Below are 576,716 nucleotides of genomic sequence, written 5' to 3' on the forward strand. Positions count from 1 at the left end.
GGGCAGTGGGGCCGCTGGGCGGAGCCTGAGCCAGCCCCGCCCCTCCCGGGGTAACAGGTGCCGCGGCGTCCAGAATCCCACCCCACCCGGGAGAGACCAGCTCTCCCACCAAGGCCGGCTTTGTGCCCGCAGAGAGAAGCAGCACATTATCATTCCCCTGTCGTCCTGCGAGTCGCTGAGCCTTGAAAGCTGCGACCCCAGCAGCTTGCGGGAGCTAGGCTGCAGGGGCAGCTCCCCGTTTAATTGCTTCCCCCGCGGCTCCTGGTTTATGGAGCCTTCACTCTATTTACCACGGCAGCCAGAGACGGCCGAGCACCCCTGGAGAGCCTGGGGTCCTCTGCACAGTTTCCTAACGGTTGGGGGAAGATGCCGTCTCATTGGGTAAATTGTATCTTGCCTTTCCAGCCCAGCGGTAATTAGTGTTTGTTCTCATTCAATGGGCAGATTCAAAGAAATACAGCTCTCATTAGCTCTTGCTCAATTAAGAGAAACGCTCATCTGCCCCCAGGACTCCAAGGCAGCTACCAAGCTGGAACTGCCTGGATTCCACGCCGGAAGGACCCAGGGAGGGGGTTTTGGGGGAGGGGCGTTTGGGAGGGGTTGGTCTCTCGAGTCGTCTCTGGTCCAGTCCCAGGGATTCCCAACTCCTCCAAGTCCCTGTGGTTCTCCCCACCCCCAGCCACCTGTGCCACACCTCCGAAAGCACCAGAATATTCCTTGAGAGCTCACTAGGTACCAGGCACGGTGCAAAGTAATGCACAGGACTCAACTCAAAAGTCAACTATGTAGATGAATTACCTCAGACACGGTCACAAATGTCTGCCCCTGAGGGTTGCAGCAAGTGAGGAAATAAACAAAAACTCGAATGACAGTTCAAGGGGTGCTCCTGACACCTAAGAACCATGTGACCTTGGGCAAGTCACCAAAAGGAGACCAGTACTCTGGTACTGCAAATATCACTTACTAGATGAGGCTTATTAGATGATATCACTTACTAGATGAGGCTCTGGGCTGGCCGTCTTCATTGGTGAGTAGACTTTACTTGGTTCCCTTTCTTTAAACCACAGCCTTGGCCACAGGGGAATGAGAGAAAAGGAGAGAATGGATCAGCCAATGTAATACCTTGGTACCACACGTGTGATATGAAAACATCTCCCGTGATACCGTGATGATACATTTGTAAGTTGGAGCTGAAAATGACCAGTTGTAGGTTAACTGGCATGTTAACCAGAAAAAGGATAATTTGCTAATATGTCAATATTCCAAATACACATGCCCTTGACCTAGTAATTCTATCTCTAGGAATTTTTCTTAAAGAAAGCTGGGAGGGGGCTGAGCCTGGGGGGCTCAGCCGGTTAAGCTTCTGACTCTTGATTTTGGCTCACGATCTTAGGGTCGTGAGATTGAGCCCTACATTGGGCTTCTCGCTCAGCACAGAGTTGGCTTGAGATTCTCTCTCTCCCGCTGCCCCTCCCCCCACTCACTCACACTTTCTCAATAAATACATAAATAAACAAATAAATAAGTAAATAAAACCCTTTAAAAGAAAGAAAGGCAGGGGAAATGTGTGTACACGGATATTTACACCCGGAGTCTTCACTACCTAGGACTGGAAACAATCTAGATGAGGGACTAAGTAAATTATGGTATATTTGTACAACAGAATATTCTACGGCCAAACATAAGGCAGCTTCAACTTAATTCAACTGATTTCAAATCTCTCTTTCTTTTACCTGAAAGAAAGCAATGAGCTATTATTGGTATACTTTTAAAAAACATCTACACTCATTTGCTCACATACACGTAGACCATCTCTACAAGGAAATCAAGAGTCTGGGTATAGGTACTGCCTCTGGGGAAGGACTTAAGGTGGCTCAAAGTCCAGAGTGAGGGGAGTATTTACTTTCACTATATACCCTTTTGAATCTTGAGTTTGTGTCACGGGAATGAGTTAGGTGAGGCTCACTCAATCAGTTGAAGGCTGTAAGAGACAAAGATTGAGATGTCCCAAGGAAGAGGAAACTCTGCCTCAGAACTGCCTTCAGATTAGAGACTCTTCCATAGGTCTCCAGCTTACCTGTCCCCAGCTGCCCACAACTGCATGGGCTAATTCCTTAAAATGAGAGAGAGAGAGAGAGAGAGAGAGAGAGATGCTGTTGGTGGTGTTCCTCTGGAGAACCCTGACTGATACACTGTCCACAGGGACAGCTCCCTGTCATCACATATCACACATTACACTGGAAACGTCCTCTGTTAATCTCTTATTTACTGGGATGTGTATATATGGTCCAGCAGTGAGGCTGTAGTAGCACTGTCATGCTACAGAGAACCCACACCAGGAACAATGTTCATTAAAGATGTGCTGTTGAATGAAGCAGCCCTTTTAGGGACAAGAGTCCTGATGATAAATGCTTGGGTTCAGCTCATCTATAAATCAGCAGCCAGATCTGTTCATCACTGGGGAGAAATAAGAAAGGAAAGGGGAAAAAAACAAATAAAACAAAACAAAACCTTACCAGTTGTCTGCAATTACCAGGACTTTATTTTATGTGTTGCTTTTTACACAGCCACCTGAAGATGTACCAGAGGAAATTCATTGTTCAGAATTGATCGGGCAGGCCACCCTTGTCGAGTTTCCACAATGGAGGACATAGCCTCCACTCTTTCAAACCTAAACTTTGCAATAAGATATATTTAAATAGAAGAAAAAGAGGAAGAAAAACGTTATCTGTGATTATCACCCTCCCTTAGACCCCAAATGTCTATAAAATGTCACTGCACATTTTAGAAGAGGAAATTAGGACCCTTGACTCCAACATCAAAATCTCATTCCTGAAAATCAGATTGAATCCTAGATTGGAAACTTCTGCAGATACCTTCCACAGAAGTTGTTATTATTTGTCATAGTTTTAAAGGATTACAGATGGATTCATGTTTTACAAGTCAACCTGAATCAGTCTGAATCCTCAGGTGAACAAAAAACCGACTGGTTTAGGTTTCTGATCAATAAGACTATTTTCAGTGAGTGCCCATACCAACCATTCTGTCTGAGGAAAATTGATTTATAAGCATGTCAAATGGAGATTTGCGTTTACTTCCTGTTTTTACTGCTCTGCCTTCGGCTGCCAATCCAGAAATTAGAGGCTCTCCCCTGGGAGCAAGAAGGCAAAATAGTGTGAGGCCTTCAGAGGTCATCCTTGAAAGCAGGAAACACTCAGCTTTGACCCAGTCTATTGAAATCAATACGACATGGCATAGAGAAAGGAAGCAGATGGCAGAGTATAGTTACATCAATATTTTTCTTTATTATACAATTTGCATTAAATTCTGTTAAAGGACAAGTAGATTAAATTGACCGTGAGAGATATAAAAAGAGTATGCAATGAATCACATCCCAGATGAATTTTAATCAAGACTATAGGATTTGCGGTAGAAGCTTATTTTTCTTTGAATAAAGTTATCTTATTTCTTCCCATTCTAGGTTATGTGGGAAAGTATAGGATGAGGCATAAAGAAGCGACGAGGCATAAAGAAGCGACTCTTGACCTGGAGTCTCACCATCAAAAGATACCACCATTCCACATTAGCATACCTGATCCCAGTGGTTTCTCTCTGCATTGTGTATAGAAGTGTGAATCCTGCCTTTTCCACTTAACATTATGACAAAATAATTTCCTAGATTATTTTAACTGCCTCCTTACAGAGGCTCTCTTATCCTCATTTTGTGAGATAAAGCCTTTATAAGAGTCCAGAACTAGTAAGCAATGGAGCTAGGACTCTAACCTTGACCTACCCAGCTCCAAAGCCCGTACTCTTCCCACTATGTCAAAACACCTTCAAAATAGTGAACTCCTGGGGTGCCTTGGTGGTGTAGTCAGTTGAGTAGCCATCTCTTGGTTTTGGCTCAGGTCGTCATCTCAGGGTCCTGAGACCGAGCTCTGTGTCAGGATCTGCGCTCTGCCTGGAGTCTGCAGATTCTCTCTCCTTCCGCCCCTCCTTCTCGTTCTTTCTCTTTCTCTCTCTCTCTCTAAAATAAATAAATATTTTTTAAAAGTAGTTAACTCCTCTCACCCCAGTAAATCACCTTTTGGGATCTATATGGAATCTGAAATGTACAAAATAAGCTTGGGACATCTTGAAATGCAGAAAAGCAAGAAACTATCAAAAACCAAATGGGTCACGTCAAAAGAAAGCTAACTTCAACGGGATTCCATGAACCAGAATGACCCCCTATGACTATCAAAAAGAAAAATCATGTTCAATTAAAATACTAAATACAGAGACTATGGACTCTGAAAAACAATCCGAGGGTTTTGAAGGGACGGGGGGTGGGAGGTTGGGGAACCAGGTGGTGGGTATTATAGAGGGCACGGATTGCATGGAGCACTGGGTGTGGTGCAAAAACAATGAATACTGTTACGCTGAAAAAAAAAAATACTAAATACATAGAAATTCATGAGTTCATAGTGATAATTTCTAAAAGACTTACTCATTGCCATTGGAGGCTATGAGGGCCCTGGTTCATTACTCTGCTAATGGATAAATACACAGAAAGAATCAAGAATTTGTCCAGCCTTTCTTGTACACACTGTATTTCAGGACAGCCAAGTAATTGATGAGAGGACATCCTTCTGTATAGAAGAACTGCGTCTCACTAATGCAGGAGGTATGGCAGTAAGAAAATTACCATTTTAAGCCTTAATGAAACACTGGCAATGGTAGCTGGTAAATGCTAAGCCACCAGTGAACAGTTGGACACAGGCTGGTGGAGGACGGAGTGTGCTGACGTCATCTGGACTGAGGACAGGCATTACTGACCAGGAGACCACTGGGCATCCTGAGTTCATGCTGTGATCCCATGGGAAGTTCACAGAGTAAGGAATATTACAGCCTAAAAAAAAAAAAAAAAATTGAACTTTAATTGAATCAAGTCTTGGGTAGAATTACCAGTTTATAGGAAGTATAGAGACAGGAACAAGTTAAAAACATCACAGAGAAACAATTGCGCAATTCTAGAATATGGAACATAAAGGATCAGTCATTTGATTTTTCTAAGAAATGCAAAGACCTGAGTGGGGAGATGGGATTATGCAGACTAAACCCTTAGGAAAGATGGTGATTGTGCAGTTTATGGACTTTATTGTTTCTTAGTATTTGAATAGGCCACCGTAAGAGAATGACTTTGAGACAGTTGGGGAAATTTGAATACGGTTTGGGTATTGGGATATTTAGGATGTTGGTTATAGTGGAGTATGACCATACTCAGGTGGTTCTTTTTTAAATAAGCCTTACTGTTTAAATACCTATAAAGTACTGTATGAGGAAAATGACAAAATGTTTGGTGTTTCTTCAAGTACTCAGGAAGAAATTGTGTGTGTGTGTGTGTGTGTGTGTGTGTGTGTGCCCACACACGCACGTTTGCCTGTCCAGGGATGGCGCAGAAGTAGACAGACACAGGTAAACAAAATGAGATTTATGACCTGTTGATAATTGTTGAAGCTGAGCAAAAGGTAAATTAAAGTTCATTAAACAGTAAACAATGCTTGGTACCATTGTATAAGTTTGGAAAATTCCCTACCGATAAAATTTAACCATTTTAAAAATGATGGTTAAGAGGATGATCAAAACATGTAGAAATGAAGAGATTAATCACTTTCCATGTTCTTTCGGCACATAACACTATCACTAATTTAAATAGAAAGAACATCAAAACTCTTCAGCTTAAGAAAGAAATTCAGTGAATTAAAAGATCTATGATATATTCAGTGAACATGTCTTCCTTTTTGCAAAAAAATAATTTGGAGATGGAAAGAGAATGTACATTCTGTAGACCAGTTGTCGGTGATCCTCTCTAAAGAGGTTTAAGTAATGCTTTGTTTGTTTCAAAGATCTGATGCTAGGGATCACAAAGTGGAGCAAAATGCATTTTGAGGAGGAGGAAAAGATCACACCTAATGACCCTTCTTTCCCTGGACACAGTTAAGCAAGCTAATAGCATTCAGGGGTTAAAAATAAGTCCATTCACCATCTGCCCACATGCATTCCGTATAATGACAGATGGAGATCTAATTTTAAAAACATAGTACATTTTCAAAATACTTCAGAAACATCTATCCAAACAATGGATTATAACCTGATTAAAAATAATTGAAACACCAAAATGTCACTGAAGGAAAGATTCTATGCAGAGATGCCTTCTTGTAGAAACAAAGCCCTTTGTGTTCAGCGAAGTGTTTTTCACAGAATGAAACTACTAAATATTTTAATTTTCAATTTGTAAGGGAAAAATTATTTACTTTAATCACCGGTGTGATTTTTTTTTCTGAAAAAATCACCTTATTAATGACATATTTTGTCAAATTGTTATGCGTGACTATTTCATTTTAGTGTACCTTGATTGAAAGGATAATTGATTAGTAGCTTTTAAAAATTGAAGTATAATTAACATACAGTGTTATATTAGTTTCAGGTGTACGACATAATAATTCAACACTTCCATACAATTACTCGGAGCTCACCACCATAAGTGTAGTGACCTTCTGTCACCAGACAATGTTATTACGATCTTACTGACTATATTCCCTATGCTATAGTTTTCATCTCTATGACTTATTTATTTTGTATAACCGGAATTTTGTACCTCTTAATCCCCTTTATCTATTTCACACCCCCGGCCCTCCCTTTACCTCCCCTCTGGCAACCACCCGTTTGTTCTCTGTATTTAAGCATCTCGTTTTTTGTAATTGTGGTTTGTCTCTTTCTATCTTTGCTTGTTTATTCATTTTGATTTTTAGATTCCATACATGAGTAAAATCTTGTGGTATTTGTCTTCTTTTGTCTGACTTATTTCACTTAGCATCATACCCCTAGGCCCATCATTGTTGTTGCAAATAGCACGATCTCATACTTTTTATGCTTTAGTAATATTCCTTTGTATATGTATCACATATTCTTTATCCTTCATCTGTTGATGGACACTTAGATTGTTTCCATAGCTTGGCTATTGGAAATAATGCTGCAGTAAAGATAAAGGTGCATGTATCTTCTTGAATAAGTGTTTTCATTTTCTTTGGGTAAATACCCAGTAGTGGAATTACTAGATTATAAGGTATTCCTGTTTTTAATTTTTTGAGAAACCTCCATAGTGTTTTCCACAGTGGGTGCACCAACTTGCATTTCCACTAACAGTGCACTACATTCTCACCAATACTTGTTATTTCTCATCTTTGATTCTAACCACTCTGACAGGTGTAAAGAGATATCTCACTGAAGTTTTAATTTGCATTTCCCTGATGGTGAGTGATGTTGAGCATCTTTTCATGTGGTTGTTGGGTATCCATATGTCGTCTTTGTTTACTCAGGTCATCTGCCCAGTTTTTAATTAAACAAAATAGTATGGTACTGGCACAAAATCGACACATAGATCAGTAGAACCGAATATAGTGCCCAGAAATAAATCCATACTTATATTGTCAATTAACCTATGAGGTGATAATATATATAGGAAAAAGGGAGTCTCTTTAACAAATGGTGCTGGGAAAACTGGACAGCTACATGCAAAAGAGTGAAAATTGACCACTTTCTTCTACCATACCACACACAAAAACAAACTCAGAATTGATTAAAGATCTAAATGTGAAACCATAAAACTCCCAGAAGCAAATATGGGTGGTAATTTCTTTGACATCAGCCCATAGAAATATTTTTTCTAGATACATCCTCTCAGGCAAGCAAACAAAAGCAAAAATAAACTATTGGTAGCACATTAAATTATAAAGCTTTTGTATCAACAAAGGACATGGGCCCATCGTAGCTCTTCTTCTGCTATAAAATGGGATCTTGGCCCAGGGTAACATTATGTAAGACCTCATGTCAGTTTATCAGCTAATCTCATAAGCTGATAGATGGTGGTACTGGTGGAGTCCCTGTGGGTGGGAAAGGGAAAGTCATTTCTTGAGTATGTGCCCGTTCCCATCAAGATACATCATTGTCATTTCCTATTGGGCCTCAGTGTTGGTTTCTGTTGCTACAAGTTTTGATGTTCAGTAGTGGGAATTGATGCATTGGGTAATGAGTTGACTTTTGGATGGTCTACTCTCAACAACCAGGATCCCTTGTTTTGAACCAGGAAGAGTGGTGAACTAAATGAGGACATGATGGAGACCACTACTCTTGCAGTGTTAAAGATGTGATATTGTTTTTTATCTACTTTATTGATCATAGTGAGGAAGTTTCAAAGGCCTCCATGCGGCTTTCTTCTAGTGAACTGGCTTTCTTCACTACTCTATAAACCAAGGGACCAATAAGGAGATTCTCTCAATTACTAAAGACATTCATTTCTAAAACAAATTCAGAGATTAAACAATCACACAGGAGATCTATGGAGCCAAAGAACCCACTGCGAACTAGACTGGGCTTGGATTTCTTATTACTTACCTCCCAAAGTCCCCACTTTAGCAAGGGGACCTGATGAAATATAAAAATGCTTGAATATCACTGGAGGTTGCCATGCCCAAGGGTCCTTGAAATATCTGGAATTGCCTTTTCTCACCACCCCCCTGCCTTCCCACAATACTTACTCAAGGCAATGGGCACAGATTCTTCTGGGTGAAAGCTAGAGAAATTATTAACATAGGCACCTGCCGTGGTATAGAAGAATCCTTCCTTAAACCAGCCGTATCTTCAGACAACAGGTTCTGGGTCAAAGGACTAGCTCAGGTCTGGAAACTTGTCTTTACTTTTCAGCAGGGTGTTTATTAGCTTTACCCTTGTTAGCTACCCCTCTGTCTTGCCCCTAAGAACACCACATTCTATCCATCATCTCCATTGTATTCCATGGCCAAGAGCCTCTTGCCACGCATCACAATGGTGTCCTCCTTGCTCCTGATGTTCAAGTGTTGCCACCTGGGCTCTGTCAATCTGAGATCTTATCATCCCATTGCTTTTAGGGACCCTAGATCTATAATGCCATTTTTTAATCATTTCAGTCCTGCCCCACAGAGGACAGTCTCCACTGAGTTTCTCTATGACGCTTACCTCTCTCACCAGACCATTCCTTACAGCTCTGGTAAGTCATGTGTCCTCTGGATGACTCCATGAACATAGTGAACTGGTACATTTTCTAATTTTACAGAATATATCCCCTCTAGCATGCCCATTTCTTTGAGGCTTTTGATCTTTTTCTCCACTGTCTGCCAAAGCAGCACCACTTGGTGTGGTGCTGCCTCCCTAAGTTTCTAAGAGCCAACCAAGAGAGTGTTAAATCCTGTATCGCAGAGGAGAGTGTTCTCCTGCGGGTACACTGCCCATTATCTAACTATATATTCCATCCCCCTGAATCCTTAAATTCTTCAGAATTTATTCTCGTAAATACTCTTCCACTCTTGCTAGTGCTCATTGGCTAGGTTCCACATCTTATGTGATTTTCCCTTTTTCCCGTTATCAGGACAGGTCCCCTTCCTGCTAGGTCTTTCTGTGACTTGACTCCAGTTCAGAGGTTAGCAAACTATTCAGGTAAAGAGCCAATGAAAAATATTTGAGGTTTTGTGAGCCACACAGACTCTGTGACTACTTTTTCAACTCCCTCACTGTAGCACGAAAGCAGCCATAGACAATATGTAATGGAATGGGCATGGCTGTGTTTCAATAAAACTTTATTTACAACAGCAGATTGTGGGCTAGATCTGGCCTGTAGATTGTAGTTGCTCATCCTATTCTCGTTACTGATCTCATGTCCAGGGATGGTACGCCCTGAGGTGGGAGCAGCACACTGTCTTGCACAAGGCAGAGGCTCTGTGTCATCTTCAAGCAAGGGGGCGGCACCAGCTTTTCAGAGAAAGGAATGGCCTCAAAGGTTCAGGGGCATTTGGGGATCCGAGATTTTTAGTGCATGGACACAGATGTCTGTATTCCAAGTCTCAGCACTTCACCCCTTCCCAGCCAGAGCCCCAACCTTGACAAAGCAGACTTGCGGGGTTTGAGAATGCCATCTTCTCTGGAGCTGTGCTGGCCTAGTAATTAAGTCCTAGGCTTGGTCATGGCTTTTTTTCTGCCCCTGGCTGCGGGAGATGAGTCTTTATTGTGGAGGCCAAGAAAAACAAGGCTCTACCCACCTTGAGTCTAGCCCTGACATAAGTACAGCCATCTTGGCAAAGCGGAGGCTGGCACCTTGCACCCCCTCCCCACCCACTCCCCTCCCCTTGGTAGTATGTGTGACATTCCTCGGCCACCCCTGGCTGCCCTAAAAGAAGAACAAATGGTTGACTTGCAGAGATCACAATCCTGCAGGACAGGAGTCTCCCTTGGTTTACAAATGTCCTTGAGATTTACAACAAAGAAGCTATCTTTTCAATAGCCCAATTCCCAGAGACAAATAATTCACCCTCCCCTCCATAAACAAAACTGAAGGAGGCTGAGGTAGAAGGAAAAGTAAATAAAGTTAAATTTCTTCTAAACCCAAATATCACTAACAAGGACGCTTGATAGCAAGAATGTGACATTCCACCAGGAAACTCCCAATTGTCTTCATGCTAGTGCCTCATTAAAGGAAAAAACAGCCTTGGCTTGAGAGTAGCCAGGCCTTCAATATCTTGACAGTCTTCTTGACCCCGATAGCCCTTCTGAACACCCCCTTTGTCCTCACCCACCACCGAGTCCACCCCTACTCTGGTTTTAAAAACTCTGACTGTAATCTGGCTCGGGGTCCAAGTCCCTACTCCGCTGTGTCCGGTGTACGTGGGCCCAGGCTTAAGCTTGTCAAATAAACCCTCGTGTGATTGCATCGGTGCTTGGCTCCTTGGTGGTCTCTTGGATGCAAAAACTTGGGCATAACATTTATAAAATACAAAAGGCCCTTTGGCTCTCACCTGTAGCCTTAAATTGGCAATACATCACGCCAGCCATTTCTGCCTTTCTCTAATTTGCTTCCTTGCATGAGCAACCAACATCCAAGTCCAAGGTACTTGCAACTGCCCCTGCCCTTACACCTCTCAGATACCCAGATCCTGCGCCCCCGAGGCCTGCCCTCCCAACAGTCTGGGGAAAGTCAACTGTCACTGTCACAATGAGAGTTTCAATTGCAGGGCTGCCATGTGTCAGGTGCTCTCTGCACTCTTCCTGCCCCCTCCCCTCAGAGAAGGTTTCCTTACCAACAGGAGGCCAGCTGGTGACCCGGCGAAGAATCTCCTTCCTTGGGCCAATCCTGGTGCCAGTAGTTCGTTACACTTCTCTGGAACACAAACCCTGATGGAGATCTCCCTGCGAGACTTTCACTGAGGCATGCTCTCGGGATCTCTGCCTCTAAGGAAGTAAGAGAAAAGAGGGTCCAAGAAGGAAGAAGCTGACCTACAATACAGTAAAGTCCTCAAGCCATCCCATGGAGCATGCTGGGGCTGGGGAAGCCAGCAGAGTCATCCTCACCAAGCCAGAGGGGTCAGCCCCCGGGTGCACAGACGATGTGGCTATGGGCAGCGTCCTTCCCCTAAGGGCCATTCTTAGAGGCGACTTCTGGTGAGACCCCAAAGGACAGCACTCCTGGCAGCAGGACAGTGGGGGGCTCCATCCTGGGGCGAGGATCCGGGCTGCCCAGCAGGGCACCCAGCCCCAGCGCCTGCTGGCTCCTGCTTCCCTGGTACCGAGATCAAAGAGGCACCCTGGGCTCTGTTTTTACTATCACGCGCTAGTTATTAGGGATCTTGGAGAAGCCCTAGGTCCAGTTACTTGTTATGATTGTCATTGCTTTTCCTGAAGGAATTCTAGATAATGTAAGTGGAAAGTAGTAATGGTTTACTGTCTATAGAAACATTAAAATCCGCTTTTCACAGGTAAAACAACAGGAAGGAGGGAGGAAACAAAAGAGAAAGATCACATCTTCCTAAGCCACTACAGCAGTCATAGCGACTTAACTGAAGTCGGTATTACAAAAAGGCGATTTTTGTACTTCCCTGTCTTTGACATTTGCTGCTTTGTGGCCTGGTCAGGGAGGGGACATTTTAATAGCAAGATACTGAATTAATGACAGTGGCAAACTTAAAGACGTCTACTAGAATTTATAAATACATATGTATTTCAGTTGGAATCAACAAAATAAAGGCCTACGAATGTGTGCGTTATGGATGGATGTCCAAATAAATGTAAGACATTTCCCACTGAACTCCGAATACTTATACAGGTAGAGGCAGAAAAAAAAAAATCATGAACAAAAATTTTTTTTTTTTTATCTTTGAAGCCACAAATTATTATAAATCCCACAAAAGCCAGTGATGGAAATGGTTTCTCAAGATCCTCAAGTCTCATCATAAACTCGTGTAATTTCAAATTCTAGTAAATTCTTCAGAAGTTTACTGGCAGGTGATTCTCTGTGAGATTCTGTACATTGGAGGTGATGGACACAAAGAATCACTTTGGGGCCTTGTGTACAGATTTTCACATGTGACTGTATTTTCAGTTTCTAGCTCTATCAGTATAGCGGGTAATGGATTTTATTGATATCCAAAATGTATCATCTCATCTTATCTTTGTTCTTTAGATAGTTAGGTTCCTGGCTAGGGGGATTTTCAACAGACCAAACATAAACTTTCTGCACATTCACTAAGACATTTTTTTAAAAGAAATAAAGAAAACGAGACCTGTTGATGTTGATCTGCTCATTTTCAAACATACACACACACTTCACCCGTCTAACCCCCCTCGCCTCCACCCAAATATAACATCATTTGGCCATAGAATGTAAGAGGCCATTGCTCTAATCCTGGGATCCTGTAAAGCTGGTTGAAATGCAAAATGCATCAAAGATGTTTCTGGATCCTGAGATGTCTGTTTCCTGCCCATGAAACTCAGAGAATGAAGTGAAATTGCACAGACACAGTCGCAAGCTTGGTTAGGGTGCAGTAGCATTTGGTAAGGCCCCAAACCCCCTACCTGCAATCCCCAAATCCCTAGAGCTTTGAAAATGGAAAGATTTTTTTTTTAAGATTTTATTTATTTACTTAACAGATAGAGATCACAAGTAGGCAGAGAGGCAGGCAGGGGTGGGCAGGGGGTGGGGGGGGGAGCAGTCTCCCCACTGAGCAGAGAGCCCAATGCGGGGCTCAATCCCAGGACCCTGGGATCATGACCTAAGCCAAAGGCAGAGGCTTAACCCACAGAGCTACCTAGGTGCCTCCAAACGGAAAGATTAAAAAATTTTTTTTTTTTTTAATTTGAGAGAGAGAAGGAGAGACAGCATGCAAGTGTGAATGGGGAAAGGGGCAGAGGGAGAGGGAGAGAATCTCAGGCAGATTCTGTGCTGAGTTCAGAGTCAAACACAGGGCTTGATCTCATGACCCTGAGATCGGGACCTGAGCTGGAATCAAGAGTCAGATGCTTAACCAACTGAGCAAAAATGTAAAATAAGTCCACCATTTTCACTATGGCTCCTTTAACAAAGCACAGTTATTTTCCGTAAAAATGTGGTCATGTTAATATGCAATGATTTTATTATTTTAAAATAAATTAATAAACATTTGAAAGTCTATCTTAATTTCTAACACAGGACGTATCAATGGACGTAACCAACAAAACCAAAAGCACTACCGAGTTGTCAATACTTTGAAAAAGTATACATGGTTCTGAGACCAAAAGATTTAAGAACTGCCAGTGTAGTGATTAAGAGACCCTGGAGGCTTACAACCCGGATTAAATATGCCAATTTTGCCACTTAGTAGCCAGGGAAGACTTCTTTGTGCCTCAGTTTTCCACCAGGAAGATGGGGATATTTCCTGTATCAGAGACCACATTGTTGTGAGGACTAAGTAAATTAATATGACTTAAAGTCATACAACAAAACCTGGCACTTAGTAAGTTCCTCCTTCGTTTTTAGCTTTTATACCTACTGAATTTTTACATATTTTCATGTTTATTTCCAGGAAAAACTCCCCCAACTTTCATAAGATGACTAAAAGGACTATACCACCCAATTAACCAAATAAGTGTCACTCACTTCAATTGGAAATAGGAAATCCATTTTGTAAGGGAGCCATTTTGTATGTTTCAAGCACAAATGTCACAACAGTTACAAGTTTCCACTTACTGTCAATTTAATGTTTTCATCCTCTGGCACTAGGCGTTATAAAAGTCTTCAGAAAAACTGAAATCCCTCATTTTTATAATTAGAACCTATTTTCCAGATATGCAGACCTGAGGTTTAGAAAATGGGTAATCTGGGGCAGGGCAACTCGTCTGAGATGCATTACCCCAGGTGAAAAATGCTACCAGTACTGAATGTGGTGAGTAATAATAAAGCATGAGGAAAAATAAATTGTAACAAATGCCTTGAATCTAGGATTTAGAGGTCTTAGTCAATGCAACCAAAATTGTAGATTTCTTCAAGAAATACAGAGTTGATGTTTTAGGTATCATTTTAATACCTTTAATATAGTTTTAGGCACACATTAATACAGATTTATTCTTTTCCTCTTAGAAAATGCATCATGTTTACTCTGCAAATAGTTTGTATTAGAAGTTTTTTTCTTTTTAATATTATAAGGTATTCTGAAGCAGCTGATAAAGTTTGACTTGGCAGAGTAGTAAAGGGACCAACACACAATGTGCAGAAACGCGCTTTTCCATGTTCTTCCCATGACGAATGTGTACCACGGACGAGTCACCATTGGACTCTCCTGAGCAGCCAGGTTCTAGCCCATAAGGGGGAGGGGAGTTTACTGAAGTCAGTTCAGTGCGTCTCCAAAGTGTAAAATTCTATGATTCAAAACGACTTTCGTTTTTCAGCAGCAAAAACTGAGTGATTAATAGCAGCCTGACCTTGGGCTATCATGTGAGATTCTTCAGCTGTAAAATGGGACTAATCATTGTATTTACTTCTTCTTCTTTTTTTTTTTTTTTTTTTTAAGATTTTATTTATTTACTTGACAGAGATCACAAGTAGGCAGAGAGGCAGGCAGAGAGAGAGAGGAGGGAGCAGGCTCTCTGCTCAGCAGGGAGCCTGCTGAGCAGAGAGCCTGATGCGGGGATCCTAGGACCCTGGGATCATGACCTGAGCTGAAAGCAGAGGTTTTAACCCCCTGAGCCACCCAGGCGCCCCTGTATTTACTTCTTACAGGAGTTGTAAAGATTGGGTTATCCAGGGCGCCTGGGTGGCTCAGTGGGTTGAGCCACTGCCTTCGGCTCAGGTCATGATCTCAGGGTCCTAGGATCGAGTCCCGTATCGGGCTCTCTGCTCAGCGGGAAGTCTGCTTCCCTCTCTCTCTCTGCCTGCCTCTCCGTCTACTTGTGATTTCTCTCTGTCAAATAAATAAATAAAATCTTAAAAAAAAAAAAAAAAAAGATTGGGTTATCCAATGGGTATCATTAATTCCTTGCCCTTAAAGCCATACTGACAGGAAAACTGTCAGTGGTAAGGGGCTGTCCAAAGTCCTGTAGAACGTGTGATGGAGAGGCGCTCCACTTACCACTGCTGGGTCGACAGAGGGGTGCAAGACAATGATTTTCTTATGTGTATGGTTCCTGTGGGACACGGATTTGGGGAGGTCTTACCAAGGTAGGTCTGGCTTGGCATCTCCCAGATGGTTGCCGTCAGCTGTCCGTGGGTACTGCAGGGTCTGAAGACTCCACTGGACTGGGTGTGCTGGCTGGAGCCCTCGGACGCTGGCGGTTGGTGCTGGTGGCTGACTGGGACCTCAGCGGGGACCGTCAACCAGAGTGCAGACAGTGACTTCTCCATGCAGCCAGGGCTTTCCTAGAGTGTGACCTCCTGGAGAAGTCACAAATCTTAGATGGTCAGGTGTCCAAAGAAGCAAGGTGGGAGCTGGATTGCATTTTACCACGCTTCTCGGATGTCAGCAGTGTCACTCCTGCTGTATTTCTGTTGGTTATGAGCAAGTCACTAAGGCCAGCCCTGATTCAAGGACAGGGAAGGTAGACCCCACCTCCGCCTGGGAGGAGAGTCAAACAACTAGCAGGCATGTGGTCAAGCTGCCAACTAAACCATGTGTTTTCAGTCTGTACTGTCTCCAAAAGAGTATCAATCAACATATCAAAATAGCAATGAACAAAATTCCAAATGACCTTGAGGTGCCTTTTTCCTGTCTCCCAACCCAAGCGTGCATAAGAGAAGTTAGCGCACCTCAGGTTGAGAACAGAGAAGAAACGGCAACTGCTCGAGGTGCCTGGGTGGCTCAGTGAATCCTCTGCCTTTGGCTCAGGGCATGATCCCAGGTCCTGGAATCGAGTCCCACTTTGGGAATCCATGCTCAGCGGGGAGCCTGCTTCTCCCTTTCCCTCTGCCACTTTCCACCGCTCGTGTTCTGTCTCAAATAAATAAATAAAATCTTAAGAAAAAAATAAAAGAAAGAAAAGAAACAGGTACTGCTAATTGCAGCTTCGATGAATTTGCATCATGTCCCATGAGGTTAGAGTTATCATGGGGTCCGACTCTAGGATAAACTGGGCTCCTACCATAGAGACTCCCCAGCATAGGGCCTTGAAATTTCTTCCACCTAACGGTCCAGCCTGCATCGGTGTGCTGGGCAGGTCTTCTCCATGATGTCATTTTGTGACCCGGGTTTCTTTCCATACTGGCGGTCTGCCGTCCCCTAAGGTGTTAGCCTCTTCTGCATGGGAGACAGTGGCCAATCCCTCACTTCCAGCTGGTGAGAGGAAAAAGGGGCAGATTCTAAAAATGCAGCTTGCCTCTCGGTTGGGAGATGATCCGAACTTCACTCTCATCCATCCCCTCGGCTCACATCTGTTGGCCCAAATTCAGCCACACCACGCCTGGCCTCGCGGGAGGTTGGGAAGTAGTGTCTGGCTGGGAAGAAGGAAAACAGATTTGGGAATAACAGCCTGGTCCACAAATGATCAATAAATTATATTCTAAAGTTCAAATGTTTGCAGCATTAACAAGCTAATCAAATCTTCCTTAACTCCATCAATTTCAGTGTCATCGTTAATGTACCAATTGCAAATGAGTCTACATGAATAATGTGATTCTTCAAAGTACTTTACAATTTCACCGGGACTACCAGCAGTCCTCTTGCAAAAGTGTCTGCACACTTAGAGTTAGTAGACATCTCTTACTCGGTCTCCTCCAAATGAAATATTGTGAATTCCAAAAAATATCCAACTGGATCTTAACAGTTTAGAAAGAACGAAGTTGGACCAGAGCAGCTTAATTAAGAATCCACAAATAACCAAAATTGGTTGGGGGCAAAATTTGCTCACATTCTAGGAAAGAAAAGGTGGGATTTTCTTTCATGTGTGTCACGGTTATTTTTATTAATGCATGTATCGTATGTGTAACATTAAATTCTATGTATTTCTAGATTTAGAACAAGATTCTTTGCATGGCTTGCTGCAAGTTTAACACGTGCCTAAATGTTCATAGCCCCACAGAGTGTGCTCCCTAGGATGCGATGTGGCTGAGGATTCTGTCTGGGGCTGTTGCAATGTACTAAGAATGCTGCACCAGAAATCACCATCCCTGGTTTCCGTCTGGGTCTCCCCAACGCTACCTACGCCTCATAGCCAAGAAACAAAATGGTGCACGAAAGCACTTTCTTCTCCATGAAACACAAATTCACACTTGGCAAAGCAGAAAGAATACATCAAGCCCGTGGCTCGTTTGCAGAGAGGAAGTGCAGTCAGCAAAGCTGCCAAGGGTTTGGGTTACCCGCACAGAGAGAGAACAGGGTTATGCTCTCTCACTTTTGAATCCCAGTCTTGAGGTCTCAGGCTAAAGACCGACAAATCCACTCGGCGGGGACATCTGTTTCCCGGGAGAACTCTGGGGAGGAGAGCCCAGGTCCTGGCCAGCCAGCCACGGCAGCCAGTGCCACCTTCGTACTCATGAAGAGCTTTGATAGGATTATCCTGGTGCCCACTGTTCAGACAGCTGACTTAAAGGTAACGGGTGTTGAGGGGAAATCTACAGGAATTTGACTTAACGAAGATTTACTTTTGGGTACATTTGGTTTCATTCAGATTTAATCAAAAGGAAATGCGTGGGCAAAGGGGTCAAAGTAGAAACTTTGTTTTTTTGTTGTTGTTTTGTTTTTTAAAGATTTCATTTATTTATTTGACAGAGCGATCATAAGTAGGCAGAGAGGCAGGCAAAGAGAGAGGAGGAGGCAGGCTCCCTGCTGAGCAGAGAGCCCGTGGGGCTCGATCCCAGGACCCTGGGATCATGACCTGAGCCGAAGGCGGAGGCTTAACCCACTGAGCCACCCAGGCACCCCGAAACTTTCAGTTTTAAGTCATGGGAAAGTCATGGGATGAGACATACAGCATGGTGAATATAGTTCAAAATACTGTACCGCATATTTGAAAGTTGCTAAGAAAGTAAAAGTCCTCAGTATAGGGATGCCTGGGTGGCTCAGTTGGTTAAGCAGCTGCCTTTGGCTCAGGTCATGATACTAGGGTGCTGGAATTGAGTCCTGCTTTGGGCTCCTTGCTCTGTGGGGAACCTGCTTCTCTGCCTCTCTGCCTGCTTGTGTTCTCTCTCTCACTGACAAATAAATAAATGAAATCTTAAGGAAAAGAAATAAGTCCTCAGTGTAAAAAAAATTTTTTTGCAATTATGTATGGGTGATGTTTAAATTTATTTCTTTGCCCTCCTTCCCAATGGCAAATAAACTGTATTTTTATAAAATCATGATGTGGATAGAAGTGATACAGAATTGCTCCGCAAACCCAAAACAGATCTAAGAAGGTTATCTCCTGAAGTTTAGAAAGAAAGAAATAAAGGGAGAGTATTTTGTTGGTCTGCAAACATACTGTCCTCAGTACTCTCCAGAGGTCAAGCACTTCAAAGTTAAAAGGGTTTGTATACAAACAAGGTACACAGTGCTGGGCTGGTGGGGTAAACCGTGGGGGCTGGAGACCACGGGTGTGAGCAGTCATGATCTCAGCGTATCGTGGTGAGTGACAAAAATGCTGAACGAGAAACAAAACTGACAGAAGCTTTAGCACACAGTGTCACGCACACTCAGTGAGGCAGAACTTAAAAACCTACCCCCTGTGAACGCTGACATCTTTTTCCTGGGATAATAGATTCAAACACAAGAGAATGAGGGCCTGTGTAAGGAGAATGTCAGAAAACAGGCTAGAGGAGCAAAATTAAAACCAGGGAGTCCTCCCGTTAGTGAGAGTGAACCTGTGTCCTGAGAGAATAGAATCCAACTCTGCATCCGAAGTCTACAGAAAAAGACCTGTGTCTGCAAAGGCCCGTGTGTAGCCAGTGAGGGCAGTCACGTTCTCCCAGCGCCCACCCCGGAGAGACCACTGCTCCCACTAAAACGTCAGCCTTCCTCCAGGAGCAGGTGTTCTCTAGAAGGGAGAACTTGAACACTTACTTCGGCAGATTTGTTTAACCACCACAACACTCTGTGAGGTAACAAACATCTCATTTCACAGATTTAAGAAACCAAGTCACTTTTACAAAGTCACATAGTCAACGGGTTTAAGCTTCAGGTTTAAATGTCACACATACGACTGTCTCTCCTGCCCAAGCCACCTAAACGGAATGCTCTTCACGTTGGGCCCTGAGGTCAGTTTTTATTTCTAAAATGAGATCTAAGCATTTTACATTGATTTTCTTACTCAACTAACTGCTCAAGGAAAGGCAGCCCTGGATACGGAGTCGGAATGCACAGCGCTGTCGTGCTTTGTGTGGTCATGTTTAGAAATACAGAACCCTTCCAACAAGCCATCGGCATGCTGCCTACCTTTGCCTGACTTAGTGAAAGTGACTCGTGCCACCTCATGAGCCACAACACATTCAGATGAGTGACAGTCAACTTCCTCTGTAGCTTCCGACCCCCTCATGTAGGTCCTGGTGCCAGAGCAAGGTTCGACCAAGTTCAGGGTGGACAAGTCACGCCTGAGTTTCCCATGTGATTCTGACAGCCAGAAATCAGTCAGAAGCTGCAGCAATGACACACTTGCGGGGCGGCAGTTTGGGTCCCAGAGCCCAGCAGGCCCAGCACGGACATTGGGAAAACATAACCTTTAAACCCAGAAACGACACTGAAAAGCCACCGAGATTCTGACTTTTATTCTTAGGTCAGAACAGATAAAGTACAAGGAGAAGGAGCAGCGAAAAGGGTCTGTCCTACAATCCAGCTCCTGCTGGTCCTCAGGACACTGGGGCAAGAGGCGGGTCACGCAATCCTTGGCAGACCCTCAGAATCTCACTTGTGGCCGGAAGTGCATCTGCTTGGTGGCGTTGTTCTTCATCCCAGTCTTCAGCAGCCACTTGGATTTCATCCTCTGGACATACTGCATGTCCCGCTCGCGCGCAAGTGCCGCTCCTGTGGCGGTGAAAGGGACAAGCAGTGAGGCAAAGGTTTGTTATTTGTGATCAGGAAAAAATCCAATCTTTACAGAGAATCTCAAGGCTGGTTGGGGGGGGGAGGTGGTCTCTGGGTTCTTAGATTTAAAGAAGAGCTGCTAACCTGGGTGGGGTCTCCATGGCACGAGCGTGAGGGTCACGTGCCCCCGAAACTACGTACAACAACCCGTACTTGCACACATTCCTCGAGGAGAAGCCTCACCTGGACAGGTCTATAAACCCCAAAAGTAATTTTCCATTGATCAAAGGTGACAGAGAGAGGCAGAGACCATAAATAGAGTCAGACAATGTAGTCCCTGACGAGAGCAAGACAAAGTCAGTGTCCGCTAGATTTAAGTGGCTTCTCAGCTCCTAGGCAGCCAGAGAAGGCAGCCACGTGTTTATATATAAACACAGCGGCACTGAACATGGATTTTATCTGTCCAGGGCTTTCCATGACATCCTGAGGCAGCTCCTTTGTCTGCTTCCACTGTCCTCCAGTGGACCGACATTCTCCCTGAAGATCTTAGCATTGAGCTGCACAGAGCAGACACATCAGAATAGATTTAAATAATTTGATACTGATGAGGTTTCAGAGCTTAGCAATTTCAAGGGCCTCTTTTATTCCTCCAACTCTTATTACATTTTCTATGGGAAAACTACAAGGAGTGACAGCCTTTATTACATCCGTGTACTGGATCATACGTGCACTAGGACAGTCTACCCGCACAACTCTGCCAGGCGGGTCCTAGTATTTTCTCAATTTTATAAATGAGGAAACAGAGGCTTAGGTACCTTGAATTACTCACACTCGTCATTTAAGAACCACTTCATGTATCAAGTAAGTCATGTCTGACTCCATAGCTCAAGTTATTTGCCCCAAGGACACTAGTTAATTTCAACCTTTGTTGGGGACTTATTTCTGCAACTATTATCTCTATGCCGTTGTAGAAAATTACTGTGCCAGGAATATGAGGTTTGTAAGTAATGGAGCTTTGGGCTTATTGCCATAAATGTATCTAGTAGTCATGAAAGTCCCCAGGGCCCAGAAACTAAGTTTCCTCTAGGGAGGATCCCTAAGGACAACATAAATGGAAAGGACTTTGCCCAAAGCCCGTCTTGTAATACGAGTTCCTGGGCTGGTCCCCGGCTGCAGGTATCAACACACCTGTGCTGCCTGTCCATCCCAGGGCTCTGTACTGCTGGAGTATCCGGCCCACGGCCTTCCGATTCTTAGCAACGGCCACAGCTCTCGACAAGCCAAATCGCTGTTTGTAGTATCTCATCAAGGAACGGTGACCCAGTCTGGCACCTGTTTTTCAAAAAAGCAAGATGGAAACGCTGAATTGGATAGTTTTTCAAGCTACAGCTACAGAGCAAGGACTTTCCCAATCAGACTCTTAAGAGGATCTAGCTGGAAAATGGATATCTGCTAGAAGAAACAATACTCTACCTGCTGAAAAGAAAAAAAAAGATGAAGTAGCATAGTAAAAAATGAAAGACAGAAAATCAAAACGCAGAGGGATCTTTTAAAAAAGAGAATGGCAAGTCAATGTTACATGAAATACTCAGAATCTTGTACTTACTTATATCCAATATGCCTCTCTAGAAATTCACACAGCAACACCTACTAATGTGGATCACAGGCCCAAGGAAGGAGATATTACCTGTTTTTTTGTTTTTGTTTTAAACACAAAGATAAAGTACACAATAATCCTGATGCTTAAAATCTTAAAGTCATAGTCTGGGTCTAAGTAAAAAACCAATCCACCTTTCTTTTGCTTAAATTCTCTGTAGTGGTGGTTCTCAAACAGGGATCATTCTTTCCTCCAGGGACATTTGACACCGACTGGAGACATTTTTGGTATTACACCTGGAGGGGCACTACCAGCAACTGGTGGAGAGAGATCAAGGAATCACTAAACAGCCCACAATGCACAGGACAGTCCTCCACAACAAAGAATTACCTGGCCTAAAAGGTCACTACACTGAGAAACCCTGCCCTGCTGTCTTCTATAGGACAGAAGTCATTTGGTGAGTTAGAATTTTAAAGGATCGTCAAGCTGAATTCCCCCTACAGCTTTTGCTTATCTAGAATGATCTGGTAGAACTACACAAGTCAATCATGCTTTCAGAAATGAATTACTACAGACTACCCAGCCCCTTACAGGAAGAGTGTGCGGAGCCTCAGCTTTGCAGCAGGTGGAGGGGAAGCGGGCAGGTTTCAGTGACGACTAAATTCCACGCTCTGTCAGAGCAGCGGCTCTCACCAGGTGCTCCTGGAACACTGGTCTCAGCATTTCCCAAGAGTAATCGAAATACAACACTAAATATGATTCTCTCACAAGAATATCAATCAAATACCTTCCCAGACAGATGTAAACAATTCAACAACAGCCTCCATACACCAGGTGTGAAGCAGCTATTTCCACTGAGCCTGAGTACAGGAACTATGGCTAGACAGAACCACGTGTATGGCTTCTAGGAAGATTTTACACTTACATATATAAAACCATTTCTTTCAGAATCTTTTGTATAGAAAGACCATAAACTGGAGACTATAAATACTGCAGATCTATCTGCTTTTAGGATCTAGACCCTCCATTTATAAGAAAAAAATTCTGTAAGCAGGTTATTTGAAGACCTTAAACCTGGGGCAAGCTACCTAGGAAATAGTTTGCTTGCTACACAGACATGGGAAAGGAATTACTTTCAGTTGATTGGTTTTTGTGATAGGATGTAAGAGATGTCCCAAAAAACCCCTTTCAATTCAGGGATGATTTGGCTTTTGGATACAATACGGATGAAACCTGTTTCCTTGAATCTGATTCTCCTGGCAGCCTTTGAGTTAACAAAGCTCCAAGACCACAAGAAATGAGTAAAAAGCAGCTGACAGATACAGACTCAAACTTAAATGACGGCTGCCGTGGCAGGAGACCCTAGCATAGTTAGTATCATTTTCTATTTATAAGAAGAGGTCAGGATGCTCCAGGTGTGCAATGCTCAAAATCATTACATGATAATGCTGATCATGAGAACAAAGTAAACCGATGTACTTATAGTCTTAAGCAGCTTTGGACATATTGAGGAAAATCCTTGAAAAGGTTTCGTTACTCAATGCCAAGGTTTCTGCAGCCAGCCAGGGAACTGAAAACACACACTGCTGAGAGCTACCCCTGCCCCACCCTGTGTCAATGACAGTGAGCCCCTAACAGTGAGCCCTAAGAATAACATGCTTGCACAGCTCAACGTGAAGGCCCTCCTCAAGGAAAATTATTTGTAGAACACAATGTGACTGCCCAATAAGGAACACATGGGGTATGTCTTAGTTATGTAGAGCCACAATCTGTCCATCTACCTTTCAACATAGCAATAACCACATGTGAAATGTTGGCTCCTACTTAAAAACTGTCCACTCTTAACAAACAGCCTTATAATGGAAGCTATTATACAGTGGAAAAGCAAGGATCTCCAACTGTAATTTTCCGAAGACTATACATTCTCATAAATCCACCACCAGTTTCATCCGGCTACTCAGCGGCTAACCGGAAGTGTCTTTCACACTAATTTACTCCACAGGAGCTGCAGAGCACGGAACGTGAACTCAAGGAATGGAAGCTTCACAAGAAATGCTCACAGTGCCCTCTACCGGATATTCTTTGTCACTGGCTCTGGGATCACCTATTTGAAACTAGATTTAAAACCAGTTGAAAGCAGACCCTACTCAGTGTGGCTGATTAAATGACACCAAGCTCTCCACATGAGAATCCTTCTCAAATTAGCTTCATGCCGACAGTCAAGTGACTGAGTATAAGTGAAAAGGTGTCTGAAAGGTAAATTTGCTCAAAGCCGTCAGCGGGTGATTGAACACACCACTAACTGTTAAGACCGCTCCGTATTTACAGCGCTTATTCAGAGATCTCCCAAACTCCTGGTTCATTAGAAAACCTCCCAAACCAGTACTGAGACGTAAGAGAAAACCAATGACTAGAAACCATCATATCTCATCATAATCAAGATTGACCGAAGGATGACTAGTTTTTAAGATAAGATGATAGAAGTATGGGTGATATAAAAAAAGAGGGATCAGTATAGCTGGAAGAAATTTCAGAACACTAGCAGTCTTTGATTTACTGACAAAGCTATGTTTTGTCATTATTTAAACGGATTCTGTAAAGGTTTCCGCGATCATCTGTGAAGACCCATGAAGGTAGCGACTGGCGGCAGTGTACTAAGATATCATTAGTGGCTCTTAATCTTCTCCAGGTCAGAGGTGCTTTTGAAAAACTACAGCATTTCCCCCAGAAAAAATGTACTTACCCACACAGCACCCCCCCGCCCCGCAAAATAAAATAAAAAAAAATAAATAAAAATGCATGGGACACACGGGTGACTTTCAAGATTTATTTTTTCTTTTTGAGAGAGAGGGTGCATATGCACTCACAAGCAGGGGGAGGGCCAGAGGCAGAGGCAGAAGCAAACTCCCCGCTGAGTAGGGAGTCTGATTTGGGGCCCTCAATCCCAGGACCTGGAGACCATGATCTGAGCCAAAGGCACACACTGAACTGACTGAGCCACCCCACACAGCTGACCTTAATCACTATGGTCTCTCCCCAAGAAAATGCACATACTCACAGAAAAAAAAAAAAGCGTATGGTGTATGGTCTGGTTAAGAATCTGTGGGGAAAGGTAGTATGTGACTGCTGGTTAGGTCCTTCCTGAGTCTGTCTAAAAGTACAGGATTTCAGAGTAATACCAAACTACTTACCATTCTTCACTACTTCCAAATCTAATATAAAAGAGCTGTCCTGAGGTTTATTATCTAATATTTTAAAATAATGTGACTCAGTAGGTGGACCAGCAGCAGTTAGCAAGGAAACCCAGGCCTTAAAAACCATGGAAATTAAACCTTCCAATTAATCTCCTGCCACTTTCTCCCCCGACTGCATGAGAATGGAGAGACAAGCAAACTGCTCCCCAGTGCTTCGGGCCAATGATTCCAAGCCCCCGGGGCCCCTTCTTAGCTCACAGTGGTTTCTTCTGCTCTGCTTCTTCTAGTCTGTGGCAGGCCCAAGGGGATCAACCTTGCTTTCCTTTTAAAGTCACCTCCAACTTCTCAACCACTCGATCAACACACATTTATCTGGCTCTCGTGTGCCTGAGACCCTGTGCTGAGATGAAAGAAGCGATCTTTCCCTGAGAAGTAATGGGCGAAGACAGGCAAGCAAGCCAAGAACAAAGGGAAGGAGGAGAGGAACGGTACTACAGATATCCTGTATATCCTAGTATCCCGGGAGCAGGAGACTCTCCATACTCAGGGGGCAGGAGCTGAGTTGAAAAAGCTGATGCAAGAGTGAACCCAAGTCTTAAAGGAGGAGCAGCAGTAAGACAGAGAGGCACTAGCCATGCCAAGTCCCAGAAGGAAACTGCCAGGGGGTGGGTAAAGGAAGAGCAAGGTGGGCGCCCCCCGCCCTGCGGTGTGGGAAGACCCGCGGCAGATACGACTCTACCGGAAAAGCAATGGCTCCCCCTGGAGGAATTCCAGAGGAAAAAGAAAAGAGACCGGCATCTGTTTCAGGAACAATATCGAGTGATGGATGGAGTGGAAACCGGATTGGAGATGGACATATGTCGGTAATGGTGACACAGACAAGTGTTAAAGAGAAGACAAAAAAATATTCAAAAGCTGTTCAGGATTCGCACTTAGTAACTGTTTTGATGTGGGAGAGGAAGAGAGCATCCTAACAAGATGCCCATCTGGGGCCTTGGCTAATCTTAGAAAATTCAATAACCCTAGGAAATCCTAGGAAAATGTGTTTTCTACACACGCAAAAACAAACAAACAAAAACTCCTAAGTTACAAAAGTTTTATGTTTTGATGAAAATTTCTCCCCAGTACACTGCATTTCTTAAACAGGTTATGCTCACTATTGTTGTGCATATTTTAGTACAGAACACACTGAAGGCAATGCAAAGCTTTTTTTCTGCCATAATGTATTGGAATTTTCACCAGAGGAAGACTACAAGAGGTTTCCTGTGATAGATTTCGGCCTGTTTTGCTAATGTCTGGCACAGGTCACAATACTGGGCCTGCGACCTTTCTCATCACTGTCACTCCTTACAGTGTTACAGTGTAACTCCTTGTATCTTCAAGAGAGTTTCTGCTGCCCTTTCCTTCTACTGTCATACTTTAAAGCTGCCTTTAGCCTTAAAAGGTAATTATTCCAAGTTAAAGAGAGTTGTCTGTATCTAAGCAGTGATATTCTACATGAAAAGCAGTAATATAAGACAGCTTCCTCATCACAGTCATTTCCATGAGCAGGAGAGCTACTCCTGCCCCCAACATTGCTGCAAATCTCCCATGGCAAGGTAAGAAAGTAGAGAAAAAGGATTCACTGACTATGCTCTTGGGTCAATTATTCAACCCATCTAAGTTGCAACTGGCTCACAGGTCAAATAAGGACATGGAATCTAACTCACACGCTAGTAAAGATAGAACAGTATACCCAGCTACCATGCTAACTGCTCAGTAAATACCACTTACTATTAGGATCTTACTAGCTTTACTGTTCTATTCCCTTTCCTTCTCATAGGTGTCTTCCGCAGTTTCTCTCCTTCTTATTAGCTCACCATAACACTGTGAACAATATGGGGTGCTTCTCATATTCACGTTTTTCCCCCCACCTTATCATACCTGGGATAAATTTCCACATCCGTTAAATGTTCCCTAAAGTAGCAGGCATAATTCAAACTCCAAGCCTCCCAACCATAAGTAGAATACAAAGAGGCAACCGCATACTGTTAAGCAGATATTCCTGGGACACACTACCAGCTGGAAGTCTGAGCAACACGAGGAAACAGGAATCAGTGCGAAGAATAAGAGTAGGACCATGCAAGTGAACCCGAATGTTCACAGCAGCAAGGTCCACAACAGCCAAACTGTGGAACAAACCTAGATGTCCATCAAAAGATGAATGGATAAAGAAGATGTGGTACATATATACAAGGGAATACACTGCAGCTATCACAAGAAATGAAATCTTGCCATTTGTGACCATGTGGCTGAAACTAGAGGGTATTATGCTGAGTGAAATAAGTTAAGTCAATCAGAGAAAAACAAGTATCATATGATCTCTCTGATATGAGGAAGTTGAGAGGCAGGGCAGGGGTCCGTGGGGGGAGGGAGGAAAAAAATGAAACAAGATGGGATTGGGAGGGAGAAAAACCGTAAGAGACTCTTAAGCTCACAAAACAAACTGAGGGTTGCTGGGGGGCGGGGTAGGGGTAGGATGGTTGGGTTATGGACACTGGGGAGGGTATGTGCTAGGGTGAGTGCTGTGAAATGGGTAAGCCTGATGATTCACAGACCTGCACCCCTGGGGCAAATAATACATTTTATGTCAATAAAAATAATTAAGAAAAAAAAGAGTAGTGCCATGATTTATAAGAAAACCCGAAATGAGGCAATAATTCTAATAAAGAGCCAAATGGAAATATCTATATATTTGAAAGGAAATGACTGATACAGCATTTGGAATCCTAAGAGAAGTAAGCAAAGACACTGATTTAATTTCAACAGAACAGCTAACACAGAGCTAAGTGGCAACCTTCAGAGTTAACCGTGCATCTGGGAACACAAAATTTAAAGTTCAAGCGCCTCCCTCAGAATGGAAGAGGACTGATGGAACATGCCTCTCTAATCATCTCACCGCCACTGAGCTATTTATCTTTGACAAATACACTTACCAGAAGGTAGAATCAGCTCCATGGTTTCATCATCATAGCCTAACAGCCTTTCTGAGCACAACTCGGCTTCATCAGGGAACTCCCCTTCCTTGTAATCAGGATAGCTACTCCTGTAACAGTGGCACGAAGAATGGCATTAATAAAAAGACTAATACCTCAAATATAACTGAAGGACAAACTGTATTTGCAAAATGGCAAACCCACTAGTTACCAAAAAGCAGGAAGTAAACGGCCGCAGGGACGACAAGCTGAAGGGGTTAGAGAGAAACGAGCGCGGTGGCACGCTCTGTGAAAAACGAGCGTGGTGGCACGCTCTGTGATGAAAATAAGCAAGTGACCTCTAAACTCAGGATGGATCGGACCTACGTGTAAAATGCGAAACTAAAAGAATGTCTAGAATATAACATGGGAGAAAATCTAGATGACTTATGGGTTTGGTGAGGACTTTTTACATATACCACCAAAGGCACGATCCATGAAAGGAATAATCGATAAGCCGGACTTCATTAAAACGAAAAAACTTTTGCTCACTGCTTAAAATGAAAAAAACAGAAGCCATATCACTTCTCGGCCTTTGGCTAAGATCAAGTGTAAAACAGAAGCCATAAACTACGAAAAAATATTTGCAGAAGGCACATCTGATAAAGGACCATTGTTCAAAATACACAAAAAAATCTTAAAACTCAGTAAGAATATAAACCAGATCTTAAAATGGGGCAAAGACCTTACTGGGCACCTCGCTAAGATATACAGATTATAAATGAACATGAAAAAGATGCTTCCTCTCATGTCATCAGGGAAATGCAAAACCAAATGCGGTAACACCACACACTTCTTAAAATGGCCAATATGCATTTTGGTGGATGGTGCAGGCATTTTGCAAGACAGCTGGGCCACAAAACGGTGCAGGTGTTTTGCAAGACAGCTGGGCATCCTTGAAAACCAAACATACTCTTACCACAGGATACAGCAACTGGGTTGTTTGGTATTCATCCAAAGAAGCTGAAAACATGTCAACACAAAAACCTGCACACTGATGGTTATAGCAGCTTTATCCGTAACTGCCCACACCTGGAAGCCACCAAAACATCCTTCAGTAGGTGAGTGGGGTCAACTGTGGTGTATCTGGACAATGGAACAGAATTCCTACTCAAAAGAAATGAACCATCAAGCCATGATAAGACACGGAGAAAACTTTAATGCCTATTACTAAGTGAAAGAAGCCAGTCTGAAAAGACAAGGAGAGAAGAACAGGTGAACTCCATACAACTTTCAGGGCAGCGACACTACTCTGCATGAGACTGTAACGGTAGACACGTCATGACGCATTTGTCCAAACCTACTAAATGCACAACGCTAACAGTGAACCCTAATATAAACCATGCACTTGGTGATAATGGGGTGTTAATGTAAGCTCATCAATTCCAACAAATATACCACTCGGGAGGGATGTCCATAATGAGGGAGGTCATGCATGTATGGATGTGGGAGATACGAGAAATCTCTGTAACCTGCTCAAATTTGCTGTTAACATAAAATTGTGATTAAAAAAAGCAAAAAGACTGAGCAAATGACCTATAACTAAATCCTTTCACCTATTTGTTTCTCCCTAAGAGGGTTGCCAGGTAGGAAGAGGAGGAGAACGGGGAGCTGGAAATGCAGCACTCCTCAATTTAACCATTCTAAAAACAAGTTCTAGAACAGTGCCATCCAACAGAATTCTGTAATCATAGAAGCTTTCTATACTTGTGTGTCCAATATAGGAGCTACTAGTTATATGTACTTTTAAGCATTGAGCTCTGAAATCTAGGTAATACAACTAAAGCACTGAATTTCTAAATTTTAAATTTAATTTCTAATTAACTTACATGGCTGCATGAATACACCAACCATTTGCCAATTTGGACTGTGCAATTCCAGAAGAATTTCTATGTTCCCAGAAATGTTCTCAATGATACACCGACAATTACTGGAGAATTATACATGAAAATGTTAACAGTAAGACAGATAACCCAATCCCAATAAAGAAACAGACAAAAGACTTGATCAAACACTTCATAAGCGATATCCAAAAGACCAATTACGTAAAAGTGTTTTCAACTACATTAATTATCATGAGGGAAATGCAAATTAAAGCCACAATCCAGACACCAAAATGGCTGAAAAGAAAAACTTTTGCTCAATGCAGAAGAAGAATGAGAAATCAGGAGGAACATGCAAAAGGATGATTTAAAAGACTAGGACTTTTCTGAACACATGTATCTGGAGACCATGCATGCTTGACACAGTAATTACACACAATGCTTGTGTGCTATACAAATAGATACCTTTGACCTGTGCTAGGTCAAAGGTATTATGATACTATATTAGCTGTTCAAAAGTGCCTGGCACAGATTCCTTGCATCATGGACGAATTATCCAACTTTCTAGTTAAGGGTGAACCACCTATGGGATAATGTCACCATCAAATGCCTGGGACTGGCTGAGGTCAGCAACCACCTCCATTCCCTTGGGAGACAGCTTGTGATTCAAGGACTCTCAGGGAAACCAAGACATGAAATCTAATTTCCTCCCTCTGTTTACAAGGTTAGGCAAAGCTGAGCTCCTAACCATTTAAACCACAAAAAAAGAAACACAAGTTTTAAAGTCAGACAAACTTCAGTGTGGGCCTGAGATTGTCTCTTCATCCTATCTTTTATTAAATGTGTGTGCTCAACTCCCACAGTCTGTTTCTTATCCATAAAATGAGAGGGAACAACTACCCACACAGAAGCGTTACAAAAGTTATAAAGCATATATTGTACTGTGCTGGACCCGTGTCAGGCTGCGGGACATCTAGTAGCAATTCAATGCAAATGTGATGACCTCGCTTTGCTTCACATCACAAACTACAGACTTACCTAAAATCATAGAAGTCTGCAAATTCCAAAGCAGCATCGCCATCTGCGAAGAGCTTACAGTGGCTTTTGTCGTTCATGTGTGCCTGTACGGCTTCCGTGGAGTAGAACGACTTCCCTTTCTCGTTGCACCACAAGCAAATCTTCCCAACACCAACTTTCTCTCCTGAAAAAATAATTCGAGGACAACATGTAAGAGGACAAAAAGTAATCTGCAGCCAGATTAAAGCTCACAACTTATCGCCACAATTCAAAAAACATGCATTAAGTTTTTGATCTTTACAAAATAAGCACATAAATCAAAGATGGACGGGAAATGAAAAACGAATGTTCCCTTAAAACTTGTCCCCAATAATGTGGTATTTCCTCATTAAAAGGAAAACTATTGTACTTACCCAAATATCTAATCAGTCCCTTAAGATCTGAAAGATATTCTATATCAGGAATAAAGAAGCTGTGGACTTTAGTCATATGAGCCACATTCTTCACAAGAGAGCTTGAATGATGGGGACAAAATAAGCAGTCTGTTATGGGGATGGCACCAGCGAAGGGGCCTCTCCCAGCCTCCTCCCCCTCTGCATCCGGTTCCTCTGCTTCGTCCGTGGCGTCAGCGTCCTCATATTCCAACTCCTCTTCAGAATCCATATCTTCCCAGTCTTCAAGCCAGAGATTTGAAAAAACCGTTAGTTTAAGAAAGTGGTAACTGCAATTGAAGAAACTGCAAAGATTCACAAACATGAGATGGTACAGTCTTTCATCTGGGGGGACAGAATGCCAGTTACATCCAAGAACAAACCGTCTTTGAAGATATCAATTTTAGCTGGTCCGTTTACACAGAGTTTGTATCGCTCAAAGTTTCCTGATCTTTCTCTTCCTGCATACAGTAAAGTGGAGGGAGTCTTGTCCTTTCCTAAGCCTGTATGAACACAATCAGTGTAACTGGACGTAGGAAGAAGGTAGGAAAGACTAAATAGCTCATAAAATCAAGGAGGCTCAGTTGCTGGCCCCAGCTCCACATTTCAGGTTAGCTAGCTCCTGCTGAAGCCTTCCCTTTGTGTTTTAACCAACTACATTAAGTGCAAAGCCGTGGACACTAGAAACCCAGAATTACAAACCCTACATACGTCGGTGTGGGCAGTGACACGTCCTCTCCTATGCCTATGTCAAAGGCCTCCTCATTCAAAACAGAAACCACCGATCCATGCCATAACTCTAAGTAAGAACCTATTCCTGGGGGCCTGGGTGGCTCAGTGGGTTAAGCCGCTGCCTTCGTCTCAGGTCATGATCTCAGGGTCCTGGGATCGAGTCCCGCATCAGCCTCTCTGCTCAGCAGGGAGCCTGCTTCCCTATCTCTCTCTCTCTCTCTGGCTGCTTCTCCGTCTACCTGTGATCTCTCTCTGTCAAATTAATAAATAAAATCTTTAAAAAAAAAAAAAAAAAAAAAGAACCTATTCCTCCCCGCCCTCGCCCCCGGTTGGGCTCCAACAGTTACAACAGTTAACTCAGCAGACAAAATCCCCCGTCGGGACGATGGCCAGACGAGTCACTTCAGAAAGGACCGAAAACGGCCCGCTCTCGCCATTTCCACTTAAAAAGCGGGCGCCTCCTCGCCTCCGACTTCGAGGATACACCACACCCGGAACCCGGGGAGGTTCCAGACAGGGGACATCTGGACACGGGGAGGCCATTACCTTCTTCATCCAGGTCCTCCTCACTCTCCTCCTCCTCCTGCTGCTTTGTGAACTTCTTCGCCTGCTGCTCAAACCACTGGAGCCGGGGAGGCTTCTCGGCCGGGTCCCGCTCGTGAGCCGCACGACCCGCGCGGGCCAACGCCGCGGGGCTCCTGGGCGGCGACTCCTCCGGCGCCGCGGGGGCCTTCTTGGGCGACAGGGACGGCTGGGCCTTGATGGCCTGCTGGATGGCCGCGTTCATGGCATCCTTGTCCACGCCGTCCACGGCCAGCCCCTTCTCCAAGTTCTTTTCGTTCATCATCTCCACTTGGCGACTCACGGCGCGCACGGCCTTCTTCTCCAGCTCCACGTGCCGCCGGGACTTGAGGTGGTTTTCGTAGGCGTTGAACGAGGCAAACTTCTTGCTGCAGACGGTGCAGTAGGTGGCCGTGCCCTTGCTCTCCTGCTCCGTCACGGCCCGCTGCGCCCGCACGCGCTCCTGGAAACCCTCGGCCGTGACCGGGGCCATGTCGGCCACCTTGCGCTTCAGGTTGTAGCGGTGCCAATCCGTCTTGTAGTGCGCCCGCTGCACGTCCGCGTCGCCGAACGCCACCCGGCAGGTGATGCAAGTGTACGTCGCCATCGCCAGGGCCGAAATAAGAGGCGGCCGGGGCAGAGTTCTAGCGACGTCAGTCTTAACGCCACCAGACGCTCAAACCTCTACTCGCCTCAAAGCCCAACAAAAATCACACCGGACGCCGCCTTCCAGGCTGGATCTGTGAGAACTTCCGGCACACTAGGGAAGTTATGCTCAGCTGGATAGGAAGTCCCGCCTCTCGATCTGCAGCTGCGTTCCCCGCCCGTCCCGGAAGGCCAAGGAAGGCCTGGGACTAACCAGGCCCCGCCCAGTCGGTCTGCAGTGGAAGTTGACTGAGTTGTTCTGAGGTGGATGTTGATCAGAGGGGGCATGAGGTGGGCGTTGACTGGGCCAGCCCGAGGCGGGTGTTGATTGGGCCAGCCTGAGGTAGGTGTTGACCAGACCAGCCTGAGGTGGGTTGTGATTGGGCCAGCCTGAGGTAGGTGTTGACCAGACCAGCCTGAGGTGGGTTGTGATTGGGCCAGCCGGAGGAGGGTGTTGATTGGGTCCTTGGGGGAAGGTGTTGCTTACTCCGCGCAGCGCCGACCAGGTTACTGCCCCAAGTGGTTGTGCGGTGTGGGGTGACGCGCGGAAGGGGAGGCCAAGGGGCCGGCTCCGCGGAAGAAGGAGGAGGGGTCCGGTGACCAGGCGATGGTCGGGGCCTCTCCGAGAACCTAGCCCTGCGCTCCGGCAGCCTAGTGAACGGGTGTGGCGAAAGCCAGGCCCGCCCTTCAGCCCCGGATCGGACCACCCGAGTGCCCGCCGGGCCGGCCGGCGTCGCGGGGAACCGGGGCCTCGGGCAGGGCGCTGCGGGGATTCGCAGGAAGGCCGGCGAGGCCGGGCCAGAGCCTGGGTCTCTGCGGCGCAGCCCAGCGGGGGGCGCACGCGACCCGCTTGGATGAAAAGTGGGCGCTGGGAGCCCGGCCGCGCCGCTGGCCCGGGACAGGTAATCCGGGCCGCAGAGGTCCTGCTCAGTCGCGCCGCAGCCCCGTTTTCAAAAATGCAAAAAGAGGCAAGACACGGGTTTTACCTAACCCAACATCTGCAGATATGGTCATTTGAACGTATCCGTCCAGAAGATAATGAGACATTTTCGCCCGCGTGTTGGGACCTGATCCTGGGGCTTCGGTGTGTGTCGCGCGGGAAGCGCGCATTTCCGGTGCGCGGTGGGCTGCGTGGCTCGCGGGCGGCAGCGGGGGTGGAGGGGGCATGAGTGCCGGGTTTTAGGCAGCGCTGGGGCTCATCTGCGCGGCCTCGCCCAACCGGTCAGCCCTGGTCAGGAATCGAACTTGGCGTGCTCGGAATGCAGGCGGCCCGTGGCACCCAAGAGCACAGAGACGTGTTTTAATGTGTAGGTCAAGTCCCGTTGCTCTTGTTGTTCACCAGCCTCCAATGGCTCCCCCAGATTCCCCTTCTTTTGGTCTGAGTGTGTGTGTCTCCCCTGCCTTCAGTCATCTGTTGAAAACCTAATGCCCTCGTGAGGCGTGTGCGAGGCGGTTGGGACTGATGACGGGGATCCCGTGACGAGATTAGCGCTCTCCTAAAAGAGGGTGCCCCCGCCCAGTGGCGGTTATAATGAGTCTGTGCGTGGGAGGAGGGGCCCTCCCCGGAGCACGCTGGCACCCTGACCTTGGCCTTCCAGCCTCCAGAAGTGTGAGACCTTATTTTGTTGCTTTTAAGCCACCCGGTCTGTGGTATTTTGTTAAAGCAGCAGCAAGAGACTGAGATACGTGGTCTTTATTCTAGAAGGCTCTGTATGATCTGCCATCACCCCTACACCTACCTGTGATCTCCTGCCATACCCCCTTCCCCACTCTGCTCACCTCACTTCAGGCACATTTTTGTCACATGTCAGACCCTTTTGATGTTCCTTTAAATAAGGCCAAGGAAGCATCTGTCGTTGCTAGTTAAGTCTTAGAAATCCTTCGTCTGTTTGAAGAGTTCTTTTGCTGGCTTGCTCCTTTACTCTTAAGATTTCTGCCCAAATCCCTTTATAAGAACGGCCTATCCATACCCTCTTATCAAAAATACTGCCTACGTCCAACTCTTAAATCTTTACTAAGCATAACTTTGCTTAGTAATTACCCCCAAATCTAGCCACTTAAAACAAGAAGCGTGGAGTGTCTCACTTCTGGTAAGTCAGGAATTCGAGTGGCTCAGGGTCTCAAGAAGTTGCAGTAACATGAGGACCAGGACTCAAGTCGTGTGAAGGTTCCACTGGCTAGAGGGTCACTTGGAAGATGGTTCACTGACATGCTCATGGCAAAGAGATTTGGTTCCTCACGAAGTGGGCTGTTCCACAGAGCCACGTAATTGTCCTCATAACATGGCAGCTGGCTTTCCCAGAAGGAGCAAAGTGAAAGCCACCGTGTCTTTCATGACCTAGCCTTGGGAGTCACAGTCATTTCTACAATGTGCTATTATTTATAAGGGTCAGACCTATTTAACATGCGAGGGGACTGCATAGGGGCATGAGTGGGGTGTCTGAGGAACATTGTAGGAGATTGGCTACCACTGGCATTTGTTGTTTGTCACTGATGTCCCAGTTTTAACCCTTGAAGTCCTGTATCCCAGGAAACCCAACCATCCTGGGTAAACCAGGCTCCTTTCGTTGTTCTGTACTCCAGTGCCAGGACATTGCTGGCACATAAATTGTTCAGTATTTGAAAAGAATTTTTTACTGCAAAAGTTGTCTGATGGTGATTTTTATTCCAGAAAATTTAGTTTTGAGGGGACTAGAATCTTCTAAAATAGCTAAGCCCTCTGGAGAAATACCCACTTTAAGAAATGTACCTAATACTAGTCATCAGTGGGATAAGCAAAAACAATGTATATTTTTAAACTTCTCTAAAAAATAAAGCAAAAGATGGCTATATAAAGAAATTTTGGTTTTACTTTTTTCTTATTCTTATATGGTTCTTCCAGCATCTGTTCATTCTTCGTGGCTATTTCCTCCCTCCCCCCTTCAATCCATTTTCATGACCCTCCCATGTCGGCATCTTTGAAGCCTTCAGAGTTCAAAACTCTCTTTACTTTTCCTCTTCCCAGGGCCATTGTTTCCTCCATACTTTCCAGTGTACTGCTCTTCCTCTGCAGTCTTCTAGATAGCCTTCCTCTGTCTTCTTGGTCTGCACTACAGTATGTACAGATCATCAGGCTAATTTTCCTAAGCCATTTTTCCTCATATGTCACTCTTTATGTTCAAGAATGGTTGTCTGTTGCCCAGAGAATGCCAAGTTGAAAGTCTTTTGCCTGGCTTTCAGTGTCTCCCATTACCTCTTCCCCATACTACCAATCTCCAATATGTGTGTTCTTTCTACACCACCAAGCAATTCTCAGACACTAGCTAGGAGTCCTACAAGTCATCTCAAGTCTAACAGTGTACCTGGAGTCAGCGTCAGATCCCACAGATTAAGGGCTCTGTCCACAAGACTGACCCCACTTCAGATGCCAATAGTAGGTCCAGGCTGTTACCTGTGCTTCTGATCAACTGGCTATAAGCTGGTCAACCCTCTCTGGCTTCATTTATTTGCGAGAGTAGCTCATGGAACTCAGGAAAACAATTTACTTACTGGATTCCTGGTTTATTACAAAGGATATTAAAGGATACAGGTGAACAGCCAGATAAAGAGATACTAAGGTGAGGTCCAGAAGGGCCCTAAACACAGGAGCTTCTGTCCCTATGGAGTTTGGGGGTGCACCACCCACCTGGCACAGGGAATTGTTCTGATTGACTCACCTAAAAGCTCTCCAAATCCAATCCTTTTGAGGTTTTGTGGTAGTTTCATTACATAGGCATGATTGATTAAATCTTTGATGATTGAACTCAACTTCCAGCTCCTTTCTCCTCCCCAGAGGTGTGAGGGGGTAGGACTGAAAATTGCAACCCTCTAATCACATGGTTAGTTCCCATGGCAACCAGCTCTCATCAGTAGGTCATCTATGGGCTTTCCAAAAGTCACCTTATTAACATAACCCAAAACACTTTTACCCTCTCAACACTTCGTTTTTGTTTTTGTTTTGTTGTTGTTGTTTTGGTGAGCTCTGTGCCAGGAATTGACAAAGACCAAGTTTATTTTTATTACAAATTGCAATATCACACTATGCTTTAAAATATTCTACTAATTCTAAATTAAGGCATCCCTACCCTCAAGGAGTTTCTTATAATTTGATAGGGATGGTAAGAAATACACAACAAACACATTAAAGACTGGGTCATGTACAACAAAATATAAAGGCGTAGTGGGTATTTAGAATAGAGAAATATTATTCAAGTAGATAAAAATTTTCATTAAGGAGCTGGGTGGTGGTGAAAGAGGGAGAAGATGGCCGACTTTATCTGCAAGCGCAGGAGGGAGGTGGAAGGTAGAAGACATACGGGGGAGGGAGGGAACTAAGGGACATATTTAGGAAGAAAAGTCTAGTTTGTGTTGAAGCATAGGATACAAGTAAAGACGAAATAAGACTAGAGAGGATTAAGGTATTGGGTAAAGGGTTGAATTTTGTAGTTTGTTGTTCATTCTTCATTTGGTAAACAGTAGAAACTCAAGAAGAGTTTCAATTTATGTGGGCATAAGGAATAGAAGTGGTCCTTGAGATCCAGCAGCAATCTGGAATGGATAGCAAAAAAGGGAGCAGGTCTGTAGCCAATAGATCCTTGGTGAATGCAAGATGACTGACCAAGGGACCTTGTGTTAAACTTCTCTGCGTTATATTCAGAGTATTATATCAACGTGTCTGATCTCTGCTGACAATGCTATAAAAATTTTTTTCTAACCAAGTGAATCATTTTACTGAGGAATTGACATTGAGACTGTCCATGTAGAAAATTTAGATTTGAGAATATTAAAAATTGGTTTTTTTTCTGGATACTGTGACGTAGCCCTTAAGATAGTTCACATGATTTTCAAACTACTGAAGTTATGTTACACACTGTAAAAGTGATAGTCTCCATGAAGATATGGTTCCTTTTCAATCCTGAAAGATGTTGGGCTGTTGATTTTTGATTACCAGGAAATTTAAGAGGAAATGAGCTCATCTTCAAGTCAATTGAGAGACTGGTATTGATATATAGCAGTCTCTTGTGATAGGGCTTACTACTTTTTACATACCTGTATTGCAGTAGCAACTTGGTTTTTAAAAGGAAAACTTAAAAGGGTTGGTTGAGATTAACTTTTGGGTGGTAATAAAGGCTATAAAAACATTTATTAAATGGTTTACAACTTCTATGAATTCTGTGTTCATAAAAAAAGTCCAGTAAAGAATATGATTTTCAATAAACAATTTTAAAACATTTTACTAACTCTTGGTTTTTGGGCATCTAGATATACAGAGTTTTCTGTTCTTAAATTAAGAAAGAGTTGAGATATTCTTAAAGAATTGAGAAAACCCGGCTTCACAGCATTGAAAATAGAACAGATTGGCCTGTTTCTGGATTCTCTGAAAAAAGAAAAAATAAATAAATTCAGTCTTTAACATTTAGTAAAATTCTGAACTATTTAAAATTATGAACATTCTTAATGTATTTTAAAAGAAAAAAATATTAGATAATGTGACATACTGGAAAGAGAATAGGTTTTGCGGACAAGCTGGCTTTCCCCCTTACTCGCTATGTGACTGTGGATAATTTATTTAACCCTGCCCTTCTGAAAAACAGTCTTACTACTACTTAATTGTAGTAAGGGTCAGGAGAACACACATGATTCTAACTGTAACTGTTTTTGATGTATTAGACTAATGGTTGGCAAATTTTTCCTATAAAGAGCAAGATATTAAATATTTTAGGCCTTAAAGGCCTATGGTCTCCACAACCTTTCAACTTTTTGACATAAAAACAGCCATAGACAGTACATAAACGAGTGTGTCTGTGTTCTAACAAAACTTTCTTTATGGGTGAATTTTGAATTTCATACATTTTACACATGTCGTGAACTATTCTTCTGATTTTTTTCCAACTAGTTAAAAATTTTAAAAAATCGTTTAGCTGCTATTCCATACAAAAAGAGTGGCGAGCCAGATTTGGCCCCTAGGCCATAGTTTGCCAACTGCAGTCTTAGACGTTTCCTTACACACTACGAGGTGCAGGTGCTCTAACAACGTCACAGGTGAAGTACACAGGTCCAGATTTTATTGACTGACTTGCAGTCTTCCAGCCAGTGTTAGATCCATTAAAAATGGCTAGTGTGGAACTTCATACATGGCCCAGAGTCAACTAAAAAAATAGGCATTTTTGCAACACTTTTCATCTTTTTATTCCACATCATTATTGGGTTATGAAACCAATATAGTGCTAGTTCCACTGAAACAACTTTAGTGTTTTCTTATAAGCAGGTACTTTTTGACTGACTTTGTTTTAATGTTTGAAAAGATATCTTAGTTGAAACACAGATAGGGGGAAAGATCACTATCTTGGTTATTTATAGCCTTTTTTCTGCTGAAAGTGCTTCAGACACTTTTTTCCATTCACTCTAAAAACATCCCTGTGTGAGAGAATAATTAGCTTCCTAATTTTTATGTTTGGGGAAACTGAAGTGATAGGCTTGGGGATGTTATGTGACTTTAACATTGTATCTTAGGGGGCCATAATACTAAGCACTAGAACTCATTTTTATGACATCCCCCTAACTTAAATGCTGCAGTGGAAATGGAGGAATATACAAAAATAGAGTTCTGAGACTTTCTAACTTCATCATGATACAAATGACCTGGGACAACGGTCGTTTAAGAAGGGTTTTCAGAATAATTTCCTATCTTGTAATTAACATAGCTGGAGCAGTGCAAAGAACTACATCGACCTAAATTCTAAACAGAAAATGAAAATGCTTATTTTCTTCTTAAATACAAGAATTTGCTTACATTTGCTTCTTGCCTAAAATCAGCAGTATACTGGATTTTACTATTTTTTAGAGAAAAAAAGTTGCACTTTTTTCAAATATAAAAGATGTCTAAATATGCTGAGCATATTTGCCAATTGCAAAGCCTTATAAATACTTCTTTTCCTAATATTCTACTGCACGGGGGGTGGTTTTTTAAAAATCACTTTTGAAGATTTTTAGGGTAAGAAAAAAGCAATGATGATTCAGATGAGAACATAAACACCGTTTAAAGCCTGGATTGACCTTCCAAAGCAAGATTGAACTTCTTGAGCTCTGTTTTATTGTTCCAGGTCAAAATGCATGATCAGTATATGCTGTTCCCATTATCTTGTTTCGCTCAGCATTTTCTATAGGAAGAGAGCAAAATATTTTCTACACCTCCTTTACAATTAAAAAAAAAATCCATGTTTCACACTTTAATAAGTGCATAAATTCTCATGCTAAGGGATGAAGAGTCCCTTCTCTGTACTGGATAAGTCATTGGGGTATATTGTTACTATATCTTAAAATCAGAAATAGGTTTAAATACAGTACATCCACCAACACACATACACACACACACACACACCATCCTCAGCATCCCTGTTGGTCTGACTTGAGTACTGTTATTGCATAATGTAATTTGTAATGACGTATGTTCTTGAATAAATATTGAAGTACATGTATGGTTATAATGCTACTATCCATAGAGAGCTGTTATGTCTTCTCCACAGTGCAGTGACACATTTTCTACGCTAACAACCTTGCCATCCCCAAACCACTTTTAATTTGTAGTTTATATTACGTGATACTAGTTTTATTGTTCATACTACCAGTCCTTTTATCTTTTTGTAAGCTTGTCCAGTGAATTTTAACACATTCTTTAGTTACTTGGATCAACTTCTTGTTTTCCCCTCAATGAAAAGATTGAAATGACCTGTAAACTTTTTGACTTTATGGCCAAGAACATTTTTTAAATGCAGAAACATAAACACATTAAAAAAAAGAATCCTGGCGACAACCATTTTATAAATATGTGACTGTATTTTTCTTTATGTCCAGAAACTTGTATTGAAGAGGATTCGGGTATATTCCTCCCTAACCCACACAGTTCATAGATCTAACACCAGGTTTTTGTACCAAAATGGGCAAGATAATGAAGGCACAGGCTCACTTTGTATCAATAAAGGACATCAAACACAGTCATGAGGCACTAATGACATAGAAGCATAGTCAATCACAAAAAGCAAGTGTTCAAAGTCCTCAATAACTTTTCTCCCTTTAACATTTGGCAAAATTCAGTCTAGATATTTTAATACCTCAGAAAGAAAAAATAAATAAGAGATGCTACATTAAAACAGATTACCTATAGTCTTTAGAAATACAAGGAAAGGAATAAAATGAAGGGAAGGGACCACAGATTTCCTATATTCTTGGATTATCCTTCCTTTCTGAGGGTCTCAGATGTCTGCACGCATCTGTAGAAATGCCAGCTGTACCTGAAGATTGAAGGGATTGTTGGTAGTTGGCTGACATGGTCCCTCAACACTATTAAGTTTCTATCACAAAAACACAATTAGCTTGATTTCTGCTAAATCCTTTGTTAAAAGCCTAAGTCAAATTTGGTTATTTGAAAGTGATCTAAAAAGTTTAAAATAAAAGAAAAATACATTCTAAATTCCCAGTAGAAACAGATTACATATTTCAACTTCAGTAGCAAATAAATACACCTTAAAGCCAAGCAAATTTGTCTCCTGTAGGAGACTCTATACAGACTACGAAAACAGTTACTGTTTCTCTACTGCTGATGACAACACCACTCCTAGAACATACCAGGAACTAGTTTCACAACTTGAAGAGACTTTTTTATGACATAATATGAAAGACGAGGGTTTAACTTAGGTCTGAGCAAGCCGAAGAGATCCACACTTTGCAACATCTCTATTACAAATAGATGACAACTGAACAACAAAACACAGCCCAGTCTCTGTTTACATCAAAACCACTGTCTATTTGATATAGAATTACTTGCTTTCTGTGGGTTGATAACCACCCATTGCCAAGACCAGAGCTGGCAGTCGATGGAGCATGCCATTTACTACAGGTAAGCCTAAGTCTATAACTGCAGAAATAACATGGAAATGTATCAGCTTATCCAAAGTAGTTAAATATATTTTTAAAATTTTTCCTAGGAAATTCATTTTGATAATATTTCCCAAGTCCTTCAACTAAAGATATTTTGATAACTTGTGTTTTTTTTACATCAGAATCACCAACATTTTTTAACTGTTTCCAAGTATCAGTAACAAAGGAGCTGATACTGCTTATGTTCACAACTAATTGTTAATATTTCAGTGAGTTACAATAAACTGTTTTTGCATGCTTGAAAAATTAATTGTAAAGAAAAAATAAGAATACTTATAGGAGGATCGCAATAATTTGGTGTTTTTGCATTAAAAACCTCTAATATTCATCTCTGACAACACAGTATGTATATTTATGCATATAAAGTTCATTTCCATGCTTATTACATAAAAATAACTATAGGAAATATCAGTATCAGCTGATAGATATCCAATTAATTCACTGCAGAAGGGAAAATAAGAAAAAAACTGAAGTAATCTGTAAAGCGCACAGTTCAAAAATTTTTTTTCCTTTTCTTCTTCTTCTTCTTCTTTTTTTTTTTTTTTTGCTTGTTTAAAATTTTTTGGTAGTTTTATCTGTGCTGTGTTGAACAAGTTGATTCCCAGACTAATGGCCTCCAAGTAGATTTGAAAGGAAGCCAGAAGACTTCTTACTTTGCTGTGATTCTGCTTCTTGGTCTTGTGAAAGTCCCAATTCACTCTCAATTTGATCAAGCTCTGACTGGTCAAGTAGTTCAAAGTCATCACCTTCTTCAGTGTCTGTGTCGTCGCCCGGGCTGGGGGCAGCCTGAGAAAGTGCTTGCTGCGCGCCCTCTAACTGCTCTTTGATGGCTGCTGTCACCGCGGCCGTAATGGCGTCCCCAGCCAGGTTGCGCATCAAGTGAAAGGTTTGGTCACTGCTCAAAGGAAGGGTGAGACCAGCTGCTGACTGCCTCTCTCTGCTCGCTCTGAGACCGCTGTCCACCTGCTCCTTTTTTCTCCTTTGCTCAGTGGGCAAGCCAAGGCTGAACTCATCTTCATCATTTGTTCCCGTGCCGTTTTCTACAGATGGAAAGTCCGAAAGGTCTCGAGAAAATACTTCTTCGCTTGGTCGGTCAAGATCTGTGGAATGTGTAACACAAGTGCATGCTTGAGCACCACGATGAATTTGAAACAAAAGAACTATCTAAACAATAACCTGACTTTATTTTATTTTTATTTTTTAAAAGATTTTGTTTATTTGACACAGCACAAGCAGAGGGAGCACCAGAGGGAGAGGGAGAAGCAGGCTCCCGGCTGAGCAGGGATCCCAGTGTGGGGATCGCTTTACCAACTGAGTCACCCACACGCCCCAGCGATAATCTGATTTTAATCCAAACCCTCCAAGCAAACTTGACCTTCATCTAGCCTCCTGGTTCAGCTTAAATCAACTTAACCACATACCAGATCCCTTTCAAATCTGGGACACTACCGCTCTACAAATACACAAATACCGCATGTACCGGCTGCTTTAGTTTTAAGTACCAAAGTACCAAAGTACCAAAGACTTTCTGTAATGACTTAATATTCAACCTAACGTTAGCTTGAGGCTTGACTAAACTTCTGTTTTTAAGTTTTTATTTAAATCCTAGCAAATTAACATACAGTGTATTAATTTCAGGTATATAACAGAGTGAAAACAGTTTCATACAACACCGGTGCTCGTCACAAATGTTCTCCTTTTTTTTTTTTTTTTAAAGATTTTATTTATTTCTTTGACAGAGAGATCACAAGTAGGCAGAGAGGCAGGCAGAGAGAGAGGAGGAAGCAGGCTCCCCGCGGAGCAGAGAGCCCAATGTGGGGCTTGATCCCAGGACCTTGAGATCATGACCCGAGCCGAAGGCAGAGGTTTTAACCTACTGAGCCACCCAGGCTCCCCGAAAGGTCTCTCCTTAATCCCTATCACCTATTCTGACCCCAACCATCTCCCCTCCGGTAACTATGGGTCTGTCCGCTATTTTATTAAAGAGTCTGTTTCTTGGTTTGCCTCTCTCTTTTCCCTTTGCTTGTCTTGTTTCTTAAATTCCACATAGGAATGAAATCATATGGTATTTCTCTTTCTCTGACTTATTTTGCTTAGCCTAATACTCTCTAGTTCCCTCCACATCATTGCAAATGACAAGATTTCATTCCTTTTATGGCTGACTAATATTCCATTGTATAAGTGTACTGAAGTTTAAATGTTCAATATAAACAAAAGTTTCCTCCTCCCCAGGGAGGGTATTAACTTTGAGCCAATGTGGGTATGCATGATTAAAGAGTTAAAAAAAAATATTTCAGTTGGAGGTTTTCATGGATTGTGCTAAAACAAATGCTGAGTATTATCCTGCCTCAGCATTATTTATCCATGGAGATCTGTATGTCAGCATCCGTAACCTATGTTTGTTTAAAGCAGTGCACTAAAAGAAAGTATTGCTCCTTCTCCCCCATATTCAGCTTAAGAGCTTATGGAAACATTTGGCTTTCCCTAAATATCGCTGAAAATGGCCATCTCCTGTTTACCAAATTTGTGTCCAGGATACATGCTGGAACACATTTATTTATTTATTTATTTATTTATTTATTGTTTAAGATTTTATTTACTTGGGGCACCTGGGTGGCTCAGTGGGTTAAGCCGCTGCCTTCGGCTCAGGTCATGATCCCAGGGTCCTGGGATTGAGCCCCACATCGGGCTTTCTGCTCTGCAGGTAGCCTGCTTCCTCCTCTCTCTCTGCCTGCCTCTCTGCCTACTTGTGATCTCTGTCAGATAAATAAAGAAAAAATCTTAAAAAAATAAAATAAAATAAAATAAAAAAGAAAGAAAGAAAAGATTTTATTTACTTATTTGACAGAGGTCACAAGTAGGCAGAGAGGCAGGCAGTGGGGTGGGGGAAGCAGGCTCCCCACTGAGCAGAGAGTCCGATGCGGGGCTCCATCCCAGGACCCTGGGATCATGACCTGAGCTGAAGGCAGAGGCTTAACCATTGAGCCACCCAGGCACCCCAGTACAGGAACACTTTTAGATTTGGGACATTTGAAAACAATGTTAGGTTAGTAGGCAGGCAGTGATTTTATTGCTTCTCATTTTCCATAGAAAATTTTTCAGTCTAACAGTTAACTCTTTACAACAGTGACTTGAAGTCTTCAATTTAATTAAAGCCTTCTATGTGGGTTGGATTATTGTCTCCTCTTTTGTTGTGTAATGCTTAAGAACAAAGCGTTTGCTATCCTTATCCTGATGTTGGGCTTATACAGCTTGAGTGTTTTTTTGAAGTTAGGCTCCAAGCCCAGTGTGGGGCTTGAACTCACAACTCCATGATCAAGAGTCACATGCTCCACCAAAGGAGCCACCACGTTGCCCTGTGAATGTTCTTATACGCTTTAAGGGTGAGAAAATTGAGGTCCACAGAAATCATGTCAATGTTCAAGGTCACACAGTTATCTAATGACAAAAGCAAGACTACACTTGAGTGTCCCAATAGCCAAGCCTGTCTTTTTTCCTTACTTTTCTTTTTTTAAAGATTTATTTATTTGACAGAGAGATAGAAAGAGAGATCACAAGTAGGCAGAGAGGCAGGCAGAGAAAGAGGGGGAAGCAGGCTCCCTGCTGAGCAGAGAGTCTGATGCGGGGCTCGATCCCAGGACCCTGAGATCATGACCTCAGCTAAAGGCAGAGGCTTAACCCACTGAGCCACCCGGGTACCCCCAAGCCTGTCTTTTTTCAAACATTGCATAGCCTCTCTCCTTCCTCTAGGAAAAGAAAGTGTGTTCTTGCTTATAAAAACACATAAAAACAATTCATAATCTTCCATTATAATCTCGTATTTTCAGTATATGGCTAAAATGACTTGAAATAATCCAATGAGACTAGCAAACGTTAAGTTACTGTGCAAGACTGTCTATTTTAAATTATATTTATCCTAATTATGAAAAAAAGGAAGTTTTTTTTAAACTAACTTTGAAGAAAAATGTAAGTGGAGTCAGCTTTATTTTTTTATATATTTTTTAAAGATTTTGTTTATTTGACAGAGAGATCACAAGTGGACAGAGGCAAGCAGAGAGAGAGGGAGGAGGAAGCAGGCTCCCTGCGGAGCAGAGAGCCTGATGTGGGACTCGAACCCAGGACCCTGAGATCATGACCTAAGCTGAAGGCAGAGGCTTAACCCACTGAGCCACCCAGGTACCCCTGGAGTCAGCTTTAGACTTGAGGAGCCGGTCCTCCGCACTTCAATCGTTTTTCACAGGGACTAGCCCTGGGCGTGTGGAATGAGCATCTCTCTACTGTTCCTTCCATTGTTGCCAGAAGCAATGGATATTTGCCAGCAGACATTTCAGAAACTGTTTTCACTGTCAATTATTTGTCATTAAAACAAAGGCAGATTAGTACCTTGACTGGCTTAGATCTTTTTCTCATATTTCTAAAAAAGTAATAGCTTTTGAGATAGGATTCATATACCATAAAATTTGCCCTTTTAAAGTGTACGATTCAGTGGTTTTTAGGATACTCACAAAGCTTTACAGCCACCACCAATACGTAATTTCAGCATTACAAAAAACTCATACTAATGACCACTCACCACCATTCCTCTTCCCCCAGCCCCTAGCAGCCACTAATCTACTTTTGGTCCAAATGAATTTGCCTCTTCTGGGCATTTCATATAAATGGCCTGATACAATGTGTGGACTTGGGTATTTGGCTTCTTTCACTCAGCATAATGTTTTCAAGGTTCATCCAAGTCATGGCATGTATCTTTTCCATGTACCCAGAATACATATATCAAAAGAAGAGTATGTAGAAGTGTGAGCATACCGTCGGAAGTGTCTGTCTGTGGAGTGTATCCTTCTGACAGGTTGAAGGTTCCATTGTCAGTCCAGGAGACCTCGGATACGTCGGTGTCAGACACAGACAACTCTTTGGCCGCAACCGTGAGGCTGATCTGTGTAAACATAGAGAGCAGTGACACACTGGAAACTTCTGACAGAAATCTTTTTGAACACTCCATTTGAACCCCCAAAATATCAGGATAATAAAAACCAGATGAGTAATTCTGCTTTTGAAATTGTTCAGTCATCTTAAGAGAAATAAGAGAAGCCCATTAGGCAAATCATTTAGCCACAAGGCATGTGAGTAAATTTACAGTCAAACCACATGGGAACAAATGGAAAAACCAAACAAAAAAATACCTTAGGACAAAGAGCTGAAAGGTCTAATTCACTGTCATCTTTGTGACTTTTTTCTTTATCTGCTTCTGTTGAGAAAAAATTTAGAGGCCTTCAGTGTCCTGGCCAGCTTAGACATAGTGTATTTTATCCATTCCACAGTGAGATCCTGACCCCACAATCCTCAGTCTCCAGTGCTTCCATTTAATTCAACGTGTGCACACAACAAGCTTCACATATCTGCAAGTGTTTGATCTTCAAGGGAAATGGTCCGGATCAGTGATTCCCGTAGGGATGACCCAGCAGCAGCAGTGCCCGTGATTGGGAACTTTTTAGAAATGCAGATTGTCAGGCCTTACCCTACATCAACTGAGTCAGAAACTCTGGAGTGGGGCCCAGGACTCTCTACATTAATAATCCCTCCAGGAGACTCTGATGCTCACTATAGTTTGAGAACCCATAAGGTCATAGGCCAAGTTAAATAGTGAAAAGTGATCACTTTGGTTTTTCCTGTTTTCTTTTCCTCCCCTTGGTTCTCTCAATCCCCTCTTATGTGGCTCCCACACTCTTAGCTATAGCATGGTTTTTTTATTTGCAATTGTCCACCCCAAAATAAAATAACTGAAACAAAGGAAATCATAAATAGCAAACACAGAATTATTAAATCCTTTTCCCCTTTGGATTAAAAAGTCCATTTCTTATATGTTTGAGAAAAGCACAGATACCTAATAGGCAAAGGCTACATTCCTTTGGGGGCATTAGCTTCTGTAATAATATATAATAAAAAGCTAAAAGCACTTTGAGACATATTCAAAGTGATTTTGTAATAAACAGCCACCTGACGTCTCATTCCACACATGGAATCTAAAATTCAAACTTTACTTACCAGATCTCTTACGTTTCTTCTGATTAATATATTCTCCAATTCCAAAATCTAGCTTCAGCAGACCTGACTTGATTTTGCTGTATATTTTTTGTCCAATATCATTACACTTAAACAGGGGACACAAAAATGCACACAGCACTGAAACACAAGAAGGAAGAGCGTGTCCGTAAGATGACGGTCCTTTCAAAGGCTACCTCTGAGTATCACACGAAAATAGTTCCATCAGTAAGACAAATATAAGTGTTTTTCTTAGAGAATGCCTCTGTGAAATACGCTCATAATTTCTATTCTTCCTCCTGTAATGAAAACATCTTCCCCTACAAACACACACACACGTACACGCATGTACATAAGTGCGGACGCCAAGCTTATAGTCACTGTTTTTAGAGACTTGCTATTAAATCAACTTTCTTCCTTTCGTTCGTTCACCCTTAACCCTGAAAAAGATTAAGTGCTTTCTTGACAACAGTCTTGGGTTAAAAGCTGCCTTTCTACTAATTTGCTGAATAAGCCATTTCGCTATAGGAAAATTATTACGTATTATCCTCTCATCAGTAATACTGGGATGACAATATTATCTCTTGGGGTTTTGTGAAGAATAAATGGGGTGAGTGCAAACCTGGCCTATATCATCAGAGCATCCCCTGGCTCTCTTCTCCATTGCTTCCTAAACAAGGCAGATCAAGGGCTGATACTCTCCATGAGTTCCGTCTGGGAGAATGGGTTTGCGCTTGGATCAATGGCTGTGAGTGTTATGCATTTGGAATACAGAAAAGAAACGAAGACTGACCTCGTGAGTATATTGTATTCCCTAGTATTTACTTCTTTGATGCGGTTAGATGTGCCCATTTACCTTTTTTTTTAATTTATTTTTTATTTATTTTCAGCATAACAGTATTCATTATTTTTGCACCATGCCCATTTACCTTTTAAATAGGAGTTGCAAGCTCAAATACGGCTAGAAGCCACGGAAGTATATGTACATTGTAAAAGCTGGTCTAAGAGAAATGGGGGAATATAAGGGTCAGTTCAGTGGAGAGTGCCTGTCCCATCTCAAGGTGGCAGCACCAGACCATATTTTTCAGGAGAAGCTGGCAATGTATACTTTTTTTTTTTTAAACACAGATTTTGGGGTTATAGTTAACGTACAATAAATTGCACATAAAGTATACAATTTAAGTTCTGACATACGCATACAACTAAGAGACTATTACCACGATGAAGACAGTGAACATATCCATCACCCCCTAGATCTTCCCCATCTTCCTATTAATCGTGTCTCTTGTCTTTCCCTGCCCTACCCACCTCATCCCTAGGCAACCATTTGTGTGCTTTGCTATTAGCTAAAGATGAATTTGAATGATGTATATATGGAATCATACAGTATATGTTCTTTTTTTTACCTGGCTTTTCCTACTCAATCTACTTATTTGGAGTTTTATCCAGACTGTTGCATACATCAATTTTTTCATGCTGAGCAGTCACTGCATGGATATACCACAGTTTGTTGACCGGTACGTCTATGGATGGACAGATGGACTGTGTTCTGTTTTTGGCTGCTACAAATAAATTGCTGTGAAGATTTGCATACAAGTCTTTGTGTAGATATATACTTTCATTTCCCTTGGGTAAATATCTAGCTGTGAAATAGCTGGGTCATATATAGTTTTTAAGAAACTGCCAAACAGTTATCCAAAGTGTTTTTACCATTCTACCTACCCCCAACAGTATGTGAGAACTTCCAGTTGCTCTGTATCCTTGCTAATACTTGCTAGGGCATTTTTAATTTTAGCCATTCTGGTGGGGATGTAATGATATCACATTGTGGTTTTAATTATTTTTTGAGCCACAGAACATACACAAGGGCAAAAGGATTAGTGTGTTTGTGGGGGGCAGGAAATATAGCTTACTTATAGTTTTAATGACATAATTTAAAATCAAATCGTATCACTTCTAACCAACCCTGCCTTTTGGCAGCCATTCTTCCAACTTCAAAATATAAACATGTCTCTAGGAAAAGAAGAAACTTTGTACAGCAGGAAATTAAAGGATAATCAGTGTGCTTTATAGTTAAGGACTTACCCCTCCTCTTCTAAACTATGGAAGGGCTTGTTGATCATTAAATGATACCATATGCATCACATAAATTCGCCAAATGTTCTACCATACTCACGCAGTAGATAGCTGAGTATAACTCCAGGAATATAACTTCCCAAGATTGTAAAAAATGTGCACACACTGCAGACCAGGAGGCAAAACTAGAAATAATAGAAACAACATGTAACAGTTATACATAACTCCAAGACATTTTCGGGCACGGGATACAGAGACAATTATCTGTCTGTAGGTGGTCTATCACGTTATGGCAAATGTTTTTCAAACACTGTTCTTTTGTACTTGGGTTTGCCTAATGACTGCTATGTTCAGACAGCCTTAGTCCACTCTAACACTTAATAATAATCATTTTGAGGTTCCAGAAACTAATTTCTAGCACAGAGAACATTGCCCATAAATCGTGCCTGTGGCTATATTCCTGCCAGATGCAAGAGAACTGTAGACTAGTATGGCCGCAGAAACTTCTTTTACTCAGGATCAGTCACTGAAAAGAATGTAGCCTGGTTCATAAACCTGCAAGTTCAAACTACTTCTATAAACCCATCAAAATTCATAAACACAGCAAAGCAGAAATTAGAGGCTTTTATATAAACAGAATGGCAATTTGCACAGCTGATAAGCTCCTAGGATGAATCCATTGGCCGTTATCTTCCTCCTTTCTAACCATAGCGACCCCTCAAATTGACCCCACTTCTAGGTCACTTAGGAACCAATTGGGAATGAAATGAAATTTCTATAGTGAAATGTGTTTATTTTCCTTCTGTCAGTTATGCCCCCAAAAATCTTGGTTGTTTTAAGAAATTTAAACATCATGACAAAAAACTCCCATAAAATCTTCACTTGTTTTCCACACCCTAGCCTTTAAGATAAACTATCTTTCTTCTTTGGCTTTAAATTTAAATTATGGTATTGGCAAGCAAAGAAAATTCATTAAGGGAATTTCAAGAAGACATATGAGGATAAGAACCCATAACTCTGATCAGTAACTGATTAACACTGTCAGACTAACCTTGATTTGGCACAGGGTTAATAAGTTAACTAGTCGAAAGGAAAACAGAGGAACACAGAACAAAATTAAGAGCTGTTTCTGAAACAGCAGAGGCTCTTGAGAATATGCAGTTTGTACAGCAAAATGGAAGAGGAAAGATGAAGTGCGGGAAAGCATTACCATGTCCAGAACTCTGTTTCACAAAGCTTTCGTTTATCCACTAAACAAACTAACCCTAAACAAAGAAGTTCCAAGTTCAGAATCTTCTAAAAATGTACTTAATCATTTCACTAAAATAGGCATCAAAAATGCAACTCTCCTTCCCCACCATATGGATAGCCATGCTAAGAACTACGTTTGGGGATTAAAAAAAAAATCCACATGTATAAAAGGTCGCTACTTTAATATGCTCAAAATGTGTCCGAGCACAGTTCTGTTATTCAGTGCTACTGGAGGTAAGAGATCGCCTGTACGTGGTACAACTAGATCGGTTGTCAGTGTGGCCATTCCTAGGCTCTTCCAAATACAGGGGGAGGTTCAAGGAACTTGAGCGCAACACTGTAAGGGGAAGGGTCTGGTGGCGGCTCTGCCTTTACCCCCATGTTCTCACAATCACAGCCGAGGCCGCCTCTACCCATCCAAGTACTCCACAGGGTGCACCATGCAATCCCTTCCAAACCACTTGCGACCCTTCTCCTCGGGGGCTTTCCTCTTAACTGGAAAAATGCTCATTCCATTTTTATAAAGACAATGAGTGTCTTTGCCAAAGGTTTTCTTTACTAGATAGATCATGTAAGAATCTCTACCTTTTAGACGGACTCTCTTATCTCTGAAAACACCCTCGCAGGGCTGGATGTTCATCTCCCTCTGACGTCAGAACCAGCCTAAATAATAGAACTGAAATTCTTCTTTTTCTATTGAGTTGTAATTGACATACAATATTCTGAGTTTTCAGTGTCCAACACAGTGATTCAACACTTACATACATCATGGATAATGACACGTCTAGTACTATCTGTCACCTACATATTTAATATGGCATTGTGGATCCCATTCCCGACGCTGCACTTTACATCCCTATGACTTATTTGTTTAAACTGAAGTAGAGTTGACATGTAACACAGTATTAATTTCTGGTGCACAACATGGTGGTGACTTTCATAACTGGAAGTCTGTACCTCTGAATACCGTTCACCTGTTCTGCCCATTGCCCTGCCCCTCTTCTCTCTGGCCACCACCAGTTTGTTCTCTGCATTTATGTGTCTGTTTTTAAACTGAGATTCTTCATAAGGTATTTTTTTCTCCTTGGTCTGGCTGATATCAAGACCAGTCACCATTTTTGGTAATGAGTTACATAAGTGTGTATCAAATAGAAAACCAATCTGATCTTGAAATGCAAGTTTGAGGATTTTCCAGTGCTGACCAGACACTCACATTTCTTTCTTTTTTTAAAAGTTTTTATTTATTTATTTATTTCATAGGCAGAGATCACAAGCAGGCAGAGAGGCAGTGTGGGGAAGCAGTCTCCCTGCTGATAGACAGCCTGATGCGGGGCTCATTACCAGGACCCTGAGACCATGATCTGAGCCGGAGGCAGAGGCTTAACTCACTGAGCCACCCAGGTGCCCCAATACTCACATTTCTGAACCTCGCTAATATCAACTTTTATGGCATGTGCTCCTTGTATGTTATATCCAGGGTTGGAGAACCCTTAGAGGCTGATAAAACGGGTTTTAATTCATCCATTTCCAATTTGCTGCACATTATAAAACACATACAGTCATTCTCCCATGCTGGAAAACTTGCCTTGCCAGGGCTCTGCTGCTTAAAAAGAGACATTTCTTGAAGAAATATGCTGAAATTCATCCATGATTCTGCGATACAGTGGCTGAACCTGGATCTTTCATCTGGTTTGGAATTGATAACTTCCCAGCTAAAGAGAGAAAAAGAAAACAAAAAATTTTAGCTATACTTTTGATGATTCACTCAACGTTCATTTCTTCAGCAAGTGTTTACTGAGCACCTGCTCTTGGCCACACTCTCTGGAAAAGCCCTGTGGATTCAGAGGTGACCCAGGAAACAAACTGAGGGTTGCTGGGGAGTGGGAAGGAAGGGCTGGGGTGACTGGGCGAGGGACACTGGGGACGGTGTGTGCTATGGTGAGCGCTGTGACGTGTGTAAGACTGATGAGTCATGGACCTGTACCCCTGAAGCAAATAACACATTATATGTTAATAAAAAGAAAAAAATGAGGGGGGAGAATTCAGAGGTGAATAAGCCAGACACCTTCCTAATGAAGTTCACGTGCCAAGAGAAGAGAGACAAGCTAAACAGCTCGCCGCAAATTACAACGAAGGAAGAGTTGAGCATGAAGTATCGGGAGGGATTTTGAGACATCTCTGAAGAAGCTACTTTTATGCCAAAATCTGGATGAGCAGAGTCTATCCCAAGGGGTTGGAAGAGTCCCAAGTAGAGCAGTGTACAGCATATGCAGAGGGCCTGGAGCCAGAGGAGCTGCCAGCACTATTCTCCAGAGCCCCACACGTGGCTCCCGCAGAGACAACGTCAGGCAGACGAGCGATGCTACATGAAGCTCAGAAGGTGGGACAGGACCTAATCACACTGGGCCAGGGGGTGAAACCTTAAGGACAGAGAGACCGCAGTGCTTTTTGAGAAACTTTGGCACTGACCTTCTAATCCTCCTCCTCCTCATCAACGACAATGCCTTCTCAATATATTTTATAGTCCGTCAACTCAATAGGAAACTGTTAAATTCAATGGGGTCTCAAAATACCTTGTATTTTTCTACTGTACCTTCTCCCAAGCATCGTCCTAGATCATGTTGAGTGTGATGCCTGCGTCACGCGTGTGCGCTGTGTGCGCCGTGTGTGTGTGTGCTGTGTGCGTCGTGTGTGTGCGCTGTGTGCGTCGTGTATGTGCGCTGTGTGCGTCGTGTGTGTGCGCTGTGTGCATCGTGTGTGTGTGTGCTGTGTGCGTTGTGTGTGTGTGCTGTGTCCCGCCCTCGTTTTCCCACAGGAGCCTCCCTAAGCTAAAACCAGTAAGCCTCTCTCCAGGAAGAAGACATGCAAACACAGGGCATTCCCCTAAAATCACAGTGATCCTGAATTCAAACCCCACTCTTGCAATACCAATTCATCACAAAAATGTACCAGTTCAAACAAGATCTGTCAAGGGCCCTTAAATCCATTCATTTAATAGATAATTGTTAGTACCTACCATGTGGAAGGCACTGCCACAGAACCAAGGACACGGCAATAAATGAATGTTTCCGGTAGAAGACAAAGATCATTAGTTGAACTATCATCCAAGCTACAGTTGCAAGGGAATCAGAGTAAGATGATCTCTGGATTCAAATCCAGTCGTCCTAAGACAAATCAAAGCTTCTTTGGCCCTTAGATGCTCAACTCCCCAGAGACGGTGTGTATGTGGATTCTATTTTTTTAAGGATTTAAATATAACTTAAAATTATATTAAAAAAGGAAATTTAATTATCTAATCTACAAATTTTCATTGATCTGAGAGACCGTGTGGGGGTCGTGGGGAAGGGCAAAGGGAAAGGGAGAGAGAGAATCCGGAGCAGAGTCCACGCTGAGCAAGGAGTCTGTCGTGGGACTTGACATGGGGCTTGATCCCATGACCCTGAGATTACAACCTGAGCTGAAACCAAGTCGGATGCTTAACCGACTCCGCCACCCAGGTGCCGCTATTTCTTTTTAATATACCTTGAACACTAAGATAATTTGTAGATTAGATAATTCAATTTCCTTTTTTAAAATATAATTTTAAGTTGTATTTAAACGAATGCAATAGCATTAAAAAAAGAAAGAAAATTTCATTTTCCTTGGTCTTTATTCTGTCAGAGTCAAGTAAGGCTCTGCCAGAGAGTCTCTGAGCTACCATTTCTCCAGGCTGATCCAGTTCCGTGAGGTAGACGCTTGCTGAAAGATCTCCCATCCTTAAGAAATGAACTTTGGGGTTGTTTAGCTGTCAGGGAGTGGTTTATGTATCCATTAACTCTACCCCTCTCTTGAGTCACTGAGCCAGCCTGTTTTCATTGGTGACCAAATTTAGCATTAGCTTTGCATACTTTATGAACAATTCCAGACCTATTAAAGGAAACACTAAGCTCATGGATAGGAAGCCACTCTCTGTAACAAAATCTTGCCAATAGGTCTGCTTAATGGGAAAAGATTTTGTATAGGAGGGCAAAAACTGCAAGTGACAAAGGAAATAATAACATTATTAAACTGTGGCCTCCTTTTTAAAGATATTATTTATTTGAGAGAGAGAGAGGGAGTGAGAACTCAAGTGGGGGGGCAGAGGGAGAGGGATAAGCAGGCTCGCCACTGAGCAGGGAGCCCCACATGGGGCTCGATCCCAGGACCCCAGGACCATGACCTGAGCCAAAGGCAGACACTTAACCGACTGAGCCACCCAGGTGCCCTGTGGCCTCCTTACTGAGAACCATTTATTGCAAACTGGCTAGGACAGGACAGGCAACAGTTCCATTTACTGAGACCACACAGTTGACAATAATACAGATTTTAATTTCTGCTTTCTGTACATATTGAGTAGTATTAAAGATTTGGTTGAACGGTCTGGCAAACACAGTTCTGGCAAAAGTCAGTGAAAAACGTATTATGGAGTTGTCGATCATTCTTTTCACAATTCAAGGGGAATAAATGAACGTTTCGTATTTTGAAACAAACTTAAGAATATTTTCATCCAGATACCGAACAGATAAAGTGAGTCGTGTTCAGGCAATGAAGGATGAAATAACGGTGGAAATGAATGAACTCTGTGTTTGTATGTGAATCTCAGAATGATAATATTGAGAGAGAAAAAAAGCCACAGAATACATATACTACGATTTCCTTTTTATAAAGCTCAGCGTCATGCTAAGCCAACAGATTATTTAAGCAAGGAAATGATTTAAAACAACAACAATAACAACCCAAGATTCAGGGAAAGGGTGACCCTAAGGCAGGGACGGCATGGGGGTATGTAGGGAATGAGGCATGTCACAGTGAGGCTTCTCGAGTATTGGTCATGGTATAGTTCTTAACTTAGATGATGGATACATGCAAATTGACTTATTACTGTTCTTAAAGACACACACACACACACACACACACGGGCTTTATTTAAAAATTTGCTGAGGGGCACCTGAGTGGCTCAGCATCTGCCTTTGGCTCAGGCTCAGGTCATGATCCTGGGGCCCTGGGATTGAGACCCTCATGAGACTCCCTGCTCAGTGGTGAGCCTGCTTCTCCTTCTTTGTCTGCCCTTCCCCTGCTCATTCTTTCTCTTGCTGTCTCTCAAATAAATAAGATCTTTTTTAACAATTAAAAAATAAAAATTTCTCGATACTTAAATGTATAATCATGTTTTTTATTTAATAACATTCTCACATGAGTATATCGCAGTTCACATTCTATACACATATGTTACTTAAGTTTTTGCCTCAGTTTACTTGTGAAGCAAACAATATTTCTGCTAGCGAAGGCTATGAAACATAGTTTCTGAGTAAGACATACTTTATAGATGCTGAAACCTTGTTCTAATACTACCTTTAGGATCCCTAAATCTCAGATGTGACACATTTGTATACATATTTACTATTCTAGTGAGTAAAGACCCTAAAATCAGAAAGGAGCCTAGTCTAATACTAAATTATCTAAAATTACCTAAGTTATCTCTATAGAGATAATGTCATGGTGGAGTCTTCATGATTTAAGGTGCTTAATACATATCACAATGAATTAACTAAAAATTTTGTTTTACATTTAAGGATCTTACCTATTTCATAGTGGGATTCAAAGTGGATAAGAAGAAACCTCAGCACCCATCCATCCTTATTCATTTATTCAATAAAAATTTATCCAGCTCCCCCTTTGTGTCTCACATTATACTCAGTGTTTCCTGTTGTTATTTCCAACCGGCACAAACTGAAAACCTGTAGCATTGTCCCTCGTCTGCCCACAGATACCCACCTCTTGCTGGGAAGAAGAAACAAAAGAACATTCAACAGGAAATATTTCCATAGCCTGCAAGGACACTCTTATTTATATTAAATTCCTCCCCTTTGGAAAAGGCTGTCATATGATAGTACCTTAGGGCAAAAAATTCCGTGGTTACTTATATTAACACAATAACCCTAAGTAAGTCTAACTGATATTTGAATTATTGTTACAATCACAAACAGAAATGAGGACTCTATCATATAAAATGTGAAAATACTATCTAACCAGATGGGGGTTTTGGAAAGAATAGTAAATGTTGAAAAAACATAGTAAATGTTTGAGAAAAAAATATTTAGATTGTGCTGAACAAAATTTAAAGGAACTATATACAACTAAAAAAAAAAAAATCAAAATTCAAAACAAGAGATCCCGCTCTAACTTTAAATGAAACACGGATCTGGGGCCCCGGGTGAAAAAGTCAGTTAAGCATCGGATTCTTGGGTTTCAGCTCAGGTCATGATCTCAGGGTCATGAGTTCAACCCCCACGACAAACCCTGTGCTCAGCGTGAGTCAGCTTGAGGCTCTCTCTCTCTCTCTTTCTGCCCCCCCATCATTTGTCACATGTGTGTGCACGCATGCTCTCTCTCAAAGAAGTAAGTACATCTTTAAAAAAGTACATGAAACATGGATCTAGAAAAGTCACTCTCTGGGAGTTTCATAATAGTTTTAAACAGTTGAGCAAATAATTCTGAGCCCCACTGGAATATACATTGCTACAGTCTTCCATTGTATACCGTTTGCCATTAATGTATATCATGTCACCACATTTCTATTCAGGGAAAAAGGGTACATAACATATAATTGAATAATATCTAATATAGTTGAATAATTCAGAATGAAATAGGGCATTTGAAGTGAACTTTTTTGTTCATGAGTGAACTTTTTTGTGGATGAGGAAAGTGAAACCCAAGTTTTCTGAACTAGTTCAGGGCAGAGCCAAGACCCGAGGCCAAGACTCCTGGTTTCCAGTCGCTCTCTTTGTTTTAAGACAAAGAATGGATTCTTCAAAGAATGGATAAATTCGATGACCTCCTTTTGAAAGTCTACATATAATTTAGGACAAGGAAGAACACTCCATGTTCCCTCTCACTGCTTTCCAGAGTCCAGAGGGTTGAGCTGCGACTGACCAATACCAGCATGGCATCAGTGAGGACCCATCCTTTCCAGGCACGGAAGAGCTTGGCGGGCAGAATCCAAACACTCAGTGGAAACTAAGATTCTCGCTTGGTGGCGGGGAGATGTTTTAATACAGGTGACGCGCGCGCACACACACACACACACACACACACACAGTTGCTCCATCATGAAACTCTAGGTTTTCCTGGAGAGCCTTGTCCAGGGAACACATAACCAGAGAAAGGATCTCCTGTGAGTATCAGATGATGCTGGGGAGACAGATCTTTTACGCAGTGTGTGTGGCGGTCTTCCCACCATCCTTGGTGCTGATCAGCATGCAATGTAACGAGAAAAGGAGGCTTAAAAACAGTTTGAAGCTTTACTGAGTTCTTTTTTTTAAGATTTTACTTATTCATTTGACAGACACTGCGAGAGAGGGAACACAAGCAGGGGGAGTAGGAGAGGGAGAAGCAGGCTTCCCGCTGAGCAGGGAGCCCGATGTGGGGCTTGATCCCAGGACCCTGGGATCATGACCTGAGCCAAAGGCAGACGCTTAACGACTGAGCTACCCAGGGGCCCCGCTTTACTGAGTTCTTAACCAGAGTCTGAGTCTTCTGTGATTGAGGCTCATCTGAGGGAGCAAATTACCAATGGCTTCAGTATAATACCAAAGAAGGTTCATCTCTTTTCTCTTTAGTTTCAGAGAGAACATGCATTTCCCATTAAGGGTCTTTGTTCCCTGCCCCTCACCCCCTCCCTGGTTCCAGCTTTCTCTGTCACTCCTGCCCTCGTTAAGGAATGAAACTCCGCACACTCCAGCCACAAGATAAGGACCAGTTAAGAGACCCTCCCTCATTTCAGTTATCTCTAGCTTCCCACATTCTCAGTGAATCCAGTTCAAGTTCACAACTCCCTGGCCCCTCGGGGCTTTCACACAGGCCTTTGCCCAAGGATCTGCAGACACTGCAGTGCTTTCCAAAAAAGCTCCTGAAACTAGGGCCTTGGCAGATTTCATTTTGTCACCATCTTCTTCTGAACAAAAACTAAGGGACAGATTTTCAGCAAAGGACACTATTTACGGTCAAGGTAAGCAATTATTTACCAAAGAACCTTGAGCCCGATGAGGTGCTTTTTCAGCAGCTGTGGGATTTATGCTGCTACCTGCCTGTGACAGTCCAAGCAGAGTAAAAACAAGGAAGATGGCTCCTTAGACAAGCGCGCCCACTTCATCCAAGAAGGAGCTGCCACTTCCTAGTGGAACAGGAAACCAACATCCCTTCTTTCTGCCTCCATGTCCCCAGTCAAATACATTCAAGCCTATACATTAGGGGGTCTGGCCAAATGAATCCCTTTAGACACTTCCCAAATTGAGTGTGTGAACCCCCCAGGGCACTATTTAAACAGTGGCCTCCTGGACCTCAATCCAGAGATTTTGATGGAGCAGGCCTTGGGGAAAGCTCAGAAATCTGCATCTTTAATGACCATCCCAAGTGCTTCTGAGGCAAGTATTTCTTACCCAAAGAGCCACAGCAAGAAATACCCCATGAGGAAGTTACACAGAATTCCTGGTTCAAAAACAGAGACCAGAGGAGACTTGGCTTTAGGCAAGATGATACACGGGGGGTCCAACCTGCCTCCCATCTGAAACAACAGTGGAAGGAAGGAAGGAAGGAAGACAAGATACAGGAAACAACAATTTTCAGGATCCTGGACCCAAAGAAAAGATGTCGATCTCTGCAAGGTGGTGAGTCCTGTGATTGTCCTTGAGTTTCCAGGCCACAGAGTAGGGAAGGGCAACTCGGTGAATCCCAGGGATGGCCAGAGCTGAGGAGACAGAACTCGGGGTCCAAACTGAAGACCAAAGAGGTTAGAGATGACAGGACAGAGTGTGGGGCAGTCAGGCTTGCAGAGAGACCCGCTGCCACGTGCTGGGATCTGGGTCTTCAGCTGAGGGCCACGGTCAAGGTGCATGAGGGACCTGGAGGCCAAGAACAAGCCAGCAGAAGGGGTGACGGGGAGCAGAGTCCTGCGCTCACACAGGGCTGGGAATGATGTCCAGTCTCACCGACCAGAATGGAAAACCTCAGAATTCACAGACACTGGATAGAATTCTCAGAAGGGTTTTGCCTCGGTAGCAGAAAAATCAGTCCTCAACTAAATGCTGCTCTGATCATAAAAGCCTTATAAGCAAGCTTTGAAAGGATTAAACCAATTTAAAACAATCTCACTGTGTTATTGTGGGAACACAGAGTGGGGAGTTCTGTTAAGAACCAAGTAATGCACATGTTCAAACTGGGGTCTGAGTGATTTTTATGTTACTTTGTATCTGGCTTTTAAATGATTGTGTACTTTTTATTCCTTTAAAAAAAAACATATTCCTAAATCATATCTCAATTTTATATTTAAAGTCAAATTTGTCTCTGTGCAGTTTAGCGGCCACAGAGATTTAACCTGAGGCACTTTAGTTTCTGAAAGCAGCACACCGTCTCCTCCGTTAGAGGGTTCTGTAAGACTGAGAAATGGGGACACTCCCGTGCTCTTTAAAAATAGACTGTAATTCAGTAAGAGCCTGTGTCACAGCCTGCTTCATCTCTCTTGCCCAAAGTCTTTGAGCACCAGAAAATACCGGGCTGCACAAAGGCGTCTCGGCAGAGCACCCGTCACCTCTCTCTGTACCGTTTTCCTTCCGCTCGTCTCCACAAACCCGCGCTGAGTACAGAGAACCTGCCGTCAGGCTCCCTTCCTGGCTCCGCGCTTCCCACGGTGATTCCAGGAGTCCGTGAAAGTTTACATGTGACCCCAAATAATTGCACAGTCACACACCCTCGTGATACGTGAAATTCGCCTTTATAAAATGGCAGGTACTTGTGTCAATGGCCAATGGGGAACAAAGAGAACTAAAAGCTGGGGATTGGATGTGCAAGGAGAGCCCAAGACGTCCCTGACGTCATCCTGCGCTTTACAGGACAACCGATCTTTTTAGCCTAAACTCGGGAACTGAAGTCAAAAGGTTATTTAATAACAAATTAATTTTTCTAAACAAACAAAATATATAGATAGATAGATAGATAGATGGATTTTTAAAAATATATCCAAGCTCCAATCCTTTTGCCTACTTCTGGAGCTTTTGATGCCATCCATGGACACCCCTTCCTGGAAACCCACTCCCTTGTGCTTAAGCTGGTTTCAGTTTGGCTTTGGGCATTTCCAACCCAACCTAAAGTGCTCTATTTTTCAGTAGGGGGCAGTGGAGAAATAGAATATTTTTTTTTTTAAGATTTTATTTATTTATTTGACAGAGGAAGATCTCAGGTAGGCAGAGAGGCAGGCAGAGAGAGAGGGGGACGCAAGCTCCCTGCTGAGCAAAGAGCCCGATGTGGGGCTCGATCCCAGGACCCTGAGACCATGACCTGAGCTGAAGGCAGCGGCTTAACCCACTGAGCCACCCAGGTGCCCCTAGAATATGTTTTAAATTATAAGGCAGAAACAACTATTTAAAAAGAGCTATGGAATAAGATTATTGAGCTCAGTATGACAGTTTATTAGAGATTTTTGTTTTATTTTTGCAAGAGGGAAAGAGAGAGCGAGTGAGTGACACAAGCGGGGGGTGGGGGAGCAGAGGGAGATGCAGACTCCCCACTGAGCAGAGAGCCTGATGCAGGACTCGATCCCAGAACCCCGGGATCACCACCCAAGCTGAAGGTAGGCACTCTACCGACTGAGCCACCCAGGCATCCAAGTATGATAGTTTTATTCAGGATAAAATGTTTAGTAAAATGGAAAGAATGAATAATTCCTGTCAAGGCAGTAGATTAATAATTCATGTCACGGGGGTAACAGGAATGTGAAGTAGGAGTCATCGCTAACAGTCAGCAGGGGCGAGGCGCTGTTCCGCCTGCTGTAAACCTGTGGTCCTGTCCAGTCCCGACGGCCCACCTTGTGCGAGACGCTATTTATCAGGCTGTCTTCCCGGAGAGGCCTGAGCACACGAACTACCCGACTCAAGGTCACAGAACTCATCCCCGACGGACCAGGCTATGCCCCATGGGGCTGAGAACGCTCGGGACGTGCGGTGAGATGGGGAAGAAGACTGGGCTGGAACGTGGGGTCATGTCCGAGCCGAGCAGGGAAGCAGAGTGGAGCCGCAACAAGGGAAGGATTAGGGATCCCTACACGCCAAGCTACAGACACAGAAGTTCCAAAAAGCAGCTCTAGTTCCCGGGGGACACGGAGGACCGAGGAGCTCAGGAGCCTGTCCTCTGTCTCCGCGACCTCAACCCTTTCTAAGGCTCCACAAAGGGATGCCACAGCGTGTGGCAGTGACAGTCATGACCGTGGTTCCTGCGGGTTGAGCCTTCCGGCGCCGGACACTCCGGGCTTTTTCTCACCGAGCCCTCCCCGCCACCACCACCACCCCCCCCCGCCCGCTCCTGCCCCCATCAGCACCACACCTGCAAGGCAGGGACTGGAGTCCCTCCAGTTTGCCCAAGAGAAAGCAGGGTGAGGAGGAGTGTTGCTGCCAGCCAGGGCATCTCCTCGTTTCCTTTGGTAGCAATGATCAGTTGTGGTTAATTTACATCTGCCGAATTGACTTCCCCATTAAACTTCAAATTCCATAAAGGAATTCAAGGGCACGGCTCTGTCTCCAGCAGCTGACAGAGCCTGACATCTATGAGGCAATAAAACACTGAATAAGCATGAGCAATAAAGAATATTAAAGGAAGAAAATATCAGAAGGAGTTAGCTGTGGGTCTTCAGTGACCGTGCATTTTTGTCGACTTATCTGAATGTTTCTGTACATTCTAGATCAGCAATAATCAGTATGGATCCCTTTAGACATGTAAACACATACAAAATAATAGACAAAGGGCCCTGATAATTTGGAAACCTATTTTCATTTATATGGAATAGTTTCTACTTTTTTTTTTTTCTTGCAGAGAGTTAAACTGCCTTCAAAATTGGGTAAGTAGGGTAGATATGTCTCATTCATTCCAAGAAACATTCTGAATTGGAAATCTTATTTTGTGCGGAATTCCTCCTGGCAAAACTTGGGTCCCAATGTTTGACTTCTCCCTGGGTATCCCCGAACCTGCGAGCACCTTCTGCAGACATGACCCTCACAGGACGCGAGGGCATTTGTGACACCCACAGAGAACAGGACTGGGGCCCCATCTAGTTGAATGGGCCAGAATGCAAAGATCAACGCATATCCCACCTTCGCCTGGGACAGAGGAAAAGGAGTCCCTTTTTGTTTCTGTCGGGCAACCACAGTTCACTGGAAAACATTATCAGACACCATTTCCTCTCAAGTACCCAGACACACACGTGCACTCCCGCTTCTAATCACTTTTTAGACTTTCCGTATCTCCAGGAACCCATATTACAATACTCATTTCCAGAGATGTTCAGGAGTCCGTCACATTACCCCTACCCCCAGAAAATATAACTTAGGTCACACTATGGGTTTTCATTTTTATTTTTAGGAGTTGGAAATAGAAACGAAACAATGGTTTTCAGAAAGTTAACTATGTCCACATCCCCTACTTTGAAAAAAGGGATGGGTTATAACCTAAGCTGTCCCCTAGCAACCGTGACACACAGCTCCTTCAACCATCACCCCTATAAATACGCCTGGGCTTGGAGCCCTCTGCAGCTTTTCATTCTCAGCGAGTGACTAACGGTCTCATGCTCTCTGCCGGGAGAGAACATCTGTTGCTGTTCATTCCTGTCGAATTTTTCTTAGAAAGGTCAGTCAATATCTAGTTACAGATTTTAACATTTCTTAGTGCCATGTGTTAGAATTTTTCTTAATCCTGCGGATACATAAGGCGCGGCTCCGAGGGCACGCGTGTTTGCGTGAGGGTATGTCGGCAGAGAAACAAAATAAAAACAGAGATCTGTTTCTCTGCACCAACACTCACAGAATTAGAACCATGACAAAGCAAATAAGATGTGTCAGCCAGGGGATTAAATAAGCAAACACGAGATTAAGAAATTACATAGCACTCAACTTGAAACCTTCCCTTCCGCGGGCCGATGAGCCACGTGAGCACGTCCTCCTAAGGGCCCGAGACCAGGAGGCGCCCCCTGAGCTCAGGTCCCGCTGGCCTGAGAAGCGGAGCCTCGCCTTCCCCGGGACAACTTGGTGTTCTATTTGGGGCTCTCTTTTTATACCAAGTTTCAAAGGAATCAGGTATCTGTTGTTGCGTGAAACTATTCCTTTCCTCTTCCAGCTCAATCTGAGCGCTCTCTCTTCCCCTCTCTCTTCTCCGGGGTGGAGACCATCAGCGCGTCCAGTCCACCGAGAACATCCAGAAGGTTGGCCCTCAACTGCCATCACGCCACTTCTTGTGTTATTCGGATTTCCATGAACACACGCCAGTTAAACGTTAGTTTTCAGCGTCTTCAATTTTGTTAGCTTCTCAACCAGCAGACTTTCAGCAGCTCAGACATGAACAATTTAAATTCTGCTACTAGCTGGGAACAAGCACCTACTTGAGACAGGCAGGAGATTAAACGCCCTTTCTTTGGGAATGCCAAGATGGGCTTCCGTCATGATCCTTGAGGGCAGAAAAGGTTTCTACTTTATCCCTAAAGGACGAATCACATCTGAGAGTCAAGAAACATTTCACAAGGGAAACAGATGGTGACTGAGAGGCAAGTTTGCTAATTCGGATCTAAGCCTTCCTGTGCATTCTACTCAGGACTCACCATTTCCAACGAAATACAATCCAGGATTCGCTCTAGTTGGAGTCAAAAGCAAATGTCCCTTCCCTGTTCCTTTTGCCTGTGGCCTAGTTATAGGAAACCAAAATCTCTGGGACAATCCTAAAGAACATATTGCTTACCGTGCAAACATCTTTATTGACAATACAGTTCCTACTTTTACTTTCTAGAGACCTACCCATTGCACTGGGCCTGAATACACAGACACAGGCCAGACAGGCTGAATGACCAAGTTTCTCCCAAGTGCTCTTATTATGAAGGCCAGTTAAACTGAATTTTGCTTGGGGAATTTGTTCGGATAACAGGCATACCCTGGAGTGGGAAGCTGGAGTGTCTGTCACTGAGTTACTCACTCAAGGTGCTGGACTGTTAAATCATAGGCCACGTTCCCACCTCAGTCCTTTCAAAGAATACTTCTCTCCCACACACATATAAGCCAGTCACTGAAGGACATCAGTGGCTTTTAAAGGAACATCCCCTTACCAGGGGCATCTTTCTTATCAGTCATAGAAAATACAAGAATCTCATTATGATGTCCTTTTTTTTTCCCCCAAGATTTATTTATTTATTTGACAGAGAGAGACACAGTGAGAGAGGGAACACAGGCAGGGGGAGTGGGAGAGGGAGAAGCAGGCTCCCCGCTGAGCAGGGAGCCCGATGTGGGGCTCGATCCCAGGACCCTGGGATCATGACCCGAGCCAGAGGCAGAGGCTTAATGACTGAGGCACCCAGACACCCCTCATTATGATGTCTTAATACTTGTTAAAAAAAAAAAAAAAAAAAGCAGATTTTGAGACCCAGTTTTTGTATGACTACCACTCACAGTAAATGAGTATGACTCAGTCCTCCACAACAGCGCGCAAGGAAGACAGGCATGTATCTGGGGGTGTGGAGGGCACAAGCTAGGAGGACGGAGGAGCCTGGGTGGCTCAGTCAGTTAAGCATCTGACTCTTGATTCCAGCTCAGGTCATGATCTCAGGGTCCTGAGATCGAGCCCCACGTTACGCTCTGTGCTCAGCGAGGGCAGGGAGGTCTGCTTTGCTCTCTCTCTCCCCCTCTGCCCCTTCCCCCAACCGTGCTCTCTCTAAAATAAATAAATCTTTAAAGAAAGAAAGAAAGGAAGAGAATGATGTGGGTGACCTTCCTGACGTGCTGTGGGATCTGGAAAGAATACCCGTGAGGCGGAAGGGTGTGTGAGAGAGAAGCCAGAAGCGGATACGGTGCCTGAACTGTGCTTCTCCGGAGGTGTCTGCCTCGGAGGGCGGGCAGTGGCCGACAGTACGGAGTGAGGACCAAGGCCCACAAGTCAGATCTCCTGCTGAGAGGTGCTCTAGGGCAACAGAATTATGAACAGTCGTTAGATAATCATCTTCGTGTATTTTATGTAGAAAGATTTAAGGAGTTCCTCCAACACTTTGTTTTTGTGCACATTAATAATTTCCTCAGGAAACTTTATTTTTTATTTTTTAAAAGATTTTATTTATTTATTGGACAGAGAGATCACAAGTAGGCAGAGAGGCAGGCAGAGACAGAGGGAGAAGCAGGCTCCCCACTGAGCAGAGAGCCCGATGCGGGGCTCGATCCCAGGACTCTGAGATCATGACCTGAGCTGAAGGCAGAGGCTTTAACCCACTGAGCCACCCAGGTGAAACTTATTTTTTTAAAAATTAGCGTTCTCCCATGAAATGTAACCCGGTGCAAATAAACACGACGTGAGTGATCTGGGCTGAGCCTGGCGATGCCGGCAAGCGGCGCACCCATCTTCTCTGTCCTCCTCCAGTTGTACCTGGTGCAGACATCGCCCTCTGCCTCCCCAGTCCAGCCGCCGTCAGGGGTGTGCAGGAGAACCGACGGCTGCCACGTGCGCTTCCTGCGTGGCGTGGCGGCCAAGCCGCTGATCTCCCGATAGTCTCACCATTTCTAGGACGTCATCTTCACTCTGACAGTTGTCACGGCAAAGTGACGCATTGTTCACACCTAGCGCACGTCCCTCTGGCAGGACGTTCTATCCGTGCCCCTTACTCACTCCGGGTCCTTGTTCATGGATGTGCTGGTCAGCAAAGTGTGTTGCGTAGTTTATTATGATTTTGTGTTCATTTTAGTCATCGTCCATTTTCTGCTTGTACTTCCCACGTTAGGTTTGTGAAGCAGACTTGGTCAGATCCTTTAGCAAGATGAATAGCTCTTTGGTCAAGCTCAGGCATTTGCCGCTCCTACTGGAGAACTACCCAGACCACAAGGACCGAACTACCAGGAAATCGCATGTAACTGGGCCTGGACATTCCACAGGTTGTCTCCACCCAGCAAAGTGGATCAATTAAGTGGTGGCTAAACATTTCATCCTGACCTGCTTGGGAGCTCACAACCTTACGTGAGAGCCATAGACGTAATGAGTCCTCAGGGAACTGGCCACAGGAGCCCAAATAGAGCCAACAGAGCCAGGTGGCCCAAGAAAATCACCGGTTACTACGAACTACACAAACACTATTTTAAATAAACACACAATGGAAGACACAGACGGATATATAACCTTTAACCATTGCCTTGAAAGATAATCAATGCTTCCTATATTTTCATCAGAATCGAACCTATCGCACACGTTTCTTCTCTTTATTTTCTAGCTTGTGTTACCATGATGCATTTTCGAGAAATGGAAAAAATGGCTCATAAAAACGTTGGCCTCTATAAAAACGAGTTTTGTTTTTTTTAAGATTTTTTATTTATTTGACGCACAGAGAGAGATCACAAGTAGGCAGAGAGAGAGAAGGAAGCAGAGAGAGCTGAGCAGAGAGCCCAGGACCCTGGGATCGTGACCCGAGCTGAAGGCAGGGGCTTTAACCCACTTGGCCACCCAGGCGACCCCAAAACGAGTTGTTTTTAAAGAAAGATACATGCCATTATCACTTGTGTTATATACAAAAAAGGCCTTGTGCTTTTGAAACTATGTCATCTTTAACAAAATTATCCAGGTCCAGCACGGTCTGGGTAACCTGTCTACACAGCATAGCCAGCACACACCTCGGATGCTAAGTGTATGATTCAGTTCACCTAAAAATTAAGTTTACTTTGAATATACAGCTAGCAAGGCCAGGAATGAATCGACTCTGTGAATTCAGTTGAGAATCAATCACAAGAGCAAATGAAATTAACATTTTTTAAAAACAAATTATGGCAAAAGAATGGAGGGGTTATAATGACACACAGACCAGTGGCATGGTGAACCCAGAAGTCCCGGGGAGACTACTCGGAGGCCTGACTCCTTCACAGAAGGAGCTTGGGTTTCCTGGGATCCCTTGTGGGATCATGCTCAGCTTTGGAATAACTAGGAAATCAGAGGGTCTGTGAACACGAAGTGGAGTGCTCCTGGATGGGATGGATAGTCAACACCTTCTGCTCAAGGATTTTAAACTCCGCAAGCGGTCTGTCCATTCCCAGGTTACGCGCAAAGCTGACCCTGAGTAAGTCCTCTACTGCTGTTAAATAAATACTATTATGTTCTCCCGTCAAGAACATGCCGAGAAATTTGTACTAACTTGAGAGAGGGCTCTTTAAAGCTGGCGATATCCCTTAAAACACCCCTGGGGATATTGATGGGAAAGAGAATCTTTGACAGACAGTGGTTGACAGATAGTGGCTATTAGGAACACGTCTGGTACTCAAGTCCACGTGCCAGATCTCAGGCCAGAAGGCATTCCCAGCAAACAGGCCTCCTAATCAGCCGAGAAGGCCCAGTCTACTTCCACTTCTGAGGCGGGGAGGGTACGTGACACGCGTACGGTCTTACCATGGAGAAACTGAAAGCCATGTAAAGAATTCTGTCCTTCCTTTACAAGGGGTTGCTGATTTCTGGGCGTTCAGACGCCCCACCAGCCTGCGCTTCTGCAGGCTCCATCGTGTGCAGCCTTCACCAGCTGTTGTAGAGTCAGTAAAACACACAAGTAGAAATCCTGTGTTTGGTCCAAGGAGGAACCTATGATCCATTTCATCGGAAACATGTTGCTGGAGATCCCAAGGTGGGGAGAGAGGTAAAGGCACCGCTCCCCAGATCAGTGGGTGCTACTGTCAGGGCCTAATTACGTGGGAGTGCTTCAATCTTCCTTTCTCAGATTAGCATCATGGGCTTTAAAAGGGCTATCTTGGGGCACTGGGTCGCTCAGTCCGTTAAGCATCTGCCTTTGGCTCAGGTCACAATCTCGGGGTCCTGGGATTGAGTCCCGGCATCGGGCTCCCTGCAGAGGGCCTGCTTCTCCCTCTCCTTCCGCCTGATGCTCTGCCTGCTTATGCTCTATCTCTCTGTCAGATAAATCAATAAAATCTTTTAAAAAAATAAATAAAAGGGCTATCTTATCCCATCCTTGTGTATCACAACAACAGTGGTCACTTCTAGCTGCTCTTCAAGGATTAGGTAACATCTTCCTCCCCTTCTCTAGGATGGCATAAATTATCTGTTAATTCTAAACCATATTAATGAGAAGTTGGTATGACGGTTCTTAGACTCCGGGTACAACCCGAATGCTGGCTGGGGACACTCTTGGGGGCATTCCACACAATCCCGTAAATATGAGCTTGCCTATATGTGCTGGGCAGGCTACGGCATTGCTAAATAACTTCAGGTTTGGAACCCAGACTGGTGTTCTGGCATAAAACACACCCCTAATTACTAGCCATGATTTCTAGTTACACTTCTTGAAAGAGGAGCAAGAAATTAATGACAAATCAAACATCTCACATAGAGGACCGTTCTCAATTTTTATGTTCATCCCTCGCCAACCTAATCTCAAGTTGTTTGTCCACTTTTTTTCTAAAGCGCTATGAGCGACTTCCCTTGCTCTCTCCAATGCCTTGAACTTAGTTTTCACAGAGGTAAACAGCTGTCTCAGGATATAAGTTCACCTAGTTTACCGAATGTCAAAGTGACAGTGGTTTAAACGGGCAGTTCATTTCTCCTTCATGCACAGCACGGCCCAGGGCTGACATGGGATCTCCATAACGTAGTAGAACTAAGTTCTTTGTATTTTTTGGCTCAGATAGTCTCCACATCGCATTTCCCTGCATGGGCCAAGACAGTTACCGCTGCTCCTACCGCACCATCCATGTGATTATCCACATGGCAGGCAGCAGGAAGGGGAAAGGGAAGCAGAGAGCACTGCTTTCCCGAAGGTCATGCCCATGAGAGGCATGGAAGCTTCCATCCACCTCCTGCCAGCTGGAACAGACTCGGGCCATGCATAGCTGCAAGAGAGCCCAGGAAATGAACTTCAGTGACTGGCGGTCATCATCCGCCAGCGGGGATGCTGCTCCCAGAGGAAAAGAAACTGAGTGTCTCCGAACCACCAGCAGAATCTCCCACAAAGACACCCCTTTGACCTCTTATTTCATCCATTTACATAACTTGTCATTAGAATGGTGCCATTACCATAGCAACCACAATGCCGCCTGGAGAGACCAGAGGACACGCATGCTGACTTGGCGGGGACCGCAACCCGAATGGTGGAAGCAGATACCGGAGGAGACATCTTCTGTAAAGGGCCAGTAGCAACTCGTCCTTACAGCAGGGGCACAGCCAGAAGCAATATGCAAGTGCAAGAGCATGGCTGTGCTCTGAAAACGTCTGACCTACACAAACAGGCTGCAGAGGCGATGTGGCGTCTTAGCTGCACCGGTCTGCTGAGTTCTGGGCGTCCCGGGCCCGAGCCGTGTGGCTACGCGGCAGTGATGGGAACTACTGACTAACTCGGCCAGCTAAGTGGGAACCAGCCCAAGAACTTCTGCTATACGAACACCTGCACTGCCCGCCTCCCATCCCCGTGTATTGTGCATGTACCGAATGCTAGGAAATGCATCAGGAGTTTTACTACATTATCACTAATCCTCACTTCAATCTGACAAAGCAGGTAAACTGCTCCCATTTTCCAGATTAGAAAGTCGACTCAGCCAAGAGCTGGCAGCACCAGGATCAAAACCCAGGTCTTGCTGGCTCCAATCCACTGGACAGTAGTCAGATGAAAGACAGCCTTAGTGCTAATAAAACAGGAAATACAAGCACACAATTCCTTATCGTATGACCGGTGAAGCTGTTACATATGCCGGATTTGACTGAAAGTATTACAGTAAGAAAGTTTTCCTTCTGATCTCAAAATACACCTTGCTCTAGAAATTTATCCAGGTTTCGGCCAACAGGCATCTCCCCCTCAGATTTTTCCCAAGGAAAGTTGCTAAGGTCTCAAGCTTTAGAGCACCAATAACTAACAGAAAGGAAAAAGTCAAGGTGCCATCATTAGCCTTGAGGCTGTCTGAGTCTTTCCAAGTTTATCTAAGTTAATAAAGATTACTGCTGCGTTCCTACTCCCACCCTGCCCTGACATCCTCCGCATCACTCACACAGCCGCTCTGCCCTTCCCGAGCACGGCAGACCGCAATGATGTGTTGTAACACTCTTTCCAGAACCTTCTCGACAAGGACTCACAATCCTTCTCAGAGCTCCAGGCGCCGTTTCTGGTTTATTGGGGCTGGCACAAGAGAATAAAGCCATTTGCCATCAAACTCTCAACACTAGCCTCATGGAACACAACAGTGGCGCATTTTTCCCTCTGCTGTGCCCAAAATGGAATTACCAGTTCCTTCTCGTATTGTCGGTGCCAATGTTTGTTGTGTCTTAGTTTACTAAGCAGATCTCTTCTTGTTTCAGCAAGAGACTCATCCTAGGATTATCCTCTATCTACATGTATGTTCCTTGTATAACGAAATCTGCATCTCAAAGTCTTCCTTAGCACAAACAAATATGCTTCTGAAGGAAAGTTTTCAAAATATTTCAGAATGGGCAAACTATGACTATTTACAATTCATGTTCAGCTTAATTACTCTGGAAGGAAAGTTATCTGCCACTTAGGCTACAAACTACTCCGGAAACATTCTGTTCACTTTTTAGAAAAAGGAAGCCACGTTTAGACATACATATGCCACATAATCTGGGATTTCTGCGTAGGAATATATATGCTCTGGGAAGTAGACACGAGGAATTTCCAAAAAATATAACCTCATTTGCAATCCCCTCACCTTATTGAAAAGTGGAGTTTAGGGGTATAATTTTTTTTAAGATTTGAGAGTGTGTGCACACGAGAGAGAGAGAAAGAGAGAGAGAGGGAGAGAGAGGGAATGCACGAGTGGGGAGGGGGCGGAGACAGAGAGAGAAGCAGGCTCCCCGCTGAACAGGGAGCCCAATGGGAGGCTCAATCCCAGACCCTGGGATCATGACCTGAGCCAATGGCAGATGCTTCACCAATGGAGCCACCCAGGTGCCCCATAGGTATAATTTTTATAGGCATAATTTGAAGATGCTCCACTGATAGATGAGTTTGTTTTCTTAAAAAAAACAAAAACAAAAACAAAAGCATTCACGTACATGCCCACTGAAACACCAGCACGAGAGGTCACCTCCTGCGTGCTGGGGCAGGGTCCGCACACAGCTGCTTGCTCTGTTTACAGCTAGCCGGGAGGCCACCTCACACTGGCCATCACTATGTGCTACTCTTTAGGCACCACCAGTGTGGGTGGGGCCCAGATCGGAACACCAGTCTCCATGCTTGAGACACAGCAACCCTTCCCAAATCAGTTACCAGGGAGAAGGGATGTTGGGGGTTCGAGTTTTTGCCTAACCTCTCCCCCCACCAGGCACTTGCAACAGCAACCCCCTGCCCCTCCCCGTCCCCCACCCCAAGGCAAAGAATTCACAGTCTGGCAATTCCTCCCCAAAGACCGCTAACAGCCACAGAGCAACATCCTTCAGAGCCCTTGGTGGCTGGGCAGGCCCACCTTGCAAAAATGAGGCTGGAGGAGGGCAGAGAGTTTGGCTCCGCTTGGAAGGCTCCTAGGAGGCTCCTTCCAAGACTGTCACTCCATCTGTCTCCCTGCTGAGAGGATTAGCTCGCCCATGTGAGGCACAGCCACACACCTGTCCTCCTGACCGCCCCCAACGTGTGCTTTCTTCCAGGGACATCTGGGACACTCTTTACCCCACTGTTTCCCAACTTCGGCATCAGAACACTTTGTGACCTGGACGGATTGTCATGTGTCCCCACACCCAGGGACCCAGAGAGACAGCAGGCCTCTCACCCTGTGAAGGTCCCCGGGGAGCCCAGGGATTCGAGGGCGAGTGGAGGAGAAGTAGGAAACGTTCAGGGACAGGAAGAGCAGGGGTAGAATGTCGTGCCCGATTTTTTTTTTTTTAAAGATTTTATTCATTTATTCAACAGAGAGAGATCCCAAGTAGGCAGAGAGGCAGGCAGAGAGAGAGGAGGAAGCAGGCTCCCCACTGAGCAGAGAGCCCGATGTGGGGCTCGATCCCAGGACCCTGGGATCATGACCTGAGCCGAAAGCAGAGGCTTTAACCCACTGAACCACCCAGGCGCCCCGTCGTGCCCGATTTTATCTCACTCACAGAAGACATGGAATCAAGCAACATGACTCTGGCCAAAGAGCCAGAAGCCAATATGCCCCCATATTTTCCCATTCGCAGTTCACAGGGGGTTTCGCAAGAACAGCTGGGAAAAAGGAAACACGGCGCTCCTGCACATCTGCCTGGACGGCCTTCCTCCCGAGTGTGGGCTCGTTCCTGTTACACATTCTTACTGGGCTGCCAGTGCCCAGTCAGCCTCAGAAACAAACTGAAATCCCTGGATTTTAGTTGAAAGAGAAGTTTGCCGAAGAAAATTACTGTTTTTTCAAAGCAACCTCTCTTTAAGCCCTGCCAGCTGATGCCCTCTTTGCTCAGACACAAAACTGAGGCACTGGGTTTCCTTCACCCCGTCTCCCTCCCTTAACTGCCTCCTCTGGAAATGAAGAGCTTCTGCCTCCGGGTCCAAGTTAAAAGTGAGGTGGACGGAACCCTCGATGTTTGGTTTCTTCATGTATGTGTATCTGCCACCTGCGTTGGCAGGTGGCAGAGGCGACTCTCTTCATAACTGCTGTATCTCACTCTTGTGCAAAAAGGACTTGAGGTCATTTGTAAAAGTACACAGAAGGGGTGCTTCAGGGGCTCAGTTGGTTGAGCGTCTGACTCTTGATTTCAGCTCAGGTCATGATTTCACAGTGGTGAGATCGAGCCCCATGTCGGGCTCCACAATTAGTGTGAGTCTACTTGAGATTCTCTCTCCCTCTGCCCCTCCCCCCACTCCCATTTCCCACCCCCCCAATAGATAAATAAATAAATTCTGAAAATCTTTTTTTAAAAAAAAGTATAGCACCTGGGTGGCTCAGTAGTTAAGTGTCTGCCTTTGGCTCAGGTCATCATCCGGGGGTGCTGGGATCGAGTCCCGCTTTGGGCTCCCTGCTTGGTGGGAAGCCTGGTTCTCCCTCTCCTGTTCCCCCTGCTTATGTTCCTTCTCTCTCTCCCCCTCTCTCTCTGTCAAATAAATAAATTAAAAAAATCTTTTTTTTTTTTTAAGTACATAGAGAAATAAGAGATGCATTTGAACAAAATGGTGCACCTTCACCCAAGAAACGCATCCCCACACCAGGGCACACAGCTTGGGGGCTGAGCCAGGGACAGACTTCAGCTCCCCACAGATTCTCTCAGCTGGGTACCGTGGTACCAGCTGAGATGGGGACGGGAGGTGGCCCTCCAAGGGAATGGGGCTAAAAGACCCAGGGACAGAAGAACATATGGAAATGTTCCATATGGGCGTTCCAGAGGGCCCCAGATACTTGTTAGAGATGAGCTATAGTTTTACCTCCAATTGGCTAAATCAGAGATGGAAATATGATCACTTACAAGATTCACTGTGCTCATGGGACTAGAACAAGCCACTTGGACAAGAGATAGGTGCATGTCTTGAACCTGAACTTCCTCTTGTGGATACTCTGCTCACTGACAGAAGGGTTGGGCAGACATCCTCACTTCCCCAAAAGAGGTACATACTTTCACTCCACTCTGGTGTACAGAATAATACCTATGCTTGCTCAGGCCAAAGCAATCCCAAGAAGGGTCAGAACACTGTGACTCAAACACACAACCCCCATGGCCCTATTCCAAACAGGAAGAACACACACACCACCTAGACCTGACCAGCTGGGAAGGCAGTGGGCAATTCTGCATCTCCCCGGGCCAGGGCCACCACCTGGAGAGACCGGATGGCCCACTGCGTACCCTCCACACAGGTCACAACTGCAATCAGGATATTCACGAGGATTGGACCACACCTGCTCGAGGTGTTTTCACTCCAAAGTGAGAGTTTTGTGCTGCTCCAGGCAATGTTTAACTTACGTTAAGCTTTGTTGTTATTAACTATTTTCTGAAGACTTAACCGTGAGTGAGTCACTAAATATTTTACCATATCTGATCTATAAAACAAATCTATAAAGTAAATATTATCATCCCCATTTTACTGATAAAGTAAGAGGTTAAGAAACTTGCCCAAGGTCACCGAGCCAGTAAATGGTGAGGTTGGCACCAGTGGCCAGGACTGAAGAAAGCTTGGCAAAATTCCAAGACCTTGCCTGTAGTCACTCTACAGAACGGTTAAAATAGTGAAGTGTTTATGCCTAAAGACAGGAGCTTCGATTGGAAGATTATTCTATACAAGTAAGTGTACTCATCAAGAAACTACAGCATCGGAGTGTTCCTCTGTTAGGAAAAGATGCCATTGGTCTGTGATTGGTTAAGAGCAGGAATGGGAGTTAGGTTAAAAGTTTCACCATCGATATCTTCTCAAATGATAGTTGATAAACATTTTATAAAAACATAGATTAGGCAAACATTTTTTTCCTCTTTTTGGAAGTTTTAAAATAAGGCCCCCAAATTCTTTGATATTCTTCCCAAGAAAAAGGGAGGTCCATTTTCTTCTCTATTTAAATCTAGATTTCTTGGTGGCTTGACCAACAGAACATGGTGGAAATGATTCTGGGCCCAGTTCTCAGGAAACTGGAAGCTCATATTTCACACCCTTTGATCAATCATTCCCTAAATCAGAAAAACTAAAGCAGTATATCTCACATTTACACAGCAAAACAATGTTCAATTATATAGCAATAATAGATGTGGGAGAAATCCAAAGATGAGACTATTTTGAAGGCATTCAAAAATGCTTCCAAGGTGTTTATATGCCATTAAGAAAATGCTCATGAGCCTATATACATATATAGGCTATATATATATATATATACACAGATTTTCTTGGCAGAATTATAGTAACTGTATATGATATATATATACACAAAATTATATATATTATATATATACACACAAAATTGTATATATCATATACAGTTACTGTAATTCTGCCAAGAAAATCTGTCCAAAGCACTAGAAGATAAAACATAACAGGATTTTTCTTTTAAGGTCATAACATTACAGATGATCCTTTCTTCTTCACATTCCTTTCTTCCGTACTGTTTTCATTTCCCCAAATGAAAGTTGTAACATTTCATGGAAAACAACATTGCATATGAGATTTCCCCTCAGCAAGCCCTTTGCACTCAACATACCTTCGATGGGACCCAGATTTACACAGTGAAGAAAAGGAACAAGACAACCGAGCGGCCCTTGGCACAGACTCGCTCATGAGGGGACAAAAGCATAGGAGTAAGGGAAGCTGATGCAATGGGCTTGCCCTCTTGACACCTCTCTGTGTCCCACGACAGCGGCTGTCGCCCTCCTCTGACATTTGAAACCCGAGAGATGTCTGTCACATGTTAGCGATGGCAAAGATCTGTCACCCTGTCTTTACCAGGAGCTTGATTAGCGGAAGCTTTGGGGGGCCTGCGAGGTGTGGAGAAGCGTGCTGTTGGTTACCCGTGATTAAGGGATCTCCCACAAAACCAGCTCGCTTGCAACAAGGACAGACTGTATTGTTCTCTGTGTTCTTAATCAATTTCAAATATTAGCCCAGCTGGCTCAAAGCAGGATCTCAAAAGTGGTAAACATGTTCTGTGACCGACAGACATTTTCCGCGACTATGCCGGAGGGTGGAAGAGAAATGAATCACGAATTCCTTCCACAAACCTTTCCTGAAGGCCTGGCATGCCCTGGAGAATATGAATGAAGAGGCAACAGCACTATGAGAATCCACACTAACTCCTGCCTCCGACCACAGTCACTCTGCGTGCTAGCGTTGACTCCCGGCGTGTGAGAACCAATTCTGCGCATCCTTCCCCAGCTCCACTTTCGGAGACCTCACGTGGGTAGCCTGAAGAGGCATCAATGAATGATAAGGATCAGGGACGTCTGGATGGCGCCATCGGGTAACGGTCCGACTCTCAGTCTCACTCAGTTTCTGATCTCAGGGTCTGTGCGATCAAGCCCCACATCGGGCTCCACGCTCAGCTTGGAGTCTGCCTAAGACTCTTTCTTCCTCTCTCTCTGTTCCTCCCACCTCCTGCTCTCTCTCTCTCTCTCAAATAAATCTAAAAAGAAAAAAAGAGAAAAAGGCTAAAAATCAGAGCTTCCCTTCCCCTAGAGAGCTGGCTGTTAAACATTAACCATCACAGCAACTGCCAGCAAGAGCGGCTCCTTCCTCCTCCTCTCACGCACTCCCCGCTACTCTGTCCTTCCTCCTTGTGTGCCAAGCGTCCGGCCACCATCGGACTCTGGGTCTCACTGCACACTGTCCGCTGCCTGCCTTCAGAGAGCAGCTCCTTCACCTCATGGCTGTGTGGACCAGTCAAGAACAGGACAGTACAGTCCGTGAGTGAGCGAAACTGCTATGACGCTGAGACTTCTAGAGCCCCGGTGGCCGGCTTCAACCAAATTTTTTAAGTCTTCACTGCGTAGCATGACACGTCAAATAATAATGCTTTTCAGGGCATTATTATTTGACGTGTTTTTTTCTGAATCGCTAACAAGGCACACTGTTCTTCCGATGATACTCCATTCATCGGCGACGTGTTAGAGCTGGATAAAACATAAGCAGAGGATTCTGCACAATGTAAAACCACAGCTACCTGAAATTTGCAAGGTGGCATCCTGTCAGCGCCCTAAGTTAGCAAGACGCCAATCGCCCTTTCTCACTGGGGGTTTACGAGACACCTGTCCAGACAAAACGACAGCGGAGCCTGTCGCACACTCAGAGTGTGTCAGACTCTCTGCCAGAAGTCGCTGTCTTTCAGTGGGACGGAAGGCCCCCAACAGGAAGTCCAGGCACCTGGGACGGGTCTGTAGCACCACGTGGGGAGACCCCGTAATCTGTCACCTGACAGGGATCACAAGCTACTCTCTCATCAACAGTGCTGTCATTGGCTTCCAACATACCAACCCGCAGCCTTGGATTCTCTTGATGTCTAACTTAAAATGATTGCTGAAATACCTACCCAGCCCATTTCCACCTTATGAACTTGTTGCTGTGTACCAAAAGTTAGCATTTTTACACTTCAGAATCTATGCTCCCATGAGACGTTATAAATGGCTCTGAAGTTCTCAGGCCAATCCACAGAAGCGTATTACCTCATAATGCTCTGAAATACATGGGGGTCCTGTACCACTAGCCCCTTGCTTCAAACCCTCTAAGGAATTCTCACCTCTGAGTAACACCCAGCCTCCTACCCTGGACTCTAACTTTGGGAGCCTTAGTCTCCCTCCCGTGCACTGCCCTCCATCCCTGCCTCTCGGTTCCTGGGCATCACTGTGTGCCCCTCTCGGGGTCTATGCCCGTGCCGGGTCCACTTCCCCCACTGTGCTCTCCCCACACCCCCACGTGGTTGGCTCCCTCAAATCTCGGCCCAAGGACGCCTCCTCGGAGAGGCCTTCCTATCACACCTGCCACGCATTCCGCCTTACTAGTTTTAGCCCATATTATCTAAGATATTGGTGTTATATGCAACTCATGGATCATTGAACACATCAAAAAAAGATTTAAAAATAAAAAATAAATAAAATAATTATTTCCTTATTCTTCAACTTGTGAAGTATCTGTCTCCCCTGCTCGGACAGTAGGACCCGTGAAAGCAGGGGTACAGCCCATCACCCTGTCGCCTGGGGCACAGCACGTGGCTTCCCCTGCCACACTTGATAAACACATACGGAGGGACCCAGTGAGCGTGCGGACAGCGGGATCTCCTGCGGATGTGCTTGTACGACAGGACACGGTCCAAGCTTAGTCGTGGTAGCCTACGGTCCATCCCCTTCCTGGCAGCTGGTGGGGACTGAGGTGGGGCAGGGGACCATGCGGAGCCAGCTTCTGGCCCGTGGGTAATTTTCCTCACATTTCTTGATCCCGTCTCTCTCCTTGGTTACCGCCCCCATGTTTTTCCTTCTCCCCAGGCTCTCCCGGCTTCCTGCTTGGGTTTCTGCCTTCACGACCCCGCTGTAGAATGCCATCTTTCACACCCTCTCCCCTCAGCTCCTGACCTTGACAGAGGCACGGAGTTTGTGGAAGTTCTTCCCAAGGGCGTCTATTTCTGGCAACGACATAAACAGCGAGGAGGAGAAGGGTCTCTGCTCTGTCCGCTCCCCTCCCTGGCAGTCGTGCTCACTGTCGTCCATCTGGTGAGCATAACATGGTGCCTGGCAGCCCCTGGGCCTCCGGTGCCTACAGCTTCATAGCATTTGGTTTCTACTGATTTCCAAGACTAAATTGGGAGTGAGCTCCCTGTCTGTTTCAGAGCCATTCGGGTCACCAAATTGCCAAATGGGACTAAAGTAACATGGAGAAGCCTGAATGTGAAATTCAACCAGAACCTGCTAAATGTGAGCACCAAGACCAGTCTGGTCAGCAGACCCAAGCCTATAACTGGTTCTCTTTCAGACATGGCAGCAGAGAAGTTATCCGATGGCGTCCAATCTCAGATTTAGCAAGAATAAAATTCCCTCACAAGTGTAATGTTTTATTTCTGGTCTCACTCTAAATTTTCCTCTGTCTGGGGTGCCCTTTTTAACTTTCTGCACAGATAAGGGGGGGGAAAAAGAGGTAAAACAATGTATATTGTATAGAAAACCACCAACTGTTCAATGCTGGCATTTATCTCATCAAAATAAGAAGGGGGCAGGGGTCCACCACTTCAGAGGAGTGACAGGGAGGTTCCCATTTGCAGCAAATGTATTTTTAGTCCTTGGTAATAGCTATTATTAGATATATGTGTATTATATATACTTACAGTCTTCTTCTTGTCTGTTTATCCTTTGGAACCAGTAAAACATTCTGAGAAAAAGATCTTATGTTTGTTCACTTCACATCTAAAACAGTTAATTCAAAATATTTGTAATTATCAAAAATTGCTTACTATTTAATTTAACTGTGATAATGTTACATTTCATTAAAGTCATCTTTACTACATTTCTGGCAAATCTCTCTTTTCGGTTTCTAAGATGATTAGGCTCCCTAGATAGTTACTGCAGGTGTTAAAATGCTTTATAAATACATTCAACAAATATTTATTAAAAGTTCTTATCCTGTGTGAAATTCTATGCAGAGAGTTGGCAGGAATGCCAGAACACAGAGACACAAAGAGATAGTCCTGCTTTCAGAAGTGTTCTCGTGGAAACACAGTTTCAGTAGATCAATCCAACATCTCAAACCTAGACTGGCATCTGCATTTCTCTGAGAATGTTTTTGTAACTGGTCAGTCCATGTCGTCCCAAATCTAGATACTTTTATAAATGTCATCTTCAAGTATTTGACTTAATGTCTCATTTTATATAGAAAGGTGTTTCATTATTAAATCAAATGTCAACTGAGTGTCCCCTTTAATGTACGGGGAAGGAAGTCAGAAGAAATAAAGACTCAAAACCTACAAAGAATCCTTTAAGGAGAGGAGTGCAACTGATTATAGTCAACCACACACACACACTAATGGCTGAAAAGGGATGTGTATCTTTTTTTCTTTTTTGGAGGGAGTGTGATTGATATCAATGTTACAGTAGCTTCAGGTGTATGACACAGTGATTGTACAAGCCTATATGTTACAGGTGTAGCTTCCATCTGTCACCACACAACACTAGGACAATACCATTGATGATATTCCCTATGCTATGGCTTTAACAGATGCTTATCTTTAATAGAAGGACAATAAAATATTTGGACATTCCTGTTCCTTAAAAAATTAACAGTTTCTACTTTTTCTGACAGTAAGACTGTCATTTAACCCCTTTTCCTATTTTTTTTTTAAAGAAATCTTAAAAATTGATTTGAGAGCGTGAGCAAGCATGCGTGTGGGCTCATGGGAGTGGGGAGGGACAGAGTGAGAGACAGAGAATCCCAAGCAGACTCCCCACTGAGCATGGAGCCCCACAAGGGGCTCAATCCCAGGACCCCAAATCGTGACCTGAGCTGAAACCAAGAGCTGGACACTCAACCAACCTAGCCCAGGCACTGCTCCCCCCTTTTCCCACAGCTCTCTTTCTTCTTCATATCTGAATCTCAATGTCCCTACTTAGAATTCCAGTGAAGCTGATTCATACAAATTTTGTGCACACAGCCACGGGACCAGACATGGAGACTTTCCTGATGGGCACACACTAGGCCCATGTTAGCACTGCCTGCTTCTCTTCCTGGCTCTCTCCCCCTTCTTAGAGCTCAGTGTTATCAAAAACACTGATACAATTAATGTACCGCATGTGGGGGCCAATAGGTCCCCTTGCCAAAGATAAGGACTGTGGCAGAAAAAAAGGGTAGTTAGGTCAAAATTGATATACTGACCTCCTATTTAACCATTAGGAATGTTCTAACATTTTATAAAATAGTCACCAGCTTCGATTTCCAACAACTGCCAAGTTAAAAATCAAACACCACAAAATTCAAGTAAATTTCTGTGTGGTACAGAAGGGGAAACACGTCTGTAAAAATGCAGGCCACCCCCTTCCTTGTTCAAGAACAACACTTACTGGCTTATGTTTCTAAGTGTTTCTAAGTGAATTTTATGCTCCTCTCTTCGCGCTCCAGAAAACTCCATGTCCTGAGCATGAGGGATGGCATTCCTCTTCATTTTAATTTTAAACTACTTTCGAAATGAGTGATAATGTTTTTCAAAAAGACAACTAGCAAGTAAAATAGACTCAAGAAAAAGCAAATATATCTCAGAATTACCTTTGGCCTGGTCCAAAGTCGTCAGCTTCAGGCATTTCTGCCCTGTGAACACACTGACCGAGTGGCTGGCTGCAGACTCGTGAGCTAGGAAGTCTTTCTCTCCTGTCACCAGCAAGTATTGGGGGGAAGATTCCCCAGTCGTCAAGTCCCTTCCTCTTTGGAAAGAAGCTCGCCTCCCTTACTCAGAAAGTAGGTGTTTACAAACTTCCAAAGCACCTGCTCGCCTTGAATGAAGCTAAGTGCCGAGCTATGATGACTGTCCCCTTCTAAAAATAAACAGGTCACCTCTTACTCCCAGTACCGTGACAGCCGCTGGGAACAAGCATTATCTCTTGAGCAGTGTGAGAAGGTGTCACCGCCCAGCTATGAACCTTTACTGGGCTGACTTCACCTAGACCTGCCCACTCTTTCTCTTTCCTTTTTTTTTTTTTTTCTTTTTTTCCTGGCACGACGAGGCACCCATCGAAGGGCGGTGTGGCCGCGGGGGAGCCTCAAACTTCAGGCTGGGCTATCAGATCTCCAACTCACAGGAGGAGGCTGGGGGTGGAGAGTGAAATGGGCTGTGCCAGAGCTGAGAGCCTTGTTTGTTCTGAGAATGCTTAGGCACTCGGCGAAAGATCTTTTACTGAAAAGAAAAACACCACCAAGAAACAATCGTGTTTTGAGGGACACGCTGTTTTGCAAGAAAATCTTCCTTTGGGCCATCTAGATTTCTCAGCTCAGAATGTGTTTGTGCACGGAGGAGTCCATGCATGCCTTTGGGCAATAGGACTTCTCCCACAGACTTCCCTCTGTCATCGGGGAGCAGCCTGACATTGGCGCACGGCCGGGCTGTGTGCCTGAGATATTTTTATAGCCTGGCTCATCACCCTGTGGGAGTAATCAATCACCAAGGACCCTCACTGGCTACAGTTTCTACAGGACAAAAATGACCTCATGTTTTCTTGCTTCCAAAGAGGGTAGAAGAAAATGTTGGGGTGGCACCTGGGTGGCTCAGTCAGTTAGACGTCTGCCTTCTGCTCAGGTGTGATCCCAGGGTCCTGAGATCGAGCCCCACATTGGGGGAGTGTCTCTGCCCAGCAGGGAGTCTGCATCTCCCTCTGCCTCTCCCCCCATTTCTGCTCTCCCTTTCTCTCAAACAAATAAAAAAAAATCTTAAAAAAAAAAAAGAAGAGTTAGACCTGGTCGGTCAAAAGGTACAAACTTGCAGTTATAAAATAACTAAGTACAAGTTCCCCTCACAAAAAAAACAAAAACCTATAACTGTGCTGACCAATGTTAACTAGACTTATCGTGGTCATCCATTTCCTGCTACGTATGAATATCAAATCTTCCGTTGAAATATATTATGTCAATCATATCTCAGTAAAATAAATAAAGTATAGCTCCCTCCTCATTAAAAAAAAAAAAAAAATGGCTAGGAGAAATATTGACCCTAAAAGTTTTGTATGAAAAGTTGAAATCATTTGGGTTTTTTTTCCTGATTGGGAACATTAGATAAAGCAGTAAGCAGGATCTACTTATTAAGCAATAATAGGCTTTTCTTTTTAAAAATGCCTGCTTTCCATTGTCACTATATAGCAATACTATATACATTTTACATTTACATGTGTGATTTCTAGAACATCAAAGAATTGGGAAGTTGAAATGGGCAACACATAAACCGGCTCTCTTTTGGATACTCTGATATTTTGTGCCACAATTCTGACTATTCTTTAATCCCTCACACAAGATCTAAAGTTCTAGACTTCAAAGTCTAAGATTAAGTCGGTGCAGGTACTCAAACACATAACTCAAATACTGTTGACCTTGAAGGCAAACAGACCTAGCAATGTCCTGAAGATCGGGCTGTGCAGGTGCCTTTCAGACCCAAAGCGACGCACAACTTTGTGAGAAATTCCAGATTTAAGAATTGACAAGTTCAAACACTGAAAACACCATCAGTGAGACGATTTCAGTACTTTCATTCAAAGTTATCAACAACGAAAAGCACACCAGGATCTAACTCTCCATTTTAACAATTTGATCCCATTAATTTTACCTTTTGTTCCCCTAAACACCTGTTTTACTATTTTTTTTTTTTTTCTTAAATATCTGAGCTCAGCTGTTGCCAAACTGAAGTTGCTGTTTAGAAAAGAACTGCGTATGTTCCTGAAATCTGCCTCTGGGTGTTAGAGGACAGTTATGTCTTCAGTGTTGTAACAGATGAATTGCTCGTTACTACCATGAAATATTTATTAAAATACTTCCAATTAAGCACTCCTTCATGCATTTTTATTTATTTTGAAAAAAAGTTTTATTTATTTGACAGAAAGAGAGAGAGAGAGACAGTGAGAGGGAACACAAACAGGGCGAGTGGGAGAGGGAGAAGCAGGCTTCCCACTGAGCAGGGAGCCTGATGCGGGGCTCGATCCCAGGGCCCTGGCATCATGACCTGAGCTGAAGGCAGACCCTTAACTGACTGAGCAACACAGGCGCCCCTTCTTCATGAATTTTTAAATGACTTTTTCCAACCATGGATTCCCCCTTCAGGTATATTTGTGTTAATTTCTGAAATTCACAAAAACAAGGAAGGGAAACAGGATGGCACAGGTTACAGAAACCAGAGTGAAACTTCGTAGCTGACCCGGCAGGTGGCTTCTTGGCACTGGGCACACCTTCAGCTCTGTGGTGGTGAGGGAGAGTGAGGGGCTGTGTTGGAGTTACAAAGGTTCCCTGTCACTGCTGACCTGAAATCCACTGGACTTCCTGAATGTAAGGTTCACAGCACACACACATGGGAGAGACCTAGAAGGCCCCAGAAGCTTTCCAACATTCTCAGATACTGGAAAAGGGACCCCACAAAGTTAGGTGACCCACTCTGGAGAGGTTGGGACAGACTGTAGTACACAGTGTCCTTGTCACTCCTCCACATGAAGAAATAGCAGAGCCCACACATTCTGGCAAAAGTTCCCGTGGCCAGACACTTCCATAGTTCAAGTTTTCTTGTATCAATACTCTTCCAAAATATGCATGCATTTTTAGTAATATACATTAATTTTTATTTTTTTTGCAGTTTCATCATATAGTATGTGAGCTAAAAAAAAATCACTGCCATATCAAAGCTAATTGTCTACTTTTCCCGAGGGTCCTTTTTCACAAAATCATTGGTCTGAGTTTTTTCTCCCTACTCTTCTATGACAGCTTTGACTAAGGCTCTGGAACTTTCTATCAGAGATAATAGGAGGGACTCTCCCTCTCTTGGAGGTTACAGGGCAGTATTAGCATGAACGGCCAAGTTGTGGGTGTGGGTGCAGGAGTGGGGGAGTCCTCAATGGACAGAAAATCACTATGACAGGAAGGTTAATTGTTTGCTAACTTGGCCTAACAGAATTCTTGCTGAAGGCAGGCCAGGCTGATGGGCTATTACCTTGAGGTGTTGGGAGATGAGGAATTTGGTCAGAGATGAAGGATCATCAGATATCAAGGGGGAGGGATCCTTGTTAAAATGACCTGACAGGATTCTAGATAAAACGGTTCTTGAGGGGGTACCTGGCTTCTTGGTCAGAGAAACAGGTGACTATTGATCTCAGGGTTGAGAGGTCGAGTCCTGCATTGGGTATAGAGATTATTTAAATAAAAACTTAAGAAAATATAACAACAACAACAAAAAAACCCCAAAACTGGGTTGTTGAGAACATACCTAAGGATAAAGCCTAGCTGCAAAGAAGCTCAGAGGAGGCTGACTAGAATTTGATCAAAGACAGAGTCTGTGTCACCTCCTAAGAATAGGTACATTTTGATTTCTTTTCTCATCACTCAGTGCTACAAACACTGTGGACCCTCCAGAGCCACACCATCCAATATGGCAGCCACTGGGCCCTGGAAGTGTGGCTGGGGCACAGTCTGAAGACTCAGTAGAAAAAAAAAGAATGTAAAACATCTTGTTACTGATTTTCATATTGACTACAGTGTTGAAATGATAATATTGGGGAGCATATGAATAAAGTATTAAAATTAATTTCACTTATTTTTTATTTAACATGGCTTCTAGAAATCTTAATTCATATATGTAGCTTGCATTATATTTCTGGTGGTCCATACAGCTCCAGAGCTTAATTTTCTACTTCTCTGCCAAAATTGGTTTAAGTTAGACATAAAAGAAAAACTACTGTGAGAACACACTGGTTAACATAATCTTACCAACTGTTTCAGAAACATTTACAGAATTCTTTTGGGAGGGGGGAGGAGTGAGACAGAGAGACAGGGACAGAGAGACAGAATCTTACGCAGACTCTACACCCAGGGTGGAACCAGACAAGGGCTCAATCTCACGACCCTGAAATCAAAAGGGCTCAACCGACTAAGCCACCCGGGTGCCCCTAGAATTGCTTTTAATCAAAAAGGAGAAGGGTTAGGGATTTACAAAAGACAATGAAGAGGACAGTACTAGAGAAGTCCACAAAGCATTTAGTCTATATGCTAATATCTTCTCCATCCCTCCTCCCTCTAGCCTCTGAAAACAAGAATAAGATCCCTTAACTGACTTCTCCAAGGCCAGGCTGTGTCCCGAGTTATTGATCCCTCCCCTCCTTGCTTCTCCAATTTGTGCCACCAATTATCCCATCTCCTTTTTTTTTTTTTCTTTTTTTTTAAAGATTTTATATTTTATTTGGGAGAGAGAGAGAGCAGGGGGTGGAGCAGAGGGAAAGCAGCCTCCCCGATGAGCAGGGAGCGTGATGCTACGTGGGACTCAATCCCAGGACCCCAGGATCATGATCTGAGCCAAAGACAGATGCTTCACTAACTGAGCCACCCAGGTGCCCCATCCCATCTCCCTCTTACTGGTTCAGGACCCTCCAGAACTCTACCCTTTCCTTCAGCCACAAGCATATCAGGCCTCTTCCAGAAACTGCATCACTGAGCACATATCTCCTAGTTACTGAGCTCTGTCTTCTGTTCTTTCAGCTGAAGGTCCTAACCAGTGGTCTGTGGTCATCAGTCCTCACCAGTTACAATCTACCTTCTGCCCCTACCCTGACCTTGGCACTGCTGTCCCTCTGTCCTGGCGCTGTCCCCACGCTGGTCTCAAAGACTCCACTTTCTGTGCACAGCTCCAGCTTCTCTCAACATTCCTTCTTGGTCTCTCTCGGTGCCTCTCTTCTAAGGCTTCCAACACGGGGGATCTTGAGGGCAAGGCTTCCCCACCCTTGGCCACTCTAATTCTGCAGATCAGGGACAAGCCATGAATCTGCTCCCAGATGCTGCTGATGCTGCTGGCGGGGACCCATTCTTTGTGAACCCAGTCCTAGCGCTGCAACGCTGCCCACCCTCCCCTTCCATGCTATACGATACCCCTAGGAAATCTCTCTCTTCCCCAACTTTAACCCCCACCTCTATCCCCAAACCTACATCCCCTGCTGGACACACTCCAGAACTCCAGGTCATAGGTCCTACCACCCACTAGCTGAGGTGATGGGCGCTGCCTCTAACTAGCTCATGGCAACTCTTCCTATCTCCTCCCTCTCCTGTTCAGTGATACATAGTAGGTCGTTTCAGTCAGCCATGGTGGGAGCATTTACACCATGGGAATTGGCAAATGCTACAAATCAGCCACCTCACCCCTACCCAGTCTGAGCCACTTGTTCAAAATGTACTCCCACACCACTGAGTACTAACTATCTCAATTAACCCGTGCTGTGTGAAGCAAGGAGGCCATTGAGACTGAGAAGGTTCTCAGGCTTTAGCATTCTGCATTAGCAAACCAAAATGTAAGTCTATAAACGCCTCAAGGTTAACCTAAGGATGACCAATCACAAGCATCCAATAGGCTTTCCTAAATAAGGCAACCACTCGAGCTATAGCCAAGCAAATAATTGCCTTGCTTTGTTTCCACATAGTCTCTACCAAAGTCTTCTCCCAACTCCTGACAGAGAAGTGCTCCTAATCACTTGAGTGCCACTTGAGTCCAGCTGATTTTTGCACACACAAACTCTTAAAAATTTATATATAATGTCCCTTGGTTTATCTTTTAACTTCTGGAAGTCCCATACATATCTCCAAAGAACAAATCCAAAGAGGACTCACCTTCTCTGCAAACCGAAGATTTTCTGTTTCTTCTCCCATTTCTTTCTTTTTTTAGAAAAGTAATCCCTCGTATCATTCTCAACTCCACTATTCTGATGCATTTTCTCCATAAAATTTAGCAACATCTCATCCTACTATTTGTTTATCTATCTGCTATCAGAATCCCTCCCTCCCAGAGCGGGCAACAAACCTTCCTGTTCGTGACCATTTCTCAGTAAGAGTACAAAGTCTGGTAGAGCTAGCTCTTAGACCTGAACAAATTAGTATTTTTAGGTGATATTACTAGTGAATGTGAGTTACGTAAGTGAAGAATTGTTCCACGTGGACAACAGGGGCAGAGCAAGGGGAGCTGTATTCTCTCTTATGCACAGAGAAGACTCACCATCAGCTTGAACACACTGAGCTATGTTTGTAAGCCACCCTGACATTCTGTGCTCACTCTGTTTTTCGTCTTAGTGGTCTGGTCTCCTCTGCTGCCTAGGCTAAGGGTGACCAAATGCTTGTGATCAAATACTCCAAGCAACATAGGCCCTATAAATATATTGTGTGATTCTAAGTTACAAGAACCTATTTTACATTTTTTTTAAAAAGACTTATTTATTTTAGGGAGAGAGAGGGAGTATGTGCCACACAAGCTGAGGGAGAGCAACAATCCCAAACTGACAGCATGCTGAGCCCGGAGTCCAGCGTGGGGCTGGATCCCACAACCTCGAGGTTGTGACTGAAGCCAAAACCAAGAGTCCGACACCCAACCTAGAGAGCCACCTGAGCACCCTGAACTTGTATATTTTCAATGTCATGTCATGTTATTTGTAAATATTTTGTGTGCCTTATAAATCATACACAAATTTTAAATGTAGAGATGCTTATAACTAAAAAAAAAAAAAAAAAAAAAAAACCAACACCCTAGAGGCCTATCAATAAGGGATTAATTGAATTTTGGTGCAATGAGATTCCATGCTGCTGCTAAAAAGAATGGGAGTGTTATTAAAATCTTTCCACAATACGGTGAGCTGAAAAAGAGAGAACAGAAACAGAAAAAAAGAGAGAAACAGAAAAGTGTATAGGCCCATTTATGTAAAAACACACATTTATCTATTGATGAAAATACCTGGAAAGATATGTATGAAAAAAAGGGAAACTAAGAAGACAAGGAGGGGAGGCTAAGGAAGAAGAAGGAAAAAGATTTTAAAGGATCTACACTGAGGTGTTAATTGTGGTTTTCTTCCGTGGCTTAAGGAAATAATGAATGTCTTTCATTTTATTCTTTTTGCCCATCTGTGTTTTCTGTTTTTCAGTAACAAGTACATACAAGTTACTCTTACAAGAAAAGAATTGTTCTTAAATACAAAAAAGAAAAATTTGACTTTTAAATAGAAGGGGGTTATTTCTGTGGCTTCTATCACTGATGAAAAATATCTTTAAAAAAAAAAAAAACTAAAAAAAAAAAAAAAAATCCTTGCTTTTTCACCTGGGAAACAAGGCCTTCTGAAGTACATTCCAGCAGACCTTTCAGGCTTCAGGATTTTCTCTCAAGCCAGACCGGTAACAGTCTCTGTCTTGGAGCAGTTCGCTCTTTGGTAGCAGAGAGGTATTGGTTGAAAGGAGGAAGAAAAGAAAACCCATGTGAGTCTTCCGTTCAACCACTGACTCAGAAGTGTTAGAATTCCCTTTCCCTACTGGCCTCCAGTTTTGTCAACAGAGCATGTTTGCTGCTATCAAAGCCAGTATATTTTTGGAATAAAGCAAAAATCCAACATTTTTTCCCCTTAGATTAAAAAGAAGAAGAAGGGGAAAAAAAATCAAAGGCTCAAGTGACCCTATGTGTCTGTGATGTCAATCATACCACTCAGCAATGAACAATCACAAGTACACAGTCCCGAGAAAGACGGCACCCTCTCTCTTGCTTTCTGGTTGGTAGAATCATACTGAGACTTGTCCTAGATCGGTGACTTTCAGAGCAATAAGACCTTTTTTTTTCCCCCCCAATGCTATAAACTTTAGTATATAAAAGATATAACCACCCAAAAGAGTTACTCCGGTTTAAATGGGGGGGGGGGGGGACAGGGCACTGAAACTTGACCTTCATTCCCTCTCAAAGACAACCCTTGAATCGAGTCCTTGAAAATCCGGGGTTGCTCAAGATACAGTGGAAAAACTGTGACCTAGATCCTCTGGACAGCCCAGCCCAGAAGAGAAAGTGGGAACCTTTTTCCTCAGTCTCTTTTCATAATAATGAGAACAGAATCAACCCAGTTACCCATTTTATCTTTTTACTTTTTTTAAGCTTAGCACACAGAGTGGTTTCTTCAAATTTCTTTTCATCCAAAAATAGCCGGCTCTCCAAAACCAAGACATGGAGCCTCTGACGTCCCTGCCCTCCAGCTTTCTCCTTGACCTTCACCCTTTTCTGGGCTTATCACTGTCGTCAACTGATTTCCCAGCCTAGGACAGTCCACAGCTGCACCTCACATCCTGGTGTGATTAGTAACAGACCCCTTCATGCTCAGCATGAAGTCAACAGACCCCTGAATGGTACACCTGTTCAGGCCACCAACTGCAGGACCCAATACCTCACCATTTCTCACCCCTATTTGTCGGAACAACCATTTTGTTAATTTGTGCTGGATTGTCACATCATCTGTTCTGGTCTCAGTCGGAACCCCAGCAGGACCCAATGTTGCCACGGACACTCAGGTTGGCCAGCGAGTGCTGCTCACGCCTTCCCAACCCACCATCTGCTCCTGCCACGGATGGAATGGTGCCCCTCCCCAACGTGGTATGCTGAAGCAAAGCCATCTAGAAAGCACGATTTAGATGTGACAGAGTGCAGCTGCCCAAGGGATGCTAGAGAAGCCAGCCGCCTGGGGGAGCCGCAGAGGGCAGGAGTGGAAGGACAAGCCATCTGGGAGGAGTCAGCCAGTGGCGGGACGGGAAAGGGGGTCCAGGACTGGAGAGAAGCTGGGGGGCAGACAGGCTCATAGGGAGCAGCGTAAAGACACGAGAGCCTCCAGGAGCTGTGTCCCGTGCCAGCTGGATCTATGGGGGCGTGCTGATGTCCTAACTTTCTGATCAAATATGTTTCTTGACAAAAGTTCATTATACAGTTGACCCTTGAAAAACAGGGGTCCACTTATATGTGAATTTATTCCTGATAGAGTACAGGACTGTCAATGTATTTTCTGTTATGATTTCTTTTTTTTGGAGAGACAGTGCAAGTGGGGGGAGGGGCAGAGGGCAAGGGTGAGGGAGAATCTTACGCAGACTCCACGCTCAGCGCAGAGCCCGAAGCGGGGCTTCATCCCATGACCTGGAGATCACAACGTGCCCTGAAGCCAAGAGTCGGACACCTAACCACCTAGGCTACTCAGGCATCCCTTATGATTTTCTTAATAACATTTTCTTTTCTCTAGCACTCCATGGTAAGAATGGAGCATCTAATACATACAACATACAAGATACGTGTTAATCATAGGTGTTAATCGCCCATTCATGTTACAGGTAAGGCTTCTGTCAACGGTAGGCTGTGAGTAAGGTTTCTGAGGAGTTAAAAGTTATACCTGGAATTATCAACTATGTGGGGGATTGGCGCCCCTCACACTTAACGTTGTTCAAGACTTCTCTGTAGGTTGTTGATTTTCATACCGTGATATGTAGCAGTTAGTGACCACCGGGATCCAAGAAGCAAAGTGTGAACACGGCAAATAACCCTTTGAAGTAGTCAGCGGGTTCATAACAGGAAGGGTTCAAGGGCAGATGGGGGACAAGAGCAGGAAGTGGTGGGGCACCGAGTACAGGAGTAGCCTCGGGAAACACTGACAGGAGGAAGAAGAGGCGTCTGGCCACGGCTCAAGGAAGCCCCGAGAAGAAGACTCTGAAGCAGGCCAGGCGCTGGGACCTCCTGCATCACCTCAACCTTTGGCACCGGCTTGGTTCGGGGTTGTGTCCTGCGCCTCTCGACACCCGTTTCACTGCGCCACACACAGCCCCGGCAAACTTCGGCGTGGGATGCCCTCTCCGAGGGCCTCGCGGTCACCGGCCACTGCCTTCTCTCCTCCTCACTCCCCCGCTCGTCTCCTTACAACAGCTGACACATCCCGGTATCGAGCTGATTCCTTTCTCTCTGCTTCGTCCTGTCCATCCTCAACCTCCCTTACAGAAAAAAAAAAGAAAGAAGGAAGGAAAGGAAGGAGAGAAGGGAGGGAGGAAGAAAAGGGGAAAGGAAGAAAACGTTTCTAAAACTCTCGGAGGAAGATACACTCTGGTAAAAATTAAAGCCAAGTTTTCTCATTGGGTCAGGCGTCCCTCCGCAGAACACGGCGGTCCTGACTGCGTCTCGCTTCCTTTCCTCCCCAAAGCTCTCTTCGAAGCCTGCACGTGCATTGCAGGGGCGAAGGTCCTCCACAGAGAATCTCTGGTTCCAGGAAACTTAGAACAAATAGCCACGGAGAGAAAGAACCCTGGCAGGTTCCACTGCTCTTAGCAAACCTCAGGAAATGGAACATTTTTCAGGCTGCAAGTTGCAGAGCCAGAGAGGTCTGTGTGGGAGGCAAGGTTCGGAGGGATTCTCCCAGAGTGGCGCACGGCTCAAAACCGACATCCTCTCTTGAGCCTAAACACATAATGCTAGACCCAGCAACCATAACTATGGGTTGTGTACGACGTTTGTTAGATGTTATTTGTTATATCTTCCTTACCACATTTGGCTTATGTCAGTGTGAAAACTTATTTTTCACTCCTCAAATAGCAACCGATAAGAGGCTTCCTGGCTATACATTCACCCGGTATTTCATGGAGAAGCCAACCTGAAATGATGACTTCTCAGCAGAACAGTCCTCTAACAGTTAATCATTATTTCCAAATTGGCTTCGAGGTTATGGGCTGGGTGACCAGGAAGCCTCCTTGTCCCTCCTCACCATGTGCCATCTGGCACTCCTGGGGCCTTGGCTGGGGGAGTTCCAGCTGCTGACCCAGCCCGAGGGAAGAGCCGTCTCAGACACTGAAAGAACGTCTCCTCCAGGCAGTGGGTTGTGGGGAAATGGGCTCCTGGGCCAATATCCTACAGCCTTTAGGCATTCGTGAAGAGGAACCAGCTCTTCTAGAAGCAGATGCAGCAAGAAAGCTGAACATCTGCTGGTCTTGATAAGTGGGGGAGAGCAGGGCCCTAAGAGACCTCGCTACCATTTCTCGTGGAGGACAGACTGCTCCGATAACTCAACGGGACGGCGTCTTCGTCAGTGCCTCCACTGCTGTCTGAGTGAGGATAAGCTGGTCTCTTGGAAATGTGGCTTGACTCCTTCTGGCCACTGCCCGGTTCCAAATGATCTGTTCACAACAACTTTAAGGCATCCTGTAGTGACCTCATGTCTCTCAGGGCACAAGGAGAACCCTGTCTGTGACCAGCAAAGCAATGAGCTTTAAAAGCCGACAAATCCAAATGTGACTATACAGGACCTCGGAAGAGGAGTCGGGCCCAGTGAGGCTCTGATGGCGTTCATCCCCGACGTCCTGTCTCCAGGACTCCTCATGGGGGGTTTCTTCCAGCATCCAGAGCTTGTCTCCCATAAGCATACACGAACTTGTTTCATTTTAATACATTTTAAGTTCTGGAAGAATTTCAGATTCATAGAAGAGGGACAAAGATGGCACAGAGAGCGACCATACACTCTCTCCCACCAACTAGTTGCCCTGGGTGAACAACTTTTATGACCCCGGTACGTTTGTCACAACTAAACCCTAGCACTGCGACGTCACTAGGAACGGAACTCCAGACGTCATTGGAATCCCACCCATTCCCACCCCAGAGAAAGGTGAGGACAAATGACACACGTGGAGAGGAGGCCTGACATTGATTTCGATCCTGCAAGTTCCAGCTCCTTTTCCTCTTCCAGGATCCCCTCTGAGGCACCATGTTCCTTCCTGTCCTATCGTCTTAGCCTCCTGTGGTCTGAGACCTGCTCAGACTTGCCTTGGTTTCCCCACCTTCGCAGTTCTGAGGAGGATCTTGGAGGGACCAAGTGTTCCAGAGAACGGCCCTCAATTCAGATTTGTCCGATGCATTTCTCACAGTCAGACTGAGGTTGCAGAGTTTAGGGGAAAAGGTCACAGAGGTGAAGGCCCTTCTCCTCACAGCATGTCAGGGGTTCGTGACGTCCATATGACCTCTCCCTGGTAATGTGAACTTGCTCGCTTGGAAGAGGCAGGGTTTGCCAGGACTCTCCATTCTAAGGGTATTGTTTCTCTCTGGCACGCTGCCATCTGAAAGCAAGTCTGTGTCCGGCTCCCATTCACGGGGGAGGGAGTGACGCACAGGGACACAGCTCTACCTCCTGAATGGGGAAAGTAGTGACTATAGGATTTGGAATTCCTCCCTCAAGCAGATGAGGTCCCCTCCCCTATTCACTTATGTCTTCAATCATTTGTAGTGCTGGAGACTCAGCTGGCCCCATTAAGAACTTGTCATTTGGGTTACGGTCCAGCCTCATGTTACTGACCGCGTCGCTCTAGTCATTCTGGCTGCAAACTGGTGTCTGCCCACCTGCCCTTTCCAATGACTCCTCTTTCCGCCCCTTCGGACACCTGAAGAGGCCACCTCACTGCCCTCTTGGCACCGCTCCACCTGACCTGCCCCACCTTGGCCCGCACTCTCCTACCGAGCCCGGGGCCACCCACAGCGCGCCCGGGCCCCTGCAGGGTTATCTTGCCTCCTTCCCACTCCGCAGTGGCACCAGCCAAGAGGAGACACCAGGACTGAACCCAGCAGGCAGAGGGGCCCGACCCAGGGTAACACAAGCCTGGGCACCCACCTCCAGTGACATATTCAAGACAGGGCACTGTGAACGCTCCTTCTTGGCACAAGCGGCCTCCTGGAGGGGAGCTGGGCGCACGGGAGAGCTACTTCCACTGTGTTACTTTCACTGTCGTGAAAGCTGGGAACGACCTACCATTTTCTTCCCTTACGCTGGTAGAACTTCCAGGATCGAAATCAACATCAGGCTTCCTCTCCACGTGTGCCTTTGTCCTTACCTTCCATGTTTCTTTCCTATTTTGAGTACTAGAGGAAGTTCGCGGTTTAAAAATAGAAACAAGAGACTTGGCTTCTTCACCTGCACCTACTTTTAGCATCAAACCATGACAACGCCACACACACGGTCCACCATCCATTTCCACAGTGGATTCACACGGCCAGATGCTGCTTTCAATCTGCTTATTTATAACCAATGCGAATTGTTTATAGCAAACTTGGCTTCATGAGACAATGAAACCACGAGTCAGAGGGACACCGTGGAAGGTAGTGACTCGGGTAAGATTCCTCCTGATCCAGCTTCCGGGCCCATCACGAGCAAGTTAAAATTTAAAATCACCTCAAGTCCTAAATGCAAGTGAAGAGCACAGAACACACTGTGTCTGAAGCCGTAACAGAGGACAGGAAGCTCCGGCTGCGGAGAGATGTGCAAGAGGAGACATGATGTACATGTGTTTTCCAGGATGATGGGTCCCCTTTCCCCCATGAAAGCGCCACTGTCCCCAAGTGAGGAGCTGGACAGGGAGTCTCACCAAAATGAGAAACAGTTGTTCCCAGGCTCGTCACTGTTTATAAACCCTGAACACAAGAGTGAGGCTCCTCCTAGCAGGGGTATTAATCAGGGTTCATTCCCAAAGAGGGACCCGGCAGTACCCCTCAGGGTCCCCCACAGGGTCACAGTCATTCCTTTAAAACATGCTTTGCTTGGTTTTGCTTGAAACTATCCCTGAAAAAGAGGACGTGGCCACATGATAGTGCTCTAACTATAACTGTCATATACTAGGACTGTATATTCAATTTCTTTATTGTGAAGAGAAAAGTGCTCGGGGAAGAAGAATGGCAGAAATGACCTCCATCAGTGCTAGTTTGGGAAGCTTTTAGTTGTCACAGAGGTTACCCGATAGAATTGGTTAAAAAGAAAAAAAAGAAAAATGAAAAAAATACCAAGTAACAGTATAATCAAAGAGAAAGAAAAAGGCATTTATCAGGTTTCATAATTATTTGTGGGGGTGTGGCCTCACAATTGAAGGGCTAAATGTTCATGCAAATATGTCTTTCAGAAATTGATTTGGAAAGGGGTGGGGGATGGGTGAACTAGGTAACTAGGTGATGGGGATTTAAGAGGGCATTTAAGGCATTTAAGAGGGTGTCATACGGAAGTGTTGAATCACTATATTGTGCCCCTGCAACTAATCTCTAACACTGTATGTTAACTATACTGGAATTAAATTATTTCTAAAAAGAAATTTATTCAAAAAGTGATATAGTAACTAGTCTCATGGTAAAGACTGATGGACAGATGGGTGGTTGCCGGAGGCAGGAGGTGGAGAGATTGGGTGAAGGTAAGCCAATTTCCAGTCACAGGACAAATAAGTCCTGGGGACAGAATGCACAGCATAATGACTATAAAAACTTATGCAGAGAGGAGATTTTGAAAGTTTTCATCCCAGGGAAGAAAAATTCAAGAGGTGACAGGTACTAACTAATCTTCCTATGGTCATCATTTTGCAAAAATACATATATTTAACCATTATGTTGTCGTCTTCAACTTATACAATGTTATAGCTCAGTTCTAGCTCAGTAAGCCTGGAGGGGAGGGGCACCTGGGTGGCTCAGTTGTTTAAGTGTCTGCCTTCAGCTCAGGTCATGATCCCAGGGTCCTGGGATCGAGCCCCGCATTGAGCGCCCTGCTTGGTGGGAAGCCTGCTTCTCCCTCTCTCTCTGCCCCTGCTTGTGTTCCTTCTCTCACTGTGTCTCTCTCTGCCAAATTAAAAAAAAAAAGACCGGGAGGAAAAGGATAAAAGAAAAAGACTGATCCAAATAGTTGTTTATAGCTCGGTTGGTACGATTTCCAGTGACCGATTTTTTAATGTGCTCCATCACAACCTAGTAGTGACAACAACTTGTTCTGCAAACGCGTTACTCTGAAAGGGGCCCCAGTGTCAATAAAAGACATGAAGGGAGACCAGGAAAAGCAGCACTTTCAAGCTAACAGGAGATGTAAATAAGATGAGATTCTATATGATGAACATAACCAAATTAGCAAACAGTGATTTCACAGTGGTTACAATTAGTATGAGTAGAAAATTGGACCCTTTTCTAAGATTTTATTGACAGAGAGAGAACGCGTACGCACACACACGTGTGTGAGTAGGGGGAGGGGCGGGGAGAGGGAGAAGCAGACTCCCCGCTGAGCTGGGAGTCTGAAGTGGGGCTCCACCCCAGGACCCTGGGATCATGACCCGAGCCAAAGGCAGACATCCAACTGTCTGAGCCACCCAGAAGCCCCAAACTCGACCCTTTAAATCTATATGCCTGGAAGTTCATAACATCAGGCAGCCAAACACTTTTGTGGGATCCTGGCAGCGAGGCGGGCATCACACCCGAGGTCCCCCAGTGTTGGCACATGCTGCACTCTGGGTGGCACGGGAAGTCGCTGAAACAGCGAGCTCTGGCTGGTGTGTGCAGACCCGCTCTTCGGGATCGAGGGAGGAGAGGGGGCCTGTGAGAAACAAGAGCTGGTGCAAGTTCAAGGAGATGGGGGGGGTTAGAGGTGTCTAGGACACATCCTAGACATGGAGCCAAGTAGGTTTACCGATGGACTGAATGTGTCCATCAGGAATAAGGGACACGTGGAAACACGGAAAACTTCCATCTACTCACTGGAACACACAATTCTGAAGAACACCTAATGGCCACAGGGTGCCTGACACAGTACACGGGTTGAAAAACCTTTTTGTCATTGGCCAGATAGTTCATATTTTCGGGTTTGTGGGCCATATGGTCTCTTCAGAGCTACTCAACTCCCCTGTTGTAACACAGACAGACAGTACATGAGAATGAGTGCCAGCCATTGTCTGCCAACTCCTGCATTCTATACACAGGCACACCCCCACAAGTTATAAATGAATATGTATCTGTCCATAATCAATTAAAGAAAAACCATCTGGAAGGAACTACTACCCAGTATTACTAATGATTATCTCTAGGATTCTTCTTTTTGGTCTGCTTCCTTTCGTGTATTTTCAAAACTTCTCCCATGTATGCATTTCTTTTGTAATCAGATAAAATCTCCAATTTAAAAGAAATACAGTCTGAAATTCTGTTGTTGTTTTTTATTTTTAATTTTTTTTTAACGTACACAGAGCAAAGCAAAGGTTTCTGGGGTTCTGTGTTTTGGTGCCCTCTCACTGATCAGACTTTTAAAATGGTGATTATTTCAAATAAAAATACTTACTAAAAAGTCACCAGTAAATAGGTTTTGCATTGGGAGCTGACAAGAAGTAACCTGCGGTTGTATTTCCGAGAACCAGAGGGTGCCTGGGTGAGGAATGGAGAAAGTTGTTTTTTATTGCATTGGCTGAGTCCCTGGAAAAGATTGCATCTTGAATTAGCAGCTTGACTGTCTGCTGTCCGGATAAATATTGTGTTGCTATGACTGAGATCGTCCCCTGCCCCGTGGGTCACCCTGCTGTATAATTAGCCTCTTATCATACCAGGTGCAAATCAAACCAGCCGCCCTTGCTGTCAGTGTGGTAATTTAACAAACCAGAAACACTCCTTTCATGGATCAGCGTCTGATTGAATCACCTCGCCATCCCACCAAAGACACCTGAGGCTATCTGGCCACAATGTTGCTCAGCATGCCGGACCCAGGAGTTCCCCGCTATTGAGGCTACTTGAGCGAATTATTTTTCGTGCCCTTAACTGCATCGCAGCCCATTCTGTCGGTCCACGTGGAGGTGTCACCAGGTAGAGAGTGGAACTTAAGCTTAAGTGTCCTTCAGGGGCACAGGCACTGCCCTCAGGCTTCCCTGCTGGTGTTTATCCTGCGTGGTGGTCAAGTTCATCGTCAGCCTCTGTTTCAGCCACCCTCAGTCAAGTCCAAGCACAGCCTGAAGTAGCTCACGCTGCGTGCCGAGGGCCGTGCTGGGTACGCCCTCCCCGGCCCGGCCGTCACTTGAGATGGTCCTCCCAGCCCCAGAAGGCCAGGCCCCCTGGCCTCTCCACGCGCCCTCGGCCCCCTCCTCCTCGTCCTCCCTTCCCAGGTGATCCTCACAGACACGCCATCAGCTAATCTCCACCTCACAGACCTCTTCCAGGAAACCCACCCTGGCCAGAGCCCTTGGCTCTGTCTCTAAATCTCATCGACTTCATGAAAGGGGTTGGAATCCTTGCCCAGCAGTAAACCACTGAAGGACCGTCTCTGGCGTCTGACCCTCTGGCCCTCCTGGGCTCGGTGCACACGCTCTGAGGGGCACTTGGGCCGCGGGCCCCCTGGAGCCAGCCTGCCTGGGGCTGCGGCCGGCCCTACCCTGCTGACTGCGTGATCTCCGGCAAGTCACTTAACATCTCTGTGCCTGTCTCGTCATCTGGAAAGTGGGAGAACAGTAGCACTTCATGCAGTGGTGAGGACCGAATGCATATGCCGTGTTGTAAAGAGGACCGGATTCGGGACCGCAGACTGAATGAGAAAATAATCACATGAATGACACGGGGGAGAGTGCGGGCATTGTGACCGTCCCACTTCAGCGTGTGCTTTCAAACCCTACCCAAGAGATGAAGAGTTTCAGCCTCACATTTTCCACATTACTGTCTCCAGTCACAATAATCTTTCCTGGGTCTGACTTTCATCAGACTATTAACACAAGGAATGGATGGATGGATGGACGGATGGATGGATGGACGGACGGACGGATGGACGGACAGATGGATGAGATGATCTTTCAGATCTCCTGTTCCTTCATTGTGGGTTCCTCAGTCCCGCGAGCCAGCCCACCCTCGGCTGACCGATGACATTAACAGCATCTTAAGAAGTGTTTACTAGGTACCCAGTGCTTTCAGTTAACTGTTTCATATAATCCTCAGAATGTCCTCAGGAAGGTACAAGTTACCACAGTTACCGAGACTGAGATTGGGCGGCAAAGCGCCCTGCCCAGGCCCGCGGAGCTTGTCAACGGCCCAGCCAGGACCATTTTCCTTCCCTTGAACCACCCGTTGCCCATACCACAGTTCCAGACTCATCACAGATCTTATTAATTACACAGTTTGGTTAAATGACCGATTTCATTTACTAATGCCAACTGCAGGCCAACCACGAGGAGGGCAAAGATTAGAAATGGTCCCTACTGTCCCCAAGTGCAAGTCAGACCAACCAACAAGAGATTCCAGAGCAATGTGGTCAGTGTTTCTAGGACAGGAAAGTATGGGGCCATATGGACTCACACGTGAGCAGGAGGGACAGGCCTGGAGGGTGCGGCAAGCAGAACGGCTTTCCTGGAAAGTGTTGTCTCAGTGACAGCGGAGGCGGTGCTGGGATCGGGGTGAGAAGGGGAATTAATTCCAGGCAGAAACAAGACAACACGGGTGCAGCTGATGGCCACGGAGGAGGCATCGCCAGTGGGGACTGAAGGGGTTGTGGTTAGGAATTTCCGCCCACCAAACATGAAACAGGGTTTCTCTTAACAAATTAGGCAGTGGGCAGCTCTGAGTTGGGTCCCCCTTTCCCAACACATGCCGTGAGGAACATGATTAGGAAGGCCTCCCCCTGCTATAAGGCTGCTTTCCACCAAGAAAGTACCATTGGGCTAGGAGAGCGTCAGGGAACATGTCAGCCCTATTCCGGGATGTGGACTGCTAGACGGGAGGGAATGGAACCATGTCCTCCTCAACCTGGGAACTCTTCCTTAAAAAACAGAACAGGAAGGCACACACAGATCTGACAAGGTGCCTGGTAGCTGGTGGAGATCCAATGACGTTGAATGTCTCTGCTTGTCACTTGAGTCTCTGGGTACCAAGGTGATAATGCAATTTTCTAGAACATCAGAGGTTTCATCTCAATTTATTTATTAGTGTTCAAAGCGGTTTTTTTCCCCCTTTTGTTTCCTCATGCTGGGTCTCCATACTGATGATAAAGGAAAAGCTAAAGCAATTCCCTAGATACTACTTAACATTTTTTTCACAGGGGTGCCTGGGTGGCTCAGTTGGTTGAGCATCTCTGAGTCTTGGTTCCAACTCAGGTCATTATCTTGGGGTCATGAGATCAAGCCCCAGGTCAGGCTCTGAGCTCAGCATGAAGCCTGAGATTCTTTCCCCTTCTTCCTGCTCTGCTTCTCCTCTAATTTGCACCCTCACTCTCTCTCTCTCCAATAAATACATAAATTTTTTTTAATTTAAAAAATGTTACAAAGTGTACCTGTGTGATCTGCACGTTTCTCAAGAAACTCATGCAAATTGCCTGAACATGAGGGTAACTGCACGAATTCTCTTCATGCTGTTACAGGTGGAGTGACCACAGTTAAGTCAGCCTTGAGTAAGCAAGAGGGGTTCCCTGTTCGTCAGGGCCTTTGTTTAATAAAATATTCAAGCTCAAACAGCACAGCTCATGGCAAAGACTATGGTAAAATTTAAAACAAATTTAAATGTGTTTAAATGTAAATTTAAAATTTAAAACATCTATCGAAGATAGATAATTTAGAAACATTTCATCCCACAAAACTAACAGCAAATCCCAACAGAAACAGAAACATGAATGTATACAATATGTCATCTGAATTCATTGCATGTGGCACTTTGGCAAGATTTGGAAAAAGGTGAAGAAGTTTTAGAAAGACGCTCATCCTGGACGGAAGACTTTAGAGGTGAAGGGAATTTGCAAAAGCCTGAAATGCATACTTCAGCGGTTGACAAGATGAACCCCAGAAGTCCAAGATTCTCTTAACTATTCAACCCAAGAGTATGATCATTACCCCATTCCTCCCCAGCTCCCAGGACAAATGCCTAATTTCAACTGGGGAGGAACTAACTCAAAGGCAGGCCAACCTAGATGTCCCTAGGTCTAAGCCTTTCTTGACTGATGCTCAGGAAGGAAGGAAAACTATATGGCAACTGGCAGAGGTCCAACAGGGAGCCCCAAGGTGATTATGATGATATTTTGCACCCTCATAGGTCTAGAACATGAATGACCCATAAAATCATCCAGGGTTCCTGGTGGCAAGTAAGGCTGACTTACTCTCACTGGTTTGAACAGAGAAGGAATTCACAAAAGGGTAGCCCAGGGAGACTCTAGAAGGGCCAGAAAACCAGGTCACAAATGCTGCCGAAATCTCACCACAGAACTGCTCCATCAGAAATACCAGTGGATGCATCTGGGCAACGCACAGAACCCTGGACACTCTAGAACTCTCACCCCTGCAACCTTGCAGAAAGCTTGTATCGACTGCCACCCTCACCAGAATGGACTTCTTTAAGCCAGTTTTAACCAGTTTCATAATTCAAAATGGCATCCGTGAATCTGGCTGGTGGAACTGGGTGACACAGTTACCCCCTAGCTTCAAGGAAGCCTGAGAAAGCGAGCTCCAGCTTCCGCTGTGGGAAGGCAGGGTCTCCCGAGGCAGAAAATCCCCCCTGTAGGAAAGTCCTTCAAAAAGGTCTGGGCCGCCAACAAGAAGGACATAGTTTCCCTACACCTCCTGATTTGCAATAAAGAACATTTTATCGATAGCAACAGCAACAATAAGAAATGAGCATCAGAGTACATTCAGAGTAGCTGAAACTTTGATACCATGTGAGAACTACACTGTCTACACACACTTGAACTGAGACACCAGCTACCTGCTGGTTTGAAGCCATGAGGATCGATGCTCCTCAAGGTTATCATCTAGAGTGCAGGCCGCTCGATGCCAGGACAGCCCTGCTGGAGAGCGATGATGTATAGAATGGGTGGAGAGGAGAGATGACCCTGCTTATCCCAGCCGACCTTATCGAGGCCAACGCAATCATGTGATAATGTGTGAATGAATCAGAAGGGGTAGCCCGGGTATTTCTGTACTCAGAGCAGCATTCACACTTCAATTCCAGCCAGCTCTCCTTCCTTCTTCTGAGTTTTTACGAGTCACTTTTCACACAAGACTCAGACACTCCATCGTATTAACTCGCTAAGAGTAGAAGCCTCCCCTCTGAATTAAACTCCGTACCAGGGATGGCTACCCCTGCCCAATGTCCGAAAGGCAATGTCGTCTGCTATCATCTTTCTTCTGGAAATGATGGTCTCTTGCCCGAAGACAGATCACTCACTCATGAAACCAAGCATTTTTACTGAGCTCTTACTAAGGGCCAGGCATGGTGCTAGGCCCTGGGCACAGAGGAGTGGAAAAGGAGGCATGGTCTCTGCTTCATGGAGCTCCCAGGGTGTTAGAAAAGCTGGACATTAATCAAGAGAGGCTATAAAGACCCATTCTGTTAGAGGGTAGGAGAGGCTGAGTCCTAAGGAGGGAGCATTTAAACTAGAGAGCCCAGAGTGTTTGTTCTTTCTCGCTCTCTGCCTCAAATGCATGCAAATTTACAATCAGCGTCTGTCCTTACAAGATCTGAACACTCTCTGGGGCGCCTGGGTGGCTCCTTCGGCTCCGGTCATGATCCTAGGGTCCTGGGATCGAGCCCCACATCAGGCTCTCTGCTCTGTGGGGAGCCTGCTTCCTCCTCTCTCTCTCTGTCCGCCTCTCTGCCTGCTTGTGATCTCTGTCAAATAAATTAAAAAAAAAAAAAAAATCTTTAAAGAAATTAAAAAAAAAAAAAAAAAAGATCTGAATGCTCTGTTTGATCTCACAGATTTCGCCTGCAGAGAGGAAGCGCCCCGCCTGTCGTTTCTGAGCGTGCACAGCTGGGGTTGACGGAAGTGCTCGCTGCCATGTGTAACTGATTCAACACGTCACTGCGGCATTCAAGGGCGTCCTACAAATTCTCTTGGCTCCTCTGGAGCCCCCCATTCCCACCCACCCATTTCGCTTCTCTTGCTCGAAATGGACCATCCGAGTGCTGGGACGGAAGGACATGTGCTTTCAAGAAGAAACCAGTCTCTTCCCAGAGGTGGTCTTGACATCGGGGAGCCCCTCGTCCGCTCACAGACAGAAGCTCTCACAAAATGCCCAAACTGTCAGTGTTGATAGAACCCAGACTCACTCCTTTCGCCTGCAAACATGAAGACTCTGATTACTGACGGTGGTGACAAGAGTGACAAAGATAATGAGCCCAAGAGATCAACTCACAAAACCGAAAATCACCAAGCTGGTTCAGCCCCGGGACTGGGTTCCCCAACCCCCTGACACATTCAGCTTCTCTCCGGAGACGCCAACAAGATACCCAGGTCTCAGGACACACATGTCCCGTTTCACGTCCATTACCCCTCCTCCCCATGGGAAGCACGACCTCCACAGACGCGTCAGGGCACGCTGCGTGGAACACACGCCGACCGCCAAGGGGTCCGACAGCCATCTGCCAGAAGCCCGCAGATCCGTGCACAGCACGGAAGGTGCCAGACCAAAGAAGGACGCCGGAGACGGTGTTTTACACAAATACGAGTGGGACTCTCTTGTAACTACGGGCTTCTGAGATCATCTCAGACTCTTGTTTGGGGAGAGCATTCTGTCAGACGAAAAGGATATTTTCTTTTCTTTTCTTTTCTTTTTTTTTTAAAGATTTTATTTATTTATTTGACAGAAAGAAATCACAAGTAGGCAGAGAGGCAGGCAGAGAGAGAGAGAGGGAAGCAGGCTCCCTGCTGAGCAGAGAGGCTGATGTGGGACTCGATCCCAGGACCCTGAGATCATGACCTGAGCCGAAGGCAGCAGCTTAACCCACTGAGCCACCCAGGCGCCCTGATAATTTTTTTTTTTTTTAAGATTTTATGTATTTGAGAGACAGAGATCACAAGTAGGCAGAGAGGCAGGCACAGAGAGAGGAGGAAGCAGGCCCCCTGCGGAGCAGAGAGCTCAGTGCGGGGGGCTCAATCCAAGGATCCTGAGATCATGACCTGAGCTGAAGACAGAGGCTTTAACCCACTGAGCCACCCAGGTGCCCCTGAAAAGGATATTTTCTAAATAGGATTTGCCTGGGGGTCACCCAAGATGAGCCGTCGGAGCAGGGGAGAGAATATCCACGGTCCGAAAGGGGGCTCTTCTTTGTACCTCAGTTCACGGTAGTCCAAAGTGGCAAAAGGCCTGATCTCAACTGACTGCCCTTCTGGATCCTTCCCTACTCTTCACCTGACCAGCCCCATGCTCGTCTCACTCCACCTGTCTTGTTCCTTAGAACGTGAGGGTACACCCTGAGCAGGACTGACCGGCTGGCCTCAGACAGCCGGACACACACAAGACCCACTCTTCCTCCCCGAGCCCTTACCGAGGGGCCAGGCACCTGCAGGTCTTCCCGTATGTTAACCCTCACCATGACACCCAACTGAAATAGCACTTCCCACGTATTAAAAGGGAAAAAATGAGGGTTGGAGGTTTCGTGACTTGCCCAGGGCTGGGTATCTGCTAAAAGAGCTGGCTGAAGCCACAGGAAGTGAGCCTGGGAGCCTGTTCTGGAAATGCCTCTTCTCCTCTGCCTGAAGCTGCCAGGCTGGGGCGTCCGGGCCTCACCAGCAGAGCTGCCAGCTGCTAACATCTCCAGCAGCTACGAGGTGGGGCATAGGCATGGGTTGTGCATGGTGTGTGGTTAGGATCGCAGATCAAACAAAGGCTGCATTTCCTTAAGCAGAAAGGATGGTGCGAAGCATGGATGGGGGTGGGTGCGGGGAGCTGCAGAAGGGGCATTCGCATGGCCCTGCCTTTCACCTGCTCAGGCCAAGGAGAGGGGGCGCCCCTGCCTGGGAAGACTCGCTCAGACTGCAGGCAGGGTCCACTGCTTTTGGACCAAGCGTCAGGCTTTGGATAAAGCACAGGAATCTCCAGCCCTCAGCATATCCCCAGATATAGAGGAATTCAGCTCCCCAGTAGACGCCGGTATGTTCTCGGGAAAGAGCTCAGGATCAGCTCGTTCCCTCTGTTTTACTGATGTGTGCGAGGCCGGACACGGAGTGCAGGCAGGGCCCCAAATCAGGATCTGATGCCCACGCTGCGCAGCCCCCGGCCTTGGAGCAGACTCAGAAACTCCAGTAGAACCCCGCTTGTCTTACCTAAAACCCGGCAGATGGCACCTGGCTCCGACCCTGAAGACCAAACCACCAGCTCTGGGAAGCTGGGGGGTTAGTGGGCCTCCCCGCCCCCCAGGGAGTCCTGCTCTGGGCACACAAGTGGCTATGAATCAGAGTTCTTTCACTTCTCCCAGAAGATGAAGATAATTAGTGACAATGAGAGTGACAGCAGACGAACCACACAGGGGCCATTCTGGGCCAAATGCTGGACATCCATGTTCATTCAAGCCTCCCCAAGACTCTGTTTTACACCCATTTTACAGGTGAGCACAGTAAGGTAGATATAGGTATAACCTCCCCTCTGTCTAACCAGGGTGCCCTGCCTCTCAGCTCCTTACTCCAGAATTGAAAACGGAGCAAAAGCACCCTTCTCCAACGCAAAGCTGAGAACTATTTGTAAGAATCTGTTACAGGCTCATTTTGTACTCCAAGATTTTTCAGAGGTGACTGAAATCACCTCTTTAGGCAGAAAGCTTGAAATTCTACCACAAGGAGCCTCAGAGAATTCCACCGAAAGGTCACTGCTCTGGGAAGGGTCCCAGCATTTCACTTCCATGAGGCTGCGGACATTCATAAAGCGGGGACACCAGACCTGAAGGCTGGGTGTGTTAGGAGGAGCCCAGGGGAAATCAACAAGTTTCTTTGCTCCTGCATTCACGTGCTCTGACCCCAAGCCAGCCGGGAGAGTCCTCAGCGTTCAGTGACTAATCAGATGATGGGCCATGAAACATACCCCTGAATGTCATCAGAGGCCGGGCATCTGCACCAGGAATCCAGAAATAAGCTGTCACCAAAGAGATGTGTGCCCTCTGGAAATAATTTCCAGAACATGTTTCGTAATCTAGGGTGGGGACTTAGCGAGCCAGACAGGAAAGGTCAAAAGGCAGCCCCTGGTCCTACAGCCTTGCCTCCTCCTGCTCTCGGGTCCCCACATGAAGAGCCTCCTGCTTGCTGCCCTGTCCCCAGGCCCCCTGGTCCCCTCCCAACAACCATCAGAAAAAGCCACTCGTCCCAGTACCTGTGACCTGTTGTGTCCCTTCACTATCATTAAACGCGGGTCCCATCCATTCATTGCCTTGACTGTGTTTTGAGTAACTGTCAAAATTTAATGAGTATTTTGTTCACCAGACATTTAGATGTCAAGTAATTACTGGTACCAGATTCTGCACTTATCAAAGATGCCTGAACTGAATGGCATGTTTTAAAATAACTTTTCCTTTTAAAGTAATGTTTGCTCAGGGTAGAAAATGTGTAGGATACTTTTAAATGAACAGGTAAGAATTCTGCCCAAGGGAAGATTTTTTTAAGATGTTAAATGCATTATAATTTATATTCTTGACTGCTTCACTGGTTAGGACCGACATGCTGGGAGTAAATTTACAAAAATCAGTTCTTTGGGGCCCTTTTTAAATGGGGATCTAGGGCTCCAAAGTGAAGAGTTTCCTCAGTCGAGCCTGGATCTCCCAACTGAATTACCAACAGTTTCATTTCCTGTGACAACGATCCCTGTCTGACAGGGGCATTTCAGCACCTGTACATTTCTTAGGAGCAAGTCAATTACCTCATTATGCTTGTTTATTGAGCAGAGTCATTTACGAAGTCAATAATTGATCAAACTTGAGAGGACAGAGTGTACCTGCTTAACGGGGCAGAGCTGATGAGGCTTGGCTCGGAGCTCAGGATTAATGTTTCTGTCCCGCCGAAGCACAGGGCTAAACAGTGCATTCACTTCTACCACGAACTCAATTATTACAGAGAGGATCTTAAAAATTGAGAAGCTGAAACCCTTTGGTTCCAATCCTTCCGGGAAATTCACACACATACAGGTGAACAAGTCACTCCTTTGCTCTTGGGAGATCAGATCTGGGAAAGATTTAGGTTTGTTAGTAAATAGTTTGGACTAATTGATGATTATATGCAAAGTTTAGGGACAAGAGGGACGGCTGTCCACTGTTTTGGACAAGTCATGGGTACTGGTAAGCTATCAGCTCGTCCATATTCCACGGAACCAGAGAGGCCCCTGGGGACAGTGGGGGGAACCGGAGCAGAGGGTTGTCTAGCTCGGATGATTCACAACAAAGTGGGAGTGGGGGGACATCAGTTCAGTCAAGTCATAAGTAAATGAGTATTTATTATGTGGCATCAACGGGCTTGGGAGAGCCCAGGATAGACCACCACCCTGGTCCATGCCCTGCCCAGGCTCTAGCATGGTTGAAGGGATAGGACCAGTAATCGCACTCTTGTGTAGCTCATTGGCTAAAACAAACTGCCTCCATTTCACCTTGACTTTGCCCTTAGAAACACAGATACAAAGAAACAATATCCAAGTTTAAGGATAAAAACTAATCTATAGGTCTATGGCTGAGACAGCAACTATAAGGTATTATTCTTCCTTTCCTAAGAAGAGATGATTCAGGGAGGTAACAATAGGATTATTTTATTAAGATGTAATCGGGGTGGGTGTGTGCCAGGGCCACTAGTTTCTGAAACTGTGGGCGGGGAGCTGAAGGCAGAAATGTATGGAGTTTCTAAAATAACAACTTTATCGAGGTAATTTACAGAGAATAAACTGTATGCATTTTTAAAGCGCAAAATCCGATGAGTTTTAACAGCCCTTTACACCATGGAAACAACCATCAGAAGCAAGACACAGAACATTTCCAGTGCCCACCTGAAAACACCTACCGGCCCACCGACCCCAGCACTTTCTTTGAAATCTAACCCAGCCCAGGGCAATCACCACTCTGCTGTCACTACCGATTAGTAAGAGGTACCACGAAAACACAAAACAGAACACCCTACCGGACTCCTCCTACTTGAAAGCTTTCCAGTGGAGGGGGTTGGCACGGGGCATGGTGTTAAAGCACCTGCATATTTCGTTTTTGCTCCTCTCCATACACAATAGCACGTGACAGGGCTTGTGAAAGACAGAAAGCCGGCCTGGGGGTAGGAGACCTTCGTCTTAGAGTCAGTGGAACCTGTTGTCCTAAACACCCAGTCCTCTTTGGTTTCTGTTTTTATGACATACAAACAAGAAGGCCAAAAACCACCCCACAAAGAAACTCAGAAGTCAGATCCACACTTGTCCACCTTTGTACTGTGCCCCCCGAAGGCGTTTTTCTAAAATGAGCAATACAATATTCCTGAAAGTCAAAGGACCTTTTAATTATTTCAACTGAAGGAAAGACATGCGGCATAGCACACATGAAAGGAACAGATCAGTAACACAGAACGGTGTCAGAACAAGTTCTAGAATTATCTTGCAGAAAATAATGCAATTCCTGAGGGCTTCTTTTATTTATTTATTTTTTTTAAAGATTTTATTTATTTATTTGACAGAGATCACAAGTAAGCGGAGAGGCAGACAGAGAGAGGAGGAAGCAGTCTCCCTGCTGAACAGAGAGCTCCAGAAGAGGCTCAATTCCAGGACCCTGAGATCAGGACCTGAACTGAAAGCAGAGGTTTTAACCCACTGAGCCACCCAAGGTGCTCCTTCCTGCTGGCTTCTTAACAGAACAGCTCCCACCTCCATTTGTGTTCCCATTCAAGTATTACTGCTGATTGCTGTACCTGCTGGCTTTTTTTTTTTTTAAAGATCTTATTTATTTATTTGACAGAGTTCACCAGTAGGCAGAGAGAGAGGGAAAGACAGGCTCCCTGCTGGGAGCCTGATGAGGGCTCCATCCCAGGACCCTGGGATCAGGATCTGAGCCAAAGATAGAGGCTTTAACCCACTGAGCCACCCAGGCGCCCCCCCCCCCCCCGACCCTACTGGCTTTTAAATAGCTTTATTGATGTGTAGTTGACATAAAATCAACTGCATATTTAAAGTGTTTAATTTGATAACTTTTGCCATATGGATACACCCATGAAACCATCACCAAAATCACCATAATGAAGCATGCCATCAGGCTTCTCAAGTTTCCCCGGGCCCTTCTGAGCCCAGCCTTCCTGCCCTTCCCAGCACCAGCCGGTCCCTTCTAAGGCAGGGACTGATTTGTTTCCCTTAACAACCCAATCGTTTGCATTTTAAGATTTTTCTACAGATGGAGTCATACAGCATTCCTCTTTTTTGTACGGTTTCTTTAATTCTGCATAATTAATTTGAGATTCATCCAGGTTGTTTCACTTGCTAATATAGCAATAACCCAGAACAGTGATCCATTCTGTGGATACAGGACAATTTACTTAGCTATGCACCAGATGATGGGAGTTTTTAGCTCCTCCCAATAAAGCTCCAATGAAAATTCTTGCACAAGACTTTATATGGACACATGCTCTCCTTTCTCTAGGATAAATACCTAGGAGGAAATGGCCCAATCACATGGTGAGTGTAGGCTTACCTTTTCAAGAACCTGTGCCATCTGTTTTAGCAAACAGTTTAAAGCATGTGACATTCATTTCCACCCGCAAAATAGGAGAATTGATAGGGACATTTGCACAACACCTGGAATGGTCTTTTTAAATTTTGGCCATTCCAATAAGTGTAGTGGTATCTCATTGTGGCTGTAAGTTGCAATTCTAACAACGAATGATGGATGGGGGGCATCTTTTTATGTGTTTATCTTTGTTGGAAGTATCTGTTCAAATCCTTTTGACTTTTAAAACTTGGGATGCTTGTTTTCTTATTAAGTTTTAAGAGTTCTTTATATGCTCTGGATACAGATATTTTCAGATACGTGGTTTACAAGTATTTTCTTCCAATCTGTGCCTTGACTTTTCGTTCCCTCAGTATGATCTGCTATAGACCAAAGTCCAAGTCCAATTTGTTAAGTTTTTCTTTTATGGATGACGTCTATAGTCTGGTATTCCAGAAATCTTTCCTTAACTTGAGGTTATGAAGACTTTCTCCTGTGTTCTCTTCTAGAAGCTTTATATATTGTAAGTTTACATTGGAGTCTGTTTAAACGCCCTTGTAGTTAATTTTTATATATGACGCAAGGTATGCATGTAAGTTTATATTTTTGCATATAGATATTCAACTTTTCTACACTACCTGTTAAAAAGTCATTTCTTTGTGCTGAACTGCCTCTGAAATTTTGTTGAAAATTAGCTGTCACTTCTGTGTGAGTCTGATTTCTGGACTCGACTCTGTTCTCCTGAGTTATCACCAGCCTTGATTAGCCCAGCTGTAAAGCAAGCCTATTCACTTTGTTTAAGCCATTGAGGACACAGGCCTACAAGATGAGCTGGTGTGTTCCAAGTCCAATGTTTCTTCCACTGATGCCATATCCTCTTCTAAGACTTCATTCTTTTACATGTAAGGAGGAACTCAATGCCAGAGAAAAACATTAGTTGATATGACAGGGATGAACATTTTTTTTCATTAACATATAATGTATTATTAGCCCCAGGGGTACAGGTCTGTGAATCGCCAGGTTCACACACTTCACAGCACTCACCATAGCACATACCCTCCCCAATGTCCATAACCCAACCACCCTCTCCCTACATCCCTCCCCTGGCAACGCTCAGTTTGTTTTGTGAAATAAGAGTCTCTCTCTCTCTCTTTTTTTTAAGATTTTATTTATTTATTTATTTGACAGACACAGTTCACAAGTAGGCAGAGAGGCAGGCAGAGAGAGAGGAAGAAGCAGGCTCCCTGCTGAGCAGAGAGCCCAATGTGGAGCTCGATCCCAGGACTGAGCTCATGACCTGAGCCGGAAAGCAGAGGCTTTAACCCATTGAGCCACCCAGGCGCCCAATTAAGAGTCTCTTATGGTTTGTCTCCCTCCCCATCCCATCCTGTTTCATTTATTCTTTTTCTACCTCCCAACCCCCCCATGTTGCTTCTCGACTTCCTCATATCAGAGAGATCATATGATAGTTGTCTTTCTCTGATTGACTTATTTCACTAAGCATAAGACCCTCTAGTTCCATCCACATCATCACAAATGGCAAGATTTCATTTCTTTTGATGGCTGCATAGTATTCCATTGTGTATACATAGCACATCTTCTTTATCCATTCATCTGTTGATGGACATCTAGGTTCTTTCCATAGTTTGGCTAGTGTGGACATTGCTGCTATAAACATTGGGGTGCACATGCCCCTTTGGATCACTACATTTGTATCTTTAGGGTAAATACCCAGTAGTGCAATTGCTGGATCATAGTGTAGCTCTGTTTTCAACTTTTTGAGGAACCTCCATGCTGTTTTCCAGAGTGGCTGCACCAGCTTGCAGAGCAAAATACAGCTTCACTTTTGTGATGAAAGCTAGCTTTAGAGATATTAAAAGTAAACTTTTAAGAAGAGAAGAGAAACACCTTGCAGTCACAAAAGCACAGCTTGTCTCTCCAACATGGAGACCGTCCCCGCCATCACACTGAGTTAGGGCTCTGACCTCGTAGCCTTGCAGTGTGGGGACACCAAAGTCCCGTTTGCTTCCTCATTATGGGCACGTGATGAAACATTTAAAATTCTTACCTTAAATTCTAACTGTACCTCTCTTTGCCAATGTATTGTTTACAAGGTCATGTTCTAGAAAAGGAAATCAAAGCTGGTTGACAGAGGACAGAGTAGGATGTGGCGTTCAGCCTGGCTCTGGGGAGGGATGGGCATGGAATGTTTTCCTCCACCACTTTGGACAAGTAATTTACCCAGGGTTTGGTGTCCTTGTCTCGTAAATGGGGCTACGACTTCCCACCTCATCCACTGTTCTGAGGATAAATTAGGTAACACGGAAAGTGTCCAGCACTGTGCCCAGCAATACTGAGCACTAATAGATGATGGAGATTGAGACTAATAGCACCATCATCCAGGCTCCTCCCACTTCCTCAACTACCCTTCACCGCACTCCAAGCTTCTGTACTGCAAGCGGCTTCTGCTCCTGGTAACTTTCTAGCCTCTGCTTCCTTGCATTATTTGGTTCCAGTTTCCATGGGATACTCTGAGTCCAAAGAAGAACTCCTCCCTTATTAACGCTAGATGGAGGGGTTTCTGTTTGCCATGACCACTGAAGCTTCCTTGGAAAGACAGGTAAATTAGAGACTCGTGGTTTTCCCCACCCACAATGCCGCCCCAAGGTCATCTGAAGCACAGGCCCTGCAGGGGGCCAAGGCAAAGGTCCTGGACCAGATGCACTGCTGGGTTAGGACAAAACAGATCACATGCATGGGGCGCTGAAACCTGTATCCTGTCATGAGGGAAGCGAAACAATTCCAGTCTTCACAGGACATGGAAAACCCAGCTATGAGATTCAATGACCAAAATCCCAAGGCAAAACAAAACAAGAGACTACAAAGAAAATTTCCTTTGGTACTTCTGTTTTTTCATTGCACAAATCTCTCCTTCTACCCTCCCCCAACCCCCGTCTTCTCTAAAATAAATAAATCTTTTCTAAAAAAAAAGAAATACTCAACCTTTGAAAAGAGGTACATGTGTTAGGTGTAACACATTACCTCAAAGATCCTGCTATGATTGAAATACGAGACACCTATTATTACAGCTGATTGGAAAACATAGATGCTGATATACATGCAAACCGTAGACCCCAGTTTTGAAATATAATCGATGTGAGCACAAAAAATCTGGTGGCCTTCAAATATCCTGCCTCTGTTTCTTCCATTGTCTTAAGATTATCATTTCAATGAGCAAAACAGAATCAAACTAAATATAATCGAGGACTTCCTCCTCCTAAGGCACGATGCACCAATGAAAACACTTTCTGATGATGTAATACCCCCAGCTCTTTTTATCCTGCTGCCCGCAGGCTCTCTTTATGTAGAACAAACAGCTATGGAATCTCTTAGGAATCATTTGAAAAGTGAATTGACACAGCTTTGACTACGCCTGACAATGTACAAGCCTCTTATTATTTCTACCACCTCCCTGGCATTTGAGACCTTCTCCCTCGCTCCAACATCAAGGGAAATACAATGAAATCCCGACATAAATGGCGGTCCTGTGCTAGATGTCCAGCAGAGTGCCTTCCACGCAGCAGGCGTCTTGGAAGAATGGAGCCATTGACTCGTGCTCGAGACGCTGACAGGGAAAGGGACCCCAAAGTTTAAGCAGGGATCCAAAAAATCAAGGCTCTCTTAGAGATCTCACTACAGGGTGACCATGGGAAGTGTCACCTCCCTTTCTCTATTCACAGCCAAAAAACTGACATTGGTCAAGTGTTTCTTTCCTTTACAAATATCACAAGAAGTTCAAGTGAAACATTTCAGAGTCAGGCCCGGGATAAAAGATATTTTATCGCAAGAAAGCGTAGCTGGCTAACGAGCTCCTGACCAGGTCACGGGAATTTGGTTTCTTCCAAATACATAGACATTTTTAATACAGTCTACCTTCACTCTCTTCCGCTCACAGAGCTTAGCCCACAACCACTGCTCTCATTAACTTTGCTGAATAACCATGAGTGTGTTACTGACATGGGAACTTATGATCCCAAAACAGTAACTCCTGTTTTAGCAACATTAATTTCGGCTCCAGATAGGTGGATGATTTTGTTACAGAACATATCTGGTTCTTCTAAGTTCTCCTTTCAGCATGTGTAATGAGACCCTTCTGTAAATATAAAGATATATAATATGTTCAGTGGTCAGCCCTATAATTACAGTAGCTTTTAAAAAGCCCTTGAGCTCTAGGAGCATCTGGGTGGGTCAGTCGGTTAACTGTCCCACTGACCTGTTTCAGCTCAGGTCATGATCTCAGGGTTGTGAGACCGAGTCCCATGTCGCGTTCTGCACTGGGTGTGGAGACTGCTTAAGGTTCTCTCTCTTTTTCTCCCCTGTCCCTCCCCAACCCACTTACACATGGATGTGCTTGGTCGCTCTCTCTAAAATAAAACAAAAAAATCCCTTCAGCTCTGACTATATGATCACACACACATATGCACCACCACAATGTTAAATTTGCCAATAATTTCATATCCTCCAATTATTAGTGGGTAAAATGGTTCTGGTTTGGAAAGATAGAAGAGTAATAAGGAACTGAGTAAATTCCTTAAAATTTGTGCTGGGTAAAACTAACAATTATGGCAAAAATCCAAGAAGTTCCTATAAATACTGAGGGTTAAGAAAAGGTGGTTAAAGTAGCTATCTTCAGAAATAAATAGGGAAACCGGACTTAAAAGCTTTTATCCTATAAATGAAAAAAAAAAAATAACATCAAAAAATATTCGGAACATAGAATAAAAACCAATATAACCATATGAAAAATATCCTAACCTAATAATAAAAAACCCTAATACTAGACCAAATTATGAGTCGCAATTCTTCAAACCCTGTAGTAGTGTTACATGTCCACACCCTTGTCACAGCCTATAGAAAGGGGATGTATTTTCCCCTTTGACTTCCTTGATCAATGACTTCCTTTGGCCAACTGGAAATTAACAGGGAGTAGCCTGAAATGTGCATAAATGATTGGGTTTGCCCTGTGAGGTTCCTACAGTCTTTGTCCCTAAGAACAATTTGCCTTGGATAGCCTCTAATCCAACAAGGCCAAAAGGCTGAGGAGGAGGCCTAGATACACCCAAAGCTTGGAGCCACGTCCAGCCCAAACCAGATGAACCCCAGCTGGTCTACAGATACACAAGCAAGAAGCAAATGCTAACTGTGCGCCCCTGAGATCTCTATGCTTATTACACAGCGATACGTGACCATGATAGCTCCTTACTCCATAAAGAGAAAAGTATGGCAATCAGAGAATCATGACATATTTGTTATCAGTCCTGTTTCTGTTTAGCTTCATGTGGACTGCCGATTAAAATATATATATATATATATATATATATATATATATATATATATATACATACATATATATATTTAGAATATCTTGAGAGCACTGTATTATAGCCTTTTTGACCAACAATATTTTATATAGATCCACTTTTATATTTTGTCTGCATTTTCTAATTCTCTATAACATGGAAAAGGAGCCAGGGTCTATCAGACTGGAGGTCTGGGAGAGGGATTGATTAATGACTTTACTCCTGATACTGTCTTGATGTTAGGTGACCTAGCCATGTGAGTCCCACTTCTTCTCAGACCTTTCCACGATGTCAGACCCGTGGTAGTGGCTGTCAAGTTGTCTTCTAAACGTGTCAAAATAGGAGTGAAGGCAGCATGTGCCTGAAAACAGCTCACGACCCATGACTCCCGCCCAAGTATTCACAACATCCCTCGAAATAACGATGTAATTCAGGAGTTCCAGAACACAAAAAAGAACACGAAATGGAACATTTCTTCTTTGTATCTAAAAAGGAGGGTCATGAGGTGCTAGAACTATTTAACCAAAAGCTACTAGCAATAATCCCTCTGGACTGAGTACTTGGAGTGCTGGACAGCTTATCATTATGATTTTGTTTCAGAAAGATAACTTCCAGGCTTGGACTGCCTATAGCTACACCCTGCTCCCTAAATCCGCATTCGTATGAACCGTATCCATCAGTGAAATTCCCTCTATTTCCCCGCATTATTAAGTTTAAAAGGGCAAAATGAGGGACAGGGGCACAGAGAGAATCTTGGCCCAAGAGTTCACACAAAGTCTAGGTGGTGAGCTCAGACAAAGGCGTAGACACAGCATCGATGACAGTCTCAGCTCTGGTAAAAGGAACAGCGTCAACTTTTCCCTGCCTCTCTCTACTTCTCGAAAGCCGGGAACAGCTTTTCTTCTATTCCAGAAATCAGTTGGGAAGTACCAAAAGAAAGAATTTTCTTCAAGGTTTTAGCAAAATATCTTCTTGCTATTATCAATCTCATAGTCTAACCAGCATGAGAAAAGTTACCAGCCATATTGTCTTTCAATGTTGAGGACTCCTGTGCCTTGATCAAGGAACAAAGCCAACCTTCTAAGTCAGTCTCTAATTTATTTCCCATGTGTCCTCCACAAAGAGCACAAACAAATTCTTCAAACCAAGACCTCTTCCTCCCTTCCATTAGGCAAGTACAAATTGTCCAACTCAATCACCTAGCTATATGTAAGCAAGACTGTAGAGAAGAGCAGTCTTTTCTATTCCAGTTTCATGAGGACCTAGATTAGGAAACTCTTGTTTTGACCTCAAATCAGTTTCAGATCAATTTCTCAATTTAAAAATACAAGTTTCAGGGATCTTGAGTGGCTCAGTCAGTTAAGCGTCTGCCTTCGGCTCAGGTCATGATCCCACGGGTCCTGGGATCAAGTCCTACATTGGGCTCCCTGTTCAGTGGGAAGTCTGCTTCTCTCTCTGCCTCTGCCCTCTCTGTCTCTCATGAAAAATAAATAAAATCTCTTAAAAAAAGAAAATAAAACAAACAGAAACACAAGTTTCTTTTCTTTTAATTACTGAGTCTTCATTTAACAATTTTCTCAATTACTGAATCCTTACTTCACATTCCCAGCCTGCTGCAGTCATGAAAAGCCCTTTAAAGCAAGATGATTTCATTTGAATCTAGTCTCTGGGGGGAAAAAAAAAGTATTTAAATGTGCAATTTATTCAAAATACACATCCATTTCTGACTTGAGGATGTTCAGCTTAATAAGCTTTGGAATTCAGACAGTTTTCTCTCCATAGCAGATGACTCTTAAGTCATGACTGAAAATATCAGCACTCAGTTTAATAAAGATAATGACAACTGACCAAAAAAATTTAGGCAAACATCAAGAAAGAGATCGGGGGCGGGGGGGGGGCGGAGTGTATTTTCAGTGGAAGTAAAAATACTATTCACAATCTAAAACCTACAGATCAGGAGAAATGAATACTGGAAGCACTCCTTGTGTTTTAAAGTGACATTAGATGGCTCTGAAAGTTAGCGTTTAAAAATACTCTAAGAATACAAGCCAAATGACTACAGGATTATAAGTTCTCTCTCCCAGTTGTTCAGATATTAAAAACAGGCACAAGTAAGAATAGCCTTCAAAAAAACCTAATAAATAGCACTCAGGCAATGCAATCTACCCAATACGGATACCGTATCACACATTTTTGCCTCCTTTTACCAGATACCTCTAAATCAGAACATGCCTCCCCATTTCTCTCCTTCCTGCATGCCTTCTCCCCTTTAAAAAATAAATGAGAAAGGGAGCATGACTAAAATGACAAGTGAAGGGCACACTCTTCTGGCCTGTGCCCACTTTCCTAAAGCTACCTTCCAGTTTCCCATAGGATTCGTGGACGATGAGCAAAGCCCACCCCTTGCCCAGGTCCCCCTCTCTCCTCGGACAGGATCCTGCCCCCTCAGGACAGTGCGGACTGGCCCCCGGCAGCCAGGTGGTTGGTCCAAGGTGCCGTCTGCTGGACGGAAGCAGTCGTGCCTGGCTGCAGACCTCTCCTTCCCCCACAGGGCGTGCCTCCCTGTCCTGAAAACAAAACCCAACAGGAGAAACCAAGCTGCTCACCCGTCACCACAGTCCAGAGGCAGAACCAACCTAAATGTCCATCCACAGCTGACCAGAGAAGCGAAATGTGATCTATCCAAATAATGGAATATTTTTCAGCCCTAGAAAGGAATGAAGTGCTAATGCCCAATATGGAATAGATGAGCCTTAAAAACACGATGCTACGTGAGACTAGCCAGACACAAGAAGGCCGTGTATTGTATGATTTGTGGGAAATATCTAGAAGGCGGCAAATCCATGAAGATGGAAAGCAGATTCGTGGTTTGCCAGGAACTAGAGGGAAGGGAGATAGGGCCTCCTTTTCGGGGGAGAAAATATTCTGGAACCCAACAGTGGTGATGGCTGCCAGATACTGAGAAGGTACAAAAGGTCACTCATGGTAAATTATGGCTCTTCTAACCACAATCAAAAAAAAAATAAATAAATAAAAGAACAAAAAACAAACCGTGGCTTTCCCTCTTCACGGATTCATTTCTCTCCACGCACCCACTGCCAATATTTTCAAATGTGTGGTTCACACTACCCACCTCCATTTTCTCAGCCCTTGTTTTATCCATAAGCCCCTTAATTTGGTTTTTCACTCCAAAAAGTCTCTGCCTCCTGCACATGTATAAACAAAAGCTTGGGGAACTATTTATAAAGTTCTCCACAAACACTCATATTTTTATACGATCCAGTGGCCTTCCTTGGTGACCTTAGAGCACCATGCAGAGTCTCCTCCTTGAACACTCTTTGCCCCTGACCTCTAGGCCTGGTGTCTTCAAGACCCTTCTTGGCCATCTTGACCTCATGTGCCCTTTCCAAGCTCCTACTTGCCCAGTAGGAACATTCTGGGCTCCCTGTCCTGTATGGTGCCTCGTCCACTCGACCACTCTGGCTGGCACCTCAAGCTTCCTTATTTCCTCCCACAAATTGGGGTCACCTGCATTTCTTTAGTGGATGGAGATGTAAGCTGGCAAATGGACCCTCAATGTTTTCTAAACAAAGGTGGTTCTTTCACAAAGAAGGAACACGGTTTCCTATTGCCGCTGTAATGAATCACCAAATTTGGTGGAGGAAAACCACACATTTATCAGCCTCGAGTTCTGGTGATCAGACTCTAAAATGGGTCTGCTGGGCCACATTCTTTCTAGAAGCTCCGGGGGAGAATCTGTTTCCTGGCCTTTTCCACCTGCATTCCTTGACTCATGGACCTGGGCTCTGTCCTCAAAGTCAACAGCTTAACTTAATCATATCTGCAAAGTCCCCCCCTTGCTGTGTAAGGCACACAGCCACCGAAAAGTTCTGGGCATTAGGGGATGGACATCAATGCATTTCATGTCCAAGAGGGGAGAAAGTTCTAAGCCAAGTGAGGGAGGTTGAGACTCTGGAGAACACACAATAAAGATCATGCAGAAGACTTAGTGAGACGTCAGAAACACGTGGTAAGAGGGTGGTGAGCTCACAGTCACTGGGGCTGGTTCGTCTGTGAATGTCCTCCCCACCCAGTCTGTCCCCTCCCCAGGGAGGCATCTTTGTCACGACTCTACCCTTGTATTTTAACATAGGAGGAGCAGAAACCATGAACAAGTGTGTCCATCCACGGGTAAGGTGTACACAGACAGACATAACCTTTCACTGCATTTTCTTCCTGTAACTGGAGCAACACAAATGTTTGGAAACACAAATGTACTGGAAACATGGCAGCCACTCGGCCACGTTTCACCAGCAGCCCTGTTATTCCTAGCTTTCGGGACACAGGCCCGTCCCCACCCTCCCACGCCCTCTAGTGGCAGCCAGCGTGCCAACAGCGCCACGTGGCAAGAAACCCTTCTACACTGGGTCTGGGCCCCAGTGCTGGAGCAGATTTTACACGCTTGCAAACACGCAGCGTTCTTGCCTGAGAAACTATTCACTTTATGTGCTGAGAATTTATTTTTTTTTCTTTTTGTGATTTGTAGTAGTGCCGTGTAGTAAACTCAGAAACTCAAAGAAGCAGTGGACAGTCTGGTAAAAGAAAATGCCTGAAGTCCATGAAAAGACAACAAACTGTGGTGTAGTCCTCTGGTGGGCTATTATGCAGCAACAACCCAGAACGAACCACAGCTATACACAGCAACATGGATTATTCTGTTTAAAAAACATTTAGTGTTGACCTTAGTTCTAGAAGATGACATAAATATGGTACCAGTTTCATAGACTCCAAAAAAATCTAAGGAATAGGTGTCCATATAATTTCAGTATATATATATATACACACACACACACACACACAAACACACATACACACACATACACATATACATGATATATCACTTTTTTAAAGCAATGGAATGAAGACCACACAATTTGGGGTCATTCTTGCCTTTGGCATAAGGAGGCAGCAGAAGAGGAAGGGAAAGGAGAGACAGTAGCATCAATCCTGTCACAGGGAAAGGCTCCTGTGTATTCATTTTATTATAATATATAACAATATAATATTATATTGTTCAGAATATCAAATATTATCACTAAAGTATAATTATGGAATATGTGTAAGTTAGTAGATGGATAGATGAATAACTGATAGATGGACAGCCAGCCAGCCAGACCACCCACCCAGGGGTGGGTTGTTCGGAAGAGAAAACGAGGTCTTCTCAGCTCCATTCTTCTTTGAATTGCCTAAAGTCTGTAGTTTGGAGCATAAGGATAGAGCTATGAATCCTAGTCTGGGTGATATGATGAGTTTCCAAATTTTACTTAAGTGCAAACTCTTGGATCATACTTCAGACGTGAGAAGATGTAGTTAGTCCTGTCCCCTGCATGTGGAGGCCCAACCTTGGGCCTGTAGCAGGGCCTCAGAAAGGAAGAATTTAAGAATTTTATCCCAACCCTCAGACACCACCTGACCTTGGAAATGAATGATTTTCATGTATTACTTAATAAAGCATTCATACTTTTTTTTTTCCACCCCAATCCTAGGAGACTTAATGTCAAGAGGCACTTGGCCTAGTTCACCCCCACCCCATCCCCATAATGTCTCTGGCTGATTTCTGAGGCTCCATCCTTCCGCAGAGCCCAGCTGCTTCTCTGGACATCGGCCCTGACCTTTGTTTCCAAAGACAGGTCTGCCAGTCTCTCCCCTTGTAACCAGAGCCCGGTCTCTGGACGGCAGCTCCGGAGTCGGAGGCATCAGGCACTTGGAGCCACATTGCCCGCAGACTTCCGTGTGTCACCTCCAACAGCCACAGTCACACACCTCATTCCGCCTGTTGGGGAGCTCCCCTTTTCATGGTCTCTGTGCCTGAGAAAAGCTGCCATGTTCATTACAGAGAGAGAAATGCAATATGGGTAAACAAAACCAAGAAAATAAAAACCACCTGGAATCCCCTCGCTCGGCGGTATCACCTGTGTATCAGCATATAATTATAACGTCTTACATTGTACCTTCCGGACCTATTTAAACCTATAGTTTTGGGTTTTTTTTTTTTTTAAGACAATTAGCAATAAAGGGTAGATTGTCAGGTTGCTAAATACTCTTTTATAATACGATCCTAATAAACTGCATAATATTCCATTTATTCCAGTTACTATGGCAGCATTAAAAAAAAACTCAACTGGTATAAAAAACAATCACCCTCATATACAGCTCCTACCTCAGGACCTTTGCACTTGTTCCCTCTGCCCTAGGAGCTCTTTAACCAGACATGATTCACAACCTCCCCTCCTAGGCTTTGCTTAAAATCCCCAGTCAAGTCTTTGCTTGCCTGAATTATTACAACCTGGCCCTCCTGCCCACCCCTATACCCCCTCATCACCTCTTCTGCTTTAGTTTCCTTGAACATGGTTCACCATGTAACATTACGTGGGGTAGCAATTTATTTTCTGACTCACTCACTAGCACATGACAGAGTTTGCTGTGTTTTCTTCCACAAATGCCTAGAAATACTGGCAATAAAGGCACTCAGTAAATGTTCGTCGAAAGGATGGAGGATGAACAAACAGGCCTATATAATTTTATGAAAAGACTGGAACAAAACAAGCAAAACTGAAAGTGAGTTTAATTTATGGGTGATGGATTTATAAGGGATTTAGGTTTTCTTCTTTATATGTTTCCTATATTTTAAGTTTTCAATAGCATGTATTAATTTTAAAATCGGGGGCGGGGGATATTTTAAATACTACTAGCTGAAAAGACTATAGATACCCATGTTTGGGAACAGTAAAGAAAGAAATCGAAAAAAAGAAACAGAGACAAAGAGAGAGAGAAAAAAAAGACCAAAACTGAGAAGAGACAAAAAGAGAGGCAGAGAGAGATCAAGAGATAGAGACACAGAGGCAGGGAAAAAAAAAAAAAAGTAAAGAAACAAAGAGAAATAGAGGCAGACAGAAACTTCCAGCTCTCTTAGAAGTCCTAATTTATATATTTATATTCAAATAATCACAACATAGGCCAGTGAAAGTTATGAGGAATGCTACGCACTAATCATTCTTTCTCTGGTTGGTTTTTTTTTTTTTTTCCTAAATCTCATGAAGCAAGAATGCTATTAGGTAACATCAATTAGTCTAGCTTAGTTTAATACATGTATAAAGAAACCACATTTTCAAATCCTCAGTAACTCAGGATCTACGACCTAATCAAACCTAATGAGTGTGGGGTTAAGAGAAACTGAACCGTGGGTGAAAATGATCAGTCAGAGCTTTCATTTGTTATTAAGGGGCTGTAGGGACTCAAGGCTCTGCCATGGGAAATGGCAGTGAACACATACTTTTAATTATGCAAACATAAAGGAGCTCTCAATAATTTTTAAAATGGGGGTGATAGAACTCACGTTAAATGAGATTGTTATGGAGTCACACTAATTTAAAGGAATGTCAAAAACTATCAAATGCAAAAAATGATACATTATAGTAAAACATAATATTGAGTGCTTTTCACTTAAAGAGCCTTGAGTTTTAAGTCATGTAGGGCTCACCTAAGGGCTACTGTTCCCAAACCCAGACAGCCTGGCCCCTGGCTTTCCATCCATGTTTTGACTCAATAAATCTGCTTGGATGTAAGGAGACTATGTTACTCATGAAAGGAATATGCAGCCAGAAAGAGGTCTAACCATTGATTGTCCTTGTCAATGAAGCCAGTGGGCCAAGAAATGCACTTCCTCTTTGGTTTGATTTTTAATACTTCAGGAAATGTATCCTTGGGTTGAAAGAGCCATGTCGATTTCAAGGCGAGCTTTTTCTCTTGAATTCACATTCTGGACATGGGCTGCACTTCAGTGTGACAGACTCCCGAGACACAAAGACAGCCCCTAAATGTCTAGCAGGAGACATTTTCAAAAACCCATCAATAATTTTCTATGTAGGTGCACCACTCATGGCAAAAAGAGAAGCAGTAGGTTTCTCTGCATCACTGTGCACACCAGCTTTAAAAACTGCTTAGAGTCCTTTGCTCCATTCTTGTCTTCAAACTGGTCTGATTTTCAAGGCACAACTTTAAAAAATGAATACAACAGATTGGAATCTGGATGAAGAACTTAGAGAAACTTTCAGACCAAGTCTCAGCAGCTCTGGCTGCGAGCTCGCCATCGATCAGTCACTGAATGGGGCTGTTCTTTCCCAACAGAGAGGAAGAAAGGCGCTTTGACTCTCCATTGTGCAATACACGACTACAGAATAATGCTCAATTATTATTTTTGGGGGGGGGAGGAATAAAAGCCTGTTTGGATTTTTATTTTGGCAGAGTAGATATCTCAGTAGTGTTTCGCTCCCGGGCCAGCACAGACATCTTCAGCCAAAGACTTACTCAAGTTTAGATACGCTTATCCTAAAATTCAGCAAATTCTGATTTTAAGGGAATATTTTTTTCTAGAAATAAATCAATTTTCTTCCCATTTAATTCAAACAAAAGTATCCTTCACAGCAAGATTTTCTTTTTAAAAGTCAGGGAGATGTGGCTCCCCCTGTCTGTAAGTTCCGCCTGAAATTAAATTGGGGGAAAAAAAAAAATCCAGGTTTCAAATATAATGCCTTATGACAAAGGGACAAGAGCAAGGTTATTAAACACACGTCACAAGGTGACTTTAACACACATTCAAAAATGCTCAAACTGTAAAATGGACCCGTTTCATTGCACAAGTCAAAAATCATTGCTGTCTGTGCCTAGCAGCAAAGAAAGGATACTTTTTAAAGATACCATGTGAAGATGCAGGGCTTTTTACTTAGTAATTCACCAGGTCGATGTAATTTTGATGAGTAAGGATGAGTCATAAGTACTGAAAGCACAGTTTTTGCACTAAATTCTATTCCTCAGAGGAGACAATTTAGCAAATGCTAGATGACTTTTCACTTTTAACAGAGACATAATGTCATGCTCAAGGATTTAATTAATTACACAGCCCCTACTTAAATGCTCTGTTTGTTCTGGGCATACAAGCCAGGGCAAGCTCAGGACTTGGGTTTTACAACCAAAGATTCTTGGCTCCTTTTCCCCTGGAAAAAAATAGAACCAGCTAGAACGCTCTGACTGGCAGTTATCAGGAAGCTGACAAGGCAGAAGGGCATTTTATCCCACGAAGTGGGTCCACACAGCTATTTCTCCTGAGAGCAGGTGAACACCCCCGCCATTGGACCAAAATAGAGGCAAAAAGCTCACAACGCTTGCTAATCCCTGCTGGCTTTCTGTTCAAAACAGAAACGCTGACTGTTAATTCTCTGCTATGTCTCCGAAGTCAACTCCAGGTGAGGCAAAGTAGATGTGACGTCCTCCCAAATCACTGGGAAGCACTCCCCGATTCCCGTGAAGGGCCCTCTGCTAGAGACGTCGAGATCCCAAGGATACCTGTTCGAAAATCCCAGCACTCTCAGCCATAATTTCCAAACTCTTTTTGCTGCCAAGAAAAAAAACACTGACATTTTCTATAAATTGGCACTGAATGATAAAACAAGATTTTTAAAAAAAATGTATTTATTTACTTGACAGAGAGATCACAAGTAGGCAGAGAGGCAGGCAGTGAGAGAGGAAGAGGCAGGCTCCCCGCTGAGCAGAGAGCCCGATGCGGGACTCGATCCCAGGACCCTGAGATCATGACCTGAGCCGAAGGCAGAAGGCTTTAACCCACTGAGCCACCCAGATGCCCTGATAGAACAAGATTTTTGATGAGAATTTTGAGGAGACTAGCTCATCAGGTTATAACATACCTGACTATTAAAGAAGTCTGTAAAGAAATTTTGAATGATCAGGATAGATGCAAGTGAAGTTATTTCTGTCTAATTTATACTTAGGAAAACCTGGTCAAAATGAAAACAATTTTCTGTTTTTAAAAGGCAGTGTGCACAATGTCTCCTTTGTTAACACAGGATTTTACTCAGTCAGCTGCCAGAGTCACGTGCAGAAATAAAAAGCTCTTAGGACACTAAGGGTCAGACTGCATTTCAATAATCGGAATGAGCCCTAAGAGATGGTAATTTGGTTCAGTTGACAGACTGCGCTGGATACACCCTGTCCAGGTCGTAGAGTTAGTGACTTACTATTTATTAAAGAAATAGGTCAAGCATGAGCCCTTTTCAGAACTTATCCACTACAAACCACAGTTTCACAAAATCAACTTTCCACATACAAAAACCAATATGAGTAGGGTTTGATTAAAATTTACCCAACTTTGGGGCACCTGGGTGGCTCAGTGGGTTAAAGCCTCTGCCTTTGGCTCAGGTCATGGTCTCAGGGTCCTGGGATTGAGCCCTACATCGGGCTTTCTGCTCAGTAGGGAGCCGGCTTCCCCCTCTCTCTCTGCCTGCTTCTCTGCCTACTTGTGATCCCTGTCAAATAAATAAATAAAATCTTTTTTAAAAAATTACCCAACTTGTATTACTGACGACATCAGAAATTAGATGCTGGTTTTATTGTTATTTACCAGTAAAACCCATGTGAACTTTGCGAATAGCCTTTAAATGCCCGGAGAAATTACACACATAATGTACAGCACCGTCTTCACGCTAAATCTTGAGGGAAATACCTATATATCCATTTGTCCAACCTTCAGACACTTCAGCTCTTTCCATGTCTTGGCTGTTGTGAATAATTCTGCAGGACATCTGGGGCAAGCATCTGTTTGGGGCCGTGATGTCCTTTCCTTCAGCTGCATACCCAGCAGAGGGATTGCTGGATCATGGGGCAATTCTATTTTTAAGTTTTTAGCAACCTCCATCCCGTTTTGCATAGTGGCTACACCAATTTACATTCCCACCAACAGCGCACAAGGGTTCCCTTGGCAAGGAGCTCCTTTTTAATTTAAAAGCTTTACAGCGGCATTACGAAGACAGAATGGTCCATTATTTGCTTCACCTTTTTACAGTGAACGTAATGATCTTTAAATGAGGCAATTAAAGCCCCACCGAGAGAAGGCCTGGCTCGTTCTGAGATTGAGACAGGGCAAACCAGCCATGGAAGCGGAAAGACCCGAATCCCATAACGCTCACATGAGCAAAAGAGGACCTTTCTGCCTCAGAAGATCCTCTCCTACAGCACTGTATTTTGTCCTTCAAATAAAGTGGTTTTGAATTTTTTAATATGGAAAACACAAGCACTGCTCAGTACCAGACACCAAGAATCACCATAAGCAACACACCGAATCAAAGAAATTAGAGGAATAAATATTGTAATTTCGCAACTCTGTGATGTAGAGAGGACAGAATACAATTATGCAGGAGAAACTGCAGGAACTCAGCCATCAGAAAGAATGAAAACTTACCATTGGTGGTGACATGAATGGAGCCAGAGAGGATTATGTTAAGTGAAATAAGGCAATCAGAGAAAGACAGGTATCCTGATTTCATGCAAATGTGGGATTTAAGGAACAAAATAGATGAACATGGGAAGGGGGATTAAAAAAAAGAAAAAGGGAGGCAAACCATAAGAGACTCCTAACTATGGAATTAAGGGAGGTGGGTGGGGGATGGGCTAGATGGGTGATGGGTCTCTAGGGCACTGGTTTTGATGAGCACTTATATGCAAGTGAAAAATCACTACATTCTACTCCTGAAACCAATATCACACTAAATGTTAACTAGCTAGAATTTTTTTTTTTAAATCTGGGGGAAAAAAAAGCAGTGAGAGAATACCAAAAAGTATCCTTTCTACTGCAGATTAAATACCTTTTAAAGAGTCACTGGTCAAACAAAAATGTAACAAGACAATTAAAGGAAAGAAATGGGAATGATTCTTTGATCCCACGGCTAATCACTAGTTAGAAATTCTGATCCCAATTCCGACATGGGGCGGGGTGGGGCGGGGTGGGCAGGAGGGGGACTTTCTCTACACCACCTAGCTCTTCTAGGTCACCAGCTGAGCATTCTACAACTCAACTTGATTTTGACATTATCTGCCTGGACGAAGGTAGTGTCAGAGGCCCCAGGTTAAGTTTCTGGCACACAAGACTGTCCCCTCCCCCACTTCAGATGCCAAGTGCAACCCGGCTGTCAGCCGTGCTTCTGACCAACCTGCTATGGATCGGAGGTTCCAATAATCTCCTCCCTTGTGTTCCATTCATTGGCTCCAGCAGCTCCCAGAACTCAAACATTGTACTTACTAGATTACAGGTTTGTTACAAAAGAGCTAACTCAGAAACATCCAGCAAGAAGAGAAGCATAGGGCATGGTAAAGGGACACAGTGGGGAGTTTCCATGCCCTCCCTCAGCGTGCTGCTCCCACACAGATTGCGTGTCTACCCACCTGGAAGCTCTCCAAACTCTGTCCTTTTGGGTTTTTATGGAGGCTTCATTCCACAGGAACGATCGATTAAATTATTGGCCATTGGTGATCGATTCACCTCCAGCCCCTCTCCCTTCCCAAGAGAACGGGAGCAGGATTGAAAGTTCCAACCCTCCAACCACAAGGTGGGTTCCCCTGACAGCCAACCCCCGTCCTTTGTGCAGTAGAAAGGCCACCTCGTTAACATAAAAAAGACTTCTTTCTCACAACAATTAGGAAACTGCAAAAGTTTTAGTGACTCTGTAACTTGGGGACAAAGGCCACATCTATATTCTTATTATGAATCACAATATCTCAAACACACTAATACCTTGAATTGCATTACAGACTTTAGAGGGCTGGAGGGAATATTTAAAATGATTCTCTCTCTCACCTCCTCAGCGGATGAGAAGAACTGAGGCCAAGAGTGAAATGAACTTGGCGAGACCATCAGGTATGGGACAGGGACCAGGATGAACCTGAATACATATCTAGGTAATTGTGAAGTGAATGAGACCCTCCCTTAAAATGACAGGTTATTTCCAGGGCACCTGTGTGGCGCAGTTGGTTATGTAACCGACTCTTGTTTTGGGCTCAGGTCATAATCTTAGGGTTGTGAAACTGAACCCCGCACTAGGCTCCTTGCTCAGTGGGAGTCTGCTTGAGTTTTTCTCTCCCTCTCCTTCTGCCCCTCCCCCACCCCGTCTTGTGCTCGCTCTTTGCCCCTCTCTCTCACGGAGATAAATACGTCTTAAAGAAAAATAAAAAAGGTTATTTCCTTTATAATGCCTTCTCCAGAGGCACATGAGCACTTTACCAAAGTGGTGAAATATTATACATCTTAAAAAAGCCTTATTATACAGAGCTACTCACTCCCTGACCAAACCCAGGGTTGGCAAAGTGAGCTGCTAGGTCCTGCTCACTATTTTATTTTTTCCAAATGATTATCAAACACTCAAATAGCTTCTATACAGGCAACTTGTGTTAGAAGGGCTTGGACAGCAAGGGCTCTGGAAAAAGCAGGCAGTTGCTACCTTCACCAGCCAAAATAAGTACCAGTAAATCACAAAGTGCCTTTTAAAATTCCCTTGAAATTATACTAGATCCCTGGATTGTATCATCCCTCTAACCAAAATTAAGGAGCAAGCTCAATTTCTTCACTTGCCCAGGAAGCTTAGACGCACACCGAAGGAGATCTGGTGTGTCTGCGGTGGGCAGGACATGAACCCAAGCCCCATACTGCCAGCCAGGCCAGCCAGGGGTGGTTTGTGCCTAGAGGGGCCTACGTGCCACACGGGCATCATCGTTAGCCAATTTCAAATCATTCTCTCCGATTCTGTTCTTTTATTATTATTATTATTATGTTACATCAGTCACCATACAGTACATCATTAGTTATTGATATTGTGTTCCATAACCCACTGTTAGCATATAACACCCAGTGCTCCATGTAATCCGTGCCCTCCTTAATACCCACCACCGGGCTCATCCGTCCCCCCACCCTGCTCCCTCTGAAACCCCCAGTTTGATTCCCGGAATCCACAGTCTCCCATGGTTCATTTCCCATTCTGATCCCCCTCTTCATTTTCCCCTCCCTTCTCCTAAAGTCCTCCATGCTATTCCTTATGCTCCACATAGAAGTGAAACTATATGCTATTTGTCTTTCCCTGTTGGACTTATTTCACTCAGCATAATCTCCTCCAGTCCCATTCCTGTTGATACAAAAGTTGGGTATTCGTCCTTTCTGATGGAGGCATAATATTCCATTGTATATATGGACCAGATCTTCTTTATCCATTGGTCTGTTGAAGGGCATCTCAGCTCCCTCCACGGTCTGGTGATTGTGGCCACTGCTGCTATGAACATTGGGGTGCACATGGCCCTTCTTTTCACCACATCTGTATCTTTGGGGTAAATACCCAGTAGTGCAATCGTTGGGTCGTAGGGTAGCTCTATTTTTAACTTTTCTGATCCTGTACTTATCCACAGCCTTCTGGTCTTAATTTGATTTGCCAAGCAGATTCCCCTGCTTAAAATAACCAACTTGGTGAAACCTGACAAACATTACTCTGGCCCGGTGGTCAAGGTGAACACCATAAGTGATAAATTGCATCAATGGGAAGTACCCTTGATGACAACGCGCTCTACCCAAACCCATAACCACACACCGGATTCTCATAAAGGGACACCCTACAGTATATCTGACTAGTACTCCTCCAAACTGTCAAGGTCAACAAAAATAAGAAAACTCTGAGGAGCCCGAGAAGGTATGTCTACGAAATGCACTGTGGAATCCTGGATGGGGATCCTAGAACCAAAAAAGGACATCCGGCGAAAACTAGGGAAATCTGTACATAGCGTGGATTTTAGCTAATAAGAAAATATTGATTATGGGCTCATTAATGACGATGACGTATGGTGGTAATGTAACATTACTACGTGAAGAGAAGGTAAGGATTGTAGTCCTTGTATATGGAAATTCTGTCCTCTCTTCTCGATTTTTCTGAAAATCTCAACTGTTCTAAAACATAATGTCAATTTTAAAGGAGAGAACTAATTGATGGATTTGAATCCATTGGACATCTTGGAAGCTCAGTCACCTACCTTACTCTTAGGCGATAACATTGGAAAACAAAACAAAACCAAACAAACAAACAACCAAGTTCCTTACCTTTCGCTGAGGCTTCTCCACAACTGGGCACCTGTAACAAGGACAGGCCAAAAGCAAGACATTAACGGAGGCGTTTTTCTCTTGAGGCATTTCTCAACTTAGAAATATTCTGAGCTATTTAACATGAAATGCTTAGGGGTGCCTGGGTGGCTCAGTCGGTGAAATGCTTGCCCTCACCTCAGGTCATGATCCCAGGGTCCTGGGATTGAGTCCCACATGGGTCCTTTCCCTTTCCTTCTGCCTCTCCCCCAGTGTGTGTTTGTGCACACACACACTCTCTCTCTCTCAAATAAATAAAATCTAAAAAAAAAAAAAAAATGCAGAGCTATTTAAACGCTAGGAATTATCAGACCGTCCAGTGGATACTTTGGCACTACAGATAATGCAGTGATTAGTTCATGAATATTTGAGATCCTGTTACATGCAAAACACTCAGACAGGTGCTATGAGAGACAGGGCCCTACATCACCCCTGGTCCTGCTTCGGGGACTCGACTGTTCAGTAGGGCAGTCCTGGCAAACTCTCAAGTCCTTGTGAACTGGGGCACAAGCCCAAACCATGAGAGTTCAGGGAAGAGAGAAAATCAGGCTGCTCGGGGAAGTACCAATAACCAAGGCAGCATTTCAGGTGGGCTTTAAAACAGTACAGACAAAAGAACTAAGGCAGCTGCTACTTGAGAAAGGAGATTTTTATCTATTCATTCTTTAGGGATTTTGAGCTTATATCTAGGCTCAAATGAAATCAAGAGAAAAAATGTATACTTAGATAAAGCATCTGCTTTCTTGACTGGCTTGCTTTTTTCATCGCGCTGTATCTTAGTATTACAGCCCCTGCTACCTGCCTTAATGAGGTGCAGTTTTAGAAATGGCCTCGAGGTGGTTTCCGCATTTTTTCCACGAAATGAATGCCAACGATGGTATCCGTTTTGTTCTGCAGCATCCCCTATCAAAGATCTATGCAATAAATTCCTAAAGTTGATCCCAGGGAAAAAAAAAAAAAAGTGTTTCTCAAAATTGTTTGCATTCTTTCATCAGACTATTAGAAGAATTATTCAGTTGGTCTAGCTTCCCTTTTTTGCCTTGGCTGCCGGTAAGCCCGGGGGTGAATCTGTCACTCAGTTACAGTCACCATATTAGAATCCTGTTCCATCTACCACACCTTTTAAAAAGTCTGATTTTTTTATGATCCCTATAAGCTTTTGGGGTTAGATGGTATATATTTGGGGTTAGATGACATGTCAAACAAAGCACTAATCAATTCAAAAGAATCCAAGGAATTCTGAACTCCCGTGAGGCCTCGAGCTGACGTTGGGGAGTGGGATAAAGCCAAGCATGAACAACCCACCCCTCATAGGGCATTTCTCAGCTAACACTGGCTCCAAGAGTGAGAAAGCAGATAACACTGTGGGATGTTTGCTGGTTCCGTCTGTCATTAAAAGGGAGGAAAAGGGGTATGGTTGCTGGCTAAGGGGACAACGACATTGACAACGGCAAGGACAGAAGCACCTCAGTCACAGAGCACAGAGCAGGCTGAGGCCGTGCGGGACTGGGGGGCAGCGCAGGGGGAAGAGGCTGAGCCGGACAGCATTTGCACTGAAAGCTGCGAGCCGGCTCCCGGGGAGCAAGGGGCTGGCAGGACAAGGCTTAACCGGGCAGTGCGGGTTTCCCGGGAGGAGGGGATGAAGAGACAGAGGGGGAAACGCTCCACAGGTGGCCGCGTGGGGACCCGCTGAGCCCTCCTCCCGCCGCACAGGGTGGTACTGGAATAGGATATTAAAGGCAGCCAGGGGTGGAAGTTCTGCTCTTCTGTAATGAGAGAGAACGGGGAGGCGATTGAGGACCAGCCTAGGGCTGCAGAGAAGTTCCCCAGGGCGTGAAGGAAGAGGAAGCGAGCCCTCAAGGCAGGCACCAGGAAGCCACCGCAGCTGGAGGCCGCTCACGCTGCTTCTGGTAGGTTCCACAAAGACTAATGCACCCGAAAGGATCGCCACTCTTGGGCTCACCTATGTCCTAGGGAGCATCTAAGATGGCATCAAAGATAATGATGCGGGGGGCGCCTCGGGGGCTCGGTCGGTGAAGTGCCTGCCTTCAGCTCAGGTTGTGATCTCGGGGTCCTGGGATTCTGCACAGCGGGGCTCTGGGCTGGCAAGTCTGCAGACGCGGCTCTGGCCAGCTCCGTGCGGGGCTCAAATGGGCCTTTGCCTGCAACGACTCCACCGAAGGGGGCCTGGGAACCCCCTGTCCATTCGGCTCCAGGCTGGGGGGCGCTCAGAAAGCACAGCCCCAAGTCCCGGTTCTCCTGGTCTCTTGGGGCAGGAGCAATGCTGTCCTCAGAGCAAGGCCACCCCGTTAAAACCCTGACGGAAAGCTCGGCCCGGGCCACAGGACGGCCCTGCAGGATGGGGCATGAGCACTCCCTGGGCCAGGGAGGCCGGGGGTGGGTCCAGAAGGCACCAGAAGCTCTGCACTGAGGTGGGCTGGCACAGAAAGGCGCCCCACACAGAATGCCCGAGGAGTGCGCAAACCTGCATCACCCCCGTTGTTCAGGCTCTGCACCAGCGCTGAACCACACGGACAGTCACAGCGCCCGAGCTGCTTCTGTTCCTTGCTCTAGGGAGACCCTCACACAACTGTGTGGTTGTGGGGTGTCGGTCTCTGCCACTTCACGGGATAAGGTGACTGACTGTGGGCCTTTCTGCCCGGAACCCTGCAAAATCCTATTTTCTATGGGAAAAGGGAGGTACATGTGGGATTGAGTCAAGGATCAGGAGATGAGGTGACTGTCCTGGGTCGTGCAGGTGGGCCCCAAATGCGATCACAAGTGTCCCTGCAAGAGGGAGGCGGAGGCAGGTGTGGTGAGGACGGGAGAGGAGGGGGCCGTGAGCGCCGCGGCAGGGAGTGGACTGACGGGCTGTGACCACCCGAGGCTGGGAGAGGCAAGGAAAGCTTCCCCAGAGCCTCAGGAAGGGACGCAGCCCTGCCAGCGGCTTGGTTTTGGCCCCACGCTACTGATTCTGCACGACGGGCCTCCAGAAGAGCGAGAAACGAGACTTCCGTTGTTCCGAGCCACACGCTGATGAGGATTTGTTACTGTAGCCCCAGGACACTGACACAGCCACGACAGGTGCCCTCTGCGGCTGGGAAGTGGCGTGAATGAGCTCCAGGCTAGACCCTTCAGGCTCGTGTTCTCCTAACTCTCCCACCTTAGTCCGGTAAAGGACTGAACCTTTGTAAGCAGAGGGGTCCTGCCCTTTAGGAACGTGGACATCCCATGTTCCCAAGAACATCAAGCCAACGAGGCAAGGCTGAGAACGAACTCTGCGTGAGCGGCCAGGAGCGAGAATAGAGCAACTGCAAGGTTTTCCAGCTCTGTCCTGGAGTTTTCCAGCTCTGTCCTCACCTTCCATGCTTGCCTGCTCCTGGCAATGTGCGCCCGGAGGGGACCCAGTTTGATGCAGCCCGGGCACCACAAAGAGGCTCATCGGCAACAGCTGCTGGCAGAATTTTTAAGCCATCCTTTTCTTCTCGGATTCCCCTGAGGAAGGCCCCGGAGGAGGAAGACATTACGAAGTCTAGTGGAGAACAATGGGCTCTCCTCTATCCATTAGGATGGAACCAGGGCATCGCCACGCAGGGATTGGACTGGCTCCGGGCAAAACCCCACGGCATGAGAGGCTCCCCCTCCAGGCAGCCTTACTATATCTGGGGTGAACAGAAAATCGCAGGGCGGGTGCCCGAGAGAGTTAAGAGTAAGGGAGTGGGTGGGGCGCTGGGGTGGCTCAGTCCGTTAAGCATCTGACTCTTGATTTTGGCTCAAGTCATATCTCAGGGTTCTGGGATCGAGCCCCGCATTGGGATCCCCGCTCAGTGGGGAGGCTACTTGAGGATTTTCCCTCTCCCTCTGTCTCCCTCACAACCCACTTGCATTCGCTCTCTGACTCTCTTTCTCTCAAATAAATAGATCTTAAAAATAAAAGTTAGGGAGCTGGGTGACTGTTTTCTGAAACAGAAAATGGTGGGGCAGGGGAGGGGACAGAGGGAACAGCGCGTCCAAGAGCACGATCGTCATCGAGAGACTCATGAGAAGCAGTCACTGCACACAAGCGCCGCGGTGGGAGGTCTCCTAACCAAACCTCCCGTTTCGTGCTGCCCCCTTTCAGGAGATTGGCTTCCCCACATCAATTCTTCAAATTAACAAGTTTTTTGGTCACCTTCCCAAATCACTGGAATGAAGAAATTTCTTTCAAACCTTGAGACGCAGCAATGTAAAACCATCTTTCTTAAAAATTGTTTGCACATGGTTTGCTCTAAGAACTGGAAAGACTTAAAAGATAAACCAGAGCTCAAGCTCGCTGTAGAACATGAGGGTGGTAACTCAGTCACAGCTTCTGTCTGTGGCCTCAGGGTTGGCCTTAGGGAGAACAAGGTACCTCCCGCGGGACAGGCCCCGGGATCCCTGCCAGGGCAAGAACTTGGGGAAGACCCCTGTGGGCCGTGTGGAGGTTACACTTAATGAAATCAAATGTCTCACTGTAACCTCCTCCTCTTCTCTGTTTTTGATCGAATCTATCTTATCACATTTAGGTTCGTAAGGCTCAAATATTCCAAGGAGGCCATTTTGCTCATCCATGAAAACTGACTCAGACGTTGGTAGAAGAGGCCTCTCCAAGTGCAGAAAAGCTTGACTCTGATTTCTAATACAAATTACTCAGAAAACACCTGAAGCAAATTTCAAAAGTTATTCAATTTCTCACTTCTAAACAATGTTGAACATTAGTTCGTTTTTCATCACTGTGAACTCATTTGTTAAAATGTACATAACTATTACTTGTTCTTTGGTTTTTGTTTTTAAGTCATCTCTACCCCCAACATTGGGCTTGAACTCATGACCCTGAGATCAAGATTCATACCTCTACTGGCTGAGCCCCAACTAGTAGGCCCTGAATTGTTCTTTCTTCATTGAGGCAGAGAAAGTTTATACATAAACGCTCCATCTTCCAGTGGTCCAAGTTTCGTCGTGTGGGTTGTAATAAAGATTTCACCGTTAGCCTCGCTGCCGCCAGATATGATACTCACATATCAAAATGATATTTAAGGAGCGCTTAGAGCCAGAGAAACTAGCACACACAAGCCTTTTTGCCCAGGAGCAGTAGCCATGACTAGGGACAACATCAGGTAAGTAATTAATAAGCAATAAATATTTACCAAATAAATGAATATTCATTAAACAATAATATCAAAGTCAGTGCCTACATAACCTGTTACTTTGTTCCCTTTTAAAACTACCTGGCTAACATGCCTACACAAAGATCAGACACTCAGGGTCCAGAAAATTACAGCCTGTAAAAATGAATTCTCAGTTTTCTTACCTCTAGCTCTAGACAAAACCATATCCTTTATTATTTGCATAATAACACGCCCAAGAATCATGACAGAAATCAGGTGATACACTCTCCATGGCGTCAGTGCAAGGAACCTATAACAGCAAAAACAGACAAATTATTAGTTCAACTGGAGGATTTTTATCCTTTTTTAAAAATTAGGTTTACTTCAGGGGTGCCTGGGTGGCTCAGTCAGTTTTGCATCTGCCTTCGGCTGGGGTCCTGATGCCAGGCTCCTGGGATCATCCCTGCACATCTGGCCACCCAATGCCCCCCCACCTCCCCTCACACTTGCTACCACTACCACTCTCCCTCCTGGTCAGGCTCCCCACACGGCGGGGAGGCTGCGTCTCCCCTGCCCCTACAATGACTCTCCCATTCTCCTTCACACACCCTCTCTCAAATGAAGAAGAAAAAAAAAAAAAAAACAATTAGGTGTAGTTTCACCATAGAAACAACAATCCCAATTTCAGTTTTCAGAATCACTCCAATGAGACCACATCAAAGTGATCTCACGGGCATCTAAGTCAGCAAAACAAAAAGTGCTTGAGCCACATCGGCTTTTGTGTTAGGCTTTCTGCTCTAACCTCTAATTTGGGCAGAGGATTTGCTCCGCGGGGTGTGGCCCAGCCATCACTCTGCTAGCAGACGGAGGACGGAACTGACTTGCAACCGAATCATGAGGCCCCAGAAAGGCAGAGCCGCAGGGTTTTCCGACATGCGGAGAAGCTACTGCAGATGCCCCACACTGGCCGTCCTCTCTGCTCTGCTTTATGCCACATTCGTTTATTTAAGGACTACCCTTTTCCTCCAGGCTCTCAAAAGCAGCAATTAAGGATTCAAGGTGCTTGCCTCTTCCTTAAAATCACTATTGGTCTATCTGGCCCCAGAGGGAAACAAAGAATTCTTTATCAAGAACAGCACACAAACATGGCAGCACATTTTTATAATTGGGCCAATAAAGAAACGGAACGGCTACTCAGTCACAAGCTCTGAGGCTTCATGCAGAGGTGAAGCCTGTTCTATACAGGTTAATTGGTCAAACTGCCCATTAATATTAATTTTGATATAATCACAGAAACACTGACTTAACATGTTTGTCATTTAAAACTAGCTGCAAGGCACTGTAAGCTTTATAGAGAAAAACACATACTACAAAGAATCCTGATTTCCAGGAACTTACTTCCTCATCAGAGAGGAACACCTGCCAAGCTAACAAAATCCAAGACAATGAGTCTTAGGTTCTCTAATAAAACATGAGCAAAGAACAAAGAGAAGCAAAAAAAGGGGGAATCATTCACTCACTAATAGGGGAAGATTTTATGGACGTGGCCCTTGAACTTGGCCTGGCAGGATGGATGTAATTCGGAGGAAAACAGAGGCTGTTCCAGGTGGAGAATACAACATGTACAGAAGATCAGTGTCAGAGAAGGGGAAGGTGTGCCTGGGGCATGCAGAGCGCTCTGGGGTGCCCCAGCAGGAGGAGGTCAGGTGGGTCAAGGAGAGATTTGGGAGACTGGCAGAAAGAGAAGGTATGGAGGGGACAGGCCAGGAGCACACTGTGGCAGGCCACGAATGATATGCTAGGGCGTTTGGTCTCAATGTCACCAGCAATAGAGAGAAAGCCAAAGGTATAGGGTAGGAAAATGGAATGACGGGTGATTAAGAAAAACGCCAGAAGGCAACTGAGAGAATGAGGTGGGCAGTGAGGAAGCAGGGAGGTCAGGATCTATTAGAAGGTTGTGTGATATGTTTGGTGAGAAGTGGTCCATGGGAGACGCTGGTGGTAAGCCAGGTCCAGCTCTGGTTCTAATATTAGCGGTGTGTGACCTGGGTCAGGAAAATGCAGGTAGAATAAGCCCATGTTTCTTCAATCCTGGTGTGCCACAGCCACAGGCTGCTGCCTGGAAAGCTTGTTAAAATGCAAATTCCCAGACTCCACGTTCCTCCCCCCAGATCCTCTGAAACAGGTAGTCTAATTTTTAGTATTTACATTCAATAAATATTTCTTTGGAAAGTGTCTACATTGGGCCAGGCACTGAGCTACCAAAAGGAAATAAACAGTGAACAAGAAGCACAGAGGAAAGGAGCAGACACACCAGAAAACCCCTAATGTCAACATCTACACTTTTTATTAATAATAATTTGTCTTCTGCTCCAGGACTGCTACTGGCTCTATTCTTTGAGCTCATATAGGTTTGTATTAACCAAGGGTGTTTTGTGGTATTTGTTTTCTTCTTGCTCACCTCCTCCTATCAGGCTATGATCACTGCTTGCTGTTGTCCTTGGGTGCCAGGCTCGCTCAGTTCTCCCCAACTGACACTGACCCGGTAGTTTTCAAAATTTTTGATGGTGACCCACAGTCAGAAATTCATGCATACAAATGCATACAAATGAAACCAAAGTTTCAAAAATAATATTTATCATTTTTTTTTCAGACACAGAAAGAGCAGGGGCAGAAGGAGAGTGGGAGAGAGAATCTCAAGCAGACTCTGGGTTCCACATGGCATCCAATTCACGGCTTGATCTCACAATCCCAATATCATGACCAGAGCTGAAACCAAAAGTTGAATGCTTAACAAGCTGTGCCACCCCAAGCACCTCAATTTACCCCTTTTTAAAGATTTTTAAAGTAATCTCTATACCCAATGTGGGGCTTGAACTCACAGTCCTGCAGTCAAGAGTTGCACACTCTTACCAACTGAGCCAGCAGGCGCCCCCAAATAATATTACCTTTATCATTTGTAATGCCTTCTGATGTTTTCCAGTCAATTCTATTATATTTCTAAATGCCGACTATAATTCTAAGATGATTCAAGGTTCATAAATGAGTTGTGATTCACAGTTCCACTCACTGCATCAGAAAATATCTATAGATGTTCAGTTAGTATGGTTTTTAGAATAACCTGCTTTGCAGAGTCAGGCAAAGCCTTAGGAAAGTTCTCTCAAGTTTAAAGATCTCCACGCAGCCAGGAAACCAGTTAAATGTCTTTAAAAAAATAAAGAAATGCAAAACCAACCCAAGCAGTGAAGGTCATTAGTTATTTTCTTAGTGGAAGTTATGAACTTCTACAAATAGAAAAATGGCAAGATTTTAACCCTCAGCCCTGGCTGCTGGAAGACTCTACTTGGAGGGCATTGACTGCCATAGCAACTCAAGTTAGGGGTCCAGGGCAAGGGTCCGGGGGCATTTTGGCTAAGTGTCCATTGGTCATTAAGAATCCTCAATCATATAGACTGGACTGTTTAATCAATGATGCTTTGATCATTTGTAAACCATCTGGAAGAAAGGAAACTTGTATATCTATCTCCAAAAACACTGAGGTGAAAGAGAAAGAATAAAACTTTGCAACCAGTCAGCACATGTCCCCAAAGGGCCAGATAGAACAGTTTTTCAGCTTCATCGGTCCTATGGTCTGTCACGACTGTCAACTGTCACCATGTGAAAGCAGCATCATATTAGATAAAAGTGGTGGTAATGCAAGCTGGTGCAACCACTCTGGAAAACAGCTGAAAACAGAGCTACCCTATGACCCAGAAATCACACTACTGAGTATTTACCCTAAAGATACAAATGTAGTGATCCAAAGGGGCCCGTGCACCCAAATGGTTATAGCATCAAAGTCCACAATAGCCAAACTAAACTATGGAAAGAGCCTGTTGATGTCCATCAACAGAAGAATGGATAAAGAAGATGTGATACACACACACACACACACACACACACACACACACACACACAATGGAATACTATGCAGCCATCAAAAGAAATGACGTCTTGCCATTCAGAGTGACGTGGGTGAACTAGAGGGTATTATGCTAAGCAAAATAAGTCAGTCAGAAAAAGAAAATTATCATATGACCTCCCTGATATGAGGAATTTGAGAGGAAGGGAAGGGGGTTATGGGGGGCAGGGAGGGGAAAATGAAACAACATGGCACTGGGGAGGGAGACAAACCATAAGAGACTCTTAATCTCAGGAAACAAACTGAGGGTTGCTGGGGAGGGGGCGATAGGGTGGTTGGGTGATGGACACTGGGGAGGGTATGTGCTATGGTGAGTGCTGTGAAATGTGTAAGCCTGATGATTCATAGACCTGTACCCATGGAACAAATAATTCATTATATGTTAATAAAAAAAATTTTTTTAAAGATAAAAGAATGGGTTTGGTTGTGTTCCAATAAACTTCATTTACCAACACACACACACACACACACACACACACACACACACACACACACACACATCCTCGGTCAGGTGCAAAGGCGATCCCAACAAATTCTGGGGAAGGAATGCTGAAGCTGTATGGAATCCCATGATTGTCACCCTGGTCGGTGAACATTCTCGACTCCAAGACTGAAGTACAGAATTGTCTGCGAAACAAATTCCTAATAGTATCATTCATACCCAGAAAAACCTATGCATATTTGGTATTTTAATTATTTATACTGTTTAAGATGGTTCATCTCATGGTTCCAATTTAAAGTACGTGGCTGTACAGACTTGTGATTTGAAATGAAAATCTTAGAAACACATGAGTTTAATTTATTCATTTTCCAGGAATAGCCTAATATTTGGGAAAGCTTGGGTTGTTGCAGTTATCTCTTGAAAGTGTTAACTTTGGTAAATTTCATGCAGGTCAAGAGAAACCAAAGTATAATAAAGAAGTCGCAACAATGTTGCATCCATGGCCCCATTGTACATGCCCATAGAATACTCCCTGCCATCCCCAGCGCCCAAGATTACTTGAAGCAAATCGCAAATATCATATAATTACTGCAATATTGCAATATTTAGGGGCACCTGGGTAGCTCAGTGGGTTAGGCCTCTGCCTTGGGCTCAGGTCATGATCTCAGTGTCCTGGGATCAAGTCCCGCATCAGGTTCTCTGCTTAGCAGGGAGCCTGCTCCCCCCCCCCGCCCTCTGCCTGCTTCTCTGCCTACTTGTGATCTGTCAAATAAATAAATAAAACCTTTAAAAATATTGCAATATTTATTGGCAATTAAAATTTACAAATATGGCCACATATCTTCCCTATAAGAACTTTTTAGCCTAGCAATAAAAACACTATCTTTCTTTAAAAAATTGTTCTAATTCCTTAATACCATCAGATATTCCAACAGCTGCGTATTTACCCAGTCACCTTCTATACACACACGTGCACATACACACGTGGACCAAAACAAGATGGGAAGGAGTCATACACTGAAGTTGATGCTGTGAGTTTTGAGCTTCCTGGAATTTATAGGGCTCCTGCTCTCTCTCTCTCTCTCTTGCTTGAAGTTCTTTGTGGAAGAAACAGACTCATTTGTTCAGTAAAATTTTCCAGAGGTTGAGAATCTGTCATGGAATCCTGTGCTTTAGTTTAACATTTTCCTCCGTGCCTGGAGCAGACTATAAAAACCGGTAGGTAGATCTAGGGACTTGGCCGGGTTTAGGTTCAAAGTTCCAAGTACATGATAGGCGGTGGCGTGCATTTCTGTCAGGTGACACATACCGTCTGGGTGTCTGGCATCTCTTTCTGTGACATCAGCAGCCCCTGAGGACTACCTGACTCTCCGTTCCTCAGGAGACACACAAGCGTGAGCACCCTTCATTCCTGCTTCAGGTATTAGCTGGATCAGAGCTAAACAGAGGGGAGATCTTTAAAGATCTATAAAGAGGAACTTCCCCTGTTGATGTTTGGTACCCTGAGAGATGGATGTCACGAGAGGGGCGGGATTAATACTCGACTCTATTTGCCAGCAGTCAAGATAATGAGTAGTGCCTTAGAGTCTTTTAAAGGTAACTAAGTTGGTTTTCTTCATTCCTTTCTTCAGTCTTATTATGAACATACTTGACAGACTTCAGCACATGGCATTGTGATCCCTACTGACCCTCAAGTGTTGCCGTCTTGGCTGGTGGGAGCTTGTTTTGGCAGGATCCTGAGTCCTTTGGTACAAATTTTCTTTCCTTTCTTTTTTTTTTTTTTTTTTTTAAGATTTTATGTATTTATTTGAGAGAAAGAGAGCGAGCAAGCGAGCACAAGCAGGGGAAGGGGCAGAGGGAGAGGGAAAAGCAGACTCCACACTGAGCAGGGAGCTCCACGAAGGGCTCGTACCCAGAACCCCACGATCATGACCTGAGCCAAAGGCAGATACTTAACCCACTGGGAGCCACCCACGCACCCCAGTTCATTTCTTTTTATTACTGAATGATATTCTGTTGTTTGATGGACCACTGTTGATTCATTCACCTACTGAAGGACATCTTGGTTGCTTCCTACTTTTGGCAATAGTGATTAAATTGCTATTGTGGTCACAAGTTTTCAGTTCTTTGGGAACAAGCTTTTTTGTTGTTGTTGTTGTTGTTGTTGTTGTTTGTTTGTTTGTTTTGGACAAGTCCATCAGCATGCCAGCTTATTTTGGGTTTACAGGCAGTTAAAACCTCCATGGATTCTGTTTTTCAGATGCAACGTCTGACTCCAAACATGTCCTATTAGACTTGTTCTTGTTTGACACAGCCTTTCATTCAAACCTACGGACCGTAACGGCATCATCCATGCCATTTGTTCTCTTGTCCAGCTTCAGAGCTCACACATGTCTGCTACCTGCCGGTCACTGGTCCTCATCCACTCTACTGATTCAAGATACCAATGAGTGGTGTCCTGTCACTCTCTGTTAGTGACTGCTCCCCAAGGGACCTAGATTTATCAATCAGTACTTTATGAATATGAAAGAGCAGTCAGCTCCTACATTGTCGTCCACATTACTCTATCTTTTCCACAAAGACATAATTATAGATTTTCTTAAACACGCTGCTGAAACCTGACGCATTCCTAAAGCCTAAGTGTTGGTAAGTGTCGATCTGCTTGACTGATGCTGAGAATTACTTTGAGGTATGAAATGGTTCTCTTGCAGCACTAAAGACCACGAGAACCTGCCAAAGAGTATCACGGGGCACAGCTCAATCCGAGCCCCAGGGTGACCCCACTGCTCTGCCCATTCCCAGAATTCACACGTGGTCGCCACATCTCCCGTGGTGGAGTTTTAAGGTGTAGATCAGGGCGATCAGAGGATTTCTGAGTGTTCTGGGATAAGAATTAAGAGACGGGTTGTGGTCAAAATGCAGGATGTCCAAGAAATCATGAGAAGCAGAGTAACAGAGTCCAGACTTTGAAGTGGGAGGTCTGAGGATATACATCACCCTTACTCAGAGGGTATATCATTTGCCAGGTCCAGTGCAAGGTGAAAAGGCTGGGCATGGAGAAGTCAACACCCCCTTCCCACCAGTCCGTAACCCCAATCCATGAAAACTGGGTCCCCAAGATATTTCAACCTCCACTCCAGGGCATATTTGGGACCTGGATCTAGGGTGGGTGCAGTGCCCCTGACTGGTCACCCCGAATGGACTGTGGCATTCCCAGCTGGAGCAAGGGCAGTGACCACCTTATCCTGAGGCTGTGGAGTGCATGTTTGATGAGGACCCTCCTCACACTTGTGCTCGGGCCTCCCCATGAGGGGCAGATGGTCCCAGTGGAACACAAGCCTCGCCCTACTGATACAACCTGTCCACTTCCCTGGGCAGTTCTGCAGAGCAGGTGGGGAAGGGGGAGAGGCTGGGCAGGGTGGACGACAAGTGGCAGCAGAGGATGCTGAGGACCCTCACCACGGGCTGAAGCTGCACACCCCCAACGCTTGTTCCCCTCTCCGTTTGGACGTCACTTACAAAATACACATTCAAAGACCAAAGAATACAGAACTGCAAGGCAGCATTCCCCACGTGTGGGGCCTTCTGACACCACGCTCTGTGTGACTGTATGGGCCACTTGCCCATTTAACCATATCTTGGAGGGGGGGTCCCCAAAGCTGACCAATAAAGGCTTTGTTCTCCTTAAAATAATTTTAATTCAATAAAAAAGGCTACCAACACTTGCCTTTATCCAAATTAGCCTCAGGACCTGTGAGGACATCTGTGGATCCCAGAATAGAGAAATCACCACTGATCTCTAAGTCTCTGGCTATCAGAAACATCTTTCTATAGACGGATAGGCTTTTTTATATCTAATAAACAGGAAAAAACCCCCTAATCTTATTAAAATTAAAATATCGTGCCTGATGCAGGCATTTCTTTCAGCTGACATTCGATATAATTTCTATCTGATAAGGGATATTCTGGATTTTGGAAACCAAGGCAAGCAAACATTATATATGACAACTACAATAAACATAGACTTATCATAAGTAAACATTGCGAATGACAACTCCATACTATATATGTATACATATGTATGTGTATATATATATTATAAATTATAAATATTATAAAATATAAATATAAATTTATATATGTGAATATTATAAATATATACAATTGTATTGATATGATAATAATCCCATTCGGTTTTTTTTTTTTTTTTTAAGATTTTATTTATTTATTTGACAGATAAAGATCACAAGGAGGCAGAGAGGCAGGCGGAGAAGGGGGGAGGAGCAGGCTCCCTGCTGAGCAGGAAGTCCGATGCGGGGCTCTATGCCAGGACCCTGAGATCATGACTTGAGCCGAAGGCAGAGGCTTTAACCCCTGAGCCACCCAGGCGCCTCCCCATTCGGTTTTTTAAAAGATTTCATTTATTTATTTGACAGAGAGAGGGGGCACCAGCAAGGGGAGTGGCAGGCAGGGGGAGAGGGAGACGCAGGGACCCGATGTGGGCTTAGGACCCCAGGCCATGACCTTGGCCGAAGGCAGATGCTTAACCAATTAAGCTACCCAGGCGCCTCATACCCCATTTGTTTCATAAAGACGTATTATATGATTTAGCTGTTGTGGAAAGGTAAAGTGCATTTTTCCTTTAGCAAACTGTACCCGATTCCTACACCTCAGTGTGATGACAGCTTTACAGAAGCCCACACGGCCCTGTGACTCACGTTCAGCTTGTGACTGTCGGCACCCATGCAGGACTGGCGGCCAGGCTCACACAGCATCACCTCTGATTCATTTTTTGGTTGCCTACATTATTTTTCCTTGCTGTTTTCTTGCTACGTGCATTTTTCTTACTGTTTTCTAATTTTTCCTATACTTTCTGCCTTTTATTCTCTGATTTGGCAACATTATTTTAAATTTTCACCTGGTTATCAAATAACCTATTGCCACAGCCCACTTGGCCTTGGGGTGGTTTACTAGTTCTACTCGTAGGACTGGTCTCTACTTGGCTATCTGGGTCAGCTCAGAAATAAGAGTCAGTCCATACGTTCGGAGATCAAGGATCGTGGAAGGGTAATAGCTAGAGATCCAGAGAAAGCCTAGAAGACTGTAAGGGTCTACTGGTTAAAAAAAAAAAAAAAAGCTGAAGAGGCTGTGGGATCTCTAAATTATGCCTGCAATTTTTAAATAGAATATTTCCTATCAAATGATGGGCTTGGACTGCCGTCCAGTTAGTGCACACTCACTGCTCTTTGCCAGGTGACGGTCGTGCTCTCTGAGACTCTCAGGAAGCCCATCATTTTAGCTTTCTGCATGGATCGTTCCAGAACACCACTTTCCCTCGTCCCTTTATGGCCTGCAAGCAGCCCCCATGCACGCAGGACCCCACTCAGCTTCGGCAGGGGAGGAAATCCCAGCACGGCGGTCATGCTGGTAGAGGGCAGGACAGGCCCTGGAATCTGTGGACAGCGTGATGGGAAAGGAGGCAAAAGTATCAGAGCTACCTTCTGTGGGCAGTACTCGTGGCTAACTACAAATCTCTTAAAAAAAAAAAAATTTGTTTTACTAGTTGTTTATCCATTCGACAAGGAAAAGCTAACTGAATTTTCCATTTCTTCATGATGAGTGTTCAAGGCCAAATTAAAAGGCTCAACGAGCTAAATTGGTCATAAAGCAAATAAAAGGAAAACTCACAAAACAAACAAAAGTCTTCCCTGGCTCTGGGGCCACCTGGGTGGTGAGACTGGTTATGTGTCCGACTCGCGGTTTCAGCTCAGGACTGACCTGGGGTCATGAGACTGAACCCCGCCCAGGGCTCTGGGCTCAGTGGGGAGCTCGCTGGAGATTCTCTCTCCCTTGCCCTCTGCCCTCTCCTCTCTAAAACAAATAAGCCTCTAAAAAACACTTCTCTGGTTATGAACAAAAAGGATAATGTTCAGTGTGTCCCTCATGTGAAACTCTAACCCTCGCTTCCAGGCACAGCATAACCCATTTTGTCTTAGGAATGATGTCGACAGCAAAAATGCAAATTTTTTGTCTTCGAGGAAAGGAAATCTAGGGACAAAAGCACTGGAACTCTCCAAGGTTACAAGGTGGGAATTAATCTGTAGTAATATTTGCTTCAAAACTCTTTTGAGCTAGAGATCCAAAAGGCTAGTTCTGTTTTCGTTACTGAAATATATATAACCATAGACTTCGCCTAGAGAGAGTCCTTTATGTATGTTGGCTTTATGCAATATTATTGTAGCTCAAATCATCCAAGAAGGGCCTCATGAGGCATGATTTATCCAACATTATTCAAAGTCCAGATCATTCCATCTTGCTGGAAGATAACTCTGTCATCTTCTCCAGAGTGAGGCAATGCTGGTAACCGTCTTCCCTAATATTGCAAAGATTCTGAATCTCAACAAAACTTGGCTTTCATTTTTCCTGGCCTTTGATACAGATCATGGAAAAACAATGTCTGAAGATGCTTTAGGACCTTAAAGTATGCATCATTAAGAGAAAAAGAAAAAGCTGGCAAATAATCATGGTTCTCAGAATGGTCAGATGAAAATACATCTCAACTTCAGATCAGTTTAAACATGCGTGTATGCTGGGGAGAGGGAGATATGTTTCTTCAAAGTCAATAAAATATATAGTTTTAAATAATTTGGAAAGAAAGAGAGTAATCATGAAGTGAAATAATGACTCTATCAATGACAAATCAAAGACTAAATAAAACTCAGAAGCCTTTTCTCCTAGAGAAGTATTTCTTTAGTTGTGATGGCCAAAAAAGTGAATTAGAAGCCAGAGAGAAAAATGAAGGGAAAAAAAAAAAAGACATGAGAGACTTTCTACGGGGAGATGAGACATTCTGGAAGGCACCCATAGGCAGGGAAATGTTGGTTCACGGCCATCAGAGGAGCACAGGCAGTGGAGGAGGGAGCTAGGCTGCCTCTAGTAGAAAAGAGCGGTGATAATCCCACGAATTCAAGGAATGTGCTCCGGTCAGCAAGGCCTGGTGATGAAACACGAGGGCAGTGGCGTGGAGCAGCAGGGAGTTTGTGTTCTTGAGCCCAGGGAATGGGAGAAGCCAAAGGCACGGCTGGCGAGGAACCAAATTCATGTGAGGTCAAGGCAAAGTGAAATCAGGCCTGCTCTCCTCTGGCTTTGGGATTATGAAAAAAGCCATGAGCAAATCAAACAAGGAGCATCCCAAGGGTGGGGGTGGGGGGCGGGGTGTAGGGGAAGGAGGGGATGTGCAATGGGCTCTTTAGCTCCACCTAGTGTATAATACCTGCCAAGGCATCTTGCCTTGCACCTACCCCAGAAGCACGGTGGGTGAGTCAGTCTGTGCCGCCCACTCCAGCTGAGTTACCAGCAAGCTACATACTAACTACCAGATTCAGCCACGGGAAGGAGCTAGAAGAAGAAAAGAGAGATCCGACCAAAGTTATGCCCTGCAGTGTAGCACCGGAGGGTTAAAAGGAAAGAAGGGAAGATCTCTGGAGGTGTTTCCCATTCAAACACTCTGGAATCCACAAACTCTAAACATAGAGGCTGTCTGCATACTGATCCAAATCTCACACTGAAGTCTGGGGCTTCCTCCTCCTTAGATAAATAAATGCAGATGCTGGGTATAGGTATAGGGCACGTAGGTGCCGAAGATGCTTCTAAGAATAGCTCTTAAGTGAGTGGGACACACACTAACGAATTCAGTGAACCTTTCTGGGCGCACCTAAGAAATGAACTGATACGTAACGGGAACCTATCCGTGCTGGCTATTTTCACCTCTGCATATCGTTTTATGTTTTTCAACAACCCGATGAAGTAAGACACACGGCTATATATTCATAAGTAGAGGAGGCTGGAGTAATGTGTGCAAAACCATGCATCCCATAAGTGAAGGAACTGGGTCTTACTGACTCCTGTTCACAAATTCTATTTTACAAGCTACTTGTAAAGCCCCTTGGTATCTCACTTTAATCAACTGATCTAAAGCTCCAGAAGGTTCCAGAAAGCAGAGATGAAAGAACAATCATCATTTCAGCTCCTGCTTTTTAAATTCCCATTCAGCGGTGTCTGGCTGGCTCAGATGGAAGAACATAGGACTCTTGATCTTGGGGTCATGAGCTTGAACCCCATGTTGGGTATAAAGGTTACATATATACATACATACATACATAACCTTTTTTAAAAGAAACCAAATGTCCATTCAGTTATGGTCAACCACTCATCAGCTCATGTCCACATTCCATTCAAGGACCCACCCCAATGTACCTGAGCCTGTCCACAGTCCCAGAAGGAATCGAGGCACTCTGCAGTTCTACGACTGATGACATTACCACAGGTGCAATTGGTCCTTTTATTTCTCCATCTCCTTGACTCCAAAAACTCAAGGGCGCAAACAGTGGGACTTCAACCCCATGCCTCCCTGTGGCCTCCACCTGCCTTGGTTCTGCTCTGTAACTTAGCCTCGTGCTCCAGCACGTCCCTCGTCCCCTCTCCTCCCAGGCCTCACAGGAAGCCCTGCCGGGCTCTGCCTCCCTGGTTCCAACCAATCCCTTTTGAGGCAAATGAATCTTGATCAGACCCTACTAGCCTATTGTAAGAACGTAATACATCATCATTAGGGCACCCCCATAAGAGAAGACAACTAACACAGCGAACCTTTCCATAGCTTCTTAATGTGGAAAGAATCAATCAGAACAACACAGCAGGTGAGTAAAGTAAGTGGACATCACAGACGGCCATGCCAAGCCCACTTTGAGAGCCCAAATGCCACCATAATGAACCAAAGAGCAATAATGAACTGAACCACCCCCAACTGGTTAAAAGTGAGCTTTTGGGTATGTCTCTTTGTTTTTAATGCTTTTCACTCTTTACCAAAAGGGAGCTATAGAATAGGAAGAGCAAGAGGAACCGGGATGGGTGGGGTTCGAGGGGCCATCTCTCCTAACACACTCCGTTTAAAAACTCACACGGGTGACCTAGAAGGTGCTCTCTTTGCAGACTTGCCCATTCCCCGGCCCCTTGGTGTGCACACGTGGGCAGTACACAGTGGTAGAAACAACCCTAACAACTTTCTCTAATTAAACAAGAGAGACACACCCTCAGCACAGCCCTCACCAAGCTCTAATGGAAAACACATGTCTCTCCTGATAATTCTACCTGAGATTCCCAGGGCCATAGTAACTCTCCAAACAAGACAGCCGGTCCCGGTGAAAAACAATGCAGGGAAAAAGAATAAAACAATATGTGATAAGATGACAGTCTCTCATTAAGCTCCCCCCACTGAGAAACTCAGTGTCTGTGTCTGTAACACTTGATGTTAAACATGAGCAGTAACAGGAAACACCGCCGTCCAACCACAAACAGAGTCGGCAAGCCCATGACCCAGAGCAGAGCACGGTCTATGAGTCAACCATGAGCTTGCATTTCAGTCGGAGGAGCCCTGAATGGGAAGGGAAACTCTGTACAAGGACAGAGATGTCCTCTGTGAGTCAATAACCATCTTCATAAAACAACCCCCAACCGTGTGGTCGGCGACCTCAGAACTTCCAATCAGCCATGCCCCAGAGGACCTGGCTATCCTGATCCAGGAAGACACAAGTTCTTTAGCAAAAGGTGTTTGTTTTCAGAAGGCTGGCAAAGGCACAAGAATGAATCAAGGCATCACCGTGTGGACCGTGGTCCCATTCAGTCAAAATGATGCTGCAAAGTCAGTCATCTCCTTGGCAGCCTGCAGTCAAGTTAGTCCACTCCTGGCTCTTCCAGGCTAGCCTTTTCCGTTTGTAGTACTCATCTTGATTTCTGCTCGTGTGTTTACTTGCTTGTACATTTGTTTACCGTCTGCTCTTCCTGACACCAACCCGTAGGTCACATAAGAGAAGGGCCCGCCTCTTCCTCTAGCTGGTGGCGCTCTAGCACCAGATCATTACCTGGCTGACAGCAGGTACTCGGCATTTTTTTTTTTTTAAGATTTTATTTATTTATTTGTCAGAGAGAGAGGATCGAGAGTGAGCACAGGCAGACAGAGAAGCGGCCTCCCCGCCAAGCAGGGAGCCCAATGTGGGACTCGATCTCAGGACGCTGGGATCATGACCTGAGCTGAAGGCAGCTGCTCAACCAACTGAGCCACCCAGGTGTCCCGGTACTCAGCATTTTTCTTGCATTGTTGCTCATTCAATATTTGCTTAATAAATAAGCCAATGATCATAATTAAGCAATCAAGCATGTAATTAATGCAATCATTAAATTCCCAAGAGCACACTCTCCTGAAAATAACAACTAAAAAAAAAAAATGGTATGGGAAGCATCAAAATTTCTGGACAGTTTTTGAAGACTTTTGGGGGGAGCAACCAATCATATGGATAGCCCCTGGATCTCTGCTTAGATGAATTGTTATTTCTTTAAGGGAAGACCAACCAGACTTCTCAGAGCCTACTGGAAGTCAGTACGGCAGTCCTAACACGCCACTGTGCCCAGGCCTGTTGCAATGGTGTGGTTGTCAGGTCAAAGAGGACAAAGAGAACGGTGTCCCGGCCAACATCCTCACCTCCAGAACAGTGGGGGTGGTGGCAGATGTGCCTCCCTCCAGCCCAGGCAGACATACTTACAATGAAAGCCATACCAATGCCGATATAGGTCCGGGCTTCTTACCAGGCAGCTGGGAGTTCCAACTAGAAGCCAGAGACCAGCACTGACATTCCAGGGACTACAGCCCAAGAATGGTTCTTTCGCTAACAGCCATGCTCTTGAATGCCATAGGTATGTGTCAACCACAGGCTCATAAGACACGTACCTGCCTGCACCAGGTAAACCCCTGACATATCAGAGATTCATGGGCAGCAACAGAGCTGAGAGCCGGCACATATACAGAACCCAGGGTCTTAATCATACATGACATTAATATATAAATGTGGGGGCATCTGGGTGGCTCAGTCAGTTAAACGTCCGACTCTTGATTTTAGCTTAGGTCATGATCTCAGGGTCCTGGGATCAAGACCCACATCGAGTTCTGTGTTCAGCACAGAGTCTGCTTGAGATTTTCTCCCTCTCCCCCTCTCCCCACTTGTGCTTACTCTCTCTCTAAAATAAATAAATCTTAAAAAATTATACAACCATGTCAGCTTTTCAGCTATATTTAGTGATATTATTTAAAGTGAAAAATTTTAGTGGAAATGATCAATATCCATTTTGATACAGGAAAGCTAGTGTTCCTGATACTAGTGAATTTCAAAAAAGCTATTTTTAAATCATATTTTCCATTACCATTGGTTTATATTTTAATGTCTATCCTAATAAACAAAACTTGAGCTGAAGGCAGAACTTTGTTGTTAAAGATCTTCAACTAATTTTCAACTTTCTTAAAAATGATATCTTAATTAGCTATTAAGATATTAATATCTATTAATTAGCTATTAAGATATCATTTTTAAGAAAGTTGAAAATTTACTATACCACTTTGAAGTTCTGAAGACAGAACTTTGTTGTTAAAGATCTTCAACTAATTTTCAGCTTTCTTAAAAATGATATCTTAATAGCTAATTAAGATACCATTTTTAAGAGAGCTGAAAATTTACTACACCATTTTCTCATAAACTATGGTAATAAACTGTTGAAAGTCTCCCACTAAAACTTTTTGAAGTTACACACATCAGTGTTGTTTTGAATTTACTGTGAGTGCATATGGAAGTTAAATTCAAAAGGCAGTCCAAGAAAATAATGCATTCCTAAAAAGATGAATTTGTAGATGAAATAGGGCTTCCATCCTATAGTGTCCATTCAAGGTAGAGGAACTCGACTGCAGAAACAGTTTCTTATAACGTCCCTCCTTCCGCACACAAAGATAGATTTGGATTTTATGCACATATGAGCCCCAGAGCCCCAGATGAATGATCACTTTCTGACTCATGGTGGAATCTCACACTCCCTAAATCATGCTGTTCTTTTCTTCTTTAATGAGATTTTTTTAAAAAGATATTATTTATTTATTTGTCAGAGAGAGAGCCCATGCATGAGCGGGGGTGGGGGGGGCAGGCAGAGAGAGAAGCAGGCTCCCCACTTAGCAGGGAGCCCCATGAGGGAGTCAATCCCAGGATCCTGAGATCGTGACCTGAGCCGAAGGCAGCCACTTAACCCACTGAGCTACCAAGGCACCACTCCCCTCATGCTGTTCTAAAGGACAACATTGGTTTTTACTTTTACATTTTGCTTTTATTTCCCAAGAAACCTTTAGTTTTTTTAAGACACTGAGTGCGTGCCTGCTTTCTGTGAACGAACAGAAGAGCTTGAGGAGAAAAGGTCAGTAGTTCTTTTAGAGATTTTATTAGCAACAACAAAAGCCCTTAAGTTGTGTTTGATAACTATGATGTTGGTAACTATGAAAGCGACTCTTGTCTATTTTGACAGGTCTTGCTATTGTTCTAGTAAAAACAAGTATCCATTTGTAATTCAGGCACATGAAAATGTTTCTCCTTTGAATGGCAAATGAGTTTTTAAGGGACAAGAATTCTTACAAAAGGTTTTCCAGGATGGACTTGTCCTCATCATTTGAAAGAAGTTGGACGCTGGGCATCTTGTTTCAAGGAGAGGTAGTCAAATGCGAGCCATTATACAGAGAGCGGGAGAAAGTCTCCTTTGGTCAAGAGTGACTTTTCACTAACTCTGGTTCACTTGATGGTGGGGAGGAAGGGAGTGTGAAGTTTAAAGCCAATGCCCAAGGAGCACTGCTGCAAGCTTTTGAGGGTTCTGGCATATCTTGGGGAGGTTGGTCAATTCACTCATTCCACATTCGCAAGCCCCCAAAGATGTGGTTGGATCAAGAGAGTAAAATCTCCACCTGCAAACTACTGTCGGGGATTCCGGCAGTTGGGAACATTTTATTTTGGCTTCCTCGTTTCATGATGCTTACCTTTCAGCAGTCAGGGGCATGCGGTTTTGAGACAAAGGGGTCAGGGGGCTCTGATATGGGCCGTGCTGCCACCAGCTCACTGGGGAGCCTTGGGACTCAGTTTCTTCACCGGGACGACCAGGTGATTAAATTAGAGCAGAGATCCTCTACCTTTGGAAAGGTTCTATTTAGCAGCTAACAAAATACATGACATGGTTTCCTAGGTCAGAGCTAGCTCAGCATGATCACAGACAGAAGCAGCTTCTTTTAAATACTGAGCACGGGTTAGTACTTCCAAAGAACCGGGGAACTCAGGGTTCTGGATGATTCCAACAGATTTGCTCCACTCATTCTTTGGCTGAAATCTGTTTCCTGAACGCACGCTGCTTTCGGGGCTACACAGCCCAGCGAAACACAAGCAAAACGTGCCAGGGTGGCCTCTGGGAAGCTGGCAAGCAGAAATCGGCACCTACGTAGCATTAAGCTCCAACCCAAATCAAAAACACAGATAGCACCGGCGCTCTCTTCGACTCAGCGCATCCTGTCCGTGACAAGTTAAAGTATTTGCTTTGAGCACTGTGCTGACAAGGTCAAGGCATAAATTCGCTCTGCGTTTTGATTGCTTTCAGCGCATGTGCTCATGCAAAGCCAGGCCACGTGCCAGGCCTGACACCCAGCCCCCCAGGTTCGACTCAGCAAAGCCTACGGCATCCAGCCAGGAAAGCCTCCCTCAACAACTCTGGGGAGCCCCACTCATGCTGTTTCCTGAGTGAACACCCCTGGGATACACACAGAAGCCCTGTGTTCAACTCCACCCAGCTAGAGAACAGACTACGAAAGTCACACATAGCTTTTATGCTGCAAGCAAAGACTGGGTCCTTAAGGCATGAAAGCCAAAAGAAAAAAAGAAAAAAAAAAAAACTGCTTTAAGCTTGCACTGAAGACCTAAAGCATGAGTAATAATAACAGCAGCATGATCCAGTCCCTGCTTACCTAAACACCAGAAATCATAAATCCATAGCCAGACCAACTCTAGATCATCTAGAAGAGATGAGGCTTTGGAAAGTCATTCATCTGCTCAAAAGCAACACTGGACACAAGCAAGCAGACAGGGCAGGCCATGCTTCAAACTTTAAGGGGAAATTATTCCCAACCCAGAGCTCTAACCTGAGCCAAACTGGCAATTAGCTGGAAGGGTGGGTCAAGATGGCTTCTGCAGGCAAGTTCTCAAAACACGGGCTTCCTTTGTGCTCTCAAAGCTAGGGAATGTGCTCTCTCCGTGATGAAGAGTTCACTGAGAAAGAGTCTACTAGCAGAATGAAAACAAATGAAGAACTCAAATTAACATCAGAAAATCTTAAGCTACCATTGGGGCACCTGGGTGGCTCAGTTGTTAAGCATCTGCCTTCGGCTCAGGTCATGATCCCAGGGTCCTGGGATGGAGCCCTGCATCGGGCTCTTTGCTCAGTGGGGAATCTGCTTCTCCCTCTCCCTCTCCCCCTGCTTGTGCTCTCATGCTCTTTCTCCCACTCTCTGTCAAATAAATAAATAAAATCTTAAAAAAAAAAAAAAGAAAGAAAGAAAATCTTAAGTTACCATGAAAATTCTCAAGAAATGGGAGCTCCCCCATTCAGGTTGCTAAATTTCTCCTGAGCCCGTTTTCAACACAGGTCCAGTAATAGAGGTTCTACCGCAGACAAGGAGGAGTGGGCGACAGTGTGGATGTCGTATGGGGACAGGAGACCCAGGAGATGAGGAGAGGAGACTGGAACAGGAGGGTGGTGCTCCAGCAGGATGGCTCCAGGGCAGAGGTAAAAAGGACAGAGACTGACGGGTCAGCCTAACATGTCTGCCCTTTACCGAAGGGAGTTTTCTAGAAATGTTGGAGAGTTAAAAAGATCAAATAGAAAAAACATGCTAAGAGGGACAGCAAAATAAAGTTAGACCAGGAAGGAACTGCAAACGGGGCATTTTCCTTACCTCCTGTATGAACAATGCTTACAAGTCAGTGACTGGACCCCAAGTGATGATATCAGTACAGTGGATGGAAGGGGGAACGGTGCATACGTGGGCCAGGGTGGGAGGGAAAACACAGTATTTCAGATAGCTAAGTCAAGAAATGGCATAAAAAAAAAAACAAAAACAAAACTTGTAACTAAGTCTGGTGACAGACGGTCATTAGACATACTGTGGTGATTATTTTGAGATATATACCAATACAAAATCTTCATGTTGATTATCTGAAACTAATTGTTTGACATCATACGCCAATTATCCCTCAAAAAAATTTCAAGAAATTGTTTATAATTGTCCAAAAAAAGAAAAAAAAAAAAGGAATGGCATTGTAAGGATATTATTTAGAAAAGCCTAAAAATGGACCTAAAAAGCAGAAAAATAACAACAGTTGCTTTGAGAACCAAGACTGGGACCTGGGGAGAGGCAGGGCGAGAGACACTGTTTTTATTAAAAGCCTGGTGGAATTAATTGACCTGACAGAGAGCGCAAGCCCGTGTACACAAAGAAAGACAGCGATTGCATTTCACATGCACGATTCGCATTATCATTTACTACATATTGTAACTGTAGGGTTTTTTCTTCGACCCAGGTCGTAGTCAACAAAGCTCTCCTAAGTTTCTAAGAATCAGAACCCACACAGAGAGAAATAAAATTCCTTCAAATGGAGCAAGGCACGGTGGAAGATAGAGGCAGATGGACAACTGAAATTAACAGGAAGCCCCGAGGTAGGGGGACTCCAAGGGCCAGCCTCGAGCCCCAGAAGGCGTGGCCCTGGGGCCTCGAACAGCTGCAGAGCATGATGGCTTTGCACATGGGCCACAGGAGAAGCAGGGTGATCTGGGCTCTCCTGACCTCCTCTTGTGTCCCTTCCATAAAGGCACTGCCGCCGGTGTCAGCCCAACCCCAGCCGGGATACAGCAGAGTGCTCCTTAAAGATGTCATTTCCCAAACACTAAGCAAGATGTCCCATCCCAGAATACACAGGGGTGCAGCCGTCTGAGAACAGGCAGGAGTCCACTGGACAACTGACCTATGGAGAAAGAGCTACCCCTGAGTCAGGAGGGCCCACCCAAAGGGCACCTGAAAGAGGACCTAGCTGGACCATTTGACATCTCGGACCAGTGCACAAGCAGTCTGGGTCATTCATGCCTAAAATGGCAACACCGAGGTGGCAGAGTGGAGCTGAGGGTGAGGGCGGTGGTTGGTGCTGAAATTTTACTGGGAAAAATAAATTCACTTCTTTCCCTAAAGCAGACATACCCAGCTATGTGGGAGGCAGCTGATATTTTCATTGGAGAATTAACTTTGTCCTAGAAAACAGAGGCAATAAGCTGTATAAAATCATGTCTCGTTTTATACAGTAATCCTCCCTTGCGGAAGAGTCTTATTGAGGGAAGAACATACCAGAAGCCTGACTGGAATGGCGGCTCTGCCACATGCTTTCTTTCACCTTGGGGCAAGTCACTTAAAGGCCCTGAGCATCGGTATCCCTCTTGCAACAGGGGACTCTGGTCCCATGCTGGGTCAGAGGAGAATTCAGTAAGATAGTAAGTACACCCAGTGCCCAGCAGCGTCCGGTAAATGGTCGTTAAAATTGATGACCTCTGCAGGCACCATGATGTGAAATCATGCAAGGCTACAACAGCAGTCCTCCAGCTCTGTCTGGTGAAACCTGCCTTGTTACACAGTAGCCAGATCAGTTTATCTAGAAACCCAGTGAACCTGGGAGGCCACAGCAAGAGTGAGCTTTCTGCTTAACCTTTCATCGGGAAGCTTCAGTCAGCTGGCTGGCCCGTGGGTGGCTCCTGCTCTTCCCCTGGTTTTAAGATTCCTTCCATCTAGACCAGGCAAGTGGGCCCATAGTGCTCTACTCAGGCACTGTCCCCCTCATTCCCAGACAGAAAGATTTCCTTCCCAAATGCATGGAAATCTGCAGAGAACAAAAAGCACGCTAGAGAATGTTCTAGAAGGATCTTTGACAATAGTGAAGCATTGTATGCTTCTAAAAAGCATGTCTGTCATGATATACAGATACCATGGACACATCAGAGCTGATTCTTTAAGCAAATGGGAACTGCCCCTCAAAATACTGACTGTTAAACTAATACAGACTAAAGTGCACCTTGAAAAAAAAATGGGTCTGTGAGGGCAAAGATGAAAATACAGGAACCTGATAAACATGGATTCGCTGAAGAAAGAGCTAAACATAAATAAGCCAAGCAAACAACGTATTTGAGAATTTTCCCCCCAGTTATCTGCAACTTCCTGCTCTCCTTCTCCAAGAAGGCTGTAGCCAGACTCACTGGCCATCAGTGCCCTAAATAGATCTTCTCCGCCTTCCACCACCACACAGGGCTCCCGGCCACCTCCAGGACAGGCCCACCTGCCCCTGCCTTGACCTCACGTATCTGAGGAAGAGGAGTCCTTCTCAGCGCAGCCTCCTGCGTCCTGCCCCAGAATCCCTGCGTCACTTCTCCTGCCCCATGTCCTCAACCTTTCCTCCCCACCGCCTCCAGCCCCCCCTCCCAGGCCCCAGTGTCCTCGGGAGGACCCACCCGGAGGTCTCACAGCACCTGGACGACGGCATGGAGGGGACGGGGTAGGACTCTACCGGAAGGCAAATAGGAACAGCTTTAACACGCACCTTCTCACATTCAAGTAGGTTATCTCAATGGGCTACAGAGTATGAATTTTGGAAACTGCTCGAATTCTCTGGGCCAAGTCGGGAGCCAGCCAAATCGTGAAGTGGCCAGGAGGACGGAAGTGAGAAGCCGTCCCTTCTGCTGCGCCTCGACGGCCAGGCCCCAGCAGATGCTGCTCCCACCAGGGCCAGGAAGGAGCCCTTGCATGGGGAAGGCTCGCTGACGCCCTGGAGAGTTGGCGGACCTGGCTTCTTCCCGGCGCCTCCCTCTGGGGCCCACCGTGCTCCAGCGTTCCCGTGAACCGGGCTCTTTGGGGGCACCCATCTTGGTGACGAGTTTCCTCAACACCGTCCTCCAGGTGCTCCTGTTGTCAGCCAGTCAGTGCTCCCCCAGGATTTCCCGCCTGCCCACACCGGCACCCCCACCTACCCAACCCCGTACTGCAGCCATCTGTCCCCTGAGCACCAGCCCATGGAGCTGGGCCCGGAGGGATGTACTCGGACAGCTTCACGGCGCGGCCCACAGGCACGTCCAATTCCACCTCCCAAGACTGGACAGGTCACCCTTCTTCCCCGTGGTCTCAACCTGTTGCCCCTCAGGGACTCTCGTGCGGGTTAGTGGCAGCCCCTCCTTGTAGACCCCCCACCTCTTTCTTCCCACCCCCGACGTCACTCGGTACTCGCGGTTTTTCCTCCAGATTTTTCCTTCCCCCCTGAAGCCATGGCCTCTTCCCCACCCCCACTGCCTCAGTTCTCCACCCCGTGCCCCTGTGAGGCTCCTACCTGGTCTCCGGTCCCAGGCTCTCACCCCCTCCATCATCCAGGGGGGCCGAGGAAAGGCAAAAAGCAGAATACGGCCCAGCTGCTGTGTGGACTTCGGGCGAACCGCACGGTGTCTCCGCCTGGCTCACCCAGTCTGCAGCCGCGCACACCTCGCCATGCTGTTCACACCCAGGCCCACTGCACTCAGGGCCTCTGCACAGGCCGTCTCCTCGGGCACATTCCACCACAGAGGGAGCGGACGGGACCGCTGCCCAGCTCGTCCTTCGGGTGTCCGTTCAAGGTCACTCCCTGAGACGCCAGCAACGACCACTTCAGCAAAGTAGCGCCTCCTTGTCCCGCCCTGTCCCCTGTCCCTGCTTGTTTCCTCCAGAGCCTCCAGCTGCTTCTAGCCTTTTCTGTATTTGTTTGTCGTCTTTCTCTGGCCATTTCCACCACTGGAATGCGAGCTCCATGAAAAGAGAGAGCCTACCTACACGTTCCGTGTCCCCCGTGATATCTCCAGCGCCTAAACAGCGCCAGTAGAGTAGACACTCTGTAAATACTTGTTGATTTTTTGAATGGAGGTTTCAGAAGAAAGGGTCTAACATGATGCTATTTATATTAGGGGGATAGGTAGCAATTGCTTTGTGGATGTTGTCCCACTTCCTTGGCATGGCCCGATAGTAAGCCCTTCCTAAACCGGCCCCAGCATTTCTCTTTCCAACCTCACTTCTGTATTCCCCGGAGCGCATACACCAGCTCTCCCCTCCCCTCTTTTCGGGTCTCACCCTCTCCCCTCCTCTTTTCTTTCGGTTTCTTCGTCCGTCTGCAGAAGTGAGCACGCACGAGTGCTAGTGTTCAAGCTCCCAGGAATTAACGGAGTATCTAGTACACAACCACGACTCAACATGTATTAGCTCGCTTGGACTTTTCACATGCCGATCCTCCTGTCTCCTGCCCCGTCCCCAAAGTCCCCTGTTTGTTATCTAAGGAAATTCTGTTGCTTCTTCTGGGCCCATGTGTGATCATTTGGTGTGCACAGCATAACCCTGCATTAGAATTATTTGCTTACTAATCCCTTTCTCTCCCCAGGAGTCAGACTGTGTCTGAGTCATCACTGTACTCCCAGCTGCTAGTAATAATGATACACCTCATTTATTTGTACTCATTTGAATCCATCCAGCAATTTAGAAACAGTCATGCACAACAGGATAAAAGGGGGAAAAAAGGAGTAGAAAAAAGAAGCTGAGGTAAAGTTATTATCCAAATAGCATAATCATAAAATTGTGCAAAATCACTAAGGAAGAGCTTTGGAGTTACGAGAGAGGAAAAGCTGATGGTTTCAAGAAGGAGTATTCTTCGAGTAAAAACAGCCTGGTCTTTGAGGTCCTCAACTAGAAGTTCCTGGTGCTAAGATCCTGAGGTCTCAAAGACCAGCCTTCCATGAGAACTCATGAAAGAGCCATTGTGTCTAAGAATAGGCACATGAGACCACCGCTCAAGAAATGTCTGCTAAATGCTGAGTACAAAAAAAGTTCATGACTCTTTTCAATGAACTAAAGCCTTTCTGTCTGGCAAGTCTTTTCTGAACTACCCCCACCCTATTCAGGCTGAGGGAGTATCCTCAGGTCCAGCTCAGTTCACCAAACCTCTGGAATATCTTACAATGTTTCAGATCCAAGAATAATAACGTATATTCCACGTTTCCCAGAATGTACCCTCAGTGTGAGGCAGGTCTCCCCATGCTGGCAACAGCCAGTGCTTACCCCCCATTTATTTCTGGCTTTGTCCCTCTTCGTTAATCTTTACTTTTATAATTATATCTTCTCTTTTAGGTCTATATGATCAATAATCCACACAGAGCTTTCATTAACCACTCCAGCTCTCCTGATCTCCAGTATTCCAAAACTGTAAGGCTCTGGGGGCTGTGGCATACAATTCAGAATCGTGGTGTAGTGTTTCAATCAATTCACTGGACCAGCCATGCCTCCTAAACCAGAGTAGAAGTCCTCAGAGACAAACACAGACTAGGATTTCTGGTATACCCAGTAAGCCGGCACCACGTGGGTCTGGAGCAGACGTTCAACCACGTCAGATTGCCGAGCTGGAGCAGAGATAAGTGAGGAATATGGACTAGACTGGCTATCAAGTTAAAGAAAGAAAAAAAAAATTCCCTCCTAATGCAGAAACAGCATTCTTCCAACAGATCATTAAGTATAATACTGTAATGCTGCAAAATTTAAGCCCTAATCATTGGCTTCTGTAATATATCTTCTCTTTAGATGACACAGTAAAACAAAAAAACCAAAGCAACACTAAATTTGTGGGGAGAGGGCATGGCTTCATGACCCAGCCCTGTGACTATGGTCTAGGACTGTGCTTCTCAATATGGCAGCTGCTAGCCACATGTGGTTATTTAAATTTAACCATAAGTAAAATTTAAAATATAGTCTCTGAGTCAGACTAACCACATTTCATGTGCTTAATAGTCACAGAGGTTACCATGCAGTACAAATGTAGAGTATTTCCATCACTGCAAATATTCTGGTGAAGGGTACAGGTCAAAGTCACCCTTTGATAATTCAATTAAACTCCCACAAGCCTCAGTTTCCTCTTGCGTAAAAAGGGAACAATACCTGCCTTACCGAGTTGCTGTAAGATTTATATACAGTACTATGAATGTCCTTAGTAATTTTAGTATAGTTTGACAGATTATAATTTTATACACACACATACACAGATATATATATAGATAGATAGATAGATGGGCCCAGGCCTATGTATATACACACACACATATACACATATAGAGAGCTTTAAATATCTATAAAATAAGAGTCTAACAACTGTCAATAAACGCGGCTATCAAAGAGAGTGATTATCAAAACTCAGGTTATGTGAATGCTGTCTGGGGCCGGCGGGAGGAAAAACATCGGTCAGATCATCTCAGGAATGCTGCATTCAGGAAGAATACAGATTAAATGAAGCATGCCCGAAAGAGTCTGGAAATCAGTGAGGGAAGAAGCCCAGGAGTTCTCAGCTGGGAGAAAAGGACTCAGCAGGAGAAGAGAATGCATCTTGAAACAAAGGGTTGTCTAGGAAGGGGGGTGTGGATCTTGGGCAGCTGCAGAAATAATCAAGAGGTAGGCTTAACCCACTGTAAAGAAAATATTTGCTATTTAGTTGTCACCAATGGAAATGCTGCCTTATGGAGCAGAGGGCTTGTGATCCCAGAAAGTGGGATCAAACACAGTGGTTCTCAAACTTGTGGGTCAAGTCACCTAGGGAGCTGGAGAAAATTCAGATGCTTTGGTCCCACCTCCAAGGTTCCTGGTTCAGTAGGTGTGGAGTGGAGCCCATGATCTTTGTCTCTAACAAGTGCCCAGGGCGTATGCTTGACCATACTGGTCAGAGACCACTCTTTGAGGGCCACTACTCCAGTGCAAGCTGGAAGAACCCCTCAGTGACCATATACCGGGGGCTCTTGAAACCAAATGGGCATTGGACTTTGCAACCCTCCAAACCGAGTGCTGCAAGGACTCATGGTAGGTCCTGGGCAGGGCAGACCGCACAGATGCCCAGCCTGAGAATACACGGAAGGCAGATCCCACGGGTCCCTTGCCAGGTATACCCTTGCGTCGTCACCCCAAGCAAACCACTTTCTTGCGGTTTTCCTATTTACATAAATGGCGGGTAATGCGGTCAAGCAACACCGCCTGGCCTGAAGGAAACAGCCCGTGCAAAGACTGCTCTGTAGGCCGCGGTATCCAGCTGTGGGTTCAAAACTGGATCACACTGGGACACCTGGGTGGCTCAGTTGGTTAAGCGGCTGCCTTCGGCTCAGGTCATGATCCCAGCGTCCTGGGATCGAGTCCCACATCGGGCTCCTTGCTCGGCAGGGAGCCTGCTTCTCCCTCTGCCTCTAGCCTGCCACTCTGTCTGCCTGTGCTTGTGCTCTGTATCTCTCTCTCTCTAACAAATAAATAAAAATCTTAAAAAAAAAACAAAAACAAACAAACAAACAAAAAACTGGATCACACTGGGGTGGCTTTCCAGGCCGCAGGGGCAGTCAGACCCAAGAGGGTGAATGCCCCATAAGGCATTCACTCTCAGTACCCCGACCAGCGTGGGGACCAAGATGACCGGCATTTGGCTCCATCGCTCGCCTTATTGGAGGCAACGGCCACGTGGCCAGACGAAACACAGCTCAGAGCTTGCCCCTAGTCTCACCACAGACATTTCACACAGAGATCTGCGCCTCAAGTTCTTAGTTTTATTCATGATAGCCAACCCTGAAAAGAAGCACATCACCTAACAAATGGATAAATTGTGGCATATCCCTTAAATGGCATACTAGGCAACAATGAAAAGGAACAGATACTCTCACGGATATGAGGAATTTGAGAAACAAGGCAGAGGATCGTAGGGGAAGGGAGGGAAAAATGAAACAAGATGAAACCCGAGAGGAGACAAACCGTAAGAGACGCTCAATCTCAGGAAACATACGGAGGGTTGCTGGGGGAGTGAGGGCTGGGAGAGATGGGGTGGCTGGGGGATGGACACTGGGGCGGGTGTGTGCTGTGGGGAGTGCTGTGAAGTGTGTAAGACTGATGATTCACAGACTTGTACTCCCAAAACAAATAAATACATTAGATGTTAATTTTTTAAAAAGAACAAATAATGGATATACAAGCCAGGGAAGACTCTCAAAACTGCATGCTGGGGGCGCCTGGGTGGCTCAGGGAGTTAAGCCACTGCCTTCGGCTCAGGTCATGATCTCAGGGTCCTGAGATCGAGCCCCGCATCAGGCTCTCTGCTCAGTAGGGAGCCTGTTTCCCCCTCTCTCTCTGCCGGCCTCTCTCCATACTTGTGATCTCTCTGTCAAATAAATTTTAAAAATCTTAAAAAATAAAAAAATTCATGCTGAGTGAACAAAGCCAGACACCAAAGACAGTGTATGCTGTAATTTACATGAAACTTTAGGGAAGACGAATCTATAGAGATGTAGGGCAGACAATCCCCAGGGGTGGGGACTGACAGGGAAGGGACTTGAAGAAATCTTTAGGAGTGATGGGAATGTTCTAGATCTTGACTGTTGTATGGTTACACGAGCCTGTATATCTGGCAGTACACATGAAGTGTGTGCATTTTGTTGACCGTATACGCCAAGTTAATCCCTTAAAAACAAAAATAGTGTTTTCTGCTTCATTGGGTCCATCCTATTTTATGTTGTGCTTAAAAGTGGTGTCCCTGATTGCCTCTGAGAGGAAACAGGGTAGCCAGGGACAGGCGTGGGAAAGAGTTCTTCAAGCTGTTTACCCTTTTGTACTTTTAAACTTTTGAACTGTGAGGCGGTATTAGCAATTTCTTAAAATAAGCAAAATTTAAAAATAAGAAAAAGAATTTTAAAAACATGTTCTTTGTTGGTAAGATGAGAAAGACATAGTCCTAAGGCTGTTGGGTCATTGCTCAATCTATTTCAGGTTGTAGAAACCCTGCTTCTTGAGACAGGCACGATCTATGGTCTGTGCTTTATCAAACTCCTTGGACCTGTGAGTCAATGCCATTTTTTTAAGTATTATTTAGTATTCCAGCATTTTTCATAAAATATATCATAGATAAGAACACACACACACACACACACATACACACACACGCAGAGTTTTAAAATAATCAGAACTTGAATGTCATGTGACTACCACCAGAGCCAAAAAATAGAACACTGCTTACACCCCAGAACTTTCTATGTGCCTCTCTGTGGTCATACTTTCTCACTCCTCCCAGAGATAAATACTTCCTTGACCTTAGGGATAAGAAGGTCTTTCTAGGAGCACCTAGGTGGCTCAGTTGGTTAAGGATTCAACTCTTGATTTCAGCTCAGGTCATGATCTCAGGGGTGGGGACTGATCTCAGGGTCTTGGGACTGAGGTCCATGTGGGGCTATATACTGAACATGCAGATTGCTTAGGATTCTCTCTCTCCTTCTCCCTCTACTCCTCCCCCTGCGTATTTTGTCCTCTCTTAAAAAAAAAAAAAAAAAAGAAAGAAAGAAAGAAAGAAAAAAGAAGAGAGAAAGAAAAGACTGTGTTTCTAATCTCCTATGTGTATAGCCCTGATCAATACTGTTTAGTTTAATGCATGCGAAAACTTTTTAAAAACTGGATAATTCTACACATACTGTGTGCTTCTTTTGTCCAAAGTTATGTTTGTAAAATTCATCTACATTTGTAAAATTCGTTATTGCCTATAGTTGTTTATTTTCACTGTGATATCGTATTTTTTAAAAGATTTTATTTACTTGAGATAGAGGGAGAGACAGCACGAGCCAGGGGATGGGCAGAGGGAGAGAGACAGAGAGAAGCAGGCTCCCCACTTAGCAGACAGCCACATGAGCGGCTCAATCCCAGGACCCTGAGATTGTGACCTGAGCCAAAGGCAGACACTCGACTGACTGAGCCACCCAGGTGCCCTCACTGTGATACAGTATTTTAAGGTAGGGATGCATGTATTATAATTTACTTATCTGTTAAAAGATTCATGGACACTGACATTTTTTTGTTTCCATTGCCTATAAAAAGAACAAACCCAAACACACGGTCTGACATTCAAGATGACCACAATGCCCCCCAAAGATGTGTCTAAAATACCTGGCCAGTCTCACCTCCTCACTTTTCTCTACCAACCATCACCTAATTGCACCTGTTCAGTGTATCAGTCAAAATATAAGAGCAATGTCTTAGGGCTGGAATGCCGTTGACCTTATATGAAATCTACCCAAACCATTCCTGTCCCTCTGGGTCTTATTCAGTCAGTTATCTCAGGAAGACCGCACAATCTCCTCCAGCCACTATGCTGTCACTCCCCCAAAACTCCATCATCGAATGATGCTTTCTCTGTTTCTTCCACCACACCTGCTTCATGCAGCCTTGGATTATCCCATTTGTAATGACCGTGTCTCAGATTTGGGGCTTCTAGTGCATGGCCCTAAAATCTTGCAGATAAAAGACAGCTGAAAAATGTTAGAACTTTTGAACCCCAACTCAAAATCTTGAAAGCTACTGCCAGGATCGGGTACTAAATCATTCAAAAAAGGTTTAGAAAATTAATTTCCACAAAAATGCAATAATGCCAATTAAGGAAAAAAAATCATTTTTGCCCAAGACAAAATTTGGGTTTCTCATATTTCTAACACTGATCTTTTTTTCTCATAAAAAATACAGTTTTAGAGTCCCTAGGACGTGGACTGCTAGAGTATCACATAATTTAAGATCACTTGATAAGAAGCACACTATTTAAAGAAAATGATGACCTTGAAAATCATTTTAACCCCAAAAGCAAGAGAAGGAGATAGAACACCAACATTTTAATGAAATTAATAAATGGATCAGAAATTACAACTAATAAGTATTTCAGAATTTTAAAACTGGGCCTCATCTTTCTGTCAAAGAAAATACCTGCATGGAATATAGATACTGCAAAGAGGAGAAGAAATAAAACAGACAAGCAGAAAGCTATAACTGGACTGAATGCCTGATCATTGTTTGCCTCTCCATCAGACCAAAAAAAAAAAAAAAAAAAGGATGGGGGTGCCCTCCTGGCTCAGTCAGTAGAGCGTGTGACTCTTGATCTCAGGGTCATGAGTTCAAGCCCTACATGGGGAACAGAGCTTACTTAAAATAAAAAGAAAACAGTTTTATAAAGTGGATGGAAGACATCACCCCAAAATAATACCAAATATGCCTTTCAATTGCTTTATGCAAAAATCATTCTTTTTAATTGATGCTATTTAATATGTATCATAGAAAAATGATTTGTAATTTACATAATAGAAATTAGACTAACATTGTTAATATAGAGTTCCTACAAATAAACAGGAAAAGAGCCCACTGGCACAACTAAAAATATTGACAAAGTTATTTATAAACAGATAATGCAAAGAAAAGATAATTTGGGCAAAAATGCCCAAACCTAGAGAAATGCAAATTAAAACCAAATTGGGATGCCTTTTTTCGCCTACCTGACATGCAAGATCAGAAAGTTTGGTAAAACACTGTTGGCAAGGGTATAGAGAAATAGGCAGTCACATACATTGCCGGCTCTGGCTGGAGTATAAACTTATAGAACTCCACAGAAATTCTATAATGATATTCATCAAAACTACATGTGTACAGGGATACATGGGTGGCTCAGTCGGTTAAGCATCCAACTCTTGATTTCAGCTCAGGTCATGATCTCAGGGTCTTAGGATTGAGCTCTGAATGAAAGCTCCCTGCTCAGTGGGAAGTCTGCTTGGGGATTCTTTCTCTCCCTCTTCCTCTGCCCCTCCCCCTGCTCACATGAGCTCCATCTCTCTCTCAAATAAATAAATCTTAAAAAAAAAAAATACACATTCTTTTGGAGCCAATAATTCCACTTCTGGGAACCTATCCTATAGACATGCTTGCATATATGCAAAATAATGCATGTCCAAGGCCATCAGCTAGAACACTGAAAGAGCAGAAGTTTGGAAAATATCTTAATCCATCAGTAGGGAAAAGTTAAATAATCTGTGACATCTTTATGATAGAATTCTATGCAGGTGAAAAATAAGTGATTGCCAAAACATACAAAAAGAGGAATAGCTCAAATAGTATCCCACAGTTTGTACAGAATATTCCCTATTTTAAAAAATATGCACAGTTTGGAATGATACAGAGGAAACTGGTAAAATTGGTTGCCTCTGGGAGAAAACTGGGTGGCCAGAGACAGGCATGGAGGTAGATCTCTGAAATTGTATCATTTTTTTTAAACCTTTAAATGTTTGAACTCTAAGGCTATTAACTGTTTTTTAAGTAAATAAATACAATTTAAAATTAAGAGAATCTTAAAAACATGTCCCTCATCAATAAAATGAGGGAAACACAGTCCTCAGATTATTGGACTGTGGCTTGATCTAGCACAATGCAGTATATCCTCCTTATTTGAGGGCTCATGTAACTTCAGAACAGGATAAAGAAATTTGGAATAAACACGAGAAACAAGTACAGCTGAAATATCCAAAATAAATTCACATTCAGTGACCCTGATAAGATACAGCTCACTTTAAGAGAAATCACGACAAGCACAGATCAGCAGAAGATTTTTCAAGTTGCTCTAGGTAGCCTAGAAAATGGCATTCTGTGTATGTTCTGTGAACTTTCTTAATTCCTAACTTTAAGGTTAATAAGTCTATGTCCTGTAAAAAGGTAACTCCTGCCTGTCCCCTACTTATTCTGCACTGTGATCACGCTTATTACCAGGACACAGTTGCAAACAAAGAAGGCTTTTCTCCATCCTCCAACAGAAGACAGGGCACACGAACTTCCCTTCGGTGAAGGAGCCAGACACCTTCCCTGCCCTTACTGGTGAAGGGCGTCTTTTGGAGAGACAAACCTGTTGATCAGGGGCTTCTCAGAGAACATTCCTGTAGATTCTATTTTGTACTTCATTTGAAAGTGTGACTGTTTACAACACCGTGCACACACCTGGGGGAGGGGAGGCGGGGCAGCGGGGCCATGTACACTATCCACCTGTTTGCCTCTTGTTTTCTCATCAGGGAGTAAAGACTATAAACCCAGCCCTCCAGGGAATGGAAAAACAAATCATTCAGTGCCCATCTCAGGTGGCTGATGAAGGCGGTGCAGTCTTGAGCATGTACCCAAGCTGGTCCAGATGCCTGCTCGGGGTGCAAGAGCGATCACAAGTACAAGCACGTTTGCACTGGCATGATTTGGGCCAGCAGGACAAGACCTGTGAGTTTTCGAAAGCAAAAGCCAAAGCTTCCAACCACGCTGGGCACACCTGTATGTACAGGTGCATGCGGGTCAGCCGACCACCTCCCACGCCACGCTGGAGACGCACACGGAGGATGACAACTGTTTACTAGGAAGTGCTTCTGGAGGAAAGTTGAAGTGTGCGTCTACCTGTTCGAGAAAGGTGGCCCAGAAAGTGGGGCAGGGCAGACCCTTCCTCTGCGGGGTTCAGGATGCACCCCCCCCCCCCACAGCCGGCCCGGGGCGCGCCCTCCGCCCGCTCCTGAGCGCCCCAAGGTCACCCGCCCTCCTGGGCGTCCCCACCCACCCCGAGCTCTCACCAGAACAGCAGGTTGGCCGCGACGAAGCCGAGCAGGCTGCGCAGCGGCCTCTTCCAGCTCAGGAGCTCGTCCGCGCGGCAGCCCAGCCACAGCACGGGCTCCCCCAGCAGCCAGGTCACGGCGGCGGCCACCCCGCCGGCGGCCTCCTCCTCCACCTGCGGCCCCGCGCCGGTCGCCACCGCCCCTTCCTCCTGCGCTTCCTCGCCCTGCTCCTCGGGGGGAGTCCGGGGCGGCGGCCGCGGCCGCAGCGGCTGCTCCGCGACCGCCGGAGCCGGGCATCCCTCGGCGGCGTGCTCGGGAGGCGCCGGGCTCGCCATCTTCAGCCGCGCTTGCAGGCGGAGACGGGCACGCGCGCGGCGCGCCTGGGTGTCGGCGCCGAGAGGGCGGCGGGTCCTCGCGCGGGGCGCGCACCGCGGGGCGCTGGCGGCTGGGTGCCTTGTGACGTCAGCCCCGGCGGCGGCGGCGGCGGCGGCGGGGGCGCCTCCCGGGGGAAGTGGGTGCGGCCAAGTTCGCGCAGGGGCGGGGCGCCGGGCGCCGAGGGGCTGGGCGGCGTCCCGGGGAGCGCGCGCCCCCTCGATGGCCTCGCCCCGGCCCGGGCCGGGTCAACCGCGCATCTTCACTTTCCGCGGCCGGGGGCCCGGCTCGCGCGTCCGCCAGTAGCGGACGCCCCTCCCGCTGGCAGCGGATTTCGGGGGCCGCCTGGGCCACCGCAGCAGAGGTCTTCCGTCCTCTGCGAGTAACGTGATGCTCTAAACGCTGGATTGAGAAACGAAGGGAAAAAACGCTTGGGTCAATTAAGGAGCGTCAGGCCGCTGCGCTGGGGAGGGCGCTTCCCCTCGCCGACCTGCGGGCAGAGGCGGCCGCTCCCCGGTGCGCGCTGGGCTGCGGGAGGTGCAGGTGAGCGCGAGCCCAGGAGACCCGACGCGCTGCGCGTGGCGAGGAAGCGTTGGCAAGCCTTGACCATGGTTACTTCTGAGTCACTCTGGTCTCCGAGTCCCAACAGCCATCAGGACGTGGGTAAGGCGACCGTGTGGGGGTGGCAGGGAATCCTGAGCCCGCCCACACCGGGCCTCCCTGGCCCTCGTTTTTCTGGATGAGCGTGAGGGGGAGGGAAGAAGGATAATTGCTGTGCTCACTTTTCACTATTTGCATTAAAAAAAAAAAAATGTTCTAGCCTTTAATCCTGTTCTTAACTTTTCTCTAGAACAAAATGCCCCTGCCCCCACCCCGAGCATTCTACCTGCAATGAATTCGGGCTCCTGCAAGCCTCTTGGATTTCGTACTGGCAACCGGCCTGCTTTCGTCTTTCACGAGCTGGATGGGGCTCATTCCCAGAGCAATTAAAGCCTGTTGTTTCAAGGGAGCCTCTGGGGAATGCGCTGTAATGCTCACCTGGGTGGTCATTATGGGTTTATGCCTCTGTGTACACACATTTGAAAATTCATTGATGTGGGCATTGCAGACGTGTGCACTTGGCCGTATGGACTATGTTCCTAGAGTTCACTGGAAGGTTTCCTGCACACCTACTACGCGCCCAAATGCTTTGCTAAGCCCAGTGGATACGGCTTCCACCCACAGGAAGCTCACAGTCCAAGGAGGGGCTGATTACAACGTGATCACCGCTGTCATGGAAATAATTGGTCTGTTCCAAGAGTCTTAACTTAAATCACCCAAATTAGGGAAAGAGTGGAAGCGTCAGGTTTCAGAAGGCGTTTGGTAATGATGGCATCTGGCATGAATTTTGAGGAGGGAAGTAAAGTGGTGGTTTGGAGGAGCCGCCAATAATTTCTGTTGGGAGAGCAACGCGAGGGGTGTGGAGTTACACAACGGGCATGCGCAGCTCCTTGTGGGTATTTGCCGCAGACCTCCAAGGCCCTGAATGATCCACTAGTGGTAGTAAGTTCGGGGTTTGCGGGGCGGGGGGTCGGGGGATCCTGGAGGCAGAGCTGGGTCTCTAGCGTGTGCGATGTTCCCCTGAGGAGAATCTGACCACCTCATAGAAAGTGGCCAGGGAGGCATCGGAAAAGCACGTGGAAACAATACACGTTTGTTTTGTTTTGTTTTGTTTCTGTAAAATAAAGACTCTTTTCCCAGGTGTTGGTTCCTTCCCATGGCCCTACTGCAGAAGCTTCTGAAAGATCTAAGGGGCTTTACTGTGTCATCTGGACTTGGTTTAGGTTTGGAGACAGCCCCTAGCGGTGCAAAAGTCTACCATTTTCACTAGATTCTGCAGCTGGACTAGAGAATGCGGGCAGAGGCGGTGAGGAACCAGGTCCTTCCCATTGTCCACACCAGCGTGAATGTGCTTCTAGTGACATGTTTGCAAGATTCTTCATGTTCCTTCCTCTCCCCCTGAATTCTAATTATTATCGTCAGTGTCTATGGAAGTAGGAAAGTGTATAGACAAGAAGAACCATAAAAGCTAAACTTCAGTTGCCAAATACGGTTCGCAACACGTTATATCTCTACTTAAGAGAGATTATCTCTTGTCTTTATCCCTACCCATAGCTATGTGAGTCCGCTCACCTTTCTCTTCCAACAGTAGCTAGTAAGCTTGTAATAGGAGAGAAAAATGGCAAATAATTAAATCTCACTCCAGAAGGCAACATAGACAACATTGAGCTAAGCTTTAGAATGAGATGGAAATGCCCAGTAGTGCTTTTATTTTCCTTAAAAGGTTTTCTGTTAGAAGCCCACGGTAGGTCCGTGACTCCCACATGAGAGAGCCGTATACACACATTCGATTATTAGCCCCGCACGTAATGTTTTAGTGCTGATAATTTTGTCGGAGCCATTTTACCTTCTCATTCTCACCATATCCTCTATCCCTTATTTCTAATTTTCTTGCATCTCCTTACTGCTGAGCCAAGAGAACTAGATCGTTATCTCTAAGCCCAGATAAACGGGAACATCACACCACAGTAGCATCATGCAGGAAATGGAAAAGAAGCTCAGACCCAGTTTCCAAGGCCCTTCTCCCCTTGTAGAAGGAATTGGGTATCTCTCCTTTGGGCCAACTGTTGTGCTTTTAAGAATTGGAATGTCCAAACTAGAATCATCTCCATTTGACAAACATCCCGTCAGGGTGGTGCTTTCCCAAGATGAACAACCCCGCACCAAGATGGTGGCCATCCATACACCAGTTGGGGCACCTAGTTTAGGGATCGGCCCGGATATTACACAAAAGAGGTTTTTAAGGCTTCAGAATGGTTAAAGAGAACTGAGGTCATATGACAAGAGTATATCCTGAAAAGTTACTATTGACTTTTCATGACACACAATCAGCAAGGATGACTGCAGGAGATTATCTTCCAGCCCCTTCCCACTAGGCTGGCGGTCACACCCAAGTCCACACACCAGCTCTGGTCCTATGTTGGGGGAAATCATCGAGAGCACATGACTGCCGGTTGACCCTTAAGAGGGACCTGGACAACTGGAGGCTCCTTACCCCTTCCCCTGTTCTTGGAATGTCTGTTTTGTAGCTGTGGTTCCCACAGAGGGAGCAGTTTCAAGGATACAGTCTTGAGAGAGTAAAGTATTGTTGCTTATCGCCTCTATATAAACTTAAGATTCTAGCTAGCTGGTGTGGAGATCTTGCCCAAGACAAGCCCTGTCTGTAAGTTCCCTTGCTTATTCAGCTTGCTACCTACCACTCTGGAGTGGCCTGCCTCTTGGTCTCTCCTTGCCCTCTCTGTATGGGGGGATGGGGGAGGGAGGTGTTCAGATTTTACCTGGGAAGCTGCCAAAGTTGCGAACCCTCATCCTGGTCTGCAACCTCTTCTTGTATCCCCCACCCCACCCTCCTCCCCCACCCACCATGGTCCTGATTCTACCTTGTTGCAATTTTGTATCATGCGTTCCTTGTTTCTTCATTTATTGATCATTAAACATTCATTAAAGGCTGGTTGTGGGCTTACAGTAAGACAAACAAGGCTGCTTATTTCCCTCCTGGCTCTAGGTCATGGGCAAGGGAACCTGAAGAAGGTGATCAGGTGAAGGAGTGTGGGGGGTGTGGTATATGCACAGCCTGAAGGCAGAAGAGTAGCCAGCCTGCCCCGGTGGGGAAGCCATGAGCTGCTCTGAGCTTGAGCCCAGAGTGGGATGAGCTGGTAGTTGCTCAAAAGGACCTCCTCCTGGGTGCTGCTAAGCAGTCTGTGGTTTGGGGTCATTGGTGGGCTTTCAGCAGGAAGGTGAAATGGCTTGGTTTGTGGTTTTATTTATTTTTATTTCTTTATTAACATGTAATGTATTATTTGCCTCAGGGGTACCGGTCCCTGAATCATCAGGCTTACACACGTCACAGCACTCACCATAGCGCATACCCTGCCCGCGTCCCTCGCCCAGCCACCCCGCTCCCTCCCTTCCGCCCCCCCAGCAACCCTCAGTTTCTTTCCTGAGATTAAGAGTCTCTCATGGTTTGTCTCCCTCCCTGGTCCCATCTTGTTTCATTTTTTCCCTCCCTGCCCCCCCCACAGCCCCCCACGCTGCTTCTCAAATGATATCAGTGAGATCATATGATAATTGTCTTTTTCTGATTGACTTATTTTGCTTAGCATAATACTAGTTTTAGTATTATGCTAATTTTAGTTCTAGCCACATTGTTGCAAATGTCAAGATTTTGGTTTTTGTGATGTCTGCATAGTATTCCTTTGTATATATACACACACCACATCTTTATCCATTCATCTGTTGATGGACATCTAGGTTCTTTCCATTGTTTGACTATTGTGGACATTGCTGCTATAAACATTCGGGTACCGTGCCCCTTAGGATCACTACGTTTGTATCTTTAGGGTAAATACCCTGTACTGCAATTCCTGGGTCATAGGGCAGCTCTATTTTCAGCTTTTTGAGGAACCTCCATGCTGTTTTCCAGAGTAGCTGCACCAGCTTGCATTCCCACCAACAGTGTAGGAGGGTTCTCCTTTCTCCGCATCCTTGCCAACACCTGTTGTTTCCTGACCAGTTAATTTTAGCCATTCTGACTGGTGTGAGGTGGTATCTCACTGTGGTTTTAACTGGTATTTCCCTGATGCCGAGTGATGTGGAGCACTTTTTCATGTGTCTGTTGGCCATCTGGATGTCTTCTTTGCAGAAATGTCCGTTCATGTCTTCTGCCCATTTCTTGATTGGATTATTTGTTCTTTGGAAATTGAGTTTTATAAGTTCTTTATAGGTTTTAGATACTAACTCTTTATCTGTTATGTCATCTGCAAATGTCTTCTCTCATTCTTTCGGTTGTCTTTTGGTTTTGTTGACTGTTTCCTTAACTGTGCAAAAGCATTTTACCTTGAGGAAGTCCTAATAGTTCATTTTTGCCCTTGCTTCCCTTGCCTTTGGTGATGTTTCTAGGAAGAAGTTGCTGTGGCTGAGGTCAAAGAGGTTGCTGCCTGTGTTCTCCTCAAGGATTTTGATGGATTCCTGTCTCACAGTGAGGTCTTTCATCCATTTTGAGTCTATTGGTATAGGGAAACGGTCCAGTTTCATTCTTCTGCATATGGCTGTCCAATTTTCCCAATACCATTTGTTGAAGAGACTGTCTTTTTCCATTGGACATTCCTGCTTTCTCAAAGATTAGTTGACCATAGATGGTTTTGATGATATTGAGGTATGTGCCCTCTATTCCTACACTGTGAAGAGTTTTGATCAAGAAAGGATGCTGTACTTTGTCAAATGCTTTTTTAGCATCTATTGAGAGAATCATATGGTTATTGTGCTTTCTTTTATTAATGTATCACATTGATCACAGGAAAAATTTTAAAAATAGAGTAAGAAAAAAAATTTTTTTTAATTTAACTTTGGAAGACCAAGAATTGTGGGGAAAAAGCCATGAATTCTATGTGTTGCTTTCCCCTAGCTCTGGAGTTCCACAGTTCTTATTGATTGGTAAACTTGGTCTTGGCTGGATGTTCTTGCTGATTTTCGGGGGAGGGGGGCTGTTGTAGTGATTCACAAATGTCTTTGCATGAGTCGGGATTGTACTGCCCTTGCCAGGGCCTGGGCTAAGTAAGCTGCTCAGGTTCATTCTCGGGAGCTTTTGTTCCCTGAATGCTTTCTGTAGAGCTTTGGAGGACGGGAATGATGATGGCGGCCTCTCAATCTCTGGCCTGGAAGAGCCAAGAGCTCAAGGCCCCAATCCTCAGTGCACCCTCAGAGAAAAGCAGTCAGTCACTCCCATCTTCCTGGTCTCTGGCCGTGCTCCCCCCACCTGTGACCAAACGTTTCTATCTCTGGCACATGGGCCCAATTGGAGTCTCCAACCTCAGCAGATTCCTGCAGTCCACACCCATGCCACTCCTCCTGGAGGAGGAAGGAAGGGGTCTCCCTGGACCTGCCATTTGTGGGGTCCCGACCCTAAAAGCAGTGGCCCTGCTGTGCCTTGGATCATGGTTTAAGGTAAGCCTGAGCTGAGAGCCCCCTCCTTGGCTCTCTCTCTGCAGCCAGTCTCCCCTCTCCGATGCTTGGGAGCTCTGCCACACTCAGACCCCCCGGTCTTCCTGTGACCCCATGGGTGCTGAGACCACACTGTCCCCAGGAGGGCTTGACCCCCCGCCTAGCCTCTGGAGCGACGTCCCTCAGTGGAGCAGACTTGTAAAAGTTCCGATTTTGTGCTCTGCTGCTCCACGGCTTGCCAGGAGCCCGCCCCACCCCACCCCCCCGCCAGTTGTATCTTCCCTTCGCCTTGGATTCACGTCTCTGCACATTCTACCTTCCAGAAAGTGGTCGCTTTTCTTTTCCTAGAATTGCTGCTCTTCTGTCTCCTGTCGAGTTTGCAGGTGTTCAGAAGGGTTTGATAGCTGTCTAGTCGAACTCCTGGACCCGGTGATATTTAGGTCTCCTACTCCTCCACCATCTTGCTCCTCCCCCTTTGGTTTGTGTATTAAAAAGCTGTCTCTGGACAGTGGATTAAATAAATCCTGGCAGAACCACTGGAAGAAACTTCTTCCTTATCATTCACTAAGGTGAGGAGCAGAGGAGGAGGAGGAAAAAGAGGAGGAGGTTCATCTGGGCCAGGTAGGGCGCCAGCTACAGAGGTCTATAACTCAGGGAGCAGCAGGGGTCCTGACCAAGAGGTAGAGCCAGGCAGAGGGAATGATCAGCGGGAAAATAAAGTCCAAGAGGAGTTCAGAGGCACCTGCCCAGAGCGGGTCACCTGCATGGGACAGAGGATATGTTGAGACTTTTGGATAAACGGATCAGATGGAGGGGAGCTTTGAGGACCAGTTCTCCAAGTTTATGGGAAGTCCTGTGAGCAATGGAGAGTTCTGGAAGATCGTGGGTTTCTTTCTGTTGTTCTTACCAAGAAAATGGTAGACTCAAAACCCCAGTCCCCTGAGGTCCCAGCACACCAGCTCAAGGTCCATTATCAAAGCAAACCTGAGGAGTGATTGACTTTAAACCCAGGTCTGCAAATCAGGCCTGCAGTCCCCAGGGGTATTCTCTAAGCTAAAATTAGATTCGTGGAATGTAATAAAAGAGCTAGGAGAGTCACATCTTACAGACATCCCTTCAAAATGTGTTTTTGGCTTGTCACCTGTTACTAATTTTAGTTCATTAGAAATTGGGCACAAAACCTGGAGGCTGGGACAGTGGCCCAGGCTGCACTGAGAATACACAGGAGGCCCGTGTCACCTGTATCCTTTAGACCATGGAGAAGTGGGCACAGCTGGGCATTTACTGCATAGCCAGGGGTGTTTCTGGGGACCCTGAAGCTTTACGAGACTCATGTGCTTTCTGAACCATCAAAGGAGTCTAAGATTATATTTAATACAGTTCGGAGTTTAGTATATTTGCTTGCAGACCAGTTCATTGAAACTTGATGGTTTCTCCGTATCCCATTTGCACTCTCCTGCCCCCTTCCCTTGCCCTAAACCAGCACTACCCCCAAAATAGCTTTGGAGGCATACTCTGAATTGCCTGGACAAGGGTCTGGCTAGGACCAAAGGCATTTCTCCTTTCTCCAGGGAAAAGATACATGTCAACTCAGGGTCCCACAGACTCACTGGCCTCTGCTTCCAAAGCCAGCTTCCTATGGACCCTCAAATTCCCCTGGTGCTGGGCAGCTGGATTTCGCAAAGAACCTCTGTTCCTGCTAGCATCCAATGTACCTATAGACTGTTTGCTCTCCCGTGGATGAGGTGGTTCGTGGTCTTGCCCTAAAAGGAAGAAAGGTGACAGAATTGGAGGGGAGAGGCTCTTTTTTCAGGAATGTTCACCCCAGGGGTGCCTGCGTGGCTCAGTCAGTTAAGCATCTGTCTTTGGCTCATGATCCCAGGGTCCTAGAACTGAGCCCATGTCAGGCTTTCTGTTCAGAGGGGAGTCTGCTTCTCCCTCTGCTGCTTCCCCCAGCTTGTGCTGTCTTGCTCTCTCTCTCTCAAATTAAAAACAAAAACAAAAACAAGTAATGTCCACCCCAGTGGGTTCCAGAGAGCACCCTGGTCCCACGCCTTGTAACTTAAGTCTGTACCTTCACTGTGTCTGATTCCTCATAAGCCTTGTTGGGAAGGACAAGTAGAGCTCACAAAGACGGGCCCACCACCCACCTACCACCACTCTGGAACTGGAAATAGCACGTACAAATGCCTTGTTAACTGCAGTAAGCCACAGCCAGCCCCGAAGGCAGGAAATCCTAGAGTAAGTTTTGATTCCGGTCTTTTCCTTTATTCCCTCTGTTGAAATAACCATATGTCAGGTTAGCTCACGACCAGGCTGGTTTATGCCTGCTGACTAGCAAGGTTATTAATATCACTTTGCTTTCTTTCTCAAAAAGTGTCTTGATTTGGCTGAATCATTGTATGGACTCCCCATCCATCTCCAGCCTTTCAACAGTTGGCTGAGAACGCTTCTTCTTAAATGCTCCCCATGTCCATATACCTCGTTCTCCGGTCTCAGGGCTGCGACGCCTGCTCAAGCTCCATCACTGGGTGCCTGTCTGGACTAGAGCAGCCTTGTCCACCCTTCTCTTTCAAATCCAGATCGCCTAGAGCTGTGTTACTCGTATTAGAAACTGATGAGGCTTTTCAGTGAAAGCCAAAGAACAGAGAAGGGGAAGACCTGAATTGGATCTATCGGTAAATATGAGTTGATGATGTAATTTTCTAGCTATTCCACAGAAAGAGCCTAGAATCCATGACACCCCATGGCAGTGAGCTCACTTACAGACTAGGTGTTGTTTTGTACTTCCTGTCAGAAAAGAGCTGAGGCTCCTTAGAGAATGGGCTGATACTAGGTCTGAGTTAGGCACTACTGTGTGCCAGAAAGCAAGACGTATTCAAAGGCTATTTAAAAATCTATGTTAAAAGGACACAGAAGGCTGCTTTGAATGGGATCCCTCTTACCAAATCTGGGAAATTGAGGAACAAAAAATAAATCCTGCTAAATGATTATATTGAGTTAAAAAAAAATTCATGACTCTGTAATGATACTCAAAAAGGGTGGGTGGGAAGCTCTGCTCTGCAAGAGATGAGTTAATAAGTATAGACTCTAGATCTAGTCAAGTACCATTTTGTTAACTCTCAATCAGCGGTTAAAGCAATGGTCGTCATTGACCCACTGGGGAAAACCTAAAGGAGAAGGACGTACACGATCGACAGTTTAGTTATTAATTATAAAGCAGGTCTTTGCCTTGGAGAGATCACCACCGTATCGGCATCTCCTCACACTTGGCATCTCCAGGAGTGGGACCGTTTGACTTTATGGGTCCCCTGGCCTGATGCTGTGGGAGGAACACAACAGAACTTGCTGGAAGCATTTGGCCCAAATCAAATCCTAACAAAACTGTGTCTTACATTCTATAGGTCAGTTGCCGTGGATCTTAAAGTGTTTGATATCAAGAAGACAGGAGGGGCACCTGGGTGGCTCAGTGGGTTAAAGCCTCTGCCTTCGGCTCCGGTCATGATCCCAGGTCCTGGGATCAAGCCCTGCATCGGGCTCTCTGCTCAGCAGGGAGCCTGCTTCCTCCTCTCTCTCTGCCTGCCTCTCCACCTACTTGTGATCGCTGTCTGTCAAATAAATAAAGAAAATGTTAAAAAAAAAAAAAAAAGACAGGAACACTTTGAGGAGGAGAGATAATAACAGCCAAAGCAATGCGTGAAATTTGATGGGATTCTGGGTCAAAACAAAACAAAACACTATCAAGGACATTTGGAGGGAAAATTAGGGTAATTTGAGTCCAGAGTCTATGCTAAATGATTGGTTGAATTAATACTGTTCTTCTTAGCTATGATACTGGTGTTAGGACGATGTAAGAGAAGGTCTTCCTTCTGAGTGATGCCACATGCAGTGTTTAGGGGTGACATACCATGACAGCAGCCATTTGGTTTCAGCAAAAGGAAGTGTTGTGTGTATATATATAGAGAGAGGGGGAAACAGGTGTGGCAAGATGTTGGTGAGTCTGTGTGAGGGGGATCCGGCTGTTCGTCGTACTGCTCTTTCAACTTGTGGCTTTGAAAATTGTCAAAAGAAAAAAAAAATGTTTTTTTAGAAGACTGAGAAAACAAGAAATAGAGAAAGTTCTTATAGTTATTTTTAAAAAGGACAGTCCCCTTCTCTTTCTTTTTCCCCAAGACTGTGACCTTCAGTGATTTCTCCTTTCCACAAAGTCTTGCTTGACTTAAAATCTCTGTGATGAGCCCACGTGCGGGAATCCAGGGCTGAGGGACATAGTGTAGCAACAGGAAATGAAGTGTTTGTTGTCTCCAGAGAACTGAAGCTTTTCTTTAATTCAGTTTCATATTGCACAAAAGCCTATGTACTAGGTACTAAGTCTGTATACTATGTACACTGTACTGTGTACTTGGTCCTTGTACTGTGTACAGGATCCTATGAGAAGCACCAAGAATAATAGAAAGATGAACAATACGGTTTCTGCCTTCAAAGGGCTTAAAATCTAACACACAAAAATCGACGCAGCAAACATCTTTTGAGTGGCTCTTATGAACTAAACGGAAGACCAGGACAAGAATTCTAATTATTACTGTTACTATTACTATCGATAGTATCCATTATTATACACAGTCCCTCCCATCAAAGGCCTTCTTGTCTTTGAGAAATACAACACATACATTAATTTCAAGACAATAAGACTAATGAAAAAATCATTATCATTGTCTGAATATTATGACAAGCATCCAGGGACAGCTTAAGGACAAACAGTGTATCTAAGTTAGAACTTAAAGAGCAGGTTGGAATGTTTTCAAAACAAATTGGTAGGCATTCCAAGTAGATAGAATTCCGTGCGCAAATACAGGGCGCCTGGGTGGTTCAGTCAGTTAAGCATCTAATTCTTGCTTTCAGCTCTGGTCATGATCTCAGCTCTGGTCATGAGATCAAGCCCCATAAGATCTTACAAGTCTCAGGAGATCAAGCTCCACTCAGCAGGGGGCCTGCTTAAGATGCTCTCTCTCCTTCTCCCTCTGCCCCTTCACACACACACACACACACACACACACACACACATTCTCTCTCTCTCTCTCCCCCTAAATGAAAAGAAAACTTAAAATGTGCAAAAGCATGAAAATATGAACATGACACATTTGAGGATCCACAGGTGCTAAATATAACTGGAATTTAGTGGCTTTAGAGATGAGTGAGAGCTACAGAGCTGGGAACAGAACTTGAGCTTGTTGATAAAAAGCTTTCGTGTTACATTGAGGAGTTTGCACCGTATTCTGTAGGTGATTGGAGGCTCTGGAGGTGATGTCATGATTAGATTCTCAGACAGGTAACTCTGGCAGGCAAACAGCATGCTGATGGGAAGGAGATGAGGCAGATAGACCAGTTAGCAGGCTTTTATAATAGTCTGGGTGAGTGGTGCTGAGAGTCTAAACCAAGACAAGGACAAGGGACATGGGGGCAGATATAGGGTAGCCACAGGAGGCACTCCATACACTGTACCAGTCAGGCTTAGGTGACCAAATGGTTGTTGGGAAATGAGGGAGAAGAGATTGTCAAAGATAAGCCCAGTATAAGGGCTCTCCAGAGAAATAGAACCAATGATGTGTGCGTGTGTGTGTAGGCACGCGTGTGTGTTGTGTAGATGGGGAGGAGGGATTTAAAGAATTGGCTCCCACAATTGTGTGTACAGGCAAGTCCCAAACCTCCCCGGTAGGCTTGAGGCTGGAAATTCTGACAGGAGTTTATGTTGTAGTCTGGAATCTGCAGACAGTCTGGAGACAGAACTTTTTCCGGTCAAGGGACTTTGGTATTTTCTGTTAAACCCTTCAACTGATTGGGTGAGGCTCACCCATATTATGGAGAGTAATGTGCTTTTCTCAGTCTACTGATTAAATGTGAATCACATCTAAAAAATAACTTTACAGCAACATCTAGACAGGTGTTTGACAAATAAATAAATAAATGGGCACCATGCTGTAGCCAACTTGACACTAAAATTGTCATCACCATTGTGCCATTACTGAATTATGAAATAGAAGGGAAAAGCTGGGGACAAATTTGGAGAGGAAAAACCCTCCATGAATTTAGAAGATGCTGAATTTCCATTGGTGAGGGCTAGTGGTCAATTTGAAGACAGGAGATCAATCTTTTTTTTTTTTTTAAGATGTTATTTTTAATAATCTCTACACCCAGTGTGGGGTTTGAATTTACAACCCTGAGATCAAGAGTCATATGCTCTACCAGTGGAGCCAGCCAGGTGCCCCATGGAAACAGATCTTTCTCATGGGCCATATTTGGAGATGTTAGTGGAAGCCAGAGGACCAGATGCGGCTCCTCCTCAAGAGACTGCTCATTCAACAACACTTGTCCTCTGTGTGTCTCTGTGACTAGACTGTTCTAGGCTGGAGGACCACAGTGTACTCAAGGTAATGTTCCTATCATAGAGCTTACATTTTGGAAGGCTTGGCAGACAGCAAATAGGCTTATATACATAACATTCTAGGTTAGGATATGTATCATTGCTTGCTGGCCTAAAACAACTTTGATCTGCTCATGTTCCACGGACGGGCAGTTGGGGAAAGATCAGCTGGAACCGCGCGTCTCAGATCCACATGGCGCTGCTGGCTTCACTTAATGCATTTGCCACCAGTTAGAAGATGCTGGATGGCCATTGGCTGGGGCTGTCAGCAGATGTGTTTCAGTTGTCCTCCATGTGGCCTCTTGGGCAAGCAGGCTTCACACTAATTCACTTGGCAGCTGGAGTTCCATGAAGGCATCCCTTGACGTGCAAACCCTTAGCAAGCCTCTGTTTGGATCACATTTTCAAATGTCCTGGTGGCCAAAGCAAGGCACATGGCTAAGCCCAGAGTCACAGAAGAGGCAACAGCACGAGAGCATGAAGACCATTAACATAATAATCTAACACAGGGCACAGCACAGAAAAAGGGAACAGAATGAAAAGGGGAAGTGCTTTGCAAGAGACGGGGAGGTGAGAGAAGCGACTTTTGAGCAGACTTAAATGAAGGAAGGCTGCCAGTCATGTGGATTTCTGGAGGCAAGGACACGCCAGACAAAGGGGATGGCATGTGCTCATGAGGACCATGAAGCCAGAAGTAGCTGGACCCACCCACGGTACAAGAAGGCTAAGATGAGAAGAGCAGAGTGAGGGAGATCAGGTGAGAGAGGAGAGGAAGGCAGGGAGGCATCACGAAGGGCCCAGCAGGCCGTGCATGGTTGATATTTTGTTCTAAAAGGTGGTAGAAAATCAATGAAGATGTTGCGTGATGTTCGGTTTTCATCTCGTAAAGATCGGTCACTGGTGAAGAGACAAGCATGGAGCTAGGAGATCTATTAGCGATTACTGCCCTTGTCACAGAGATACTGACGGCGGTGGACTTGGTGAGAAATGATTGGATTTGGAATACATCTGGGACGTCCAGCCCACAGGGATTGCTAATTGATCAGATGTAAGCTGTTGGGACAGAGAAGAATTATAGATGGCATCTAACCCCTGTAGAGATAGGGAAGCTTTTGCGAGAGAAAATTCTCTCTAGGGAGAGGACTCGTTTCTTGGACATACTGTCCTTTATATGCCTAATACAGGTCCATGAGCAGACAAGGAGGAAACCAGATATAAAAACCATGAGCAGGGAGAGAAGGTCAGCTTCTAAATGACACAAAAACCAAAGGAACTCATGGGATCAATTGGGAAGATATGGTAGAAGCTGTGGTGTTTTCTGCTTCTCCTTGGGTTTTCACAATGAAATAAGAAGTTGGGGGGATGGGAAGAATAGTGATAGGAAGTTGAAAAAGAGAGGAATTTTGAGATAGTGGCCTTGGAACATGGGACAGTTTGCCAGGGAAGGGAGGATGTGAGAGGCCGGCCTCTGAAAAGCCTCCTAAGCTTAAAGTGAGAGTCAGCATGTTTGGGAGTTTCTCCAGCAACATTCAGCTGCTCAAATATAGACTTAGAGAATCGGGGTTATCGTGGATGAGGTTTTTCAGGACAGGTGGAGAAGAGGGAGATATGAGGGTGTCTGTAAGTGAATGATTTGAGTGATGGACCAGAGATGCTGAAGGCACGAGTGTAGTGACAGTATTGAAAGAAATGGTGGCCTCATGGTTGGGAGGGCCCAATGAGGTAACCATTGGAGAAGTAAGTGCTCCTCGCAGGAGAATGCTGAAAAGAGGTAGAAAGGAGTCAGTGAGGCTAGAGTATAGAAGGGGAAGAGAACATGAGGTCAAAGAAGCAAGAAGCCAGGGCCCTGGATGGATTGTTTATGTGGAGGAAGTCTGCAGAATAATGGTGCTGAGAAAATCAGTCGGACACTTGGAGGAGGAGGGAGTGTGGATGGTACGGTCCGATAGCATCGCCCTAAAGATCCTGAGGATGTCGTCAAGGAAGGAAGAGAAATGGTCTTTCCAGACCATTTCGAGACCAGTACCAAGGTCAGAGTTACTGCGTAGTAGGTCCAGTGGTACAGAGCTGGGGACCAAACAGTCCTCACTTGAGAGGGTTGCAGGGGACACTCCAGCTCTGAGTTAGAGCTGGACGGTGGAATGTAAAGAAGAGACGGATTATGGGTGGTTTGCAGATGACGGACTGTGAGCTGCAGAGAGCACAGGCTGGGGCTGGGGGAGAGGAAGGCACCTGTCTCGGCGGTGAAAGGGAAGGGAAGCTCCTCAGAGCATCTTCAAGCAGAAGCAGAGTCCGCACACCTCGCATGGACTTAGCCATTGCTACTTACTCACACGAAGCCACGTATTGCTTCTTTACAGATGTTTGGCCGTGTTCCGAGTTACTGAGTTTGCCAAATAAGTACTAAATGAATAATTTATTATTATAGGTAATATTTATGTAAGATTTATTTATTTATTTGAGAGAGAGAGAGCACGCATGTGTGTGAACATGAGCACGAGCAGGGGCAGGAGGAGGGACAGAGGGAGAGAAGGGGACAAGAAGCAGACTCCCAGCTGAATGGGGAGCCCAACGTGGGGCTCGATCTCAGGATCCTGAGATCGTGACTTATGCCGAAATCAAGAGTCAGACACTTAACCACCTGAGCCACCCAGACAGCCCTATTGTTATAGGTAATATTTATTAAGCTTTAATTATGTAACTCTCTTTGGAGAAATAAATCTCATTCTGCATATCCCGTATATCTTCAGACAAAATTGAACATTCTAATTTATGTTTACTTGAAATTAATGGAAAAAAAAATAGGATTCCAAGGAGGAATGAATGTGATGTGGTATAGAGCATGCGCTAAGACCAAGCTCTTCTGAACCAGTAACAAGATTGGATCTGGCATGGCAGCTGCAACTGGGACTAACTACTTGGTTGACTTTGCCGACACAGGAGTGACACTTGCCATTCCTCCCGGGATGTCATATCGGTTTTGATTCACTATCTTTTTTATTGAGGGGATTCATTTCAGAGCATTCTCCTCGATGTCTACACTACGGTATTCTTACCCTAAGCCAAGGAACCAAGGTGAGGTTGTTCAACTACCAAGCGTTTCTAGTTCCAGCATATATTTGCAGTCTAGGAAAATGACCTCCAGATGGGGCTACAGACCTAGTGGACCCATTGTGAGTTGATCTGGACCAGGCGTCCATTTATGACCTAGCCCCAATATTCCTGGACCCTAAAAGAGGGCCCTGATGATGATTAATGTCCCTAGGTGTTGAGGTCTACTAAGACCTGTTCAACAGTCATGAAAATGCTTGGGTATTTCTCAGAATTCAGTTACCCTTTGGTGAAGGACTGGGAGATCAGACCATGTATACTTGTGTGGTGTTGCAGGGGGCTGGAGACACGGTCTTGCCTTCAACCAGTGGACTTGGACACCAGGCAAGGACTTAGAGGTGGTGAGCCCTCAGTCTCCTGGTCATTGATCCTTGACCTCTTTCAGCTGTACAGATTGCACTGTCTCTTGTTGGCTACTCATCTGGTTTGCCCCCAGAAGTGCAGTAACTAACACGGTTTTGAGTTAATTCCCCTGAATGTTCTTTTTTGACTGGGAGAAGAGTCTTCCATGCTGGGGGGAAAGTGTCCATATGAATACTTCTTGGCCAAGGGACAGCCAGCGGTCCACTAGAGTTTCATTCTCCCCTTCCATAGTGCAGAGTGTAACGGAAAAGGTAGTTGTCCAGCCTGGAGCTGCATTTCCCAGCACCCGCGCCCCGCCCCCATAGAAGTGACGCCATGGGACATCACTTCCAGCTGAGGAGATTAAAAGGTGAACATTCTATCCAGTCAGCTGCTCCCTGTCTGCCACTTTGTTTGGGCATATGGCAACCTTGGAAGATAAATGTTGAAGAAGGCAGAGCCTCTGTCAGGACACCCATAGGAGCGGATCCGGCACCCTGCTAACGTTACACCCACCAGGAAGCGAAAAGTCATCTTTGATAATGGTGGGTAATTGAGGAGCAATTGAGGCTCAGTCGGTTAAGTATTTGACTCTAGATTTTGTCTCCAGTCATGATCTCAAGGTCATAAGCCTGAGTCCTGTGCTGGGCTGTGCTGAGCGTGGCGCCTGCTTGAGAGGCTCTTTCTCCCTCTGCCCCTCCCCACCACTCATGCGTGTTCTCTCTCTAAAACAATAAAATAAAATAATGGTAGGTAATTTGAAATGTAGGTATTTGCTAAGGCAGCTTTTACCCTAATACCTGCTGTGCTCTCTATCCCTTCTACATCAAATCTATATAAAATAGCTTCTGTATGAATGGATTTTTACCAGATTTGAAGCTGTGTGGTGGTCTGATTTGGAGTATAGGTTATGTGGCATATATAAAAGTCATCCGGGGGATGCCTGGGTGGCTCAGTTGGTTAAGCATCTGCCTTTGGTTCAGGTCATGATCTGAGGGTCCTGGGATCGAGCCCTGCCTTGGGCTTCATGCTCAGCGGGGAGCCTGCTTCTCCCTCTCCCTCTGCCCCTCCCCACCATTTGTGTGCTCTCTGTCTCTCTCAAATAAATAAATACAATCTTAAAAAAAAAAAAAGTCATCTATGAGGCGCAGGGATGTTTTTCAGAGCTGGGTAGTTATTCATAACTGAGAATGAAGTATAATAAAAGACAATGTTAATACAATCAACACATTTTCTCAGTCCTTAGCTTCTTAATATAAGTAGTCATAGAGGTCCTTGTATTGGGTACATCTTATGTACCTCAGGTTCTCTGGCCTTACTCATCTTGGGTGTGTGTGTGGGGGGGTCTCTCCACCCTCCCGCTACAGAGTTTAAGGAAATGTTCCCCTTGTCTTTGTGTGTGTATCCATTTCCTGTTGCTGCTGTAACAAGTTACCACTAACTCAGTAGTTTACAACAATGTAAGTTTATTTTCTTACAGTTCAGGAGGTCAGCAGTCTGAAGTGAGACTCACAGGGCTAAGACCAAGGCGTCAGCAGGGCTGGTTGCTCTGGAAGGTTCCAAGGGAGAATCCAGTCCATGCATCACCTGGCTCCTGGAGGTGGCCTGCATGCCTTGGCCTATGGCCCCTTCTCACTGCACTGCAACCACTGCAACCTCTGACTTCTGTCACATCTTCTACCACTGACTCCGATCGATCTCATGCCTCCATCTTACAAGGACTTATGATTACACTGGACCCACAGGGATAATCTCAAAACCCTCTGTGTAATCAAATCTGCAGAGTTTCTTTTGCCATACAAGGTAACACAGGTCCTGGCGATTAGGGTGTGACCATCTTTCAGCCTGCCACAGTGTCGGGTATGGCTTCCACGTGGCTTTGAAAGGCGCCAGATGACAGGGAAATGGGAGAGGACGGACTCCCCACATGGGGCAACAGGAGATAGGACCAACCCAGGAAATGCCTTTTCTTCCTTCTCTTGGAGGGCTGCTCTGAGGCAGGATTTCCCTCTACAACTGGTGCAGAGACATCCCTCGTGACCACACGCCTGCTGAGCAGCTGCAGGGTCTCCTGGTGGCTCGTGGGAAGCCGTGGCCCGCGTGGCAGGACGTGACTTTGCTTCCCATCCTTCTCTGCCTCGTTCCCTATCCTCTCTGCCCTGGCGCTGCACTTCCCACAGCTCTGGCGGTTAACCTCTGCCCTGGGCTCTCGTCTCTGGGGAGTCTCGCCTGGGGCAGCCCCCAAATTGAAAGTTACAATTTATATGCTTCCACCTGATTAAGAATTAATTGCTGAGGGGCGTCCGGTGGCTCAGTGGGTTAAGCATCTGACTCTTGGTTTTAGTTCAGGTCCTGATCTCTGGGTCCTGGGATCCAGTCTTGCATCGGGCTCCGTGCTCTGTGGGGAGTCTGCTTGAGGACCCCCCGCTCTAACCTCTGCCCCTCCCCGCACTTACACATGTTCTCTAAAATAAATCTTTAAAAAAGAAAGAATTACTATCTATCCACCATATTCAGACATGGTCTGGTTAAGAGTGACAAATACAAAAAGATCTGTTCTCACAGAGTCTAGTTTTTTTTTTTTTTTAGATTTTATGTTATTTATTTGTTTGTTTATTACACGAGTGGGGGGAGGGGAAGACAGAGAGAATCCCAAGGAGGCTCCACGCTCAGCATGGAGCCTGACATGGAGCTCGATCTTATGACCCTGAGATCATGATCTGAGCTGAAATCAAGAGTCAGATGTTTAACTGACTGAGCTACCCAGATGCCCCTGAGATTACCTCCCAATTGAGGAAGACCTACAATAGAAACTAGACAAGAAATATTATTGAGTGCTGCTTAGAACATGGTGACGCAGCAAAGACCAGCTATTTTACATTTGGTGGTGAGGAAAAGCCTTTCTGGAGAGGTGACATTTAAGCGGAGGCCTGGATGAGTCATTTGTGCGGACCCCGCGGAAGAAGAAGTGGCCTTAATGGCAGGCATTAGCTTGTGGTCACCGTGCTTCTCACATGGGTGATTCTAGGTAGCATGTTCTGGTTGAAGGGCCACAGAAATTTACTTTTAAAAAATTCCTGTTTCTCCCAAGCAGCAGAAAGGCCAGATGGTTAAAATACAGAATGAACCTTGCAAGCAGGAGCTCTCCGCTAACCAAGAAATGGAACTTTCACTTTGTCGTGGAGGGACGTATTTATTTTAGAAGATTTCTTCTGTGTTTTAAGTTCAGCTTCGTTTAAGAGAAAGGACCGTGAAACTGAAAGTTATGAGTCTTTTAGCTTCCTCACCTGTATGAGAAATAAACTGGGTCATAAGCCCATTTCCCTGTATCGCCAGCATGTTTTTGTTTTTAATGATTAGCTGATACTTGTATCCTTGTGCTTCCTGCTTCACCTTATTCCAGATGCTTTTGCAGATCAACTTACGTTTCAACTCGAAGTGTAGCGTAAAGGACATGTCCCGAGCTTTGGCATCAGAGGACACATTATTTCTTGATATTTTTCTCTTAGATATTAAATGTTTTTGGTAACATTGTAGGACATTATTTTTTGGCTGCTGTGGCTATATGGAAATGCATTTGCTTTTTATCTAGTGACCTTGATTCTAATCAAATAATTCTAATAGGAAATCCAACATGATCAGTTGTTAAACTAAGTGCTTCATCACATGACCTGGAAATAGTGATGGTTCTTCTTCTTAAAGATTTTATTTAGTTTATAGAGAGCGCGCATGAGCGAGAGCAAGCACGGGCGGGGGAGGGGAAGGAGGAGAAGCCGACCTTGTGGAGCAGGGAGCCTGATGCCATTAGGGCCACTGTCCCCTGAACAGAAGGCAGATGCGTCCGTGACTAAGCCACCGAGATGCCCCAATAGTGACAGGTTTAAATCTCATCCATTCCTCATACTTTTATTGGTTTTTCTGGCTCACTGGCTGGGCGGGAAGCTCAGGAGCTCTGTCCCCTTTGGTGTCAGCGAGTCGCCTTGCAGGCTGTGGGCTGGAATGAGCTGTAGGCTCACCATTCGATGTCTCATGGTGGACGTTGGAAAGACTCAAAGAGCTGGGGGTTGGCCCAGCTGAGACCCATCTGGCATCTGTCTCTACCTAGCTTCTCCATACAGTCTCTTGGGCACAGTGGCCACAGGGCTCCAAAAGCATGTCCTGAGAGCTTCGCAGATGCTCTGGTGTCCCCTGCATGACCTAGCTTGGGGAGCCCCATGGTCGCCCTCCCGTCACACTCTAGCTCTTCGGAGGGGAGGAGAATCAGACTCCACCTTTTCACGGGAGGACTGTCCACGAGATTTGTGGATATGTTTGAGCCAGTCGGTCCCCTGGCCCACATGATTTATGTCTGTCCCTCACACAGCTCTGAACTCCAGCTGAGCTGGGACTCCGTTCCACTAGCAGGGAATCCTTCCCCCTGGGTTCCTGAGTCAGCCTCCTTTTTCCACAAATGCCACAGACTTGTGACTGCTGCATCCCCCTCTGGTTTTCCCCTTTGTGAATGAGCTTCTCGGCAGCAGTTAGCTTCTGGAGGACAGGAAACTTCTCTCCCTAGCACACAGCTCTTCCAGTCCGTGTTAACGAGCTGTCCTTGAGGAACCATACCCAAGAGCCGCAGTCACACCAGAACTTAATCTACATAACAAGATCCTGGGCCTCAAGATGCCTGAACAAGGCTTTGATGGGTCTGGAGAGGGAGGAAGTGGATTTTGCATCATGCCAGTGGCTGGAGTAATCTGAAGACACACCCACATGTTGATGCTGAGAAGACAAACCAGTTGGGGGACTGTACCTGTGGGGCTTGGCTAGCTCGGTGTCATGGCCGCTCAGAGCTCCGAAGCTGTGTGTCCCAAGAGGAAGAGCAGGTGAAGAGGTGTCACCTTCTAGGACCTGGCCTTACAAACTCTGGGGGTATCCCCTCCACCACATTCTTTTTCTTAGAAGTGGAATCACTATGGCTGGCCCCGTTCATGGGGATGAGACTTCTTCACCTTTTTATCGGAGGGGTTATCAAGAAGTGGTAACTTTTAAAAAAGATTTTATCTGAGAGAGCGCACAAACAGGGGGAGCCGCAGCGGGAGAGGCAGAATCAGGCTCCCCACCAAGTAGGGAGCCTGACCCCTAGACCCTGGGATCACGACCTGAGCCAAAGGTAACGCTTCACCAATTGAGCCACTCAGGCGCTCCAGTTGTAACATTTTTTAAAAATCACCACACAAAGTTGCAGGGGAGGCTGGGGAATGGGTTCTGTAACCTGGCGCGCACCGCAAGCTTGGGTGGAAGGGGTTCTAGGATATAAGGCAAAAGGAAAGCAAGGACAAACCCGAAAAGGGCAGATCGCTAGGGCACGGGTACAAGTCTCTGCCACAGGCAGCTTTGCAGAGATGAAAATCGAAACCAGGTTGTTAGAGACGAAGAGAGATGAATGGGGAGAAAGATCACTTCTGGCAAGGATAGATTCTGAGGGGACACCTGGGAAAGGGACAAAGCTGGGCATCTGAGTCGGTTGGCGTTAGGAGTGTGCCATCAGAGGAGGCTGGCGATGGCGCGGTGGTAAGCCAGGGGTGTGGCCACGTAAAGGAAAATAGAGGAAGTGGTTGGATTCTAGGATAGCTTTATGAGACGAGCACAGTCTCACTCCAACGCGGGTCTGAATTCTCTGTCCACTGTAGTTTTGTCATTTTTCAGCCAAGCATGGTGAATCACAAAAAGGCCACAATTCTCCAACCTCTTGAGTCACTTTGCAGCAACTTCCATCAAGACATGGAGTCTTTTCCCCCCCACCTCTTGGCTCTGGTCTGGCATTGGTCTGGCTTTGGCCAGTAGAATATGGCGGACTTACCAATGTGACAGTTTTGAACCTGAGCCTTGAGAGGCCTTGCCTGTACCTACTAGTTTTTGCAAGACCTTGCCAAATGCTATGAATCAGCCAAGGCTAGTTAACTGGAGAACAAGAAATCACATGGAGCAGAGCTCAGCTGTCTCATCTGAGGCTCCAGACAGATGAGAAAGCCAAGGCAAGATCAACAAAGTTGACCTGGATACAGCTGAACTTAGTCGTGAATGAGATGCCCAGCTCCAACAGATCACCTATAGGATCATGACCTAAGTAAATACTTGGCTGTTTTAGCCACTGAATTCTGGAGTTACTTGTTAGACAGCAAAGCTATTAGAGCAAGTTAAATAATTTGCTTTCTAAATCTCAATATCCCTAATGTAAAAATGGGTTTGCTAGCACCTACTCCTTAGCTACTGGGAGAACACAAGGACACCTTGCACTAAGCCTGAAACATATGTTCTGAGCAAGTGGTAAGTAACACCACTGGTCACATCTGAGAGATGGTGATTCATCAGTTGCATATAATACCCGTGCTCATTGTGTCAAGTGCCCTCCTTAATGGTCATCCTCCACCCAACTCCCCTCTAGCAACCCTACCACATTCACCTTTGAAAACTCTTGCCCTTGCCCTTGCCCTCTTGTTTTCTGGACCCCTTCAACACATTTGCAGATGGCCCAATTCCTATTGCTGTTGCAGTGAACTGATTTCATATATTTCTCTCTTTTACCCCCAACTAGGCTCTAAGCAATTTAAGACGATTCTATTTCATTTGCAAATCCCACTGAGATAGTGTGTGTGTGTGTGTGTGTGTGTGTGTGTGTGTTTCAATCCAAACAAGAATTTAGTAAATTAAAGTCAACTAAATTACGTCATGGTTGATATTTATCATTGGGGCTATCTTATTTCTAATCAAGAGGCCTATTACATTTCCTCAATGTCAACTCAGTAAGTAAACTTATGATGGAGAACAGCTCCCCTGAGAGATCAGTTACCGGAATAACTCATTTTCTTTTGTGGTAGGTCATGAGGCAATGGTGACAACCCTGACCTGGCAGCTAATTCCCACCAAGCAAATGTCTGGATGCCTCAAGAGTAGGAGACCCTGTTAATGTCTCAAACTTTTAATCAACTGTAATACTGATATTACTTGGAAAAGAAATCTCTGGGAAAACTAAAGATAGGAGATTATATACTTTGCAAACGTCTTTACTTTTCCCACAGTAACTTTCCCCCACACAAGTGCTTAAAGCTTTCTAAGAATCTCTTTTACTTCCTTCAGACGTTTTCTATGAATAGGATACCAATTTCTTATTGAGAAATTGTTTATGGGTATGTCCTTTATGTGTGGTGTGCAGGACCAAACTTTCGGGAGCCAACCATGTTTTCCATTCAACTCCACATTCAGTGATGTCACCTTGGAGCTCGAAATTAGCCCTGGTGGAAACACGGACACCATGAAAATCAGCCAACACTACTACACAGCAGGACTACACTGCAGTGGCCTGTCTGGGTGCCCCTGGAGAGGCCACTGATAAACATTCATCAGCACATCCCCGCCAGAGCTCCAGGTACTGGGAATTACATCTCGTGTCTTCTTGAGGACAGACTCTAGGTCTCCCCAGGAAAACATCAGAGTCTGTTTTCTCACTGCTGGGCAGAACACCCTAAGTTGGGTGCTGGTAAAGTGGGGGACGGAACGACAGCCAGGATCTGGGCTGAGTGGGGCAGAGTGGCAGGAGACAAGGTTAGAGGGGTGCGGGGTGGAGGAACCGGTGCTGTGGTATAGGTCGTTGTTTTGGTTGAACAAAGAGGAGAGCTTTCTGCAGGAGGATATTGCTGGGTTTAGATTTTATAAAGATCCTTCCACGTGTCTGGCTTGTCAACAGCATATACGGGCGGGGGGGGGGGGGGTGCACCAGACGTGGTGAAGCAGAGGCCAAAGAGGCTAGGACAGGGGAGCCATAGAGTGAACTCTGACCTTTGCCCTAACACCTGTGCTCCTACCCTCCCAAGGAAAAAATCTGTTCCCCTCCGCCATATTGCAAGACCAGCTCGAGACCCACCCAGCCACCTCCCGGCCATCCCAGTCCCATCGCTGCTGCTGCTGCTTCGGACAGGCACGAGGCTGCATTGCCGGGGGGCGTGTAAAGGGAAGACAGTGTTTCTGACCTGGAGAGGCTTTCGTCAACATGCTGACTGGTCAAGAGAAGTGAGAGGTGATGCTGAGCCAATCTGCGTTGATGAGGAAATGCGGGGAGGGAAGGAAATCCAAGAGCTATTTCAAAACAGCAGACAAGAAATGCTTAAAGCAATGATCTCGAAACTGGGGACTCTAACATGGGGAAGCAAAATCGTAATTGCAATAGACAATTTGTGCTGTTCTATGGTTTTGCAAAATGTTACTGTAGGGGAAACCAGGTGAAGGGTATGAGGGTCTCCTTGTACATACTATTGCTCCTTCCTCTGAACCTATTTCTAAATAAAACATTAAAAGGGAACACAGTTGTGGGCACGTAAAGGTCATTGCGTAGAGAGACCAAGGTTTTGGCTTTGGTGCTGTTGTAACGCTTCAGGTGAAGCCCTGCGCCTCGCTTGACCTGCTGCTTCTTCTGTAACTGGGGGAGAGAGGCAGCCTTCTGGGGTACAGCAAGTCAGAGGGCATCCTGAGAGGTGGGCAGTGGAAGAGGCCCTTCTGCCAGCTTCCCTCTGAGCACCTCTGGCCACAGGTGCTCAGCTACCTTTAGGGTACTTCCAGTCCACTTGGAGGTGGCGGAGGGCAGCCCTCTGGTCACAAGCAGTGGTGGGATTCAGTGGGAAGAGAAAGGGACACCTGGGGGACTGGTGCTACTCATGTCGCAGGTCTGGCTGAGGGGACCAGTGGAGACCCCGTGTCCCAAGCTGGTTCTCTGGGTAAGTCAGTGGCTGGACAGCCTACCTGTGGATCCTCCCCAGTGAGCATGTTGGCAAGCAGGTGGCTGTAGCATCATGATTTCACGAGTAAGCAGGGTTTGGGGCTACAAGACCATTTGAAATAAATGCGTTATTTCCAGGCCTTAGAGTTTTGGATTTCATGGAATCCTTGCTTTTACCTTCTCTGCTTCCTTGGAGTCGTGCTGCTTGTCTAGAAGAGCAGTCCAGAGGTCTCCATGTCCACTTTAAGACCTGTTGGTCAACTTAGGAACACGCAGCTTAGGCACTAAGACCAAAAGCATTAAAACCAAACCAACAAGAAAACCCTGATCCCACAATGTATTTCAGGTCCCCCTGCTCAAGAAAACACACTCAGGATAGCTAATATCTTTTATTGTCAGACCTTCTTTGAGCCAACAAACAATTTCGCAGGGTTGTCCTGGAGAGGTAAGGCATTTTTTTTTTTTCTTTGTGGGCAGACTTAGTTGGCCTAAGTCTTTACAACTTTTCCATATAAAAATAAAAGTCCAGGACCAGATTATTTTTCTTCTGGTCATAAACACTGATTTATTTACAGGCACCTTGTCGGACTACCATTATAATCTGGGATAAAGTGTATTTTCTTAAAGCGTCAGTCACGGTCCTTTCAAGATTTGCTCTCGCATCACACCCCTGGGGAATGAAACTTCTTTCCGCCACACCCAACGTGGTCATACGGTCATACGGTCACTACCTGCAGCGATACAAACTCGCCCTCAAAGAAAATTTCTTTTTAACTTAAATCTTTTAGAAACTAAAGACTCCAAAATGCCTTCATATAGTTCTAAAAACAGCATCGGAGTCAGACTGATTTATAAAAACCATTATCTGTATGGGCTGCATATCTGTTTATAACACAGCAGACACAGCAGACTTTGCTACAAGTCATAAAACGAAACGGAGTCAACACATGGTTTCTGAAATACAGCAAAGACAGGAGAGTCCAGGATTCTGGTCTGTTAATAAAACCACCTCATAAAGTAACGACTGAAGACTAGAACTCTAAACTATTAAAATATACAGACAGACTGTTTACACCATTGCACATCCTTTTTTCCCTTTGCTTTTAATGCTCATGAGACAGTGATTAAAGTGATAAGTTTATGAACACAGGCATGCACAGGCAAGCTCAGACACTTGAAAGATGAAACAAAGAAGTTAATCCATGTCCGCGAAGAAGGCTGCCAGCAGCACTCCAGCTAAAATATCAATATCCTGTCCCCTTGGGCTCCCTCCGACCCCCTCCCGGCTCCCTCACCTTCCCTCCAAGTAGGGAAATCAGGCTGGGAGGTTAGTGCAGAATTGATGAATGAACGCCCCCTCCCCCGAGCTCCGCGAGTCTCCCCGAGGGGGCGGGGGCAGCTCCCTTCAGTAGCACAGTTAAGGTCAGTTAGTGTTGGGTCCACGCGTTAAGGCACTTCTGGCTGCTTTGGTAGGGGCCGGGGTGGGGGTGGGGGTCTCCTCTCTTTTTTAAGGCATGTGTCCTCTAAGAGTAGTAAAGCTTTCCAAACGGGGCCCACTGCTACGGTTGACAGCTTAGTACAGGGTCACGGAAGTGGAGAGGGCTGACGGCCCCTCGGAGACGCCTCCCTCCAGCCAGGGGCTTCCAGAAGGCGGGGGCAGCTCCGCCGGGGCTCTGCGTGGCACGGGCTCGGTCAAGGCCAGAGGGTCTCACGCACGGCTGCTCAAGACACGTCGGGTCCCTGGCGCCTTCACCTGGAGCTTCCCTGGCTGCTCACGGAGCGCGACGTGCTGTAGCGCTTCTTCACGATCATGCTGATGTAGGCCTTCATGAGCTTGGCCACGTCCACCACCTGCGGCCGAGGCACAGGGGACGTGCTCAGCGGGGGCGCGCGGAGGGCCGCCGGCTCATTCCCCCCGGGGCCCCCGCGCCAGTCTTGGCTCGGGTCCGGTCCCCAGCCGGACCTTCCGCGGCTTTCCCCTCCCCGCGGCCGGCAGGCAGGGGAAGCCTGGCTTTTCTGAACACGGTGGGTCGCACCGCGTGGTTCTTTCCCACGAAAACCACAATTCTGCCTGATGGACACTTGGCAGAGTTCACACATTCAAAACAAAAAACGCCACTCAAGGACACTGTGGGTGTCCTGAGGGCTGGGATGACCCCCCCTGATGAAAACACTGGCGATCGACCGCGCCCGCAGCCGGCTAGAAAGCCCCGGCTCACCACAGCGCCGTCGCCGCCCCCGGACACGGAGCGAGACGTGGTGGCTGGCCGTGACCTCGCATTAGCCCCTTCCCGGGACGCAGGCACGGCCGCCCCCCCTGGGCCTGTCCCTCAGGCTGGCCTGCACCCCCTCACGGCGTCCCCGCTGCCTTGTTACCTCATTGTCCCTCCCCTCGGCTGGCACCGTCACTCTCTCTACCAGAGTCACCCAAACCCGGCAGCGGGGGGCCTGGAACCCTCCGGTCAAAGGTCCTGCCTCTTCCGTGTCCCTGCTCCTCTCCCCTTAGCCTAGTCTGCCTCCTGCCCCAGAGCCTCCTCCGGCCTGCTGCTCCGGCCTCCGGGACGCCCCCTCGCCCGTGACCACACCAACAGCTAAGCCGGTGGGTCATTCATTTCCATTTTCCACCCTTGTGCGCTAGCAGCGTCCTACGTGGTGGCCTCAGCAGGCTTCTCCATTTATCACGACGAGGATGACATTTTAAGCTTTGGAGCAGATGGCACACACATTTAGAGGCTTTTTTTGGGGGGTGATTTTGGGAGCCAGAATTAGCTACGCCCAGGGCAGTCGTGGCCCTGGGTCCCTCCAGCTGTGAATCTTGCCGTCATCATCTGCTGATGGGCACAAGGCTTCCTCGCTCAACTATATATATTTTGGACATCTACATCATTTCCTTTCCTCCACGGGTAAGACCCGCCGGTAGAATGGAACCATATCTCTCGGCTGCAAAGGTACAGAAGAAATACGGGAGGGTTCAATTTTGGCCCTCAGAGAACCTACAGCTGGGGAGGTACAGCCATGCTGTATTTTCATATATTTTAAAGCAAAAGAGTTGAAATTATTCAAAGGCATCAGGAAATGGGGCATCGTTTCTCTCGTCAAGGTCACAAATGATATCCTTGGCTTGCCTCTTACCTCACTGGTTTCAAAGAGCAGCTCCCTCTCGTCGACCACGATTTTGTACGTGTTTGCCAGCGGCGCCCCGAAAGAGAGGATGTGCTCGTACTGGAACACTTCCAGCGGTCTTCCCTCCCCGCGCTTATAGACCGACACGGCATCAGCACTGACGCCCAACCACAGGTCCTGGGGGAAGCCGCCTTCCTTGCACTGTGGACGAGAGATCATCAAGTAGCAAAAACCGAGGACGCGGGAGAGGCTGAGTCAAGCATTCTGGGCAGAACATGGTAGGCATCCAAGACCAGTCTGTGCCCGGGCAACTGAAATAGGACATGTGGTCTCTCCTTGGAGGCCTGACTGGTTTCTGACCAGAAGATCCATGCTGGGTGTTCAGAAAACCACTCCGTGAATCCTGACGTTCTGCTCTGACCCCCCCCCCCCTCACATTGATAACCTTACTCTGCGGGGAGCCGACAGTGGCTCCCCCAGCAAACCCAGCAGCCTGGAGCCAGTCTCCTATCCCTAGCTCTGCCTGCAATCCTTTTTCAGATCACTCTTCCTCCAATGCAAAATCTAAGATCAGAGGGAAGTTTTCCAAATCACTCTGTGCTGAGCAGTTGTAAACTCTTGAAAAACTGGCTTTTAGACAAGAGGCAGCAGCAGCGACCTGCAGTGTGCCTGGAGCTAAAAGGAATGTCACTGGCTTGGTGACAGGCTTCCCTGCATGGATTGGTGTAGGGGGAACAAGAACCCCGAGTCGGGCATAAGAAGCCGGTAGGGACAGGAGGGATGTACACGAGTGACACCGAGAGGAGGAGGTGTCGTACGAAACATCCGATTTACACCTGAAGACAAACCCCACTGGACCAACCAAGCAAGGAAACACAGCGCACAATGAAAAGCCACGAGGAGATCTTGGAATACATAATCAATACTTAGATTTTTTTATACAGCCTTGCTTAAAAGTCATCAGATACCAAATATGCTGAATGGGATTGTGAGTAGAAAACTGTAAGTTTACCTAGGCCAGGGGGCTGGCAAACTTACCCGTGAAGGGACAGGGAGTCAATATTTTAGGTGCTGCGAGCCACAGGGTCTCTGCCACAGCTACCCAGTGTGGCCACGTTAGTGTGGAAGCAGCCAGGGGCAGAGGCAGGAAGGAATATTGCCGTGTTCCCGTACATCGTGTAAAAGAAGTGGCACAGAGATTGCCAGGCCTTGATCTACAGCACTGGAAGGATTTCCTTTCAGTAAATGGGTCACTTAAGGGGCACCTGGGCAGCTCAGTCTGTTCAGTGTCTGCCTTCAGCTCAGGTCATAGTCCCAGTCCTAGGGTCCTGGAATCGAGTTCTGCATTGGGATGCCTGCTCAGTGGGAGTCTGCTTCTCCCTCTGCCTATTGCTCCCCCTGCTGTTCTGATAGGTGACTAGATAAAATGTTCAACAATAAACAAATAAATGGTATACTTAAAAAAAAAAAAAGGGTATGAATCAGTATGGGTCACCGCTAATGGCTAAATTGCATTTGCGAAACAAATTCTTCCCTGCAAACAGATATTCATGTGGAAAAAAACCAAATGTAAAATCCTAGCTGACCCCTGACAACATGAGTTTGAACTGCACGGTCCACATACATGTGCATTTTTTTTTAAATACAGTAGTGGCTGTAATGTATTTTTTTTAGGATTTTCTCAATATTTTTTTTCTCTAGCTTTAGTGTGAGAATACAGTATGTATGTATGTATGTAATATCTAACGTGCAAAATATGTGTTAATCGACTCTGTTACTGGTCAGGCTTTCAGTCAATAGCAGACTATTCGTAGTTACATTTTAGGAAGTCAAAAGTTATTCACAGATTGTCAAACGTATTGTTCAAGGGTCAACTGTATCCAAAGTTTCTAATTTCATGTACATAATTCTAAACACTTTTTTAAAAATATTAAATGCTGGTTTTTACCAGCGCTTTTTGATTTAATCTATCTGTAGCTTCTGTAAGAAAGAACATAAGGTATTTAAGAAGAGGTGACCCCTTAATTTTCCATTCCCTGCTCACACTGAGAAAGCATTTACTACAAGGGAGGAAAACGGGTGAATGAGAGGGTGTGTTCATGGTGAAGTGTAGGGGAGACTTGCTCTAACAACAGGGGGCGAGAAAGCAGAGGCTCCACGCAGCCATGCTGGGAGCCAGCAAAGGCCCCCAGCCCCACGTCCTCGGCCACAGCCACACTCGTGTGTGCTTTCGGGCCAGGCAATCAGAGAAGCAGCCGTCAGTCCTCACCTCCACGTCGAAGAGCGTCGACCCGTAGCCTGGCCACTCCTTGATCAAGGCCATGTACTTGGCCATGGCCTGCTCCTGGCTCATTCCCTGCAGTTTCTTCCATTTGTCAATGATACTGGCCCGCGCCGAGGACATCTCCTCCTTGACCCACATGTCCAGCATCTGTTCCTCCTCCACCTTCTGCCGGACGACGGCCCCTGTCCGGAAGCTGCGCCTCAGCGTCCCCTCCAGGAAGCTCGTCCGCCTCTTCTCCAGCCGCTCACACGGGGTGAAGCTTCTGGTGGACTGGCTGATGCGGGCCTTCAGCCTCTGCAGGGAGTAGACGTCCTCGAGGGGGGGCACGGACGCGTGCAGTGAGTAGTCCCCCTGCAGGTACTGGAGCCGCAGGGCAGCGAGAACCTGCAGGTTCTCTTCGGGGGCTGGGTAGTGGCCACGGAGAACCGCTTCGTGCGCCTAAAGGAGGCAGGCGGCAGTGTTAGGGGTGCGTGACCTGAAATCTGTCACCATTTCCCTCCAATGTCACCTTCCCAGACAACTATACCCACCCCCCCTTCTGCTGCTTGAAATCTCTCCCTAGCACAGGCGGCATCTAACATGTATTTCATCCCCGAATGTCTCTCTCCTCCCAGCTAGAACAGATCTTAGCACAGGACCTCACACAGCACGCGTCGTGGTCTCATTCTAGAGACGCAGGAAGGAGCGGCCGCCCTGGGCATGCTGGGAAACCGCCAGGCCTCACGCCCCTCCAGACCAACCGCAGACTTAGGAAGAGTGTGACTGGCTTTCAGGTCTGCTCCCCCCTTCCCCCCCCGCAGAGGAACCTGTTTCTGAAAGTTCCTTCTACCTGTTCAAACATAAATGCGAATTCCACACTGTCTTTCGGCACGTTGTCTGTGTCCAGGAAGCAGTAAAGTTTGAAGTAGAATTTCCAGGGCAGGTCCCCCACCTCTGATGTGGCAGCCAGCCTACAGACAGAAGGCAGGGGAGGTTCAGAAAGCAAAAGGACAAATGGCCCTTTGGTGCCACGAGGGGTTGACTTTAGATGACTCATTCCCTAACAACTGTATTTAGCCAGAAGTGAAAATCATGCTTTCATTTTGGTCTCACTTTAAGACAACAAACGGGCAGCCTTCAATTACACTGTGCTAACAAGGATTTTCTGCGGGCCCCAAATTAGTACCGGTTCAACATTATGCTCAATCCATAGAAAAGAAACAAAGGTTCTATCTTCGTTCCCTTTACTACCCCTCAAATAAAGGACAATATTTACAAAAATTGATACAAATATTCCTGTTCAGTATAAACACAGCCTCCAGAGAAGCTTTTGAGCTACTTAAGGGTTAAGAAAGTCTTAGATCGAACATTACAGGTCTGAGAGATATAAAATGCAGTCTGAAAAATGTCCGAGTTTGCCTGTGGCTGCTGGCCTGTTTTGAAGCCAGTGACAAGTGAAAGGCCTACAATCTGCAAATTCCAAGACAGTGTGTAGAACAGGGGACTGAGAAAATGGGGTAAAAAAACAATGGTGAGCTGAACCTTATTTGAGACAGAGGCTTTATCTAGGAATCAAGATAAACAGGCAGCAGGGAGAGATGAGAAATTCAATGCGCTTCAACACAAGTAAAAGAACAGGAATTCAAAGGCACCCTGAGAGCTAAAAACCGAAGCCAAAAGCAATCCTCAACTTTGCTCTTAATTTATTCCATCTGCTGGCATCCCAGGGAGACGGAACTTACTTCTCGAACTTTGCTAACACATCTGCGACGATGGTTCGGCTTTCAATGGCTTTATCGACGCTTCCGTTGTACTCAAACAAGGCAAACATGTTCCTGCTGTCCTCCATGGCCAGGCCTCTGATCAGCTTCTCCACCACCTGCAAGATACACCCCGACGTCTTCAGCTTCCAGCATCTGGTTCTGGAATGTGGTTTCACATTCCCTGGGGCCCTTCACCGGAGCCCCGAGTGAGCCGCTGGCATGTGAGGGTCCAAGGAGCTCCCCCACTAACACTGTCATGTGTGGTCACCCAGAATTTCCGAAGTGCTCTTTTCCCACTGTTCTCCGCGTATCAGGTTTCTCTTGTCTTTGTAAAAAAAAAGAACACAGAGCATTTTGCCCACTGGTAGAGACAGATGCCGGACAAAGTTCCTGCAAACGCCCACTAGCAGGAGAGGCCCGCAAAAACTCAAGCCCTCTCTTTTGTCTGATACATTCATCAATTTCCAAGAAACAATGGGTTCCACTGATGTTTCTCCTTTCCACACCAGAAGCTTTTCTGGATATTATCCCCTACTTCTTTTAGCCCATGGTTTTAGAATGCTAAATTACAATTTTAAAAAAGGGGAAAAAAAAAGACAATATGCTCATCTGACTCATCACTGTAGATACTCGGTACAACAAACAGAGACCCCTCCTCACGGAGATGCTGCAGTCATCCCACGTCCTGGCAGGCACCCGAGTCAGCCACACACTCTCTACCAGATATGCACCTGCCTCATTTTTGTGTTTCTACTCATGTTTGATAACGTATTTTTCGCTCTTTATACGTGCGTTTGGTTGTAGGTTACACCTGCTGCGCTGTGCACAACACAGCCACGCGGGAGCCTGCCTAACCGTGATCAGCCCTCCTGACTTCTGTGCCCTGGCAGTGAGGCGCCAGGCAGGGGCTTCTCCCTCACCTCCCCGGCCGTGGTGTGGGAGGTGATGGTGATCTTGCAGGAGCCTCCCCCGTGGCAGTACACCGTGGACGTCATTTCCTGCCTATGGATCAGGGCGTCGATTTCATCCCGTGAAGGCACGAACTCCCTGCATTTGGTTTTCTTGAGAGATTCATAAATGAAGAGGGAGTATTTTTCCATCTCGGTTCCTGGAAACTGTTCCCGTATCCTAGGAGACAAACACTTCACTGTTAATTGCTAGACTGAGGCTGGCTGGCGTCTGGGCGCCGGGCTGCTTTCAGCACTCGGAGGGCAAAGGACCCCCCTGAGGGAACCCCACGTGGTGCAGAGCAAACACGGGCCACTTTCTGTGCAGGTTTTGTTTAAATTCAAGTAATGATAATAATAAAAAGTCCCAGAGAGCCAGCACTGGGCGGGGAGCAGCTCTGCTGCCAGCTCACCTCTGCCACGCTGCCCAGAGTCCTGTCTCATACTGTGGGATGAAAACCGTTTTTCCGTGTTTCATCAGAGTCCGAGTCAGACTCTCTCTACCTGTTTGATCCGAATCCCAGTACCCAGACCTGCCTCCTCCATTTACTCAGGTGGCAGTATTAAATGGACTCCACGCCTCGGACGTTAGGACACCACGCTGAAAGGGACCCGGTCCCTGCCGCAGCCTTGTGTGGCTTGTTCAAGGGACCCGAGCACAGGACCACACCAGGCGTCCTCCTCCGAGCCACAACCTGGCGCAGCCCCCGCACGACCGCACGGCCCAGCCGTCGCCTACCTCCTCAGATGGAAGCGGAGGTACTTGAGGATCCCCCGGCTGGGCAAGAAGGTGCAGCTCAGACACGTCAGGATCTGCCAGCTGCACAGGTTGCCCACGCTGCCCGGGTGGGGCACTTTGGTGGTCTGCTTGATGAGCTGGCAGTAGAGCTCGTCCCGCAGCGGGCGCAGGTCGTGCCCCGTCTGCAGGATGCCCTGGATTATGGGGATGGGGTCAGACATGGACTCCAGCTGCTGCAGGGAATTGAAGATCTTGATGGCTTCGTCCTGAAGGGTGGTGTAGCCCTTGTCTTTGAGCACTAGGAGAAGCAGAGCACACACAAGTTTTTACACAGGGGGTCTGGACACGCTGGAATCAGAGCAGCAAACACACACGCGCACACGCGCGCGCGCACACACACACACACACGGGGAAGGGATGGGGACAGACGGCGGCTTCGGGACACGGTGCTCGCCACGACCCTACACCTTCGAATCAGACAAACAATGCTGAACACAGAGGTGGGCAAGTGTTGCTGTTTTGTTCTATAACCGAACTCCTTCCCTCAACAAAACGCGCGCTTAAAAAGTTGGCCTATTGCCAAACAGGTTCCCGCTTTGTAACGCAAGACTTTCAGGATCTGGTTCTCTAGTAAATTCAGGCAACTCTGCGTCCACAGGGAGGGCGGGCATTTCCTGACCCCCTTGACCACTGTTCTTCTAGTCCAACAATGCTTACGTCACCACAAACAACACGTGCTGATGGGAAAGGAGCGGCCACGGAGGACAGAACGGTGTCGGCCGCAGAGCGCGGTGGGCCCCGGCACTCACGGTTCAGGTTGATGTCTCCGTAGGGCAGGGGCAACAGCGGCGAGTGCAGGGGGTGGTGCGTGTGGCGGAGGATGGGGTTCCGCTTGTAAATCTGCTCCACCACGTCGGAGTTCAGGCAGTTCTCCTTGAAAACAGAGAACCCGCTAAAGCCAGCAAGCTTACCCAAAACACACGTGTGTGCAAGAACAAAAGCCTCTGTATTCTTTTTTTTTTTTTTTTAAATTAAAATATTTTTTAGAGAGAACACGGGCAGGTGGGGAGGGTCAGAGGGAGAGACTCTCAAGCTGACTCCATGCCCAGAGAGGGGCCAACATTGGGGCTCGATCTCACGGCCTTGAGGATCATGATCTGAGCTGAGATCACGAGGGCAGGAGCTTAACCGATTGAGCTACCCAGGTGTCCTAGCAATCTGTGTTCTCCCACATGTGAACGTTTTCTAGAGTCTAAAGTGTCCAGGAGATGCTAGACAATCTAGCATTACTAATATCAAGCACGGGGGCACCGAGGTAGTTGGTTAAGCATCCTACTCTTGATCTCAGCTCAGGTCTCGATCTCGGGGACCTGAGTTCAAGCCTCGCATTGGGTTCAATGCTGGGCATGGAGCCTACTTGATAGTTTTAGGGCGCCCGGAGTGCTCGGTCAGTTAAGCATCCATCTCTTGGTTTCAGCTCAGGTCATGATCTCAGGATTGTGAGCCTGACCCCAGAGTATGGCTCCATATTCAGTGGGGAGTTTGCTTCTCCTACTCCCTCTGCCCGGGCACTCTCTGGCTCAAATAATATTTATTTATTTATTTTTTAAAAATTTTATTTATTTATTTATTTGACAGACAGAGATCACAAGTAGGCAGAGAGGCAAGCAGAGAGAGAGAGAGATGAGCAGAGAGCCCGATGCGGGGCTCAATTCTGGGACCCTGGGATCATGACCTGAGCCAAAGGCAAAGGCTTTAACCCACTGAGCCACCCAGGCGTCCCTCAAATAAATCTTAAAAAAAATATATATCAAGCATGAAGATACCCACAATCTGCATTTGAAGACAAATCACAAGTGTGCATTTTTGTAACAACTCATTCTCTTCATTTCAAGTGTATATATTTTCCCATATTACTGAAAATATTTTCCCCAGAGATTATGCATATTTCCGAAAAGTAAAGTTCTTTTGCTATTTAGCCATCAGACACTTAGCCAAAGCATGCATTTTTATCTACAATTCGCTTAAAGAATACATTGTTTTGGGGCACCTGGGTGGCTCAGTGGGTTAAAGCCTCTGCCTTCAGCTCAGGTCATGATCCCAGGGTCCTGGGATTGAGCTCGTAACTGGGCTCTCTGCTCGGCAGGGAGCCTGCTTCCCTTCCTCTCTCTCTGCCTGCCTCTCTGCCTACTTGTGATGTCTGCCTGTCAAATAAATAAAGTGTTTAAGAAAAAAAGAAAAACATTACTTTGCTCTTTAATTGGTCTTCTGTATTTTTTCTATACCTGAAAATGACACATGTTGATATGTTATTAGACGATTCTTCAACATGCCTGCCTTCTCTTTCTTGAAATTTAAGAGATCTTTTCATAGAAATTCATCCTGTACTTAGGTTCCTAAAATGTTAATTTGGGATTTTAAGAAGGCAAAGTTCCTTTAAGAACGTTAGATAAACAGAAAAGTTGGGAGGACAGGCAATGAATCATTCTATCGCAGTAATTTCCACTATGAAACTATTTTAATAACACCCAACTGAAAGCCAGGGGGAAAAAAAACTTCAATTATTTCAACAATTTTGTATGGACTTAATTAGGGCAACCTAATTTTTATTTATTTTATTTATTTATTAAGATTTTATTTATTTATTTGACACAGAGAGATCACAAGTAGGCAGAGAAGCAGGCAGAGAGAGAAGAAGGGAAGCAGGCTCCCCGCTCTCAGCAGGGAGCCCGATGCGGGACTCGATCCCAGGACCCTGAGATCATGACCTGAGCTGAAGGCAGCGGCTTAACCCACTGAGCCACCCAGGCGCCCCGGGGCAACCTAATTTTTAAAAGAGGGTTGTTTCATATTTGGAAAATTCTATTACTCTTTTTAATGACAACTTTCAAATTAGAGATATAAGAATAGGTAAGTCATAGCTTTGAAGAGAATGTTCAGCTGATGAGTTTTCACTCCTTTCTCAGAAAAAAAAAAAAAAAACTTCAGAAATAATTTTTTTAAATGCCAGAAATGAAATCGCTACCATTTAGCATCCTGGGTGTCATGGAGTTTGCAGAGTCTTGGAGAATAACGGACTTGGTGGAATTCAGCTCCAAACACCCAGAACATTACCTTGTGTGTGTGCCGTGACTTGAATTCAGTGGGAAATGATATCTTACAGACATATTAGACCCTCTCCCACCTCTACGAAGTCTGAGCTTGCCTCCTGGATTTGAGGAGCTCATTTCCTGTGATGCAGATCAACAAACACCTGTCTTATCATTCTCAAATCTTTTCTGTCACTGTTCCGGCTCTTTCTTTGGTATCAGAAATCTATCTGATGGATAACGTAGAGAAAGAGCAGTAAGAACAATCCCCTCGACCTGGTTCTGCATCACGGACTGACCAGCTGTGTGAACAACGCAGCCGGAATATTCCATGTCTCCGTTTCCATTCCTGAAAAATGAGCGCAGCAATCTCTGTGCATGGCTCCCATGTAATTACTCGTTCAGTGTATCCTCCCTGAGCGGTTCATCTTTATAAAAATGAAATTACAATTTAACAAGGTCAGTGTTGGTCCAGAGACTTGGAAGCTTCCCGTGAGTTTGGAGGTGCTTAATAAAGGTTCCAGAGGTTTTCTAGACCCATCCAGGCTGCTGGTGAATCCCCCGTGGGCTCCAGGAACTCTCAGTAAGAGAATTACTGTGTTGCTCCTAGAAGGTCCCTACCCCGGGGCTGAAGGGTGACCTGTGGCAGCAGGACATCCCCACACAGATCACGCCAGGTCCCTCAGATGGGGAACCCTACACCCCAAACCACAGACCATCCTCCCTCGGTATGCACAGCCCAGCACCCGGGTTTGCCTGGGCAGCCACACCTGCCACACTCCTGGACACAAAGTACTTTTAGGGTCAAATTTCACTTAAGTGCTCGTATTTAGATTTCTAAAAGCCACGATCTTCCAAAAGAAAATTAATTGCAAGTTAGTTCTGATGATGTAATAAAAATGGAGCTTGACCGACATCTTGATGTTCCAAGAGATGGGGGGGTGTCTGCGAGCGACGGTGACACACCCCGGCAAGCTCGGTGACACACCCCGGCAAGCTCGGTGGCCCCTTACCTTGATGTCCTGGATCAGTTGCTGGGTGGGCGTGTCGATCGGGGCCTTGGTGTCCGTCACATTCTGGATGGCGCTGGACCACCTGGTGGCCTCGTTGAGCAGCTTGGTGTAGAGCCGGTAGCAGTGCTTGCGTCCGTACACGGTGACGTTCCAGTAGCCTGCGGCCGAGCACGAGCACAGTGACGTCATTGCCCCCTACCCCGCCCCCAATGGAGGGCCCTTCCCCCACCGCCCAGCAACCCAGCAGCCCCCCGGTCAACCCAGCAGTCAATTCAGCAGCGCTCGCTGAGTTCCCCAGTGTGCCAGGCAACCCGTGCATCTGCCCACTGACTGGAGGAGCTTACGGTGGAGGGGAAGACAAACACAAACCAGTAAAACCCAGGATTAAATACATCAGTGGTAACAGAGGTGCCTGGACAGCTCCGTGGGTGAAGCCTCTGCCTTGGGCTCAGGTCCTGGGATCCAGCCCCATGTCAGGCTCTCTGCTCAGCAAGGAGCCTGCTTCTCCCTCCCCCTGCCGCCCCCTGCTTGTGCACTCGCTCTCTGTCTCAAATAAATTAAAATATAAATAAATAAGTGATAACATTTGCTCTGGGGGGAAAAACAAAACAAAACAAAACAAAACAAAAAAAAACCCACACAAAAAAAACAAGCGTAAACTAAGTTGCTTTCAAGGCTCTGGAACCAGAGTGAAAACGCTTCCTTCCCTTTCTGACACTCCTTATCCCTTCCTCTTTGTTTCCTTTCCTTAGACTCTGCCTTAAGAAAGCACTTTTGCTAAGCAAGGCGTCTGTGTGTCCAGAAACAAGCGATCCTTTGGAACAGAGGAACTGTATTAAAAACAAAAATCGGGGCGCCTGGGTGGTGTAGTCGGTTAAGAGTCTGCCTTGAGCTCAGGCATGATCTCAGGGTGCTGGGATCGAGTCCCACACTGGGCTCTCGCTCCACGGGAAACCTGCTTCTGTCTCTCCCTCTGTCCCTCCCCCTTGCTTATGTGCTCTCTTTTTCTATCAAATAAATTTTAAAAATCTTAAAAAAGCATAAAATCACAACTAGCAATAGAACCCAATCAAGAAAAATTTTCATAATACTGATGAGAACAAAACTAAGCTAGCATGGCTGCTTTTTAATCTACGAGGTTAATACGCTCAGGGACAGTTAGGATTTAGCCTTCCTGGGCTGCGTTAGGAGTCTCATGACACAGAGATAGAAAAGATGAAAAACACAGCACAGGAAAAGAGAGCTCACCACAGGGCAATCTTTGTTTTTGTGCAATTGTCCTAAGAACATTTGTGTAACTCAAGTAAGCAGGACCTCTTTACTATGTTTTTTGTTTGTTTGTTTTGTTTTTAAGTTTTTATTTATTCACCTGAAAGAGACAGTGAGAGAGGAAACACAAGCAGGAGGAGTGGGAGAGGGAGAAGCAGGCTTCCCACTGAGCAGGGAGCCTGATGTGGGACTTGATCCCAGGACACTGGGATCATGGCCTGAGCTGAAAGGCAGACGCTTACTGACTGAGCCACCCAGGCATCCCTTTACTATGGTTTCAATACTAGGTGTCCATGGAGCTAAGCCCAGCCGGCTTCAGCAGATCAACTCCCTCGGTCTGAGCAAAGCCAGGCTCGCCGCGGGCACGTGGCTGAGTTACCTGTCTCTTTGAAGATCTTCTCATCGGGAGGCACCACCGAGCAGAGGCTGTTAAGGACCAACGTGCCCAATTTCAGAGCGTTCTTCTCGGAGCTCTTGTAGTAATCCAAGGAATTGTGGGTGAGCACAAACCACCGTTTTTTGAGTTTCAGTGAAGACATCTTCGGACTGTTTTTTACTTCTTTGTGCAACCACCCTGAAAAGATGAAAATGTCAATTAAAAACTATCAAAAGAAACCCCCAATACTGGGTCCTAATCTGCAGGATGCTTCCAGATGGGTCCCATTTCTACTTATGGGCTGGAAAGGGTCACGACCATGACTTACAAGATTTTTTTTTTTTTAGTCATTTTCCTTATAAAGATTTTTTTTTTTTAAAGATTTTATTTATTTATTTGACAGACAGAGATCTCAAGTAGGCAGAGAGGCATTCGGAGGCAGAGAGAGAGGAAGGGAAGCAGGCTCCCTGCTGAGCAGAGAGCTGGATGCAGGACTCGATCCCAAACCCTAGGACCATGCCCCAAGCCGAATGCAGAGGCTTTAACCCACTGAGCCACCTAGGCGCCCCTATAAAGATTTTTATTTATTTATTCGATAGAGACAGCAAGAGTGGGAACACGAGCAGGGGGAGTGGGAGAGGGAGAAGCAGGCTTCCTGCTAAGCAGGGAGCCCAATGCGGGGCTCGATCCCAGGATCCTGGGATCATGGTCTGAACTGAAGGCAGATGCTTAACGACTGAACCACCCAAGCGCCCCTCTTACGTGATTTTTTTTAAAGCAACTTCAGAGTCAAAATTCCTCAGAAAAGCCGCCCCCGTGGGAAACGCAGCAGTACCTAGGCAAAGGGAGACAGAGGCCCCCCGACCAAGCAGAGCGGCGGTAGCAGTCACCTCTCACAATGAACTCCTGGCCCTCCACTCTGGTGTCCCCCTTGGATCTCTGCAGCAGCGTGATCCAGTGGTGCATCTCCTCTGGGGTATCCGCGTTACAGTGGAGCACCCGGTTGGCCGTGATGATCACAAACGAATTGGGTCTGAGCGACAGGGCAGGAAGGAAGCAGAGACTTAGCCCCACCGGCAGCATCACCTGTTTGAACCAAGACCAAATGCCTTTTTCCTGGCGGACGGTCACAGGATCGGAAACCGCAGCGCCGTTCGTCCTTTAGGCTAAGGTAACTCTTGCTCACTTCTGCAGGATTTATTTATGCCTCATTAACCTTTAAACTTGGAGCCACACATTCTGAAGGTCCGGGGAAAGGGAAAAATTGCTTCATGCAAAACTTTCCAGATGACACTCGGTTCGGAAAAAGCTAAATGAGGTGACGGTGGGGGAAATTTTTTTTTTTTTTTGATGCTTCTCCAAAGTAAATTTCTTTCTGCCCCTGGGTATTGCCTTGGATGATATTTCTGTGGGTCGGTAATGAAATGTCAGACACCAGTAATAAAAGAAGATCAGTAAATAGGTGTAAACAGAACATCTTCCATTATGCTGGCTACAAAAAGCCACCTGGGTCCATGTGTTCAAAGCAATTGAACTAAGCCTCATTTCTGTCAGGGATAACATAATAATGGAAATTTACTTTCTGCCTCATCTCTGTCTGGCAATGGCCCACGCCTCTCCGAGGCCCTTGCTCCTACTAATTCCTGCACCTAACCGCTTATGCTAGGGACTGAAAAATTTCTTGCAAGTTTTCAAATGTTTACAGTAGCTCTTTAAAAACAAAAGATTTTTCTAGAGTTGGGAAGGGAGAAAGGAGGGAACTTGATGGAGAGAAGGGCCTACAGCAATGGAAAGTTCTACGCACAGATCTTCACGTGCCCTGACTGCTGGAGCCTCCTTCAGAAGGAGACAGATGGAGACAAGGTGGGAACTTGACCATCAGAATAAAATCTGGGCTACTGACGGGACACACTTGGTAAAGTCCCCGAGCCAGGTGTAGGATGGTGTAGGGCGATCCTAGAGACAATGGGTCTGTGGTTCAGAAGAGCCTCTGTCAAGGGGCAGATGGAGACTCCAGGGAATGCTGCCCAGTGGGCAGCATTTTTGTCGTCAACTGGAGTACATTTCTGTTCACTTTCTAAAGCTTTGTTCCTAGACGCAGAAGCCGTTTTTGATTCCTACTCAGGATTCAAACAGACAGCAGCAAAGAAAAATAGATAAATACAGACAAAGGTCAATGGTACAGACTCCCAGGGGCGTCCACAAAGACGATGTGCCTTCAGAAAACAAAACCAAAACATGCTATCTTAAGGGCACAGATAAGGTGGAAATGTCAAGGAAAAATCTTTGTGGTTTAATTTATTAATGCTCTACACATAAACTGCAATCAAAGTCCTACTTGAGTTCATTATTAAGTTTAGAAAGGGGAAGACACCCTTCTCTGTGCTGGAATACTGGTTTGCTCAGCAGGCATTTTCTTCCTCTGGGAATCCTGGGTCAACCTCTGTATCTGAATGAAGAATATTCCTCGTGTGTGTGTGTGTTTAACTGAGTGTTTAAATTAGCTTCCATGGTCTCCTCCAGCATCCCAAGGATAACCCAGAGAGCAAGACTTCTGGATATAAACCTGGCCACGAAGAAGGCAGCCTGGGACTGAGCAGGTGCAACACGCAGCCCTGAATCATTTCATGGCCCAGGAAAGAGGACAGTGGCCCAGAAGCAGAGAGGGCTGGGGGAGCCTGCCGACTGCTCATTCCTTCTGCTGAGAGTCGCATCCCAACTTACCGATCGGGGCTGTCAGAGGCGCAGACGGAATCAATCAGCCCCACATCCAAAGTGCCCTGAAAAGGAGCAAAAATCGGGGGAAGAGAATCTATCAGTACAGCGCACATGACCATGACATCCTTTAGGTTATGGCTCTCTAAAGAACCAAATAAACACTTCTCCTTTCTATGTTAACTATAAAATAATAGTTATCTAAGAAAGGTCCCCCTTCTGGTGGTGAGTACCGCCTCTAGACAGGGCAGAATCTAGAGTTCTCTCATTTAAAAAAAAAAAAAAAATTATAAATTAATGTTGTCTGTTTTTAGAATACATTAGAAAGTATTTCAGACTTCTCTCTACAGTACAAATCTTCTGACTCACACTAGGATCCGTCCCTAAATTTAGACTCAGACCCCGCTAAGAGACTTCGATCTTACGGTCTTCTTAGGAGAAAAGAAAACTTGATTTCTAGAATACGACCGTATGGTTCTGTATGCGTCCAGGATAGAGTGAAGACCGGAAGAACACAAGTCAGAATTCCGAAGTCCTTTGGAGGGAGGTATGATACGCTTCTAGGATTTCATGTAATTCGGGATTTTCTTTTTGGTCCTTTTAATGGTTTAAAGCGGGAGGACTGGAATCTATTACTACTTGTGATCGTCTTCTACTAATTCTGTATTTCTGCATGATTTTTAAAACATTCCTTTAATTGTTACACTTTTAGTTAAGGTTGTCTAGGAATTCCAGGGCCCCTCGCCTCCCTGGGACACCTCCCTCCACCCCATGATGTTCACGCACCACGGCGTTTTGCGGGTTCGCCTGCTCGTCGTGCATCTCCCGGATCTCCTGGTCGGTGGATGCGTGGACCTGACTCAGCACACTGAACCACTGGCTGTGGGAAGGACAGAGAGACTGTCAAAGAGGGGCTAGCTGCTGGACAGGCACCGGGGTGACCGATGCCCTTCTCTGCATTCTCTGCGAAAGTGACATTTCCTCTAGCAATTTCGTTTTTAATCTGCCGACACTACTCATGGGGTAAATGTGGGTTTCATGCTACCAACAGGCAAAGGTTGAAGAAACAGGCAATGCCTTTCGCTATGGCTGCTGCAGTTTCAGATCAAGGGGAGACCCTCTCCTCCAGCTGCCCCAGGCTTCCGGACACTGAATAATGAGGATAATGAAATCCTCAGTTCCACCCCAAACACTTATACACCAAGGATCTTTATTGAAGGTATTATCTATAACCTACGAAATATTCAAGTGCCTTTTCTTTAAAAACAGGGATGCCTCCATGGCTCAGTCGGTTAAGTGACTGGCTCTGGCTGGGGTCATGACCCCAGGATCCTGAGATGGAGTCCGACATCTGGCTCTCTGCTCAGTGGTGAGTCTCTGTCTCCCTCTCCAAAGCTCTGTGATCTCCCCCATTTTCAATTTCTCTCAAATAAATAAATAAAATCTTAAAAAAAAAAAAAAGTAAATTCCAAGGTAAGAAGGCCGATGATGGTGGAGTGCCACCTCAGGATGCCCACTGAGGTCAGTCTTCCCTACTCACTCCCAGGATGGGGTTTCTGACCACCTGATAGCATTTCTACCTCAGTAAGAATAAAACCATAGGAGAACTGCAAACAGAAAACGATCGCTGGAAGTAGAAAGTGGAATGCTATTTTGACCGGAGAACTCTTCTATTCTCACCCAAAAAGAGTTTTCTCATTTGCAGCCTCATTAGAATCAGACAACAAAGGAAAACAGATCAACCCCAGAAAAGTCAAGCTGAACACAAGTCATGATGGAACTAGAAACACAATACAGGCTTGAGCAAAATGACCACAAATGGTCACATATCCATGTGTCCGTCTGTCCATCCATCCATCCATCCAATCCAACATTGATCAACCAACCATAAAACGTAGGAGGTGCCAAATGTGAGATGCTAGGGACAACCCCCTCCTGCAAGGGCTAATAAGACATACAGATACGCTCCTACTAAGTATGGCACAGGTCAAGTACTTGGTGTCTATGATGGGATACTTAAGCCAAAAATGTATACCTATATAGAAGCCCAAGTCATGTATCTATAGCAAAGGATCTAAGGATCTAAGGAATATCTTTTCAGATATTCCTAAAATCTGTCTCCAGTGTTTCCTAAAGGAGAAAAATGTGACCAAGAGCTTGAAAACACACAGTGTGTACAGAGTCCCAGGGAAACAGGGGAAACATCTCAATATAAATTTGCTTCATCAATTCTGATTGACTCAAAGTCAAGACTTAAGTCACTGCTTTATGAAGCTCAAAAATGTTTTCCGAATCCAACATTGAAAAACACATATTCAAGACGTAGGCCACATGGGATCACACACACCCACACACACGCACACAAATAAAATTTGCTGGGCTTTCATCCTATTCAGGTGACACCCTTAAATTGACAGATTTCTCCTCCTGAGTCAGATTTAACTCGATCTGAAAAGGAATTTTTAAAGACATGTTTTACTGGCCAAGGGAAGAAGTTCTCCGTTAAACTACTACAAATGTTGGGGTCCCTGGATGGCTCAGTCGGTTAAGCATCCAATACTTGATATCAGCTCAGGTCTTAATCTCAGGGTCAGGAGTCCAAACCCCGTACTGGCCTAGCGTGAAGCCTACTTGGAGAAAAAAAAAAAAAAAAGTCTTCAATGTTAAATTTAGCAAGTTCATTATGGCCTAAAACAGAGAGGATGGCTCTGGAACGCTGGGCCTGTAATTCAGCTGGAAAGCCGTGGGCATTCCACAGACCACAAACACCCACGGGCGGTCTCTAGGAGTCCCAGATGGAATGAAGGGGATGTAATTCCAGGTTTGCTTGTTTTTCCAGTCTGCGTCATAATTTATGGATCCAAGCATGGTTTTAGTTTGTTCCCATGGGAAGAATTATTTTCTTTGCCCTTAAAGCTGCTCCCATGGTGCTCTATGGACTGAGACATCCAAAGGGCAAAGGGGTTGCTGTGAAAGGCACTGAGAATTCATTACAAGATCTGAATGATTTCAGAGGTCAAAAATAAAGGATCTAGGCCAAAGATGCTCTCCGGCCTTGCTCAGAGGAGAGGACAGATACCTCCAACACAGTCCTGTGGCTCCTAAAGCAGCAGGAGAAAACAGATTCTTTGCTCTGTCTCATCCAGTGTGTGGCCGTGTGATCCATCACACCGGGGGCCAGACAGCAGCTCTCCTGTTTGTCCACATCTCCCACAAGGATGGGACCCCGCCTGGAGTCTAGAAACGTGAGACCATTCGATCCAGCCAATGGACACTGACCCCACTGTCCTTTGAGCTCAGTCAAAAAATAAAGCTCTTTAAGAAATGTAAGAATCGTAATGCTTCCGTTCAGTGAAACTGAGCTTTTGTGACTTTACCAATGATACTCCCCTTTGTCACATCTGAGTCTCCTATTCTGTAAAATGCGGGTCACAGTAATAATGGTAACAACGCTATTAACCTTGTAGGGCAGCCGTGAGAATTAAATGGGCTACTCTATGGGAAGCAAACACAAGCTATGCTCAGAAGCTTCCAGAGGGTGGGCTTTCGGCTCTGTGCTGTTGCATGATTTACATACACTGCTGGGGACAACAAAAGCCTAAGCCAAGATAACAAGGAGTCTGTCTAGTGGCATTCAAAGCTGGAAATCCTGGCCCTTGTTTCTTGGACACCTGAGCCCAGTGACAGGTTCCCCGGGGTACAAGTACGTCCATCTCATGACTTGGTTCTTCACCCGTCCTAACAGAAAAGCCCAACTAGACAGTCAGGTGCAGTCTCTTCAGAGCCGGTCGGGCAGCAGGCAGGCCTCAGCGGGAGCGAGGATGTCGTGTGCGGGCAGCCAACGGCCGTGCCTCACCTGGCATCTTCTGGGGACTCGGCGATCAGGTGGAAGGTCCTGTCGGCCATGATGATGTCGATCCCGTTCTCCTTGCTGGTGTTATCGATGATCTCTCTGCAAAGTAGCAACAGCAGCGAATACAAATCAGGACCACAGAATCCTTACGAGTAAGCAGGAAAAGCCACTTCACCCAACTGACGACAGGGTCGGAAACTGTAACCAAATGATCAAACACCAACTTTGGCCTTGCTTTTTTTTTTTTAATGATAAAGATCCCTGTGGCCTCAAGCTGGGGGTCGGCGGCGGAGGGAGGCGACTGGGCTCCTCTCTGCTTTCAGACAGAGGAAGGCTCAGGCCGGAGTAGGTGTTTCCAGACTACTGGAGGGAGAAGTCTCTCTCCGCGCTCCGCCCACCCGATGCCCGCCGGCGCTGGGGCCCTAGAAGGCTTGGGGCAGCCGCCTCCCACCTGGCCCCCACCCTCAGCTCCTCGGTGCGCTACAGTGGCAGAACCCCTACAAGGTGACGAGCATCGCTTGAGCTCTTCCCGGTTCCTCATGGCTTCTCACTACAGCTTAAGGCCTCGGCTGACACCTGTGACACTCTCTACCTCCTACGGACACATGATTCCCACTGGGGTGAAGGCAGGGTTTGGGTGTTTCTGGATCTCAACACCATTTTGCTCTCATCTCAACATACCCTAAACAACACTAGACGTGTAAAATCGGAGGCCCAGATTAATAAGATGAGGGTAAAACACAAGTAGATGTTGGCATGGAACCAGAGAGGGGTCAAATGGTTGATGAAGAAGGGTCTTGGGGAAAAGCCAGCTTGCTTTTTGCCAACTAAAGTACTGTAACTCTTCACACTTCAATATGCCTTTTATATCTACACAACTAAACAGTCTAACTAGTTAGAAAAATAAGTATCTTAGAGCTAGAATCACTAAGATGAGATAAAATATTTTTAAAACTCAAGATGGTGAGAATTCCTAGAGTAGTCCAGGACACCCTTTCTGAGCAGGAAGCAAGAGGTGACAGATGGGCAGGAATCAGCCAAGCTTCGGGTCATGGTGTTCCCTGAGCAGGACTCCAGGGAAACCGTTTGGACCATGTTACCCTGGACCGGCCACTCTGCCACTCTGGAACTCGGCGACCTTGTGTGTAAAATGAGAGGTGAGACGGTGATCTAGATGGACGCGGGGTGGGGGCTGGAGGCTGCTTCCTCCAGGGTGGGGGCCAGGGACTTGCACTTGTAAAAGGCTTCCCTGGAGAGGCAGTAATGGTATTGTCAGGATCACGATGCACAGAATTTGGAAACTCTGTAGGATAAATGCGGCGGCATCTTCAATGACAGCAAGTGCGTGAAGAAAATGATGGGGTTGTGTATTGTATAAATTACGAGAGATTCGGGAGATCTGTTGCTGGATGAGAAATTATAAGCCTTAACAAGAGCACCATCACAAGACAACTGGGGAAATTTGAGCAATGACTGGAGTTTGGATGATTGAGAAGTTCATGTTACTTCTGTAAATGCTGTCACCATAATGTGATTATATATTATATATTAATATATATATATATTATATATTAAGAGTCTTAAGCGCTAAGTGTATACTAAAATATTTAGAGACAAAATTGTCAGGACCTTGCTTTACAAAATACGGCCTGTAGGGGGAGCATGTGGGTGGGATTAGAGTTGAAACACCCGCCAAGGGGGGGGGGTAAATTGAAAGTGGCAGAATGAGTACATGGATTTCATTGTATTCTTCTGCCTACTTCTGCATAGGACTGAAATTTTCTGTAACAAAACATTTCAAAATAGAGTGGATGCTTTTAATTAATGTCAGTAAGAAATCTTAATGTGGTGAAACCCTTACAACTCCTGGCCCTCCCTCTGCAGAACAAGACAGAAATGGCCAAGTCAGAGCTAAGGTCTCCTTAAAACTGTAATTTTCACAAAGCACCTGGAGAATAGGGCTTTATATTAAGCAGCACAGAGCAAGGTGCACGAGGATTATATACTAATTTCCACCAGTGAAATTCCGTCTCTGCCCTCCTCCTACAAGCTTCCTGGCAGTTGTAGGGGAGCCTTCTACGGAGCGAGAGGCTGAAGCTGTGTCAAGCTGTGCAGATTTCTTGTAGGATTTAATCTCACGCCCCTCCCCCGCCACACCCGTGCAGGATGGAGCATGGGCTCCTGAGAAACCCAAGCGGCAGCCCGGAGGAGCCCGATACTCTGCTGTCTGCATCTCATTATTTGCCCTTAAAAATTAAATGCCTAGAACACCTTCTTTATCTAACCTCCCACACTTTCTAATAAATCATGTTCTACAGTTGCCGACGCTGATTAGAAACAACACTCCATTTTCAGGTCTCATGACTTCAGGAGTTCTTCTGTTTCAAAGCTTATTTTACCCATTTTCTAAATATGGTGATTGCTTGATTTTGAGTGGAGTCATGGCCACAGGTTATCCCCAAACTTTTAATGTGTAGTATCAAGTTACCCTGCTGCCGCTAAGTCCAACAATTTCCTGCAAACCTTAAATGTTTAACTCAAATAAAGGTCCTAAGTAGTCCAGTGCTTTGATTATATAAAAGGGGGTCAGAAAAAAGGGGTGTGTTGAATTCAAAGCCCGGTTCTGTTCCTCTCACTGCTGGGAACAACAATGGCTCGAATATCCCACGTGGGTAAAAAATAAAGGATTCCTTTCAAAAACCATCTCTAAGGTGTAGGGTACTCAAAAAGTTAAAAAACAAAATGAAGGTGGTCTAAAGTTACAACCTTCCAGTTACAAAATAAGTCCTGGAGCCACCATGTACTGCATGAGAGAATCAGTTAAGAATATAGTATCACCGATTTGGAAGGTGCTGAGAGTAGATCTTTAAAGCTCTCGTCACCAGAAAACACATGTGTTAACGTCTGTGGGGCCAGATGTTAATTAGACTCCCCGTGGTGATCATTCTGCGACGCACCCAAAGGCAGAGTCACTCCTCCGTCCATCTGAAACTCACGTGCTGTATGTCAGTAACACCTCAAAAGCTAAAGCAAAAAACCCAACACCTCCAGATGGGCAGTCTGGTTCCACCTTAGCCATCTGCTGTGGTGTGCTGACCAATAAGAGGAGAAATAGATTCTTAACCCACTGTTGAAGATTCGCACGGTCCCTGCACACAACCAATCGCACCCCCACCAGGACCAGCGGGCACCTTACTGAGAGCCAAGGGTCTGAATGCGACCTCGAGAAGCAAATGGTTCAAAGACCCTTCCCAGGTCCCGTAACAATTCGATTGTTTGAGTGAATGATTGGGATGCACTCAACACCTACTACAAGCCACTGCTTTGAAGACCGCAGGACAGGTGGCTTTGGAGGCGTCGAGATGAACGACTGAGCAGCCCCAGAGCACCACCCAATGGGCCACCTCCAGGGTCTGTCAACATACTTGGCCGTCCGGATTTCCAAGGTGCCTTTGAGCTTGTCCTCACTGTCGTTTTCAAAATACATGAGCTTGGACTGGCGGAGGACGAACCAGCGCTTCTTCCAGTTCCTCCGGGACAGCGTGGAGGAGCCGCCGCCTTTTTTGTGCAGCCAGCCTTGCTTGAGGGCCTCCTGCTTGGAGCGGAACCACAGGAAGGTCTCATCCTTGAGGACGCACCAGCGGCGCTTCCAGGAGTTCATTAAGCCACCTGTGCCCCGAGATCGGGGAGGGACGGGTTTGAGAAGTCAGTCACGCTGCGGGACCCCATCACTCGAGGGTCTTAAGGTTCAGGCTGTCGTCTTTACTTTGTCCCACCCCGGCCCCAGCCCCAGATACCCCTCGACAAAGCATGGCGCCTGCTGGCTTGTGTTCAGGGGCGTGGCGGGGAGATGCCACCCAGGCTTGGTTTGATTACACAGCAATGCTGTCCCTTCCTGATCTCCAAAGCAGCTCCTACTCAGCTGAGAAATCCTGGGGAAGCCCTGACAGAAACACAAATCCCGAGCCAACACTATAGACCTGGGATGATTCGAGAGCCACAGGGTGTGACCATTTCAGTGGGAATGGATCCTGCTTATCTCCAAATGCCCCAGAGATGAGACATTAGTTTACAACGGTGTCAAAGTTTATACACATTCCTTCTTCCTTATTTGGTTAATGGGTGGCGTGGGGGTGGGGGAGGTTACAAGACCTAAAACTTCCATAAGAAGATAAAATAGAGCTTTTGGGGGGGTAAATACATTTCCCCCCCAAAAAAAAGTATCATCTGAAAATTGTTTATGTCAAAAGTGTAATATTTAGAACATGAAACAACGAAATTGTGACTGGGCCTTAAAAATGAGAATTAACTGTAATTTATTTAGTAGAAAACTTTTTCAGAAAGAGAGGGAAAGCAAGGATATACATATATCTTTTATAAGATAAAAAATATTTCTAAGGGGGCACCTGGCTGGCTCAGTTAGTACAGCATGTGACTCCTGATCTCGGGGTTGGGTGTAGAGGTCCCATGTTGGGTGTACAGATTACTTCAAAACAAAATCTTTAAAAATTCTTCTAACATTTTTCTGGCAGATAACTTTATCTTAGGATTCTAGATTTCCCAAGGTCGGTCAAAGAGGTCATTATAACCACCATCAATCAAAAAATCTCTTAACGAATCCACTAAAGCACAAGGAATTTACTTCAGTAACTTATTATAAAGAGATGAGTTACTTTTTTTGATCAGCCAGTCCTAAAAATAAGGCACAGGTGAACATGGATCCCAAAAGAATAAAGAAAACGCTCTCTTTCCCAGACTAGAGATAACTTGAAGACAGACCTTCTCGGATTAATTTCTTCAATGACTGCTTCAGTGACTAGAGAGCTAAACCTCACACTGAAACACATGAGGCAATGACAACACTATTTGGGGTCTGGCGTGCAAAGGCACTTGCTTTCATTGGACACACCAATGCCCTTTCTTTCTCTGGGAGGGAGAGAGAGTGCAGGGGGAGAGGGCGAGGGAGAAAACAGATTCCCCACTGAGCAGGGAGCCGGATGGGGGGGCTTGAGCCTAGGACCTGGGATCATGAAGGCAGACATCTAACTGACTGAGCCATCCAGATGCTGTCCCCCCCCACCACCTTGCCCCTTCTTAAACCTAAATAAAGCACTGTTTGCTCTCTTGGCTGAGAAGTCCCGGACCACGCAACACTCCAGGGAGGTTTCCTAACAAACTACAAACTTGCCAAGGGCTACCATTATTAATCTGGGTTTCTCAAAAACAAGCCCAGAGGAAACTGCAGTACAAAGTCATTTATGATCTTACTGTCTCAGGTAATAAAGGTTAATGCCATTGTATGAGGCTTCTGGTGGTGGGCACCGAGCGCCGTGCGCAAGTACTAATTCATGATGTCGTACACTTGAAACTAAGATAACACTGCATGTTAGTTCTGTGTTGATTAAAAACACGGTTTTAAATGATCAAGGCTATTCACGGTTGTTTTGAAGATACAGATTATACCCGTCATCGCCATAGTCATCACCTGGAGATTTTTCACTGTTGCTCTTAAGTTAAGAATAAGACTCACCCCGCTATCTGTCTCCAGTTCTGGGTGCTCCCTTCATACATCATCATTTAGAGAATTTGATCAAAGTTATTAATTTCCTAACTGCAAACCCTTTAAGGAAACTATTAAGCTGCTGAAAATGCATTTATGCTCATAGAATATAATCTGGTGGTTATATTTTATCATTGGTTTCTCTGGCATGTTTGGTCACAACTTTATAAATACTTTATTAAAGAGTAAATGATGATGTGTCAAAGATTTGAAGGTGATACATGCATACAGCCACTTGTTTCATTCAGAGGAGTTTGCCCAAAACTCACCTGTTTACCTCCTTGGGCTCCGCATGCTTCAATCTTAAGATTTTAATGCTTTGAATATATATTTTTTTCTAATCTTACTTGTTTTAATCAGACAATTATGTAATAAATCAATGCCATTATCGGAGTGACTTATAGGGACTTCTAAAGCTAACTGAGGGAACTAGAATTAAGTTTGGGGTGGGGGAAATACTACTAATAAAAAGCTTAGGGGTGCCTGGGTGGCTCAGTGGGTTAAAGCCTCTGCCTTCGGCTCAGGTCATGATCTCAGGGTCCTGGGATCGAGCCCCACATTGGGCTCTCTGCTCCGCAGGGAGCCTGCTTCCTCCTCTCTCTCTCTATGCCTGCCTCTCTGCCTACCTGTGATCTCTGTCAAATAAATAAATAAAATCTTTAAAAAAAAATCTTATATATTTATTCTGAGACATGCATGACAAAAATTTTAAAATGCTTTGATTGGATGGTTCTTAGGTCAAGTTACGATTTGTGACTAAATTTTTGCTTTTATTGAGTAGTCTAGTGGACCCTCCTACCAAAACCTGGTGACGACAGTGGCTTTCCATGGTCCTTGTTACCGATTTAGAAGTCAGAGTTGAGGGGCGCCTAGGAGGCTGAGTCAGTTAAAGTGTCCAACTCTTGATTTGGGCTCAGGTCATGATCTCGGGGTCGTGAGACGGAGCCCCGCATGGGGCTCTGTGCTGAGCGTGGAGCCTGCTTAAGACCTTTCGCTCTGCTCCTCCCACCCCCACCCAGCCCAATAAAAAACCTTAAAAAATAAAATAGAAGTCAGAATTGAGGACACAAATGAGGCAGGACCAAAAGGTCTTAATTAAGTTCCTTTCTAAAAGGAGCATGCTTTGAAGCCCTTAAATATTAAGAGCCAATAAAAGACAAAGGTTCACAGCTGTCGAAATACACAACCGAAATCCTCGTCAGGAAGTGCGGGGTAGACAGCAGGTGTCAGAAGCAGCCAAGGCAAGGTGCATCCCTGTCTCCGATCTTTACTTTTCTCCCGTGTAGAGGAAACCTTCTAGGTTCTCTAACGCTCCTGTGGGAGGGAGCCAGGCAGCCGACCATCATTACAGGCTACAGCGACTGTAGCAGAAGCATGTGTGTGAGAGAGAGAAAGGAAAGGAAAAGTGTGCTTGGCGGAGGGGAGGAGAAGGTGTAGGAAGAAGGAAAAGAGCACAGAGAAGCGACAGGGCCTGAAGATGTTGACAGGGGCTATATCCTCTGCCCTAATGCTGAGAGTCTGAGCAGCGTTCTGCCTGATATGATCTTCTCAGCCATGGCGTCCCTCATTCACCGCAGAGGAACTAACACCAGGTGAGCCATGGGGAGGGTCCTTCCTGGTCTCCCTCAGTCAGCTTCAGTGAACACCAAACCTCAGCGGTCCATTACTCTACCTCCCCCCGCCAGGGGCCCTGGGGGCACGGGTCCTACCTCTCATGTAGAGAAAGCTGTGGAAGTAAGGCAGGGTGACACAGCTGTACACGGAGTCCCGCCGGTAAGAAAGTTCATCGTCTGTATCAAACCTAGAATCAAAGTCCTCTTCGCTGTCTTCAAACTGGACAAGAAGGAGAGAGCCAACCGTGAGCCAAACAGAAAAAGCAAAAACAATGCCCAGCATCTGTCAACATTGAAAAAAATAAATCTGACAGAAGCAACACGAGAATTCACACCATTCACAACACAGGGTGGTCAAGAATTACAAAATACTGACCCGTAAGGTCAAATGACCCATTGAATGGATACCCCGTGAGACACACTTATTTATCCAAAGGCTGTGCTAAAAACATGACTGTTCAAGGGTAGAATTTTTATCAAACCATACAAGAGTTAATTCCCTTTAAGTCACTATGATAAAAAATACCTTCAGAAAATCAAGGGGATATTTAATGCACAGCCAATGGAAAAAATCAAAGTGAACTATAAATAAGCCCATGGACCGGAGAGCGTGTCTGGTAAGGCATCAGGGAGAGCAGACGCAGGTAGAAGAGGCTGGGAGCAGACCGTGAGGCCTCCGGAACGCTGGTTCTCCTTCTCCGGTGTGCCCTTGGCCCTTCCAGTTCTAATTTAGGGCGGGCCTTAATTCCCCACCTGCTGGGAAGCTATGACAGACAGGGCTTGAGTTTCCATTTATAGTGCCTGTTTTCTTGGGCGATTCTGGGCTCTGTGTGCATATCAAGGCTCCATTTACTAACGCGATTGCTTTTGGCCAGAAAATGGGTGTCGGATCCTCTTCAAGACCGAACTCTGAAATCTCGGCGGCCCCGGGGCACGGATCACAGACAAGGTCCGTCCCCCCTGCCCCCCCCACCCTCTGCTCCCCCCCCCCCCCGCCCCACGCGGGGCGCACTCACGGAGGACTGCGCCCCTTCCGAGCTGAAGCGGTACGCCCCGGAGCTGTTGTAGGTCCCCACGGAGCAGCGGTAGTCCGGGGACCACTGGCTGCCGTACGAGTTGGAGAAGGTCACGCTGCTGCCCGAGGTGATGGCGCCGTCCTCGTAGTCGTCCTGGTCGTAGTCGTAGTCGCCGTCCGGGGAGGGGAGGCCGCCGGCGCCGCCGCTGCCCTGGGGCATGCAGTAGGTGGGCTCCCCGGGGGACGAGCCGTGCTCCGACGGGGCCAGCAGCACCGTGCTGTCCGCGCTGGGGCTCGTGGGCACCACCGTGTCGTTCATGTAGGGGTCCTCCTCCGACGACTCGTCGCTCGTGCGGATGCCGCTCGTTCGCTGGTCCGAGTGGCCGTGCTCGCTGGGGTTGGGCGAATCCTTGAAGGCGTCGTCGTCGGCCTCGAAGCCCTCGTCGACCTCCTCCTCCGGGTAGGGCTGGCTGAAGTTGAAGCTGGGCTTCTCGGCGCCCGCGCCCTCCGCCGGCTCCTCGAGCTCCGCCGACACCCCGCTGCCCACCGACAGCGCGCGCTCCCCACTGCCCACCGACAGCGCGCGCTCCCCGCTGCCCACCGACAGCGCGCGCTCGATGTTGCGGACGCACTCGTCGATCTCGTCGAAGTTGAGCGACTCCAGGAACTCCTGCGCCGCCCGGCACGCCTCGTCCTCCAGCCTCCTGAGCTCCTCGTCCCGCAGCCGCTGCAGCTTCTGCAGCGACGCCTCGGTCAGGGACAGCTCCTGCCGCTCCTTCATGCGCTGCAGGTCCTCGATCTCCTTCTCCAGGCGGAGGATCTCCTCCACCTGCTTGTTTTCCTTCTGCTTCTCCAGGTCCCGGCGCAGTTCCGCTTCCCGCTGACTCTTCTGCAAGGCTTCCAGCTCTTGCTGCTTCCTGGCGGCTTCCTCCTGGGCAGGAGAGGAAGGGAGGGGTCAGCAAGGGTCGCCAGCACCAGGACGAGCATCGCTGCTTCTTCGCAATGAAGAATTGCGCGGAGATGGGCTCTCTATGGGCTGAACGGTGTGCCCCGTCCACCGAACCGATACTGAAGCCCCGGTGTCCCAGAACACTGAATGTGTTATTTGGAGACAGGGCTCTTAAAGAAGGGATTATGTTAGAGTAAGACCACGAGGTGGGCTGGAACCCCATCTGCCCGGAGTCCTGGCAGATGGAGGAGATCCGGACACACACAGACACACCAGGGAGGCACGCACACAAAGGCAAGACCACAGGAGTACACAGTGAGAAGGTGGCCACGTCCAAGCTAAGGAGAGAGGCCTGGAGAGAAAGTGAATCAGCTGACACCTTCACCCTGGAGCAGGGCGGCGGGGGTGGGGGGGGATAGGGGGGGTGGGGAGTGTCTCTAGCCTCCAGAATCGTGAAACAACACTTTTTTGTTTAATCCCGGCAGGCTGAGTGGTACTATGTTAGGGCAGGCGAACTAACACAGCGGTTAGGCGGCTTCACAGAGATGCTGCTGTCCGGGTTCACATTTAAACCTTACACATTCACAAAGTTTTACTCAGTGGTAACGAGCTGCATCAGCAACATCGCCTTTAAAATCTTTCTTCTTGTATCTTTACACTTTGTTTTCCCTTTGAATCCTTTCACCCGGGTGTTTGAAGTGGGAAGGAAGGGAAGGGGGCACACGAGATAGCACGGGGTCAAGGGCATGCTTACCTGTTGGGCGCGGAGCTCAGCCTCTCTTCGTGCCCTCTCTCTTTCTCTAAAAGTGTAAAGGAAAAAGGAGGTGAAAATAACCATAAGCAATGACACACACACATACACACACACACACACACAACCGCGAAAGCACATTTCCAAGGGAGAGCTACATTTTTAAAGAAAACTTTGCTAAACACAACAAGGTTAGAGACTTCTGGTCAATTATGCATTCTGTGCATGCATTAAATGCACAGAACTCGGAATTTTATATCCAAGGAATTTTATGTCCAAGCCACCAAGAGGTAATGTTTCAAACAGCAGGTTCTGCAGCATCCACTGGGGATTCTTGCTGCAAGAATGGAAATTGACCTTGTAACTCACAAGGTGTCCTTCTGCCTCATCCGAGCAGGAAAGCTAGTGTACCTCTCCTCTTCCTCTCGTTTCCTCTTTTCTTCCTCCTCCCGTTTCTCCGCCAGCAGCTGTCTGTAAATTCTCCGAGCAATCTGACCTCGGAGTCGCTTCTGGAAAACCACGGCGGCTTTCTTCAGGTGCAGAAATCTCCTCCTCAGAAGGAATGCTCTGTAGTTCTTCTGTATGATCACCACGCAGTCCAGGACCTTTCTGTATTGCTTTCTGAAAATGAAAACAAAAGCAGAACAGGATAGTTTTTGAGGGAATGAGGCTCTGAGCTCTTCAATGAGTTTCCATTAATGCTGTAAGACAAAAGAAAAGGGCCAGGTTTTGAACGTCTCATTATAGCGGCAGGAGCGGACAGGAGGTCCCTGTGGACAAAACAAAACGGAAGGAAAACAAAAGCATAAGAACACACAAAACTAAAGCAAGAACCTTATCATTATCTTGGCTGAAACTAAATAAGTCCATAACCCTTAATGCTGACTTGGAAGAGTCCTGGGAGGGGCTGGACTGTAAACAGCACCAAAAAAGATTTGTTGCAGTCTCCCGTCCTCATGAGGGGGAAGAAAAAAAGGCCACAGCACCATGGTCCTGTACTTCAGAAAATGGAACAATTTCTTGCAGCAGGTGGGTCCGCAGAGACGGACAGAGCTCCAGCTCACAAGGCGAGAAGCCACCTCGCTGAGCAAACACGGGAGAGGGGAGCCCTCTGTGGACCCAACAGGCCAAGAGCCAAGTCAACAGCCAGGCTGCCCGGCTTCAATACATGACACAGAGGAACTGGGTCAACAACTTAAGTATCTCTGCCCTGTCCCCTCCTGTCACTGGTCTACTGGAGACATCAGGAGACCCTTGCCTACATTCCTCCCGGGTCAAGCCCACTGGGCATCTGGCATCGCTAGTTAGGAGTGCTGCCCTGAGACTCTCCACAGCCTGGTCCTGACCTCCGTCCAGGTCTGATGGAGGTCTCCCCTCGGTGTGCTTCTTACCGTGCCAAGTAGCCCAAGATGTGGGCCCGGATCACCATGGCCGCCCTCGTAACTTCCTCCTCCCGCTGCTTCTCCAGTTTCTGCTCCAGGGACTCTCGAAGGAAGACCTGGCCGGGGGAAAAGGAGGCATCAGAAGCCAAGAACGTGGCTGGTAACAGGAGGTTCTCTGAGTCCGAGACAGCTTCTGGAGGCCATGCCTCTCTCTCCGCAAATGTGCTCCAAACACATTTCCAAGGACAACAGTGGTTCTCCAGCTCCCTGTGGGGGAGGGCTGCTTTGTTTTTTTTAAACTTTCCATCTGTCATGTCCTAAGATATTTGAAAAATACAGTAAAAATATATTGCTAGGAATAAAAAGCAAAGATATAGAAAATACAAGTTCCCCCTGCCTTTTTGGGGGGGTGGTATTAGCTCCAACAGGCACAGAGGACCATGAAGTTGCCATCAAAGTTTATAGTCACTTAAGTGGGACAAATAGTTTACGGACCAGCACCAGTCCCACATAAAGTGTGAGTCACAAGGAACAGAGAGATGCCCTATGTTACAGAAGGAAAGAAGGAAAGGGAAGGAGGAGGAAAAATATTCAGGAACTTTGGATTTTATGTTACTTTAATAGCGCATGGAAACTCTCTCTGCATGACTGAGAAGTCATTACGATCACGGTGTCTTGGCCTCAAAAACTTTAATGCACATTAAAAAAAAAATTGACATTCAGAATGTAATCCTGAGGGCACCTGTGACTCAGTGAGTGAAGTGTCTGCCTCCGGCTGAGGTCGTGATCCCTGGGATGGAGCTCAGCAGATGTGGCAGGCTTTCCTGCTCAGAGGGGAGTCTGCTTTTCCCTCTTTCTCTGTCTCCTACCACCCCAGCCCCTGCACCCCCTCCCCAGCTCATGCTCTCTAATAAAGAAATCTTAAAAAAAAAAAAAAAAAGTATCTCTGAAAACCAAGTTTAAAATGAGAATTGAACCATTTTTGCTTCATCTCAGTTTGACCCTCACAAGAATGCCAGAATTGGGACAAAACAGATCATAGCCATTTGCTGGCCTATTTCTGGTACCAGGCGCCTCAATCCTAGGCTTACTAAATAAGGAAACTGTCTTTGCTAATTGGCACTCTGTATCAGAATTCCTAGTATTTGAAAGGATGTGAAAACATTAAGACCTTCCCTCAATCAAGCCAGCTTTTAATTTTATAATTTCAGATTTACTGCCTGCATGAGAAATTCTGAATGATTTCCTAGAAAAACTAGTGCCAAAATATTTTCGTGCTTTTCCATGAATGGTCAGCCTGGATGCATTTCGGAGGTGGTGGGCGGGAAGCTAATGGACGCTCTCGCTCACTCATGATGCTCTGATTTATGCTTCTGTCAGTCATTCTGGCCAATCATGATGCATTCTGTTTTCTTAGTAGCACAGTTTCCCAAACACTCTGCTCTGTCTCTTCCAAGACATTTGGGCAAAAAAAGCAAATAAAGAATCCTACCAGCAGGTGACTCACAGAAGGTTTACCTCCTTGTGCTCTGGGTTCCTGAGCACTTGCAAACTCTACCACAAATAATTCCCCTAGAAAAGTTTCTCATACAACCCTTTTCCTATAGTTGCAATTACAGGCTCTATTGATGCATGATGCCTCTTTGGCCAAAATAAATAAATAATTTTTAAAAAGGCAAGTATAAAGCTTATTTATTTGAAAATAATAAAAAGTTTCAGAACTAGGAATCTCTGAAGCAGTTTTCATCAAGATTAGACTTACAAGAAGTATTTAAACTTCTTTGAGGTTTTTTTCAGCATTAAAGATCTTACTCTAATGCTGTAGCTCTGGTGAGTATTTAAAAGGACAAAAGTCACATCTTGGGGAAGCATGATGGCGGTGGGGCTTTCACAAAACAAAATACCAGTTCTCACAAGCAAATAGCTTTATGAAGGGAAGAGTGTGTCTCACCTTTCTAGAAGTCTACAGAATGTCTCCATTTGAATCGGAATCAGAGAAATACCTGCTTTAGTATTAAGTTTCATGCCCATCCCAAAGAGTTCTCTGCCCTGCCTAGTAAATTTACTGCCCCATCATCCTCTAGATATTCTTCCACTAACCCAAGGGGCAAACAAATAGAGCAGAATACTCTTAGAGACCCATCTCTGCTTAAGAACATCCACCCTGAATTCATGCAAGGACACACGGAAAGCCATGTCAGTTCTCCCAGCCGAGCAGTGAGCAGTGGCCATAACCCATCTTCCTGGGACGTGGCCAAGATGGAGCCTGCGCGACCCAGCAACTGACTGTGACGGCAAGTGCTGCCCTGAGTGGGTGCCTTCGAGTGGCTCAGCAAAGGGCAGTGCCCACTCAAGGGACTACCCTGGGGAACTCAACTCAACATACAGTATGAACAATTTCATCTGGCCTTTTTTTATCTTTATCCCAATAGCTCAAGAGCCCAAGGATTATTCCAGGAAGATATCTTTATAAGCAGTACCTCTTGCAGGCTTTGTGGCCACAGAACAGAGGGAAAAAGGTCTGGCAACAGAGTCCACTTGGTCAGAAAAATGAAATGTATCAGAGTCACAGAGAAGTGGGAAGAGTCAAAACCAGGTCACCCTCAACTCAACCTCACAGCGGGGACACACAGGGGAATGTTCTGGACGGGCTGTTCACCGGAGGTTCAGCCAGGATTTCTGGCTTCTTTAGGAATGCTTCCCCAGAAGATACGAGTTCTTGCCTTCCAAGAACTAAATGTGTTTTTATGTGAGCCAACTAATTCAGATGCGTTTAACTCATTGACTACAACACTGTCGACGTTTCCTTGTCGTGTGTGGTGGGAATTTCTCTACCAAAAGATTCGGATGTTCATTAGTTGTCAAGGCTTTAAATGCAAAGACCTTCTGGCAGCAACATGACCAAAACACACACTCGTGTATGATTAAGTCAAACAGTGGTCAAGGTCAAAGCTATTTAGCGGACACGACTCAAACGCTCTGATGCTTACATTTTCTTCCCAATGTTTCTGTCAACTCTCAAGTTTCCGTCCTACTTCTATCTCCAACTGGTCACCAATTAAAGTTTAATTCCTCTTTAAAGATGTCCTCATCTTGAATGCTTCCCTGAAATTTCAGTCCACAGTGAGGTCTCTCTTAGAGAAGCAATGTTTTTATTCCTAGAGATGACACCATATGATTTACTGGCGGCACGTGGAGGTCTTCTCTCCCAGGAACATAGTAAACTGAAGGGCAATGTCATCATGTCTCTGTGTCCCCTGTGCTATGCCTGGGTTCAAGCCTTGCTTGGACCTCATTTCCATAATGTAACTGTAATTGTATGTGAAGTTGGATTGGTTCCTGAGAGCTCAAAGAAGAGACCATTACTGTCTGAGACATCACGATATTTGGTGTTACTCCACTGTATAAGGCAGCGGGATAGGAGGAGGGTATCCACTGAGAAAGAACACAGTATCTTTTTGATTACAAAGTCAGAGCAGGTGACATTGTATTGTCAAGTGTTCCATTTGAACTGTCTTTAGAAAGTTTCCCCGAGGGACTAAATGGGTGATACCCTTGTTCCATCCCTTACAATTTTCCAGCACTCACCAGACATTGCCTGAGCTCCTACTCTGTACACTGTGTAGAAGAATGAACAATTTATTCTGTCCCCTGGGTGATGTAGAAAGTCAACAAGCAACACCAAGATGGCACAAGACAATGGCCGAATGTCACAACGGGACTGATGTATAGGACAGAGGGGGGCTTGGCTCAGTTTGGGAGTGTACTTCTCGTGCAGGGTGCAATGGAGAGTGTCAAAAGAGATTCCGGCCCAAGTCCATGTCTAAGCGGAGACTGGAAGGATGAGTCAGATAAACAGGGGGTTAAGTGGGCACCGGAGGAAGGAGAATTCCAGGGAGAAAGACCTATACACCTGTGAGGACACATCCTGAGGTGACCCCCAATAACTTACACCCCAGTTTAATGTGGGTGGAAATGGACTTCCTTCTAGCAAACAGGATACGAGAAAGTGATGGGATCTCGCTTCTGGGAACACATGAATTATAAAGACTCCGGCTGAGGAGACCACAGCCAGACTCTCCTGCCGGCCTTAATGACGTGAGCCGCCATGTTGTTGGATGGATCACGTGGTCAGAAACTGCTGGGGCCTCTGGGAACTCAGAGCAGCCTGGGTGGCAGCCAGCAAGAGAACAGGGACCTCAGTCCTACAGCTGCAAAGAACCAGCTGCTGGCACCGCATAAGCCTGGAAGACGACCCCAAGCTCCAAAAGGGAACGCAACTGCAGCTGACCCCGACTGCAGTTTGGGAGACCCTGACAGAGGCCCTGGTGAGGCCGTGCCTGGAGCCCTGACCCATGATAGCGTGGGGGGATTAAAACGTGTGCTGTTAGAGCAGGTACGTCCGTGGTAGCTTCTTACACTGCAACAGGTAACTAACCCAACCCCTTTGCATGCTGTCGTTACCCTGTTGGATATTTGGATCTTAAATCCCTGCCAGGGTGAAACTGCTCAAGAGGAGAAGAGCCTGGGCTGCCCGGGTGGCTCAGACGGAGGAGCACGCGACTCTCGATTTCAGCTCAGGTCATGATCTCAGGGTCCTGAGATCAAGATTGAGCTCCACGTCAGTAGGGAGTCTGCTTGAGGGAGTCTCTCTCTCTCTCTCTTTCTCTGCCCCTCCTTCCAACTCTTTCTCTCTAAAGTAAAGAAATCTTAAAAATAATAATAATAATAATAAAGTTAAGAGTAGAAGAATAGGTCCATTCTACACTTTCCTTTGCTGAGGGTCCCCACGCGAACCCGCATCCTCGTCACTGATGTGATGGACGGAATGTCTGTGCCCTCTCCATGCCCGATTCGGACGCAGAGCCTCTAGGAAGTAATTAGGTTTGGATGATGTCGGGAGGGTTGGGCTCCCTGATGGAATTCATGCCCTCTAAGAGGAGGGAGAGGAGCCAGAGCTCACCACCGTGTGAGGACCCTGCTTGCAGACTTGCAGCCTCCCGAACTCTGAGAAATGAACATCCAGTTCTTTAGTCACCCAGTTGGTGCTGTGCTGTTAGAGCAGTGCGAACGGACTGAGCCAGTCAGCGAGTCTCCTTCCTCGCCCTCCCGTCCCCCCCTTTTTTGAGAGCAAGAGAGTGAACTGGAGTAGGGAGGGACAAAGGGAGAAAAAAAATATATATTTTTTTTAAAGAATTTATTTGCCAGAGAGAGACAGCGAGAGAGAGAACACAAGTAGGGCAGTGGGACAGGGAGAAGCAGGCCTCCCACAGGGCGGGGAGCCCGATGCGGGGCTCGATCCCAGGACCCCGGGATCAGGAGACATTAAACAGCCTCCACACTCAGGGCTGAGCCCAACATGAGGCTCAAGCATGACCCTGAGATGATGACCTGAGCCAAAATCAAGAGCTGGACAGTCAACTGCCTAAGCCACCCAGGGATTCCCTTTGTCCCCCATTTTTTAAACAATTTTTTTTTAGATTTTATTTATTTACTTGACAGAGAGAGATCACAAGTAGGCAGAGAGGCAGGCAGAGGGAGAGAGAGGAGAAGCAGGCTCCCTGCAGAGGAGGGAGCCCGATATAGGGCTTGATTCCAGGACCCCGGGACCATGACCTGAGCTGGAGGCAGAGGCTTCAACCCATTGAGCCACCCAGGCGCCCCTCCCTCATGTTTTAAAGAAAGAAATTCTCTGGTTAAAAACAATGTAATAGGAGTGGAAACGAAAATACTTTTTGGGTTCTGCACTGCTACTGGGAAGACCAGGAGGATGAGGCATAAGGAATGCCTCTTACTTTCGAGTCCCTCCAAACACTCAACAGTCAACCCCTCAGCTGCCTGCCTTTCCGTGACAAGTGCCATTTCTGTCTTCCTGTGTGACGAGGCCCAGAGTGGAGGGAAGAAAACGAGTGAACGGCAAAGGAAGATTCTGGCAGTTCCTTGATACAAGGAGGACAGCTCACACGACCAATGTGACAGCTAACTTTTGCTGTTGAGGCCAAACTGCCCCCCCCCCCGCCCCGCTCCTGTCTGGAATAAACAGGATCCAGGCCTCATCTCAGCCACACCAGCATGTTCCAAACATGACCTTCGCTTGGTCTACTAGACTGGCTTTTTGTCAGCCTACGAGATCTCTGAGTGTTGGCCAGTTCCTTGCATGACAGCTCCCAGCGGGGCAGGGACAGCAGGCAGCATTCAGAGTACCAACAGTCAGAAGGGTCTGGGCTCTCGCTTCTCTGAAGTCGGAGGCTGCCCGGCACTTCCTGGAACTGAACTGCCCATCAGCCCAAATGTGCCGACTGCCTGAAGGAAAACACACACACACACACACACACACATACACACACACACACACACACACGCACGCACGCACGCACACTCCGGGCCCCAGGTTTCAGAAAACCGAGTTCCTGACAAGTCAAGGACTTCAGATATAACACTAACTGTCTTGAGGACAAAAGACTATGGTGGGCATGGCACCGTATCGTCCCCCACGTTCAAAAGTCATAAAAATCATTTGTTAGCAGTCACACAGGACACCTGTCCCAACATCGCCCAGGAGTTTGATGGGATGAATATTTTTTTTTTCCTTTAAGATTTTATTTATTTATTTGAGAGAGACAGAGAATGAGTGGGTGGGGAGGGGCAGGCAGGGGGAGAGGGAGAAGCAGGCTCCCCACTGAGCAGGGGTCCTGCCATTGGGGCTCCATCCTAGGGCCCCAGGATTGTGACCTGAGCAGAAGGCAGACGCTCTACCACCGAGCCCCCAGGTGCCCCCACCAGGCGAACGCCCTGTCCGTAACCTTACCTTGGTCTTGCCCAGCTGCCACTCGCTGTGGGAGGCGTCGTAGAGCTGCAGCAGGGCCGTGCACTTGCCCCTGATGTCCTCGGGCACAGCTGCGTTCCGCATCAGCACCTTATACCTGCCGCGGAAAGACGCCCCACGTCACCTTTCGCTACAATCCCTTTTCCCCAGCTGCTCTGAAAAGAAAGCGGACCTATGCAGCCCCGCCTTGCCTTTTGTAGAAATCCTGGAAGGGTCTCCGGACCGCGTAGCCTGCCTTCCGGATCCTCACCGTCTCCAGCATCCCGGAATACCGCAGCTGATTCAGCACGACTGCCTGGTCGAACTGCTCTGGCATCTGGAACGTTAGAAATGGTGAAATGATAAAGGGAACAAGGTCACCCCGCACCCCCCACGCCCCGATTCGCCCCCTGGAACCCATCACTGGGCTTCAGCAGCCACCCCTGAGCCCTTCCATTTTCCTGCAGTCCCAGACTTCACAACATCTCATCAGTAAATACTATCGATACCATTTCTTGATACAACCACAACGCCATTGTCAGATCTTAAAAAAAGACCAATAATTCCTAGTATTAATCTCCATGTTCCCATTTCTGACTGTTTTAATGAGGATCATAAACATACTGCCATTTTTAACAGTGTTTCAAAGAACCTAAAAAGTGTCATCTGAGGTCACTTTATTTCCTTTTTTGAACTTCCATTTCCAGGAACTGAAAGGCATGTTTCTAGTCAAAGAATAGAGGGACCCAGTGAGGGGTGGAGGGCGGGGTGGGAAGTGGGGGGGAGAGAAAGCACACCAGTGGAGGAAAAAAGACAAAAATAGAGGTCTCGTTTTCTCAGTATCTAGTCAAATCTTCTGTGTGCTGAAAGCTCTACACGGTGACCCCTAGGTAAATGAATCCCAGAAAATCCAAACCAAAGACACACCAAAAAAAAAAAAAAAAAAAAAATTATTAAACCCAAACTTCATGTCCTGAAATGCGTTCTCTTATCCACGCCATTGCCAAACAATCTGGCAGTGTGAACAGGACAATGGTCTTTCAGGGGAAAGCCCAAAAGTAGGCCGCTTACCACTTGCGGCTTTTTGGGCAATGATTTGTTTTTTAATCCAAAGAGCCATTCCCTTGAACTAATTTGTACTTTATCCTACACAACTGTGAATAAAATGACTGAAAAGGGGCAGAAGAGAATAGAAGGTCACCGTTAAACAGTGGGGGAAAAAAAAATGGCTTAAATTTGCAGTCCTTAAAAGCGCGGTCATTAACACAAATTTAGGCTTAAAGCCACGTTCTCCCGCAGGCTCCCCAAACTAGCAAAGAATAAATTTGAAGAATGTTCTGCCAATCTCTCCTACAGCTTGTGATGGAACAGCCTGAATATCATCTCCTGCAGGCTGACCTCTCTTATATTTAATTTAATTCCTTCTACAAACAATGTGGTCAACTTGTCTTTACTCAGCAGTATTCTACCCAAGGACAGCCAATACATTAGGGCAAATGTCCAAAAAAGTGTGGCGCCCTGGTTTTTAGTCTTGATTATTTAAATATCCCTGGAAAAGTAAGAAAAACATAAAAATAAGAAATAATCAGCCTCAGTTACTCTTATGCCTTATCTTTATGTTATAAAAAATGGAGAGAGGCAACGGTTCTAGAGGTATTCGGTTAACATGCTTCCGTTCTATTATCTGGACTCTAATCTGGGCAGCAGCCATCCACAAAGACTATCACAGAGCGAACGTGAAACACACAGAGAATAAAGCATCAGGCTTACTCGACTTGTTAATTTCATCATCAGACACCAACTAATTTAATATTCCATCACCGGACGCTCAAAGACTTTTCTTAATCTCTCCCCATACCTGAACCACCCAGTTTTTCCGTGCGTCTTTTCTTCCAATCCCTATTTAACAACGTCACCACGATTCCTTAGTTTGGCACCAGTTCCTAGAACGTCCTAAAAAATATTACAAAAGGGACCCCCACTCCATCCAAAAAAAGTTCAGCTGCACTCACCATCCTCAGCCTCTCCAAGGAACATTCCACCTTCGGCTTGGCTCTGGGGCCAAAATTCATATGGAAAACGCCTGCCACACTGACCTTTCTGCCACAGCTAAAGACACTGAACAATAATGAACACCATTCCTGTGCTTTAAAAAGTGCTCGGTTGCCATGACAACCCCTTCCATTCTCGGGCTAATTAGGGTGGTGTGGTTGTAGGATTTCATACAGCCCAGGGAGGGAGGCAGGGCGGGAGGGAGCCACCAGGAGTGGCCGCTCCTTCCAAGCTCGCACTGCGATTGTGTTTCTGGCCCTTCCTAGTAATTTAACCAGGAAGGGGGGATCTAGAGGCAGATTGTCGCCATGGGCAACCCGCACAGCACTCAAGAGGTTGGGGAGGGGGGTAAGCCTGTATTTCCATCAGTGCTTCTCTTTTTAATTTCTACTTCCTCCTCTGGTGAATTTAATGTTCAAAGATGACCCAGCTGGGGGATGGCCACATCACAGCTTACAGGCATTTTCCTTCCCAAACTTCCCCCGCGTACACGTCTTCCCTGCGAATTAGTCTTCCGGGGCTGGAGTTTGCTCTGACGGTGGCTGCTTCAAGTTTTGATGGCAGCAGATAATACGGATTTTGCAAGAAACAGCTATAAAACAGTCTGGGCTTTAAACACCTACTATGTGCAAGGGTCCATGGTTCATGCTTGAAGACTAAAAAAAAGTGGGGGGGGGCGCTAGATTTTTTTTTTTCCCTTTAATCAACAAGCCCCGCCAGGGCGCTGCATTTATTACAACTGATGAACCCACAACGGCCCACCACCAGCACCCGGAGCCCACACTTATCAGGGCTCGCTGTTGTGCAGCGAAGGGTTCTGATGCACAAGGACATACATCCACCATTAGAGGAGTTAAAGGGTCCTACAGAGTAGTTCCACTGCCCTAAAAATCCTCTGGGCTCCGCCTACTCATTTCTACCTCCCCCAACTCCTGGGCAAGCACTAATCTTTTCAGGCTCCCCTTAATTGCTTTTTTAACATTTAATTTTTAATTTTTTTAAGATTTTTAAATTTATTTGAGAGAGAGAGAGACAGAGAGAGAGAGCACGATCAGAGGGCGGGGGAAGGCAGGGTAGAGAGAGAAGCAGACTCCCCGCTAAGCCGGGAGCCCAACATTTAATTCTTTAAAGAGTAGTTTGAGGCTCCCAGGGATACTGAGAGGAAGATGCAGAGATTTCCGTGTGGCCCCTGCCCCCACATGCGCTCCTGCCCCCACATGCGTAGCCCCCACAGGCGGCGGCCTTCTGTTTCCCAGAACCCTTCCATTTAGAAGGGTGGCAGGTATACCAACCCTCATTCCTTACATAGCAGAAAGCCGCATAGAAAACCATATCAAACATTAAAATTAAGCTCCTCAGGAATGCAGAAGAAAGTCAAGTATGAGGACGTAGGGGAGACACATAATTTGAACCCTGGTCTGACCCAGCATCTGGGCTCTACCACCGGTTCGCAGCTGCAGGGGAACAACCATTCTACGGAGAACGCAGCTCAGACAACAGCCACGAGGCCGAACGAGAACCCAGCGTGTCCCGTGGCTAGTCTGGGACAGAGCGGGGCGCGGGGGACCTGGGCGGCCGTGCTTCTTGTGTCCAGCTTTGATGGCAACTGTTTTCCAGATAAGGAGCCAACTGAGGCTTAGGGTGAGAGATAAATGCAGCCAGACCTGAGGTATACAAAGATCCCTTTGTTGGCAGCACCAAAACGGGAAACAAGACCCAACGAGTGGCCGGGGGTATTCTGATAATCGGGCACATCACGAAATACTATGCAGCCATTAAGACCAAGACCATGTGAAAGCCGCACCAGTAGACTCCGGGCCTTTGGCAAGCTGAGAAAAGATGCAGGAAAGTATGCATAACAGTCTCATTTTTGTAAAACAAGGACCTCAGCAAAAAACCCCAAAGGAACAACAACAACAACAAACAACAAACCACCAAAAACCAAAAAAAAAAAAAAACCCGTCCTATTTATTATACGTGCATGAAGATACAGGCATATGTCGTTTTATCATGTTCACAGACCCTGTGTTTCTCACAAATTGAAGGTTTGTGGCAAAGCCGTGTCCAGTCTGCCAGCACCATCTTCCCAACAGCATTTGCTCCCTTGTGTCACATTTGGGTGATTCTTGGAATATCTCAAACTTTTTCATTGTAACCAGTGATTATGACTTGCTGTAAGCTCAGATTAAATTAAGTATTATACTTTTTTAAAGACCTAATGCTACTGCACACTTAAAGGACTACAGAATAACGTAAATCTAATGTTAGAGGTCGTGGGAAACCAAAATAGTCATCTGGCTTGCTTTTTGTGATATTCACTTCACTGCAGAGGTCTGCAACCAAACCCGCAGTATCTCTGAGGTCCTCCTGTCTAAGTCTCGGTACACATGTGCAGAAAAGTGCAGGAATACTCATGCTCGCCCCTTTCTGGGACAAGAGGGTATTGTTGTGGACGCTGGGAAGAAAGGTTGCTAGGAATAAAAGGGAATGAAATATCAGGCTGCACTGAACGAAGAAAATAATCATGTATACACAATATGATTATTCTTCTACTTGACTATATATCTTTGAAGATATTTAATAAATAACATTTTTTTAAACAAGGTAAAAACCCAGATATCGAGTGGATTCTAATGGCCCTGTATGGAACAGAGGGAAGGGAAAGAGAAGGAGGAAGATCAAGTGTGAAGCTACGAGAAAGATACTTAAAAGTAGAAATTAGCTATACGGCCACCAACAAATGAGGGCTTACGGGTGCCCAGCTGGCTCAGTCGGGAGCACATGTGACTCTTGATCTCGGGGTCGTGAGTTTGAGTCCCACAATGGGTGTAGATTACTTTAAAAAAAATAAAACCAAAACAAAAAACCCAAAGGAATGGATAAATAAAATACCTATCTATTCACACAATGGAGTATTATTTGGTCTGAAAAGGAACAAAACACTAAAACATGCCACATGAACCCTTAGAACATTATACTAAGTGGAAGAAGCCCGTCACAAAAAATCATGTGCGTATTACAGGATTCCATCCATATGAAAGGTCCAGAAAGGGAACTGGGCAGACACTGAGTCGTGGCCGCCTAGGGCTGGTGGAAGCAGTGGGGGTAGGTATGTGTCGGTGGAGTGGGGTGGGGTGGGGGGGCAGGCCAACAGTAGGTTTCTTTGTGAGCTGATGAGAATAAGTTCTAAAATGGCCAGTGGTGATGGGAACACATTATTCATGAATATATAAAAACCCACCAAACTGTACACTTCAGAGGGGTCAACTGCAGGTATGTGAATTCTATCTCAACAAAGCCAGTTTTTTAAAGCCACACAAGACATGGAGGCATTTAAAATGGATAAGCTGGGGGGCGCCCGGGTGGCAGTCGGTTAAGCGTCCCACTCTTGGTTTCAGGTTAGGTCTTATTTCGGGTCCTGGGATCCAGCCCTGGGTCGGGCTCTGTGCTCAGCACGGAGTCTGCTTGAGATTCTCTCTCCCTCTCTCTCTGCCCCTCCTGCATGTGCTCACTCCCTCTAAAATACATATGTAAATCTTAAAACATAAATAAATAAAAATTTGAAAAATAAAATGGACAAGCAGCAATGGATGTGAAGGGAGTCTTCCTGGAGACAGGATGGAATGTATTTGTTTCAGGTAAGTCAGTTCTACAAATAATGATGATGATGATGATGACGACGATGATAATAATATTAATTGGGAAGACTATTTTTCCCTACCACCTTAAAAAGTAAGATTTCAGAATGTCTAGACGCAAATGACTGATTAGCAGGACATGCTAAGACCTACCCCCAAATCCAGTTATAATCCAGCCCTATCTTCTGCGGCTTCAAATCTAAATAAAGGGCAAGAGAAGTGCCGATACACAGGGACCCAGGACAAGGGAGGCTCTTCACAACCGGAGACAGAAATAAACGCATTTATGCATTAATGAATCTAATTACCCTGAACACTACCTAGCCTTTTATAATTTCATATATACTGCATAAAAAGATAATAAGGATGTCAGCGATTCTGGAAATCGCCCCCTATCTACAGTACGAGGACATTCAATCCGTGCTTACAGAAGAAAACAGCGAGTTCATTACCGACAGACCCTCAAAGTTCTTGTGCTTCTCAGCATTTGAGAGATGTCTCAGGAACCAGGGGAGGAGTCCTGAGAACTCAAAAAGACTGGGAACCTGGCTGGCCATGCAGAGGCCCATTGGGTATAAGGGGGCAGTCAGGACTTCAGGGAGAAGGCATTTCTCTACTCTGATCTGGGGGTGTGGGCAGGTTAGGACAGAGGATTCCATCTTATAGACAAGGAAACTCCAAGTTTCTCCCCTAGACTGAGAGCAACCTTCCAGGTAACAGCATGAAATGCCCCTGCCCCTGTCTGGACCCAACAAACATTTGGGTCCAGATTGGAGACTGGCTCTACTCTGCTTAGAAAATAATATGGTAGCAAAGCATAGGCTAAAACCAAACATGGGATCTGAGCAGTATACCAACAAGTGCCTTCCTTACTGTCCTTAGTAGCTCAATAGAAAAAAAAAAATTCACTTTCTATCTTATAAGACTTAATTTCCCACCCCTCTGGTAGACTTTATCAAAGTGAGTAGTGTAACATTCTAAAATTAAAGAGTTCTATTTTTTCCTGTTTTGCTTTTTTTTTTTTTTTTTTTTTTTTTTTTAATGGATCCTGACCTAGTTTCTCTATGTGAAATATCTTTGCCTTTATTTACACACATATTAGGCCTGCAACTGAGGAACTTATCTCATAGCCCACATGATGTTGGATTAGTCCTTGCCATCCTAAGGAATAGAAAATAACCTATTTAGTAAAAAGAACCCTTATATGATTCTTTATTTTGGTAAGTAAATACTACAGAGTAGGGAAAAGGCCCAACTAACCTTAAACAGAGAGGATTTACCATCTTAGGTGTATTTGTATTACCATTACTGGATATACTTTTACTCTATTCACCTTTAAACATTAACCTCACCTCTGATAACCCTTCTTCAACTGCAGGAAAATCCAAGGTTCCAGAAAGGCTTATCCGAAGTCAATTACGTTATACTAATAAACTATCATTCCCAGCCCTGTAAATGACTGAGAAAGTCTTACAATGGGACGCCTGTCCTCACCTTACTAATTAACCAAAAAATTAATTAAAAAAAAAAAGATGCAAGGCCTCTCCATCTTTATTTGCTGTGTTTGCTACATCAAACTATCAAAAGCGGTCCATAAATATTGAACCCAAGTTTATCGTGCTTTGAAGAGCTTTCAAAAGTGGGGTTACTAAACCGGCAATATAATTTTCCTGACCTTGAACAGGCACTAAACAAAAGCCCATTAAACTAGCGACAAAAGGTCTTTGTACTTACATCAGTCATTTCACTCCTGCACTGTGTACCACTTTGCACAGTTGTTGCCGCTCGCGGACTTCACTTCGGAGCGGAGAGGGAGAAACTAAGTTCCCCTAGAGAAGAGGCAACTCTCCGCACCGCCCTCCCCCACCAGGTGAGGAACAGGAAGCAACACCGTGACATTGACTGCCAAACGCTGTGGTCAGTCCTGCAGGTCAGATCAGAGAGCATGGAAATGTCTCCCTCCCGGGGCACAGGCTTCGCGCCACAGCCTTCCCGGGGGAGCGCAGTCACCGACCCTCAGGAGAAAACGCTGGACTACTACACCCAGAAGCGGCTGCGTTCACCTCAGAGCCTCAAAACCCCCACTGCTCAACAGGAAAGGAGGAACTGGGCCAGAGAACGAACACACACACACACACACACACACACACACACGCACCGCATACACACTCACAGAATCCTTCCGAGGAGCAGTCCCCTGGTTAACAGACTCCCAGCACACACCACACCAAACTAAGGCAAAGGCTCCAATTTCCCATTCAAGGCCCTGGCATATGGCTCCAGTCTGCCTTCGGTCAACACACAGCTAGGTCAACGCGACATCTTGTTCACATTCTAGAGAACCCTAGATGTTTCTGGACTAAAGCTGTCACTTCCTGTCTTCCTCAGCCGGAGCTAGCCTCACCACCTGGATGTTCACCTGTGGTCTCTGTTGAGTTTCATGGATATTTTAGGGGTCTCCCATACACACCCTCTTCGATGCATAAATCTGTTCCTGAGGCATCTGACTGCTGCCATCTGTCACCTCCCCTTCCCTTGGTAGCACACGTGTACTTGCTTTAGGATGTGACCTCGACCATGCATCTTCTCATGTATTATTGCATGTGTGTCTGTTAGACATACCCGTGTGAAGTCCCCATTAGAGGATACATTCCCTCAGGGAAGGGTCTGAATTTTATGAATTTCTCACTAAATTGCCTCCCTGACATACCACATACATACGCACTTAAACTACGGTGTTGCATAAGCAAAACTGTGGTTCTCTTTACAGCCTTTTCCAATGTACTTATTTGGCAAGGACTCAGAAATAATACCAAAAGACCGTTCGTAAAAGGAAAAATTGATTGACTTCTCTGTGAAAGACACTGTTAAGACAATGAAAAGACAAGCAACACACTGGGAAAATATTTTTAAAATATTTATCTGAAAAAATACTGTATCCAATATAGGGATATCCAATATAGGGATGACTACTACTCAAGAATATGAAAACCACCACCCGATGGGAAAAAGGAGGGGAAAGATCTGGACACTTCACCAAAGAAGATTTAGGGACAGCTACTGAGCATATAGAAAGATACTCCCTATAGGAAATTGCTGATTAAAACAATGACACCACCACACACCTGCTAGAATGATTAAACCCGGAAAACCGAAAATACCCAGTGATGGCAAAGATACAGGAACAGTAATTTGTAGTCAGTTGGATGCAAAATGACAGTCAACTTGGAAGACAGTTTCTCATAAAGCTAAACACTGTTTTCTATGATCCAGCAAGCGTGTTCCTAAGGATTTAGCCAACCAAACCAAATGCACAAACACCCGCAGGCTGAATGTTCACAACAGCTTCATTCCCAGCTGTCAAAATTCAGAAGCCATCAGGATGTCGTCCAGTAGGTGAACGGCCAAAGAAACTGTGGGATAGCCGTCTCATGGAACAGCATTCAGAGATTTTTTTTTTTTTTTTTTTTTTAAAGATTTATTTATTTATTTATTTGACAGAGAGAAATCACAAGTAGGCAGAGAGGCAGGCAGAGAGAGAGAGAGGAGGAAGCAGGCTCCCTGCTGAGCAGAGAGCCCGATGCGGGACTCGATCCCAGGACCCTGAGATCATGACCTGAGCCGAAGGCAGCGGCTTAACCACTGAGCCACCCAGGCGCCCCATTCAGAGATTTTTTTAAAAGAGATGCCAAGTTTCCCCAAAACCTGGAGGGAGCTTAAACACAGTAAAACAGACTGAAATGAGCCGATATGTCTACTGCCTGATTCCAATTAGATGGGAATCTGCAAAAGGCAAAGCTACACAGACAGTAGAAGCAGCAGTGGTTCCCAGGACTCAGCGGGAAGGGAATGAGTAGGTAAAGCACAGGGAAATTTTAGGTTGGAGAAGCTGTTCTGTCGGATCCTGTGATGGTGGATACACCCCCTGATACATCTGCCAAGATCTGGAGAATTTTAATGCACAAGAGTGAATCTTGGAGGATACCAGGAAGTGATCTATATTGTAATAAAAGAATCTCCATGTATTACAGAGGCGTGAAAGGACCTCATTGAAGGACTGGGGGCGGGGCCCTCGTAAGGACCTTTGGAAATGGGCTCCGGAAGACTGAGGGCAAAGGGAGCCGCCCGGGTGCACTGCATTACAGCTCAGAGAGCTCTTCCCTGGGAATGACAGGATCACAATTCATTCCTGCTCTACAATTAAATAAATAAATGGATGGTGGAAGCCAGGTTTCTCACTATTGGAGTGCAAATTTTGCAAGAAAACTTTAACAAATTCTGTCCAACCCAATCAACCTGAGTTGATGACTTTTATGAAAACAGGAGCAGAGGGCGCCTGGACGGCTCAGTCATTAAGCATTTGCCTTGGGCTCAGGTCATGATCTCAGGGTCCTGGGATCGAGCCCCGCATTGGCCTCCCCGCTCTGCAGGAAGCCTGCTTCTCCCTCCCCTACTCTGCCTGCTTGCGTTCCTTCTCTCTGTGTCTCTGTGAAATAAATAAATAAAATCTTTAAAAAACAAACAAACAAACAAACAAACAAACAAAAAACAGGAGCAGAGAAACTGTTCTGGCGCTGGCTTAACTGGTCCTCTTAAGGATGCCAACCACAAGGTCCAAGCATTCCTCAAAACAAGTTTCTGGAGAACATGCCCGAAAAACAGCTCAATATCCCAGTCTCTTTTTTAACTACTTATAGGACCTAACCAGAATGTGTTTCTATAGGAAATGGTTCTACTAGAAAATACATTAACATAAATTTGTTATGTCAAGTTTGAGGATGACTTAAAAGAAATTGGGAAATAAAAGTAGTCTCCTTTCTCCATTAAATTATGGTTAAATGACAGAATAATGCACCCGAAGTTGGTGGTTTTGTTTTTTTGTTTGTTTTTTTAAAAATCAGAAGCACGGAGAATGTACACGGCGCAAATCCGACAGCTCTCCTGCAGAAAGCCACTCTGGCCAGCTTCCTGAGTCTCTGTCTGGACATATTCTATGCACGTACAAATACATGACTGTTGTGCTGTCTGCACATACCTACAAAGCACACATGCTTTGTTGAAAGAAAAAAAAAAGGCAAATGAGAATATGCCCTACATTTTGTTCTCACCTAAAGGCATCACTGTTAGGACAGGCAAGTGTCCCACTTCTTTCCATTTCATCAGCTCCCTAGGGAGGACGTTTGGGTGGTTCCTACTCTTGGCTGTATTCTATTCAGATTTTACTGAATGGAAGGAAATTTCAAAAGTGGAACAGCAGAGTCCCCACATCAGAGTGTTTCCTGTCCGCAGCTCCCTCAAGAGTGCCTTTGTTTTGTGGTGAATGCAGTCCTGTCCTTGTGACGGCCCGTGGTTAGGAGCACGGAGAGCTGCAAGGTGACCGCTCGCACGTCTCTGCCCAACCTGGACCTCTAAGGGAACAGGGTTAGGGAGGTGCCTCGTGTGTGAGAGAGGCTTTGTTCTAGGACAAGATCACCCCGAGGGATACCCTCAGCTCCCACTTTACATGGTGTCCCTGTTAGTTCAACATTTTAATCAATCAGAGAGTCATCACTGATCAGACTCCGGTGACTTAATTCTGTCAGTCTTCTATGCCGAGTGTCCTAATTTTACCTTCTAGCATGTCAGACCATGTAAATTTGGGAGTTTATGTGTCAGGCTACATAACAAGGTCCTTTAATAGCATTTCTAGTCCAAAGGACACATAAAATCTACCGGGATGGATTATAATAAAAGGCTGTGTCTTAAACAAATTTAATCAAAATAGCGGCTGCTACTCACTGATCAGGGGCTGTGTTTCCACCAACGGATTAAGCATTCTACAGGCTTCTCAATCCTTCCAACTGCCCATGAGAATCAAATTAAATGTGTGATATAAAGCAAAGACAGCCAGCTACTCAAGAAATGCTACTTGCTAACATTTGCGAAGCACTTTGCAACTTCTAAACCCTGTGGTATGTGCTCATTTTGACCATCCCAGAGGCTGGCAAGGCAGCTCGTGGTGTTTTCAGGCAACAGGTCCAAAGAATGAGTGACGGAAGTCCCACTGCATGCCAGGACAGGTGCCACTTCCAATACCAGAATCCCTGCCGATTCTGCCCAAGTATCCCCAGAGCGCAGGAGCTCCGCTCCTCCTTGAAAGCAAGTCCACGTCCAAAGTGACCCTGTGCGGGCGGCTGCTGTGACCACCTGCGGGCAGCCGATCAAAGTGAAGCACTTCCAGCAGTAATACCAGCAGCACTAGCAGTACTAACACCATCTTCAGCAGTGATACCAGTAATAAGGAGCAGCAACAAGGAAGGCTAACATTCCAGGAACTTGCCACATGCCAGACATTACACTAACTTTATACAGCTAGCTTTTATTGAACTTTTTAAGATTTTTATTTTGAAGTAATCTCTACACCCAACTTGGGACTCCAACTTACAACCCCGAGATCAAGAGTTGTAGGCTCAGGACGCCTTGGGGGCTCCGTCGGTGAACTGTCTGCCTTCGGCTCAGGTCATGATCCCAGGGGGGACTGAGTCCCGCTTCGGGCTCTCTGCTTAGCGAGGAGTCTGCTTCTCCCTATGCCTGCTGCTCCCCCTGCTTGTGCTCTCTCTCGCTGACAAATAAATAAATAAAATCTTTTAAAAAAGAGTTGTATGCTCTCCCAACGGAGGCCAACCAGGCACCCACTTTAATTTTACGAACTCTGTAAGGTAGGAATCATCATTGCCCCCATGTTCAAGGTGCATAATCCGAGACGGTAACTTTTAAGCATCACAAAGCTGCTCCAAGACAGAGTCAGGCACAGTGAGGGCCAGGCCAGCACCACGAACCCCTGGCTCGCCCCGTCTGCCCTAGAAGGTGCCAAGTTCAGGAGGTGGGATGGGGAGTTCCTGTGGTCCCAAAGTTTTCATTCTTTAACCATGGACTTTGTTTCCTGGTACATTTTCCCTGGATATTCTTGAAGGAAAGTCATCACAATAGCTGTATCGGTAGCAGACATCACACCAAATCAGAAGTCAGCTTCTGAGGATTAAACTTCAAGGAGACAGTACACTACACTAGGGCAGGGGCTGGCCGACGTCAGCCTGCAAGCCACATCTGGTTCACCACCTGGTTTAATACAGTTTTCTTGGAACACAGCCACGCATTGTCCGGTGAATTCTTTCACAAGACAATGGCGAAGCCTGAAATATTGACTATTTTGCCAGTTGGCAGAAGTATGCCAACGGACCCCAGAGGGAACAAAAGCCAGGTAAATAGTGCCATCAAAGAGTGCAAACTAAATTGCAGTCTGCAGCGAATTAGGTAACAGATTTCAAAAAAATCAATACAAGAAGAAATGTAGAATGCCTCATAAAGAATTTTGAAATTTAGTTATGTCAAAATAACATTTTGGATACATTAGGCTAAAGTATATTATTAAAACTAACTTCACAGAAACTAATTTCTTTTTGTGCTTCCACATAGCAGTGGGAAAAATTTTAAGTGACGTATATACAGGTATCCTACTTTATTTCCACTGGACAACATTGCTCTGACAAATGAGACTGAGCCTGACTCTAGGAAGACATGGAGGAAAAGAGCAAGGTCAACATTATAATTCTATTTGCCTTGATACTTGGAGCATATCTTTACATAAAATGAACTGTCAGACTCTTTTAATACGAAGCTTAAGAGACCGAATCAAAACATATTACTTTTCACAGGAGACATGATCCATTATTCAAAGATGAAAAACATGGAAAGAACGTAAAAGACACCCCAAGTAGTTTCCATGGGGCTAATGATGCTAAAGAAATTAGACATGAAGAATTTCCATGAACTCCAAATAACGTACAAAACATCAACACAATTCTCAAACAAAACATGTGTATTCTATTTTTCCTAATAAATTTATATGGAGTTTCTAACATCACTCCAGAAGCCTCCTAGGACATTCAGTTGGCTTTATTTTTAACAGGCCACGGAACCCATCGTCTTTAGCATCTATAAAAACAATAAAAAGTGCACTACTGCGGGGGATCTGTAATAAAGCTAGACTGGAGCAGCCAGAAAGGGGCCACCCCCCTCCATCTATTTGTTCCCCAAACCTGGCAAGTAAATGCCTGGAAAGGCTACAGCTAAGGGCCAGCTCCCTGGTGTTCAGAACAAGCACTCTGTCTTTAATTGTGTCCGTGGGACATTTACCCATTTGAGTCTCAGTGACCATTGTGCTCACGTCACATGCTTGTTTCTAAACCCCACCAATAGCCCAAAAGCCACACATATTTAACGTTTGGTCGGAACGCTTCCTTGCATTACAAGAATGCAAAAGCCTGCCTTCCTCCAGAGTCTTTCTTCCATTCTTATTCCTTTCCGGTTTCCTGCTTTTAACAACCGCCCGTGCACCTGCTGCTGACTTGTGTTCCCCTCCACAGCCATGCGTGCAGGGTACTGCACATGCCTGTGTTTCCTTCCTTCCTTTCCTGCATATACTGGACACACACGCCCCCAGCCCTGCCTCCCTCTGGGCCCTGAATTCCCAGCAAACCTGTAGGAAGTTCCCAGCCTTCAGGCCTGCACGCCAGACCCTTCCTGGGGGACGAGCTACCCAGGGCTTTCCTGTGGATGCCCTCCACCCCTCATGTGGGGAATACAGAAAGCAGCATGTTCCTGCAAAAGGGAACCCCTGGGCTGTTTAAATATAGTTGCTACTTAATTCTCACTGCTGGGGGGAAAAGCTAAGCTTTTCTCCTTGATTTAAATGCCAAATAGCAAATAATGGTGTCTAATATTTAAATATGGGCTACTCTGCATAAAAGATCTTCTTTTACCTCGGTCAAATCTCCCACTACCCTGTAAATAAAGGCAAGTGGAGAAGTTAGGAACAGGATTTCCTTATAGACATGAGAGAAGTGAGTCAGTACAACTCGAATGACTTGCCCACGGTGACGTGGCTGCTAAGCCCTAGGTGCTCAGCGCTAGGACCTGTAAGTAGATTCCACGCTCTTCCGTACACGCTCTTCTTCCTTACGGAAGACCCAGAAGAGCATCCCTCCAAGTGTGGCTGGTGACAGGTGCCGCTCCACAATGAGACAGACACCAGAAGTGGGAGCAAAGCCCTCAGGACCTTCAACAGCAATAAGACACGGACACATCCTTGAACGTCGCACTCCACGACAAACTGGCAATAAAAAAGGACTGCTCTCTTGCCACATACAGTGTGAGAAGGGCTGTTCTACAAGATACCAATGGGTAATGCTTATAAGAAATTCCTGATAATCATGTGTACACAATTTTAATTTTGCATAATTCCCTTTTTATTGTTTAAACGTCAATCAGGCTCAACAAATACGTGCGCCTGGGTGGTTCAGTCTGCTAAGGGGCTTCCTTCCGCTCAGGTCATGATCCCTGAGTTCTGGGATAGAGCCCTTCCCCCACGTGAGGCTCCCCGCTCAGCAGGGAGTCTGCTTCTCCCTCTGTCCCTCCCCCTGCTCATGTTCTCTCCCTTGTTAAAATCTCCCCCCCCCCAAATTTTATTTATTTATTTGACAGAGAGAGACACAGAAAGAGAGAAAATACAAGCAAGGGGAGTGGGGGGGGGGGGGAGAAGGCTTCCTGTGGACCAATAAGCCTGATGTGGATGGGGCTCCATCCCAGGACCCTGGGATCATGACCTGAGCCAAAGGCGGATGATCGTCGGAGCCACCCAGACACCCCTCAATAAAGTCTTTAAAAAAATTTAAAGTAAGTGTATTTATCTAATTCCTTCCTCAAAACTGCTACAAATATTAAATGTCCATTCAGAAAATCTGATATCACACCCCAAAAAGTTCTATGAACTGTACACAAGTTATAAATATTTTTCTATTTCCATCTTTCCATCCTCATCTTCTCTACTCCTCATGTAAAGTTTTATTCACTGGTGGGATTCATCAACCCTCCCTTGCAAAGAGAACTCCCACTGGACTCAGGGCAGCTGTCCCAGGACTGAGATCATTCCAAGCCAACTGGGCAAACCCATCCACCTTGGATGGTGACATCATCATGGGAGAGTGAGAGATTTTCACTCTCCCAAGCTTCCTGTGGAGTGGGGCAAACCTACTGAGGGGCTCCTGGGAAGATTTTTCCTTCCTGATAAAAGGAGAGCTACTCTTCTGGCCCTGCTCTGATTCCTTTCACGGGTTAGTATTTACTCTAAGAGGACCACATCTTCGTTGGCTTGATTCACAGATGCATCCCAAAGGGACAACAGATACTCAAAAACTAGCTGTTAACCGAATGAAGATATTCTATGAGGATGTGATGGTTGCCCCTATGGCAGCCATTTTGCAACCTTGAGGAAGGATAAAGAGAACTGCAGATACACTGATGTGAAGACCCAATACTGTGGGGCCGGCCTCCAAGCAAGTGTTTATTAAATATGATACTTATATGTATAAATTATACACGTCATTGTCGGCAGAGTTAGTCTGTGTCTCGCCACTTAAGAGGTTTTTCGAAAGGGAGACTGAGGGGTAGGAAGGGTGTTTGACCCACTTGTACCACCTGCAGTTAGATGGAAGAGGTCCTGTGGAGGAAGGGAAGGATTACCCCTGGGAAGGAGGGGGCACCCGTGGGGAATGGGCTTAGGCTCCAGCAACATCCAGATCCCTGGTGCAAACACAAGGTTGCTGTATAGCTGAAACTGCTACTGTGAAACTCTGAAAATATCCAGAAGGCACAGCAGAGCAGAGGTCATCACCAACAACATGAGCTGGTATACGATGCTAAAGCCAGAGGGACATCACGGGGCTGTGGTCATGTTCAAATCTAGGTCAAAGAAGTCAGAATCAAAGACCGAACGCATGGACCGAGTGCCGCGTGGCCACAATGAGAACCATGAGTTGGTGGCCTCATCTGAAGCAGCCACATAGCCAAGAGGCCCGGGACAGGGTTTTTCCTGGGAACACTGTACTCAGCACGTAGCAAGAACCCAGTAGAGGGAAGGCGGGAGGAGGGGACATTGTGGAGGAGGGCAGGCGAGTTCGCTAGTGACAGATGTCCATCTGGTCCTCAGGGGGATTACAAGGCCAGGCCACATGCCGGAGAGGGAAGGCTGACATCAGGTTCAGGAGTGTGGGAAGGCTTTGAGGGCAGGGAGGTCTCTCTCCTCCTCTGGGGCTGACGCAAACATGTCCTAGAACCAATCAGACCACATTTCTTGATATCCTCCAGCACCATGGTGGGACCAGAGAGGATGATGTGGGCATCATCTAGGACAGGCTGGCAATCTGGACAAAGGTCAATGAGCCTAGGGTCCTCACCGAAGCCCCGAGTTCGTCACTAAACCGCTCTCCTACCTGCCACAGGCCGCTGTTTTTATGTCTGGGCTCGCGCAGAGATCTTTCAAAGCGTGTCACTTACGATCTGACCACTTCTAAATATATGTACGCTGTGTTCCAATAAATAAAAAAATAAAAATTTAAGGCCCACCAATGAATCCAACTGGCACAAAAAGTGAAATTTCAGGGTGAATCCACAGGGAGATAAGAGAAACTAGGGGACTGAGGCCTGGGCAAGGAAAAGAAACAAGCTCAGAGAAAGTGCTAACAGGGGAAGGGCAAGAGGGTGGGCTGGCAGGGCGCATGGAAATTCCAAAGAGGTCACACGAATTTAAAATCAGAAGGTGGGGGTTCAAGATATATCTGTATCTATAAATCGGATCTGGAGAGTCAATTAACATGTGTTGAAAGAGACTCAGAAAAACAGAGAAATGGGTGGGGGTGGGTGGGCAGGAGGGAGACCATAGGTTTGTTCTAAATCATCCACAGACCCCAATAAAGAGGACAGAATGTCCGATCTGCAGCATTAATCCCATCTGGAAATCCTCATAAAGCAGCCTCCCTCCTGGGGATAATCTGTTGCCATTTTATCTAATGAATATAATTAAACCCTTTATCTTGCTAAACTAAACCTCAATCTCACTGTTCATCACCATTCTGTTTCAAATGCTCCGTCCACCATACTGAATAGGTCAGATGCCCTTTTATTCACACTCGCTCTGAAAAATCAGGCTAAGAAATACACATTAGGAGGGCAGCTGTCTCTCTTTGCAGATGCTGGCAAGGAGGCACCGGCCAGGCACGAAACCGCTGATGTAGCCGTGGACCGGACCGACTCACTTACATAGTCACCGAGGTCATGACAACGCTGCAAGGATGCTGAGCCCGAAAACAGAAGAGCGGGGGATGGGACATGTGCCCAGTATGACCCTCCATGCTTCAATGTCCACAGCCTGGAAAAATCTGCCAGACGGACATTTCTAATGCTTGGCCCAAGTTTTCTTTACAGTGTAGTGTTACCTCCGTTGGTACTAAGACAGACCGCCATGGGCGCAGAAATTGGTCTACAGATAATGATCAGGAGAACAGACAACAGACCGGTGGTCTCTTGCTTTCAGGTGTTGAACTTCAGGGTCAAAAGACTTCTGAGCCACTGAGAGACAAAGATCATTCACCATTTGTAAGTTTAAGGAAGGAGACGGAGGAGAAGGGGCGCTCCGAGACACCTGCTACAGGGGCAAGTGAGGACTGACGGGTCTGAGCAGTCCTTTTAAAAAGCATGAAAATAAAAATGGCAACTGGGAAAAATCTGAGCCCCCAAGGAGAGATGTCAGTTATTAGAAGGAGAAGGATTTCATCAGATGCCTGTTCGCGGAGGGCTGGAAAGGGCGTGAGAATCACCCCATCCGGTTGCCTCGCTTCCGTAGGGAAGGAACAGAAAGTGGGCCACTCCGCATTCACCTAGACAAGACAGCTAAGGAAGGAGCTGGGGCTCTGATAACAGATGTAGCAGACTTATAAATATTCATGACTATGGGCGGGGTTACCAGAAAAAAAAGTCAAAGAAAAGAATTTTACTTGAAAACTCTTCAGCGCAGCCTGTCCCTGTGGGGAAATGGTCATGTGTTTTTGCAAGTCCTTGGTAAATTCTACTTTCTAGAAGGAAAATGAAGGCCTGGTGAGAAGGGGGTGCCGGTGACCAAAGCCTCCCTCCCAGGAGTCCTTTCTCTTGCTTATTCATGTATTAAAGTGGTTGTCTGCAAGTCATAATGGGAAATTAGCCAGCCTTAAACACAGCCAATATCTGCTAAGTATAAATTAAGAACAGCACAAAATATTCCACTGAGCGCTTGGGCGTTGCTAGGAAACGGGAGGTCAGGCAATGCTCGAAGGCCAGGTTCTTCCCATCCCGGCGGGCCCTGCAGCAGCCAGAGCCAGGCCTCACATCGGATGCCGCCCCCGCTGCCACACTGCCCCTCACATGGTTAAAGAGCCCAACGGGTGCTGTGCAGCCCAGCACGTTTCTCTATAACCTGGTGCCTAAGAATCAGTACGAAAGAGTTTTAAGTTGAAGACTCTTCCACTACCTAAGCAAAATGGTAAAAAGAATAAAAGGAATATGTATAGAGACAGAGCAAACACGTTCCGAAATTCGAGAAAGACACAGTGAACAGAAGACAGGCATGACAACGAAGTGTTCTTTTTCTCCTCAGAATGATCTAACCATCCGCTTCCTTCAAGGACCCATTTGGCCGTCACCAGCACCCCCATTCTACAAATGAACACGGGTCCTTAAATTCTATCTGCGGGTACAGTGTCAGCTTCAGTGAGAGGAAATGAATGCCTCGATTTGCTGAGACCACCACCCAGTCACCATCGCTGGGCTCTTCCAAGACACATGCACATCGCCTCCTTCCATAATGACCAGCAGGATAATTATCATCAGCGGCCACCATGTGCCAGTCTGAACTGGAGGTCCTGTAGACATGATCACAGTCAGTCCTGTAATCACCCTAAAAAAGGGTGACTTCTGGGACACCTGGGTGCTTCTGTCGGTTAAGCGTCTGCCTTCGGCTCAGGTTACAATCCCAGGGTCCTGGGATCGAGTCCGGCGTTGGGCTCCCTGCTTTAGTGGGCAGCCTGCTTCTCCCTTTGCATGCTACTCCCCCTGCTTGTGAGTTTAAGCTGTCTCTGGCAAATAAATAAAATCTTAAAAAAAAAAAAAAAAAGAGGGGTGACTTCTATCCTTCTTCCGTCCATGAGAACACAGAGGACTTAAAAGAACCAGGGACATGTGGCTGGTGATAGTGAGTGCAGCATTTTCTGTAAAACCTCACTCAGTCCACCCTAATACACAGCCTCGTGGTGCATCTTCATTAATTATTGTAATCCAATAATGTTTAAGGAGTAACCCGTTTTATCATCCTGTCACCCACTTATTGTCTAAAGGACAGACTGCCTTACTCACTAGCAAATAGCAAAAAAAAAAAAAAAAAAAAAAAAAATCAACCTGTTCCCTGAGAATTATGACAGCTTTGCAGCGTTAGCCCCAGAATATGTAGAAAAATGGGCCCGGTTTGGGTCAGTGCTAGTCGCTAGGCTGGAAAGGGTAGGTGCTGACTTAAAGTTCTGTGATTTAGGCAAGAAAATCGTAAGACTATAACCACGACGATGCTAGATGCCAGAGAGCGTTTCGCAAATGCTCCTGGCTCCGTCTCCCCGTTTGCCTCCATCAGTGTTTTGGCATCTGAGGCTGGTCAGGGACCATGAACAGAAACAGAAAGGATTCAGACATAATCTGTTCACATCTTCGCTGCTTCCTAGATTTTAGCGCCCAATCCTCAATAGAGTTAATATGCAACGGAAGGGGGTCTATCCCTTTATGTCCCACAGCAGTGCCTCCCTTTGTGGCTTACAGTCCTCCCAGCACCGGGCAGAGGACGATCTGTGTGTGAAACTGGTCACCCCAAGTGTCCAGAACAGAGAACGAAAGCCCGTGCACCCAGGCCAGTGGCAAAAGGCCCTTCCAATAGCTCAAAACCACCTTCTCAATCACAGAGCTACGTCAACAGGTTGTAACAAGGAGCGTGGATGTGCTGGGAGTGGGCAAGGTGAGTCATGGAGAACAAGAGACGATTGTGTGGTGGTTCATTTTTTCTAATCGAGCATGAGAAGGGAAAGGCTTTCACTCCGCGGACCCTGCAGAGCCCCAGGTGTGTGTAAACCAGCCCCGGCTCAGCCTCAGACAGCAGGCGCTCCCAAGGAGAAGTGGCCCATCTGCCCATGCCACCAGGCTATGGACAATGACTGCTTTAAGAGATGGTCAGGTACATCGTGTTTTACAGATTTTTTGGTACCTTTTTGCACCTCTGATACCCGGCTTGGAGGACTGACAGGTGTGTTAGAATACTAGAAATACAAAGCAGAGGACGTCACAACAAGGTCCAAACTGGCCTCCCAGCTTCACAAAGGACCTCAGTTCCCTAATTTACATGGCACCTGGGAGAAAAAAACCCTAAGATCTGCAAGTGGGTCCGATAAAAAGTCAACAGTCCAAACTTGACTGGAATTGATGTAATGACATCAATGAATCAAATATATAGGCCACTGTTTCAGAGTTAGTACTAAAGCAAACGGACCCTGAAAAGCAGCGAAGGAGAGGAAAAGAAGCCGGGAGAATTTTCTTTCTGCAATTTCTCAAGCCGCAATGAACATACTAATGATGCTTTACTCTCGGCCCTTACAATCTTGTGGAATTGGACTTCCAAAATTTGTTTCAGTCCTCTACTTCTGTATTGCAATAACCTTAATTAAACTGTGCCAGCGGAAACAGTATCCAGGTATGTTAAACGGATTTCATATCCAAACCCTTATCCTTTAAACTCTGTCTGGCTGAAAAGCAGAAGTCTGTTACCCCACTTGAGGACGCATCTCCAAACTTCATTTTCTTGTGTATCTAAAGAGACTTTTTAAAAAGCTTTACTTAACAGTTTCTAAAACATTCGTTTGGTGGTAAAGGTTTCAATATAGCCTTATAACCGTGGAGGGGGTTAAGGTGGGGGACGCTGCAATATTTTTAACAGGGACACTTGTCTTGCCTTTCATAAAGGCCAATTTTGAGTGTAACCCAGTATAATTCCAAAGCTAAACAGTATTCCCTTTTAAGTGAAACAGTGACAAATGAAGCATCTGGCACACTTTAATGAGCTGTTTTATCCTTTCAGAGTGGCTGAAACTAGGCCACCCATTCATCTGAGAAAGTGGGTAGTAGCACAGAACAATTACGTAATCCTGCAAGACACACTGATATTAAGGGCACCCCCCCCCCACTTTCAAATTTTCTAGTCTCACTTACTAGGAAACAAAACAGGTTAACAAGTGACTCAGTACATCTGGAAAAATGTTAAACGATAAGCCATTTTCTCTTTTCACCCTCTATTCAACAGTAAAACTCAAGGTTCAAAGCCCGAACAATTGGGGTAATAAAAATTAAGCTGTACATAGATGCCACTTTTACTGAGAGCAAAGGAAAAATAGGATTAAAACCAAGAGATGATCAGCACTGACACCATAACCCACTTGTGGCCAAGCAGGGCAACACTGCCTGCTGGGGGAGGTTTGGAAATGTCTAGAGACCCATGGGGGCTGTTACCGGCATCTAATGGGGAGAAGGCTACTGTTGCAGCAGTCCTACGGGAACCCCCAGCAAAGGATCACCCCGTTCAAAATGCCAACAGCGCCAACACTGCGATAATCTGCTAGAACCCGATCACTAAGAAAAACCCGTAAGCAAGGAGGTGGAAGGTAACGTGAAATTCTGAGCACGTTCCAATTTGAAAGGCGATGCAGGGGAGGCAGACCAGACCAGAATGAGAAATTTAGAGACCCCGGGGGGGAGGGGGATAACAAGTGGGTTATAACGTTACAACATCAGCCAAGGAGGCCAAAGCTTAAGAGGAGGGTTTGGGGCTGGGAAAGTACAGTGCAGAGGTACTCACCTCGCTGAGAGCCGGCGGGGAGCAGCGAGCATTTCTGCGGGAGCGGAGCGGCCAGGTGAGGAGGAAGGCAGAACCCAAGGCTGTGCCTCCAGCTCGGGGAACCGGTCAAGAGCAAGGGGGAGGGGAGGAGGCCCAGTCAGACAGGTGCCAGGAAGGCGGGGTGGCTGGCGAGGTCACAGGCCTTGGGGGGGGGGGGGGTGAGGGTAGGGGATGAGGAGGGCGGGGCAGGGAGAACTACCTGGGAGCTTTCCTCCGAAGGCAGGCAAGGGCAGCTTTGACGGCGCAGCATGAGAAAGAAGAAAATGGGCATGGACTCTCCGTGGAAATGTTCAGCAGTAAAAATACTGCTCGGGCGGGAGCATGCCCTAGTCACTCCCAACTCTCCTCCCTTTTATGGATATATCTATTAAACATTACAATATTTACATATATTTAATCCAAAGAAGTGTGAGCGAGGAGACAGAACCCAGAGAGAAGGAACCGCTGACAAGCATGGAGAAAAACGGACGGCCTATAGTCCCGGGAGAGGCAAGAAAACATTCCGTCAAGACAACAGGAGGAGCCCGTTCTTTAGAAAAGCTGCCTCAACTTCAACTCCCCGTGTACTTGAATAGGAGTTTCTCCCACGACCGCCCTGGGAGGGGTATTAAAAAGCAAACAAAACCAAGAAACTCGTTCAGTCTTCACCCAGGCAAAACTATCTATTTTTAAGTCAGATTTCTTTGATTATACCCCCCCAAGATGTCCAGGTTATTTCCCATTTCTATATCACCTTTGGTGAATTTCTCATTCATGTGTTTTACTCATTTTTCTGCCAACACATTTGTTATTTTCTTCCTGACTTCCAAGAGCTCCTTTTTAAGGCCGTAAATCCATTTTTACACCTGTTGCAAAATATTCTTCCTGTTCGCTCTTGGCCTTAATGAACAGCAGGGCTGTGGGGATGGCCAATGTGCATGTTGTGATGAATTACCTTTATAAGACAATCTTGAATGTGCTCAGGTATAAATACACATGAATAATACAGGATCATTGTTTATAATAAGGGAATAGTCCAGTAATAGAATAGTAATAGAACCTACTTGAAAGTATAGCTGTGCAAAAAAGCACAGGAATGTTGTTAAGATACAGTAAGCTACTAAAAGTTATAAAATTAAGAGCAGCCTCTAAATAAAATGTAAAGAGTTTAAATTTGTATTTTCCCCATTTTCCAATTATTTTATAATCAGTAAGTACTGCCTTTATATATGGAAGAGGGGTGGAGGCAAAACCCAGTTACCAACTGTGGTGGTGCTTTTATTATTGTTACTGGGTTGTAGCATGTCTGTGTATCAGGGAAAGAGCCAGCCTGAGGCAGGACCAGGGGGACACCCCAGAGTCAAAGATCAACACAGCAAAATGCTGAAGACACTAGGAGGGGCAGAGAGCCTCCTCCATGGCTGTGAGGAGACCCAGCGAGGCTTACTTAGTCTCTGAGCCCGAGCACCACTACAACCCAGGCCCTTTGCTCCAGAGTCACCCAGGGGGATCACTGCTTTGGGAACCGGCTCTCTGTAAAGTTGCTGGGTGGGCAGTTGTAGCTTTTTAGAACAGAGTCACTCACAGAAATCACACATTAAGGGGGCTGCCTGTGAAAATGCCAACGCAAGGCCATTTAAGTTAGCCACCCCCCAATCAATCAATCAATCACCCCACAGTTTGCATAAAACACAGAGACAGTCTGAGACTGGGAGTGGCTCAAATGTCAGACTGGGGCTGTTCTTCTGATGGGTGGCTATTTCCAGAAGTTCAGGAGGAACAGCCAAAGTTGAAATGCACAGCTGGGAGGCTGAGTGACTGTATGGCAGTGAGCACAAGGGAAAATGCTACCCCATGCCCGCAGTTTGGTACCTCCCAGGTCGGGAGCCAGCAGGGCAGAACCCACAGATCTCTGTAATCAGAGTCTTCCCGAAAAGTATCCTTTAACAGGGGAGGGAGTGTTTTTTGTCACTCAAGCCAGCCTGCGAGGCAGTGGGATTCTGAACCTGGGGATCTCCGTACTGAGATGTGGGTACGGAAACTCAGTGTGAGAGAGGCAGAAGTCGGTGGTACTTTTCCCATTGGTGCCTAACAATCCACTTTCCCTCACAGTGGTCATTAATTCTATGTCAGATTCATGGCTGATAAGATTGTTACACCTGATGGTGAAACCTCACACACAGGGTTTTCACCCGGCACTGGAAAAGTTATTTCCCTGAAAGCAGATTTGGCTAAGTAGCGGTCAGCCGCATTATTATTCGCTTCTTTTAAATGTAAGTCAATTTCATATGAAAGACCACCTTCACATTTAAAACTTGCTCCCTTAAAAGGCGCTTTTAGCAAATGAATGGAAATTAACTGAACGCATTGGAGCCCAGTGGAGGCAGAGATCAGCATTTCAGTCACTCTTCCTTACGCTCTTTCTTTGGGGACACTTTGGGGCAACTAAGAGAATCTCAATAAACAGCGCCTCATCAGGTGTTTCTAGGCAGACAGTGAAATCCCGGCTCCAGTGTGCTTGTGCCGAATCAGCATAAGACAGTCAACAGGACCAGGAGACTCCAGACCCCGCTCCATCCCCACGTTTGTGTACAAACCGGTTTACAATACAATTGAAAAAGAAAGGCTTCTTCTCGGGCAAAGTTCCTTACAACGTTCACCCGAAGTACAGGGCAAGGAAAAGCTACAGGTCTGTAGTGTGTACTTTTAAAGTGAAATGCCTCGCGATGACCCATTCAAACAAAAGAAACCACTGCCAGCGACGTCCCCTTCTAACCTCATTAAAAACGAGCTTTCCTATAGAAAGCAAACTCACTACCAGGAACATACCCCGTTATCGATGCCTGCTCAGATAACGTCCCTTGTGCGGACAAAGTGTTTGCAGCTTGAACTCCTGAGGACAATCCAAATCAACACTTATTGCCTGTTTAGAAATTAAACCTTTCTGATGCTCAGAGAGATAGGAAAGCCGGTTTCTCCTAGGCTTAAAATACTTCCCCACCGAATCTTACCCCACCGTGATCGTTCCCGGGCCCGTGAAACTCTTAAGCAGCTCAAAAAAGAGAAAGACTCCTACCTTGGGTTCCTCGTGTCCCTTCAGTGTCTGTCCACTGTAAATGGCTGCATCTTGAGCAGTCCGGGACACAAAAACGGGCTTTCTTCAGCTCGCTGCTGTTCCCAGGCTTTTATGCCGCGTCTTGGGCTCTGCCTGCTTAATTCATTCCCGATTCTACTGAAAGGAAGGCCAGCCCGGGGAGGCTGGCGGGGTAGCAGTTGCTGGAGACGGTTTTAACTGCAGGCGCGAACTGACCACCTCCCCTGCCCCAACAGACATGTGAAGACACTTGAAGTCCCCCTCCCCCCAATTTTCAAAGAGGGCCTATTACTGAAAAAGAAAAAGCCACGAGACAAAATCGAGCAATTTAGTGGTGACCTTGGAAAGTCGACCCTGAGAACAACACTCTTTACAGGAGCAGAGCTTCACTTGTGCCTATTATCCCAGACTTTGCATAGCGCCAATGAATGGTTGCCATGACAACATGGTAAACAGGATTCGAGTGACCCCGGAGGGGTGTAAGGGGATTGTTTTGTTCAGGGCAAAGAATGGTTGCTTTAATGCTTCCTTTACTAAAATGTCCTGAAGAGGTAAGGCTGCTTTTTTATGAGGCATCTGTAGGGGATGCTCTCAAAAGTCAAAGATGTTAGCCATGGGTGCTCTAGTTACAGGAGAGCAGGTAACACGTGGGGCAATCAGAAAGACAGGAAGAATTCTGGAAGGTTCCTCGATGCCAGGGCGCGTTTTCCAGGAAGTATGTGGCGGACACAGAACCATCTCCAAAGGCTGTAAGACCAGCCGAGAGGAGTCAAAGGGGCTGATGATGGAGAGGGAGCTCTAAGATGTCCTACCTCCCTCCTGTTCCCTGGAGAAAGAGCATCTCCCCGGTTTTCTCGGGTGGTTTTTGCAGGTTTCTTCCACAGAGAACAGTATCCTTTGCATTTTACCCTGCACAACAGAGACCTAATTCTCAGTGCTTTGTCTTTTGGCCAATCAGGAACAATCCTATTCTTGGGAACTATTACCTGAGAAAACGTTCGTGGCATTGGGAATAGACTGGGAATACTGGGCATTCTGACTCTTCCTGACCCTGTGCATGTCAAAACTCAGAGCCTTACAATACAGTTAGCTTTAATGTTCATTTTGGACCTTAGAATACTGGTTCATTAATTGTAATAAATGTGACAAAGTCATGTAGAAGGTTAACGTGAGGGAAAACTCTGTGTGTGTGTGTGTGTGTGTGTGTGTGTGTGTAAGTGGGACCGAGAGTGATATGGAAACTCCATGCTCTATGCTCAAATTCTCTGTAAGTTTAAATTTTCTAAAAATATAAAGTCAATTTGAGGGGCACCTGGCTGGCTCAGCTGGGAGAGCATACCACTCTTGATCTCGGGGGTCATGCATTCAAGCCCCATATTGGATGTAGAGATTACTTCTAAAGAAATAAAAGACAAAGTCCATTTTTAAAAATTAAAATAAGTGTCATCCCATAACAGTGTCAAGGAGTAAAGAAAATTTAACCAACCAACCAACCAACCAAAAAACAAACACACACACACACAGGAGCAATTATGACAATCTGCCAAAGATAGGTGATTTAAAACTGAACCCAAAAAGGAAAAGGGGTGGCAAGAGTCTTAGGAAGCTTCTCCTGTGATCCAGCCTAAACCGGGCTTGGAATCTGTGAGGACGGAGTGACCTCATGCCCTGGATCTGGCGGGAGCGGAGCACAACCACCCGTGACCTTGGCGTAGGGTACCAACGAATGACCCTGTGCTGCAGGCAACCCCGGGAGTGCACAGAGGGAGAGCAGCTGGGGCGGGGCACAGGAGGGGCCCTAGTAAACACGGTCCTGGGCAAACAGCCACCCACAGAAGAACAGTAAAAACGTGAACACGAGACAAGCACAGACTGTATATTCAGGCGAGCAAAACTCTCCCAAACCAATTGCCCACAAGAGCCCTGCGATAGTCCAGCATCGTGTGCTGATGTTTGAAAGGCTGAATCATATTGAAGATATCGCCCCAATCCCGACCTCCTGGAATATCTCCAGGGCGACTTCCACCTACATCAGTCAGAGGATCCAGAAGCAAATAACGCGCCTCATAGAAATTAACTAGAATGAAACCTGTAGCGGTCAGGATTCAAAGTTAGCAAGTCCACAGGTGCCGGGCTGGCTCAGTCTGTGGGGTACCGGCTCTTGTAAGTCAGAGCCCCACACTGGGTGCGGAGGTTAGTAAAGATAAAAATCTTTAAAAAAAAAAAAAAAAAGTAGCAAGTTAAGTCTCTATCTCGGTCAAGTTAAGCACTCCTATACTATGACTAAGCTCAAAATGTGCGTGGATCAGCAATGCAATTCACCATCTCCTGAGCACAGACAGTGGCCTGGACACTGAGCTAGGCAGCAAAGACAGGAAGGTACGTCCTACAAAGCTGTACCTGGTTAAGATCTTCCTTCTTTCGGGAACACTTTATTCAGAACATAGGATTAGGGTAGAGAGAACCATGACTAAAAACAAAAAGTTGCGGCAATTAAGATCAGTTAGGCTAAGGACAAGTAGGAAGAATAAAATGAAAGAGAAAAAGATTTAGGAAGAACAGAGCAAAAATTCAAGGTAGGAAATAAGCCACATGATCATCAGAACTTTTTTTTTTTTTTTTTTTAAAGATCTCACTTATTATTTGACAGACAGAGATCACAAGCTGGCAGAGAGAGAGGAGGAAGCAGGCTCCCTGCTGAGCAGAGAGTCTGATGATGTGGGGCTCCATCCCAGGACCCTGGGATCATGACCTGAGCAGAAGGCAGAGGTTTTAACCCACTGAGCCACCCAGGCGCCCCAATCATCAGAATTTTTTAAAGAAATGTTTGGTCTTTGTTTAAAGAGAAAAAAAGGATGGGGAGAAGGGATTGCCTGGCTGGTTCAGTCTGTAGAGCAGATGACTCTTGATCTCAGGGTCCTGAGTTCAAGCCCCACCCCCCCACAAAAACCCAAAAACAAAAAACAAGAAAACAAGTGGCAGGCAGCACCTGGATCACACAAATATTAGTCCCCAGGACTGAATGTGCTGAGTTTATCAATCCATCCATGGCATCACGGGGCCTCTGGAAATAGAAGGTTTAGGTTTTCATGATGTCTGCATGGCGCCCTCACTTCCTGTGTGCCGGCAGCCTGTCGTGGGTATCGTGCAAGTGAGGGCTCCTGTCCGATACGAACAGTGGCACCACGACAGGCAGGGAGGGATACAGGTCATCAGGATTCATTTAAGTGCAAAGCGCGAACATCCTCTCAAGTCCTCAAAGACCAGCACGTGAGAAGGCTGATAGGTCCCTGCTGAGGGCTCACAGAAGGGGCTCCACGACAAGGCCACCACGATGGGCTAACCCCATCCCAGCCCTGTCCTCCGCCTGATATTCCAATTTCCAGCAACTATGACCGCAGCGCCCCTCACAGACCTCACCGCTTCCCTTCTCTGGGGCCTCCCCTCGGCACACCCCACTCCTCACTCTTCCCTTAGAGAAACCACCCTCCCAGCAACCACCTCCGCCAGAAGCCGTCCTCCAGCAGCCCTCGGCCCGGGGCTGATTCAGGGGACCCAAGTCCTGCCTTTCTGGAGGCTGACAGAATCTTTGAGGACACTGTTCTGCTGGCTTCAAAGGGTGAAGAAGATGTTACAGGAATGGAGGATGACTCCCCCAGGAACCCGAGCGCGCCTCCCATCAGACCTCCAGAAGGCACCGTGAAGAGTGTCCGCTGGGCACGTGCTGGCAGGTGAGGACAGCCTCGCCTTCCCCACATTCAAGGCTGGGAACTGGCGACAGCCAGGGCCTCACAGCCCAGGCCTCACAGCCCCCAAAGGCTTTGCTGATAGTTATCAGTCCGCTCCCTTCTTTAATTCTGTCCTGCACTTCCTCAGGGCTCCTCTGAGGAATGTTAATGACAGACTTTTGGGACTGGAACTCATTTGCTAAAACACCAGGCGGGTACAGAAGGGAGAGATCACAGGCCACAGGACACCCTTGGGGAGAAATTCTGCAGAAGCAAAGCAGGTTTCCTTTGTGAGAAAAACCTCTTGGTGTTGGTTGGGGCACTTTGAGCCAGAAGCTAGCACTGGCCAACAAATCACAGCAGAATGAAGCTAACCGGCTACAGTGCCCTCTAAAATATTGTCTAATGGAGAAGTCCGCCCTTTGTAAACTCCAAAATTCTAAGCCGACCGGAAGATGACAGCCTGTAGTGCCGTGTCAGGCAAAGAATTAACTAGAATTAACTGCACACAAGCCCCGATGCAGAGGGAGGCTTTTTGTTTGTTTGTTTTTTGTTTTTTAAGTTTTTACTTTAATGCCAGCATAGTTAACACACAGGGTAAGAATGGTTTCAGGTACACAACATAGTGATGCAACAATATATCCCTGGTGCTCACCACAAGTAAACTCCTTACTCCCCATCCCCTCGTCTCCTCCCCTCTGGTGACCGTCAGTCTGTTCTTCATAGCCAGGAGCCCGTTTCGTGGTTTGCCTCTCTTTTTTTCCCTTTGCTTGTTTGTTTTGTTTCTTAAATTTCACATATGAGTGAAATCATATGGTATTTGTCTTTCTCTGACTTATTTCATTTAATGTAATACCTTCTAGCTCCATTTATGTCTTTGCAAATGGCAAGATTTCATTCCTTTTTCATGGCTGAGTAATATTCCATTGTAGTAAGAAGTAGGCTTTTTAAAATTCGCCTCCTAACTTAGCACCAGAACTTCTCAACGCTACTGGAATATCCTTTATACAACACCTAAGGTTAGCTACCTGTTGTTCCTAAAAAAAAAAAAAAAGTCTACAATTATCAGAGCTGAATTGACATAATGTTCTAGCATTTCAGTTATATCTCCCTGCTTGCACTTGCTTTTCAAAGCAAAACCAAAAATCCCAGCAAAACACAAATATCCCAAAAAACAAAAAACCTGTAATATTTCCCACAAAGGATTTCCAGAAGCTTTAGGCCCAAGCACCCACTCCAACCCTCACACTTGTCAAGGAAGGGAGGCAGCCTGTCTGTCCTACAAGCTCAGGACCCACTAGGCAGTGTGCTCACACTCGCAAAGCTACCACCGGAGTCTTGGATATGCTGGACCTGTTCCTAAAAGCACAAAGCAGTTCCTCCACTTTCTCTAAGGCCACACTTCCTTAGGCCACAGACTTTAAAGCCACTGTTTTCATCCCTCTGGTCACAGAATTTTCAAAAATAAACCCTCCAGAATCTGCCCAAACCCATGACCCATGTTCCTGAATGATCCACAATATACCCACATACATGTAAGCTTGAATACATCCTTTCAAGGTTCCCTGATGTACAAATGACTGGTAAAGGGTATGAGGCAGGAAGCGACAATATCATCCCTTTGCTCCAGAAATATATATTTCCCACCTATGGGGAGATGGCAGGTAAGATTTTCCTCGTGAAATTTTAGAAGCACCAATCTTTGGACCAAAGAAAACTCATAATAACCTCCAAAGGAGGGTTGTTTACACACATTTCATAGACCATCATCACCAGTAACATCTGATATTTTCAATGGAACCAAAGGAATGCTAAGCAAGTCATAATTAACTATTTCCATATTCTAATTAGTATCTTCACACTTCAAATCACACCTACATCTTGAGCCTCAGACAAGTCGGTTCACATGTCTGAGCCTTTACTTTCTGGTTGTGTTTAAAATGGTACCAACATGGTTTTCCGGAGTCTCCTACGGCCCATCTCTTGGTGAGCATTAATTAGCGTCTGCCACGGGTGAGCTGACAGAGAGACTGTAAGCAGTACAGAGGAAATAGGAGGTTGGGCTGGCTCATTTCTTTAAATGCAAAAACCAAAGCAATTAGGCACAGCCGAATCCCAGCCAGAAAAAATAAACATCAAAAAGAGGTAATTTCTTCAACACTCTGCCTGCTGAAGGGTTTTCAAGCAGGCCTAATTTCAAAAGCGATTACACTTTAAAGGAAAAATTTCATGTCATCCAAGAAAGAAATCAAATACGGGAGACACCGAGTTTCTCAAATTAAAATTTCTATCCTTATAGTAGTGCTGGTTTGGCGAGTCCCCATTTCCCTGAATCTAAGACACCAAACCCTATAACCTGCATGATATATCCCTAAGACGAGAAAAGAGCCCCAATTAAACTATGGCTTGCCAAAAGTTGTAAAATGCAGCCCAACACCCAGGCCCTTAAACTTTGGGAAAAAATGGCACACTTGAAGGATGAACTATGGTATTATTAACACTGCTGTAAAGAGAGGAAGAGGAATGGGTCAAACATTTCTTATGAGTATAGACCCAAAGCGTGAAGTCCATTTGTATTGTAAATACTGTTCACTGAGGTTTTAAAGGGAAAATATAAACCAGCTGACACTGACATGGTATATTATTATGTCTTGACTAGTAATTTCCTACACTGGGTCCCCAAACTACCTATTGTGCATGCTGCCATGTTTGTGATTATCAAAGACATCGGGATATAAATTAGCAATGGAAAGACGAGCTACTCTTTTAAGCTACCAGAGCAGAGGCACAGATCTTCCACATAGGACCCACCTCAGCCGCATTGCACCATACAAATACCAAATTCCCCACCATCGCAGCTCATAGCAAGCTAGCAGACTTAACAGAGTTAGCTAGCAAACTTGGTGAAAGAAAGCATCTACTTTTCCCTTCCTAGAAGACAGAGCGTTCAATTTTGTGGTTCTAAGAAACATTTTTAAACCATAAATGAGGAATCACTAATATTAAAGTCACAGGCAACTGGTAAACATGATAAAAAGATCTAGCATCAGCAAAGTCATCAGAATGCAACATAAGTCTCGCGAGAGAACAGCTCAGGTCAGCTTCCTTTGCTCAAGCCTTATGAGAATAGCGCTGTTTTTTTCAACATGAGGGACCAATGACCTTTCTGTCTTGTGGAAGGGAGGGTGATTTCTCTATTTGGGGGGTTACTAAGAGCTGATATTTCCCAAATCAAGATCATTTCCACTTTTTAACAACATCTTAGGGTGGGGTACCCATTTAGTCATGGATTCAGCAGCTACAGCCATTGAATATTAAGTTTTCTTTGTTTAGGTAGCTTCTCATAACACTCATATTGTTTCTAATCAGGCTATGGCATTAAAAAGCTGACCTCACAGAGCTTACCCATGAAAACTGACCATGGCAGCCTTTCAGGAGTTCTCAAATTAGGCCTGACCACTGGGTTAGGGTCCTTCAAAATCAGCGCTGCTACTTAGAATACAGACTCTTCATCGTGTTTAACAAGAAAGCAACATGAAAAAAGAAATCAACCACAAAACCTACACCAACTATCTCTTCCAGATAGAAGCCTTCCCCAAAATTTCAACCAAATCCTCAAAAAAAAAAAAAAAAAAAAAAAAAAAAAAAAAAAAATTTGTGAAAGCTTCACAACATTTCCTTTTAAACCAGATTTCTCTCAAGCATAATCGCATCCTTCAGAAGCAGACAAACAGGCCCAAAAGACGAAGGGAATTTTTCCATTTAATGTTAGATTATAATAATGTTATAGTAACACTTCGAACCATCAATGATGAAAGGACTTTAGAGAAAGTGCCCCAGGAGGCGGTGTCTTTAAAGACCCAGACCCAGTCTAGCACTGCTGTAAATCTTACCTTCTGTGTGTTTGGCTTGATACAGCGAACAAAGAAAGGATTAGAGGAGCTTAGCGTCGCCATTAAGGAATGCAGAGAGTCCTAGTAGAAAGGAAAAAGTATATGTTGACTTAGTCTCTTACTATGCCATTCTTTCGATTTCTCATCATTTTAGGCAACGATCAGAAACAGGAATAAAAACCAGTATCAACCATAGGATTAGTAAGAATTTTTATTTTTAACATTGTCATTATAATATAAAATAAAGCCAAGATCCTACAATTGGTAGACATGATTTCACAGTATACAAAGCTCATTTGTCACTTCCTTGAAATAGTATCATTAGAAACAAAAATAAAAACATCGTGTTAACCAGGAAAAAAGCAACCCTAGGCTATTTCAATGTTGCATACAGAAAACCTGTTCTCTCCCCTCAGAGTTCTTTTTCTCCTAATTCATTATTTCCATCAAAATGACCGTCTCTACCAGAGTTCCACCATCTCTCAACTCTTACCCTCAAATCACCAGGCAGATCAGTGTTCTGTAATACTGCCTTTTTTTTTTTTTTTTTTAAGATTTTTTTGCTGTGGTGGTTGTGAAGAATTTTTAACATTTCCCAAAGCAGACACAGCTTGTAATAAGCACTCCCCACCGGCTTCAGTTCCTGGCCCATCTGGTTTCCTCGTCTGCGTACGTACTATGCCCACCTCTCACAGGAAGCAAATCCCAGACAGCACGTTAGGTCATCACGCAAGTATCAGGATGTGTTATCAAAGGCTACACACTGTCAAACACGTATGTAACCACTGTTATCATCATCCTAAAAAGCTTTAACAGGAATTCCTTAATACCAATTTTAAAAGCAGCAACTGTCTCCAATTTCATATTATATCTTCAAGTATCTCAAATTTCATAATTTTTAAATGGTCTGTTCTCTGGGGCCCCTGGGTGGCTCAGCTGGTTAAGCGTCCGACCCTGGGTTTCAGTTCAGGTCATGATCTCAGGGTCGTGAGATCGAGTCCTGTGTGAGGATCCGTGCTCGGCCCAGAGTCTGCTTGAGGAGCCTCTCCTCCTGCTCCTCTCCCTGCACTTGGTCTCTCTCGAATGAATAAATTTTTAAAAAAAATGCTTCTTTAAATCAGAATGTAAATGAAGTTCTCATGTTGCAGCTGACGGGTCTTTCGGTCTCTTTTTTTTTTCTTTTTCTTTTTTTTAAGATTTTATTTATTTATTTTACAGAGATCACAAGTAGGCAGAGAGGCAGGCCGAGAGAGAGGGGGAAGCAGGCTTCCTGCTGAGCAGAGAGCCTGATGTGGGGCTCGATCCTAGAACCCTGAGATCATGACCCGAGCTGAAGGCAGAGGCCTAACCACTGAGCCACCCAGGCGCCCCTCTTTTGGTCTCTTTTAAACCACTGGTCTTCCCTCCATTTCTGGCTCTTTTTTCTTCTCATGATCTTGCGGATAACACTGGATCTCTACAGCACTACACTGAGGTGCTACTTCTCTGCTTCCAGAGCTTTAGGATTTCTCACAGATGACAAAATGGCGTCGCACACATGGCCCTTCATGGCTTCTGGTATCGGTTTAACTCCATACGAACTTCCTGTCAGCTGGTCCCCTCTAGTCATAGTTTTCCAGGGACAGGACTCAATGCTCCTGTCTCAGGACCCCTTTCTCCCGCCTGGTCTCTCGACCCAGAAGGCCTGCCCACTCTCTGCCATTGCCTTGATTCCCAGAGCAATATGACTGGATAACCACGAAGCCTTCCAAGGCAACTCCAGGCAATGCTGCCCTGGAGGAAGGTAATGTCACAATTCCACCGGAAGGTGAAGAGTCTAGGTTATAGAGTCAGACAGGTTCGGCTCAGATCCTAGTTTCAGTCCTCAGAGGGACTGAAGGGGTTTCCATCTCTCTAAACCTCAGTTTCCTCATCTGTGAAATGGGGACCACACTACGCACTGAAAAGATTGCAGGAGAAACGAACAAGACCGCGTGCAGGAAGCAATTAGCCCAGGGACTGGCACATAATACATACACTACAAGGGGCAGCTCTTTTTTATTATAACCTACCTGGGTCGAACCCGCCCGTCATATCACACAATCCAGCACAGTCAGCAACACTGGTATGTCCCCGGCTCATGGCCAGCTGCCCTATAGGTCAGACCTCATGCAGAACCCCACCAGAGCCATCCCGCTCTGAAGAACTAAATGAAAGACCCTTTGAAGGCAGATTTAATAAATGTCTATAGACTGACATGCCTCCATTTCTCTTCATGTTGGGATCTGTTACTTGGGGCTGAAACAGAACAATTAAGTTTAGAAAATGGTCTTTGTATGCTCTATCTCTAAACTTTCTAAAATGGCCAAATATTTATTATTTATTTATTTATTTATAAAGATCCTACTTCTTTATTTGACAGAAAGAGAGAGATCACAAGTAGGCAGAGAGGCAGGCAGAGAGAGAGGGGGAAGCAGGCTCCCTGCTGAGCAGAGAGCCCAATGCAGGGCTTGATCCCAGGACCCTGAGATCATGACCGGAGCTGAAGGCAGACGCTTAACCCACTTAACCCACTGGGCAACCCAAGGTGCCCCCCAAATGGCCAAGTATTTAAAATGCAAAACGAACGGTCCTTATTTTCTCTGAATTCTGGGTCTCTGCACAAGGTAACTGACACTGATCTTATTTAAATATGCGGTCACTTGGTCCTTACTCCTAACTGCAATACTGTCAACATATCTGGGAAAAGTACAAAAATCCAAACACAGAAAGAAATATGCTCTATATTCATCGGCGCCTTTAAATACAAATCAAAGCGATCCCACATGGCCCATCATTCCTTCCACTTAGAATAAGTAGTTATTTGTTTTTAACAAGACAAAAAAAAAGTCTACACGTTTTCATGTGACTCAGAAAAAGTGTATTTTGAAAGCACTGTCTGGTGCCAGAAAAGAAAAAAAAATAAATAAACCAACACTTCCAGGGACCTCACATCCCCCCAGTTCCTGCTTTCAACTCCTAAAATCAGAGCAACCGTGGACTCCTGGAAGTCGGCAGCAAGACTAACCTTGAACTGTGAGCTGACTGTGGGCCGTCGGTGTTTGCTTCCACATTTCAAGGTATCCTGGTTATTGCGGCTTGAGACATGTTCGAATAGGTCATAGATGAAGTCGAATCTGTGTGAGCAGAGAGCAGAAGGGCCGTTACTAGGTGCTGGATTATGGTCATATATCATGCCTGCTCTCACTGCAAGTGACCCACGGAGTCCAGGAAGAGCTGGGCAGCTTCCAAAAATTTCAAAGCCACCACTGCCAAAGAGCTTTACACTGGGAAAAAAAAAAAAAATGTATTTACCTTCTGAGCCCTAGGGTCTTGTGGATGGGGATAGAAGTGGCCCAAGGAGACAGGCCACCGAGGAGTGCTGCGCTCCCAAGAGCCACCTAAGTTCCTTGCAGCCTTGATGTCTCTGCCTGGAGGAGGGAGATGTTTCTGCACAACTCACACAGTGTCTCACAGGCCCACCCGATTCACAGGGGGAAAGTGCTCACCTGCCGTGAAGCCCACGAGCGTTTTTATCCTGCCTCCAACCCTTCCAAGCTATGCAGCTCGGGAAGATGCTGGACTTAGCTTCATTTTTCATTTGAGAAATGAGGGTAATTTTAGCATTAATGTTATTGCTAAAAAGTACTACAAAATTGCCACTACTAATAAAAAGTAGGGCACCTGGGTGGCTCAGTGGGTTAAGCCTCTGCCTTCAGCTCAGGTCATGATCTCAGGATCCTGGGATCGAGCCTGGCATCAGGCTCTCTGCTCAGCGGGGAGCCTGCTTCCTCCTCTCTCTCTGCCTGCCTCTCTGCCTACTTACGATCTGTCAAATAAATAAATGAAATCTTTAAAAAAAAAAAAAAAAAAGTAAAAGGCCTCTTGATAATTTCTTATCTTTCTAGCATAGAAGATGCTCCAGCTACGGACTGTGAAGTCAGGGGAAGGGCCGGTGGCTGCCCCGAGAGCAGGGAAGGCTGGGCCAACCTCTGAGCGTCCCTCCCTCCCAACACAGAAGGTCAAGGCTGCTCTGCCACTTCTCTCTTTGCCCCCATTGCTTTTTCGCTTCTGTTCCAGGCTGCTATGTCATGCTCTCCCTTTGAAGTTCTCGAACTGTGCTGTCAGCACTGTGGAGAAAAGCCTGGGTTCTGTTAAAATGTCACAGGTGTCAAAGGCAAAAGAGAGCAGAGCCAGCAACAGTCCAAACCTCTCACAGTTTTGCCGGGAGAAACCTGGACTGGAACAGGAACTTCTTTACTCCACTCACAAAACCCCTTTACGTGACCACAGAGGCGGCCAGTCAAACACCGCCCTGCTGACCTCCGCACCCGTGATCCTTCCACAGCCAAGGGCTTCTATTTAATGTCAAGGTCATTTTAAAATGTATTATTTAACATCTGACAACTACGAAATTGCTTTGATAGATAACATGCTATGGAATTTTTAAAACATCTACCACTATTATTATTTTTTTAACCTTTTTTTTTTTTTTAACTGAACTCTAGGGGCGCCTGGGTGGCTCAGTGGTTTAAAGCCTCTGCCATTGGCTCAGGTCATGATCCCAGGGTCCTGGGATCGAGCCCCACATCGGGCTCTCTGCTCTGCAGGGAGCCTGCTTCCTCCTCTCTTTCTCTCTGCCTACTTGTGATCTCTGTCAAATAAATAAATAAAATTAAAAAAAAAAATCTTAAAAAAAAAAAAAACCCTAAACTAAACTCTAACCTCAATGGAGGGCTCGAACTCAGAACCCTGAGTTCAAGAGTCACATGCTCTACTAACTGAGCCAGCGGGGTGCCCCTGAATATTGTCATATCATAGATCCAAAAACTCATCTAAAAGTAAGAACAGCTCACAGTTCTGTAAACAGGGAATCTTCCCACAGGAGAGTTCAAACAAATTTCCATTATCTTCCAGTTCTAAGCTGCTAAACTGACATTGGGGATGGGCTTCCTTCACCCCAATTCACAGCTGTCGATGTGACCAGGTTGCCACTGACAGTTACATTCCAAACAGTCTTAGGGTTTTTAGTAACGGTGCTACTTCCCTTCCTTGGATATAAAAATTCGTTTCTGTTACAGATTCACGCTGGATCTGAACCAAGTACCCACAGCTTCACCCCAAGCATTAACCCCCCCTTTCTCTCGCACACAGCCTCCTGCTTTAACCCTCACAAACAGACTAACCAGCTACTGATGTGACCGTGTGAATTTACAATTCATGAATGAACGTGTGACTTTGTCATCTTAGTGGACTTAACACTTGCTGATTTTTTCTGACATCCCTTAAACTAGAGACAGATGGGTCCAACAGACCCAAGGCTGAAACCAATTTGACACGGAGCTCTAAGCTTGTTGTGAAGAAAGGATGTCATCCTGGTTAAGATCTTGGGTTCTGGAGCCCAGCAGAGCAAATCAAAAACTAGCTGTGGGCTCTTGGGCAAGGCACCCCACGGCTCCAGGAATCGGTTCATCTCCACACCAGGATTAACAGTCTCTAACAGACCCACATGCTGTGCTTAGAGCACCTCACTGAATGGTCGTCACAACGACTCACATTTCTTTCTATATCTCAGTCATTTAATTAATGATGTATTGCCCATGAAAGGAGATAATAAACCAAGTTGCTTCCACATTAATTTTTTCTATACTTGTAAATCAAAAGCACTTGCACATATAATACTTTGCTTGCTAAGGATGTCTTGGGGAGGAGACTGACATACCGGCTTTCTCTTAGCAAGTTGAGAAGATCATCTCTAAAAGTGTCTCTGTTCTTCTCCAAGATGCCCCGAACATCATACTGAACCTGGTTTTTACAAAAAACAAACGAGAAATGGTACAACTGATCAAAAGAACAACTTCAGGTCATAGCATCTCCTCTAAGGGCCGGCCCCATGAAGAGAAGTCATTTTGGCACATTTACGACTGGCTTCTGAAATTACTGTTTGTCTAAATACCAAATGGGCAAATATCGCTAAGGATCTTAATTAGGAAGTTACCTCTCCAGCATAGTGTTTCACTCCGAAGTGGTTGACCGCAACTCTGGGCTTCACGTAGAAGTGGTTATTCTAATAAAGAAACAAATACAAATGCCTAATTTCACTTACTGATTTGCACCGACTTCCCTAGAGAACTCACTACAACAGATCGTGAAAACAATTTGAAAAACCCACCATGCATCAGAGGCTGAGGTCAGAGCATGTGACACACTTTATCAAAACCATGTGGATCTTGTCTGTTGTCGCAGAAGTGAGGTTAAATTCTATACTCATCAACTAAATGTGGGCACGTTCTGATGAGTAGCCTCAAGTCTATCCCTTTAACTTATTTCAATGTAGTTCCAGCGACTGGGGAAGAGAGCTTTGATTTGAGAAAAAATTATGTGTGCGGGGGCGCCTGGGGAGCTCAGTGGGTTAAGCCTCTGCCCTCAGCTCTGATCATGATCTTGGGTCCTGGGATCGAGCCCTACATTGGGCTCTCTGTTCAGCGGGAGCCTGCTTCCCCACCACCACCAACTCACCCCCCACCACCCCGCTGCTTGTGATCGCTGTCAAATAAAAAAAAAATCTTAAAAAAAAAATGTACATGTGTGAAGCACCGCGGAGCCAAGAGTACTGAAATATCTTATGTGTAATCTGATCTACAGATCTGCTACTCAGCCATAATCAAGAATTGGCAAGTTTTGACATACAGCATGTTGATTGTGTAACTTCTCCAATAAGGTGCTGTCTGTGGCTTGAGGAAAATGGCTTTCTTCATTGATAAGGGCTAGAAGACCAAGTTTCTAGAAGACAGAGAAGAAGTGAAATGAGTTAAAAGCTGAATGCCTCAAAATATTTCAGAGCCCCCTTCCCCCTCTCTCAAGTGTCCATTAAAGGAAAAGGCAGAGCCTTTCTTGGCTTAAAAAAATTCAGAAAGATACTAGGAAGACATCCAACGAATTTAGTTCCATAGAAATAGGGAGTTCAACCAGACAATAGGTTTGAGGAAGCCAAGTATTTAAATTCAACCTTGCACATTTGCATGTATGTTTCCAAATGGTCCATTGTGTTCTAAACATTCACATCTTTGATGTGCATGTTCGCACAAGTGATTTGGTTCCCATAAATATGAATCAGCCCAGCGAGACACCCTTGGGACTGCTACAATGCTTCAACAATGTTACCTTCTCAATTAGGTCCAAGCATTCACCATTGTCTATCCAGTCAATGTCTTCCCACACCAATCCCTCCCTGTAGCAAGATTTAAAAGGGCTAAGTTATAATAAAATAGAGCTTTAAAACTACCTAATTCAGTGGCTCATTTTTTAAAAAAAACTTTTGAAGCGGAATTTTATGAGTGCTTACCTGCTATACTCTAGTTGTTCCAGAGAAAAAATATGCTTGTTGAAATATTCCTGAAGTTTCTCGTTTGCATAGTTTATATTGAACTGCTCGAAGTGATTAACCTAAAGGTGGGGGGAGCAGGAAACCATTTAACAAGTATCTTTCATGCCCTTACTAATACATATACAGGTGAAGAAAAGAAAAAAAAAATCTGAAGAGAAATAGATCAGTATTTATTCGAAGAGATTCACTTCCAATCAGCCAGTTAGTGACAGAGAAGAATTCATGCCTCCCACTCATCCGAAGCATACCTCAAAGTTTTCGAATCCAAAGATGTCAAGAATGCCAATGGATTTAAAGTCATCTTTGCCTTTGATCCGGCTGTTAATTTTCTTAATCACCCACTCAAAGCAGCGTGCATAAAGTGCCATGGCCAAGGAGTCCCGGCTGTCTTCCGCCTGTGGGAGAGGAGATTGGTGACCGTCTCCCACGGACCACGGGCTGCCCAGGCAGCAAGTCCATCCCTGTCCCCCTCGAAGACACACGCACTGAACATGAGTAACACTGTGCACCTGATACCGAGTCGATCAGTGTCATCTAGGAAAACCCAGGTGTCTGAAGAAGGGAGCTCACTCATTCACTCTCCAGTAGGATTCACTAGGACCTTCTTTAAATACCAGGCTCTCATCTGAACCAGCATATGCACGGCTACGAATGTTACCAGGCTTAAGACAATAATTAAGACCTGAGTTTTCTCAGGATCATCTTCGCATAAGCTACTTTTTAAGGCATTTTTATTTATTTAAAATATTTTTATTTATTTAAAATATTTTTATTTATTTGAGAGAGCAAGAGAGAGAGAGCGTGAACGGAGTGAGGGGCAGAGGGAGAGGTCATCTCCCCACTGAGCAGGGAGCCCGATATGGGGCTCAATCCCGGGATTCTGGGATCACGACCTGAGCTGAAGGTAGGCGCTTAACCGACTGAGCCACCCGGGCGCTCCTCATAGTCTACTTTGTACACAGAAAAAATTTCTTCTTGGTAGAGCTAGCATGTGTACTCACTGACATTAGATGGGCTGGCGCACATAACTGGCTCAAGGCAGGAGCAGAAGCAAAACTACTTCTGCGCAAGTAACAACAATAAATTACAATAGCTCCCGTTTATTTAGTACTTAAGTAACTGGTGTATATTTACTATTATCCTTACAAGAATCTATGAATTAGGTATGAAAATCATCCCTGTCTTACGGAGGAGGAAACACACACAACCCACGCACTCCCCAAGAACAGAAAGTAGCGTGTCGGGACTGGCACGCCCCAGACCCAGTCGTCTCGGAAACTCGGCTGCGCTGCGTCTGAGAAAACGAACACCTGTCTCCTCCCTTCGGCGGGGGGATCTGCTCTATCTTGATCGCGAACCCAACTCATCTGAGCGGTTTGTTGTGGTCACTGATTTGAATCCAAGCCATGAATCTGAACACGGAGGACTGTCCTCTGAAACGCGCTCTGAAGGCCAAGGGCACGCACCTGTTGGACGGTGAGAGGCGTCAGGATCTCCTCCCCCCTCAGGAACATGGATCGCTGCGTCAGGGCGTCCGTGAGCTGCGCGGAATCCAGCCCCAGCAGCTCCGCGGACCTGCCCAAGGCTGGAGACGAAGGACGAGAGGAAAGAACAAAACGAAGGGGCATTGAGCCCAGAAGGAACGGCCCCGGGACCCCAGAGCCGGCTCCACACAGCGATACATTAAAGCAGAGAACGTTCCTCGACCCCTCGGTGGAATTTACAGAGCCACATTCTGTTGTAAGTCATTCACTCCCTTAATGGGTCTCAGGCTCGGAGCAGAGAACCTGATGTTGGACCAAGTGTGGTCCTGAGACCCTGAGGCAGGCGCGACCCAAGACCTGCCAGGGGCTTGGGAGGTCGTAACTGTTTTCTGTGACACTAAGGGGTCCTTGGCTATTTTACTCTCATTTACTCTCATTCCCTTACCACGACACAGGAGTTTCCTAGTGCTACATGACATGTGCTCTCTCCACAATGAATGCAGAAGCAGATAAGAGAACCCAGCTGTCCTCCGCAACATCTGATATTTTAAAAGTCAGGAAAAATGTAAGACAATCTCACTCCTTTTTTAAGATTTTATTTATTTGAGAGAGAGAGAGAGAAAGAGAGAGCACAAGCAGCAGGAGTGGCAGAGGGAGAAGCAGGCTCCCCGCTGAGCAAGGAGCCCAAGGTGGGACTTGATCCCAGGACCCAGAGATCATGACCTGAGCTTAAGGGAGACACTTAACTGACTGAGCCACCTGGGGCCCTACAATGTCACTCTTCTCACAGATTTTTTTTTTAATTTGTTTTGAAGACAGTCTTTTAAATAAAAAATAGGATTACTTTAATATGCAATGGGTTTTTATGGTTATTTCAAAATTAATTAGTTTTTGTTTTGTTTTGTTTTTCTTTTCACAACACCTCAGTTGATTTCTAAAGCAGTAACATGAACAGACATGACCCACAAAAACAATAGCTCTTTGGAGTTCTCTATGGTTTCAAGATGACTCAGAGGTGCTGGGACCAAATGTCTCAGAACCGCTGACCTACAGCCCTGTCCTCGCCTCGAGCCATTTCAAACTTTACCGCATCCAACCCCCAAGGTTTCATGCCCTACACACTGCTTCCATCGGGAAAGTTCCAAAAAGGACAACTGACATGGCGATGTGCGTGTTAATTTTTAGTCTTGACAACATATCAGTGAGGCACTTTATAGATGAGAAATCACTAGTGTTGGGGGATACGTAACTCCAGGAACTAGCCCGTGACAGAGCTGGACTGTGGACAGCATTTCCGCTCAAGAACGGTCTTCTCCAGGCCACCACGTCACCACTCAAGAACTATGCGAAAGAAAGCAACACGGCACCCCTGACCCCTGACATTTTTCTGTATCTAATCTTCGTTGCTCATATCTCTTTATTGGGTCCATTTTCCTCCTCCCTTGCTAAGAATGAGAACACGGCCACCATCCCCTGCAGTAATCGCTCGACATAGGCTTGGACCCTTTCTTAGCTGCCGGTTCCCATCAATTACAAAGTACTCCAGGTCTCTGGCCAGGGTCAGAAAGCTCTTTCTGCGAAAGGCCAGACAGTAAATATTTTAGGTCTAAGATCCCTATGAGGAAAAAGCCAAGGAAGGGAGGCAGGGAGGGGCCATCTTACCTGTTTTGAAGGACACTTGGGCCCCCCCCGCGGTGATAAATTCTATGTTCCCCAGATGTAACACACCAGCCAGCAACCTCAACACCTCCCGAACTTCTTCTTTGCTGAACTGCATCACTTCCATTGCCGTCTGGAAGAAAAGCCATGTATTTGAGTTTTGTTGTTTTTCTTCCATATTAAAGAAAATGAAAAACCCATTACTGAGTAAAATTGTTAGGTATTGTTCAAAAGGCAGGTATTGGTCTAAAGGCAAGAAAACAAGAAATAGATTCATGACTCGTTGCTTCTAAATGATAAAGATTTGCAAAGGCACCCATAAAAGAAAGCGATATTAAGGAAGAACTGTGGAATGAGGAGAGGTCATCCAATCAGGGACATAAAGCGAGACAGCTGCCTTATTAGGTCCAGGCCAGCCAGTGACAACACAGGGGAACTACCCAAGAGTGGTAATGACAGTGAGAAGGGGAAGGCTTCACGGGACTGGTCCAGTGTAAATTTCAGGGCCTTTCCTTAATGATGAAATGCAGTAGCGATCCAAGCCAGAGGTATAAAATTCTCTATTAGGAACTTCCATTATGATTTAGAAGCCATATCCTTGTCAAGAAAAAAAGCACCCCTGCCCCCAACTGAGCACAGAATTGTTGGTAATACCAATGAAAATGACCTACCAAGAGCACGCGGGCCCACAATGTAATAATCGTGACAACGACAATCGCTTCAGGGGGTTAGGAAGGAAACCGCGCGCCACTCTGAAGCAGTGGAAAAGGAAACAACTGGGGATTTAAAATGTGGAAAGTTTAACTTCCTTACAAGGAAAAAACAAAACTGAAATGAAAGACAGAAACAATAGGCAGCACAACAATTCAAAAATTATAAGGGAAGGAGCAATAGCTTGGCCATAATAAAAGATGCACGAACAACAGAAATAAAATGGGCATTTCTTAGAGGAGCATACGCAAATCCTTCCCAGAGGTCAAACATGTGCAAATCAAAGAAAATCTGAGATCGCTTCTATTAAATTAGCAAAACACTTGTGAATGAGAAACATAAACTGGAGAAACTGGGACATTAATGCACTGGTCACTGGTGCCATAAGTTACTATAATCTTTTTGGAAAACAAGCTTACATGACAGTATTGTGTTGGTCATGCATGTAAATAAACGTACAATGTTCAGAGAGGGTAACTTTTACAGGGCTGCACAACCAAGGTTCAAATTCAGCCTCAATGATCCTAGAATTCACAAGCTTATTATCCAGCCAATGTTGTCACTTTCTAAAAAAGAAAAAAAGCAATCTTCTGTAATCTTTATAACTTCCACGGTGGAAATTTATTCCAAGGAAAATCTCAACAGAAAAGGAAGTTCTATGAAATATTCACTGCAGTGTTTGAGTAACACGTCAAGAAAAAGTCTAACTATCTTCTAATCAAACAAGTCAAATACAGCAATAGTTGAGAATAGTTCAATAGCTTAGAATAGCGTACACTTTGTAAAGGGAATTATGATCATCCCGAAACATGATTAATACAGCTTTATATAAAAAGCTAAAAATTGTGTTATTGTTGGGGTGTCTGGCTAAACCATGGGACTCTTAATCTTGGGAGTCATGACGTGGGTGTCAAAATGACTTAAAAAAAATAAATAAAACCACTTTATCAGGGGCGCCTGGGTGGCTCAGTGGGTTAAAGCCTCTGCCTTCAGCTCAGGTCTTGATCCCAGAGTCTTGGGATCGAGCCCCGCATCGGGCTCTCTGCTCAGCGGGGAGCCTGCTTCCTCCTCTCTCTCTGCCTGCCTCTCTGCCTACGGTGATCTCTGTCTGTCAAATAAATAAATAAAATCTTTAAAAAAAATAAACAAACCACTTTATCAGTCAACTTTTTAAAAATTTTATTTTTGTAACTTTTTTTAAAGTAATCTCTACACTCAGTGTGGGACTCGAACTTACAACCTTAAGATCAACAGTTGGATGCTCTACCAAACGAGCCAGCCAGGAATCCCATAAGGAAAACCAGGCTGGGAAATAAATATACTGTACCGAAAATAGTTGCATTGTTAGTGTTGGAAAAAAATAATGTTCCATCATGTCTTTTAATATTTTGACAATATTTTTACAACACTAATGGGTGAATGGATAAACAAATCATATGGTATGCCTACTAATGGAATACCACTCACTAGAAAAGGAATGAACTGTGTTACGTATGATGTAGGTGAGTAAAAGGAGCTAGACAGGAGAATACCCCATATGATTTTACCTACAAGCACCTCTATAAGAGACAAATCTATTGATTTACTCCTGAGAACAGATCAGTGGCTTCCCAGGAGTAGGGTGGCTGGGAAGAGCCAAAGGAACTTTAGGAATAAAGATTAACCTTTTGTTTTGATTGTGGGTGTGGGTACACAGGTAAGTAAATTCAAAATCCATTAAGATGTATACTTCAACTGGTAGCCTTTTATTATACATACACTGCATTTCAATAAATCTGGTTACAAATAATAAAAACACCATGAATTATTTAATCAGGGGTGAGAAGACTCATTTCATGGGTGCAAACAGAAATTGACACAAAGGGTAAGAACTATTAGTCAAGTGCTTACCCGTTAAAAAACATGGAAAAATAATAACTTGAATTTATTTTGAAAGTTAAACGTAAAAAATAGTTAAGAAATACAGAATAAGGGGTGCCTGGATGTTTCAGTCATTAAGTGTCTGCCTTCGGCTCAGGTCATGATCCTGGAGCCCCCGGATCGAGCCCCACATCAGGTTCCTTGCTCTGTGGGGAGCCTGCTTCTCTCTCTTTCACTCCCCTGCTTGTGTTCTCTGTCTCTCTGTGTCAAATACATAAATAAAATCTTTCTTTTTTTTTAAGATTTTTAAAATGTATTTGAAAGAGATCACATGCAGGCAGAGAGGCAGGCAGAGAGAAAGAGGGGGAAGCAGGCTCCCTGCTGAGTAGAGAGCCCGACGACGTGGGGCTCAATCCCAGGACCCTGAGATCATGATCTGAGCCGAAGGCAGACTTGTAACCCACTGAGCCACCCAGGTGCCCCCATAAATAAAATCTTAAAAATACAAAATAAAACAGATTAATTTCTTATTCTTAAAATGGCAGTAAGGAACAAATCAAAGAGCAAAATAATTATAAAGCACCTATGCTGTATAAAAGGCCATACTTTCCCTCTCGACAATTCAAGTTTTCCTTCCACAAGATGTATTCAACACTAACTTACGAAAATCTTAGCGCACAGAATGATCACAGAAATGGGATCCTTCAATGTTTAAGTCAACTACCTGGACTTTTATATAATACTAAATGGCAATAAGAAAAAATAAGACAAGAAATTAATAAGACAAGAAAAATAAGACAAGAAAAAAAAAAGAGGTTTGCAGTGGCAGAAAATGTCAAGCTATCAAATGAAAACTATCATAAAAGGCCTGATGAAAATAGTCTTGGCTAAGTTCTTAAAACACACACCAAAGTCATACGTGGAGAGAGAAAGCAAACATACAATGTGCTTACTGTGTTGATAAATTTGACTGTTGTCAATCTAACTGTAAGTGAATTAGGAGCGTGGTGAGAGCAGTAACTGCATTAATCAGACCGCGGGGTAACTTAAAGGCTGCCCCAGTCGCCAGCAGCGTGGGTATGAGCGCTGGAACTGCCCCCAAGAGCCTTTCTCTCTCCAGTTGCAATCTCCACCCCTGCGGCAAGAGTAGCCCCTTCAAAGCTTATTATCATTATCTTATTTTCTCAAGGATATGGCTCCAAGACTTAAACATGGTGGGGAATTCTCACTAGTTTGGAAGCACTGAACAGCAATTTAGTTATAATAAAACCAGCAAAAGTTAAAATATTTTCAATAAAGTCCTTATTAGGTACATTTAAAAAAATAAATAAATAAAAGGTGTTTGGGAAGATGAGGGTAGGCAGGGGAAAGGAAAAAGATGACAAATATGTGATCTGGTCCCAACGGTTAAGGACCAAAGGAAGCCAGGTTCATCGCACTAGAAAGTAATAGAAAAGAGGGGCAAATTTCAGGTGCTTTACTCCCAAAAGGTACCCCTGCTTAGGGTCTCAGGCAGTTGACTGCGAGGGTAAAGGTGCCATTCAAGGCAAAGGGACCACGGACGAACCTTGAACAAATGGTGTCACCAATACAGCGGAGAAGAGGCTATTCTGGGCATAGAGAATTGCACGTAAGCAGTCTGATAATAATTCACTGTGGTGTGATACTGGGCAATATTCTGTCATTTTATAATGTAAAATTTTTTATGCTCCCAAGTTCTCCACCACTGAAAGAGACTGATGTTTCCATGCTTGGCAAAATTGAAGTTTAAAGTCAGCCCTTTAAGTCTTAACAAAATCTGACTCGTGTGGAATGAATTTATGCATACAGACACATGGGCTCACTCCATTAAAAAACCCAAGGATATACCCAGTAAGGCCAATACGGTCCAGAAACCCCAGTCCTGGTCCACAGCCAGGCATGCTGTAAACATTCAACACTTGTGGAGTAAGAGAATCTGAAACAATTATCATCCCAGAACTCCTGTTACTTCACACACATTTCATCAGCCATCATTCTGGTGGCTCAACTGCAGCAACTCTATTGACTTGAAATAGCTTGCATCCTGGGGCGCCGGGGTGGCTCTGTGGGTTAAAGCCTCTGCCTTTGGTTCAGCTCATGATCTGAGAGTCCTGGGATGGAGCCCCGCATGGGCTCTCTGCTCAGCGGGGAGCCTGCTTCCCCCCACTCCTGCCCCGCACCCTGCCTGCCTCTCTGCCTACTTGTGATCTCTATCAAATAAAAACAGAATCTCTAAAAGCTGCCCCCCCAAAATAATAATAAAGAGAAAAGAAATTAAAAAAAAAAAAAGAAAGAAAGAAATAGCTTACATCCTGACCAAACAATTCCTAGGGCAACTTCAAAGGTTGCATAAAAGCATGGCTATGAAATTCAGCATAAATTCACAGAGTCTGCACCAGGAAGAAACAGGTTCTCTAAAGCTGCCCAGCATACTTAACAGGCACTCATTTAATATCAAGTGGTAGCAAAGATGAACTCTAAGAATATATAAAGTGAATTCTCAATAAAATAAGCAAAATTCTTAAAAGAAGAATATAAGAGTATACTAACATTGTAGTTGATCATTTTAGTAGCTAAAAATGAACTCTAGAAATGACATTTTCATACATAATTCACAGAAATAATTTCTATGAACATTTCAACATATTCTGCAAACAAATGCCCTCCAGCCTTAATGGAATGTGGTCCTTTCCCTTCCTTTGATCCCAAAACCTCTGGGAAAAGAAGCTGTAGAAACCTGAGATATGAAGACACAAATTTACATGGTATTTGATTTTGAAGGAAAATACTGAGAGACAAGTTACATTAAAAACAGCAGTACAGGGGCACGTGGGTGGCTCAAGCGGTTTAAAGCCTCTGCCCACAGCTCAGGTCATGATCTCAGGGTCCTGAGATTGCACCCCACATCAGCTTTCTGCTCATCAGGGAGCCTGCTTCCTCCTCTCTCTCTCTCTCTCTCTGCCTGCCTCCCTGCCTACTTGTGATCTCTATCCCAAAAATATATATATATATATATACATATATATATGTATATATATATACAAAAAACAAAAAAACCACAGCAGTACAATATGGTTCATCTTTTCTCCTTCTTCAGCAGAATACCGGGATTATATGTGGCTTATTTACCACAGTTTCCTTGGTGCCTAGAACAGTGCCTGGCACAGAGCAGTTGCTCAAACATGTTGAATACAAAAGACCAAATTCAGCCTGAAGCGCTCAGCATCTCTTTTCACCAGCCCTGTGTTCCTCCTGGTTACAGAGTACCCGCGTTAGGCAGAACAATGGGCTGGCTGGTACCGACAGAATACTTATGATTGTAGAAATTACGATTTTAGGAATGTAATTATAATTACATAATCATTAAAGCTGTAATATATAATACAGGATGTAAACATATAACATAGAATGATAAAATCCTAGAATTCTGCCTCATGAGATAACATTTTTTGGTATATTTTTTAATCCCACAATTTTTTTTTGCATATAATTACTATATCAATCATCATAGATCCTAAATTATACACGATATGCTTTTTTAATAAAAGGATTATCAAGTGTTGCAGCTTATCTCCTTCAATTATAAAATAACCAAGTTTTTCCATAGAATTAAATATATTTGAGCATATGTTTTGCTTGCTGTAATAGACCTAATTTTATGGTATAACAAATTACTTAAGCCATTCCCCAATTTATGGTACTTGCAGGTTAAGGTAAAGGGAGAAAAAAAAAAATGAAGGGAGAAAATTACTTTTTTATAGAAAAAAGTATTTTTCCTCCTTTCTGAAAAGGTGCACATTTTTCTTTTCTGACTGTGTTGCTTAGAACTTCTAGAAGGTTAAATAATAAAAACTACATGTTCCTGATTTTAATACAGAGCAGCTAGGTTTTCATTACCATTTCTAATAAGTTTACACTAAAAAGTAATCACAAATAATTAAGAATCTATAAATGGAACACTTGTAAGCTTGTTGTGTACCTCAATTTCATGTACAAATTTTCTTCCTTTCTCCATACTTTTTCAACGTAAGATCAGATTTTAAATGCCAAAGCCTACTCTTTCAACTTAATAATAAAAGCCAGCTATCAATGAAAGCAAGGCAAGCCCCGAAAGTCTACCCGTAGGCTAGCAAAAGTAACAAATAATCCTGAAGCAGAAAATAAAGGGCCAAGAGGAAAGCAGAGGCAAGCGGACAGAGTGACTTCTCCACTGCTCTCAGGACAAGGGGAGGACCCAATACCCAGTGCACCCTAGTGGCCAGCGAGCTAATGAGTAGGAGACCTGCTCCTTTTGGACTGTTAGGAGTCTGTCTCCTGCCACAAACAATGTCCTTCCATCACAAAGCATTGTTCTCCAGTTTCAAGAGAGAAGGAAAAAAAAAAAAAAAACCTAGGAAAAAAAAATCCCGTCTTGCCTTTTTTATCAAACGTGAGTTTTCATATTTATTCTAACACACAGTAAAGATAATACTTAATGAATTGAAACAGAGAGAAAGTCTGAGTAGTGAGAGGAAGCCAGGGGCAAAACAAGATTGGGAAAGGAAATTTAAAATACTTAAACATTTCATAAAATCCGACTCTCAGGGCCAATTCTCAGGCTGTCCAGGGTACACAGCAAAAGGTGCTGTCAGCAGGGGGCTTTTTTTTTTTTTTAAAGATTTTATTTATGTGATAGACAGAGATCACAAGTAGGCAGAGAGGCAGGCAGAGAGAGGGGGTGGGGAAGCATGATCCCCGCTGAGCCGAGAGCCAGATGTGGGGCTCATGTGGGGCTCGATCCCAGGACTCTAAAATCGTGACCTGAGTGGAAGGCAGAGGCTTAACCCACTGAGCCACCCAGGCGCCCCTGGAGGGGGCTTTTTTGTTAACAGTTTCAAGGAAGGAGATTTGGCAAGAGACACCCGTCCGCATTACAAATGATGGAATAAAAGGGAGAAGAAAAGGAAAGGGGAAGATGATCCTATTACAGCCCACCCTGTTCTTCATTTCAGTAAGCGGTGGGGAAAATGACGTATTATTAAAAAAAAAAAAAAAAAAAAAAAAAGACCCTGATTTCATCCTACAAGGTATGTTTACACTCTGGAAGAAGAGACGGGGATATAGACTAGAGCACGGCGGACAACTATAAAAACAAGAATCTCACAGAAGAGTCTGGGTTGTACAGAAGTTGTACCACGTGCCTCGTGGGTAAGAGTCTGGAATCTGGAGTCGGACTCTTTCCACACCAGTTCTATCTGGTACTGTGAATGCTTAGGCTGGACGCCAACCTCTCGGAGCTGTAGCGTGTAGCTACCCAGAGTTCCGCCCCTCAAAGGGTTGCTAAGAGCAACGAGAGAGGGGGCCCATCTGAGTCCATATAACAAGGACTTGGCCAATGTCTGCTGCATTTACGGTGATGAATCAACCGCAGATCCACTGTATCCAACTGGTGTATTAATGACTCTAGCGAAGGACTGAAGACTGCCCTGGCAAAAACCTACCGGCCATTCTCAGTCCGGTGGGGCAGTTAATAAGGCTCCATGACCAGGCTTCCTAAATGTTGTCACCTTATAACCAAGTCCTTGTGATATCAGAAAACGAAGAGACCACACACAACCACACCTCAGAGCTGTAAGGAGACTACTGTCCTCGTGGTCAGAACTGGTTTTCAGAATCAGGCCAGGAGAACCAGACAAGATCCTGTCACCTGGCCTAATGGTTGACAGATTTGTTTTTCGCTATAGAAACTGTCATAAATCATCATCATCACCGTCATCATCTCAAAAAAGAAAGATTGGCATGTTCTAGGACCAAGCCTGTGACGTATTTTTTTCTAATACACGGTTCCAGGTCAACCCATTTTTCCTGAAAGCCACAGATAGTCATCTGCCTTCTGAAGAAAGAGGATTCTTTTCCAGTCTGGAACATTCTTTATCATGACTTAGAACAAGAAGATTGTACCTATTCTCAGACAGCAGTGCAAATGAAATTACTTCTATTTTCATTAAAAACATTTTTTTGAAACAGGAAATGAAATGTCCCCCCCCCCCTTTTTTTTTTTTAAGAGGTTGTCACTCTTAATAAAGGGATAAGAAGAAAGTAACTCACAATCACTTCCCTAAAGGATTCCTGGTCATTGATTGTCCTGTCTTCTATACATCCAGATTGACTCAAGTAGTGGTAGTTTTCCGGCGCAGATAAATAAAATTCTTCTGCAAAAAGACAGAGAAAAACATAAAATCAGTATTTGACTGGTTAAGATAAGACAAAATCCAAAAGAACCTTCACTTTGTAACTTAAACAACAAAAACAAGAACAAAAACAAAGCATGGGGCCCCTGGGTGGCTTAGTCATCGGGCGTCTGCCTTCAGGTCAAGTCATGATCCCAGACTCCCGGGATTGAGCCCTGCATTGGGCTCCCTGCTCTGGGGCAGAAGCCTGCTTCTCCCTCTCCTACTCCCCCTGCTTGAGTTCCCTGTGTAGCTGTGTCTCTTTCTGTCAAATAAATAAATAAAATCGTTAAAAATTAAAAAAAATAAATAAAGTATATAAAGGTCCCCTATTAATAAAAAAGAAAGTTCTCTTTTAATCATTTAAGAATCATTAAGAATTTAATTAGGAGTGCCTGGGTGGCTCAGTCAGTTAAGAGTCCAACTCTTGGTTATGCTTGGTTATGCTCTCCAAAATCAATAAATAAAAAAATAAAGGGTTTAATTAAACTAGATGGCATGATAGAAAATGTTTCTGAAAAACTAACTGATAAGGGTCCTATTTTATTTTCCCTTAAAAATCCAATGTTTAAATGAGCACCTGGGTGGCTCGGTTGGTTAAGTGACTGCCTTCGGCTCAGGTCATGACCCGAGAGTCCTGGGATCAAGCCCTGCATTGGGCTCCCAGCGCCATGGGGAGTCTGCTTCTCCCTCTGACCTTCTCCCCTCTCATGCTTTCTCTCACTTTCTCCTTCTCTCAAATAAATAAATAAATAAAATCTTAAAAAAAAAATCAAATGCTTAGAAATTAGATTTGGGTATGGTTTCAAAGTAAACCAGTTACAATATGCCCCATACATTTTTTTTTTTCATGAATATCCTATAAATGAGAAAAGTACCAAGATCCCCCAAAACAAAAAAATGTAACATCTTTCTCTATTGATGATTTTCCCTCTACATTATTTGGCTCTAACAGGGACATTTTGTTTCAACTGACGGATTCCAACAAAGCCCAAGCAGAGGTCTTACCTGCGGCTTTCCAAGGGAAAGCAAGGGGCTAATCCACGTGGCTCTGCTGGTCTCCTGCCCACTTACCTCTCTGTTCATGTTCCAGCCCTGCCAGCAGCGCATAGAATATGTGATAATTCCTTTCCCCGGGGTTTTGCCTTACTACTCGGTTCTGTGGGGATGAATCAGATTTCATCTCAGAGACATTTCCTCCATTCCATTAACACAAACCAGTCATTTCCAAACATTATTATTATAGAAGAAAGTGTAAATTAAATCAGGTTTACTTACTTTTTCTAATAAATCTTCATGTGAAAAGCAATGGCCAGTCAAGGAACAAAACCAAGATATGACATGCTCAATTAGGCTTTAATTCTCTAGTCTTTGTCACCCAAATAATTGCAAATCCCTGTTCCTTGGACATCGAGACTTCCAGTGCCGACAGGAGCCAACAAAGCATAGACTTCCAACAGCCTGTGTCCTAGGACGTGCCAGACTAGTTGACCGAACGGCTCTTAACCAACAAACACCTGATGCTCAATGATGAAACCAATCTTCCAGATGACGAACATGATAACATTTTCCAGAAGAAAAATGGTTATCTCCTAGAATAACTACTAGGTCAAACGTAGTAACGTAAAGCGGTAACCGAAATGTTTCCCATTATCTGTCCTTACGATAACCGAGAGCAGTTTGTACTTAGGGAGTCAAATACTAAAGACAAGACCGGAATGAAACAGGATACAATCTACAATTCTCCCGCCCTGAATATTTCCCTTCTGGCAGATGTGCAGCTGAACGAACTTCCCAAAGCGACTGGAGTTGTTGTTGTACACGGTCTTGGCATTGCCGAAAGCTTCCATGATGGGGCTGTGAAAGACGTGAGGAAAACCTCCAGTTATAAAACACGTAATACGTTATGAGATGTCAGTTTCAGCAGAAGTGATCGATAACGTTGTGATCACTATGGATGCTGACAGATGGTCACTAGACTAACTGTGGGGATCATTTCATAAGACGCAAAATAGCTCATCCCTATGACACACACCTGAAGCTAACAGGACACTGTATGCCATTACACTTCAATAAAAATATTAATTAAAAAAAGAAAAAGTGAGGATAGCAACGCGTATTCATTAGGGGAGATCTATAAACAGCAAGAGCATTCCTCACAAATGTCAAAATATATAATTGCAAGAAAAATCTGAAATCAAAAGGATCTATGGTGACTACCAGATTTTCAAGGTGCTTGCTGATATGGGTCTATAGCACATGTCCGTTTTGAAGGAGAGGTCTTAGAGCTCTCAAAGCTACTGAGTTCAGGCAACCACAAGGGCTCATCCTCGTGCAAACTAGCTCAGGCATATATCCACAAGCCAGGAATTGCACAGCAAAAGACCCCACTTCGATTTCAGCAACTGTAAGGGTCCCAGTCCTGGGAATTGCACCCGTTGGTCTGTCCGGGGGCAACTCCTTTATAAGTAATTTCTCTGGGTATTCCCCACCTGGAAGATGAGGTCAGACTAGATCCGGGGGTGGCAAACTTTTCTGTAAAGAACCAGATAATAGATATTGTAGGCTTTGTCAGCCACAGGGTCTCTGTTACAACCACTCACCTCTCTCTGCCACAGTAGCTTAAAAGCAGCTGTAAATAACAGATAAATAAATGTGTCTGTGTTCTGATAAAACTTTATTTACAAAAACAGGCTGCAGCAAGAGGACAAACTTCTGGGATGGGTGGTTTTTAATAATTGCACATGAGCGTGAATGTACTTAATGCCACGAAGCTGTATGCTGAAAAAATGTTTAAAATTATAAATTTTGAGGCACCTGGGTAGCTCAGTGGGTTGAGCCTCTGCCTTTGGCTCAGGTCATAATCCCAGGGTCCTGGGATCAAACCCTGCATCGCATCAGGCTCTCTGCTCAGCAGGGAGCCTGCTTCCCCCTTTCTCTCTGCCTGCCTCTCTGCCTACTTGTGATCTCTGTTAAATAAATAAGATCTTTAAAAATAAATAAATAAAATTATAAATTTCATGTAATACATATTTTACGACAACTAAAAAAAGTGTATGAATGCTAAAACAAAAACAAAAACAGGCCACAGGTTATGGGTAGTTTGCTGACTTCTAGGCTAAATTCTAAGTAACGAGATCTATAAGGTCTTTACTGGCTCTAAAATCTTGTAAGACACAACTCAGACATCGGGCAAATACACACTCAAAATAAAAATTTGGATGATACCGCACCATGCAGCCCTCTTTCGAAATTCTGAGACTCACTGCCATCAGATGTATTACTGATTTTCTATCCCGTGACAGGCTTTAAAAACTGCCAGCCTGCCAACATGTGGCCCCAAAGGGCCAGAAGGCCAGCAGGGGCCCCCTCATCTCTGTGCTAAGGCCTCTGCTACACAGAAGCTCAAACTGCCGCTCAGAACAAGGCCTCCGAAAAGTGAGGCAAGGGCTCACCAGCAAGGGGAGGCTGCAGAACATTCCTCCGAATCACTCACTCGACAACTCAACGGACTCAAACCTGGCCCGGGAAGGGACTGGGATTAGGGCGATCAGGAACGGTCGCTCAGGTTATTAGAAATTGCTATGTCCACACTGGGACTTTTCCTCCAGGAATTGTAAAAGAGAAAATGGACCAACTAATTATAACTTATCCTTAAACGAGCCACACGGGGAGGACAGTGAATCCTGTTCGTTGCAAACAAGGAGCACGATAAAGAAATACCTGCTTTCGAGAATAGCTTGTTCGACACAGGACGTCTTCTCCTTTAAGGACAATTCCAAAGACTGTTGGCTGATGACTGATAAGAACTTGAGGATCAGTTTGGTGCTTTCGGTTTTACCTGCCCCACTTTCACCGCTGAAAAACAAAATGCACAAGCTTGTTCAAATTAAAAAAAAAAAAAAAGAAAAAGAAAGGAAAGGAAACAAAATCCAGTTTGAGGGGTGCCTGGGTGGCTCAGTCGGTTGGGCGTCTGCTTTCGGCTCAGGTCATGGTCCCAGGGTCACGGGATCAAGCCCCACAGCCTTCTGCTCAGCGAGGGGCCTGCTTCTCCCTCTCCCTCTGCAACTTCCCCTGCTTGTGCTCGCTCTCAAATAAATAAATTCTTAAAAAGAAAAAAAAGTGTAAACAAACAGTTTGGCTAACGTCACTCTAATTGGTCCATAGGACAACAGCTGAAAGGTGGAACAACAGAGGTGGAAATGCCTGTCCCATGAGTCAAGTTAAAGGGCAGTGAAAGCAGTTCTTCTGGCCACACCCTTTCTGCTATTACGAAAGCCTCTCTGAGGTCAGAGGTCAACAGACCCCCCCCTCACTAAGTTAAGGTGAGGATGGCTGTGCCTTAGGCGCGAGGTCAGCCTGCAAGAGCAGGGCTCCTTGTTGTGTTCGCTAGAGAATCCCCACATCCCCACAGTGCAGGGCTGCTGACAGGCACCCGGTAAATACTTGTTAGACGAATGACCCTGCAAACAGCATCATTCTGGGAAACTGAAAGCAGGCAAATATGCTTAAAAATGCAATTATTCGCGGGGCGCCTGGGTGGCTCATTGGGTTAAAGCCTCTGACTTCCGCTCAGGTCATGATCCCAGGGTTCTGGGATCGAGCCCCGCATCGGGCTCTCTGTTCTGCGGGGAGCCTGCTTCCCCCCCTCTCTCTGCCTGCCTCTCTGCCTACTTGTGATCTCTGTCTGTCAAATAAAAATCTTTAAAAATAAAAAAAAAATGCAATTATTCGTAAACATGGCTGAGGAGACAAGGGAATGACCCCACTAGTCCTGGACGCACACACAGAATCATGTGATTCCACACTAATCCTTGGAGAGAGGCACTAAGCACCCACGTCCGGGACATAATACCAGGTCTGAGTCCGACATCCCGCAGAGATCCCTCAGGATGGTTGAGGGAAAGTGAACAAAGCCATGCAGGGAAGGGGAGGCCAGCGAGAGAAGTAAACCAGGTTCAAGTTGCCCCTTGACTGAACCAGCAACCATGAGCCACGCAAAGAGAAAGGGAGGGATCTGGGCACAAGAGCGCTAGGAGCTTGGGAAGACCGCTAGGGGGCGGGATTCCGGTTAGGCCCCGGGGCGCTGCGATCAGAGGTGGTGGGGAAGGAAAGTGGAGACAATGGGGTGTGGCGGCTCAGAGGCAGTCACAGGAGACGGGGAAGGCAAGGCGAACGCTGAGCTCATCAAGGGGGCCTGGGAAGAACAGGGCTCTGGAGGTAATGTTCTGGAAGGAGCGCGGGGCCCGCAAGAGAGATGGCGTTGTCCTGGGCAAGCAAGGACATGAACCAGGTGCAGGGATCGCAGATACCACGCTCGGTACGGTGGAGGCAGGGAGCTTCTAACTAAAGGTGTAGGTGACAGGGGCGCCTGGGTGGTTCAGTGGGTTAAGAACCCAACTCTCGATTTTGGTTCAGGTCATGATTTCGGGGTCATGTAATCGAGCCTCACATCAGGCTGCGTGCTCAGTGAGGGGTCCGCCCGAGATTCTCTCTCTCCCTCTGCCCCTCCCCCGGCTCGCGCCTGCGTGCTCTCTCTAAATAAGACATAAAGGGAACAGAAAAAGGAGTAAGTACAGAACAGCAATGCCGATGACATATAAGGTAGCACTTTAATAACTGCTAAATGGGAAAGACACACAGACAAGTCCCACTTAGTCCTAAAAAAGCTGCCCTTCGCGAATGTCATGATCTGGGAAGTTATGAAAGAGGAAGTTTGCTGAAAACACGATAAATGATTAACCACATGTAACAAAGGAGAGGAAAGGATCAAGAGATGACACCTGCGTGTCCAGTTGGGCGGCGCAGGCCCACAGGGAATCCTCATGGGCTAGGCCAATCGCGGTCATTTAGTTCCTTCTGCAAGTGACGGCGTTGGCCACGGGCGGGTGTGAGGACCGCAACCCAAGTCTTCATGTCTAGCAAGCCAAGGGCTCCTGGGGAGCTTTGGGCACACACAAGAGACATGAGGCAGAAACATCCCCCATGCCGCGGACACCTTTGAGATGATCAAATAAAAGCCAAGAAAATCAGAGAAGCGCCCTGCCTGATGTTATCGGAGTTAGGACAACTTCGGTTGGGTTTTTTGTAATCAGCAACCAGGATCTTCCTAGTACAGGGCTTAGCATGTACCTCCATGTTCCTCACATCACTGGTCCCTGCCGAGACCAGTGCCCGGCGCGCAGGGGGCATTCGCCAAGATGCAGTGAAACTAAGAAAAACTGCAAGAAGAGATTTAAATAAACTTAAAACAAAAACATTTGATTTTCCTTGAGAGAGAACAAGCAGAGGGGAGGGGGTAGAGAGAGAAGGAGGCTCCCCACCGAGCGGGGAGCCCAACACAGGACTGGATCCCAGAAGCCCGGGATCATGACCTCAGACGAAGGCAGACGCTTAATGACTAAGGCACCCGGGCGCCCCAAGTAATTCTTGATATTTAAAAATATACATACACTTAGCCAGTCATTGTTGATTCAATTACGTTAAGACAAACAGAACTTAAAACGGCTAAATTCTCTGGGTAAAACATGTGAAGCAGAAATAAGGTAACGTTTCCCAAACCTACTTCTTTATCCTCCGGCACAAGGAAGTGGAAAACGGGTCGACCTCTCTTACAGTGAGGACAGCCACCAGTGGTAACAGGGACTGAACGTGGCCGGCTGAACCACAGAGCGAGAGGGATGGAGAGAGACAGCTTCCATGGCTGGTGGGTAAAACCCCCTCTTCATGGTCCATTAGGCTGTCTCTCCCGAGCCTGCCAGCTAGACGCCCTCTGTCAGGCCCAGCTCTGAGCCAAGTGACATGTGGCATAAAGTCAAGTCTCTCGCCTTTCCCCGTGGGGTTGCAAAATGAGCAAGAAGCATTCCTGTGTTCCACCCCTGCGATTCTGGGGGGCTGCTTGTTACAGCAATTAGCCTACCTTAATGAACAGAATACACAATCACAGAGCATATACCGTTCAGGACTCTAAACCAACAAGACTTGGTCGAGGAGAAGAAAATCTGGGACCCTCACTGCCATTAACCAGCTATGGTTATCCACCTACGGCAATCTGCAGCTACATTTTTTCTCACTGTATCATACATCTTCAAGCATCTTTTTAAAAAATATTTATTTATTTATTTATTTATTTACTTGAGAGAGAAAGAGAGAGAAGCAGCACAAGCAGGGGGAGCAACAGCAGGAGAGGGAGAAGCAGACTCTCCATTGAGCAAGGACCTTCCCCCACGGGACTCGATCCTAGCACCCTGAGATCATGACCTGAGCCAAAGGCAGACGCTTAACTGACTGAGCCACCCAGGCACCCCTATTTAATTCCTGTTTTTAAAAATTTCTAGATCTCAGGGCACCTGGGTGGCTCAGTGGGTTAAGTAAGCCTCTGCCTTCGGCTCAGGTCATGATCCCAGGGTCCTGGGATTGAGCCCCGCATCCGGCTCTCTGCTCAGCGGGGAGCCCGCTTCCCCCCCTCTCTCTGCCTCTCTGCTTGCTTGTGATCTCTCTCTCCGTCAAATAAATAAATAAAATCTTTAAAAAAATTTCTAGATCGCAAAAATAAAATTGGTTTGCTGTTTGCTCTGAGATTATGGGTCACTATGACATGCTGTTACAGTTTATCTTTGCATTTTAAATCAACAAAGGAGGTACCAAGCTCAAATCCATTATCAACTTAAGTTGAGATTCAGTTGTATTGTTTTTAGCTATTTAATTGGTTCCTGTCTTCATTGTTGATTACATTTTTATAAAGATTTTATTTATTTATTTGAGAAAGAGAGAGTGAGAGCTTGAGTGTGGGGGAGGGGGTAGCAGGCTCCCCGCTGAGCAGGGAGCCCGCTGCAGGCAGATCCCAGGACTCTTAGATCATGACCTGCGCTGAAGGCAGACGCTTAATTGACTGAGCGACCCAGGCGCCCCCAGCACAGTCTTTAAGTCCATCTTTTTTTGATACAGAATTAAAACTTGAAACAAAAACAAAACACAGATTTGAACAGGACTCTGCAACAGTTCTCAAACTTAGCCACACATTAGAATCGACTAATATGTCTCTGATCTGAGCCTAGGAGTAGAATTTAATCCAGAGGACTCTACTATGAAGCCAGGATTGGGAACCACTACTCTTGAAAGCAGTTTCTACACAATTCAGACAGGATGGCTCCAGGGGGGTAAGAACGGGGGACTATTATATTATGAGGCCGTGGAAGTATTCCATGAACAAGGCAAAGAATAAAGATAATTAAATAACTCACACGTTGTGAAAACCCATAAATATGCCCGATGTCAAGGTAATAGGCCTCTAAGCAGGCTGCATGGTTTCATGTCACCCTCCTCCTCCTCACACCCCTGCCCGCGTCTTTAATGTTCCCCGACGAAGAGCACTGATTGAGGGTCAAACCAATGTAATCCTGGAAGCATCAGAGAAAGAGCAGATACTCCCTCCCTCCTTAAACATCCGGAAGCCTACTACGTGTCAGGCTGCTCTAAGGGCTGGAAAAGCACTAATGTGTACAATGGCACAGACAGTCTATGATCTAAAAGCTCAAAGATCTCAAACATACTCGCAGGTATCCCCGGGGATAAGAGAACTCAGGATTTAGATGGAGGGTAAAGGTTCAGTAAGGACCTTTTTTGGGGAAGGGCAGGGGCTGGCATTTAGACCCAAACGTGAAAACCCACGCAGGAGCTAACTGGGTGAAAACTGAAGGAAGAAGAGGGAGACTCGGCAGGAGGACCTCGCTCTCTCCTTGGAGGAAGGAAAAGCAGCTTGCACGGCTGAAGTCCACGATAATGCGGGGACGCGGGGGTCGCACGGAGAGACCACTGTTCTCTAGCCAAGCTTGAGACTAGTTCTTTTATTTATTTCTGATATTTATTTATTCTCTTGAGAGACAGCGTGCAGGAGAGCACATGTGCATGAGTGGGAGGGGCAGAGGGAGAGAGAATCCCAAGCCGACCCCACGCTCAGCGCACATCTTGGCGCAGGAATTGGCCTCACGACCCTGAGATCATGACCCTGAGATGGTGACTGAGCCGACACCAAGAGTCAGGGCCTTAATTGACGGAACCATCCGAGGGCCCCGGACTAGTTGTTTTAAGTAGGGGAGTGGGATCGCAAGGCATCATGAATCACACCCCCGGACATTCTTAAGTTGCCCATCATTATAATGATAGGTGTAACATATAATAGATGTTATAGGTGTGTGATATCCGGATTATTTATAAGAAGGAATATGTATTGGGTCTTCATCTTCCTTTCTGACTCAGAGCTCCAAACACCCTCATTCTTTCCTAAATGATGACAGCAATAAAAACATCACTTGTCACATTACGAAGTGACTTCTGGAAAGCCCCTGTGTGGCGCTGCTTGCCAGAGGAACCCACCACAGAATCAGAAGGTTGCAACCTTCAATTCCTTCTCCCCTCGCTGACCTCTGGGGAGTGGGGAGGGGCTGGAAATCGAATTCCATATGAAGAGTCAAGGATCTCATCAGTCATGCTTATGCAGTGAAGCCCCCATAGAAATCCAGAGGACGGGGTGGGAGGTGCCGTTGAGAAAAGCTTCGGGTTGGTGAACACATGGAAGCCGAGGGCCCTTCCCCGGTACCTTGCCCTGTACGCCTCTCCCAGCTCTTCCTGAGTTATAGCCTCTTACAATCAACCAGTAACCCAGTAAGTAAACTGGTTTCCTGAGTTCTGTGAACCGTTCTAGCAAATTCATCGAAGTGGCAAGGGGGTCGGTTAGAACCTCCCATCCACGGCCATCAGAAGCAGGCGACTTGGCCGTGTGACTGGCGTCTGAAGTGGGGGGGTGGGGGCAGTCTTGTAGGATGGCTCCCTTCACCTGTGGGATCGGACATCATCTCCGGGCAGAGAAAGTCAGCGCTGAGTTCCCTGCTTGGTGATACGGAGACTACGACAGAGCCCACGTAGGACCGAGAGCCGTGAGCTGTGTAACGACGCACCTATGTCCTTGCTAATCCTCATCACAGAACTATGAAGCCAAATTGAAGACGGCACACTATTAGCACCCCCCCAAATCCAAATTAACAGGGCTTGTTTTAGCCCACCGGTTAAGGTCATTTTGCTCAAGCTGAGGAGCTCTTTGTGCTGGGACAGTCTCACTGCTTGTGCGAGGGGCCTGGCGCTCCACCGCGGGCTACGTGGGGACTCCTCCGCCCCACCTCCCCCCTTTCTCCTGGCCGCCAGGGAACAGGAACCCGTGCGGCAGTCATGATGTATTTTACCTTCACTTGCAGCAAACACATCCCTTACATAGCCAGTCCCTACATTTTTCTCATTAGCCCACGGCAATCAGAGTCCCCAACCTTGGCTCAACATGCCTGCGAACACAAACACAGGCTTCAGAGAACACATGGGCATCGAGATGAGCCCAAATGGGCTTAGACTGTGAAAACAAAACAAAACAAACTATGATAATGAAAAAGAGAAAGGAAAATAACCCAATGCACTAATAAGGGGCCTCCTAGGCCATATTAAAAGTTTGTGTTTTTTTTTAAAGATTTTATTTATTTGACCGAGAGAGACACAGCGAGAGAGGGAATGCAAGCGGGGAGAGTGGGAGAGGGAGAAGCAGGATTTTGCCGAGCAGGAAGCCTGATGCGGGGCTCGATCCCAGCACCCTGGGATCCTGACCTGAGCTGAAGGCAGACACTTAACGACTGAGCCACCCAGGTGCCCCCCTGAGTAATAAAAGTTCTGAGACAATTTCATAGGCAAAATCAAAGTCACAAGGCCGTTTTGAAGCAGGAGAGTGTCACGATCAGGTTCAAGGTTTTCGAGCACCGCTCTGTGTGGAGGAGGGATGGAGTGAAAGCACAGAACGAGGAGGGAGAGGTGAGGGCAGAAGGACCGTGACGGGGGCGGGGACAGCAGGGACAGGAAGTGACCGGCTGCAGGACAGCGCAAGCGAGAGCGAGCTCCGGAGCCTGGCCCTGGTCCGGAGGGCGGTAAACAACAGGCGGTGAGGGAGCGCCTCCTGCACGCCCGGGAGCTTCCCAGCGGGGTGATCTGTGCATCACGACACAGGCGTGCACGTCTGTCACCAACCACTGAGCCTTCTACATAAGGTCAGTACGCTTCACTGTGCGGACTTCTATCTTCATGGGGGCCAGGGGTTGGGGGGGCGCATATGGAGGAGAAGGACTTCTAGCCCCGAAGACTTGCTCTCCGGCTTGCGAGCTGGTAGGAGGGAGAGTCCGACGTGCTGAGAATGAGACCATGAGAGGAGGAATACACTTCTGGGAGAAACACAGCATGAATCTAGGACAGGTCACCCTCGAGATGCCCACACGATATCTCTGATGGAACCTCACGGGCACCTGGACACATGTCTGGAACTTGGAGGAGAAACCGGCTGGATGGAGCTTAGGGATGGGTGCAGGGGGAGGCGTCTAAGACCAGGGGGATCTGCAGACCTGAGAGGGGAAGGCTGGGTGGGAGATGAGCTGTGGAGGAGTGCGGACGGCCCGGAGAGCCAGGGAGAGACCAGAGTGACGCGCTCCATGGAGAGGACAGGGGCTCCCTTCCGTAGCCTAATGACCCTTGTTTTTCTGAATGTCTATGTTTTGGCAAATGCTTCTGTGCCCTTCCTCCCCTCTATGCCAGCCATATTCCTACACATTCTTGGGCCCACAATCCCACATCACTTCCTCTATGAAGCATGGTCTGAATTCCCTCCTGAGATAACCGCCACCTCCTCTGAGCAGCCACGGACCTAGTTCCATGACAGCATTTGACAGCTTGTACTGAAATCAGTGAGTTGCATCAGTTTCTGCCCATCAGAGAAGAAGTTCCTAACGGCAATGACTGGATTTTATTATTATTATTAAAATTTATTTTATTTCATTTTTAAAAAAATATTTTATTTATTTATTTGACAGAGAGAGAGAGATCCCAAGTAGGCAGAGAGGCAGGCAGAGAGACGGGGAAGCAGGTTCACTGCTGAGCAGAGAGCCCGATGCGGGGCTCGATCCCAGGACCCTGGGATCATGACCTGAGCCGAAGGCAGAGGCTTAACCCACTGAGCCACCCAGGCGCCCCTATTATTATTATTATTTTTTTTTTTAACTGCTAAAGTCTAGCCCAGTAACCTGCCCTATTACGTGAGCACGAGGCCTGCTTCAAGTCCTGTTTAAGTTGGTGCCTTTCTAACCCTGGACGGCAAGTTTTGCTTACTCTTCCAGTTTGATCATTTATAAACATAGTCTTAGAACTAGAAGACTGAACACCTAATTACCCATTAGGTAGATAATCAATCCCATTTTGGAAAACCAAAACAGGCCAAGCAAAGCAAAGGTCCCAAATCCATAGCTGCTCTGTATATCTATGCTTGGGCTGACAGCTGTTGAACGCTGGCCCTCTCCCAGACGCTGTCCCGGGCGACTCATTTCATAGTGGATTAGCCACACAGGCCTGACTCACACTACAGATCTTAAAGGATCACATGTACCAACACACTGTAAGAAACCCATTTGCCCCATCAATGTACGAGGAGCCCAAGTCAATGTAAAATGCACCAGATCAACCAAGGTCAAATGCTGATCTTGCTAGTTAGACGAAAAAAGAAAAAAAAAAAATCAAGTTTTCAGCATGTTTTAAAAACTGTAATAGCATAAGCATTTGCTTAAATGTAAACCAAAAGGTAAAACAAGAGCCTGGGAGAGCTGACAAGCTTGAAAGTGAGACCAACACAAGAAGCTCGGACCAGAAACACAGAGATCCGGCACTGCTACACAAGATGCTGGGGACTGTGACCAAGTGACCTAGGCTCCTGAAGGGCGGGGAAAATGGGTCTCTGAAGTCCTCTCTATCTAATGCCAAACAGGCCTACTTTCTGGTTGTAGAGTTTTGCAGGCGTAAAACACGTTGAATCCACTAGGGGGCAGATTACGCCCGTGGAAATCTAGCTACAGGCCCCCACCTGGTTCATTTTTAGACTCAATTTTCTCTGAATTCCCACAGCCCAACTCCCATTAAAAACAACAACAACACAAAAAAACCTGCCAGAGAGATTTATTAAACAAGACACATTTTAATGAGAACGGTGTTCTTAGAGACTCTGTTTCCTGAGTTAAATTGTTAAATTTACTGCTAAAAAGAGCAGTAAATACAGTTACTCTGTCACACAATGGGGACTTTCTATTTGGGATCCTCTCCCCCTCTACCTCCTACCTGATTTTTAAATACCGCAGTCATTGGCATGAAAATGCCAACCCCTTTCCGTTTTATTACACACACACACACACACACACACACACACACGCACGCACAATGACCTCATTTGATTTTCTTCTTTCTTCCTAAGTTCTGCTGTCTAGCGAGCGATCCATGAGTCAGCCTCTCATTTTTCCCATCGAACATAAGAAACACAAGCAATTTATCAATGGCAAATATTTAGGTACCTAAGGATGGAATACAGTTTGATCTTCTTAAAAATACATCACGTTTTCTCTCTTTCTGTTAACCTTATTAAATTATATTCTGTATGCTGAAATGGGGACCTTACATTCTAACCTCTGAGCTTTGGTTAAATTCCCTGCAACAGTCTACAAACAGGGCTTCCAGACATGAGGCAAGTGTCTTTATTGGAAATGGGACCCTTGAAAGCACCCTTTTAAATATATTAAATAGGTTCATTTTGACGAACTACAAGTCATAATGACTCATTTACTTAACTAAATGGATGGCTGCTCCCTCCAAGGTATTTCCACAACTCAGGACATTAGCAAGATCCAAATGATTAACGGAAGAGTGTATCTGCTCAGATGCTCGCCTCCCCTAAGAGGGGCAGAGAGAGAGGTAGAATGGAATGGAAAAGGCAAACATCTGCTCTTCTATTCATGTAATTCTGAGTTGTTGTAAAAGCAAGGACCCATGCACTAGCGTAATGTGCAAAAACCATCAGTAAGAAGAATATAATCCCTAAGTCATTCTCCTGTGTGTGGCTCCTACAGATACTAACAAGCAGCCACATACATCAAAGGGCTGTTGGAAGGTTGATGCCTGAATGAGAACACGTTGGAAATGTTCCTGGCACCGTGTCCAAAACACACCAAGCCTTCAGAAACCATCAGTGTAGTCATCTTCAAACTGGTGCCACATGGGACCCTGTGTTTCCCAAATGTCCTCAGCTGGGGGGAGTGGGGGGCTGTGATTCCTGTCCCTAGGGTTTCAGTGAGGGCCATCCTCTGGCACGTCTGCCAGTTCCTCCACCCTGTCCCTTCCCCGCCACAGGAGCTGAGGTGGCTTCCCCCACAGGTGACCGGGGGAAAGCGCTGGTCTGCTCCTCACCAGCTGGGAACTGGCTTCTGGCAGTGATCGTGGCCACCACTTAACCTACCTGCATCCCAGGCAGGGGCTTTGGCCTAACTGGGGGCTTTGATGTTAGCCAGCCCGGTTGGCTTCAAGTCTAAAGCGGACATACGGCCCTCCCCCGGTCTGAACCTCCGCTGGATCAGAAGTTCAGACGGGAAAGGAGGGGTTATTCATCGTCCCACTGAAATCCAAAATGCCTCATCCTTTCCTCTTAAAATAATGTAATTATTTTGTCACAATTATTTTGGGACTAGAAAGGCAGCTATAACAGAAGTCAAAATCTTTCCCACCAGCCGTCATGGCACACTACAGGTGTGCAGGGACAGCCGTGCCCGTGAGCAGGAAGGAGGCGAGGGTCCGGGTACTCCACGGAAACATCATGGAAAGTGAGGCCTAGCACATCGGCTCTGGGTTCTATCCATGGGCGCTGAGCACCAGTAGAACATGATTCTGATCTAAAGAATTAAGAAGATCCAACTGGATGTCACTAGAATGTAAGTGATGACGCCAATTAGAATTAGTTAATATTTTTTTAATTTTTTAATTAAAGAGAGAGCATGAGCTGGGGGAGGAGCAGAGAGGGGGAAAGCATCTGACACAGACTCTGCACTGATTGCAGAGCCTGGCATGGGGCTCAATTCCAGGACCCTGAGATCATGACCTGAGCCAAAATTGAGAGGCAGATGCTTAACCACTGAGCCACCCAGGTGCTCCATAAAAGAAATATCTTTAAAGAAATATACTCCATTGCTCTTTTTAGACAGTTCCTAGTGATATGTTTTGATAGAGGGTCTTCTGGTAGTTTCTTTTTTTTCAATAGAGAGAGAGAGAGAGAGAGAAGAGGGAGTGCACACACAAGTTGGGGGAAAAGCAGGAGGCGAGAATCCCAAGCAGGCTCTCCACTGAGCACGGAGTCTGACTCAGGGCTCCATCTCAGGACCTTGAGATCATGACCTGAGCTGCAATCAGGAGTCAGATGCTTAACCAACTTGAGCCACCCAGGTGCCCCTTCTGGTAGTTTAACAAAATTCAAAATCATTAAAATGTACCCATTTGGGAAATTCTATTTAATCTTATTGAATTAGAGACTGAATTAAAGAAAAAAGATCTCTTGCTCAAATATACATGCCTTCTGATTCTAGACCATATAGATACAGTCTAGAATTATATATATATATATATGATTATAAATATAAACCTGTATACATTTTATATATATATATATATATATATATATATATACACATTTTATATATATATATATATATATATATATATAAAACATTTTAAATATGAAAGAACACCACATTTTCTTTCCACTTTCAGGATATGTGCTGCTGAACAGAGCACATTTTCTTAAATCCACAGAAGGACGATGCCACAATGGAATAAAACAAAGAATAATTAAGGGAAATTTAAAAAAAGAAAAACAAAAATGGAAGAATTATTCTAAGGCCAAGAGCCAACAAATGTGGAATGTCTTGCTCTTTTCTAAGTGAGCTGGGGTCTTTGGAAAGACGCACTTGTCAAGCTATTCGAAACAGAAATCCCGTCTGAGGAGCTCAGGTACCTACTAAACATTTTTCTCATTCACCTTCTAAGCAACTTTTGTGTCCTGGGGCTGCCTGGGAAGGCGCCGCCGGTCCAGCAGGCAATGGTCAGGCTCCTGATGCCAGCTTCCCGTGTGGCCCCCTGCCCAGCCCTCTGCCGGTCTCACGGCGGCCCGGTTACCTGATGAGGACACACTGGTTGTCGTGGCGTTTCCACAGGCATCGATAGCACTCGTTGGCGACGGCAAAGACGTGAGGGGGGAGCTCCCCCAGGTGGCACCTGCTGTAGCGCTCCATGGTGGCCCGCTCATACAGCCCGGCGATGGTCTTGTAGGGGTTCACCGAGGCAATGATGGAGCCGATGTAGGTCTGCAGGCACACGGGGCAGGAAGACAGAAGGATGCCGGGTTACACGTGGTTGGGTGGCCAGGGTTGGGGGTCGGGTGCAGGACTAGGGTGTGCCACGTCCACTCATGCTGGGACAGGGACAGACGAGGCTGAATTCAACTTCATGCTGTTCCACACTCCGAAAGGGAGGGGCCTGTCACACCTCCCCAAAGCACCCCCGTCACCAGCTCTAACAGAATCCACCTGGGTCTGCTTGAAGAGGAAAGACAGGGCTCCCTTGTCTTTGTCCCTGGCATATGTTTTTCCTCCACCTTTTCGGTACAGAATCTTGTCATTCTATCCAAATCAGTGGAGCCATTTCAGAGGACTCGCAGTGACAGGTAAACCACAGAAAGATGGGGAAGCAGCCCAGGCCCAAACCCCTGTTCCCGGTGACCTCCTCATCCCGTGCCGGCTACAAAGGACCGTCCACGTCCAGGCTCCTTCCTCATCAGGCGGCTCTCAGGAAAGAGCAGGATTAAAGAAAGAATGTGCGCGACACCAAGGGGCCGGGGCAAAGAGGAACAGAGAGTTACTATTTAATGGGTTCAGAGCTTCTGTTTAAGATGGTGAGAAGATTCTAGAGGTAGATTTGTGGTTACAGTTATACAACCCTGCAAATGTTTCTAGTACACCTAGAAACAGTCAAAATGGTAAATTTTATGTCATATATCTTTAACCTGTATTTATTTATTTTAATTTTATTTTTTTAAAGATTCTATTTATTTATTTGACAGACAGAGATCACAAGTAGGCAGAGAGAGAGAGAGGAGGAAGCAGGCTGTCCGCGGAGCAGACAGCCCGATGCGGGGCTCGATCCCAGGACCCTGGGATCATGACCTGAGCCAAAGGCAGAGGCTTTAACCCACTGAGCCACCCAGGTGCCCCTATCTTTAACCTTTTAAAACAGTATCAAGACCATTTTGAAAATTCTGGACGCCACAGAAGTGGTCTGGAACTGAGATGCCTGACGATCTTCCCCTTCTGGAACAAAATCTGGGCCAGAAATTAAGCAAAATCTTCAGAGCAGCAAAGCAGAGAGGCTACATCTATGAACACACAAGGCCTGCTACCTTGTCCATACGGACCAAACTTGTTCTCTTGGACTTCTGCAGGAAACGCGAACGGAGTTTGATGACCAGGTTTCCAGCCTCAGACAGAGGCGGCAGCAGACTGCAGGAGTAGAGGCGGGCGCCGTAACCACCACCTTTGACAGTTCACACGCACTGTGCCAAGTGCTGCACTGGCCCTCCAAAATTCCTATGTTGAAGCTTGGACCCCCAATACCTTGGAATGGGACTGTATTTGGAGCTAAGACCTCTAAGGAGATGATTACATTAAAGTGAGGCTCTTCCAGGGAGCCCTAATCCAATCTGACTGCCCTCCTTTTAGGAAGAAACGTGGAAGCTGGAAGAAACACAAGAGATGTGTGTGCATAGATAGAGACCATTTGAGGACACAGTAGGATGGCAGCCATTTGGGAGGCAAGGAAGGTGCCCTCAGGAGAAGCCAACCCGGCCAACACCTTGACCTTGGACCTCTAGCTTCCAGAACTATGAGAAAATCACTGTCTGTTCAAGCCACCCAGTCAATATTTTGTTATGAGCCCCCGAGGTGATCCACACAGGGGGCCGGACCCTTTCACATTCACAATAACCTAAAGAGTTTCACAATCCTACTAGCCTGATTTTTCAGAGAGGAAACAGGCATAGTGATGGTGTGGTGTTCACCCACGTGGCCAGGAAATGGTAGAGGGGAGATGTGAATCCAAGCAACCCAACTGCAGAGGCTTCTCATATCCCTTGGCAAGGCACAGCAATGCAGCACAGGGAAAGGAAAAGCAAGCAACACGGGGCAGAGAGTCCTAACATCCCGAGAGCGTCTGTACCACATTGTGACAATTTGTACTCATTTACAGTCACAGGGACGGGAACAAGCTTCAAATGTAAGGAGTTTACGTTTTAGAAATATCTGAACCAAAAAGGTTAAAACATAAGAGTTATTATCACATGACGAATGACTCCGCTCCTAGATATTTAACCAAAAGAACTAAAAACAAGTGCAGCATTGTTCACACCAGCCTAAAGGTCAAACCACACAGATGTCAATTACCCAGTGGGCGGGTCAACCAGGTGTGGTGCACCCATACAATGGACTATTATTCCGCCCCACAAAGCAATAAAATACCGAGGTGTGCTACTGTGGGGATGAACCCTGACAACATCACACCAAGGTGAGGAAGCCGGACACTGAAGTTCCCATACATATCCAGAAAAGGTAAATCCATAAAGACAAGTTGGGGTAGTTACTATAGGCAGGGGGAGGAGGCAGAAATGGGGAGTGGGTGAGGACTGCTTAGTGGATATAGGGCATCCATTTGGGGTGATGAAAATACTTGGGAATGAGACAAGAGGCTATCTGTACAACATTGTGAATGTCCTAAATACACTGAATTACATATTTTAACATGGTTAATCTTCTGTTATGACATGTTCACCTCCATTTAAAAAAGAAAAAGATAGAGTGCCTTAGTGGGGAAATGTTCAGGTCTTTGGAAACCTCAGCTTGCCAGAAAGTCCATTTTCCCCAACCAGGGCATGGGGGAAAGATCTGGCCATAAAGAAAGATGGAAACTGCTTTTTCCTCTGGGGAAGGTATGTCCTACTTCTAAAGGAAACGGAGAACCATCGGATTCCCTGGAGGACACACTCAGATTCCAGCAATGCTTTGACCACAGGTGCTGGTGCCTTCCTTCATGTCAGCTGTTTGCAGGGGTGAAGCCAGCAGGCACGTGGTGCTTGAGGCTCTGGGTGTCTAGCCCCTTCCACTACTTTGTCTAAAATGTCAGACCTGTTTCTACCTTTTGGTAGCTGTATGATTATTTTTTTTTAAGGATTTTTTAAAAGTTTTTTTTTATTTTTAAATAATTTCTACACCCAACGTGGGGCTCGAACTCATGACCCTGAGACCAAGAGTTGCATGTTCTTCTGACTGAGCCAGCCAGCTGCCCCGACTATTATTTATATTCTGGAAATAATCAAAACTCAAAAAAAATCATTTTCTTCTGTTGAAATATTGTCTTTCTTTTTTCCTACTTTGGCAGAAATAAGGACACTTAATGCCTCCCCTCTTAAAACAGCGAGGTAGGCACACTGAAATCCTTTCTCAGTTACAAATAAAATTTAAAAGTCACAGGTATTAAGCTGAGAATTAAATATCATTAATATTGGATATTAACCCATTATTAACACAGTTTTTAAAAAATGATATACCTTGGAACACCTGGTTGGCTCAGTCAGTAGAGCTTGCAACTCTTGATCTCTGGGCTGTGAGTTCAAGCCCCACACTGGGCATGGAGCTTATTTAAAAACAACAACAAAAAAAACCCCAAATTTAAAAAAATGATATACCCAGCCTGTGTCTTAAAAATTTTGCACACCTTGTCATAACATGTTTGTATGGTAGTTCTTAAATTTGGGGAGATAAGTCTTTCTTTCAAAAAAAGTATTGATTTACTTATAAAGAGTGTCATAACCTTTCCACAAGAGCTTTACTTAGAAAGTGATCATTTTGGTCAAAACCTCATGCTACCCCATTCTGGTTGGGCAACCCCACTGGTCATACAGCGTGGCTTAAAAGATCACTCATCCCGGAAGTGTGGAGGACATAGTTTTTGTAGGGGGGTAGGAAATTCAAGGGCATTAAATGTTTGTTAGCAAAGTTGAAGCTGGAACATCCAAAATGGTCTTAGGCCTGGTCTTCTTTTTAAGTAATTAATATCACACTTTGCCCAGTGCAACAGCTGTAAAGTGGTTCAGAACAACAACGTGGTTGGAGGCTATGGCAGTTGCCAATGGCCCGCACGTGCCCCCTCCCTAGTCCCCACCCCGCAGTGATTCTAGAGGAGGAGGCCAGACGTTCAGCACAGTGGTACCCTGCAGAACTGGCTGTCGTGCCTGGTGGACCCACTAGTGCATCACGAGACCTTTCCCCATTGAGCCCAGTCGCTGCGACACAGTCAGAGCTGGCCTGTTGGTTGAGGCCTCGCGGTGTCTCTGCCTCACAAGATCATTCCAACACACCTACAGGTTGCTCCATTGTTGAGTTACCATCCTGACTCCAAGACAGAAGAAAACCACGCACACCATGCAAGAGAATGCTTTCACCAAGAACCTCGAAAGGCACATAATTTGTGGTGAAAGACAAAAATCCAAAGTTGGTTTAGTTATAAGACACTATTCGTGCCAAAGGATTGCCATGGCTCTGGTGGTTGGACGCTTTTCCTAAAACAATATTGATCTTCATGTCTGACTTCCCCAACAAGATGTTGAAAATACGTTCCTCATCTTTCAATCTCGTCAACTGCCATGAAGACCGTGTGGTCCCTTATTACACATTGTTGAGAAATTACAAGTTCTGTGTAAATATTACTAAAAATAGACTTTCACCACTTTATGCAAGAAAGCCTGATTTTCCCCATTTTGATGGAAAACTTCTGGAAACATACAGCATGTGCCTTCGTGTTTTCAAAACCAGGTGAGTGTACCTAATCTACGCTTTAAAGGATTTTTGGTCTTATTCGGTCTCTCAGCCTGTAACAATGACACCCACACTGGATGAGGCAGACACAGTCTTCTTGTCTCCACCAACACCAAGCCCAGACCTGAGCTCGCGACGGCTCCTCCAGACTGCAGCTTCTCAGCCTTCCCACGCACCCCAGGTAGCACTGTTTGAGGGGCTCCAAATCTCCGTGGAATAAAAGGCTGAAGGCTTTTCCTTCTGAGACTGCAGTGTTGGAGAAATGGCAGAAGGTGCTGGAAGAGTCTGCAGGTAAGAGATCACTTTGCTGTATAGTTAAAAGGAAGATACCAAGCCAGACTTTTACTCTACTTGCACTGCACACGCCACATAATGCATGAAGTGAAGACACACATTCAAAAACGATCTGCATTTCAGCTGCTTAAAATTTTTACCTTTAAGGTTAACATAAGAGCACTTTGGGGGCGCCTGGGTAGCTCAGTGGGTTAAAGCTTCTGCCTCCCAGGGTCCTGGGATCGAGCCCCACATCGGGCTCTCTGCTCTGCAGGGAGCCTGCTTCCTGCTCTCTCTCTGTCTGCCTCTCTGCCTACTTGTGATCTCTGTCTCTCAAATAAATAAATGAAATCTTAAAAAAAATATATGTAAAATATGTGCCTGGTATACACAGAAAACCCATTTTTTAAAAAGCTATTTTATTATTATTTTTTAAAGTTTTATTTATTTTAGAGAAGGGGAGCACGTGAGTGGGAGGGGCAGACAGAGACAAAACCCCAAGCAGACTCCACACTGTGTGCATAGCCCACCACCGGGCTCGATCTCACGACCCTGAGATCGGGACCTGAACCAAAACCAAGAGTCAGACGCTTAACCAACTGTACTACCCAGGCATCCTTATTTTTATTTTTTAAGATTACAGGAAACCTTGTCTCATGTAGCATTAAAAACGCCTCTCTATAACTGGAATTTAAGTAAAATTTAATAATCCATTAATTTTTAAAATGCCTAATATAAGACCTCCATTTTGTACCAGAGGTTAATTAGGCTCTTAAAGCATGAATGCACGAGTTTTACTACTTCACCTTCTCACTAATGGCCTAAGTCATTACTTAAAAGGCTTGTCACCAGATTCTAAATGACAAGCCTGCATATTACCAAACCATCTTTCTCTGACATTTCATAACTGGGGCGCCCAGAGGACAATCCGACCCACACAGACACACCTTCACAGCCCTCACCTGCTCCAACCCAACCTTGAGATGTGGGGAGGCCAAAGGCCACTGTCCAGCCTCCTCTGACAGACAAGGGGATGGTTAACTGCTGCCCCTACAGTCACAGCACCGGTGAGTGAGATCCAGGACAGCAACCCGGGCTCCCAGTATGCCACACTGGGGGTCTGTGGTGGCCCTCTCCACCACTCAGCATGCACGGCACAGGGATTATCTCGGACTCTGTCCGGCTCATCGCCAGGGGCCAAAGACTCTATGTCTTGCCCGTTCGTTCCACTTTCACTGAACTCTAGACTCTATGTCCTTCCCTCCAACTCCTACCTCGGCCTCGCTCAGCTTTTCATAAAAGCTGCCTTCCTCACTGATTTCTGAAGTGGCCTTGCGCGTTCAGCCCAAGCTCCATACTTCACCTGTGACACTCTGAAGATGACAACCCTCCCGCTTGGAGCCCTCCAACAAATCCCACCGTCTTCAGGGTCACTCAACTGGGATATCTGAGAAGACAGTCTGAGTGGCTCCCAAAAGGGGAGAGAATAGCCCGCGTCCTAACGAATTATCCTCCTAATACCTACAGAAGCTGGGGTGGGGGAGGGGCTTCAGTTACTGAGTTTTCACTGCCGTTGCCCGTGGTCGTGCCAAGCGACACTTTCAAGCCCCCCTAAAACAGAAGTGTAAAACGACATGGCAACAACAACAGCAGTCGTCCCTAATAGCTTATTCAAAGGAGGACAAATCAGGTGAAATCCGAGAGGTCTATTAGCAAAAATAATTATGGCCAAGGCCATCTTTTCCTTCCCCCACTCCCTTAAACCATACCACTCTGCATGGGTCACTGTCTTGCTAAAACAAACGGATAAGAGATTCACTGAATTAGCCCAGTTCAAATGTAATATAAGTAAAAACGGTGACTGGCAAGCAAAGGGGGTCAAAGAAGAGCCTCGCTGTAAATTAAGTACCAAGGGAAGCAAAGATCACTTGGTAAGAAATCCCGAGAGCTGTGAGACATATTCATTACGTGTTGAACCATTTATCCCTCCACAAGAAGGTATTTCTACGGTTTCCGAAACGCCCATGATGACGTCACGCACTTTCAGACTCTGGACACATGAAGCTCTCAAACATGAGGTGGGACCAGGTACTGGCCTCTTCATACTGGATTCAAATTCCACCAGAATAGAGAGCTTGGTCATTTGAATGGCTTTTCAGAAACAGAGAGGATGTTCTATTTTGAAGCACATAACAAATTTTTCTAGTCAGAAAAGTTCCACATAACTCACCAAAAAATACATTTCCTTGCCCGCTTTAATAATCTGAAACAGCTGTCACACATGTTGCTTAAAAAAATGCTGGAAGAAACTCACTGCATTTCTTCAATCCAAAGTCTACCAATTCAAGGTTTTCAGAAGGCGTCAGGCTGTAATGCCCACTGGGTCATCCCCCCCACCCAAAGGAACAGGTCGAACTCAGAAAACCAAAAGTGACCCGGGGGCCTCAGATGCTCTCTGCTTTGAGATACAGAGGGCTCCGTGCCATGGTTAGGAAGCCACCATTCAACCACGGGAGCGAATGGTCTACACAACAAGGTTTGGTCACCAGAACCCAAGAGGTCCCCAGCCTGGAGCTACCTTCCCTGAAACACTGCTTCAGGGATTCTGTTCCGTCATGAACACACATCCTCTGTCACTCCACATGATGGCTGCGTGAGTGAACGACATAAATCAGGGGTATTTATTGTTCTTGTTAATGAAAATAAAAACCACAACCGCTTTTCATCATGGGATCGTGAACGTGGTTGGATGTGGAAACAGGTGCAACTGACACGCACTAGGAAAATCCGCTCAAGTCGGGGCCGCGCCACACTTTCCTAGAGCGAAAACTTAAGAAGCGGGAGTCGTCAGCCATATTTATTTCTCGTTCACCGTTCTCTCCTTTCCTTCCCTCTGGATCTTCTCAGCTCTGTACAGCGGCATCTTTATCCTGGATGGGGCTTCATCCACACGCCCAGCGGGTCACGGACATCTTCATTCCGATGGCCCTTAGCTCTGACTCACGTGGGCAAGGCTGAGCTCCCCAAAACACCGATTTCTTCTCACTTAGTGAAATCTTTTTTTTTGAAGATGCTATTTATTTACTGAGAAAGCGAGAGAGAGCGAGCATACATGCGAGTTGGGGGAGGGGCACAGGGAAAGAGAGAACCTCAAGCCAGCTCCGTGCGGAGCGTGAAGCCCGACACGGGCTCAACATCACAACCTGAGCCGAAATCAAGAACAGACGCTTCACTGACGGGACACACCCAGGCCCCCCTCACTTCGTGGCATCTTGACTAAAGCACCATGGTCAGCCCAAATAGCTAATCCAGAAATCTGGGAGTCACCCTGTAGACATTGTCTATTTGCCTTTCAAACACTTTCCTTCTTCCTCTCAGTATCCTTCAGACTCAAACTCTCTCTGGACTGGTCTGGAACCCCGTCATTTCCCATCTAGCTTGCTGGTCCTAGACGGGGATGCCCCCGCACTCAGCCATCACCCTGCAGCCGGAGGGAGTTCCCCCAGAACTCGCGTTTAAAGCTGTCCGGTACAGCCGTCACAAGTATATTCAAACTCATCCACTTACACACGGAGCCCTTCCTCACCTGCTCCTGACCATCTTACAAGACAGCGGCATCTCCCATTTCAGCATCTTGAATGTCCCGCAGTTGGACAAATGCCCCCCCCCCCAGACTAGTTCATGTCTTCGCACATTCTGATCTTCTGCTAGAAATGAGCCAGCCTCCCTCCTGGTCAAATTCCCCTATCAAAACTCAGCACGAGCAATGCCTCTGCTGGCGACCATTCCCTGACCTCTTCCTTCTTTCCTCCTTCGGATGCTCATTCATTACGGCCGGACTACTTTCATCACACTCACGGTCACCCTGAGCAATTGTCAATGGCTTGCTTGTGTCCTTCCCCAGCAAACTGGGAGGTCTTGGAGGAGCAGTGCCTTTCATTCATCTAATCTTTCAAGGAACAATTACAGTGAACGAGAGTAATTTTGCATCCTTGGAGCTTAGCACCCAGCCCGGCACACAAGCAGGGCTGCATCCATGTAGACAGCTGGCGGGGGGGGGGGGGCGGGGCATGTGATTTGAAGACAAATCCACCAAATAAATTCATGTTTTAACTGGGTTCTAGTGCTCTATGTCCACTATGTACTACATTAAAAAATTACATAAAAACCTACTACTACTACACACACAAAAACCTGCTTGCCATCATTATCCAACTAAACAATTTAAAAACATTTTTAAACAATTAAAAAAAAACCATTAAGCATTCACGTTGGCTGAAAACTAGATGACAACAGATAAGTCAAGTTCTTACTGAAGTCAAGCTCTGAAATTTAGAAGTGACATTTCCATTTAATTTGAATAAATTCCTGATTAAAACTTTCCCCTTGTTGAAAGGAATCTGACCCAGAAGGAGACCCAAAAGAGAGGCAGGAAAGGAAGAAAAAAGAAATTGTAAAAGCAACATTTCTAATTGACGCCATCGTGTGCCGATGTGGGAGTAGCCACTCAAGAGCATGAATGTTTGGTGAAGTTTAAAAATACACAGAATCAGACAGATGGTTGCAATCATCTCTTGGCAACACCGGTCTCGATCTCATGTGAAAAGAGGCCCCTGAAAAACCGCACTGCTTTCAGCTGTTCCTGGTCCAAGGCCCATGCCCAGGCCGCCGGCCATCCCATTTCCAGGCCATCCCGGTCCCCGTAAGAGGCCGTTGTTACTCGACACTGGCTTTGGAATGGGACGGAAATGAATCCAAAACAAGTCTGCTTGGGGGAAACTCAGCTCCAGGAAATGAGATGCAGATTTAGACGGGCACGTCCAAGACGGTCAAGTCCGTCCCACGTCCGGTCCAACGACCGTCGGCGGCTCAGGGTCTCCCCTTCACCTGCCGGCTCTGCCAACCCGTCTCTGGCCGGCCGTGGTGAACAGAACACACTTCGCAGAAAGCAGCAGGCTCCCGAGTTAATTCAGGATCATCATCAAACACATCTGCGGAGTCGGTGTGGACCGCCCCATCACCAAAGGGACGGTATTTTGGAAAGACCTAAAAATGCGCAAGCTGTGAGGGCTCTTCTGTGCTGACACACGCGTTTTATCTTTAGTCACGGCTCCAGCTTCTTCAGACGGGCTCCTCTGACTCTGGTCTCTGCACCGCTGGTTCGGGAAGACCGATAGACGACCCGGCGGGCTGGGTGGACCGGAGCACGGGGCCCCCTGGAGCCATCCCCGGCGCCCTAATTGCAGACGAGCTCTGGCGCTCCCCGCGGCTCTCTCCGTGATGTGGTCTGGAACGGCTCCTCCACGGCTGGGACAGGAGGCTCCCCCATGCAATCGACCCGAAGCGCGACAAGCCCTATAATGGACAACCCGTGCTTCTCTTCCACCGGGCGGAAATCCAAACTGCCACACCGCGGAGCCCGCTTGGCGGACACGGAGCTTACGTTCCGGACAAGGGGAACCTCATCGGCTCTTGTCAACACTGTGTTTAGATGCTGGGGACATAACAATTTGAAGTGATCCAGGCTCCAGAGACTACAGTAGGGCAGGCGTCCAAAACCGACTCGTCTTCCCTGCTCTCCTCTCCTGGAGCTGCCAGAACTGCCAGGGCCCCGTTCTCACGGCCAGTAGCTCCACAAGGCTGGGAGTCGTGAAAACCAACCCTTCCTCCCCCACACTCCCCCCCTCTTCCTCACTCCCCACCCCTGCACCTTGGGCCTTCGGGGTGCCTTCTACACCCCCCAGCCCAAACGCTGCTGACTGACTATAAGCGAATCGAGGTTTCCCAACCTTGGTACTACTGACATCTCTGTCCACATAATGCTTTGTTGGGGGCTGTTCTGGGCACCGTGGGAGGTCTCCACCACCCTTGGGCTCTACCCACTAGATACCATTAGCATCCTCTGCCTTAGCTGGGTGAGCAGAAATGCCTCCCGAGAGCACCATATGTCCCCTGGGGACAGGATCACCTGGTTGACACCCTTAGAGCAGTGGTGTCCTGACCCCAGCCTTCCTGTCCTGTCCAACTGGCTCAGTATTCCGTAACACACACAGCAGATTCCGTGAGCAGAGCGACTGCCCCCAACTCAGTGAGTTGGTCACACTGAATTCACTCTGGTCTCTCCATGTCCTTGGCCTTCTGTTCTAACCAACCTTTATCTCTCAAGTGTCATTACTGCCCCTCCCACCCCCCCCCACTGGGTTTTTCATCGCCAGTTTGGGCTTTCTAGCCCACCTACAGGTTACCTCTCCCTATCTCTTTCCTTTTGTCCCACAAACACATGCTCTGCTCCTCCTCTCCCTGAGTCTTTAGGAACTTAACAGGTGCACGTACTTGTCCTCCCGTGTCCTCATGGGTGGTGGGAGGAGAGAGAAGAACAAGGGACTCTCAACAGACCCTCTCCCAAGGAGACGCCATTCGGGAACAGCCCCTGTGGCAGGAAGCCCACAGAAAAGAGGCTCAGGGTGGAGTGTGGGATGGGGTCCCAGGCTGGGAGCTGTAGTGCCAGGAAGTCGCCCAGGAATTTGGGAACCCAGAACCCAAAGTTCCAGGAAAGGAATCCAGCATTAGGGCAGAAGACAGGGGCTCGGGGCAAGGCAACTATGTAAAGAGTAGGGCTGCTCTAACCAGGGGTCCAATCCCAAAAGGACCAGTGGCAAGGCTAGGATCATGTGGACCGCCACGCTGATGGAGAAGTCCATTCAGTTTCTGCCCTGAAGGACCCAGTTCTGGGCAGGAACTTGATAAATAAACACCTGGTAGTACAGACAATTAAGATACGGGAAGGGGGGGGGCGCCTGGGTGGCTCAGTGGGTTAAGCCACTGCCTTCGGCTCGGGTCATGATCCCAGGGTCCTGGGATCAAGCCCCACATCGGGCTCTCTGCTCAGCAGGGAGCCTGCTTCTTCCTCTCTCTCTCTCTCTCTCTCTCTGCCTGCCTCTCTGCCTACTTGTGATCTCTCTCTGTCAAATAAATAAATAAAATATTAAAAAAAAAAAAAAAAGATACGGGAAGGGTACAGAGGTTCTAGAAGCTTTCACTTGCTGCTTGACTTTAAAACAGTCCTGTCAGATATGGGGGTTATGATATCTGACCTTTCAGAAAAATAAAAAACTGACACACAGACTAAATTATTAACCCAGAGCCCAAGCGGAGGCGAGTGGAGAAAAGCATGTTCAACTCGGATTTGCCTACGCTGAGCATTTTCTCTCTTTATAGCTGTCTACCCCATTCTAATGGGGCATGGTAATGGCTGGAGAAATATCTTACTGGGGTCTGGTAAAGTTCTCAGCCAGTAAGGGTGGTCCCCAAAAAGGAAAAAAAGCTAATGGTCCTTTTTAGCACAAGGCAGCGACCCTTTCTACCTGGAGATGGGTCTTCCCATCAGCAAGCTGTGTAACCTGCTAACTCGGACCAGAAAGCCAACAAAGGACACTATGCAAGATCCAGAGTGTGGGAGAAGACCCACGGGGACTCCTCCTCCGTAACACGCCTCAAAGGAGGCCACCTATGGCAGAAGAATGTGGCCCTGGATGTCCGGGCCAAATGCACTTTGAGGATGTGATTAAGGCTGGAAATGCTGAGACAGGAAGATTATCAAGGTGGGCCCCATCTGATCGCAGGGACCCCTAAAAGCTAAGAGAAGTCTTGGCTCCAGACAGAAATGAGAAGGAGGGAAGGAGAGATTTGAAACATGAGAGAGACTCAGTCTACCACTGCTGGTTTTGAAGGTGGAAGGAAGGGAACCCGTGGAAGCTAGAACAGCTCTTAGCTGACAGCCAGCAAGAAAACGGGGACCTCAGTCCTGCACCTATGACTAGTGGGAACAGGAAACAGATCATCCCCTAGAGCCTCCAGAAAGGAGCACTGCCCTTCCCCACCCCGGATTCAAGGCTGGCAAGACCCTGGTCAGACTGTGACCTACAAAACTACAGACATGACCTGATATTTTCAGTTGATACAGTTACAGCAATTGTTTATGCCAGCCAGAGAAACCGAATACAGCATCTCTAGTTCAAGTCATTTCTTTTTTTTTTTTTTTTAATTTATTTATTCGACAGAGAGAGAGATCACAAGTAGGCAGAGAGGCAGGCACAGAGAGAAGAGGAAGCAGGCTTTCCACCAAGCAGAAAGATTGATATGGGGCTCGATCCCAGGACCCTGGGATCATGGCCTGAGCTGAAGGCAGAGGCTTTAACCCACTGAGCCACCCGGGTGCCCCTCCTTCTTTTTTAAAGCTCTAGATGTGCATCGCTCAAAGCGAGGATACAAGGCAGAACACCGTGGTGTTTCTGACAGGTGCTGGTTTTGTCTCGAAGGGTCACAGCCTGAGGAATCCTAGAACCACCGCCAAGAGCTTCAGCAAGGATAAGAAAATTGAGGGCCTGCTTTATGATAATACAGTTATCCAAGTCTCAAAAGGCAGGCATAGAAGGGCATTATTAACTGAATTGCCCTGCAAATTGGAGGTACAAAAGTCTTGTGTTCTTTTAGATCTTCATTCTAGGAAAAATAAAACAACAACTAAGACCCTATTCACAGGCTTTATTTGGCAAATTAGCTATCAGGTTTAACATCATCACAAAAAGAGGGAGAGAAAATCTTTTTAAAGGTTCTGCTTTTTAAACCATCTGGATAGTTTTTTCCCCCTTCTAAAGGACTGACTTTCCCCTGATTATTAAATGTAGAATAAGAAGAGGGTGAGTTCTGAAATACGCACCTATGAGACACACATACCCACGAAGAAATCGTAAATCTAGCTTCACATTTCATCATATACTAGGATGTTATTTCTAATACGTATGGCGCATGTTTTACAAACATTTCTCACACACTACCAGCTGCCTGGGAATGTCCTTGGCTCAAGGGAGACAAGGTCGGGGGCGCCTGGGTGGCTGTCAGTTGGGCGTCTTCCTTTAGCTCAGGTCACGATCTCAGGGTCCTGGGATCGAGCCCTGCGTCGGGCTCTCTGCTCAGTGGAGAGTCTGTTTCTCCCTTTCTCTCTCCCTCTGCTTCTCCCCGGGGCTTGATTCCCTCCCTCTATCTAGTAAATAAAATCTTAAAAAATAATAATAAAAAATAAACTGAAAAAGCAAAGACAAAGTCCGTCCTTGACAAACCAAGGAAGGAAATTGCTAGGTAAACACAGTTCGGCGGCAGCGTCAAATCACACTCAGTACCCAGGTACGGCAACCTGGGCGCAGGTAGCGGCTCCTCCCCGGGAAGGCGGGAAGCCACGGTCACCCTGGAGATTTCTGACCTTGGAACTGAGCAGAGTTCTCCCAGCATGTGCACAACACAGAAGAGAAAGCCATGTCTTCATAAACACGTGTGAATGTTACCTTTCCTGAAGAACCTATGGAAAATACTGTAATCTAGAGACTTAGTGTGAGCAGGCTAAGCCGGTCAGAGAGCTAGAATCCCACTGCATTTCTCCATAGGGTTGCTTAAGAACATGTGGCAAACATTAGGTCAATCTGGCAAAAATGACACTTTTGCAACATAAGAAGCAGAGGAAAATTAGGCACTAAACCTGCAAGTAACTCATTCCTCATTTCCCAGCTCTCCTATCCAGTCTAAAGGTAAATAAATCAGAGAAACAAGAATACTAAGCAGGCCTTGAGTTTCTGTTAGCACCTAATAGCTTGCTTAAAGGCTGATGTCGTTCATCAAAATCAGCAAGGTATAGGCAAAATTAAGTGTAATTGTTGAAGAAAAATCACTGAGAAGAACAAGAGGCTTTTAAAATATTAAAATAGTTTTTTTAACTTTCATTTTAATTTTGGGTATTTTTCTTAATTATGTTTGTCAACATATAGTATTTCATTAGTTCCCAATGTAGTAAAAAACAAAAAAAAAAAAAACCTATAAATTTGAACTTGACAAGAAAAAACATATGTAAGCACTTGGGCCCTTTACTATAAGGACTTAGGAACAGATGGATGAAAAAGATAAAATCTCCAGGCCAATCTTGACAGATAAACTAATATATGTACTTTAATATCAAAAAGTAACTACGTATTATAGAAATGATTTTTTTGAAATGATATCTAAATATTACTCTTGTAATACAGATACAGTCATATTTCGCAAAAGTTGAGAGAAAAATGTGCATGCCTGCTTTTTATGGCCATGTCTCCCTTTGAAATAGCAATCCTACAAATAAGAAAGATGGGTTCCCTGAATCCAAATATTCCCCTGGAGGGGCTCCAGAGCCAGGAAAAAAAAATGTGAACATCCATAAAAGGAGAAAAATCAAGAAAAGGAGACAAAAGCTGGAACTCAAGGTACTAGTACTTGCGAATCCACATTCCCCATCCCACCCCACTGCTCCCCAACACTTAACTGAGGAGGACAACCTTTCTGGTGACTTCTTTGTAGAACAGAGCACTTAACAAAACAGAATGCACTCACCAGAAGAGGTCAAATCGCCCTTCAAAGAAAGTATTCCCCTCTAATAAAAATCAAGGCAATAAACATGCGAACACGATTTATGGGGCCACGTTTCTAATGTGGCAAAACTCCCGAAAACACAGGTTTACTTAGGTGAACTGGACAGGTTCTCAAAAGGCAGGAAATACCCTTTGAAAATAAAAATTAACATTCACTCGGACTTGAGGGATTTTTACAGAGAATTCAAGTGGAACTTACATATATTTGATTTCTCTTATATCGCTGGTATAAGTTATGCATGATGGATCCCCCGTGGAGCTCCGTCAAAGTGGCCATGTCATCCACGCCCTCCTCATTCATGGGGTGCATAGCGGTCACCTTCTGGTGTGTAATGGTGCTCTGCTTGTACGTGAACACCTGATGGGCAGAATGAATTCAGTGGTTTAGAGATCAGCAGTGGACAGTCTCCCCAGAGAAGTACAATCTCAGCACAATTTCAGCACAAAATCCTGAACTGGCCAGTAGAGAGTATTACTACAGAGAATGTCTTCATTTTCTCTGTGCCACTTACCTACTTTCAAAGGAAGCGATTATTTGACAACTGCAATTAAATACTCCTCAAAGACACGAGTTCAAGCATTAGCCATCCCTTGAGAATCGCAGAAATCATAAAATTGTGGTTCACTTCCCCACCTATTTCTCCAATTGCTATAAATCGGTAACAGTTTAGAAACTGGCTAACCAAACTTTAAGTAGTTTGACTTCGTTGTGCCATGTCTCACATGGGATCATACTATATATTTCAAAGCTTCGTCATAACAGCTCATCCATTCACCATAGAGCCCTAGTTGTTCACATATGCCTCTGTTCAAACGCTGGAACACATCGTCACAGGAATATGTTAAAAATTATCCTTAAATCCCTTCTTGGATTTAAAATAAAATCAGTTTGCTTGCTTGACACCTGTCTTCCTTAACATTCCAAAGACCACTGATGAGGGCCACATACGTGTGTTAGCGTGAACATGACGAACTCAGATGTGGCTAAGACTGATCACTGAATCTGCAGGTATTTCTAAAATCTACTCAGTGCTTTTTTGTCGCTACTGATTTGGTAGAGGATCCACCATACTAAGTCAGCTGCACCTGTTAAGCAAATTTTGGCTAGCTTTGCTGCAAATTCATGTACATAACAAAATCATTTGATGACGGAGTTTATAATTATTCATTTTACACTTTTCCAATGTTCATCTCTAAAGAACACAAAGATATAGAGAGGACCTGAAGAACATGGAAAATGCACAGTCTTCCCACGCACATGTCCTTACCATGTACACATACACACGATGACTTTCTGGAACAGTATCTGCAGAACCTCCTGATTGGGGAATTCTGTTTTTAAATATCGACCACTTGCCTACATGGCAACAAACAGTATGTTATTGCAAAAGAGAATGACACACTACGGGAAGCCAAAGTACCAATCCAATGGTTTTGAGAAGTCAGGAAAAATGGCATGTTTTATTTTTCTAGAGAAAAAATAAAACTTCCGCAGTGGCATTTCTGCCACATGAACCACAAGAGTTGGCCAAACCCAGTCTCAGGAAGCTGCTCTACCCGAGGGCAGAGAGCCGACCGTCTCTTCTCAAGGCCGGCCACGCTCCCCAGCTCCTCCCTGGGCGCAGACATCCACCAGGAGATGCGCCAGCCCCGGCGGCCCCGCCTCCTGGCGAGGCAGCCAACCCCACCACGTAAGGACCCAAAGGGTAGGACAGGCCTGGGAGTGCAGGGTGAGTGGGTACCACAGCCAAGAAACAAGTATTGAAGGAAAACAATGCGCTGGAACATTCAAGAGTGTGGATGTATTTTTAAGACACTGACCTTCCATTCTAACTCAAACCCTGGGGAAGAAAATTAAAGAAACAAATTTAGGCCAAGAGTTGAAATTGTCTTGGGGCAATCTGGAAAACCCCAGAAGTGAGCAGCTAAAACGCTCTGCTCTTCCCCAGCTTGCTACATGCCAATGATGCCAATTCAGGCAGTTTTTTCTTTTTTTATGTCTTATATATTCACTTGAGAGAAAGAGAGAGCATGAGCAGGGGAGAAAGGCAGAGAAGGAGGGAGAAGCAGACGTTCCACTGAGCAGGGAGCCCGATGCAGGGCCCGGTCCCAGGACCCTGACACCACGTCCTGAACCAAGGGCGGATGCCTAACTGACTGAGCCACCCAGGCGCCACAAGCAGGTTTTCTGGAAACACTAACCCCTGGGCTGGTACTTGGGTCTTCTATCTGCAATGACTGTAGGGGTAGGGGGGTAGCAGAAGCAGAAATTTGGCGCCGCAAACTCCCAGCCAGCCCAGGAGTCCTGCGTCCCCTCCCTGCTCCTAGCATACACTGGGGGGCTCTTCTCACGCTGCTTGCTCAAAACTCCAGCCAACACAGTGGGCGCAATGGTTGCGCAGGTTCCCAGGAAAAGGTTCTTATAGGAAAGACGATAAGGTACCCCGACTGTCTCCTGCTCAGGCCCCCTTCAAGACTCATCATCATCAAGTCCTTCCCAATGTGGAAACAACTCTTCCGACTAAATGTCCCTCCGTACATGGAGAATTCCAGAATTTGAGGACAGAAATAATTTAGAATACTAAAATTGTCCTCTATATTTACATTGATTCTGACTTTTGGAAATAATCACGCACAGCCTACAACACTGAGAGACTAAAAAATTACACACACACACACAATATTTATGTCATATGTAAACACTGGTCTTTTTCAATGCGCTGGGAATATAAGACAACGTGTGGACTGAAGTCCAGAGCTGGGCACACAGCACCGAAGGGGACGGCTACACACTGCAGAGTTCCCCACCTTTGTACACTTGACCTCAGGTTTTCAGGAGCGCCCTGTGCGTCAAACGTGGCCACGGGCCCATTTTGGGAGTGGGCAAATCCAGAGAACAGGAACCAGTCCTTCCATGGCCTCAAGGAGACAGAATCATGATTGAAGGAAATAGTTACATAAGCAAGAGACCATGAACAGGAAAGACAGAACCAAGACAGAGGACAGGAGCTGCTCAAAAGACAATCATCTCCAGAAAAGTAGAATAGTAGAGAAAATGTGTTTGTGAAGGCAAGGCCAGGATAACTATCGCTTCAGAGATGGGTTAATATGTGTAAAAATTCTAGAATGGTGCATGGTGTACTGCAGGTGCTAAGTACGTATCTGATAAACTAAGGAAATCCATTCATTCACGCCAGTATTTACTGGCGTGGTCTAAGCATTGGAAATATAGCTTACATTCCAACAAGGGGAAGAAAATACAATCAAATACACACGTAAATATCTAGCATGGATGGAGACGAATGTTTATGAAGACATGAATGAGAGTAAAGGGACTAAGTACCATATCTGGTAGACCAGATATGAGGACAGCCTCATGATAGGGTCATATCGAAGCAGAGACCCTACGGAAGCAAGAGATGGAACCATCCCCCTGCATTCAGTGTGTTAATGTGTAGTGGTTGAATAAGCACCTGATTTAATTTAGAAAGATTTCAAAGGATTACAGAGACCCACAATCTTATTCAAGAATTCTTTAAGGAGAGTCCCTCAAAGCATCAAAAGTCATCGGTATGTGCAACAATTAACAGAATATTAGTTACACAAAATTAATCCTACATGGCAGGAAAACTCTAGGTTTAAAGAATGGAATTCTTTTTATAGGAATTTTTAGGGGAACAGCCGCCAAAATACAGTAACAAAATATATTCCGTAAAACCCAACTCAGAAAAAAAAAAAAATGGAGTTACTTTAACGGAGCATATACTAGGAGAAAGGTGGTAAGGTTAAGAAGTGGAGGAAAATTTGGAAGATTAATACACAGGAAACCAATTTAGAAAAAACGCAGCCTCAGAACAAATAGCTCCTGTTACAGAAATACAAGCCACTGGTCACAAGACGGACTGGATTAAGCATGGGAGCAGAACAAAGGAAACCAATCAACAGTATTGGAAAAATGACTTGGAAGACTTGTCTAATGCTCAGTCCACTTCTACATAAGCTCAAAAGGTGGGGAGTCAATTAATTAAATGAAAAATAGCTGAACCACTGTCAATCCACTTTTATGTTTAACCTTAGGACAGGACAGCACCTATATCGCAAGGAAACTCCCAGCACGTGGAGCTAGAGTTCCTGTAACAAACAGTTTTAGACATACACAAGACTTCTCTTATGACAAGTCATTAGAAGCCCCAGTCCTAACATTTAACTGTTCCAATTGGAGAGAAAGGAAAAAGAAAGTGACCCTGTCAAGTCCTCCCGATGGTCAGATGGGACGCAGGGTGTTCTCAATCTGGGCAACCTCCTCTCACTGTATCCCAGAATTTCTGCTAGAACATTCTCAGGCCAGTGCCCCTGCTCTGCTCCCTGGACCTGGGGCTATGTCTGTAGACATTTCTGGTCATCAGAACCAGGGGAAGAGGAGGGTGCTATTAGCATCAGGTCTGGAAGGGCCAAAAATGCTGATACACAACACAGAATTATTCAGCCCAAATGTCAGAGCGCTATGTTGAGACAGCATGGGCTAGAAAGACCAATGAACCAGAGGTCTAGGTAGACACCAAAAAAAAAAAAAAAAAAAAAAAAAAAAAAGATGTAAATGAGCCAATGCCTATAAACAAAACCTTTCACAAAATATAAAAAAATCTAGAAACAAAGAAAAACATCGAAGAGAGGTTAACCAAAGGTCAGCATGATGGTATTCTGCAATTTAGTTTTTGTTCTTCCTCATTTGACCTGAGGTGAGAGGGTGATGGTGGTGAGGATGAGACGGTGTCTAGGCATTGGCGTTGGCTTTTATCTGCATTATTATTTTCTACTTGTACTATATTATGGTCAGATACTATAGTCCAGTTCTTTCTACTTTGTTCCTACCCTGCCCAGGGCAGCTGTCCCTGTCTGGGCCACAAGCATTGCTTCTCCTTGAGATCTCAGCCCCAAGGTGACCCTCTCCGGGAGACGTCAGTGCAGAGAAGGATACCATGCCAGTTTCTTCCTTATTCTGTTGTGTGTACCGTCTTCTTAGATCCTAGGACAGCCTGTAACTGTTTATCTAATCCGTCATCTTTCTTGCTTAAAAACCATCTCTGGGTCCCCCACTCTGGGACCCCACGTCAGTCTCTTTCATCTCATTTGACCACAACCTACAGTTAGAAATGTTTTGTCCTGGGGTGCCTGGCTGGCTCAGTGAGTTAAGCTTCTGCCTTCAGCTCAGGTCATGATCTCAGGGTTCTGGGATTGAACCCTGCATCAGGCTCTCTGCTCAGCGGGGAGCCTGCTTCCTCCTCTCTCTCTGCCTGCCTCTCTGCCTATTTGTGATCTCTCTCTGTCAAATAAATAAATAAAATCTTAAAAAAAAAAAAAAGAGAGAGAAATATTTTATCCTGTCAACTACCATACACACAGTTTCATAAAAATACTTGTCTGATGTCTGGTGCATCTCGGTATTTTCTACTCTGTTTCTTTTAAACGCTGTCTGTGACCCTCTGAACCAACTTCACACCTAATATGGGTTGTGAACCATGGTTCGAAAAGTCTACGAGGGCAAGATGCATGCCTACCTTGCTCCCCAGAGCCAGTCTTGGCCCACCATACAGACTCCAGCAGCATGGAATAAACGGTCCTGGGTTTCAAATTGGGTACAATGTATAAGGAGAGGTAGAGTGGGGGTAATGATCAAAACATGGCCTTGGGGCACTGGAGGCAGGTCTGGCAGGATTCATTTCTCCTAGATCTATGCCTCTAAGAGCTTAGGGGAAATGGGCAAGGTACTTACCCCTCTCTGGCCTGTGATTTTTTTTCTCCCACTAGCAAAATAAGAATGTTAATAACCATAACTCAGACTCATCATGAAAACTAAACAAAATGATGTAGGTAAAAGTCAGAGTGACACAAATGAAGGCTGAATACAAGGTATCTATTCCTACGAAGGGGGAATCATGCAAGGAAGAACATAGAACATTCCAAAAGGAAATGCACCAATCATCTTTGCATAGACAGATAAGCCCAGAATTCTTAGACACGAGCCCAGAGACCAGATGGATGAAGTAGGGAGTGAGCAAAAGGGAGGGGTGCAGAGTTAGTTCTATGGTTTTTAGGACCATCTGAGCCTGTACGTCATTTGATGAAAAACTGATGTACACTTTCTATTTTGACCCCTTTGCACAAATCTGGCTGGCCCTCTTTGGGTTTTCTCTGGATTCAACTTCATTTCTGGGGATGCCTCTCTCAATTTAATTTCCATCTTCATTCATTTATTGGCTCATGAATTCATGATGGCTACTACGATCCACGACAGAGGCGAAGGCTTCTGTGGCTGCGATGAGCAATCACGGAAACCAAATATCAGCTTCCGGAATGTTGTTAAAGTAGCACTAATAGTCATTTTTAAAGTGAATCGAATCAGTTTAGTGTATCCAGATATGTTCACTGATAGTGATTTTGATAAAACTTTTTTTTTTTTTAAGGTTAGAAATGTTTAAACTTTGAGAAAATGGGAAAGATAAAAAAGTATAAGGAAGGTCCAAAACACCTACAAGCTTGTGATCCATTACTGGAGTTCTGATATATTTGCTTTCAGATTTTCTGCATGCATTTTAAAACATTTTTGTAATTAGACTTTTGGTTTTGAGGTCATTATAGCTCCGCATGTGTTTGTGAGTGGTCATACAGAATGATTCCAGATACCCTTTATCTGCTTTTTCTCAGTGACAACATCCCACAAAACCAAGCACAATAGCACAACGAGGCTCTGGACACAGAGTTGAGATACAGAACCTTTCCGTCAGCCCTAGGACTCAGCATGTGGCTTGTTTAAAGCCAGTCCCAATACTGTCTCCGACCTACTCTCTTCCTAACTTCTGGCAACCACCAATCTGTCCTCCATTCTCTCTAGTTTTGTCATTTCAAGAATATGATATAAACGGGATCATACCCCATGTAACCTTCTAGGAGTCACTTTTTCCAGCTTTTGCCTTAAATACATAGCATGGCTAAGAACACGTGTGTGTACGTTTTTGTGCAAACCTAAGTTTTGATTTAGATAGAATGAATGCCCAGGAGTACAGTTGCCGGTGTGTATCTGTGCACGCAGATACTGGTGTGTGTTCCTGTGTGCACACATTTTAAAAATAAAACATAGGATTATACTACATGCATAGTATAAATTAATTGTCATTTAGTATATTTGAAAAAAAATATTTGCCTCAAGTGATCTTTTTCTTGACACTCAATTCTTCAAGGTGGAAAGACTGGCTTACGGGGCGTGAACGTCCCGTGATGTACACAAGAGAGCTTTGCAAGATGCCCCCTACCACAGCTGGAGCCAAGAGTATGACTTTTGTCAGATTTTCCCGAAAACTTCTTTTATGAATAAAAAAGTCACGTAGTCTAACATTTAAAAGATGTACGTCATTCTTCTATAAAAATCACAATTCCTGAATGTTGCTTATAAATTCCAATTTAAGATCTTCTTGTCCTCTCCATTTCCTTAACTAGCAAAACCCAGCATGTTTTTTTCCTGTGTGTGAGTGTGTTAGGCTTTCCTTCTGACCGCACCCGCCGGCTCTGGGAGGTGACTTTTTTTCTCTGATGTCCGCCAGCAGAGGTTAGGGCTGGTGTATCACCCAGGCCTCCCTCGGCATTGCTCACTGAATGGTCTCCACGGGCAGATGTACTGTCCACAGATTAGCTTCCTGGTGTTTTAGATTCTCAGCTCTTAATCCTATCAGTCGGCCTGTAAACTCCACAGTATCATCAGGCGGATTTGTGCTCGGTGGTTAAGGTCTACTGCTCAGGGGCAGACCTGCGGGGACCTCCCATCCTCACTGGGCTGTGTGCGTCAACGCCCATCCGCTCGGTGGGGTGCTGCTGGTGCACTGGAAGGCAGAAGGAAACCCTCCATGTGAAGGACAACAGTGTTGGTAGCGATGATTCCTAGAAGGGATTCAGGCTTAGTTTTCCCATGGGGTTTCTAGGAGGCTGGACTCATTGAATCAGGTTTCGTACTGAGATTTCTTCTGTTTCTCTAGAAAAACAATTGCAGTGTCGTGCTTGACATGAACTGTTTGTGAGTAGGAAGAGAAATGTCTGCCCCCACCGTAGCTGCTTCTGCAGGCCCCAGTTCCTTCAGGTCAGAGACCAAGTGTCACTGCAGGGCACAGGGCCCCTCATATACACACACCTTGCCCTTGCCCCACACACTCCCCACTTAGCAGGTGCCCTGCATGACCCTGTCTTTGTATCTGCTCTTCCCTTCCACGTGGCTAGTGCCCACCATACCCAGGGAATTGCCTCTGTTCTAGCCACCCAGGTGGAGATAACCCATTTATGTTCCTGATCTCTCGGGGATCGCTAAGCTCTTGGAAGGACGAGCCATTTAAATCACTGTTGTACGCCCGGAATCCAGCTCACAGTCTAACACCAATGTCAAATGAGGGAACTGGAGAGGGTAAATAAATGAATTCAAAAGGCTATCTCTGAACTGGGGTCCCTTTAGGTCTGACTCTAACACGTGTGCTTTTCCACAATCCCAAGGAATTCAGTGCTAGCTGTGCTGTGTGCCACTACGCAGGTTTCCTAACCTCTCTGATCCGCTGTGACTGCATCCTCAAAACAATGAGCAATACTGTTTCATCCCCTGCCTGGGAATCAAATGAGGGACGATCATCAGTATGTCTGGTGCACACCGTCAGCCATCACTAATGCCTTGTCTCTCTCTCCAGCCCTTTGCCTTATTTTGGTTTTGTACCCAGAGGCCCTGAAAACCCGATGACAATTTAAATGGCTTAATCCCACAAACCAGTTTGTCTTTGAAATAGAAAATATCAATCTTTTATCTGTATTTGGGTGTCTGTTATCTAGCCAACTCAGAAGGTAGGCTTAAGTAGCAGAACATTGATATGAAGATGATTTTAGCTAACCCTGTGCCATGTAACGGAGATGTTAAATCTGACAGGTGGGAGCTGAAAGTGAGGCACTGTTGTCATTTCCCCCACACCCTGGGAGACGAGGTGTGCATGATTTGGCTTTTGATGAGATTTCAGTGGAACTGTGCAGTGGACTCGACATTTCTGTGGCCCATCGACTTTCTGCAGTCTCCTGAGGCTGCAGCCAAACGACAGGCCAAGGCAGATTTTCAGTTAAGTAGGTCACTTCCTCCTAGGCTTGTCCTAAGGGCATACATGGTCACTGAGAGCAGGGAGTCAGGGGGGCTGGCCGCAACATGACATAGTGCACCCCTTCCCCCCAAGAATCACCAGCTATTAGAAGGAGTAAGGGTTTCTCCTCTGATCCACTTGCATTAAGCATGGTAAGTTTCAGCTGAGAGAGACCACAAAGCCAGGCATGGATTCCCATGCCCAGGGGCCCCAATTCCTCACTCCATGTGTGTGAGATAACTGGTTCACCAGCTTTCACTTCTGAGGTTCCTTATTCCTGGTCCTAATGTCCCGGCCCTTGTTCTAATTCTAAGTGTTCCTTTCTGATCCTTTCCTTCTGAGTCAGAAGCCTAGACCCTGACAGCATGAACTTGAACTCTGGTATAGAATCACCATTATTCCTGTAATTCTAAACTATCTTGGTGTTTCAAAAGCATCTTTATGCACACACCTCTGCACTCAAAACCAAAAACGGACCTGCATATCTTACCCTGTGCCTATCCCCTTTCCCCTTTCTAAGTAATGACACCATCACCAGCTCCCCAACCTTGAAACTCGAGTCTAAGATCCCTGCCCACTGCTGGCCACGACATCTTCTATAAGTCCTAGATTAGATGAGCAACATCGCCTAGAATCCATATCTGCTCTCCACTTCCTCCCCCAAACCTACATTTTTCATCCGAGACCCCCCATGACTTCTTCCTAATTAGTTCGTCTGCCCCCAGTGTCCCATGGCAGGAATCTAATCATTCTCAAATTGGAGTCCAAGGAACATTTTTTAATGTTGAGTTTTAATTTTAATGATTAAAAAAGTTTTTTTCCCACCAGTTTTAAAGTCAAATTTTCTTGGCACTAATAACTTCAACTTGAAAGACATTTTGAGAGATGAAATTCTGGTTGCTTGGGCTGGTGTTTCCCAAACTGGGATCAACTAGGATCTTTTAGGGGACACAGCTCAAGTCTGAGCAGCATAGATGTTGATGGACTTAAACCCACTCTGCTTCCCACCGCAAACAACCCTACCCAACTCTGGTTACTCCACATCGTAGCCCTCAGCTCATCATCTATAAAATAAGGATGATAACACCCATGCCTCAGAACGGTGATGAGATCACAGCAAGAGAATGCCCCGGACAGATTTAGCACAGCTCTTGGTCCTGAGCAAGCAACTCAAATACTTCACTGATGGCTGTGTTCCTGTTACCAGTGACATCATCTGACCAGACCATGCACTGCCTGGAATTCTGTTTGTTCCTGGTCACTTCTAGGATGAAGAATAATCTTACTGTGGTTTCCCTGCAACGGCTTTCCTGCGTGGCCCCGGCTACTTCTCCCACCATGCTGACTCCAGCCACATTGGGCAGACCTAGTTTCCCGTCCCCTCTCCCACCTCGCTGGGTTCCACACTCAGTGAACAGTCCCGGGGTCCATCCCGCACTCCTCCACGTCACCCCTCTTCCAAGCCTCCCCCACCACGCCCAGCCTGGCCGGGGCGTCCTTCTTTCCCACAGCACCTTGGACAGAACCTCTCCTGTCCCTCTCCACACCAGGCTGTCATCTCCTCTGTCTCATCCCTGTGGAGGAACCAGGACTGACAGAACATTCCGCTCCAGAGTAGAAGTGCTGATTTCCTGGGGCACCACGATGAGGCTCTGGGGCTGGATATGGGTTGGTGGGAAGGAGGGCAGGACCGAATCACCATACCATTGTTGTCGGGGGCGTGCCGCTATCCTCATACTGGACTCATCTGCGAGGACTTCGGTCTCATCTCACGGAAACCTCCGAGTCCTCATGTCTGGCACCAGTAGCTGCTTACAAATCATTTGCTAATGGGATGAGCCCCAGCTGTGCTTCCACGCTGCTGAGATCACATCATCAGCACCCTGCGTCGGTCATCGACAACCCAACTCCCAAGGCTGAGCTGTAAATCAATGTTTTGCATTTACTGGCTGCTTTGGGACAGCCTTAAACTGAATGACAGTAATTCCTTGGCTGCTCTTAAGTGAAATGAAAAAGGCATATTTGAGCCAAGTATGTGTACATCTCAGAGTTGAAAACCGGAGTCAAAATAGTTTTATGGATCCTAGCTGTAAGCACCATATTTTTTGCAGGCCACTCATTTCCAAGTGTCAAGTAAGAAGAGACACAACCTCAAAGCACTTATTTAATTCAGTGAACAAATAGAATCGGAATGAGTCCAGATTGAAACCAAAAGTCAGTGTGGCTTAATAACCACAAAGGCACAAGAGATCTGCTTGACTCAAAGTTGTGGTACAAGAACTAGGAGAAAACATACCACTCAGGTGAAAGGAAATGGCAGAGACAAAGCACAACAAATCAGAACATGGAATAATAAGCTCCCACCCTGCCCCCGGATGCCAACCCCACCCCCCTGCCAAGGAAATCTCTAGAAATGGCAGAAAACTCTACTGGAAATACTGGAAAGATGAAAAAGAGGCAGAAGGCCTGAAAGAGAACAGACTGGAAAAAAATAATAGATCACTAAGTAAAGATGGCAAAGATCTCGTTTTTAAAAAGTATATTTAATGAGAAAATACCATGTACTGAGATATTTTTGCTAATACAGGGACCATGAGCAACCTAAGAACACACTTGTCTTTCCTCTGAAAGTGCCAACAAGGAATTGTTTCTCTGCAAGTAACTACAGGAAATAAAATCCCTGCACATCTTCTACGGGAAATCTGGCCTGAATGTCCAAAAAGCCAGAGCACCTGAGGTTTAGAAACTTCACGGAATCTGGTTGAAATCTCAGACTTGAGAGCCAAAGCCATGAGGAGAAACACGGCCATGTTTTTGTCAATATCCTCCTCCTCCTCTTAGCCTTCCCAAAAGCGGGGTTTGGAGAGCCTTCCTTCCTGATGATCGATATCCTTATGATAAGCTTGCATCTCTTCAAATTTCTACTTTAGAATGTTACAGAGTCAAAACACAGTATAAAAAGGACAAGGGGGCCCCACAGTGTCTCTGTCACCACCAAGTGGTCACCATTCAACCAGACAGCAGTGCCTCCTCCAGGATGCGGACCCAACACGAAAGCCTCCCACCAACGCCTACCTTCGCTCACACTCACACCCGCAGGCCCTCAGGCGGCAGCCACCACCAGGGCTCTGCCTTCACCGCCTTTCCAGGGCAGAGATGACAGAGAAGGACAAAACCAGAAACCTCCCAACTGCCTGCATGTGACAGGAGCAGATAGAAATGGGTCAAGAGCACCATGATGAAAAGTAACCAAGGGACGACCTCCCGCCTGGTGGACATCCGAAAGCCCAGGAGAGCTGCACTGAAAGCAAAGCCGTCGACTCCATCTCAAGATGTGCATTAGGAATGCCTTAATCCACACGACTTTCATCACTCTGCATGTTTTCCCATAATTTGTTAATGCTATCTTCATCTCTTGATAGCCAGCTAGATACGCTGCCATTAAGAGGATGGGAGTTAATCCCTCCACTGCCAGAGGGGACATGAAACGATGCACCTGCTTCGGAAAACAGACGGACAATTCCACTCCTAGGCATATACACAAGTGAAATGAAATCGCGTCCACGCAAACGGCCGTGCGTGAATGCTCACAGCAGCGTGATTTCTGTTAGTCCCAAAGTGGAAGCCACCCACACGTCCAACAGCAGAGGAACGGAAGAAGGTCACAGGGCACACCTCCACGGTATAGGACACAGCAGCTTCCAGAATGAGAAGGAACACGGCACTGATACGCACAACAACACAGGTGAACCTTGAAAGCGAGTCAAAGAGGTCAGATGGGGAAGGACACGTGTCCTAGGACTCCCCTTATAGCCCAGGTCTGGAAGAAGCAAAGTCAAAGCCACAGAGCTGATCAGTGGTGGCCAGGCTCTGGGGTGGGCGGGGAGGCTGGGGAGCAACTGCTCACAGGTCTGAGGTGTCCATTCGAGGTGATAAAAATGTTCTAAAACGGACCATGGTGATGACCGCACAACTCTGTGAATATACTCAACACCCCGACCTGTGCACTTTAAATGGGTAAATTCTATGGAGTGTGAATTATATTTCAATAAAGCTGATTTCTTTTTTTTAAATTAACAAATACTTGAACCAGGCACATGGCCCAGGGAGTCAGTGCACGGGAGCCTCTCCCTGGAGGCATGCCGAGCGCCCCTCAAATACTGGGGCCCCCTCAGCCATCCTGCTGACCCCTAGTCTGCTGATTAAAAGGCAGGGACCAGAGAGGCATGGTGGAGCCAAGGGCAGAAATGGGGCCAAACCAGCATTTCTAGAACAAGGTCAGCCTGCCCATGACCAGTGGACCGACCCATCCTGTAAAAACCAAAGCCCAGAGCTGACCACAGAGGTGAGGCTGAACTCAAGGCAGTCTGGGGAGAAGGCCAGGAGCAGGAGAGGGTGTGGAGGGGGAGCTAAGAGGATCCGGCTGACGATGCCCACGTTGCCCTCAAACAGGACCAGCCTGGTCACGGCCCCCATGTTCCCTGCAGTCTGGGTGTGGCCTCCCCTCCTGGCCTTGTTGCCCTGCTGCTCCTCTCCAGGGACATGTCCACCATCTTGCCACCAGCCCAACCCTTCCTGGCTTTATGCCACTTGTGTAAAAGAGCTGCATCCCTGACCCGGGGGCCTCAGCCGAGTGCCCCATCTTAGGTAAAGTGCACTTGTGGCATGCAGAGAGGAGAGATCTTGACCACTCCCGGGCAGGTGTTCAGTGCCCAGACCCTCACCCCTAAATGCGTCTGGGTTCAGTCTCAGTGACAACAGGGCAGAACCCCACACGTTTCTGAACGTCATAATGCCCCTGGCTGGAAGACACCAGGCTACACAGAGCCCGGGCATCTCCCATGCGGTCAAATCAGGCAAATACCGATACACAAAGCTACGCCTGAGAAACTCAGGTGGAGAAACTCAGAAGTCTTGACAAGTCACCAGTCATCATTTGCTTCACCTGTCCAACATGTGGTCCCGTGACAAGTCACCACAATTAGGATCACTGTCTCTGGCATCCCACTGATCCCGGCTCAAATGCTGGCTCACATCCTCGCCGCAAATGACCAAGACTGCACAGCCTTGGAAACCAGGCCTCTCCGCTACGTGCCTCCGTTTCTACGTCCGGAAATCAGAAAACAGGAGGCCTACCTCCTGTGGTTGCTATGAGCAAAGTCACACGGAGCGTTTGGCTAGCCCCCACCACGTGCTCAACGACATTTGCCACTCCCGGTGTCAAGGTCAACAGGCTTCTGCAAACGTAGCCCACGGGAGCTCCTTCCATGGAGAGTTCATGTTCTCGATTAAAAAGCGGACACAAGAGGTCTCTACTTGAAATCAGCTTATTAACCATTATTTCAGAAGAACGGGGTGTCTCAAAACAACACGTTCTATTTCCTGAACAATAACCAAAGAGTAGAATCGTTTCAGCGGACTGAAGCTGTCAGGAGCATTGGTTTCACAACAATTCAGGCGGCATTTTGTACAAGGGCGAATTTGTGCAAGTTGCCGCTGTCCTGATGTTGCCTGGGCATGAAGCCAGGGTACCGTCTCCCACTTCCTCTTCTGAATGCACAGTCCCCTGACATCAAGTGACAGGTGGCAGAGAGTAATGGGTGTTCACAACACAAGGGGAGGCCATTGCTATGGGCCTCCTTTCTGATCTCCCCAACGGTCTTCTTACTTTCCACAAATCTGCCACGTGAAGACCGGCAAAAGACTGCCACACAAGAGATCCGATGTCTTTTCTTGCAAGATACCTGAGACTAGATTTTCTCTAATCTGCAGGAATATTTTCTTAAGCCCAAGAAAGATCTTCCTGTAATTAGTAGACACACTACTAATAAATCCTTAATAGGTAAGGACCTCCAAAGTCCTTAAATGGAATTAGCTGAGAACTGAAGAAATACATCCATATATTTATTTATTAATAATATTAAATATGCCCATAGATCTTTCTATAAAAACTTTCTAGTGCAAGGTGCTTCCCATCTGTCTAGGACGGCTGTAATGTTAATGAATCAAATAGTGTAGCACTTTGTTCAGCTTCTCTCTCAAATACAGTCAGTATTGATTCAGGCAAAAACAAAGTGAAATCAGAACTTCCAGAAACTTTATACACTCTGCAGAGAATTATAGAATTCTGAATTAACGCCCAAACTAAGAATCCCTGTTCAGGATTCTTTAAGAAAACATGCTATGTCCAAACCAGTAACTGTGAGAGCAAATTGTGCTCAGTAGGTTTTTGCAAAAAAAATCCTTCCCCCAAAACGTGAAGACAAACACTGATAAGCAAGTACCTTAGACTGAAAGTGACAGAGTAACTTTCCCATGAGTACCAGGGTGGGTTGCAGCATGTCCCAAGAAAGCTAAGAAGTGTCATTTGCTTCATTCCCCCACAAGGTGTTATAGTGTGACAGTCCTTGTGACTTATAAACATAAACAGCACTGTTTACCTTGCTTTAAAAAAAATTTTTTTAGGAATTAAAAAACAATTTTTTAAAAGATTTTATTTATTTATTTGACAGAGAGATCACAAGTAGGCAGAGAGGCAGGCAGAGAGAGAGAGGGGGAGGAAGCAGGCTCCTTGCTGAGCAGAGAGCCCCATGCGGGGCTTGATCCCAGGACCCTGAGATCTTGACCTGAGCCAAAGGCAGAGGCTTTAACCCACTGAACCACCCAGGTGCCCCTAAAACAAATTTTTTTTTTAAGGAAGATTTTTAAGTAATCTCTACACCCAACATGGGGCTCGAACTCACAACCCTGAGATCTGGAATCATACGCTCCACTGACTACACCAGCCGGGCGTCCCATTTTGAACTGAGTTCTGCAATTTCCCTGAACACCTAGGCAGATCCACAGAGCCTCGGCACAGCACCAGAAGAAGGGGCCTGGGTCAGTGCATAAGACCCGGGACGAGTCCCAGGCCGAAGCTAGACCTGGTGGGGGTCCAGTGTGAAGAGCTACCAGCAGAATGGATGGATGAGACACCCAAGCCCTTCCCTCCAGGGGCTGTGACCGGGGAGAGCTCTGGGTGGAGTCAGGAAACTGGGTTGTGGCGATCAGCTACGATGACCACGGTGTAGGGGACAACTGGGAACCACCGGACAGCATCTGAGACCACAATGTCCACGCAGAGGCACAGTCTGGGGACCTGAGATTAACAGAAGGTAACTGGAGCAGATACCAGCCATGCTTAACAGGTGCCATTATTACTCCTGACACTTACATACCCACGTGTGACAGGGTGGGGAAAGTGAAATCAGGAAGCGGGTCCATAAAGCAACCAGCACACAGGGAAGGATCTTCAGGATATCGACAAACTGAACATCAAGGAAGAAGACGAGTTTCGGGATTTTTGTGCTTGGGAGATTGAGGAGTACATTTCAGGGAAACAGAAAATTTATAAGAATTGAGAGACTTGGGTACCAAGTCAGTGCTTAGGTAGTTAAAACACCAAAGAGCACACACTCCACATCACCTGAAAGACCAGGGGTCAAAGCCACGGTTCTGCCACGCCCTATACTCCCCAAACCACGTGGTTACAGTTGTAAGAGGCTCTTGTGTATTTCAGTTCCAAGTTTCGTGAACAAGGGAGGAAGGACAGGAGTGTGGGCCGCCAGGTTAAAAAAAAAAAAAAAAAAAAGATGAACACAGTGGATGAGCACAATGGAGCAAGGTCTGACGGTCTCTGGCCAGGTTTCCTACGGATAGACCACAACATGGCGATTAAAACGAAAACCAAACGCAGGAGAGTTCAACCATACCTGCCCAAGAGATGCCTTGCTTCACGTTTCACTGGCGACACTCGATTATTTCGTGTTCCCCTAAGCCCTTGTGAAAAATGCTGGAGTCTAGTACTTACTACAACCAGGAATTTATCTTCAGAGAGATGCTATAATTGCCAACACAGTACAACAACAAAATAGCATATAAGCCCTTATTTAAATTGGCTGCTACAAAGAAAGTTAAAACCAACATAAGGGGGGAAAAGATTCAACAAAGGAAGAGTAGTATATCTTTACTTAAGAAATAAAAAAGAAGTGAATTAAAATGTGCAGGAGCTGCTTACATAACCCTGAAGACAGACCCCCCACAAAAGTATTATTCAGGAACAATGCACATTTTCAAATGAATTTAGTTTTAAGTCTTTTCACTGTGTATTAGAGGAATTGAGATATTACAGGTAATCATTTTGGAAGCTGAGCTAAGCCTATTAAAATGGAGACAATATTTCTGTACAAAATGTCAGAACAAATTATTAACAATACAAACGATTCTGTTAATTAAGCAGGCTAGAACGCAATAGTCAGACGGATTTTTTCAGATTTTAGAAAAACAGCTTAAAATGTCTTTACTTCGTATTAACACCAAAATTTGCCTCAGCAAATACTTTTTATTTTTTTAGATTTTATTTATTTGAGAGAGCAAGAGGGAGAACGAGAAAGAGAGAATGAGAGAGGGCACACAGGTGGGGTGAGGGCCGGGGTGAGGGGCAGAGGGAGAAGCAGACTCTCCACTGAGCAGGGAGCCCGATGCGGGACTCGATCTCGGAACTCTGGGATCATGACCTGAGCCCAAGGCAGACACTTCACCCACGGAGCCACCCAGGTACCCTGCAAGTATCTTTTATTTATTTATATTTTTAAAAGATTTTATTTATTTATTTGACAGAGAGAGATCACAGGTAGACAGAGAGGCAGGCAGAGAGAGAGGAGGAAGCAGGCTCCCTGCTGAGCAGAGAGCCCGATGCGGGACTCGATCCCAGGAACCTGAGGTCATGACCTGAGCCGAAGGCAGCGGCTTAACCCACTGAGCCACCCAGGCGCCCCATGCAAGTACCTTTTAAATTATGTCTGGGTAACCATGAAACAGCTAGGGCTAGAGGTCAGCCTTCATTTGAACAATTTTTATTTTTTCCACTTTCTCCAAGGTGGAAAGGGTGGCTATGTTTCAGGAGCTCCACAGACCATCGAACTACAGCAGCCCTCGTGATCGGAGACCCCAGTCACGAATTCAGACCTGCCCTCAACAAAGCCACGTTCTGTTTGCCCTCTTCAGAGGAAGCTGATTTCTAGGCCAACTCTTCTTGTGAACTGTTTTTTGTTAATACACTTTTTTGTAAGCGTGTCTAATAAAGGCCATGATCCCTTTGTTCTGACCTCGTTATTCCACAGTCGGGGCCTGGGGAGATTTGTTTTGTTTTGTTTTGTTTTGTTGTTTTGCTTTTTACACTGGTCCGGCACCTATTAGCCCATGAGCAGGCACAGTCATGTCGTTTCCTGCCGAGACTGGCACAGTATCTGTAACCACACAAGGGCAGTCAATCACAGTAGCCACGAGGCTATCGTGTCCGGGGACCGTCGGCAGCAGGACTGGTGCACTCTGTAACAAACAGCAAGTCAGGTGGCGGGCATATCCTTGGTTTCCCAGCATGAAGCAAGCTCTCAGAAACGGCCTCATGTGGGAACTCCTTTACAAATACATGCACGCTGCAGAAAACTTGTCCCCACACCTGTTGTAGTTTAAATAAATGCAATGTCTTATGTGTTCCGATGGGGTTGGGGGCTTATGTCTGCTGGTCTGACTCTTGCCAAAAGCTTTTATTCAACACCTACTGACTCCATGCCTGGCAAGGAGCAAGAGCCTGAGGAAATGAAGGCCATTGACGGAAGGAGCGGAGAGACCCCATCAAGGGAAGGGGCAGACGGAGCAACTGGTCTTCAAAATACCTTTAAGAGATGCCGTACTATAAAGGTGCCAGGGCTCCAGGCAGCGGGAGGTTAAGTTCGCCAGGGAAATCCCCTCCTCGAAGCAGTCCCGACACTTCAGGGATACGACCGGACACAAACAGGTCTGCTTCTCGGAACCTTCCTGATCTGTCCAAGGGCTGCGCGAACACCTCGCCCTCCCTGGTGTCAAGGTGGTCACAGGCATCGAACAGGGTGTTACAAAACACAAGTTTATCGACCCAGAAGCACAGGTCAAGGGAAGATGCGCTGTCCAATTTTGCAGTCGGCCCTCTGGCTCGCCTGAGAAACTGTCAAAGGCTTGTTGCCTTGAAAAATTCTGGTTCTGCTTGGCCCGCCTCCTCCCATCCCCTTGGGCTCCGAGCCCTGAGCCCTTGACCCCACATTCACAAGGCCCTTCCCTGTCACCCTAGCAGCCAGGAAACCCACGCCCAGCCAGCCTGGTTCCGCACGATCTCCCCATGTCCTAAAACCTCCCACATGCTCCAGTTTAGAAGCATGCTCCACGCCCCACCCCTGCTTCTTAAACTGCTCTGGCAATGACCCCCTTCCAATACGCTCTTCACTTGTGTACGCACATCTACATACACACGTGCATAAATATCTATACACACATACGTATACATAATCATGGCAATTCTTCTCTGTATATAGCCTGGAAGATACCTATGTTGTATCTGGCAATCATCCCTCTGGGAAGGTGCTATTCTAACCCTAAATTTATAAGTGAGAAAACCAGGACCCAGAGAGTCCTTGTTAGTAGGTAAGTAGGAGTAATGCTTTCTGGGTTCAAAATACGTTGCTGCATTTGTTTGCATAAGGTCCTAAAACTTCCCTAGCTAACTTTTTAAATATGGTTTTAGCTTCTTAAATATTTTTAAGTCACCTTTGCCTGCCCGTTGCTAAAAATCAAATTAAAATGGAAGAGTATTTTAAAACTACATCTATGCTAAGTACCTATGCTTTAGTAGAACATATCAAATTTACAGTGATGGGTAAATTACAGATTTCCTTTTTAAAAATGGTAAAAAACTGACATGAAAAACAGAACGTTAATGTTCAAGCAGAAAGCTTATAGGTCTTCTGAATCTGTTAGTAGCTTGAAAACTGGTTTGCACAAGTTAGGCTGGGAAGGCTAAATGAAGACACCAATAAATAATAATTACATGGTTACATAAGAGCTTCAAATACAAACCCATAGTGCTTTATGATACTTTATCCCAAACACACACACACACGCACACACACCCCAGACTCACAAGAGGGAAAGAGCGGGCACAACAGGAAAAGTGGGTTTCCCTAAGTCACCCATCCAATCAGCCGCTGACCTGGTCCCCACACAGAGTCTACTCCCTTTCTCTCCGTGGCCTCCTCCCCTCAATAAACCTTCCCTCTTCCATCCTGTTTCCCCTGTGTATCCTTCAAATGAGTCCTTCAAATCCTACTACTAGAAGAAAATTTTCTTCCAACCAATTTTATCTACTTCTTTGAAGAACGAATTCTTCATCCAACTCAAGGTTGACCTGTTGGGCGCTGTGAATTCCTCATGGATTTCACAGCTGTTGGCCTCCGTCACACACCCACACAGCTCTTTCACGTCTGTGGAGCTTCTCAGAGCACCCCTGAGTGAGGTAAATGGAACAGACAACAGTGACTCCTGAAGACAAAGAGGACACCCAACAGTCCAAGACTGGTCCGCTACACTTTCTCCGGAAACTTGCCTAATTGGCTCTTCACTTTCTCTAGATTCATGATCGAAAAGGGCAAATATGTAGTTATGAAAGGAATTAATGTAAGGGGAATATTTAAAAACAGAGCAAGAAAACTTACTCAGTTGATCTTTCTGCTAAATTAACCTACTAGAACCAAATGTCTAGTTTTTCGGAAGAGCGAAAGAACCTACAGTCAAACACTAATTCTAAGTTCCATCTTGTATTCTAATTTTTGTTCTTAAAACTAGGTCAATTCAACTGTGAAATTAGGTGAAAATCATAGCAACATTAAGAACACGCGGTACATCGACTAGATCATTCTCAATGGCTTTTAAATCAAGGTCTTCAAAATTCAGAGTTTCACAGAAACCCCAGTTATGAAATGAGGGGGTTCTTACCCCTCCTTATGTAGTCTGCATAGTTTATAAGCTTTCCAGTAAGATTTTATCTGAAGCAGGGGGAGTCCAGATATAGATTTCTTTTTTTGAATAAATGGTCTTAATTATCCCACCAAAACATATAACTGAAGCCTTTTTAAAATATTTTTTAAAGATTTTATTTATTTATTTGACAGAGAGAGACAGCGAGAGAGGGAGTACTAGCAGAGGGAATGGGAGAGGGAGAAGCAGGCTTCCCGCAGAGCAGGGAGCCCAATGTGGGGGTCAATCCCAGGACCCTGGGATCATGACCTGAGCTGAAGGCTGATGCTTAATGACCGAGCCACGCAGGCACTCATGTAACTGAAGCCTTAACTAGATGTATAAAAATAATCAAACCTTATCTTTGAACAAAAGGAATGAGAGTAATTTTAAAATGTGAACTACAGTACTAACCTCTTCCCTAAGACAAAGTCCAGGAATTATAAGCCTGGAGTAGGGACTGCATTTTCTGTCAGGAAAAGATTCCTCTCATTGAATTCAACTGTAGCAGGAACTTCCAATTTCTTTTTTTCCCTTAATTTTCTTGATTTTTTTAAAGTAGGCTCCATGTCTAGTATGGAACCCAATGCAGGGCTTCAATTTATGACACTGAGATCAAGAGTCGGATGTTCAACCGAATGAGCCACCAGGTGCCCCAGGACTTCCACATTCTTAACTGGGGCTGTTAATTTTCAGTAGCCAAGTGAGAAATCAAAGACAACGGAACTAGTTTTTCATAAAGTTTAATTTCTTCCCCTTTAAACAGCTGTCCTTTATTCTACATCTTCCCTACTCTAGGTGTGGTAGCATCATCAGGCTTGACTCTTGACTTCAGGTCAGGTCTTGATCTCAGGGTCATGAGTTCAAGCCCCATGTCTGGGTCCACACCCAGGGTGGAACCCACTTAAAAAAATTATCTTTTAAAAATAAAATAATGGCAAGAATTACCAATGCCCTTACCTGATAATATAAAAGGTGGGATAACTATATTGGTCCAGAATCTTGGGACACAGGGATCCCAAGGCCAGGAATTACCCTCGTACCCTTGACGAGAAACATCAGAAACAGAATGACTGCGGCCAACCATGTGCGTGGTTGTATCACTGGTTTTGTTTTCAAAGTAAAATGAGGCCAAACAAACACAAGATTGGAGAACTAATTATAACACTACTATCTTTAAGCATCACAAGACTAAAGAGGATTTGTTCCTCTTTGTTCACACCAAGCTTTTTGCAACACTGAAAACCACCGTGAAATCACGGAAGGGTGGCAGTCATGGCTGGGTGTGAGACTGTAGGTTCTAGAATCAATCCGCCAGATTCCTTTTCTTCCTTCCCTCCCACACCCGAGCATGAAAGCAAACACCCGGCTCCAGAGAGTCCATTACCATGGCAAAGTTCTAGATTTCGGTCATCACGGAAGAGCACGTTCCACCCCCATCTTCCAAAGCTTCCGTCGTCTCACTTCTTTGCTGTCAAAGTAGCTAAGACAGGACGAAGAGAAGCCGGTGACAAAAAAAGCTTCCTCTTCAGCCAGCGGTATGGGAAGGCGGGGAAGATCATTATGGCGTGGGGCCTGCCTTTGGGAGGACACTTCCTAATACAGGGCAGGTGCTAAGTATACACGATGCCAGCACATCCCTGAGCACCCTCCCCTTTTCCTCAAACCCACCCTGAAACGTAAGTAGGACCATCGCCGCATCGTGGGTGAGAAAACAGATGATTAAGGTTATGTAATTGTCTAAAGTTATTCGGATGGTGGCAGTGATAGCGGGGGACCCTGCTGTCTTTATGACCAGAGTCATACTTAATCGCTGAGATACACCTCTCCAGACTACTTAAGGTAAATCATCACCCTCAACACAGCCGTAACTGGATCTCTTTGGGTCTGGTAGAATTTGAAATGCACACAGCCTCGAAGAAGCCTGTCTTCATTGCTTCATCCCCTCAATATTAGGGGCAATATTCTGGGCTGTGCTGGGGTGACGCCGAGGAACATAAGAAACTCGACCTCCACCCTCATGGAAATCAGAGGCCACGGGAAAGAGACATACAGTAATCAAACATGCTTTTTATAAAGTTTTTTTTAAAAAATAGGAAAACCCCCAAATCATACTCGTATAGGACTCCCTGACCCTAAAGACAATGATTAATTGTCTTTAGCTGATTAATGCTGGTAAGCACCCAAATGAAAGTAGTGACCACAGAAACAGAACCAACATTTGGGTCAGCATTTCTCAACATGAAGGCCTGGTAATGGGCGTTCATTTGACCAACAGCTTCTTTTGCTGTCTGGGAAGTATAATGAAGTAGACAGACTTTTTTTTTTTTTTTTTTTTTTAACTGCGGGGCTTAAGATTAAATGTGTACTTTTAATTTCAGAAAAATAATGGAGTCTTTCGCAAACTGGATTTGGCCAATCCCCTACCCTCCCTGCTTCTCTCAACATCATTTAGGACTAGTTTAAGTCTTTGGGAAGCTCTAGCAGCTGATCCCACCATTAGTGAAACCCCGGGAGTTAATACCTACCAGCTATGGAGAGAAGAACCAGTCTGTCCACCAGGCAACTCATGAGGCTGGTGTCTATACACTGGCATCATCACCACCATTGTTGCAGACAGCAGGCACACTTGGTTACGCTGCTTAAATTAAAGTCCTAAAAGCTACAGGTCGGGGCTCCCCTGGAGCGGTGCCTAGGCATCAGCATTCCTTGTGGACATGGGAGTTTTTTCAACTACATTTAGAAAAATGAGTATCACTCAGGAAGATTAAAATAGTAGGAGCTAGACTAGCAGCGTTTACAGTCTCTACCTGAATTAATTGTTTTAAAAGCATTTTTATCCTTTCATTTTGATAAGTGAAAAACAGCTTCAGTCTATCATCTGTACGTTACATGCATTTATCGACGGCTAGAGCCTAACCGGCTGCCGGACACCCAGGATTGTACCCCCTGCCACGCCTATTTTTTTTTTTTTAACATAATGGGTTTTCCAAAGGTAACTAAAAATACACTCAAAAGACAGCTTCTAGGCATCATTCACATAAAAGTCCGTTATGACTACATTTGCATTGCCAATAGTCTTTATGCCACTGGAATAAAGTACAAACTATAAAAACACAAGTTAACAACACCAGCAACAAAAAAGGTCACGCTAGTTAGGAGGATACATTTACAGACTGTTGCAGTTTTGTGGCTGGAAGGGGAAACTATTCCATAATACATTCACAGCAAAATATTTCAGGATCTGACATTCTCCTCTTACGTACGCTGAAGCCGAATCGTAGTTGCAGGATTCAGACATAAGTTAAACATCTGGCAAAGAAAACAACACGAAACAACATTGAAACCCAGATTAACAACGAATTTAGAGAAACTTCCAACTGTTGTTAAATAAATGTCCTTATTTCAGAAGACACTTGTTCACAAAGCATCTGAACAAGTCAACTTAGCAGTGAAGAAAATCCACCGATGTATTTTGTTCTTCCCCAGCTTGGTTTGAAATCTTCCCAACATTTCAGAGCAGCTAAAATATATGCCAGCCATACAAAAGAAATTAAGATAGCAGGCTCGTACATCTGCCTTAACCTACAAACAAAAGCCCTATTTGCTGTCGTTCGGAGCCAGCAAGATAAAAGGACGAAGAGCCCAGATGGCTTACACTTTTCTCCACACAAAGTAACCAAGAAGACGAATATCTAAACTATTTATTCAGTAAGGCTGATCCTCATGGCAATTTTAGGCCTGGAATTTCTGTAAGACAGAGAGGAATGCTTTTAGGCAAGTGAGAAATTAATTGGTCTTACACAGCCATCCTTTGGAACATTAGTCCTTCGGCCGAGCCCAACAATCACAGGAAAGACATTTTCATCAAAGAGCCCTATCAATTCATTCAGTGATTTCTTATTTATGCTGGCCTGACATTAAATCTGACACTCCAACTCCCAGCTGCTTACTTTTTTTTTTTTTTTAAATAATTTTAGACAGGCAGGCTCAGTCAGTAGGGCAGGGGACTCTTGATCTCAAAGCTGTAAGTTCAAGCCCCACATTTGTGCAGAGATTACTTAAAATCTTAACAACAAAAAAAAAAAAAATTGAGAAAGCAAAATAAAATTTTCAGTTTATTAAAGAGCATAAAAACCCTAACGGACATTGGTAAGGAGAAAGAGATGAGGCAAAGCTCCCATACAGAGAAACACAACCTGATGGTAATTCTGATACGTTAAAATGAGCTCTAAAAACCTAGGGGGCATGGGGGGACAGGAAGAGGGAGGGGACAGTAAATACCTCCTCCAGGGTTTTTCCTGCCATGTCAAATGGCTTTTAACTAAAATAGTAGACAATATGAAAACTTTATTTCTGGGTGCCTGGGTGGCTCAGTTGATTGAGCGACTACTTTGGCTCAGGTCATGATCCCGGAGTCCTGGGATCCAGTCCCGCATCGGGCTCCCAGCTCTATGGGGAGTCTGCTTCTTCCTCTGACCTTCTCCCATCTCATGCGCTCTCTCACTCTCTGTCTCTCAAATAAATACATAAGATCATTAAAAAAAAAAAAAAAAAAAAAAGCCAGAAAACTTTACTTCTACCTTGGGGTCAATTTTATATTTCTGAATTTGAAGTCTTGCAAGGAGAGAATGAAACCGTAACCCTTTTATTCTGGGACCCTTTTCTTCACCCTGGTGTGGTTTCACATTTTTAAAGAAAAAGCTGTACTTGAACCCAGAATCTCACCCTCAGCTACCTACCTTTTTTCACACTGGGAAGTCAGGTACCCAGGTACTGAGCGCCCCCGCCCCCCAAATCGTTTGTCTCTACAACAGAGAAGTAGTCATGAACAGATCTTTATAAGCGACTTTTTAAAAAGAAAAACCAGAAATCTGGGTTACAGATTTGCTATGGGATCAAAATGAGATCCAGCCGATACAAACCACAGAGAATTCTATAAACGCCAGGTTCGCGCAGCATCCCCACATCAGGGACGATAGGAGATAGGGACCTTCTGAGACTTCAGATTTGCAAAATTGTGCTCGTGATTTCTCTTTTCTTTGCTGAATTGGGTGCATTGGGAGGATCCCACCAAATAAAGTCAACGTAGAAAAGAAAGAAGTCTCAATATACAAAGACGATATTACTGGCTCATTCAGTTGACGAAATTAGTAAAGATTTGCTTATCAGCGGCTAGGATGGACAGAGGGACAGAGACATACACAGAGATGCAGTGAACAAGTCCTATAAGAACAAAGTCTTAAATAACCAATCCCATTAAAAAAGCCTGGCTTAAAAAAGGTCACCAAGCAGCACACAGTACAGATTCTACGCCACACACATGCTGTCTGTGAATGATACAAACACCGGCTTAATCCTGGAGGTACAGAAACCGTTTCCCTCTCCTGGCATGTGCACACTGACTACTTCACTGGGTCTTATTTTCATTTACTACCCTCAGCGCATTCATTCACAAAGTTTTATTGGACAGCAGGTACCCCCAAATTAACCCACTTTATGCCTCTGGCTTCTGAACATTAATCGAACCTCTTTAACAGGTTTTGTGACTCGTGGCCAGGAGTCCCTCACCAGAGAGCAGGCCGGTTGGCCTCACTTCTTCTGGTCCATTTGGGTCTCCAGGCCCGTCCTAACTGGCCCTTGGGACCCTCCCATGTAGAACCAAATGAGGCTTCCCATGCTTTTGTTTTCACTCCCAGATGACTTTGATCAGAGCATCCAGGGCCAAGTCCACTCCCATAACAAACCAACCCGGCAGTACTACGTGATCCCCTCTGTCCTCTCCTTCCCCAAATCACTCATAAGTGCTTGAAGTAAAATGCCCCATGTGAACCTCCTTGGCATCTCTTGCAGGAATCCCTCCAAAGCCTTGCCAGGCAGCCCCAGAAGAGTAGCCAAGGCACACTGTACCCGGGGGGACTAGTAGGGGGAGCTAGACTTCTGAAATGAAGCGCGGATGGTTCAAGAAAGACACCACTTAGACCACCTCAAAAGTCCACTGCAGGAAAAAAATTTAGTATCAAAGGTCGCGTCTTCAAGTTACAGGTTCTCTCTTAAAAAACTGCTCCACTTCTCCAAACTTGTCAAATGTCAAGGCAATCTGCAGTGATTCTCATCTGTGCCTTGGGTCAGGATGACAACAGTCTCACCTGTACAAGGAAATATTCACGACAACCTGTCACCTGCTTAGGAGTGACAGGAGGAAAATGATGCCTGGAAACCCTCAACTCTAAAATCTGCAGCTTTCCTCCTCTTCCAGATAGACGGGAGGCCCGCTACTGACTCTCAAAGGCAAAGTCGGCCAGCCCCTCTGCTGTCATTCGGAGCTGTCCTTGAGGTCAGGATGTCCCTCCCTGGGCTACCAGCTCTCCCATCCGGGCTGACATCCTTTCTTCCCAGCGGGAGAGAACAGCTAGTCCGCACTATCGATGTAACGATCCCATCTGCTTCAATGAACCCACGAGCCTCCTCCATGCTATATAACCCGCTTCCGGGGTGGCTTCTGTAGAACCTTAATGAACCTTCTCTAAGCCTTAATGATCTTGCAATCCTCCCAGAACTTTGAAAAAGAGTAACGTTTTCAGAGATGAGACCATAGCTAGAAATAGAATCTAGGAGAAAGCTTAAACTGTTTTGTTTTTTTTTAATGCATGTAAGAATTAGGTCACTGCTCTTAATTATTCTGATCTCAAGCTTACACATCAAAATATCATCCTTTGGGAAATATTAAAAGTGTGACCCATTATAAGCCACATGAAAAGTGGCGTTATATGGCTAGCTGTCCTTTCTCTTCTGTATTTTTCTCTGCGACTTAGCTTTAAGAGACTATTACTTTTAAGTAAAAATGTGACATAGCCACACAATGGAATATTACGGAGCAATAAAAAGGAATGGGACGCTGGTACACGCGACAACACGGACGGACCGTGAAAACACCGTGCTGAGAAGCGGACGAAGTCGCTCACGGAAGATGACATGCTATGGGATCCCCCTCTCACGAGACGTCCAGAAGAGGCCTATCCATAGTGATGGGGGAACAGCTGCCTAGGGTTGGGGCCTGGGGTGGGAATGTTTGGGGAGAAGGGAGACAGTTAAGGGGTGCAGGGTTTCTTTTTAGGGTAACCATAATGTTCCAAAGTGGACTGCGGTGATGGTTGCATAATTCTGTGACTATCATAAAAGCCACTGATTTGGGCGGGCTGTCTGGGATGTGGGTCTTACCGCAATACAGCTGCTAAAAGCGAAAGCATGCCTCTTCGTTTCCGACTGTGGCTCAAACTTACGAAAGTCATTAACTAAGCCCATCTTATCCTAAGTGCTAAAAGGGGCCTACAGTCTCTTTTGCTCTTTCAGCTACGAGTAACATCTGCAAACTATCTTGGAATCTCCATCAAGGATAGCAACGAGCCGATAATGGATACTTCTTGAGCAGGACTTCCCTCAAAAAGGCGGAAACTAGTTCCCTCTATGCTATTTACATATCCATACGGTTGCGGAGAATGTCTCAAACAGGAACGTCCAAAATAAAGATGGGGATCCGGATGCTGCCATCTTTGCTCACTCACGCTGCCACCACGGAATGTTTACAAGGCCCATGTACTTACCGTTGGCTAACCAAGTCCTTTCAGTGAAGGGGGGGGTGTTGAGGAGGGAGAATAAATTTTTAAAATGAAAAACCTCCAGTTTTTAATTACGAACATTTCTTAAATCAGGAAAAAAAAAATAAATGCGAAAGTTGGAAAATCTGCTTTTTTAATCTCCCTGGTTTATCAGTGCTTACGGAAGGAAATTAGGTTAATCGGACAGGATTTGCCCTTTACAAAGGCATGCTGGCAACATTCCCCAGTGGCCTGATCTCTTTTGGAGTCCTTTGTTACAAAAGCTTCCTGAAACTGGGGACAGCATATGTTCCAGCCCATTGTCACAGGAGTGAAGGTTTCTCAGCATCACCCCGTAAACATCTGTCATTAGCTGCCTTTGCAAGAAGGCAAGCAGATGCCTGGAGCAAGCCACCGTGAACTCTGACATGGCAGGAAGGTGGATGCATTTCAGAATAGAAGGTCATTCCAAAAGACAAAAATACTTGACTACTCCAGAGCTGGCTACTCGGTTACCCATCATGGAAGACTTAAAAATTCCACTAAATTATTTAAAAATTATTAGGAGAACGATTTGGAATACCCAATAAGAGCTAGATGAGAGACCAGCTTGAACCTCGGAAATGAAGCCACCGTGCTTGGAACTTCTAATACTGTCCATGTGCTGCATTTGCAAATGGAATGCTCGAGTTTTATGGGAGATTGCACAAGCCTGCTATGAAGTCTTCATCGAGGAGATCCTTTGGGGGCATTTTTCCCCTCAAAAACTCATGTAAATATTCCACACCATCGTCGCACACACGGCAATGTGCACTGAAGCAATTTAACCTTAAACAAGTTCCCTAAAATGTACTGACAAAGAAAATGGAAAAATATCCAAGTAGGACAGTTCAACAGAAGTCATTTCAGTGAATCATTTCAGCAAAGCAAAGGAAGAGGGACTTTGAGTCTACAGATGGCCTCTTGTCCTAGGGAGTCCACTTAAGCTCCTAGATTCTGTTCAGGGCCAGGTCTAAGGAGAGGAAGGTGGCCAGGACACGTAATTTAACAATCAACTACTTGGGAGGGGGTGCCTACCAATGCAACATGAACCTGGCTGGGCACTTCCTTACGTTCTGCACCCTCCACACCAGCCTTGCCTTGCCCAAAGTTCTCTCTGCCAGGGTGGCACGGACAATGGGATAAGATAGCGCAGTAAATCAGAGCTAGCTCTCAAAAGCTTGGGAGTTCTAACCACAGCTGCTAACTACAGAACCAATCTCCTTCCTTCTCTGGCTCTGACTCCTCACTGAGAAAAGGAGGGCTGTGCCCTGGCCTGGCACAGCCAGTGGCAAGTTAACAATTTAACTGTTCTTCAATGTTAAAATAGGCATGAGGTGTCCAAATTTGCAGAGTTAACTTCTGAAAGTTGTATCTAAGCCCAATCAACTCACTTATGTGTTGCAATACTTCTAAGAGTGGACGGTTCTTGGAAATGTTTTGGGATATAATTAACACACAACACTCAGCCTTTCTTATTTTTGCTGTGGTTTGGGAGTGGCTCTCCATTAAGCAACCGCCCCCCTGGCCCTCCACTCCTAGCTGGTTACAGACTAAACCACTGACAGGTGTTAGTATTAAAACTAAGATCGCCAGACTACGCCTTGTTTTTCCAACAAGACACCTTTCAAGAAGTAGTCCTGTATGGTGGCAGGAGCCAAAAAAAGTACTTGGGACTATGTGAGTGGCCATCTGTGTTTCTAAAGAACATGTTTATTAGATGTGTATTAGATGCTTTTATTTAGAACACGGTTTTAAATTAAAGACAGCAATCCACACACACACAGCCCAGCAAAGCCCTACAAACCAGTTCTCAAGGTGTGGCTCCCAGACCAGCATCAGCAGCACCTGGGAGCCTGTCAGAAATGCCCATTCTCAGGCTTCACTTGATCCCTGTGGAATCAGAAACAGTCGGTGGCAGTGGAGGCCCAGGATCCTGCGGTTTAAAAAGCCCTTGTCGGGGGATGGGGGGTGGGCGAGGTCTGATGATCTGAGGCTGTTCAGTTCCAAGAGCCACTGCCCTACCGGTAGGAGGAAATAGGGTTTTGTCCTGATGACTTTAATTCCTCCTGGGCAGGGCATTTCCAGCTTGCCAGCTCATCGATCCTGGGGTTCAGGGCACGGCCTCCTGCTGGCTGGCTGCAAATCTAGATTCCTGGGCCCACTTCCTGCCCCCCCACCACCGGGGCATGGGAGATGGGGGGAGGGGACAGATGGAGGGAAGGAGGACTGGAATCTCCAGAACCAGCTCCCCAAGTGAGTCGGATGGGCACAGCCAGTGGAAAGCACCAGAAGGCCGCTGAGCACGAAACATCCCATCAGAAGCAATTGGGGCAACTGATCCTTTAGATCAGGATCAGCAAACTTCTGTGAAGGGCCAGGGGGTGAGGACTTCAGGCCTCTCTGCCCCTCTCTTGTGCCGCAGGAGCTGGAAGACCATCTGAGTGAGCAGCCTGGGAAGGGGCGCGGCAGCTTAAATTCCAGCACAACTTCCCCCAACTTCAATTTCAGGTCATTTTTCAGGTGTCGTAAAATACTCTTCTTTGGAGGTTTCCAAACATTAAAAAAAAAAAAACACGCCAAGCCCTCCTAGCGTGCGGGAGCAGGCGTGGTTTGCCACTGTGACCTCAAGGAAGGCCGGTCCTCAGCTCCGAGGCCGGCGGTGTGTGGGGGACACGCACCCCTTCGACACCAACAGCTGCCTTCATACAGGCGAGGGTTATTTTTAAGAATTCAAGTTTACTTGGCCTACAGTAACATCATGCGGCTTGGGGAACCACACAGAACATACAGAAGGTTTCCACCACCTGAGAAAGTCCACGGGTGTTCCCCCTCCCGGGCAGAATTTCTGAAGTGCCCCTTCAGTCTGATCTCTTACCTTTAAACAGGCCAATGCAGTCCGTTTGAAATAAAAGCTGGAAGCTCACACTTTCACAGCTGTTTTAAGAAACAGGAAATCCTTACATGGAAGTTACTAGAATAGGTCTCCCCTGGGCCAGAGTCCCCCTTTCCTCCCCCATGTGGGGCAGCTGCTTGGAATCTACCCTCGCCTTCTCTTCTAGGGCTCCCATCCAGCCCAGGTGGGGTCTTTGCAGATGGCAGGCGCAGTGCCGGAGAAATGAGAAAAACAAGTTCCTTCCCAGGGAGACGCCTTTACCCATCCCCACCCAGGGCCTCGACCTCGCTCTCCTGAGAGAAACAGGTACAGTCTTCCTCAGAAACAAATACAATTCAACTAAGATCATCATTGATGGTCTCTGTGCACGAACTTCATCAGCGGATTTCAGGAAGCTGCTGTACCACTGGGATTCCCCCACGGACAAAAAGAACCTTCCCAGTATCCTGAGGGGGACAGAGAGGACCCCAAACACTGGGTTCTGTTCCAGACCCAGAAGCCAAAGCGGTGGGATTGTGCAAGAGGGAGAAGGGGAAAATGAAAGCTCCCAGCCTGAGATGCAGGCCACCAGAAGGGATGCTCCAGCCCGCACTGGAGCCCCCAACGCCACAGGGCAGGGGGCAGCCCAGCTGGGGGCGAGCGGCGAATGAGACCAGGTCAGACAAGGAGGACTCTCCAATGTACCGCAGACTGATACACCCCGAGCCAACGGTGCTCCCGTTTCAAGGCCCATAGGATCGGGTGGGAACCTTGTTAAAACACAGATTCCCGGGCCATCTTCCCAGAAGAGGACTCAGCAGGTCCCGGGTGCGGCCAAGGAACCCGCATTCTCAACAAGGGCCCTGAAGATGATAAAGCAGCTCATCAGAGAACCATGCATGGAGAAGCACCACAGGGGAGTTTGGGACATCCAAACCCCAAAGTCCCACTCGCATGCAGTGTCCAGCGCGCGAGGGTCGGAGGAGAGCAGAGAGACGGGAGGATCAAGGACAGGGGCTCCGTAAAGGGAGAGAGTAAGGCTCGGGGGCGGGCTTCCCCGCGAGTCCCCGGAGGCAGGGGCAGCAGCAGCAGGAAAGCAAGCCTGGGAACACAAGATGATGAAACATCAGAATTCAAACATGTGATTTTTTTTAACCCTTCTATTTCCTCAGAGCAGAAAAAAACAAACACAAAAACAAAATAGAGGCCACCACCAACGGGGAGGGAGTCGGGGAGGCGGCAAGAGAACCCGCTGATCTCGAGCAGTGACTTGGAGGGAAAGCACTAATGTCATGATAAAGGACAGCACGTGCGCTCAGTCCCGGGGGCCCACGGAGAGGAGCGAGCACAGCAAACAGCCAGGACGAGGAGGGGCGGGGGGGAACTCCCCCATCCCAAGACTCCCCTGACCTACTTGACATTCCTCCCCGAGAAGTGGGAAGTCGGTCTGCTCCGGCCCCAAGCCCCGGCTCCATCGGTCATCGCTGACCAAGTGTGGGCTTGTGGACACATGAACCCACCCCAGCTCGGCTTCTGCCTTACTGCAGTAGGGCTAACCAGGCCTCCCAAGGGCGGCTGTAGGATTACAGGGACGCATCAGTGGGAACGCACCAGCACGGTGCCTGGTAGAGAGAGGCCACTGGGCACACCTCCTCCTCCCCCCTTTACCCACTCGATATGCCAACCCTGATGAGGAGCATCTGGCTTGGTAACGGGGGCCTCTCTCCCCCCCCACTCACCAGGGAGGCGATCATGGGAAGAATGCGATTTTCCCATCCCACCACAGCAGCACCCCGGGTTGGAACTCTACAAACACGTTTAAAATCGGGATCAGCCAACGGAGGGCTTCTGGATTCCCCCCAAGTCTCGGTGTACTGTGGGTACGGGGTCTTTGTACATGGACAGGACGATTAGCTCCCTGTGTATATCACGGACTGCTTGGGAAAACTCGTTCCAAATAACAGGGCTATAAATGAATTTTCGGAATGGAATGCAACTCAGTCACAGACAGACAACCACCTGGATTTGTTTTAACAAATTGCCTCTGCTTTTTTTTTTTTTTTTTTAACCGATTACAGTACATGGTGCCATGTCTAATCCCTGTAGATAATTTGTAAATCATTTTCTTTCCAAATAAGATCTTCACATACATTTTTTTTCATAAGATGATACTTGTAATAAAGAAATAGTATTTATTTAAGCCTCCAAAATAAAGAATCTATTTTTTAAAAAAAGATTTTATGTATTTATTTGTGAGAGAGAGAGAGAGAGAGAGAGAGCGAGCGGGAGCCCAAGCAGGGAGAGCAGCAGGCAGAGGGAGAAGCAGACTCCCCACTGAGCGAGGAGCCTGACACAGGACTCGATCTCAGGATGCTTGGATCATGACCTGAGCCGAAGGCAGACGTTTAACAAACTGAGCCACCAAGGTGTCCCAAGAAGAATCTAGTCTTGATTCAATGTTTTCTATTTACCTCTCCTGGTCATAATTCATGACCTGGTCTGAGCTTAGCACACAATTAATTAGCTACGTTCAGGATTCATGGGCACCGAGAATGCAAGATAGTATCCTGCTTATCTGCAAGGATGAGACATCTAATTTGCTAAGTGACCCACAAAATCAAAAGGAACCACGGGACTGACAGCACCTCACTTCTGCCCTTCTCCTCCTGCTTGCACAGGAGCGTGGCAGGAAAGGTCTGGAAACACCACAGGCTCAGAGAGGCACAAGCAGAGTGTGCCACCGAGACGTGGAGGCTGGAATCCAAGCAGAGAGACCGGCAGATCCGAGGCAGGCTTGGGTACAAATAAACAGATGAGGCCTAAAGGTTGGGAAGAAGAAGCCAAAGTTGGGAGATACCTGCAAAGGAGAAAAGGCAAAAGTGAACAATTTGGCCCCCCAAGGAGGGAAGAAGCCAAGAAGGTCATGCCCTAGGGCAGAGGCGATACGCATTCTCCTGCAAAAGCCTTTACAGAGAGAGAGAGAGAATTTGTGTTCAGCTAGAGCCCCACAGGGGCCGATAAATACTGCTAATAGCACCCAATCCCCCAGCCACCTGTCTACCTATCCGGGGTGGGGCGTGGGGAGGGCAGCAGGGGTAGGGCCCAGCTGTTCAGCCCAAAGGGACGAGGGAAAAGCCGGGTCTCAAACAGTCTGAAATAAGCTGGATTCTAAATCCACTTGGGCTGGGTTCACGTAAAGCTACAAGAAGGCAGGTCCCAGAGGCCCGGAGCTCTTAGGTCTTAACAATGGAATTTTTCCAGGGGCGGTGGACTACGGCAGGTAACGACACAGAAACAGTATGCACTCGGAGGAAGCAGGGCCTGTGACACCAGGCGCAGCCCACATTCCTCAGAACACCAACGCGTCCTACCGTGTTTGTTACTGAAAAAATCCCCACCTCAATGCAGATGTGGAAATGTAGGGGCTAGCAGTCTTAGGTTTCAAAATGCTCAAATTTACAATGGGTAAAATTTACAATACATAGAGCTATGCAGATTTGCAAAGACACACATGTTTTCACGCGGGAGCTGGGTGTACTAATAAACAAGCAGAATTTTTTTTTCCCCCCTGTAGTCCCAGAGTGAAAATTAATGGAAATATTTGACTTTCCATCTCTGAGCCACAAGACGCCAAAACAAATTCTTGGAAGAGGTCTAGAGAGTAAAACTCACGTGGCTCTCAGAGCATAAAAATATTTTCTCACTCAAAACCAAGTACTTTGGACACACTGCATTTTAGTTGGTCTTCAGCACAAGACTGGAAGTCCCGGTGGCTTCTGTCTCTGGAGTGCAGACTTCTAAGAAACTCCGCAGGCTCTAGTTTAATATCCATCTCAGAGATGGGTATTTCCAGGATGAAACAGCAAAATGTGGGAAACGCATAAAGAATTTAAGAGTTTCCCAGCTCAGTGCTGTCTTCTTAATACAGTTGTGCTGTTCTGATTAAAGCGACTTCCAAGAATAACAGATGGACCCAGACTGATGTTTCAACAAGAGAAGCCAATGCGTCTGATTTTCACAATTATCTGTCACTTGTCACCAGTGCGCCCGTCTTTCCCCTAATGTAGCCAGCTCTGCAGACACCTCCTCTTTGAGCGGCGAAAGGATGGGGCAGCACCACTCATGCTCACAGACATGTCCCTTGGCCACGGCCAACGCTCAGGAGTGGTCAGTCTCAGATTCTCCCTCCTAGAAACCTGGACCCAAGGTCTACCGCCATTCCTTCCGGACATCATCTATTCCGTAGGAAAGGTTACACAAAACAGAATTTCTACTGTGCTCCTATTTCTAAAAGCAGCACAAGAAAAGGTACCCAAGAAGAAAGTAGGTTAAAAAGGAATTACATGGGGGCTCTGGGTGGCTCAGTCTGTTAAGCATCTGCCTTCACCTCAGGTCATGATCGCAGGGTCCTGAGATCAAGTCCCACATCGGGCTCCCTGCTCAGTGGGGACTTCCCCCTCTCCCTCTGACTGCCCCCTTGTGCATGCTCTCTCCCCGCACCCCACCCCCGTCAAATAAAAATCTTAAAAAAAAAAAAAAAAAGTAAAAATAAATTACATAGGGAGTTAGTGCTTAACGGGTATGGAGCTTCTGTTTTGGGGATTATTAAAAAAGTTTTGGAAACAGTGGTGATGTTTTCACACAATGCTAATGTAATGAATGCCACTGAATTACACATGTAAAAATAGTTAAAATGGTCAATTTTATGTTATGTATATTTACAATAGACACCCACAGACACTCAACAATAGAGGAAAACCCAAACTCCAAAAAAGAAAAAAATGTATATCCATTCTTTTTTTCTTTCAACTCAAATTTGGATATTTGCAGCAGAGACCCATCACAGAAAATCATTTAGACACTTGGGGAAAATGGAAACCCCGAAATACAAGGGTCACAGCCTGTCATGGCTGTTAATACACACACACAAACACACACACACGGGCCATGGATCAAGACGGTGGGACTTCCCAAGCCAGGGCTGTATATTGTTTTAGGGATATGTTGTGCCCCTCGACTGGACTGCAAAAACACTCCCATTTTGTTAAACTTTACTGTCAGCCACCTGGAAAACTCAATCTTTCATTCTATCTTGAAGTGATAAACTTACCAATAAACTATGACACAAAGTTAAAATAGAAGGTCATGAACACATTTTTGAGCCGAACCACTTGGAGCTGCTGATATTCGACCCTCTCAGCCTGGAAGATGGCAGTTTCATATGGTTCCAATGGACCCACAGGTTCACTGGGTTGGAAGCAGCCTTTGCAATACAAGGGACACTTGAGTCCTGCGAGGTTATAAGGGGCAAAAATAGAACTAATCCATGCTTCCTTCCTTTTGAACACAAAAGGAGTAAGATTTCCCCAAAATAGGTGCATTAATGCTAAAGTTAAAAAATATTGAGAAGGTGATATACTTCTAACAATAACAACATAGGGCTGGAATTACGTCCAGGCCAGCTGTCTAGAAAACATCTGTCCTGTTGTCCCAGTTTGGCTGAGACTCACAGCGCCCTGGGGACTAGTTCTGCATCACGAACACTGTCCCCATCTTCCTCAATTTAAGTGTCTCGCTGCAGGTCTCCCCCTTCCCCTACCTACCACTCGTGTGAGCAGCCCCAAGGGCTCCTGGGCCGACCCCCACCCTGGGAGGGCCACACCAGCAGCCAAGCACACAGAAGGGACTGGCCTGCCGGTGAGACCTCTCTCTGCAGCTGCCAGGCCCACAGCTGGCTTTGCGTGCGAAGCTTGGAATGCTGAACTCCAGGGCATTCCTGAGCTCTTGGGGGCCAGCTGGGCTGTCAGCTTCCTTTCCGATGAAATCTGCAATTCCGTTAAAATATTTCGGACCCACCCCTTCGCATTAACAGCCAGATTCAATCTGTGCGCCCCGGAAGTGCCATCACGGAGATCCAGCTGTCCACCTCCTGACAGGGTGGGGGGCCCGGGTGTTGGGCTGCCCCACTGTCCCTTCCTCAGCCCTCAGCAGGCCTGAGGGAGATGCCCCCGGAACCCAGGAGTGGATGCATGTGGTCCATGAACCTCACGGGCTGCATACTCCCTGCCAGGGACACAAAACCGCACTCGTCCTGGCAAAGTGAAGGGAAAACAGCAAAGAAAGAACAGCGGGGCAGGACAGTGAGTATGAGAAAATGATCAAGAAATGCACCACCAACAAAAATCCCTATGAATCCATCATGAAGTTTCACAAAATTGGGCCCACATTACTAATTCCAACAAGTCAACACTGGAAGGTCAAACAGCAAAGGTTGGGATGGCCGGAAATGGGCGGCGTGACCCTCCAAGTAACGGGCCCTGGGTCTCCCGTGGGGCTGGAGGAAGTCTGACTTTCCCGTGGGGTGGGGCGGACTTGAGAGTAACCCGGCCGCCTAACCGCCTGTTCGTGAATTAATCAAATGAGAACAATAACTTTTAAGCCCAAATCTAATCATACTCGTGGCAAGCCAATAAAGACGGAAGGGCGAGGAGGAGGGCATTTACTCGTAGACTGGGGTGATGAAATCCCCAGCCAGGAACATATTTCTGAAGACCCCATAGAGAGACAATGCAAACAAAAAAACCCCACAGAATCACTGCTTAGAGTAATTGCCTTGATTAAGTTTGCTGGGGGTAAGCTGAATAACTACCCCTAAAAACACAATTAGGTAAATTGATATCACTGTGAGCTGTTTCAGAGCAATCAAATTAGGCTCTTCTCGGAAAAGAATAGCTCACTTACAAAGTGAAAAATCTAATTTAGAACTTATTACTCGATTTACAATGTTCCTAAAGGGTGCTATCGTGATGGCCCGTGTAGCTCATGAGTGTTCCAGAAAAGACCGATGTTCAAGGCTGTCCTTGCTCTTACACATCCATAAGAGCTAATCTAGCCATACCTGCACCCTGCAAAGCCATGGTGCTCTTCTAAAACGGTCTGCGGTTCAATGTCCAAGAACACACGGACAGGTGTACCTCGGAAAAATTGCAGGTTTGGTTCCAGACCCTCACAATAAAGCGATTTGAATGAATTTTTTGGTTTCCCAGTGCATATAGAAGTTATGTTTATACTATACTCTAGCTACTAGCTGTGCAACAATGCCTAAAATACAATGTGCATACATTAAAAATACTTTATTGCTGGGGCACCTGGGTGGCTCAGTAAGTTAAGCCTCTGCTTTTGGCTTGGGTCATGGTCTCAGGGTCCTGGGATCGAGCCCCATATTGGGCTCTCTGCTCGATGGGGAGCCTGCTTCCCCCTCTCTGCCTGCCTCTCTGTCTACTTGTGATCTCTCTGTCTCTCTCTGTCAAATAAATAAATAAAATCTTTAAAAAAAAAATACTTTACTGATAAAAAATGCTAGCCTTCGGGGCAGGGGTGGGTGGCTCAGCTGGTTAAGCATCTGCCTTGGGCTCAGGTCATGATCTCTGGGTCCAGGGATCGAGCCCCACGTCAGGCTCCCAGCACAGCAGGGAGTCTGCTTCTCCCTCTGCTCATGCTATCTCTGTCTCAAATGAATAAATAAAATCTTTAAAAAAGAAAGCTAGCCATCATCTGAGTTTTCAGTGAGCTATAATCACTGATCACAGATCACTGTAACAAATACAATTATGAGACAGTTTTAAATATGGCAAGAATACCAAAATGTGACACAGAGACACAAAGTAAGCAAATGCTGTTGGAAAAAGTGTCACCAACAGTCTTGCTCAAGCAGGGTTGTCACAAACCTTCAATCTGCAAAAAGGCAAAAAACAAAAGGCAGTATCTTTAAGCTCAGGAAAGGAAAGCGTGATGAAACAACGTACGCCTAGAACAAACTTTCAGGGCACGTGCAGACCTGCCCTGCTGCTGTGTCCTCCACAGGCCACAGCTATGCATAGTTTTCAACCAAGTGTGCTAGCGCGTCTCTTGCACATTTCTTTCTCCATCTGCAAATACTTCACGGCGAGTAGAGCGTACGTTATAAATCAAACGGGAACATTTTGGTCCTCTCTAGTCCCTGGATCAACCTACAGTAGTTTTACTTTTAGTGTGAAATGGAATTTTAAGTTAACAGTGAAGCTATGTCCCTGGCCAAAAAACAAAACAAAACAAACAAAAAAACCCACTCTCCCCAAAACAGCTGAGGACATATGCAAAATTCTCAGCGTCTGAATGAAATCAGTGAACATGCCCTTCGGTGTTCTCACAAAAGACACACAATTATCTCCCGCCTACCCACGGTCCCTGAGGTCCCACTTTAGGATTTTAGAGACGCCTGGCTCTGCTCAGCTTCCAAGACTAAAAAGGATTTCAGAATGGTTTTTTGATTCGCTCAGGAATCATTTTGCTGCCGTCAGACCCAACCTGGCCACGCTCAAGGTCAAATGCTCGTAGGAAGGAAGGGCATCGAGCAAGGAGAACGGAAGAGCTTTGGAAGGTCAACGAAAAGGGTTCTCGCTTCACCTAAAGCCCGCCTCCTCCTCTCTCTGCTTCCTCTGTAACCCTGGGACCAGCGGTCCACACAAAGGATTTGAGAGCACTCCCTGCTCTCACTGTAGGCAACCATGACCCCCAGGCGGTTCTCAGGAAAGCCCTCTATACCCCTTGCTACTCAAATGCGGTTCAGGAAACCAGCAGCAGCAGCATCAGACACCATGGGGTGCTTGTGAGAAATGCAGACTCTCAGGCCTCGCCTCAGACCTGCCAGTCAGAATCTGCAGCTGAGCAGGACTCCCAGGCGAGTCACATAACCTAAGAGACCACAGTCCTCCAAGTAGGGCAGACTAAGAGTTTCATTAGCCTTTATTTCTCTGACGCCACATTTCCCCAACAAAAATGTCACCAGAATGGTTTTTTTTTTTTTTTTAAATGCAGAAAAATACCCATTTAACAGCTTTTACCTCAAACATGTTTTATTATTATTATTATTATTGTGGTAAAATGTACAAAAGAATGAAAAAAAAAAGCCACTTTAACCATTTGAGTGTTCAATTCAGTGGCATTAAAGCACAAGGACATTTTCCCACAACTGTCACCACTGTCCACCATCAGAAATGTTCCAAAACTAAAACTCTGTACCCCTTCAACAGGAACTCTTCATTCTCCCTCTCCCACCTGCCCCCCCCCCACTGATTTTTTTTCACATCTTTTAATAAACTGAGTTAAAAGTAGCCAATACCTTGAAAAGTTATCCTAGACAGGCTTGGCGAGGACAAGGCCATGCTCTATATCTTGGACCTTAATTCCTTGAAGAATCTGTCCCTGCCCAGTTACAGAGTCACTGTGTCCGTCCGGGGGACCAGAACCCATTCATGAACTTCTCCTAACCCTGGGCGAATACACCTGTAAATTCACATCACAGTGAACTTGGGATGTGAGGAAAGGACAGACGTCAGGAAAGAAAGACACTGGAGTCCCCTGGCCACAGTCCCTTCTTGATCCAAGGCGGAATGCAATTCTTCCGTCTTGTCGCACTCTTCTGGCTTAAACCCTGTAATTTCTACACACATCTCCAAGCTCCTTATACTTGGGAATGACAGAGTGGACAACGTAAGACCAAGTATTTGGTGACTGACAGAGGATGAGAAGTCAAAGCTGAGGGTGGCTTTCACATTTAAGTGCATGCTATTCTGGTTTAGCTGTTCCGAAGCCCACGATCTCTGTCAGTAGATCACTGTCAGCCGTGAACACGGTTACTGGCCTGACCCTCACTCCACCTCCGTCCGCTGAGCTGTTCCTTAGCTAGGGCTGAAAATGGCTTCACGTGGTACAGAGTTCAGACCCTGTGTCATGGACAACAGTACCAAAGGGCTGAAGTTTCCGTGTTAGCCTCTGCTGAGCGGTGTACTCAGACGGGAACAGAAAACATCTTAGATCCCCAAGGACACCATGTTGAGCAAAATAAGCCAACCACACCAAAAAAAGGACAAAATACTGTGTGTGTGTGTGTGTGTGTGTGTGTGTGTGTGTGTGTGTGATATCCGTCCTCTCACACGAAGTATCTAAAGTAATCAAAATCAGAGACAGAGGGTAGAAAGGTAGTTAACAAGAACTGGTGAGAGGAAAGATAGGGAATTGCTGGTGGGTACAGAGTCTCAGTATCGCAAGATGACAAAATTCTAGAGGTCTCTGGAACAACAGTATGAAAATACCTAAGACTACTTAAGCGTACACTTAAAAATGGTTACGTTTATGGGGCGCCTGGGTGGCTCAGTGGGTTAAAGGCTCTCTGCCTTCGGCTTAGCTCATGATCTCAGGGTCCTGGGATCGAGCCCCCCATCGGGCTCTTGCTCAGCAGGGAGCCTGCTTCCCCCTCTCTTCCTGTCTGCCTCTCTGCCTTCTTGTCATCTCTGTCAAATAGATAAAATTTTTTTAAAAAACCACTTTAAAAATAAATGGTTATGTTTAGTGTTAATGTGTTTTTTACCACACATTTTTTATAGAGGGGTAAAGTTAAAAAAAAAAAAAAGAATTATCTTTGGGATTAAAAAACAAGTCAATGAAGAAAAAATTCCATCAACAATCTATTTTATAACACTTTCAGGAACAAAGTTACATCAAGTCATGGGCACTGTTTAAATACACGCTTTTCTGGTTTTTTCCATCATCTTGAAAAGTACGTACAGAACCTAAAAGGCAGTGAATTCTCATCCGGGTCGAGTGGGAAGGGCAGGCAGGATAACGGCACGACAGACGGACACGGACGAGCCCTGCGTGGGAACGTACACACTCACGCCTGACAAAAGTCACTTAGCCTGTCCTTAGTTTACAGATCATACCATACAGCCTGAGAATCTGATGAGAAGGAAACCAGGCTGGACAGCAGTTCGAGTCCCTGCTGGCAATGACCGTCAGACTCGCGATCTCTCTGCCCCTCCCCATCCCCCGCAATCGCCTTCGACCAAACCCAGCGAGGTCTTCCCCACGGGACAAATGCTAATCAACTATTCAAGACTCTCAGGCGACAGAGAAACTGAGGACCTGTAACACAGCCCAGTGACATCACTTGATTAAACCATGAAACAAGAAAGGTGCCACCAAGTGGACTCTCTCTGGGAAGAGGTCTTGATAACCATGTAGCCCGTATCTGCCTTAAACTACTTGACACTGCCCCTGAAGGGTTTGTTGTCAACAAAACTGGCAAACCAGAATCAGACACTGAGTTTTTAAATACCGGCAGAGGACATCCTTCTCTCCTTAGGTCTTAGATTTTGCTATGTGCCTCTGAAAAAGGCATCCATTGGTAACATTAAAATGAGTTTCCTTGATAAAACGGAGACACCAGACACCAGCCTTCTTTTACAATCGCCCAAATACAACCGATGAGTTAATTTCTGGATTCATGTATTTGTTTTCGCTGATACAAGCTTTTAGGTTTCACTAATGAACAGGGCACCCGAAGCAGTGGTCAAAGCCCCCACCTGAAGGAACCTCTTTGTTTGAAGAACAAGGTGGACAAGGGACTCAGGCTGAGGTGTAGCCCACCGTGTTCTTACAGGAACTGCCACTACCTACATTGTCACCGGCAGACCCGTATTTCCAACACTGTAGGACATGCCAGAATTTCAAGGGAAGGCGGTAAGGAAACCAATATGCAAATATCCATAATTCTGAAGTTTTTCTCAAATTGCTTGCACCTTGTTCGTCTGTTTCTTTAACAAGATTCCCAGGAACCAGCCAAGTGGAGCGCTCTTCTGTCCTGTCCGGTTGGAACACTTTGTACGTTCCGTTTGGGGAGTTTTATTACATCTCCCCCACACACTTAAGGTGTATGTTCTACATTCTTTCCAGGATTTGGTTTTTCCCACTTAGAAAAAAACCATTGAAGGTATGGGGGGGAGGGAGAGAGGGGGCCAGCGAACACTCATGTGCTCTTGTAGGACAACCTTCGGAAGCAGAACATGTCGGGAAGCCGCCCACGTGTGCTCACCTGACCATAGTCTGTCCGGAAGACCACGACGCCCTCTGCACAGGAATTGACAGTACTTGGAAAATGCTGGCCATTTTCTCTCAGCCAGACCCGTGTCCCCTGTAAACAAAACAATGGAGATTTCACTGGGAGCTTGGGTTGTGTTTCGTGGCAAATCACCACTCTCAAAACCACTGACTACTACATTCCTTTAAGAAAAAACAACATTTTAAAAAGCAAATGTTTTTCTCAAACAAGAATGACTCTTCAGAAAGCATCAGGCACAGCCTTCACTAAAGACAAGCCTGACTGAGCGTCCCACCAGAGAACACGGAAAAGGAGGCCAGAAAATAGTAGGCCTTGTGTTGCGGAAATGCCAAGTGGTTTATGCGAATGATCTCATGTCACTCAGAAAGGCCCTTGAGACAGGCACTGCTATCACTGAGCTTTCCAGAGAGAGAACCTGAAGGCCTGAAGGCAGAGCAACTCGCCCAGCATCGCAAGATGGGAAGAACTTGACTCCAGGCAGTTGGGTTCCAGAAACAAGTTTAACCAGGTCGCCACATTGCTCCACCAGTGTTGAAAACTCACTGGCATCTGCTGGCTCCGACCTTCCCAGCTCCAAGCCTGGAGCACCCGGCCACCTGAGCCTGGCCACCTGGATGGCATTCGAACAGTCTGCTGACTTCCTACTGGGACCAAATCCAGGGGTCAAATCGATGCTCCAAGAGAAGGACTAAAGTCTTAGGAAAGATCAGAACTTTCGCTAGGATTCCACCAAACCATCCAACACATGCCAGTGTTCAGGACTATAGCCCAAGACGGAAACTTGCAGATCCTATTGTTTTCACCTGGGGCCTAGTCTTCAGCGTTGATTTTATTTCCATTTGTTATGCCCCCACTGGACAAATGAAATAAGCGAGTATTTATCTTTCGATGATGAATTTCCTCTTCCTTTAATTTCACAACATGAAAACCACTCGTTTCCAAGAACAAGAGATAAAAGTTTGAAGAAATCACTGGGTGTTACTGATCAAATTATAACAAATTATCCGTATGATGTACGCCCATGTGATGGAACATACCATTAAGTGCTCATTTTTCATCAAGTTATTACTAATCTGGTCCACTTCATCAACCCCAACAAAAAGGACCCCAAACAAGCACATCCTTATGACGCAGGGTGTTCATGTGAAAATACTATACCTAAGTTACCACTGGAAATGGCACCTGCATGGAACTTTTTCTAGAACTTTCAACCTCATTTTATTGGTCTACTTAATTTTGATTTCAAATGTTAAGTGAAATATGTAAAATATATTGATTAGAGTATATTTAACTTGCCATTTAAGGGGCTCCTACTAGTCTCTTAAAAGAGTTGGTGGGGGATAAATAATATAGATAAATAAATATAAATAAATAATATATAAGTAATATATAAGTAAATAATATAGAAATAACTTTATGTTACGTTATTTTTCATCGGAGTATTTTAGTTTTGGGGGGTTTTTGGGGTGTTGTTGTTTTTGAGAGAGCACACTGGCGGAGGATGGGTGAAAGGGAGAGGGAGAGAGAATCTTAGGCAGGCTCCATGCCCAGTATGGTCAAATGCCGGGCTCAATCTTATAATCCTGAGATCAAGTCCCAAGCTGAAATCAAGAGTTGGATGCTTAACCCGCTGAGCCATCTGGCCCCCCCCCCTCCACGTTATACTACTTTAAATTATGTTTATCAGTAGCAAAAAGAGTAGCTAACTTCCAATAATGGCATGCCCATGTGTCACAGTCACAAGCTAAGAGCCTCAAGGACACTGAATCGATTTAATACCAACCCTCAGTAAGCAGGGAATCCTGCCTCCAGGAGGAAACTGAAACTCAGAGCCCAAGTCCTTGCTTTCCATCACACAGCTCTTCCCTCCGATTCCTAACCCCATGCTCTTTCTACACTCCATACTATTTATCTCCTTGAAATAATTCATAAAATAAATGAACGAATCAATGCACATTAAAATATAACAACAGGGGCACCTGGGGGGCTCAGTGGGTTAAGCCTCTGCCTTTGGCTCAGGTCACAATCTTAGGGTCCTGGGATCAAGCTCCACATGGGGCTCCTTGCTCAGTGGGGAGTCTGCTTTCCCCTTTCCCTCTGCCTGCTGCTCCCCCTGCTTATGCTCTCTGTCAATTAAATAAATCTTTAAAAAAATATATAACCCAGAAGTCACTTTAAGTGGCCAGTGACCACACACAGAACCATCTGTTCTCTTCTACCCTTGCTCGCCAGAAGGGAAAATTTAAGACACAAAAATCTGACTTGGGGACCTTTGGCTGGCTCGGTCTGTAGAGCAGGTGACACTTGATGTCGGGGTTTTAAGTCTGAGTCCTATATTGGGTGTACTTCTTTGAAAATTATTTTGAAAAATCTGACTTAAAAATTACTCCCTTGTTGCCAGTAATGACCTTGCCAGCCAGGAGCCAGAACCTTGCTCGGAATCCCAAGTCAACACTGAGTCTGGTCCAAGTCTTTGGGGCTTTGGGACCAGCTCTCCTGTTCCCTGTGACTGGCTCTCCCAGCACCACCTGCCACAGCCCTACAGAAGCCCTCCCCACAGGCATTCCCTTTCTCCTTGTTACACAAGTCTTGAGGTATTAACTCATACTTCAACCTTACCTCCAAAGAGGGGTTGAAATCCTCCACAATCATACACAGCATCAAAAATGATTACAAGCTATTTCTCTATAAATCTCTATAAAGCCTGCCTTATTTAAAGAACACACAGAACATCAAGAGAGGGGAGTCCCCAACCCTGCAGGAGTCACTGCTGTACCTCTGATGGGCAGCTCGGGCTGAGACACAGGGAACACCAAGAATTCTCTTCCAACTGCCTGCCAGTCGGATTTATTTAGCCCACAGCTGCTTCCAAAAAGAACATTCACTTCCGCCGTCCTCTAACACTGTTCTCTCACACAGCACTCCACCCCAAAACTACATTAACTCCAACGATCTAGAAAAAGACTTCTAAGTGTCTGAACTATTTTTATTTATTGAAGTGATCTCTACACCCCATGTGGTGCTTGAACTGATGACCTTGAGATCAAGACTTGCATGCTCTACAGACTGAGCCAGCCAGACACCCCCGTTTCTATCATTTTTTTTTTTTTTAAAGATTCTATTTATTTGACAGACAGAGATCCAAGTAGGCAGAGAGAGGGGAAGGGAAGCAGGCTTCCCCCTGAGCAGAGAGCCAGATGTGGGGCTCGATCCCAGGACCCTGGGATCATGACCTGAGCCCAAGGCAGAGGCTTTAACCCACTGAGCCACCCAGGCGCCCCTCTATTGTCTTTTTAATTTACACATCAGAGACTGCAACATTTTAAAGTTCTGAATTACCTACAGACACACACATGTACACACACATGTATGCACACACACTCAAATGGAAACTTCCGAAGTTCTATAAGGTGAGAACTTTTACTCATTGGGTAAAAATCATGAAATAATTAATTCACAGTGGTCCTGTCCCCCAAATCCTAAGTCTGAAGCACTGTTTGCTATGACTCTGCACTATTTTTTTTTAATCAAAACGGATTTCATGGGTTGCCCATTTTTAAAACCGCCTACTTAGTAAGAATCAAATATTTTATTATGAAACATTGCTGAATTAATATGAATTGTCGCAAGGATTAACATAAACCTCCTGACTTCCAGAAGCTACACCGCGTTCAGTTTCTTACACCTGAGTTGTGCGATGGTACTTTTTACTGTCCCTGAAGGTCGGGTAAGCCCTTTGTTGACACAGTCCTATAGGATCAAACAGCGGTTCAACTTCCTTCGTCCAAAGGTCTTTTTCAATAGGTGTGAAGAAATGCTGATAAGCAGGTTCTAGGAAATGCACCCAGACTGGAAATTTCAAGCCCATTGGCCATAACACGAGGCCTACAGCTGCTGTCTTCCACAGGTAGGAATGGAAACACATTCAAAACACTCCCTTTGTTCCTTGAAAAAGCTTAACCTGGCAATTTTCATGAAATCCGAACTACAGAGTACAACTGAAGTGGCTATTTTTACAGATTGTTCTTGATGGTTTCCCTGAGCCCCCAAATGTTCTGCCTCCGCTCTGTCTGAATAGAACACACGTGCCCAGGTCCAGAAAAGAGGCCACCCACAGGCGTTTGAAAATGAAGTCACAAGCGGACACTCACCAGATCGTCCAGGTTTGTGTGGGGAAGAACTATTTGCCTACCATACGCAAGCCATTAGATTCTGTCATTGTTAAATAAGGCTGATAACTTAATGCACAATCCAGGCAACCTAGCATACGGAGAAAGCTCACGAGTTGAGTGTTAAAATGTCTTTCTAAGTTTGATCCTAACATACACATTTTATTAAAACTTGGGCAAGTTTTCATCCTAATCTCTGAGCCGGATAAGTGTGAAATTTAACAGCTAAAAATTTTCCTGCACGTAATCACCAGTAACATTTTTACACCACAATGTCCTTGCACCAAAGCTCCATCCGCTTTGATCTGGAGCAATCCTGTAGGAAGGGTTGGTTATTACATGCCTCCCTGTTTCTGAAAGGGAGGTTCGTAGGGTCTACTTCCCATTCCCAACAAATGATTTCCTGGATAGAAAAAAAGTAATAATACTGACGGTACCACGTGTTGGTAAGGATGTAAAACGGTACAGCAGCTTTAGAAAACAGTTTGGCAGTTTCTTAAAAAGCTAAACACAATCTCACCTTGGGTTCCCACAATTCAACTCCTAGAGATCTACCTCCTCAAAAGAAAGGTTTCAACAAGTCTTGCGTGCAGGGACACCTGGGGGGCTCAGTCCGTTAAGCTACTGCCTTCAGTTCAGGTCTTGATCTCAGGGTCTTGGTACACGGCTCCCGGTCACTTGGGAGACTGCTTCTCCCTTTGGCCACCACGCCCAGCCCTCTCATGCTGTCTCTCTAATAAATAAATAAAATCTTTAAAAAAAAAAAAAAAAAAAGTTTTGCATGCAAATATTTGGAGCTACTCATTAATAGCAAAATACTAAAAATCATTCAAATGACCACTAACTGGTATAGAGACAAAACGTAACAAATCCATACAATGGAATGCTTCCAAATCATTTTTAAAAAAATGATTTCCAAACCTACATACTTCTCAATCGTACATACACGTTCCTAACCATTCTGTAATGGGAAAAACCCAGTTGTGTCTCTATAACTGGGTGACAAGAAATCAAGAAACATACACAGACCACGTACCCACAAGCATTCAGGGGGAAGGGCTGAATTCTCTGAAGATCTGTGCTGAGTTCAAGTCCCTGCTCTCCACTCATGTCAGTGAGGGGCTGAGACCACATAGGAGACTTGCCCAAACTAATCGAAAGATGAGATGGTGAGAGATTGTATCACTGTCTCACAGGGCTTAATTATTAGACCCATCACCCTAGAAGATAATCATATATCCCCAGCCGACTGGGGACCGGGGGTGCCTCCTGCCCCCTCCCTGGGCCAGGAATTTCAACTGGCTCTTTCTCGCCACCATAGCAACACCACCTGAAATTTTTACCTCCCGGCCCTTCCCACACAATGCCTGCTGATCCCTGCTTGAAGGTAAAGGAGATAAAATCACCAGCATAGATTTCAATCTACTTTTCAAAAAGTACTGTATTTCCCTTCGGATTTTAAAAATGATTTTCTCTTTTGAACTTTGGCGGGAGAAAAAAAAAAAAAACCCACACCAAAAACTAAGTTTAAAAAGAAGGTAAGGAAAAAATCCTAAAGAGAGACGATGCTATGCTTTAAATACCACTCCGTGTGGCATGTTCTAATTACAGATTCACAGAAAGGAGAACATTTTTTGTACCCAAACACACAACTCAATCTCAGACCCAGAACCACACCTACTTCTCTTACGTGGCCTGTGTTAGTAAGTCACGGTTCAGGATTCTCTAAGGACCTACGTGATAAAGTCACAATTTGTTCGGAAATGTGATTTTTTTTTTTTTTTTTTTAAAGAGAAAGGGATCAAACAAGTTTTCAACGGTTAAATTAATAGGGCTCTTTAAATCTATAGTAGGCACGCCTTGATGGCTCAGCCAGTAAACATGGAACTCTTGATCTCAGAGTCATGATTTCAACCCCATCATAGCTACAAAGGCTCACTTAAAGAAGAAAGGAAACAAGGAAGATTAAAATTAATTAAATCTGTAATAAATTCAGCAGCCAAGGCAACGTTCTCCTCTTTTGCCTGCCATCACGTCTAACCTGGCATCTTCTACAATATCTAATACAAAAGGCTGCAGGGCAAGGTCTGTTCCTGACCCTACTGAATTCCAGAAACCGGATGTGGATATTATAGTACCAAGGATTCAAACAGCCCTTTTTCTCCATTTTTTTTTTTTAAATCAAGATGTAAATGACAGATAACATATTAGTGTCAGGTGCACATGATTCAATATTTGCATAACTGTGACATGTTCACCGAAGCCTAGTTAATATCCATCACCACACATAGTTCCAATTTTTTTCTTGTGATGAGAACTTTAAAGATCTCCTCTCTTAACAACTTCCAGATACACACTACCGTATTAACTACGATCACCAAGCTGTACGTTACATTCCCAGGACTTATTTATAACTGGAAATTTGTTGTCTTTTGACACCCTTTACCTATTTTTCCCATCCCCTCCCCACCCCTCGCAAACCACTGATCTGTTCTCTGTGTCCGTTTTTTTTTTTTTGGGGGGGGGGGGGTCGCTTCTACATATAAATGAATGTCTGTTTTATAGACTTTTTTTTCCCCCTGTTGAAGTAGAAACACCTTTTCAACATATTTTTTTTTCTAATCCTATTATTCAACTTAAAAGATATGGCTTTTGCAACACATAAAGCATAAAGTCCTAAAGCTGATTTCTCAACCTGGTATCAGCAACATTTAGGTCGAGGTGATTCTTTATTGGGGGTGGAAGGCCAGTCCTGGTTGAGCATCACAAAGCCAGAGCAATACAAAGTTTGAGAGCCACAGCCAAATCAGAGTTTCCAAAACCAATTACTGTCAGTGACCCTGTTAACAAAAAGCAGATGCTATTGCTTAATTTCTAGAAATTTCTACAACTTCCCAGAGTCGATTGGCCCAGATACAGCATACCTGGGGCAGATCTAATTTCTGGGGACATTAAACCAGGTACATACAGAAGGGAGAGGGTGACTCCAGGACTCAAAATGTTTTGACAAGGAAGACGTTCAACCAGGCACACAGACCGACGGTGGTGCGAGAAGGACTTTCTCCTTTTTCCTCCATCTGTCCAGTCTGTTATGTTTTTAAAGTAGATCAGAACAGACGTTTCATGTTTTTACACAGATGACCAAATGGTACAGACAAAACCTGGCCACGGTGCTCTTGACCCTCAGGAGCTTTTTCAACCACCCAATGCTCACAAACCGCCAACACAAAATGGGTCAGGAATTTGGAAATGGTGCGCACAAGAATGGAGAGAGGGGCAGATGTCCGTGTAAAATGTAAGCGTGAAAACTGCAGCATGCCCACAAGCAGTGGGGACGAAGGACAGCTGGCTGGAGACAGACTCAGCAGATTGTTCCCCAAAAAAGAAAAGGGAAGGGGAAACCCAAGACTTCTCCCCTCCGGGGATGGCCACTCCTCAGGAGTGGGCCCTGGGACCAGTGACTCTCGGCATCCCCACACCCGTGGGTGGTCTTTCCATCCCCTGGCCACACAGCCTGCCGACTCTGGGTTCCTCAAGTGATCTGAGTGATCTCAGACTCATTTCTTCACCTCCTGATTGACAGGGCATTAGATCTGAGACACCTCATTTCTCAACAACCGTATCAGATTCCAAAGAGGAACCCTTCAACCAGGCCCAGGGCTCCTTAGACTCTCAAGGGACCCCGGGTGGTTTTAGTGTCAGGTCTCAAAGGGTGCAGAACTCAATCAGGTGCTAAAGCCACAGCTCCACCCTGCACCAGCCAGCAAGGCAGGGGAGTGGGGGGCTAGTAAAAAAGGGAAGTTGGGGGCGCCTGGGTGGCTCAGTGGGTTAAGCCGCTGCCTTCGGCTCGGGTCATGATCTCAGGGTCCTGGGATCGAGTCCCGCATCGGGCTCTCTGCTCAGCAGGGAGCCTGCTTCCTCCTCTCTCTCTCTCTCTGCCTGCATCTCTGCCTACTTGTGATCTCTCTCTGTCAAATAAATAAATAAAATCTTAAAAAAAAAAAAAAAAAAAAAGATTTATAAAAAAAGGGAAGTTGAAGAGAGAAACTATGAGCCTGGAGCCCGTGATGATGGAGACCTGTGGCAACTTGTGCCATTCTACTTTTGGCTGTGGGACAGCGATGCCTTTTGTTTTCTGGATAGGCAATCCCAACAACTGTCCTTGGCCCATCAGGGCTGAGGCCAACACTAGACTCCAGAGGAAAATGTGTTGTGGACATTCTGCTCTAGACTCACAGACATAATCACCCCCACCCTAAGATGATGCTGGACGTGTTAGATAGCTCCCTAGACAGGCCTTTAGAATCCTCGATGGTATTGCTGAAATACTATATATTTTTATAAGAAATGCTTTCCAGCTATTTGTAGCTACAATAGATTTATAGCTTTCAGCTCGGTCATCCTCATCTTCACTAACATCATTTCTGGGCCTTGTCTATGGGCCGAAGGACCATTTATGGTACTATTTCTACAGGTAGACATGCAGCAGCCCCAACAACTCCAACACCCCTAAAAAGCAGTAAGGCTGCAAACGGAGGCCTGTCTGCATTCATCATATGAAGTGCAGAGACTGTTCGTCCCACGTCTTTGGAGAACTTGTTAAGACCCCATCCTCCCCTCCCTCAACGCTGCCACCAAGAAGGATCATGAGGCACTCCCATTTTTTCTTGTTGTCCTGCCCAGAGGGGCAGACTCTGTTACCCCTATCAGCTACGTGGAAGGGCAGTTTCCAAGGAGAAAGGGCATGAAAAGCTTCCAGAGGAGCACATGAAAAGCATACGAATAGTAGAAGGTAGAAAAGGAGAAAAAGAAAGAAAATGAGAAAAAGCATCACCAACCAGAAACTAACCTTTGCTCACTGGTAAAGATACAAAGACTCATTGGCATCTCCCACTCCTGATCCAAAAATCAAACCCAAACGTTCTTAGGTGGCGAGATGCTTAAATTATGACTGTGTGATGCTGTAAAGAGTTTATTCCCTGGCTATGGGGTCCAGCTTGCCAACTGATTCAGCCCCTGTTTTATATTCTAATTTTCTTCCTACCTTCTTCACAATTCCTTAAAATAGCTCGTTAGTTTCTCTTGTAAATGACAGTGACTAGAAATAATCCAGAAAGAATATTGAAAGAACAAAGATATCCCCAAGTTGCTGAGATCACCTCAAACACTGAGAATCTAGAGAACAAACTAGTCCATCTACCAGTTAACCAGTCATCACAGAGCCAACACCTGTGTTGAAAAGAGGACGAACTAGGGCTGAAGAATCCATCAACACACATGAAATTCATCCGTTCTTCTGTAAGTCACTTCACCCAGGAGACCATCTCTCCGTCCACCCGCCCAACAGCCCATTCCTCCTACAAATATCTTCTGAGCCCCCCATTTGGTACCAGGAACCATGAAAGATTCAACAGGATACAAAACTGTTGCTGCTCTAAAGAGCTTACAATATATCCAGGATAAAGTACCTCTTTCCTAATACCCTCCCCTCCCCCTCCAATCTCTTCCAAAGGAAATAATTACGTAACATAAGGAGATCAAGGCAAGAAAGACAGTAGGTAAATGGAAGAAAGGACACGCAGATTTTATCAAACGAGTAAAACTGTTCTGATGGTAAGAACTCTCAAAAACCAGGGGCGCCTGGGTGGCTCAGTGGGTTAAAGCCTCTGCCTTCAGCTCAGGTCATGATCCCAGGGTCCTGGGATCGAGTCCCACATTGGGCTCTCAGCTCAGCAGGGAGCCTGTTTCCTCCTCTCTCTCTGCCTGACTCTGCCTACTTGTGATCTCTGCCAAATAAATAAATAAAAATAAAAATAAATAAAAAAAATAAAAAGAACTCTCAAAAACCGGTGAGAAATCCTAAGGAACATAAAACTCTATTCCCTTCTTCTTTTTAGGGGATACAGTAGAATATAGAACAGAAGGGGCAATGAAAGGCCATGACAAGATGTTTGCACTCTTCATGGACTATAATGCCAGATATCTTTCACCTCTTATCTCCTAGAGTTTGCTGTTCCTTCCTATTCTTTTTGAAGATTTTATTTGATAGACAGAAACCACAAGTAGGCAGAGAGAGGGAGAGGAGGAAACAGGCTCCCCGCAGAGCAGAGAGCCCGATGCAGGGCTCGATCCCAGGACCCTAGGATCATAACCTGAGCCAAAGGCAGAAGCTTTAACCCACTGAGCCACCCAGGCGCCCCTGTTCCTTCCTATTCTTGAGCAGAATAAGGTTTTTATTTCCAAAAAAAAAAAAAAAAAAACCCTACAAATAAAAATTCATAGTAGCCAGAACAGGATTTCATTAAGATTATCCTATCCGTTTTTAGGGGAAAATAAAACAAAACACAAATTTACTTGGAATGGGAGTTTTTCGTCACTTCCTGAAAATGAATGAACCAAGAACACGACAGGAAGTAAATACACTTAAAACAGGTATTTCTCACTTCTGAGGCATACACACTAATTCCTTTGCAGAGTTTTATTAAATTCCAAAAGCAGCTGATGTTTTTCATAAAACCATACTTCCTGGATTAAACAGCGCTTAAAAATAATCTGGTCCAATCAAAAAGACAGATCGCAAGTTGGCAAGAATGTGAAGAAACTAGGACCCGCACACACTGTTGGTCAGAAGGTACAATGGCACAGCTCCCCCAGAAAACAGTCCAGCAGCTCCTCCCAAGGGTAAACATAAAAGGGTCACCGGATGACCCAGGAATCCCGCTCTTCAGTATCCAAGTAACCAAGAGCGATGAAAATATATGTCCGCAATCAAAACCTATATACGAATGTTCGTAGCAGCAATTTGACAACAGCCTGAAAGTGGAAATAACCCTCATAGACCCTCAACTGATGAACAGATTTTTCTAAAATGTGGCACATTCATGCGAAGGGAGATTTCTCAGTGATAAAAAGGATGAAGAACTGATACACATTACAACACGCGGGAGCCTTGAAAACACTACGCTAAGCAGAAGAAGCCAGAAAGGACCATGTATTGTCTGATCCCAGTTCTATGGTATGTCCCGAAGGTAAATCCACGGAGACAGAGAGCTGACTGATGGCTGCCTAGGGCTGGGTGTAGGCAGTGACGACTAGTAGGTGTAGGGCTTTCTGTTTTGTTTTGGAGTGAGGAAAACCTTCTAGAACCAGATAGTGATGGCTGTGCAACCATTAGTCTATTCTCATATTAACATGTACTGACATACTAGTACTAGTAATTAGCGAATATACAAAAAAAACTACTGAGTTGGGTATTTCAAAAGGGTGGATTTTCGGATATGTGAATTACACTGCAAATAACAAAAGAGGAGAGGAAGAGAGATCAATCAGGAATGGAGACAGACTCACCTCTGACTTCATTCCCTCCCTGGATCCTGCTATCCCCTGGGCCATTGCCTTCTGGGACCTCCCTTACTCCAGACATCAAGGAAGTCTTCTTTTCATGGAGTCTCCATGGTTTACCAGCAAAGACGTATCAGTTATTATTTTTGTAACACAAATGTCACGACTTTCAGAAGACAGCCAGAAGGCGACTGCAAATGACCACAGCAGTTTTTATATGCTTTCCTTAGATCCCCAAAACCATCATTATTTCAGCATTTGGACTATTTGCTGTAGGACAGAATAAGGCAGGAATGGGTTAGTTTTATGCCGTTCAATCTCCAGCACCTAGGAATAGGGCCAGACACCCTAGACGAGGGCTAAGAATTAATTAATTCCCTCTCAATCCCAGACCCCATCCCAGGGCCCTGTTCCATGCTCAGTAAGCGCACAGTGGCTTCTGCAAGACCCGTACTGCTCACAGAGAAGGGAACCGCTCAGGGATTCAGCAGGGGGTCTTAGAGACCGCACTGCATGCTGCCCTTGAAGGTATGGACTCCTAGGTCAAGGACCTGAGGACCCTCTGCACAAAATGACGGGCCACATCCTTGCCTGCTGTATGAGCACAGAGAGATCACATGAGATGGCAAGAGCCGGCTCAGCCAAGGGCTCCAGAGCCACAGGGCTCTCCGACACAACGTGGCCATATCTACCTCCGGGGTCTTGCGCCAGGCACCCTCGGTCACGTCCAGAATGGCTGTTAGCCATCCACTGCTCTGACAGCTCCCCTCTGAATGCCTTGCTGGAGAATCCAAGACCATACAGGCCTAGTTTAACTAACCACATGAATAAACCTTTTCTCTAGAACTACAACTGTGGATGCTTTTCTGTTGGGAGGGATTAAAAAGTAACTTCTAAATACAAGCTACACCCACCAGGAATGTAATGGGAGGGTGCTGAAGAGGATGGAAACTTTTTTTTTTTAGATTTTTTTTTTTTTAATTTATTTGACAGAGATCACAAGTAGGCAGAGAGGCAGGCAGAGAGGGAGGGGGAAGCAGGCTCCCCGCTGAACAGAGAGCCTGATGCGGGGCTCGATCCCAGGACTCTGAAATCATGACCTGAGCCGAAGGCAGAGGCTTTAACCCACTGAGCCACCTAGGTGCCCCGGAAACACTTCTAAATCACCTCAATGTCAGTTTTGTTCTATCTAGGAGATTTCATCTAAATAAAAGGTGTGAGGACGCAGAAGCACCCGGAACGTGACACGCCAGACCAGCTGTGCAAAGCAAAGGGGCTTGTGGTTTCTGCTGTTTTCTTTTCTTTTCTTTTTTAATTTTTAAAAGATTTTATTTATTTATTTGATAGAGATCAGAAGTAGGCAGAGAGGCAGGCAGAGAGAGGAGGAAGCAGGATACCCACAGAACAGAGAGCCCGAGGTGGGGCTTGAACCCAGGACCCTGGGATCATGACCTGAGCCAAAGGCAGAGGCTTTTAACCCACTGAGCCACCCAGGCGTCCCTCTGCGGTTGTTTTCAATGAACTTTTAATTCCAGGCTACGTTCAGATTTTACAGAGAAGCTGCGAAGATGACAGGAGTCCCCACACGTCCTGCACCCAGGTCCCCCCACTGCTGACCGCTCTCGTGGCCAGGGCACGTCTGTCACAACAAAGGAACTTCAAGTCAAGCTCCACACGTGGTTCCTCCCACCAGTTTCTCCTTCATGTCCTTTTTCCGTCCCCGAATCCCAACCGGGACAGTCTCTCCAGTTGACACGCCTCCTTACGTGTTTTCCCTGGTGTGTGACCGTCTCTCAGACTCTCCTTGTTGAATGGCCTTGCCAGCTTTGAGGTGTATACATCAGGTGTTTCATGGAATGCTCCCCGGTTGGGGGTTTCTCTCGTGGCTGGACTGGAGGGTCGTGGTTCCCAGGGATGGCGCGGTCCAGGGGGGCAAACTGCTTCACTAGGGATCCTGGCTTCACCACAGCTGAGCCATGTGGCTTGGGACAAATTAACCTCCGTGGGTCTCCATTTCCCCAGCTACAGAAGAGACTGGAAGACCACCTACCCCCAGGTTTCTGCGAGGCTCAAACTGGCTGATAACGAAGGTGAGCACATCGTCAGGAATTCTCCACGGAGAGCAGACGTGGACGCCGACGGAGGGAACAACAACAAAGATGCTATGCCTGGGACTGAGACCCAGTCCAAAGAGTAGCAACAGACAAACCTAACTTCCAGAAGCTTGTAGTTCTGGGCGGGGGCGGGGGGGGGGGGGCCACAAAGTAGAAACAGGTAACTGGAGCTTGATGCTACAAGGACCCATCTGGGGACACCTACACAGAGCCTGCACCTGGGCTGCTGACAGAGGAAGCAGGCCTCACACAACGGATGCAATGGACAGACTCCCCTAGAGCAGGTGGAAACCAAGCTGAAAGGTCAATTTTCTGCAAATTAGCCAAGTGCCAGAGCAGGCTAAGCTGCGGCGACCAAGTAAAGTGGCTAACCCGCTCTACTTAATCACCGTCCGGACACTATTAACAGCGCCGTGCAAGTGAACAATGAAGGCATTCACCTTTATCTGGTCCAAGAAAATAAAAAGGTCTCAGACTCTCCCCACCAAGCTCTAGAAACCACGAAGGACTAAAACTGCCTCCCCAATAAAATGCAGGCCAATTTACATCGTTTTACAATGCAACAGACTCTTTTCCAACTATGTTCTTATAAAAACAAGAAATAAAACAAGACCGTGGCCACGTCAGTTCAAAAGACTTGGTCATTCAAAACTTAGAGGTTCTCAGGATCTCCTTGAGTGGAACCCACGAGAGAAACAACCACTCATCTCCAGGGCCCCAATTTCCAGGCAAGAAGTGCCAGCAGTCCTTGGGGACATCCTGGCATTGGCTACAAGATTTAGTGACGTTTAGAGGGGCAGACACAAATGGGTTCAAACCCCCTCACTCCACAGAAAGAGCTCCCAAGACAAGTTTAGTTTAAAAATCCCAGTGAGGGCATCTGGGTGGCTCAGTCAGTTAAGCGTCAGCCTTCTGCTCTGGTCATGATCCCAGCACCCCAGGATTGAGCCCCGGGAGCCTGCTTCTCCCTCTCCCTCTGCTTGCCTCTGCCTGCTAGTGATTCTCTCTCTCTCTCTCTCTCAAAAATAAATGAATAAAATAAAATAAGTAAAAAAGAAAGCAAAACTCCAGTGGAGGGCACCTGGGCGGTTCAGTGGGTTAAGCCTCTGCCTCTGGCTCAGGTCACGATCTCAGCCTCCTGGGATCGAGCCCCACATCAGGCTCTCCGCTCAGTGGAAAGGAAGGCTGCTTCTCCCTCTCCCTCTCCCTCTGCCAGCTGCTCCCCCGCTTTTGCTCTCACATGCGCATGTGCTCTCTCCAATAAACAAATAAAATCTTAAAAAAATAAATAGAAAAAAAAATAGAATCCCTGTGGATCGCAAAAAACAAGCATGGACAGAACGGCCGTCAGAACAATCTGGGCAACCCACCCAACGCTATCAGGCATTTGAAGAGCAGCACTGAAACTCTGCAGATCCCAATGGTCTCAAGAACTCCTTGAGCTCTTTTTGTTAGAAGAAAGGGCTGACCGACAAGTATGTGTGCCCTCATGCTGTCATCAATCACCCGTGGGGAGATAAGCAGATTGCACTAAGCAGAACTTGCCTGCAGGCGGCAGGAGGCCTGGGGACGCCAAAGCAAAGGCACGAAGAAGTTGCACGTCTCTTCCTTGGCGGTCACAGAAGCAGGAATTATCACAAACAGCTCCGAGGGGCTCCAGAGATAAAACTTTCAGGAGCTCCTTGCTGGCTGCTTTAGCCAGCCATTCTCTCGGAGCCCGTCTGACCTCGCGTCTTGCTTGCACTCTCGTTCTCTCAAATAAATAAAATCTTAAAAATTTAAAAAATAAAAATAAAATGCCAGACAACACAGATCTAGAATCTAGAGACGTCCTTTTGTGAGCTCAGACGGTGCTGTGTAGACACGGACATGAAAGCAAGGTCGTCTTCTGCTTGTTCTCATTCTAGGCAGCAAACATACAGATGTTCCCCAGGAACGACCAGCAAAGGTATGTAGGAATCACTGTCCGGTCACTGGTCACAACCCAGCCTCCCTTAGCATAACACGCTACCGGAGAGAGCGGCGGAGGGGTCTTTCTCTTGACTTCTGAATAAGAGGGTAATAAATTAAAATTGCCTTAAGAATGATAAGTCTACACGCCCAGTATATGATTAAAATAGTTCTGGAGAACTTGGTACATAAATTGGCCTGTGACTTTTTTTTTTTAACCAAAGGGAAGGAAGAAAAACATATCTGTTTACTGTGAACACAAAACTCTATGACAATTTCAAAAGCAATGTTTTCTAAATTCTTGACCTCTTAATTGCACTTGTCGACTCATTATCTGAGTTATTGGGGGTTTGGAGTTAAAACGAATAAAGCCAGACAATTAATTCTACTTCAAGCACGAGAAAGTATGCACTTCCACCCAAACCTGCGCTCTCCTCCTTCCATAACCAGGTATTTTTAATATAACGAGTCTTTTTTTTTTTTTTTAAGACAAGAGCGTCTTGCAGATGTAATGAGTGCTGCATAAGGCACATGTGGTTACTGGGGGCTCCCATGGACTACAGGTTAGAAGTGTAATGAACTTGAGTAACAGTAAAAGCTAGTCTGGAGCCTGGAGTGTAGAGATCTGAAGACAGACTGCAGAAAAACTTGTAAATTTGCCCCAATATCCAGCAGGGAGGTAAGCAGCTCTGAGAGGCAAACTGTCTTTTCAACACATGGGGACAAAGGCCCACCTAGGCCATCTGTAATCACCACCTTCCCATACTCCACTCCCTACCCTAGTCCCCACAGCCAGCCCCGTCCCTGTTTAATCTATGTGCCACCAAGAAGTCTGAGTGATTCTTGCAAAATGCATATCACTTCCCGGCTTTAAGCCTTTTTCCTTTGGACAAAATCCCTCCCAAGGCCCAAGGACCTGTGCATCCTGGCCCCCTGCCTCTCCTCCACCCTCCCCACCACTCCTCAGATCTCAGCCAGGCTGAGCTCATTCACACCCAGCCTGTCCTGAGCCTTTCCCGGCAGCTCTGCCAATAATACCAATGCACACTTTTAGCCTGGGCATCGACATGGCCCACTGTGGGAGGGCCTGGCCTGCCTCCCCAACTCAGCCACTTCTGCTCCCCGCACTTCTGTCCACTGATGGAACAAGACAGTACAGGCAGAGCTCAGAAGGAGATACTGTGGGGTTCGGTTCCAGACCACCACAGTAAAGAGTACTCTAGTAAAACAAGTCACATGAATTTTTTTGGTTTCCCAGTGCATATAAAAGTTACTTACACTATAGTCTGTTGAGTGTGAGATATTGTATCTAAAAAAAAAAAAACAAAAAAATTAATGTATATAACTTAATTTAAAAATATTTTATTGCTAGGGTGTCTGGCTGACTCAGTCCATAGAGCATATGACCCTGGATCTCAGGGTCAAAACAAGCCCCACATTGCACAAGGAGCCTACTTAAAGATAAAATAAAAATGCTTCATTGCTTTAAAAAAAAAAAAAAATGCTAACCATCACCTGAGCTTATCGCAAGTCATAATCAGTGGTCACAGATCACCCAACAAGCATAATATTGGAAAAAGTTTGAAATACTATGAGAATTACAAAATGGACACAGAGACAGAGTGAGCAAATGCTGTTAGAAAAATGGTGCAAACAGATTTGCTCTACACAGGGTTACCAGAAACCTTCAATCTGTTAAAAAATAATAATAACAAATAAATAAAAATGCAGTATCTGCAAAGTTCAATAAAGCGAGGTATGCTCATAAGTAAGCAGCTTGTGCGATGCCAGGCCTCGCTGCTTAGCGGGAGGCTCACCTCTGCTAGGCAGGCCGAAGGACAGAAGGGCTCCTTCCAACAAAGACCTAAGAACGTGGAGACTTCCGCATCAACTCCATTCACCTTGAAGCTCTGCTAGAGAATGTATACCTTTTCTCAGCCCTGCCCTATTAACGATGACCTTGACCTTTTGTGCCCAACTCCCTTCCCTAAGATTACCTCTACTGCATTTAAAAAGCCATGAAGACTATTACAGATTTTGGGGTTCACATTTGTGAAAAGCAGTATTACAAGTGGAAGCTCTACCCTGAACACACAGATCCTGGGTCATGCACCAGAACCGCGGGCCTTTTGGAATTTCTGACAATAAACATTCAGGAGCTACTTTGCTCAGAATCCCAGCGCCTGATCTGCTCATTTTCCAGCCCTACTATGCCACCCCTCCACTGCTGGCCAGACTCATTTTCTAGACAGCAGGAAGGACACTAGAATAGAAATTCCCACCACCAGGCAGCTTCGAGAGGCAGATTGTCATGAAGCCGTATTTTCCACATTTAAAACGAGTGATCTGAAAAGCTGTTTGCTCTTCTGGCCGTGGCAAAGGAAATCCAAAGGATTTTCCACATCTCTGAACTGGTGCTCTACTTCCTTCATAAATCCAAAGTATGTTCTCATCTCTTAGCAAATTCATTTTACCCGGAGAACCACCACCCCAACCCCCACCCCCAAATTCCAAAAGCATTCATTCATTCTACAAATATTGACTTAGCCCTGTTGGCAGACAAGGCACGGTGCCAGGGCCAAGAAGGACACAGAACTCAGTGATGAGGACATGAGCTTCAGAATCCAGGAGACCAGCCTCTGATGCCCCAACCACGCAAGCCTGGAGCATAGTAACAGCAGACACACGGAGCACATGGCAGCGCCAAGCTATTCACGCGCGCCGACCTGTGTACTTTTAACCCCCATGAGCAAGGAACCAATACTGCCCCCATTTAACAGATGTGAGAGTGGGCACAGAGTAAAAAACTTGCCCCAAGTTCCGGAGCTAAGAAGTGGCACAACAGGTGGGGTTTTTCTCTTCTTTTTTCTTTTAAAGTTTTTTAAAAATTTTTTATTTTATTTTATTTGTCAGAGAGAGAGAGAGAGAACACACAAGCAGAGAGAGCAGCAGGCAGAGGGAGAAGCAGGCTCCCTGCTGAGCAAGGAGCCCAGTGCAGGACTCAACCCCAGAACCCTGGGATCATGACCTGAGCCAAATGCAGATACTTAACTGGCTGACCCATCCAGGTACCCCTCTCTTTTCTTTCTTTCTTTTTTTTTCTTTTTTTTTTTTTTTAAACCAGTGCTACTGGTTTTTTTAACCATCAGTGCTACTGATGTGTAATTTATATGATAAAATTATTGGCTCCCAGGCATGTGCATCCTCACGGAACCCATAGACTTCTGCCTTACCCACTCTCCTTTCCTGAGCCCCAGTTTCCTACTTTCCAAAATGCAAACCATAAACACGAATCCACAGAGCAATTAAGGGATGACCCCAAGGGAATAAACATTAGTAAAGTAGCCCAGTCATCCCAGTCCCCACCGGGCAGCGAGGACGGTGGGGCAGCCTGAAATGGAACAAGAGACGGTCTTCTTGCAGAGAGTCTAATCTAATCAGAGACGAAACTAGTAAATACAGAAAACAGCCATCAACAAATGCAGAGAGAGGATCGACCCAAAAAGGGATAAAAATACAAAAGGGAATTGTGTGCTGAAGCAGGAGGGAGGACCTCTGTTCTTTGAGCTCAAGTATTTGCAACACAGAGCCTGGGCTGAGAATGTCGAGTTTCATTCTGCACCGAATCACAAAATCCGTGAGAACAGTCCAGACTCTATCAGAGGAGGCTTCCATATCTGACACAGATAAGCAGGAGGCCATGGATCACACTGGCCATGGACAGCGGCCTAAGTCCCTTTTTCCAGAGATGGGTAGGACTGTCTTTAAGCAAATCAACACACAACTCAGCTTCCAAACCCTCTGAAGGAAATGCTTCCAAGAATGAAGACCTCATACATCTGTCTGGTCTCATTCTGCAGAGCTTACTGCTGTCTTCTGAGGATAAATCATCATGCTCCTGACCTTGAAACCATCTTCTACCAAACTGCTGCTACCCATGCAGCCAGAGTCCCACTGCTCTCCAGAGGAGAGCGGGCAGGAGGGCAACAAAGGAATGTTCTCCCCCTCCAAGGCCAGTGGCTCCAGGCAACCAGAGCCCAGAGCGCCCCTCCTAACTCAGAGCCTTTCCGGGGTTGCAGGAACCGCCCAACCACCACCGGGGCAAGAAGCCCACTGCAGATGTGTTGATAGACAGCTGTCACAAAGTGAAAGTCCTGCTTCTAGGGGCTGCCAAAGCAAAAGACAGTGTCACCTTCGAAGTAACCCACTTTCAAATATATGTGATGGCTCCCTGGAGTCCAAAGACACCAACCATCATCTTCTGTTCGCTTTAAAGAACAAACTCCCTGCTACGGGTAGAACGAAGAAATTTAAGTCCCGATTTCAAAGGTGCTCATGGGCCAGGGAAAGCCTTCCCACACAGATCGTCCTGCGCCCTGACCCACACACCGACAATGATGGGTCCTGCACAAGCGCTGTGCGGAGTCAAGGCAGCTTGTTAACAGAGCGATATCCGAGGAGGAGCTCAAGCCCACCGTTGTGGAGTCCAGTTTCCTGTTCCATAGCCTCCAGAGCAAATTGTCCATAGCCTCCAGAGCAAATTAAACAAGAAAGCACCCATAGATGACGACAGACACCTTGTCAGCTGCAGCCCCCATCAGAAGCCGCAGAAATCCTTTCTACTTGGCATTTTCACAAAAGCAATAGTGTGTCTCACACACCCAGCCTGTGTCCCGTATCTGTTACGGGCCCCAAAGGCACCTGCTGCCCGACAGAGCAGCTGCACTCCATCCCCAGGGCCACTAACTAAGGGTAGGATCCTGAAGCAACTACAGCCTGGAATCGGGCACTAGAGGGGCCACTCCTGGGACTAAAGGAATGTGGCTCCTTGACTTCAGGAAGGACTCCAACATCAGCAATGTTAACATCTGGGGCCAGGGAATTCTTGGTTGTGAAGGCTGTCCCGGGCACCTCAGGATTTAGAAGCAGCCCCAGCTTCTACTCACTTGCAAACCCCCAGCCATGGGGTTATCCTTGTGACAAGCCAAAATGATCTGGAATCCTCACCAAACGTCCCCTGGGGCATGAAACCATCCCCACTGAGAGCCACTGGTCTGAAGAGAACACTGTTACCCGCCCACTGGCATCCCACCTGGGAGAAGTTGTAAATCAGTCACTTCCAAGGCGCGGATGACAGAAGCCAGCATGGCCAAAACCTTAGCATCTTCTCTCCAAACTTCCTCCTCCCCAACCCGGATCTTGAAGGGTCTCTGCCCTCCCTGGGTAGAAAGCCGACATCTGACAATCGCATCACCCATACCCAAGGGGTGCCACGCCACTGCGGACCCTGCCAGTCCTTCCTCGGGGCCATCTGCTGCCCCACCCCTGCCCCCACTCCCACCCCTTGACTACCATGCAGAAGCACAGACATCCTACCCCCGTGCAAGAACCCAGGACCTCCGACAGCCCCTTGACAAAAGTTACTTGCTCTGCTTCCCTTGGCTTGCCTCTCTGTATCTCACTCAACGGTGGATCCAAGAACGGAAACAGGTCCGCACAGGGCACAGGCTCCTATGGTCCTGCCACACTCTGAGTGTGGGACAGAACAAGGCCGCAGAGGAAACAGAAGAAGAAGAGTGGGGGTCCCAGGAGGCACAACAAAAACTGGGGAAACCAAGGAGAGAGTATCACACGCGACAGAAGGCCGAACAAACCACTTCCAATCACTCAGTCGTTGACAGATCGTTGGTGATGGCATTTCATTTAGCGTGCTTTTTTAAAAAAGATTATTTGAGAGAGAGAGAGAAACAGAGAGAGGCCTCATGCAGAAACGGGGTGAGGGAATGTTTAGAGCAGCAATGGCCACGGTCGCCAAACTGTGGAAAGAACCAGGATGGCCCCCTTCAATAGACGAATGGATAAGGAAGATGTGATCCGTATACACTATGGAGTATGATGCCTCCATCAGAAAGGATGAATACCCAGCTTTTGTAGCAACATGGACTGGACTGCAGGAGATTCTGCTGAGTGAAATAAGTCAAGGAGAAAGAGTCAGTTATCCTGTGGTTTCGCTTATTTGTGGAGCATAACAAATAGCATGGAGGACAAGGGGTGTTAAAGAGGAGAAGGGAGTTGGGGGAAATTGGAAGGGGAGGTGAATCATGAGAGACTATGGACTCTGAAAAACAATCTGAGGGGTTTGAAGTGATGGGGGGGTGGGAGGTTGGGGTACCAGGTGGTGGGTATTAGAGAGGGCACGGATTGCATGGAGCACTGGGTGTGGTGCAAAAACAATGAATACTGTTATGCTGAAAATAAATAAAAAATAAATTAAAAAAAAAAAAAGAAACGGGGTGAGGGGCAGAGATAGAAGCAGACTCCCTGAGCAGGGACTCGAACATGGGACTCTGGGATCCTGACCTAAGCCAAAGGCAGAGGCTTAACCAACTGAGCTACCCAGGCACCTATAGAGTGCTTTATTAAAAAAAGAAAAACCAGAGGATAATTTATCCAGTCTCCAGATACGGCCCCAATGGCTGCCACCACATCCGAAAGGATTACACGGACAACATTAAAAGAACTTTTGTATTACAACATTTATGTAAGGAGATTTATTCTCCCTCTTCTAAAAAACCTTTCCACGGAATAGAAAACTTCAGTGTGGAAAAAAGCAAAGTATATGTAAGGCTTCTTCTTTTTTTCTTTTTTTAAAGTAGGCTCCACACTGGGCTACCTAAAAATCCAAGGTTTGGTTTTTTAATATAACTTAAAAAAATATATGGAAAATAATGCTTTGGAATTTCCACATGTAAGCTACCAAGAAGAGGACGCATATAGCTACCTCCACGTGACTTCCCTTTTCTGAGCTTTAAATATTCCTTAAAAAATGTAATATAAGCCTTATCTTTACCCTTGTTAGAAAAATAACAAAAAAACCCTTGATGAATCACCTAAGACTAAAGCAATAAAACAAAAAAATGAAAAAACACCTCTGAAGGTCTTCTTTTGTGGCTTTAAGTGGAAAATCTGTACATACACATCACTTGGCAGACATTTCAGGCAAATGATGAAATCAATCTAAAATTCATATAAAATATAAAAATCGATATAAAATACAGTGAGCAAACCCAGCTGACCATTGGGAGATGAACTGTAGGCGCCTGAGAATGAAACAACAGGTTTTCTAAAGACTTTAACCTCTGGCTGGTAAGGTATGGATAAAGCATTTAAAATAAGTTCATTGGGGCGCCTGGGTGGCTCAGTGGGTTAAAGCCTCTGCCTTCGGCTCAGGTCATGATCTCAGGGTCCTGGGATCGAGCCCCGCATCGGGCTCTCTGCTCAGCGGGGAGCCTGCTTCCCTTCCTCTCTCTCTGCCTGCCTCTCTGCCTACTTGTGATCTCTGTCTGTCAAATAAATAAATAAAATCTTTTAAAAAAATAAAATAAAATAAGTTCATTGGTTCAACAAACTGAATATAGAGGCACAAAGTAGGAACAGTTGTTAAAACTACCATGACTCTGTATTTAAGAACAGGACACACCCAGGGGTGCCTGGGGAGCTCAGTCCCTTAAGCGTCTGCTCAACCCATGATCTCAGGGTCCTGGGATCAGCCCTGCATCAGGCTCCCTGCTCAGTGGGAAGCCTGCTTGTCCCTCTCCCTCTTGCTTGTGCTAGATCGTTCTTTCTCAAAAAGATCTTAAACACACACACACACACACACACACACACACACACACACACATCTCCATTCCAGTCTCTCTAAATGAGAACCTCTTGATGGACAGAAATCAACATATACAAACAGACATTACACAGGTAAAATATATCAAGAGACATTTTTACACCACACGTTTGACACACACGTATATAAAATCAGAGCCAACACCGACATAGTATTCAGCCATCAAGAAGAATGAAGGACTTATATGAGCGACCAAACTCAAAAACTCGCCAAGTGGAAGCAGTCAGATACAGAAGGGCACATTTCTGTGTCCACGAAATACCCAGAGTACATAATGCTATGGGTCACTGGAGACTGCCAGGGCTGGGGGAAGGGGTGAGTGCAGAATGTTCAGGTTTCATTTGGGGGTTCAATTAAGTGATAAGGGTGCAGCTCTAACCCAACAGAAGTAGCATCCTTATACGAAGAGACACCAGAGATCTCTTTCCCCGGGTGCAGAAACAACCAGGAGGCCGCCCTCCGCAAGACGGGAGAAGAGTCCCCACCAGGAACCAAATCTGCCTGCACCTCCGCCTTGGACTTCCAGCCTCCAGGACTTCGAGAAAGTACACCTGTGTTGCTTAGGCCCCGCCCGTCTGCAGGACTCTACTTGAGCAGCCCAAGCTAAGACTGCAGAGTTCGCATCAAACTCATTTCACAGATGGGAGGCGTGAGACACAGAAGAGGCCGGCAGCTTGCCCAAGGCCATCCACTCCGCAAGGGAGAGGACAAAGCATTCAAACTCAAGCAGCCTGCTTCCACGACCTCCCCCTACATCACACTCACAAGGAAGCATTCGGTCTTGCTGAGTGAACACCAAGTGACCAGGAGAAACAGGACAGAATCCCAGTATGGCATCCAACCTTTCACACCTCACAGCTCTGCAAAGCAAAGTAAATTTCTAAAATTGCAAAGTAAAACTTTTCTCCACCATCCCCCCTTTAAAAGACAAGATTATCCAGCTTCCACCCCTAGATTAGCCAAGTAAAACATAAAGGATGGGCCAAAAAGACTGAATAAAATGGGGATCCATTCTGGCAAGGCAGAAATTTAACCTACATACCACCCATGCAAAAACAGTTTTACAACATCGTATTTTGGGGAAACAGGCTAAAACCAACCTGAAGGAAAATAGCCCATTCTATTCCCTTCCTCTGTTCCAAAGTGAAGAAGCATCACTTCTTCACCGCTTAAAGGGTGGAAACTCCAGTCAAGTTTTGTTTGGCCCATTCAGTAAAAACCAAAATGTTCTGCATTCCTTGCCAACATTCTACAAATTGGGACAATTCACAGGAATCTATGTATGTGGCCTCTCTTTAACTAGAAAGCCCAGGAGTGCCTGGGTGGCTTAGTCATTAAGCATCTGCCTCTGGCTCAGGTCATGATCCCAGAGTCCTGGGATCGAGCCCCACATCGGGCTCCCTGCTCAGCGGGAAGCCTGCGTCTCCCTCTCGCACTCCCCCTACTCGTGTTCTCCACCCCCCCTCCCCCTGTCAAATAAATGAGTAAAATCTTTAAAAAAACAAAAACAAAAGACAACAAAATAAAACTAGGAAGCCCAGCAACACCAAATCTTAAATTCTCCCGGGTTTGTACGCTCTGGTTAACCAGTCCCCACCACTCCCTAACGCACATTTACTCATCTTACTCACCTGCTCATCCCTATGGGCCGGAACTTGCAGCTGTCAGTCTGCACCTCGATCTAGGTTTTTAAAAATGCATTATTTTCAAAGTAAACTTTTGAAGGGAAGGGTTTCAATTATTTAATGGGCTTGTCAAGCAGTGCTCTTTAATTAAACTTGGCTCACATCGAAAGGAAAATGCATTCAGTTTTAGGCCAGTCTTGGATATAACATTGAATCATATCCCAATTCTGACCAAATGGCAGAATAAAGCCTTGTTTTAAAAGCATGAATTATAGCCACCCAAGTCAGTGTTCTATTTCTAGCTGCCGGGGTTTCGCCTTCCATCCCGCCCCAGCACTAGTGAGCGAGCGCACACACCCATGTCACTGCCTCAGTACGGAATTTCAGCAGCCAGCAAGTCAGACTTTTTCCATTAGTTTGGTTTGGGATGATTCCTGAGCTATAGGCACGCTTCCTGGACAGCAGCCAAGTGAACACCAGAATGCAAAATTCTGTTTATTTCTATCTTCTCCCTGGTTTTCATAAAGTTCACCAAGGAGAAGCCTACATGTCTCACTGTGCTTCCATTCTTTTTTGCTATCCTAACACAAATACCAAGAATTGTTCCTTTTTCCCCAATTATAAACATTTCCATACTCAGAATTGAAAGGTGCTAAAAACTCAAAAAAAAAAAAAAAAAAAAAAAGCCATCAAGCAGCCATCAATATGCTCTTAAAACTCTTGCTTCTTAATTTAAAAAAACCCAAACCTTGAGTAATAATCAACTTTCCTCTGACTAGCAATAAAGCAGGGAGTGTACACTTGGTAATGCAGACAGGAAGCCAGGCCTTTGGGCCATGAACTACTGGTGCGATTTTCACTTCTCCCGGCATGTCCACCTGAAACCCAAAACTGCACAACGAACTGCACGTTTCACCCCTGGTATCAGACTGTCTTCTTCAAAGGTCAGTGAATGAAGTTATCTTTTAAGAAATTGCACTGAATTTATACTGAAGGAAGAATATGAGACCTGTCATCGCGGAGAGCCCAGGAGAGCAGCAGGTCGGAGACTGGGGAGGCGGCCAGCGAGGGACAGAAGCAAGAACCACCCCGGGCAGTCGCCAATGGCCAAAGCAGGAGCAGGTGTGCAGCGTGGAGTTTAGGTGTGGCCCGGGGGACCACAAGATCTGGACTCAGAATGAGACAAATGAGAGCTAGGACATATATGTATCAAAGTTCAAAACTAATGCCGGCAAAAATCCGAGCTCCAACTTCATCAGGGAAAGCAAAGCTTTGACCTACACTGGGCCGGGGGCGGGAGTGGGGGGCGTAGCTGTGGGACACAACACCAGGAATCATCTCCATAACGTGGCTTACTCTCTGTCGCCCAATGCCCAAGGCTTGTCTCATTCCGGTTAGTTCAGGCAAAAAATAATACCCCACACTCCGCTAGCCTGGGCTCCTCATGGGAAGCAGGCACCGGGGAACACGGACTTGGGCAATGAAGAAGGTCAGAAAAGACAAAGGCACACCCACAACTTCTGTGTGCTCCTGACAGAATGACAAAGACCTTGACATTCCAGAGAGAAGGCAGCCAGGCTGAGACGGCTCGCCGCCAGTGTGGGCTCTGGAGGTCCCCCCCTGCCGGCCACGCAGCCGTACCCTGGGATCCTGACCTTCTCCAGGAAGCTTCATGAACTGCTTCTGGAAGACAACCCCCACCCCACCCCGAGACCCACCCAGAGACCCGCAGTGCCCACTCCTGACAGAACCCGACATCCAACATCAGTAAATCTGTGGTACTCGAGAGGGGCCAGCAAAATCATAATGTCTCATGAGGATCTCCTCACTGGCACCTGCGACGTCTAAGGAAGCCTATGCGGCCCATCACTGTTAATTCTGCCACGGCTCATTCCGTAGACCTGGGACTTCTGCCGAGTCACTCTTTTTGTTTCACTTCTGAATACTGAGTGGGTAGCCCAGATGTGCCCTATATTCGAGGGAGTCCTAGACAAAACACACCCTCAAGTGCACCCACAGACCATGGAAACAACCTTGAAATTTACTCGCTGCCTAGGGTGGGATCACGTGGCACGAGGAAAAGCCCAAACATCTGATAAACGCACAGCCACCCTTCTAGACTGGTGATGCACCTGGCGGGGAGGGCAGTGATAAACTGGAGATGCCAACTCGGAAGAGATGGGCACTGTGTCTGCAGTCAGACACGAGGTAACCCCACGCATTCACCCGGTGACTTAACGAGTTACCGCACTTCTCTAAGCAACAGGTTGTTCGACTGTAGTCAGGACTCACAACAGCTCCTAACAAGCGGAAAATTCAATGAGATGATGTATGTAAAGGGATTAGCACCGTAAAGGACACCCAATAAGCTCTCATAAATGTCCTATTATTGGGTTTATAGCTTCCAGATACATCCAAGGTAGCTTTCAGGGGCATCGGTGCATCAGTGGTCCCTCGCTGGTGTCCTCTGGTGACCCCTCTCCACCCTGACATCACGGCTATGGTAAGGCAGCAGTGGGAACCCCACTGGCAGCCAGAGGCCAACTTTAGCTGCCTCAGCCTCACAGCATGCCGGGACCACAACGGACTCATGAGGAATTCCATCGAAGTGGGTCTCTAACAAGCCGTGATCTCTGAAGCAAAGTAGTTCCTACCATACTCAAGTTTCTTATCATTCATCTGAATGAACTGAGCTGGTGAGTAAGTACTTGGCACACATCTCTCACCAGCTGAATAGCTCTGTCCCCTGAGGAGTAGGTCCAAGGCTTGATGACAATGTCATCACTGAAGCCTCATTACCAACCTATTCAGCCCAGATTTCTATCATGAACTGTATGTCCAGGGTCCTTAATCCCACATCAGGGTCAGCCAACGCCCAACAAATGATCCACCTAGTAAATGAACTTTGCATCAGTGGATAGTGGTAGAGACTTTTGTTCTACTAAATTATCCCATTTGGACTCCTGAGAGTCTCTTTATTTAAATGACCCCAATCAACAAACAAAAACACACAGGACACTAAAAGTTCATGGAAGAAGAGGTCTTGTTTATGGCGTTTTCCCCATTAAAAAGCAAAGTCAACAGAAAACCAGATTATTTTTCTGTTTGGTCCTAGTGGGGGAGAAAAGGTGAGGTGGACCATGGGAAGAACGCCTACCCAATGTACACTTTAAATAACTTACAATTTTATATGCCAATCATACCTCAACAAAGCAGAACCTAAGAAAACAACTCACGCCTATATCACAGATTAAATCCAGGAACTTTTTTTTTTTTTTTTTTAAAGTAGGTTCCACGCCCAACATGGGGCTTAAACTCATGACCCTGAGATCCAGGGTTGCACGTTCTCCTTACTGAACCAGCCAGGAGCCCCTACATCCAGGAACTTTAAGATGAACCCGACTTAATTTCCCTCCTGCCTGAAGGTCTGATGTGAACTTAGACGTATTCTTCCATTTATTTTAAAGGTTAGGCTGCTGACTCAACTGCCCTTACCAAGCGTTCAGTAATTCATTGCGGTGGCTTGAAAAAAACAACACGCCAGGTGAAAATTAAACCGAAAGAAAAAATCACATACTTACTCATCAAAATAGGGAGGAGCAGAAAAGAAAGGAGGGTGTGGAGTTTGTTGGTAAAGGTTCACTTACCCCTCCCAAGAGGCTGCCTCGTGTATTAGTGTATTAACGGTGTCGGTGATGCAAGTGCTTGGTAATGAGTGAAAAGGATCAAGTGGGTAGAGGCCCAGAGAGCAGAGCACTAACGCTGCCCCTTCCGGCTCTCTTCCATCTCAAATCTACATGTTGGTCTCCTGGTGTTCTGTCATGGTGCTTGTCCTACTGTCTATCCCTTTGTCTTTTAGGACAAATGGAAGCTCACAGCTAAGAAAGTCTACAAAAAAATTACAGCCTACTGTATAAATGTACAGACATATGATAAATATGTTTTATTTTTCATGAATGCCAGAAAAATCAATTGTGGAATAAATAGAACTATAAATCTAGATGTCTAACATGGCTAAACAAATTTACTATAGTAAATTTAACAACTTCAACAGATTCACTATAATCAATTTGGATATTAAAATTTAAAAATCAGATGAAGGCTTCATTCACAGCCATGCACGCATACCCCTAAAAAATATTTTATAGAAAGTTATGTCAGTGGTAATCATTTTACTTAGGAAACAGTAAACTGAAATACTAAAGGGTAGAATTTTACAGAATCAAGTCAGTCTTCTGTATCAGGGTTTCTCAGTCTTTGCTTTACTGACATTGGGACTGAATCAGTCTACATTGTGGGGCGCTGTCCTGGGCATCCCAGGACATTCAGCAGGATCCCTCTCTTCCACTCACTAGGTCCAGCAGTACCCTTCCCACATCAGTGGATCAGTGGTAACAACCAAAAATGTCTCTAGGGAGGAAAAACTGTCCAGTTGAGAGCCACTCCTCTACATAAAATTCAAATCCCACCAGTAATGATCCACCAAACCCTTAGCAACATTCTGGCTACACACGTTATGACAGAGTAGATCTGCTGATATAACCACACTAGCTTCTTCTTTTTCGTGTTAGCACTTTTTAAACTATAAAATCCACATTTATTAGGAATACAAAACATTAGCAGTCAACCTATCACCAGCTGTAATTGAATTACAGCTTTGCACAGTTCACTTAAATGTAAACCATTAATTCTCTAGTAAACATGTCACATCAGTAGGAGGAGGACCTTTTTCCAAAATGGTGGTTTCTTAAAATTATTATCACTTGAGGGGCGCCTGGGTGGCTCAGTCGGTTAAGTGTCTGCCTTCGCCTCGGGTCATCTTCCCAGGGACCTAGGATTGAGCCCCTCATCGGGCTCCCTGTTCAGTAGGAAGCCTGCTTCTCCCTCTCCCTCTGCTTGCCACTCCCCCACTTATGCTGTCAAATACATAAGTCTTTAAAAAAACAAAACAAAGCAAAACATTTTTATCACTTGCTGTGAACCTAAAAGTGTCTTCATAAAAAAAGATTAAGCCCTAAACTTAAATGAAATGGGACTTTTATCCATCTTTGTGGAGGAAGATTCCGAAGTATGATCGGACAGCTGAATGCCAGAGCTGCAGGGCAGACAGAAGCCATCAGCAAAGCACATGACAAGCAAGAGTTGCAAACCACACGCTGATTCCAAAGCAAACAAGCCTTCTCACAACATCACTTCATGGGAATCTGGAGTTTATCAGAAACATACAAAAGCCAAGAAAAATGACCGGAAATTCAGCACGACCTCCATCTTCAGTAGGAAATCTCCCCAGAAATTTACAAATTGCACAGGAACTCATCCTTGAACGTTCTCCCCAACAGAATGCCTGCAACACCTCTCATTCAGGAGGAACGTTCAGTGGGTGCCATCCTGAGAACGACCAAGGCCGTGTTTCTGCTTTGTTTACAGGAAAGGTTCCATTCCTTATTTTAATCAATGGCAAAAGTAGGTACTTTTTGGTCTTGTATCATAGGACTTTGGTCTGCTCTCTAGGGAGATGCAAATACACATCCCTAATGATTTTGACACAGATCTATCTTCACCTCCTTCTACACAAACTACTGACGTCACCCCCAAACGAATTTAAGTTCCAAATAGTTCAGTATCTTTGGGTCCAAATTCTAGCTCTATCACTTTCCAGCTGTATGAACTTGGGCAAATTACTTGGCTTCTCTGGGGCTCTATTTTTTTTTTTCTTTTTTAAAAAGATTTTATTTATTTATTTGACAGAAAGACAGATTACAAGTAGGTAGAGAGGCAGGCAGAGAGAGAGGGGGAAGCAGGCTCCCTGCTGAGCAGAGAGCCCCATGCAGGGCTCTATCCCAGGATCCTGAGATCATGACCTGAGCCGAAGGCAGGCACCCCTGGGGCTCTATTCTTACACATAGAAGAGAGGAGATAGTACCAACTGCATAGGATTACTGGGCAGATTTGGGGCACCTGGGTGGCTCAGTCTGCTAAGCATCTGATTCTTGATTTCAGCTCAGGTTGTGATCTCAGGGTCATAAGATCGAGTCCCACGTTGGGCCCTGTGCTGAACATGGAGCCTGCTTGAGTTTCTCTCTCTCTCTCTCTCCCTCTGCAACCCCCTCCCCCCAACCCTCAGGCTTGCTCTCTCATGCTCCAAAAAAAAAAAAAAAAAAAAAAAGAGTATTGGGCAGATTAGGGCAGATTATACTAATTAATAAATATAAGTAAAGAATTCAGCACAGTCCTCATCAAGTGATCAACACATCTTCACAAGTTAAGCTGAATAACAGAAAGTGCAGATGGCTGGCTCAGAGGTTGAAAAGACTATATTGTGGCTTAGCCACAGCCCAAGCTCCATTTATTCAAATCTTTACCAAAATCCCACCTTATATCAAATCCTAAGTATACACCATATTTCTCCCTTGGACAAATACACTATTGATCTGAGTTAGAGAACACAGCTAGAACATCTTTTTTTTTTTTTTTTTTTTTTTTAAAGAAAATTTTGTCCTAAACTGGGCTGTGCTAAAGACAGGATGTATCATCTTTTGAAAGAAGTTGCCACAATTCTGCTTTCCTAGAGGGAATAACAACTTCATCAAATGTTTTACAGTAACATCTTGTTCTTCAGAAGGGATCCTATTTCCCTGCTCCTTGGGCACATGCCAACTGTAAAGAGTCACATATAGGGACCTGAGGGAGGTTGAAGGGTCCAGGAGAATTTTAAGAAACTCGAAGGACATAACCTGAGTTGTATTTCTGACCCCATGGTTTGGTGATAGGTCTTGGGTACAGTCACCTAGTTCTCTGTGCCCCAGCTGAAAAGGAATGTACTTGATCTCACAAAGATAACAGGCGAATAAGGACAGAGCTACATTCCCACAGAGAGCCCTCCCATCTCCCCGGGATTTTGCAATGTCAGAGGCACGTTTTGTTAACAGTGCCTACAGTTCGCTGACGGCAGCTGACCTAGAACTAGGTCTGCTCTCCATTTTCACTTGTAGAACTGATGACTTGTGCTTTAGTTGTTTTTTTCTTTTTTTATGATGGTACAGGAAAATAAAAACTATGGTGAACAAACAGGTGCACAAGTTGCCCTCCACAATTTGGACCAGGAGGCCCTGCCTTGCTTTCTTCATCTCCAAGATACTGCACGGAAGCATCTCGTCCTGATCATATAACCAGGAGCTCATTTTATCAGATGTTTTTCCTCTGATACAGACTTTGAAAAATAACAGGAGATTCCATTTTCTATTTTATTTACTCACATCTTCACTTATTTATTCACATATTTATATATTCCATTGATATTTACAGAAGAGACGCACTGGCCTTCTCAATGAGAATCTTAAGCAAATATAGTTTGAGAACCTAAACTACAGCAACCTAACAGATCTGCCCAAACGCAAGAAGGAACCTGTTACAACCGAAAAGCTATGTTACCAAGAGAAACACCTGAAATCTCAGTGGTTCTCAAGGTCTGAAAACCTTAGTGCTAGAATTTATAGTATGCACCAGAATTCGTGTCCTTGAACTTGGCACCTTTGAGAAAATCCCTAATCAGTGAAAATCGTAAGGAAATCCAGGACCTCTGGTTAAAAAGCAGTATTCTGATGGCCCCACCCTAACAGAGCAAGTAACAGGTGAAAAGATACAGAGGCTGCTTTTCTAACCTTTAACTTCATAGAAAACTGTAAGCAGTTCAGAAATGCTGCCTACTGAAAACTCCTCAACAGAAAACAAGTCACCTACTAGATGTGGACCAAACCCTTAGGCAGCACAGCCATGGGGAGATACTTCGTTTCCCATACCCATGGCTGTGACAGACCCATGGTCTGGAACTGGGATGCTAAACCTAACACATGTATGTGTTTGAGTGCATTCACACACACATGTGTGTACACACGTGTGTTAGATATGTGGGTATGCACATATACACATGTGTACACCTGTGTTATGTGGGTGGGTGCGTACTGTGTGCTCGTGTGTATGAGCACGCACCATTTACATGTGTATACATACGCGTTACACACGAGTGCATGTGTGTAATCACACGTGTTACCGGTGTGAATGTGTCACCTGTGTGCACATGTTACACTTAAGGCTGCACAGTGCACATGTGTGCATGCACATGTGTCACAGGAGCGAGCACTGTGCGCAGGTGTGCACGTGACACAGACAAGCACCTGCGCACACATATGCATAGATTTATCTTATATATAAAGTAGTTTAAACAAAAAAAGTCTCTTACACTTGTAAGCACAGCTCACCTGCTTGTTGCTGAAACACTCATCACACTCTACACACATTCCTCGTGGAAAAAACATGAACAAGTGAGCATTTTCCCAAAAAACAAAACAACAACAACAAAATAAACAGAGGTATGAAGAAAATTCGTACGCGAAGAAACTCTTTGCTCTACAAGCCGGGTGGTGAGGAGAATACAGGGCATCTCCCTAGGGCGCAGGAAGCACTCTCCGCTCGTATGGTAACTACACTAGGAAAGAGGCAGCAAGGTCAGGGGCGCAAGGTGGGGACGGGCAGGGCACAGCGGGCTGGCACGGAAACTGGCCGGAGCTGTGAAGGCAGTTGGGGCTGGGAGAGCTAGAGATGGCCCAGTCCCTGGGGATCAAGAGCCCCTCATCTGGGGGGTTAGCAAAGTTAAAGAGTTCCTTTTCAGAGGATTGGTCTCTTTTCTTTTTTTCCCCTGCACCCGACAAACTATCTGTGTTTTCAAAGCACGGGACCAGAAGCAGTAAGAAGTAGGAAGGAGGAGCTCCTGCCCCATAAGAAATGACTGGGGAAAACACTCCCCTTGCTCCCACACTGGGCTGCCTTCACTGGGCTTTCCTCCCAAACCCCCAGGACAGCCGACGGCAAGAAGCCGAGGGATGCTTTTGCATCTCTGCGCTCCAATGTTCCCCGTGGAGTTCAGAGTCTCGGGACCTGAGTGCACAGCTCCTCGTGGAGTCACAAGCCTTCGGGTGACAGCTGCCCGCTGCTGCCTGGCCTGGCTTCTCCGGCCACAGCCTTCACCTGGAAGATCGTCTCCCTGCGGCCACCACCATAGGCGTGACGCAACTCACCACGCAGTAAGGACACTCTCGATGGCCTTAGCCATCTTGGCTTACATCAAAAAAATCCCCTTCCCATTCCATCCTGCTGAGATCCTGGGGGATGGCAGGAATACCCTGTTGCATTTTTCAGCGTCCCAAGAAGCTAAGCTGCCATCATTTAAAGAATGAAATGGGGGTGGGAATAAGCAGATGCAAACTTGTATTAAATGACAACTGTGTATACTATAAAAGGGGCAGTATTATTTCACCTTGCACTCAACACTCACTCCAAAAATTTCATGGGGGTGAAAAATAAGAAAAAGCTTTCAAGTAAAACACACACACAGAGTTTTGTAGGTTCCCTAAATCCCTACAGTTAGAACCGCCACCATCTTGTCGCTGTTGTGGCCTGGGGTTAACACACAAGGATATTTACAATACAAAAGAATGAGAATTATAAGAAAAATCCATGAACAATTCCCAAAACCAATGGCCAATGCTAACCCCTCCCCACCCACCCCCGCAAGGTAAAGCCAGGTCCCTCGCGTGCACTTTGGTTACTTAAATAACTTCGGCACCCACATAGGGATCTTCTGAGGCCTTAGGTGATCACCAGCCCTGCTTGTAATGATCTGAGACCATCTCTCCCCTCTGTAGTTCAGAGGAGAACTCGACAGTGGACACAAGTCTAATATTATGTGATAACTTCCTTTGTGAAATAATGTGTGTCATTAAGATTCTAATTAGAAGTCACAAAATCCCTGCTGTCATGAACACATCAGGATGGTGCATCTCGGCTGTGCCTGTTGTACTTAAGCTGCAGGGACACCTCTCGTAAAACTTTCACTGCTAAATCATCTAACTAAAAATGCACCAATTCTTTGATCAAACATCTCTACTCCCAGGCAAGTTTATCCTAAAGAAACAATCAGACAAGCATACCATGATTTAGGTATAAGAACACGGGTGTGCTGTTTTCTAGAAAAGCAACAACTTTTAACAACCTGAAATGGTCATATAAATGATGATATATGTCAGGAGGACTCAGACACCTAGGACTCCTACCTTGGGCTGTAGACTCCAGAGTGTGCCTGCCCATCACAAAGACCATTAAAAAAAAAAAAAAAGGTATCTCAAAGAATGAATCATAGACTTTGGTGGAAAATGTTATTTTCAGGGGTACCTGGGTGGCTCAGTCGGTTAAGCATCTGCCTTCAGCTTAGGTCATGATCCCAGTGTCCTGGATCAAGCCCCGCATCGGGCTCCCTGCTTACTAGGGAGCCTGTTTCTCCCTCTCCCTCTGCCCCTCCTCCAGCTTGTGCATGCTCTCAAAAAACTAAAACCTTACAAAAACAAAAAACAAAAAACAAAACCCACCAAAAAACTGAAATTTCAAGAAAATATGTAATACAAATTAAGGAAATAAAAACATTTGTAAAGGGGCGTCTGAGTGGCTATTACACATCTGCCTTCTGCTCAGGTTCTGACCCCAGGGTCCTGGGATGTAGCCCCTCTACTCAGTGGGAAGCCTGCCTCTCCCTCTCCTGCTTCCCTGTTTGTGTTCCCTCTCTCGCTGTCTCTCTCTCTGTCAAATAAATAAATCTTTAAAAAAAAAAATTGCAAGACTAGGAAGGAAAAGACTCACACACACACACATTATCCCCAAACACATTTTTCTACAGATTATTTTGTGGCCAAGATGCATTAAAGTATAGTTTCATTTGAAAACAGATTTTTAATGAATTGTTTTCTTTATAATGTACACAGCATTGAAAAGTTTTAGGAACAACACTGAAAATTCACAGTATTAATATGATTTATATAATTAACTTAAAATATTTAGTTCTTTCTGCAAAAATCAATGATCACATGCAACCTTTTTCTTTAATCTAAATATTGCTATATAAGCAACATAAAGGGGATTAAGAGTTCACATATCTTGGTGAGCAGTGAGTAATGCACAGTTGGTGAATCATTAAACTGTATACCTGAAATAGCACTATGTTAATTATACTTTATTGAAAAAAAGAAAAATATTACTATACGGATTTTTGTTGATAATGCCAGTAACTACAGTCTTGCCTTACGGAGCAGGCCTTCTCCAAACTCAAGTTCAGTAAAAACCAAAGAACCACTAGGACCTAAGAAAGGTCTTTTACTTTGGTGTCACTGCCCATAAAACATAAATTGTGAAAATCTTGACGATAACCACATAATTTAGTGATTTTGCTGAACTACGGGCAAGAGAAATGAATTTATGGAAAATATATTATGGACTATATGTCTATTACTCATGCAAACATCACTGGCCTATCAAACGAATGGCCAGACATGTGCAACTATAATTATCTTCATTTACCTTTGATATTCTGCTGACTTTCAGCAATAAAAACCATAGCTTCACACAAATGTTTTTGACTGTGTCCTAATGAAGGTCTATGTGTCAAGGTAGGCAAAGTCATTTTATGTACCAGTCTGTAAGCTTGATTTATAACTTTTAAATAATTAGATATGTGATATGGGGGTCTACATTTGTAGTCTTGCCCCTGACCTTGAAAATGACACACGCCAAGTTTCTTGATACTTAAAGCTTTTAGCAATCAACTCTTAAGAGGAAAATAGTATAGGTGTGCTTTTCTAGAAACATATATACAGAGGTATGGAAAGACCAAAACATTAAAAAGTAGGACCCAGGCTTTTGTCTCTTGCTTCTGGCATTTTCTAAATTTAGTACATATTTTTTTGCAGGATTAAGGAAAGAAGAAATGGATTTAAGAATGACATGGCAGGGTGCCTGGGTGGCTCAGTGGGTTAAGCCGCTGCCTTCGGCTCAGGTCATGATCTCAGGGTCCTGGGATCGAGTCCCACATCGGGCTCTCTGCTCAGTAGGGAGCCTGCGTCCCCCCCTCTCTCTCTGCCTGCCTCTCTGCCTGCTTGTGATCTCTGTCAAATTAATAAATAAAATCTTTAAAAAAAAAAAAAGAATGACATGGCAAATAGTACATTACTTTGACATAGTTAGCTCTGTAATGACATAGTAAATTTATGTTTAACAAAAGTTTTTTAAAGCACAATTTAAATATCTAAGAAGACAGTGAAACCAAAGATAAGTGGTCGCTGCACACGTGAGCATGTGAGCTACGGATAAACTTCTTTTAAATTTAAACACAGAAAAAGTAGACCTCACAAACACAGGCTTTTGGAGATAAGACCACCTCTCTCCATAACTTATAGCACTGTCAACGGGTACTGCTCATATGTTACTAATGGACCAGAAAAAAGAAAAGAGACATTTAAAACAATTATGGAATCATTTTCAGACCTTATGTTGGGTAACAGGTCAAGTAAAAAAACTAATATTTTACGTAACATCCTCAAAATCTTTTATCTTCCCCTCTAAATGTCCAACAAGTGGTAAAGATAAGCCAACCCCAAAGTGCAAAAATTGAACCTCGCTTACCTTTTCTTTGCTAATAACTCATTAAAAAAAACAAATTCTGCATGTAAAATGTTTTTATACTGAGACGACTTTTTTGAAAATAATTTTGATTTTATTTATTTATTTAACAGAGAGAGAGAGATCACAAGTAGGCAGAGAGGCAGGCAGAGAGAGAGGGGGAAGCAGGCTCCCCACTGAGCGGAGAGCCTGATGCGGCCCTATACTGAGACGATTTTTTAAAAATATATATTTTTTAAAATCGTATTTATTTATTTAATCGACAGAGACCGGAGAAAGGGAACACAAGCAAATAGGAGTAGGGCGGGGCGGGGAGGGGGGGTAAGCAGGCTCCCCACGGAGCAGAGTCTGATGCGGGGCTGGATCCTAGGACCTAAGGATCATAACCTGAGCCAAAGGCAGATGTTTAATGACTGAGCCACCTAGGCACCCCACACTTGGATGACTTTAAGAACAGATACTGAAGCTTGGGTGAAGGTAGAGTTATTAAATTTACAACACCCAGGTGTCCCCCACTTGCTCAGGCTGAATTTCAACAGAGAGACCTAACACCTCCCTCCCAACCCCACTTCTACCCCTCCCCCCCATAACTGGCAGAGTCAGGTGATAGATAGGATGTCACATGACAAGAGACGCTAGATTTAAACTGGGGACTCAAGTTTCATACTCCAGACCTGATGGACACATTTTCTGAAACGCTCTCGGCCAGGCAGCAAGATGTTTTCATCAAGGATGCTGTTTGAGAAACGTTGAGCTCTGCGGTGGGTGATCACATCCCAAGCACCAAGCTGCTAGCAAGTAAAACAAAACCAATCAGGAGAAACCCTGAGAGGACACGAGAATCTTGAACTGAGCACGAACATTCCATCAGAAAACCTCAAAGAGAAACCCTACGATAAGAGAGAGCCAAAACTGGGGAGAGTTCTAACGAAACTCAAAAAGTTAGTCTTCTGAGTCTCTTCTTACACAAACCTTCCTACCATCGCCATGAGGTTGGGCTGGCAGCTTTTGCAACCACACTGCACAAGGAAACAGCAGGTGGGTCTTTCTAAAGTAAAAAGCAAACCAGATAAAAATGAATGGCAGGATGAACATTTTCCCACCAGGTTTCAATGCTTCCGGAGGGTGTGTGTTTCCCCAAGCTCTCAGGCAGTTTAACTCAAAGATCATTTACGAACTACCTACTGTATACAGCACTTCACAGAGCCCAGAAGCAATGATAAAAGCACAAGGCAAATGACATCAACAGGACAGACAAGAATGGCAGTGAGGAGTTCAGAGAATCTGGGGACACAAATGTGCGCTCAAATCCTGATGATCACTTTCTCATTGTGGGGCACTGGGCTACTTACTTAACAACCCCTCCTTGTCTCACTTTCTTTGTTCGTGGGGACTTAATCCAAGAGCTGTCAAATGCATCCAAGGAGCTACTAAGTATCAAGTATTCAGGAACATGCCTGGTACATGGAGCTCTCTGTAAACTTTAGTGATATTGATTATTGACCTCGAAGAATTATAAAATGCTCTACAATCAAGGAAAAACATTAAAAGCATCGCCCCTCCCACCATAAAAAGATCTGTACTTAAGGAGTAAATAAAGGCTATAGAAAGAGAAGATCCCTTCCTTAAGGACCTCTTTGTGCAAATGAGGTGAGAAAACTTATAAATGGGATAGTCAACCTCTTGAGGCTCTGTTTATTCACTTGAGAAGGGGGAAAAGGAAGAAGATATGTAAAGCTCTGGCTAACCAGGGTAAATTCCTAACAAGACCAGGGCAGAAAGAGGAGGAGCCAAGTTTAGAGGGAAGAAAGAGAGGCAGGGGTCACCGTAAACTAGACCGGTCAGTCAGGGATGGTTTCAAGAAAGGAGCTAGCCAGGTAGGACATCCGATCAGCGGAGAGGACGGGTGCACAAAAGCATGGAGTAGGACCAGTAAGAGATCCTCGGGAACAGAACTCACATGGGAAAAAAGAATAAAGAGTTGCAAGATCAGAGGGCCTGGAAAATCGGACGACGGAATGTGAGCCTGATTTTATTAGCAATACGGACATGGTGCAGACAGAACTCTGGAAAGGGAAAATGTGCCAGAAGTATACAGGTTGAAAGGGAGAAAATAAATGCAATCTAGGAAAAGAAATAATACTGGGGAACAGCCCGAAGGCCAAGGTTTCTCTGCACCACTGAATACTGGAATTCCATTCCCCGTCAAGAGCCACTCACTCTTACTTAGTTACTATAACTAAGCTCCATGTGCCAAGTAAATCTCATCTCAAATTCTAATAATCATGCAAGGTTGATATGATTATACCTACAGAAATAAAGCCCAGGAAAGTCAGAAAAGCCAAGATCCCGCGGGGGAGAGGGGTAGAGCCAGGTTTCCAAAAGCCACATCTTTTCTACTTTTAAGGATGAGACCCTTTTCACTCCAACTAGGGGCATTCAGGCACGGGGAAGTATTGTCAAGCTTAACATAGAGGTCACTGGTTGCTCATTCTTGAGTGTTCCCTGCAGAGGACATGAAAATGTTATGTAGTAGTTACTCTGAATGCAAAATTTTGAAACCCATTAATAAGGTATCCCTAACAGACAGAAGGGGATACAGAGTACACTTAATCACAATGAGCACGGAGATTGCTGAATTATACCGTGCACCTGAAACTAGTAACACCGTATGTTAATTATACTTCAATAAAAAATAAACTTAAAAAAGAAAAAATAAGGTACCCTATTTCCTACCAATTTTAACAGAAGAGTACATTCAAGGCTCAGGTCCTTAGAGGGGACCCCACTCAAAGCCAGCAGCGCTGGAGAAGCAAACACTGCTCTCTCCTCCCTTCGCGCTGGTCTATGCCGCTAGTCTATGCCCGCTTTGAGAGGTGAGAACAGCAGGCCACATGATCTGGGGAGAGCAGCCCTTGCCTGCCAGGCCCCGGGGATCAGGGCTCCCTGCTGGCAACAAGTGTCCTGCATGCAGCTGCTCCTGGGGGCTCTGCTGTCCCCAAACCGGCAGGGGCCTAAAACTGAATATTTGACAATAGAAATTTGTAGAGACTGTGCAGAAAAGGCAAGGCACCGTAACTCCACTGTGAGAACAGAAGATACCAGCTACTTCATAGCCGTCAAAGGGGTCACCTTCAGGAACTGGTGGAACAAGGAAGTCCTTGAGAGATGATGTGGGGGCGAGGGAAGGAGCGCCCCAAAATAAGGCTTCTTTCTTTTTTTAACCAAGACAATGAATAAGATATAAAACAAAAGAACTATGAAAAGGGGAGGAAAAATAGGCTCCAGAACTCCTTCCAGCTCAAAAAGATATTTGAACAGCTCCAGGTTAACCACCAAAAAACCAAGACACCTTGGCAAATTAAGTGGAAACAAGGCAGGGGATTGCACCTAACATCTGGAGGGCGAACCAGGTCGTAAGAAATAGGTGCGGCGGAAATGTCTTCAGAAGCAATTTAAATCTTAAGACGGTAATAACCTGCTTTCTATATTTGTATTTGGGTTCATACTCGTGTACGTTTTACATATTCTGAAAAATCAAAGCATTCATGTAAGTTCCATTAATAATCCTCAAAAGATCTTTTGTTTGAACAGCCAGTAGGCCACACCTATTCCTAAAATAGGAAACAGAAAAGTCAAGCTCATTTAAGTGTTCAACTGGTGCTTACTGGCCCCTCTAGGACCCTCCGCACTGTACTTGGCCCCAGGGACATGGAAACAGCATCCACTTCAAAATAATAACAACATGTTTGCAAAACATTCTTGCCACTTGGTCGAGCCTTTCTGTTTGCTTTTAAGGAAAAAAAAAAAATGCTGCTGGTTATAGACATACCTCAACTTCGTTTCTGCCTACAGTAAATTTAACAACTTACTTCCAAAGGCTAAAAAACACGTATTCCCAGAAGCGTGCACACAATTTAAGTGAGAGGAGCCGTAAAAAATTGTAAGGTCATGAAGGAAGCGCAACTCTGTTGGGGGAGATGTGGGGCACTCAGCTTCTTCAATCCCGGGGAACGTCTGGAAGTTAGTAGCCATCAGCGGATGGCACAAGCCTCCCACGCATCTTAGTGGTCAGCAGGAAAAGGCCTGATGCTATTTAAAGCAGGCAAGTGCGGGCAAGAAGTCTCTGCTTACAACACACACAGGAATTAATTCCACCAGGCAACGCTCCATGGGCTAGCTCAGGGGTTCTCAACTGGGAGTGATTTTGCCACCCGTGGCTCATTTGGCAACGTCCCCAGACATTCTGGTTGTCACAGCTTGGGGGCGCTACTTGCACCTGGTGGGCAGAGGCTGGGGATAGCAAAGGGCAGCCTCCCAACAACAAAGGATTAAGTGACCCCAAAGGTCAATGGCACCCAGTTTGAGAAACTCTGGCCCAGCCCTAAACAGCAGCTGCTAGTCCCAAGAAGTCCCCATTCTGTTATTATCTGGCCATACACACATAAAGATAAGACATGCAACATCTTGTTTATTTTATTTTTTTCAATTGCCAGTGTTAGCTTCAAGCTGTTGTCCAACAAGCAGCAAGTCTTTATGCCTAAATCACAATGACAAAAAAGTTAGCAAAGATGCCAGTTACCAGGACACTACTGCTGAGTCTCTACAGTTTGGCGGTCCTTGGAAGCATATCACTGCCACACTTACTGTCTCTATTCTAACAGGACATCCCATGATTTTCTTACTGGATAGTTTATCCAAATTTAACAAAAGGATGGTCTGTTACAAGATACTAACAGAGAGAGACAGGACCTAGGTTAAGAGTTTGTCTCCAATTAACACAGCACAATGTTGCCCCTCCGGCCTTGATGGCCTCCCACTCAAAAGTGATTAAAATCAGGGGCAGAACTTTGAAGGTTAATTAGAAATACTCTAATACAAATACAACACAAGATTAAAAGCATAACTTTAAATAAATGCAAATTTATTTCAAGTCACCAACAACAGAGAAAAAAAGCTCTGGATTCTGCAATAAGCTCCCCAGGTTAGACAAATGACTTAAAGTCTTTAGATTAAGATTCATCATCCAGGAAATGAAGGGGGTGTAAATGATGGCCAAAGGCCAACTTCAATATTATATACGAATCGCTAAAATAATATACAACAACCAGGTCTCCTTACATTGAACAAAATATGGTATAAGGAAAAAGTATGTCAAGGAAAGGAGGTGAGGGCAGGTTACAGCAGACGCAGGTCATCCTGCAGTTCCCCCCACTTGCACTAGGGGACAGAGTTCTCCCCAAGGGGAGGCCACAACCCCCCCTCCCTCCAAGGTCCACAGACAGGCTTCAAGGGGAGTGAAACCCCAACAAACCGAACACAAATCCTGTATCTCAAGAGCTTTCCCAAGGGAACCATAAGACAAAAAGAAAACCAAAAAAAGTTATGAATTAGTGTCGTGGAGGCAGAGCCTAGGTTTTCTTACAGATGAAAGCAGTTAAACGCAGCCCATTGGACCCTCATAGTTGGTTAACCTACAACTCCTGAAAAAGTTCTGGTGCTTTCTTCCAGTCATGAAAACAAAAGTCTATAGGTTTAAAAAAAAAAAAAAACCCTATAGTCTTAACCATAGATTTCTTTAAAAGTAAAAATATGAATTAATGGATGACTCATTCCTTTCCACCCTTCCTCTCACAGCAAATGTGGGGATTACATAGGAAATACAACTGAAAAAAGTGGACATTACTATGACCAAGAATATATCACTTTGGCCATTAAAAACAGTTGTCTGAGAATACAGTAAGTAAGCATCCAGTAGGCTGAATGACTTGAAATACTATATCCAGTTAAGTCTGATAAAGCAAGTTGACCATCAGAGGCAAACCCTAACCAATGTCATTTGCTGAAAGATTCCAAACGGTCCTGGATTCACAAAACATCCCCTGGCTCTCAATGAAAGTCCCATCCGGCTCCCTTAAGTCAACTAAGTTTACTCTGAGCCACTTCAAACCTCAAACTTAAACAGAATCTATTAAATAAACACAACCAAGAAAGGAGAAGACGCCAAGAAACCACTGTAACTCTCGAACCCAGGGAGGAGGGGGGAAAAGGTTCTCGAGTCAAGGGTTTTCACGTAACCGTGGTGTCCCCTTCCCTCAATGACCCTGTACGGGGCATCAGTTTAATCTTTAAAAATAATCATGGTTTGCCCTAAATGACTTTCTTTAAATTCGAATTCAAAATCCGGCCAAGCCCGTCAGCACAAGTACATGATGTTTTGGTCTCCCCCTCTGGAATGATCTCAAACCCCGAACGGGTACATCTCGCTGAGAGCTGCAACCCGGACTCCAAAGGTCCCCCAGGCAGAGAACACAGTGAATGATTAAACCCCCGCCTGCCTTCTCGCACTTCTGAGCCGTCTGCTCTGGAAGGGTTTGCGCCCCTCTCACAGGAAGCCGGCACGTTGTGCAAAGGAAATTCCAGACCAGAACTTTCTTGGAGAAAGGCACGTCCCGGTTGAACTTGTTACTGGGCTTCCCGCACCCAGGCAGTCGGGCCCCGGCGCCCGGCGCCTCACCTCGCCCGCGGCGCCGCGGGGACACCCGCGAGCCAGCCACCCACGCGGAAGGAGGCTCACCTTCGCTACGGCCCGGAGCGCGGGACCAAACAAAACCTGCCCCGGCTTACTCATCCCCACACTCCCGGGTCGAGGGTGGGGGTGATTTCAGGCGACTCCCGCAAAGTTTCGCCCTCCCGGGCTTTGGGCAGGGCCCCCGGCGAGCGCGCGGCGCGGTGGGCAGATCCCTCCCGGCGCGCCGGGGCCAGGTCCCGGCAGGGTGGCCGGCGCGAGCGCACTCACCTCGGGGAAGAAGTTGTCCATTGTTCCAGGGCGCTCCCCGACTTGCCCGAGTCCCGCGTCCCGCTCGCGGAAGTCAGCCCAGCAGACGGTCCGGGGAAACCATGCGTGTCACGGCGCGACTCCCAGGAACCCGAGCCCGCGGGGCTCCCCCGCTGCCATGGCCTTACCCCCTTCTCGTCTTTCGCACCTTTTGTTTGCCCAAACCCAAGTCTCTAACTCATCCGTCCCAACTGCAGCCTTTGTCTCCCTGCCTCCAAGTTCCTTACTTCTGGGCGCAGCGCTCGCGAGCGGAGAACAGCTGGTGACACATTCTTCCCCCGGGCTGGGGGAGGGCGGCGGGGGTCTCGGGAGCTCGCCCCCTCCCTCTGCGCTCCTGCCGGAGGCGCTCGCCGCGACAGGGGGACAGCGGCCACAAAGCGAGTCCGGAGTGGCTCTCCCCGCGCGAGCGCCGCCGCGGTGAGGCTTCGGGCGCCTGGGCTCTGCCGGCTCACCGCGGCTCCGAGACTCGCAGACAGGAGCGCTCGCCCCGCCCACGCGCCCCGTCCCGCCCCGCCCCGCCAGGAGCTGAGCCCCGCCCACTCAGCCGGCCCTCCCATCCCGGCCGCCTCGCCCCTCCCCTCCAGGAGCCCAGCCCAAAGCCAACCCCGCCCCGCGCTTCCGCAGGGCCGGCCCCGCCCACTCCGCCTGCGGCGAGCGCGGCCGGAGCTGCGGGAGGCGAAGGCGAGGCTGGGGCTGCACCTCCTCCGGTCCCCGCCTGCCCGCCCAGGAGTGGGCGGGGGAGTAGACTCTACCCTCTGGTGATTGAGACCAAGTAGTCACCGGGGAGGAGGGGTTGGGGGATTCTTTTGTGCCTTTGATCTTCAGCGGCCCCTGGAACCGGCTCAACACGGATCTCATTAACGCAGATCGGCAGATGAGCGACCCCGGGGAAGGAAGCGCGGTCGGCCGAGCTGCCCCGGCTGTGGGGCCAGATCAAAGCGGGGAGCCGAGGCTCCTCAGAATTTCTGGAAGCTGCCTTCCCGTGTTGAGTTTCTCTCTTGCCGTCAGGTTAAAGGACGTTTTCCTAGCGGCGGGAGAATGCCGTTTTGTAACCTGGAAGAGGACAGGGCCAATTGCGCCGTAAAAAATGTGACCCTTTTCCTAGATCTAAAGGAAGCAGGCAAAGGCGAGTGGGATGGGTGAACGATCAGCCCCACCTGATACTCTTTCCTCTAGGGCAGGTCCTCACACTTGAGCGTGCCCAGGAATCACCTGGGAATCTTGTTAAAATGCAGACTGGAATTCAGTGGGGACATTTCCAACGAACTTCGAGGTGCCCTCAAAGGGTGGCACGTGGCCCTGTGCTGGCCTGCAAACTGGAGCCTGTCTGTAACAGGTAGAAAACCTGCAAGCAAAGGTCCAGGAACTTTCATAGGTTTAAGAAAATGCCACAACCACCAAGCGAATGATCGGTGGACTCTTTGAACCGGGGATAAACCAGTTTTGGTGTTGTCAGACTCCTAGTGAGTCATACCCTGCACAGCAGGGTTCTACTATTGGTATCCTGCAAATTGGAAACAAAAACGACTGGTTCTTCACCACAAGTGGTGTGAGAAGCTCTCTCCGGGGGAATCGCCTACTGTTACTCATCCTTAAAGCTTAAATCAGAAAGTCACGTCTTCCAGGGGAAGCCTTCCCCAAAACGCCAGGCCACTCATCCAGCCTCCAGCCCTACCTAACCACCTGGTGTGCCTTATTCCTAACACTGTTGAGGAAACTGTATGTTTTAAGGGTCTTTTTATTGGTGTCCTGTCTCTCTTTGGTTGGGAGACTAGAAGCTCCTCAACAGGGGGAAACTGAGCTTTAAAATGTGTATCCCCCACCTGCCTTGCAGAATGAGTGGATGAAGCATCCTTTTTTAATCCTTCTGGGAAAAATCCAAGTGTGTTTAAAACCTGAACCTCAGAGCAGTGCTTCGGCATAAATGTCCTGAGACCCACCCCCCTTGCCTTTGGAAAGAGTCAAAGTATAAATTCATGTTCCTGTGCCCTGGTTCACAGGTGGATATACTGAAGCCCTTAAAGCTTGTGTCCCCGGTGGCAAAGAAAACGAAGATGGAGGCAGGACCCAGGCACCAGCTTAGTCAAATGAGGGAAGCTGCCACCTGTGCTCAGAGGTGGGGGGGTACAAAACAATTACAGTCATTATGGTGTTAATCTGTACAGAACATCTCTCAGGATAAATTACCAGGCCGCTTGTTCTGGCGAGGAGGGTGCAGGTGTGGCTTGGTTCCCAGCAACCACCCAGTCAGTAATGTACTGTATGTCCTTGGCCGTGTCATTTCAAAGTCACTTTCCTATACTGGCTCATCATTCGTCACGAATGGACTACACTAATACAACATGTGAATATTAGAGGCGACTGGAGAGAGGGGGATCCTTCTGTAATCCTAAAACTGCTCAAAAACAAAGTCCATGAATTTTTTAAAGTCACTTCCCTGTTGATTAAGAAGATTTAGGTAATAATTACCCCCCACCTTGACTCATGTAAAGAATTGTGAGCCAAGTCCAATACATAAAAGTTGAATTTTACTGAATTATATTTCTTGAAAAAGTTTACACCACCTTATCAAAATCTCCTGAAACAGATGTTTAAAAAAAGAAAAACATGGGGCGCCTGGGTGGCTCAGTGGGTTAAGCCGCTGCCTTCGGCTCAGGTCATGATCTCAGGGTCCTGGGATCGAGCCTCGCATCGGGCTCTCTGCTCAGCAGGGAGCCTGCTTCCTCCTCTCTCTCTCTGCCTGCCTCTATGCCTACTTGTGATCTCTCTCTGTCAAATAAATAAATAAAATCTTTAAAAAAAAAAAATAAAAAAAAAAAATAAAAAAAATAAAAAAAGAAAAACGCAAAAAAATACAACTCAGTCTTGGTGGGGGGTGAGGGGGTGGGCTGGGTGCCTAAATACATTGACATTTTCGTAAGCACCCAACTAGGCAATTCTGAGTTTGAGAATCACTGCTTTCCATTGTCAGAATTCATCAGATTTTCTGTATAAACACATATTCTCCAAAAGGTGTAAAGATGAACTGTAGCAGTAAGACTGTGCTGAACAACCAAGTGCCTGTTATTTTAAGCGATCCAGATAGGACTAACTTTATAGTTAGTCTAGATTTATCTATCTATAGATAGATCTAACTCAAGTCTTTGTGGTGGAATCCTTTGTTTCAAAGGATGATCTTCAGTTTACAAGGGCTTAGACAAAGTTGAACAGAGAAGGGAAGTATTTTAAATCAATAGATTTCTAAGAATATCTAATAATATCTAACCCCTTACCATTTTTAAAAAGCTATGTGCTTCCTTTCAAGAAGCTGCCTTACCCATTGGGCAAAGCCCTTTGGGCTAAAATGGGTAAACTCCACGCCCTAAGAATTGACAGGCAGAGGCTCAAGGGAATGTTAAAGCCAGAATGGGCACATTTCTCAGAAGCCAAGTTCCCTTCTCAATTATCCTTATTTCTCAAAGACTCCATGCTAACTTTTCGTTTTCAAAATGAAACACCAAACAAACAAACAGACAAACAAAAACCCACCTCAGGTTACGTTCTCTTATTTAGCTGCCAAAATTAGCCCACGATAAACCACTCCAATACAGATGGGAACAGGTCTCCACTCTAAGGAAGAATTATGTAGGTATCTGCGCGAGTGAGGTAATACAATCTTCCTCTGTTTTTATTTTCCACTATGTGTGTGTTTGTTTTTAGTTGAAGTGTGTTGTCTTAAGCTCCTTTGTGATTTCCAATGGAGTCCTTTTTAGTTGTTCTGTTGCTGATATCACTTCCTAATCTGGTTGTGTCTTCATGTGTAGAATCTTTTCCATCACTTCTGTTTTTATAAAAAACTCACCTCTAATTGCTCCAGTCAGAGTAATGGTTTAATTACTAGGTATGGAAAGGGAAAGTTCAGGAAGGTTCTTTCACACAAATTAGAAGTTGAGAACTGACACAACTCTAAAATCCTGTTTTTCGTGCTTCACTAACCAGGGGTGGTCCTTTCGGTTGACTTGTGGTCTTGGGTGTTTAAAAATTCAAATGTGTTCCTTTTTGAACAAAAAAAAGAAGGGCATTTTTAAAATTCTCTTTAAACTTTTAGACAAGAGTTTTGTTGGCTTGTTTACCTCTGATAACTTGCAATTCAAAAATCCTGAAGGCAATTTTTTTTCTCATATGAAATGGAAAATGTGCAAGATTTCTGTAGAAAGAATAAAATCTGCAGTGAAGATATGTGAAATGTTTTCCAATCTGATAGAATTGAACAAGTACAGAAGAATAAACAGAAATAAAGCACAAGGGATAAGACACTCAAAAAACTAAGCTGCTGGCAGTCATATTTTTCCTAAACCCCACGAACAAGGGCTAAAGCTATAATTTACCTCCTCAGAAGCGGGACAGTCCACAGACAGCCTATTCTAACTAGATTCCATCTCTTCAAACAAGAGCAGGAACATTTTCTAAATTGATGTCCCACGCATACAGGCAGAGTGGTTTTCCTAAAATCCATCCACTTCCATTTAAAGCGCTTGGTCCTGGTTCTGTTGAATGGGATAAATGTAACCAAATCCTCAAAACCCTCCGGGATGATACAGAGTCTGCTCATGGAGAGACTGTGTGCCGGCGCCCTTTCTCCCTTGATCTCTTGGTATCTTCCTGCTCCCTCTCTTTCCTTGCTCCAGAGGGACCTGGAGGCTGACTTTGACTTTGCAGAGCTGCTCCTGTCTCCCGCTCTGTTAATCACGTGTTTACCACTTCCAAACCTCGTGCCCTCACGAACTGCCCCTTCCTGCAGTTTTCCCCGTTCCTGTGGATGGAGCCAGTAAATGGGACTGTGTCTATCCTCCTTGAAAACGGGCCATCTTCAGACCCCTGCCTTGTCCCCTTCTCTGCTTAGGCTCCAAGCCATCAGCGCCGCAGCCCCTTATGATCAGCTATATGTGCCCGCAACTCCACGCTCTCGAAGATCACCGTGACCTTGACATAATCAAATTCGACAGCTTGTTCTCAAACATCACCCACCCCGGACACAGCCCCTCCTCTGGAATTCTTCCACTTCTCGGCTTGGGGGCCAGCTTCCTGAGTGTGCGGTCTGTAGAGAGAGGCGCCCAGGACCCTCGGCTCAGAAGGGGGCCCCAGGCTTTATTTAATTCTCTGCTGTGTTGTCTTAAAATCCTTAATGACTTTTGTTTTTCTCTTTTTCCGGGGGCCCTGAAAATTCCACACCGCTAAGCCAGTCCCACCTAGCTTTGATAAGACTGTCTTTGTCCAATTTCCCCAACTCACTGGCCTCTTTCTCTGCCCCTTGGACAGGCTCCTTTTCTCCATCACTGCCCCCCCATCCCGAAATATGGTCCATCCTAGGCGCGTGTCCCTTCCTCCTGCTTACGTTGTCACCCTGCGCCCATCGTCGGTGACAGTCTCTTCAGAAATGCGTCCGTGGCTCAGGCTCTGAGAAGTCGCAGCCATGTATGTCCACACACCTGGCGCCTGCCTGCCAGCAGGTGCTTCTCCTCCTTCCTGCGCCCAAACCAAACCTTCCTCACTCTCCTCACGCCCTTCCTTCCCTCGACCTGCCTCTCTTTGCTCAGGGAATCCGGAATCCAGGGGCCTCCATGAGTAGGTCTCTGTCACTCAGAGGTGCCCCCCATCTTTCTGAGGACAATCTCGGTCGGCTGAGGGTGAGAGTTCACGTTGTCAACCCCCCTCTCCCCTGCACAATCTTCAAGCTTCTTTGGCCCCACACAGGTGACTGCGGTTCGGCCAGGTGGATGCAGCCCTTCAGGGTCTCACCTGGGGAAGCAGGGAGGCGCGTCTATGTGAGCGACCCAGGGTGGGGGTGGGGGACAGCCGGGGCAGAGGGTCTGGGTGGTCAGGTTGGGGCATTGGGCGGCGATTGTCCGCCTGCTGGAGCAGCATCTTGCTTCTGAGGTGGGTCGGTGACCGACTCAGCAGACCCATTCCAGGCGGTGGGTCTGAGAATCGTTTCTGGAAATCTCAAGCCCACGCCTCCTGCCCTTCCAATGGTACAGCCAGCTCTGTAAGACCCTTCAGTAATCTCCTGCTTGAATTCTCTCAAGTGGGTTTTGTTGTATGCAAGGTGCCAGTGCCTTCCGAAGGGTGTCACATCTGGGACAGTGGGGCCTTGTGTCGGGAGGTGCTTTTCTCCAGGTGGTCGAAGTCCTCCTTCGGGGCCTGCCACTGTCTGGGGCCGGCTGTGCCATCTGGAGAAACTCTGTGGCCTCGGATCAGTCCCATGGAGGGTTGGTCCTCATTTCTTCCCTTTGGGGCACTCTCTGACCCTCTGCCATGCACGTGGTGCCAACCAGACATCTAGGCATTTATTGGGCTCTCTCTGGGGCCCATGGCGGGACCTCAGTCCCAGGGAGGACGGCCACTTGGGTTCTCCTGCTGGCCCATGCGATGTGTTCTTCACAGGACTGTGAGGGATTGGCCTCCTGATTGAGATTAACGAGCTATTATTGAGTGACTTTCCTTCTCCTCACACAGGATGGCTGTACCCCTGGCTCCCAACAGGAGAGCTGGTGCGTGGACCCTAAGAAGACCCAGTGTACATGCTCAGCAATAAACCAATACTGAAGGGCTCAGTATTCTAGATCTTCATGGGGGAATCACTCACTATACCTCACATGGGCTCATGAATTTTGTAATACAGATTATAATCAGATTATTTATATATGTACAGAGGGTTCATATACCTTATGGGTAGGCCTGAAGAATAGCACAAAAAAACAGCCTAAGGTTGGCATTCCGGTGAGAAACTTGGGGGGTATGATTCATGGGCTACATCAAGGCCAATCTGATGCACATTCTTTTTGGCAACGTGGCAAAGCTCTGTTTTTCCCACCTGAAACAGCCTGAAATGGCCCCTACTGCTCTTGCTTCTTAAATGAGTGAAGAATATGTTTGGAATGTTTTTTTCCCTAAGGTTTCTCGTAAAGGCAAGTATTAGAAAACAAATCAGATAAGCACCGAGCATGGTTTGTGTAAGAATGTCTAGGACAGAGTTGTTTATGGCAGTTGGCGACCTGGACACCCGATGGTGCCCAGCCACAGGCAAGACTGGTGGAGTGAATTATGGCGAGTGCCCAGAGCAGCTCACTCTGGGTTAGCTGCCTGCTTCTGGGTCACGAGCTATCTAGACCCACGTGACTTCAGCCTCCTCACGAGGCTGGGCCTTGACTTTGGCGGGCCTGGGCTTGCTTTCCAGGGCAGTCAACAGCCCTCTCTCTGGTGGCAGCTGGCGGCCGGGCACTGGGGGGCAGCTGGTGGTTGAACAGCTGGGCCGCTTTCTGCACATGGTGGTTCTTCACACTGCGGCGGTCTCTGTATTCCGGGGGGGGTGGGGAGGGCAGAATTCGCAAGACCTTTGGACAACTTGCCCAAAAGTTAGATGGCATTGCTTTAGCCATGTTTAATTGGTCAAAACCCAACACAAGGTCAGTCCAGGTGGAAGAAGCAACATAGAATTTGTGACCATTTTGGGGGAAGGAGAGAGAGAGAGAGAGTGTGTGTGTATGTGTGTGTGTGTGTTAAAGTTATATAGCGCTAAATTGCACAATAGACTGAGCCTGGATGTCTCAGCCAGTTAAGCACCTGCCTTGGACTCAGGTCCTGATCCCAGGTTCCAGGGATCGAGCCCTGCCTCCGGCTCCCTGCTCAGCAGGGGGCCGGCTTCTCTCCTCCCTGCTCGTGCTTTCTCTCATATCTCTGTCTCTCTCAAGTAAATAAATAAAATCTTTAAAGAGAAAAAAAAAGTAAAGTGCACAATAGCATTTAATACATTCACAGTGTGCTTGGAAGCGTTGAATACAGTCACAATGTTGTGTGGCCATCTCCCTGGCCAGAATATTCTCATCACCCCCAAAGGAAATCTCATATCCATTAACCAGTTCCTCCGATTCCTGTTTACCCCCAGCCACCAGCAACCACCAATTTGTCTATGGCTTTGCCTGTCTTGGGTATTTCCTATAAATGGCATCATACACAGCTTTTGTGACTGGCTTCTTTCATCAGCATGTTTTCAAGACGGTCCGCAGTAACACGACTATCGGGACTTCGTTCCTTTTCCTGACTGAATAATATTTCATTGTGGGATGGACCTCCTCTTGTCAATCCCTTTGCTAGTGGATGGATGTCTTCATTGTTTCTACTTTCTCGCTGAGGTGAGTCGTGCTGCTGTGAGGACTCCCGTGTCTGTTTTCAATTCTTTGGGAGAATTCAATTCATCTAAGAGTGCGATTGCTGGGTCATATGGTAACCCCATGTTTAAGTTTCTTGAAGGACCACCAGACTGTACTGCTCTGGGGCATTTTTAATCCACCACACTACCCATATGTATTGATGTGGAAATGTGAATAAGAAACACAAGGACACGTTTTATCTGCACGGTGCAACAGTTTAAAACAGACCATGGTTTAAGGCAGACAAGTTTACTTTTCTTTCATAAACAAAGTCCGGAGGGCTGCGATGTTCCATAAAGTCTTTAGGGACACGGACTCCTTCCAGCTCACTCTGCAGTGTCCACTGTGGGCTCTCAGGCTTGCAGTGAGAGAGCGTGAGCTTTCCACACAGCAGGAAGCAGAGAGGGACAGTGACTGGCAGAGGGAACACAGAGCCCGTCCGCTGCTTCTTAGGGCAGTTTCCCCGACATTTGCACAGCGCATCTGTATGTATTCTACTGCACAGAACTTAGTCGTCAGCTGCAGGAATACTGAGAAATATAATATTTATTCTGGGTTTTCTTGACCCAGCTACAAACTTATTACTTAGAAGCAGGAAAGACTAGATACTAGGGAACAGCTGCCTGGCTCTTCACATCTGTTAAAATTAATGGTGTAGAAAGCTTTGCAAGAAAAAAAAAAATACACTTCACAGATGTTATCCCTAGATAACAAGGATATGGGCAATTAAAAAATTATTCTTGGCCCCGTTCTATATTTTCTGACTTCTTGGTGACACCTCTAGGATCATAAATGTATCCTTATTTTCAAAAATAGAATACACATTTCCTCTGTAAGAGCAGAACTTCATTTACTCTTCTTTTTCTTTGATTAATAAAAAAATGTTTATTGTGTATGTGTGTTGTCAGGTGTTAGGAGATACAAAGATGAGTAAGACAGGATCTCTAAAGAAATCAGTCGACCAGTTGCAGAGAGACACTAAAAGATAATCTTGAAATGACTATGAAAATGTCTATAGTAAGAAGCATATGCAAAATTTTAAGGGAAACCTTAAAAAAAAAAATAGAGTAAAGCCTGAGGAGCATTATGGCTAAATTGTGTCCCCCAAAATTCCTATGTTGCAGTCCTAGTTCCTAGTACCCTATGATGTGACTGTATTTGGATATAAAGACTTTCAAAATGTGACTAAGTTAAAATGAGGTCTTTAAAGTGGGCCCTAATCCAACAGGACCAGTGTCCTTATAAGAAGAGGAAATTTGGACCCACAAGGAGACACAAGAGATGCATTCACAGAGGAAATCCAGGAGAAGACACAGCAAGCCGAGGTCAGGGGCCTAAGGGGAAACCAAACCTGCCAACCCCTTGATCTTGAACTTACACCTTCTAGAATTGTGAGAAAATCAATTTTTGTTGTTTAAGCCACCCAGCCTGTGGTATTTTGTTATGTCAGTGCTAGCCAACTAACACAGGGAGTCAGGAAAAAGTTCGCAGAGAGCTGCCCTGGACCCAGGGCTCAGTGGATGAGTAGGAGTCTTCTAGGGGAAGCAGAGCGGAAAGCACATCCCCGGCCAAGGACACGTGGAAGGTGCCAGAGGCATGAAGAGCATTTTCAGGGAAGGGAGCCCCTCATGGTTGGGGCAGAGAGTGTGTGTGTGTGCGTGTGTGCCTGCGTGTGGTTCTAGGAGACAGACCCAGAGAGTTTGCTACAACTTTATATTAAGCCGTTTTACAATCGGCGGTATGCTAGCAAGTGTTGACAGCTGACTGGGGAGGGCAGCAGACAGCCCTGAATCACACCATGGCACTTGCCAGTTTCTGCGGTGTGAATGCTCTCACCATGGCTGATTTCTAGCTCTCACCATGATTCACGGAACGTGGAGTTGAGAAGAGACCCCTTCTTAGCTGCTATTTCCACCACGCAGAGACAAGAGACATAACCACCTTGAGGGCATAGGTAATAGTAAAAGTGTGCTAGAATAATTTGGTAACAACGAGTGTTGAGTATTTACTATTTTGGGCTTTCATATAATTTATTATTTTTTTAATTTTATTTACATTCACGGTTTTTATTTCATTTAATTGCAAGTTTATGTGACTTCATGGTGAATAATGGCTGTGTTTAACCACCAGCCCAGAAAATTCTTGACAATTTACCCTTTTGTTGTCACAACCTGTTTACATCTACTATTTCATAAATTATTCCACGTGCCGCTTTGGCGGGGGCGGCGGTCAGGACTCTGTAAGTCCTGCATTGCAATTTTTGGGCTCTGGCTGAGCAGTGAACATGGGAGATCTGCTGAGAAAGCCAAAGGAGTGGGAGGCAGGAGAAAGAATCCCGGTGGCTCTACCAGTAGTTAAACCATCACGCAAGAGATGAGATTAACTGAAGCCCTGGAGAAGAGGGGTAAGGTCGTTTGGGGGATGCGGGAGGAAGATAAAGGAAGATGTCAGGGAGAGAGGAGATCCTGAGCTGACCAGGAAGATGGGCGAGTGCATTTTCAAAGTCGATGCCCTCTGCGGGCTGAGCTCCTTAGTAATCAGGAGATCAGGCGATGTGCACGCTTGCTCTGCTGACTGTACCGGGGTAACTCGTGGTTAGCTGAAAGCCAGAGTATTGCAGCTCTGAGCGGGGAAGGGATTTTGGCCACTACCCGCCACCAGGTGCAAGGGCCAGGGTGAAGAGAGGCAGTGTATCCATGGTAACGCAGGGTCAGTGGGAGGTTGGGTACCAGAGGGAAGGCATCAAGAGAAGAAAATACAGAAAAACTGGACTGGAGAACCTACTCTCACTGAGATCACAGACACAGCCAGATGGGGGCTCCGCCAACTTCCCTCTCAAAGCGCTGTCCTAACTTCAGCTTTACTGCCCGTGCCCCCCCAGGCCGTAGCACCTCCTTGTTCTCTCTGACCAACCTTCCTTCCCCTTATCATCCTTCCCCACCAGCACCCTCTTCTCTAGCAGACCTTTCTGGCCAGCGGACAACCTGTTCAGTAGCCCCCATTTCAATCTCTCAAGGAAGGCACACTATCCTCCAGGACCCCCCACGGTCCTCATAGCAAAGCAAACCCCAAGTGTTCTGTCTTTTGGGGTCTCCACTGCTCTCCTTCTTCCTCAAACCCTTTCCCGCTCCTCACGGTCAGGGTCACAAATGACTGCTCTGCTCCACAGCAGGGAGAGTGATTGCTTAAGGTGTAGATCCACACTTCACCGTTGCCCTTCAAAGCTGCAAGGGACTTCTTTCTGTTTATTTTACTTATCTACTAGTTTTAATTTTAGCCTTGCAAGGTCCTGCTTTCTGGCCTTTCTGCCCTACCTAGCCAGCAGACTGGCCACCTGGAGCACACAGGCCACAGAGCTTGAACCTGCCCCGGGCCTTTGCACATGTGTTTCCTTTACCAGCAATGTCTCTTCACCTTCCAATCCGCCATTCCCTCTGCCAGGCTGCCCCCTCTCCTCACTTGGGGTTCGGCTTGAGGTGGGATCGGATCTGCCGTGGAATTCAATGCCAGCACAGCTGTCGTACTGTACGACGCTGCTCTCCCTGATTTCTTCAGAGCCTCCATCACTCTTAGAAATGATCTGACACATTCAGTCTGCAGCCGGCAGCCCACGGGCCAGATCTGACCCAGAGCCCGTTTTTGAAACCTTATGGCCCATGGAGTGGTCCCTTTCAGGAAAGATTTGCTGATCCCTGGTCGACTTGTTGACTGTCTAGAACACCAGATCCCTGACAACGGGGGATTTGTCTGTTTCCTACTGTCTCTCAAACACTCAGAAGCATGTCTATCACTGCTGCATAAATGAACGGTTGATAATGAAGGAGTGATGGTATTGTTAGGGAAGACACTTGCGTGTCAACGGGCTAAGCCTGATGATATTTACGGTACCTCTAGCACTGCTACAAAGAGTAAGGACTAAGGCGTATTAACAAGAGCTACTGTGCTGGGCGCTGCTCTCAGTGCGTTGCTTGCATTTTGTTTGATGCGCCCATCAACTCTGCAAGGAAGGTTTCGTTCTACTTGTTTTATACAGAAGGAAACCCAGGCTCAGTGTGAGAATGTCCATCTTCTCAGTGTTGATTGGAGGCACACAGGAACAGGAGATCTCTCAAACTTATGTTCCTTCTTCTGTCCTAGCCTAGAAAGACCATGAACTTCAGAGAAAAAGAAAGAACTTGGTTCTACCATTGGACTTTGCAAGCTTTATGACTTGTGCGTGGATCTGGTTAGTGTGAGGCTGGGGAATTGCCACCTATTATGAGGATTGTTAAGGACTAAGTAAGATAAAAAACACATAATGTAGCCCCTGATACACAGGGGTACTCGAAACTGTTATCTTCCTTCTGTTTGTTTGTTTGTTTGTTTCTTTTTAAAGATTTTATTTATTTATTTATTTGATACACAGAGATCACAAGTAAGCAGAGAGAGAGGAGGAAGCAGGCTTCCTGCTGAGCAGGGAGCCCTATGTGGGGCTCGATCCCAGGACCCTGGAATCATGACCTGAGCCAAAGGCAGAGGCTTTAATCCACTGAGCCACCCAGGCGCCCCCCTTCTGTTTCTTTAGACTACGAATAGGACAAGATTCCTTCCCTCTGTTTCCCTCACTTCTGGAAGGGAGTCGGCAGAGGGTGGAGGGCCTACTCTCCAGGTTGGCTCCGCATTTGTGTCTGTGTTTTCACAGTAGGGACAGCACTCCCCTGGGGTGGGACACTGGCCACAGTTTTCTCCTGGGTGACTCTCACCACTCCCTTTGATTGGAAACAATCCCACCTCTTCAGCTGCTTTCCCTCTGGGACTTAGCGTTCCCTTTCCACACCTTCTGCCTCTGCTTTCTCATATCCAACCCCCTGCCCTGATCCCTGCCCAGAACAAAGAGAAACTGAGACGGAAAACAATACCTGGCAAGAAATGAAATTATCTGTGGTTGCAGCACTGAGTGGATGCAGGGAACGGCAAATGGGGTAGGTCATGAGGAAAATTTGCAGGAATCTCAATATACTAAGACTATAATGAATTTAGTGTTGCTGGAAAAGAACATTTTGGGGGTGGTGGGAAAAGAGGCATGGAAATATATTACGGTTTGTGCATTAGTCAAGGGATACTCTGAATTAAGCAAGAAAAACCAACCCTGGCAAATGTTAGGAGGAAAAAAAATATGCACAGTTGATTGGGCAGGTAGATTGTGGAATTGATTGGGCAGGTAGATTGTGGAATTGATTGGGCAGGTAGATTGTGGAATCAGAGGGTAGAGACTTCCTCTTCTGGCACCGTGTTGAATATCGGAGAGCATGATGGCTCAGTCCGTTAAGCATCTGCCTTCAACTCAGGTCACGATCCCAGAGTTCTGGGATCGAGCTCCATGTCCGGCTCCCTGCTCAGCTTCTCCCTCTGCCTCTGCTGCTCCCGCCCCACTTACGCTTTCTCTCTCGCTCTCGCTCTCAAATAAATAAATAAAATCTTTAAAAAAAAAATAGTAGCCTGTATCACCACAAACACTTCGATCACGCTGGGTGTGATACACTAGGCGTCCTTTAAAAGTCATGTCTATTCTAATTGAGGGACAGTCTATAAAAATGCTTGACCAGTACTCCTTCAACTGTCAAAGTCATCAGAAACAAGCAAAGACTGAGAAATGTTACAAACCAAGGAGGCAGGCTGTGGGATCCTGGAACAGAAAAGGCATATTTGTGGAAAAGCTAGCAAAATCTGCATGAAGTCTGAAGTTTAGTTAATAGGAATGGACCAACACCGGTTTCTTCATTTTGACAAATGTGCCAAGGTTACGATGTCAACATACTACCTTTACAACTTTTCTGTAAACCTAAAATTATCCCTCCCCCCAAAAGTGTATCATCTTTTTTTTTTTTTTTTAGAATTTTATTTATTTGACAGAGAGAGATCACAAGTAGGCAGAGAGGCAGGCAGAGAGAGAGGAGGAAGCAGGCTCCCCGCTGAGCAGAGAGCCCGATGTGGGGCTCAATCCCAGGACCCTGGGATCATGACCTGAGCCGAAGGCAGAGGCTTTAACCCACTGAGCCACCCAGGCGCCCCCCAAAAGTGTATCTTCTTAAAAATCCATCAATCTGTCCATAACAGAGTAAGGGGAATCCACAAAGGCCCAGAGGAAGAAAAGGCAAAACCACAAAGCCAAGTGATGCCCCATGCCAAGGAGGAATGCAGGACAAAACTTCGTGAGTCACAGCAGAGGCTCTTGTGAAAAGCAGGGATCCTCGAAGGACGACACCCTCAGGAACGCACAGCGCTGAGAATTCCCAGCCGCTGCCAAAGATGCTGATCAGAAAATGTGTCCATTTAGGCCTCGATGTGGGGAAAAAAATAGAAACTCTCCCGAGATCTCATAAACACAAGCGGTTCTTATTCTGGTTTAAACTTTCAATTTGTACTACCTGTTGTGGGTGGAATTGTGAGCCCTGAAAATCCGATGTTGAAATCCTAACCTCCAGTACCTTGAAATGTGACCATACCTGGAGGTAAGGCTTTAGAAGGGTTATTAAGTTAAAGTGAGGCCATTAAGGTGGGCCCTAATTCAAGATGACTTGGCGTTCTGTTAGAAGAAGAAATTCGGACATGCAAAGAGAAACCAGGAGTGTGGGTGTGCTCAGAGCATCCCACGAGGACACAGCCAGAAGGTGGCTGTCTGTGAGGCAAGGAGAGAGACCTCGGGAGAAACCAACCTTTCCAATACCTCAATGTTAGACTTTGAGCCTCCAGAATTATGAGAAAAGAAGTTTCCATCGTTTAAGCCACGCAACTCCAGGAACTTTGTTATGGCAGCCTTAGCGAGTGGCTCAGGAAAACCCGGGGAAAATTTTAATTTTAAGCAAACGCATAGGCAAAGCCCTTTCGAGGCCAATCTGGGTAAGAATTCACTCTCGTCTCAACATCTCTGGGCTTCCCAGTGATGAAGATCAGCTATATGTGAACTCACAATAAAACAGAAAATCTTACCAGTCGCTTATTTTCCTGTTCATTGAAATAAGGAAGTTAGCTGTGTGGGGCTGGTGTGGGGGCTCCAAGGCCCTTGGGGTCCTCCATGTCTTGTGTTTTCTATTATGCTGATTGGAATGGGTCTAAGAGGCAGTGGAAGAAGAAGACAGGAGAGCACCAACAGAGACTTGCTGGGAGTTTTATTATAAAGGGAAGCAGGGAAATGGAGAGGTACTTGGGGTAGGAAACAAAGACAAAAGAGGTTTGATTTTAAGATGGAGAGGGCACCTATGTTTGGATGCTCATGGGAACGGCACAGTTGAAGGGGAAAGAGGGCCGAAACGCAGGGCAGGAGCACCACTGGGGAGATGGCTTTGCATTGCTCAGAGAAGAAGACGTACAGTACCTGGGCCGTGCAGTAAGGGTGGCTGACTAGGAAGGAGGGCTTCAGAGAAGAAAGAGTCTCCAGATTTGGAGATGGGACCAAGGGGAACTGAACAAGGAGCTCACCCGGCTGATGCTCGAGGGCCTCTCCCTGCTGCAGCGTCTTCAAGGGCCTGGGACGGATTGCGATAATGTATCCCTATGGTCACAAGGCTTTGTACATCTTTTATGAGATATTTTCAATGTAATAGATTCACTTAAGGTTTTCCATTCTGTGTCACATTTCTGTATATTCTGGGGCATTAGAGTACATTCTGTACATTCTCGGATAGATAGGCACACACGCTAACACACGATGCAGACACGTGTGTTATTTTTATTTATTAATTTTTTACTTTTTTAAATTTAAAGATTTATTTATTTGAGAGAGAGAGAAGGAGAGAGGGCATGAGCGGGGGGAATGGCAGAGGAAGGGCGAGAGAGAGAATCTCAAGCAGACTCCTCGCTGAGCATGGAGCCCAACCTGAGGCTCCATCTTACAACCCTGAGATCATGACTTGAGCCAAAATAAAGACTTGAGTGCTTAATTGACTGAGACAGGTGTCCCCCACAGACTTATTTTTAAAAATTGTCTCGCATGATTTTGGCAACTCCAGTATCTGCAGGGTGAGCTGATGGGCTGGGACCAGGAAAGAGCTGCAGTCTGGATTTAAAAGCGGTCTGCTGTCAGAATTCCTTGTTTCTCAGGGAGGTCAAGCTCTGTTCTATTAAACCCTTCAACTTCATGTTATAGAAAGGTTAATCTACATTACTCAATACACTGTGAAAGGATTCCATCATTTGGTTAATTAATACATCCACCACCTCACATATTTATCTTGCCTTTTTTTTTTTTGGTGAGATAGTTAAATAGCGAGACATTTAAAGTTCTACACTTCAGCAAATTTCAGTTATACAAAACAGTCTTAGTAACTATAGCTATCGTGTTTTTTATTCCATTGTGTGTGTGTGTGTGTGTGTGTGTGAGAGAGAGAGAGAGACATCTCCATGCATTCATCTATTGATGGACAATTAGGTATAATTGGTATAATGAACATGGGGGTGCAATATCCCTTCCTCATAGTGTTTTCATTTCCTTTGGATAAATACTCCGAAGCAGGATTGCTGGATCATCTATTTTTAACTTTTTGAGGAAGCTCCATATACTGCTCACAGCGGCTGCACCGATTTGAATTCACACCAAAAATACACAGGATTCCCTTTTCTCCATTTCTTCACCAACACTTGTCATCTCTTGCCTTTTCGATAATATCCATTCTCACAAGTGTATGGGGAGATCTTGTGGTTTTGATTTGCATTTCCCTGATTGTTAGTGACCTTAGCACCTTTTCATATATCCATTGGCCATTTGTATGTCTTCTTTGGAAAAATGTGGATTCAGGTCCTCTGTCCCCCTTTTTTAAAGTACATTTCATGCCTAGCCCAGAGCCCAACACAGGGCCCCAACCTACAACCCAGAGATCAAGACTCGAGCTGAGATCAAGAGTTGGCCACCCAACCAAATGAGCCACCCAGAGAGCCACCCTTTGCCCATCCTTTAATCAGATTGGTTTTTGTTTCTACTCATTTATTTAAACAAGTTTTATTTGGTAAAATATATATATCATGTGACATTTGCCATTTTAACAATTTTAAGTGTATAATTCAATAAATTAAGTATATTCCCAATATTGTACAATCATCACCATTACCTACTTCCAAAAAATATTTTCATTCCTCTGAACAGAAGCTCTGTAACCACTGTGCGGTAACTCCATTCACCATCCCCCAAACCCTGACAACCTCTATTCTGTTTTCTGTCTGTGAATTTGCCTGTTCTAAATATTTCATGTGAATGAAATCCCATGTTATTTGCTGTAAGACAATTTTTTTCTTTAAGTTTCTATGTAAACTCTAGTTAGTTAACACACAGTGTAATATTAGTTTCAAGTTACAATATAGTGATTCAACACTTCCAAGTATCACCCGGTGCTCATTATGACAAGTGCCTGCCTTCATCCTTACCCTCTATTTCACCCATCCCCCACCCATTTCCACCCATGTACGGTCTCTTCTCTATACTTAAGAGTCTGTTTCTTGGTTTGTCTTCTATCTCTCTCCTTTCTTTCTTTTCTTTTTTTTCTTCATTTAAAATAACGTTTTCAAAGTTTTTTTTCTGTGCTACAGCATATACCAGAACTTTATTCATTTTTATGGCTGAATAATATTTCATTGTATGGATATACCACCTCTGTTTATCCATTCACATGTCGGTGGACCTTTGGTTTGTTTCTACCTTTTGATGACTGTGAGTTATGTTGCAATGAACGTGGTTTGAGTCTTCGCTTTCAATTCTTTTGGATATAGACTTCTAATTGGAATTGCTGGATTATATGGTTATTCTGTAGTTAGCCTTTCAGGATCTGCCATATTTCCCACTTACCATTTGCAGCCTACCTGTCACACATGAACAGCCTCTGAGCTCCAACATAATAAGATATTGGGTCAGCTTCTTGGCCATGAGACCCGTGCCATTACACAGGGCCCCATACTTAGAAGAGCCCACATTGAAAAGGGTCCCATGCTCAGAAGAGCCCCATGCTTGGTTTAATTCTCTGCTGCCACCATGTTGATGTTCTTAGCAACCTTATCTTTGAACTTGGGTTTTATGAGGAAGTCTGATTGGACAATGGAGCTTTTGAACAGAGAATATGAGCACAAAATCCTGGAGGACCCAGGATCCACAGGAGTCCAGTGAGACTCAAAGCTGAGTGCGGGGTAATTGTGTCACATCCATGACTGAGTCAAATGGGTGTGGGGGGTGCTGACAGCCCCAAGTGGCTTCTTTTCTGCTCAAATGTAAACTTCCTTCGAATGCAGAATGAAAGTGATGGTGTTTTACGAAACACAAAGCACCAAGGAAGCCTATTGTATTCCTTCCGGTTCATGTTACTTCCCTGTAGTCACCAACTCTTTATGCTGAAAGTGACAAGCTAAAAGGAAAGGGGAAGATGGTGCAATACGTAGTTGCTTTTTCATCCTGTCTTTCCTTACTCATAAGTAAACCAAAGGTAGAGGGTGGGGACAAAATGTGTGTGCAGCCAGAAGGGAAAGGAAAACAGTGTGGTCTTAGGCAGCATTTCCACCGTTCTTGTAAGAACAAAATACATATGACATGTGCACAAACAACAAAATATTAATTGTGGAGTTTCAATGATTTCGCGTGACTCAAACGCTGACCTCTACATTCCAAATTGGCATTGCACAACATAAGAATGGACAGTGAAATACCCTCTCTCTCTGCCTGCCTCTCTGCCTACTTGTGATCTCTCTATCTCTGTCAAATAAATAAGTAAAATTAAAAAAAAAAAAAAACCACCAAAAACCTACCATGATTGGTCAAGAGAGAACACAGAAGCAAGAAAAAGCTTTTCAAGACAGTGCTTATAATGACACTTTTTTTCCTGGCTTTTTGAACAAAGGGTCATGCATTTTCATTTTGCACTGGGCCCCGTAAATTACCTAGCCAGCCCCGACAGCCCCCTATTCTCAGATTCTACAACAGTGGGTTTATGTGCAATTAGGGTAGTGGGGGAGGGATGAGGTAGATCTTGACGTGCCATAGTATTATTTTAGGAAGGGTGGAACTGACCATGATTCCGTGAAGGAATGCACTTCAGAAAGTAAGTACGCAGATGAAAGAGTCTGCAGACTCAGGCTCTCATCATATATCGTGTCAGCATTGCCGTTCTCAAATGAACGACAAATATCCTATCTTAGAGAGACAGAGAGAGAGGGAGGCAGACGAAGGCCAGGTCAGTAAATATCACACATCACACAAATCAAGTTAACAGGAGTAAAATAAGAATTCATGATAGGCTTTATGTCATCGATGTTGTTATGAAAGGCAAAAAAATATTTTTTTTCATCCAAAATCAGTATAAATTTCAGTCTTATGGTCTGATGTAGACTTAAGAAGGTTTTATTTTGATTGATCCATAAAATGAAAATAAACTCAATTATCATGCCTCATCCTTTTAGATTTTTTTTAACATAAATATTTTATGGAAATTCGAGTAAGACAACCAGTGTCTGAAGTAATAGCAATCTCGGAAATAATAGTCCTGCTCTCCTTTGGCAAATTTTAAAAGTTCGTTTTCTTTAAAAGCTACTCTGAGGGATGCTGCAGTGGAGGGGCTTGGTTAAGCGTCTGCCTTTGGCTCAGGTCATGATCCCAGACTCCTGGGATTGGGCCCCACATCAGGTTCTTTGCTCAGCAGGGAGCCTGCTTCTCCCTCTCCCTCTGCCTGTCTCTCTACCTACTTGTGATCTCTGTCTCTGTCAAATAAATAAATTAAATCTAAAAAAAAAAAAGAAAGAAAGAAAACTTGTTTTCCCTAGAGAGAGAAAACGATACAAAACAGTGATATTTCCCCTATTTTCTGATAATATGCTACTTTTAATATCTTATCTGTTAAGCTAGCCAAGCGATACTACAGGATGTAATCATGATGTGTCTAGTCTTTGAAACCTATTATGCTGACTCAATGCCCTCTGTCGGGGACAAAGAATGGCAAAGGCATACAACCACGAGTTACAAAAAACGAAAAGGTTGCAGCCAGTTTCCCCCAGCACTAGGCAACATCTGGACTATACTTAATGCATCATAATTTCTCTTATCTCACATAACAGTCTAGCAAGAAATAGGTGCTCCCTTCTTGTGTACTCTTGCAAATTAGTGTATTGATTATTTATCTCTATGCTCATTAGTACAGGGGATATCTTGTGTAGTATGAAAGACATTTATTGAGCACTTACTTACCTTATTCTGTGCAATTTACCTGGAATATCTAACTTCCACCTCCAATAACACTATAAGCAGATCTTATTATTAAATCATTTTTCAGACGAGGAAATCGAGGATTTGAGAATGAGCGATTTGTCCAAACTCAGGAAACCTGCAAGCAGTGAAGACAGGATTGAAACCCTGGTACTTTGATTCGAGAGCCCATCAAAGTACGCCACACGTGCTCCTCAGGTGTCTACAAAAATACCAAAATTTGTTAGTTAATATAGGAGATTAAGAGTCACCTCTCCTCCTCCTCACAAGGATGATGGATCTCCTGCTTGGGTACCCACTACATTTGAACTCTTAAAGGCAAGATAGCAGAAGGGAAATATAGTAAGGCAAGACAAGCCCAGTGTCATTTGTTTCTGTCCAGGATTTTGTCTTCTAAAACCAGTGGAATCTAAAGCCAATGGAAAGAAGTAGAATGGAACAGAATTTCCCTTTGCTGCCCCAAATAGTAAGAAATGGTCTTACAATATTTGTAAGAAAATACAAACCAGTGATATTTACGTAAACCTCTGGACAATTTTAGAGACTTAATTTAATCAGATGGTCCAGGAGCACTTAGTGAGGAATGTGTTGTTCACTATGAGCTGGCTTGGATTCCCTAAGAGCAAAGCTGACATGCTAAACGAACTTTTTAAAAGGTTACCGGAATTTTGTAATGGAAATATCCTGCCAACCCTAAGTACTTGGAAAAGTTTGGGGCCTGTGAGTCATGCTGAAGGGTAACACATCTCCATTGATTATATTATCATTTTTTTTCGATCAGTGTGAATCTGGGGAGACTTTTCAAATGGCATGCTGCGGGTTGATACACTTGACTTTGTCCTCATAGACTTTTTCCAAATCAGTAATTTGGATAAAAACACAGCAGAAATGTTGATCATATTTCAGAGTAATCAAGTATCCATTGCAAAGCATGATTGCTTCAAGATTCTTAGGCATCTGCATCAGGTTCCCTGTTCCTGGGAAGCCCAATTCTCCCTCTCCCTTTGCCTGCTGCTTCCCCTGCTTAGGCGCTCCCGCTCTCCCTCTCTCTTAAATAAATAAATAAATAAATCTTAGGGAAAAAAAGATTCTTAGGCATTGAGGGGCACCTGGGGGGTTCAATCGGTTGAGCAGTTGACTCTTGATTTCAGCTCAACTTATGCTCCCAGGGCCCTGGGATTGAGTTCTCTCACGTATATGTATTTTAAATATATTATATATTAATATACATTTCATATTTTAATAATAATTAAATATAATTTAACATATAAATTTCTTTTTTTTTGTAGTGGCCAAGCCATCAAGACTTTCATGATGCCTAGAAATCATATACATACATGACATATATGATTATAATAATATATGATATATAATCATATATATAATATGTGTGTATATGTACATAGAAAAGCTTTTATGTCTACATTATATATATAATATATATATAATATATAATATATAATATATATATAATATATAATATATATATTAAAATTTCATCTTTTTTGTAGTGGCCAAGCCTTCAAGACTTTCATATATAACATTATATAATATATAATATATAATATATATTATATATAATATATATAACATTATATAATATATAATATATAACATTATATATGAAAGTCTTGAAGGCTTGGCCACTACAAAAAGATGAAATTTTAATATATATATTATAGATATGATTATATATTATATATATAATATAGACATAAAAGCTTTTCTATGTATATATACACACATATACATATATAGTAATATAATATATATATTTATTTATATATTTTTATGTATAAAAATATATTAAAAGATTCCTAGGCATCATGTAACCCTTGAAAGCTTGGCTATTATAGAAAAGATGAAATTTAGTGAGGAAAAAATAAGAAATTCCCTGTTTAGATTTTGAAAACAGACTTATCTATAGAAAGAGTTTGTATTAGTCAGGATAGGCTAGATTATGTGGTTGTAACAAGTCACAGCCTCAGAATCCCAGGGACTTGACAATAGGTTTTATTTCTGATTCACCTCACATGTCCACAGTGGGTCATCTGGGGACTTTTTTTTTTTTTTTAAGATTTTATTTATTTATTTGAAAGACAGAGATCACAAGTAGGCAGAGAGGCAGGCAGAGAGAGAGAGAGAGAGAGAGAGAGAGAGAGAGAGAAGCAGGCTTCCTGCGGAGCAGAGAGCCCGATGCGGGGCTCGATCCCAGGACCCTGAGATCATGACCCGAGCCGAAGGCAGCAGCCCAAACCACTGAGCCAACCAGGCGCCCCATCATCTGGGGACTTTGCTTTGCGTTTTCCACACTCTGGAATCCAGGCAGGTAGAGAAGTTATCATCGGAACATCACTGGTCACAGTGACAGAGAAAAATCCAATTATCCCTTAAAGGCAAGATAGCAGAAGGGAAATATAGTAAGGCAAGATAAGCCCAGTGTCATTCGTTTCTGTCCAGGATTTTGTCTTCTAAAACTAGTGGAAACTAAAGCCAATGGAAAGAAGTAGAATGGAACAGAAGCGTCCTGTCATCTCACATCACCTTGACCAAGAAAGAGACATGACTACTCCTGGGGCTAGGGGGAGAGAGCAGTGCAGCTCTACCATGTGCCCGCAGGGAGAAGAGAGTCCTCAGGACTACCCAGTGAGACCCAGCATGACAGCAATTGATATGAAGAAGAGTGGGAGTGTGTTGGTTGATGGCAAAATTTGGTTGATGAAAAAGTAAAGCAGACTTAAGAGTGCATTGGTTGAAGTATTTGTGGTTGGCTGAGTAATGGCTCTCAAAGATACCTCAGCCCTAATGTCCAGAGCCTGAGAATGTTGTCCTCTCTGGCAGAAAGGACTTTGTATCCCTGATTACACTAAGGATTTCGAGATGGAAAGATTATCCTGGATTATCCAGTTGGGCCTTAAATATACTTGCAAATGTCCGTATAAAAGAAGGAGACAAGATAGACTTTGAAGATGGAGAAAGGCAGGAGCGTGCAGACATCTTGATTTCAGTCCTGCCAGATTCAGGTTACTCTTCTAAACTCCAGAAATATAGGATAGCTAATTTATCTTTTCTTTTTGAAAGATTATATTTATTTATTTGTCTGGGTGATTGAGCAAGGGGCTCGATGCGGGGCTCTATCCTAGGACCCTGGGATCATGACCTGAGCTGAAGACAGACACTCAACTGACTGAGCCACCCAGATGCCCTTAATTTATCTTGTGTTATGCCACAGATTTTGTGGTCATTTGTTATAAGAGCGCCAGGAAACTACTGCAGCGTCTAAATCAAGAGTTCTTTTGTTCCCAGACAAAACAATCAGAATCATCAAGAGGCTGGATAGTAGCACATCACCTACAGAGCTGCGAGGGAAGTTCAAGCTGGAGCAGAAATAAAGACAATGCAGGCTTTCACATCTAAGGGCTGTCTGGTAGGTATGGGTGAGGTCTGCTCTGTGTGGACACAGAAGCCAGAACTGGATTGGTGAGTGGTGGTGTTAGAGCGATCGGCTCACAGTAAGAATGCAGCCCCGTCGACATCAGAGTAGGCGGTTGGTGCCACTGGATACGGGTGTGAAGACGCTGCATGACTGCTGGTTGAGGGTATTGTCAAAAAGAATCCTGACTTTGGTAGGGAATTTAGAAAAATAACTTCTCAAGTCCCTTCTCTGATTTTTCCTTCCTGTATCTGATCCTGACAGTTTCCTTGGCAAGAACCCCACAGGTTGGTTTGCAAGTGTGGGAGGTGGCGGGGCTGTCCTAAGAGGGGACATTATCGGCCCGGCAGTCAATAAAGGTTCTGGTCAAGGGGGAGAGACGTAACTCAGATTAGAAGTCAGGCCACATGTCAGGAGGCAGGAAGGTGCCCGGGGAGAGAACCTCAGAGGAACAACTAGTCAGAAGACCTAGGGGAAGGGTAGTGTGAAAAAGGCTTCATCCTTCGGTAAGCTAAGGTTCAAATGAGCCAAAAGGAAAAGCCAGAGAGTTCTGGAAATGAACTCTGTGGATATTTTCATATATTTCATATATTTTAAACTCACCATGTCAACTGTGTAGCTTAAGGGTCTGGGTTGGATCCTAAAGGGACCTCATGATTTGGCTTTCCTCTTCCCTCTGTCTGTGCTCAGTCTCCATGAGTGACTCCTCGGGCTTCCCTTCTAGAGCTCGCTTCTCCCTTGCAAGTGCATTCTTTCCTTAGCTATGGCCACCCCCTACCCTGTGTTTGAAGGGAAAAAAATGGAAAACTTATTTTACTCAGCCCCATTCCCATTGGGATATTCATCAAACCCAAACTTTTTCATTGCAACATCTTCTGATTCTGTCCCTTACCCTTCGCTCCCCACTGTAGTTACTCTAGCTCAGATTTGTGTTCTTGTTGTCAGGAAAACTGCAAGAGCCTCGTAATTAATCCTTTAATCTCTCCCCACTGCAGCCATTTTTTATCCCTGCCACAAGAAGTCAGGTCCTAAAAGAAAGCTCGATTCCATCCACTCCCTCTGCTTTTCGATAGGATGACTTCCAGATTCTCGAGGATGGTGGGCAAAACTCTTTAGTCTGTTTCCAGGCTTATTCTAATCTTGCCTTCCTCTCCATTCCCCTACTCATACATGAACCTTATGGCCCAGTTACATTCAACCTCTCACGGTTCTGGGCCAAGCCAGCTTTTGACACCTGTATGCCTTCAAACACCCTAGGTCCTTTGTCTTAATCGCTCACCTTCTTCTCTGCCTGGCACTCTGAGAACAGCTCACATCATGTCTCTCTTGAATAAGTTTTTAAGTGAAGATATGCATACTTATCCGTAGGCTTCTAATACCCTCAGCATCCGTTCATGTCTCTATTATATTACAGTATTGCAGTGACTAGAAATTAGCTATGTATCAGCTTCCTCCCCCAGTAGACTACGATCTTCTAAGAAAAGAGGCCAGTGTCTTTTCCATCTTTGCATTTCCATTGCCTCACATGGAACCTGTTACATAGTAGCTGCTAAATAAATGTTTGTTTCAGGAATCATCAATATCAGAGCTGACGTCAGGGACATCCCTAGAATGGTTCTATTTTGGAGGGAACCACAGAGACCACCTGGCACCAGTGACAAGTGAGGTTGCCTTTGGATAGTCTTCCTGAGGTCTTGGAATCGTAACTCTATTCTAGCTCTCCCACCACACTTGGGATAGATGAAAATCATTAGGTGATTTTTAAAAAAAAATCTTATTTGAAGATTTAGCCTTTATTAGAACTTTCTATATCTGAATATTGCTCCAATCTCCATGAGAGAATCTTCTTAAGTCTTATTCTTAGAGAGAGTTTAATATAGCAACAATAGGGCAAGCTATGACTTATTGCAATGGAGGAGGAAGGTGCTTATGCATTATATTCAACAATTAAATATAACTACATTCAGTATGAATTAAGGATACCAATTTTCCATGGGGGATGCAACCGCCAAGGCTCTCTCCCTCTTCTGAAAGGCCCTTCCTGGAATTTGCACTTGATTCCTTCATGCCTGTCCCTGTACCCATTGGGAAGTCATGACTGTTGACTGAAGTCAACGAAAGAGATTCCCTGCTTGGAACTTTCGGAGAGCCACCACCAGTCCAGCAGGGACTTAAAAACCTGGACTTGCAAAATATGGAATTCAAAATAGTGAATTCAGTGCAAAGAATCTCTCTTTTTTAAAAATTAAATTTAATTTTATTTAAATTCAATCAATTAACATATCATAAGTCATCATAAGTTATTAATTTCAGAGGTAGAGTTCAGTGATTAATTGTGTATAAAACCCAGTGCTCATTACATCACGGGACTTCCTAAATGCCTGTCACCCAGTAATCCTATCCCCCCGGCCCCCTCTCCTTCAGCAACCCTGTTAGTTTCTTATGATTAAGAGTCTTTTATGGTCTGTCTCCCTCTCTGATTTCATCTCGTTTTATTTTTCCCTCCCTTGGCCTATACTCCTCTGTTTTGTTTCTTAAATTCCACATGAGTGAAATCATGTGATAATTGTCTTTCTCTGATTGGCTTATTTTGCTCAGCATAATATTCTCTTGTTCCAACCACTTGTTGCAAGTGGCAAGATTTCATTTTTTAAAGTTATTTGTTTATTTATTTGATGGAGAAAGAGAGAACACAAGCCAGGGGAGCAGCAGGCTGAGGGAGAGGGAGAAGCAGGCTCCCCGCTGAGTAGGGAGTCAATTTGGGACTTGATCCCAGGACCCCGGGATCATGACCTGAGCGAAAGGCAGACGCTTAACCAACTGAGCCACCCAGGTGCCCCAAGATTTCTTTCTTTCTTTCTTTCTTTTTTTTTTTGATGGTTGAGTAATTCAATAAATAGTATCTCTCTCTTCTGTATTCCCTCAAGGAATGGATAAAACAAAATAAAAACCAGGAAAAAAATATATCAGTAAGACCAAAACAAAGAAAGAGGCACAGCTTCATGCCACTGCCATCAGAATGGGGTAGGCTGCAGAGAAGGGAACAGAAGATTCTGGTGTGGTTTTGCTCAGTTTCCAAAAATGCTCACCAATCTTCCCCAGTGCAGAGAGATGGGGACGGAGGGTTAAGTCCAGGGAAAAGATGAAGGAAAAGTAGCAGGGACCAAGGCCTCCTCTTACCACCTCGGAATTATCCAGTGAGCAAAAGATAGATGAGGCTTTCTCATTTTTCCAGGGGTCATCACTGAACTGTGGGGCTGAGCCAAGATGCAGGAACTTCCATGAACGTGGCTAGCTACATCCACCCCTGGGTGGAGTGAAGCTTGGCACAGAATCCTGACTGAGTGAGAACATCTCAGACAGGAGAGCAGAGACCAGGTGTTGGGTGATTTATGATTCTCTATTTTCATCTTTGATCTTCTCCATCAATAAATGTTTTATAATGAGTATACACCTTTAAAAGATAAAAGTAATAAAATCACAATCATTAAAGAAAAACAAAAAAGCCCATAAAAACCTCCAATCTTGAGGAAATCCCTTTTTGGCTTTTCCTAGGATCCCTTAGGGAAGGAATCCCAGTTTGCCAAGCCAAACTCAGCTCTCCCTTGGACTAATTAAAGGGACTAATCTCCCTGTGAGCTTTCTTCCCTGGCAAACTAAACAGAGTAAGGTATCCCTGGTCTAACCCAGTATGTTCAGAGACTGGAGAAAATTGGGAGTTAGAACTAGTTAATGAAGGGAAATGGTTGGAAAGTCTCCAAAAGAGTACTACACAGATTTTTTTTCGAGGACGAAAACATTGGGCAAGGGAGCTGGATTCTTCATACTGTCCTAGTGGTGGTTCCACTTCTTTCTGAAACCAGACAGAGCTGAAGTGACAAATCCTCACAGCGGTTCCACTACCAATGTCACAATTCTTTTAGCCCCTGTCCCTCCCTTTCCTTGGTTCCATGCACCCCTCACGTCACTTTTCCACCTGGAAGACAGTAATATTTCAAGCATCACATCATTGCACAGACTTGCGTTCAATGCTAGCTATAGTAAGCTTATGTGACAAAATCATTTACACATGAGAAAATGCTCCCGTGTCTATTTAAAATGAAATCCTATGATAGGAGCATAACATTCTAGCTGGCAGGATTTATACCCTTTCTTTCTTTTTTTCCTCTAATTTGCAAAATGGGCACATATTATACAGAAAAAAAAAAAAAGAATAAATAATTTGCAACCAAATAAGAAATTCTGAAGTGGATTTCTTAAATACTTGTATCCCCTGAACTTTTCCCCTCTGCCCCCACACACAAAACAGTAATTGAATTAATTTCTCCTGTAGAAGTTATTCCTTAAATGAGGACAACTGGTTTAAGGAGGAAATTTGGGACAAATAAAAGGAAATAACTTCTTCAAGCAGCTTGCGGTCAGCTAAAGGAATTTGCTGTCACAGAAGGTCAGATGGTCAAAGGCAGTCGTTGGATGACTTGAAAGGCGAGCCAAAGGAGGCCTTTTCCAGGGGGGCAGCGACGGGAGGGACACAAGCAAGGACTGCCCGGCTCTCAGCCGGTCAGGAGAAGTTTAGGGTGAAGAAGAGTTTCTGCTGGAACTCGTAACAGGAACATCCTCCTGACCTTGATATGAATATTCCGAACAAGACCTTACTGATAAATTGCTCCTGCAGACTGAAGCTACTTTCGCTTTATTGCTGCGTCTGACCTTTGGTCCGCCCAATGGACTCGCACTAAGCGGCCATCTGGAAGGTGGTTGTTTTTCTCGAATGCACTTGGCCATTTACTGAGTTTAAGACCCTGTGCCAGGTGCTGGCAACACCCACGCAAGTAAGAAGGGGAGAGCTCACAGTCTACAAGGAAAACAGATACGTACAAAAAATAATTATAGAGCAACCTAGGAACACTGTGATACTGGTGAGGTTCAAGGGCCATGGGAATCTACATGTAATACGTTTTGCTGAGTTGGGGGAGGGAGTCAGGATGTATTTTCCCAAACTTTCCTAAAGTAAGAATCATCCTTAAAAACTGGCCAGAAAGGGGTGCCCAGCTGACTCAACCTTAGGCAGCTCTTGATCTCAGGGTCTTGAGTTTAAGCCGCACGTTGGGAGTGGAGGCTACTTTGAATGAATGAATGAATGAGTGAATGAATGAATGAATGAATGCTGGAAAAGCCAACTCTTTGATTTCAACCCAGACCAACGGAATGAATGAGAAGTTCCAGGGGAGAGGCCAGGAATCCGTACACAGACGGTCCCCAGCTTAACGACGGTGCGATTTCCCAAGTTTTAGGCCCCCGCCTAACCAGCATTTCCTTGTCGAAAGATCTCCTGATGCCCGAAGTCTGGGTTAGGCACCCGTCCTGAGTATTCTGACAGCACCTTTTACCCTCCCTGCCACACTGAATTGGTAATTACATGTTTGCTTGTGGGACTAACTCGCAGCCGTATGATCTGTGTCTCTAGTCCCAGGACACACAGCCCGAGACTGCCAGGAAGAGCTCGTTAACGGAGGTTCGCGAATGGAATGGAATTAAATCAAAGGTCCCCACCAAAGAGATGGAAAAGGATTTGCAAAGCTCAGAGACTTGAAAGTTGTGCAAGATGTGTTTGGGACCCAGACGATAGATTAGTGTGAGCAGGCTCCTAAACCACAGGGAAAAGTAACCAAAGATAGAGCAGGAAGTGAGCAGCCCTGAGGGCCGCACAGCTGGCTGGCAGCAGCTCCTGATGGAACTCTTGGGTCTTAGGCTTGACTGTGAACTTCCTGAAAGAATTTCGATGAGTTTAGACACCTGAAGCCTATGGACCCCGGGTTAAGAACTTTGACTTGAAAGGAGACTCTGTAGGGAGAGTAACTTTGACAGAAGGGGATGGGTGGAATCAGGAGGAGCCGGGGGGTGGGGTGAGGGGGTGGAGAGCTTTTTATTAAAATAAAATTAATGAAACTCATCACGCTCATTTAGGTCTTGTCCTGTTGCTTCGGAGCTGCACAGATAGTTGAATTATTGCAGCTGAGATCTTATAGCCTAGAAAACCCAAAGTGGTCCTAAGCAGTTCTTTTATGGAAAACACTTGCTAACCAGGGAGGTGGCTCTGATCATATTCTGGTCTGGTGGGTTTTCTACACATGCATTCTGCAGTTGGTGTCCTTTTATTTAAGAAAAAAGAAAAAAAAGGATTTTATGCATTTTAAATTGCTTTTCTTTTTCCAGGTTAAAAAATTAAATAAAATACAAAATAAACCAACAAACCCCAGAAAAGCTTAGTGCCAAACAGTGGCATGGTCATTAAAATGTTTTAAGTCAGAAATTTAAAATTATGTAAATAATTGGATCCAGCCTTTCCCTGATGTTTTCCTCAAGGAGTTGGGGGGCAGCCCAAGGGAGTGCGGCCAGTGAGCCATGTCTGTGAATTTGCCTCCATTATTTAGCCATGGGGTACCTCAGTTTCCCCTTTCGTATTCTAGAATAACAGATGGTCATTTTCTCCAGAGTTGCTGTGACGAATAAATGATACAATGCAGGTCCATAGTTCTTATGGAATGTTAGTTACTAACAATGCTCGTGTCTGAAAGACATCACCCGAGCACTGGTGTCTAATAGATTTTATTCCTAGCCTGGATTTTACTCTGCTTACTTCTGCATAAGGAGGACTTCAATGACAGCATAATGCAGCCATGATGAGGAAATCTGTTGGGGTCGTGCCCCTAAGATGGTGCCGGCTACATAACCCGAGCAGCACGGACAGCCCGAAAAACATCCCCCCTGGCCACACGTGACCTCGTGCTCATCACATGAACACCGCATGCCACCACTGCCTACGAGCCCCAGATACCTCCTGTTCACGTGAACACCTCTGTGATTGGCTGTTATGCCCTATATAAGGCAAGGGAACTGCCCCGCAGGGGCAGGAGAAAGAAAGGGAGAGAAAGATCGTTCAGGGAATAAACAAGAGCTTGTGCATCGACCTGTGTGTGTGTTGGTGTTGCGTCATCTCTGCAGGCAGGGAGAGCACAACAGAAATGCAGCCCATAACACAGGGCCCTGCACATATTTAGTTCTGAATAAAAGTTTGCCCACTGATTGGATCAATGAATGTTGAGTGGTGAGAGCCTTTGATAATGTCAGAAGATGGAAATGCCTTTTAAAAATATTTGTCTATTTATCAGAGAGAGTGAGCGTGAGCACAAGCAGAGGGAGTGGCAGACAGAGGGAGAAGCAGGCTCCCCACTGAGCGAGGGGCCTGATGTGGAGGATCCCGGAACCCTGGGATCATGACCAGAGCTGAAGGCAGACGTTCAACCGACTGAGCCACCCAGGTGTCCCCAGTGGAAATGCCTTTTAATGAATCAAACCAGAAGCTCATTTTTATACCTTTAAAAATATGATGCATGTAATATGGAGATGATCGAAACATAAGCAATTCTGGACAAGATGATATTGAAGTGAGATACAAGTTATGGGAAGGATCAAGAAAAAAAAATGCCTTGAAAAAGCGAGGCAGGTATGCTTGGCTGACAAGGCAATGGACCATTTTCATTTACTCAACGTCCTGCCCTTTCCGGTCCTCCTTCCCCCGCTTGTCAGCCACAATTCATTGGGTTCCCATCAGGAATATTTAAAGAACCCTTTGTAACAATTCTACAGTTGTAGATGCGGAGACAATTTATCTCTTAAATCCTTCATAGGGACCTTTTGTTTTCTGCGGGCTCACAATCTCTCAGCATGGCTTTGAAACAATTTATGGGTGTGCTGGCTTTCTCTCTTTTTTGCTTCTCTCTTAGATTCTTTATCCAAGGTTCCTAAGCATTTAAACATATTAACTCTTTTTAGAGAATTCTTTTTTGTTTGAATTTTTTTTCTCCATTTCATATTGATTTCTCTTTTTTTCCTATTGTGATAAGAAGAGATAATACCCTTCTTATAAATTTTAAGTGTACAGTACAGTATTTCTAACTGTACGTGCAATGTTGTACAATGGACCTTCAGAGCCTTTTCATCGTATATAACTGAAGCTTTCTACTTGTTGAACAGCAACCTCCCAATTCCCTCTCCCTGCATTAGACCATTTTTATTTTTATGACACTGATACATTGAGAAGATCAATGGGATTATTTTAAGACAGGAGTTAGAGGGAAGAGAGAAAATGCAAAAGGAGTTGGCTATTTTCTAAAAGATACACTCCCTCCCTGTCACAAGTACTTTGCATCTAACTAGGGAACATCAGAAGCTTTCAAACTTAAGAGTTACAAGAAAATAGAGAATTTGCCAGAATCACAGAGGCAAGAAAGACCCTGAATAGCAAAATGCAGACTAGATTGGGACAAGTTCTGTGGGAAGAATGAAGAAAGTTTTATGGGAACCCAATGGATTGAGCTTCAGTCTGGGAGTCCAGTGTCTCTGGGACTCCCACTGCCCACCACAGTGATTTTCTTGGGAACCTTCTGGATTATTCTTCTCTATTCACAGAGAAGGTGTGGTGGGCCAGTCTGACTTCTTTCCTAATTAAGAGAAAAGAGTGGTCATATCTAACGCTGGCCCAACACATCACACTGTTCTGGGGTTTCCTGTCCCATCTGCTTTTCCCAGTAGAAAGAAAAAGAGAACCATGGGAGAGAAAGCTAAAATTGTGTCCTTCTTTAAGCATGTTGATTTTTTTTTTCACCTTCAAAAAGAAGATTTAGGAGGCCTAAATAGTAGAGCTCTATAAAGTGCTTTGATATTTTGAGAAGGAAAAATGACCCATGAGTGGATTTAATCTAACCTGAATTATCTGAAATAAAGCCACAATAGTTTGGGATTAAAATCTTTCATTTCTCTTTGAAGACCTGGTTTTTAGAATGTATGAGTTAACCACCAGCTGCACAAGAAGATTCACTCTGGAAAATATTTAACTTTCTCCTAAGATTTACTTTAAACTGCTAAGCTTTTTAGCAAACAGGGTAGTAAAGAGTCTAGCTCAGGGCATAAACCAAACCGATAAAAGTGAATTCCTTCCATGAAAATTTGTTCCTTAGAAGTTATTGCCATCAGATGAAAACCCATGAATCTGACGTTATTTGAGTTTGGTTAAGGGATTTTAAGAAAAGGTGCAGTGATCCATGTCATGTTCACCCTGGAAGAGCAAAGTTGAGGAATTGTATGAGGCCCATAGTCCAAAATGTTTTGTTTATGACAGAAGAGTAAGTTGTAAATCAAACAAACAAGGAGAAAAAAAAGGAGGGTGGATAATGCCGCATGATTACCACATTTCTGTTTTGATTTTTATCCCCCCCAAATTTTATATTAATGGCTTTTATAAAAGGATCCCAGGTTATTTATTTTCTTATTTGTTTCTTCATAAAAACCCAAGAACAGGGGGAGGCACATGATCTTTCTTTCCTTTTCTTCTTCCTTGGTCCATCTCTGCCCTTAAACTCAGTCTCACTGCATCCTCCAGGAGCTCATTTTCCATGTGAACGAAGGTAATGATCTAATTGCCCGTGAGCCACAGGCACTCTGACAGTCACTGTGGTTGGGAGAACTGAGCCCTCTGGAAGGAATTTTGCCCATCAGCGTCTGCATAGCCTGGTGTTCCGTTGAGTTTTACGATGGATGTGGGGTGGGGTGCTGAAACCCACAGGCGGATAGGTGAGTCCCTGGCAGCTTGACATTGTCGTCCACATTTGAAATCACCCAGGATGTAGAGACGTGATGGAGAAATTATACTGGACAAAATGACATAGCTAAAGGAAAGGGATATAGATGCGACTCCCTGGAAGAGCAGGGAAAGTCAGGTTTCTTCTTATTAAATATGATGGTATCTGTTCTGATCGTTGGGTATATACAGGAGGCGCCTGAGTAGCGGTGGCCTCTTGGTGGTGTGAGGTGATTTCCTTCTCAGCCGTGGCATTTCACAGAAGTCCCCTCCCTTGTTTTTGGTCTGATGACCCTGCCGTGGTCCACAGCACAGACTGGGGAGTTTTTTTCTCTTCCTATTCCATTAAGTAGATGAACACCAATTTTTTCCAATTTATGAATGAGCTTTTCTGGAGAGCTGGTCATTTCTGTTGGGCAAATGACTCCTTTTTTCTGTTGTTATTCTTTAAGGGACTTTTTATTATGTACTTGCTCATTTCCTGCAGCTGGGCATGATTTGTCCACTATTTCAACAAGCCAGTCCCTTCTTTCCATTAATCAAGAAGAAAAGGCTGGAAGGGAAGCTGTCACATCTCTCTCCTCCAACAGATTTCCATTTTCTCTTTCATTTTCCCCTCTCGCTCCTTAGTGTTGATTTTCAGGACCAGATTCTCAATGATTTTCTGATTGAACCTCAGTTTCATTTATTCATAAATTTCTCCAAGAAGCACCTGCTGGATTCTGAAAGTCTGAGTTTGCTGTAGAAGGCAGGTACCTTCTGAAATAAAAAGTGGAAGGAATTGGGAAGAGACGGGATGACATGAACAAAGAAGATAAAAGAAAGCAGAGATGGGAGAGAGTTATGGAATGGAAGGAAAAGGAAGTTAAAACAAAATGGGGGGAAAGAAAGATGTGTTAAAACACACACACACACACACACACACACACACACAAAACAAGAACAAAAGAAAGATAAATTCAGAACCAAGGGGGTGCAGATGATTCTCGTGGTCCCTGGGAGCCAAGCAGATTGATTAGTGTTAGTTTCTAACCACCAAAGATTTACAGTTAAGAGCTGAAATAAGATTTTAAAAATATGCCAAGACCCATTTGTTTTTGGCTTTACTTCTTTCCTGAGATATATAGGAAGAAAGGTTTTTAAGAAGGTAACATCTTTTACTTCTCTGTTGAAGAACATCAGGCATGTGGAAAATCTTAAGATCTAAAGGTTTGCGATCTGTACTTTGTTGGTTATAAATCCCTTTTCGCCTGGGCAGGGGGCTTTGTGGACATCCAAGGCGCAGGGGACAATCCCTGGGCTGTGCCCGCCTCCTCTCCATCCAGAAGCCAGAACATTCTGTGTCAGATAAGTGGGAGGGAGAGAGGACATATTTTCTCCTCCTCCCAAAGCTGTTAGTGTTCCGTTCTCCAGTAAGCTATGGTAACAATTGATCTCTGTGTGGCGAATCGGATACTCATTGCATCTTGCTGAGCCAGACACTTAACGGAACAGAATTCCATTACAAACGCCCTCTTCTCTCCTCTTAATGGACGGTCATCTCTGAACCACAAGGGCTTGTTGTTGCCCAGGTCACTGGCTCGCAGCCTCGGCAACACACACAGCACTACCGGCAGGAAAGTGAGGGGCCCATGACTCCATAAAAGGGCGCAGTGTGCTGCGCCGTGGGGAAGGCGAACGTGCACGCGTCCTTGATGCGCTGAAGGAAGTCAGGGAGAGGAAGCCGGCCCGCGGGGGGCTTGGGATATTTTTGGCAGCGATGTTCTCACTACCTGCGCTGCCTGTTTGTGTCTATTATGATGTTTACTGCAACTCGAGAAAGAATAGGTACTAAATTGGGAGATGATGAACTTCTCAGCTGGAGAGCGAACGGGATCTTACAGAGAAACAACATTTGGGTTTTTGAGATGTTGTGTTCTCTCTGAGTTTACATTTAGATGTTAGGATAAGGAAGGGAAACACACGTCCAGAAGACAGAAACAGTTTAGTTTTGTGCGGCCCAAGGAAGACGCATGGAAATGTTTGAAGTGAGCTTTACCGTTGTTTGGTCTAGAAAGATTAAGGGCTTTAGGCTTTGCTCGCCTCATCACCACATCCTTGGACATTTTTAGTCTGGTTGGGGAGTTTTTATCTCAAGATTCTATTTTATTTCAGCAAGTGTTTGTTGCTCCTGGATGGTAGATTTGCTAAGAAACTGTTTTGGATTTTGATCACCTTTCAAGACCAATGGTGTTTTGGGGGGTTGTCCCTGGAAAAAACCTTTGAAAGCTCGGTAAAAACTCTGCTAATCTCTGTGGTCAAGAAATAAAGTCATACCACAAAGGTGCTTGTCTCCAGACTTGTCAGGAGCCCCTGGCAATACCATTCAAGATAGTTTAGGCCCAGGCTGCAAGGAAAAGATGAATGCTTTCCTCAGAGGGAAGTGACTGGGGGGTCTAGATGGCGGGGCCTCTGGGCAAAAGCCCATTCACCAGAAGGATAATTAGTGTGTGGAATAGTGAGCAGAGCCTGTTCTTGTAGAAAGTCCCTTGTAATTACCCACCAGGAATGTTCTCAGGACATCTCTTCCCCTTTATTAAAGGGTTGTGAGACCACTGCACCATCAATGTTTGGCCTTTTATCTTAAGGAGCATTCCCTTTTTCTTCTTATTTTACCTCTCAAGAGTATAATATCCACAAAGTAGGGGTTCACTTGCGAATCCACTTTTAAAATCTCTCTCTGTACTTGCACCCACCGCACACCATGTGTAAATTATGTTTACTGTAATATATATATGTACATATATATAATAAAAAATGCAAACAAAGGATGATGGATATGCGCCTTAGCATTGATGTATACAGTTCTGTTTAATCTAGTCCCAACTGAAATCGGCTGTCTGAATTTGCTTGGTGCCATAAAACATTAAGAGGAGCGGAAACATAAGTAACCTTTGAGCTCCTGGGTGGACTCCTGTGTGACCTCAAGTCCCCAATTCTAGTGACCTCAAGTCTCTGACTTCCTCCAATGGGAAACTGGTCGAGCCAGATCCTGACCAGTTTTCCTCTTGCTCTCTCCCTCCAAATCACTGAAATCCTTTGTCTCCAACTACATTAGATCTATTCAGTGTTTCCCTTTTTAATGCTTCCACAATTTCTTAATTTCTACAAATTTATTTATTTATTTAAATATCTTAGTGTGTGTAGTATCACCCAATGAGACCTGGTGGTGAGACAAGTTTTTAAAAACAAGACGCTAATGATAAGAAACGTATTTATTTGCTTATCTTGGAAACTCCCTGAGGAGCTCTATGCCCATTTCCCATCAACCACCCCTCCTCCTGTTTCAAATTTCTTTAGTAGAGATTTGAGGGGTAGAAGAGAGGGTAGGTTTTACTCTCCAAACTCCATTTTACCCTAGTAGTAGTAGAACTGAAAATGACTCTTGCGCATGGAATTAGATGGTCAGGCCCAAAGGCGCATGTTGAACTTGGTCCTGTCTGTGCCTACTTGCTCCCTAAAGCTTCCCGACCTTCACCCTCTGCCTTAGGAATCAGGCCCTGGGCTCATCCTGCTGCAATTCAGCTTTTAGAGCAGAAAAAAAGTCTTTTTCTGCCTCACCATTTGCCCTTGGGGGTTGAAAAGTTGCTTTACTGGTTGTTCATTCTTGACTTATTTAATCCTCTCCCCAATTATTTGCGTATGAGGGTCACCATTTTGCCTGTTTTCTGATAGGTCAGCTCCGAGACATCTGAGTAAGGGAAAGAGTTATTTATTTAAGAACTTGGTAAAAAGGGGATAGAAGCTTTTTATGGGAAGTCACTTAACTGCCTCAAACTCAGGACATTCTCAATTATCCATGCTTAACAGTGTCTGTAAAGAGAGATGACATTGAAATACATATAATTAGAAATGTTTGGTAAACCAATGTGCATCTTCTTTCTCTAGTTCACTTGTATTTTTAAATAAGGTTTCTTTCCGTTTTCTGTCCAATATTTGCTTCTGTTAAGAATCACAGAAATGTACCTAAGGCAGTTTGGAGAACAAGCGGACTGAAACAGAGAATTAGAACCAATGGTCATTTACAAATGTAATAATAAAATGTTGCAAACTTGAGAATTAAGTATAAAAATTGTATAATCCTTGCTTTAGTAACCCCTAGCTCTTATGACTTATCATATTTACCAAAACCATTGAAAAAGCAAAGGACACATTTATAGACAGAAAGTAGAATGATGATCACTAGAAATTAGATAAGGAGATGGGAAATTGGTGTTTAATAGGTATAGAGTTTCGGTTTGGGAAGATGAAAAAAAATTTGGAGATGGATGGTGGTGATGGTTGTACCCTAATGTGAAGGTAATTAATGCCACTGAATTATCTAGTTGAAAATGGGTAAGGGGCACCTGGGTGCCTCGGTTAGTTAAGCATCTAACTCTTGATCTCAGCTCAGGTCTTGATCTCAGGGTTGTGAGTTCAAGCCCCAAGTTGGGCTCTGCTCTAGGTTTGGAACCTACTTAAAAAAATAAAATAAATAAAAAGGAAAAAAGTTTTAAATGGCTAAAAGGGTACATTTCATATATGTGTATTTTATTACAATAAATAAATGGGAAGGAAGAAAATAGAAAGAAAAAGAATAATGCTAGCATCGTCTACAAGTTATCAGTTGAATTAACTAGGACATTTATTATTTGAGGCTCAGTAGAAAACAGGCAATAGTTCTCTTGAAATTACTGTTTGGGCATATCTCTGTAAAAAGAAATCTCAAAGCTTAGTATTTATAGGATATACCATTGGGAGTAAAACACATGTGAAAAATATCATGATAGAAGGCCTTTATTTAAAGTGCGGTTGAAGGCCGCTGACTCATTGGATAACTGGAGTATTTGTGGCTTGAGTAATGGCCGAGCCAAGAATCTTGGAGTCAGTTAGACTCTTTCTTCCTTGGAAAAAAAAAAAAAAGGAAGGGTCAAGAAAATTCTATCCCACTCTATCTTGGATATTTTGTTCAACAATGATTTTGACCAACCCCAAATTCCTCAAATGAGGGAGGAATGTGCAGTGTTTTTGTAACCTTGATTAACTGTGCTATTATTCCCTACAAGGAGGCATACCCACAGGAAGGCAAGACGTAGAAAGGGAAGAGCTAAACCGAGAAACTGTTTTTGTTCCTAGATGATGGATGTTTTATGAATGGGGTCAGTGCCACTTCTGATCTCATCCTGAGAAAAGCCACTCTTTAACCAAAGGGGCAAAATATTTGGACTCAAGTGTGAAGCAACTTGGTTGACTCGACTAAACACCTGAAGAAAATCTGAAGTTATTCCGATATGGTATAATTGATGATTTTTTTTCCCTGAAGTTGTGTTTCTTTTTGCATGTTTTCTGGTTGGGTGAAAATGATCATTTTTCAGTTAGGTTCTTGGAACTGCCATGGCCCAGGGTTGCTATTTACTGTGAACTCCCTGGTCCTGGGTTAGCAGGGATCTGGTCTTCTCAGGGATGCTGTTGAGCACGGTCAAGCAAGGATGTTCTGGAGCCAGATGACCTGGGCACGAACCCCAGGCTGCCTCCTAGAAGATGAGACCTTGGAAACTTGCCCACATCTCTGTACCTTTATAGACGGGTTCCTGTCTATAAACTAGGATGATTGCTGTAGGTCTAACATCACTGATTGATAAGAAAATATGATTTAAAACATGCGGCCTATGAATCAGAGCCCCTTTAGCATTTGTATCAAAGAGTTCAAAACTCCAGAGCTATACCAAATCATCACTTTGTACAACTGAAATCTATTACAATTACACTTCTCAGTTACACCTAACTAAAGCTGAAAAGAAAAGAAAAGGAAAGAGAAAAACTTCATTGCTTCTGTGTACAAGGATAACAGAAAATAAGATGCTGGGTTTAATGAATCATTTCTACATTCACTGAATGATTCACCACGTGCCAGGCACTGGGGATACCAAGTCAATTACTGCATGATTTATGATGGTGCTTGGTATAATAGTAGAGACACACAGAGAGATTATTATGCACTAGGTGGGTGTTAAGATAGAGATATGTGTAAGCTATCAGTGAGGTTTAAGAAAGGGGGATCCTCACAGGTTAGCAGAGGGTGGAAAGAAACAGAGGAAGTTCCTGAAGAGAGCAATCCTAGAAAATACAATTTGACTTTTAAAAAATGAGTAAGTGTTTTAGTTTGTGTCTCAAGAAGATAAGCATTCTTTCTCTTTCTCACAACCAGAATATTATTGTGACCTCTAAATAGATGACAATGGTTGCTTAATTGTAAAAAGATATCTGGTCAATTTTCAATAGCTTCGTGTTTTTTAAAATTTAATTTTTTAATTTTTTTTCAGTGTTCCAAAATTCATTGTTTATGCACCACACCCAGTGCCCGCATGCAATATGTGCCCTCCTTAATATGGTAAATTACTTTTTAGTTGTTCTTTTGAATCAGGATGCAAATAACACACCTTGTAGTGGGTACAGTCTCTTAACAATTCTTTTATCTGTGCTAGGTTTCCTCTCCATCATTCTCTTTTTTTATTCCTTATTATTTATTTGAGGAAGAAACTGGGCTGTTTATCTTTTGAGTTTTCCATGGATGAATTTTTGCTGGTTACATCTTCATGCTGCCATATAACAATTCTCTCTGTTCCTTATAGTCCCTAGAAATATCTAGTTAAATCTAAAGGCTTGCTCAGATTCAGTCTCAGATTTTTGGAGGAGATGGACCAACACCACTTCATGGTCAGTGCGGTGCGTTTCTATTCTCTCTCTTTGGGATGTTTGCTGCTGTTGATGCTTCGTGGACAGGTCCATTCATTCACAGGGGCTATAATGCGAGCCTATTCTAATTCTATCATTTCTTCTTTAGCTGGAATTCTATAAACAGAAATTTGCTCTCTCTTATTATTTGCTGAGAGTGGTATAGGTGGTCTAACAAAGACAAGATGAGTGCCTAGAAAATCCATATTAACAATGGTCCTGTGTCATCAAAGAATCCAGAACCTTTAAAGGCAATAAAATTCTATTTGGCATACAATTTTACTAAAGCAGGAAGGTGAACCAATGGTTTTTTATAACACTCGACACAGGAAGAAGAATTTTCTGCTTGTAACACAGTTTTAGAAACATTCAACTTTCCCCCAAGCTTTTAATAAAAATAGGTTTGTTTCTTTCTTTTTATTTTTTTACAGCAATTACAAAAAGATAATCTTGCTACACTGAAATCCTAGACTACATCTGATATCATTTTAGTTTTCAGTGACCTACTTACTGCATGGCATGATTTACAGTTGAGGTTTATTGCATTAGCGAAATAATGTTTTGGGGGAAAAAAATCCTTTCAGTTTTATTCTCTACTATGGAGTGAAAACTTTCACAATCCAAGTTGGCTCAAGGTTAAGTTATTAAAACAACATTGTACCTCTGGCCTGAGATGGATATGCGCCTTAGCATTGATGTATACAGTTCTGTTTAATCTAGTCCCAACTGAAATCGGCTGTCTGAATTTGCTTGGTGCCATAAAACATTAAGAGGAGCGGAAACATAAGTAACCTTTGAGCTCCTGGGTGGACTCCTGTGTGACCTCAAGTCCCCAATTCTAGTGACCTCAAGTCTCTGACTTCCTCCAATGGGAAACTGGTCGAGCCAGATCCTGACCAGTTTTCCTCTTGCTCTCTCCCTCCAAATCACTGAAATCCTTTGTCTCCAACTACATTAGATCTATTCAGTGTTTCCCTTTTTAATGCTTCCACAATTTCTTAATTTCTACAAAGAGGGGATTGATTCCCACCCCCGGAATATGCCAGCAGGAAGCAGCGGGGTGTGCATATTGGATGGGTCCCAGTTTGAGGAACAAGCCAACAAGGGGAATATTGTCTTTCTTTTCCTTCTTTATTTTATTTTTTAGAACGTTTTTCTTTCTTATCCAGATTAGTCTGACCTCAGCACAATACAACTATAAGCTACTTTTAACGGCAAACTTGAATGTCACCTAGGTTGTGTCGGTGGTTTTCTATGAATGTAACATGATCATCCCAGTGGAGTCACCGCAGTCACTTATTACTCCTAGCCTGATAAAAATACTTTGCTGGGGCTATTATGATGTCTTTTATTTTTAATCCAGTTGAAAATGGGAGCATTAAAGAGCTTAGAAATATTAATGAGAAAATTCCTTGCTTTACATAGAGCACCAGCCCTCACAATGAATTAGAATAAAAGTATTTGCTCCAGTTTAACGCAAACAGAAGCGTCTTCTCTGGGGCTTTCGAGCTGGGCTTTTAAGAAAGAATCCCATGACACACACGTACACAAAATGGAAATGCCCTGGTAGATAAAATTAACGTTCTCTTATTGCACCTGTAGTGCAAACAGTTATAAAAAGAACTGCTAAATAATGTACACTCTCTGATGATTTAAATTGCAGCTGTGCTCTTTTCTATTTTAAAAATCCAGAGGGTTAAAGCCTAATCTAATCCTTTCTTTGTCAAAGTTTCTTTCAAGTGATCAGACCCTTGGAAATGTTCTCATTCAGGACGGATGCGTTGTCTTGAATCTAACCTACATTATTAACAGTCTGCCCATATGCCTCTAAGGGCCTTCTCGTGTTTGCTTATTAACAGATAGAACTTGCTATCTTACTCTTGTTCTAACTAAATAAACCTGTGCTAAAGCTCAAGTGAGTATTAAAAGCAGGGAGGTTTCTTTTTTCTAAAGGACATGACTTACTGTCATCTTTTACCTCTGCGCACAGCCTGCGTGGGACATGGCACAGCAATTATGACGGAATCACCTAGCGAACGAGTTCTTCTTGTACAGTTCATGAAAACAAAAGAGAGAATGGTCTCCCTCTCTTGTGGTGATTCCACCTAAACTTTGGAGTTCAAGACTGATAGCACCACACAGGCAGCAAGAGGGTAGGGCGAGTTTTATTACTCACCTAGCGAGGCTTTCTGGCGAGTGCAGGGAAAGCTCCCAAACAGATGCTTCGGTTTCATCTCATAGATCCCTGCACCAGTCCTAGCGCCAACCTGTCCTCAAGAGCCCTGATTTCTTTGGTTAAAGAATGCTACCATAAAACAAGATTCAGGTGTGAGGTGTACTTGTTGTCACTGGGTTGTCAGTGTTTCTCGGTGGGCCTCTTAGCCAACAGAGCATGGAAATATATGTGTATGTATGAGCCCTTGTATATACATCAATAAATAACTCCATATATTTATGTATGTATCCATTTTATATTTAGCTAAACATTAATTCATACTGACGTCTGTAACTCAAATTAGTACCACATGGATTATTCTAGCCTCCTTGCCTGGCTTGCCTGTAACCTCCCTCTTCACCAGAGAAACCTGGCTCCCACCAACTGCCATTCATTTATTTAATTGTTCAGTTCCAGTTACACATGTGTATTGTTTTCAGAATCATTAATCTGGTTTGGGCATATTTTTAAACTTTCTTCCAATTCATTTCCTTAGTTATTTTCCCCCAATTATCCTTTCTTTAAAATTTTCAAGATTTCCTTTTCTTTCTTTAAAAAAGTGTATTGACAGCTTCTCTTCTGTTCCTAAGGATACTAATTAAAGTTTAAACATTTCATTATGTCTTCACTCTTTATTCAAGATTGGCTCTGTTTCTTCTTTAGCCTTTTTTTTTTTTTTTTTTTTTCGCTTATTGGTATTAGCCTTTGTCTTTTGTCTTGGAGGATTTCATCAAAACCTGATGATCTTAGGCTATCTAAATATGTCTAATTGTAAAATACAGTAATTTGAAATTATTAAAGTGCCTACATAAGACACTAAATAATTTTCCCTGTCAATTTTCTGTGCTGATGGATTAGTTGTAATTATGAAAAGAAACAAAGAGTATTATTTGTTTCTCTATTATTAATGAGATGTTCAGCTATTTGTGACCGAAATATACTCTCTGAGTTAAGTCAGAATTAGGGACCAAGTCTTGTTTTTAAAATATAAGTAACCAGGGAGATTATGATGATTACTACTTTGATACAAATAAACAGCTAGCTAGATAGCCAACTAGCTACAGAATGAGGCATTAAACAAGCTGATTGGCAGCTGTGTATCTTGAAGTAGGACTGATTGACTGTCAGGCATCTTCACATTGGAGAGCAGGCATTTTTGCTGTGGGCCCTCCAGAGAACAGTCACTTCACAGTAAGAAATACATTTTACATAAAGAGCCAGTAAACGCACACAAGTACCAACTTCTCTACCCAAGTTTCATGACACAATATGCAAATTCACTAAATGCAAACTACTCTGATGTTTTCTATTTTAAAAACATCATGACCCACTAAATAGATTCCACAATCCAGTAATGATTCAGTATCAAAACTTGAAAAAAATTAACCCTAAAATCTTCTGTGAATTAGTCTCTCCCAGTCTCTTCATCTTGATTTTTTTTTTTTAATCACTTCCTATCAAACAGGCTTGTCATGGCCAAACTACTTAAAATTTCTGGAAGTGCTGTGATCTCTCTTCACTCCCTATTTTGCACATGTTATTCCATTGCCTAGTAAGTCTTCCTCCCTTTTCTGTCTGCTAATTTTTTCATGTCCCATAGATTCAGCACAGTCATTATCTATCTTGGGAAACTTTCTCGATCTTTTCTTCTTTCCTCTTCCCTACTCATCCTTATACAAAGGAAGTTTTATCTCATCTCTTCTCTTTTTCTTTGTTTCCATAGCAGTTAATACATATATCTTTATCATGCCTAACACACATCCATGTGTTAATATAATCATTGATTTTCATATCTGTGTCTCCCCTGAGAACATATATCCTGGGTCTAAATTTTGTACTTTGTCCTTCTTTGTTCTGTGGTTCTGATCAGACAAGGACTCAGATGAAAATGAGAGATGAGCATATACCTTCTGCCTCTACTTATAAAACTTCTGGTATGTTTGGTCAGGCCATACAGCTTAGATCCAACTTGACTACTCAGAAATTCCTTCTATAAACTCCAGGACCTCTACCCTAAATCTGCATCAACATAGGCCCATGAGTCTAGATCTCACACTCACTTGGAGTAATGCTGATTCCACAGATGGCAAGAACTACCCCCATGCCATGCTGACCACAGGAGAGAGTGAGCTGTAGACATGGACCTCTAGGTCTGTTTTCAGAAAGATGGTAGGTCTGTGACTTAAGCCAGATGTCTCCCTACATGGGGTCAAGAGTGAAGAGAGGGCTCTTGACTTGGGCTCATCTGGATAAAGCTATCCCATTTTTTGTGGAGGAAAAAAAGAGAAGTAGAAAAGGGGAACAGAGGCATTTCTCCAATATTATTTCATCCTAGATGTAAAACACAATTCTTGATCCCCTTTAGAGGAAATGCCTTGTGGCTCTGGGCATTGAGTATCTCATTCTTATATCTATGCCCTTAGCATTTAGTCACTGGGGTGAGCTGTAAGCTCAGCATTTATGGTTGGAAGGATAGGTGTGGATAATGATGTTGGGTTGAGGGACTGGAATTCATAACAATGGAATACAATATATTCAGGACAAGATAATTGGGAAAAGGAAGAAGACAAAGAACAGAGTACATAGTATTTAGGTGTTTGATGGCTTCAAGGGATTGCCTGTCTTACTGGATAACTTAAATGGGATGGAAATGGGAGTTTTTAAAGAAGAAATTGAGGAATTGTGAGATCTGCATATTAGAAGTATCATTAACATGAACACTAATATGGGAAAAGATGGTGGCAGAGGATTAAATGAGGAGTGAGATTAAGTCATTTTAAAATAATTTGAGGACCCAAGAGAATACTCTGGAAGCTCACAGATAATTAGAGAGGAAGGACAAAGTGGCTATTGGGTTAAAATTAAGTACTCCTTTATTATATACACACATATGGACACACATACACATTTTTGCACATACACATAGACACACAAACACACTTTTTGCAACTACTTTTAGTAGTTTTTAGTGAGTGTTTTATTATTGTTTCTTTGGAATGTTTGCTTTTATGATCACCATTAAGGATAGTATTGCATTTTGACTAAAATAGAAGTAATGTTTTAGAAAGGATAATGCTAGCTGCTACAATAAACAATCACAAAAACATCATACAAAATGGACAATGATTCAAGCATGAAGGAAGTTTGTTTGTAAAGTTCAAAATGGGTGTTCTTGATTGGTGGGTGGCTCTCTTCCAAAGATGATTCTGAAATCTAGACTCCTTACATTTGGTGCCTCTGCTGTCTTTATCACGTGGATTCCAAGGTCCCTATGCTTAACTCTATCAAGCCTGCAGATTGGGCAGGAGTGGGAGGAGAAGGCATATCCCTTCTTACTAATCAGGGATGGAAGAGACATATTACTTCTGCCCACATTCCATTGGGGAATGCTAGTCATATGGCCTCACCTAGATTCAAGGCAGGTTGGGACTCTAGTCACTGATTGCCAATCACCTTCCAGCCCAAAGTTATATAATGAGAAGTTCAGGTTTGGCAGACAATTAGCCATCTTTCCAAAGATAGATATTTAGAGATCCTGTGTGTATATCCATAATTTGCCCAAACAAGAGATTTCAATAAGTATTACATTAAATGAAAACTTAGTTAAGTAACATATAACTGAGTAAAATTAAGTAGAATATTTAAAAATTTTAATGATTGTTGCTTGATCAAATAACCAAAAACAATCTAAAAATAAAAGATTTGAGAATCCAATTAATAAACTTGATTTAATGGATACAAATTCTTGCACCCAAGAACTAGAAACCACCCATTTTTCTTGACTGTTTGTGAAACAAATTATAAAAAGTGACAATTTCCTAGGCCAAAAAAACAATCTTTGATACATTTTATAGCACTGGTATCTTACAGTTCACATTCTCTGATTATAAAAATGAGCATAACTCTATTGGTTCTGCTCTGCACGTTCAGATAGCAGGGTTCCTACTCAAAACCAAGCTCCAATAATCCTGTTATCAACTACCAAGGATATAGGTTTCCATTTGCCACAGAAAATGCATTTTAAAGCATCATTTTTACATATTTTAAGATAATTTGGATATGTCAATTATTGGTATAATTACATTTTCCTTACAGTTTTTAAATGTCACCTGCCCTTTGTATTGCTGCATATTACCCTTTGAACTTATAACCCTAATGCAATTTTTTTTTAACTTAAAAAAAAGTGACAGTTTCTGATGACCTACAAATTGAAGTTTGCTTATGAGGCACTTGATTTATAAACTTTGCCCTAGTTAGAATTAGGCAGCAAATTGTGGGGCATAAATGGAGCTCTGTAAACATTTAAAATAAAAGTCAAGTTTATTACTGTTCAATTAATTCTCATAAGAATAGCAATGTCAATCCCCTTCAGTAGAAGCAAGAAGCCATTTTCATTTGTACTGAGTGGATGGGAACTTTCATTCCACTGTGAAATTTGACAAAGAAGGAAAGGGCTTAGCTCAAAAGGAAAACAGAAGGTTCAGATTATTTGGTAGCCAGAAATGTCCCCAAAGTACTTTTGTCCACACATACCCTAGTGTTATTTGTTTTCTGACATAAATCTCCCCAATATGCCCAAATTTCTTAACAAATCTTAGCCCCAATCCCTAATGCACAGACCTTAAAAAAAGAGTGAGAAAGCAAGCAAGGCTGTCTTGGGACTCATGACCTTAGATGCAGTGATAAAGGAATCAGAATCACTATACCTTCGTGCTAGGGAAGTTTAGGGTAACTCACTCCCTTCATCTGACACATGAAGATGAGGAGACCTGGGAGATGGGAGTATTTACTCAGGGTCTTCTTGATGCTTCAGTTCAGAGACTGGGGGAAAGAAAAAGAATATCTTTACATTAGACGTTAGGCGTCCTTTGATATTAAAAGACAAAAAAACAAAAACAAAAAACAAAAAACAAAAAACAAAAACCCACACCAGAGCAGCAAAGAGTTCAGTGGACCAGAAAGGAGATGAAATGCAGCTGGCAGCATGGCGGGGAAGAGCCTGGAAACAGATCACACAGACGTGCTCATACATACAGTCTTCCTGTGTCCTTATTTTAGTAAGTCTAGCTATGCAAAACCATTCACTTATTCGTTCATATCATTCGACAAGTATTATTGGGTTACTATAACATGCCAAGTCCATAAATATCTATCTTCATGGAGGTTATCTTTTCATGGGACCATACTCCTGTCTCAGTTATAAATATACAAAAACCTGGGAACTGAGGCAGATAGGTGTAGTTAAGAAGGTTCACACATAAAATGTAGAATGGATACTTTTAAAAGTTGCATCAACCATTACACATCCAACACAATGGCTGAAAGGAAAAACACCGATAATACCAAGTGTTAGGGGTAAAAATATGGAGCAACTGGAGCTCTAATACATTGTTGAAAGGGATTTAAGATGGTACCAGCACTTTGGGAAAAGATCTGACAAATATTTTACAAGTAAATATATACCTACCTTATAAACAAAAAACTCAAGCCTAAATATTTACCCCAGAAAATGGCAATACAAGTCTGTAAAAAAAACTTACATAAGCATATTCATAGAAGGTCTATTGATTATAAGCAAAAACTTGAGACACCTTAAGTGTTCATCCATTGGAGAATGGATAAACTATGATATATTCATACAGTGCATACTACGCAGCAATTTAAAAAATTAATTGCAGTAGAAAATATCATCTAAGACTATAACGAGAGGAAGAAATACAAAGGATGATTACTTTCAGAGGAAACTTTATTATTATTATTTTTTTCCTAAACATGTCATCAAGAACAGACACAGCAGAAAGAGAAAAGCTTCCACAGTGGTTCTGAACTGGAGTCCAGCAGTAGTTGAGAAGGGGCAGGTCTCTGGTCACTCTTGCTTGGTGTCTTGGCTCCTATCAACTAGTTGGGCTACAATCTGGGCACCAGGATGTTTTATGCTGGGAAAATTGTAAAATTTTAAAATTGTAAAACTGTAACATTGCAGTTTGGATAAATGGGACTAAATAGTGCGTGCTTCTTGACTCCTGGGAACATTGCCAAAACTATAAGAAGACTTGACTTGGTTGATGAACAGCTCTGGAGAGCTGATCTTGGTTTACTTGTTTCCACTACAGCCCAGAGGGCAAGCTATGGTCTGTTAAGTTCACCCTTTCTCAGACAAGAATATTTCACATTTGGTTCCATTTTTAAACACCTTCTTGATGGACTTTTCTTATGCTTCATTGCAATAATGGGATGGTGTTATTTTTGAACATTTGTGGCACAGCAGAAGTATGGCAGTTTATTGATCAGACTGAGTGGGAGGAAAAGGAAGAGTTCGAAGAGCTTGCAGGAAGCCTGTGGTGTCAGTCCGGGATCCATTTATATCCGATCCCAATTGGGCAAATGGAAATGAGACTTAGAAATATAAAACTAGTTTCCCTTGCCATGATCTATTGAAAGTCAAGCCCAAGACACAAGAGTTTGTAAAATGAAAACAACAAAAGAATAAAAAATAAATACCACTATTTTCTTTCTCAGCATCCAATCACGGTCAGTGTGTCTGGGTCCTGTTTTGTTTTGTTTTCCAACTTCTTTATTCATCCTCTCCCTCAATTCCTGCCAAGCCGGCTTATTTTTCTCAGACATTTGGTTCTGTTGCTTCCTCTTCCTTGGTCCTCAATTCCAAAAGCATCTCTGTTTGTCTCGGATAACATGGCAACACCTTAGAGAGGTAAGAGACTCAGAGAGTCCCCACGTGTCCTCTCTGCCTTTTGGAGGTTGGAAAAGTGAGAAAGAAAGGTGAGAATAAAATGGGCGGAGATGAGAGCTGGATGCTGGGGGAGCAGCTCTCACAAATAATGAGTTAATGAGAAGTTTAAGGAGTTTATAGGTCCTCTCTTGCAGTGTGATTGAGACTGTCCTGGGAGACCAGAGGCTGTTCATTTAATCGAAGAAGTAGGTTAAGGCAGGGAATCACTTTAAAAAGTGATACAATTTTGGGGTGCGTGGGTGGCTCAGTCAGTTAGGTTGATTTCAGTTCAGGTCTGAAACAATCTCAGGATGGTGAGATCAAGCCCTGCATCAGCACCACACTCAGCGTGGAGTCTGCTTGAGAGTCTTCGTCCTCCTCTCCCCCTGCCCCTCCCCGCACTTGCATGCATGCTCTCTCTCCCAATAAATAAATAAAATCTTTAAAAAAAATAAAAAGTGATACTATTTCTTTGACTTTAAATGTGTGTGTGTGTGTGTGTGTATATATATATATTCAAATATATATATATATTCAATATATATATATATATTCAAAAGAATATTTGAATTCAAAGGAATGCAAAAGATTGTTATATATACACACACACACACATACACACATATATATATACATACACATAGACACACACACACATATATATTTCTTTTGCCATTCTTTCGATATAGGGCTGAGGACTTTTTTGGTTTTGAGTTTAGTTCTACTGATTGAGGTGCAATGTCGCTTTTTTTTTTTCTTCCCAAAGATTTATTTATTTATTTATTTATTTGTCATAGAGCGAGCACAAGCAGGCAGAATGGCAGGCAGAGGCAGAGAAAGAAGGAGGCTCCCTGCTGGACGAGGAGCCCGATGTGGGACTCGATCCCAGGACCCTGGGATCATGACCTGAGCTGAAGGCAGTGGCTTAACCAACTGAGCCACCCAGGCATCCCTCAGTGTCACTTTTCTTGGGTAAATTATATTCCCTAATATTCTACCTAAGAATCTCCCTATAATGGAGGGAGAATTTAAGGATACCCATGAGACAACTAAAGTACATAATCCTTCTAGGTTTTTGTGACCTTCCCTCATGGCTAGTAATTTATAGTTTTCTCCCATATTTTCTTTGATAGCAATTGTTGTTACTGTCTCATTTTTATTCCATCTTTGCACAGTATTTAACTGTGTTTTCATAGAAAAAATAGTCTTTCTTTTTATAGTTTCATTTCACTAGTTTTCAAAATAGTTAACTGATTTAATTAAATCCTTAAATAAAATAGCAAGTCTAATTTAGATTAAAAAAACAACTTGGAATCAAGTACAACTAATTTTGACAAGAACATAGTTAGCTGGTTGCATCTGAAATTTGTGGCTGTACCAGAGAGAAGCCTACCAGTTTCAATGTTTCAACATGCTGTGAGTCCTAGTAGATTTGCTTTACAGATGGATTTGAGAGTGTTGATTAACTCAAGCAGTTGGAGGGGCAACTGGGTGGCTCAGTCAGTTAGGTATCTCACTCTTGATCTTAACTCAGTTCTTGATTTCAGGGTTGTTAGGTCAGGCCCTACATTGGGCTCCACACATTGAACCTACTTAAAACAAAACAAAACAAAACAACCCTTACCCCCTAAACCCAAGGAGCTGGTTAAGTGGAGGTACCTTGGGAGATAGAACTCTATGTGCTCTGTGGGTTATAGAACTGATTGTGTTTCCAGATTTGAAAAGTAGAAGTCTTGGACTATCATTACAGCATGATGATGACTGGTTTATATGACCTGAGGTACTCTCATGAAAATACCTTAGGGCTTCCCATTTCCACTGCAGTGATATAATGTATGTGGAATTTCAGTATGGACTTCTTGTGATTTTGCCTTAAACATTGCCTTGTACAGGCATTCTCTTTTAAACTAATGTATATTTTTAACTGTTAACACTCAGCTTTACCATTAACATCTTCTCTGATTTATTATTATTATTAATCAAATCTGTTTCACTGCTAGGGAAAACCTTAGGAAGAGTAAAATCTCCAAGAAAGAGAAAGAGTGCTAAAAATGAAAGTAGAGGTTGCCTAAAGAATTGTCTTCTGCATGAACCTGCTGAAAACTGACCCTGACAATGACCACTTCAGTCAATACCTGAGAACAGTCTAGGAGTTTTGAACATCTACCATTTTCTGGCACCATGGTAGCTTCTGGGAATACAAAGCAGTACTGAGTGATGAACTCAGTAAAGATTTACCAATACACTCCTGACCCAGAGTTTGAGGGTAGGCATACATGTAACTATTGTGAGTTTTATGACAGAGGACTTTACACAGGGCTTGACAGAAATAAGGACAGAGCAACTAATTTCTGGCTGAGGGACTAGTGGAAGGGCTCAGGAGATGTTTACACAGACTGGGTCTTGGATAGTGAGTATGTGTTTGTCAAACCAGGAAGGTGGGGGATGGCATCCCAGGAAGAGGGAGAGAGAGCTGTTGCCTAGACTACTCAGTGAATTGACATGTCATGCTTGAGCAATCGTTTGGTTATGGGATAAGCGTGGTATGGGTTGTATGAGTGAGGGTTGTCTAGAGAAACAGAACCAGTAGACAGTGTGTGTATATCATACACACACACACACACACACACACACACACACACATAAGAAAGAAGGGTGGGGGAAGTGAGAGAGATCGTCTAAGGAAGAGCCTCCACAACTGAGAAGCCTCAAGATCTTCCACAGGTAAGCTAGAGGCCCAGGAGAGCCAATGCTGTAGTTCTAGTTCAAGTCTAAATGAGGAAATTAATTTAATTAACATAAAGCTGTAGGTTCAGCCAAAACTCCCAGTCTCAAGAAATGGGAAGAGCCAAAGTTTCAGTTCTAATCCACAGGCAGGAAAAAATGGATGACCCAGCTCAAAGGCTGTCAGGCAGTAGGAATTCCCTCTTATCTGGGCCACGGTCAGATTTCCATTCTTCTCAGGATGCCAGTGGATTTCTCGAGGCCTGCCTACATTAAGGAGGACGATCTGTTATACAGTTTACCATTTTAAATGTTAAACACATCCAAAAACACACAGAAATACTCAGAATGATGTTTGATTGAATATCTGGGTATCCCACAGCTCAGTCAAGTTGACACATAAAGATAACTATCACGGAATCACAGGCTCAAATTGAGATCTTTGTTTTCCTCTTCTGATAGAAGTTATAATGTGGGACAGCTCTCTCCAACCTAGATCGACTCAGCCCCATTAGGACTGGAAGTCTCTAAACACTGCTTAGCGGCCATCAACCCAAACCATGTAGGTCAATGAAGATGCCTCAAGTGGCCATGACTTCCACTGAGAATTCAATAATGTTTTATAAAAATGTGATCTTCAGGGGCACAATGTCAATCTGGTGATATTTGTGGGACTAAATTTATAGAATTAAAATTACCCTGTAATCAAGCACTGGCAATTTGGGGGGCTATTTTCATACCATAAATGTTGATCTGTTGAGCTGTTCTTGGAATCTTATACACACCCCTCCCCCTAAATATTCATCCCTTTTTGCTAAATATTGCACAACCAGCTAAATTAGAATATTTCCTCCCTCTGATCAGCTTGAGCATTTGGAATTTAATAACAGACAGTGTCTTATTTCATCGAAAACTTAAGGCAGCTGCAAGCTTATTTTATACTTAGAAGGCATAATAGCCAAATTCCTCATTTGGGCTGTGTCCTTTGAGCCCTAGGTATTAAGCAAAGATTAGAATGTTGATGACAATTACCGTAATAGCAAACCTGTGTCAGTTATTGATGGCCACATTGCTTTATGTTAATTAAATTAATTTCCTCATTTTATGGGTAGATAAACAGACTTAATGGATTTTAAGCTTCAATTATATTGGTGCATCTAATTCACCACTAAGATGCTAAACTATCTTCACCTGCTTTTATTAATGTTGATAGTGAACCTGAAGTTCACTGATAGTTCAATGATAGTGAACCTAGCTCAAGATGGGTTTCTCCATATGGAGAAATTTGTACCTATACCGATTAAATTAGTCAACTACTACTTGGCGAGATTTCAAAATACCTTCTTTGTGTCAGTGAGAGGAAGGCTATTTCTTGAGGGGTTCTTGGACAGACCATGGACCCAGATGATTTCTGGAAGGGTGATTATCTAAATTGGTCATTCAGCATGTTATTAGTACATTCCTAAAAGGGAAAAGGCACACATAAGTACAGGGAAAGGGGCAGAGATCTGTTCATTGTTTTGTCCAGCCACATGCAGATGGTAAAAACGTAGCTTTAGTTGGCTTTTGGTTATAGCTTTGTGTCATTTACATTTCCCTAACCTGTTGATAGGAGCTGGACCCATCATGAACTAAGATGATTCTCTGGTCATATTGGGATGAGAGAAGCTCAGGGGCAGTGGAGAAAAATCCCCCCAGCCACGTCCCGCGGAGGAAGCTTGAGGGTCATAACATCCTGTAGGCACACTCTAGGCGCTAGGGTGCGTCCAATCCGGTGGCATTCCCAGATACACAGCCTGTGCTGAGGGCAGGAAGGTCTCCTTTGCTCACCTGTGTCTGTTTATAACAGTCCACAAAACCTTTGTTAAGGACAAAGAAAATAAAACGCGCTTGGCTGACTGGAGAAACAGATACACAAATTAACTATTAATTTGTCCTACTTTGGCTTTTTTTTAAAGACTTATTTATTTATTTATTTATTTTAGAGAAAGAGAGAGAGCATGAGTGGGAGAGGCAAAGGGAGAGGGAGAGAACTCTTCAGCTAAACGTACAGCTCGACAGGCTGCTCGATCTCACAGCCCTGAGATCACGACCTGAGCCGAAACCAAGAGTCAGATGCATAACTGACTGAGCCATCCACACACCCCCATCCTACTTTGGCTTTTAAAAAAGGAACAAAAACAGCATTTTCTTAGCACAAATATTTGTCAGTTTCAGACTTCTGACAACTTCATATAAAAACAGCAAATAATAAAACGAGGCATTTTAAAGCATACAAATACGAGCTTGGAAAGTGCACATGACATTCAAAATTTGTCAGCCTCGGTCGGCTACTTATGCTTTTGTTTTGTGTCGGGTGCACAGTACTGAGAAAAATCCTGCCCGGCACAGCTAAATAACAGCAAGTTGCATACATTTAGAAAACACCTCATCTCAAGATCTCGGGATACTCTCTTGATAAACTTAATCCAGAAATTTGGGAGAGGAGCAGCAGGAAATGTTGGTTTCAGTGTGGAATCACTCATCTTCTTGATTTGTTTTTCATTCACTCATGATTGCATAACCGACATTTATACCACGACTGGATTATGTGTGACCAACTTGCCTGGGGTTCGTGGGATGTTTGAATGGGGGGGCTGAGGGACGTGTTGTCAGGGTGGACTCTTTTGAACAATGATATGTGAGTGGACAACAGTGGGCTTGACCTCTTTCTCTTCCTTATTTTTCTTTTAAACCATTTTTAAGTGTATGCTTCAGTGGCATTGAATACATTCACAAGGTTGTGCCACCATCACCTACTTTGTTTTTAGAAGTGATTCCCAGGGGCACCTGGGTGGCTCAGCCGGCTGAGCCTCCCACTCTTGGTTTTGGCTTAGGTGATCATCTCAGGGTCGAGAGATCGAGCCCCATGGCTCCATGCTCAGCAGTGCCTCTGCTTAAGACTCTCTCTCCTTCTTCCCCTGGCCCTCCCTCGTCTCTCCTGTGCTCGCTCTCTCTTGCTCAAAAATTAAAAAAAAAAAAAAGTTTTTCCCAAGGGTCAATGTCATGACACTTTGAAAGGGACACACACATGATATCTGCCATTATCTTACAGTCACCATTTGTATGATTGCCTAATTATTAATTCTTGAGCTCACATCAATCCCATTGCTGATTTATCTCTTTGACTTAAATTTGATTTTTCTTTTTTCCCCCTTAAGGTTAGACTACTTTTGGACTGTCCTTTCCCGGTAGTGTTTCCAGAAGACTCGGAACCCTCAGGGATGCTGGCATTTGGAACTTGTGATATAACCTGATCCCTAGCTAGTGTCTTCAAGACTTTAATTAGCTATTTACCCTAATTTCTTTAGTTAGAATCTCACCTGTTCCCTGAGCTGGCCTAATGACCTGAAATCTCATTGAGTTCTTTCTGAGGAAAACCAGAACATTTAGTCCTATGACATTCCTTTGTACTTTTTTTTTTTTTTTTTGGTCAGAACAGAAAAAAAAAAAAAAAAAAAGAAAAAGCTAACTACATGTTTTCTTCTATAGACATAAGAAATAATACTTGTTGATGAAAATGTCCCATTTTACTAGAATAATTCTCACAATGGCCTTATGAGGTTATGATTATGGCTATTGTAAGGATAATGAGATGGAAGCACAGAGAGGTTAAGCAGCCTGTTCCAGGTCACACAGCAAGGTGAGTGCACAGCTGGAACACAAATCCAAACAGCTGGCTCCAGGGCCGTCACCAACCACTGAGCCCTGGGGCCCTCATACTAAGAACCGCTCCTTCTGGGATGCCACCGTGACTCTTCCCCAGGACTCCAGCACCCATTTTGGAAAATGGGTGTCACAAACAAGAAAAGGCTCATGTAGACTGGACACAAGGTTGTTCTGAGCGATCCCCACTAAGAGAACTGCATCTGTGGACTGGGAGAACGGGTGGTGTAGACGAGTGGAGGCAGGACCAGCCATGTAGACTGGAGGGCCTGGGCAAAGAAGAAATGGAGGGGGCTTCATTCCAAAATTTCTAGGTATTTGAGACAGTGGCTGCAATGCACTGAACCAGGTGTAGGCCCTTCTGGACATGGGACCCCATGTGACTGCAAGGTCTCCCATGAAGCCATCTGGCGCGGGAGGGCTCCCCTCCCCACAGAAGGAACTGTAGCCGTGTGTTTCTGCTGAGCGAGTCTGGATCCAGAAGTTGACGCTGGAGGAGGCTCTTGAGAGAGTCCTTATCAAGAAAACTTAACCCTTGGTGGGTCCCAAGTTCTCATTGAGATCCTCCTCATGTCAGTCATCATCAGAGGGTGACCCCATCAGTGCCTGATGGGGGGTTTGCTGACTGGACAGACAGAAGCAGGGGAACATATGGTTAAAACTGAGAGCCAGCTTAGAGATATTAGTTTTATTTATTTTATTTTTAACTTCCTCATTTTATAAAGAAAGTAGGACCCTGAAGAGCTCTGGAGGGGGGGGTGTCTAAGTCACATAAGGAGATAGAGAAAGTTCTAGAACTAGACCCCAAGTATCCAGCTTCTAGTTCACCATGTTTTTCTTGTGTATGGCACACATTCCTCTGTTGCTGGAGTTCTGGGGGTTGGTGAGCTGGCTGTCTAGGCTCATGTTCCAGCTGTGCACTCACATTGCCATGTGACCTAGAGCAACCTGCTTAACCTCTCTGTGCTTCTACTATTATCTGTACAATGGAGATGACAATAATGTTCTTGTAAGTCTTTTGTGAGGATTAGAAGAACTAATACACATGGAAGGATTAGCATGAAGAAGCCAATAAATGTTATGGACTCAATGTTTGTGTCCTCCAAAATTCACCCAGTGATATCCTGACCCCCAATGTGACATCGTCGAGAAGTGGGGCCTTTGGGAGCTAATCAGGTTTAGTTGAGCTCAGGAAGGTAGGACCCTGGTGATGGATTAGGGTCCTTATCAGAAGAGGAAGAGAGACCAGATTTTTTTTTTTTTTCTCTCTCTCTGCCAAATAAGGACACAGCAAGAATGTGGCAGTCTACGAACCAGGCCAGCTGGGGCTCATCAAACACGGATCGGCTGGTACGTTGATCTTGGACTTCCCAGTCGTCAGAAGTGAGAAATAAATGTCTGTTGTTTAAGCCACCTGGTCTCTGGTATTTTGTGAGGCCAGCCCGGGCTGACGAAGGCAACAAGCCTCGGCTAGAAGGGCTTGCAGACAATAGAACTGGCTGCCTGTCGTGTTCCCAGGCTGGTGACCCAGCATCTCCTCGTTGCTCCCATATACAAAATAAAGACAACTATAGGGATCTTCCAGGTGCCCGCACAGTGCTGAGCACATTGTCTGACAGATTGGGCAAGCTGAATAAACAGCGGTTTTCAGCAATAGCAGCTATCACCTGAAATCCCAAGTTCCATAAACAAGTGATTTTTTTTTTTAAAGACTTTATTTATTTATTTGACAGACAGAGATCATAAGTAGGCAGAGAGGCAGGCAGAGAGAGAGAGAGAGGAGGAAGCAGACTCTCACTGAGCAGAGAGCCCGATGCGGGGCTCGATCCCAGGACCCTGAGATCATGACCTGCAACAAGTGATTTCTTTTATAGAGAGGACCTGCCTTTCATTAAGCAGAGGGAGGATGAAAAGGAAGACTTGGAGTCCTCTTTCCCTCTTTGCAGCCCCCAGAGGGACTGCTCCCCACCCCCCAGGCCCATAAGCCAGTGATGTGTCAGGGACAGAGCCACTGAGCTGAATCCCCTTAAATGGGTCATTCACCCCTCATGCCATGGACCACATCTCATTTCTAAAATGCCTGTTGATCACTGACCCTAAAAGCTATCTGACTAGAAGGGGGAAAACAAAAGGAGCCATAACTGAACAGCAAACCTGTGACATCTGCCTGGCTTAGAAGATAACGTCAGGGGAGAATGGGGCTTATAACATTTGCAGACAGGGGTGCAGACCCAGACCTGGCTTCCGCTGGCTGAGGTGTCCCTGGTGGGGGCACGGTGGGTGGTGTTTGCAAACATGACCTTGAGACCAGCCAGGGAAAGTCCGCTTGCCAATCATGACTAACACGTGTAAAATTAAAAAGCCACGGTGGACCTGAATTCAATTCAAGGTTATGTAAAAAACTAACAACTCAAAAAAATACCAAGGATGCAATAACAGTTTGTAGGCTGGTTAGAAAAGGAGTATTGTGAACGAGACAAGAAACAAAACAAAACAAAATAAAACAAAACACCCGATTAAGATTATTTTTCTCTGTTGGGAGATGTGATTTTAAAACAATGACCTTCACATCCTGCTTACATCAACTGTTAAAAATAACTTTTGGGGTTTTTGTTTTTAGTCTCTCCTGGGCATAGGCTACGAAACCAACCACCTTTGTACATAGAGCAACTTCTTTATAGGAAAGGGGAGGCTGGAATTTCAGAGCGTGGCCAAAAAAAAAAAGCAGAAATGTGAGGGCCCTGCTCTGACCACCGACAACCTTGAAAATTCATCTTCCTAGGGTCACGTCTCCCTCCCACTCTTCCACGACTTCACAGTCCTGCAGGCTGCCTTCTGGGCCCTGGAGGGAGGCAGACAGGAGGGAGAAGCCTCCATTTTGGGGGCTGCCTTCTCTCCTCATTTGCTGTGTGATTGCAAGCGACTCTCCTATTTGCCAAGGCTGAAAACGGAATGATCGCTCCCGGCAGGAAGCTAAGGAACCAGACGTTGCCCTGTAACTCCTGGAAGAAATTTCACCGAGGACCCAAGGCTGATGTTACCAGTCTTTCAGAAATCTCCTATTCGTCCAGGCACCACTTCTAAAATTTTGATGTCTCTTGGTTTGGATGGATAACTCAGGCTTAGTTTTCAAACACTGGCTGCCGAGAGCTGGTTCAGGAGAAACACTTCTCAGGTGGTTCTCTGAGGGTGATCCCCAGATGGGCACCATCAGGGGGACCTGGGAACTTGTTAGAAATGCACATTCTCAGGTCCCAGGCCCATTGTATCAGACACTCAGGGGCTTAGGGCCCAGGGACCTGTGTTGTAACTGCCATCCGGGGGATTCGGGCACATGCTGACGGGTGTGTTTCATCCTTCCCACATTTCCAGCCAGTGCTGTTTTAATGAATCATTAGAAATTTGATGATGGGGGGCCTGGGTGGCTCAGTGGGTTAAGCCTTTGCCTGGGCTTAGGTCATGATCCCAGGATCGAGCCCCGCATCCGGCTCTCTGCTCAGCGGGGAGCCCGCTTCCCCCTCTCTGCCTGCCTCTCTGCCTACTTGTGGTCTCTGTCAAATAAATAAGTAAAATCTTAAAAAAAAAAAAAAAAAAAAAAAAAAAGGATGAACAGTCCTCTGACCGACTTCTCTGCCGAGTTTTGAGTTTCAAGTGTGACTGCCCTGACTGGACCCCCGTGACGCGAGGGTGCTTTACCTTGACGGCGTCGTCAGCCATTGTCGCAGTAGCGCCTGGCGGACGTCCAGTTTCCCACAAAGACGTGAAGGCTCCCCTACAGGAGAACAAAGCGCCACCGGGCAGTCTGCAGACAGGCCGGGGCGCAGAGTATTTAAAGTATTTCTTTCGGGGGTAGTACATACGCCTGTCAGGATGAGAAGATACCTTATGTACACGGCACTCGGGACCAGGGCCAGCTAAGTCGTGTGTCGAAACGCTCTTTCTCCGGGACCGCATAGTCGCTCCCACGTACGGGGCGTCTGTCACTGCGCCTGGCTGCTGGGGGCCCTGCCTTTCCGAGAAGAGATCACTGTTGTGCGCGAGAACCCGTGGAGCCACACTCCGGTATCGGCCCTGGTGGGAGCGAGCACGTCCGCCCATGGTTGGAGCGAGTGCGCACAGCCATGATGGGAGCGAGCACTTGGGGCCTACGTGGGAGTGAGTACGTCGGACCCCCATGGGAGCGAGCACGCCTGCTGGGAGCGAGCACGTCCGGCTATGGCGGGAGCGAGCATGTCCGCCCATGGTTGGAGCGAGTACGCACAGCCATGATGGGAGCGAGTACTTCGGGCCTACGTGGCAGTGAGTACGTCGGACCCCGATGGGAGCGAGCACGTCTGGCCCTGCTGGGAGCGAGCACGTCTGGCCATGGTGGGAGCGAGCACGTCCGCCCCTGGTGGGAGCGAGCACGTCTGGCCATGGTGGGGGCGAGTACGTACGCCGTGGAAACTGACAAGCTCTTCGCTTGAGGACTTGAACCGATTTGAATTGTTGAGAGCTGGTTTACCAGCAAGCCACTGGTTTCGGGAGACTATAGAGCTTCAAGGTAGGCCCTACTGACTGCGCTCATGTCTGGAATAGCAGTCTTTTGAAATCCTATTTATTTTAGGATCAAGACCCACTCTTATGCATGTCAGGGCCGTGGCCACACTGGGATTCAAAGCAAACCTGTTGGAGGATTTCCTTGTGCTTCTTGATCATCACTGTTCTTACTCTTGTGATGAGGCTTCTGCTAGACACCCAAACCCTTGTTGCTGGGGATCACCTAGGTGTCTGCCGGGCACTCCTGTTTCCTGTCCCCTGAAGGGCCAAGCTGGTGGGCTTGGCCATTGGGGATAACTCCCTTCATCCTCCTTCACTCTTTTTCCTTGCAGTCTAGTCCCACAGCACTCAGAGGATTGGAGGTCTCAGTGAAAGGGTAATTTTCATTCATTTATACAGTTAATGCTTACTGTGCACCTACTGTGCTCCAGGCCCTTATGGGACTAACTCTAGAAACATGGCCTTGCTTAATGTTTACAGAAGCCCCCAGAGGTAGGTACTACTTGTATTTCCATTTTCCAAGTGAGGGAGCTGAGGCTTAAAGAGGTAGGTAAAAGTCAAGATCATAGAGGATTTGAACTTGGTATGTCTGATTCTTGTCTTTCTCCCGCATAAAGCCCTAGTCGCAGACACTGAAGTCTACTTGGAATTAATCTTGTAGCCAGTTCTTTCTTCCTCTGGGCTGTGTTATCTCTCTGGAACCCTTTAGCTCATTGGGCAAACAGACATCTGGTGGGTCTGCTCTCGATGTGCTCACGCAGGTCTCAAGCCTGGGATTAGACTTACTTTAGGTTCCCGCTAAGACAGCCTCCTCTCTCCCCCAGCTAGTCAATCAGTGATTTATTCAGTGCTTGCTGTAGTGAATTTTGCTTTAGAACCACCCATAGAGCTTTAAAAACATAGAGAACGCTTTGGGCTCTACCCTGAGATTTATACTTACTGATTAAGCTAGAAGGCCTGGGAATTCTTAAGCTTTTTCAGACAGTTGGATAATTAGAAAATACTTCCAATGTTACATACCTACAAATGCCAGACAAAATTTCTAAAACACATCCTTTTAAATGTGTGAACTGAGCTCTTAAGACAGTAAAATCCTCAGGGTGCCTAGGTGATGAAGTCGGTTAAGTGCCGGCTCTTGGTTTCTGCTGAGGTCATGATCTCAGGGTCCTGGGATGGAGCCTTGCATTGGACTCTGTTCAGTGGAGTCTGCTGGGATTTTCTCTCCCTCGTCTGTTGCCCCTCCCCCTGCCCTCCTCCACCTCCTGAAAAATAAATAAATCTTAAAAAAAAAAAAAAGGGTAGTAAAATCTTCTGGAGCCAAAATCAAAGACAGATGAGCCTAGGAGCCAATTCTGGAGCCATGCTTGGTGACAGGGTGTTCTGAGAGGAACAGTGTAGCCAGCTAGCAATCAACCAGGGAACAATTAAAACATCACTCAATATTTGATGCACACAAAAGAATGTCACTCTTTAAACTGTTACTAAAATTCATCTGTGTTGTTGCCAGTTGTAGTTCATTCACTTCATGGCCGTGTAATATGCTATGGCAGGACTGGAGCCCCGTGTTCTATTCATTCTCCTGGCATGGACACTTGGCACTTGTCAGGACTTTTACTCTCATGCAGTTATGAACAAGCACATGCATGTCTTCTGGCTTGCGTGTGCCAGATTTTCTCGAGGAATAGAAGATATTTAACATGGAACTTAAGATTCTTATCCCCAAACTTCTTCTACTTACTGTCTTCCCCATGTCATTAGCTTCCTATTGCTGCTGTAACAAATTACCATAAACTGTGTAGCTTAGAATATTACAGATTTACATTACAGAACATTACAGATTCCTATATTTTTTAGATTGGAAGTCCAACATGAGTCTCACCAGGCTAAAGTCCAGGTGTTGGTAGGGCTGTTATCCTTCTGGAGGCTCTAGAAGAGAATCCGTGTCCTTGCTTTTTCCAGCTCCTGGAGGCTGTCTGTACTTCTGGGCATATGGCCCCATCCCTCCATCTTCAGAGTCAGCACAGTTGGGTGGAGTTTTTCTCAAGCTGCCATCTCTGGTTCTTCCTCTTCCACTTTTAAAGACCCTTACGAGTATATTGGGTCCGCCCACATAACCTAGGATAATCTCCCAATTTTAAAGTCATTAGCAACCTTAATTCTATCTAAATCCTTAATCCATTTTCTTTTGTCATATAACCCAACATATTCATAGGTTCAGGGATTAGGATATAGGCATCTTCTTTTTTTTTTTTTTAAAGATTTTATTTATTTATTTGACAGAGAGAAATCACAAGTACACTGAGAGGCAGGCAGAGAGAGAGAGAAGGAAGCAGGCTCCCTGCTGAGCAGAGAGCCCGATGCGGGACTTGATCCCAGGACCCTGGGATCATGACCTGAGCCGAAGGCAGCGGCTTAACCCACTGAGCCACCCAGGCGCCCGCATCTTCTTTTTTTAAAATAATTTTTTATTGAAGTATAATTGATGTAATCTGTTAGTTTCAGGTGTATATCATAGTGATGCAACATTCTTATACATTATGAAATGATCCCCACAATAAGTTTAGTTATGATCTGTTACTATATAAAGTTACTGCACTATTGTGGACTACCTTCCCTATGCTGAACTTTACATCCTGTGACTTATTTGTTTTATAACTTGAAGTCTGTGTCTCTTAATCCCTTCCCCTGATTTCAGCCATCTCCCTAACCCCTCCCCGAGGACACAGACATCCTTGTGGGACGATTGTTCTGCCTACCACACCATTCTTGATGATTCTCGTGCATAATAAAACCAATCTATGAGTAGACCCTGTGGGCTCAGTTTTCAACACACATTGAAAATCCAGCCACTTCTTACCATGACACTGCTGTTCCTCCCCACTGCAGCCTGCCACCACTTTGGGGATTATTGCAGTGGTGTTGTGACAGGTGTCTGTCTCTCTGTTGTCCTGGGGGTCTCACTTCAATATATCAGCCATCATGATCCGCTTCAAATGTAAGTCATATCTGTCACTCTTCACACAAAATTCTCCAGAGTCTTTTCATTTTCTCAGAACAAAGGTCAGATTCTCACAATGGCCCACAAAGCTCTCTGATTCATGTATTCCTGCCCACCTCCAATCTCTCTGTTAATCATCTACTGCTCCCTTCATTGCTCATTCCTTATCTTGTATTTACTTATAATTTGGTTATTATTGGTTATTATTTTCTGCCGCCTTCCTTCTAGAGAGCAAGTTCCATGAGGCTGGGGTTTTTTTGTCTGGGTTATTCACAGATACCTACTCAGGGCCTGGAACTCAGGATATATCCTAAGAAAGACTTTTAGTCCAAAGGGTTTACACCAGCGGCCTAGATAGAGATGAGGCTCTGGACCAGCAAAGGAGTGGAGAAGGAAATAAGGCACCTACATAAATCTGAGAACCTGAAAAGATTCCTTCCACAGCCAAAAGCAATGACAAGGGTTTTTTCCTGTCTTGGCCTGGGCAGTTTAGTGGTTGCCAGGGGCTGGGAGGAGCAGAGAATGGGAGTGACTGCTTAATGGGCACCAGACTTCCTTTTTGGGGTGATGAAAATGTTTTAGAACCAGATAGTGGTGACAGTTGCCCAACACTGAATGTACTCAATGCCATGGAATTGCACACTTCAAAATGGTTGGAATGCCAAAGTTCTGCATAAAATTTCTGCAATCTCCCAAGGAATTGTTAGCACAGGGTTATTGTCCTGTGGATTTGGGATTGAGTTTACGCTACCTCCATTGTCAAGGGACTCCCAAAGCCAATAAGTTAGCATAAGCAGTAGTCTTGGGCTGTGGATACCCCTTGAAACTCTGAGAAAAGCAAGTGCTTCTGGAACTTAGGAGGAAGAATGTTCCAGCAGCCCAGGCAGCACTGGATTTTCCCAGGCAAATCCCCACTGAACAGGAGCTCACTGTTGCAAATCCCACATCCCAAGGGATATTGGGGGCGAGGGTTGGAGTGGATTGGGGGGTTGGGGAGCACTCCCTGTGAACAAATGTCAGCAGGTGAAACCAATAGCAGAGTTAAATGGCCAAGAACTCTAGGTAATAGGATGTAGAGACCAGAGACTGTTTGCAAACTGATTAATGACCAAAATAAGCACAAAAATAAGAAACGTGGGGAAAAGACTAATATCCTATGTCAAGATCAGGCATGTCTGAAGAAGACTAAATTAGAATTTCTAGAAATCAAAGCAAAAGTCTTTAAAAATCTTAAAGGAGATCAAAAGAGCTATTTTAGCAGAGTTTCAGAAAGATGCTAGGATCTGAAAAATTTATTTGTGGCATTAACCCAGAATGTAATACAGAAAGACAAGGAGAGTTTAAGGAGCTCAGGGCACGATGGTCTATGTTATCTGAAATAGAATCTCAAGAAGAGATAAAAAGATAATAGGGAAAGGGCCCCTGGGTGGCTCAGTGGGTTAAAGCCTCTGCCTTCGGCTCAGGTCATGATCCCAGGGTCCTGGGATCGAGCGCTGCATCGGGCTCTCTGCTCAGCACTAAGCCTGCTTCCCTCCATCTCTCTCTCTCTCTCTGCCTGCCTCTCTGCCTACTCATGATCTCTGTCTGTCAAATAAATAAATAAAATCTTAAAGAAAAAAAAAAGAGGATAGGGAATATTCCATATTTAAGGTAGAACAGGGCGATTTCCAGAACTGGATGAAAGACATCAGATTCGGGAAACACAGTGAGTCCTGAGCCAGGAAGTCTCCTGAGGTGTGATGTGCATGAAGGCAGATCTCCAGTCCTGGGGGATGCCCTGGGCAAACAGGGAACAGGATGGGGGCAGCCCACGGGGCATGGAACATACCCAACTTTTCAGGGGGAAGCACAATTTTTCTTCACAAAATTTTTCCTTTTATGGAACACAAAGTTACAGATAGCATTCTAGAAACATAAAATTTCAGATATATGGAAGAAATAATTAGAAAACTGGCTTCATATCTTTCTCTTTATTACGTTGTTCGCCGACATAGAGTACATCATTAGTTTTGGTTGTACTGTTCAGTGACTTCTCGGTTACGTATCACACCCAGCGCTCATCACCACACAAGCCCTTCTTAACCCCCATTACTCTGTTCCCCCTTCCCCTCCCCCTCCTCCCTTCTGTAACCCTCAGTTTGTTTCCTGGAGTTGAGAGTCTCATGGTTTGTCTCCCTCTCTGGTTTCTTCCCCTTCAGTTTTCCCTTCCCTTCCCAGGGGTCCTCCATGCTATTCCTTACGCTCCGCATGCCAGTGAAACCTCACGATAATGGACTTTCTCTGCTTGACTGACTTCACTCAGCAGAATCCCCTCCAGTTCCATCCATGTGAGTGCAAATGGCGGGTGTTCGTCCTTTCCGATGGCTGAGGAATGTTCCCTTGTATATATGGCTCAGATCTGCCTTATGCATTCATCTGTGGAAGGGCATCTTGGCTCCTTCCACAGTTTGGCTATTGTGGACATTGCTGTTATGGACATTGGGGGGCATGTGCCCCTTCTCTCCACTACATCTTTATCTTTCTACAGGGGGAGCAACACTGTTCATCAGAATTCAGGTTTATTGACCCCTTGCTCTTATTAGAAAGTTATGTTATATTCTGAAAGAAATTACAAAAGCTGTGGAAGGCAACGTGCTTTAGGATAGGTATAATTATTGAGCAGTTATGCACACATAGATGAATATAACTATAAAAAATAACTATACGTATGATATACGATGAAACACATCAGTGCTAATTGAAGGGGACAAGGCTACTGCTGACTGAAAGATCTGTTGAACCCCTTAATTTACAAATTCTTAACTGGAAAACAGATTTGGAAAAATCACAATGATCTGTTAATTTCAATGAAAGTAAGGGTTTTTTTTTTTCTTAAGATTTTATTATTTATTTGTCAGAGAAAGAGAGAGAGAGAGAGCACAAGGAGTGGGGAAGGCAAGGCAGAGGGAGAAGCAGTCTCCCTGTAGAGCAGGGAGCCCAATGCGGGGCTCCATCCCAGGACCCAGGGATCATGACCTGAGCTGAAGGCAGATGCTTAATCCACTGAGCCACCCAGATGTCTTGAAAGTAAGGGTTTTTCATAGTATGTGTAGAAATGATCCTTGATAAGGGAAAAGTGGCAGGTTCAGGAAGGTGCAGCTTTTTCTCCCATCAAGAGGTGGGTCGGTGTTGCGTCTTCTGAATCTGGGCAGGCTCTGTGATTGCTGTAGCCAACAAAGCACTGAAAACGTGATATTGTGCCAGCGTTCCAGCCCAGGCTTCAAGAAGCTGGCAGTTTCCTCTTCCTGGCCCTCACAGTGCTTGCTCTTGGAGCCCTGAGCCGCCAGCGAGAAGTCTGGCTACTCGGCAGGAGCCACCATGTGGAAAGACCCAGGCAGTGGAGTGAAACCATTCAAACCTGTTCTGTGCCCGCTGAATCCCACCTAGCGACATGCATCAGTGCCATAAAGGACTGAAGAGTGTCCCAACCAAGATTTGCCCAAGTTCCTCTCTCTCCATGTACACACACACACACACACACACACACACGCACACACACGTGGATACATACCTATATATGCTTGAACACAATGGAATTTTATTTCTGGATCATATAACAGTACGAGGAGCGAGTTTCTTCTTGGTAAGTGGCCCTCCACGTCGTGACTCAAAGAGCAGTAAGATGGTGTTTGGCCACTTATTTTAGATGGTATATTACGTTGCGACAGATAACTAGAACTTGGTCTTTGGGTCCTATGTCATTTCTTTCCATTCCCACTTCAGTGAGTATCATCTTCTGGAATCCAGAAGCTGTTGTGGTAGACGCGTGAGAAGTTGGATTTGGGCAAGAGGGAAGCCAGGATGAGGACTGTCTTCTCAACACTGTTCCATTTCTGGCGGGAGCCTTTCACAGATTCCCCTGTCTCAGTGTCTGTGTTGTCACTGGGGCCAGCTTCATGGGTGTGTGACCCGTGTGCTCACACAGAGCCCCACGCTCAGAAGGGTGTCATGCTTGGCTAGACACTCTGCAGTCGTCATCGTGGAGTTCTGAAATGATTTTGTCTTTGAACTTGTGTTTTATACATGAAATCTGAAGGAAGAGTGGAGGAGAAGAGATTGGGTAACCCCTATGTCCACAGCTGTTGTTCCCTGTCCTATTTGCGTATGCCTTCCATGATACCCCCGGAGCATAGGTTTCTTGTGGACCCACAATATCTAGATGTCCACTGAGGCATAAAGCAAGTACGAGATACACACTTTATATCTGTGAATCAGTAAGTAGGGACCGGAACAAGTCCGAGAGGCAGTCCTTTCATTTGGAAACAGAATTTGTTTTTGCTGCAGAAAGAAGCAGTAAAGTTCTAAGACACATGAATGACTCTGATGGGAATGAGGAGTTCTTTCTTGCTGTTCTGTGAGGAGGGAGAAGTTGAAATATAGGCTTTTCAAACTGGTGGTAGAGAAACATTTAGAAGTGTTGGTATTCCTAAGACCACAGGAACTCTCAGGCCGAGCTTGTTATCAGGCAGATGGTCTTGTAGTCAAGGCACCGACCGTGGCAAATCCTAGTAATGGTCAGCTTGCCGCTTTCTCTTTAACACTTAGTTCATTAGTTAGCTAATTCTGCAACTCCCTGTGAAAGCTAAACTCTTAGACACTAGAATTAAAGATGTACTCATATAGAAAAGGCAGTGTGTCATTTCTAATTCAAACCTGTTAGGATTAAGACTTACGATTTTGCATAAGTTGTCAGACTTCAGCACGGCGACTGGTTGGGCCGGGTCCTTCACAGTATCAATTAGCAGTGACAGCAAATACACAGCCCTGCGAGAGAGATGCTCTGAGTTGTTAGAACGTATCTCGGTTCTCCGTGTTGCACACTACGCTTTTTAGCTCCATCAAGACTATTTGGAGCATTTCAGAAATATCTGGAGTGAAAAAACTACACAGTGATTAAATATCATGCCAGTGGCATCACTTGAGAGGCTGAACACAACAATCATGGCGAATCTTCTAGAAGAGGGGAGGCAGGTTCTTGTAACAGTTGCTTTGGAAGGATGTCCTTCAGCCTTCCTGGTCCCAGTAATGGTACTGCTGTCTTCAGCATCCAGTCTCTCAAAATAGAGAAAAGGTGGTCTCTCTCCCCCACCCACCCTGTGTTTCTTTAACTCTTTTACACCCCTACTCCAATCAACCCTCGTCCTACCCATTCTACCTCCTGAACATCTCCCTAGGAGAGTTTAATTGGAATAGCCCACTAATGTGGTAAATCACTGCTTTTCATTCTTTTTATTTTTGCCAATGGAAAAACGTTAGGTGAAACAGAAGGATAAGTGACTTACTGAGACACATAAGAGAATAGAAAGTTTAATCAACTTTCATCCAGGTTTAGAGTTGAAAATATAAAATTTCTGAAAGATCTAAAAATTAAGCATGGCAGCTTGTTTTCTCATTAACTGTCATGTCCTAGGCATGTCGCCCAGGCTACGGCAGGATAACCAAGAGGCTCAGGAGCTGGGGTGTCTGGTTGAAATCCGTGGCTGCTTCCCTAATCCCTGGCTCCTGTGGTCCTTGCCTAGAGTCATCTAGTAATCTCCTAAGTGCTCTCTCCCTCCTCCCTGTGAGGCCCCTCCGTTCCATTGTAATTAGAGCAATCTATTTCAATTACACTTTAATCATTCCAGCTCTAAACACTTGGCTATGTTTGTATAGACGTGTGTGTGTGCATGTGTATTTTTAATTAACATCTATTGCTAAATCCACGAAGGATACAAAGACCAGTGGCTGAGCAAAAGCAGTCTTGCCCTCAAGGAGCTTCCAAATTGAAGAGTGGACTTAAATAATTTATTCGAATGATGACTATTAAAAAAAGAGTCTCACTAGCTGTTTTATTGACCCTCGAAGAACAATGCTGAACAAAGCCGAACAGAAGTTCCTATTTGCTGAAGTCAACGCTGTCCACAATAGCGTGACCTCACTCGCAGTTCATGTTATCGACATGCGCTCCAAGTTTTGTTTTCAAAAGCTTTTGTTTTCTTGTGGCAACTTGCGCAACAATGCTACCCGAAACAAGGCAGCTCAGAAGGTGTGGGAAAACCTAACACTGTTTATCAGATCTAAAACCCACAGATGAAAACTGTGTTTTAAGTTTAGTGGTTACTGGCTCAAGGGGACGCAGATGTTAAGCTTCATGCACCTGTGGAAATAGTATTGGCCCTTCCTCCGAAGAAGCTTTTTCATGTAGAAAGTGCTGGAATCTTTTTTCCTAGGACATGAAAAGTCCTGTCACTATTTGATATTGGATGATAACACTGCTGATATTACTGTCAGGATGTGAGAGTTACGCTAGAAATACCAAGAAAGTACAATTTTTTTTTTTTTTCCTGAAGAGAAAGGAGCGATAATGGCATGATTTGTGGGTGTTTTTCCCCAGGATGCCTGTGTGGTTATCAAGCTTTACTATATGCTGTTGTGTTTATAAACTAAAGTCAATTATTTTCCAACAGTGCAAACAACTTGTATTTTTCCTTAAACTCACTGGGAGTTTCGCAACTTATGCTGACATACTTTGGATTTCTGAAATTTCGTAAAACTGTGAATGAATGGATTTTACTTTGGGGTCAAATAGATGTTTTTCTCCTCCTACATTGAGCATTTAAGGCAAAGCACAGAATTGAGCAATGTATTTAACTGAGATAGATTACTAATGTGAATTCCAACAATTTTTCTGAAATAATAATTCTTTTAAGTGGGGTGATAAATACTCAGGGGACAAAGCTAGAGAGCTTAAAGATTTAGTGCGTTATTAAAAGTTCAAGATTGAATATATAGAAAATCTGAAAGGTTTGAAAACCAAATATGAAGACCTTTTTCCTTCCTTTTGTGTTTTTCTGGACATGCTACGGTAAGAGAAAGGCAGTGGCTCTGACGTTCACACCCTGAGGATCGGGGCGAATCATTTCTTTCTTTTGTCTCAGTTTGCTGGTCTGTACAATGGGGGTAGAATTAGCAGCCGTTACCTCCTTGGGTTGTAAGGAGGATAAAGCCTGATTACACAGGCAAAGCACGCTGAATAGAACTTGGCAGAACTTGGCTCATGGCGAGCTGCTCTATAAATGTTAGATACCTTAATTTTGTATTCTGTCTAATGGGACTTAGCCACAGGCTTTTGCAGAACACTGCGGAGCTTTGCCTCGGCACCACTTGAACCTAGATGAAATCAGAGAGAAGCAATAAGGATGGTGAGGGAAGGCTAGCTTAAGAACAGATGGCAGTCACTGCGGGGCAGGCATCTTTTTGATTTTCAAACAGAGCCGAGACGTAAATTAGGTCATTCTCGGCTTCCCCAATCTCTACTCCCCCCCCCCCCAACCCAGCCTCCCCAAGAAACCCAGCCACAGAAATGCTTCTATGGCCCCTTTCTGTTGTTTCATGCCACGAAAGCCAAGATAGGAAAGCTTAGTGTAAACCACCTAAATATGCTTCAGAGGAATTTTAATGAAATTGAGAACCACTTAGGTATATCTTCTTATTTTGTTTGACAGAAGCAGATTGCAATTTTTTCAAAACAGGCTTTCATGAGGAACTTTTCATATATATTCAAGGTGATGAGATGTTATCTGGGTAAATCTATGCAAAAACTGTGGAACTACACTCACGTCTGCAAGGAAAGCCCTCTGGATAGCCTCACCTTTATTTGAAGGAATGTTCCGAGTGCTCGCGGATGTCACCTCCAGCCTTCCTGCTGCTTCCGCCTCAGCGTTAACTGGAGAAGAGCTTTCTCTTTTGCAACCAGGACAAGCGGACATGTAGCATCTGGGGAACAGCTGCTGCTTAGAAGAGTGTCTTAGGTCAGTGGTCACCTAAGTATCACCAAGTTTCATTTCCATTCTCTCGTCTTATCCTTTGAGTGTAGCTGAATGACCAGGGCCACCTCTTTGTGGCAGGTGGAGTTCAATCAGGAAACGGGGCTTATCTCCCACGTTGGTGGTGATTCCTGCTCTGAAAGAACTTTCTGGCATTTTCTGATGTGAGAAACATTTCTGTGAAAAATTCTCTTCAGTTCCACACATGACCCAAGTCCCTCCTAATGTCATCCACCTGAAATCCAGTACTCACCTGTCTGCTTCTTGCATAAAATTCTGGAACTTTGTGTGTCTTCTAGAATTCTAGGTCCCTGTCAACCTGCAGGAACATTAAATTAGAAGTTCCTATATAGCCAGGGGATATGAAACACTTAAAAATAGAAGAATGTTGTTGATGATGTTAAAGATAATATAGGTAAAAATAATGTTGGTAATATTAAAATGTTATGGGTCTCTTTAAATACTTGGATAAAAAGAAATAACTCATTTGAGCAGGGTAAGGTAAAGTTTTAAATGAAATATTTAAATATTCATCTCTACAGCAAGTGTGCCCAGAAATAGGTGCCCCCCCCATAGAAAAATGTAACAACAAAGAAAGCTTCTATCAGCAGTTCTGAAATAGTTAAGTGAAATGGTGGGCAGAAAAAGCTAGAGAAATGGATAAACTGTATTAAAGTGATGCCATTAATGATGCTACATTAAAATGATACCATTGGATTTTATTTGTCAGCCATTGAGTAGGGTTAGTTTCGTTCAATGAAATGTCGCAGAATTCTGTCGCTAAACCTGGGTAGGGGCAGGGGAAGAGTAAGTTTTCACCGAAGTATTGGTGATAGAGTCGCGTCTCACCTTGACAAAGTAGGCTGTCCCCATGTTGAGCCAGAGGAAAGCTACCGTAATGAAAGCATACAAGTAACAAATATGGTGAAAATTTTGAGGGTCATCCAGTGGATTTTGCCAATCTCCAGACAACCTCACCTGTCACTCTGAGTCTCCCTTTGTCCCATAAACGTACCGTAGTACGGTCCAGCAAGAGACATGAGATAAAAAGTCTTGACTGGGCTGATCTAGATCAGCACTGCCAGCGGCCTGGAGTCCCCCAAGGGAGAAAAAAGGAAACAAACAAACAACAACAACAACAACAACAACAAAACCCAGGACTTGCCAAACTGGTTGTTTGGTCACTTTGATTTGAATGGAAGAAGCAAATGTGAAAGAGAGAGGAGAAAATTGAAGGTTGTGCTTCCTGAATTTCAACCTCAGGAGGAGGGTGTACCTGAATGACAAAAGGAAATCCAAATAGGGAGGTGATTCTAGGCAACTTCCCGAGGTGTGTGTGTGGGGGGGTAGCATGGAATATGAGTAGCTACCCTCCGGATTGCAGATTCCTTCCATGTGAAGAAAAGTGTAAATTTGAGAAAAGACCACACCAAGAACCATGATACACCGACTGTGCTTTTATTAGGAGTTCCAAGAGAGGTTTACAAGCAGCCAGGAGCTGTCTTCTCTGCTTTGTTTGGAAACAGAAAAATCCCAGATCCCCTGCCTGAGGGTCAGGCCAGGTGTCACAATTCATGGTTATGGAGGAAGCAGATGGGGAAGGGGGAAGCTCCTTCCCTAAAGTCTGTTTCTCTCCGCTTTCTAAGCTGCATTGGAAAAGCATTTTTCAAAAATACGAAAATTGGCACCAACCAAACGCGGCATTTGGGGTTTACGGAGGAGGGCTCTGAAGCGTCGTGGGTGTGGTTGGAAAACACTCAGGGAACACTTTCCTGGAGATAATCCCTTACTGGCCTGAGCCCCAGCTCTGGCAGCTTCTGGGAATTCCCCTAACAATGGCACATGACTTTTTGGCCCAGATAGGTCTTGAACTTCATCCTAGACCAAGTTTCATTTGCGTTTGCTCATCTTATCTTTTCAGTTGAGCTGAATGACCAACATATTCTCTAATAAATTCTTGGGTACACATTTGTTAAAAATCCCTAGTTTCTAGAGACTGCCTTTACTACTAATTCTTACTGAAAATGTCAGTTATTGCCTCTCCCCCTCTCCCTCTGCCCAGTGGCATGGTATCAAGAACAAAAATAGCCTTGTTGGCTCCTAGGCCAGTGTTCTCAATTATTTCCCATACTTTTGCCTTCTTGACTACTTGCATCAATGATTAAGAATATTTTTATGACTGGTAACATCTTTCACTTACTATTAGAAATCTACAGTTTTCACATGGCCGCCTTCCTAGGCACTGTTTGTAGGGGAGAGGACTCCGCATTCATTTACTCATTCAACCAGTGTTAAGCCTATATCATGTGCTGGGTAATATTCTAGGTGCTGAAGAGACAGTAGTGATCAAAACAGGCCTCTGCCTTCATAGAACTTCCATTACAGTGCAAGGAGACACACCACAAACAAGGTAGATAGGAAAATGTATGGTACGTTAGAAGTGATTGTACGGGAAGAAAAAACTTTTCCTCCAGGTTCAGTGCCTGCTGTCTGTGAATTAGGCTGGCAGAAGACAGATTAGCAGGAGAAAATGACTAGAAATTGTACTAATTTTTTTTTAAGACTTTACTTGTTTGAAATGAGAGAGAGCACAAGCAGGGGGAGGGGCAGAGGGACAGGCAGATGTAGACTCCCCGCTGAGCAGGGAGCCTGCCTTGGGGCTTGATCCCAGGACCCTGGGATCATGACCTGAGCCAAAGGCAGATACTTAACTAAGTCACCTAGGCATCCCTTTACTAAGATTTTTAATTTTACATGCATGGGGGCTTTACAGAAAAGAAATGAAAACTCTAAAGAAGTGGTTGGGTTCAAGGTCTTATATGCCATTTTGACAAAAGGCTATATACATGGTGGAGAAGTGATGAAGAACAAAGGAAAGAGGGTTTGGGCTTTTAGAAACCATCAGTTGTGGGCAGGTGAACAAGAAGTACAGGGGGCTAGCTAATGGTAGAGAAGGGTTATTTGCTAAGATTTGTTTATGCAGATTAATCTTGTGTCTCTGGTGATTAGGATTGTTCTCTTCCTGGTAGAGGAAAGGCAGATTTGTGCCCTCCTTTCTGACAGATGGGGGAGGCCACAGAGCTCTTTTTGTGTTTGCTTGGTCTCAGTTGCCTTCAACTCAAGATAATCCTAATTAGTAATTATCCTAATTATCCTTAATTATCTTATTATTATGCTCAAATGGCATATTTTGGGGTGGCGTTTTCTTGTATTTTTTTGAAGGTTTATTTATGTGAGAGAGAGAGCGAGCGTGAGCATGCACGAGTGGAGTGAGGGGGAGAGAATCCTCCAGCAGACCCCACCCCGACGCTTACAGCAGAGCCCAATATGGGGCTCAGTCCCAGGACTCTGAGATCACAACCTGAGCCGAAGTCAAGAGGTGGAAACTTAATCAGCTGAACGACCCAGGTGGTTTGCAGATTTGGATAGAGTGCTCAGAGAAGTCCCACTGAACAGAATGACATGAACTTTTGAGTAAAGACCTTAAAGGAGGAGAGTGAGCCAGGAGGGTAGTGGGGGAGAGCATGGCAGGCGGAAGGGACAGTAGAAGCAAGGAGAGAAGGCAGGGGAGTGCCAGACACTGTCAAGGCCAAGTGCACACAAAGAGGAGAGTGAGGGAGAGAGAGAATTAGGAGGAAGACAGAGAAGGGACAGGCCGGGAGGCACGTCCAGATGAAGTACAGGTCAGGAGATGAGGTGAGAAGCTGTTGGATGGTTTTGACTAGAGGGAGATGGGTTCTGACTTACGTTTAACAAGATCATGCTGACTTCAGGGTGGAAAATATGTTGTGGGGTGGTGGGGCTGGGGGCTTGAAACCCTAGGAGGACAAGTGCAGATATACAGGTAAAAGGTGGTGGTGGCTTTGAGCCGAGAGGCGACGTGGGGGAGGGGTGGCCATCAGATTCTATAAGTTTTGGCAGAGTTGACAGGATTTATTGGCTGATTAGATGTGGGGTGTGGGAGAAAGGCCAGGGATGATGCCAGAGCTTTCGCCCCTTCGACTGACTGTGAGATGGAGTTACCCTTGTAGGAAAGGAAAAATAATCTACCCCTCTACCCTCCTGAGTTCTTGGCTGAGCCTTCTCTGTGGTAAAAGGCAGATGAGCAAGAGGAAAAAACACACCAAGTTTATTTACACATATACCTCGTGGATACACGGCAGAAATGGAGCAAAAATGAGTAAGTCAAAGAGATGGTTTTAAATTTCAGGTCTAAATACCATTTTTATTTGGGAAGTTTGGGGTATAGCCCTCTTAGCATGGTAGTGAATGATCTTTGGGAAAGAGGAAGGGGTCCTTAGAAGCAAGATTGGAGGTAGGACAGTTCGTGACTGAGTTTGCTGGGTGTGGTGTCTCCTACTCTCCCCATCTCCTCTCCATTGATGAAACTCTCAGGAAGGGATCCGTGACAACTGAATTCCTTTTGGAGGACCTGTTTTTAGGCAGATAAGGGGGTTCAGAGAAAGCTTTTCCCTGTTTTTGGTGTTTTCAGGTGATTACAGCTCAAAATGATCAGTATGCCAAAGCAGCAGACTTTGGAGTGGGAGGTCCTGACCTCTTTTGGTCATATTTGGGGCGCCTTACTCTATTGCCCTTCACCATTTACTGCGTTGATGGAGAAGACTCAGAGGAGTTGGTGGTTGGAGGAGGGGAAATAGTTATCAGAAGTTGTCTACATTGGTACGTATCCCACTAGAAATACCAAAAAAAATGTTGTTAGGTGTGTGAGTTGAAAGTTCAGAGAAATCTGAGCTGGAGATATTTTTTGGAACATATAAATGTATCAGTGATACTTAAAGCCATGAGACAAGCTGATCTTACCAAGAAAGGGAATGTAGTCTTTGAATTAGAAGATATGGATCCAGATTCCAGCTCAATATTTGGGGATCTATAACCAAGCTCTCTTCTTTACTTTTCATTAACATATAATATATTATTTGCCCCAGGGGTACAGGTCTGTGAATCATCAAGCTTACACATGTCACAGCACTCACCTTAGTACATACCCTCCCTAATGTCCATCACCCACCCACCTTATCCCTCTCCCCCACCCCCCAGCAACCCTGCCCCGTTTGATTCCTGAGATTAAGAGGCTGTTATGATTTGTCTCCCTCCTGATCATATCTTATTCATTTTTTCCTTCCCTATCCCCCACAACTCCCCACCCTGCCTCTCAAGTTCCTCATATCAGAGAGATCATATGATAATTGCCTTTCTCTGATTGACTTATTTTGCTTAACGTAATACCCTCTAGTTCCATCCATGCCATTGCTAATGGCAAGATTTTGAGTTTTTTGATAACTGCATAGTATTCCATTGTATATATATATACCACATTTTCTTTATCCATTCATCTGTTGATGGACATCTAGGCTCTTTCCATAGTTTGGCTATTGTGTACAATGCTTCTATAAATATTCGGGTGCATGTACCCCTACAGATCACTAAATTTGTATCTTTAGGGTGAATAACCAGTAGGGCAATTGCTGGGTCTTAGGGTAGCTCTTTTTTTCAACTTCTTGAGGAACCTCTCTACTGTTTTCCAGAGTGGCTGTACCACCTTGCATTCCCACCAATAGTGTAGGAGGGTTCCCCTTTCTTGGCATCCTGGCCCACATCTGTTTTTTCTTGACTTGTTAATTTTAGCCATTTTAACTGGTGTGAGGTGGTATCTCACTGTGGTTTTGATTTGTATTTCCCTGATGCTGAGTGATGTTGAGCACTTTTTCATGTGTCTTTTGGCCATCTGGAAGTCTTCTTTGTAGAAACGTCTGTTCATGTCTTCTGCCCATTTCTTGATTGTTCTTTGGGTATTGAGTTTGGTAAGTTCTTTATAGGTTTTGGATGCTAGCCCTTTATCTGATATGCCATTTACAAATATCCTCTCCCATTCTGTCAATTGTCTTTTGTTTTGTTGACTCTTTCCTTTGTTGTACAAAAGCTTTTGATCTTGATGAAGTCCCAATAGTTCATTTTTGTCCTTGCTTCCCTTGCCTTTGGCGATGTTTCTAGGAAGAAGTTGCTGTGGCTGAGGTCAAAGAGGTTGCTGTCTGTGTTCTCCTCAAGGATTTTGATGGATTCCTGTCTCACATTGAGGCCTTTCATTCATTTTGAGTTTATTTTTGTGTGTGGTGTAGGGAAATGATCCAGTTTCATTCTTCTGCATGTGGCTGTCCAATTTTCCCAATACCATTTGCTGAATAGACTGTCTTTTTTCCATTGTATACTCTTTCCTGCTTTGTTGAAGATTAGTTGACCATAGAGTTGAGGGTCCATTTCTGGGATCTCTATTCTGTTCCATTGATCTGTGTGTCTGTTTTTGTGCCAGTACCATACTGTCTTGATGATTACAACTTTGTAATAGAGCTTGAAGTCCAGAATTGTGATGCCACCAGCTTTGGTTTTCTTTTTCAACATTCCTTTGGCTATTTGGGGTCTTGTCTGATTCTATACAAATTTTAAGATTGTTTGTTCCAGCTCTGTGAAAAAAGTTGATGGTACTTTAGTAGGGATTGCACTAAATTTGTAGATCGCTCTAGGTAGCATACACATTTTCACAATATTTGTTCTTCCAGTCCTTGAGAATGGAGCATTTTTCCATTTCTTTGTGGCTTCCTCAATTTCTTTCCTGAGTGTTCTATAGTTTTCTGAGTACAAATCCTTTGCTCTTTGGTTAGGTTTATTCCCAGGTATCTTACGGTTTTGGGTGCAGTTGTAAATGGGATCAACATTTAATTTCTCTTTCTTCTGTCATGCTCTTGGTGTATAGAAATGCAACTGATTTCCGTGCATTGATTTTATATTCTGACACTTAACTGAATTCCTGTATAAGTTTTAGCAGTTTTGGAGTGGAGTCTTTTGGGTTTTCCACGTAAAGTATCATATCATCTGCAAAGAGTGAGAGTTTGACTTCTTTGCAGATTCGGATGCCTTTTATTGTTTTTTGTTGTCTGATTGCTGAGGCTGAGACTTCTAGTACTATGTTGAACACTAGTGGTGAGAGTGGACATCCCTGCTGTGTTCCTGACCTTAGGGGAAAGGCTCTCAATTTTTCCCCATTGAGAATAGTATTTGCTGTGGGTTTTTCATAGATAGCTTTGATGATATTGAGGTATGTACCCTCTGTCCCTACACTGTGAAGGGTTTTGATCAAGAAAGGATGCTATACCTTGTCAAATGCTTTTTTAGCACCTATTGAGAGTATCATATGGTTATCGTTCTTTCTTTTATTAATGTATTGTATCACATTGATTGATTGGCTGATGTTGAACCAACCTTGCAGCCCAGGAATGAATCCCACTTGGTCTTGGTGAATAATCCTTTTAATGTACTGTTGGATCCTATTGGGTAGTATTTTGGTGAGAATTTTTGCATCCATGATTATCAATGAGATTGGTGTGTAATTTTCCTCTTTGTTGGGGTCTTTGTCTGGTTTTGATCAAGGTAATGCTGGTCTCATATAAAATGAGTTTGGAAGTTTTCCTTCCATTTGTATTTTTTGGAACAGTTTCAGGAGAATAGGTATTAATTCCTTCATTAAATGTTTGGTAGAATTCCCCTGGGAAGCAGTCTGGTCCTGGGCTCTTGTTTTTGGGGAGATTTTTGATGACTGCTTCAATCTCCTTACTGGTTATGGGTCTGTTCAGGTTTTCTATTTCTTCCTGGTTCAGTTTTGCTAATTTATATGTCTCTAAGAATGCATCCATTCCTTCCAGATTGTCAAATTTGCTGGCATATAATTGCTCATAATACTTTTCTTATAATTGTTTGTATTTCTTTGGTGTTGGTTGTGATCTCTCCTCTTTCATTCATGATTTTATTAATTTGGGTTCTTTCTCTTTTCTTTTTGATAAGTCTGGCCAGGGGTTTATCGATCTTATTAATTCTTTCAAAGAACCAGTTCCTACTTTCGTTGATTTGTTCTACTGTTCTTTTGGTTTCTGTTTCATTGATTTCTGCTCTGATCTTTATGATTTCTCTTCTCCTACTGGGCTTAGGCTTTCTTTGCTGTTTTTTCGCCAGCTCCTTTAGGTGTAGGGTTAGGTTGTATACTTGAGACTTTTCTTGTTTCTTGAGAACGGCTTGTATAGCTATATACTTTCCTCTTAGTACCGCCTTTGCTGCATCCTAAAGATTTTGAACAGTTGTGTTTTCACTTTTATTTTTTTCCATGAATTTTTAAAATTCTTCTTTAATTTCCTTGTTGACTATTCATTCGTTAGTAGAGTGCTCTTTAGCCTCCGTGTATTTGAGTTCCTTCCAACTTTCCTCTTGTGATTGAGTTCTAGTTTCAAAGCATTGCAGTCTGAAAATATGCAGGGAATGATCCTAGTCTTTCGGTCTGGTTGAGACCTGATTTGTAACCCAGGATGTGATCTGTTCTGGAGAATATTCCATGTGCACTAGAGAAGAATGTTATTCTGTTGCTTTGGGATGGAATGTTTTGAATATATCCATGAAGTCCATCTGGTCCAGTGTGTCATTTAAAGCCTTTATTTCCTTGTTGATCTTTTGCTTAGATGATCTGTCCATATATGTGAGGGAGGTGTTAAAGTCCCCTACTGTTATTTTATTATTTTTGATGTGTTTCTTTGATTTTGTTATTAATTGGTTTATATAATTTGCTGCTCCCATGTTAGGGGCATAGATATTTAAAATTGTTAGACCTTTTTTTTGGACAGATCCTTTAAGTATGATATAGTGTCCTTCCTCATCTCTTATTATAGTCTTTGGCTTAAAATCTAATTTATCTGATATAAGGGTTCCCACCACAGCTTTCTTTTGATGTCCATTAGCATGGTAAACTGTTTTCCACCCCGTCACTTTAAATCTGGAGGTGTCTTTGGGTCTAAAATGAGTTTCTTGCAGAGAGCATATTAATGGGTCTTGTTTTTTATCCATTCTGATACCCTGTGTCTTTTGATTGGGGAATTTAGCCCATTTACCTTCAGGGTAGCTATTGAAAGATATGAATTTAGTGCCAGTGTATTGCCTGTAAGGTGACTGTTATTGTATATTGTCTCTGCCTTTCTGGTCTGTTACTTTTAGGCTCTCTCTTTGCTTAGAGAACCCCTTTCAGTATTTCCTGTAGGGCTGGTTTGGTGTTTGCAAGTTCTTTTATTATTTGTTTCTGGAAGGTGGTTTTCTTTTTTTTTTTTTTTAATCTTCTATTTTCAGACAGTCTAGCTGGATATAGGATCTTGGCTGCATATTTTTCTCATATAGTGCTCTGAATACATCATGCCAGTCCTTTCTGGCCTGCCAGATCTCTGTGGATATATCTGCTGCCAATCTAATATTTCTACTGTTGTATGTTATAGACCTTTTGCCCTGAGCTGCTTTCAGGATTTTCTCTTTGTCACTGAGACTTGTAACTTTTACTATTAGATGATGGGGTGATTAGATGATGGGGTATTGGCCTATTTTTCTTCTTTTTTTTTTTTTTTTAATTTTGAATGGGTTCTCTGTGCCTCCTGGATTTTGATGCTTGTTCCCTTTGCCAAATTAGGGAAATTCTCCATCATAATTTATTCCAATATACCTTCTGTCCTCCTCTCTCTTTCTTCTTTTTCTGGGATCCCAATTATTCTAATATTGTTTCATCTTATGGTATTACTTATATCTTGAATTCTCCCCTCATGGTCCATTAGTTGTCTTTTTTTTTCTCAGCTTCTTTATTTTCCATCATTTGGTGTTCCATATCACTAATTCTCTCTTCATAATTCTTCATAATTCACCAATTCATAACTCTTCATAATTCACTAATTCTCTCTCATTTATCCTAGTAGTAATAGCCTCCATTTTTATTGCACCTCATTAATAGCTTTTTTTTTAATTGCAACTTGATTAGATTTTAGTTCTTTTATTTCTCCAGAAAGGGATTCTCTAGTATCTGCCATGCTTTTTTCGAGCCCAGCTAGCACCTTGATAATCGTATTCTGAACTCTGGTTCTGACATATTACCGATGTCCATATAGATTAGGTCCTAGCCATCAGTACTGCCTCTTTTTCTTTCTTTTTTTTTTGTGGTGAGTTTTTTTGCCTTGTCATTTTATCCAGATAAGAATAGATGAATGAGAGAATAAAATACTAAAAGGGTAGAAATGACCCCAGAAAAATATACACTAGCCAAATCAGAGGAGAGCCAAAAGTGGGGGGAGAGAAAAGGGGAAAACAGAAAAAAACACCATATATACATATATGTGTGTGTGTGTGTGTGTGTGTGTGTGTGTGTGTCTTACACTGGTGAATAGAGCAGAGCCACATACTTGATTTTGGTGTATTTTGATCTGTTAGAAGAAACTACCTCCAAAAATTTTAAAGAAAGTAAAACTTATAAATTTACAAAAATAAGGGTAAACATGATAAAGGGATGGAATATGAGTGTAAAGATAAAAATTTAAAAAGATTCCAAGAAAGGAATTGATAAGAAAAAAGAAAAGAGGAAAGACTGTGATAAGACTGGAGACTAGAACAAAGTCATGTGCTAGATTTAGGGTATATTTTGATCTATTAAAAGAAACTGTTTCCCAAAATTTTAAGGAAAGAAAAAACCTATATGTATACAAGAAGTAAGTTTAAATAAAAATGAAAGGATAAAATATGACTTTAAAATGAAAATTTAAAAAGGTATTTAAGAAGGTATTGATGAGATAAAATAGTTAAAAATGTTAAAATAGGAAAGAAGAAAAGTTTTAAAAATAGAAAAAGAAAAAAATAAAATTAAAAAAATTTAACTTTGAAAGACTAAAGAATCATGGGGAAAAAGCCATGAATTCTACATGTTGCTTTCCCATATCTCTGGAGTTCTGCAGTTCTCATTGATTAATGAACTTGGTTTTGGCTGGATGATCTTGCTAATCTTCTTAGGAAGGGACCTGTTACCAGTGTCTTTGCCTGAGGCACAATTGCACCACCCTTGCCAGGGGCCAGGCTAAGTAATCTGCTCAGGTTCACTCTCGGGAGCTTTTGTTCCCTGAACACTTTCTGTAGAGCTCTGGAGGATGGGAATGAAAATGGCAGCTGCCCAGTCTCCGGCCCCCACTCCTCAGTGTGCCCTCGGAGAAGAGCAGTCAATCCCTCCCATTTCCCTGGTCTCCAACCACACTCTGAGCTCACCCAGCCTGTGACCGAGCATTTCTGTCTCTGGCACATGGCCCCATTCAGAGTCTCCAAACCCTGTAGATTCCTGCAGCGCACTCTTGCACCGCTCCTCCTGGGTGAAGGTGGGTCTCCCCGGATCTACCACTTGTGCATCCCCTGCTCAAACAGTAGTGACCCAACTGTGCCTAGGATCACAGTTCAAGGTAACCTCGAGCTGAGAGCTCACACCTCAGCTCCATCTCTGTAGCTGGCTTCCCCAGCTGGGATACCTGGGAGCTCTGCCACACTCAGGCACCCTGGTCTCTTTGTGATCCTGCGGGTCCTGAGACCACACTGTCCCCACGAGGACTCCACCCCACTCTTAGCCTCTGGGGTGATGCCCCTCAGTGGGGTGGACTTCTAAAAGTTCTGATTTTGTGCTCCGCTGCTCTACTGCTTGCAGGGAGCTAGCTCCTCCCCCTGCAGTGTATCAGCCCGTATGTCGTCTCAGATTCACTTCTCCCCATGTCCTGGCTTCCCAAAAGTGATCAATTTTCTGTTCTAGAATTGCTGTCTTCTTCTCTTCAATCTCCTGTTGAGTTTGTAGGTGTTCAGAATGGTTTGATAACTATCTAGCTGAACTCTTGGGACCCAAGGATATTTAGGTCTCCTATTCCTTCGCTATCTTGCTCTGGATCCAAGCTCTCTTCTTTATCTGTAACATGGCTATGTGTGATGGACTGAATATCTATGTCCCCCCAAAATGTGTGTATGGTGAAATCTTAACCCCCAATGTGATTGCATTAGTAAGTGGGATCCTTCGGAGGCTGGAGGCCTCATGAATGGGATGGTGTTCTCATAAAGAAGACCCTAGAGGATTCCCTTATGCCAGTGAGAGCCCAGAGGGAAACCTGCCATCTATGCAGTGAGGCAGTGGGCTCTCACCAGGTGCTGGATCTGCCACCAGCTTGCTCTTGGACTTCCCAGCTTCCAGAACTGTGAGAAATAAATGTTTGTTGTTTAAGCCCCTTGGTCTATGGTATTTTGTTACAACAACGCACATGGGCAACTGAGATGCTATGATAATATTAGCATCACAAGGGAACCCTCAGAATAGATCTGAAGTGGTGCCTGATACCGAAGAAGTGTTGATCGAATACTGACCAGTCGAATGAATATATATAGAAAGCCCTGTTCCCTAAGCAACTAAGAACAATTGTTCTTGTCAATTAACTCTTCATTTTGGCATTCTCTCATTGACTCTTCTGGGTTCCTTAGTGAGGAGCAAGGTGTGAGGACAGAAATGTGACTCTGTCTGGAGGAATAAGCTGTTATTAACTGAGTGTTGACTATGAGCCTGGGGCTGTCTCACCAGAACCCCAGGAGATAGCGCCCCTTAAGGGCCCAGTTTTACAGGGGGGAATAGTAGTGCCCAAAGTCATGGGGGCTAAAACCCAGAACTTGGACTGGGATCTAGATCAGACTGCAAAGCTTAATCATTATTCTACAGTCTGGTGTGTTGAGAGAGGAGAGGGATCTCCTTATCACTGGTCAGTGACACTTCTTAGTCTTCACTTGGTTCCCCAGCCACCCCGTACTTGCTTTCTCAGTCTGAGGGCACCCATTTGCTAAGGGCATGGTGGGATCAAATGCCTGTTCAGATCTTTCTACAAGTCCAAGCTCCATATTCTATCCCATAATGGTCGTTTTGACAGCCAGGAAGGTACCTCTTCTTCTCTTTCTCTTCCAAGATTAATTAATTAATGAGAAAAAGAGAGAGAGAGAGAGAGAGTGCACGAGTAGGGCAGTAGAGGGATGAGGGGGAGTGGGAGAGAGTGAATCCCAAGCAGAATCTGTGCCGAGCACAGAGCCTGATGTGAGGCTCAATCTCATGACCCTGAGATCATGACCTGAGGCAGGTCAAGAGTCAATTGCTCAACCAACTCAGCCACCCCGGTGACCTCTTCCAAAATTTAAACACAAAGAGATAAACATCTTGAGTAAAAGCTCTGCTTTGTGGCTCCTGTTCATCTTCCCATGTTTTCACTTGACCTCTGCATGATGCTTTTCAACCCTAGAGATGCTTTCAAAAAATCTGGGGAGCTTTTAAAAAGGGCAGGTCCTGAGCATCACCCCCCCGCCCCCGTCAGAATCTTAGGATGAGGCAAGGGTGGTGGTCTTTATTTTTAAATATATTCGGGAAATTCTAAGGTGAGAAAAGACCAAAACAACCAACATACAGGATAGGACAGGGTTGAATGCAGGACCAAGGATTGAGGCAAAAATCCAGAAAAAAAAATTTTGAATTCCTTTTCCATTCCCAAGCACTCAGTCCAAAGGATAGACCACACCTATCAGAATCTGGAGTGGGTAACTAAGTTGACTATGTCCCTTGAATGGTCCTAAGTGATGGGCATGGCTGTCATATCATATCTCCATCCTGGTGCCTTTTTGTTGAGAATAATAGTTTGAGGAAACTAAGACAGATTCAAGTTATTTGGGGTATCTTGTGCTTGATGCAAAGGAGAGTCGTAGGGTGGGAAGGGGGATGAAAAGGGGTTGCTTTTCTGGTGGTGATAACCAGCACTTGGTCTTGCAGGAGGAGAGGAGAAGGGAGAAACAGGCCCAGATGTTTCCACTGCCTCTCTGTTAACTCCATCCTGGGCTTGGGGCGCAGTCCCAGATTCCAGCTGGAATGAAGTGTTGGCTGATCTAATTCAGGCAAGCTTAGTGGGATGCACAGAGAGCACGTGTGGTCAACAAGGCTACTGAGCTATGAATTCATCCTGGGACAGCCATTTCAGGCTGCTGACCTTTGGAGACTACTGATATGCAGACTGAAATTTAGAAAATATACCTTAATTTTATTTGAAAAAACTTTAGGGTCTCCCAAATATCTTTTTTTAGCTGTCTTTTTGTGTAATATGTCCTTTTGGGAGAAGAGTTATTGTGGCGCAGTTAAACGCTTTCATTAACCTTCCTCCTCATGTGGAGATAACAAGTAAAAAGTACAACTTCTTGCAGAATAGGAACCCGAATATATCTGGAGAAATAAACTGGTGTGGTTGTTGTCTGTATTGAGAACGGACTACAGTCGGCACTTAGACTGGCTGGTGGGGAGCGTCAGTCATTGAATCAGTGGCAAATGTCCATTCCTTCCAGCCATGAAGCCTTTAGAGCATTTCAGATAAACCAGTTTACTAAATGCCAAGACAACTCCTGTGCCAAAGTTTCTTTTGGGCCTCTGTCCAGGTGGGTATCTAGAAGCACGGTCTATGCGAATGATGAGTAGGCAGACTGGGGCTTCTTCCATTATTGTTCACCCAAGAGACTACTCTGACCCCCACTCCCCATCTTTGGGAGTTTCTGATGTCTAAGGGTAAAGATTTAATAAACGAAGGTATCAGGCCTCAGTGCACATATTCCCCTCACTTCTCTGACCTTGCTTTCACTGGGGGTGGGCTGGCCAGGCCAGAAGCCAGATGAGGGATGAGTGGGAGGTGTGCCCTCATACCCTGCCAGTCCTCCTGAGGTTCCAGGAATCTTCTATCTCAAATATCTTGCCAGATTCTAAAGCTCTTTGCAGACAAAGGAATCTATATACTCTAAGTAGCATTGAATTTCAGAATCCAACAAATGCAGGATCTATTACAGCCCAATAAACTAGAACAACATGTGCATAAAATGAAAGGTACCCATGAAAACTTACTTCACCAGCACAGTTGTTGGGGTTTTGTCCTAGTTAGTTTTGTGATTTAAAACATTGTAAAATATACAAGCAGTACGTGAAACGGTGTACATACAACTTAAACAAAAATGAACATCTATGTTGAGAAATGAAGAAGCACCAGTACCCCAGAAATGTCCTGTGTGCTCCAATCAGATCACGTATCCTTCCCCCCTTCCCACCCCTCATAATGACTGCCTGAATTTTGCGTTAATCACACCCTTGTTTTTTATTGTGGGGATACGCGCGCGCGCGCGCGCGTGTGTGTGTGTGCGTGCTTGTGTGTGTGTAACCATAATGTGAATGTATCAATAAATAGCATTTTAATTTTTGCCTACTTTTGAACTTTATATGAACAATTTGTTTCTTTGGACCCACATTGTTTTTGAAATTCAGCCACATTGATGCATGTAACTCGGTCCATTCATTTTCACCATGTAAGACACCAGGGTGTAGTAAACTAATGACGATGACATTTAATAGCTGTACTGTTGATGGATGCTTGTATTGTTTCCTTTATGAAGAACACTGCCAAAAACATTTGTGAACATGGTTCCTGATGAACATGTGTCAAGTTAGATTTTGACAACTTTTTTTTTCTTTCTTTTCTTTCTTTCTTTTTCCAGACTCCTTTCATTGAGGAATCATCAGGAAATGAGAAAAATTCTCAAGACTGGAGCTTACCAGCCTTTTCCCTTTTTTTAAAACATGGGAAGAGTTGGAATTTAGGGGCCATTGAAACAATGAGCATGATGAGGAATTTTGGCAAAATTCTAAAAAGAAAATTAGGTGTTATTTGTTCTTAAGAGTGCTTAAAAAGTGAGGTCACTAAAAATAAGCCATGACAAATTATTTTAATCAATCCCTCTGGAAGGGTCACCCTACCGGTCGATCTAGGAAATGCTTTATTTACCTTCTTTTCCTTAGATTATCCTAGGAGTCTCTGAATAAAGTCCCCATTATAGGTCTATTTCCAGTGGCTTCTATTTTTTTGTTTGTTTCCATGCCAATTTCTCTAGCCCACAAGCTCTACTGGTCTGGGACCCTATCTTAATCATCTAACAAAGTGTTTGACTATAAGCTAGTCCTCCCCGGAGGTTTATTGGATGGATTCTTTCCTTGAAGACAAGACTAGGAGCAGTATAGGCAGGAGATTATTGATTAACAGATAAATATCTGTTTAGAAACCTCTGTTTCAATATTTTTTGAGGGTTCAGATGAGTTTCTTTTATATGACAGCTTCATTGAGAAGTAATTCATATACCACACAATTGACCCACTTAATTTGTACAAGTCAGTGTTCTCTTGTATGTACAAGAAATCACCACAATCAATCTTAGAACATTTTCATTACTCTAAAAAAAACCTCTATACCTATCAGCAGTCACTTCCCATATCTTCCCAACCTCCGCAGGCCTAGGCATCCACTAACCAACTTACAGTCTTTACAGATTTGTCTATCCTGAATATTTCATATAAATGGAATCATATCATGTATGCTCTTGTGTGATTGGTTTATTCCACTTAGCAGAATATTTTTACGTTTTGTTGGTGTTGTGGCATGTGTCAGTATTGTGTTCCTTTTTATTGCCAAATAATATTCCATCCTATGGGTATAACACATTTTACTTACCCATTTATCAGTTGATAGACATTTGTGTTATTTCTACATTTTGGCTATTTCGAATAACACTGGTGTGAATATTTGTGTACATGTTTTTGTGGACACATGTTTTTATTTCTTTCTGAAACATTTTCCTTTTATTTCATTTCTCTTGAGTATATACCTACAAGTGAGATTGCAGGGTCTACTGTAACTCTAACTTTTTGAGGAACCTGTCTTGGTCAATATTTTAAGAAGCAATTTAGGTGAAGACAAAATGTATAATGACCAAATTTATGAATGGCATAAATCTGCAAGAATTAATGCTCTAGCTGTTGCTCTTCAATATGGTAGCCATCAGCCAAATGCAGCCGTTGAGAACTTAAAATGTGATTAGTCTGAATTAAGATGAGTTATAATTGTAAAAATATATACAGGGATTTCAAAGACCTATGTATAAAAAAAGAAGGTAAATTGTCTCATAGATTGTCTCAAAAATAATTAGTTTACTGATCACATGTCGAAGTGCTAGTATTTTGGATACATTGGAGTAAGTAAAATTAATTTCACCTGCTTCTCTTTACTTTTTCAGCATGGCTACAAAAAATTTGAAATTATGTGTGTGTTTCATGTTCTGTTTTTTTTTTTTTTTTGGTTTGTTTTTATTACTTTTTTTTATTGTTTTAAATTTTAAGTCCAGTGTAACATAACATACAATGTTATGTTAGTTTCAGGCATACGATAGTGATTAAACATTTCTATACATTGCTCAGTGCTCATCATGATACCCGTACTCTTTATTCCCCATCACCTGTTTCCCCCATTCCTCCACCCCCCTCCCGTCTGGTAACCATCAGCTTGTTCTCTGCAGTTAAGAGCCTGTTTCTTGGCTTGACTCACATTTTATTTTTATTGGGCATCACTACACTATTCTCTTCATATCTATTTCCTCCTTTAAACATTAGATGAATACTAACCTGGTGGGGTTTGGAATCAGACCAATCTGGATTCAAAACCAAATTCTTCTTAGCTATAAAGCTGTGGGCAAGTTAGTAACATTTCTAAGTTTTAATTCTCTTAATGGTAAAATTTTTATTTTTAATTTTTAAAAGATTTTTTTTAAATTTATTAGAGAGTGATCGAAAGAGACAGAGAAAGAAGGAGCAGGGCGAGGGGCAGGAGGAAAGGGAGAAGTAGCGGGGAGCCCGATGAGGTGGGACTTCATCCCAGGATTCCAGGATCATGACCCGAGCCTGAGCTGAAGCCAGATACTTAACCAACTGAGTCACCCAGAAGTCCCAACTGTAAATTTTTCAAAAAATAATACAAATTATACTTAATTTTATCGGAACTTTATGAAGATTCAATAACAAAAGTTACATAAAGAACTTAGCTGAATGCAGGCATCGAGAAAGAGCTACATAGAGAAAGAGCTACATAAATGTTAGTTCTTTTCGCTGTCTTCCTCATTGACATTCCGTGAAGTGATAGGTAATTAACCAGATGATTGATAGGTCTGAGTTGTGACATGTGCCCCCTCCTGTGACTTACAGTGTATTTATTTTAATAAAGGTACTTCGAGATATTATGTTTAATAAAATGTTTCGGGTAGGCTGGATGTCATAAAGAATATGAAAAACCACTTTCGTCTCTTCTGTGATTTTAGAATTTAACTTTGCTTGTTTGCAGTACAATAGATGCCAAGTCTTAAAATAATTTGGGGCTGCTTGAACTTTACTCAACACTAAGGATATGTTGAGATTGTTTGCATGTGGTTCAGGATGTCATTCGAACCATCCAGAACTCATTCAATATGGAAAACTGAGTGAGAACTTCTCAAGGGAACTTATTCTCTCTCCAGAGGTCAATGGAATTTCCTGTTTCTGTTTGGACTCAAAATATCACATGGAGTTCCGCTTTCTCTGAAGGCTTTGGATCCTGGCTTGACCCAGTCACAGTTTAATTTAAGTGAAAAACACACACATCACAGACTCACCACCTCCCCCAGTTCTGAGGCATGCCTGGTGGACCAGAGGTTGACTTCTCCGATCAACAGGGACCACAGATGGTACTCCCTTCACTTTGCTGAGGAGAGTTCCTTCCTTCTCCAGAATTGTCGGCTACCCACAATTGTTTTTCTACCTTTTTGCAGTTTTGGAAGGAGATTGAGCACAAAATGGCTAGAAAGGAATTGGTAATAACCTTTGCTTATTCGAAGGAAAAATCTGCTTTTAAAAAACTAAAGTTTCCAATAATCAAATAAAACTTCATGATGTACTGAAGGTTGAAGGCAGCTCTTCCCTTGTTTATATATAAGAGGATAGATACAGATAATTACACTCTCATTGCTTGGACATTAATTTTTTTGTTTTCTATATTCTCCCCCCCCCGCCCAGTGATCTGTTTCTAGAATGTTCCTATATGGTATGCAGTTAAAAAAAATTTCAAAGCTGCCTCTCCACTTTTTGGGGAAGGGTAGAGAGCTCCATCTTGGGTAATGGAGCAGGCATACTCTACAGGCCCTCTTGACCATCTTGCTCCCATTTGCTTGATTAGAGCGTAAGCATCTTTCAGCCATGTGTTGAACTTGGCACCCTGAGATTCCTGCTAAAAGTTGCAATTCCTTCAACATCCTGCTGCACTCTCTGGGAGAAGTTTCTAAAGACTTCCAGCTGTCACTGAGAATGACGAAGGACCCTTTCCTGACAGGATTGCTTTGATTGTCCTGCCTCTAAACAATGGATAAGAAAACATCAACTGCCATTTCTAGGGCAGTAGAATATTGGAAATATTTGGGTCCTCTTCCTCAAGGATGGGAGAAGCCATGGCCACATGCTGATAAAATTCCTCTGGTGCTCAGGGTGTCCACAGAGATTATTTGATTCCTCAGGAAGTCAAGTCGAAGTGTAAAGCAGTGTTGATTTATCAGGATCAATTGAAAGCTCCTTGTAGCTTCTAGTCTGTCAAGTCTTTCTCAACTTCCTGTTTCTACCACTTTATTTTTTAAAGATTTTATTTACTTATTTGACAGAGATCACAGGTAGGCAGAGAGAGGGGGGGGAAGCAGGCTCCCTGCTGAGCAGAGAGCCCAATGCGGGGCTCCATCCCAGGACCCTGGGATCATGATCTGAGCCGAAGGCAGAGGCTTTGACCCACTGAGCCAGCCAGGCGCCCCATCCGTTTCTATCATTTACAGAAAAGTATTCGTTTGCTCCGTCTTTGAACCTACTTCATGTTGTTCCCTTAAGCAGGGAAGAGGTCACCAAGAAGAAGCCAAAGAATTGCTTGTGTTTCTTCTTCCTCCAACCCATTTAGAATTTTGATGACCCTTCATCTTCAGAAAAACAAGGCAGATGACTAGCTATGGGTCGTTCTAAATGATACCAAGTCCTGCCCAGAGATGGGAGCCAGGCACACCTACTTGATTTTCTAAAATGAGAATGTTTGATGATGAGCAGATAGCAACTCAGGTAGAGAAGGCAATAGGTAAGTTTTCTCTTCTGGGATCATTATTTTTCCTCACTCCTGGCAATACTGACTTGAAACCAAAAAATTATTCAATGAACTTGAAATCACTTCAGTCGATCCATAGTTCTCATCAGAATAAGAAGGAGTGGATTTAGAGAATAACTCATTCATACTCCACATTTTGATTTTTTTTATATTTTCCAGTTTTTTGGAAGTATTATTTAATTTTAATTCCAGTATAGTTAACATTTTTTTTAAGTATTAAAAAAATTTATTTTTATTTTTTCCCCAGTTTTCATCCAAAATAATGCAGAGAAAAGAGTAATCTCTTTACATTCGATAATCCCAATGTCATTTAACCAAGTGGTTAACGATTCAGCATTAAAAAACTCATGTCGGGGCGCCTGGGTGGCTCAGTGGGTTAAGCCGCTGCCTTCGGCTCAGGTCGTGATCTCAGGGTCCTGGGATCGAGTCCCGCATCGGGCTCTCTGCTCAGCCTGCTTCCTCCTCTCTCTCTGCCTGCCTCTCTGCCTACTTGTGATCTCTCTCTGTCAAAATAAATAAATAAATAAAAAATCTTAAAAAAAAAAAAAACCTCATGTCAAAAAAACTTAAAAAACAAAACAAAAAAATTGTTCTGGGAGACTTTAATATCTCTCTTTCAGAAGTATTTAGACCAAACATAAAAATCAGGAGGAAGAGAGTTTGAAAAAAAAAAAAAAAGTAATGAATACCCTCAATATAATAGAGATATGTATAGGACTTTATATCCTACAGAAAATGTGTGTTGTTTTATGACTCTGGGGACTTTCAGCACTCAATCCCATCAGTGACCACAAAGAGAACGTGAATAAATTCCAGAAAGGGGAAGTTTTGGAGGCCATATTCTTTGCTTCTAATCCAATCAGCCTGGAAACCTCATATAAAGATACTGAATTAAAGAAAGCTTTACCTAACCTAGTGGGACCTGTTCGATGTCAGATGTTATCGGTGGCCGTAATAAGCAGTGTAGAGCTCCTACAGTAACTGAGAACTTGGGAATACAGGCCCAGCCAATGGTACTAGGTAATTGGGAGACGAGGATTTTATTGAGGGAGAGTATGTGGGTCAGCCTTTAATCCTCTGAAATGTTCCCACAGGTTCAGAAAATCTTGGTAAGGAATGAACTCCCGGATCCAAACAGCTGACAAGCAGGAATGAACTTTAAATGTTATTTCTTTTTCTTCCCTGCATTGAGGAAATGAGGACCCCTTTAACAATGAAGGTTTTTCTAAGGGTCATGATAAGATCTTTCTTCCGCGTCTGGAGCTGGACTCGAAGGCTCTAGACTCTTAATCAGCAGAAAGAGGAAACCAAGGTTTCCTTCCTGGATCTTCCTGGCCTCTGTAGAGCGCAGAGCCACTTTGTGTAGAGTTTTCTGGATGCTGCCAGCTCAAGATCCGTTTTTATGTTGAATTCCCCCTTGGCATGAGACCAAACAAAGGGCTGTGTTCCCTTTTCAGTGTGTGGTTCCTTAAAAGAAATTCTTTTCTATCTCCTACAGGTAAAGCGGCTTAAGTTACGTTGAATCAGCCTGTTCTGTCAATATCACGGTTATTGGTGTTGAATGAAAAAATATATTTCATGAAGTAACCTGTGTGGGTTGGGTTGGGATGGGGCAGTAGTTGCCTTTGATGAAGGAAATCTTTTAAATTTAGGTAAAGAATTCCCTGGTTTATCCCTGCCTGTGACAAAAAGAAAACTTTATTTTGGGCATTCAGTAACACTCACAAGATGTGGGAGGGGTCCAGAGTGCTGAGACAGCCTCTCTCTATGATTTGGATGTGGAAACAAGCCCTCTGAACTCTTTCCCCATTTTTTAAAATCCTTTTTTGTAAAACGGGATCAGTTAAGAAAGTGAACGTGGGTCCACCGTGGCTGAACGTGAGTCATCGGCTTGTAAAGCCGCATGTTTCTAGAAGATGCCACATTGCAAAAGACTTCTAATAATATGCTCTGAATGAGCTAGAAAGAATTTTAACTTCATTCTGAAGTAAAGTGGTTACCTCAGAAGAATGGGGGGTGGGGGGAGCAATCCACAAGCCCGCAAACTCTTGTTTGCATCTTGTAGGCTCGAACACATGGAGTTCTGTTGCAACAATGGTCTTCACAGAACCAGCTTGTTTCGTTAAAACAAGCTTAAATTGAATAATTACTACCTTATGAGGCCCTCAGATATTTCCAACGGAGTCCTCTTTCTCGTTCTCTTTCAGCTTCCTCTTTCTGACAGCTCTCCCACAAGGGGTGTCCTTTTTGGAGGGTGGTTTTTCTGGGAGAGGAGGCAATAGGGCGGGATGGTGTCCTTGAGCGCTCGCGACCCCAAGCCTGTCTTATGGAGTCTGCTCCTCCTCCTCTGCTCAGGCCAGGCCCTCCTGTTCCAAGGACCAAAGCCCCCAGAAAGCAGCATCAGAGCAGAGGACAGTTGCACCCCTGCTGCCATTTTCCTGTGCAGCCTGAGGTCACACAAAAGGAGAACCACTCCTTCCTCCACCTCCTGTAGCACAAGGGGGAGCAGGCTTTATTTATGGGCTTCTTGGGAAGAAATCTGGTTTGAAGTTTGTAAAGCCAGCTGCTAGGAAATAAAATATGCCCTCAAGCCAAAGAGGTATTCCCCCCCCCCCCCCGTGTTTGCTTAGAATTTGGAAGGAACACTAGTACTTATTGTCTAATGTGTAGGGCGGAAGCAAGAAGAGATGCATGCATATACATGAAAGTTTTCGAACGTCTTGAAAGGAAGTTATTCTTACCCTGAAAAGAACAAAAAATGCCAGGATTCAGCAAACATTAACTGTTCAAATACGTGATTTCATCGTTTGGTTAATCTAACAAAATTTAGAGCAAAGGGTATTCCCATAAAAGGAAACAAAAGGGTAAGAGCATTTATTGAGATGTGCGCTGATGTCGGGGCGGCCTTCTCTTGCCTGGCGCCCTGATGTGTATTATGCGCCCGCGGGGACAGGGCAACTTGGAGCCACACACGCGCAGGGTGACTGCTCACAGGTGGGCTACGTGAGCTCTCCGACCTGGAGCCCCGTGCAAGTCAGTAAGCGCACAAGCTTGTGTCCCTCGCGTGGGCTCCCCTGATGCGGACCAGAAGATCCAGCACGGAGGATGGATGAGCAAAGCTTGTCCTAGAGTCCTCAGGCCACGGCACTCGGCAGGATCTTCCGATGCGCCCATGATGAAAGCAAACGGGTGACAACGCTGTTGAGCCGTCCGGACTCTGGCTCTGGCCGAGATGGTGAAATCCCCGTACTCAGGAGCAGTTACGGTTTTCCTTCCGGCCACTCGGAGGGGCTTTCCTCAAACTGTTAGGTTCAGTGTCACCAAATCCTTACCACGTGGGTAACGTTCAAGCTGTAAGGTCTTGGGCGGGGGGGGGGGGGGGGGGGGGGCGCGGAGGGGACAGTCGGGGGAGGGACCTGCACTGCTGGGCGGGGAGGATCCCCCAGTCCGCGGTGAGTCCGTCCAATCAAAGCGCCAGGGAAGGAACTTTCTCTTGTCGCCCCAGGAGCAGGTCCAGAGAAGGTGCCCTTGGAGACAGGCAGAGTTAAATCGTGAGAAGTTCCTTCCCCACCTACCAGTCGAGGCAGTGTGCAAGAAAGACCTGGTTTTTGTCTTTTTTTTCTGGAGTTTCCCACCATACTGATCCCCTCAGCTTGTACTAACTTTATGGGGGACTTAGATGTTACCTCTTGATTGTCTGGGTTTTTTTGTTTGTTTGTTTGTTTGTTTTTCTAAGGTTTTTAAAGAGGATTTCTCAGGAGTACGTGGAGAAAGAAGTTTCTTAAGGCTTTTGAGTAAGACCACCAGGCAACTGTGAGCCGGGACGGAGCGTGGATCCACAGTGGTTCCCGAACCTGGTTGCATTTAACGGTTACTCCGAGGGGCGTCTGGGTGGCTCAGTCGGTTGAGCCTCTGCCTTTGGCTCAGATCATGATCTCAGGGTCGAGGGATCGAGCCCCGCATCCGGCTCCTTACTCAGTAGGGAGCCTGCTTCTTCCCTCTCCTATTAACCCTCCCTTGTTCGTGCTCTTTCTCTCTCTGTTTCAAGTAAATAAAAAAAAATAATAATAATTAAGAGTTATTCCAAGAGCTTGTTAAACGATACTGATGGGATGCTGCAGGACTTAAAGGGAGTGTACTGATGTTTGTCATTTCCTCTGAAATGTGGCAAAAGATAAACACGATGGGTCAGCTTGTGACAGATACAGAAAGATGTTAACTCTAGAAGCTAGGTTTTGGGTGTGCAAGTGTCCACTATGAAATTCTTTTATTTTCTTTTATTTGGCATGTTTGGACCTTTCAAGGGTAAAATGTTGGGGGGAAAAAAGAAATACTAGAAAATGTATACTATTTGCATGAGAGGAGAAATGCTGGAATGCAGAGTAGAATGAGAGCAGTTGAAGGATGAATTAGCAAATTGCACAGTTAGATTCAGAAACTGTCCCCAAAGGGGGAAAAGAACCCCAAATAAGAAAGGTGAAAGAATAAGAAAACATAAAATGATGAGGTATATGGGATGGTAGTTAAGTATGAGCAATCCCAGCAAGATGATAAATGAAAATCAAGAAAAAGATACATTTGAAAAAATAAAGAGGGAGATTAAAAAAACACAGATGGAAACACCACCACAGAGGCGGATGCTGGTTTTACTCCGTCCACCTTCCCTTGTCGGGGAGATCCGAGTTTCTAAATGAATCCCAGCTCTGGCGTGTTCCATGCACCCTCTGTCCTTTGCTGTGAATTCAGCCTTGAGAGGTGCTGGCAGAGAAGAGAGAGGGAGTCTTGGAGACCAAGACGCCTTAAAAACAAACAGGTATGGGAGTGCAACAATGATCAAAATGAAGTCAATGCCGCTTCTTCAAAAAACATTTTCTTTTAAAATGTATTTATTGGACCGAGAGAGAGAGAGAGAAAACACAAGCAGCCCAAGCTACAGGCTGAGGGAAGAGGGAGAAGCAGGCAGACACCTAACCACTGAGCCACCCCAGCACCCCGTGAATGCCGCTTTTTTAATGACAGACTGGGCTTTCTTTTTGTTCTGAAAGATTGCCTTATTTTGGTTGGTAATTTCTTGATTGCAATGACAGCAGAAAAACAAATATTAAAAAAAAAATTACACTCTTTCTTGGCCAGATTCTTGTGCTATTGGAGGTCAATGGAATTGAACTTCATGTATTTATAGCTCAATTAATATTCTGGGGGCCTCAAATAAAAACCTTCGTGCATGAAAATGAAAGGCATGCTAGTTATTTAAAATTAGCTTTATTGTTTTTGTTAAAGTGATAGACTTGTATTATAAAAATTCAAGCCATATAGAAAGCTTAAAGAAGAAGGTTAAAAAAAGAAACCCTCAAAATTCTAAATGCTATCACCAGGAATGAAATCATTATTAACATTTTATGGGGCATCTGGTGGCTCAGTCGGCTAAGTGTCTGCCTTTGGCTCAAATCATGATCCAAGGGTCCTGGGATGAAGCCTGGCACTGGGCTCCCTGCTCGGTGGAGAGTTTGCTTCTCGCTCGCCCTCTGTGCCTCCCCACTGCTTGTGTTCTCTTTTTCTCTCAAATGAATAAATAAAATCATTATCAACATTTTATTGTATTTTTTTAAAAAGATTTTATTTATTTATTTGACAGACAGAGATCACGGGTAAGCAGAGAGGCAGGCAGGGAGAGAGGGGAATCAGGTTCCCCGCTGAGCAGAGAGCTCAATCCCAGGACCCTGAGATCATGACCTGAGCCGAAAGCAGAGGCTTAACCCACTGAGCCACTCAGGCACCCCCATTATTAACATTTTAAATACTTCTATGTCTACACAGCCAAAAGGATGGAAGTACAAGATTTATTTACAACATGGGGATCAAATGCTCTATACTGTATTTGTGAAAACCAATTTGTTTTTGAATTTAATAGAAAAATACTGAATTTTAACTGAATTTCTAAACTTTGGATACTAGTGCTTTTAAAAGTTTGCAAAGGAGATTAAAAAATAAGTTTACAGGTGATGAAACTATATTCCAATCCATATTATTTTATATATTTTTCCCTCCTGCTGTGAACAGTGAGGATATTAGTGAGCATGTACTCCTTCTCTTGTTTTTCACCTGTTTACCACCCCCTTGGTTCCTCCCCCCTTTTTAAAAAATATTGTCAGGACTCATAATGTTTACATTCTGTTTCAAAATATAATCCTGCTTTCACTTCAGTTTAACTTACACTCTTACCTTGATAATCATGATGATCCTGATAAATATGGCTTATAATTATTCAGTGCTTATTGAAGGGCCAAGCATTATGCTAACACTTTTTTGTAGTAGTTCATTTCATTCTCATAATGACTTTCATATGGATGAGAAAACTGAGACACAGAGAGGTTTAGTAACTTGGTCGAGGTCACACAGTGAGTGAGAGTCTGACTCTTAGGTCTGGTTGTATTGCTACACTAGCTGTACTGAGATATTCTAGTAGTCTTTTTGGACAAAATTATGTGGATCCTCTAGTTCCTGAGTTCCTGATGTCTAAGGGTATATGTCACTTTTATACCTCAAGGACAGTTTGGCTGGGCATAAAATTCGAGAGTCACACTCTCTTGTGTACCTTTGTAAACAGGATCCCCTGGCTTCTGGTATTGACCATTGTTGGGAAGAAGTCTGAGGCTAAAGTGATTTTTTTTCTAACAGTTGTATTGCTACACTAGCTGTACTGAGATATTTGAGTAGTCTTTTTGGACAAAATTATGTGGATGCTCTAGTTCCTGAGTTCCTGATGTCTAAAGGTATATGTCACTTTTATACCTCAAGGACAGTTTGGCTGGGCATAAAATTCGAGAGTCACACTCTCTTGCGTACCTTTGTAAACAGGATCCCCTGGCTTCTGGTATTGACCATTGTTAGGAAGAAGTCTGAGGCTAAAGTGATTTTTTTTTTTCTTTTGGAAGTAACTTATTTTTCAGCGTAAGTGTCTGAGGCATTATTTCTTTACTCTTGAAAGAAAGAGTAAAGAAATTTTTACTCCATAAATTTTCTCCATAAATTTTCCATGATGAGACAGAGTATAAATAGGTCTGTATAAATTTATACAGAAACAATATGTGCCCTCTTCCTCTGCAGGGTTGAGGTTTTATTTGAGAAGTCATATTGTTTTCTGTTCCACTTGTGTATCTTTTTAAGGACATCAATTACGCATATATCAGGAATCTTTTTCTCATTTTCGATATTTACCATGTTCTCTCTAATTATTTACGTCATTGTTCTTTTCCTTTTTGTTCCATCTAATTTCTCCAAATGTTTTCCTCCAAGTCTGTGACGATCTTAAATTTTGTTTATTCTGTCTTTGTTGCCTCTAATGTGGCTTTTAGCTTTGTAACGATTCTGTTCCCTTCTATTCCTCCATTCCCTTCACATATTGTCAGCTTGCCTTTTACCCCGTCTGCACTCATCACATTTACTTTGCCTTTTTGTACATTTTGAAAGCTCTCTTTTCAAAGAAGCCATTGAATCTCTAGTTTGAGACTCTGGAGAATAATTTGCAAACATTTTCCCTCATTTTTGTGAATGGTTCTTCTGATGTGTGTTCTCTGTTTTTCTGCCTATGTTCCTTTTTTTCTCTCTTTTCATGGTCAACACACAAATCCTATAGCTAACAGATTTTATGTGCATGATTCATCTTTAAATGGAGTCGTTCTATCTGCATTTGCTACAAAATGCAGTGATAGGGTTGAAGTGCTGGGAAAGGTGTGACAGAATGACCTGGCAATCTCCAGCAGGAATTAAGATGTATCATCTGAAAAGCTGCTCATCGACCACTGAGTTCTGCACTGGAGCATTTCTCACTGCAGACCTTGATGTGCGAAGGTTGGAGTGGCTCACGGTCCATCCTGAGTCTCACAGGTCTCATAAGTCTCACGAGTCTCATGGGTCGAGTTGTGTGTCCCTCCTCCCCCAAATTCATAGATTAAAGTTCTAACTCCCAGGACTTCAGAGTATGGCCTTATTTGGAGATATGGTCCTTACAGATGTAATTAGCTAAAAAGGAGGTCATACTGGAGAAAGGAGAACTGGTCTCCCGGTTAAAAAAACAAAAAACAAAAAACAAAAGCATGTGAAGAAACAGACACACACACACACACACACACAGGAAGAAAGACAAGTGAACCCGAAGGCAGAGAGTGGCTCATGTCATCTCCAAGTCCAGGAGGGAGACCTGGCACTGAAGCTTCCTTCACATCTCTCAGAAGGAACCAAACCTGCTGACACCTTGATCTTGGATTTCTAGCCTCCAGAATGGGGAGACGAGAACTTTTGTTGATCAGCTGCCCACCTGTGGTACTTGGCTAAGGCAACCCTAGCAACAGTTTGCACATTCTGTGTCTTTTTTTGGTGACAAATCCTCCCTCTCTATCACTCCTAGTAGTTTCCCTGGGCCAGGGCACTGGAATAGATATTGAACTGGATGTGTCTGCAAAGCTGGGGTGTCCTTCAGCTCTACTTTCCCCACCCCTCTGCAACCCAAACTCTCTCTCCCTGTCTTCCCAGTGTCTCTGTGTTATGTCACTAGTCAGGCAGCTTTTTCAGGATTAAGGTCCTTCCTTCGAGAGAAACCTCTAGGGAAATTATGTCAACTCTTACATGCTTTCTACTGCCAATAAATTTCATTTTACATTATTTTTGACAGATGTTCTTTCTTCTTTTAATTTGAGTCAGAGGATTTTACTTTAGTTAATTTAAAATGGAGTTTCTTACCTTTTGGGTCTTTTTGTTGTTTTTGATGGATTTCGGTGAGTATGGCAGAGTGAACATAACTTTATTCTATCATCTGTAAGTAAATATTTAAAGAAGACTTATAGTGACAAACATTTCCATTTCCATTTTTCAGATAAATAAACTCAGGCAAGGAATTTAAGAGCAGAGGCTTTATGAAGAAAATGAGAGCTGGTGCCTTAGGATTCTCTGTCTTGCTAGGAGTTTAGTGTAACTCGACTGAAAACGTTTGTAAATACCTTTGTTAAGCATGGGGCTGAGTGTGGGACATTTCTGTGTCTTCCCTAAAAGAAATGAGCATAGCCCTTTTATGGGGCATGAAGGCAGAAAAAAGCAATTATAATCCAGTATGGTTGGTGCAACACCAGAGATATGGATGGACAAGTTCTGTAGAGTCTCTAGACTCCCTATGCTAGAGGAATAACTGTACCTTGATTAGCAGTCACTGAATTCAAGCTTGTATTTGTTACTTCCAGGAGCTGATTTGACTGGGGTTGACGTGGACTGCTTCCAATGTGGATGAGAGCAAAGTTCCAGAAGCAATTTCAAATTTAGTTTTATTCCAGGAGTTGACAAGCTTTTTGTAAAAGAGTCAGATAATAAATATTTTAGACTTTGTGAGCTGCACTTGGTCTTTGTCACAAAATTTCCTTCTTTTTCCTTTTTTTTTTTTTTTTTTTAAATAGAACCCCTTTAAAAAATGTAAAAGCCATCATGGCTCTTGGATCATGCAAAAATAAGAGTGGACCAAAGTTGGCCAACCCTTGTTCTATTCTAGAGTACATCTTATTTCTTTTTAAAGATTTATCAATTTATTTGAGGGAGAGAGAGAGAAAGAGCAGGGGGAGGAACAGAGGTAGAGAGAGAATCCTGAAGCAGACTGCCTGTTGAGTGCAGACTACCACATAGGGCTCAGTCCCAGGACTCTGAGATCATGACCTGAGCTGAAATCAAGAGTCAGATGCCCAACTGACTGAGCCACCCAGGTGCACCTTAGAGTGGATATTAAAGTCCCTCTACGCTGCTCCCTAAGTCTTGGGAATGACCCTAAACCAACAGACAAGAGCTCACATAGGAATGTCATTCAAAGTTAACCAAGACTCCAAGTGTGGTAGATTGTGTTGTTGACTGCCCTTTGTGGGTGGAATGTATGTGCCCACTCCCACCATGTGGCTTGCAGGGCCTCACCCTACAGGTGAATTTCCTTCAGCATTGATGGTGGGCGTGGCCCTATAAAATATGCACAGAAATATGGTGTGCCTCTTCTTGGCAGAAACTGAAGGACCTTCATGTGGTCGCAGAACCACCATTAACTCCTTCTGCCATTGCTTGGGTTCCCCATTGCGTTCTCGTTCTTCCTCAAGATCAACATAATCCAGATGGGCTTGATCCCAGAATGAATGAGAGTAACAGCCAGCTTCCAGTTGGCCTATAAAATAAGTGAGAATTAAAGCTTTGTTCTTAGAAGCCCAGAAGTCTGTTTGTTACAGTTACATTATCTGAGAAAGCTGCCTAGTACCAAAGATACTGTGTCCCACTGAAGCTATTTCAGTTTGATCCTCCTTCCTGAGCTGAGCAGTCATGGATCAAGAGTGGAGGACATTTTAATGCGTAAGGGAACTTTGAAAAATATAATTCTCACATTTCTTATTTTATAAAATCAGTTCATTTTAGAGAAGGGGCCAGGCTTACTCTAGGTGACTCAGAGTTCTAAGCAAGAAAATTTGAGAAGTAGAGTGAGCAGGCATGCACATCAAACCAATATCACCAGCATGGCCGGTTGCCCTAGAAACCTCGAGAACACTGAGCTCATCAAAACAATAAAGGTGAACATGGCTGGTGTTTTGGAATAATACATAGCTACAAGTGAAATAACAACACTGCAACTATTTCTAAATAATGGTCTATAAAAAATAAGCATAGTTTTAATCAGTAGACCGAATAATAAAACCTGTCCACCGTGCTGAGCCTTTTGAGTTTCAGAGCATTCGCTGTTTCCCAAGTGCCGTATCTTCAAATGCTAAAATCTGCGTCTTTGGATCATCCTGCCAACTCAGGCTTGTGTCCCTGCTGGGTAATGAAACATTCAGGATGAACTCTGAGTGTTGGATATTCCTTTTCAGACTGCTCTTATGCAGGGTAGACATATTTACTGATCATAATAGATGACATGTCTTGAACATGTGACATTCAGATACAATGCTGCATGCTGCGGATGACTTCTTCACTGCCCTTGCCCCGAACAGCTTTTTGAAACAAGTACCATTATTGTCTTAGGCTGGGGAATGAAGAAGCTGGAGCTCAGGGGTGTGAAATAATTGACACAGGCTACACCCTGAAGGGATGGTGGGACTGAAACTTGGATTCAGGACTGATGCTGGAGCACCCTCTGCTCTGGAGGGTACCTCCACTTCCTGTCCGGCTCTTTTTTTCTCTGCCATTGTTGAACTGCGGGACCTTGTCAAGGTCAGATGAGATCACGTCTGTGAGATCCCTTTGAAAACTGTCCTGCACTCCCAGATGTATGGTTACAAGGTTAATGCTTTCTGGAGCCCCAAATTGTCCAGGAGACATAATAAATGACCACTCTGAAGGATTCAGGTGTGGGAACCCTCTGGAGGCATGTTGTGAGGTCCCTCCCTGGTTATATGATTAAATGCTGAGGTGGTCTATCCAAGAAGATACAGGAGCTGGGGATGAAATCCCAACTGAACTATTAATCTTGCCCTCACATCTCCTCCTGGAGTGAACTCGTTAGCACAACATTTCCTATTTTCTAGGGTGAGTGTAATACGTTGGCCTGAAAACCAACCTCTCGAGACCAGTTCCTTGGACTTCCTATACCTGATCTTTTTTTTTGGATCAAACCTCTAATGTTTCAGGCTAATGTTTTAAAAATGGAAATGAATCAGAAGACAGAGGGTGCCTCTGGGATCCGAAACTGGTTTCTGTCCTCTTTTCACAGGAGAACAAATGCAGGAGAGTTGCATTTAAATCGCTGGGATGGGAACACCATGAAGGACAGAGCTAAGTCTGTGAGGAGAGTGGAGAAGCAAATGTGTCTACTGGCTCCCTGAGCCCGTCTCAGAAGAGGCGCACGCTGTGCACGGGGGGACATGGGTCTCTCAAAGTGGCCTAGCATGTGGCTCTGCTCTTTCACGGCGTTGGACATCAGTGACTTTTACAGGCTCTGGAACATAACCAAGGCCTTAGTTGTGAAGAGAGGCGAGGACCAAGGACGGGAAGGCACGCGAAAGGGGAACGGAGCGGGAGAGAAGCAAGTGAAGGAAGGACAGAAGGAGCAGGAAGCTTCGAAGGGATTTTGTAGGGGGCACCTGAGTGGCTCATTCGGTTAATCGGCCAAATGACTCCTGGTTTTGGCTCAGGTCATGACCTCAGGGTCCTGAGATCCAGCCCCACAACAGGCTCTGCGCTCAGCGGAAGTCTGCTGGAGTCTCTCCTTCTGCCCTTGCTCTGCCCCTTCTCTCTCTTTTTCTCTTTAAAAGAAAAAAAAAAAAAGTGGATTTAGAAGAATGAGGAATGAGTTGCCTCAACCATCAGGGAGGGCAAAACCAAAAAACTAATCAGGGAAATCTGGTATTGAATCTTTACACCCAGATCCTTGGTCTTTGAATTTCCACCTTCAAGGTATGAAAACAGGTTTGTAATGAATCCTAGAAATACAAGGTCAACTTCATCTGCCATGAGAAATCACTAGAGCTCCATGAGAGGAGACCCCAGATTTCTCTGGAACCATCTATCATTCGGAACAGAGCCAACTGTGGGCGGTTCTTCACTTCTCTTAAGAGTAACTGTCACACACACACACACACACACACACACACACACACACACAAAGTAACTATCACTAAATGCCTAATGCCTCCTCGTTTTGAAAGATGAATCTTTAAAAATATTAGGTCCTAGACTGTCTTTTAGTTTTCAGGGAATCCATATTTCGTTACTCAATTTAGAAGTTTAAAAAATGACAGACTTCTAAGTGTGATTTAACACCAGCTTCGGTACCTCCCAAATTCTTTCCTTTTCCTCATTAAAGAAATGAACATTGTGGAGCTATATTACGTGCTTCATTTCAAGGCAGGGGCATTTCAGTTCACGGTTTCTTCCTCATTGTTTTTCCAAGGAAAGCCAGTGTGCTTTCAACACTGGCTATGTTTGAAACACACGTCATCCACGTTCAAAAGGGGTTCTGAACCAGCTTGTCCGAGTTTCCCAAACTCGGGAGGAGACACAAACATCTTATTCTAGTTCTCAGAAGAGGCAGAACTAGACCGGTTGATTTCCCCTCATTAGCTTTACTCCTATCAGGGTTTTGGCCCTGAGGTGACATCAAATGACAAGAGTTGGCTTCCAATACACAAACGACAGGCGTCACTGCTATAGAAATGTGGTGTATACTTCCTTTTGCAACCCCTGTTGTTGAAAATTGGCAGCAGAGAGAAACTTGAACTATCTTCTGGAATAATGCCGTAGATGGAGGGGAGGTTTATCCTAAAGCCGTGGGAGGGAGTCTGGACTCCAAGTGACAGACAGGAATTACAAGATACTGAGCATCGAAGCATGTATTTTCATCCGTACGGAAACTTTACACATATGGAGGGGGAGCGAGTAAGGGGGCAGATGTGTCCTGACCCCTGATGGCTTGAATTAACAAAATAAAATGAATCTTTTGCAGGGGTCACACCACGCACAGTCTAGGGAACCACATTCTGGAAATGATGTGGGGATTCCTCTGTCCATCCAGTGGGGGTTTGGACTAGAGAATGTTGCTTACCTAGAGTTAGGGATTCTACCCCGGGCTTTCCTCAAGATCCACATTTTATATGAAGTATGATGCTGACATGCCCCACTCGGACCCCTGTGCTTCCCCAAACCGCAGAAGTTCTAAATAAATGTGGTTAATAAATCTGAGTTAACATGAAAACCACTGAAGTAAAATCCAGGGATTTCTTGCCTTGTCCAGGAGAACAGTCACAGCCTTCTGGAAACTGTCTACTTACTTTGGTGGCTTAAACCCAAAATAGTGACCCCAAGGGAGTATCTCTCAACCAGGAGAGGAAGACCAGCTAGAGAGAGAGATCACACATTTCTATTACTCCAGCTCCCTAATTAATGTATTTTGGAGTGGGATACTTTGTGCCACCTTAGTGGCCATGGGCAGTGACATTTGTGCAGAACCCGTGGACTTTAAAAAGGTATATGTTTATAATGTGAAGTGAAGAAAATCTATCACATGTAGAAAAAGGTGTGTGTGTGTGTGTGTGTGTGTGTTGCGTTTGCATGTGTCTGTCTTCTCTGTGTCTATGCGTATGGACCTACACACAGGGTTGTACGTCGGTGTGTATGCTGCCCAGATGGGAGCTACACGTGCTGTCTGACATCTCCCCCTCCCCCACGGACACTGAAGATCTTCTCGCATCTCCACAGCGGGCCCTCGTGCGTGGTCGGTGGTTCAGCTGAGGGCCACAGTCAGTCTCACCCAGACCCGCTCAGCTCTCTTCAGCCCTCCAGCTCCTCCCTGACTCACTCCCTGGACCTTCCTTTGGCACAGTGCTTCGAGGTAGGTAAATGGGCAGGAACCGTGGAGGGGGTGGTGTCTAGAAGTGGCCTCTCCTCTTTCAGTTGGAAACTGAATGGGAAACCTGAGCCAGGAGATGTTTGTCATATGCTACTGCACCGGGAGAGTCACCGCGATAACCTAGAGGACGGGGAGGACAGCAGGAAAAGGAAACCTTGATGTGAATACCATGTAAATCACGGAGCAAGGGTCCTGAGTGTTCAGCTACAGCTAACCATGTTCCTTGTTTGAGATGGCCGCAGAGTTTGACTCTGAAAATCATACAGACGATCCAGAGAAAGAGCCAAGCAAAGTAGCTAAAAGGCAGCACTGTCCAGGGGAACTATCTGTGACCGTGCGAATGTTCTAGATCCATGCGGTTCTGACAGTAGCAACTAGTCCTGTGTCTGCTGAGCACAAGGAATGTGGCTCATGTGATTGAGAAACAGAATTTCTAATTTTAATCAATATAAATGTCAATTGCCACATGTGGCTAGTGGCTGCTATATTGGGACCGCCCGGGTCTAGAGCAGCTTTGTGCACTAGAACATTTTGCAGGGATGGGAATGCATAGCTCCTCTGTCCCAGAGAGTAGTCACTGGCCTCATGTGACTATTGAGCACTTGAAATGTGGCAAGTATGGTGGAGGAACTGAATGTGGGGTTTCATTTCCTTTTAACAAATTCAAATTTTAATTTGGAAAGCCATGACTGGCTAGTGGCTACCACACAGGGCAGCATAGTGTGAGGGCATCGGTTCAAGCTGCACGATCTACTGCTCTCGAAGACTTTGCCATTCCCTCCCCTGTGATCACGTGCACCACTCACTACTCTCTTGGTTGAAGGAAAGCTCCCCTGGAAGCACTTGTAATGAATATCTCATCTTCCACAGTCTTCTGTCACCGACTTGTTTCAGGAGCCCGTAAGAAGATTCAGTGCAAAGTGCTTCTGGACATGATATACTTTGTACCTGTGAATGTTCTCTCTGTGGACACATGGACAAAATCCAGTTTCTTAAGCTACTTCCCACTGGGCTGGTCTCCTGTCTGCCCATGGGGTTTGTCTTTGCGAAAGCAGCTAAGCTTATTTTCTGAACGCAAGATTCTCCAGGCTCCTGCTTCCTTTCATTGTTTACGCTAGCTGCAGTTTTATTTGTCAGTTTTCCCATTTCTGTCACCTCGGAGTCTATAAATATAGTCGTGGACAAACAATTTGAGCGAGCTATCTGCTTGAGTTGGATTTCTCCTGTCTGTGGCATGGATTGATTTCCCTACAAACACCACTTGGACGGATACACTGAATCATCCTGAAACTTCCTGTCACTCCTGGTTTTACGTATTTATTATCTTCTAGTTCTGGAAGATAGAGTCTGCCAATGGGACTTAATTGGGCTAAATCAACGTGTTGGCGGGTGATGTTACTTCTGGCAACTCTGGGGAGAGTCTGTTCCCTTGCCTGTTTCATCCTTCTAGAAGCTCCCTAAATTTGGTGTGTTGTCACTTCCTCCATCTTCACAGACAGCAGTGGAATGTCTTCGAATCTCTCTCTCTGCCTCTCATCATTTATTCTTCTCTGAATCTGGCCCCTCTGCCTCCCACTTTCACTTATAAAGACAGTTGTGGGGGCCTAGGTGGTTCAGTCAGTTGAGCATCTCACTCTTGATTTCCGCTCAGGTCATGATTTCTGGGTCATGAGATTGAGCCCTGCATGGGGCTCCATGCCTGGTAGGGAGTCTGTTTGACATTCTCTCTCTCTCCCTCTGCTCCTTTTCCCCAATCACCCCCCCCCCCCACACCCTGCTTGGATGCTCTCTCTCTTTCAAATAAGTAAATCTTAAAAAAAAGACATTTGTGATTACAGTGGACCCATCCAGATAACCCAGGATAATCTTCCAAAATCAGTTTATGACTCCCTTTGTTTGATATCCCTTATTTCGATTTCTCTTTGCCATCTAATACGATGTATTCATTGGCTCTTCTAATTAGGATGTGGATATCTTTAACATGGTAAAATCCTGTCTATAGCATGAAGACCATTGTGACTCTAATCCTCCCAGAGGGACCTGGTATTTATAGTGGGTGCTGCCATGATGTTAAGAATGTTAGGGCAGCTTTGTCATACATTTACTGTGTGTCCTTGAGCTATGTCAACTTTGATGGCTCTTTTCCATAGTGCAGATAATAACAGCTAATCCACGCAGTTGTCTGATGATTGAATAACTTACATAACATTCTTTTCACGTGCCTTGGCATGTCGTCATACTCAAAACAGGTCACTTCTGGTTATCACATAAGGTGGGAGGGCCCCCCGGGTGTAAGGGGTCTTTTTATAAAGACGTTGTCTGGAACTGCGTACCCTTTCTTCCTCTCCTACTGTGAAGGCATTCCCATGATTCCTTTGCATTTTTGTCCCCCATAACAGCACACATCTAGAGGTCCGATACTACAAAGGCAGCATTTTAAGCAACACTCTATGAAACACTGTTTAACAAACGGAATAAAGACGCTAAGGCTTTGCAGACACTCCATAGGGCTGTCCCTTCTGTGGCTGCTTGGACAGAATGGCATCCACATCTCCAGCCTGCCCCCCATACTGCTTTGTCTCCAGACTGAAGCGCTATGTCTACTCATCTCATTCATTCTACTCGGCGCCTGCTGAGTCAGGCGGCAAATACTGTGGAGGAACTGCACTACAGTCTTCCTCTACACAGTTTATTTCTGGATATTTATGTATTTTCTTTATGGCCAGGGGGCTAGGGACAGAGATGCACCTGTATTAAGCCTTTATAACTGAACCTTAATTACATATACTAGTTAGGAGGTGGAGAGAAAGAATGGATCAAATGGGTGAATTCCAGAAAAGCCCCCAAGCTGAACCACTTTCAATGTTGTATCGTGAGGATTCCAAATTGTGAGCCACTCTTCGCAAATACACGAGGCGAGGTGCCATTCGAGCAGAGCCATCCATGGTCTAGAGGGTCATTGGGTGGCTCTGCCCTTGGGTGAAGGCTACAGAGCTGAAGTTAGGAGGAGAGAAGGCTTTTGTTCCTTTTAAGTCAATACAGACACCAAATTCTTGACCTTAGGTTTCTGAGTAAGAAGTAAAGAAATTCCTAAGCTTCCGGGAACACTAGCTACCACCTACTGATCAGTTTCAGCGTACCACCGGTTACTCCACGTGCTTTGCATTGACTGACTCCTGTAATCCTACTCTGTACTGCTTAGAAGCAGATGCTACGACTAGTATTTCCATCAGCCAGAGTTGCCCAAGAACACAAGGCTAGCAGAAGATCGAGTCAGATTTGAAGCCTGGTAGGGAGTCTGGAACCGAGTTAGTGCACACCTGGAAGGACTATAAGGAATGAGAGTCTTCTCCCTTCCTACCTCCTCCCTAAGGCAAGGGAAGTTCTGGGAGAATAAGGCAGTCTTGTTAATAGAAAGAGTATGGGACGCCTGGGTGGCTCAGTTGGTTGGACGACTGCCTTCGGCTCAGGTCATGATCCTGGAGTGCCGGGATCGAGTCCCACATCGGGCTCCCAGCTCCATGGGGAGTCTGCTTCTCCCTCTGACCTTCTCCTCACTCTCTCTCTCAAATAAATAAGTAAAATCTAGAAAGAAAAAAAAAAATAGAGTAGAAGAAACAGGGAAAAGAATCGGTGCCTATGAGGTCCAGAGTCTTCTAGCATGTTTGTGAATTAAAACCATAAAACCAGTTAATTCTATTAGTTTCATTTCTTTGAGATTTCTCTGTTCTTTTTGTTATCATTCTTCCTGAGAAGTTTCTTTGTATTATTTCTTGAAAGTTGCGGTAAGGGCCAGTTTCTGAGAGTTAGCATTCCTTCCTTTAACAAAGGAACCCTGTTTAGCCTTTCATCCGGCTCCTTCCTTATCTTTTTCATAGAAATTTAAATTCTGTATTAGCCATGGACCTTAACCTTTGTCAATGCTTTTAAGAAGGAACAAGAAAGCAAGATAAAATGCCTTCAAACATCCAGTTTCTTGGATTTATACTGGTAGGATTTGCCATATGCGGACAGATATGGACCTTGTTTGAAACACGTTTTCCTCCAGGCAAAATCTGGAGAAGAGCTGCCACCTGTGCACCAAGCTTATCAAACGTGCAAATAATATGTTCATCACTATGACTAGGGTGGTCTGAAGCCTTATGAGGTGGAAATAGTGTGCTAAATTTGGCTTAAAAGCATTTTGTTTTAAGCTCAGCTCTGGGATACATTTTAATTTACAGAAACATTTATAAAGCTAGAGCATGGGTTTGCGCAATTTGCTAAACAGCGTTATATGGATTATTACAAAAAAGAATCAGAGAGTACAGGATGATACAGTATATTCCAGAATATTGATGGACAAAGAAGTGTGGAGTCATGTGTGGGAGTGCAGAAGGAAAAAATAAATAAGGACATTAAGAAGGAGGAGTAGACTGATAATTGAAGGAGTGGTTCTTTGCACATTCGATAACCATTTTTTGGACACCTACTAAGTGCTTTCAGGGGTCTAAGTGCTTGTGATACAGTGGCAAACAAAATAGTCATCTAAACAAGTTTACATTTTAGTGTAGGAGCCAGCCCCCCCCCTTCCTAAATCAATAAACAGTACATAAGGTAGTGATGAATGCAGAGTAAGAAAATAAAGAAGGATGAGAGGAAACTTTTATATAGAGCAGTCGAAGACCTGCATGATAGGTGGCATTTGACTTGAGACAAGAAGGAAGCAAGGAACTGAGTTGGGCAGGTATCTGGGGCAAAGAGCATTCCAGGTAGAGGAAATAGCAGGTGCAAAGGCCCTGGGGTAGGAACATATTTGGGGTATTCAAAGACAAGCAAGGAAACAAAGAGCAGGGTAGAGGAAGAGGAGGTAGGGTGTATAGAGATTATGTAATGTCATCTCAGACTTCAGTTTTTACCCTGAGATGAAGGCAGTGAGTGTTTTGGAACAAAGGAGTAGCATGATCTAGCTTAGATTTCAGAAGGCTCACTTTTACTCTTTGTGGAGCCAGACTTTGGGGAGGGAAAGGCTGTGTAGCTATGAAAACTGTCTTCCAGATCTGTAAAATATCAATGAGAGTAACTGTTCTCAAACATCTTTAATGACGACTCTACCCAGATAAAAGAAACAAGGCATTTGGCAAGATCTTTAAATGACCCAAGGGGAGGGGGAAGGATTGGACAAATATAAACAAATTACATTCTAGAGGTGAAGTTGAGACATGCTTTCCATCTAGCATCTGCGATCGCCAAGTCATCACGGCACAGTCAAAGCCAGCTGGGACCACGGAAGATGACTCCACATCCTGTTGACGCTCTGCTGGGCACAACGTGGATGGAAGCCAGCAAGGATGGGAGGGATGGAGGCCCCGTGAGCGCTGCCAACCTTTGTTCAAAGCTAGTGGAAACTTCTGATTCTGCTCAACTCTCTTTTGCAGCTAGCAGGGAGGGATGGCCTCACGGAGAAGATGCTGCGCCTGCCATGATAAATGTGACATGGGCTTCCAGTGTCCCCGTGGAGCTATTTCAGAGCATTTTCTATTTTTTTAAGTGGCTAGGTCTTTATGCTGGTAACGCTAGCCAGCATTTACTCAGCATTTCCGATGTGCCAGGTACCATGCTAAACTTGCCATAGTCCTCCTCTTACTAAGTTTTCCTAACAGCTCAATGAGAAAGGTACTGCCATTATCATGTATGTCTTTTTCAAGTGTGATCTGACATTTAGAGACTTTCGTAAGAACTGAGAATCACAGCCAGATAATCAGAATCTCATCGGTATATTGGAACAATAACACTCTGTCTCTGATTGTTACTTGCCAATGTCTTACGTAAGGAGTTGCCTAAATGGTGGCAGAATTTATTCTTAATTGGTTTCTCTTGAACAGTTGTTGGCATACGTTTTGTATCACCATGAAGTCTGCTCACTCCCAGGGCAGGAAACAAATAGAATAAGGCATGAGACTGATGGGAGAAAATGCACGTATGCCATATGCAAGCCTTACTTTTAACAAACACAGAAATGTGAAACAATAGATTTACAAAACAGACATGAGAAGGGCATGGTTTTAATCGTAAGGATTTTCATTGCTTTGCCAAAGGATTCACCAGAGTGCTAGTTTAAATGGTAGGCTCAATAATACCCCTCGTGTAAAATTGAAAGCTATCCAGGGAAACAGTATTATGTCCAATAGAACGGCATGATGACCAGTACAGAGACAGTCAATGGTTGTTGGTGAAACAGTTTATCTGGGCTAAAAAGCCACCGAATCTGGTGTTGCCAATCGAACATTGCAATCTCAGAGTGACCATAGCCTATTACAGTTTTCCAACATGGTAACTTTTAACCATGGCTGAAAGCTGTGTCTGTTACAGCCCAGCAGAAAAGCCCTGTGCCTTCACCATCCCATTCGAGGTCAAATGACTTTCACGACAATGGGGATTTTTTTTGCTATAAAATGGCTAGCTATTTTAGTGGTCCGTATTGTAAGGATGCAACTGGTGCATAAGTGGCTGGTGAAAGAAAGAGATAGGATGGCAAGATGTCTCCTCGTGTCTCCCGAGTCTGCAGCTCCATCCAGCTCTGCTTTGGGGGTGCAGGCTGGCTAGGGAAAGAGCCGGGGGTGAGGGCAGTGAGTTACTCAGCCTCTCTCAAGAGTGAGAGAGTGGCACGAGCCCCACCCATGGCCCCTGAGTTCTGTGTCAGCCTGTGGGAGCTATAGACGTTGGCAAACAACCTTCGGGAATGGAAGCAAGAAATGGAAGTGGAGGCGAAGCACGTTCAGAATTCACAGCTAAGGACCACCATGGAGAATTGTGCAATCATCAAAGTCACCCCTTTGCTCTAAACCTCAAGGCAGTGGACGGAGGGATGAGTGGTGGATAGTTGAGAAGCTTATTTTTGGAAGACTATCAAATATGTCTCTGTCCATTTGATTCCAAACAGAAGTTCAGATAAAGCAAGTTTGGATGAAGCCAGCCTCCTACGGAATAGGATATGGTTTCCATTCTAGCAGCAAACATAAATCTCCCCGCCCCCTGCCTTACCGGATACCAAGATCCGACACCGGTTTACTGATATTTATGATGAACCCTGTTATCACATTTTGCCTTCAGGAACACTGCACACTCCAGCCAATAGCTCAGAATTTTTCCTTGATGGGAATAGAAGTGTTGAGACTCCTGCCAGAGGGTCTTCCCGCCCAGGTCACTGTGAATTCTTTTTCTTTTCCTTTTTTATAGTTTTTATTTTCTAGTTGTTGATTTTTCCTGTTCACAAGTATTCCCTCAAATATTTTGAAAGATTATTTCATATAAAACCGTATTTCCCCAACCCACTCTCACCCCATGTTTAAAAAAAACAAAAACAAAAACAACTCCAGGACCAAGAAAAAGCTTTCCTTTCCCATGCTTCGTTTACACTTTGGACAAAACCTTTTATCTTTCTTTTGAATTAGCAACAATAATTCAATGCATGAGGGGATGTAGGGCGTGATAACTGTAAAGAATTTTAAACATCTTAAGCTGGGCCTCAAGTTAGTTCTACTGTATCTTACTTATTTGGAGTCGATACTTTAATGGTACAAGTTGGCAGTTTCTGCTTTTTCGTTTTAGAAAAAACTTATTTTAATTACTTCTCAGTGGAGAAGCAATAATATTCTGTGCAAAGTAACCACATATTTAACTGATAACAAAGACATACTAATCTTTTAATAATTTTTAAAAGATTTTATTTATTTATGTGAGAGAGAGAGAGAGAGAGAGAGAGACCGTGAGCAGGGGGAGAAGGAGAAACAGACTTCCCACTGAGCAGGGAGTCTGATGTGGGGCTCGATCCCAGGACCCTGGGATCATGACCTGAGCCAAAGGCAGATGCTTAACTTGAGCCACCCAGGTGCCCCAAGACATACTCATTTTATTTAAGAGACCTACCAATGCTGATTGATTTACGTGTGGGAAAGCTTTTAGACGCTTCAGAAAGTTTGCATTTTGGCTACAAAAATCCTCCCTTGGTCTGTAAAGACAGAATGGTTGTAGATTTTTTTTTTAATTTAATTTAATTTTTTTTTCAGTGTTCCAAAATTCATTATTTATACACCATACCCAGTGCCCCATGCAATTCGGTATTATGAAGGCCTGTAGATTTTTTTAAAAGATTTTATTTATTTATCTGAGATAGAGAGAAAGAGAGGGCGAGCATGAGTGGGGGTGGGCAGTGGAAGAGTTCGGAGAAGCAGACACCCCATGGAGCAGGGAGCCCAATGCAGAGGACCCTGGGATCATGACCTGAGCTGAAGGCAGAGGCTTAACTGACTTAGTCACCCAGGCTCCCCAGCTGTAGATTTTTTTTTTTAATTAAAAAAGAAGAAAAATGAAAGCTATCCAGCATTTCCCTAACAATTACATTTGTCAGCGGAAGTAACGGCGGCCTCCTGAACCTTGTATCCACTTCCCTTCGTTTGGTCAAGGTGGTGTTGTGATACCACTTTTCCACTGTGTGTCACATTTCAGTTCCGACGTCGAAGCTCCGTTGATTAAGTGGGGGGAGTTTATGCAAACGGCACCTCCGAAGCAGAAATATCCACCCGGTTCAGCAGCTACCACGAGTGTATCATACATCGGAGTTAATAGACCGTGAAGACACCCCCAGTGGTTTCTAATCATTTACATATGTTCTTTCCTGAGCAGAGTTTACAGTATGATTACTCTACCCATAAATCAAAAGGTCCATTTAAAAGAGATTATATGGAGGAAAAATTATTTCAAGCTTTGTTTACCAGTGCTTTTACTTACACTAGTTCTCAAATCCTATGAATAAAAGGCGCTATTTTCAAGACCACTGCTTAACCAATCAGGATATGCAATACGTCTTGTGCAGAAGTGAGATTCCCCCCGAAAGAAATTTCCAGAAATGTATTTCTGTCTAGGAAAAGAAGCTTAAGTTAGGAGGCGCTCTAACAGTGTGTGTCTACATTTGTGTGTGTGTGTGTGTTCTACCACAGAACATGGCATTGGAGCAAATATTCAAATATTCACTGTTTATAGGTTTCTCCAGAAGTTTCTGTGACATTTTGTAGAAAACAGGCCTTCATTTTCAGAAAGTCAATCTCGTCTGAGAAGCTACAACACAACGGTCCTATCACATCATCTAGTCCACTCAGGGTTCCCGTCATAGCTCGCAAATGACGAATTGCTAACATGTTCTTTTAGTTTTATCCCCGACATTCAATCTGCAGAGGCTAAAGGGACCTTCTCTAATCTCCATTTCTTCTAACAAATCCATTCAAATCTACGTGTGGAGGGGGAGAAAGAGGAGTAAATCACAGTTCTTGCCAAAATGTGTAAGAGGAGTGATTGCATGTTACGACGTCAGTGCGGGTCAGGCCCGTTCGCTCCATTCACTTTACTCCCGACTCCCAACTTCCACACGTCGCAATGTCATCACATGTCGATGGCACCTGGTGCAAGTCCATGAACGTCGAAGTTGAGCCCCGTGGAAGGAGACAGCCGCCCGACAGTGGGAGCCAGGGAGGAAAGACGAAGGTAAAGTCACGGCGGCAGGCAGAGGGGCGCCCGTGTCTCCTCTGGGAACCTCCGCTCTCATGTTCAGGAATTCTGGGAATTTTCTCAAGCTTCTGGACTGGCCCAGGAAGTACTTTGACCTTTTCGTGTGGCCGGTCAGTTTGGGGGATGAGATTCCTGCCCAGAGACTTCCTCCTTGTAAAAAGGCTCTGAACATGTCCTTTCTAGTTTTTGTTTCTAGATTCCCTCTTGTAGAAAAAGTATCATTCGGGGACCTTTCAGTATTTCTTTAGGTCTGTAAGATACAAGCAAATTGGAGCCGTGTAATGTCTTTAAAGCCATTATCATCATTTTATTTTCGAATGGCAAATATTTAATATTGATCCTAATACGCTGTGACGAACCTGAATGCTCAGTATCCTAAAAACTAACTTGCCACGTGCCTTATATATGATTTTCAAAAATTGCATACATCACAGTATTCTTAAATATGTTACCAGATTCATCTGTGTTCCTGCCATTCATCGTTTAAAAGAAACAACATACTCCCCAAACAACTCATGGAGTATAATGAAATAAAGGTCCTTGTGGCATTATATTCTGAAGCCTTCTATTAGTTACCCAGACAAATACCTTTGTATAATTGAGGTTTACAGCAACCCTGAGCGTTTAAACTGTGACTGACTGAATCATCCCCAATCCTATCCATATTTCCAGTCCTATGCAAGCACTCGACTGTTCAGTAAGTCATTGTTTAGAGAATTAATGGGAGTCCAAGAGAAATAACATTTAAAATTTTTTTTAATTTATGTATTTTACAGAGATCACAAGTAGGCAGAGAGGCAGGCAGAGAGAGAGAGAGAGAGAGGAGGAAGCAGGCTCCTTGCTTGAGCAGAGAGCCCGATGCGGGGCTCGATCCCAGGACCCTGAGATCATGACCTTGAGCCGAAGACAGAGGCTTTAACCCACTGAGCCACCCAGGCGCCCCAAGAAATAACATTTTAAATGTGCATGTTTGTACATGAACTTAGGGTTTATGCTCCCCCCCCACCCGCACTCCTGCAAATTCATGTGCTGAAAGAAGAAGGGGACTTTGGTAGGTGATTAGGTCACGAGGGTGGAGCCCCCATGAATGGAATTAGTGGCCTTATAAAGGGAAACCCCAAGAGGTCTTTTCATTTCTGCCATATGAGGACACAGCAGGAACAGGGCCGTTTATGAATGGAACCAGGAGGCCAGCTCTCACCAGACCCTGAAGCCGCCATCTTGGATTTCGCAGCCTCTAGAACTGTGAGAGATGTTTCTGTTACAAATAAGCCACCCGATGGTATTTTGTGGCAGCAGCTTGAATAGACTAAGCCATGTTTCTATACATTTCAATGTTATTCGTCATAGCCTTAACTTTTCATTTCTTTCTTGACTGTGTTAAATTTATTTGGTGGGATTTAGAAAACATTTCACCATCCTCCGTTTAATGTTAAGTGTATCAGACATTACAATTATTAACAAATCCATGCCTGGTCACTATTAATACACTTACTTTGCATAAGGGTAGATGGCATAAAACCCATTTTATTGGTGTGAAGCACCTTGCTTAGAATTCGGCTTCCCACCCCTGCCATCCACCCCCAGGGCTCAGGCTAGACAGACAATGGCGGGTTTCAGATGCAAGGCAGAGTTAAACAAGAGCACATTTTGTGTGGACCAGTTCCTCACTTGGCAGTACACAGCCTTGTGGAGATGAAGTTTGTTTTCCTCAATTATATATTTAAAGAGCACTGTGCCCCAGCTGATACGGTCTTGGAGAATCCCTGAAAAACACATTCACATTGTTTACTCTCAACTTGACCAACGACGATGTAATTCTAAATTCCCGTGAGTCGTTGGGTTTGACTCGCCGGGACTCCGCCTAGGGTCGGGGTCTGGAACTAGGTGGTTTCTTTACTTGATAAGTTCCCCGGCTTAAGTTTCAGCAAGACTGGCAGTCATTCTCGAGGAAATGCTATCTCTGTATCTTCAGAAAGTCTTTTCGTACCAAATTTTCAGTGTTCTGGTTGATTTAAAAAATTAGAAGTGGAGGTGTTTGTTGTCAAAAGGGTCTCATCCTCCAAAACCAAACAAAAACAAACCAACCCACCCCAACCCATTTGAATCATGAGGGGGTTCATAGAGATTCTCTGTTCTGAAACCCCTTGATTTTTTTTTTTTTTTTTTCAGATTGGGAAACAGAGGCCTAGATGGGCTAATTCAAATGATCCCAGGTAGTTTCTTGCTCTGCTCTTGGGGTAGGAATGGGATCCTCAGTTTCGTGAATGAAACATGAAGCCTTAAACATCCTTGCCTGGTTGTAAATTGCACTTTAAGTTCCTGATTAAGTGCAGAGTCCGTGAGCTTGGCTGAGTGCTACCGTTCACAAGTGTATCTTTTTACTTAAGGATTACAAAATGTGTGCTGACTTAGCACAGGTGAGCTTTGATCTTGCTCAAGGTCGGCGTTGAAAACTGTGCCTTTTATGAAAGAGGAACAGGAAAATCCAGTATGAGATTTCACATACATATTTATTCTCCTGATAAGCTTCACATTTCCTAATGCCGTGGCATTCACTTTCCTTGTTAATGATTTGATTGTACCTCTCGGTCACGATTCTGGTTTCCCTGAAATAGTGCATGGAAGTCAGGCTTGAAGCCTCAGTCTGCCTCGCTCCATCACTTGGCAATTGCCTATGGTCTGTATCATCTGTTTGCTGTTAAACCTATAATATTTTGTCAGCTCTTATTTTTTTCTGAGTGAATTTCACACCACCCCTTAAACGTAAGGTACTTGAAGGAACAGGCTGAGCTTAGTGACTTTCACGTAACTAATTCCAACTAACATTCCTGAAGCTACTTGAAAACCAGAATTTTATAAGGTGAGCAACTTAAAAGTAATTATGACAAGGTGTTAATTTATTGCTCTGGCAAAGATGAATTTCCGCCCGTCAGAACTGCACGGAGAGAGCGAGTCTGACAGTCCCCCAAGTGCCTCTTTCCCAGGGATTTCAGGCTATAGCTCAGACCTTTACAAACACTGTAGCTTCCCTTTCTTGGTTCCTGTTCTCCTAGACTCGGTTGTTGGAATTACAAGGTACTTGGCCATTTCCAAGCACGGATCTATTTTGGAAATTTCTAGCTATTTCCCTTTCCTTAATATGGATGTATGTGTTCTTAAAAGAAATAACCATGAATTGCCAGTGCCTCACAGATGATGTCCTCCCCAAATCCTATAAATTTACTTACAGACGATGGACTGTAGCCGGGGGGTTAGGGTGGCCAAGGCCGCCCTTGATTGCATTCTGTCTACAGGCCATACCGCTTGCCAGTAATCCTGTGCCCAGAGAATATTTTTCCTCTGTGGATATGCCTTTAAGACAGAAAACCAAAAGGCTTAAAACCACCAGGCAATTTCAGGGGGAGGGTAACTTCTTTGTTGTGCTTCTGTTAACACCTCTATTCTCAAGGTTAATTACACATTTGGTTAATTGGTTTAATTAGTTAATCGGTTTGCTGAGCCTGCCTCCCTGGTGAGAGTTACAAAACCCAGTGAACTGCCAGTTCATGCATGGATATGCCTTTTCTCTGCGAGGGGTCCACAAGCGAGGCACACACACTGCTTCCCTGAAAAGAATTTGTCTTCTGGGCGGATTTGCTTCTTGTTCTCAGCAACAGGTTTTCGTTTCTGTTAGGACACAAGTAGCGCAAATGCCACTTTACTGCCAATTCCAGAAACGTGTGCAAGGGAGGCGGTGGGCAGGGCAGTCCCTGGAGCCAGGGTGCGCTTGCGAAGAACAGGGGAGGTCCAGGAGGTGGCGACTCTCCACCCACCTCGGGTCTGAAGGGGTCCTCCTTCCAGGGTGTCCCCTCAGCAGAGGAGACCAGAAAAAGAGACAGGAGTCAGCGTGTCGGTTCTGGATGCTAGCATGTTCTGAATAACTATGAAAATCAAGTCTTCCGGGGCGCCTGGGTGGCTCTGTCAGCTCAGCGTCTGCCTTCGGCTCCGGTCACGATCCCAGGGTCCTGGGATGGAGCCCCGCATCGGGCTCTCTGCTCTGCGGGGAGCCTGCTTCTCTGCCTCTGCCTCTGCACTAGCCTCCTGCTCGCTCACACGCTCTCTCTCGCTCTCATATAAATTAATAAAATCTTAAAGAAAAAGAATTCTTTCTACATTGCTGGTGGGATAAAAGGAAACCCAAGAACAGTTTTTAACCCTAGATGGGTTTTATAGCGACTGACTAAATTCTCGAATCATTTCTAGCCCTTTTTATTTTTAATTTTTATTTGCTTCAAATTGTACAGGATGCTTTTTGCAGGATGACTTTTTGGGTGCTGAACAAATTTATAGCCTAGCTCATCTGGCATCCTGGGGCGTGAGGCTTGGAAAAGAAATATTCCAGAATCCTTTTCCCTTGGCGAGCTGCCCCAGCGTGGTGCGGGTGCAAGGCTGATAGGACTGCGCACCTTCACTCACGTGGCCCTGAAAGGTCTGGAAATAACACGGCGGGAGATTGTAAAACCGGTCGTAGATCCTTTTAACTAGAGAATGGAGCCCCCCAGTTTAGGAATGACGCGGTTTTGTCCCGAACAGCTCTCGCTGTACAATTTCTCGTTTCCGTCTACAGGGTTAAGACATCTGTAACCGCCTCTGTCAGAGTCACCCGAGCCTCCTCTCTCCTTTCTCACCATTAGAGAGTTTCTCGGTAAGTTTAAGCAAACTTTTCTTTGAACAAGTTTCCCAACATCTTGTTTCAGCTTTATTGACTAGTGTGGCTAATTGGCCTTCTTTCTTCCCTAATAATTGCTTTATGCATTTTAAAGGCAATTATAGCTCTCTTTATTTTCATTCTTCCACATGCCGAATATTCCTTTAAAAATTATAATTATTTTTAAAATTACAGAAGTCCTGTAACAGTAGTACCATTTGGCCTTTGTTTTTCCTCCTGAATCAGCCTTTATGTTGCTCCCTACAAATCATACTTCAAGTGACATTTACTTTAGATGCGAGGTTTGGAAACCAAACACGAGACCAGCATCCTATAGCCAGTGCGGAAGTCCACGGCAGAAGTTCTCATGCTCTGTGCCATGTGTGGAGCTCTTGTTCATACATCCCAATGTCAGAGGCCATTTCCTCTTTTTTTTTTTTTTTTTTTTTAAATTAGGGAGGCTTGGGGGAGAAGAGCGGGTGGTAACAGTGTCTCATTGATGACTCATGTTCCTGTGTCTGTGAGCATTGGATGAATGGCAGAACTCTCCAGAACAGTGTTCTCAGGCTGCATGGACAGCCTTACCTACTGGGGTGTGATTCCTTCCGCTTTTTTATGCCTTTCCATCAAATTCTGGCTAGGTGTTCAAATAGCACCATAACCTTAGTGAGGAATTAGGAAATGAGATCAGAACTCAAGTAGATAGACCACACAACGTTATTTTAAAAAGAAGAAGGAAAGAAAAAAGAAAACAGTAAGAAAAACAACAAAACCAGAGGAGAAAAGAGGGCGACTGACGGTTGGTAGAGAAAGAAAGGACGTGCATACGAACACTGCTGAGAACACGGGAGGCATATGGAATTGCCTTAAAGAAGTTACTCTTGGGGGTGCTTGGGTGGGTCAGTGAGTTAAAGCCTCTTTCTTCGGCTCAGGTCGTGATCTCAGGGTCCTGGGGTCGAGCCCTGCATCTGACTCTCTACTCAGCAGGGACCCTGCTTCCTCCTCTCTCTCTCTCTCTCTGCCTTCCTCTCTGCCTGCTTGTGATCTCTGTCAAATAAATGAATAAAATCTTAAAAAAAAAAAAAAAAAAAAAAGAAGTTACTCTTGTTCTGGTTATTCCTGCCTTTGCATCTATGGAAAGGAGATGGTTTGGTATCCCACTCTAAAATGTTCTGGCTGTGGATTTATGGGCCCGGACACGTTCAGTGGGAAAGGCGTTTTCATCATCTGCTGACGGTTCCTGGCACCTTGGTGAAGGGGTATGTCAGTGAGCTCTGTGCCGTAGTGTGGGCTTTGTGGAGGAGGAGAGGAGGGGAGAGGAGCCCCAGAGAAGGACGAGGTGCTTCTGCTTGGAAGGTCCCCTCCGGGGAAGCCAGCGGCCTGGTGAGTCAGCAGAGCCCTGGGTGGGTCTGGGTGGGGGAGACGGAGCATAGTAGCAGGCGCCTGGAGTGGCCTGACCTGATGGATGGGCTCCCTGGGGCCACGGGAAAGATGCAACCGGATGGCTCAAACCCCAGCTGGCTGCACTTCATTCAACAAAACAGACAGGTGAGGGAGGATTTCACGAGAATTAGCCAATATTCCCAGGCTGCATTTCTTACGCTGTGAAATGATTAACTTCAGGTGTCACTGTTGCAGTCCGTCGTAACCTAATCACCTCTTCTGACGAGAAGGGTTTTGTTTTGTTGCTCCTATCTACTATTAAGGTAAGCTGTTCATGTCAACTATAAACTAACATTAAATATTTGCCTTGGAGGCAAGTAAAATCAGAGATAAGACTGAAGCTGGGTTTCGGTCATGCCTCTGGTTTCATCATCAGTGAAACTATCAGAAGAAATGATGAAGGTGATATTAATCCCATCGGGCTGCCAGGCCAGTTCTAACGCCTTTCATTTTTCTTATCTTATGTGCTGGGCACTCCGCTTGGTGCTAGAGATACCAGTACTACTGCTGGGACCACTGTGTCCACTGGCCGTGGAAATCACAAGTCACCCCAACGTGTGCTTACTACACACCCAATACTGCTCTAAGTACCTGCTCTTGTGCATCTCACCAATCATTTAATCCTCCAAACTCCAAGGAGCATTACACTGTGTATATTATTTATATTTTATAAATAAAAAAACTGAGACACAGGTCAGGCACTGTGAAGTAGCAGAGTAGGGACACAAGGTTGGGGGGACACAACCCAACACGATAGGTTCCCACCGTGCCTTCTGCGAGCCGGAGGTCTAGGAAGGGGGATGGACCATTAAACACACAGTGGCAATTAAGTGTGGTTGGTGCCAGAGCCAAGGAATCTGTAGCAAAGGCAACCAATGAAACCAGGAGGCCAAGGCAAGACTGCCTAGAAAAAGTGTTAATTGGACCATGTCTGATGGCCGGGGGATTTGGGTAGGTGTCAGTGCAGCTCAGGACAAACTGTCTGCCAGGAAAGGATGTCGACAGTCCAAGGACAAAAAAGAAGCTAAATGTGGTTGTTAAGAACAGATTGGGGGGTGGGAGGGTGGTTTGAGGCAGAAGGTAGCAGCCACAAGAGGGAAGGAAGGCTCAGTGAGTCACATTAGAGATGGACTATCTCTACAGGGAAGCGAAGCCATCGAGGGTGTTGAGCAGGGGAGTGAACCTGGCTGCTGTGGAAAAGGTGGTTGGGGTTTAGGTAGAGGAAGAGAGATCTGGGAAGAAACTCTCTAGTGTTGGGGATGAGAAGTAATAGCTTGCTGAGCTAGGGCGATGGCCAGGAGAAGGGAGAGAAGATGGATTTGAAAACAAATGAAGAGGTGGGGCTGTGAGATGTGGTGGTTGACCAGAAGTCAAGTACTCAGGCCTGGGAAACTGGGTCCAGGGTAGTGCTGTGTGCGGATGGAAGGAAGAGGTTGCACCCTCCTGTGCTGTCTCCCGGCAGTGCTGCCATGCCCCATGGTGAACCTGGGAGGGTGGGCTTGACAACTGGAGATGGGAGATTGGTAAGCCTCTGTAATAAACAGAGGGTCCCCGGAAGACCTGTGTTGAGGGTGATGTTGACGTCTTGCCCAGGGACCCTGCCCCCAGCTGCCTGAGTGCTTGAATGGGCCACAGTTGACAGCTGTGTGACTCTCTCCAGAAAAGTGCTCTTGGCTCACAGGAGTTGTCTTGTCTGGACATGCACGGGCAGATACTTGAAGACCCCCACCTCCCCACCAGATACATCTTGGTGGCTGGTCGGTGAAATAACAGATACAGTCAGAGAAAGACCCAGACTCCTCATTTCAAGGTGGGACCACTCTGTGGTTTGATTGACAGTACCAGTGCCCCTTTACCCCATGGACCAGGCTGAGACTAGGCTTTCCCAGAGATCAAGTTCTCTCTCCCCTCCTTCCTCTTTCTTGTTCCCCTTTTCTAACTTCCCATTAAGCACTGAATTGTGTTCTCTCACTTTTGTACATGGAAGCTCTAACCCCCAGTCCTCAGAATGGGACTCTATTTGAAGATAAGGCTTTTAAACAAGTAATGAATTTAAAATGAGGCTGGGGGTGCCTGGGTGGCTCAGTGGGTTAAAGTCTCTGCATTTGGCTCAGGTCACGATCCCAGGGTCCTGGGATCGAGCCCCATGTCGGGCTCTCTGCTCAGTGGGGAGCCTGCTTCCTCCTCTCTCTCTCTCTCTCTGCCTGCCTCTCTGCCTACTTGTGATCTCTGTCAGATAAATAAATAAAATCTTAAAAATAAAATAAAATAAAATGAGGCTGTTAGAATTTGCCCTAATCCAATTTGACTATTGTCCTTACAAGAAGAGGAAATTGGGACACAGAGAGTCACAAGCAAACATTATGTAGAGAAACAACCCCATGAAGAGGCAGCAAGAGGGACGCTGTCTACAGCGCAGAGAGAGGCCCCACCAGAACCCAACCCCGTCAAGTCTCCACCTTAGGCTTCCAGCCTCCAGAACTGTGAGAAAATAAATTTCCGTTGGTTAAGCCACCCAGCCTATGACATTTTGTTACAGCACCTTTGGCCAACTAATACACTCCCTTCCGTGTTTTCTGAGGAGGAATTGCTCCGGAAACCACAAACCTTGGTATCTTGCCCTCAGGCTCTGTTTCTGGAGAACAGGACCCAGGATATCGTAGTGCTAATGAAAAATGTTTGTTTGGATTCCAAATGTGTTGATTACTTTGTTGATTACTTCATTAACTTGTTAGTGGAGAGTCAATACCCAGGAAACAGACAGGCTGCCTGAGGGATCCCAGGCCAGAGAGGCGGCTCCCGGCGTCTGCAAGGTGCATCTGCGACTAGAGCCTCTCTCTTTTTTCTCAGTTCTTCAGTTTTCCATGTCTTAAAAAAGTCCAAGTGAAAGTAAATTCTAATGGACATGTAAATTAACTTGTTTCTAGTTAAAATCAGGAAGAAACAGTTAAAACCAACTTCAGTCTGTTAGAACATAAACATCTTTAAGAAATTTCCTGATGCCAAATGTAATCCACTGGGTTGTACCCTCTGGCTGAAGGCACAAAATGGGCCAGAAAATGATGGAGTCAAATTCTCATTCAAGTAGGTGTGGGATTTTAGGTCCGTTACTACCCTCAGCTGTAGGTTTCTTGTTTTGTTTTACTTTATTTTTTAAAAACAAAAGCAGGCAGATGAAAGGAGTCTCACACCTCCCCAGTTCCTCCTCCCCCCAGCATTCTGATTCTTCTGAAAATAAAACGGGCATTTCCAACAAGGGTGTTGTTAGGGGTTCTTGCGTCCTACCATCAGCAGCGTCTCACCTCCTCTCCCTTTGCATGGTGGCCACAGCCCATCTCTGGGATGGCACCTGTTGCCATTCATGAACTTCAACTCCTTGTACCTTTCTGTCCTCAAGTCCCCCGGCTGGTTCCGCATGTCAAATCAACCTCTCCAAATAGACTAGGAATCTGGCTCAGCAGTATTTATTGAAAACTCATTATGTCCTGTTTACTTATTCTGCAATCAGAGCCTGCACATTTCTGATACACACTAACGGGAAAGCTTTGGCCAAAGAGGACTCAATTGTTCTGGCTCTGTCCTGTCCCATGACATCAAACATTCATCTGTGGAACACATCTGAAAACTTTTGACCACGAGTAGCTACAGTGGTTAACCCTCAGAGAGAGAGAGAGACAGAGATAGAGACAGAGAGAGTGTACGTGGGGTGATAGTGTTGATTTTATTAGCTTGGGACTGCTATGCTCTGTTTTCAAGGCACTCTCAAAATCCCAAAAGTAAGTCTTCTTAGAGTGCAATTTATTTTGCTAAGCGTCTGCTGACAGTGAACTGGCCGGGGGACCCCAGAGGTGTCTGAAACATTGCAGGAAAGAAGCAAGTCTTTTTGCCTTTGTCTGGCAGAGTGGGTTCTTTCCACATCTCTAAAAAGCTGCCCAGTGACCCCCATTCAAAGCAGCTTGAGACATGACTCAGGAAAACTTCTCAAAATGTGGATTGAGGAACTCGTGTTTTTCTGTGTATGATGACAGTGGAGAAAACAATGTAGACTTCTTAAAGGCAAGGGTCTTCCAGAGATCTGTAACTCATCCATGCCTCATTCAGTTTTGTAATATCAGTGTTGTCCGCACTTAGCACGTAGTAGGCGATGGGTAAATAAAGTGTTGGGTAATGAAATTCTAGTTCATGCTGCAGTGTTAATCCTGTGTCTTGAAACTGGCAGCAGGTTAAGTATGACTTGAAGTCTCCTACTAACGCCACGTGTTTGAAGCTGCCACTCTCTCACAGTACCTGACTCATTTCTTCGTGAATCTATTGCCTTCACCAGTGTTCCTCTACCTTCTAGTGTAGGCCATCTACTGCTGGTCTCCCAGCTAAGAATGTGAGCCCCAGGGGACACACACTGCGCATGTCATTTGTAACTAACCCCGCCACCTACGTACACTTGCACAGTAATACATTTGTTATTGAATGAATGAACGTATGCATAGATGAATGAATGCAGAAGGTGTAAAGGCATCACTTAACTTAAATAAATATGAAATGCGAAGAGGGTATGTGCACTGTTTTGTTAGACCCTATGAAAGAACCAGATCGTGTTTTCAAGAATTTTATAAGCATCTTGGAAAGAAGAAACAGTTATCTACACCCACCTGTGGCCTTCACTCTCCCACCGAAGAGACTGGGTACCCCTGACTCAGAGTCATTAGGAAAATAATTTTACCATCTACTTCCTGGAGCCCTTGCTGTGCCTCATGTGCCTCTCGCATTGGGTAAGTCTCTACACATGGGACTCCACACATACGAGTTCCAGAACAGATCAAACTAAGCCATCGTGATGGAAATCAGAGCAGTGGTTGTCTTCCTTGGGTAAGGACTAGAAAGGGGAAGGAGGGAACTTGAAAAGTTTTTTAAACTTGATCTGGGTGGTGGTTTACACATGTGTATATAATTGTTGAGTCCCAGTGAACCATGAAGATGCACGCATTTCAGGATATTTGAATTAGGTCCCAATTAATTAGCGAACAATGCTTGACATAAGCATGATAAAGCCTTTTTCCATCAAGCACACTTGCTCCCCATTAGTTCTCATTGTGTTCCTGGCCACCGCCCCAGTGCCCCATGGACTCTTCTCCCCTCCAGCAGACACAGGAGTGTGGGGCAGAGTAGGGGTGGGGAAGGACACATTCCTGGAAACTTTGAAAGCATCTTAGGTTGGTTTGCATTACCAAAGGAGACAGAGTAAATGCGCTTATCCAAAAAGGTGGTAGGTTTGCACCTGGCTTGAATTTAAGCACCTTAAAAGGTCAGGAAACAGGCCCAGATCCATGAATTGATCTCTCCTAAGGGCACACATTAACCAGTCCCAGAACTGGGTTTAAAACTCAGATCCAGGGGCGCCTGGGTGGCTCGGTGGGTTAAAGCCTCTGCCTTTGGCTCAGGTTATGATCCCAAGGTCCTGGGATCAAGCCCCGCATTGGGCCCTCTGCTCAGTAGGGAGCCTGCTCCCTCCTCTCTCTCTGTCTGCCTCTCTCTGCGTACTTGAGATCTCTCTCTCTCTGTCAAATAAATAAATAAAATCTTTAAAAAAAAAAACAACAAAAAACAAACTCACACCCACTCCCTTAGCCCACCTCCCCCAGCATCTAAGCCCTATTTTCTTTCCCCCATAGCCTGTGAAGCATGAAATGGTCTTTCCTTGAACTAGCCGAGGGTTCCAATCTTTGATCTATCATGTTATTACCTGTATGAACTCCAAGTAGTTTACTTCTAATCTCTGAGCCTCAGTTTCCACATCTATGAAATGGAGATATGGTATTTACGGGTATGAACCGAACGAAATAATGTCTGTCAGCACCGTGTGTTTAGTAACTCTTGGCTGTCTTCCTTCCACCCCTGTTCGTTATTAATTCCTTATACTTCCTCCCCATACTCGGGCCCTTGGTCCCTTTATTCACAACGTTATAATATAATGAAATCAGCTCTTTAAATAAATATTTCTTTAAGATTTTATTTATTTATTTGACAGAGAGAGATCACAAGTAGGCAGAGAGGCAGGCAGAGAGAGAGGAGGAAGCAGGCTCCCCGCTGAGCAGAGAGCCCGACGCGGGACTCGATCCCAGGACCCCGAGATCATGACCTGAGCCGAAGGCAGCGGCCTAACCCACTGAGCCACCCAGGTGCCCCTAAATAAATATTTCTCTTCATGAGAATTAATAACCCTAGATGTTCAAGTGGAGTTTTAAACATTCCCTAAGCTTCTTTTTTCCCTATCCCCAGCAAACTCTCAATCCAGTAAGAAAATAAATCTCATAAACATGACAAACTACAGTGTATTGCAAAGAAACCAGATACCTTTTATTAAAAAGCAAACTATGTGGAAAGGTAAAAACACTTGAATTTCCAGCAGACTCTCTGTCCTCTTTGGCAAGTCCTTTCACTTTCCTGTGCCCATTTAAGAATCCCGCCCACTTTGGCCGTTTCTGTCTCAAAGTTCTTGGTCTATCAAAATACCTTTTAGGAGCCGTTTGAGGTCCAGCCCCAGACTGTCATGTGGCCCCTCAGATGACCTTGAGGACATTCCAATACGGAGAGGCTGCTGCTTGAAGGGGCCTGCTGGACCCATTGCTTGGACAGTGATGCATTATTTTGGTGCTTGGCCCATCAGCAGCCCCCGCCCCCTCATTGCGCACCGATTCTGTCCTCTCTTCCTCCCCGTCCATTCCAGCCCTGGCAACAGCTCTCCAGAGGGTTGACTAGACTACTAAAAGCATAAGCAGGTTAAAGAAAAAAAGAAAAAAAAGAAGGTCTTGTAGACTTTATGGAAGAAAAGCACGCAGTCCAGAACAAAGTGATTGATATAATCACTTTATCACTAATAAGTGATTCCCGCCATGCAAGGCCTGGCCTTGCCAAGAAGGGCTCTGCCAGAAGACAAGGCCAGGCAGGACCATGCCCTGGAGAAAGCCGCGCGGGAGAGACTGTCCCCAGCCTTCCCTGCAGCTGTAGATCTGGCCCACCGGGACCTAACTTTGTGCATAAATGTGTTGGCCATTCCTGCAGCCAACCTGACATGGTATCTGCTTTTTCTTTTGAGCTAGAGTCCACAGGGCTCTACGGAGTCACATACTACACAGAGGAACACATAAAACGAGCGTGCTCATCCAGTCCCTACCAAAGCCAGGCCCTGCTAAGACACAAACGTTAACCCTTCTCACTTACATGGGACTGAACTTGACTGGGAAACTTGAACATTCCTTTGGAAATATCAAACACTAAAGCTTTGTTCTTTCTGGGCCCATCTCTCAGACTTGGTCCCTCCAAGGGTGTAGCTAGTGGATTTATGCTAGTCATACGCTTTGCTTAAAAAAAAAAAAAAAAAAAATCACATTTTGTAGATTCTAACTGACGTTCTCAGATTGGTCTTCAACACAAACAATTCCTTTCCATCACTTGGAAAGAGAATTTGGCTTCAGGACTCTGTTTTTCAGAAGGCCCAATAATTGTTGGGCTGTACACAGTACACACTGAGTTAGGTTGAGGTTAGTACTGAGCCGAGCTTTAGAAATTAGACAGTCAAGGTAATTTTAGATATCGGCTTTATTTCACCATAGTACGGAACTGGTACATGGCAAGGAGATCGGAGCCCAGAGCCACGTGACGACAGACGAGGACCTCAGACCTGGAGCTCAAGACTCCCGGCTGGGGGTCCTCCATACAGATACTGTTTTCAGCAATTGGTTTAATCTGTCCATGCTTCCCCAGAGCAAATCATGGTCATGTTTCCCGAAAGCCCATCTGATTGCCTTAGCTCACGGCCAATGAGATGGGGACAGTGTCAGAAATGAACTGACGCCCCCCTGTACCCCTCCAAGCAAAGCTCACCCCTGGCCTCTGTCTCATCTCTCCTCGTGCCTTTCTCACTCTTGGAAGTGGGAGGCAGAGCAAGGCCGGAGACAGACAGAGAAGGTTCCAGGTGCTGCGTTCTCCTCATAACCAAAGTAAATAGGGGGACACTCATCCCGGGTCTCCCTCCAAAGAGATGTCAGTGGAGAATATTCATGGATTCGGATTTTGACTGAATTTTCTAGTTTAAGAAATGGAAGCATTTGATGGAAACTTCTTTCAGTTTTGGTTCACCAGAAAACTTTGAGACTGATGACCAGTGCGCGCACACGCACACACGTACTCTTTGTCTCATTTGCATATGCTTTTCAAAACTTTTCAAAACTGATAGAATGTAGAAAGTTCTGTAAATGAGCAAGGAATCAAGAAATAATGGCATAATGCCAACTTCTGGCTCAATGGGGGTATTGTATTTGAGTTCTACCAGCTGTCAGCAATGGTCAAATAGTAGAGGAAAGGAACCTAAATTTTGGGTGACCCCCCATGTGCAGTGAAGGTGGCCCGTAGGCAAAGCTGAGGACAAATGATCAAATCCTGAAAACAAAAACATGCTGCAAAGTCTACGTGTCCTTCCCGAGTGTCCTCTCCTAGCATTTCAGGAATCTGGACTCTTGGCCTCTCTTATCCTAAAACCTTGGATTTTATCTCAAGAGGAATAAGAAGAGTCTTTCTTCCAAAACATTTGCTTTACAACCAAAGGGACTGAAATCTATAAGCAGGGCTTGGCATGGGGCGTGGGGGGTACACTTAGGAAAATTCATTTTCTAGCTTGACAGAATTATCTTAAATAATGCATAAGGAGCCATTGACTAGAAAGTGCTTATTGAACTCAAGCAATATGCTGAGCTCTATATGTTAATAATAAAACTAACAAAAATAAAGACAGCACTTGGCCCTACTTCATTCACCAACTGGGAAATGAAAGCATGAACATGCCTCCTAAGTGGTTGGCTAGTTTCCATCAGGTAGAATGCCAAATATAAAAATAGGAGACCGAGCTTTGAAGTATATATCACAGAAGTTCTTCAATAAATTCCACATTTTACAAAACCGTAGTCATTCAAGTCTTGGTATTTAGAAGGAGCACTTGGTTTTCAATTCTTTTTCCTTCCTAAGATGTTTGTAAATTCCAAATTAAAGACTATTCTGCCAGGTTTTCCGGCTGGGAATAAAAGAAGCCCTCTTGTGGTCAGAAAGTGCATAGATCAAAAAATGCAGAATGCATTCCTCGGGTAGTTTCAGGGTATAGGGCTGTATTTTTTTTTTCTTTCTTTTTTCTTCTTTTCTTTCTCCCCCACCCCCAGGGTTTAGTTTTAAATAGACTAACATTTTAAACCTCAAAGCTGGTTTCTATCAGCCATTAGGAAAAGGATAACACAAATAAAAAGCAATGTTTTCACCTACATTCTGAAAGAATTGAGTGCCTAAGAAGAAACAGATTAATTGTAACTTGTAATTTTAATGAAAGCAGAAAAACAAGCACATTGTATAGGTTTCACAATTGCCCTTATTTGCCATAACTTTCTTGTGGGTTTTGAAAATTAGGTGTTGCAACATCACGGGATGAGCAGCATACAACTTGGCCCACGGAGGCCATAAAACATACTTTGTGGATTTGGAAGGTGGTAAACTCCTGTGGCTGGAGGACAGAGGTCTGCGATCAGAATTGGTTTGGTTTGTACCAAAGCAATTATTTCTCTCCTGTTCCCCTGTGTTGATTTCTATCTAAGAAATGGATGTTGGCCTACCTCTCCATTTTCACTGGAACCTAGTTCCTGGATTTTCAATTGGAGCTACTATCTGTAGGGCCCAGCTTTGCCAACAAGCTATTACTTTTCCTAAGAATCTTTTTTTTTTTTTTTTGGATGTATTTAAAAAAAAAATTATAGCTGCATAGGAAGTTGCAAAAAGAAAAAAAAAAAAAGAAATGGACAGGGAGATCTCATGTACGCTTCACCTAGTCTCCTCCAATGGCTGCATCTCACGTAACCACTAAAACCACTATGGTGCAACCCATAGAGGTTTACTGAGCTTTCACCAGCTTCATAATCACTTTGTGTGTGTGTGTGTGCGTGTAAGGTTCTATGCAATTTTATCACCTGTAGATATTCATGTTAGCACAACCACAGACAAAATATCAGATTGTGCCCTTACCACAGACTCTCATGCCGCCCTTTGTAGACACACCCAACTTCTTTTCCGCCAACCCCTACCCCACAGCAACCACTAATCGCTAATCTGCTCTCCATCTCCCTTATTTTGTTATTTTGAAAATATGTACGTGGAACCAAATAATATGCAACTTTTTAGAGATGGACTTTTTTGCACTCACCATATTTCCCCCGAGAGCTATCCAAATGGTTGCCTGTCATAAGTGTTCATTCTTTTCCATTGCTGTGTTGTATCCCAGAGTGTGACTATACCACAGCTTGCTTAACCATTAACCCACTGAAAGACATTTGGGTTGTTTCAGAATGTCTGTTTGTGGCTATTATGAATATGAATAGAGCTACTGTAAACATTCTTGTTTTTTGCTAAAAAATTCAGATTTTTGCTGAATTATAAAATGTTAATGAAAGAGATCAAAGGAAACCTAAAACCCTTTCTTTAAGGAGAACCAGCTCAATTTCTTCAGCTGCAAGTCACATTTATTAATCTCATGTTAGCCTTTTTTTTTTTTTAAAGATTTATTTATTTATTTGACAGACAGAAATCACAAGGAAGCAGAGAAACAGACAGAGAGAGAGGAGGAAGCAGGCTCCCCACTGAGCAGAGAGCTCGATGCAGGACTCGATCCCAGGACCCTGGGATCATGACCTGAGCCGAAGGCAGAGGCTTTAACCCACTGAGCCACCCAGGGGTCCCTCATGTTAGCCTTTTTTAATGACTTTTTATGGGACCTTCCTTCTGAGAGACGTCATTTTGGGCTCTAAGCTTGAATTCCCATCTTTTATTATATGACAAGATAAAAATGTCATTTACTGGTGTCGTTTAATTCTTCCTATATGGATCAATGGCATAAAGTTTTCATCCTTGCCTTTGTTCCCATCGTTAAAGTGTGTGTGTGTGTGTGTGTGTGTGTGTGTATGTGTCTGTGTTTTAAGATTTTCTGTATTTATTTAACAGAGAGAGAAGAGAGAACACAGGCTGGGGTGTGACAGGCAAAGGGAAAGGGAGAAGCAGGTTCCCCACTAAGCAGGGAACCCAATGTGGGGCTCGAACCCAGGACCCTGAGATCATGACCTGAGTGGAAGACAGACACTTAACCAACTGAGCCACTCAGGCTCCCTAAAGTGTAGTTTTAGGATCAGTGGTTTTCTAAAAGCTGAGTGTGCCCTAGACCAACATGTGTCAATATGGTAGCCGCTAGTCACGTGGCTACTGAGAGTGCAGTATTCTTAAGTGAGCTGTACAGAAACTGTAAAATACACACCAAGTTTGAAGATTTTGAAAAGGAATGCAAAACTGTCACAAGTGTATTTTTTGTATTAATTACATGCTGAAATATTACTTTGGTTAAAATGGACTAAATAAAGTCTATTATTAAAATTAGTTTTATCTATTTCTCCTTACTTTCTTTAATGTGACTTGTAGAAAACGTCAATCTACAGTAGTTTCCCTCCTTATCTGTGACTGTTTAAATTACCCACGGTCAACCTGGTTTGGAAGCAGATGATTTTCCTTCTAACGTATCCTCAGAAGGTCAATAGTAGCCTAACTGCGTCAGAATATCTACATCATTCACCTCACTTCATCTCATCATGTAGGCATTTTATCATCTCAATCATTATAAGAAGAATTTTGAGTGGGGGTGCCTGGGTGGTTCAGTTGGTTGAGTGGCCGCCTTCGGCTCGGGTCATGATCCCAGAGTCCTGGGATCGAACCTCACATCAGGCTCTCTGCTCAGCGGGAAGAAGCCTGCTTCCCCCTCTCTCTCTCCCTCTGCCTGCCGCTCCCCCTGCTTGTGCTCTCTCTCTCTCTCTCTCTCTGTCAAATAAATAAATAAATAAATAATCTTCAAGAAAAGAAAAGAAAGAATTTTGAGTACAGTATAAGAGATTTTGAGAGAAAGAGACCTCATTCACATAACTCTTATTATAGTATACTCTTATAATTGTTCTATTTTATTATTCGTTAGTGTTGTTCATCTCTTCCTGGGCCTAATTTACACATCAAACTTTTTTTTTTTTTTTTTAAAGATTTTATTTATTTATTTGAGAGAGAGACAGTGAGAGAGAACATGAGCAAGGAGAAGGTCAGAGGGAGAAGCAGACTCCCCATGGAGCTGGGAGCCCGATGTGGGACTCGATCCCGGGACTCCAGGATCATGACCTGAGCCGAAGGCAGTCGTCCAACCAACTGAGCCACCCAGGCGCCATCAAACTTTATCATAGGTATGTATGTATGGGAAAAAACATAGTATGTATAGGGTTTGGTATTATCTACAGTTTCAGGCATCCCCTGTGGGGCTTGGAACATATCTCTCATGGATATGGGGGCTACTCTAAGTATGTGGCTTGTAGGATATGTTTGGTGAACAGTGATATCCACTGAGGAGAAGAAGGACTAGAGCAGCTAAATAACTCACCCCAAGTTACACTGTAAACACTCTACGTGATGTCATCTGCTTACGCTTGTTTTTATTCCAATGACGAACTCACTGGCTATGTGTCAATGTCATGGTTTCGCATTAAACTTGTGAAGGCAGGAGGGATCCTTGTGTTTCTCTTGATAACAGTCAGGGACAGTCTAACCAATTTTAGATGGTGGGCTTCCTTTCATGGTGGCACTGAAACGCTTTCCTTCTGCTCCTCCTGGACGCCACTGCCCAGGGGCAGCCTCAGGGAGACCTTGCTTCCTGGGTCCCACCCAACACAGATACTTGAAACTGCCTTCCACTGCCCCCTCCCGAATCTTCCATTAGTCCTGAAAGCAGATCCCAGAAGCTACGCTTTAAAAACCTATGGCGGAATTCGTATTGTATCCGAAGCCTGTCCGGTTAGTAATGGCTAACATTTATTTTGCCTAATGCTAAATACTGTGAATTAGGTGCTCATCACTATGTACCAATGCTGAGTACCACGAATTATATCATTTAGCCCTCAGAGGGACTGAATGAGGTGTATACCAGCATAGGCTCCATTTCACAGATGAGGACACTGAGGTTTAGAGAGATTACATAAATTGCCCAGATGCACCCATGGAAAGGGTAAATACCAGAGTTCTAGTCCTTGCTATCTGACTCTTGAATTCCTGCTCTTGGCCACTATTTTCATTGTTCTTTTGGTGGGCGAATTGCTTTGCATAGAGGACCATTCCTCTATTCACATGAGAAAATTTGGGAAAAGTTTCAGTACCAATATTCTAGAACATTCCTGTAAAACCCACATATCGTAACCATTTATAGACTGCATTATAACCACGTGACACTCACTAGCCCAGAGATTTTAGAATGCGTGCTTGGCCGCTATGGACTCACCTATTCTGTTCAGAGGAAGATGTCTGCACCCACACCCTCCCAGAACAATGGTGAATGGTCTTGCTGTATGACTTCAAAGTCCTAAAGTTTCTTTCATCTCATCTGTCGTTCTATCCTTACATAAAATCATTTATTGAGACAAAGATTGTTTAAGGACGAGTTGGCAAATATTGTAGAATATTTTTGAAATCTAAGGCTACTCATAAAAATGTCAGCAAACTTTTAGCTGAGTGACCATGGGCAAGTTTTGCACTCTCTCCGTGCCTCAATCTGCAACATTAAAAAGAACAATAGCAGCCACCTTTTAGGGCTTTGGTGAAGGTAGGCAACATGCCTACAACAGTGCCTGGAATATAATGTTAACTCTTCCGGCTTTTAACATCTATCTTCCAAGGGTTCAATTTTTTTTTTTTTAAAGATTTTATTTACTTATTTGACATAGATCACAAGTAGGCAGAGAGGCAGGCAGAGAGAGAGAAGAGGAAGTAGGCTCCCCGCTGAGCAGAGAGCCCAATGCGGGGCTCGATCCCAGGACTCTGGGATCATGACCTGAGCCGAAGGCAGAGGCCTTAACCCGCTGAGCCACCCAGGTGCCCCTCAATTTTTCTTTTTTTTAAGATTTTATTTTTTTGACAGACAAAGATTACAAGTAGGCAGAGAAGCAGGCAGAGAGAGGGGGGAAGCAGGCTCCCTGCCGAGCAGAGAGCACGATGTGGGGCTTGATCCCAGGACTATAAGATCATGACCTAAGCTGAAGGCAGAGGCTTAACCCACTGAGCCACCCAGGCACCCCCGAGGGTTAAACTTCTCAGACTCCATATTGGGAATGAAGATGACGCAAATACACCACAGATGTTACTGAGTTAGGAGGAATTGCTAATTCTCGAGACTGACAGCCAGCGTAAATTTGAAAATGACCTTGATAAATCAGGAACGTGTTGAGGGAACAATTTGCTGGTTATAAATTGAGTAGAAAATATACGAGAAAAGCTACTGTTAATTACAGTCCACAGATAAGAAACAGAGTAGGGAATACAACAACATTGGCTGTAACCGAACACGGGAAGCCCAGGGACCCAGCAAGGTCCACCAAGGCAGGCTCCCTCCACTGACCAGCAAGATGGTCTCAGGCCAGTCCCTGAACCTCTCCCCGTCCATGTCCTTCATCGTCAAGTGTGGATAATGACAGACCTCCCGCTTAGGGTTGCCAGGAGCCTTAGCACCAGGCGACAAGTTTAGATACCACTATTACAGCTGTTCTCGTTGGGATGATTACAAGGTGGAAGTTTAGTGGCGAAGCGACCTGGGTGGAGTGGGCTCGGGTCACTAAATGAATATTCCTCAGAAATAGAGTAGTTGTGTGGGGAAAAGCCAGCATGGCACTGACACACCAGAAATAAAACCCAGAATTGGTTTAGGGATTCTTCCTCCTTTGTATATTCTTCCTTTAAGTGTTCCACTTGTAGACCAGGCTTCTTTAGAGAACACATTTGAGGGAGTGGGTATTTGTTTCTGCTGTTAAAAAAATGACGTGAAGAAACCAAAGTTATAAAAATGTTGTAAAGGATGACAATTAGTTCTATGGGAAAAGGTTCGAGGGTTTGGGGTGGTTTGGTTCAGAGCAAAGCAGGCAGAGGGAGGCTTAATGACCATCTTTAGTCAAATGAAAGATCTTAATGTGGGAAATGTGAGGCAGTTTTAGATCAGGCTTGTGGGGGACCAAGTTAGTGGGAATGGACTTAAATTAAAGAGGAGGGATTTCACGTCCATAACAAGTTCTCAAAAGTCTTGGCGACCCACGGCTTCAGGGAGCTGCCAGGAGAGACTGGGAGTTGGCATCGGGAGGTTTGAAGAAAAACAAAACAAAAGGAGACATGCTCTATTCTGAAATCTTTCAGGCCAAAAGGTCTGTTATTTTGTGGATCTCACTCAGGGACCAAGCATGAAAAAGCTGGTGTAAAATGTCATACCGTTTTCTTCTTTTCAGCCCAACAAACTGGTATGTGCTCCCCGGTATCTGGGATGTTTATCACGTCCATCCCTGACCACTCTCTCCTGGCTGTCAAACCTGCCCCTGGATGTTTGTGTCTAATACTTACTCCCTCTGTTCTGATCCCCTGGGGCTCAGCCCTCCGTCTCCAGTCAGAGTCCACTGATTTCTTTCCTTCTTTTGAAAATTTCTCAGAGCTCCGTGTCTGTTTCTTCTTTTATGATTTCTATTTCTAGACCTTAGAATGCAGTGCTGACTTGATGGCATCTGTGATGGGCTGTGGGTTATGTGCATTTGCATTTTGTGACCCAGAGGAATACCTGATTTGCTTCCTGATGAAGCTTCCTGAGAAGCATTTCCAGGTATATTTTCTATGAACATGGCCATGATCAGCCCTATCACAAAGATAAAATTGAAGTTCATTTTAACATTATAATACTCATAAGCACAGAATAGCCTGGTACCGTGGGGGCATACATAAGCGGCAAACCACGGCCCGGGAGTCCAGGCTGGCTCTCCTCTTGTTTTTTGTACTACCTGTGGGCTACAAATGGCTTTTCTGTTTTTTAAATGATTGAAAAAAACACTGAGTAGGAAGCAATGCTTACTGTTGGTACCTTCTGTTCTCCTGCTCCTTAAAGCCATGCCCCCAAAGAAGAGTGAAGCACGGTCCTTGACTTTAGGAAGCTGTAGTCGAGTGGACTAGTGGAAAATCACACTCTTGAAAGCCTTGTTTTGTGCTGTTGGAACCGCAGGCATGGAACCCAGCAATTCCGCTCTCAGGCGTGAACTCCAGATTATTGGAAACAGGCACTCAAGCAAATACCTGCATGTGAATGTTCGTAGCAGTACTATTTGCAGTAGCCAAAAAGTGGAAACCACTTTGCCCACCAACGAATGGATGGTAACAAAATGTGGCATTTTCTTTCTGTGGGATATTATTCAACTATAAAAAAGAGTGAAGTTCTGATTCATGTGACAACATGACTGTCCTTTGACAGTATTAGGCTAAGTGAAAGAAAGACATGAAAGGTCACGTGTTCTATGAAATATCTGGAATAGGTACTTCTGCAGAGACAGAGGGCAGACTGGCAGTTGCCAGGGGCTGGCGGAGGGGAATGGGCAGTGATTAATGGTTATAGGATCTTCTTTGGGGATGATGAAAATATTCTGAAGCCAATAGAGGTTATGGCTGAGAAACATTATGAATATGCTAAATGCCACTGAATCACATTTCAAAATAGTTAATTTTATGGTAGGTGAATTTTACCTTAAAAAAAAAAAAAAAAGCCCCAAACTCTAGGCAGACAGACCTGCAAATAAGCACTCTCACCATCATGGTCTTAGTCAAGACTGTGCTTCCCATGGGCTGTGACGCTTGTCATGTAGATTGTCTTATTGAATCCTCAAATTAACACAGGGTTGGAGGTGCTATTAGTACCAGCATCTTATGTAGGGGCAAACTAAAGTTTAGAACAATCAGGTGTTGTGTCCAAGGTCACAGAGCTTGTAAGAGTCACACATGAACTTCACCCTTGGACTAGCACCCTTGGACTAGTCCTCTGTTCTGACTCACTGATTAGGATCCCTTGCATCTCTGCTTCCTACTTTATCAATGCCCATGTCGCTCCCGCATTTCCTACTTCCTACTTCTCAACCTGTTAGAAGATTTGCCAGTCAGGTCCTTGCTCCACCCTCCACCTAGACTTCTCCAAGCATCTCTGCACTCCTAGACCCCGGATAATACTCAGTTCTCATGGGGTTCACCTATCAGCGGCATTTTATACTGTGACCTCCTCTTCTCTGTGGCTTTCTTCTTTGGCCTCCAGGATATCTGTTCTCTCCACTTTCCTTCTTATCCAGCCTCCACTGGCGGTTTCCTCTTTTCTCCCTGACCCGTTAGATTGGAGGCACTCAGAGCTAAATTCTAGAGCCCTCTTTTCTCTCCCTGTATCACTCTTTTGGTGGTGGCATCCAGTCTCACGATCTTTAGTCCATATATGAGCTGATGATTCCCAAATTTCCACCTTCAGCCTGCACTGCTCTCCTACTTGGCTTCTCCACATGAATGCTGACTTGAGATCTCATGTGTAAAGCTGACCTTCTAGGCTCCGCTCAAAGCTGCTTTACTCATAATCCTTTCCATCTCGGTGGATGACAATGCCAGCCTTCCAGATGCCCCGAGCTCCTCGTTCTTTCACTTTACCACCCAGGAAAGGTCTTTGCTTGGGTTCAACCCAACAAGAGGCACCATCTTCTGCACACAAAGGCTCTGCCCACTTAGCTCTCTAGAGTTGGATCCTTCAGAAGTTTGTTTGTGCAGAAGCCATGAATGAAAGCTAGCAGCACGACTAGCTCTCCTTAAAAGGAGAAATTAAAACAAAACTGAGTTTCTTTTCTTGCCTAAAGTCAAGCGCAGCTTAATGGTTTCAACCACAGCTCCACAGCATTGTAAACCCTCTGTTTCTTCTGAGGCTCAATCAGCTGATGTGATACTGGGGCAGATTATAAAAATGGCCACAGATTTTGTCTCTCTCCGTATCTGTGTCCTCATGACGTGACAGTGAAGATCCTTCTATTAAGAGATGGAGTTTATATTTCTATTCCTTGACTCTGGGCTGAACTCGGAACTTGTTTTGATCAATAGTGTGGAGTGGAACTGATCTGGGTTGATTCTGAGCCTAAGCCTCAGGAAGCCTTGCCGCCTTTGTGAGCACATGCTCTCTCCTTTTCTCTCTCTCTTTCTGCCAGCCTGCACTAGCCACTGGCAAGATGAGATGCCACATAGAAAACAGCCAAGGTGCTCTGTCAACACCTAGCCAGCTGTGAGACACGTGAATGAGACCAGTGGGGACGAGCCAGCTACCAGAGGAACTGCCACGACCGTACAACCAACAGCGGCTCACAGGTACAGCGGCTGGAACAGACAACCAGGAGTAGCAGCAGCTGAGCCCAGTCCAAATCTCTGACTCACACAATAGAAAGCTAAAAAAGGAACTGAGATGTGATAATTGGTTCTGCAACAAGAACTTAACTGATAACAGATTACCGTCTTTAATTTACTTCTCTTTACTTTGCCTAATTATATTAAATTTTTTTCAATGCAATAATGTGTCCACAAATTATCTCGTTTGATAATCTGACCTTGAAGTCTTTGACCTTTTTAAATACTGTGACTCCCAAGCTTCACAGATGGGACCAGGTTTTGTTGTTGTTTTTATTGCATTACTCTTAGGAACCACAGCTAGTTATAAAAAGGCTTGCATTTTCAAGAGCCCTAAGCCAGGAGCCACAAAAGGCAACTCTTGAAATTTCAAAGTCTTGAGTAGATGTCACGATAGCTGGTTATGTCCTGTAAATGCAGAGAAAGATTCACAGCTACAAGAAAGAAGAAATAACATTTTAGAACATAAGTTCTAAACATGTTACTACCTGTCCAAACATGTTACTTCAGGAAAGGTTAAGTAGGTTAAAATGAAAGGTAATTGTATCTCACTCATTTAAAGAGAAATTATTCTAAGCTTTTCAGCGCTCTATGGGACAATAACAAAAAGCGGTATTTTAGGATATTGCCCTTTATGCCAGGGTATGAAAAGATTTGTACCATCAGGTAGCACTGATGATGGACATGAAATTTATAAAATTTGTAATAAATGAATACATTGAGAAATCAAAAGTGTATTTCCTTAATGGCGTGGGCACAAGCCATAATGAATGCCAGGAAATTTGGAGGAACAAGAGTCTCTCAGGAAAAAAAACAAAACAAAACCCAAAACAAAAAACAGCTGTTCTTAAACATTTGATTTACAGAAAAACAAATTCCACGCAGACCACTGTTTCCCAAAGGGTAAGAGCTTCCCAAGGGGTTCTTTTCATTGTAAATGCTTTTGCCCCCATTAAGAATTCATAGTATCTGCTTGTAAAGTCTGCTTTTAATTTTCATCAAACCTGGGGGCAAAAATGAAAAATATGTCATCCTTTTCTTTTGAACTTTAAAACAATTTATTTTGGCCAGCATAGGGAATCTTTCCACGTAGGCAATTTTAATCTCCTCATCGTAAAACAATACAAATATAAATATGAAATGACATGTATTTTGAAATGCCAAACAAAAAGTCAGTTTCACAAACGCCACATGAAAATACCCATGTTAATCGATTTCGTATTAACGCGGGGACTACAACGACTCTGCGTGTGTATTACCGTCTAATGAGGATCCCCAAGCTTCCCCTTGACAGAACACTCTCCCATGCTGCCATTTTAACAAGGGAAATAAGCAAAACCTCCCAGTGGATTAGGAATAGAACCAACGATGCCATGAAGTGTAAACTGTCAGGTTAGCAAACTAATTTGTGAGATGCTTGGGAGGGCTTTATAAGTACCTCCTGGCAGTAAGATTACTTCAACAAACAGCAATGGGAATGGTTTGCGTTACGCGTCTGACTGGAAATAAAGCGAAAATTACTCCCAGTCTATGTGTATTTATGTCCCTTTGGCTAATGGCTGCTTGCCAAAAGCCTACGGTCAGTATATGTAAAATACTCCTTATTCCAAGTAATGAGCGCCCACTGTTGTTTTAATTTTAATTTCTCGCAGGTTAGAGAAATAAAAATAAGCAGATGACAAAATGCTTACAACAAGTTCTGGGTCATGACCAATGATGGCGCCGCATACTTTCTCCAGGATGTGTTTTGCCCTAAATTCATCACTTCCCTCTTCAGGAGGAAGCCCCAGGAGCACAGTGTCAAAAGCCTGGCCTTGCTCTGACAATGCCTGCGCAGGTTGGAATCTGCTGTGGGCCATGGACTCTTCTATTTAAAACCAAATAAGGTGACTTTGGGAGGTAGGCTTTTGAAAACAATGAAGTGGCAGGAGGTCAGTTCTACTGATATAATTACTCATTTGAGGAGATTTTTCACAGAGTTTCCTCTGGGCTCCTAGGACTCTCACAGCCCCTAAAAGACTTCCATTTTGGCTGGCAACCAGGGAGAATGGGATCCACTGATCCAACGCTCCTTTTTATCTGTACGTTTTCCCCATTTTCATCTATTTTTGGTAGCTAGCTCCAAGATCTCATAAACATCGATGAAGTCATCCATTCCTAGGGGTTCAAGGATGAAGCATGCGGTGTTTTGGTTTCAGAAAGCAGTCATCAGGGCGCCTGGGTGGATCAGTGGGTTAAGCCTCTGCCTTTGGCTCAGGTCATGATCTCAGGGTCCTAGGATCGAGTCCTGCATCAGGCTCTCTGCTCAGCAGTGAGCCTGCTTCCTCCTCTCTCTGTCTGCCTCTCTGACTACTTGTGATCTCTCTCTCTGTCAAATAAATAAATAAAATCTTAAAAAAAAAAAAAAGAAAAGAAAGCAGTCATCATGTGCCCGCAATTTCAAAGGCTTTGTCCTGGGTCCTGAATGTCCAGCGTGGGCTTTGCATTCCATGCGCAGAGCCAAAGTGCCCCTCAAGATGGGGTCCTTATACCCATGACTTTATTCACAGACATGGATGCCCAGGCACCACGTGAAAGAACTCTAGCCTGTGGTTCACAAAATCCACACCTTGAGTTTAAAAGGCCCTATTTGAGCGCCTGGGTGGCTCAGTCATTAAGAGTCTGCCTTCAGCTCAGGTTGTGATCCCAGAGTCCTGGGATCGAGCCCTGAATTGGGCTCCCTGCTCCATGGGGAGCCTTCTTCTCCCTCTCCCTCCCTTGCTGCTTGTCCTCCCTCTCTCACTGTCTCTCTCTCTCTCTCTCTGTCAAATAAATAAAATAAAATCTAAAAAAAAAAAAAAAAAAAGACCCTATGGGGGCTGCCAGTTACCGTTTAGGGGACAGCCTTCATCTAAATTGGTTCAAATGGGATAGGCCAGATATGACGACCTGATGCATACCCAGGGGTGGGGTCCAGCCTGTCAAGTCATACCAGGTTCCAGTGAGACACTTTCTAAAACTGAGAGGGGTGTAGAGTTCACCGATGAGCTGGTTGAGACAGAGTTATTATTACCTACTTTGGCCTTGTCTCCTCGATACTTCGATCGTTGTATGGATAGACGTTAACTAGGGAAATAAAGAATTCTTCTGATTTATTCTTCGTTCCTAACTTTAGGGAGATCAAAGATTTCTTTAGTCTTAGTTTTCTCTGTAGACTCATCAGTATTATAAGCGCAACTGAAGGCCCCCACAACCGATTCTCCTGTACAGACACATGAGTAAAGACCTGCCCATATACAGAAGCTGACAGTGGCGTCAGGGCAGCAGGGGTAGGTTAGCAGACTCCAGCCCTTCTCTGCCTTCATGGAGGCCACAACACTTGCTTCTCAATTCCAAGCACCCCCGACGTTATTGTCTCTGAGCAACAGCTTTCGGACTGTGCTCAGGACTTTCTTAGGTAAGTTGACCTGCTTAGCTTGGTCTGCCCAGAGCCATCTCTGTTTTAGTCCTAAAAATCAGGTATCCCTAGAACCTACCCTCAACCTGGGAATATCAGGATGGTTGTGCTACTCTAACTCCAGGCCAAATACTAAGCACAAAATGGTTTTCAATTCGGACAAAGAATTTTAGAAACTACTTCCTGTCACTTTTCACTTTTTAGGAGATGAAGGACATAACATATTGAGTCATTTAAGAAGCTCTCCAGCAAAGACCCCAGTTAAAACTTACTGTTTCCTTAACTTATTTTGCCATGGAAACTTTGGGCAACACCTCTTTAATACTGTTGACCTAATTTGGAAAATAAACCTATGGTTACAGCATTTTTTAAAAAATGATTTTATTTATTTATTTGAGAGAGAGAGAGAGAGAGAGAGGGCTCCCTCAGGTGGGGATAGCGGCGGAGGGAGAGCATGAGAGTCTTAAGCAGACTCTGCATGGAATGTAGGGCCAGATGAGGATTGGATCTCACTATAGTGAGATCCTGACCTGAGCCAAAAATCAAGGATTGGACACTTAACTGACTGAGTCACCCAGACATCCTGGTTACTCCTTTTTATCTTGTGCAGTAATAAACATATTGGGTGATGATATTTATTTGAGCAAGTTCCTGATTTTTGGAAGCATCTATAAGATGCGACAAGAGTGGGAGAGAAATGTGGTTTTGACGTCCAAAGTTCTAACTAAGAATGTGATTCTCCCTCCGTAAGCAGGTGTCAAAAACAATGGTCAGAGATATCTAGAATCACATATCAGTTGGGCAGGCATTTGCATTTTGACGTAGGAGATTCCCCCACTGCAAACTCATAACCTCTGGAGGAACAAGAGCTGGTACCCCTGGGGTCTGGCATAGTGATTGGCACACGCAACTATTTTTATTGAACTGAGCTAACCTTCACACATACACTTGCTTCCATGGGGGTAATGAATTTTGAATTACAAACATTTATGGCATGATTTGTTTGAAAATCAGAGACTGCCTTTTTTTTTTTTTTTTTTTTTTTTTTTTAAGATTTTATTCTTAAGTAATGTCTACCTCCCATGTGGAGCTGGAACTTACAACCCTGAGATAAGGAGTCGCACACTCCACTGACTGAGCCAAAGAGGCGCCTCCGCTGAATTCTCCTCAGACGTCATCTCAATATTCCTCAGAGATTTCTTTCCCTGAGAAAATACAAGGTGAGGATTTAATTTCAAGTCCATGGGAGTTAGCACAAGCTCTTTCTCTTCCCCTTTCCAACACTCAGCAAATGGCATTATATTTTCTGCAAGCCAATGTCCCCGTATCAGATCAGATTTCCTGAAGTTTTTCTTCAAGGAACCATGTCAGAGCTCTGTGAAGGAGAATCAGTACAGCATGTCTATGAAGGAGCATTTTTGAGTTGGACACCTGTAGAAGGGAGGGAGAGTGAGTGGGATTAGGTGAGGGAGGCTGAGCTATGATGCCAAAGGCTTGGGCTGACGCATGAGGAGCTCTGGAATCAAGATGGCCCCACCCAGTGGACTCATCTTGAGGCAAAGAGGCTCAGCTTTTGTGTCCCTGTAGGGCCTTCACTGGATGTGGCCATCTCCTGATGGAGATACAGCCTTGAGAGAGAAGAAACCCTTTCCAGCCAGTTGACTCGCAGTGGCACCCACGGGGGTGACACACCGAGGGTTTGGGGCCTGCAGCACTGCCAGCTGCTAGGGAAGTCAGCCTTCGCTCCTGAAGGGGAATCTGTGCCGAGCTCCACAGGGCGCACCACGTGACTCACCTCTTTTTTCCCTACCCTCCCAACCCTGAGTTTCACTTCCTCTGGGCAAGAGAGTATTAGATTAAACTATTCTGCACTAACTTCTGTAATGCATCAAAGAACACAGACTAAACCAGAAGTTGGTACATAACAGATTCCTTTTAAAAATGAATCCAGGACAGATAATAATAAGCCTTTTAATGTCAGCCTGCTGGAGGCTAATTCTGTTTACTTCGATGGAAATGGCAGCAAAAAGGCCTGAATTTCTTAAAAAAAAAAAAAAAAAAAAAAAGAAGGTGACCATGATGGTGCCAGAGCATGGGCATGGTTAGATTTTTCTCTTTTTTTAAAGACTTTATTTATTTCTGAGAGAGGGAGAGAGAGAGTGGGAGAGAGAGAGAGAAAGCACCTGTGCAAATGTGGGGAGGGGCAGAGGGAGAGAACCAGATTCCACCAGCCTTGATCCCAAGACCCTGAGATCATGACCTGAGCTGAAGGCAGACGCTTAACTTACTGAGTCACCCAGGTACCTGGCATGGTTACTTTTTATTGTTTCATTATTTTGTATATTCCCACACAAGTATGTTTTGTGCACCATTTTTTTAAAAAGTGTAAGTACTGCATAATAGAAGTGCAAATTCCTGTCCCTGCTTTGGAAGCGGTCCTTGGAGCTCCGACCCTCAGGGACAGCACAGAATCCTGACTAATGGCCTCAAGAGCCAGAGGCCTGGTTCCATTCCTCCAATTCTACACACATGGGTCATGTGATCATGGACCTCATCTCCCCAGGATTCTGCCTTAGAAGGTGGCTGGAAAGTATTACGTCAAGGCACCGCTCAGAGTGTCCAAACTCCAGTTGTTTTTTCCCCCTACATCATAGCCTTCTCGAGTTCATCCACTTTGGTTCATCGCCTTTTGTGCAATCTAGAACCTTCCATCCTGTCCATTGTAAAGACGTTCTATTTCTTCAGCCCATCGTAGACTAATCTGTAGTCCATCCACAAGGACACTGTTTTTCTTGAATTAGGTCATCTCCAGTGGGGACTGCTCTTTTCCCTCTTAATCTGGGGGAGGGAGGTCAACCTTGTCCTCCATCTCCTTTTCTGTGCCTAGACGTTACTCCATTTCTCCTTTTTTAAAATCCTCTTCATCTTGGATCACACCATCTACCAAAATCTACCCTCCACTGTCATAGATCACTGTTATCCATTGGCCTTCTACCCTTTCTCCTATCTTATGGAAAACTGCGGTGCTTGGTTTAAGGTCTCATCTAGGTCACCATCCATGACAATTTGACATGTATGTAGATAACCCCCAACATGGCAGCATCTAGGCCTTCCCAGTCTTAGAAACAATAGCATTCACCTCTGCAGCATTCTGGCAAAGCTCTACCACTGGTAGCTTCTTCATCCTTTTACCTCCAAATAGTGTCACATCTGAAAACGTTAGCAGCAATAGTTTCCTCTTTTGGTTTGAGACTTTTAAGAAGCAGACCCTGAAAAGTGATTCCAGCACAAGTGGTTTATTGGGAGCTAATCCAGCAGGAGAGTGGGAGGATAGAGACAAGGAAGTGAAAGAAATAGAACATCCTTAGAGTTATCTCATCTAGGGGAAGGTGAAGGAGTTGGGTAGCTATTCACTGATTCCCATAGGTCATTGATTGACGTTGCTTTCAGGGAACATCAACAACTCGGTGTTTCTGGCCTGAAAAGGCATGAAGCCAAAAGCAAGTCATGGTCTGGCCAGAGTTGGGAATGTAAAAATCAGGATCGCCGCAGAGATATTGGGGGACATGGAGAGCATCTTCTTCTCCTACCATTTCAACTTTCTTAGAGTCATGGAATTTCCCCTAAACATGCCTTTCATCTTTACTGGGGTCCCTAATCCCTTGACTCATTCATCTCCAGCTAAAATCATCAGCCTTCTTAGAACCACAATTCTTTCCATATGGAGCCAGGGCTCCATGGACAATTTGAGCTTCTTTCTCTCAAGCCTCTCGACTTCATTGTCTCCTTGGTGGTGTTGTTTTTCTTTGTTCTTTTCCTTTTGTGACCGCAATTTGGTATTTCTCAACTAAGTTCAGACTATGATAGCTAGAAAGAATTGCCCACCCAGGCAAACTGGTGCCACTACAAATTAATGGAAATCTGTCTCCCCAGTTCTTATATTTTTTTTCTTTACTGGTTTGAGGCCATCTGTGTCTTTAATAACTCTCAGCTGCTCATCTAAACTTCCTCTCTCTCCTCAAGGCACCTTCTCAGCTTCTGTCCCTTTCATTCTCAGTCGATGACTCAGCCAAAGTTCTTGGTGGAACTGTCTGTATTTATTGTCTCCATTTTGTCCTCCTGCCCATCCTTCAACCGGTTTCAGTGTGATTTCTGGCTCCATTACCACATGAAAACCATTTTTGCTCTACCTCTGTGTCAATGAACATTTCTACTCTTGTCTTTCTTCTTAGCAACATTCTTGGATATTTCCTCTTCCTCAAACTGTCTCAGCTCTTCTTTTTGGTGCCATGAAACTATCTTAGTTTTCTTCTTATCTTTCTGGCCATTTCTTTCTTCTCTTCAGTCTGGACATCTTCCTTCTACCCACTGATTATTTGAGGACCTCATGATTCCAAATTGGGCCTTTTTCTTTCCTCCACATTCTTCCATTAAGAGTCTTATTCTATTGATGCCTGCTGTATATACCTACAATTTAGATGTGTCCTTTGAGATCCAGGCCCACATGTCTGATAGTCCACTTGATATCTACTCTTGAAAGCCTGAAAGACACATGAAAGTTACTGTATCTAGTAGTAAGCTCATGATTGTTGCCCCAAACCCAACCCACTTTCAGTGTACTTAACTTGGGCAACCTACCGGTCTGTGTACACTGAAGATCTATGAAGTAGCCTCAACACTCTTTGACCTTATCTTATCAGATTTCACTTCATAAATATCCTTTGAAATTATCTGTTCTCTCAATTTCCTCCACTACCATCTTTTCCAAGTGATAGTAATTTCTTCCGAGGATGACAGAAAAGGGTCTATCTTGTCCTCTCCTGATTCCCTTAACCCATTTTCTGGGCTACAGAGAAAGTCAACTTTCTGAAATACAAATGACATCATAAGACCTCTGTCCCCAGCTCTTCTTAAAATTCTTCGATGGCTTCCTAGTCCTTTATGAATGAAGACGACCCCCCTGGACATACCCTACAAGGTCCTCTTGGTCTGGTCTTACTTACATCTCCTATCTTCATCTTTTCCCATGCTCCACCCCACTCTCTCTGTCAGCCACCCTGTCTTTCCATCCTGGCTCTTCCAATATTCCCCACTTCTGCAGAGACTTTTGTGCATACTGAATCCTCCTTTTGTCTCTTCTCTAGTTGGCTCCAGCTTATGGGCTGGAGTCACATCTCACCCAGTAGTGTGTCTGACATGTGTTACCTCGACAAGGAAGGCTTCGTTGATGTGTTAGTAGGTCAGTTCTTATAATTATAAACTCTTGTTGCAGCCTGTAAATCTACATCTGTCATCTGTAAATCTGCATCTGTCACAGTGGCAACTTTACATTTATTTGTATGAGGTGTTGATTAATGCCCACCACCCCACCAGATTTGAAGCTCCAAGAGGGCAAGAATGACGCTGACTCTGAGGCCCAGCTACTTAGCAGATATTTATTGAATAATTGAAATTCAATTTGAAAATTTGAAATTCAATTGAAAGTTCCATTTGAATTAAAATTCAAATTGAAAAAAATTTATTGAAATCCCTGTGCCTAAGACCGCCTTCAGCTATGCCTTTAAATGCTCTTCCTAACTTAGTTTTAGTGATACTCTCTTTCTCATTCTTCAATCTGTCCTTTGCCTTATCCTTATCTTGCTTCCACTGATAGTTTCAAGTCCCATCAGAAAGAAAAATATCCTCTTCCACCTTGCATTTTGTCTGTTTGCCTTTACAAAGTCCCTGGATTATAACCCATGCTAGCTATCTCCACTGTTCATTTTCACGTGTTGTCACCTTCTCTCATGACTTTGAAATAGAATTCATATCTTTCTCTTGAACTCCAGATGCAAATTGCCAGTTGGTGATTCATCTATAGCTTTATCTCCATGGCTCATGGGCTCTCTGCATTCAACCTATTTCAACCCTTTCAGACCAGCTTTTCTTCTACCTACGAACTTGTAAAGGGTGGACTGTCTTTTACTCAATGACCAGAGCTAGGGTTCTGATAGCATCCCAGTCTCCTGCCGTGTATCCTCTAGTCCAGTTGGTCAACATGTCTTGTATATTGTGTTTCTCAAATGTTTCTGGAATCTCTGCATTAATCTTCATGGACATGATTGTCCATCTTTTGTTCTCAGATGATGATGAGAGCTTTCCAGTGATCTCACAGGTCAACCTAGCCCCAAGGTAGGCTTGAATTTACCCCACTGTAGTGATCTCTCTAGAGCACAGATATGATCATGTGTAACAGGCTCTGAAGGCATACGCATGTGCTGTGTCTTTCCACGGTGTCAGCTTCTTTTAGTCATAAAGCAAGATTCATATAATTATAAAGCTGGCTCAGGATTTCCAACTCAATGACATTTCACCACGTGAATAGCTTGGCTTCATACAAGGCACACGAAGCAGAACACAAGACGAGTCACACAACAAGCAAAGTAACAGAGGGTTAGGAAGTTAACAAACCATACATGTAGTCAGTCTGGGCGTATGGTTGAGATAAGGCCTCCGTCTGGTCTGGGGTAGCTCCCTGCTCTTACTACTCCTTAGTTTTAAGCAGTGAAGGATCTTGGTTCTGTTCTGAGATCAATCGGGCAGAGCCTTTGGCGGCAGCTGTCTTTTTTAAGTGGTCAGACAGAGAAGGGTCATGTCTGAAGAGTCTGACAGTTTCTGCCAAAATCCTCCCTTTGGATTAAGTCGGTCGGTCTTGGGCCCCTGCAGATCTCCTTTGGTTCTGCTCGTTATCAGTTCTGGGAAGTGAGTTCTGGGCAGTATCTCCTAGCAGCAGGCCCCTAACTGCTTGTATCATTGCTCGATCCAGGACACTGCTTGACATGAGAGACTCCATCTTGCTCCCTCCAGTAGCCCATTCTCTCCAAAGAATGGGCCCCACAGCCTCCTCCTCCCAGGTTCCCCATACTCCGATGCTATGACATAGCATGAACGTCCCCACATGAGTCTGTCTTCAGCTTTGCTTCCAGCTGTCCTCCCATTATCTCTTCTGCTCTGGTCTTCCCCAGTCCTTGCTAATCTTGCAGTACTAGGATGTTGTGCTGTTTTATGCTTCCATGACTCATCACACACTCTTTCTTCTCCCTACAACATCCTCCCCAGAAATTTGAAAGGGTAGAAAACCCCTACTTGTGCTTCAGGATTCAAATCAATTACTTGTTTTGTACAGCTTTCCCTGATCTTCTCAAATAGAGTTGAACCCTCTGCCTACCATGCTCCCAAAGTGCCATGGACACATTCTGTTAGACCTCATGCTGGCAGAGCTGCTGCATCTGGTTGTTCAGGTTGGGGACTGCACAACTCTTGGAGCTTTATTCACAAAATGGTGCACAGTTAGCATGGCCAGACATCATAATGTTGTTTTTGAGATGTTTTTCCATTCTTTGTTCTTCAGGATTATAGGAATGGGGAAGAAGGAATAAAAAGAAGATTAAGAATATAGTATGTGTTGGGTGCCTGGGTGGCTCAGTGGGTTAAGCCTCTGCCTTCGACTCAGGTCATAATCTCAGGGTCCTGGGATTGAGTCCCCCATTGGGCTCTCTGCTTGACAGGGAGCCTGCTTCCTCCTCTCTCTCTGCCTGCCTCTCTGCGTACTTGTGATCTCTCTCTGTCAAATAAATAAATAAAATCTTTAAAAAAGAATATAGTATGTGAAATACACATGTGCTGGATTGCTGTGATAACTCAAGAGGAATGAAGGACAAGAGCGTGGGTACATGTTGTCAGGAGGCTTGTGCATGTAACGCAGGAGCTTAAGAGATCAGTTTTGTGGGGCTTTGATGTACCCTGCCCAAGTGGCAAACTGTGCAAGAGATATAACAAGAAGGGGCTGACTGAGGGTTCTGATGTTCTTGCTTAACACAGAGCAGGAAGAGCTGGAAGAACAAAAAACAGAGTATTTAACAATGACCAAAGCACATCTGGCCATTGAAAGAGGAGTGGGACCCGCTGGTATCTTCATGGACTGGATACTGGTATCAGCAGTGCGGATCTCTCAGAAATCTCCTGAGCTGTGAGCACTGTGCCATACATAGCTTGGGGAAATCGCTGCTAGGGTTTGGGGGGTCATTTGTTTTTATGTTTGTCCCTCACCTCTCCCAAGGACTGAAAGCTTCATTCACCCAGGCATTGGATTTTTTAAATTTTAAATCACCAGTATCTGTGGTAATACCTGACCCTTCGTGGGCCATCCTACACCTGCCCTAGCCAGAGAGAAAAAGAGAAAGAAGATTTAGGGACTTCGACAATGATCGTAATAGTCATTGGGGTGCCTGGGTGCCTCAGTCAGTGAAGCATCTGCCTTCGGCCCAGGCCATGAACTCAGGGTCCTGGGATCAAGACCCTTCATGGAGCTCTTACTCACTGGGGACTCTGCGTGTCCCTCTGTGCTCTCTCTCTCAAATAAATAGACAAAAATCTTTAAAAAAATAATTCTAATCAGAACTAATGGAGTGTTTACTATACGCTCAGCACTTTTCTAGCTGCTTTGTATATGTTTACTCATTTTATCTTTGTATGTCGGTATCATAATAATTTTTATTTTATGGATGAGGAAATTGCTGCTAAGAGATGTTAAGTAACCTGTCCAAGGTCACACAGCTCCTAAACAGCAGAGGCTATTCCATACTCCACCTACTGTGATGGCAGTTTTGATCTGAAGAGCAGGAGAGGAGGCCTCTGTGCAAAGGCCTCATACCTCACCCCCCATAATTATTTGCTTCTGTGGTAAGATGACAAAGCAGAAACGAATTATAAAATTACTCAATTCACAAACACCAGGCATTTTGTCATACTATTTATTTTCTCTTTTGTCCCTCATCCTTGGAAACCCTTATGTGTTAATAGAGACCATTATGGGCTTTCACACATATTCTCTTTTCCCTGAACAGTCCTGGTGGGAGAGTCAGTGGGCAGATGGGTTGAGACTTCTATTCAAGGGAGACATTCCACTCCTGTCCCCTGGGGTGCTACATACCTATCCTCTTAGGCTGCTTTCCTTCAAAGTGGGGAGAAATTAGGGATATTTTCCTCTGACATTTTACCTGGTCATCTTTCTGTGTTGGCAATGTTTCCGGGGATACCAGGCCAAGAGCTCTCTCTCCATCTTTGGAAACACCCAGCTTTTTTCTGGGCAACATTTTCCAAGGATTTAATATGGGTTTTCCCTCCTCATTTTTAAAAGGACAGTTGATGTAACTCATTTTTCCCTAACCTTTCTTATTTTCTTCACTGGTTTTTGTGAATTGAGTAATTTTGCAATTTGGTTCCACTTTTTCATCTTACCCCAGGAGTCAAATAATTGAATTTTTCCACTAATAGTCACAATTTAATTTTCCTTTCTAGTTAGCTGTATTTCTATAACCTGTGCAGAAAATGGAAATGCAGAGTTACAATGTAAAATCTGTGGGTCTGAAGTTTTCTGACGAAAGGATAAAGAAAAAACAAAATTCACAACTGGCTTGTATTTGTATTTGACAAGGATTCCACTTGCTTCATCTTCTTCTTCTTCTTCTTCTTTTTTTTTTTTTTTTGATCCCCAAAGGGCTTTTGACATATACACATTAGCGTTTTTGTGTAGTGCTTATTAATAAATAAGAGCTTTGATTTAAAAATTCTAGCTGTGAGGGAGAAAACAGGCACTGGGTTTCATACGCACTGTATCAACAACGATGGCCAGGTTCCAATGCATTCTTTGATTTAAATCTTAAAGAATATTTAGTTTGAAATAATTCCTTCCCATCCCCACCCCCCAGGTGTTTTCTAATTATGTAACTTGTCAGCCCAAGAGTCTGCACATGCTGGCGGAGGCTACTCCTCTTATAGGATTTGTCTTCTTGAAGGCATTTGGGTTCTTAGATTTCCGGTCTCCTAAATATAGAACAGTGTGCCCTTATAATAATTTTGTCTATGTTATATGTTGAGGACAAAAGATTATGGGTTTCTGCCTTAATCCTCTCTAACTTACATTTGGTTTAGTTTTTAAATGGCGTCAAAATGATCCATGACAGTAAACCTTCAATTTCAGAATGGAGATATTGTGTCTTTCCAGTGGTGGCAAATGAGCCCCCTTTTAAAAGATTTTATAGGGAATTGAGTAAAAGTATTTTTCTAGGATTAAGTTAGGTCCTATTTGGAAGTAAGACTATGCATTAGGTATGGCTAGATTTCAAATACAGTCAACTGACTAGAAACCATTTGAATTTGTCAGGTCACATGTCCTAATTTTTAGTTTGGAAAACATGGTCCCTGTCTTTGTTTTCTAGGATTGACATTAAAAAATACCACAGACTGGATGGTTTAAACAACAGACATTTATTTTCTCACAGTTCTGGAAGCTGGAAGTTCCAGATCAAGGTGTTGTCAGGTCTGCTTTCTTCTGAAGTCTCTCTCATTGGATTAAAGATGGCCATCTTTTGGAGGTGTCCTAACATGGTTTTTCCTCTGTGTCCTAATTTCCTCTTCCAGTCAGGTTGGATTAGGGCCCAACTATATGACCTCATGACACCTTGATTTCTTCTCTAAAGACCCTATCTCCAAATACTGTCACATTCTGAGGTTATAACCTCAATGTATGAATTTGGGGGGCATGATTCAGCTCCTAAAAGTTCCTCTAGAGCTCATCATCTTCTGGCCCCTGGTAGGTACTCAGGACCTGAACATCTTCAAAATCTTCCTTATTGTTACACTTATAACTACACTGAATTACACTGAATATTATTACACTGAGTATTATTACACTTCCTTATTATTACACTGAATATTATTACACTGGATATTTAAGAACAATAGTGACCTCAAGGGTTGACACACTGCTTGATACCACCAAAGAATATGGTGGTATCTCTCATTGGATTAAAGATAAATAACCCCAAAGAAAAGAAAGAACCCCAAAGAAAAATAAGTATAACAATACAAATAATAATACTATATTATATCACATAATAAATATAAGAACACGAAATACCTTTAGATAACCATTTGGATTAGCAATCATTGTATCTTGGCCCACAAGCTATGACAAATGGCATTTCAGTACTTATTAATTCATTAAAATTTGTAAACTGAGGTTCTAATCTTTCATCACCTGTCATGAAGAAGCCACTTTGCTCTGCTTGGAGAAAAGGAATATTGTAACCTCCTGTCCTCAAGGAGTGTCTACTTTAGGATCTCAAAGATTCCAGACGCATTGGGCCACATTTTTGAGTAAACCAGGCATCAGTTGTGTTACCCACCATGGCTTTCTTAGATCAAGATCAGCTCTCTTAGATCAAGATCACAACACATGTGAAGCAGTGGTATGTGGTAGGTTTCTGCTGGCAGGTTGATGGCAAGGAGGTTCCACTGCAGAGCCGTAGAGCTATTCATTTAAAGTTGAAGAACAGACTCCCCTAGTCTTCAAAATGTTTCTTGGGTATTTCCATGGACTCTTAATTCCATTCCTCCCCTTCCTCCTTCTTTCTTCTCTCTTCCTCTGCCTCGGCTCTCCCTCACCTCACTCAACTCTGTTCATCCAGCTCTGTTTCATTCATTAGGCAGGGCTGCTTAACTATCTTTCTGTAATTTGCTTCTAAGTGACAGGCTCAGGGCCTCACCTTCTAGCCCCACGGGGCATCAAGGATTTTCTTCTACAAACACAGTCCTACCCCCAATGTGAACCTCTAGAGCAAAGTGGGAATAATGAGTTTTCTTAATTTGATATTCATGCAAACAGATGAACTATTAGCATCTGAGCCGTAGAGATTTGTACACATTTTATGAACATTTGGGAAAAGATGTAAGAAGTCATACTGGCAAGTCTTGGAACCCTGTCATAGGAGGAGGTGAAAAGGGGACAGAGAATTGCCCCTCCGCTTCCCCCATTCTACGGGAAGGGAGCACAAGGGGTGAGGGGTGTACTCTTTGTGCCCGAGTAGAAGGTTCTAGATGTAGGTGGCTGGGAAATGGAGGGGACGGAGAGGCCAGGCTCAAATGTCTGATGTAGCCTGCGGTAGATTTGAAGATAAAAATTTCAATTAAAATTTTTTTTGTTTCACCTTTAACAGAATTATCTGCAAAGGCATCTTTCTTCAGATCAGCTGAAGTCCCTCTCCCCCTGACTACAGCATCTCTATTTGTTCAGAGAACAGAAAGTTAATCAGAGGGAAATTTTCCTTTGGTTCTTCGCTCCCATCTGTCATGAGGATACACTTTCTGATAAGGTGACAAGTCTCCCAGGCTTTCCTGGGTTTTTGGCATTAAAAGGAAAGTTTTTTTTTTTTTTAAGGGCCAAATTATGATTCTCATGAAGATGAACATGTATCAAATATATTATTATTTTTTTAAAGATGTATTTATTTTTATTTTGGGGGGGGAGGGAGAGAGAGAGGGAGAGAAGACCCTGCTGAGCGGAGTCTGACTCAGGGGGGAGGTGGAGGGCCTCCATCCCATGACCCTGAGATCACAACCTGAGCAGAAACCAAGGGTCAGACTGAGCCACCAGGGGCCCTTCAAATATATTCTTTAACACCCAGATGAAGTGAGGAAACTAATAAGACGTTACAACGGGTTCAAAAGAAAATTCCAACAACATACACATGTGTAGACAATCAGGGATGCTAAAACACATCCTAAAGAGTCGATGCAAGCTGGTTGTGAAGTAGAGAGTTGCAAATGCAGAGCTGTGAAGTAGCCTGAAGACATGAAAAGGCGAGCCTTGCGGTGCTATCTAAGCTTGAAGGGTAGCCGGACAGAACACCTGGAAGATTCATTTCTGTCTACCCATTCAGTCTTCCACATGTTTTCCTCACTTTGGCAAACAGGCAGACCATGTGGGTTTATCTTGGTGAAATGGGAGATGCAGCATCTGATTTTGCTCCACACTGAGGTAGTTTGTTTCAAGTTTTCAATCCCCAAGTAGTTGATATAGAATGAGACCTTACCTGGCAGGGCTGGAGGGGGTGGGGGCCCCATCCCAATCTGTCTTCCTTAACTTCCTTCTGGGCTGCTCTTCTGCATCCAGATTTTTTTTTTAACTTTTTTTTTTTTTTTTTAAGATTTTTATTTATTTATTTGACAGACAGAGATCACAAGTAGGCAGAGAGGCAGGCAGAGAGAGGAGGAAGCAGGCTCCCTGCTGAGCAGAGAGCCTGATGGGGGCCTCTATCCCAGGACCCTGAGATCATGACCCGAGCCGAAGGCAGAGGCTTTAACCCACTGAGCCACCCAGGCACCCTGCATCCAGATTTTTGAGGTACCTTTAATGTGAGAGGTGATTTTAACTTAGCATTGTAGGTATTTCTTCCCTGATCTGGCTCATTCCAGCCAGTGCCTTTCTGTGTCATTACTGTGGGCAGGTCCCAAAAACAAATATAGACTGAGTATATGTTCTAGAAGAATAACACAAATTACTCTCTATTTTGTAGTAATTAGACACACTGTGATTCATATTGACTATGTGCTTCCATATCATGCAGCTGGAGCTATCATCATTACAAAATGAGTGGAAAAGCCTCCCAATGACTTGAAGATGTTCCTGCTGCTTCCTTGATAGCAGCAGGGATGACAATCTGAGTTGTTTGAATTTAATGCTGTGATCCTCCCATGGCGTATGTACACTCAAGATACAAAGGGTAATCCAATTGCTAGTGGGTAAATATATTAAAATTATTTATTTTGAGTGTTATCTCATACTTTTCTAAAATACATTTTTAAATTTACAAGCAGTAAAATTGACTTTTTATTGGTGCACAGGTCTGTGGAGTTTAACACCCAGTTGTTAAACATGTGTGTGTGTGTGAGGGGTAACCACCATTATAATCAGGATATAAGACAGTTTCATTACCCCATGTCCAAAATAGGACATAGAGATCAGTTCATACTTTAACATCTATTTTCATGTGTGTATTATTTTATAACGGGCACAAAGATATGAACACAGTAATACATGTTCATAATTTTTGAATAAATAATCATTGTAAAGGTGTGCACTCAGAACTTTGTACTAGTAGAGGCCTGTGAACAAGTGTTTGGGGACAACCTCTACGTAGAGTAGTAATAAAAGTTGCTAATTGGGAAAAACTGTCATAAGCCGATTTTTTTTTTTTAAGAAGATGACTGCCCCAGAGTGTAGGGAGCCCCTACACTGGAGCCCCAACCTGGAGACCATTATAATCATTGAAACAAGAGGCCCTGAAGGCCTGGATTAACGAATGGCAGAGGAGAAAGGTTGACTTGTCCGAGATGAGGGGCATAGACGTGGGCATGAAGGGGAGGGAGCAATTGGACACAGGCCTTGGGTTTGCTGCATGGGAGGTAGGGTCGATGGAGATCCCGCTGATGGAAAACTTGATTGCGAGGTACAGCTCTTCTAGGGCCTTGGGGAAATGGGGTCCAAGTTGATGCTATGAAATAATGAGCATGATGTGGAGTGGAGGAGGTCTTGGGGTGCATGTTGGGATTGCCTTTGGGATTTGTAGTTTATAATTACAGCCAGTCAGGACTAATGAGAAGGTACATGGGCACGTTTCCTGTCTGTCAATAGTAGGATTCATCTCGCACTCCAGGATTTAAAATTCTTTAAAAGAATTTTACTTGAAAATAAACCTGAGACCCTCATGGATATTCTTCTTAGCAGATGATGGCCCCAGTCCTGGCTACAAAGAAAAGCCAGTATCTGCTCAGATAAGCAGACCCCCCGCCCCCTGCCAAGTCCTTTGCTCTAGTCTTGCTGAGGTTTTAGCAGCAGAGTGCAGACACTTCTTTTTTCATTATTATTACCATTTTATATTTATTTTATATTAATTTTATTAATTTTTAAAATTAGTACATAGAAACTTGTATTAATTTTTGAATACATGTAACCTTGTAATTATTTTTGATTAATATTATTAAATTAAATTAATTAATATTAATTTATTAATTACATTAATATTATTAAATGTCAAATTAATAATTTGAAGGATTAATATTAATTTTTGAATACATGTAACCTAAAAATGAATTCATTTTTAAATATATATAACATTGTATTCATTTTTTGAATTAATATGTATAACCTTGTATTAATTTTTAAAATTGCTACCTATAACCTTGTTTTAAGTTTAGGTATACAGCATAATGATTTGATATATGTATATATTCCAAAATGATGGCCACCATCAGCTTAGTTAACATCCATCATCATACATCGTTCACAAGTCTTCTTCTTGTGATGAGAGCTTCTAAGATCTGCTCTCTTAGTAACTTTCAAATATACAATACAGTATCGCTGGCTCTGGTCACCATGGCATCCGCACACTATTTCCCCATCACTTACTTATCTTGTAACTGGAGGTTTGCACTATTTGACCGCCTTCCCTAGAAAGAAGACTTCTTAATCCTCCTGGGAAGTCGTAGTTCAAACTTTCAACCAGTTAAATCCTTGGGGTGTTCTCAACTGGAAAATAGCCTGACCGACAAGAACCACCAGGAGCAGGCAGAGCCTTTTCTGTCTGCATTCCGCCGCCCAAACTTCGGCAAGACTAGAGCAAAGGACTTGGTAGGAGGGGGGAGTCTGTTTATCTGAGCAGATACCGGCTTATCTTTGTAACCAGGCCTGGGGCCGTCATCAGCTAAGAAGGATATCCATGAGGGTCTCGGGTTTATTTTCAAGTAAAAGCTAAAGACCATCGTGGCAGGACTTCAGCCAGGGTCTGAATTAAGATGGGAGATTATTTCAGAAAATTTGTCTGGTGACTGTTTTGAGCAATGGACTCACAAGTTGCAGGGGACATCTGTACCTCAAAATGTCTGCAAGGACATAGTAGAAGAAAACTGGGTGCAGATGTTCTCTTTAATCTGAAAAAAAAAAATGACACTAAACTCTACTGCTATTTAATGCTCTACTTGGGAGAAGCGCCTGTGTGTCATTTATAAATAAATGTGTGCGGATTGAGAATGCCTGCTCGGAGATGTTTTACTGATGCGGACAAAATTATGGTTTTTGCTTTTACTTGAAAATATAGCCAAAGGCCTTCCGCATTTCCTTTTTTGCCCATTATATGGTAGAGAAGAGGGGGAGATGAGGCAGTTGGGATCGAAAGGAAGAGGCATTTAGAGGTATTTAGGAGTTGGTGATTGATGGTTTGTGAGTGAATCCGTGATAAAAGCCTGGCCGCTCAGTGAGGAATGTCTTGCCTTTCTAGTACACATGCAGAACTACACCATTTCCGTGATGACATTGTGCCTTCACTTGTTCTTTTTAAAACATTTTTTATTTTATTTATTAGGGAGGGAGAGAGAGAGAGAGAGAGAGAGAGAGAAGCAGACTCCCACGCCCCACCCTGAACAGAGAGCTTGCTGTGGGGCTCGATCCTAGGACCCTGAGACCATGACCTGAGCCAGAGGCAGACACGTAACTGACTGAGCCACCCAGGTGCCCCCTCCCCCAAATCTGTTCATTACCACTCGTTTTCCTCTCAGTCTTTTGGAGATGTATTCCGGGCCACTGCCAGGATGTTAAATAAATGTTGCAAGGAGACTATTATAGTAAATGTTTTAATACCTCAAAAATGGAAGAGGTCTGTATTTTTGAACCAGAGCGTGTTCCATATAATGCCAGGCACTCAGTTTTTGCTTCCAGAGTGAAATAATAATGCACTATGGCATGCAGTGGAGTTGGGGTTAAGACTCACCTTATCATTCTTCTATGACAGCCTGGAAGTAACTCAAGTTGGTCACTTGGCAATGCCCACTGTTTGAAATGTACATGGTGACGAAGGACGCTATTAAATACTCACACTTTGCACACTGCCAGTATAAGAGTCCAAAGGAAGCATGAAAGTTATTTTCTCCTTAGGAAAATGGAAGAGTCAAAATTAGCCAGAAAAGTTATTTTCAAAGCATTTCCTTTTGGATATGTAAGGAATGCTGACTATTCAGCAAACGGTAGTTGCATAAAGAAGATTTTGGTCCCATGATCTGGCTGAAGCTTTGCACAAACAGCTGCTTATCTCACGAATGGAATTTCCTGTTAATATTCTTGCAGACTAATTGTTCATCAGAAGTATAACAAATGTCAACAAATATCACAAATGTGTTACATCTTAATATGCAAGAGACGGCAGAAATAGTTCAGATGTTTGGCTTGGTTTTGCTTAAAAGGCATCAGTACAATTTCTAGATTTTGTCACCCCTTTTTGTAACCCCTTGACGAGGTTAATACTATTCAGAGAAACTGATTTTGTTTAAATGCCCTTTTAATTTACAGCGACCTATGGCTTAAGATATGACAGGTTGAGGGAAGAAACAAAAGTCTCAGTACAAACCTCCTGGGACATAAGAAAACAAATTTTTAAAGAGCATTTCTACTTTCTCTCCCTCTCCCATGATATCAGATTATTTTCCTCTTTCAGACACACATGAAAATGGAATCAGGCTCCAAGAAACCAGAACTCCCTTCTTACCTTGTTGGCATCTCCTTCCTGGGCAGGGACTAATACCTTCCTGGGCACTGGGACCCACTTTCTGGTCACAAGGAAGGAAGTTGAAGTACTCCCTTCTCTGCTATCCTGTCTGTTCCTGGACATTTGTAGTTATTCACTCTTTCTCTGTCTTTCTCTCTGAGGCTTGTGTGTGGTCCCGAGAACTCCCACGCCTGTGACGATCTGCACCAACACACCACTGCCAGCCCCTGCTCTCCCTTGGAAAAAGGCTTGGCAAGGGAGGGAACACATTGGATAGTACCATCTCTAGGTTACTGTCTGTAACCAAGGCTCTATGTTTATACATAGAGATTTTATTGTTCTGGATAGCTCAATTTTCTGGGTTAATTACCGGTTCTTATAAGTATGCCATCTCATAATACTGTATCTTCATGAACCAAAAAAATGTTGGGTGAGCATCTCTTTCCCTGTGTGCTCTGCTGTAAGTGGGGCACGCAGGAGCAAGTAAGACTTTTCCTGCCCCCAAGGTACTTGAGTAACAAGATGATATCAGGAAGTTGTTGGCAAAATATTTACGGGCCAAACCTCAAGGTATCCCCTGTTTTTGTGAGTCCTGCCCCCTCAGAATATGAAGAATTTTAAAGAAGAAAAAGAGTATGTATGTACATTATAAAAAGAGTATGTACATAAATTATAAAGAAGAAAAAGAATGTACAGAGAGGGATGTGACTTGCAGAGTTGAAAATACTTGCTGTCTGGCCCTTTACAGCAAAAATTTACAGACCCTTGACCCAAGGGCTATAAAGCAAGGTAGAACATTTAACATTCCATCAGGAATGGTCAAAAGGCACTGAAGTCCGGAGGAAGAAAATGCTACTTCTTGACGAATGGGATCAAAGGGAGGGCTGTGGATGGGGGAGGCGAGCCTTAAAGAAAAGATGTGGGGTTTCAGTGAAGGGAAATGGGAAAGAAGCCATTTCAAGGAGAGGGAAAGAGGAGAGAAAAACAAACCAGAAGCTCAGTGATGCCCTGACCATAGCTGGAATCCTCCAGGGAGCTTGTAGAGTAGAAGGTCAGAGCCTGAAATTCAAACAAATGGGAAAAAAATACACTTAAATGCACACCAAGTTAGAAATATAATCTCACAGAGAATTGTTTCCAGAGACCTGTGAACTCCGTCCTCTGCATGGACCTCCTAATGGGAAGCATGTAAGAAAGAACTGCACAGAAATCTCAGACTTCCTTCAGCAGCTTTATGAGTAGTAGTAATAGTACTGGCGATGTGATTTTGACACCACCTTATTTGTAGCATGAAATAAAGCAAATTAGTTGATATGTTAGTTTTGTGAAGAATCAATTTCAGGGGACGCCTGGGTGGTTCAGTCAGATGGTAAGTGTCCCACTTGATTTTGGCTTAGGTCATGATCTCAGGGTCCTGGGATTGAGCCCCATGTCAGGCTCTGTGCTCAATGGGAATGTGCTTTGGGATTCTCTGCTTCCCTCTGCCCCTCCAACCCCAAATAAATAAATAAATAAATCTTTCTTAAAAAAAAAAAAAGAATCAAGATTTCTGGTGTAAGAAAAAAGGTACAAGTTAAAAAGTCAAAGAAAGTCAGAAGACTAAAATTTAATTGGCATTATTGGTATGAATTCATGATTTATATGCATGTATATATCTTAATTTTTATTTAATATGTGTATGTGTGTGTGTGTGTGTGTGTGTAGGTGTGTGTATATTTCCACAGAAAGAATAAAAAACCACGAGAAGTCTGTCCAGATGTGGTTTCTAAGTATCACTTAAAGGAACCAGTCCTCTTGGAGAAATGGCTGATTCTAGGCCTGGTTCAAGGAAATTTCAAGGTTAAGAGTAGGAATCTTCTTGTTTCCAAAAGGCAAGAAGTATCAAAAGCTAATAAAGCCATGTTGAAAGGCCCAAGGACCAACTTGACAGCATTCTCATTAGGCAAATTTGGGACACTTTGAGAATCAAAAAGAATAATAAATGGTATTGATTTTAACTATGGAGTAAATAAAAATTCTTAAGTCTGTACTGTGGTACAGAAAAGAAAGAGAGAAACAGACAAAGGAAAAAGGAAACCTCACTTGCAGCCATCGGAAATGATGACTATGAAAACTCTGTCCTCTAATTAGGTGAAAAGAATTAGCATTTACTCTGTTTTTATAACAAGAACTGCAGTTCATCTCAAATTGGTGAGCAAATGTTTTTTCATGGGAGAACACCCATGAAATTGAAAGGATGTCGGACCTTGAAAAACGAGCATTTAGCTCTCTTGCATTGTGGTGGGTCCATAGGATGTTGAGGCCCCCGTGGGAAAGAATCCAGCAGTTTCTTACAGAGTTAAGCGTACACTTAGTTAACAACTCAGAAATCCTATTCCTAAGTGTTTATGCAAGTGAAATGAAAACCCACGTTTGCAGAGACCTGAATGAGAATGGTTTTATGGCTTTGTTCACGATTGTCTCAAACTGTAAATAGCTGTCCCTCGACGTGGGACAGATAAGCGAGCACTACGACACTCCTACAATGGGATACTCTTCAGTAATAAAAAGGAAAGAGTAAGGGATACATGAAACCACATGGGTGAACTGCAAATGCATTTGTGCGTTATGGAAAAAAGCCAGAGTTAAAAAGCGACACGATGTATGATTCCATGTATATGGCATTCCAGAAAAAGGAGATCTAAGGGGACATAACACGTGTTGGTAGTTGCCGAGAGCTGCCATCAAGACGTGCAGACCATAATCCTTGATGTGGGGGAATTTGAGGAGTGGGGGGCAGGGGCACTAGTCTCTATCTTAACGGTTGTGATCATTGTAGATTAGTCTATACATACATTTGTCAAGAATTGCAAAACTTGGGAATGCCTGGCTGACTCAGCTGGTTAAGTGACTGCCTTTGGCTCGGGTCATGATCCCAGGGCCCTGAGATCATGTCCCACATCAGGCTCCTTGCTGGGCGGGGAGCCTGCTTCTCCCTCTGCCTGCCTCTCCCCCTGCTTGGCATGCTCTCTCTCTCTCTCTCTCTGACAAATAAATAAATAAAAATATTAAAAAAAAAAGAATCGCAAAACTATACAGATAGAAAGATGAATTTTTATTGTATGTGAATTGTGTCTTAATGCAAAATTGAAAAAAAAATACCATTTTGAAACTCCCAACTAAATAGTTCTCCTAGGCCAGTGTTTCCAGCATCAGTGTATACTGAAACTACTAGATGAAATTTTGGGGGGGAGAACAGGACAATTATGGGCCAGAATATCACCTCACATATTCCTTGCCAGTTGCAAATTGAAAAACAAAATTGTCTTATCGAAGGGGTAAGATGCTCATCCCCTTAATCAAAGCATCAAACTCAGCATCACTAAGACTATGACAAGCTGACATTCTAGGGCACCTGGCATCATGTAAAGTGTACATCTCTTAGGAATTACATTTGCCCCAAGTGCTTGATCTGAATCTAGTTTCTACAGAGTTGCATTCTAGTCCAGGACCTGCTGGGTATTAAGTGAAATGACACCATGAAGAGATGATCAGAACAGTATACATGGTAGACCCTTCTACAAGACCACTGGCCCGATTGCTTTAAAAAGTCAGAGTGACTTAGAAAATAAATAACTAAAAGAGAGAACAATAAAGAGAATAACTGTTGTTCTCATGTAATGTATGGAATGTGATTGGATTCTTATTTTTAAAAAAGAGCCCCAAAAGGAGATTTTTGAGACCATTGTGGAGATTTAAATATGGACTAGATATTAGGGAAATTGTTTTTATTAGGCATGAGGATGGCATTGTGTTTCCGTGTTCTGGATAATTCCATGCTTAAACACATAGAGGTCAAATGTCATGTGTGCAAATTATTTTCCCATAGTTCAACTCACTCTGTCTATCTTTCTATCATATTGCAAAATACTCACAGTTGTAGTGAATCCAAAGATTTCCATTTATTATTGATCCAACTCTTCTTGATATTTAAGAATTTTATGACAGAAAGTGGGGGGGGAATTCCTACGAGAGCCTACTCCAGACTAAATAAATCAGGGTGCCTTGAGGACAGGACCTAAGTTATGGCATTTTTTAAAAAGTACTCCAGATGAACTTTGAAAAAAAAATGTCAACAGATCATTCTATTGGATTCTGGATTCTGTTGGCCAGAATTCTATTGGATTCTGGATTCAGTCAGGGTAAAGGGGGGATGACTTGTCTCCGATCCACGATGTCTGGGGCCTCAGATGGGGTATCCTGCAGCCTGGGGCCTGGGGTCGTCTGAAGGTATCTTCACACACATGCCTGGCGGTTGAGCTTGACTATTGCCTGGAACTTCAGCTGGGCTGTCAGCCTGCACACCTCCATGTGACCTCTCCATGTGGCCTCTCCATGTGGCCTCTCCACATGGCCTCCAAGTGATTTTCATGTGAAATCAGCATTTTTCCAACTTGAATTATCATGAGAATTTCATATGAACAATCATAAGAATCATAAGAATTACCTTAGGCATTATTAAAATTCAGATTCCCTGGGGGTCTTAGATGAGGATTATCCATATTTATGTGAAAAGCCATCCAAGTGATTCTCCTGGAAAGGTAAGTTTGGAAAGTGCTGACCTAGGGCCTCAGCCCTGTTGTCCTTTCGAGCCCCAGATCTTTCCAGAAAGCAAGTACCAGACACCATAGACAAGGGAAAGTGTTATAGTCTATTGCTTTATTTCTGAAACTTAGTTCCAGTTCCTCTCTTTGATTTCTTGATTATCTTGCTGCCTCCAGCTTTGTCTTTCTCTTGGCTGTGATTATGGTTCTCCCATGGCTATGTGGTTTTGCTGTTTTGGTTGAAACGCTTGTCTAAGACCTTGGAGCTTCCTTCTTCACGAGGTGATTATGTGGGACTAGAAACTGGGTGCCTTTAAGATAAACTAGGAAAGAAAACAATGGCCTAGGTCATACCAGGTCCTGAATGTGAGGCCAAGGTGTTTGACTTTACATCAGTATGCAATGGTAGTCCAGAGAGTTTCTCGTCCGTGAGTGCAGGAAGGATCAGGGGTGTGCATTATGAAAACTATCAGAAGCGATGAGAGCCTGGAGTCAAGAACAGGTTAGAGCCTAGAAGAAGAGTTCTAGAAGCATTTACCAAGATGGTGTCAATCTCAAAGTTAAGGAGAAGATGGATGTAGGACATCTTATTTTCAAATCCTTTAGAGACCATCATCCCATTCTTGGGTATCAGTGTCGTAGACAAAATGGAATAAGCATTCTATTCTCTCTTTTCAGAAGAAAGATGATACTGCTGACTTAGAAGCTACACTCTAAATTGATTCTAAGCCTCTCATAATGTATATGAAGTGGCCACATTAGGTCATTTCCCTCTATTTGTCTCATTTCCCTCTTGACCAACAGGAGTACAGCTAAGCTAAGCTTTGGATCTGTGGACCTTTATCTTAGTCATGTGATTTTCCAGCCAGCTGAGCCTCCTACCATAATCTAAAACCAAGGAAGAGCTTCTGTAACCAAACCAGAAGCAGAGAAATGAATCATCTTCTGAGGAGATTTCCATTGGTATCTATCAAATATTATTCAGTTACACTGGTGGTTTTTTTGTTTGCTTGTGGCTTTTTGGGGGGTAACATTCTGCCTAAATTTAATGAAGCTATAGTTCCTACTGGTTATTTAGGAGTAACTTCTACATGAATTTAGAACAGGTCATCAAATTATAGCCTGTAACTGAGTAGGGCCCAATGCCTGGTTTTATAAGCAAAGTTTCACTGGGACATAGCCACACACTCTCACATAGTTTCTATGGATGCTTTCAAACTATAATAGCTGAGTACAATAGCTTCACAAGAGACGGTATGACCTGCCAAGTCTACAGTATTCACTATCTTGTTCTTTGCAAAAGCTTCCTGACCCCTGATCTAGGAGAATGACTTTCTCATTACCTGGTGGTATGCTCTGCCCATGATCCTGGAGGAATGAGAAGAATGTAAACCTCTTTGTCCATTTTCTTTTAAGTCAGGAAAGTCTAGTTGGGAAAAACAAATTCAAATTCCCTTTTGTGTGTATATTCCTTGAAGTTGTTTTACTTTCTTTCTTTCTTTTCTTCTTGTTCTTTTCTTTTCTTTCTTTCTTTCTTTTTTTTTTTTTTTGAGGTAACTCTTAGTAGATTTATATTTGGCTAAACTACAGTCAGTTCTCAGCTGTGATTTGTGGCATAGCAGTTAAACTCAAGGTCTCTGGAGCCAGACTGCCCAAGTTCACATCTCATCAACTCCATCTACTCCTCGTACAACCTTCCGCAAGTCATTTGACTGCTCTGTGCTTTGGCCTCAGCTATATTATTAGTTTAGAACATATGTCTAAGGTTGTTAGGAGGATTGAGCTCGTTAAGGCATGGGACTGCAAGGATAGTCCACTGTGTACACATTAGCTCTTATGAGTATTGATTTGATGTAGGATCATCTACAGCCACCATTCCTTGATGAGATCATCAGTGTTCTTCTTGCAAATGATGACTTAGGATACCAATATGCTCTCCATTTCAGGGCTCTCTGAAATGTTTTCCTAAGCTGTTCTCTAAGTGCTGTCCCTGGACCAACAGAATCAGCATCACCTGGAAATTTGAAACATAAATTCTCAGGCCCCATTTAAGATTTACTGAATCAGAGACTCTGGGAATGGAGACTAGACAATCATGTGCTGGTAAAGGTGCTATCTGCCTCTTGGGCAGGAAAAAAAAAATGCCCCTGAGTTTGTTGATTCTTGTGGTTTATATTCTCCCACTATGACTGATTTCAAGCTACCAATGTGACGTTATTGAACACGCACTTGGGAGGAGATACACACGATGTGTTCCTCTGAGCCTATGGGAGGAACTTGCTTCAGCACATTGCTGGCTTGGAGATCTGTGTTTTAACATGCTTTCCAGATGATTTTGATGCATGCTGGAATCTGAGAACCATTGCTCTGACAGATCCCCAAAGAGCTTAGTCATCCAGAGTTCTGGAGAGGAAGCAGGGCAGAGTTCCTGGGCTCTGCTAGTAGGATATCTGGGCACGAATCTCCTTCTGCTACTTCCCGACCTAAGGCAGATGCCTGGCACTAGTTAAACATAACTACACGTTAGTTCTTGTTATTACTTTGGCTGCATTCCTGCTGCACTCCACTGACTCCTTCTTCAACATTTAGAGGACTTTTACCACTCCCCACGTCTCCAGGGTAAGCCAGTGATGATCCTCTGGTAGGTAGATTGGTAGGATTTTCCTGAGGACTTTATCATATTATGTGTTGTGTCTCATGGTGATTATATGAAGTGGAAGATGGTGTTACCCCATTTTGCATGACAATCAAAAATAGCCAACGTGGGCATGGTGATTTGCAGAGCCTTGCCATAGTGCTAGCTTGGGGTCCAGAGTGTATGCAGTCTGGAAGTTCATTTTTGTCTTTCAGCAACTGAAACTACTAGGATGAGAGGTCTAACAGATCCTTCCTGGTAATTCTGATATCCACCACCATCCAATGGCTGGTCTCCTGTGTGTGAGAGATGGTAGGGAGCGAAGAGGCTAGCTGGGTAAACTTGAGGTCTAATGAGGCGTCCTTACCCTCATTGAGTCTCTCTCCCAGCCACCATGCTCACTTCCACTGCTCTGATCTCGCGAGGGCCTGTGCTGGCGTTCTCTCCCATTCCTCCTTCCTTGTTGATTACCAACCCAACAGCCACCTCCACTTTCTCCTTGTGAACACAGCCCCGATTTTGTGCAGGGAAAGATGGCTCTTCATGCACGAACTCTGATTCTGGCACTGTCCAACAGAACTTTCTGTGGGGATGGAAACTGTCCATACTCATTATGGAGACCACCAGCTTTGTGTGGCTACTGAGCACTTGAAATGGGGCTTGTGTGGCTGAACAAATGGATTTCTAATTTTGATCCATTTTGACTTCCCTCTAGATTGCTTCCTGAGGCTGGTGGCTACCATGTTAAGCACAAAGGGTCTAACCCATGCTAATCCAGTCCTCTTTGCTAAGGCATTGCCACACCCACCATGTGGCGCAGTCCTGACCTATCGGTTAGAGTGTAAAGGGATGAAGGTGTGCAGGAAAGACTTTTCTTCCCACTAAAGAGAGAGAGGTACTAGGAAGCTCGCTTCCCTTTCATGCCCTGCCCTGTCCTCCTCCTTGCTGTCCCGCATGTTGTCCTGGGCAGTGGACACCTTGGTGCCTTTGGAATCCTCTTTTGACAAAGGAGAGGATGCTATTAAGGAAGAAAGATGATTGATTAGAACTAACATGCATATAGTGCTTATTGTAAGCCAGGCACGGGCTAAGCAGTTTATATATACTAATGAACAACACTAACCACAAACTTGGAAGGGAGGTGTTCTCTTTTTCTCCGATTTTACAAAGGCAGGAGCTGAGGCTGGGAGAAGTGGAGTAACTTGCTGGAAATCCCACCACCAAGAAGCACCCAAGCTGGGATTTGAATCCAGGGAGACTAAGGGGAGAGCTGTGTCCCTCATCACCTCCCCACAGTGCCTTACTAGAATCAAGAGCATTGCGGACACGCTGCATGGCTCCGGTAAGACGAATACACAGCCTTGGGCTTAAAGCCACTTGAGGTTGGGTATCCTGTGACTTACAGTCTCATATATCCTAAATGCTGGCCTATCTTCGAGTGGGTCTCCACCCAGAGTACAGGGCGGTGTTAGCCCACTGAGTCACTCCCCTACCGAGGGCTGAGTCACAGCGGACGTGGATTAGGAAATCAGCACCATCTAAGGCTTAGGGGCACCTATGTTGAAATACCTAGAGGGACACCCCAGGGGGCTCTCCATGCACACGCCAGCCCAGAGCTGCCAGCCAAGTCAGCCTTTCAGCTTCTGCTCCTTTTCTCTGATTCTGGTCAATAAAGTTTGTCCCAAGGTATCTTGGAAATAAGAAGCTCCAAGGAATAGGTCGACCTGGAAACCATCTGTGAAGGGCTACAGAGCACACGCTTCAAGTTTCACCTCCTATTATTCATTATGCTCTCATCATGGAGTCAACGTCTGGGTTCCCCTGTCTTGCAAACCCACTTTTGTGACTAAGGAATTCAGGCAGATGTGAAGTTGTATCACCAATAAGTAGGTGTTTGACTTTCCAGGCTGACGAAAACTTGAAAATGCATGAATATTTAATCTACACAACCAGAAGTAAACACAGCTTTAAGAGAATAATGTTGAAAATCTCTTATCCCTGTCAGCACGCAATACACTGATTTGGGGACAGAGGAGGCTCCCATCCACAGGTGTTTTGGGGGAACCCCTTTCTGTCCCCATAGCTGTCCTTCCTTCCTTGCTGCTAGGTGGCCCTTGCTCTCTCCCACACCTCCTCCACGGCGCTCCTCCCTCCCCAACCCAGCTATTTCCTTTTTTTACTACACCTAGAATTAAGTAGAGCCGGGGCTGCTGGGGCAGAACGAATGGAGTGACCCAGGAGAAGGTGAGAACAAGTCTAAGGGACCAAGAGTCCCTGGGCTTCCTCCCCATCGCAATCTTCATCTAGCCCTTCACTCATCCAGCAAAGAATTATGGAGTACTGGTTGGTGCACTAGAGATCCCATGGTGGAAAAGCTTTCCCGGGAGAGAGAAAGGAAACCTCCTCTGTAGGGCCCCCTGGGGTTTTATGTCTTCATCTTACTTTAGGATTTGGTGAATCCAAAGACCTAACATTCTTTTTATATCAAACTTGTGAGTTAACATGTTAGGTATTATTGCCCCATTTCACAGGTGGGAGCATGAAGAATGAGGTCTTCTCATCGGATGTGAGTGAGCAGCAGAGTCAAGCCTCAAACCCACATCTTCTGACTCACATCTATTGTCTTGAAGTCACATGCTGGGTCTGGACTGAGCTGGGCCACCCACTGCAGCGTTCACACTGCTCTGAAGCCGACCCTCAAAAGTCCTTTGACCAAGAGCCCCTCATTGCAGAGAGAGGAGGGGCCGTTGCCTGTATGAGCCTGCTGGTTAGGCTTTGAAGTAAAAAATCTTGAGATCAAAGGAAATATTTTGTTGAATTCAGTCATTTGTCCTTGATCTGCTGGAAACCTTAATTTAATTAGCAATATAAACTTTTTAAAAACTTCACTTTCCCAGCTTGATTTAACCTATACTGTTTCTTTTATGTCTAAGTGACTTGGAAGAAATAAGCAAAAAAATATGGAAAATATCTCACATAAGACGTGAACTGTATTGTAGGTCTATCTCATGAGTATTTCCCTGCAATACTGACCCAAGATTTGTATACTTCTAATGCTCCACTGGATAATAAGTTAGGGTGAGAAATCTTTTGGACAAAATTGCCCAGCTGTAGTCCAGAGAGGCAAAGTTCCTGGATTTCTTGATGTTTGAAATCACAGCATTTTAGAAGGAGGGTACTAGCATTACATATCATTCCACAAGTCAGGAGCCCGATATATGTTTAAAGAGGACAGTCCTCACCAGAACCTGGGACGTAGGCATTCCTATCTCGAGGTTACCGAAGAAATCAAGAGACATTCCAGTGGTCCCCTAGCTTGGAAGGAGTTCAGGTTCAAATCCACTACCGTGGAAGCTGGGCCCTACTGTGTGCTCATAGGCCCTATTGTTCATGAGTCACTGAAGAGCTGCCTTCAGACCTTCCCAAGCCATCTGACCCACTTCCTCCCCCATGTCAGAACTGAAGTAAATGGCATCCTGAAACTTAACTTACTTGCCCATCCCGGAGGGAGTACAGACAGAACTCAGGCCACTAAGTGTCTGGAGGGTGTGCTTTTCCCTTGTCTTTTTGCAAAGGTCAAGACTGGGAAAAGTTGTTCAAGGTGGATGGAGGCCACCTCTGGGGTCCTTGAGAAAACTTTTCCATTCCAGAATGTTTGATTGCTAACCAAGGTTCACCAGGGCATTTTTAAGCCTCAGGAGAATGGGTCTCCTGGTTTCTATAGAGTATGCTGTGTGCGTAATGGATCCGTTCTCCTCTGGGAGACTGCATTCACTGTGGACACACATCTCTGCCTTAAGCATTTTATTTCTGGGAGTAGTTCCTATGGACGTGGAGATGCTTCTGGCCAAGATTTCTGCCCCACTGATGTATTTTCTGCCAGATGCATTGTTTGCTGTCACATAGAGATTGTCTGTTTTTTAAGGCAGTCATTTGAATTCATCAAATCCCACAATGGGAGGTTTCAAATGACTCTGGTGATAAATAACATGGTTAGATCTTGAGCTAGATTTGGTACCCACTGCTCATAATTTTCCTTTCCCTTTCACCCGCTAACAGAAAGCAAAAGAGCTTGGCAAGCGGTGGTGTGGTTGCTAATACTGAAGGAAATCACTAGTTCTGAGACACTTTTCACAGAAAGGCTCATGTCTCTTCCTTACTCAAGAGGAGTGGACAGTTCTGACTCCCTCTAGAATAGTCTCCATTGACTCACACTAAAATGATCTCCCAGGATCTGTTTCAGCAGCCTCAACCTGAACTTGCATGACTGGCTATTTGCACCACTCCCGCTCCCTGTCCCCCACCCCCCACGACACCATTG

General features: G+C 44.8%; 3 protein-coding genes and 4 long non-coding RNA genes across 10 annotated transcripts; 3 read left to right on the forward strand and 4 right to left on the reverse strand.

Moving 5' to 3' along the window:
* Positions 1–20,027: 20,027 nt before the first annotated feature.
* On the reverse strand, positions 20,028–33,413 carry ZNF622 (zinc finger protein 622). The gene is made up of 6 exons (XM_059173688.1): positions 32,658–33,413; positions 31,362–31,622; positions 30,970–31,132; positions 28,070–28,179; positions 21,492–21,635; positions 20,028–20,303 (listed from the first exon to the last, which is right to left on the reverse strand). Exons 1-6 carry the CDS (start codon positions 33,277–33,279, stop codon positions 20,176–20,178), a joined length of 1,428 nt encoding a protein of 475 aa, XP_059029671.1. The 5' UTR covers positions 33,280–33,413; the 3' UTR covers positions 20,028–20,175.
* A 7,738-nt stretch (positions 33,414–41,151) lies between these two features.
* Positions 41,152–169,489, reverse strand: RETREG1 (reticulophagy regulator 1). Of its 3 annotated transcripts, XM_059173684.1 has the most exons (9): positions 169,050–169,489; positions 136,449–136,555; positions 131,081–131,111; positions 53,224–53,350; positions 50,488–50,572; positions 48,315–48,452; positions 47,453–47,517; positions 47,079–47,205; positions 41,152–43,372 (listed from the first exon to the last, which is right to left on the reverse strand). In XM_059173684.1, the coding sequence occupies exons 1-9, from the start codon at positions 169,364–169,366 to the stop codon at positions 42,879–42,881; spliced, it is 1,491 nt and encodes a 496-aa protein (XP_059029667.1). In that variant the 5' UTR covers positions 169,367–169,489; the 3' UTR covers positions 41,152–42,878. The 3 variants fall into 3 exon arrangements, with proteins under 3 accessions (XP_059029667.1, XP_059029668.1, XP_059029669.1); XM_059173685.1 differs by lacking the exons at positions 131,081–131,111; positions 136,449–136,555; positions 169,050–169,489 and adding an exon at positions 88,384–88,535; XM_059173686.1 differs by lacking the exons at positions 131,081–131,111; positions 136,449–136,555; positions 169,050–169,489 and adding an exon at positions 82,318–83,020.
* Positions 169,490–169,560: 71 nt separating this feature from the next.
* Positions 169,561–193,658, forward strand: LOC131831605 (uncharacterized). Its single transcript, XR_009353723.1, has 3 exons — positions 169,561–170,066; positions 192,512–192,724; positions 193,170–193,658. It is a non-coding gene; the product is annotated as an uncharacterized LOC131831605 (long non-coding RNA).
* On the forward strand, positions 171,316–179,180 carry LOC131831606 (uncharacterized). The gene is made up of 2 exons (XR_009353724.1): positions 171,316–175,445; positions 177,543–179,180. It is a non-coding gene; the product is annotated as an uncharacterized LOC131831606 (long non-coding RNA).
* A 786-nt stretch (positions 193,659–194,444) lies between the features above and the next one.
* On the reverse strand, positions 194,445–405,542 carry MYO10 (myosin X). 2 transcript variants are annotated; one of them, XM_059173683.1, is made up of 41 exons: positions 405,033–405,542; positions 360,826–360,924; positions 317,582–317,740; positions 301,914–302,101; positions 289,578–289,712; positions 287,587–287,711; positions 287,133–287,146; positions 286,929–287,013; positions 285,733–285,836; positions 277,057–277,186; positions 275,377–275,495; positions 274,159–274,305; positions 273,869–273,969; positions 273,688–273,754; positions 273,214–273,306; positions 272,522–272,590; positions 272,246–272,328; positions 269,552–269,660; positions 266,506–266,586; positions 233,506–233,630; positions 233,297–233,411; positions 226,498–226,604; positions 225,518–225,727; positions 225,110–225,155; positions 223,408–224,337; positions 222,488–222,611; positions 218,644–218,887; positions 215,222–215,317; positions 212,152–212,245; positions 211,375–211,430; positions 209,541–209,683; positions 208,654–208,848; positions 207,006–207,163; positions 203,713–203,833; positions 202,904–203,201; positions 202,138–202,345; positions 201,197–201,333; positions 200,305–200,425; positions 199,461–199,913; positions 197,201–197,392; positions 194,445–195,919 (listed from the first exon to the last, which is right to left on the reverse strand). In XM_059173683.1, the coding sequence occupies exons 1-41, from the start codon at positions 405,051–405,053 to the stop codon at positions 195,818–195,820; spliced, it is 6,204 nt and encodes a 2,067-aa protein (XP_059029666.1). In that variant the 5' UTR covers positions 405,054–405,542; the 3' UTR covers positions 194,445–195,817. The 2 variants fall into 2 exon arrangements, with proteins under 2 accessions (XP_059029666.1, XP_059029665.1); XM_059173682.1 differs by having other exon boundaries at positions 203,713–203,836.
* A 37,814-nt stretch (positions 405,543–443,356) lies between these two features.
* On the reverse strand, positions 443,357–464,811 carry LOC131831301 (uncharacterized). The gene is made up of 3 exons (XR_009353588.1): positions 464,554–464,811; positions 452,214–452,333; positions 443,357–443,462 (listed from the first exon to the last, which is right to left on the reverse strand). It is a non-coding gene; the product is annotated as an uncharacterized LOC131831301 (long non-coding RNA).
* A 95-nt stretch (positions 464,812–464,906) lies between these two features.
* On the forward strand, positions 464,907–505,361 carry LOC131831302 (uncharacterized). The gene is made up of 2 exons (XR_009353589.1): positions 464,907–465,214; positions 505,211–505,361. It is a non-coding gene; the product is annotated as an uncharacterized LOC131831302 (long non-coding RNA).
* Positions 505,362–576,716: the final 71,355 nt, after the last annotated feature.

Source organism: Mustela lutreola, chromosome 5, assembly GCF_030435805.1.
Source record: "Mustela lutreola isolate mMusLut2 chromosome 5, mMusLut2.pri, whole genome shotgun sequence".
Classification (NCBI taxonomy): domain Eukaryota; kingdom Metazoa; phylum Chordata; class Mammalia; order Carnivora; family Mustelidae; genus Mustela; species Mustela lutreola.

Bases quoted from the DNA above. Each gene is read 5' to 3' on its own strand.
- RETREG1 (XM_059173684.1), bottom strand. From the start codon at position 169,366: ATGGCGAGCCCGGCGCCTCCCGAGCACGCCGCCGAGGGATGCCCGGCT. The intron at 50,573-53,223 runs GCAAGTTTTCCA...TATTATTTCTAG, and splicing joins AGCAGCAGAGCCCTGGCAAG to TTTTGCCTCCTGGTCTGCAG. The intron at 48,453-50,487 runs GTGAGTATGGTA...CTTGTGTTTCAG, and splicing joins TATACTCAGCTATCTACTGC to TGCTGTGTGCATTTTTGTGT.
- MYO10 (XM_059173682.1), bottom strand. From the start codon at position 405,053: ATGGACAACTTCTTCCCCGAG. The intron at 225,156-225,517 runs GTACACTAGCTT...TTACACTTTTAG, and splicing joins AAACGAGAGGAAGAGGAGAG to AGAAAGAGAGAGGGCACGAA. The intron at 215,318-218,643 runs GTATGTTGACAG...GCTACTTTGCAG, and splicing joins TTGGAAATCCGGACGGCCAA to AGAGATCATCGATAACACCA.
- ZNF622 (XM_059173688.1), bottom strand. From the start codon at position 33,279: ATGGCGACGTACACTTGCATCACCTGCCGGGTGGCGTTCGGCGACGCG. The intron at 31,623-32,657 runs GTAATGGCCTCC...TCTGGCTTGAAG, and splicing joins GGAGGACCTGGATGAAGAAG to ACTGGGAAGATATGGATTCT. The intron at 28,180-30,969 runs GTAAGTCTGTAG...CCACTGTTACAG, and splicing joins GCAGACTTCTATGATTTTAG to GAGTAGCTATCCTGATTACA.